The following is a 461,405-nucleotide window of genomic DNA, read 5'->3' on the forward strand; positions in this document are numbered from 1 at the left end:
TGGGAACAAAATATTGAATTATGCTTAACTTTTGGACACTAGTGTATATACCGGTATAGACATATTCGAAGTCAGAAATAACTCTGCCAAAAAGTTGGCAAGAAAATTCGGAACCCTACCCGTAGTGGTTGGGGATAGTATGCAGAATCCTGCAACGCCATTTGGTATAGTAAGCTTTCTGAATATCAAAGAAGACTGCCATGATACGTTCCATCTTGAGAAAGGCACTCTTCAGCCGAACAATGTAGTCTGCGACTGATCTGCACTTACGAAAACCGAATCCTAAACTATAGGTTTTCGGATTAGAGTACCTACCCACATTAGGCAATAATTACATTCGCTTCATAATGTACTGGGGAAGGACGGGTTCTATTCTGGTTTCTGTCCAGATTCTATGGAGTCAACGGATTATCTATGAAACGTGAGCGCGGCGTGGAAGTTAGGCCACGGAAGTTATGCTCCCAGCCGGCTGACAAGATTTCGCGGCATTTGAGTGACTGTATAACGAAATAAAATACTTTGTCATGCGAGGGGATGCTGAAATAGTATACCTGCATTTTCTAGATTTTTTTTTTCTATCAGAATATTCATGTAAGTGGAACAACGCCTTTTCCGCCGGGCTTTAGATTATCACTTCTTTTTACTCCCAAGTACTGAATCGCCATCTTCTGTGGAGTAAGGTTAGCACGCCTGACAGTGAAACGAATGGGCCCGGGTTTAAATCCTGGTTGGGCTTTTCCGAGTTTTTCCCTTAAAGTATTTGAGAATTACACAGCAAAGCCCGGTTCAGACGGTGCGTGTTTCTGTGATGGATTCCAAGGTGGCTGCGGTGATGGCTAGCCTGCGTGGACACTTGCTGGAAGTAATGCGCTCTGGTGGCTCCTCTGATGGCTAGCTTGGTGGATTTCGAGTGTAAGTCAATGCTAATTTTCGTGATGGTTTGCAGGCTGGAACCAAAGATGATGATTTAGTATCACCACTGAAACCATGTCGCCATGTTCGTTGTTTTCCAACTGAACCTGTTTTTTTTCTATATTTCTTAGTTTCTAAGAAACAGTAATTAAATATCGGACTTTAGCTGTTTTTAACTTATGGCTTATATACCTTATTACGACATTTACTATTGTTAATGCAGGACTTTATGTTTTCCACTCACGGTTTAGTTTCTTTTTGAACATGAGTGTTGGCAACAGATGAAACAGCAGATGATTTTCCCAAACGAGTTATAGGCGCGACGCTGTTATTCCCGGCGTGACCATAGACTTACTAAATAACTACTAGACCGCTCACTGGCGCTAGTGTTATGCTCCCAAATTGAACAGCCGACGAGCGGCCATTTGTTTGGTTGAGCTGAATAGCTATGGTTCGTTCGTGTGCTGTTTTTAATTGCAGCAATATACACGGATGTAAAGATAAAGAAGGAAGGAATGTTACATTTCACTGATTAGTAATCTTTCATTTCTACGACGATTTTTGCTCCGTATTACGTTACAGAAGACAAACTATTGTACTTAAACGACTGTATTATGCTTAGGTCTCCTTTGAATAAAGATTCCCTTAACAGCATGTGGATAGGTGTAATCCGCAGAGAGAATTTCTACCTTACAACGAATCATTCAATTTGTTCAACTCATTTCGAACTACTTTCAAACTACGTTATTACCATATAGATTGTTATTGTCCTTCATCCACTCCATATCCTTCATTTTCTTCAAACAGATAAATATTCGCCGAATTTAAAGATACAGAAACTGTATAAATTATAAAACGTTAATATTTTAATATGACTGATTATTATTATTATTATTATTATTATTATTATTATTATTATTATTATGCTTATTATGCTTTTTGATTTCAATTAGCAGTTTAACCTACAGATTAAATTAAAAAGTAAAAATCCTTTCATTAACCGTGGATATGAATATTCACATTCAGAGTCCCTATGAAAATGATGAAAGCCTGACAGCCAGAGTTGCCGGGTATCCCAATTTAGGCGGGATTCTCCCAATTTCGTGGTTAAATCCCGATAAAGCGAGTCGAGATTGGTAAAAATTCCGATTTGAGAGATAACAGCTTAGAATGTAATTTAAACAAATTAGTCTGAATTTCCTATTAACCGATATTTTTATTTATGTATTGACTCAAATGGTAACTCTGTGAACATAGAGGTAACCCGAGGAAATTTAGTAAGTCTGTGAGGTAACCCAGCTGATTGCCGTAAAGCAACTTACTCTACTCGCAAGATAATAGTTCCCCTAGTTCTACAGCATTGTTGATTAATCCGTTTCGGTACCTAGTTGCTGCTCTCTCAATTAATAAACATTGTGTAGTTCAGGTGCGTTGAATGACAAAAAAGATAGCGTTTTGATATCGTATTTTTACACTAATAACAGACACATACAATTGCTGCGTTTTATAGTTTAATGAACTATGTTTAAACATGGATTCATTGTCAGATGTACTGTTGCAGTACCGGACCCGAAAAACAAAAGTTGCAAAGTTACTGTAATTTAGTAGCGAATGGTTAAAACATATTCGTGGTCAATAAAAGAAAAAACGATTAGCCTATAGTATTCACTGTACTGTGTGTCCTTCGTATTTTAGTGTTTCTCAAGGAGGCGAATATTACATTAAAAGCACGCAAACATTACTTTGCAGAAAACAATTACAAATCTTATGATAAAGTGATGATAAGTCTAATGTCTTAAGTCAGCTTCTGATATCCCGATTTCCCTCGCAGAAAACCTAGCAACTCTGCTCACAGCAGAAACATGTTATTAAAGGTATATCGGAAAGGAATTATTGTTCCTGTAAATAAAAAACATTTAGCTTTCGGGTACGCAATACAACGCGTATTCAAATAGCGGTTTCGAAATCCCGCGCGTTTTCTACCAACAAATGGCGGCTTTCCGCTGCTTCAATCTGGGAACATATTTCTCACTTTTCCGCTATGGCGTGGTAGGGGCTCGGGCGTGACTCCTCTTCTTTGCTTACGTCTTAGGAAGTGAAGGCTCTATAAAGTCTAAATAGGTAGTATCGTTCGCCATTTTTGTTCTTTCGTTGCGCAGCTACCATACGAGGAATCTGTTTGCCACACCGTTAAACATTATCATGCCGTAGCTCCTATGATAATAAATCAAACGCGCTGTAATTCAGCAAATAATTGAGCGGCAAATAACGTCTCGTGTGCTTTCTGCGAACGCCAACGAAAGAGCCAAAATGGCGGGCGATTATATTAAGTATTTATCGAGCCTTAGGAACTTCATAACGTCATCAGCGAATCGCAAGATGCACACGTTTAAATGTAGCCGACCTGCAACGTAATTGGCTGCCGGAAATTAGAGCGATGGGACTATAGAATGAGAATATAGAGTTGCCATGTTGTGCTGTACAGCGCTCTTTGCAGACGAATTTTTACAACGGTAGGCCACGGATGAATATAATATTTTCACTGTATTGTGTATACGGTGGTAGAGCTACGGAAGGGGGGGGGGAACATGCATGTTGTGTCTGCTGCATATAACTGCAATATAAAAAGGAAACAAGACAACTGGCATATCATATTTCAAGTAAATTTCATGAAGTTAAGTGCATAAATTTTTTTAGTTAGGAGCATTTTTTTTTCATGCGTAAATGTGTAACAAAGCCCGGCATACATCCTGTGAGTAATACTTTTCTTGCAAATTCTCTTAAAAAATTAATATGTCGGTAATAAATATGACATGAGACAAATTGTGTCCCTCCGAGCATAGGTTTTTGTTTTCACGACACTTCTTGTGTCCTTCCTTACTGCTTATAGAAGACGATGATGTGCTGTAGCTTAAAGTAGGCGTATTTCGAAGACAAACGATAAACCAAATAAATGGTTCACTACTAATGGACTTAAATTAAATACGGATAAAATCAGTATGCTACAAATCGTTTCAAACCCAGTGAAAAACTACTCGGTGCAACAAAAGTTTCTGGCACAGTGAAAATTTTACTTTATTTCTTAATTTTTTGTGGTAAATATCACAAAATAACGCCACTTTATAGCCTAGTGAAAAGTCTTTTCATTACTGTTTTTCAGTAGTTGGTATTACATCCTTTTGCTTTAAAGACACTGCAACACACGCCTACCAAATCTATCTGTGAATCTGAAAATGTATTCCTGAGTAATGGAATCCCACTCTTCCAACACTCGGGCAATCAACTCATTGCTATTTCTTGGTCTGGGTTTTCGAAAAACACTGTCTTGTAATCTGCTCCACAGGTGCTCTATAGGGTTTAAATCTGGAGAATTTCCAGCCAGACTGTCCAGACTTTGATGCCAGAATTTTTATTGTGTCCAGTGTACCTTTAGCTGTGTGGGCTCTGGCTCCATCTTGCATGAGGAACGCAATATGTTGTTTTGGAAATTTAATGGTATCCCTTAGAACTTTACAGAATATGCTGGGAGAATGTGTGAGCAGTAATATTCGCCATTAACAGTTTTCTTCTCATTGACTATAACAAGTTGTGTCTTTCCATAACGTGAGACTCCTCCGGCCACCATAATCTTAACGTCAAACTTGGGAACCTGCGTAGGCTTTATAGAGGATGGATCCGCTGTTCGAATTCTGGCATTTTGACGATTCGGAATAGAGTGAAGTTCCACATGTGACTCATCCGTGAACAGAATATGAGCCCTTAGAATTCTGGCAGCAGGTGCATCCTCTGTGTATCCTTTCAGCAATCTTTCACAAAATTTAATTCGATCGGATATGTTCTTTTCACTCAGCATTGGTTTGATTCTTGGTACATAAGACCTCCGACCCCAGTCCTGACTACGACAATGCCTACTGATTGTCATGTGTGAAATGTTTTTGTTTATAGAGCGTAAACACTCCGAAAAATTCGGCCTTTTAGCCACAGCCCGAGTTCCTACACCAACCTTGTCCTTCACCCACTCCCTTATTTTCCTTTTTGTTTGAGGTGACACTTTGCTTGGTCGACCTGATCGTTTAGCATCAGAAACAGCACCATCCGTTTGATTCTTCCATTTTAAAACTGTTGTTGGTGACATTTTCAATAACCTGCCAATATCACGTACAGTATTGATTTTCCAGTCTTGACCAAGGCTTGAACCTGAGATCGAGCATGCTCACGTTTTGTTGATGCCATGGTGACCTGAGTGATTAAAAATAAGTGTCTGTATCGTTTATTAAAATTACGCATTAAAAATTACATTTAATTGATTTATTGTCCGGAAAGTATAGAACAATAAAGATGTAACAATAATTCCTGGTACGTACCAGAAACTTTCGTTACATTTTTGTTTTATGAATAATTAATATAAAACAATACTCACCAGAATTAAAATCACAAATTACAGGGAAAATTTATGACCTCGTAATTTACACTACCTAATTTTACTACAAATTAACTTACACTGTTAAGATATTGAACACCTGTCTTCAACAATGTGTCAAATTATTAACAATTAATTGGATCATACCACAATCAAGTAGTACCAACTCCTGCATCATAACATTTGGTCATCATTCCTGAGAAAATGGGAACTAAACAAGAGAATAATTTTAACAAACTGTACCAGAAACTTTCGTTAAACTCTGTAATAGCAATAAAATATTTAAATTGTATTTCGACACTCGCATCCAAAATTCCGCAGAACTGTCGGGGAGGTCGTATTGTTGTTACATTTCTTTTTTTTTTTTAAGATGGGGCATGACAGGAGCGTTGCGGTCGGAAAACAACTAAGGTCACATAGCGTGGTAGGTCTGTTGCTATGGTAACAACGGTTGAGTTGCCAAACTTACCATTCCCACGTGGCGAGTACTTAAAAGCTCTCTTGGCGACAATTATTGTGCACACAATGTTAGCATTGGTACGTTTCGTCTTTGATTCTCTGTCGATTTTTGTATTGTTTTCTTACCTTCGCGTCAATTGTCAATGAATGTTTTAACGTTAGCCACCTTAACGACAATTGCTAGCTTCCGTCAGCTGGCAGCGTGGTAGTCCATGTTGGCAACATGGCACTGTAGTTCCAAGCTCGGCCGCTTAACTGTCATTTCCCATCTTTAAAAAAAACCAAGTATAGGTTAGTCTTTTAAGCTTTCCTTCTAGGAATAGCTAAAGTGTTTTAAATCTAGCGTACATAAGTTCATTTTAGATTAGGTTACTAGGACGTATTTGACTAAACATTAGGTTTTTCCACTTCAGTTTAACTTTTTTTTTATGTTTAATATTGGTCGACCAGCAAACTTGCTATACAGACCACTGTTAAATGATGGAATATCACATGCAGAATATCATGTTGAGGTTGGCTCTAAAGGCTCCTCTAATTAATTTAAATTAATTAATTAAACATTTTTGTCAATTGTGTGAACAAAAATATGATGATTTCTGTGTCAAATTTATGAAGAGTCGTCAGTATCACTAAGAAGGATGTCTTGAGGGAGTTTCCTTTTAAGTCGAGATGGCTTTCAGTTTAACTGATTTAAGCAAACGAAATTTTGACAGCTTCACGATTCCAAAGCTTACTTATCGCCACCCCCACTCTGTTTTGGGCGCTTAAGCCAATAGCAGAAGGCCATTCAATTTTCTTCAAACATGGCGGCGCAATGGCCGCTCTATATTCTTTTTCTAACTCGTTCGATTTTCCAATTTGAACAGTGAAAAGAGCCAGCACCGTGAGAACAACAACCATCACCGTAGCCAACACGGCATCCAGCTTGCTAGCCAGAAACGTAACACGTAAGAAAACACTCACCATCTGAACCGGGCTTAAGTTTCAGTGTTACATCCATCTCTCATTTCGCCTACATTTATCTTCAATAGTTTCAGGTCGACCAGGAGATACGGCAGACAAGGTGCTGTGATTTGCCTATAGATGTTATCTGACTGGGGAGCTGCACAGATCCCAAGGAGGCATAGGGGCTTTCACAGCTGACTATGGGAAACCAGAAAGTGTAGCTCCCTCGGAACAGATGCCCATAATGAATTGCGGTATCTATGGTGGTTCGATCTTCAGATCAACATAGGATGTAGCACAGTGTAGTACGTGAAATGCCAACAGATGCCATTGATCTGAGGAGGCTGCATAATAACAGAGACGGAAGGGAGTTAAGACCTGGATACCGTAGCTAAATCGATAAAATGGCACAAAGAAGTGAATCACATACTCGGGAATGCGGTCTTAATAACTTCACCCATAACGAGGTTGCATAATAAGCCTCAGGCTGAGATGTTAATCTTCGGCCCATCCTGCGAGGAAAAGAAACTACTGGATCAACTGATTTAAGGTCTTGCACAGTAATTTTATACGATTTTAAGTGAAATAACTTTGCTGCCTCTCGTCGGAAGTGTAGGAAAATCCTGTTTGCCGAGAAAGACGCAAGAGATTTTTACGCGAATTTTCCAACCAGTGTCCAATAACATCCAGTGTTCCTTCTGTGACCACTGTAGTCGTCTTAAAAACTTCCCATTTTACGAAATTTATTAACCAAGTTATGAATGGTAGCGAGGCCTGGAAATTTCTCTTGAAATAATTCACTAACAAGTGTATTCAGTAAAACCATCATTAAACGTTTCCAATAAGTTATGGGTTGTCTCAGAACATAGCATCCTCCACAAAGTCCTGTCTCGACATAATTCATCGTGGATACTTTTTTCAACTATAACTTTCTCCTTTAAGTCTATTTTCACTTGGTGCAGACGTCTGGCCCTAAGTCTTGAAAAGAAGTAGCCTTCATACGATGATCTGAATCATAAATGAACACTCGAAGAATAGAATCAGGCCTACTACTTTCCATTTCACTTTTAGTTTCCTAGCAGACTGTATGAAATCACCAATAAACAAGTGTATCTACTATCCACTCTCGTAAGACACTGCTGTATCACCACTCCGTACATCTTGTTGGGCAGGACTCCCCTCCGCCCTTAAAGTCGGCCAAGTCCAAGCTAACCTTCTGCTGTAGTTCTGCTGTGTTCACGTTTCACAGTACCCAGTATTACACAATACTGAGGAAGGATTTGCTAGCCAGTGGTAAATTTGTAAGTACCAGTACAGTAGAACCCCTATTATCCGTGGTAGTGAAGGGGATGGACTGAACGGTTAATCGAAAAAATCGGATAATGTGTAATGGAAGGTTTTGTAACTTCCTCCATGGTCTTGTGTTTAACTCGCTATGTAGTTGTTCAGAAGTCCACTAATTTAAGTCTGGTTGTCAACGACGGGTTTTTAAGGGCCAAGGAAATCCCATGTAATGAATGTCTCAAGAAAAATTGGAATAATAGAGGTCTCATGTTGTAGATCTAGTCTACATACTTTTTTACGCTTTATCACTGTTTTTGATTAAATCACGCAGTTGTAATTCCAATATCGTATTCTGATGCGAGATGAGTTACAGTTTTCCTTTCCCAAACCATTCAATTATAATTTACACTTTTTCGATACGTGGCACAATACGCTTTCTCTTAACACTCGTGGAAGACTTTTTATATAAAAGTTATATAGAACGGTAATTCGAACAGTAGACAATTCTGTGTAACAATAAATGCTTGTAATAAACTAATAACACTCATCTTGATTACACAACTTTTAACAGTACATCACTTCGGAATATAAAATAACGGAAACGGAATCAGAAGGTGCGAAAACCACCCAGTTCTGATGATGGCCCCAGCCCGAAACTAGCCAATAAGGTAACCTAGTTAATTAACACGAGTCTTTATATTCCGAAGTAATAACACTCTCTAGAAAAAGTATGTAGGGCCTACTAATATAATGTTCAAAACATTTTTCATATAAATAATATTATTTCTGAAGAAAAGAAGAGTGAGAAATAGACAGTCGGATAATCCGTCAATCGGTTAATAGGGTGACAGATAATCGGGGTTCTACTGTACTTGGTTATGGATTTTATCTGGTCCAGATCTATTGAGATATTTGTCCAGTACTGACTGTATACTTAATTCCAGATAAAAAAAATAGTAAACAAAAATTTGATGGAAAATCTATTACGTCACTGAGATAGTAACGTGATTTGTCATCTAATTGCAGTGTGCAAGCTCTTCATGTGCATTCGGTACAGTCTGTTAATATGGAAATGAATTTCCGTTACTATGAAGACAGGCATTGAATTCTATAAATTATTGCATTTTTATGATACCTTGTTGATGATTAGTCCGATTTTTACACACAACCACGATGTGTCGGTAAATATTTGACAATTGTATGAAAATCTTAAAACTTGCCTTATCTGGATTATTTCACAGCATCATGACCTTTCAATTTGTTAATACTGTATTTAATTTGTGTTGTTGTTGGGATATTGAAGCCATTGTACTTCCTTCAAAATTTAAAGCCAGGCTATGGAGATTTATTGGCCTTAAAAGTGCATTCCTCTTAACTGTTTTCGAATCTGAGAACTTCATACCCAAATGGCAAGAGATGGACAATTGAAGAGGACAGTATAAGAGTATTTGAACATAATGACATTTCAACACTGAAACTGTCTACGGTACTCTTGAGGTCATTTTGCCATTAGGGGCATGATATAGAGACCTTCTCAAAATCCGATCGTATAAATGACACACACAACGCAATTAACACTTCCACAATCACTGGACTGGAAGCTATAATAAATGTCAGATACAAACTGTTGCCCACATCACAGACATAACTCTCAGTGACATAGCACTCTACACCACATAAACCAAGGACTATTTACCTTGAGGGGACTTTCAGATGATTAACGCTTGGCTATGTCAACAGTAACGCACGAGTGCAGTAGTGGGTAGAAAGGGCCTGCATTGTGGCTGTAGTATCTGAATCTGCGCATACATTGTTTCTGTTCCAGTTTCCGCATCTGGACTTGTATATAAGAAGAGTGTGAATACACACTCGCTTCATTGCAAGGCTTCTGACAGTGACACAGAATTTTGAAGTTATGATCGAAACTGTGGGGTAGCATCACGCAAGATAGGGAAGGTTCCTGACACCCAAGGATGTTGAACTTCATTACAGTAACTCTACAAGTGAGAACTGTTTTCTTTTTGTAGCAGCAGACAACTTAGAATCGTCCTATAGATGGACATGGCGATAGAACCAGCAGGAATGAAGATGAATGTAGTGATATGGTGGGTAATGTGCTTGCAGTGGTTGTGGGAGAAGGAAATTTAATAACAAAAACGAAATTAAGGGCTATAAAGACGATAAGAGGATAACTAGAAGAAAAGAAAACGCAAGAAAGTCACTATTACAACCTTCTGCCAGCAAGCACAGATGAATTTACTTCAATCAAACGTGAAGTGGAAAGATTTTAGATGAGAAATACTGTGCAGGTAGTAAAAGTATAAGGAAAGAAAGGAAAAAGAATTAGGATACAGATGGTTAGTGTGAACTATGGTGATCACAACCCAGAGTTCTGTAGACAAAGAGGCAATGAGCAACACCGACCAAGTATAGGCACTATCTAGGTAAAGATATTAATGCATTCTTAAATATGTAACAGCAAAAACAGAGAGTAGTTGCCATTTGAACAAAACATACACTAAGTTTGTTTTACCAACTTTTAGTGACTGTGTTTCCCTAGTTCTTCTCACTAAGAATTAAGAATTAAATTAATAATACACTACAGAAGGAAATAACTATTACCTCTCCCTTCAATCTTACGTTCTTTATAGCAAAATATATGACTAGAAACAGTATATAAAGGTACATTGTAAAAATAAACATTATCTCCACAACAACACCATTACTTCAGTTGTGATGTTATCCCCCACAAAATGATTATGAAGATGTTTTTTTCTAGAGTTTTACGCATCTCTAATACAAGAGATACAGAGTGTTTGTATTTGACATGAAATTAGTTTAACTTTATTAAAGCAGTACGACACAAATTAGTTATCCGAAGATCGCACTTGCTTGGGTTCAGGTCAGAAACACTATCAACATATTCATCACGTTCACTTTTCTCAACTAGCCTATTTCTCCCCTCAGCTGCAGAAGCTACTGAATGAATTGTTATTTAATTCTGAATTATTTTCTCAGAACCAAACCAAAATATCGAATTTTACACTTACGCAAATTCAACATTATACAAATGTGTTATGAACAAACAAGAATGCTTCACAAAAAATAATTATGGTCAAACATCACTCACAGCACTCAGAATCAGTATTTACAATATATTTTTAAAATAACAGTTTCGTATTTCTGCATATTGTTACAAATGTTTACATTCATGTTACACATTTTATATCATTTTCTGCAGGGAACATAATAAAATGTACAAACTTTGCTGGTCTGCCACAAGGTAGAGTACAGTCTTGTAATACATGATATAATTATTACAAATCTTTCACATGATTGTTACTATTTTGTACAACTACACCCTCTGCAGTTAGTTGTGAATGCACTTCTAGGTAAAGTTATTCTGCATGCACTGATATTTTACTGCTTACAGTTTGTTGTTGACAATCTGATATTTTATTAGTAAGGAGCTCGTGAATGCTGTGGTATTTAAGTACTTGAGCAGCTCGTTGTGGATGAACTGATATTCTATGCTTGGAAAGGTTTTTGTAGACGCACCGATATTCTATTTCTTAGATAGTATATTGTTCTTAACTGCTTCAGCAGTTTGACGTATTCTGCTTCTTGGAAAGCTTGTTGTAGATACAATATTTATTGCTGGGACAGTCTGTTGTGAATGTACTGACTGATATTCTGTTGTTTGGTAAGCTTGCTATGAATGTACTAATATTCAACTGCTTGGAAAACTTACTGCTTGGGCAATTTGTTGTGGATGCGCTTTATGTGTTTAAGCAGCTGCCCCTTGACGGTGAATGCTCGACTGCACATGGTACAGATATGAGGCTTCTCGCCTGTGTGTGTGCGATTGTGGTTCTGCAGATCGGCTCGCCTAGAGAACGCCTTCTTGCATACTGTGCACACATGATGCTTGACTCCAGAGTGGATAAGTGTGTGTTTCTTGAGGGCACGGTTGTCTTTGAAGCAGAGCTGGCACGTGTCACACTTGTAGGGCTTTTCCCCTGTATGCACCCTAATGTGCACTGTAAGGTCGTGCTTGCTGACAAAAGCTTTGTGGCACACGCTGCACTCGTGGGGGCGCTCCCCTGTGTGCTGGCGCACATGACGCGCGAGGTGTGCACGTTGTTTGAAGGCGCGCAAACACTCGCGGCACTGGTATGGTTTTTCGCCCGTGTGCGTACGCGTGTGGTCCTGAAGCTGCTGGGAGGAGCAGAACTGCTTGGCACAGGTATTACAGCGATAGCCTGCACCCACATGGAGTTTCCCGTGGCGCGCTAAGTCGTACTTGTGCTTGAACTTTTTACCGCATGCTGGACATTCGTGTACCTCGCCCATGTGCAGAACACGATGCTGGTTGAAATATGACTTGGTCTTGAAGGCTTTACCGCATTCCCCACACTGGAAAGGCCTAAGTCCCGAGTGCACCACACTGTGGATCTCCAGAGTGCTGCGTCTGCTGAAACACTTCCCGCACACCTGACATGCAAACTTGTTGGCAGGCTCAACATGACTACCTCTTCTTCCGAATGACAAATCCAGTGCTTCACTGTAGGTGCTGCAAGTACATCACAACATCAGCCTACCCTCACTCTAAGCTGAATGTTTGGCTTGACATTAAAACTCCAAATATGTTACATTTATAACACATTCACTCTAACCCATCTACTACAACATTATGTTCCGAAAAGGCCTTCCAAGAATTGTATGTCAGCTTATGTGCAAGTCTAAATAATACTTTAAATATTCTACACAAAAATACAATATCTCAATATAATTGACAAAATGAAGTGTTATACTGCACAACAATCACTGAGTAGGAACATCTGGTGTGATTTTGTTGCAAGTGTGACATAAATGCTTACGAGTTCTCACAGAGACTCACTGAGTGAGTGTGGTCAAAAGATTAGCTGTGGAGTCACAGTGCAAAAGTCACATATACAAAGGGTCACAATTTTCAGTAGAACGTATTTTTTATTCTCGTTACATGAGGTGCTCCAGTCTCTTGGCAACTGGTGCTATCAGTAGGGATGGTCTCAGGAAGTAAATTGGGGCAAAGGAAAGAAATAAAACCATCACAGTTTTAGCTTGAGAGGGAAAAATCACAGTTTTAGCTTGAGAGGGAAAAATATGATGGACTTGTGACATTTTGGGTAATAGCTATGAATATGTGCCATTTTGAGTTGCCTTAACATCTAACAGACAGTTAATTAGATTTCTCAAGTAATATTCAATCCACTCCAATTCGCTAAACCTTTCAGACATCTCTTCGAGTCAGTAACTGCTCACTTCTCTAAGTTTCCTTTTGACGTGCCCATACACTCATTTTGCAGGAAGAAAGAAGTGACTCCTATACAATCAGCAGATCTTCATCAATAATAGTTCCATTTTCCATATTCTAATATTTCATAATGAAACACTGCGTTACTGATTTAAAATCATGGGTTAAAGAAAATAAAAAAGAAAGATGCTTCAATGTTACTGCAGAAGAGTTTTGAGGAAAACTGGCTCAAAGATATTGAAGTGGTATATTGACATTCTGAAGGAAAGCAGTGATGCCGAAGATACAGAGGAGTTCCGTTTCAGCTCCCACGGAGATTGCGTCTGTTGTGAGGAGGATGTTGCTATCAGAGTGTACCTGCATCACGTACAGACACAGAAACAAAATTGGGCAACCTAATTTTACAAAGTTCAAGATACAATGCACTGCGAATGTGCAGTAAACAAGAACGCCCAAATGTATGCTACTTGCGAAGCTTGTTGCCTACATAGAGGAGGACTGCTACCAAGACTCAGCTCATTTTTTAATTCTGTACCTATACATAGTGATCATACAAAAATGTTTTTTATTCAGGTTATACAGAATAAAAATAATAGTAACAGATATTGTTTGTATTTTGGCATTCTGTTGCATATTGATAATTTTTATTATGAGTGCATGGTACCACATTCCAAAATTAGTACAAAATCGAAACAATAGTCCATCACTTGCTTTTGGTGTAAGTGTACAAATAAAATTGCAATGTCAAGCATACTATTTCTCTAACTCCCCCTTCTTCTTTCTTTTACACAATGCACGGACGATACCAAAACATCCATTTCTTCCACCATTGCGATTTGTTCTAGGAAAGTACCTTGCATTAGCAGGGTTGGAGCAGCCATGTTGTCGAACAAAGCGCTCTCATTGGATGAGCGGTATATGTGACAGTTTGGTCCACAAGGGACTGCAGAGATGTGACAATCTGTCTTGCATCGCACTTTTGAACCTTTGTTTAACAAGCAAAAAATTAGGTTTTGTACCACACTGATTATTTTCTATTCTTTGTTTGTGCCATCCATAACATTAACGTTTCCGACAGATATATGACATTTTGCTCTGTGACTCCTCAGTTTAGCTGCTAGCAGAAACAGGATTAAAAAAATTGAAAACCATCGCAACTATATCTATATCTATCTACAGAGTGTAACGAAAAAAGTGGGCAGAACTTCAGGTATGGATTCCTCATATGTATAGAAGAAAAAATGGTTATATCAACAAGCATCAGGAAATGCTTTGTTTTAGGGCTTGCAAGTATGATCATAGTGCACTCCAGTACGTTTGTTTGCTGATATTATGATGCATTCTGTTTACATTTCCTTAGATGAACTACTCAAAATATCTACTTCCTGCCTGAATACAGGCTAGAGCTCATCATCTCATCAAAATCAGAACATGTTGGCCTCCAGCTCAACAGATCTCAACCTACTGCACTTCTTCCTGTAGGGCAACTTACAGTCATTGATGTATTCGACTTCTGTGGATAATAAAGGAATTTTCCATCAGCGGATTCTGCAAGGCTGTCAATAATAAGAACAATGCCAGGAATTTGGGAGCATGTTCGGGTCATGATGAGACGATAAGCTCTGGCCTGTATTCAGGCAGGAAGTGGACATTTTCAGTAAATGCTCTTAAATTCAGGTTAAACTCTTTTCATTTCCTTAAATAATTCACTAGTTACGTGAAAGATCACTTGTCACACTGTAGCACTGTGGATTTGCAAGAATATTATTCATGAGAGCTGGTGATCTGCCTGCCAAGAGGCATCAGGAGGGCCGGCCCCTTAGGTTCGACTCACTTTGTATTTTAACCATAATATTGAACATAAATTATCTAAAGAAGCAGTAACAATTTCTTTCATAAACGTCTACAGTTTTTGTAAGCAATATAATAGAGAAAAACACATGGTTCCATTTAGATTATACAAACTTGTAAAAGAATTTATCGAGTCTGAAATAACAAGATACAGTATCTATGAAGATTTTACGAAAACATCTAAAGAGATGGAATAAACACAGAAGAGAATGTGTTGTGAAGTAAACATATTGGACAGGGTGCTGTGCTCAATATAAGTTGTTTAGAAAAAACGCTTAACAAATTATTAGAAATGCAGATGGTATTATTCACACTAGCTCATATTAGGATAGTCTGACTTTCAGAACGAAACGTAAATCAAAGAACATAACTTTAACTTCAAGAAAATAACATCTACATTTTTGAAGATTCTGAGTATGATAGTCAAAATTCTTCATCATATTTAATTGTTTTGGTTTAATTCCTGATTGCAACGTGAAAGTCTTAAATTACAAAATGGAAATAAAATCTGATATTTGATTATACAGCATCACCAAATGCCGAGAAAGGCACAAAACCAGCACTGAAACAGGTACCATATGGTTGCATAAGATATATTACTTTCTTTAATAATATTAGCAATTGTATAAGTTTTAAGTTTTTTTAAATTTTATATTTTATTAAATATAATGAAATAAAACTAAAGACATCTGAACTTCTGTAAACCTGGGTTTTCACAAATGAAGACAAAGAATGTTTTAGAATGATACTGTTGACCTGATAGATGAATTACAAACCCAAAAGTCACAGCAAATTCAGTTCTTTCTTGGAGTAGGTTAAAACAATAATTACATGATTTTTAGTATCAATAATATAATAAAGTACATACTTTTTTATAGAGGCTACACATGTGTTGATATCAAGTTTGCAGGATTACAGAGAAGGTTAATCAAATGCTATCATCGTTTTCTCTTTATATAGAAATGTCACGAATACTAAGATTTTGTTATCATGCGAGAATACTGTTGGTTTTTAAGTGGAGGAACAATATCCATTCCAAGACAGTAATTGTAAAAGAAATTGTGTATTTATAGAGTGGATCAGCATTTTTGCCTACTTGCACCCTTTGTTTCATACTTAAAATTATTTTAAGTTAAAGAAGCAACATATCTTAAAATCGTTGTTGAAATAAATTCTAATGATAGTTAAAGTCTTATTAATCAGTTATTGTGAATGGCCTGTACATGAGTCCGGTGCTGGGGGTTAATAGTTGGTGAAGAGATATGGAGTACAGTTACGGCAAAAAGGTTTCCTTGCCTTTAGGAGATGTAGGAAGAAGGTAATTTCTTTTCGGAGATGGAGATGTCATCACAGGGGAAGACTGCAATATGCTCTGTCTTTGTGCAGTACCTTGCACTCCTCAGTGTATGCTGCATGAACGAGTTAAGAGCATTGTAGGGGTGGTGAGTCAGGAAGGGTTGACAAGGTCATGAAGCACTGTAGGGGTGGTGACTGAGAAAGGAGTAAAGACAAGTCTCCGTCGATTTTATACATTCAATAATAGTCTGAATCTCATTAGAAATATCTTGAGATTTTCCTGATTTAGGAGTAAAGTGATCGATGTAACATGCATCTGGAAATGATACCGAAATATGATCTTCTTCTAAGTGTTCTTCACACATTTTCAGCAGCCCCAAGTGTTTGTCACACTTCTCATCAAAACCAAGACACACTATGTTCAAATAGTGTTGAAAACAAATTTAAATAGTATAAAATATAGACAAGACAAACTGAAAAAGAAGTCACAAAGCAACATTTTTTACTATACAAATCCTGAAGCCCACAAGACATTGCACAAATGCAAAAAAATATTTTATGCTCGACCATGCCAAAATTTAATAATTATACACCTGGTAGTAGCCCTTTAATGCACCTCATTAAAGTACACCTATTCATTATAATTCAGTTGTTCAGCTAATGAAAAATCACCTTTGTACCATTATAAACCCGCCAGTATCGATTATTCTCGGATATGCAATCGAAAGACAATTAGCGAAAAGTCACGGAGGCTGGAAATCCAATACTGTCGCAGAAGGTTATGTTCTGTTACTATAATAATTAGCGTTAATTGTAAATAATATTCAAATAAATTCAATTTGTCATCTCGTTTTTCAATTCTAAATCAATTTCCAGGTTACATCAAGACTAATGTTCTCTAGGTTATATCAAGGTCAATGATATTCGTGCCTCGGAAAAAATCAATACTTCCGCGTCTGCACACATCTCACAATTCAGGTCAGTTCCGTTCGTCACTACATAACCATAACATGAAAACTTATGAATAATTTCAAGTTAGAAATATGGTCGAGCATAAAAAGTCGTATGAAACTTGCCTATAATGGTAATTAAGATGCTCGTATGAAAATTACAAACATACTCGCGTCTTAATTACTGCCATTATAGGCTCGTTTCATAATGTACTATTCTATTATCATAGAAGTACAGAGCATCTTTTTAAGTCTCTTTAGTCACCCCACCAAAATTCAAGCCACTCTAGAAATGAATTATACTGTACATCAACTTTATGAATGCATAGAACTAATCCTACACAAAAACAACTCAATAAACTCAAGAACATCCGAAAGAAAAAAAATAAATTCAATGGATACATAGCCCTCTGTGTTATACCAGGAAACGAGAGAATTGATAGCATTGCGAAACAGGCAACGCATTTGCAAATAAGACATTTGCAAATGGTATCTTTATCCAGTGTCTTTGATTCAACTGACTGTCATTTTACAGACATAAAGATTAACAAGTGAGTCTCTTCTGACAAATGCAAAATTTTACAAAATAAACTAAATGACATGAAAATGCACAAAAATTTCCCAAGACACATTCAAACACTTTTAACAGGAACCTGAGCAGGTCACATTTTCATACAGTAATATCTAAAACCATTTCACTTTTCTGAGAATCCTATTTGTCTATGGTTAATAATCATGAAGATCTGGAACACATTCTTTTATGGTGCACATTTGTAAATCTTAAAGGAAGCAAATAAAGTCATTGGTATCAACCACACAAGACTCAGCTCTGCAACACAAACTACCAGCACCTCAACTCTGCCTACTAGCAGAAGGCATCTACAATGAACACCTACCAAAGTACCCTAATTTGCTAAAAGAAATCCTAGCTTAAGGCTACAGTGGACTTTATGTTATCAGCATCCTGCTGGATACATGAAGTTGATTGACTGATTAATGTTTACAAATAATTATGGTAAAACTTTCACTTGCTTAAAGATTATTTTTTATTTTAATGTTTATATTCCAGCTCAAATACTATTTTGGATCTCAAAAGAAATTACATAATGGTCCAATAAATTGAAGAACTTTCTTCCAAAAAGAGTTAAGTCCACCAAAAAAAAAAAAAAAAGAGGTTTTACTGTATTCCTAGTATTCTTTGCGATCGTCAGAGATCTGCTGTATGTTTTCCCTCGAAAATCACTTCCATAAACTAAATATCGAGACAGAAATAAGCCGAATTCATGCAAAATAAGTTCAGTCCATAGCCCGATTTCCATCGAAACACTTTAAGTCCTTCCCGCATTTTTGCAGAAAATAGCTGAGTATGAAGATGGCCACTGCCAGCCAAGACATAGAGAACAACAGAAGTTTTAATAGCGAAAAATTGGAGGTTGTAAGTGAAATAGACACTGGCGATAAGGATTATCGGCCAGAAGATATGCAGGAGACAGCAAGTGCATTTGAGGTGAGTCAAAGACTCACATTTACATGGTTCCGTGTACTGCTAGAAGTTTCGCCGTTATTGTCAGATGTTCGCCGTTGACCCTAGGGCAGTAGGTAGCATCTTGTTGCATGTGTGTGAGAATTTTGTATAAATGAATCGCTCCATACAGAAAGGGCTTTAGTCCATTAGACCTAGTTTTGAGAACACTAAAGAAAACATTCTGTAAATGCCTACTCTATTCCTTTCTGCATAGAACTCTGAGCCTGATGCTTCAGTTTCTATCTTTCCAAACATTGGACTGAATACCTTTCTGCACAGGCCGATGGAGCCACCCATAAAGATATGATTTCCATCTATATCTCGTTTTTTAAAATTTGTGACTGAAGCCCTTTCTGTATGGACCGATTCAAATATAAGATATAAATTTACAAACACAAACATGTCTTGTACTGTTTCTGGGATTTTGATCAATAAAAGCATCACACAGGATTTGTATTAATTTATTTCTTTAGAAATGATCCTATTTAAAACGTGGATTTAAACTGAGGATTTATTATTTTACCTGTGCAGAAAACATATATTTGTGTACAACAATAAGAAACCATCGGGAAACATCCAGCATAAATTGAAACAGCATCCCCAATTTTTTATCCTTCCTATCAAATGACTGAAAATGGACTTAACTTGTTTTGGAAGAAAGCTCTTCAATTATACTGAATTAGTTGTTATTTTGCAGGGACGTCTGAAAGGAATAAAATGGCAATTAAACAAAACAGATCAATTTTAGGTGTCAACTATGCTTCAAGTTCATCCACTGAAACATTAGGTTCAATCATAATTTTATTTCCAGAAGTATATATCACCTTACTCTCTAAACATCTGTTGGAAGAAATTTTAACTTAAGGCTTATTTTTGCTGTGAACTAAGTTTGTTTGGAAATGTATGCAGGCAGGAAAGCAAGCAACATGCCAAAATCCACTCTGCGGGATGAAGAACACATATGAAAGACAATCAAAAGTTTTTAACACACACTACAAACAATTTTTTATTGGCTTGAAACTTTTACAATTTTTCACAGTATTCATTCAGATATACATTTCTGCATTTGTTGAAACCACTTTGAATGCTTCTCCTTCAGGAAGGTCGTTTATAGCTTCTATAAAAGCCCCAACGGCTTCTTCATGGGCTGGAAACTTGATTCCACGAAGCTTTTCTTTTCTTTTGGGGACAAGGAAAGTCACACAGGGACAGAACTGGAGGATAAGGGATATGCAAAAGCACTCTGACTCTTTGATTGACCAGGAAATTCACAGGCACTTTGTCACAGTGCAGCTGCAGATGACCTGTATAATTTTCTTTCCATTCTGCAATGGCATGTGGAAGACTGACTCTCATACCAATCTGCAATCATAGTTTTTTGTGTATCTAATGTTACAGTCGTCAACAGAACTGTTTTCGTGAAGAAAGATGCCATCATCTTCTTTCCTGCAGTTTTGTTCCATTGTACTTTTGTTGGTAAACTGTAGTCACTAAAGCACTACATTAAATACCATTTTGTTTGCAGGTCACAGCGATATATCCACAATTTGTAATGCATAAAACGACGCCATTCATGTGAGCTGCCTTCTGCTCATCTGTTAAGGAATGTGGCACCCAAAAAACTCAATGCGTGCTGACTTGAACATGGTTCTCTGAATCTCAGTATATGTGGTGTAAGGATCCTCCATGATCAGCTTCAATTGTTTCAGGAATTATGGCTGTGTGGATGCAGCTTGCGCATGGTTCATTTTCAAGTGATGCCCGACCTCTTTGAAACTCGTAAACCCAACTTCTGATGGTGGGTTGGGACGGTGCAGTGTCACCAAAAGAATCGTGGCACTTCTCGACAGGTAACTCCCTTAATTATAGTACATGATGACCCGAAAATAATGCTATGAGAGCTCTATCTCGCCTGTTAGCAAGTGCGCCTATGACTACATTTTCGCCACACTCTATGAAATTGGTTCTCTCTTAATTGTCTGAGAGAGAGTTTATAGCCTCAAAACATACGACTTGCAATTGAAAGTAATCGCAAAGTTGTGAGAATTAACATTACTGCTAAAACTTTCAGAGTGATCTTTGTACTTCTATAACTTAATTTTACTGCATTATTGTATTTCGTATTTCGTTAAGTGATAAAAATTCAACTTGTAAAATAAAGTAGTAAACATCTGAACAAAAAAGTACAGGCAATCGAATAAATTTACAAGTAAAATCGTAAGTGTGAACAGCACAGAAAATGTCAAAATCATTCTTTTCTAGTGTGACAAACTTCGCCAAAAAATAAAAAATGACTTCAAAACTCAGAACAGTGTTAACCGGTCATGGTAGATTAAAAATACTGCGTGTTCATTTCGAAATGTGACATGGCTCGCTGTATGCCGTCATGTGGCTAGTCGTTGAGCCTAGAGAATTCAATCTTCCTACACTTCCGCAGAGGCATATTACCTATGTGTCAGAGAAGTTGCCTAGCAAGTCGGTGTTCATTCTGAAGAGTACTTACTGATACGTATGGTAACGCCGGTAGTGGCAGGAATGTGAACTGTTTGGAAACACTTACTGAGGTGAGTTTTTTTCTTACTGTCGGGATATGGGGAGAGGGTTAAGACGATTACTTACGTATTTGTTGAATTAACTTCGACGGTCAACATGGACACAGAGCATTTGATTTGTGTTGGGGAATGTTGCCGTACGCAACTGATGATAACAAATACCCTGCGTACGACTTGCCCGCGCAAAACACAGTTCGAAAGAGGTTATGGTAGCACACAGATCGTACAGACCGCCATCTGTTGCTACAACGTTCAAGTTATACCGTACACGTTCTCAAATTCAGATTGAACACCTTGATTAATAGGCAACTTCTCTGACATAAAAGCTGAAACTCGCTTCAAATCGCTGACTCACAACAGTGACGTCATGACACACTTTGAAATGAACACCCAGTATATTATTATTTTTATTATTACTATTATAGATCTAAGATTACAGACAGTCCAATATGTTCCCGTAATGGGGAAGAACAGATGGTGTATCATTTGATAAACAAGTGTAAATGTATAGACAGTACATGCTGGTCTACTTAACAAAATGTCTAGTAAACTTTATTTTTTTTTTTTATAATCTTACTTTTAATTTGTAAAATACTATGCTTATCTAAGACTGATAGTAGCCTAATTATTATTTCTTTATATTTTGACTGGACGTGAAGGTCATTTGGGCGACCTTGTGCCCAACACATACCAATATACAACAGAGTAACAAAAGACTGTTTCAGCATACATATCAGGCAAAGTAAATACTGACTATTCTCACTTTTTTTTAAATTTAGGTTCACAGAACACATTTTTTCTGGGAAAACGACAGTTACATAAAAACATTATTTGACGTTTTTCTTCAGTTATTTAAGTTCTACGACCAGTATGTTTTGGCAATTTATATTGTTTACACCCTGTATATTATAATTGTGTTAAATTTAGTGGGAAGGAGGATAATTAAGGTAAAGAGTGACAAAATATGGACAACTGAGGCAGATACGCAAACAGGAACTGATGAAATATTTCAGTAAGGCAATCTTAGCATTTGTAAAACAGTTTAAAATTAGGAAATGTTCAGAGACTAATTGCTTACAACAGGGCTGGGCACATTACGTGATTCTGAGAAATGAGCGCTGTGTGCTTTAAAGAGCTGGTCTTGCGAGCGTTGTGACGTATGCATACTGTACGTCATTCAGTGTCGGTGCAGTGGTGATTCTGCAGTATGATGGCGAACTATGAAGACGGAGCTTCCGCTCATACACTAGAGCGTCCCGCTATTCCCAATGCTTATAATGTATCTTGGCAGGAGGAGTTCTTTTTGGTAGAGAGCAGTGGATTAGCAAAGTGTTTAATTATTAAGAAGTTCAATATCCAACGACATTATTCTTTACAACATGCTACTGAATATGACAAATATGTTGGTAATGAACGCCATAAATTAATACAACTTAAAGAAAATGTTTCTCAGGTATATTATATTAGAGTATCTATTCGATATTTACATTGCATTATAAGTTATTATACATTTAGTAATGTATAACTTTAAATGATACAAGTATTATGATATATCATAATATCTGTATAATTTAAAACTATATATTACTAAATGTACTACAATAACTTATAATGCAATATAAATATCGAATAGATACTCTAATATAATGTATTTGAGAAACATTTTCTTTAAGTTGTATTAATTTATGGTCATATCATGTCATATCATATCATATCATATCATATCATATCATATCATATCATATCATATCATGTCATGTCATGTGTCATATATCATATCATATATTATATTATATATTATGTATTAACAGGATGACAATAATGCACTTAGTGAATCGGCTATGAGAATTAGCTACAAAATTTGCCACAAAATTGCAAAGGAATTGAAAACATTCAACAAAGGCGAATTCATCAAGCGATGTTTAATTATATTGGCAGATGAACTCTGTCCACAGCAAGTAGGGGAAGTGGAAGTCATACGCCTGTCTCATAGAACCGTGGTGACGAGATTGCAGTATGTGCGTATGGGTTATGTAAATAAGCCTAATGATTTGTGTGTGCATAGAGCGAAGTTTATTTCATTAAATTAATAAGAGTGTTATAAAGTCTGTACTGTACAATGGATTGATGTAATATCCTTATAAACTATTATATACTGACAGACTGAATGACTAGAACAACCGTGGCTCTTGTTATATTAATGCAGGGAAGGTAGCTGTAATGCGAGTCCGCCACTGCGTGAGCGTTCTGCTCCGGCTTGGAATTGAAGTGCCTTGTGGAGCGAGAGCAGCTCTGGCGGACTAAATGGAGCCGCTCTCATGCCCGGCCCTGGCTTACAATACTGAGAGGGGACACACTAATTCAGTCATTACTGGAATTCAGATTTTATATAATATCAAACTGAGAAATATGTATATAAATATGTGGCCAAATTTGGTTAAATATGTAGGCCTAATGATGCAATGGTATATGACATCAAACATTTATTCCTGATGACACGTGTGCATGTGGAGTGCATGCCAAAAAGGATGTTATTTTTCTGAAATAGTTATGCAAAAGTCCTATATTTGTAACATTATACAAATGACTCAAATAAATTTAATTCACTTTAAACAAAGGCATGATGGAAACAATCCAGAAAAATCTGGAAGTGGCATTAATATGGAAGATGCTGAATTAACCTCAAATGGACAAAAAAAATCAACATTTATTCCAAATGTCAGTACAGAGTTTCAATCATGTTGCGTAGGAGCTGTTTACTGGCAAATCGTAAAACAGCAAACGCTAAACTCCGCCCACGACCCCTTTCCACTTTTCCCCTACAAGCTCACCACACACTCTAGCGGGAAAGAGTGGAAATAGGGGTTTAGGGTGGGGTGACATCTAGTGGAGGAAAGTGGAACAAAAAGAGTGAATGCGGCATCTATGAAGCGAAAGAGGAACTTCGTCCTGTTTCCCTCTGTCTCTTGTCTCTTTTTTTTTTTTCTTATGACTTTGCGGAGGGCAGTATATGATCCGTCGATCTTCCTAACGAAACGCACGCTTTTTGGTCACGCTTTAGACCTCTCAGCTACCGAGGCGAGTGGTAGAAGGGAAAATAAATCTATTTTATGTTCAAGGGAACTGCCATAACATATTGCAGAAATGCAATGTGTGTCGTTGGATATGTCTTGTTGTCTAATGCACATTAATTTGGTTGTATTGTGTTGTAAAATATGAAATACGTGCGAGGTGGTAGGCAGTGATCCACCGAAGCGGGGCAGATAGTAGAGAGAGAGAGAGCAGGCGAGCGAGGTGCCAAGCGGCGAGGGTGGGAATAACTTCCCCTACTGGCGTTTGCTGTTTTACGATTTATCCCTGTTTATACTCAACTGGAAGGACTAATCAGAGCAACTCAGCTGCAGGTGTGTCAATTTGAAAACGAGTGCCACAGGAAATGCAGACACTCATACAGTAAAGCCACAAAGAACACATCAAATCAACTAAACCAATAGGATATCATTGAGAGTATGTTGCAATAGCCGAAGAAACACATAAGCAGGACATGGAGCTTAACATTGCTGTGATTACAATCCTATAACTGCAACTTTACAAACTAATCGCAGCTGAGGATATTAACACGTTGAATGCCACTTGACGTGTATACACGTCACACAGATCTAGCACCATATGCCAATGACGCGTATGCACGCCATAGTTGTTTTCTTGCTTTCCCGCACATTATTCCTTCAGTATTTTGGTTATCCTGTATTGTTATGTAGTATTACTTACCGGAAGGGTGCTGCTACTTATTATCATTCTTGGTTATTACCTTCCACTCATTTAAGTAGAGGAATCATGGATGACAAATTAGACGATAATTTTGAGACGCCTCCAGGTCCTTCAAATGCAAAAAATCGTAAAAGTGCGCCAGATAAACTTGCAAGGATGACGAAATTGCGCGTCTAGTAAATACTTCAATGCCTGATTCGGACAGTGACAGTGATTTCAACCCAAATGAAAGCCAAAGTGAAAGTGAAAATGAAACTGAAAGTGAGAGTGATAGTGAAAGTGAAACTGATTTTGAAACATCTAATAATTCAAGTACTACTCCAGTTGCCACTCCAGTTCAAAATGTGGATATTTCGACGTCTTATTTATTTCGACTGAATTTGAAGACAGTATTGCTGAAACAGTAAATAAAGAGGGCAAAAAGTACAAAAGCCGCATGCAATTGAAAAGTATAATAACCACATGTCAGGCGTCAATCGGCAACAGCAAATGCTTTCGTATTACCCATGTGAAGAAAAACAGTTCGGTGGTAGGCCTATAAAAAATTGACATCCATCTCTTCCAAATAATGTTACTGAACGCATATAATTTGCATCCTCGGTACACCACAAGGAGTAGGATTTCGTTATATGATTTCAGACTTTCAGTAACACGATATTTGCTCTCATATGCAACGCTCAGCAGTCCAACAATCAAACTGGTATCACTAGCTGTGAAACACCTGCCTGCAAAACAACGCGCTAATGGGGGGGGGGGGGAAGGAAATGCTGCAAAGTGTGTTACGAGAATGGCAGAAGAAAAGAATCAACATTCTACTGTCCTGATTGCCTTGGTCAACCTGGATTGTATGTCGATCCCTGCTTCGGAATCTACCACAAATGAAGTAAGATAGGCCTAATTTATTTTTCTCTAACAATATTACAATATACGGTCGCGTAAAAACAAAAATAAGTGTGACACGTAAACGCGTCAAATGGCACTGATATTGGAATTATTAACGCGGTGCCGGTGACACGTAAATGCGTCATCAAGATTTCAAACATTGTCTGTACTCGAAAATTGTATATGAAGCTAAAAATTATTCATAGACACTATTACATGATAAATAAACACAAAAAACTAATCGGCTCCTGGGGATAGATTTTGCAACAATACAGTCGGCAGCAAACGTGTTAAAGAACAAATTACAAAACCACGTTAGTGCATCAACAACTAACAGCCCACTTTGCATGTCAATCTGTTCCCTGTTTTAAGAATCTCATGTCAGGTATTGTGTTTTTTTTTTTCTATAGTTTCAAGGTATAAAATCAATGCAAATGCACAATTTCCGAGTTGTTGAGCTATGCCCATCTAATATTCGAGAGGAGGATGACCAGTTCTCATACCTCATTCCAAATTAAAAAATGAGCGTCCAACTACAGATTTGTGTCCTGTACCTGTGCACGGGGATGAGCGGCAGCCCTGCTTGAATGTTGCCTACCTTCACTTCACTAATAGTTCCCTTCTCTGTCCCTTTCATATCTGCAGCTGATTCTGTTTTCTTGATTTGCTGTGATGTTTCTTCAGAAATTTCATCTTCTTGCTGTAACAAATTGCAACACATTAAACATAGTTAAAACTACTATGACATAAGAGAGTTATGTTCAATGTGGAAAAGGATATAATCATCATAAGCTGCGGATTTTGCATATTTGCATGTTCTTTCCTTAAACTTGATGATATGCAGACAAAACATAAACATCTTTCTCGTTGTTTGGAATTAGTATGCAGAATTTTAATCTGCATATTTGAGCATATCTGTAACGTTATGGCATGTTTATACTTTTAGGGCATATATTTGCATATTTTTAATACAGAAATAAATATTTTATTCTGTAAAAGTATAAACTGCGAGAAAACAATACTCTCTTTCCCATCTCACTCGACAATGTCTACTTCATTAGCACAGACTACATTGTTAAGCAGCACGTCGTGCACTCGTTTTTTTTTCGCCTCTTTAAAACTATTGTGTTCTGACATTATTCCCTTTCAACAATAGAATGAATTGGTTTATATTTTTTTAACAGCAAAATTCAAACTAACTGCCAACGTTCCATGCATTTATTCAGTTCGTGTGTTTCATGGTGGTTTGTTGTAATATTTGTTATGCCTAAAGACAAAAGTTCAAGTAGTACTCTTCTGAAAAGCTGGATTGATGGAGAGAAGACTTTATATCAGACGGAAAACGTATATTTTGTCAAGTTTGTTCGAAGAAAGTGAGCTTTTGCACTTTTTAAAAATATTTATCCACAAACACTTTTAATTATTTTATTTACAAAGACACATTATATTACATAAAGTTGTATATTTTAAAGTTTGGAGTGAATTAAATCTACATACTTAGACTTCAACAAACAAATTTGATAACACAATCTCAAGCGAAAAAATGGAACTCTCTGCATCATAATCCACAGTTAATTCCCGATTTACCACGAAAATCGTCTGTAGCTGCATTTAAATTGGCAACAGGCCATGATTGTTTGGCCAAACACCTGCATAGAATTGGAATATATCAGTCCCCTAACTGCCCATTGTGCAACTCAAACCAAGAAATGGATTCGGAACACCTCAAAATCTGTGCTTCAGTGGCTGGCCATGATAATATCTTCGAAAAATATTGGAGTGCAAGAGGTCAAATGACTTTATTGTCAAACCCCTGGCATTAGAAACCAACCAACCAACCAACCAACCATATTTTAAAGTTTAATAATAATAATGTTTTAATTAATAGGTGAACTGTACTCAAAAGTTCCAAGTGGATCAGGATTTGCAGACTGCATCTCACATAAAATATGCAACGAAAAATAATTATCAGCCTTTGCTTAATTTGAATCCAAAACAAAATGAAATGATACATTTAGTGGTAACCTCTGTGAAGCCCTAGTAGCAGATAATATACCTTGGAGGAAATTGGACAATCCATTACTTCGCGGATTTTTGCAGAAATACACTAAAAGGCAAGTTCCTGGCGAGTCCACGCTGAGAAAGAATTACTTGGATCTACTGTATGAAAAAGTAAGTTCAGTTATTTAATAATGTTTATTGAAGTTAATTGCTTTTTCTGTTTTTAAATAGAAATAAAATGGCTGAAAAATTATGTGGATATTGTTAATGTCTACAGTAGGCCCCAGAAACTGTTTAAATACATGAAATAACAAAATTAAATCGAAACGATCAATATAATGAATTCCTAGTCCAAAACAGACTGTAAGAATTCCATTATTTACTGTAACAGGATTTCATCAAAATGATTTTATTGTACTCCTTCACAGCCAACAATGCTATGATGCATTAAGCAGTGAGCTAATGCTGAATCACTTCTGCATGGAAAACATACTGAATGACATTCGTCTCTGAGAATCCCGGAAAATCACTGGAATGCAACAGGCAATTAAAATTCGAAATGACCATTACATAAGCCTACAGGATCTTTGATGTTATTAGAAAAAAATGTGCGACTAATATTCCATGAAACGAATATTCCATGCTCACAAAATAACTACTTCTCATGAATTAAATGAATATGGTAAGTGCATCACTTCTTCAGTCTTATAGAAAAAATGAGTAACGAAACAATATGCAGTCCCTGTCCATGAAAGACAAACCATACTTGCACTTATTTGTTAATGGGTTACAGAAAACCTCTCTACGGTCCATGATAAGTTCCAACACTCTCCAAAGATAATGGTTTAATGTGTTCGCTCATCTTTTAAAGCCATTAGGTTTAATTGAAAAGAAGAAATACAAAAGGTGATGGTAACATTTCTCTGTATAGTAAAATGCTTCAAACAGGTATTTCTCTTCAAATTAGAGGAGACAATGTAACGGCACAAGTTACACTGCCTAAAGATCTTATACGAATTGTTTCTACATAAAATATTTCTAGGGATGGTAATCTGCCAGGGATGTCCCAGTCTCCGTATGAACTAGGGTATATACAATGAAGCTCAAAAATGTAAAAAATCTGAAAAGGAACAGTGAAAAAAGTTCAGGTAGTTCCAAAGGAAATTTCGTGCACAGTTATATTCGTATTTCAATCTCCATTTATGCGAATTCATAGAGAAATGGGGGACGCCATTTTTGGATACGCTAATTCAGTATTATAAACTTCACTTCCCAACGTTCATTAACTGAAAAATAATTAAGTTCAGTTGACAATTTCATTTCATGCAATTGTTATAATTTTAAAATATGAAGTGATAACTGCCACTGTCAAGTGAGATGTACTTCCTGATAATCAGTTGCCTCAAAAGTATGCCTTCTGGTGTCACGAGTTTCAAATCTGTCTTCGGACAGATGACTAAACAAAAATTGTCACTATCTGTGTAACAGAGCATTAATTTGGAAATAAATGTTAATACCTTCAAGCTATTAGACATATAATTTAATACTGTATTATGAGAGAGTTGGACTTAATTGGAGTTTTTGACAATTCTTCATTTCATTTCATTTCATTTCATGCAATCGTTATAATTTTAAAATATGAAATGATAACTGTCAATGTCAAGTGAGATGTACTACCTGATAATAATTATTTGCCTCATGAGTGATGCCTTCTGATGTCATTTATGAGGTTCAAACCTGTCTTCGGACAGATGACTAAACAACAACTGCCATTATCTGTATAACAGAACATTATTTTCGAAATAAATTTTTAATGTCTTCAAGCTATTATGAATATACTGTAATATAGCATTATGAGAGAGTTGGACTTAATTACAATTTTGAATAAATTTCAGTCTTATATTTCACTAGTCATGAAAATATATTATTTTAACACTGTCAACGAATTCACAGGAATGTTATTTTTTATTATGTACTACTTCTCCTCAAGTCCATATTTTCAGTCCTACTTTGGCTCTTAAACTGGATTCACATTTAACTTGGTAGGAAATGCTGTAGATAACTATAGTATAATATACCAATTAGAAAGTGGAAAGTAATTAATTCAAACAAAGAACTCTGTGCTTTGGTTACTACATATACGTGAGAAATAAAATTTCAAGCACTGCTGCTTGCTTGAAATGTCACTACTTTGCAAATTCAGTATTAAAAACCTTCAATCTTTTTAAATTTTCGATTTTCATTACCGGTACCATGAAGAAAACAATTTAAATACTGAATTTATCTGAAGAATACAGAATGAATCAAACTGGAGAAACAATCATCAGCAAGAAAGATAAGACAATAAAAAAATAATGCAAACTCCAACCAAGTCTTTACCTCTTCCTTCACAGTAATGATGATTTCAGGTTCCAGAAGGTTGAATGATTTTGTGCTGTCTGCCATAGATGTAATACAATGGCTTCTGCAATCAAAACACAGGTACAGTATTTGAATTTACCATTATTCATTTTGTGCTTATGAATTTCTCTTTTATGATAGTACGAAATATCTACAGTCAATACTGTGGAAATTTACGTCAAAGCCTAAATTGTAATTTTATTCATCTGAATCTCCAATAAAATGGCTGTAATTCCATTAGTCCCAAGCAGGTCACTATCTTTTAACAATAAGAGGCCGTATGTTACTTGTATCATCAACCATACCCTGCCGGAAAGCAAAACTGATTCACTGTACTTCACTACAAGTTCTTGCACAATAAATTTTATTACTTTCTCGTCCATTATTTTAATGAATTCCTCATACATGGCAAAGGAAATATAGGAAACGAAACCTTTTCCTTTATTGCCGCTCTTGGCAATGTGCTCTGCAAGAAACAGGTCAAACCCACTAATTAACTCCAGAAACATCATTACATTTATATCATGCACAGAACTAAAATTGTCGTCTTTTCTCTAAGAAAAAGCCCTCAACTGGCCATAGCTTTTACGACTGCAATTACTCGTTTCAACAATACTCTTCAGTAATTAATTTCTTCTTAGAAGAAGACAACCCAGGTAACCTGTCACATCCATTCTATGCTCGGATATTGGCTTCCTTAATTATGGTGTAAGAAAACAAATTATAATCCAAAAAATATTAGACAAAAAATAAAATAAATAAAAATAAAAATTTTTCTGCTTTCAGACTCAAATCTCAGCTTTCAGTTTCTTCAAGCTCACAAAATTCTCCAACACCAAACTGCTCTACCGTCTGCACTAGTGTTATAAGTCTCAAATCACATTTCTTAGCAATTCCATTACACAGCATTCTAAGCATTTTCGACTGGTAATTTGGTAGAAAAGGTTGGTCTTGACGATAATTGGGTAGGAGGTGCCTACCTGTTACATTTGTTATTTTTCCGCTAACCTGACCTCAAGAGAAATACTACTTCTCTTCTTTGTGTATTTAATTGGTTTTAATGCTGTTTTTTATTTTTATTACATGCCAGTGGAGCAACAGTGTGCAAGTTGCGCCCCCAACAAACACAAAATTAAGTGGTGTAAGCCCTACTTGTCTCGTCTACACAATTCTAATCATTTAAATATAAGAATTTTGTAGGAGAAAAGAAACAAATTTCCATAATATACATTTTATAACTTGGCCCTATCTACTGATGTATATATAATCATCATCAATAGCTATCAGGGTTTAGGCCATTTGGCCTGTTCTAGGTGAAAAGCTGGTCTCTCCATCGCTTCTTCAGGCATCCACGATCTCGGTATCCAAGGAGTCTGTAATTTAATAATCTCCTGGGTAGTCTATCATTTGGCATCCGTAGAACATGCTCATGCCAGTTGCTCCGATACTTGTAGATTGTCTCTGTAATGGCTGCGATATTTAGTTCTTGTCGGATGTCTTCATTATATTTATGGTCATAGAGAGTGTAGCCTGCTAGCGGTCTTAGTAATCTCATCTCAGCTGCTTCTATTCTTTTCAGTTGACTAGTTGTTAGAGTCCAAGTTTCTGATCCACATAGCAAAGTTGGAATGTATATATACAAACAATAATTACTATTAACAGAAATAATTTAAAGTGAATCTACCAAATCGCTTCAGAGCTCAGATGTAAGGTATCTGACTACAAATAAAAAAGTTGCTGGATCGAATCCTGGTGGCTGCACATAGTTTAAAATCAAATATAATTATGTAGGCCTACTTGAATTAAATGTAAAATTAAAAGCTAGTAAGCAAAATTTCAAGCAAGATAAATAGTAGATAAAAGATAGAAAAGAGAGAGAGGAAAATGAGGAAGGACGTGGAGATAAGACATAATAAAAAATTACAGTTTTATTATCCTGTATGACAGTAAATAGGCCTACCTTTGATTGAGGTTCTGGCTGATATGTGGGTTACATCTATTATCAGGCAGTACATCTCACTTGACTATATGTGCCAATTGTTTGTGTGCATCTGAAGTCTGACTAGTGTAATATGTAGCTAGTCGGCGATGTATGCAATGGAGGGGGGAAAGGAACTGGCCACCCTACCCCATTATTTCCTGGCCTAGTTACCTCATAAGTGGTGCCTTCTTGCTATCACTTGTGAGATTCAGACCTGTCTTCGGACAGTTGACTAAACAACAAGACAGTAAAGTTAGTTGAAAAATGATATATGTAAAAGATAGATCTCTCCTAATCAATTACCGTATTGTTACTGACCAACGTTTTCTACCGAATTACCTTTCGACTCAGTATTTGACAATGAATTGTCATGGCATTTCCTTTGTTCGAATTACAAAGTACCCTAATATACGTTTCTATGTTAAACGTCATATGCTTCATAACATAGGAATGTTACTAATTACCAACATAACATGCGAGAGGTCCAGGACGAATTACTAGGGAAATGGTCAGTTTCGCTAGTATTGCGTCTTGAACTTCCAGAGTGTTATGTTGGTAACAAGTAAGGGGAAAGCTACAAACAATTTTTATGTTTGAAATATTTGTGACTGCAAACAAAAAATTTTGTCTTCTTGGGTGTAGCTTTTATGGAGAATCACCAAACGTTTAAATACAAGAGCTACGAAATGCTTACGTTTAAATACAACAGCTACGAAATGCTTATCATTAAAAACAAATAGGCCTACAATTTTATTACATTCTGCCCACTAAAATATTAATTTTTCCTTGGTAACGATGCTGATTCAAACTCAAATATATGACTAAATTATGGGTTTCCTTACCATCTTATTATGACATGGATTTTCTGGACAGTAGAATGCATCTTGACATAGGCTCGATTACTCATCGTGGGTATTCAGTACACCATATCCACTGTACGACAGCCAAACGGAATTCAATTTGTTCCTATCAAACGAAACTCCTTCACATTAAAAACAACTGTAACACTTAAAATAGACACTTTAAGACATCTTATGTAAAGCACATAAAGAAATATATTCCTCTACTACATTTAATATCCAACGTACCTTTCAGAAATGTAATATGACAGTTTGCATGCGACATTGCAAACCGTGTTGCATATCTTTTGATGCTAGTTTTCTTTTCCCATATATACCTCATTTTAATTGATATAGAAAACAGTGTTATATATCACCTTATTTTGAAGCGACATAACGCTATATTCAATTCCATTATATACGAATACTAGAATGTAAATAAATATGTAATTGTAGACATTAAAACAACCATTCGAAAACTATCAAGTCCATATTTACCACAGATCAGGGTCCGTAAATTTCCAAAATGGAATTTCCCTCATTTGACATTAATATTTCTCTTTCTGATGCGAAATATCCCTAAGATAACTTACATAAAGTACAATTTCTAAATTAAGTTATACATTTTCGAACAAACTGAAGGTAATAATTGATTCCACCTCAAGATTTACCAAAGCATTAAATTTTGTAACCCCAACGGTTATATTTATTCAATTCCTGACCACATATTATAGTGATCAGGGATTTCAATGTAGGCCCTACAGATCTTTCAGTTTCTGGTGCCAGTTAGTTGCTCGGAAGTGGGACTAAGCTTCGGATTGAGTGACACATGCAGTATAAATGTAAGCCCAGATCGCATATAACCGATTGATCACTCTTATGGGCTTTGACGGTAACAACTTTTATTAATTTCACTATGCTGCCATCTAGCGACAGTAGAAGTAGCCACGTTGTAATTCCTATTTTAATTGCATGGAGGAATTGTACTGCCATCTAGCGGTCATTACAAATCGACTGTGGCGAACCTGGTGGGTGTTCTCTTCTACATGTTACCGTTTTTAACATGGGGATGGTGTAATCTGTTATACTGTATGTGTGATCAGGGATGTAAGGAAAGATGTCCTGGTACAGTCAAATGTCCTGGTACAGTCAAAGTGTAGGCCTACTAAAAATCATTTTTACTCTATCAGTAGTGTAGTACGCAGGACCGAATTTAGATATTGTTTCCAATCTCTGGAAACGATTTTTGAATGACGTCATATGCGTCAGGAGTTACACGACAGCTGAACTGTGGTGAGAGGTGACAGACCAGTAATAAACAATAAATAATTACTGGAATCAAAATACATGCATCTTACGAGTATTTCTTACTTCGATAGGAAGTATAAAGTAAATTGAAAAATAAATACATCTTGATTACACCAGTTTTAACACTACATCACATGGAATATGTATTATACATCTTTCTCGTCTTAAATTTTACCGTACAGACCGATTATTTAATCCTGACAACTCAGCAACGCGAAAGAGGGGAAGTAACAGGAGTAGTGGGGAGAGTTCCAGAGTAGAGATAAGGGCGAGCGGTCGGTAAAGGAATGCAGTACAGCTTAACTGTACTGGAAACACAACGCTATACCACATGCATGGCATCTGATCGCTCTGACTGCAGGCAACAGACTAACCTGAACATCCCTTGGAGTAACTTAATGGACTCGCCTGACCAAGGCGCACATTGCCAGCAACTGTCAGGACTAAATAATCGTACTGTACCTGGTTAACATGTTTCAGCCTGTTATGGGTCATCTTCAGAACTGGTTGGAGCTGGTCTTGGCGCCTTTTGTTTATGTTTCCTGTGGGGGTGTGTTTGTGTAGTGTAATGTGGAGTCAAAGAGTGTGTGTGTGTTCTGAAATTGAGTTGTGTGTTGAGAATTTCATTTGGATGAAAAAAAAATGAAAGAAAGAAGGGAAAGAAAATGAGAGAAAAATAGTAGATACATCAAGCCCTACTACATGGCCAAGGGTCTCGATGTCTTCACAGCCAGGCCAATGGCAAAGTGTTGTTCGCTGACTCCTTCCAGGAACAGAATAAACTGCTGTTATATTGCAGGATATTTTAAGTACATTTGTCCACTCAGAACATGGGCGATTTTTCCTGTTACTTACCCACTTATTTGTTTTGGGACAGTCACTGTAAACTTCGACCCCTTTCCCCTTGTGAGATAATTCACAAAATGACTCGTAGGAATTTAAGATAATCATTTGGACATTTATAATATAAGCACACTATACTTTCTATACCTTATGCTATCTTCAGTGTCTGTTTTCTCCTATTTCACATTTTCCGACATTTATTATTCTTCCAACAGACAAAATGTAGACGTCCAATTGAGCTAAAGAATTCATTGAGGTACCAAATTACAGTTTAAACATGTGGCTATGTTGTAAATTAAAATGATTATCTTCAATCGATTATAATAATTTTATTCCAAAAATACACAAATATATTTTTTTCTAAAGTACTTATATAATGTGACATATCTTTTGAATAGTTCAAGATAAATAAATAATTTTAGTATGTAACATTCTTCTTATGTAGGGGATTATTTTGGCAAAAGAAGTTTTACCCTAGGTCAATTTCTAATGGCGTTACGTCAGTCCAAAATTTTATTAATTAAAAACAAATTTTTTTGGGCTCCCAAATTAGATTTCCAAGTTTGAATTATATAAATTGCTTAGATTACTCCCAAAAATCATGTCACCAAAGTTTGAAAGACATTAGGGAAGAATTGTGAATTTCATCCTAAGAGTCGATGTATAACTTAACTGCATTTTCTTATGAAGCCAACGACCAGATTTGGACATGGTCTCTTCAACACACTTAATATTTAAATGAGACAGTGCTTCTTTCTTCTCTTCCTGAAAATTCCTACATAAGTGCAAATGTTTATCTTGTACTCTCAATAATTATTTAGCTACATTAAAATGCTGGATGTAAGCTTCCTATTCAGCTCTAACCAGTCCTAACCCCTGATGATTCCTTGATGTATATATCCTGTCATTTGGGCAGTCATGAGTTAAGCCATTGTTCTTAACATCTTATCAACAACATTTAGGAAGGAGAAGCGGATCTTGTTTAAAGGTGTACTTTGAAGAGAATAGACTATTTAATAAAGATGTTTAATTTTTGGTCTGCTTTAAGTAAGTTGGACAATGTTAGAAAATTTAAATCTTTCTCTGAATTCTTTATGTCATATCAAGTTGGATTTCACCACAAAAGCTTATACCCAGATACTTGATATCACCTGCCTTAAAGTGTGGTAAAAAAAGTTCGAATCTAAATAAGTGGCACTAAAATGAATAACACACTTTATTAATTTGAATGTATCTAGTATCAGTGAAAGTAGTCTATAGCGAAATGAAACCAAGAATTCTTCATGCGACTACCTAACTTTCGTGTTACAGTTTGGGAAAATCTCGAAAAAACCCAATCAATAATCAGCCTAAACAGGATCAGAACCCACACCCAAATGTATCTTTGGATACCCTGGGGAAACACTGGTGGCATGCGTCATCCTTCCTTTCATATTATATTATGTGCTATGAAATTTGCTGTGCATAGATTCAATATCTGTTTTAGAATAGTCCTTGACTTTAATACATAATAGAAGAACTTTCCCACGTAAATATACTCACATAATTGTTACACCATTATGTTGGCCCTAGATATATGTGCTAGGTGTGCCACAAAACTATGACTGAAAAAAATAAATATATTTTTTTAATTGAATCAAGTAGAATAATGGATTTTCACATACACAAAGTTTTGTGCTTCAGGAAATTCTGCTACTATACTGCTTCGTAAAATGTGTGTGGTACAATTTCTGAATGCACTCTGTGCTTCTCAAGCAATTGTACCCTGTGTTTTGGAAAATTTGAGATGATACATAAATATGGATACTGATATTTCCTTTTAGCCAATCTAAAGTGTAAGCCAAAAGTCCCGCACCATAGGCTGGAATACGATTAGGATAAGAACAGTTTTATTGTATGACTTGAGGCTTTTCCGGCATTTGATATAGAATAACTCTTCTCGGGTTTTCAGCCAGGTGGAGATTAGCTTGGAAGCTAATCTCCGACTCACCTGGCTGAGAACCCGAGAAGAGTTATTCTATAACAGTTTTATTGTTTGCAGGTAAAACACATTGACTACAGAAGAGTGCATAGAGATCATTCTTATCTGTAGATGTGAAGGTTGCTCCCAAAGAGAAGTTGAAGATGAATTTAGTCGAAGGCACCCTGATTAACATCCAGTAATGCACACCACAGTTGGCAGATTGCTTCGAAGATTTAAACCTCATGGAGTGTTGTAGATGCACCCCAGTCAGGACGACCAAGCACATCTGTAGGGGTGGAGGAAACAGTCCTGGCAAAGGTGTATGTGAGCCCAAAAAATCAACATGCCAAACAAGCTTGGAAATGGACATTCCTCGGACAACAGTTTGGTGCATTATGAAGAAGAACTAGTTTCACAGTATAAGATTCACTTACTGGACCACATGACTGAGGATGATCCAGACCGTCAACTTGAAATGCGTGAATGGTTTCTGGGAAAGGTGAAGGAGGATGCGGAATTTTTGTTTGAAGTCATGTTCTCAGATGAAGCAAATTTTTATGTCAATGGGGAGGTAAAGGTAAAGCGACAACATATGCACTATTGGTCTGACCACATCCTCATTGGTTTACTGATGCCAAGGAATAAGATGCAGACTGCATAATGGTTTGGTGTGTTCTGTGGAGAGACAAAGTTTTCTGCCCCTACCTTTTTTTTAAGAAAGTATGACCAGCGAAAGATATCTGGCTATGTTGGATGACTCATTAATTCCCAACTTGGATATAATTGGTTCATGTCTGTTGTGGTTTATACAGGCCGGGGCACCCCCAATTATGGAATCAGGTACGTCACTGTCTGGATGACAACTTACCTCTATGGACTGACCATAGGGGTTAGTGGAATGGGCTCCCCGATCACCGGATTTTAATCCAAATGGATTTTGCCATGTGAAGCTACCTAAAATCAAGGGTATACAGTGTGAAGATCAGGGACAAAAATCATATCTGTGAGTAAATTGCTGCAGAGTGCCATGCTGTGATGCCGGACTTGGTGCAAAAGGTGGACTCATGTCTAATTGTGTCTTGACAACTAGTGGATAGGCTATCATAGTGAACAGTTGGAAATCAAGCTTGCAGATATAACTCCCTGTAAAGTTGATTTGAATAATTAAACATTCCAAAGATCCCGGGTTCGATGCCTGGCCCCGGAATAATTTTTCCCTCGAAATTATTCGTATTGAACAGTTATTGTAATCCAGGTAATATTGCGAGACTTTTGGCCCACTCTGTATTTTGGGAGCCACAAAGTCATATGCTTCGAGAGTATAATAAAATCCACCTTGTGCAGGTTCTTGGGTACACTGTCACAGGTAATGAACAGACTGATGCTCTGGCCAAAAACTTGGAGTTTCAACTGTTACTATTGAAATAAGGACCTTACCCATGTGCAGGTGATGTGGAAACCAAGAAGAAACATAATATACTTCTCCAATGTTATGTACTGGATGGACATAGGTGCAAATTAACTTGGCAACTGCTCTTTGGCTGAGGAGGATTTAAAAGTCAACATATACAATTTCAGAATTTGCTTCAGTGTTGCTTCTTTAACCCCTATAAATGGAATGCATATAGACCAAAACTAAGAGTCCTGAGTAATTTTAAATCATATTTAGTTCACCCTGAAGGAGAAGAAAGTGAAGAAAAAATATGATGACAGGAAAATATACAGTAATCCTTTAATTCGAAATTTTCTCGGGCTTCCAGCCAGGTCATAAGTTGGTGATCCACCGACGTTTCGAGGATGTTCATCTTCCTCATCTTCAGGGTTAAATGATATCTGAGGGTACCCAGCTCCTTAATTTATAGTGCCAGAGGGAGTCAGCCGAGGAGCTGTGCGCCGATTGGCTGTTATTAGTGCGGACCGCTGCGAGAACGCGGCCGACGTGTCGTCTTGCTTTGTGCTTTCCGGCTGAATACCTTGGGTCTCACGGTGGGCTCGGCAGACGAGTTCTCATGTGTCCTCCACTGATGATGGCCTGTCGTCTGGGCGGTGAGAAATTTAATAGCCGGTGCCCATGCCACGCTTAGTTGGAGACCCAAGTCCCCGTTCAGGTTACCGCGTTCCACCGCTATGACCAGGTTTCTTTTACTCTTCTATCCCAATAGCCCGCACACTTTACCAGGACCTCAGTGTTATTGAAATTAGCCCTAAGGCTTTTTTCAATGCAATGTTCAGCCAATCCGGATTTTTCGGGCTGCATTAATCCACAAACCTCCGCCGAAAATCAGGAACAAGGTCAGATCAGTAAAAGACGATCTAGGCCTCAGAGTACCAGGGATCTACCGCATCCCGTGTGAATGTGATGCGGCTTACATTGGACAGACTGGACGCACAATAGCGACGTGTCTTTCGGAACATCAAAGAAGCATCAGATTAATGCAGCCCGAAAAATCCGGATTGGCTGAACATTGCATTGAAAAAAGCCATAGGGCTAATTTCAATAACACCGAGGTCCTGGTAAAGTGTGCGGGCTATTGGGATAGAAGAGTAAAAGAAACCCTGGCCATAGTGGCGGAACGCGGTAACCTGAACCGGGACTCGGGTCTCCAACTAAGCGTGGCATGGGCACCGGCTATTAAATTTCTCACCGCCTGGACGACGGGCCATCATCAGTGGAGGACACATGAGAACTCGTCCGCTGAGCCCGTGAGACCCAAGGTTATTCAGCCGGAAAGCACAAAGCAAGACGACACATCGGCCGCATTCTCGCAGTGGTCCGCACTAATAACAGCCAATCGGCGCACAGCTCCTCGGCTGACTCCCTCTGGCACTATAAATTAAGGAGCTGGGTACCCTCAGATATCATTTAACCCTGAAGATGAGGAAGATGAACATCCTCGAAACATCGGTGGATCACCAACTTATGACCTGGCTAGGAGCCCGAGAAAATTTCGAATTATCACGTCGCCAGGAAAGCTTCAGTAGTTATTTCAGTAATCCTTTGTTATAGTGAGAAAAATGCTCTTCTGTACAGAGCTGTAATTTTTTAAGTGGGTTATTTTACGATGTTGTATCAACATCTCAGGTTATTTAGCATCTGAATGAAATGAAGGTGATAATGCCGGTGAAATGAGTCCGGGATCCAGCACTGATAGTTATTCAGCATTTGCTCATATTGGGTTGAGGGAAAACACCTCAACCAGGTAACTTTCCCCAAACTGGGATTCGAACTCGGACCACCTAGTTTCGTGGTCAGATGCATTAACTATTACTCCACAGTGTGGACAGCTGTGTAAAAGAGAGAGTGCAAATTCTCACGTCAAAACTCAAATTAGCATTTAGCATTTCATATAGCCATATACATCAAAAGCTTGGATCAATTCGATCTGTTTCATTCACAGATTAGCAGAAGTTTACAAACAGGAATCTTGACTCTGTGGTTGAGATAGTGCAAGGTTCCACACGAGACAGCACAAAACAATGGGCTCACGTTCATGTGAAAGAAAGGTAAATTTTCAGTTACTTTGTTGGAGATAAAAGAAGGTATTCTGAAATTGTAACATGTGTTACCATTCTTCCAGGATGGCGGAAACTAAAAGATTATTTACAAGGAATAAAAACCTGTGTTAACTGAAAACAACACACTGTAATTCACAGAATTATTTTATTTTACTTGCAATTTCAAGTCAAGTAATGAACAAGTCATGTTGCTTTCATGAAAATCTAAAGTGAATAACTTAAAATTACAGGCCCAAATCAGACAAGCCCATGTCATGATTCAATTTCACCTATTCCTCTCATTAACAGAATCATAATAAAATCATGCAATATTAAGATGGAAACAATGTAAGTAAATTAAAGAAAATGGCATAATGAATAAAAGTAGTTAAAATACACCGAACTTCTCAGTGTAAAAACATCCAATGCTGATAGCAGTTAAAATTATGGATTACACACTTCATAATACATGTGTTTGAGTAACTGTGTTATAAAGATTACTGGTACACTTGGTTGTAATCATTTATGAGTGAAAATTCAGTTTTATTAAGTATTTCTAACGCAATATTTTAAATATCATATAAACCTCAACAGTGTTAGAATTTTGTTCTCATTCTGATGTGAACACGGTTTCTGCTCAATGAGATGCATCTTCTCATTCTCATTTAAATGTTACATTAAGACTGGGAAACTTAGTAAAAGTTCCAGAAATCTTTTCGAAAATTAAGCACAGGAACCGAATGAAAGTTTTATTAACGATCAACAATTTCCTGTTGTGTAACCAAAGGTGACTTGCATATGCAATTCAACATAATGTCCTCCTCTTACCAGGGAGTTTTGCTAATTGGTGAAACAAATTTGATAACAAAGCATCAAAGATATAGTGCAATTCTGAAAAACACTGATATATTATAGATATATGAGTAATGATATCTTCTTTAAAACTGAAAGTTACAAAATACATTTAAAAATAATTTTAGTTACTAATTTTAAATGTGATTCAGAGTTTAAGGTATTAAAAACAGAAGTCTAAAATACAGTTTTATAATGGAGGTTGATACAACATTTTTAACTTGAATAGCTTTCTGTCTAAGTATATCACATTCATGGCTTAAAATTCCGAAATTAAATGTTTCACATAAAGCTCAAGGAGTACCATGACCTTCGCATATTTAGTTACTTTACTGTTGCAGGTCACTGATATCAAACTTAAAGTGTTTATTGTTGAAATCTGTCTTCAAATTAAATATTCAAGTTGAAAAAATCATATTGCATTGTGTGGATGTTGGCTACCAAATATAAAGGCAAGAGAAAAATGAGTATCAATCATTAAAAGTTCTTTCCACATTCCGACAAATTTCAGCAACAATGCTAACAATACTATTCCCATTGTATAAAGAAATTCAGTACTAAAATTCACTATACGAAATCATGAAATACAATCCTATTGAGTTGAAAACATACGGTACTGAACTATTCCCATACAGAATGTCTGCAACATACATACATTACAATTTCAATAGAAATAACTTATAAATATAGTACAATCGTATCACTGTAAAGGACAGACATGAAAATATCACTAAGTCTATTATCTCATTATCCATTTCGTTAACGTTGCCACAAATTGTGCTCATTTAACAACACATTTAATTAGTCAGTACAGCAGTCTTATACACAACATCTAGATATTTTCTAACAAAATCGCTTTGCATGTATGCACGTTTTTCCATAATCCAGTCTGAGTACACATACAAACAATTTAGTCCAATTAACGTGTTAAAATGTGAAACATTGAAGAACATTCCTTCACACATTTTTTATCTCATATAAGTATTCTATATTCAAAGAATGAAAAATATTTTCAGATCTTGTCTGATTGTGACTTTGTTAAATGAATTGGTTCGCCTGCGCAAATAATATTATTCCCATTCCAGCAGTGATAAAACCGAACATTTCATTTTGGATAAATAAATATTCATTAAATAATTTTTATTTCACTGTGTACGTTAACAGAAAACCACAATTTCAAGTCACACAGAGTTTGTGTGCACTCGATGTGGGTCTCTGGCGTTTTGTCAGCCCACGCGAGCTGTGTGGATATAAATGGAAAAGTTGAGACGGTGTCGGGTGGAGTTCCCGGGTAGCTCAGTTGGCAGAGTGCCGGTACGTACAACCAGAGGTCCCGGGATCGATACCCGGCCCCGGAACAATTTTTCCCTTGAAATTATTCAAATCTGCTTTACAGGAAGCTTTACCCGAAGGATTAGATTTGCATAATATATGACTTTATATTTCCAGGTTAATTCGACATTATTCAATGAAAATACTGACAACTGCAATGAGTACATGCACTATGTCAGATTTTGAATTCTATGCTTGGGAATAGTTCTTACTTTTAGATTCTCCATGTTACAGATCTGAAAGGACAGGCAGTGAAGATCACATTTACAAACATTTGCCTGAAGGGACATGATGAGGCCTATTAACCAGTCAGGGATTGGATTCTGGAAGCCAGCACATTAACAGTTCAGAATTTTTAACAATTTTAACATAACTGCAAAACTCACTAAAATTTTTTCACTCCCATTTTAAAGGTAGGAGCCAGGAGCATTTCCATAGTACCAGATTTCTTAGATTCTATGACATTGTTAAATCCAAAGGTAACCACGCTGAAAGCTTACATATAAATGAACAATTATATAGTGAATCACCATCAAATTTCTCCTAACAGATACTTGATAAGTATAAAGTTGTCTTATGCATTTTTATTGAATTGTTTGACCACAAAATATACAGGGAAAGATATGTATATTTACAAAAACAATTTATAAACTTGAATTAAAATAAGAGTGAAAATGTAATGCATAATTATTTATAAGGCAATACTATGGTGATGTATAACATCTATCCATAACCAAACTTCGGTACAGATGCCCACACCAATCATTTAACATATCCTCAGCATGTAAAACTTTTAACCCTAGTCATATACAATATAACACAGGACTCTGTCACAATGGGATGTGTAATATTATCAAGCATACAGATGAAAGCTCTAAATGCAGAGACCTGAGTTAAGTTAAATGTGATTTATGATAACCACAGTATAAGTGTTACAATTTTCAACAAGTTCTGGAGAAACAAGTACCTAGCTCTCACAAGCTGGGAAAGATGTGGGGAATTGTCTATCCAGAAACATGTACATTTCTATACATACAACAGAAGAGGTTTTATACTTGCAGTAATTCTGCAATTATTTTTTTGTCCACTTTGAATTCCCAATTTACGGTATAAATTTGTTTATGGTGTTTTCATTATCACCTGGCAAATTACTTTGTCCTTGAGTGTTAAAGCTATTTAGTTCATTTTTCATCCCACAGTCCTAAAATTCCTACATATACGAAGTATTCCGACCTCATCACACTTCAATTAGTTTTCAATCTACTACCTGTATTAGATTTTATCAAGAGTGTTGTTCTTATTGCTTTTCTTCACCCTCAATTTCCGAAATCCCTTGATTTATCCTCACTTCATGAAACTCCTCAGATTGCAATTAACATCATCCTTCTTTTTCCTTGTAGTTAATACATTTGTAATGTGCATGCTAATTCTCATAACAATAGTAGGAACATTTTTGCTATTAGTGGACAAAAGTGTCCGTCAATGTGGTTCTTCTAGCTTGGGTAACTGTATTGAATTGTTGAAATCTGAAGTGCTATGAGATAACATTATTATTTTATCATGGGAGACTTTGTTGGTGTTACACCATGTAAGATGGATGTACATTACATGAGGATGAGGGTGATAATGGTGATGTTTAATGAAAAAAATGGTAGATGGCTGAAAGAGAAAGTCTGACAGAGAAACCTGAATGTTTTTACGTAAGGCCACCTGAAGTAGCTATGTATGGAGAATGACCAAGCATACGTGTTTGTAAAAACATTTTTGTCAAGCTGGAATACAGTGGCACGTCTTCTGTGTGGAGACTGTTCTCGGCTGGGGGGAACACGTTACAGACACAGCGGGAAAAGCATGGAGAGCGTTACACTTTGTGATGAGGGTACTAAGAAAAGGCTCTGATAAATCCAAAGAGATTGCATATAAATCACTAGTACGTCCAGTAATGGAATATGGTGCTGGATGTTGGGATCCTTACAGATTAGAACATATTAAGCCACTGGAAAAGATTAAAAAATGGGCTCTCAAGTGTTGTCGGAAAAATTCACCATTAAAATGGGACACACTCACGGACAGGAGAAAGCGAATTCAATTATGCGCACTGTTCAAAACATACAGAGGTGAGGCCTGCCTGGAGAGAAATAAAAAATAGGTTGCAACCGCCAAATTACTCTTCAAGGAACGACCACTCATATAAATTGAGGGAAAGAAGACAGAGGACAGACACTGGAAAGTTTTCTTTTCTCAATCGTACTATCAGGGATTGGAATGCTTTACCTGCAGACTTACTAAAGGCTTTACCAACAACCAAAAATGTATTTAAAAATAGGCTTAAGGACTTTACTAATAGACGGTAATTATACACAGTATTTAAAGGGTGTAAATGATATTTTGTTATTGAAGTGTTGTATCAGTGAAGAATTATGTTGTGTCAGTGAAGTGTGTTGTGTAAGTGAAACGTGTTCCTGTTGGTGAAGCTTTATAGTTTATAGTGGCAGTGCAAAGTATTTGAACAGTGAAATGTTTTTGAAGTGTTAGTGAAATCAGGATAGAATCAGTGAAATGTGTCGTAATTCCAATGCAGTGAGTGAGTTGACAGCAAAATGAGTGTAATGTTGAAAGATACTGTACTTATGCAGATATGAACATATCATACTCGTGGGTTTTAGTTCGAACTTAGGTTTAAGATACAAATTAGATTTATTTTAAAAGTTATTTTCAGTGATCGTGCTTCACTTAATTTAGGATATTCCCTGTTATTATTATTAATTGTATTTTTAATTAATAAGTTTATTATTGTCATCATTGAGTGTAATTAGTTACCACTGCCACCGGGTATATACCGGTACCCATTGCAGTGTGAATAAATACATACATACATACAAAATAAAGAATCTATGGTTGCAACTGAGGATATATTTCAACACTTGAACATAAATTGGAATGACAATGTTGCCAGTCACAGTAGACTATGTTGTTATAATGTTAATCAACAAGTAAGTGTGCCAGTGGCCTACGAACATTTGATTGCACTATGCACTGAATATTTTATAGAGATTTTTCATTCCTACGAAATGGTTATACATACATGGACAAATTATTAACAAAATTGACGATTTTTATGATAATTTTGTTTACAAAATTTGACTTTTCAATTTACACTACAGTTGACAATTTTTCATATTTCTATCATTATAGTAGACAGAAAAATGCAAAAATGTCAACTGTAGCTTAAATTGAAGAGCCAATTTTTGTAAGAATATATAATAAAAATCTTTAATTTTGCTAAAAATTTGTAAATATGCAAAAATGTCAACTGCAGTCTAAATTGAAGAGTCAAATTTTGTCAAAATATAAAATAAAAATCTTTAGTTTTGCTAATTATTTGGAAATATCCAAAATGTAAACTGTAGTCCAAATTGAAGAGTCGAATTTGGTAAAAATATATAGTAAAAATCTTCAGTTTTGCTAATAATTTGTAAATATGCAAAAATATCAAATGTAGTCCAAATTGAAGAGTCAAATTTTCTAAAAATATACAATACAAATCTTCAATTTTGCTAATAATTTGGAAATACGCAAAAATGTCAACTGCAGTCTGAATTGAAGAATCATATTTTGTAAAAATATATAATAAAAATCTTCAATTTTGCTAATAATCTGTCCACGTCTGTAGTTCATGCATTAAATATTAGGGCATATAAAGTCGGAAAATTGTTTGTGGGGTACTTTTGAATATTGTGGATGGCTAGGTCATTACCTAATTTTCCTAATGGATGGAGCAAGTTTTCTTATTTGTAGCTATTACAAAAAATCAGAACTGATGCTATTGGAAACCTAAAACCCTCCACGAAATAAATTAATAACCTTTCAACAGTGAGGAAGTTACAAGTTATACTTCATTTGAAGCAAAGCATCAGTAAAGTAGCAGTAGTAATTTCTCAACTGCTGCAATGCATAATGCAAATTTTCAGGAATGACTCCAAGAATGATTCGACAATGATGGCTTCCACAAGAAGTGCATATTATTGAAGAAGTGTTTGTTATACTCTAAGACAAATGCTTTGAGATGTATTGTAATTAAGTAATAAATTCTTACAGAAGAAACATTCAATTTGTATTTTATTGTAAGTCCTCGTTGATAAATTTTGTATAGGGTGATTATTTCTGATCACTCCAAAATAAGTCCCCAAAGAAGACCTCTCTGCCACAGTATTCTTCTCAGACATAAAGCTGTAAATACTGACAGGAATAGTGAAAGAATGCAATTTGTACGCAGTTGTGCCATTTATGTCGCAGTAATGAGATACCTATAGTATTCAACAACGAATTATTGGCAAAAAATGCATTAACACGTTGACTGTCAGAGACAACACCGGTGTCTTCACAAGCATTCAGGACTGGTGTACATAAAACACGATGGCAGTAAATGTGTTGATCAGTCTTCATGGAGATAGAGGAATTACCACAAGAACAAACATTTGTACCACAGTCTACTATATACAGTCACGAAGCTTGAGTTTTGAGGGTGCTAGAAACAAAAGACTGTGATGGTACTATTTTGCATTGCCTGTAATGGGGCGATATTAGCGATCCTAGTGGTGAGTAACTATCTAATGTTTGCATATTTACTATGTATTGAGCTTCGCGACTGTATATACTAGACTGTGTTTGTACATAAATTAGCAGTTCATTCACAATGATTTAATAAATCCTACTTCAACTCTCTTAAATGATAGAACACAATTTCATCCTATTGGTTATGTTAACAACTAAATTAACGACAATTAAATAAAATTCACATGACACAAAAAATTCCTACACATAGAAAATTTTGGAATAAGGTATTCTATCAGCAATAGACAATAAAGAAAGAGGATAAAAGGAGAACAGAAACTACCGAAATGAAATTTTTGAATGCAGTAGCTGGTGCTGTCCATTTAGACAAAAACAGAAATTCAGATATCTGCAAACAATTGCAGTAAATATACAGGGTAAACTGTAAGTAATGTCATTAATTTCAGGAGGTTATTCTTTGAGATATTACAAACAAAAGAGTTTAATACAATTTTGCTTGTTTTTACTTTCTTTTCAAGATAAAAATTGTTTATATGAAACATTTCATAGCGTGTTTTGGGAAAGCCATTGATTTAATTCCCAATATGCTCAGTAAATTTTATTTTATTGGGTTATTTTATGATGCTGTATCAACATCTAGGTTATTTAGCATCTGAATGAAATGGTGATAATGCCGGTGAAATGAGCCCGGAGTCCAGCACCAAAAGTTACCCAGCATTTGATTGTAATGGGTTGAGGGAAAACCCCGGAAAAAACCTCAACCAGGTAACTTGCCCCGACCGGGATTCGAACCCGGGCCACCTGGTTTTGCGGCCAGACACGCTGACCGTTACTCCACAGGTGTGGACTACTCAGTAAATCTAAGAGAGCAGGGTATTATAATGAATGATTGAAAGAATTTTAGTTTTGTCCTTTAAATGTGCAGAAATTTGATACAAACAAATGTTAACATTTCAAAAATTAATTTTCAGAACTAAAAGTTACATTTGTTCAGATCAAATTTCTGCATATTTCAAGGACAAAACTAAAATTCGTTCAATATTTATTATTATAATACACTGCTCTCTTAAATTGACTGAGCACATTGGAAATAATTTAGTAGCTTTGCGAAAATAAGCTATGAAATATTTCATACAAAATAATTTTTATCTCATAAAGGAAGCAAAAACGAGCAAAATTGTATTAAACTTTTTTGTTTGAAATAATTCGAAGAATAACTCCCTGAAATTAATTACATTACTTACGGTTACATGATATTTCAAAAGTGATGATAAAAAATTTAGGGATCATTAGTAAAAACTAAGAAAAGCAAAAACGTTCCAGTAAACATGGGTCCACAAATTAACCATTTACGAGATAATGCCATTTTGTTCAGGTTGGAGCCTTCTGAATATTAAGTACTAATTCCAACAAAAGTAGTGACAATTTTAATTAATTTATCAATCACGAGACAGTAAAATTAATAATTTTGATTTCAACACAACAGAAATGTGATTGAACATATACAAAAGAAACATTTTTGTTTGAACAGCAGTAAAGTTTTTGGATAAACAAGGTACAGTACAGTATGAAGAATTTTACAGCAGGTGTTCAAAATGCGACCATGCATTCGAATGCATCTGTCTAGTCTTCTCTGCGAAGACCCAAGAATGAACTCGGGCAATCCTGGCCCATTGATTTGCTGGAAGGCATCTACAATTCGATGCTGCAATTCTTCAAGTGTGGTGATGTCTGTTGTGTAAACTTATGATTTTGCATAACCTCATACACAAAAATTCAAAAGATTTAAATCCGGTGAACTAGGTACAGGTCCTCCTCTACCTATCCACCGTTCATGATATCGTCTGTTTAGATATTGTCTCACACTTAGAAGGAAATGGGATGGGGAGAGTGCAGCATACATACGAAGTTTAAATGTTGTCACTTTACCGTATCCAAGCGCTCACACTGGTGGCCGCAAAAAAAAAAAAAAAAAAGGCATTACCTCGTAAACTGTTGATTTGTGTTTACTGGAACTTTTTTGCTTCTCTTCATTTTTACTTTTCATTACATTTTTTAAAATCACTTTTGAAACACTCTGTATGTATAATTTATAAGGAACTATTACACAGCAAAAACATAACTTTACCATCATATTTCAAGAATAAACAATGATAGTAATAGGCTACCGAAAACAGTACTAAATTACAAACCACAAGGATACCGAGATATTGGATGAACTAGAACAAGGTGACAAGATGAATTTCCCTGAAGACTGAACAAGCCAAAAGCCTAACCTGTAAAGCAGATGATGAAGATGATCATCCTATCAGTGCTCACAGGATTACTGGGCGACATTTTTTTTTTTTTTTTTTTTTTTTTTGAGAGTTGATTATGTAGAGGTTTGTTTGCCTTAATAGTGACTTAATTTTTTCCTCAATCTATGAAGAAAATGAATTATATATATTTTATGCAGGATTAAATCTCTGGCAATTGCACAGGCATAGTTTGTGGCCAAAGGATACCCCAATTTAAATTCGTGTAATTTTCATCTGTGGAAGAAACTATATGACAATGATCCTATTTCTAAGTGAACTTAAAAATTACTGTACTAGAAAATGATTTCATAACATTTCACACTCATTCCATGGAGTTTCGAGGAACATACAACCAATATGTGAAGTATGGCACAGTGTGATATGATCATTTCAATCATCACTATCAATAATAGGTAATTACGCTTAATCGCAAAAGCAGGTTACATTTTGCCATCAGAGTGTAGCTGTGTGAGGTAGCACTAGGTTTGCCTACTTTTTTTGAAGAAAATAAGGCAGACAATGGAATCGATAAAATTTCACGTAGAAAACAGACAAATTATTCGATTCAGTTACTAGAAAACAACTACATTCTACACTTCGGCAGCCAGGCTTAAATTAAGAGTATTTTGAGACAGACTGATGTTGTCTCGTGTAATAGTTGAAGTTGACTGCAGTTTTCAGCTGTGATTTGATTAAATGTTTCGTGCTCTTGTTTCGAACATCTGTCCAATTATTATTGTTCATGAGATGAAACACCCTCTTTGTATGAGCATTACTATGTGGTATGCTTAGAACAAAACTAGCCAGTTTTTTTTTTTTTTCAAATTTATAACATTAACACTGTTTGATTTTAAATGGTTGAGCACTAAAACGATTCTTGGCAAGCATTATGTTCTATAAAGACTGCATATTTTAATGCCTCTCTTGAACAAAACTCATTATATAAACCAGGGCTGGGCACATTACGTGATTATGAGAAATGAGCGCTGTGTGCTTTAAAGAGAGTCCCGCTACTCCCAATGCTTTTAATGTATCATGGGAGGAGGAGTTCTTTTTGGTAGAGAGCAGTGGATTAGCAAAGTGTTTAATTTGGCATAAAACATTCCAACTGATTAAGAGGTTCAATATTTCAATATCAAACGACATTATTCTTTACAACATGCTACTGAATATGACAAATATGTTGGTAATGAACGCCATAAATTAATACAACTTAAAGAAAATGTTTCTCAGGTATATTATATTAGAGTATCTATTTGATATTTGCATTGCATTATAAGTTATTATACACTTAGTAATATATAATTTTAAATTATACAAGTATTATGATATATAATATTATATATCATGAGCTGTAATATACTATACTATGATATATCATATTTGTATAATTTAAAATTATATATTACTAAATGTACTATAATAACTTATAATGCAATATAAATATCGAATAGATACTCTAATATAATGTACCTGAGAAACATTTTCTTTAAGTTGTATTAATTTATGGTCATATCATATCATATCATATATCGCATCGCATTATATTATATATATTATATTATATCATATCATATTATATTATATATCAACAGGATGACAATAATGCACTTAGTGAATCGGCCATGAGAATTAGCTACAAAATTTGCCACAAAATTGCAAAGGAATTGAAAACATTCAACGAAGGTGAATTCATCAAGCGATGTTTAATTATATTGGCAGATGAACTCTGTCCACAGCAAGAGGGGAAGTGGAAGCCATATGCCTGTCTCGTAAAACCGTGGTGAGGAGATTGCAGTATGTGCATATGGGTTATGTAAATAAGCGTAATGATTTGTGTGCGTGCATAGAGCGAAGTTTATTTCATTAAATTAATAAGAGTGTTATAAATTCTGTACTGTACAATGGATTGATGTAATATCCTTATAAACTATTATGTACTGACAGACTGAATGACTAGAACAACCGTGGCTCTTGTTATATTAATGCAGGGAAGGTAGCTGTAATGAGAGTCCGCCACTGCATGAGCGTTCTGCTCTGCCTTGGAATTGAAGTGGCTTTCGGAGCGAGAGCAGCTCTGGCCGACTAGACTGAGCCGCTCTCATGCCCGGCCCTGATATAAACAGTCATCATTCATGGTAAAATCAAATGTTTAGAATAACAATTTTTACATTATGCAAAAATAAGGGAGAAAATGCTCGAATAGAAGAATAATACGGGAGTTGGGAGTCTGTTAAAAATTAGGGACAAATACGGGATATCCCGTGAAATACAGGAGAGTTGGTAGCACTAGCAGCCAGAGGAAATACTGCAGTAATGAAGGGCCTAGTAAATTTGTTCCACAACATTGAAGGAATATTCTTTCTTTTAATATAGAGTATTTTTAATAAATTCCTCCTGATTCAATATCAGTTGAACCTTTCATCATGCAATTATTTTAATGAATTCTCGTTCTTGTGTATTTCTTTACGTATGCAATTTTTCACTGCAACTTTTGACATTTCCTCCTAGAACTGTTTATTTGGTTTTTGATGTTCTTTTTACTTACTTTAATTTCATCTTCTACAACTCCTGTATTGAGAAATGTGAAATATATATTTTTGTTAGTATTTGCTTATAGGCCCAACTCACTAGATCAAGAACATATTTTGATTTTGTCTCTTCTATTTAACATTCCTAAAACCTTCTTCTACTTTCGCTACCAGCTGCAGACCATTCTTAATATAATTACATATCTTGCCATTACCCTGTATTTATATTTATGAAACCTTAAATTTTATCAAATATAATTTGCATAGCTTTCCTACAAATTCAGACACACACCAGTACAATACAAGAAATAAAGATAATATTTTTATTGAAAGTTTTAACACAACTCTATATAAAAACAGTGTCATTCATGCTGGTCTTCTTATGTACAATAGCCTACCAAATTATCTTAAAGAAATATCTGCACATCAGAAATTTAAGAAAGCTCTTTATAAAATTTTAATCAAAAACTGCTTTTACAGTATGAACGAATTTATTGAAAATTGTCATAACTGAATAGAAAAAGAATGCCTTACTTCAAAAAATTTTACTTCCTCTTTTCCAGATCCTGATTTCGAGAAGGATGTCTTCTCATGAAAGACGCGATGGTTGAAATTGACTCCTGACTTCAAGACATACTACAAACGGGACTTATAGCCGGAATTGACCGACCTGTAGTTTTCTTCAATCAAGTTCCAAGTTTTGTATATTTGAATTTGTGTTGCATTTTATGTATATCATGTAATTAATTATTAGTTGTAAATATGACATGTCCCATATCATGTATATGATCAGTGGATGTAATAAATGATTATGATTATTAAGTAGCCTAGACAGCACAATATGTTTACTTGTGCACACACACACGAAGCTCCCCTCCCCCCCCCAAAGATCTGATATTTCATTCAGTACAAATCCAGGCTCTTATATGAAATACTGCACTTGGTGCATTTATGTTTATAAACTGACATAGTGGGGGATGTAACATGCAAGATCAAATTCATTTTGGCTAAAATGTGGCTGATATATTCAATGATGCTTGAGGAATGTTACACAATGGTAGCTTCTTTCATGATCATTACAGTAAAATTAACATAAAACATTTGCTCATCATTTAACATTAAAAAAAATTGAGACGACGACATTTCCAAAATTGGAACACCTTTTGTTGAATAACCCTCATGCTGGAGATCTGGTTTCAAATTCTAGCAAATGCAGTTGGAATGAATGGACAAATGCGGATTTGGGACAGGTTTTCACAGGATAGGCCTACACCATTTTCCCTGTTAGCATTGTAATTTTTCTCCAACTACAATAACTATGAAGATGATGATATTAATAAAATAGTACCGTAATAAAGGTGTATAATACATCCATCTTCCTTAGTGCACAACAGAAGAAGTAGAAGCTGACTAAGTTAATTATAAATTTCACCCAATTGCTCCTGAACGGGACACTCAAGGACAGTTGATGAGACTCAGTACCTGCTGTTGGATAAAGAGAACTGCACAATAAAATGATGCTATTCAAATATATAGTTGAAGTGTCAATCACGAACATATAATTCTCATATTTTAATTTCACTGGTAATACATAGGTTGGATAAAAAGTAATGGCAACACTGCTGTCATGTGACGATGGTGCGTTCGAGAGTTGCCAGCTGTGTGGACATGAACAAGGACTGTTAGATGAGTTAGTGCAGCCAGCGGCGTCAGTACTCTGTCAATCTACTGCAGTGTGTAGAATGTTGACTTTCACAGGGATAGTGCGAGCACCCTAAGACCACGTTTACAAAACTAGAGCAATGTTCCTGGATCAAAATTGAAGTGACACGAGGTCGTAGTGCACAAGAATGTTTTCAGGGACTGCATGAAACATATGCCGATGCAGCGTTGCCATATCGCACAGTGGCACGATGGGTTAAAGTGTTCCGGGAAGGCAGGGATGCCGTTCAGGACAACCTCCGTACAGGACGACCCCGCGTGGAGTACAACTCAGTTCAACTCCTTGCTTCCCTGTTGGATGCTGATCGCCGATGGACTGCACGTGAGTTAGCAGCGGAAGTCTGAGTATGTCACAAAACTGTGCTCCACATTCTGCAAGACATTCTGGGTTACCAAGGTTTAACAATGGCACCGCTATGCAGTCGCACAGGCCTTGTTGGACCGGTACCGAAGGAAAGATGACGACTTTCTTGGACGAATTGTCGCTATGGACGAAACCTGGGCTCGTTCATATGAACCAACCAAACTTGAAACTTCAATCAAATGAATGGAAGCATCCAGGTTCTTCTCGTCCGAAGAAAGTGCTGTGAAGGTGATGTTCATTGTGGGGTATGACATTGATGGGGTAATACTGCACCATGCTGTACCTCCAAGGCAGACGGAAAATGCGGACTACTGGAACATCCACCGTACTCACCCGATATGATCCATACGATTAGGATCTTTTCACCAAAGTGAAAGAACCACTGCGAGGGACCCGGTACAATACCAGAGATGAACTTATCCGTGCTTTAGGGCGGTCAATACGGAACATCAACAAAGATGAATGCGCTGATGGTGTACGACGCCTTCCAAACATTTGGCAAAAGGTAATAAATAAGGGGGGCGACTATATGGAAGGTACGCAAATGTTGTACCTCTGTGAATAAAGCCATGTCAGAAATATCGAACTGTTGCCATTACTTTCTATCCAACCTTAGTATACAGCTATTGTGCATTTTTAGTGTAACACTTACTGTCAATGTTTTGAAAAATTTGAATTGCTTTTGAAAAACTTATCTTGAACGGATTGTGGTACATGAAACTCTCAGTCGAAAATTATCTGAAATTTGTAATAAATTCACAAATGACTCCTATACTGAAAGAAAGTTAAGTATAGCAGTACAAACATATCAAGATTAATACTTTAATCAGCAGACACCATTCTACCATAAATGTAGCAATATCCAGTTCATAATAATTTGCAAAATTACTTTAAAGAATTATCAGAAAGTTAAGTAGATACTAAGATTTTGATCATTCTTTTTAGTTTATCAAATTTAAAGAATGTTCTATGTAATCATAAAGATTTCATAGCATTTTCATTTTTTCATTTCATTGATAGATCTCATACTAGCACTGAACCTTTAAGATCTGGACTAAGTCAGGAGTTATAATTTCTTTTTTTGCGAGATAACATTATTCATCAAAGAGAAGAATTCTAGTACAAAAATTAATCTATACATCTCGTGTCGCCACTCCAAGGTGCAATAGGAAATAATCCCAGTTTTCCAATTCATTAGAAGAAACTCTTGAGTGTGCACAAATATTTTCTCCTCTCTCCAAATTTTATTTTTCTGAACTTACTTTGAAGACTTAAAAACGATTGTCTCTGCATCTTGGGTTACAATTCTGCTTTGTTCAGTTCTTGTAACAGTGGATTTTATAATTTTCATGTAGTTCATAGATAGCTACCTTCTTGTGATTTCTGTGGAGGGGTGCTTTGGATTTGATCACCACCACTTAATTTTCCTGTTATCTCTCTTCATACAGTTCACTTTCAATGTCAGGTCCACAGTCTTAAAATGTGTGCGTTCACATTTACAATTTGAACTTTATTCTCATTTAACAGTATCTTGATTTGTTCGAGCATCAGTCAGTCATTAAGGGGAGTTGGTCATCAACAGAGTAAAAAGTTGCAACTTTACCTACTAAAGAGTATTTTCTGAACAATTTTATATATTATAATGTTTATATATTTTATTCCGTGTGTTTAGGAAAATATTTGGTGCTAAGAGGGGTGAAGTTACAGTAGAATGGAAAAAGTTACTCAACGCAGAACTGCATGCATTGTATTTTTCACCTAACACAATTAAGAACATTAAATCCAAACGTTTAAGATGGGCAGGGCATGTAGCATATATGGGTGAATCTAGAAATGCTTATAGACTGTTGACAGACCTGAGGGGAAAAGACATTTGGGGAGACTAAGGCATAGATGGGAGGATAATATTAAAATGGATTTGAGAGAGGTGGGATATGATGGTAGAGACTGGATTAATCTCGCTCAAGATAAGGACCGATGGCGGGCTTATGTGAAGGCAGCAATGAACCTCCAGGTTCCTTAAAAGTCATTTGTGAGTATATATTTTATTCCGAGAATATTTGTATTCAATAAATGTGCGTATTCAAAACATGGCGCCATAATGACCAATAATATACATTTAACTGTAGCACTTTTTTTCGAAACCTAAGTTTTCCAAATTATTGGCACACTTTGTATAAAAATTATTTTAGTAGACTTATGAAATTTTCAGGTTATCTTACTAGATGTATAATAATGTTACCCTATCAAAGTTACTGAAATATATTACAATTATTCTTACGTATATTTCATTATGAGAGAAAAAAAGTAATGTATAAATTATTAAAAAATTCAAGTAAGCCCCAAGAACACAATATTTAAAGAAATTCTGTTCTTTCTGGCAAGAATGCCTTCTGCTAATATGTGATTAAAATTTCTTTGAAATATGAAATGTAGGAAAAGAGAACATTGCAGCAATGCATGTCATGTAATTGTGTCTTCCCCCCCCCCTCAAAAAAAAAGTAAAGCAATACATTAGAATTTCGAGTACAAATATAGGAGGATATAGTAAAATATTTTCACAACTTCCGCAACTAACTCGGGCTTACTGTTCTGAACACTGAATAAACTTCACTACTCTTTCTGGACTCATTTCACACCACATTCTACTGAACACACAGAGTGGAACTTTTATAATTTCACTTTGTCTGGCCACAGTGTCACCTTACTACTATCCAACTCCTTGGACTTCATGATATGCTCTAACCCAACAGTGCCTATTTCTTCTGCGATATGCTTCCAGTGGTCACACATACCCACGTGCTAACAGTTACAGTAAACCCACTGCTACTGCAATTACGTAGAAACCCATTTAGCACACAGTAAGCAAGTAACAAACAACATAGCTCATTCTACTTGTGTTCAATAATTTTAATCTTTTTATTAAGTCATTTAAGAGAGGAATGATGGATTATTCGAGAGGAGTTTGCATTGGACTTTAAATTTCTCGCCTTCTGTTCTCAGCCATTGGAATGTTCCCAATGATACTCCTATTCTCTTCCTTCAGGAAAGATGGAGATGGTCCATCCTTCATATTTCGCAAGCAATGGAGAAAGTCCAATTCAAAACCCTCTTGAAATTTAATTAGTCTGATATAACAAGCACGAAAACTGGTCTCTTAAATGCATTTATTAAAAATAACTTAATTACCTAGGTGTATAATATTGGATACATGTGAATTTTAAGTCTGTCTGCGATGTACAAAAATAATAATCTAGAATTTTAGATGAAGGAGTGGAGTATGTATGGCTATGGCTTACTCAACTGCAAAAAATGTGTCTTAATATTCTTCCTGCATAACAAGATAGGTACAATATTGCTATTCACCTTCATACCTATTTATAACACTAAATGTAAATTTCATACAAATTCAGAATATGTTATTATTTTTACCTTCTATGAATGGGAGTGGTCAAACTGATCTCAAGATATGCCAAATTAAATTATGCTTTTTCTATTTATATACCTATTTGAAAATAATTACAACCATATGCCCACATATTTAAAATTTAAGAAATAATATAGATAATAGCTTTTCAGAGGAAGTTCATACAAAGTTTCAGTTTCTAGAAATAATAAAACAAACTTAATAAATACAATTCCATTATTTTCATGGTAATTATAGCTTTTTGTATTTATGTATTTGGTAATAATTACAAATATATGCCCACATGGTTTAAAATTTATGAAATAATATAGATAACATCTTTTTGGAGTAAAAAATCATATACAGTTTCAGTTTCTCGAATCAAAACAAACTTAATAATTACAATTTCATTATTTTTATGGTAATGATAGCTTTTTGTATTTATGTATTTGGTAATAATTACAAATATATGCCCACATGTTTAAAATTTATGAAATAATATAGATAACATCTTTTTGGAGTAAAAAATCATATACAGTTTCAGTTTCTCGAAATCAAAACAAACTTAATAATTACAATTTCATTATTTTTATGGTAATGATAGCTTTTTGTATTTATGTATTTGGTAATAATTACAAATATATGCCCACATGTTTAAAATTTATGAAATAATATAGATAACATCTTTTTGGAGTAAAAAATCATATACAGTTTCAGTTTCTCGAAATCAAAACAAACTTAATAATTACAATTTCATTATTTTTATGGTAATAATAGCTTTTTGTATTTATGTATTTGGTAATAATTACAACCATATGCTCACATGTTAAAAATTTAAGAAATAATATAGATAACATCCTTTGGGGGAAGAATTCATAAGTACAGTTCCTAGAAATAATAAAACACATTCAATAATTAGGCAAACAACATTATTATTTGTGGCAATGCTTTTTATTAAAAATGTGAGGCTTTTTTAAACTGACTTAAAACAACAAAAAGAAAACTGAGGAAAACATATTTTACATAAAATATATTGTTTCAGCAAAATTAATTTGGCAATTTACATTGATAAATATACTATGTGAAATACTAATCTATATTTATAAGTATGTCTAAAAAAAAAAAAAAAAAAAAAAAAAAAAAAAAAAAAAAAAAAAAAAAAAATCTAGCAACTTTTTCCAAAAACAAAACCTCGAGGTCTCAGTAATTTATATTTCCCACAGCAGAATCAACATATGTAATTAATTCACATCTGATCACTCATTCTTCATTTTTAACTCTTGCTTATTCAATTAATAAAACAATACTGTTTTTCTTTTCAATGTGGGCACTTCTCCTAGATGAGAAACAGAGATGCGCCTTTCCATACTACAAACAGAAGGTGTTGCTCTGAGGGGATTGCATAACAAGTTAACTAAGAAGAACCAACTATTACAACAACTGTAACTTGCTGAAGACAAGACGAGTCAGTAAATGGGTTGTGTTCGGCCAGTATCGGCCATACTTAGTCTAGGTCTGTACAAAAAAAGTTTAAACTTCAGATAATGCCTGATGTGTAATACTTAATCTGAGGAAAATACCAAACACAAAATACATTCTGTGGTAACAAGTAACATTAATAAGAATTTAGATAAATGCAATTTAGTAAAGCTATTGCAATCTTCAGCAAAAAAATAAAACCTACTTTATATACCCAAGAGCCTAATTCTGAAAATATATTTTGTTCGAAGTAATATATGGATGTTAATTCAATAAGGTTTCACTTATTTAGGAAAAGATCCAACTGAAATAGCCTTCAAATTCATCAGCTTCACTTTCATATTCACACATTATTTAGGATAATTCGAAAAACCCATTGTCTTCTTGTGGGAACGTACTACAAAATGCTATTCTACAACAAAGAAATGTACACGGCCAAAAATATGATGGTATAACTATGTAGAGAAAAAGATTTATTGCATACTCCTCCCATGTGTTGGAAATGTACATGTCGATTGGAAGTTTTGACATGAAATGAATCATGACCAAATGAAGCCGGCAACACTTACTCGTACATGAGTCAAGTCAATTCTAATGAAATGACCTAACTGTGGCTAACAATATGGCAATTTCAACATCATAAACACTCCATCTCTGAAGCTCGCTGCAGTCTTCTCAGTTGCTCTCTACAATCGCCATAATTTCCAGGCATCATTCAGTGGCCTTTAAAACTTCAGTCTTCATTAATAAAAATCCTGGGAATACCTTCGGCAGATCAACGTCTATCTCTGTAGCGTCGATCCCGGTCTCTATCACGATCACGTCTTTCAGTGGTTCTTCTCAAGAACTCTTCGACTGAACGATCATACTGTAAGAGATTAAATACATTACTGAAACGTTTCTGTTCCACATATTTTGATAAATATACAGTCATTAACCTCCTATAAAAAGGTGGTAAGTAAATTGTTTTCAACAACTTTCATCATTCATGTGTTTGGTTGTGGTTGACCTAAAGTATTTTTATATTTTATGCTCGACCATGCCAAAATGTAGTATTATACACCTGGCTGTAGCCCTTTAATGCACCTCATTAAAGTATACCTATTCATTATAGTTCAGTTGTTCAGTCAATGAGAAATCACCAATGTAGCATTATAAAACCGCAAGTATCGATTATTCTCGGATATGCAATCGAAGACAACTAGCGAAATGTCACGGAGGCTGGAAATCCAATACTGTAGCAGAAGGTTATGTTCTGTTATTATAATAATTAGCGTTAATTGTAAATAATATTCAAATAAATTCAATCTGTCATCTCGTTTTTCAATTCTAAATCAATTTCCAGGTTATATCAAGATTAATGTTCATGTTATTCTCTAGATTATATCAAGGTCAATGACATTCGTTCCTCGGAAAAAATCAATACTTTCGCGTCTGCGCACATCTCACAATTTAGAAGGTCAGTTCTGCTCCTCACTTAGATAACCATAACATGAATACTTATGAATAATTTCAAGTTAGAAATATGGTCGAGCATAAAAAGTCGTATGAAACTTGCCTATAATGGTAATTAAGACACTCGTATGAAAATTATGAAACTCGCTTGCGCTCGTTTCATAAACAAACACACTCGCGTCTTAATTACTATCATTATAGGCTCGTTGCATAATGTACTATTATAAAACTAAGGAGAGAAAATTGTCGCCATAAGAGAAAGCAATTTCAAGTTACGTCCCGAGTTTTCAGTGTGTGCATAAAACATTACCGGCCCTTTGCTGGGCAAGTTTAATGGTGGGACCGCCTCCTATAATATCCAGTAGAAATGTTCCATCATTTTAGACCAGTTCAGAATTTATAGTAAAATACTTAATTGGTTCAAAACCATGTAATACGTGGCAAAAACTGTATTATTGGTTACATTGGTGACCTCAATACGTTTCAAATTTAATATTTTCAATACATTTACTGATAATTAAGGAGCGGATTGCTATGTAATTAAATATTCTTTTTGCATGTGATAAAACTCAATTAACAAAGTTAAAAATTCCGAACATGAAGTTTCAAATTTAAAACCCGAATTTTATTTCACATAAAAACACATATTTTCACAAAACAATTATGTAAATACATATTTTCAGGAAATCTATTATAAACACAATTTAAATCTCGGAGTTTTTTTACTTAAATAATTTTTTACAAGAAATTTTAAATATTTTAAAAATAAACCAATTATATCACTCAGAAGTACGTTATCTTTTTAAAGAATTCTTGGTTACTTCGTGTTTCTAAGTGCTGTGTGGTGTATCCGTGATCCATTTTCGTAATAGTATCACCACAAGTTCTGAGAACTATTAGGCAGCATATCAGCGTTATTATTAGAGAATAAATTAACATGGACGAGGAGGAGAGATCTTGTAACACATCACTAGGAATCTTTATTGTTGCTGATGATGATTTCATTCCACGCTTTGTTTGTGAAACACAACAGATAAGAGGTTGGGTATGAACATTATTTAATTTAAACAAATCTCTCGCCTCTCGCTCATGTCTATCAAATAAGGCAATATATATTATCTTTTTGTGATTTCCTGTTATCGGGCTTCGTCAATCGATATCCTTCAAGATATACTGAAAGATGGTTGTTTAAAAAGATTTGGCTTTCCTATTAGCAAATCTAAGCTTTTTGTGTGGCACCATAAAAAACTCGAAACATTCAAAAACCTGTTGTCTGAAACAGGGAGGTGCTTGCCGTGGAAATTAAACTAGACTCGCTACCAGGTTCAGAAGTACAAGTACTAAGGGACAAATTCCAGAATGTGTTTGGGAAAAACAGTGGGTATAAAAAAATGTGTAAAGTTGCTTATGTATTGGAGGGTGTGCATGTAGGTTAAATTGACGGTGTATGTGTTTGTGACATTCCTCTCTTTAAATATGCACGTCTGACATCCTGTGACGTGGAAAGATTGTTTTCACAGTATAAGTCATTGTTCAGAGATAATCGGCATGCATTTGTGATGGAGAATTTGGAGATGACCTTTGTTGTTCACTGCAATTCTCGGCCAACTACTAGCACTCAAGTGTGGTTGGTGAGTACCTAGTTACATTTTTTTTTTCCAAACTAAGTAAGGTATTTTTGTCATATTTTTTTATTTTTAGCAAATATTTTCGTACTTTTTAGCAGATAAAAAATAAATATATTTACTTTTTTAGCACATAAAAATCCGCTCCCTACTGATAATAAAATGATTTATATGTATGCACTGGACCACTGTTAGCTGTAAGGTTAGAATGTCAGTTGACTAGAGCTCGAGGCACCAGCTGACACCTGAAAGACTTTGCGTCCTTGTTCGGGAACCTCATACCTCAGCTAGTTATGTAAAAGTAAATTGAGTAACTGCATTTTGGGTTTTCTCAAAAACTGATTAAATTATAGCCCAGCGAGTTTTGTTTTTCTTGCATACATTGGGATCTGGTGAAGTTATTATAATTCTAAAATTGATGTTTTTCCTTTTGGGAGATCTGCCATGGCTCTTAAAATTTTGTGGGTTAAAATGAATCCACATCGAAAAACTACATGCTGTAGTAGTTAGTTAGGGTTGTGATTATCTGACAGAGTGATAAAGATTAAAAGTTGATTGTACTCAGATATAAGAGATGAATAATGTTAATTGATTGAATTTTGATCTTAGGATTATTGTTAAAACAAATTCTCAGTGCAAGTTTCATGTTGCTCGAAGATAATGTTGGATATTTAGCTTGTTTAATCTCAAATATTGTGCGACTGATTTCAATTAAAATGTTTTTGAAGTTTAAAGAGAATTGTTAGTTTAATGTTGAGTTATTGAGGTAAAAATAAAATTTTGATTATTTATTAGAGGTTTTAATGTACCAGTAATACAGCTTAAGCCGCTTCAGTGTTCACGATTTGTAAAATTCGCTGCAAAGCTTCTGACAGTTCTGTTACATTACAGAAAAAGGATAGAGAATTTTGCTAGAAAGACAGCACACCACCTAAGTACAGTTATTTTTTGAAACCTGATTTAAGCATACAGTGTCTTTTTTAATTACATCCAACTCTTCAAACTATTCTGAACACAGTAGATGATGTCTCAGATCTTCCACATTTTAAAATGACGACTCTATACATGTTACGGAGATATGAGTTTCTAGTAATTCAAAGGAAGGGAAAAATTTACTATTGGTAAAGCAGGATAATTTTACACCTTACAAAAAACAAGTTCAAAAGGAAAGAAAGAGATATAGAGATATAGTCTATATAGGTGATTTGTGGTAGCAGTATGCCATTAATACATCGCTGTTCTGGAAGAACAATATGCAACTGCAAAATTGGGGTGAATATTAAACATTATCTGACTAGTAATTTTTAAAAGTAGCCGAAAATAATAATATTCTGCTTTATGTCGATTCTCATGATATTTTTTTCAAACATTTATTATTTATTTATGTGTGAATAAGATTCTGTTTTTTGTTTCTTCTGAAAAATATTCTGTTGCACTTACATCATTGTTCCTCCATAACAGTGATATGAGGAAACTGTATTTTGTTAAGAAAGAGATATACGAAGGAGATCCAGAAAGTACGACTGTATGATTGCAGTAACTTGAAAAACAAATTTGTTTTCAAACAATTTATTTTCCTTTCATAATTCTGTAGCCCTGGTGTCATTTCTTGCTGTTTTTCAGGAGTGAGCATTTGAAGTTTGAGCAACAGTACAAAACCATAGTAATCATGCTTCGTAACAATGGGTTAAAAAGAAAAATAATAGATATATGCAGGTCATCTTTTGCGACAATAAATATAGTATCAGAATGCACACCATATCGCAAAATCTCATTTTCGCCAAAAACTGACATATCACCTTTCATCTTGGAACCACAGTTTGTTCCTCTACATAATCATTTTCTTTGCTTAAGTATTTATCATACCTGTTCACAAGCACCAGAATCAACTCGTTTTCGATTGTCACCAGTCCATTATGCCAGCTGTTCACTACATTCTTCACTTCATCATAACTTACAAAATGTTTCTGTCCAGGAACTCTTTGAGCTAAGTGAAGAGGTGAAAATCATTTGGATCAAGGTCTGGACTAAGTATAGATGATCGACAATTTCCCAACCATATTTGTCCAGTAAGTCTTGGGTTGCACAGGAGTGAGAGAGTGGCCAGTGTCATGAAGGACAATGCTGCGAGAAAGCATTCCATGCTGCAAATTTTGAATGCTCACCATAGTTTCCTCAGTGTCTCAAAATAGTGATGTCTTTAATTGTAATACCTTGGATAAATATATATTAGGATGCGAAACTGCAGTCAGCACCATCTGGATTTGGGGGTCTGAAATAAGGTGATCAGCGCCCAATGTCATGGGTGGTGAACATTAGAACTACGTGTAGGATACATTACCCAGAGTTCTCGATTTATCCGTTCCAGATATTGCTGTACGGGAGAGTTGAGGAGACGAGATGGCGGACTGAAACTTGCTAATAAGTGAACATAAAGTGATATGTGTGTGTATAAGCAGTGTATGTTAAACAGTGATGTTTATGGACGTTGTAAAAATAGTGTTGTTGAATGTATTGTAAAGTAATAGTAATATAATAAATTGAACTATCTAAGTAGTTCTTGCAGACTTTTCCATTGTGCTGTACAATAAATACCCAAAGAATACAATCCTAATTATCTAACCTTTTGCTTTATTTTTTTTCTCTGTCTGGTTATATTTTAATCTGGTAGTGTAAAACACATCGTCTCTTTTATCTTCCTGTTGGCTCCGGTAAGAATTTTCAGTAGAATATGCTGTGAGGAATAAAACTGTAAATGTTTTATTTTAAATTGGGTTAGTTTTGAATATCGATGAGGGTGGGAGGGAATACTTTCTGCACAGTTTAACATTTTCGTCACCAGGTGCGCTGCTAAATGCATGGAGTAATTACTCTTTTCGCTACTTGGTGCGCTGCTAGATGTAATAACGCCCCTCCCACAAACAGATGGCAGCAAGATCAATTTCTACAACAGCGCCTCTAGTATGTGTTACGAGAAACTCAGTAAGTTTCGCATCGTATTATATATTTATCCATGGTAATACCTTTCGGCATGAAGTTCACCAAGAGAAGATCTTTGATTTCACAAATCAGTCACCAAGGCTTTCGGGATGACAGTATGTTTGAATTTGTATGGCGAGGTACCACTTGAGTGATTTGTGCTGACTCTCTGGGGTGATATGGGATAAAATTCTGATCGAGAAAATCATCTTCATCTCTGTGTCACTGCATCGAAAATATCAGTGCTGAGTCCATTCTCTTGATTTTGTGTTGGCCACTCAGTTGCTGGAATCCATCATGCACAAATTTTGTTGATCTTGGGATCTTCTAATATTATTTCACCTATCAAAAAAAGGGAAATGTTTGGAAAAGTAATTTGCAACTTGCTGAGGGTTACGAGTCTGTATTCCAAAATCTTTTCGTTCACTCGGTGCTTCAAGTCATCTCTGACAAGTGATGGTCATTAGGGTCGAGTTTCATCATGCACATTTGTCCATCCATTATTGAACATGTCACACCACTTTTTCATATTTCTTTCGTTCGCTACTGTATCACCATACACTTCCTACAATTGACGGTAAATTTCGACAGGTCTGAATTTCTGTGTATTCAAACAACTACCTCACTTATTCTGTATCACACAGATCATTTTAAACACTCATAAAATGCACAAAAACAACTTTCTACAACCTGCACTCACAGAATACTGAGAAAACCAGTCAACCTTGAACAGTGGAAGAGGACTAACCTGCATGGTGGGATTGCGCTAACAGTCATTACTTCCTGGATGACTCTCATACCAAAGTTGTATCTCTATCCCAGTCCCTATCTATGACATCAAGGAACAACAGTGATTCCACAAGAACCATCTGCTCCTAGAATATTTTTAAGCTACAATTTAAATCCTAGAGCTTAATTTACTCACAAATGCAACTAAAGTATGATATTACAGAACAATATTACTAATTTGGACATAGATAAAAATTGAACACACACCCAAACCTTCAGGTTTGGTAACGAAGTCTTAAAAATACTGGCACTATTTTTAAGCAGGATTCTAGTGTGTTTTAAAACAAGTAGGAACAAATTAAAACCCTGTAATACACCTGACGTGATTGCTATGATTACGAGCTGAAAATTATTTCTGTAAGACACATAATCTCTTCTAGACTTGAAAACATTATAGTAGGTGATGTGGTAACACACCTCCAGCTACCTCTTTCTTTACAGAGATCCATACTCTTATTTCAGACAAAGTTGACTGAATCAAAGAACAGTTCTGAAAAGTATGGAGAGATGAAAATTTCAGTGTTTAACCGAGGCTGAATACAGGATGCAGTCCACAGGCTATCATTTTGTCACCAGAACCAACAGGGGTCCAATTTACACATGCATACTGATGATTTCGTGAAGATAATGCTAATCATTACTGACTGATTAATACAATTGAAGAGTTCGCGGGAAAAACGATGAATGTCACAGTTTTGTTAAGGTTGATGTCATTATCTAATTCAATGGATCACTACGAAATTTAATGTTGTTCTTATGAAAAATGGTAAAAAGGAGAATTATCACCACGAATACAGTAATCCTTTCCTTTATTTTCTATAGAAACAGCACTACATCTTGCAGTTATAGACTCAATTAGATCATTATCTAATACTTAACACAAATGTGACATTCATCGTTTTTCCCGCGAACTCTTCAATTATAAACATATTAAATGTGCAGTACTTACAGAGCGCTTGTCAGAACGGGTTGATCTAATTGTGGACGGATATTCCGGTAATGGAGGTCCCTCATAGTACCGGGGTGGTGGTGGTAGAGAGTCCACAAATGGTGGCTGAAATTAACATGCACATAAGTAAGAAAGTATGGAATATATTAGTATAGTATATTATATGAGGGGCATGCCAAGAGATTTTATCTATTCCTAAAAGCACAGCAATTAAAAAAAAAAATCTTTGACATTTTTCAATACCTGGTTGAGGTTTTTTTCCAGGGTTTTCCCTCAACCCATTAAGCGCAAATGCTGGGTAACTTTCGGTTCTGGACCTTGAACTCATTTCGCCAGCATTATCACCTTCATATCATTCAGATGCTAGCTAGATAACCACAGCTGTTGGTAAAGCGTCGTAAAATAATAATAATAAAAAAAAAATTAGCTGGCAAATGAGAGGGTACACCAGGTTATGAACTGCCTCACTGCCAGGACAATTTTAACAAACTAATTTTGGTTCACATAAAAAGAGATACAGGACTTAGAAATAATTTCTGAATGAATAATTTCGAAAAATTTGACCTAAGAAGTACTGGACTGGAAAACATAGCAAAACTCAAGAGTAACATGTGTATGATATGAGCAAACTCCAGGAAAGCAATTTCTTGAAGGAAGCAGATGATGACCATGTTGTAACTTAAAGAGTGATTCCAGAATTAAAAATACCAACAATAAGGAAAAGTGAAAGCAAAAAGGTGTAGAATTCTTGACTTTGCCCTTAGAACAATATACATCACTAAGAGTCCAATTTTAGTACATAACAAATACTGAACGAAAAGCTAGGGAGAAAATCATAGCAGTCTACCATTAGTGAATAATATATGCGTACTACATGAGGAGTAAACTTTCAAAACCTGACATGTCACTTTTCAGAAACTGCTACAATGATGAAATTTGATAACCTTCAGCAAATAACAATCATAATAATAATGTGACGGCCACGTGAGGTTCGATCTCACGACCGACGGAGGAAGGGCTAAGTTGGCCGTGTTGGGCAGGTTGCGCGCGCATCTGCTTCCTGGGGCATATGCTATGGTGGGGAGAAAGGGGAAAGAGCGACTGCGGCAGAGAGGAGAGATATCCTCATGATTCGAGAGTGGAATCTTTCACAAACTCTCCAGAAACTATAGTTTGGTTATAAAAGAGAAGACGCAAGTGAACGTCATTCAGTCAGTCAGTCAGTCAGTCAGTCAGTCAGTCAGTCAGTCAGTCAGTCAGAGAGTAAGTCAGTGGACAGCAAGCCAGTCTTGTGTAGCAGTGAAGCCAGCTTCGAGACCAGAGCACGACTTGAGTTGTGTCCATAACTGTGGAGCCTGAAGCCCGGAGTTCGAGTGCAGTGGACCACAGTTGGGGGACCTGAGTTCGAAGTTCAGCAAATCGTCTCTGAAGGTCTGGGGTTCGAGATTCTGTGAACGCGAGTGACTGAGCTAGAAGAACTAGCCAAGACAAACGAGCTGTGAACTGAGAACTGACAGTTCTGTCTTGTAAATAGTGCTTTGTGAATATTAGTTAAGATTAACAGTTCATTGTTGTTCGCAATAATCCAAGTAAATTGTCACTGTCGTCTGTGGAGTGCAATAACGAATACTGTGTTGCTGTGTGGAGAGCAAATCCCATTGTTGACGGGAGTAGAATTGAATTGTAGAAAGTGAAGAGTTATTGTTGAGATAATAAAATTACATTGTTGTTCAGTATAAAAATTTACAACAATAACAACAACAATAACAATAATAATAATAATAATAATAATAATAATAATAATAATAATAATAATAATAATAATCTTTAATATTTCAAAACAGAAAATAATTTTATTCATTGCAGAGATGTAAGTTTCTGGCATCGGAAGTGTATTTTCTGAAAATGGATGTGTTAGGTTTTGAAAGTTTGTTCCTCACATTGTCTCCAATGTTCTGTATAAGGAAATGGGCGATACTGGTATAGTATGCCTTGCAACCTGTTAGCTGTTTGTTAGACTCATAGTGCAGGTCTGTACAATTTCAAGCTGAATACAGTAAAGACTCTACTTACGGGAGGTGGGTAAGGCATGGCTGTAAGGGGTGGTGCTCCTCGGGAATGCAATTCTCTCATAAAATCTGTGTAGTTCTGAACTCCATTGAACGTCCTGCTGTCGCGTGGAACTGGGAAACGGACTGGGGATCTTTCCCGTCTTCCTTCTTTAAATAAGTTAGACATGTACATCGTTGGACCTATTTAAAACAAAACATACACTTCACATATTCAAATTCGAATTAAAAGCCATCAATTATTTAATGGCGAGTCAATCTTCAGTAATTCAAGGCATTTTTGTGAAACACTGAATAACCAACAATATTATTTAGTTCATGGAGGCCGAGACGTAGATGGGAAGATAATATTAAAATGGATTTGAGGGAGGTGGGATATGACGATAGACAATGGATTAATCTTGCTCAGGATAGGGACCAATGGCGGGCTTATGTGAGGGCGGCAATGAACCTCCGGGTTCCTTAAAAGCCAGTAAGTTAGTAAGTAAGTATTATTTAGTTCATAATTATACGAGCATCACTTCAAAAGAAATGCACAACATTTTTCTTTAAGTTAAATTTTTATTCTACCCTTTGAAATTTATGGAGTTTATATAGGGTCCAGCAAAAAGATCCGACTTTTCAGGTTGGCAGTAACTGTGGCTACAGTCAGACAGTGGTGGGAGCATAGGAAGTGAACGCCATTACTGATGCCATTTCAGTTGCATTGGATCAGTGGAATGCACTGCATCGGGCGTTTGCCGTCGAGATGTTTTTCAAAACAAATGATTCAGTAGTTCTTACGACATTTCAATGTGAGTCGACATGAACAAGTTCCCAGTCGTAACACAATTTCAGAAAGATTTCTTCAGCATCAAAACATAAATCAACAGGAAGGCCAAGAATACGCCATACCACAAGATATGATAGGCAGGAGTCAGTCTAGGTAGTGTAGTCAGTATAGCACTGGCCTTCTGTGCTCGAGGTTGCGGGTTCGAGCCCAGCCTAGGTTGATATCATTTAAGTGTGTTTAAATTCCATAGGCTCATGTCAGTAGATTTACTGGCATGTAAAAGAACTCCTGCGAGACAAAATTCTGCACAATGATGACGCTGATATAACCTCTGCAATTGCAAGCCTCGTTAAATAAACCACAATTTTAAATGATAGGCAGGGCAATGCTAAACTTCAGTCGGGCTCCAGAAGTGCATAAGAAAAAACGAAAGTCATTTTGAGAGTTTAATTTTCAAAACCTAATTTTGTTCTTTTGCATCAGTAAATGTCAATCATCCCACTTTTCAATAAAAGCTTAAAAAAAAAATCTCTCTCTCTCGCGCACACGCGCACGCACACACACGCACGCACACGCGCACACACGCACACACACACACACACAAAAACAATGCCGTTGTTTTTTAATTGCTTAATATGAAGTTTTATATCCATCATGTTTGGTTTCTCAATATTTTGATCGTTGTTTTGTGCTTGGTAGTTGAGCACTCAGCCAAAGTGCTTTCTCCAAACTCTTAAAATTTCCATTTCTGCAGTCAGTACATTTCCTTTCTCATCTTTTGTATCTGTATGTTGTTGCCAATAACCTTGTATGATACTTCTGATGGTTCCAAACTTTTTTTTTATTTCCATTTTGTTGCTATTCTTGAATATCCATAATTTTATTGATCACACGTAATGAATATTTAAATTTCGAACAAAATCTAGAAATCTTTTTCTTGCAGCAATGATATGTTCCCTTCTATGAATCATATGAGGAAATACTAAAAAAGTACATTTTTAGGGGTGTACAGAAATGTTGAATTGCAGTAGTACAGTATTTTATTTGATGACACATGCAACTACAGAGATTATTCAGCGTCAGAGACAAGATTCCTTGATGTGGTCCAAATCTGTAATATAGAGCCTATAAATTTACTCCTTTAAAGACAATTTTATAACTCTATGAATTAACAGTAATACAAACCGTGATTGTGAAGTCACAACAATGGCATTAATATACATGTTACATACCTCTACTTCTTTTTGGTCGAGGATCATACTCATCATCCAGGTATCTGCGTCGCCTTCCCCTGCTGAGGTGATCAAAGGCAAAATTAGCAAACATCAGAGACCAAAATTACAATAGAACCATGTCCATCAAAGCTCTGGTTAACTGTCAGGTTTGTTAATGAACATAATTAATATTATAAAACAAATTAAACTCGGCCAACAACTCAAAGGAAGCATGCTATAACAAATTAAAATGTGTCTGATTATTTTAAGTTAATAGTTGTTAAAATTATAGTTTAAATGAACATAATGTAATAATGAAAATATTTATTAAATACAGCAAAATTAATCATTTCTAATTCATGTAGATGTTATGGAAAACAAATGGACTATGTCATGCCAGAACCCCAAGCAACTGGTGAAACAAAAGAAAAAAAAAACATTTTTAATATGAAGATGGTTATAATATTCTTCTGCCAAAATTTTTCACAAATGTATAACTTGTTTTGTCTCTCTCTAAACAATACTACTGTTAATTAACACCAATTCATACAAAAGTATATAGGTAGCCCCGTATTTGTGTTATGTCCATGGTCCCAAAATATTTGGCGCCCCCTTATGAAGTAACTTATGCAAATCTTAGATATTTAGCAGCCGAACTGGAAAAAAATAAATAAATAAAAAAAATAATAATAACAACAATTTATTTAACTTACTGCTATCTAAAGCAGGCATCTGTGAAGTACTAAAACATCAAACATTTGTTTTCAGCTCGATTTTTTCCCTTCCTTTTTCAAATGTTGTCACCCTGGGCCAGGCCCATGTGGCCCATATTTAAGTACGGGCCTGTATATAGGTACAGACATTTTAAAACTTTCACTAAACTTGAAAATTTGTTTTCTTTCCAAAAATGAATTTTGAAAATTACATTATGTATAATTCGTGACAAAATACAACAGCCTTCTCCCCTGGAAGGAAGGTCATACTCACCCATGCATTACTTTTGTAAGCACCTCGTCCTTATAGCACTGATACACTGTACGTCAAAGTAAATCGTGAGTGAAATCACCAATGAGGGTGTAAATTAAATTATGTTTTATTTAACGATGCTCGCAACTGCCGAGGTTATATCAGCATCGCTGGTGTGCCGGAATTTTGTCCTGGAGGAGTTCTTTTAGATGCCAGTAAATCTATTGACATGACTCTGTCGCATTTAAGCACACTTAAATGCCATCGACCTAGGCTGGTATCGAACCCGCAATCTCTGACAGAGAAGGCCAGCACTATACTGACTGCATCCCCCAGAGCGACATGGGTGTAATGGAGTGATATGAGGGAAGGCTGTCATGTTCTGTCATCGACTATACATGTATTCAGATTACTTATAGGCCATAACTGCTTCAACAAACATTTACACAGAACTGGTACATGCCTCTTCTGTAATCTTAATAAAGATATGGTTCAAGATCATCTTTTCTACTGTTCAAATTTTATTCAATTTTCCAGTCTTACTGCTAAATAATGGAGTAAATAGAGTGAATGATATCATCAACTATTCAATATTAGACATCAATCAACATGTTCATAAATTTTAAAATGAATGTCATGTGTACTTTAGGTGGCTGCTTACATCATTATCCAGGGGAAAAGCAATAGCACTAAAAATTTTGATGCAGAAATTTCGGTATATTCTTCCCTATTAGCAGATTTAGTTTTATACTATAGAAGTATGGAATATTATAAGTAAATGTCAAAACAACAAAAAATTATATTTAAAACCTATAAATCGGGCAATTTTCAATTTAATTATTGTATAAGTACAAATTTATTAATCAATTATATAGTTATAAAAATTTAGTCAAAAGAGTAACAAACATGTTTCACCAAGGCAGAGCAAAATTAAATCTACATTTTTCTCTGAAAGCTCTAATCATTTTAATGTATAATTCTGTGGCTAATAACAAATTGACTGAGATTAATAACAGAAAGGGAATGGCAGAAGGCTAGTCTGCTTGTAGAGATTAGTATAACTTGAGAAGCATTCGGTTAAAAAGAAGGCACTACCACTATTTGAAATAATCAGTATCAAACATTCGTTGTTGACAATGTCATATACATAATTAAAACTGTAATAAATATACTGACTGGCAAAAAAAAAAGTGAATCACTTAATTTTTTTAAGACCTAAAATAATTTTGTAGGTTATGCTTAATTTTTTCTACATTCTGACAAAGGTATATTGTAAAATAAAGTAATCCCATATCCTGTGCACTTCAATTGCGTCATCGAAATGTTTTTTCTTTGTAGTTCATTTTGAAGTTCTAAAGTGTTGTAATTTACGCAAAATTTCAAGTAATGCATATCACAAAGTTATTGAGGCGATTATGCCACTGAATCACTACACCTAGTAATGATGATGTCCATTCGTCATGTCATGCTGACCACCAAGTCCTGCAACATTTCCTGAGGGATAAAGTTCCACTTCTCTCCTACAGTGCTGCCTGTATTTCGTTTAGGGTGTCAAAGTTGCGACATCGAACACTTTGGCAGAGCATATCCTACAGGTGTTCAATATGATTTAAGTCTGGGCTGTGTGCTATCTAGTCCAGGATTGGTATCCCGATGTTGTGAAGATAGTCTGTCATGCAGCGAGCAGCATGGGTCTGAGCGTTGTCATGCATAAGGATGAAATTTTCGCCAGTGAAGGAAGTGAAGGGGATTATATGTTCTACTAACACTTCCACTATTTATCTGTGTGCATTCAGAGTGTCCCCATTGAAGAGAACAAGCAGTTTGGGCCCCAAAACTGATACTGCCTCATACCATGACAGTCACCTTCAAACAGCATTCTTTCAAAGAGGTTGAAAGGTGAATATCACTCCCCATGCTTTCTTCATACTCTAGCATCAGGTGATTGGGAGCAAAATTGAGATTCTCCATGAACAGCATTGATCACTGGTCCATAGTCCAATTCTGGTGTTAACACGCAAACTGTAATCATGCTGCCTGGTGCTGGGGTGAGCTATGGAGAAATTGCAGGTCTTCTTGAGGTCAAATTGACATCCCAGAGCCTTCACCTGACATTCCTCACACTCACAGTGACCTTCCTGACTGTTTCCAGATGATTTCTGGTCCAGATTGTGGTCATTTGGAGATATCATAAGACATGGAGAATCAGAAACCTGTCATCCCTGGTGGTTACAGATGATTCCAGTCATCTGTAGTAGGTACCCAGTTCAAAGAATCGCCTCAAGACACAATCAATGCTTCCAAAAAGACGCACCAATGGCATCAACCACAAAAAGAATGATTCATCCACCCTTAAGAAACGCAAACATTAGAGGCATCTCAACTTATCAAATTCAAAACAGAAACTGAACATAAATGTTGATTTATGATGGAAAATGTGCCAAACATTGATAATTCATCAACAGAGGCCACTGTCTTCAGTATTATTTGTATTTATCCTGGTAATAATGAACAGTTTGACTCTTAGACATTTTGTTTTTGCAGCATTAACTTCCCATGATTGTACGAGAAGTTTCAAAGAGAATGGCAGTTACGTAGACTTTCGCCTCCCCCCTACTACCTTTAATGCACAACACAATGTCAATACGGCAGTTGCTGTCGTCTGCGATACAACAAACTTTTCTGTTGATTTTCGAGTTCGTCATTTTTTCCGGTTATAATATGCTTATTTAAGTTGTGTTAACTCTCACTAGTGGTTTTATATTTTATTTTATCAGTCTTAGTATTTATTTTATTATTGTAAATATTTTTGTTTTATCACTATTATTATTATTATTATTAATGAATTATTTTGTATTATAATCTTTGTAACATTTCTGTCACGATTATTCTATTATTATTATTATTGTTATTGTTACTCTTATTTCTATCATCAGCATTATTATTTGATCTCTGTAAAATTTATGTAGACTACTGGACTGTACCCGAGCACGAGCATATGCTCATTTCGGGTACCTATTCATATGTATTCATTTCAAATGTAAATTTTAAATAAATTTGAATTTGAACTGTACAAATGTAAAACTTGAAAGGTTTTATTGCTGGTCTGTGTTGTAAAATCACAAAGCAGGCAGCCTGGCATTTAGGAGTGGAAAGTGGCTCAAGGGGTTGCATTTTATGATCACTTAACGTCATATTCATATCCAAAAATGTTGAATACGTCTTTCCTTAGTCATAAAAGCTGGTCAATTCAATAATACTCTCTCTCTAAATTGATGGTTTACTGACAATGATTCGGCTTTTACGAAGTGATTCACTTTTTTTGCAGGTCAGTGTGTTCTATCTTGTTTGCCTATTACTAAAAATTATCGTCATACCAAAATAGATTTCCTAGTTTTCCTATAAGAGTTGGGTGTAGGAATACACAGCTCAAATCTATCCACATGGTTAGGCACGCACAATCAGTCCTTGGATGGAAAAAGAGAAATAGTGTGTCTGTTTACATTGATGAGTTTCACGAGGGCTGAATTTGGGATGGATCCTTACATTCTGTTTAGGTCCATTATATGCCCTATATACGATGATTGTGTATGTCTGATGGATGGCCTGGGTGGCATTCATGAACCCGAAACTGACAGATGGGCCACCCTTCCTGGACCTTGCAAGTAAGGTCCCATTGGCTACTGAAGAGCTCGAACCCAGAGACTCAACCCTTAGAACCTAGATCAGCATTGGAAACCTGTACTATCCCAGAATAATTTTACTATTACTGATAGAAGAAAAGAAGGGAAAGTGGAGAGTGTTGGCAGAATGAAAGACAGAAACATGAGTACCCTGAGAAAACCATTTGCGAAGTCTGTTTTGTCCATCACAAGTTCCACCCAGACCTAACCAGGGATTGAATGAAAGCCACAGATGCGCCATGCGTGTACATTATCATGGTACTTCCTTAGAGGTCAGTTAAACCAAAGCTAAATTCAATTTACTGAAAATCTTTAAAATATGTACGAAAGAATATCTTAAAACATAAAAATGTACTGCAACATGGAAACATTTCAAAACAAAGCAAAACTCTACTTCTGCATGCTATTAAAGTGCACTGAAATATTATGAATAAAATACAGTGCTCAACACAACATACATGATAATTCTAAAACAAGTCAGTAGCAACGATTTTATCTCTTAATTCAAATATCAAGTATATGTTGGAGAAGGAAATATGCATAAATATTCAGGTATCAAAATTCTAACTGAACTCTGTATATGCATGTGTGTGTGTTGGAGAGAAGGAGAGAGACACAGATGGAACAATGGAAAAGAGAAAAAGAGAGAGAGACTAGCAAGACATCCAGTCCATGAAATCTCTAATCGATGGCTAATTTGTCGTGTGTGTTGTATCACAGCATCTATTGTCCATGTTCTTTATTTTATTTTTGATAATGAATGAAAAATGGTGAAATAACAGCAGGGGAAACGGGAATCCAAGAAATCCTGCTCTAAACGCAATCTTTATTCATTACAAATTCCCTTACAGATGGTATTTTATCTGGATTTCTAGCATGAAAAACTGACAAAGCAGTCACTTGTAACAGAGTCATACTGAACAGAACTGATTCAACTGAGAAAATAGGTTGTTCGAGTGAAAAACAACATTAAAGATTAAAAGAAATTAATTAAATATAACACATCAAAGCTTAAAATCATAAATGCCATGCAAAAATTGATTGAGACTAAAAGATTTAATTCTAATTATCCTAAAATGCCATCACACATTATATAGACATGTTCAAACTGTTGCTTATGATTAGAGACGAGAATTTCATGCACTATAAAATCCCAAAATATGCATGCATTCATGCACTATCAAACTATGAAACATGCAAGATCAAGCAAAAAATACATTAAAACATGCACTTTCATGTTTGTTCCAAATTTCTTATTTCACTTCACTTCACTTTTTTTTGCACGCTAACGACTAACAACATTTCTAAATTGGTTTCTGTGCTTGTCAGGCAATATGTTTGTGTAGGCAGAGAATGACCTCTCTACATCGCAAGAAGTTATGGGTGCAAACTTAAATGAACATATTTGTGACAGTGTCAGGTCAAATTCTTCATTCAAGTTTTCACCACAAATAACATAATTCACTGAACAAAAGAATCCGTAGTCTGGTTTCGCGTTTATGACACTGTCCAGTTTATTTGAAAGAAGTTTTGTAACGTTTTACAAAGAACAACCGTCATAGAAAATATTCGGAAACAGAATAGCAGTGCTTACCTCTTTACTGCAATAATCTCAAAATACGACATCTTCATATGATCTAATAAAATTTTTTCCTTTAATTCACTATGCAAAGAGTATACTTTTGGAACCTTTATATTAGAACCATATTAACACATGCAAACAGAATTAACAAGCAAATTAACCACTTACGAAGTTCACACACTGCTAAGACAGTTTAGTGAATGATTCCAATTTTAGAAGAATCTAAATTGGTACTGGAAAAGGAAGAGAGTGAGAGAGAGTATTTGCAACCTCCCTGAAAGAGGGTGCTTTTGACCCAAATTATTTGTCGGCAGTTTCCCTGAACCTTCTATATTTCCTCTCTACTATTCTCAAAATATCCAATGCAATAAATCCATTTATGACATGCAGTCTGTAGAGGGTCGTTGGTAAAGTGTTGTAAAAGTGAACTTCCATCATTGTGAAAATCTTAACATTTTATTTCATTTTTCTGTTATTTATTTATTTTTTCTTTTTCTTTTCCTTCGTCAATCATGATTCCTGAAGCTAAAATAAGGGACATATAAATCGAGAAACTGTGGTGTCTACTCAAAACATTAAAACATGCATTTAAACTGAATATTGTGTATATTATATGCATGATTAAGCTAAAAATTGCTTGAATATGCATTATGCATATGGATGGTCTATGGCGAGTCCTCGGCATCAACCCCTTTGATTTGATTACCTGGTTGGGTTTTCCCGAAGTTTTCCCCAACCAAAAGGCAAATGCCAGGTAATATTTTGGCGAATCCTCGGACCTCACCTCATCTCACTACATCTCGCCAAAATATTGTAAAAAATTGCACAAAATTGTAGAAAATTACTAAATTGTAAAACTATAAAAATTTGTAAAAATTGTAATTGTAATATTGTAAAATTTTGACGTGTTCCACATCTTAAAGCTTCATTGCTCATATAAGATCTATGGAATAAAATGAATGAATGAATGAATGAAAAAAGGCGAAAACATGCAAATATGCACAGAAAAAGTACACATATTTGGAACCAGAAAGTAATGAAATGGATAAGTACTACGTTTGAGCTATGTCCCATGTTCCTATAAAAACATGCATTTGCATGAAATTCTCGTCTCTACTTACGATTTTTATCTTTCTTCTTTTGTTATGGAGAAGGGGTCCAAAGGCAGGAACTGTAGTTTCTAGTGGGCTTACTGTGCTTTACCTCCCTTTTCGTAGAAAAAATGCTGACATTCAAATGGTCATGCTCATATGACTCAGCTATGTTGTGCCATCTGTCAATTCAGCTAGCACCTCTTTACAGTTATAATGGAGACCCACTGCAGTGTCCTTCAAACTCCCAAAGGCGTACAACTCCCCACACTGATGCTAACATCTTTTGGGTAATGCCACTGTGATGATGATGATGATGATAGTGAACATTGAAATGGAGGGTGATGGTGAAAAAGAAACTCAGGAACCAAGCATGGCTTTGTCCACCATAAATGCAGGGATTCGAGGCCATACTCTGCCAAGATTATATTACAATTGAATAGTATGCCTTGTTGCTGAGCAGTACTACTTGCGTTTTATTCCATTTAGTTATCGAGAAAAATTGTTACATTTAACAAACTATGCCCCAGAACACAAAATGTATTCTGTGGCTGTGTATTAGAGTTCAGTTAATTTCAATGACTACATTACTTGAAATATTACCAGTAGAATTCTTCTTACCTGGCAACTGTAAAGGCTCGTCTCCACTATTAAAAATTTAACAAGATGTTAAATGTTAAATTGTTTACCGTTAACATCCCAACATGTTGATTGAACATGTTAATGCTAATTTCATTTAACACTTTGTCCACACTGTTAAACATGTTAAACTTGTCTTTCTTTGCATAGTCCACCACAAACAGTCTATGAGATTTTAATATAGTCTTTTATTTTCAAACCTTGGACAATGGACTCAGATGATGATCTGACTTTTGTAATTGCCTCTATTGCTTGTTACAAGGCTTTGAAAAGGAAGAAAATGAGAATGTGGATGTGGCAATATCTTAGTAAAAGACACTATGCAGGATACATTCTAAACGAGCTTAAAGTTGAATACAGTATCGATTTTAATATAGTGCTGCAAAAATACTTCCTGTTACATCAAAGAAAGACACAATTTAAGAGAAGCAATTTCATCTCAATTAAAAAAAATTACAGCGCGATTGATTATCATAGGACCTACGACATGATAGATGTTAAAGGAGTGGGTAATAACGTATAATTATTCTTTCCGAAGTTTTACGAATGTTAACATACATCACCAAATACGACCATTACTGACGTCAACATAGCATTAACGTTTAGCGTACGATGAGAGTGCGAAAACTCTCTATTGTATTCTGGAGAACAATTAAATAATAATTCCAGTTCTCTAAAACAGTCGGCCTTCTTAGTTTTGCCCGTGTATTCTTTTGCAGACACATCCCACAAACAAGGCCTTTCCATCAGTGCATTAATTTTATTCTAATGTATTTTCGTTCGTCCACTCCATTACTTCAAACAACTTACAGCCAACACCAACGACCAATGATAGTATAAAAATGATCAAGATACGCGCCACAAAATCGGAACTTATAGTTGTTGCTATGGAAACTGTACGAAATTTTCCGAACTGTACCGACGCTGCACGAGCAAATGAATTGACTTCACATGTTTTCCATTTCTGCTGGAAAACAAGCCAACATGTTAAAAGTGTTAAATTCAACCTACTTAGTTAACATGTAAAGTCAATTGAGACTTGAAATGTCCATATACATGTTAAATTCAACATGTTATATTTAACATGTTGTTGTTAAATGTTTAATAGCGGAGACGCGCCTTAATACAAAGCCAGTGCCGGGCAACAGATTTTACTGGTTAACTCTACAGAAGTGCCGTAATCCTGCAATTGCTGTTAGATCGCTAACTGGCTATTTTGAAAGCTTTTAAGGACTGAGACCATAAATTATAGCTGTTCTACCATATGCCAAGCGGGCAAGAAAAGTACATATTACTTATATAACAGCTATTTATGTACTCAAAAGCAGCATGTAACATTGGAAATTTTTGGCTATGTCAGACTCAGTATGTACTGTATACTGCACATCTACAGTATATGGTATATAACAGAAATCTGTGAAGTGAACACAGATTTTTACACACTTTAAAAATCGCAGCTTCCAGTCTCACTTCCTGATGAAAAGTTAGTGATCTAGATGGCTGTTCACACATCGGTACAAATGCCATGTAGCAGTGGTAACTTCAGGTAACTCATTGAAAATTTTAGGTCGTTGCTTTCATTTTTAGCTTATTTACAGACTGTCATATTTTAATTTTTCTTTCTTTTACTCAGAGGTGCCATTGTTTTGGATTTACTGGTTATTTGGGTGCTGGATACGAGGAATTCCAATGTATAAGGAATACAGATGTTTGTTTACTATATTAAATGCAGCAGCATTTGCACTGTCAGGTAATGTCATCAAAACTGTCCCATATCCAAGGCCATGCACTTGGCACAAGCGATATTCAGTGCTAAACAGCCATCAGAGTGACTACTTGTTTCTAGTGAAGTTTAAATAGACAGAAACAACATAAAAAGGAGAAGACTAAGTTCTCAATGGACTGGCCATATTGTTAGGTCAAATGAAATTGTATTTGTTTATGCTGCTGATAAAAATATTTTTGGAAGAATTGATACATTAAGAAAACATTTATTGCCTTAGAAACAGCAACTAACATAATGAGTTTGAGAATTAATAAAACAAAAACTAAATATGTGACGTCCACTGCTGTGGAGTAATTTATGGTTAGCATATCCAATCATGAAATGAGTGGACCCAGGTTCAAATCCTGGTTGGGGTTTTACCTGAAGTTTTTTCCCCTCAGTGAATTCAAATGGAATTGGTGGGTAACTTAGAACATTGGACCTCAGATACATTTCAACTTCATTTATCATCTTTCAATAATTTCAGGCTGATTGAAGATGCAGCGGTTATAGTACCGTGATTTACACACAGGTTGAATCTGAGGAAGCTGCAAAAGCCCCAGGGGGACAGACGGGCTTTCATAGTGGACTATTGTTAAGACCTGGGTGATGTGCAGCTGAATCTACATATGGCACCACATACTGTAGTCAATCATAATGTCTACAGTAATGCGATTTTCGAAACTGATCAGGGTCACTGACTTAGAGGAAACTGCCTACTGAAGAATGCACCGGAAAGAATGTTGAATGAGAGAAGAGTTCGGGGCAGAAGAAGATATCAGATGATAGACGACATTAAGATATACGGATCATATCAGGAGACAAAAAGGAAGGCAGAAAATAGGAAAGATTGAAGAAAGCTGGGTTTGCAGTGAAAGACTGCCCTTGAGCAGAACACTGAATGACTGATGAATATAGGATGCAGCAGTGATGTATTATTTATTTATTGGGTTATTTTACGACGCTGTTTCAACATCTAGGTTATTTAGCATCTGAATGATATGAAGGTGATAATGCCGGTGAAATGAGTCCAGGGTCCAGCACCGAAAGTTACCCAGCATTTGCTTGTATTGGGTTGAGGGAAAACCCCGGAAAAACCCTCAACCAGGTAACTTGCCCCAACCGGGAATCGAACCCGGGCCACCTGGTTTTGCAGCCAGACGCGCTGACCGTTACTCCACAGGTGTGGACAGCAGTGATGTAATACCGTGAATTGCCTACAGATGGCACTGATCTGAGGAAGCTATATAAGTCCCAGGGAGGCGGAGATATCTGGTTCCATCAGATTGAATTGGTAGAAGGCACCAAACATCGAATCATAATATTTACAGTAATGCGGTCCTGAGAACTTCAACGATCATCCAAAAATAAGGGGGGGTCAGCACAGTAAGCTACAGTGCAAGCCTTCAGATTCTCCTTAGTAAAAAAAAAGGTTGTATGTCGCACAAAACATAAAATATATCAAATTCAAAAAACACACATACGCATAAATAAATATAAATTTGAAAAATGTCTCTAGTTTCATATATAATGGCTCCCTAATGATATTAGCAAAGAAATTATATCGAGGCTTCCTACTATGGAAACAAAATACAAGCTTTATAAAACCCTTGTAACACAAGTATTTAAAAATGGCAGTGAAGCATGGAAATTGTCAAGACTGAAACATCTGAAACAAAGATATATTTTGGAAAATATACAGTCCAATATGTGACAAAGGAGAATGGCATGCAAGATATAACCACGAGTCATATCAGTAAACAAGTCTCCTCATGTTATAGAATCAATCAAAGACTCAAGATTGCGATGGACAGATCTTGTGCAAAGAATGACTGAGTATGAAATCCCCAAGAAAGTCATGGACGGTAAACCTGGAGGAAAAAGGAATGTGGGACTCTCAAGGTTGTGATGGAGTTTGGAGGACATGAGAAATCTTGCAATTAAAGAATGGTGGATGGTTGTCAAAAATGGGGAAGGCTGGAGACGTTTCTGGGGAAAACTGCTGCTGCTGGTGTAATTCGATGATTACACTTATACACAGTACCAGTACTTAACAATCACCAAAGTCAAGGAGTGAATTCAGTAAGGTTTGGAAATGTGTAGAAAGCCAGGACTCCCTTAACCACAGATTACCAAATTTGGTTAGTATTACATTTCTAGTGAATAATATTTGACCTCTGTTTTACAGAAGAATTAGAATTAATGCTATAAGTAATGACTGAAGCCGGATGGTCTATGGCGAGTCCTCGGCATCAACCCCTTTGATTTGATTACCTGGTTGGGTTTTTCCGAGGTTTTCCCCAACCAAAAGGCAAATGCCAGGTAATATTTTGGCGAATCCTCGGACCTCACCTCATCTCACTACATCTCGCCAAAATATTGTAAAAAAATTGCACAAAATTGTAGAAAATTACTAAATTGTAAAACTGTAAAAATTTGTAAAAATCGTAATTGTAATATTGTAAAATTTTGACTTGTTCCACATCTTAAAGCTTCATTGCTCATGTAAGATCTATGGACTAAAATAAATGAATGAAAGGAATGACAAAGAAGGAAGTCCTTTTCCTTCACCACAGATGGAATTTGCTACTTCCATTGAACAAAGCTGAATTAAGACTTTTGGCCAGAAACAGGGAGTCAGCAAGTTCCCAAACAGAAGAGAGAAGTGAAAACTTTCCAGCGGCGAAGCTCTTAGAAGGCTTTTGTCATTATAATCTAGTAATGGTATAAGTACGTAATAACAATATATCGTAACATTTGGTTTCACTTCGATCCTTCCACACATTATATTCACTTTTTGACAGTTATTCCACTGCGAGAGGCTTGTGGCAAAAGCCTCATAGTGATGCTCACAGATAGCAGCTCTCGCATGTTTCGTGTCACAAAAAATTTTGATAGAAAAGCCAAGAAACATCTGCTCTATAAAAAGATATAAGGTAAGCAGATTTTTTCAGCCTACCCAATATTTACACCTTAGCTTCGCCATTGAAACTTTCATGTTTCAATTACACAGAATATAGGTTTAGATGGGACACAGGGTGAGCAAAGTTTTGCTATAACATCATATAACATCGCTGATGGCATCTGACACATTCGAAGGGAAAGTGTTATTACAACGAAAATATAAGGCAGTGTGATGACTGGTTGGAACTTCATAAGCGACACCAATAAGGCACCGCTTATGAGGCAACTAAACCAGAAGATAATGGGGTAAGGTGGCCAGTTCCTTTCCCCTCCATTGCACACATTGCTGACTAGTAACATAGTTAACTTATCAGACTTGAGACATATGCAACAATTTTACTGTTTTTCCTCTGACACACATCATCAAGTGAGATGTAGTGCCTGATAACAGATGAATTGATCATTGTTAAAAGGTGCTAAGTCATTTTTCCAGTATTGAGATTATCATAGACAATGGTTTTTCTCGCTTAATAATTGCAAAGTTATATTTCTGTTGTGTTTATGCATCCTTCACCATAGTAACAGTAAGCCAGAAAGTATAATAGGTTTGTTTAAATCCGCTATTAAACCCAGAAAAAAATCAAGAACTCCATCAAAATGTCCATTTCGTCAAGAATTGACTTATTGTCTTTTAACACTGACCAGCCAGAATCTCAACCAGAGGCTATGGCAGTAAGTGTGGAGTGAATAAAAATATGTGACTTACATTTCATGTGTCTATGTACCCAACAGAAAATAATTATGTAACATAGTGGTATGGTATAGTGAAATTTCTTCACCATTTACAACACCCTGAAGCAAGAAAAGGAAAGCAGTTGTGAAAATTACAAGTTTGTGTTAATATCCAACAAGATGCGGATATTGTAAGACTCTTAAAAAAAACTCCACTCGTTTAAAATGCACGAGCACATGAAGATTATAAAAAAAACTACTTGCAGTATGAACACCAGCAGTGAATGGAAGTAAGATTCAATTTACATTATGGCTATTTTAATGTTATTGGTCAATGGACATTATGGACAATTTGTGTGATTGCATGAAAACAGATTTTGTAAGCATTAAGTGATGTATCTGCCCTTTTTACATAACTTGTTACGTATGCTACATTTTAATCGATTTTCTCACTGCTACTGAAAATAATTGGCTGAAATAATTACTAAAATTAAAACAGTTCTTCAGAGAGCTAACATGCTATCTAACATGAAAAGTGACTATTCACATTAACTTACAGTGTTTTATTTAGAAAAATCAAATTCCTTAGGGGCTCAAGTAGTCATATCATTAGGGATAACCTAAATCATCATTGTTCCCATTTCTTAATGTAATATGTAACATCAATGCTGGATACATTCGCAAATGTAATTAATGTTACAAGTCGTCACAAAATTTCTTATAGTGAACTGCATTCATGTAAACGAAACAACTCTCTACACTACGCAATATTATGGCCATTTTCAGGTATTTCTAAATATGCATTAAAACAAGTCATGTTCGTGTTCTGTCCTACTAACCGTTTCTAATTTTAGAACCCTTTATCAAAAATACTATACTAGTAAATACAAGATGGACAGAGGTATTATGTTCAAAACTGAAAAAGTAAAATAAATGCAAAGTTCGAACAATGATCCCTGGCATTGGAGCAAATTTTTCTCCTATAATATTCATTAATAACCATTGCTTCCTATTACCGAGCAATTCCCTGTTTCATTTCAAATTCTGCTGTGAGAATATTGAGAAAAACAAATGTTTAGCAGATGCAATAGCATGATCCCAAGAATCAGTTCTGTGGATTATCATTGGTTATTAAGCACTGATTACAAAAATTCGAGTGCCCTATTAAATATTAGTACTGAATGCTTCATGAAAAAATGTACACCTATAGAACTAATGAACAGTCACAAATACATTTTATTTTATTTTTGTTTTGGTTATAATTCCAGTGGTTAAATTTTAGGAACTTTCTTAATAACCAATTTAAACTTAAAAATATAGTATGAAGTATTTCTGGAGATATAGTTATGAAGCATGCACATTACGTGTTGCTTCACATTCTCATTACACAATTTAGTATTGTGATGGTGAAAAAATGGATTTCAATGCACATTATTTTAAGAATCCATGCCCCCAAAAAATAATAATTCGGCCAATCAACTCTGTGTTTGTATAACAAAGAAAAAAAAACACGCACGCACATCCCCCCCCCCCTTGAAGTTATTTAAGGGTAGATTTCTTGCCTTTTCTTCTGTCTATGACTTTCATAAAAACAACTACATTAAAAAAAAAAACTCATCATATTTCATGTTCAAATAAAGTCTCAGATATTGAATACTAAAAAAAAATCGATTCACTGTACATAGGTAGGAGACAGTCTGACATATGGAATGCCATGAACCACCTTTTGGTATTAGGAATGATGAAAACATATTTCCATCAAAATATCGATTCACATTTTCTCTTACATTACATTCTTCATAATATGTATATATGTCAGAGTTAAATCTATGTATGTACACTAAAGAAAAAATTTTAAAATACAAAAATGTCTTATCAAAATAATTCTTAATCTCACACATGGGGCATTCTCACGGAACCCATCACATTTCTTTCCCCTGCATAGATTTCTGTAATGGCTTGTAACTTGAAAAATGTCCCCTGTGCAAGTATTATAAGGCTATTACACCCAGTTATCCATCCCAAACAGAGGTCGATGAATCATGAATCCGATTATAAAAAAACACATTGCATTGAAAAGTACATTAAAGAATGTAAACACCTCCCATACAACAGTTTCATATAAGTACACAGTGTCACTACAGAAGTGGTCTAGGTTTGTCCAAGAGTTTTAGGCTTTGCCATGGAATGGGTGATTTTTTTGCTTTGAATTTGCCGTTTTAAAGAAGTTCAATGTGGCACTATGAGAACATTCAGGAAAGAAGAACAGTGAATTGCCAATGCTTCTCAGATGAACCTTGGAAAATAAAAATTGATTTTGTTTTATTATTCATAGCACACGAAGATTTAGACAGGGCCACTAACACACCTGAAAAATCAATCTCCCGACAATTTCTGTTGATGCCATTTTTGGGTTCCAAAAGTGACGAGTTTCATGAAAATGAGCCATATACACGAGCACAAAAACAAAAGTCGATTTTCAAGAAAAAAATTTTCTGCTTATGAAGACCTATCATTAAAATATAAGTTTGAAACCTTGTGACACATTTCTTCGAAAATAATCTCCGTTGAATAAATTGATCAATAACCAACCACCCATGTAATTTACATTAGACAGTAACAGTTTCAATTTACATTGGTTTCTCAGAGATCACACTGTTGCAAAATTACACAAGAATTTTTCTTCTACTGATAAAGAGTTATAAAATCATTATGGATTTGAAGTCTTTGCATTTCTAGTACTTTTGCACCAACAGTTCAACATTTACAAGGCTTGATAAAGATTCATCATTACAGGCGATATCCACATACCTTCACAATACTACTACTTCTGATTACTTCAAGAAAATGAGCATGATACCTACTGAATATTAAATGCGTTAAGTTGTGTAGGGTGGAAATAAAGTTATAAACAATTAAGTTTACTTTATGAAGAAAACAAACCAATATTTCTGCAATGAAAATTTGAATAAAATTTTGTCCATAATGTGGGACAAATATGAGGACGTTCAGATTTAAACTTTTATAGTAGTTCTTAATAACTGGGAACAGAATTATATGCTACACATATAAGTCATTTGTTATCTCGTGAACTCTACCTGCATGTTTTTTTTTTGGGTTATTTTACGATGCTGTATCAACATCTAGGTTATTTAGCGTCTGAATGATATGAAGGTGATAATGCCGGTGAAATGAGTCCGGGGTCCAGCACCGAAAGTTACCCAGCATTTGCTCATATTGGGTTAAGGGAAAACCCCGGAAAAAACCTCAACCAGGTAACTTGCCCCGACCAGGATTCAAACCCGGGCCACCTGGTTTCACGGCCAGATGCGCTGACCGTTACTCCACAGGTGTGGACACCTGCATGTTGAGAGGAAGAAGGAAGTGGACTGAGAAGCTACCCTCCCACTTGTAGCTAGCAAGTTCTCTTACTCCCACCATAAGGTTCTTACTATAAGCTACGGTACACACTTGCATTTGGTTTTACAAGATAACGAATATCTTACACAGCTCATAATGCTTTCAACAGCATTGCACTCTTATCAACAAATGATAGGCAGATGTTAATAGTGATTAGAAAATCAAATGAATGCAATCAGTGCACAGATATGATGTGAAAATGAGTTATAATAGTCTTGAATAATAAATTTTTTACATTCACAGAATACTTTGTTTTTAGGTTCTGCAGAAATATCTATATCAAGTTAGGCCCGTAACACACATGCAGAGTTTTCGCCAGTGAGAAATGTGTTGTGAGAAAATGAAAAAATTGATAACATGGATTCAAATGGACGTCCACACACTGGAAGAGATTCTTGCTCGAGGCAAAAACCTCGCGCAAGTTTCTCGCTGGAATCAGTAACTCAGCGAATTTTCTTGACACATTTATCAAAGATGTTTGACATTTATACTCTTTATGACGATTGAATGTAGAAAAAGATATCACAGGTGGCAATGAATTGTATTGTTTTTATTTGGAAATGAGGAAAGATGGCTGATAATTGCAGTCAGAAACTTATCGAACTTGTACGATGTCACCCGTAGGCCTATTTTTATGATACACGGGATGAAAACTATAAAAACACGAAACTTAAAGACGAAATCTGGAGATAAATATCAGATTATCTGAAAATAAATAGGGCTATATTTTATTTTGATGCGATTTAATAGTATTGATTAAACATTTGAAATAATGTATCTGTATGTCTTAACAGTTTACGTAATTTTAATCAGAATATAGCAAAGAATTCTCTATCATATCATGAATGGCAAAAAAAAAAAAAAACTGTGGTCCATTGAACCTGAAATAACGCCTAAACGTATCATCATTCAAATTGAAACCAGTGTCCAAAACTCGCCCTTATTTTCGTAAGATACAATGTGATTTTCAGATATTTCTGGCTTTAATGTTAGGCCTACTTCTTCTTTTCATGAACAAAATATGTTCATGTAACTCCATTTCCTCATCATCTGAATACTCAGATTCAACATAGCATTCGTACGTAATTTGTAAGTACGACAATATACTTACAGGTTATATATTTAAGTACGACAATATACGTAAATACATAACCTATATTTCCCTCAACGAGTGATTACTATAATCAGAAAATTGCTTTCTGCATGAAGGCAGTGCATAGATGATCATAGCGAGGTGTGATCTGTGATAGTGAGAACTCGTCAAGTGTGTGGAGGAAGGCTCTTCACCTCTTTCTCACAACACATTTCTCACTAGCGAAAACTCTTCAAGTGTGTTACGGGCCTTACTGAAGTCTCTTTTCTGACAATAGACTGATCAGTACCAAAATTTTGTGCAACTGCATCTATCATACATAACAAAACTCCAGTGTTTCAACTGAGGAAATATTAGATGAAAGTGGTACTCAATTAGTAAGTTTTTGTACCACTAGCCGAACAATCAGGTATGTTGAAAATTTTAGTATGCAACTAAAAGAAATGTTTTAAAATGTCATATGAACTCCATTTTTTTTTAGAAATATATTACAAACAAGTGAACTGCATTGTCGAACGAATTGAAGTAAAGCCTTGGCCTGATGAGTCTAGAGTGCTAGCTGTTAGTAAAGCGAGAGGGGGAGATAGAGATCTGAGCACATTGTCACATGATCCTCTGCAACTATACCACCAAGCACTCTACTCTGAGAAATATTTTCTTTCCAACAGCGAGTATTTTGATTTTCACCACTGCCCCAGCATTCTGCTTCCTCTAGAAGTAAATGAGCTGAAACACTAAATCACTTTCCTATCACAGACACTGACCAATTGTATTGAGTGAAAGATAAGGTATACAGTTGAACCCTGCTTTTGCATTCTCGCAATTAATGTTTTCTCGTCATTTGCCGTACTCTTTTCTTGGTCCCTTCAATTTTCCTATTATTATAATATATTTTTTACTCTGTATCTGCGATGTCGTAATTTAAAACTTCCCGCAATTTACATTGTTTCCACCAAAAGGAGAAAAATGGCGCCCATGCAAAAATCTGAACATAAAATTGCAACTACCAACGTAAATTTCGCTATAAATATCGTCAATATATGCACATTCAGGTATAAAAAATTTTGTGACCACGTGTTTATCTCATGAAGGATCATGTGATCACTGCTGAGGAACAAACTGTGAAGGGGATTCTTGACACCCATCTCCAAGATAACAGTGCTGATACTAGTGATGGTGATGGTGTTAATGAAGGTGATGATCATGACAGTGTTTGTGTTCCAACAATAGCAGATGTAGTTGTAGCATTCAAGACTGTGAGAAAGTATCTTTCTGCTACAGGAGACAATTCAATTTTTTATAAACTGAAGAAGAAAAGAAATAGAAAACTTGAGATAAAAAAGATGTAAATAATATTAAACTTCTTCTATAAGAACAATTAACATCGTGTTTCATTTTGAAATGTGTGTGTAGGCCACATATTTTGAGATTTTAAAGCGATTAAAGTAATATATATGATAATTTATATATTCTAAATTAAATATTTAATAATAGTAATACTTGATATAGTCGTGCATTTAAAAATTTCCAAGCATTGATCACAATTCATTCTATGTACTGAACATTATAGCCTTAATTTTCTTGGCATGTATAAATTATTTCCCAAAATTTACACCATTTCTTTAGGGTCCCTTGAAATATGTACAATTGAGGCTTGACTGTATAAAACCATGGTGGTGGTGGTGGTTGTGGTTGTAATGGTGGTGGTGAAGTGGTAGAATACTGGCAGAAGGTACAGAGTACTCCTCGAAAATCTGCCACAAACAATGTCTCTGATCAGCACGAATTCCACTTGCACTAATTGGAATTTAAAAAAATGTTCTCTAGTAAGGAAAATCAATGCCAGCAAAAGGAATGAAATGTTACAGAAATATTTTTGTAACTTTAGATGAAAGATTTGTTGTGAGAATAGAACTATTTTTTTCTTCACTCACACACATTTTCAACTATTGTAAAGTGAGTACAAATATTAACCATCACAAACACAAGGAGAAATAATAACATAAATTTAAAAACGTAAACTTTCTAAACTGAAGGAAGTTAGATCTTGTGTGGAACACTACAAAAAAAAAAAAAAAAAAAAATTAACTATTGTACTGTAGAATACAGTTCAAAACAGATCAGGAAGCCAGAACTTTGATGAACATTCGTTCAAATGACAATTGCATTACAATTTTCTACATAGGAAAATAAATTAATATATAGTATGTTATGAATTATGAAGAAAAGAGAAGTGCTTAGAAATATTCTCTATGCTTATAAGATTCCTTAATTTTACTAAAATTAGCAATTATAAGGCTTAACATAAAAAGTGAATCCAACTCTTCCCAATTTGGTACATTTAGCATTCCTGTGCAAAGAATCATGTCTATTTACAACAGACAAATCTAAGCTACAAATAATTTTAATATCAATATATATGAGGCTCGACATTTTATTCAGGACATGGTCATAATATGAACTGAAGAAAAACAGGAAGTACTGTCTTTCCTATGCATAAATATAAAATTAACAGGACGTACAAGACACAATGTCATATAAATGAAAAGTTAATGTTTTCAAATTACATATGAACATACCAGAGATTACTATTAATGTCAGAGAAAAACGAAAACCATCACAATGCATCAATGATCAACCTTGTTTTGACTACTGAAAGAATAACACATCCTGTATTAAGTCACAATTTTGGGAACTGACTCAACATGTCAAAGACATTGCATGAACACGACATTTTATGTTACTTTAAGAAATCCATAGTCAGGAATCTGAACTTAAAATAATCAGTTTTCTGTATTAGTAAACAATGAACTGCTGCTGAACAGGTTTACAAAAAATATTAGTTTCTCGGAAATACAGTCGGTTAATTTTATGTTAAGGTTAAATATACAAATATATTAGAAGGAAATTTATGGCTGTTAAAGCATTTATATGTTCAAACATATGCACTGAAATTAAGTAACATGAAAATAAACCAACGGGATGCAATTACTCACACACTTGAAATAAATCGAGGCTAGTATAAAAAGAAAGCAACACTGGTATTTCAAGTGAAAAAAAAAAATGTATATAGAAAAACAGCACATTTACCATCTTAGTCATCACCACTAAAAATAAATTTACATACTTGCAGAAATGACTACCTTTTAGTAGCACATCCAATGCAAAAATGTTGTATTATTATGAGTCCAACAGACCAAGCAGTCATATTCTTGTCAATGTTAATAACTGAACAAAACCATTTAAGTTACTAAAATCTATACTAATAATAAATCTGTAGCCAAATTTTTTCTGGTAATTTTCGATTTTCCAAAAATAATTTGTGTTAACATGTATAATTAACCATCCTGAAACCGAAAATCGCTTTTTTGAAATTTCTGTTTGTATGTCTCTCTGTATATTTGTTGCCTTTTCATGCGATAATGGCTGAACGGATTTTGATGAAAACTGGAATATAAATTAAATTCGTTGTAACTTAGATTTTAGGCTATATGGCATTCAAAATGCGTTATTTAAAGGGGGGGGGGTTATAAGGGGGCTTGAATCAAATAAATCGAAATATCTCTCTTATTATTGACTTTTGTGAAAAATGTTATATAACAAAAGTTTCTTTAAAAATGATTTCCGATAAGTTTTATTCTTTGAAAAATTTTGATAGGACTGATATTTAATGAGATAAATGAGTTTTAAAATTGAAATAACTGCCATCTAAGGCGGTGTAATGAAATAAGCAAATGACTTCGTCTATAAGGGGCCTTGGACAACAACAATCGAAAGCTATGAAATATAGCCTACCGAGAATGTTTCTGTGCTTGTATGAAGTAATATCGGAAGCTAAATTAACCGATTTATATAATTAATTATTTCACCATTGGAAAGTGTAGTTTCTCCAGATGGACATAATGCTATAATGTTATTACAGTAACCTCTGAGTGAATCGAGAACAGGTAAGATTAAAATAGCTTCTTATGCACAGAAAACTTGATAGGCTATTCTGAATATTCGTTTCCTGTCTTTCTTAAAATAATGTTTATGTACACATTAAATCTAAATGATGTCAATCTTCATTAAACTATGGTTGCATGTAATAACAATTAAGAAACATGTTAAAGAAATTGTCATTGCACCACATGAGTGGTCTCTGGACCAAAATGATAGCATTTTAATTATTTAAATACAATTTAAATTAAGTAACATATTAAACGGTTTATCCTTCTATCAATCACAAATGTTCCCTCGATCAAATGTCCTATTTTAATTATGTAATTACTTTATATTTATTTCTAACAGGTGCAGCGGAGCGCACAGGTATGGCTAGTTTTAAATATATTTACGAAACGTCTTTCAGCTGATGAGTTAAAATTTGTATATTCACCACTTAAACCTAAAATGTGTGTGTCACTGACATAATGAAAACAGAACACTTCACAAACTTTAACATGTAAGAGTTAGATAGGCAGTCAAGTCTTTACTTAACAATGCTGTTAAATAACAATGTGTATACAGTCGTGAAATATGGTGACTACGAAGAAATGAAGAGAAATACCAGAATAAAAAACTGTTTTAACAGTTACTTTGTCACAACATGTCACAGATATATAAGGGATTGAACCTCAATTTCTTGAAGAGAAGGCTACCTACCAGATGATGGAGCTGCAGCAGGCCCAAGAAGCAAATGTCACAATTATTTCAGTCATACACCACTTCCAAATCATTGGAAAATATCATAGTCAAAAGGGTTACGTAAGTTCATTCAAAGCTTTGAGTTGGTCAGGGCTCGAATATGTCTTATAGTCAAAGTTGTAATTTAGTTTCTCTGCAATTTATAAAAGCCAATCCAATGTCAGATTATCGAAGTGAATTAACACAATTTATTCAAATCCCGGCGCCGGAGAGAATTTTTCTCCGTTCCATTACTCTTTCATCGTACAATTTATTCACTTAAAATTACTCGAATTTCTTATGTGCTCATTGTTTAGCTGGTTGAGAATCTGCCATACCTGTCTTATTGCCTATTTAAAATAACTACAAACAAACCATTTAGTGTTACTCCTCGTTAAAGCCGGGATTAGTTCCTTCCAGCTCCATATTTAGGTAGAGCTATGCCCTTACGCCCGAAAAAATGTTGCGCCCCCCCCCGCCAACTAACTTATTCAAATCCTAGACATTTAGCAAACTGTTAAAAAAAGAAGTGCCATGATACAAACATTTAACATATGCTACTATCTAAAGCAGGCATCTGCAAAGTAGGACATTATATTGCAAGCGAAACACAATGAAGTAAGAGCAACTAACTATTACCATTGCTACTCTTTTGCATACGTGAAAATTTATTTTCAGCTCGAATTTTTTCTTTTCTGAAAATTTCGTCACCCATAAGAATTTGCTGCGACTAGAAGCATTTGAAATGTGGATATGGAGAAGAATGTAGCATGTGAAATGGACAGGCAGAATAAGAAACGAAGCTGTGTTGGAAAGAGTGGATGAAGAAAAAATGATGCTGAAACTGAACATGAAGAGGAAAAAGAATTGGTTGGGTCAATGGTTGAGAAGAAACTGCCTTCTGAAAGATGCAATGGAAGGAATGGTGAACAGAAGAGTTAGGGGCACAAAACGATATTAAGATATATGGATCATATGCACAAACTAAGAGGAAGGCAGAAAATAGTAAAGACTGGTGAATGCTGAGTTTGCAGTGAAAAACCTGCCCTTGGGCAGAACACTTTGAATGAAATGAATGAATCTCACTTTGTAACAAAGTTTCAGTCTTTTGAGCTATTCAGTAGTAATCAGACAATGCAATTTCGGGAAATTACTTCGAAGTCTGAACAACAATGACAATTTTGAATTACGGATGTTTTGTATGTTACAATAAATATAAATAAGTAAATTTGTAATGTGTGCATTTTCCCAAAAATGTAGATTTATTTCATGTGTGTGTCTAGGAATGAGAAAATGTTTGTGTAAATGTATGTGGATTTTACAAGGAAAGTAAACAGGAAAAATCACAGATTAAACATGTACAGTGCCAGTATCTTTAAATTATGAAAAACCAAAATGAAAAATTAAAAATCTAAAATTGTGTCTATACATTTGACATGCATACTGTGATTATTATATTATTAAACGAGTTTAATATTGTGCTTAATAAAATGATTTCCTTACTTCAATGTATAAAAAATAACTATGGGTCAGTAGGGCCCACCTTGCCTAATAAGTTACAAAAACTGGTTGCCCCAGAGAACAGTTAATCTTATGTGATCCACCATTGAATACGCGTAAATCATTGTTTGATAGAAAAAATGTCCAATTTTCGAGTTTTACAAGTATGATAATGGTAAATGTACTGTTATTCCATATAAATCACAAATTCTGAAAGGAAGGTCACAGACTGTTAACCCAACATTTAAAAATGTTGTATGTCTACAAAAGAAGGTAAAACAGAATACAGCTACAAATATCATTTCTTATGTGCAAAATCTTGTGCTGGGATTGTGTATGCCATGAATTTGCATAATTTGAGGATATGACTCCACCTTGAATCACAAAAATTGAAACCACGGAAACTGGAGGAGCACAGAAATGTAAAATATGCAAATTTAGGATGAGTTATGCGATGTGTGCAGTACTGTACTATATATTGAAGTGTTTGTACCACAAAAGGTAATATAAAAATGAAAGACAAACACGAACGAATATACACAGAATATGATACTTCACTTGAGTTTCATTCTGTACAAGGAAATGACAGATAATGAAGGAGCTCTCAACACAAAATGTGTCAAATTAGAAAGCTGGCTTTTAAAAATATTGACTTTTCTCTATAATGTGAAATGAACTATTCTGACTACAAAGTGTTAAGGAGCAAAATATTTAATGTGCTATGTCTCAATGAAATATTGAAGGCTACTGATTATTTCTAATCAATTTCAACCTTATTTACATCCTTTACCAATACTTACCCAATTCTTTCAACATTCCTTACCTCATAATCCATCAGTGTGGATTGTCATTGGTTGTAAGTATAGCACAAAGTACAATATACACTAAAACAAAAACACCCACTTCACCTTCATTTTCGTAAGAAAGTAAAAGAGTAAATATAAATATTTTTTTTTCTTGTACCACAATAAAATTATCTCTTGTTTGGGTGATGTTATGCTATAGTGCTCATGCCCGAAAATAATTTACTAAGCACTAACACAATTCACTGTATGATGTAACATTCAAAATTATAAAATTGTTATAACAGACTTTAAATGAACATAAGTGGGGGGGAAAAAAAATGAATTTAATGTGACTTTAACTGCAAAGATATGTTACCCTAAAAAGAAAGTAACGCTGAATAACCTACCAGTTGAAAAGTGGCCACGTTAACAAAACCAGTTCCAGTAAAACACAAAGCGAACTCACTCTTCCAACATCCAACGCACTACATGGTTCACTGCACTGCGCAGGCAGGCAGAAGGCACAACACTTCAAGAACTTCACCTCGAGTGAGCGCCAAGGAAAATGCTAGACTATGTCCTCCTCTTTTTACATATATCTTTAGCAATGAAAAAATGAAACCCTTCAAGTCCACTATGCAGTAATGGATCCTGTGAAGAAGAGTTTTATTTAGTGGGGAAAATAACAACCCCAGGCAAACGACCGAAACCACTCACTTGAAATTTCACTGCCCACGCATGCCTACACAAACAATGCAATCAAATTACGCTAAGATCCCAAAATGATGCACCTCGCATTTTACAAAGTTCCTTTAAGAAAGGGGGAGAGGTCTCTTTCGGCCAGGACAGTTCCGAGAAGGAGGAGGAAGGACATCTATTGGACACTCGCCATCTTCATGTTTTCTTGGATGTCGAACCTACATACATTATTGTGCGAATTACTGGCAGGATTCGCTCGTATATGACTTTCAGCGCAAAGGTTTTGATTGGTATCAAACACAACTGTATCACTCCCGTTTAGCGAAGCCTTGGCCACTCGCTGCACGTAACGTGACTGTCCAACATGTGACCAATTCAATCAAACGATTCATCAGTCCCAAACAACTACTACAGAGTCCTGTGTACCTCCCAGAAATGTGGTTGTTGTTGTTGTTGTGGCCCGCACGCCCCGGTGTACCAAACGATCTAGGCAGCGATCTAATGTGAGGCGGTGGTGGAAGAGCCTCCCTTCGTCGCACTGAACGGGACATGCGAGGTCTCACAAGTCTTGCAGCTTCCTTTGACTTCCGCAGGATCGGAGTCATATCAATGCCTTCATCCATGGGGAACAGCCTACAAAGCTCTTCTGCAACTCGTGGCTCTATTTCCTGCAAAGTATATGAAGCCACCATTATCACACTGTCTGTATCAATACACGTAAACCTATAAAACGTCACTCTGTTTCAGACACTTACCTGGCCATCTCTGCCAATTTTAACTGGTTTTCCTTCATTCCAAGGATTGTAGAGATGTTGGGTTTTGTTGAATGGAAGTTCTTTCCTGAAATCATTAACTAATTTCTTCAAGGATATGTTACATTGAAAACTTGTACTGACTCCCATCTGATTTAATTATCAGCTTTCCTTCCTGCCATTACAGCAGTTTACCAGAATTCCAAAAAAGCTACTAACATAGGGCCGGTTTCACCAACAGATATTAAAACTTAACAAATCCTTATACCAATTTAACAATAAACTTGAACACAAAAGTTGTTTCAAGAACAGTTGTTAACTTTAACAATTTGTTGAACTGTTAAGTTGAATGGAAAATGGAGAAAGTTACACAATGCAGACCTGCATCCACTGTATTCTTCACCTAACATAATTAGGAGCATTAAATCCATATGTTTGAGATGGGCAGGACATGTAGCACATATGGTTGAATCCAGAAATGCATATAGTGTGTTAGCAGGAAGACTTGAGGGGAAAAAGGTCTTTGGAGAGGTCGAGACGTAGATGAGAGGATAATATTAAAATAGATTTGAGGGAGGTGAAATATGATGGTAGGGACTGGATTAATCTTGCTCAGGATAGGGACCAATGGCTGGCTAATGTGAGAGCGGCAATGAACCTCCGGGTTCCTTAAAAGCCATTTGTAAGCAATTTTGTTAAGTTAAATAAGAATTTCCTGTATTAAAACTTAAGCAAATATGTTAAAACCTGAATTATGGCTGGTGTAAATGCGGAATTGCTGTCTGACTTTTTAAATGTATTGTACATTTTCGAGAGAGAGGTGTGTATGATTAATGATTTCAAAATACCACCTAAGGAGAATTTTTATTGACTATAAGACTTGAAAACAATTGTCATAGGGTTGCCATATGTCCGGATTTTGTGGACAGTCTACGATTTTATACTGTAAGAAGAAAGTCCGGATGAAAAAGACTTAAGTCCGCCATTTTTAATGCAATTGGGCAGAAACCTGGAAAATTTCAGTAACTTGTGGGATGGTGTAGAAATGACACTAAAGTGGATGCAAGATAATGTGTCTTGCGAACCAGGTGATCAAACTGAAATCTTTCCTATTGCAGAACAAAGAGGAAAGTTCTGAAGATATGCCTCCACACAAAATCTGAGTAAACTTTTTATCATAGCTGTTTTTGTGGAGTGTTACTGCAATTGCTGAAAATTGTAGAATTTTATTTCTCTGTACCTGGACATAAAGCCAACATTGAAAGAGTATTTTCTTTGATGAATGCTCAGTGGACAGAAGAAAGGAACAGATTATCACGTGAATCAGTAAACGAAATTCTGCAGATACAGTATAATGTGGAAAATGTAAATTGCAGTGAATTTCTCAATGTTATTCAGAAACAAAGTTACTTTCTTTTATTCACAGTACTGAAAATTATGAGTGGTACAGCGGTGATGATACACAGACTTGAACAGCCTGCTGCTAAATAAATGTTAATAATGTAATGCCCATGCCAAATTAGGTGATAGACATGATAAAATGTATTACTGAAGTGTCCAGCCCTATCCATACTAAGTAACTGAGTGATACTGATGTAATGTGTATAGTAATGTGTTCGTATTAAATACAGTATTAGTTTCTTAGAAATCATATGTTTTCTTTTACAGATCGAATTGACGTGTCGATCATGTCCTGGTTTTGTGTTTTCACTACGGTAACCCTAAACTGTCAGAAAGACAGCAGAAGAAATTCGCGAGAGGATAGAATACACAACGAAAATATACCGCTCTCTTCCACGCTACAGGTATTAATTACGTTAGATTTAATGAGACAAAAATATGTAACATTTCCATCAATTCAAAAGTTACCACTAAATATTACATTGCTTACTTCTCGTGGTAACCTACTCATACTAACTGAATGCATTAGTAATCCACACTCACCTGTCATTCTTGACTTTGATTTTCATACCAGCTGTTTTCTTGCATTCCAAACTATCTTTACATTAGGTTACCAATTCCACTAACAAAGACTATTTTATATTAGTAAAATTGGATAATTTATTTCTTTTCACACCATCAGTTTCGTGGTTCATTTTCGTAAGAGTTAACAAAGTATGGTGGAACCGAAATGCATGAAAGAAAGTTAACACTAAATTTTAGCATGTCTTAACAAACATGTTCGTACATTTTTAACATTTAGTGATGAAACCAGCCCATAGAATTGTGCAGATTTAATTCATTCACATTTATTGTTGCATTTATAGCAGAATTTAATTTGGAACATTAGTGAAAGTACTAAACAAGGCATGAAAACCTTAATCAACATGCTATCAGCAAATTAATCATCTGAGAATGTATATATACAGTAAAACCCCATTTTAACATTTCCGTTTTTAAGGAAATTCGGTTTAAGGAAAATCCCACTTTTAAAGAATACTTTTCACATGAAATTTTGAAATAATGAAGCCCAAAATATCGACTCAATTTTCAATAATCAATTACACCAGCATATTTGATAGCACATCTCAATCGATAGTAGTGTGGTGCCAGGTGGCAGCATTATTCTTTATGATCCTGCGTTGCATTGCTTTCACAGAATGGTTGCTTTGTTCTTGCGAGTGTGAATCCTGTTTCCAAGTTGTTTTGTTAGTTTATGCATCATCATAATGACAACTAAATAGAGGAAATTAGCAAACTAAACAAAAAAAATTAACAATCATACAGAGTGTGAAAATAAGGGATGTCGAGGGTAATCCTCAATTAACATTTATTGCATATGGCAAAAAAAGATTGGTTTGCAAAGAAGAAATTGTCAATGCTGATTTTCATTGTGGTTTGGATTCAACCGAGAGGAAAAACACCCTGCCACACCATTTTAAGAGTTTGAAATTATAATAAAATTTATTGTAAATAATAAATATAGGCCTAATTCAATGATTATAATGTTAGTACTAACAAACATGTTAGTACTAGTTATTTTAGCCTTTCCTTCCAATTTTATGTAAACCAACTCTATTTAAAGGAAAAAAATTAATCCTTCAGAAATTCATTAAAAAGGGGTTCTACTGTATTATGTATATATTTGTCAGAATTCTTAGAGACAATACATTACACAAATACAATACTAACAATATAACAAAGCTCTATCTCACATTACATATCAAGCTCTCTGTGATCTTCCAACATTCCTTCAAATGCAAGGTAAAGTAATTCTTACTTTAAAAATTCTCTTGAACTACAAATTATACCTAGAAGCATCATATAATGGTGATGTAATGATCAATAAGCAACAGTGAAACCTGAATGACAGGGAAATTAAAAATTTGAGAAAACGACCCTTGCCTACTTTCTTCGCCATAAATCTCACAGAATTACCATGTAGTCAAACTTGTGAGAAATCATTAGCTATTCGTGCTACATTTTGACCTTTTCTAAAGTACGAATTCACCCAGGGATGAAATGCAAGAAAACATTATACTCACCTACACACCCAATCCACTTTGAACACTCCTCCAAATGCTTTAGCGGAAAGACCTGGTGGCAACACCCAAGAAATTGGTGGAACATCTCTGCGAGATTCACAGTCTAAACGGGCTATTCCTGGAACACACAGTAATGACTGGGCCTTAGAACTATAGAAATTAATTTATTGTGCTATGAAGAGCTGCTACTTAATAGCATCAATTCGCTTAAAACAATGCAAATGTAAGATTGAGAACATATGTCCATATAATGCCACAGAAGAAACCCAACAATTTACAGATTTGTATTAGTACTTAAAGAATATTCACGAATACATTCTAGCCAAACTACATTCTTCAGATCTTCAGACAAAATAAACACGGGAAGAAAATCTCAAGTAACAAATAAAAATTTACCCCTTACCTGCGAACTTTCCACTTTCCTTAACAGAAAAAATTAGCAGAACATTCCTCGACTCTCTGAATGCCTGATTTAGCTTAGCCTCATTTTGTGGAGGTGTAGACCACACTCCTTTTGCTTTGGATAGGGTAACATTCTCTGCATTATTGCTTTTAATTACAAAGAAGCGTGCGTCACGGAACAAATAATTCAGTTTTGTTATGTAATCTGGAAGAAGAAAACAAGTGTTAGTGACAGTAACCTTCAATAAAACAACATTCACAATAAAAAGTAATATTACAAGAAAGCTGTACTAATGACATAAATTTATCCAACTTCCAAGTTCAATAATTAGAGGACATTATGTCATCTCTGAGATTTTATTCAATGCCAAGTGCATGAATAAATGAATCAGGGGTGGAGGATGGAACAAACCATAATTTGGGCCCACTGTGCTACCTCCAAATTTCAACAGACAAGAAAAGGCTGACAAATTTTGCCTGGAGTTGTCTGTCAGAAACAGGATTTTTTACTTGCTATAAATGTACAACATGGACCTCGCAGTTTTACTTCTCTCTCGGAGAAAACATGCTAAGAATTTTATCATCCTTTAAATTCCATCGTCCTTGGCCAGATTTGAATCCACAAACCTCAGACACAACAGCCGGCATGTAGTATTTGTTACACTCACCATAGAGCAACCATGACATCATCATCATCATCATTATTATACTCCGTATGTAGATGAAATTATTGGGGATCACCAATGTGGTTTTAGGTGTAATAGTCTATTGATCAGATTTTTTGGAAAAGAAAATGGGAATATAAGAGCACAGTACATCAGTTATTCATAGATTTCAAAAAGGCATATGGCTCTGTTAAGGAGAAGTTTTATATAATATGCTTATTGAATTTGGTATTCTCAAGAAACTAGCTTGATTAATTAAAGTGTATCTGAGTGAAAAGTACAGCAGAGTCCGTACAGGCCAGTTTCTGTCTGATGTTTTTTCAATTCACTGCGGGCTAAAGCAAGGAGATGCACTATCACCTTTACTTTTTAACTTTGCTCTTAGGAAAGTCCGGGGAAAAAATGAGGGTTTGCAATTGAATGGGTTACACATACTCCATACAGTTTAAGAACAAAGATATTAATTTAGCATTGAAATATTAATTTCATATTTTCATTTACTGCACATTTTGAAAAAAAAAAAAATCCTCTTCATATTATGTCTGTCTCTACTTACTATTAATCATGCATAATTAGGAAAACAATAAAATTTATTACCGTACGATTTCACTTTCCTTCCTGACTTTGATCGCTTGGAACTGTGACCTATGAGAAAGAACAAAAGAACAATCAGAATCATAGTTCCACACTTACATGATATCCTGCAAGCTACTACAGTGACCTGTTCCAGAAGAAAATTGCGTGTTTTTAACCATGTGTTGAGAATACATTTCTCCAACATAATAATCTTCACAGAAGCCATGGAAAGTTGCCTCCACTGTTCGGTAAATATCAAATGAGCTGTAAGATGTTATCTTTCTATTATTGATCACAGAGCCTACGAAAATTTTATGAAAACTCATCAAAGAACCTATACAAGGCAATAGCATATACTCCAAAAATTATACAGTAATATCCACAAAGTCAATAAATAATAACTTGGCAAACAGCCGTCGTGTCATGGTAAAGTCACTGAGGATGGAGAAGCATCTCCGAAACATGTCTGACTTTTAATAATTTTTTGATAATTATATTATATTTATTAGTGTTCATATAACTGTAATATATATTTTTTACGTTTCTTATTATTATCATCATATTAGTGTGTTTGATTAATATTAAAATATGTTAAGAAAGGAAGTGCATTTTATTTTTCTTCTATTTGTGTTTATTGGATTTGTGTTACCTCATCAGTCATAATTTTATTTGTATTTATTTCTACGAATTATGTTACCTAATTACTTTAATTTATCAATAATATTATTCTTCACCAAAGAGAACATGGTTGCACTGAAGGCTAGTAATGTTATAAAATAAATCAACATTATGTTCTTCAGTTTAAGATTCCACGTTTTAATAATAATAATAATAATAATAATAATAATAATAATGATTTATTTTATTATTTTATCCACTTTCCATAATAGTAAATAATTCTGTGTGTTATTTTAAGTGTTTTAGGCAGCGCTTCATGGAGCCTGTTTCTTTCTATCTTCTTTTTTTAGCTGCAGCGTTTAACGTTTACATCACATGTTAATTTATTAGTTGTTAGTATTATAAATTATTTTATCAATTTTATTTTGTCTGTCATATATAACAACACTGAAAGTTAAATAGGCCTTTCATACAAAATAACTCCGCAAATAGTTGTAATCACGCAAATGAATTTTGCAACCGCCATTTCACAATGAAGAGAAGCGCTTTTTTCTCGTCAATTGGCAAAGCGAAAGTGCTTTACTACGATTTTAAAACACGCTTGGTTTCAGTTTCAAAGTACGTTCTAAAATCGACTCAATCTCTCTAAATTTTAAATCTGCTGCCACAAATTTGTACTCGGTACTGTACTTGGTTCAACCGAGTAATGACGTCACAGTAACTGCTCTGAACCGAACCGCTCCGTCCCCAGCCCTAGTCCTGATGAGGCTCATTTTTAATTAAACGATCCTGTCAACAAAAACTGATGTAGTTACCAATCTCCATTAAAACTCGCAAAAATCCAATTGCAAACTTTATACAATAAAAGAAGTTGTTTAATGTGCTATAACATCTCTTCCCCCCATTGCCTTCTTAGAAGAAAAAAGAAAGAATGGTAATAATGAATATCAGCCAAATAGATTGAACCTCTAGTGATCACATGCAGAAGTACAACGTAAGTGGTCACGTGGATCACGATCCACATTTAATTTTGTTTTAACTTTTTATGGTTAATCACTGATGATTGCACATTAACAGAGTTTAATTACATTAATTTTTTTCAATATTCACAGAACAATTGTTTGTCTAATTACATTCTCTAGTAAATGCTGTAAAAACAAATTTAGAGACTGAGAAAGTTCGCGCAAAGCACAATCGTGACCCAACAATGGATCAAGCTAATTACGTGCCAAGAAAACAAGTGCTTAGTACTTGCCAATTACAAAAATAAACTGCGAGGTTACAGAAATATATCAACAAAAGGACCGAGATCACAGATAGGTTAAGTGTTGCCATCCTGGCTCACAAATCAAAAATAAAGTACTGGATCATTATTGTGATCCACACGACCACTGGAGGTTTAATATGGTTAAAACTTAACTTGTAAAGTGACATAATTTGCTCAGGCAATTGTTCCAGCAATAGAGTGCGACAGCTCCTATTGTTAGGAAATCTCTGAACACACTGTGAGAGCTGTTTTCAAAAGCTGGGTGACTTCACCCAGCCAACAAGACTTCACACTTATAGAGATGTGAGTCTAGATGAGCAGAAGGTTTTAATTTTATCCCTGCGAAATATTCAGCAGCTTAAGGTAAGAATATACAGTTAAATTACTGTAATGTTGGAACATTAAATCCAGATTTTGAGATGGGCAGGGCTTGTACCACATTTTGATAAATTCAGAAATGCATATAGTGTGTTAGTTGGGAGAGCTGAGGGGAAAAAGACCTTTGAGGAGGCCGAGATGTAGATGGGAGGATAATATTAAAATGGATTTGAGGGAGTTGGGATATGATGCTAGAGACTGGATTAATCTTGCTCAGGATACGGACTGATGGCGGGCTTATGTGAGGACGGCAATGAACTGCTGAGTTCAGTAAAAGCCATTTGTAAGTAATGTTATAGACACTGAGTCATGCAAAAGAGATACGAGATGAGGTAAGCCAGTAAAAAAAAGTGGAAGGCGTCATTTCCAGGACACAAAGGACAGAATATCAACTTCTGAACTTCCTGCATGTGATTTGGTACTATTTATAAGTGTGTAACAGCCCTTCAATGAGCACCTATTTTCTGCCTGCCACATCTTGTGATTTTCCTTTACACTCTAAGACCACTTTTACATTATAAAATGCCTTCAATGGTCTAATTCTTTAGGTTAGCAAAGAATAACGGACAAAAGAGTCTGTGATTCTATCAAGTTTTCAGCAATATGATCTTGATGATGGACCCTGTAAGCAGCTCTGCAAAACTGAAAAATCCAATCTCAACACATGCTTGAAAAACAAATTCTTCTATATAACTCATACAAGAACATTCTGTATTTGATGTTGATATAAATAAACCACAGAGTACAAACATTTTACTGCTTAAGGAATTTTTCTCGTTGTTTTCTTTTTTAATTGGCTACTTCATTATGATTAATTATGTGGTTATCTAAGTTGAATGGAGTGTGTGATAAAAATATTCGACAAGATGAATCTGAAGACTTGTCAAACGATTACCTGATATTCACCTTATGGTTGCAGAAAACTAGGAAAGAAAACCCAATCACTTAATCAAATCAGGCCAAAAAGAATTCAAATCAAAGTCTGAGTGAAAACTGCTCATTACCCCTAGATCACAGTGAATTAAACTTACTATGCACTGGACTTCTTCTCTCTCGAGAAACCTCCCGTCTACGCTTCGCTGTTCCTCTATCTTTCTGTGAAGAACTGGTTTCTGCAAACAAGAGTAAGACTGGTAATGTTTTCAAATATGCAGTATTGTGTTGTGTTTAAATATAATCTGAACAATTTTGTGTGTTTTGTGTGTGTGCGCACACACATGCACATAAACTAAATTCTTGCTAAAATCGAATCACATTCGTAAGTATAGAAGATAGCTTCTTAACTTTCGTAAGAATGCTGACACTATTTTCATTGTTATAATCACAATATCTAATTTTATTTTCTTTACAATGGCCAAAGATATGATGAATTAATATAAATATTAAACACTAATATTCTCACAACTCTAGTTTCACTATAATATCGACATTTATGCAATACGTAGTTTTGCATAAAGAGACACATAACATAATAAACAAAAACCATTAAAAATTATACGTTCGAAAAGCACTAAATATCAATTTCTTGCTTATTCGTTTAGTTGACAAAATGTCAGCAGTGCACGTTTTTTATTATAAAATATATTTTTCTACTTACAATAATCTTAAAAAAAAAAACTTGAAACATGATTCCTGGGAACAGCAGTTTTCCTTACGTCTCTTTCACATAGAAATCCTCAGTTACTGTTACAATGGAATAATTTTACCCATTAATTCAAGTTTTGAAATTTCATGTTGATACGCTACCAATAAGGGCACAGCAGGTCATGCATTAGACACCCATGAGGTAGTTTAAAATGATCTAAGAGAGAATTGTTTTGAGGTTAGGTAATGTTTCACTAGGTTATACGTATAAAACATCCAGTGGTCCAACATGTTTTAACATGTGCCTTGACTACATCACAATAACACAATGCAAAGTCTTTGGTATCAGGTACAAACTGCAAAGTATGAATCTTAATTTTACTATGGTGAAAGGAACTGGAGTAAAGAATAGTTCTTTCAACTGAGTATGGGACAAGACATAACAAATACACAATTTCTGTAGTGCTAACTATTGTGCCTCGGAATAGGTACAGTAAGCCTCGGAATAGGACTGATTCTCTGGCACGACCACAGCAACACGTATGGGCGAATCCAGAAATGCATATAGTGTGTTAGTTGGGAGACCGGAGGGAAAAAGACCTTTAGGGAGGCCGAGACGTAGATGGGAGGATAATATTAAAATGGATTTGAGGGAGGTGGGGTATGATGATAGAGACTGGCTTAATCTTGCACAGGATAGGGACCGATGGCGGGCTTATGTGAGGGCGGCAATGAACCTTCGGGTTCCTTAAAAGCCATTTGTAAGTAAGTAACTAACTATTGTGCTGCAAAAAATTTCTAATCCTGCAACTACTATAAAAAAAAATATTGTTGAGAAAGTAGCCAAAGATAACATTTTACTCAAACAATTCGGAAAAGGTCAAGGAAAATATCACAAGAAATGACGAGAAAAATGTCTATATTGCACTTACCCTCTTGGACACCAATATTGGACGAAGTTTCACCTTTTCTTACTGACCCTGATGTTCCAGATAGTGATTTGGAAAGTTGCAACACTGTTCAGGAATATATGGAGAAGTCATAATTGAAAATAAGAATTCAGAAAAAAAGATGAAATTTAAGATGTGAACACAATATCACGCTCAAGTGATTTTTTTATAAGAACAGAAACATATTTGCATTACTTTACATTGTAACAACATTTAATTTCGGAAAACGTAATAGTTTTGTATCCTACATAATTATTCTTACGTCATATTTTGTTTTAAATACATTTATATATGAATATCAAGAGCAAGAGTGACTAAATTTTCCACAAGATTGATAGTACAATGGATGAATATAATTTATATGAACTGTGCGTCATATTTATTGTTATTCTTGTTAGACAACAAATACAGTAAAAGCATTTCTTATGCAAGTTTAAATTCTGTCAATGAAAGTTTACTGAGTCATTAAATCTATCCATAATAACTATAAACAAGTTTTAAATTGCATAAAGAATTACAGAATATTAGCATAAATGTTGCAATATAAGTAGAAAGACATTATGACGAGATAAAAGACATGCAAACTTAATTGGAAGAAAAGACTGAAGAACTAACAAAAGTAATATTAAAAGGTAGGTCTTTGAAATATTTCAACTATCATTTGAACTACATGACTTGCGAGTCAATTAGAGTAATGTAACTTAATTGCATTTAATATTTTACTTAAAAATTATGGGAAAAAAGTATCAAATTTTAGTACAAATAAATGGCAGAAGATGAGAAACTTACCACGTTCATGTTCTGATTCGGAACTAGATGAACTCATACTGCTCATACTGGAACTGTCAGAGGATGAGGAGCTCACTTCACTGCGAGTGTCATATTCGTGCACTTCTTCAGCTTCTTTGAGCTCATCGCCCATAATGTTTTCTTCTGTCAGTCGGAGGTGAATATTCTCACCTCCGTCCACGTCCTCACTCCCAGAAGCTTCTTTGTTTGCAGGTAATCCAGCAGTCGCAGACGAAAGTGTAACTGGTGTGGTTGTGTTATCTGTAGAAAAGGGCAAGATTAGATCTACAGTTGGGTTAGATTACCTCTGAGCACTCCAGACCCTATTGCAACTATCTATCACTTCAATACCAATACTGTAGTTCCTCACTTCTTAGTGTGTGTGCAGATTATATTACTGACCAATTATACAAAGTGTCTTTCTTAGCCCACGTACACTAGAAACTAAGACTGGTTGCTGGTGTCAGTGTTGTGATTTCTCTGTGATGTTATGAAGATTAGAACAAAGAAATTTTATACAACACACATGTGAAGGACACACCGAGTGAAAGATACATAAAAAAAAATAGAGAGATTATCTAAATTCCATAATACTATGCACCACTTTCTATACTGTTTTCGCTGTAAGAAAAATCCTAATGTAAACATAAGCACGTTGCTGTCATATCCGTGATTGGCTCCCAGTTGAAACACTCACATGACTCAGGAAAACATAGTTCGTATTTGGAAACCACAATCTTGTATTATATGAAAATAAAAAATTCAATTCTAGCTGTTAATTACGATGAAATGTATAAGTTCACTCATATGTAAAACGCTATGTAAAAGAAAGCTACTTTTATATTTTGTTATATACTATGCACGTGGATGAATAGCAACAGTAATACAGACGTAGTCTATTCTTGTAACAAGCTGGCGTCACTTGAGCTCGTAAGTTGTTCACGTAAGCACGTGGTATTGAAGTATGTCCTCTGTATTCTCAACTGTCCATTGTGAAGACATGAGAATTAAAAATAATTTAATTGCAGTAATTATAAGGCAAATGTTTCCTAAGCAAACGAATGCATAGTAGTGAGGTTAGGCCTACTTGACAAGTAACGGGAAATGTTTAACTTGAAACAGAATGTACAACAGTAGGCGGAAACACGTACTGAGAATCTATGGCGCCAAACAGCGGCCAATGAAGCCTCACTTCAGTCACGTGGTATTGTTTACATTAGGATTTTTCTTACAGTGAAAAGATTATAGAAGCAAAATCATATCAAAGTTGCAATGTAGTTCCAAACTATTCTAGACATCCTGCATTAACATATGACTTGTGCAATAGTGACATATTGCTATGGAATATCTATACTGTTTGCAATTCTAGGTTATCATAAGGAGTAAGTCAGTGGAACCATCTGCGGCAAGAAGTATAATTACGTACAAGAGGTTATAAATGTGTTTATGTTACATAACTATTTGTAAAAGAACATCCACAGCTTACTTATAAAGGTACTCATCCAAGAATGGCACCTGGCTGTGGCAGAGCTGACACAAGATGGCCCACCAGTCAGATCGGATTGACAAATGACACCCAGGCTCTCTGTCGAACTTGGACAATCATTGCATAGGTATATAGGGAGCACAATGGGTCAAAGTAAGCCTAAGTGCAAGGATCCATTCTGGGCCCAGCACTCGAAAAGCAAAGCCAAGCCAAAGTCCGTTAAATGGGATGTTGCAATCAAAGTAGGAAGTTGGTATTTAGTTTAGGAGTTCATAATCATTTGCAAGAACCCTTGCAAGGACGCAAAATCATTCACTTTATAGATTATCTGTGCCTCGTCTCTCATAGATTATTATTAATAATTTGTGCCTTATTGATTCTTTGATCTTTATATGAAACATAAACATATTTTGCGGTCTCTTTCTTACATTTACTTGTAGTATATTAGTGTTAAGTGAACATTTTTTGAGACACCAGACAAACAGATCCTCCTATACTCGTACCTTTTAGCAAACTTGCAGGACATGAACAAGAGACACTTATTTTTTAATCTCTCTGCATCGAATAGGCTGTGTTTAGAACTTGAACATAAGAATGGTGAGCATATAATATGTAAATACCTGTTTCTCCCAATTCCTGGCTGGTGTAATTCTGACAGGAGTCGTCCAAAATTGTGTCAGGGTCGTCGTTTCCAGGCGTAACTTCCAGGTTACTTTGTCCAACTAGAAGGCCAGATTGTTGGTCTTCTCCTACAACAAACAAGTATTAACGAAATTATTATCAAACTGATAAATTCTAACTAATTTGCAGGTATACTTTACAGTTTCCTGTATGTTATTAATGAGTATTTCGTTTATAAGACGTCATTCCATTTTCGACCAATGAAGTGTAATGAAACTTTGAATTCCAACAATCACAGTCAGACTTTGCGATAATTTTTGCAGCTAGATTTATCGCTATCAATTTATCGCATGGTCGTTCTTTTGTTTAGTCATCGCCAACTGTTTCCCCGTGAATTGATGATCATGAATACATTAAGTTGCAACTACACGGTTAAACTTTTCTTTCAGCTTTAAAGCAATGAATGCATTGATATTTAATATTAATTAATATATTTACGCAGTGAAGACGACGTTCAAAACGGCACACCACATAGACACAAAATCTTCATGCATCTTAATTGAATGTACCTTTTAAACTTGACTCTTTCAATATTCTTCCCAGATTGCATGCATACGCGATTGGAATATTGAAGTGTGTAGATGCAGCTTTAGTTCCGTTACACACTACAGCGAGAATGTGTTTGTCGAGCTATAAAAAATGCTTTCGTGTAGCACTGATTGTAATGGTCGAAATAAGACACAGCTGACATTGGTCCTGCTCCCACAGGTAACATAACCTATAAGCAGCCTATAAAATTTGTATTTTGTGAATGAAATGAAACAATTAATAGAAAGTCAGATGTTCAAATTTATGTAACATCATCGCATATCAAACCCAATGACCTTGCATAGTAATAATAAGGTCTTTGATCAAACTGCCTTCTGTATGGTGTAATAAAATTCGTGTTTTAATTAGGCCTATCTATTCAGAGATGGCTTCACTGTGTAGCAACATGTCTCGCTGTGAATACATAAGCATTGGCATATAGCTGTCCCCACTGTTACTGTTAAATTAAATTATGGTTTCAGCAGATAATGAAAATGTATTTATGTTATAATAATAAGAGAAAAGTGCAGTACATGTAATTAACATTGTTAAACCTGTATTTCGCAATTGGCATTACTGAATAATAACATCGAATTTCTTTATTGCAGTAATCAATATTCATCTACGAGTATTTCAATTTCACAATGTCTGAATAGGTTAAGTATCCGTTAATAGACAATTATTAACATTTTGTGATCGAATTTTAGGGATATATTATTTACATTTTTATTTTATTCACGAAATAGTCCTAATAAATGCCACGCGAAGTCTGAGATTTCCCAGATAAATCTCAGACCTCTCGTGACATCACTACAGACAGTATTCACATTTAATGGAGTGTTTGAGTGAATGCATTTAATTTTGTATTGTTTGATATATCATTCAATGAATTACTTCTTCAATATACCTTTTGAGAGATACCAAACATTGCAAACGCATGGAAGAGTGGTAATGGTGGTAACACTGAGACACGGAGTATGGGTTCGTTCAGTTATAAGCAGACTATGAAAGATCCAAAGAGATACGTGTGACGAGACTGAACAAACCCAATAGCACACCATGAATATAAAGCAGTAACGTCTTTCAAGTTAAAATTGTGAAATTTTGTGTAAACAATTTTTCTCCTCGACTAGTAGATCATCGAGAAATTTGACAGAAGATTGTATTTTCACACGGCTGCTAATGTAGATTGGGCAAGCTCTGCTGAAGAGAAAGAAAAATTGATCAAAAAGGTAACGAACGTCATTTTTATGGTTGCATGTTGTCAGGTTGTGTGGTTAAATTTTCTGTCAGTAAGACTGTACATAAATGATTGAAATTTCTTTTCTTCTTCTGTCACTAAGATTGTACACAAATGATTGAAATTTCTTTTCTTCCACCATGTTAATGATGTCAAAATAAGTGCGTATACAAATTTTGGCCACTCAAATATAAAGCAGTAACGTCTTTCAAGTTAAAATTGTGAAATTTTGTGTAAACAATTTTTCTCCTCGACTAGTAGATCATCGAGAAATTTGACAGAAGATTGTATTTTCACACGGCTGCTAATGTAGATTGGGCAAGCTCTGCTGAAGAGAAAGAAAAATTGATCAAAAAGGTAACGAACGTCATTTTTATGGTTGCATGTTGTCAGGTTGTGTGGTTAAATTTTCTGTCAGTAAGACTGTACATAAATGATTGAAATTTCTTTTCTTCTTCTGTCACTAAGATTGTACACAAATGATTGAAATTTCTTTTCTTCCACCATGTTAATGATGTCAAAATAAGTGCGTATACAAATTTTGGCCACTCAAATATAAAGCAGTAACGTCTTTCAAGTTAAAATTGTGAAATTTTGTGTAAACAATTTTTCTCCTCGACTAGTAGATCATCGAGAAATTTGACAGAAGATTGTATTTTCACACGGCTGCTAATGTAGATTGGGCAAGCTCTGCTGAAGAGAAAGAAAAATTGATCAAAAAGGTAACGAACGTCATTTTTATGGTTGCATGTTGTCAGGTTGTGTGGTTAAATTTTCTGTCAGTAAGACTGTACATAAATGATTGAAATTTCTTTTCTTCTTCTGTCACTAAGATTGTACACAAATGATTGAAATTTCTTTTCTTCCACCATGTTAATGATGTCAAAATAAGTGCGTATACAAATTTTGGCCACTCGAGCGCAAGTACGAGGACCATCCAGAGAGTAAGGTTCCCTGAGGCTGTTTACAGAAAGAAAAAACTATTTCATGGAAAGATTTATTGGAACAGATACAGCAATTGTTGAGCTAATTTTCAACATATTCCCCACCGGAATTGAGATATCATACCATGGGATCAACAGAGAGGTTTCAATCCTAGGTGGAAGACTTCTATGACAGAGAGAAACAAAAACAAAAGTTGATCCCACAATATGACAAATGTCTCAATTCTGGTGGCGAATATGTTGAAAAATAGCACAAGAACTGCTGTATCTGTTCCAACAAATCTTTCCACGAAATTGTGTCTTCTTTCTGTAAGTGGCCCCAGGAAAACTTAAATTTATGGCCCTCGTAATTGCACTTGAGTGGCCAAAATTTGCATAAGCACTTGTTTTGACATTATTAACATGGTGAAAGAAAAAATATTAACTTCATCTGCCCCCATGAGAATGTTTGCTCGTTAGTTAAAATACCGATTGAAAACACACCTTGATTCCGCAGACACTTTTTAAATCAATTGCCCTTGAGTCTGTAAACCATAGGTTGGCACCATTGCAATATAAAATTAATATTATTTATCTTTCAAACCTGTAGCTTTCAATTCCCGTTTTGTGCCAAGATCACCTGACTGGAAATCAGGTCCACTCTTTCTCTCTGCACCAGTTGTAGGATGTTTCTGTAATGAGTAACATATTATTAACATCTTAGGATCAGTGAAGTATAGCACACGAAAGGCAATTGTGTCATATACATAATAATCCGTACTATGCAGTATGAAAGGAACAAGAAAATATTAAAAATAAAATAATAATAATAATAATTTTTATACAGCAAACTAACTGTCGTACATATTCAGGTTATTTATACAGTTTTTGAAGAAACGCCCATGAGAGAGGGGGAGAGAGAGGGGGGAGATGGAGAGAGGGGGAGATGGATAGAGATGGGGGAGAGGGGAGAGCGAGGGAGGGGAGTGAGAGACGGGGGAGGAGAGAGAGGGAGGGAGAGAGAGAGAGAGAGAGCTGTAAGTACAGTAAAACCTCTATTATCCGTGGTAATGAAGGGGATAGACTGAGCGGTTGATCGAAAAAATTGGATAATCCGTACCATAAAATATTTTGTAATTTCCTCCATGGTCTTGTATTTAACTCGCTAGGTAGTGGATCAGAAGTTCACTAATTTAAGTCTGGTTGTCAACGACGGGTTTTTAAGGAGCAAGGAAGCCCTTTGTAATGACTATCTCAGGGAAGATAGGAATAATGGAGGTCTCATGTTGTAGATTTACATACTTTTTTACATTTTATTCTTGTTTTTTTTTTTTTTTTTTTTTTACTAAATCGCGCAGTTGTAACTCCAATCTCGTATTCTGATGCGAGATGAGCCACAGTTTCTCTTTCTCAAACCATTCAATCATTTCCATTTTTTATACTTAGCACAACACGTTTTCTGTTAACACCCGTGGAAGACATTTTATATACAAGTTGTATTATAGAATGGCAATTCGAACAGTAGACAATGCTGTGTAATGATAAAGGCTTGTAACAACACTCTCTAGCAAAAACATATGTAGAACCTACTAATATGATGTACAAAACAGTACTTCATATAAGTTATTTATTTCTGAAGAAAAAAAAAAAGATCGAGAAATAGACAGTCGGATAATCCGCCAATCAGTTAATAGGGTGACGGATAATCGGGGTTCTACTGTAATGTCAATTTCAGGAATTTACTTTGAGATATTTCAAACAAAATAATTTGTTCAGATCAATTTTCTGTACATTTGAAGGACAAAACTAACACTCTTTCAATCATTTACTATCATAAGACAATGTTCTTTTAAATTGACTGAACATATTAGGAATTAAATCAATGGCTTTCCTAAAACACGCTATGTAATGTTTCTTATAAAACAATTTTTATTTCGAAAAGGAAGAAAAAACAAGCAAAATATAGTAAACATTTTTGTTTGAAATATCTCAAGAAAATAACCTCCTGAAATTAATAACATTACTTACGGTTCACACTGTATGTATGTGTGTGTGGATGACATGCGGAGACCAAGAGGAAGGCAGAAAATAGGAAAGATTGGAGAAAGCTGGGTTTGCAGTGAAAGACCTGCCCTTGGGCAGAACACTATGAATGAATTAATGAATGAAAAAAAATATATATATAATTATACTGAATATTTTATTAATATTATAAATTATCACAATGTGTGCATTTTCAAAATTGCATATACATATATATAAAGAAGTCTACTTTGTTTTGGACTACTGCAGCTATTGTTACATTCTGTGGTTCAATCACTGCAATTTTATGTGAACATTCTTAATTGAATATATTTATATTTTAAAAGAATGCAAATTATTTATACCTCATAGTCATGTTCATTTTTTCTTAATTTATGGTAAAATATTATTCGCGTGTTTATTGTTATGGTTATTAATGTCTTCAACTAAGACATAATTACTGTCGGACCATCGGATCTGTGCCCCTTCAGCACTGTCCTCGTTCTTGGAAAAGTTAACGCCTCTACTTACTCCATTCCACCCGCTTCCCTCCCACCATGTTAAACAGCAGGCCATGAACCTTGCCGAATAGGGATGTTGCCAAACTTCCATCAAACAGTGTCATAAATAACTGGTCCTCCATGCTACAATATTATTTCTTTCAATCAAAACACATCTTGTATTTCTACATTTTTAAACCTAAATCCCATGTCTCAAATCACTTTCCGTAGTTTTTCTCTCCAACCTTGGAAATTATTACTTATCTCGCAAGCTTCAGTAATTTCTTCAATGTTGAAACTTCTTTCTGAATGGTATAATATTCTTGTATCTTTCTTCTTAAAATACATCGGTTCATATCATCTACAATAATTAAAAGTTCCCTTCTCTGGTGATTCTAGCTTTTCATCTCCTGCACAGACTCCTTCTCTCCTGATTTTCTTTTTTAGGAGTTCTGACTTGTCTATATAAATTACATAAATTGTTGTATTACTAGTATTAGTTAAGTAAGTAATTTCAATACGTAGTCAATTGAAATAAAATAAGCCTCACCTGTGATATCAGTTGCTCTTTCCTTTGCCTCATTTATAGGAAACAGATATTGACCTGTTTGTTTCTCTTCATCGTAAAATGCTATTACGTAATGGCTTAATAATATTTATTTTGCCGCTCCGTGCTATAGTATTCATGTTGAGTTGGCAACACTGGACTGCAAGTGCAAATATTGTAAACTGTCCCGCAAGAAGGCCAAAATTGTGAGTAGTGGGGGGCAGAAAGGGAGAAAGCTAGAAAAGAGAAAGATAGGAATGCAGGGAGAGAAATGAATTACCGAGGCTGAGAAGGAATTAGGGTTCAGTTCGCATATCTTACGGGGACACAGATCTGATGGTCTCACCATATAACTATCATTATATTCATGACAGGTAGACTACTAATAATTCTCATCTCGCCGCCGCCACCACCACTGCAAGTACAGTCTTAGAAAAAAGTTTTGTTGCACAGATACTTCGTAAGCCCCAGAAAGGAAGCAGTGCGCATGATCAGATATACAACGAAACAAAACTAATTTTATTACCTCAACTAGTCATTCTCTTGTGAGCCAGATCGCTAGGCTGCTGATCATGTGCACTGAATCCTTTCTGGAACTTTTAGAGTACCTGTGTGATAAAACTTTTTTCTAAGACTGCACATATTATACATTCTGATAAATATTTATTATAAATGAGCAATGTAACATATTGTTCCTGTATTGCTGCCATTTTTAAATTTGCTTTGGTACTGTCCTTATCCTGCTTGAGTGGAAGGAAAGGCCTTATGGCCTTAACTCTGCCAGTAGAAATAAATCTATTAAATAAATAATAGCTGAGCCTGAGCTAAGTTCATCTATGGATTACGAAAAGTTATATGATTTATGTGCACAAGAGATTTACCTCGTCAACAGATTTATTGCTAGGTTGGTCACAATTCTTCTCTGATGCGCCACCACGAACTTTCTTTATTTCTTTCAACTTTGACTTAGTTCGAGCTCCTGCAATTCTCCGCAGTGAACTCTTCACTTTCTTCGATTTTCTCTAAAAAAAAATCAGAAAGACAAAGCATATTTTATATGTAAACATTTTCTAAACAACAAAAAAATGTATAATGCTGAATCCATTATAGGAGCTGGCTGCTTAAAATTAACATATATATTAAATTATGCGCCATTGTGAGAGTATCGTAGCTGTCTAAATCCGAGCTTCATACGACATCTAGTTCTCGAGATAAGTTGACTTTACTAGCCATGGGTGGAGATAGTGACGTCACAGGTGGCTTGCCTGCCGTGTGCCAGTGCTAGTCTTGGCACTCACCTCGCGCGCAAGTAGTATTGTTTTCAATCATGTCGAAAAGGTGCTGTGTGTTCAGTTGCAGTAAAAACTCCACAAGTGGTAAAGAGTGTACCCTTCCATAAATTTCCTAATACAGAGAAATCTCTAGTTCGATTCAAACAGCGGGAAAAGAAAATTAACCGTGTATAATTTTTACCACAATTACAGGCTCAAATCTCCGATTCTAACAGACAAGTAGTTCTTGGAAGATGTGAAGGCACTTAAAATTACTTTGGCACCAGGAATAGCATTGCACTCATATACAAACCTAAAAGAAGTGATTTTATACATGTAATTCGATGGTCACAAATACCATTTTATTTATTTTGAATTTCAATATCAATATGTAGAGAGAGGAAAAGAATAAAGAGTTAAAGTTACCTAAGCCTCTAAACAAATGGGTAGAAGTGCGTATTTACGTCGACAAAACCCATGAATGGCAGATGGAAATTCTCAAGTATTGTTGCAGGAGACTTAATCAGACTTGAGGCTAATAATTCTCTAAGAGCTAAAAATATATTCAAAATTCAATTCTGATCTCTAACTACTATCATTATAGATAATATTTTGAAGAATGTGTCAATATGAATGTGATGCATACCCCTTTTTGTGTTGATTTCTTTGAACTTTTTCCAGATTTTTCTTTTCTTTTAGCAGACCCTGCAAGCTTGGTATCTGCTGCAGAAGACTCCTTCTTGGTGCCTAAAAGAACGAAAAAACAAAAGAGTGATGTACACAGGCAAATCTTGTAAATGTTTGCTTGTGTGACAGGTCCTCTGAAATAGTAACAATTTATTACATGAATTTATTGGTGTTGAACGGGAACTTTTAACTTAAAATCAGGTAAGTATAATTAGTTTCACTGCATTCTTGCTTTATTGAGATTTTATGTGAATTTTAAACTGATATATGAAGAGTCCACTGCAAGAATGATGGATGTCACTTTCTTGTCGAAATTGAACCAAGACTGTCAATGCATAGCTTAAGACATGTAGAATGTACATTAGGGTGGCCCTTATTTTTAAACTTTCTAAAAGTTTTGCTCCCACACCTTTATTTTGTTCCAATCAACAAAACAACGATCTGTACAAATTTTCAGTTCAATCGGACAACTTCTAGCCGACCCTCATCGACCATGAAGTTTTGAAATTTTAGTCCAGAAAACAATTTTTCCAATATTAATAGATAAACTTATATTATTATTATTATTATTATTATTATTATTATTATTTTGTGCTTTATTCACTTATTTTGTAACTAAACATGATCTTGTCTTTGATGAATGATTTTTCAATTATAGTTTCAAAATTGCCTGTGCTGATCTGCTGACTGTTAGTGTAAAGTGACTTTCAAGACTTTTTTTTTTTCCCTAGAGTAGTAAAATGGCATCAACCTCTTTATGTAGTTCGTCACACAAGTTAAGAAAAGACTTTAATTTCTCTCTTGTTGGCTACATCTCCAATCAAATCGTTGGAGCCAAACTACTTTCGAACCGACAAGTTTTAAGACTTTTCTTGTACAATGTAAGAGTTGTAAATCTTACAACAAAGGAAGGTGTAGCATTGGTGATTCAAGAAGTTTCCATTTGTTGGCGAAAAACACGAATCCCTACTAGAAGAACTGACCACTGCATTGATAAGTTATTCAAACCCTATGATGAATGGAAGGGTTTACAAAAAAAAAGTTAAGTAGAACTACAGGCAAGGAAAGGAAAAGAGATATTTTTGTGGAAATTATGGACGATCTCTTTGACGAAGCTGATTCAGCTGATTTGGGACAGATAAAAATGAAGAGGATAAGAATTTCTTAATGCTTCAGCGCCAAAAAGACGACCAGGCTATATGGTTGCTGTAGATCAAAAACTAAAACACAAGGAAGCGCAATGCAAAGGAAAGTGCCAGGAAAGAAAGGACTTACGAAGAAATGTAACAACATTTTACTACTCATCAGCTTGCTACATCACAAACTGATGATTCAACATTAAGCAGCCACAGTAGTGATGGTGGTGACGACAGTGAAAGAGCAACAACTGCAGCAGCAGGAGTAGTTCCAGCAACTCGAGGTACATTGCAGGTTTTTACTCCTCGTCTCTCTGAAGATTCTGATAGGTGCAAAATCAGTGATAGAAATGGGATTTACTTATGAGGAAGCTTTCGGGAGTGATGCTGAAAATCTGATAATAAATCGCACTTCTTTTCGACACCTTAGAAACAATTTGGAGAAGCAAGGCACACATAAATTATTTTTCTTGCTCGAGTGTATGTTCGAGCCTAATTTTTGGTCATCAAAAGCATTTAAAGCACCTTATCATTTCCTATTCGTGAGTAAACTGATAAATTAGCTGTTGATCCAGAAATCAGTAAGGCTGCTGCAAATAAATTTTCCAACCATCTCTGGTATTTAGTTCCCAAAACTGTGGCTCTATCCTTAGCGGTTAAAGCAAATATGACTCAAGTTATACTGGAAGCAGACGAAGGTGAAGAAGAGAAAGAAGAAGAAAATAAACTGAAGAGATACATTATGCACCAAAATGATTTTTCTTCCTTTACAAATATTGAGTTTTCGTCCTTTGTAACTCGTGGTACTAAAATTTTCTTCACGAGATTTTCTATCAGCACCGATTTCCTTGACAAAAACCCTTCAACTTGAAAGGATGATCCTGTTTACAAAAGTGGAATTGAAAAACTTGAGAAGATAGTTGTTGTGGATGACGTTGCAGAAAGAGAAGACAAACTATTCAGTTTCACAAAAGATGAAACTGAGAAACAATTTCTTTTACAGATCTTTACCACACATCGTAAAAACACCCAACTGCTACTAAATCCTCTCTTAGAATAAAGTAATGTTCAATGTTCATTCCTTCAGATAATGTTTTGATTATATAGAAATCAGAATAATAAAAATGTGTTTCTCTGGTAGAAATTGTGTGCGTTGCTAAAAAGAACCTAATATTTCTTAAAAATTTTCATCTTATTTCAGGAATTTTTCGAATTAACTTTTGGGAAATTTCATTCAGAATATTTTTAAACAATTGCTGGGGTTTCCAGGATGTCCACATAAATTTTTCTAAGAAGAAAAAAGGAAATGGTCGAGATAGGGAAGAACATACCGCTTTTGTATGGAATTAATCATTGCGTATACTATGTTCCAACATCAAAGCATTTGAGGGTCGCCAAGCAGTTGTCCGATTGAGCTGAAAATTTGCACAGATTATTTTTTTGTTGATTGAAATAAAATAAGAGGGTGGGAGCAGGACAATTTCAACTTTCGGAAAATTACCTATAGCTAAGGGCCACCCTAATGTACATACAGAGTTATATGGCATTAACACTGATAGTCATTGTCCAGTAATGATCGGAAAATCACAGTTAAGCTTTGAGCGCTAAGCATTTCAAACTTTCAATTGCTTCTCCTGCAAAATATATTCCAAATGACATCCATCATTCTTGAGGTGGATTCTTCATATATATTTTTAGTTGGTTATTTATTAACTACACTGTATTAACTACTAGACTGTCACTTAATTGTTGAAAGATGGCATTTGGCAGGATGAGGCAGAGAATTCGCAATGTTATTACCAGACATTCTCATTTGCCTTCCAGTAGGAAAAAACCTCAGAATAAACCCAACCATGTAATCAGCTCAAGAGGGGACTGAAACCACACTCAACATGCTTACTGCCTGAGCTATGCCAGTCTGATACAAACTTTTTATATATAGAATAAATCATGGATAGTAGTGTAGGCTAAATGTTCTTTATTTAACAACCAGGGTTTTCTTCTCTCTAGTCCACACCTGTGGAGTAATGGTTAGCGCATATAGCCTGGAAACCAGGTGGCTCAGGTTCGATTCCTGGTCGGGGCAAGTTACCTGGTTGAGGTTTTTTCCAGGGGTTTCCCTCAACCCAATATGAGCAAATGCTGGGTAACTTTCGGTGTTGGATCCCGGACTCATTTCACCAGCATTAACACCTTCATTTCATTCAGACACTAAATAACCTAAGCTGTTGACAAAGCGTCGTAAAATAACCTACTAAAAAAAAACAAAATTTCTTCTCTCTATTCCAAATGCACTGCAGCATAAACAATTTTTGTATTTGTTGGGGGAAGTTGTGATAGTGAAATCTCTCATATTTGACGAGATGAGCCATGGTAATACTTGACATTTGCCTTAGAGTTTAGGAAAACCTCGAAAAATTCTCAACCATGTAATCGGTCCAAGTGGGATTTGAACCTATACCCGAATGCAGTCTTAAATCTCAAGTACAACTCACTACTCTGAGCCTAAATGACCATTTACTTATACCCAAGCCATTGTAAGTATGCACTTGATGGTTGTTATGTGTTGACAAACCATTCCAAGGAAAAAATGCTGTGTTATGTGATGTTTGTACCACTTGCGTTAATTTGTGTCAAAAAAAGGGGGCTTTAACTTATGATGGAAGTGGTATCCTCATAGAAGTTCCTCAGAGGAAGGCAGAAAACAGGAAAGATTGGAGAACGCTGGGTTTGCAGTGAAAGACCTACCCTGGGGTAGAACACTTATGTAAGTTGGAACATCTTACAAAATCTTTAATTGTATCTTTTCCATACAGTGTGTTTATATCTGTAGGCCAAGTATCTGGATCTTAAATTCTCACGGCTAGGTTGAAATGAGCCACAGACCAATGGTAGATGCAGCCTTCCAATCATATTGGGGATTGTGAATGAATGATGCAGCTGCCAAAACATAGAACTGGTGCTCATTTCAAAAGAGCAACAATAAATCTCAATTTCATGTTTCCCAAGGTAAAATGTTCTGGAGATAAAATAGACCCTCAATCGGATCTCTGGGTGGGGACTACTGCCCGCGCCACACTTCCTGAGCTGTTTCTTTGCAGGGCGAGACGCAGAGAGGGAGAGTAGGAGGAGCTGGGTATCGCATGTGCCTACTACCCTACGTTCAACATATCGGCCTTTTCGGATTCCTTTCCTCAGCTATGGAGCAAGATCAGCCATGGACAAGCAAATGTATAGGCTATCCCCTCACAAAACAAATTATGTCCTCATCAATTCCTGTAACTAAACACTAATATCAGTGGTAGGTTACAGTCTTTACTCGAGATTATAGACCTAATCGCGATTATGGTTGTCATGTGTACACGTCCGTAAACTCTTTCCTCTATGGCAGTGTTTCTCAAACTTTTTCCACCGCGAAAATCCTTTTAATCTAAAGTGTAACTGCGGAATACTTGTAATATTTTATTAGTGTTTAATAATTAACAGACAAGTGAAAGGTAGTATCTCAATTCTGTTCAGTGGGACGAATGTATTTGCTTTTTAAGCCTGCAATCTGGTTTTATGGCGGAAAGTTGTAGTCTCATTTCTACTGTACTTCTGCATTTTGTCTCTTCGATATTTTGTTTTAGTAGACACATACACAGAGAATCCAGTGATGAAAGTGATAAGTATTATGGGTATTTTCCGTTTTAGATGTTCATTAAACATATTATTATTATGCATATTATTGGAATATTATTATTACGCATACTCTTGGATTATTATTATTATTATTATTATTATTATTATTATTATTATTATTATTATTATTATTATTATTATCGGTGGTTTTATGTTATTATTGATTCATATTTTCGTAACATTTATATATTTTTATAGTATCCACTAAGTATAAAATAGCCACCGGAGCAGCTCAGTCGGTTAAGGTGCTTGCCTATCGATCCAGAGATGCGCTCGAGCGTGGGTTCGATTCCCACTTGGGCTGATTACCTGGTTGGATTTTTTACCCTGAGGGTTTCCCCAACTGTAAGGCGAATGTCAGGTAATCTTTGGCGAATCCCCGACTTCATCTCGCCAAATAACATTTCGCTATCATCAATCCCATCGATGCAAAATAACCTATTAGTTGATACAATGTCGTTAAATAACCAAGTAAAAAAAGTATAAAATAACATTTAAAAACATATAGGGTTCACGGAACCCCAGAACATACTTTGAGAAATGCTGCTCTATGGTAATTCAGCAATTGTCCAGACTGAACGAAGAGTGGCCTAGTGTGTACATACATTTTAGGAAATCACCATCAGATATAACAGCGATAGTGGTAACCATGATTAGAGTATCCAGTATTATAACCAGTAAAGATCCCCGCGATGGCATAGGATAATGTTTTCAGAACATGTAATATGCTGCCGTGCCACCACGCTGCAGCTCCCATGACGGTCCGAGCAGACCTAAGAGGCATGGTTATAAGCACTAGGGAACTCTCGGTTCAGGACGTGAGGCACAGGCAGTATATTGGGCTCTCAAGAAGTAATTAAATATTAACTGTTCATTTAATATCAGTAAACAAGTAGTTGCTCAGTGGAATGCAGGAGGTTTGTCATCATACAAGAAAGCTAAACTTAAAAAAATAATGCAAGAAGACTCAATAGATGTGTTAGCTATTTTAGAAACAAATGTAACAGAAGAAACTGAGAAATACTGATGGTTGTATGATGAAAGCATGCTATATAGAAGAGCAAAAATGTATTAACAAGTCCCAAACCACGGAGCCTGCTCACAGTTTTTTTTTTTAACTACACCACTGAGGGAGAAACTTTCTTTTACACACAATGAGTTAAACTACAGTATGTATAAAAATAAAAGAACTAGGAATGTATTGTTAATTATAAGAAGTTGTGTACAAAACTTTATTAAGGTCCTGTAACTCATTATTTCTGCTTTAGAAAATAACAAATTGAACTCTGTCATTTGTTTACATTTCTTTTCTTTTTCTATTACATTATTTGAATTATTTCATTTTCTAACCTATCCTTCAAAATACTGACTAGTCCATTTGTATTCTCCAGTCACACAGTCTTTCAATGAAATTTTACTCAATTATTTTTTCCTTCCATTTTAAAAATGAACGAATCTGAGATTTGACACATGTTTAAGTTCCTCCGCTATTTTCTTCTTCAAATAAATCACTTAAACTTTCACAATTATCATTCGGACTCGATCCTCCAAAGATAATATATTTCTCATTTTATTGATCATGTTTTTACTCGTAAAAACTTTACACAATTCCAGAAGAAAGGAGCAAATGCCATACATCTAACCTGTAGTTAGACCCTCAAGGCCATGTGCAGTGGCCACACCCCTTAACAACAACAACTTTCTCTAAAAATTCCCCACATTTCTCAGAGGATCATAGGATTGGACATTCAGCATGAATAGCTAGGAATGTTGTCAAATTTCATTTTAACCTCTCAACATTTATTTAGTATATAGTAAAACCCCGATAAGACGCTGTTCAAGGGACAGGGTGTAAACCGCGTATTAACCGGGATCACGTATTAGGCAGGTATACTAATTTTGACTTATATTCAGTATCTATTAGCATTTTTCTTTATTGAAATACATGATTCATGAAAGGTAATACAGTATTACTCCATTATGTAATTACTGTACTGTAAGTCAAAGACATTTACAATATGTACTGGTACTTGATTCTTTCGAAAAAAAAGAAAAAGTCATTTATAGATGTTTGCCGTGTGCATGTACTCCAAGTTCTCATGTTTACCACACTTCAGTTTCTGCGATTACATCCTCCCGTCGTCGCAGCTGTAGTGAATGAGTCGCAATTCTTTATTATCATTCTTAATATCGATGATGGGATTCCTAATGAATCAGAGAGTGGTTTCTGAGTAAGAGTACTGTTCTCATCGTACTTTCGTAAGATTTCCAATTTTTTCGACACAGAAAGTGCTTTTTGTTTAACACTCATTGTAATCACATTCACAGACACTTCAATACACTAAAGGACAACAAACTGCCCAGCAAAAATTTCCAGAATTTTATTACGGCCGAGTGAGGAATGCTGTTTGAGAGAGAGGGTTAGCAAGAGGGTGAGGTATTGTAACTGTATGTAGGCTTTAAGTGAGCAGGTAAGGAGTCGAATAAAAGAGCGTAACAAGAGGGTGAGGTATACTAAGTTATGAAGTATGAAGGTATAAATGTGCAGGTAAATGGACGAATACCAATACTTTTCAGGTTAATGGCACCAGTGAGTTCAATGACCAAGATGTTTCATTGCTGTTACAGTACATTGCTGAAAATTACATCGAAAATATCCCACAAAACAGCATATTATGCGGGACTTGAGAGCAACAAATGGGGTATTTTATGAAGGCGTTATATATGAAACGTGCAGGGACCAGACAAAAAAATGCGTATTACACGGGATAATGTAATAAGCGGGCACGTCTTATCGAGGTTTTACTGTAGTATACTATTGCACTGTAAAATTATAATATTATACTTTAATTTTGAAATCTGGACTCTTGAAAGGGGTAAAATCAAGAATATTGTTTTTCAATGGCTGGTCAGTAGTGGTCGGGGAGATGGGTGGTCTTAAATGGAGGTGAAGAATGCATTTGTTTCATGGGTTTTTACATCGGTTCTAAGAAAAATCGGTTTCTAAGAGTGGTGGTCTTTTGAAGAGGCTTCACTGCATGTGGACATACTGAAAATTTGCATGTTGCAGTACGTTATACATTATAATTTTAGTTTCTCCTTACAGCTGTGATGCCCCAAAGAATGACAACTGATGCAGTGGTTCTCAACTCTTTCAGTGTCACAGACCCTTTGAAGTTCGTATTTTATTATGGCAGACGCCCAACATGTTTTGTAAAATTTAGATTATTATTCATGTCCCACTCATTAAATACACTGATTGACAAAAAAATGGATCACTTCATAAAAATAGAACCATCATCAATAAATCACCAATTTTGAGACTATTATTAAAATGAGTAGCTTTTATGATTAAGGAAAGATGTATTCAACACTTCTGGAGAAGAATATTATGTTTTTCATACTTAGTTATTTAACAATGCTGCATCAAATACTGGGTTATTTAGCATCGATGGAATTGATGATAGCGAGACAAGGCCGAGGAATCACCATAGAGTCCATAGATTACATGACATTTTCCTTATGGCTGAGGAAAACTTCAGAAAAATCCCAGCCAAGTAATCAGTCCAAGAGGAAATTGAACCTGTGCCCAAGTGCAACTCTAGATGGAAAAAGTGAAAATTTAATTTTTGGCACATACACTTTTCCCCCCGTCTACACTTTGATTATCCACCTACAAGATGTAGTCACAAACTGGTTCGTGTGCATTGGAGAATGCCACAAATAACCACTTCCACCACCAAACCTTTCATCACCAACCACAACCACCATCAAAGCATTGATTGATCACCGTTTCTGCAATAGACTTAGCAATTTCTTTCAGACGATGGGATGAAGCAGATTTTTTATTTATGGTCAAGGTAAGTAATATTTGAAAAGAATAGAGGAATGGGCAGTGCATTCATTTCCCACTCAAATTCCGATTAGTTCATGTGAAATATATTGTGGCAGATTCCAAATATTCCATCATGTTTTTAAATTTTACTGCTAATCCAGACCATACTATTTATCCTCATGAAGTACACTCCTTGACACAAGCAACTAATGAAAAACACAGAAACTGACACCCGTACCTTACCAGAAAAAAATAGAAACAGAACTTACCAATTATATCCTCTGATCCAATTTCCTTAGCTAAATCCTCAAAAACGTCAGCTGAGTTATCTAGGATTTCCGCCAAGATATTAACTTCTTGTTCCGCTGAAACAAACAGAAACCAATATCACTTATCACTTATCGGTATTTTATAAATACACAAAGAATTTAATCCATGAGCTTTAATAATTATAATAATCTCACCAACTATCCTGAAAGCACAATATACAGCTTTTTTTTTGCTTTGCCAGAAAAAATCTTCTGCTTCCCACAAAAAAAAAAAAAAAAAAAAAAAAAAATACTATTCTGTTCAATTTAAGTTACTAACATTCAAATGTTATATTCTTAATGTATGAAAGTGTGTAACCCTCATATGTGATGCTTTCCTAAACTGTAGCAATTTAAAAATTGTAATGAATGTGTTCTCGTTTCATGAAAACCGTAACATACAATTTCCTTTGTCATAACAGACAAAATAATTTTATAAAACAGTGATACTCTTGAACGTGGTACAAGTAAAAAAAAAATGTGCAAGGTCTATTATGATTCTCCTACAATGCAATTCATACTAATAAAGAATGATCTCATATCCTTTAAGTAGACTAACTTTTTAGCACTGTTTAGTTTGTATATATAACTAACGAGCAGGAAAAATGTCTGAGCATGTGATGTACAAGACACATTCCCACCTTTGCAAGAAGAATGCTAAGTTTAGTATTAATGTACTCCAATCCCTTGCATTACTTTCAACCACTAAGCTCGAAGCTGTAATGTATGCAGTTTTGTAGTATGACTGGCAATTAAACATTTCAAGATTTATTGCCACCTATTTATGGATTACAGATATTTTGTGAGCTTGTCTGTCAAATAAGCAGAGCTACAGATGGGAGTGAACAATTTGAGGAAGAAATTGAAGAAATATCTGTGGCAGAGGTAAAATTAGCTTTATCTAAGATGGAAAATGGTAAAGCTCCAGGACGTGGTGGTATAAATGTGGAACTCTTAAAGAATGCTCCAGATGTGCTAATTGAAGTTCTGGTCGAATTATTTAATAAATGTTTGAGAGGCGAAAACCCCCCTGAAGAATGGAAAAAATCAATCATAACATCGGTATACAAGAAAGGGAACCGACGAGAATGTAGCAATTACAGAGGTGTTAGTGTAATCTGCACCATGGCAAGATTATATGCAAAAGTCATTAAGAAAAGAATAGAACGAGAATATACAGACCTAGAAGAACAAAATGGTTTTAGACCTGGGGGATCATGCATTGATGGGATATTCACGTTGAAACAATTGATGGATAAGAAGGTAGAGAGGTCCATTTTACATTTATAGATCTGCAGAAAGCGTATGATACTGTACCTTTAGGTAAACTTTGGAAGCAATGAACATAAAGAAAACCTATATAAGGGCGGTTAAAAATTATATTGTGGATGTAGTAGTGTTGTAAAGGTAGGAAGCCACTTATCAGAAGACTTCGCAGTTACAAAACGCCTATGCCAAGGATGCTCACTTGCTCCAACTCTTTTCAGATTTATCTCCAAGCAATTTTGGAACAGCGGAGGAAGAAATGTGGTCAGATGGGTGTACCAGTCGGGGAAGATACATTTCGCTGATGATCAAGTGCTGATAGCGGCAGATGAAGAAGATTCCAGCTATATATGTTTCGTAAATTGAGTGAGGCTTATAAGGAAGGGGGCCTATCAATTAATTTCAAGAAAACAAAATACATGGTTGTGGGTAGTCGCAGCAAGGTAAATTTAGATACCGGGGATACACAAATATTTGGGTGTTACTCTCAACAGTCAGGCCAAAAGTGATGAAGATATTAATAATAAGATTGGTCAAGGAAAGCGGGCCATAAGACAATTAAACACACTCCTGTGGAATGACAAGGTAACAAGGAAAACTAAGACAAGTATATATAAAACTATAATAGAAAATATATGTACCTATGGATCTGAAACTTGGGAAATGAGAGACAGGATGAAGAAGAAATTGTTGGCTTTAGAAATGGATTACTGGCGCCATAGTTGTCAAATTTCGTGGATGGACCACATTAGGAATCAGGATGTCCGTAATATAATGCAGGTATCGGAAGATATCTTACAATCAGTGGAAACTAAACGCCTGATATGGTATGGGCATCTCCAGAGAATGTCAGCCGACCGCTGGCCTAATAAGGTCTTCACCTGGACTCCCCCGGAAAAAAAGAGAAGAGGAAGGCCAATGAAAAATGGAGCAAGGAGGTTCAGGAGGACATGGTCTGTAGGGGTCTACAGATGGGTGATTGGCAAAACCGGAGTGCCTGGAAGTTGAGAAGCAGGAGACGGCGACAGCTGTAAAATTACTCGCAATACATTAATACATTAAAATTTGTATGGTGCTTCACCAGTCACTAGTCACAATGGTCGAACTACAGAAACTAAATTAAAAAATCATATTTTTTTACTCATCGCAGATGAGTAGGCGAGTTCCCTTCTCCCCCTTCCCAGCACTGCAAAATAAATATATTCTCTTGAAATACCATTCAGTTGTTCACTTAAGGATACACTGTGGAGAAATTTGAATTTTCTTAATCATTTAAGCTAGATCTTTGAAAATTTGTACAGATATTATGCTGTCTATAACATTTGTGGGTAGGACCTACAAATTTTAAGCTCATTTGGTCTAAAATTATTGAAATCTTTGTAAATTGGAATTGTATTTTCAAAAATCATTACTCCTACAATTTTAAAATTGTTCGCCTGAAATTTGCTCCATATAACTTTCAAACGCCTTCAAACAAATCTTCATATTCATTTTTTTTCAGATTATTCCTAATAAAAAAAAAAAAAAAAAAAACACACAAACACTGAAGTATAAAAACAGGTAAAATTTATACCCAGCAAATATATAGAGTCAGCTCTGGATATAGTGAACTCGGCTATAGTGAATATTCGGCTATAGTGAATATTCGGCTATAGTGAACCTAAATCGTTGGTCCCAACCCACATACATTAAAAAGTACATTAAGATTTCCATTTATAGTGAACCCTCACTTCGCTTATAGTGAACCTAAAACTATAACATCCCCAAGAAAATGTAATTTAAAATGGCCACAATGGTAATTTGGGAAACCCTTTCTCCTATAAATTTAAAAAAATATGTTCAGAACAAAATCTCAAACCTTATACTCCTTAAGTTAACAAAATGCTCCAATCTGACGCTGATATTGCTAATGCCTTTTTCTCTCTCATACTCACAGGCACAAAAATAAGGAACTTATGCAAGAACGATGTCAAAAAAGTTGAAGAAACAAACATCACAACTTAAATGTGATTCCAACACCAAACCAATTGACGTTTTAGAAGCCCCCTTTATAGAAGAACTCAACATGACAATAATAAGTCTAAAAAGCAAAAAATCTACAGGAGAAGATAAAGTACATGCAGAATTCTTCAAACACTTGGGAAGGGAGGCAAAACAAACTATGCTCGCTCTGTTTAATATTGTCTGGACAACAGGGTTGATACCTAAACAATGGAAGAATGCAATAATTGTACCAATTTTAAGAAAGGAGAAAGATCCAAAACATTTAGAAAACTACAGGCCAAGCTCATTAACGAGTGTCATGGCAAAAATAATGGAATGGATGATCAACAGGAGACGTAACTGGTACATTGACTCTCAAAACATCTTAGCAATCGAACAAGCAGGATTCAGGAGAGACAGATCAACTGCCCAGCAAGTTGTTAGATTAAGTCAGCATATAAAAGACGCCCTAGATAAAGGAAATATATTCACTGCAATCTTTGTAGATTTCAAAGCTGCATATGATTCGGTATGGAAAGAAAATCTCTTTCATAAAATGGCCAAAATTGGCATCCAATTAAACATGCTCCAGTGGATAAAGTCATTTATCACAAGTTCGATTTGGTCATTCTCTCTCCAAACATAAACTGCTTCAAACTGGTGTCCCCCAAGGGCTCATTCTGAGTTGTAACTTTTTCAATATATATATACAAGAATTAAATTCCATACCAGAAATTAGATGTTTGCTGCATGCTGATGATTTGGTAATTTATACAGAAAAGAAAAAAAAAATGAGCAGAATCCAAGACCACATATATACTTAACAGAGCACTCAACCTATTAGAAGACTGGGGCACAAAAATAACATGAGCATCAACACATCAAAGACTAAGTTCCAAAGTTTCTTCTTAAGTCACCTAGGAATCCATCCTAATCTACAGTACAAAAACGAGTCACTACAACAAAAAGAGGAATTTAACTATCTAGGAGTTACTTTAGATAGCAAACTAAAATGGTCTCATCAAGTAGAACGAATTATATATGTAGTATCTAAAAGCATAAATTGTATGAAGTGCATTGCAGGAACTAAGTGGGGTTGTGACCATCTTACACTAAGCACAGTATACAAGATGTACATCCTCCCCCAAATATTGTATTGTTGTGAACCACTAATATCAGCCTCAGGAAATCTACTTAAACTTAATCAAGCACAAAACCAAGCACTGCGTATGGGAGGAGTCAAAACAACTTCAATTGACTCCATGCTCCTCCTAACAGGATTACAACCAATTCCTTTAATAACTGAAGAAAGAGCATTAATATTACATGAAAAACTGCTTATACTGTTTTCGCTGTAAGAAAAATCCTATTGTAAACATAAGCACGTTGCTGTCATACCCGTGATTGGCCCCCAGTCGAAACATTCACATGACGCAGGAAAATATAGTTCGTATTTGCAAACCATAATCTTGTATTATTTGAAAATAACAAAATTGAATTCTAGTTGTTAAATACGATGAAACATATAACTTCATTCATATGTAAAACGCTATGTAAAAGAAAAACTACTTTTATATTTTGTTATGTACTATGAACGCGGATGAATACCAACAGTAATACGGAGGTAGTCTGTTCTTGTAACAAGCTGGCGTCACTTGAACTCATAGTTGTTCACGTAAGCACATGGTACTGAAGTATGACTTCTGCATCCTCGGTGTGTGTGGTTATTAATCATAAAAGTGGAAACCCTCTCAAAGGCGGAGAAAAACAAATGGTCTTAAATGTATATAATAAGTTAAGTGAGTTTTAATTACAGTAATTATAAAGTAAATGTTTCCTAAGCAAACAAATGCATAGTAGTGAGGTTAGGCCTACTTGATGAGTAACGGGAAATGTTTAACATGAAACAGAATGTACAACAGTGGGCGGGAACACGTACTGAGAATCTATGGCGCCAAACAGTGGCCAATGAAGCCTCACTTCAGTCAGGTGCTATTGCTTACATTAGGATTTTTCTTACAGCGAAAAGATTATTGGTTACCAGATGACAAATTTTGGAAAACAAACAATCACACTAACAGAAGACTGAAAACACAACATGGCTTTGTACAGAAATTTGCAGAGCTGAGGACAAAGTACCAAATCAGCAATACACCAGAACCATTACTGAAACAGCAGAATCCACTTCTCAAAAAAGACGTAGCATACTCACTAGACCTGGAAGAAGCTACCTATCATCAAGAAGGAAACAACAATAGACGACTTGAGAACCCTAGCTCTAGAAACACTGCATAATAAGTATCCAAAAGAAGACTGGTTGTATATAAATACTGAGAGCTCTAAGATGACATCACGCAAATGCTGAAGCAGGTATAGTAACATCTTTGCTCCAGTAGGAACATATAGATCAGCTTACGACGGAGAAGTTGCAGCCATTAGCATTGCTCTAAATCAGTTAATGTGTCACTAGGAAAAGTTTAGAAAGATAGTCATCCTATGTGATTCGAGAGCAGCGATAGGGTCTATAAACTCCATTGATACTCAAACCTTACAAGTCCAGAACTGCCAAAATATGCTATGCCTATTAACAGAAAAAAATAAACAAGTAAAACTAGAGTGGATTCCTGGCCATTGCAATATATATGGAAATGTCCAGGCCGACATATTGGCTAAAAAAAGCGCCCAAACAACGAAACAACAAATACCATATTTTACAGCTAAATTAAACATCACGAATGTTATCCAAGAAGCTTACGCGCAAGATATTAAGAGCAGAACACAAGAGAAACACTGACAAAGGGACATCTTAGAAATACCAAATAGACCAAAAAATGAAGCAGTAGCAAAGTTCCGCTTATGCACTGGGCATGATTGCCTAGCTCAACACAGCCATCATTTTGGCTTACTACCAGACCCAAAATGTATCTTGTGTGATCTACAAGAAGATATGAACAGGGACCACCTATTTCGCCGTCCAACCTTAACCAAAGTGGAAGAGTGCGACCGATACTGGGAGGGGAGGAACTTAACGAGACAATGAAGGACTTTTCTCCTCCTTTTGCGTTCTATGTCTTTATTTTATTTTATTTATATTAAAGTTGTGTTTAGGTCAAAGATGTTATCTCAGTACCTGTCATTGGAAAATAAATAATAAATACTCCTTAAGTGCATTGAAAGACAAAGAATTTGTTCAGCTTCCAGGACAGGTTGAAACATGTTAAAGAGAATAGTGTGTGCAGTGAGGGATAAAGGAAGGATTAGTTCTGACTCCTTTAAAAAAGGCTATTCGAAGAATAGGAAGAGAAAGTGTTTTCTTTTGTAAAAGGGAGTAGAGTGACGATCAGAGGGTAAATACAAGAAGGATTACAGTATAATGGTCCTCAACCCTTCCTCCCGCATCTTTGTAAAAGTGAACCCGTGGAAATTCCATGGCCGAGTACAAAGTAGCATACCTCCAGTAAGAGAGGTGCGAAATCGGTCAGTGCCTACTACCTACATGGCCAGATTAGATTAAAGTTACGAACTGTGAACATCAGGATGTCGAATCGTAAAGTATTGGAAGTTGGAAGATACAGCGAGCATTAGTATTGATATTGGATCTGGTCTGCCCCAAATGGGCATTAATACTGTATGTATAGCAACGTCAGTAGTATAAAAATAGACACTTTGATTTTAGTGAACCTCGGATATAGTGAACGAAATATGCTGGTCTGCAAAAGTTCACTATAACTGAAGTTGACTGTGTATATCCCAAAATTCTTTAGATTTAAAAAAACCTGGCAAGAACACTTTTAAGAAGACCCACAAAAAAAATAATGCGCAATGCATAGTACAAAATTTGGATGATTAGTATTTTTAGTAAAGCAATATGTAAGAAAAATGGATTTCAGCATTTAGAGAGGAGCTGGCATTTGAAGGACCACCCGGAGCATGCAACTTTCTGAAAATGGCGACCCAAAACAGTGACTGATGGGGCCCAGATCTGCATAAAAATTTGTGAAGACATTCTCTGAATAATGTACAATTTTTTATTGTTCAAAACAAAAAATCGATTTCTTTTTCACCAAAACTGACAGAATTTCATCTCAGTGTATCCTTAATTTGCCAAAACGAAAATTCTGCTTAGTCCAGATATCAAGAGTGCTGTCAGTTTATTATTACTCAGTATTCAGTAGCTCCTTCTTACATTGACAGGTTTGGAATCAACTACTCTTCTACAATAATTGAACATCCCTTTGCCAGAAGAAAGGTCAAAGGCACATGTTTTCACAATTCGAGTTAGATCATTAATTCGGGGTTATTCAGTTGTCTTTTTCTAACTGAATCCAAACTACAACTAGTTCATTTTTAGTGCCACTCAATTTGGCACTATTCAATTAAGTTCCAGCCTGTCCCATGCATTATTATTATTTGAAGGAGAAACTGAAAGAGGTAGAAACAAATAGTAAGAATAAAAATATTAGAAATTTATATAAGAGCATAAATGAATTTAAGAATGGGCAACTAGGCCTACTAAATGTACAGCTGTCAAAAGAAAAATTGGCTGCTTTCCAGAAACTAAGTTCCCTTCGGGTATCTCCACTACAATTTGGAGATAGGCGATGTTGTATGTTGTTGGACCACGTTGCTTGATATCTACAATTATAATCAAAGCATTTTCCATATTAATGTTGTAACATAATGATAGCGTTTCGGGCTAGTATTCGTGAGATCATGCATTTGAACACAACCTCATGCTTTTTGTGTTTTATTTTTTGAGAGAGAGAAATTATAATTGCTCTTATCTCTCTTACGACTGTTTTAGTAATTACCATCAAGTTCATGAATTTATTATGCCATGACTTTAAATATCATTATTTATTACGACATTATGGCTGCAAATGGAAAGAAAGAAAGAAAGATTATTTTCTCAACAAAAACTGTCTTTCGTGGCTTAAACAAAACAAACTTACTGGCGTCTGTCTTAGAAAATTCAAACAATTATGCGTTCAAAGAGCAAAACAAAAAACCAAACTTTTAATTGTTTGAATTTTCTACGACAGACGCCAGTAAGTTTGTTTTGTTTAAGCCACGAAAAACAGTTTTGTTGAGAAAATAATCTTTCTTTCTTTCCATTTGCAGCCATAATGTCGTAATAAATAATGATATTTAAAGTCATGGCATAATAAATTCATGAACTTGATGGTAATTACTAAAACAGTCGTAAGAGAGATAAGAGCAATTATAATTTCTCTCTCTTAAAAAATAAAACACAAAAAGCATGAGGTTGTGTTCAAATGCATGATCTCACGAATACCAGCCCGAAACACTATCATTACGTTACAACATTAATACGGAAAATGCTTTAATTATAACTGTAGGTATCAGGCAACATGGTCCAACAACATACAACATCACCTATCTCCAAATTGTAGTGGAGATACCTGAAGGGAACTTAGTTTCTGGAAAGCAGCCACTTTTTCTTTTGACAGCTGTGCATTTAGTAGTTGCCCATTCTTAAATTCATTTATGCTCTTATATAAATTTCTAATATTTTTATTCTTACTATTTGTTTCTACCTCTTTCAGTTTCTCCTTCAAATAAGTTAATCTCTCTTTTTATTCCCAAGTGTATGACTTGCTTCCTGTCTTTCATTTAAATAATGATCTCTATTCGCCTCAACTAGATCTTGTAAGAATTTCAATTTTGCCTGTTTCCTTCTTTCTACTACCATGGAAAAATCTTCATCAGACCATGGTTGCTTTTTCTCAGTTTCATAATAACCTATGCTCGGCTCAGCTACAATTTTGATATTATCTCTGATATTTTCCCACATGCTATTAACATCTAAATCTTCCTCAACTTTGTTGGAACTTTCTAAAGCAGCAAATCTATTTGACCTTATCATTTTGCTTATATAGTTTCCTCGTCTTTTAATTTCGGAATATTGAATCTCCTAATATTAACTTGTTGCTCTACTCACTTGGCTACTGATAGTCTTTCTCTTAATTCTCCAATTATCAAATGGTCGGAATTACAGTCCGCTCACCTGAAGGTTCGAATGTCAACTGTACTAGTATGTCTTCGTTTATCTATCAAAATCTATTTAGTTGTGTGTCAATTCATCTGGAGAAATCCAAGTACATTTCTGTATATATTCTTATGGAAGAATGTTGTACGGAACAAGTGCACAATACTGGAGCAGCGAAAATTTCGAATACTGCTACTCATGACGTCATCTTATTTACTCTGAAATAAAAACGAAATTACATGCCTCTTCTCTTCTCCACCTCTTCTATCTGTCATATCTTATCTATTTTATATCCTATCTCACTCACAATGTCATTAATTTCACACATTACTTATATTTAACCTAAATTAAACTGACTGCAATGCATATTATATTTTAAATTACTTATCTTTCCTAAGTTAGGTTCTCGAACTCCAACTCGACACACTAGTAGCTTAACCACTATGCTACAAAGTCAAGTTATGAGAACAACCACTACATCTCCAACATAAATACACCTCCTTTAATATAAACCCCACACTAGATGGCATCAACAACGATGTTAATTCTGAGTATTGAAAACAGGGTTTAAGCAGATGTTCCCCTAACACGACAGAGTTAACCAGCATTTAGTGAAATCAACAGTAAACACTGAGCAGTGAACAGTCAGTGTAGTGTACCAACTTCAATTTTACGAACTATATCCATATAGGTTAATGTTAATAGCGTTTTATTACTTCACAACATTACATTGCCAATTCAAAAGTACAAAAGAAGACGCGAATTAGATATAAGGTGAGCACTTAAAAATACACATTACCTATACAGCCTACATTTGTGTGTCAATGCTTCCTTTACCTGCAAACACGATATTCATTGCATTTACAATACGACTGGGGACTTATAGCGGAGGCAAGCCCCCGCTGCCCCCCCCCAAAATACCTTCCCCATAACCATTCTATATTATTCCTGAACCGACAAAAACCAACATAATGCATAATGAACATAAATAAAAGTATAAAAGTATCAAACATAGATAAAAGCATTAAAGTTAACCGTAATGCCTACGAGATGTAAGAGTAGTTCAGAAGTAGCATATGTGAACAGCTGGCGTCTTCTACGCAATTATCATACGCCCGCTCCGATATTGTGCACTTAAACTCGACGCTGGATAATTTCAGAACACGGATACCTTCCTTTCCCTCTTACTCCATAATTCCAACTTTGTGCACACAAAATTAATTATTGGCACTGAAAAATGTCTTTTCGTAAGCGTGATGATACGCATTCAACAAACACGGACAAATCTACTCTTTTTAGTATTTTAAGAGCATACCAAAAACCTAAACCTAACATAACCTATCACAGATTCTCGCGTCGGAGAACTTAGAAAAATTCAAGTTGGAAGTTTCAGTGTCACGTGTTATAGAAAAGCCATTTCTTCTTATGGTAGCCCTACGAAAGAAAAGTCTACACATCACACCTAAAATCATAGTACAGCTTACAGAAAATTTGTTTTCGTAATAAAGATATCAAATTTTTCAATACGAAATTTCAAACAATTAAATAACAGATTTATATGAATGATATAGCTTCAAACAAGAGTTTATTTCACATTTTTTTCTCCTTTAAAATATTTCCCAATGAAAAAAATTGACCTCTTTTCAAATAACATTAGTTTGTAGGTTACCTAATCATTTCGACAGCTAAAAGCACAAAGCCTTATGTCCAAAGAACTTGAAAGAAAGAAAACAAGTTACTGGTATTAGCTGATTCACCTTGATGCCTTCCTTCTGGACAAAGGTAGTATAAAGGAATTGCCATAAAAATGATTTATGACAATTTAAAATCCCATGGTTGACTCTCAAAAACTTATTATGCCATTTTCCACAATTTTTTATGGATATGCAAACTTTGTAGCCTTACCCATCGATTTATTATTGATCTAGAATAAGTATAAGTAGTAGACAGGAAAATATATTCAAGGTTATGATGCATGTGAAGAATAATGGAAATGGGAAAATGAGCTTTATTCTTCAGGCAGATGGGAAAATATGAGTTTCTTCACCACACAATGGTCTCTCCACAGCCAAAAAACAGATCTCCGAAATCTTGTTTATGAATAATGGAGAGAAATAGGAAATATATGTCCCCGCTTCAATCATCGAATCCATGACCTCCAGGTCCATAGCCAAACGGAATTCCGACGAGCTAGCCTATACATATTTTTAAAGAAACCTCATACCCATTAAGTATAGTGATAAATTCCCAAGTTATGGCACAGTTTTATTAATATTACCCAGGATTAATGAACTTTTATAAGACAGTTGTGAAAAAATGAAAACAAAGCGGCCATCTTACCTCTGTTTTCTTGATTATCTTCACTCATTTTATGACCATGGGTATCTCATTAAATAATCCATATACGGACTATCGTACTGACAGAACCTATTTACGGTATATCACAGAGTTTAAAGATCTTGAATCCCAGTTAAGGCAATCACAGACTACTTCACGCAATTACAAAAACACAATTACACTACTACAGACCTTCAAACCTCTACTGATGTTAGCGTTTACTTCGCATACGCCAAAGATCACAAATACAACGATGCACAGCTCGATGCTTAAACGATCAGTGTTGTCACAGTGTGTTCCGATAATTTCCCTCGAAATAGGTTCAAATTTCCCTTTCGCGAGTAATATTTTCCTGGATCTTTCCTATCTACTTTACTATCATCCTATATAAATCATATATACCAATATATATTCCAATACATAAGAAGGGCGATAAATCAAAAACAAATAATTACAGACCAATATCCCTACTATCATCTTCTCAAAAATCCTAGAGAAAGTAATATATAATAGAATGATGTCTTTTCTCGAAAATCATAGTGTCTTTTGTAACTCACAGTTTGGTTTTCGAAAAATGAAATCCATTAATAATGCCTTATTCTCCTTCATTAATAGTATATTACAAGCAAAAGACAATAGAGAGCAAATACTAGGGCAATTCCTTGATCTTTCAAAAGCATTCGACACTGTAAATCATGATATCCTAATAAGAAAACTCAATAATTATGGAATAAGAGGTTTAGCAAATGATTGGTTCATATCGTAATTAAGTAATCGAAAACAGATTGTCCAAATAGATTCAGTCAACTCAACTCCAGCTTCTATCAAAACTGGTGTTCCTCAAGGCTCAGTACTGGGTCCAATATTATTATTTTTTATTTTAGTTGGTTATTTAACGACGCTGTATCAACTACTAGGTTATTTAGCGTCGATGAGATTGGTGACAGCGAGATGAGGCCGAGGATTCGCCATAGATTACCTTGCATTCACATTACGGTTGGGGAAAACCTCGGAAAAAACCCAACCAGGTAATCAGCCCAAGCGGGGATCGAACCCGCGCCCGAACGCAACTTCAGACCGGCAGGCAAGCGCCTTAACCGACTGAGCCACACCGGTGGCTTCCAATATTATTTCTGCTATATATTAATGATTTACCAATAAATATATCCCACTCGGAAACAGTGCTCTTTGCGGATGATACAAATATGATTTTCAAAAGTAGAAATGAGAATATCCTACATAATAACATAAATGAAGCTAATAATCAAATAAAAGAGTGGCTAATACATAACAGACTTAATCAAAACAGTTTTTATTAATTTTAATCGAAATAAAACGCATAAAAACTTGCAAATATATATTGACAATCAGAATATAAAAGAAGTTGAGTGCACAAAATTCTTGGGAGTATGGATTGACTCGAATTTATCCTGGACTCAACACGTAAGCTTCCTCTCTGGAAAATTGTGCAAATTATGTTATGCTTTTAGAATTCTTACGAAAAGCATATCTCTTCCAACTTTGAAAGTAGTCTACTATGCCCATATACATTCCATTCTTTCATATGGTGTAATGCTTTGGGGCATGTCCTCTGAAGCTACATAAAAATATTTAAACTTCAAAAGAAAATAATAAAACAAGTTCCTATATGCACTCCAAGCAAAGAAATTTTTCAAGAATTACATATTTTACCACTCCCCTGCATCTACATCCTAGAAACTGTTTGCTTTATGCATAAGAATCTTTACTATTTTAAAAGGAACTCTGAAACTCACAACCATAACACAAGGACTGCCAACAATTTGCATATAAATTGTCATACCATTACCAAAAGTCTCAACAGTACTTTTCATACAGGTATCTCATTATATAACAAGATACCTGGGGATTTAAATTATGAAGGCTTCAAAACCAGGGTAAAAACTATTCTGCTCCAGTCCATGCCGTTCAAAATCACTGATTTCTTGCATTAAGCTATAAAGCAAAATATCTACCTTCATTACTGTTGCACATAATTTTTTCTCCAAACAATATTAATAATAATGTAGGAGTATCTTGTTCTTACATAATCTCTGTTAATTAATTTATTTAATGTCTTGTAAACGAAAAATGTATTATGTATCTTGTTATTTATTGTGTCTTTGGTAGTTTTACTATTCCTTGGAAAACTTAAGAGTGTTAAAATTAAATTCATACTAGAAATTAATTAAAATCATACTAGAAATCTTATTTGTGTGTGTATGTGTGTGCCTGTGTGTGTATTTTTTGCGTTTGTATTTTGTGTTTGTATCTAATGACGAACCTATAATCTGTAATAGATTGTACAGGGAATGAATAAATACAATACAATACCCAGATTGCTCCGCCGTATAGGCTTTGACGGTAACAACTTTTGCCAGGTTTACTATGTTGCCATCTATAGCTGTTGCATAGGGAGGCACGTCATAACTCCCGAAAGTTACAAACTCTTTGATTGTTCCTAGTACTCACAGCGCTCCAAGCGGCTAGCAACTATCGCGAGAAATGCAAAAAATCATACCAAACTTCGTGACTGTATATAGTAGACTGTGGGCACAGTCTAGTATATACAGTCGCGAAGTTCAATACGTAGTAAATATGCAAACATTAGGTAGTTGCTCACCACTAGGATCGCTAATATCGCCTCATTTCAGGCAATGCAAAAGAGAACCGTCACAGTCTATTGTTTCTAGCACCCTCAAAACTCAAGCTTCGTGACTGTATATAGTAGACTGTGACTGTGGGTGTACTGAGTCTCCGCAGGAGTAAATATGGCCGCCGCGTCGGCATTTGTCGGATCAAAAGAATGCGGTACTCTCCAATATACAATACTCTGCGTAGAGCCAACTGTGAGCGCGTGCATGTCTGGATTCGGTAACTAGCTAACCACCCACCTCTCTTGCTGTGTCGGTAACAACAATCACTACTATACCATAATAATCTTTATTAGCCAAAAAACATACATGTTACAGGCTTCGTTATAGGAAAACAAAACAAGGAGCACACAAAATTATACAGAATGAATCGTTAATTATGTACTATAAAGTATTGCAGAATATTCTATGCACCGAAACAAACATTTTGTCATATACATATTTCAAGCGGCCCCACAACCAAAAGTCGCAGGGAGTGAGCTCGGGTGATAGCACCGGCCATGCAATAGGTCCGCTGCATCAATCCATGTGCCTGGGAACCGTTTATCTAAATGAAGTCTCACAGCACTGTCGTAATGTCAGATGCCCCATCTTGAGGTAGCTACATGTTAAATTGTGTTGCCAGTAGTACGACGTCCAATTGTTGGGTTATTTCAGTCTGCAGACAGCGCAAATACGCAGCACCTGTTAATCGTGCAGGAAGTTCACATGATCCCAGTAGGATATCCCCAATTACACCCATCCAGGTATTGATGGAGAATTGATGTTGCGAATGTAATTCCTCAATAGCATTTGGAGTCTGGTATGGCAACGATGGTTGTGGCAATTGAAGGTACCATTTCTGGTGAATGTTGCTTCATCCAGTACCAGTATTTTGCTTAAGAGATGTCGATCAGCTTCATTTTCTTGAAGTAATCATTCGCAGAATATCCTTCGATGTTCAAACTCAATCTTTCCTTGCAATTCTTGCATAGGTTGTAGATGGTATGGGTAGAGTAATGCTTCATGTACAATTTTCCACACTGACTTCTGAGACATGTGATGGCATGCAGCTAATCGCCATGTACTTGTGCCTGGAGCTTGCCGAATAAAGTTATATAAAAGAACACAAAATTCCATGTGGATCTGGATATCGGCACTGTCGTGCAGAACATTTGAGGTGACTTTTTTTTAAATATCGTACGCAATGGAGGGGGAAAGGAACTGGCCCCCTACTCCATTATCTCCCTGTTTAGTTGTCTCCTAAGTGGTGCCTTATTGATATCAGTTGTGAGGTTCAGACCTATCTTCAGGAAGCTCACTAAACAACATTACAAATACAAACGTTTGAGGTTTAATTTAAGTACTGGTACCATCCTTTACTTTTTTTAACAATCTAAGATATGGCTCAGCCATGGCAGAGTATTTCCCTCACAATGAGAAATCGTTCGCGTTTATTTCCATTTTTCAAGTGAAAGTGACTAACAAAATTAGTAGCCTAGTACTGGTAAAAGTAGTAGTACCAAGAGCTCTAACAGTAGCTGCAGTAATAGTAGCATTAGCAGTAGCAGCAGCAACCAGTGTTTTTTTCACTTGACAAAACGTGGAAATATTGACAGAAGAAAAATATTACAATTAGACCTAATAGAAAATAGAATAATTACGGAGCCTTAAGAATTACACTTACTTAAATTTAGTCACAACAATTTCCAAATTCATATCAGATTGTCATTACTGCCATCTTCTTGCTTTTGGTGTCAGTTGCCAGTTGTCAGTGGCATAGTTCAGAGCTTTAAATGGTCTTAGAGGAGGGCGAACCAATTTGATGAACATTAAGTTTGATGCAGTTTTAAAATGTAATGAGGCTCTTGTTGTAATCTTCTTCTTCTTCTTCTACTACTTCTTCTTCTTCTTCTTCTTCTTCTTCTTCTTCTTCTTCTTCTTCTTCAGTCCCTTCTGCTGCTAAGCGTCGGGTTCGCCTCTCTCCGTCCATTTCATCCATTTTTCCCAGTCTCTGCTCATTCTCTTTATCTGTACCATTGTTTTTCTTTTCTGTTGGCCTATTCTTTCTATTGTATCCTCCCATTTAATCCTTGGTCTTCCTCTTCTCTTCCTTCCTTCCACTCTCATTTCCATCACCTGTTTAATCTTCCTTTCCTCTCCCATACGATATACATGCCCAAACCATTTCAACTGCCTTTCATTAATCACCTCTGTTAATGCTTTTCTCATTTTAACTTCTTCTCTTATCCTGTCATTCCTTATCCTATCTCTTCTGGTCTTTCCTACAGTTCTTCTAAGATATTTCATTTCCATTGCTGTTAATTTACTTCGATGTTTATCTAAGAGTGGTAAGCTTTCGGTACTATATTGTATTATAGGTTTAATTATTGAATTATATATCTGTATTTTTGTCTTAGTGGTTATTTCTTTTTTCCCAACTATTGTATTACTTATTTGATAGTGTGCTGATGTTGCTTTCTTTACCCTGTTCAGTACTTCTTGATCTACTTTTCCTTCACTAGTTATTATTGTTCCCAAATATTTAAAACTTTCCACTCTCTCCAGGTTTTGTCCTTCACATTCAATGTTAAATTCTGTTTCCTGTCTATCTTCCTTAGATGTCCACATTACTTTACTCTTGTTGACATTAATCCGCATCCCTTTTCTCATTAATTCTTCATTCCATTCCATCAGCATGTGTTGTAGCCTTTCAGGTGTTTCAATAGTATTGATAACGATTGTAACTATTCTATTGAGAAAGATGTCAACAACATAATTGAAATGAGCAGCCATACCAATGTGGGATTTCTCAGTCTTTTCAGCAGGTACGACAAGCCGTATCTTCACAGGAGGGTGCGGAGTTTGATTATGTGGCTTGAGCGGGCTCTGATGAGACCTGGGGCATCACACATTGGTTTGATAGATGTAAGCCCTATAAGAAGGTATGAATATACGTCACATGGCCTGCAGCTGAATGGTAGAGGCAAGGAGCACCTTTCGGTTCTTATTGCTAATAGCATCAGAGGCAGCCATGTTAAAAAGCAGAGTTGTAATATTCCTGAGTTAGTTAATGCTAGGGCTTCTCCTTTTTTAGGTTAAACCTCCCACCAGTAAGGTGTTTGAAACAAGTTCAACTAAATTGTAAATGCTCTGATGTTTCTAGTAATGAACACAGTAACTTCACTATTTTTCATCAAAATATTAGGGGATTAAAACAAAAAACTGATGAATTGATCACTTTTTTAGCAACTCAAAATCATAAACCCCAGATATTATGTATAACTGAACATCATATGAAGCAACAGGAAATACTACAACTGTCTTTACATGGATATGTATTAGGTTCTTATTTCTGTAGACATGTCTTCCAAAAAGGGGGTGCCTGTATTTTTATCAGAGGGGATCTATTATTTAGTAAAATTGATATATCTGATTTTTTGTCTTGAACAAGATATTGAAATCTGTGGATTACAAATTGGTTATGAGATATCAAATTTAATTATCTTATGTGTTTATAGGGCGCCAATGGGAGATTATAAGAAATTTACAACTAACTTAGATTCATTATTGAAAAGACTTTATAAACCACATACCGAATTTGTAATCTGTGGTGACATAAACATAGATTATCTATCAGAAAGCTCACGTAAAAGAAAATTAAACTCACTTCTTGAAACTTATAATCTTAGTCACACAGTAAGTTTTCCAACCAGAACACAAGCTGGAAGTAGTACTGCCATTGATAATATATTTATAGATAAAAGTAAATTGAATTCCTATTCAACAGTACCATTAGTCAATGGCCTGTCTGATCACGATGCACAAATTCTAAGTGTTTTCAATATGAGTGAAAAATTCCAAAGTGTTAATCTAAAAATAAAAAAAAAAAAGGATTATAAATGCTGAATCTCTTCATCATTTAAATACATGTCTACAAAATGAATCTTGAGAAAATGTATATAGTACCGATACCATTGATATTAATACTAAATTTAATGCATTTTTCACTACATTTACGAATTATTTCAATGAATGTTTTCCAGTCAAGGTGGTGAAAAAATGTAAAAGTAAAAACATGTGGATAACTCAGGGAATTAAAATATCATGTGCTAGAAAAAGGAATCTATATTTAATGAGTAGGAATAGTGATGATCCTCATGTTCTTAATTACTACAAGAATTACTGTAAAACTTTGACAAAAGTTATAAAAGATGCAAAGAAAATGTATCTGAATGAAAAAATACAAAATTCAGATAATAAGATTAAAACTATTTGGGATATTATTAAAAATGAAACTAATCCATATTCAAAGAGTGAAAATATTACTTGCATTAAAATCAATGATAGTAAAATAGATAACCCAAAATCAATTGCAAATCATTTTAATGACTTCTATGTAAATATTATTCAGAACTTAAACATTCAAGATTGTGCAGAAGATGCTGCACTTGGTTACCTAACTGATGCATTTAACACTGAGTTTTTAGGTCTCAAATTTATTCCCACTACCGCAGCAGAAATCATGCATGTGATAAAACAACTAAAAACAAAATATTCCTCTGGATATGATGAAATTCCAAGTAAAGTTCTGAAAGCTTGTTCTGAAATATTGTCCTCTCCGTTAAGCTATCTAGGCAATTTGTCAATGCAATGTGGTATTTTTCCAGAAAGACTCAAATATTCAATAGTAAAACCAATATACAAAAAGGGAGATAAATGTACTATTGCTAATTATAGACCCATATCATTATTAACAACATTTTCAAAAGTGTTTGAGAAAGTTATGTATAATAGATTATATCATTACCTGGAGTCCAACAATATATTAGTTTTAGAACAGTTTGGATTTAGAAAACAAAAATCGACAGAGAATGCTTCTTTTAGTTTGGTGGATGAAATACTAAATTCATTAAATTCGAAACTACATGTAGGTGGGATTTTTTGTGACTTGGCTAAAGCATTTGATTGTGTAGACCATAGTATATTAGTAAAAAAATTGAAGTTTTATGGTATTAAAGATGAGATGTTGGGTTGGTTTACATCGTACTTATCAAATAGAAAACAAAAAGTAGAAGTAAATGTACCAAATAGTCATAAAGTTACTTAGTCAGAATTTAGAAATATTAAACATGGTGTTCCGCAGGGGTCAATTTTAGGTCCATTGTTGTTTCTAATTTATATTAATGATTTAGCCTTGACCATAAACAATTTCTCTCGTGTAATTTTATTTGCAGATGATACAAGTGTAATTATTTCAAGCAAACAATACGATCAGTTTATAAACACTTCTAATACAGTGCTGAATCTAATGAATGAATGGTTCCATGCAAATAAGCTAGCACTTAATGTTGATAAAACCAATGCAGTCAAATTTAGTACACACATTAGTGCTCAGGTTTCCTACAGTATTCGATTAAATGGAACTCATCTCAAAGAATCTATAAGCACAAAGTTTCTTGGTTTAGAATTGGATACTCATTTGAAGTGGAAAACGCATATAGAATGTATTACTCGTAAATTGAGCTCTGCCTGTTATGCATTAAGATCCTTATCTACTATTGGTGATATAAACTTACTTAAAATGTCATACTTTGCATATTTTCACTGTGTAATGAAATATGGATTAATATTCTGGGGTAACTCGTCTGAAACTAAACAGGTTTTTGTATTACAAAAGAAAGCTATAAGAATAATGCCCGGTGTGCATAAAAGGACCTCATGTAAAAATATTTTCCGAAACTTAGAAATCTTGACTTTACCTTGTGAATATATTCTTTCCCTAATGATGCTGTATATTAAGAACCAAGATAAATTCAGTACTAATCAAGACATTCATCATTTTAATACAAGACATAAATCAGATCTTCATCTACCCTCTGTTAGTCTAAGCTGTTTTAAAAAAGGAGTTCGCTATTCATGTATAACAGTCTTCAATGCACTGCCTAATTATCTTAAAGATTTGAAGAACCACGAGAAAAGGTTCAGAAAAGAATTAACCAAATTTCTACATACTCATACCTTCTACACATTTGATGAATTGTTTATGCTTGTGAATTGAATTATTCTACTTAAATGACATGTACAAATTTATATAGCTCAACTAAAATATGGTTTTATATTGACTTAATCTGTTTACTATGTATTGTATTTTTTTGTTTAGCATAACTGATGAATTGTATGTACTGTAAATTGAATAGTATACTGTATAGGTCAACTGATGAATTGTTTAAGCTTATAAATTGAATTAATCTACTTCATATGAATTGTATAGCTTAACGAAAATAAGTTTGTAAATTGAACTAATTTGATTGTATATGTTTGTATAGTTTGGCTGATGAATTGTATATGTTCTTAAAATGATTACTAGTCTGTGTAGCTCTACTGATGAATTGTATATAGACCTACTGTAAATTGAATGGTAATATGTATAGCTCAACTGATGAATTGTTTATGATTATAAATTGAATTAATCTACTTGATATTAATTGCACAAATTTGTATAGCTTAATGAATGTATGCTAACTTTGTATTGTATATATTTGTATAGTTTTGGCCGATGAATTGTATATGCTTTAAATTGAATAGTAATCTATATAGCTCTACTGATAAATTGTTTGTGTTTCTAATTTGAAGTAGTTTGCATGATATGTATTATCAATTTCTGTATATCACAACTGGTTGAATTGTTTATGCCTTAAATTTAATTAACTTGTTTTGTATTATACATATAGCTCAACTTATGAATGATCGTTTGCATTTGTAAATTTAATAATCTGATTGGCTATGTATTGTATACTTTTAGTAGAGCCATCGATGTAGCTCAGTCGGCAGACTCGCTGGGCTGCTGATCCGGAGCTGCGTTCGGGCTTGGGTTGGATCCCCCTTTGGTCTTTGGTTTCTTCCGAGGTTTTCCCCAGCCGTGGGACTGAAGCCGGATGGTCTATGGCGAGTCCTTGGCATCAACCCCTTTGATTTGATTACCCCCCTTTGATTTGATTACCTGGTTGGGTTTTTCCGAGGTTTCCCCCACCAAAAGGCAAATGCCGGGTAATATTTTGGCGAATCCTCGGACCTCATCTCATCTCACTACATCTCGCCAAAATGTAAAAAAAAAAAAAAAATGTAAAAAATTGCACAAAATTGTAAAAATTGTAGAAAATTACTAAATTGTAAAACTATAAAAATTTGTAAAAATTGTAATTGTAATATTGTAAAATGTTGACTTGTTCCACATCTTAAAGCTTCATTGCTCATGTAAGATCTATGGAATAAAATGAATGAATGAATGAATGAATGAATGAATGAATATATTTTCTCATTTCTTATTTCATTTTGGCCATTTCCCGCAAATTTCCCTCATAATATTTCTTTTATGTTCCTAAGACTTGGTTCTTCTCAGTTATTATTTTATTTTCCGTTTTTATTGATCTTATATCTTTGCCATATTTTCCTCTTAGTGTACTTACTGTTTTCCAAAATTTCTTATTATTTTTTTCCCCCCACCATCTGTTCAACTTCATTTCCAAATTTTTCCCAAGATTTGGTTTTGGCTTCTTTAACTGCTGATTTTACCTCATTCCGTTTATTCACATAATGCAATCTGTCTTCTTCCTTTCTATTTCTTAGGTATTGTTTCCAAGCCTTCTTTTTTTCCTTTAACTTTCTCTTTCACTTCCTCATTCCACCATGGTGTTTTCTTTCTGTTGTAGTCAGTACCAGTATTAAAGGCATTTGTGATAATCCACATTCACATTCACTTGTTGAAATTGGGATGCTTTTGATAGCATTCACCAAGGGGAGAAGAGATAATGGAAATATCTTATATGGAAGATAACCTTAAAAAACCTCGCAGGATTTGTCTCTCAGGAAGTACAAATCACTTGCGCTTAAGTTTGTTACTTTTATTTTTCTATAGGTTAAACCTGTCTGATGCAGTTGTAGAATCCAACACTCTCTTCTACTCGGGTATTTTAATATTGTCTGCAGCTAAAAGTCGGCTATCCATGCGTTATTTTAGGCAGTCATAAAATTTATTGACTCAATATGATTCCGTGGTCTATATCTTGCAGCTTTTTCAAGCGAGACATCTGTGAACTTACACTGTGCTTCTGCATTAAAAACATCAAGATAATAATGTTCACTATTTTCTTCCCTTTCTTCAAACAGTTTTACTTGATTGCTTATTTTTATGTGGTCAGAGTAAACTGTGATATCACGGGCTGGTAGTCCAGTGCTAAGCTCTACACATCACACATGATCCTAAGGTCAAAATGAACATTCGTGGGGGTCAGAAGCAAAGGACTACAAGTGACACTTCTAAGAATATGAGTTAAGTGCATCCAGGGCAAGTTAAAACATTAAAAATTTTAGTGGCAAAGGGATACAATTTTCAACCACACCACACACTAAAATTGAAATAAAAAAGTTCACGGAATTTACGAAATCTTAAGCACTTTCAACCACATTTCCTCACAAATAACTTATACCCCTTTGCTTCTGACCACCTCATTTGTGATTGTTTTTGGTAGATCTAATCATTGGTACATGTTTCTTTCAGTTTTGTCCAGTCTTTCATCATATTTGGCAGTCGTGAAGTGGGCAACTAATGCATCATATGGCAGAAACACTTCTGAAGCTGGAAACAACCCAGCGCCAACCCAATTCTAAGAATTTCACCATCAAGCTGCAGTGCAGTGTTCTTGCTCTTAAATTTTTCGGTGATTGATTATGTGGTATATGCAGTTTTTCGAGAAAATATTTGAAATTATTTACTGGTACTACATGTGATGGGAAATCTTTAATATAAATAATTGATTAAATGGCGATCTTACTCGTGTTAATTTGTAAGCATGTGCGGCTTATAGCTGTTTCGGTGCTTCTTCACACCATCCTTAGTGTTAAAAGTAGTGTACGAAAGATTCAACAGGGAAATCTTTATTTAACACATCATTCTACAGATAGTTTCAGAATATGTATGGTAAGACTTTCCTGTGTTAAATTTCAACGTACCTCGTTTACATGTTTCGACCTATTTATGGGTCATCTTCAGAACTGGTCGTTGTTGGTCTTGGTGCCTCTTGTTGTTTCCTGTGAGGGTGCGTTCGTAGTGTGGAGTCAAAGAGTGTATGTGTTTTGAAATTGAGTTGTGTGTTGAGAATATCGTTGGGGTGTGTTTTCGTGTGTCTGTATGTTCTAGTGTGTTTTGTTTCTGGCTTTTTGGTTGGATGTGTAGTATTTCCATGTCTGTGTTGATGTCTCTGTGGGTGTGGTTAGCATTTGTGATGTGTTCTGCATATGTGGAGGTGTTTTGTAATTTTGTTATGGCTGTGATGTGCTCTTTGTGCTTTGTGTAATCAAGATGTAGGGGAGCGAGGGGATACATTGGACAGTTTATCTTATTAAATTTTTGTGCACTAAGCTTATTAATTAAAAAGATTCTTTCCACCTGGTTTTGATTTGTTGGACATCTGGCTGTCATTAAAAATTTAAATCATTTTCATATCAGTAAAACTGAAATCATCATTTGAATATATTTGAAGAAATACACTTTGTCCAGAGTATCCCCAGATATGGGGATACATTGGACAGAAATCAAAATATTTTGTGTACAGAAAAAAATGATCATACATGGTCTCTAAATTTCAAATACAATAATACTAACAAACTACAACTAAATTCACATATGTACAATCAACACAATACATTATTGGATACAAAATGGCATGAAATCAAAGTCAAAATAGGTCATATTTTCAAAACGCTTTTTGTTGTCTTTGATAGGTTCAGGTAACTTCAGCACAGTCTCCTCGTATGACACAAATGAAACTGGCTCATCAGTTTCAATGAACCGATTAGAAGCAATTTGACGTTTGAAAAATTTCACATCATATCCATCCACGGCACGATTAACAATTTGGGCTACATAATTTCTTGAAGTGTTTTTGCCACTAACTCTGACAATTACAAAATCGCCAGAATGTAGGGAGTAAATGGGTTCAACTTCATTTTCATGTGAGTCTTGATCTGAGTCAGAGGTATTCTCACCAACTTCCTCTAAAGATGATGAAGACCTCTGACGAACTCTCCTCTTCTCTGCCTGTTTTCCCTTTGAGTTTTTACACTTCCGTTCTGCGATCTCATTTTTTTCTGGAGAATCTGTTGCTATCATACAACGACCCCTTTTTCGCCCACGACAGGACAATTTGCGAGGTGGTGCTTTTGGAAAGGGCCTTACTTCTTCAGGACTGACATATGCATTTTCGGTTGTCGAAGATGTTGGAGTTTCTAATGTTCTAGAGCTGACAACTGAAGTAATTATAGCATCTTCTACTTTAGATCCTGCTTGTTCTTCTGCAATTGATCCTGGAGAACTTTGATGGTTCAAAAGCACTGGAGGTGGGCGATCTGATACTACAGATGACAAGAAATGTTCATCGGAGAATATATTTCGGTCAAATGGAGAAATTCCACAAGATTTAAATCCCGATTTAATGTTTTCTGGGATTGCTGCTCTGTCCCATGCAGTTGCACTCATCCGTGGTAATTCAAAGATTGTCACACTTTCATTTGGATGACTAAGGTGCCAGGCGTTAATTGCTTCATTGAAGAATTTCTTGAAAGGACCAAACACGCAGCGGTCCAGGGGCTGAAGCTTATTGGATGTGTGTGGTGGAAGGGTCAAGATGGTAATGCCATTTCCCTTGCAATAATCTAGGCCTTCTACACTCAAGTGGGACTCATGATTATCCATGATCAGCAACACCGGATTTCCATTTGAACAACGTACATTTTCTTTAAAAAATATCAAAACGTTCAAGAAATTTTCTGCTGTCATCCAACCTGACTTGTGGACAAGACCCAAAGCCCCTGTAGGTGCACCAGCCATCATGCGTGCTTTGTCAAAGCGAACGCGGGGGAATATCCACACAGGAGGTAGGGCATTCCCATTTGCGCAAATGATACCAACTTGTGTCATAAGTTCACCCCGCTCCCTGGAAGTCACTTGTCCTACCTGTTTTTCACCTTTTTTTGCGATTACTTTTACCACAGGTGGTACAGTGTTCAAGCCAGTCTCATCTAAACTGAAAATCTGATGCGGCATGAATTTATGTCTCTGCAGCACAATGTCCAACTTATCAAAGAACTGGCCCACTGTTACTCTATTGAATGCCTGCATTCTGGCTAGACTTGTAGCTTCTGGTGTTCTGATTGAGAGTGCTGGGTGTCTTTTCAAAAATGCTGAGAACCAATCCAAACCAGCCTCCTTATTTGCTTCCCAAGATGCAGGTATTGTCATCAGTTCATTCTTTTTAGCATATTCGAAAGCCAATCGTCTTGTTTGTTTTGGTGTCAGCCCATAAAACATAGCTGAACATGACAACAAATAATCAGCAAGAGCTTCTTCCATGTGACCTGGAATTACTTGACGATTCTTAAAATTGGACTTGAAATTAATTGAATCAAACCCAACCTCCCTTGATTTCTTCACATACATTGCCAAGCGGGATTTTTTGACACCATGCTGTTCTGCAGAAGCTCGCAGAGATATATTATTATGTAATACATCATCAACTGCTGCTTTAATATCCGCCTCAGAAAACTCACGATCTGTTTTTCTTGTGTAGACTCGAGGCATCTGCAGACAAATAAAGTAAATAGTTCATTGATCTAATGTAGACATATTTAAAAAATATAAAAAAGAATATTAATTTAAGGGGATACATTGGACATCACTGTCCAATATATCCCCATGTTCTGGTTTGGTACTTTTTTTCCTTTTCTTTCACAAAGGATTTCAACCTCGCTAAAGCATTATACATGAAATGAATTCTCATAATATCCACAAATGTAAAACGTTATAACTTGCACTATGATTTGAAAAAAAACTATTTAATAGAGAATAGCACTTACCTAAAGATTTACATCAAAACTACGAAAAACTGGAAAATGCTGCTGTTCGAAAATCTTCTTTGTACTTCTGGTCAAAAACACTGTACTTTCATAAGATATGAACAAATGAATATCTCTGGTCATTGATGCCAACATGGAAGATCATATAGAGGGAAATTTGCATATGTCCATTGTATCCCCATGTCCACTGCATCCCCTCTCTCCCCTATAGTTTCAGCCTGTGATTGGCACAGTGCCAAAACAACATATGAGAAAATTGTTGCTTGATTAATGTCACTTTAATGTTACTTTCCCTTTCTTTCGATTAAGCATTACTGCAGCCCTATCAATAAGATGCTTTATAGCTCCTGCCATTTTACACATTTAAACATCCCATTCATGTTACCATGGCATGAATTTCACAAAATAAATAAAGCCTACACTACGATGCTAAGGTGTTTTAATCGTGTTTCATCCTATTTCAAGAAGTAAATGTGAATTTAAATTTGTGACTGTTTACATATCTTTAAATAAATTGTCTTAGAAATCTTGTTACTAGATGCTCTTGAGACACAAGTCAATTTTCACTCTTCAGTTAAATTACCCCAATCATTCCCGCCCTCTTTTTTTGTACAAGTTTCATCCACCAAAATTATGATAGTTTTAAAATAAACTCTGATTATCACAACTACAGCACAAGAACATGCAATAATTTACATTTTAATCATCATAGGTTATCCAAAAGTCTCAATAGCTTATCACATACAGGGATAAGACTTTACAACAAACTCCTTGTTGAAACTAAAGCCCTTACCTATGCTAGATTTAAAAAGTCAGTGAAACATATTTTACTTTTCCACATGCCTTTTACTGTCAATGAGTATCTTAGTTTAGCACTCCAAATTTAACTTACAGTAGTTAGTATCTCCTTTTGTGTTCACTGCTCTTCTTTTCTATCTGATTCATGTCTGGGGTGAGACTGCCCAAGAGATAAGGAAACCAAGAAGTTTGTACAAATAATGGTCTGAAGAAAACTGTGGAGAATTGACTTCATTACAGAATGTGTTGATTGTATATTATTTGTATATTATTGTAGACATCTTGTATGTCGGAATAACATGTATGTAACCGCATATTTATTATGTATTCACTCTGACGATGCCATGAAATCATTGTATTTCCTAAGGCTAATAAATATCTATCTATTCTTTTATTTGAGTCAGTCCAGTCGACTTGCCATTTGTTAAGTCCCTTTTCCAAAATTTCTGTAATTATGACGCTCTCAGGTTTCCTGGTGTATATATTTTTAGGGGATTATCTACTGCGGCTTCCTTAGCCAATTGGTAAGGTAATTAATTTCCGAAAATCTCGCTATGAGCTTTAACCCATGCAAAATGTGTCGTCCAATGTTACTTTTTAAGTCTCCTGAACTTTTTCTTATTTCTTATATTTGAAGTGTTTTTTGGTAGTGCTATGGTTACTTAACTATCAGTCCATACTTATTTACTTACTTACTGGCTTTTAAATAACCCGGAGGTTTATTGCCGCCCTCACATAAGTCCGCCATTGATCCCTATCCTGAACAAGATTAATCCATTCTGTATCATCATATCCTACCTCCCTCAAATCCATTTTAATATTATCTTCCCATCTACGTCTCGGCCTCCCTAAAGATCTTTTTCCCTCCGGCCTCCCAACTAACACTCTATATGCATTTCTGGGTTCGCCCATACGTGCTACATGCCCTGCCCATCTCAAACGTCTGGATTTAATGTTCCTAATTATGGCAGGTGAAGAATACAATGCGTGCAGTTCTGTGTTGTGTAACTTTCTCCATTCTCCTGCAACTTCATCCCTCTTACCCCCAAATATTTTCCTAAGCACCTTATTCTCAAACACCCTTAACCTATGTTCCTCTCTCAAAGTGAGAGTCCAAGTTTCATAACCATAAAGAACAACCAGTAATATAACTGTTTTATAAATTCTAACTTTCACATTTTTTGACAGCAGACTGGATGATAAAAGCTTCTCAACCAAATAATAACAGGCATTTCCCATATTTATTCTGTGTTTAATTTCCTCCCGAGTATCATTTATATTTGTTACTGTTGCTCCAAGATATTTGAACTTCTCCACCTCTTCAAAAGATAAATTTCCAATTTTTATATTTCCATTTCGTACAATATTCTGGTCACGAGACATAATCATATACTTAGTCTTTTCGGGATTTACTTCCAACCCTATCGCTTTACTTGCTTCAACTAGAATTTCCGCGTTTTCCCTAATCGTTTGTGGATTTTCTCCTAGCATATTCATGTCATCCGCATATACAAGAAGCTGATGTAACCCATTCAACTCCAAACCCTGTCTATTATCCTGAACTTTCCTAATGGCATATTCTAGAGCGAAGATAAAAAGTAAAGGTGATAGTGCTTCTCCTTGCTTTAGCCCACAGTGAATTGGAAATGCATCTGACAGAAACTGACCTATACGAACTGTGTTGTACGTTTCACTGAGACACATTTTAATTAATCGAACTAGTTTCTTGGGAATACCAAATTCAATAAGAATATCATATAAAACTTATCAGTCCATACTGCTACTGATTTTTCTTTAGCCATGATTTGGAATTTTGTATTGAAATATTTAGGATGTAAAATAAGGAGAAATAATGAAATTGTATGTTGAATCTTAATTTTCTCTTTAATTGTTTCCATTTGTTTACATGCATTACATCAGAGACATCACAAGTGTTTATTGGCCCCTTTGTTGGAATATGGTTTTGTACAACAAATTTCTCAAATCTGTTTATATACCGTATACATAAAGACAAATAATTGCTCAAATATTTATACTGAGTTAAACCTGGAAGTTTCAAACTTTGATCCAGAGTTTGGTGCATAGAATGTCCCCACTTGTGAAATCTCTGCAGTATATGCTGTAATTTGTACAAATAACATTAAAATAACAAAATATTCTCTTTTGACAATTTCATCAATACATTTCATTGGCAATAGTGACAAACTGTAATGAAACGATTTTAAGTGAAAATAACACAACACATAAAGGCATAATTGAAAATGTTCAAGAAATATTATAAGGATTCAATATGTCATTACAAGCACCGTATTTATTCTTTATCATTTATATTTCGTAATATGAAAAATTTTACCCAGTCCGGATAATAACAGGGCCGTATTTAGTGGGTGGGAAGCTGAGCACTTGCCCAGGGTAGCAAGTTTTAGGGAGGGGAAAATTTCTGGAAAATGGTACAAAACTGAGTGGAATGAAACGTGTTTCTGATATAGTGTGTGAATTATTGTTTTTCAGTGACAGAGCAAGGAGGAAGAAGTCCCTTGTGATCTGAATTAGTGTTCTGTGTCTTGAAAAAACTCATTTGTAAGCTGATGTAAATACATACTCGGTTCAAAAAGTTTCTGGAATATATTTCTTTCTCCGAAATGAATAAAGTTATGTGATATATTTCTCTTTTTGGTATTGGCATCATTCACGACGTCACTTCCGTAGAAGTTTCATGATCGTAGTCATTGTGTGGCAACTGGCTGTTGTTGTTTGTGTGATACCGGTATTCGTTTGTCACATTTCAGAATGTGGGATACAGAGCAACGCGTAAATATTAAATGGTGTTTTTTTTTTGCACAAATCTCCTTCAGAGACATTAAGAATGTTTGAAGAAGCTGTACCAATGTAAATGAGGTAGCAATGAAAAGAACACAGGTCTATGCCTGGCATAACATTTTTTCTGAATGTCGACTGGATGCCAGTCGTCTTTGATAATTACTCATACGGCCTTCATTCTGAAATGTGACAAACGAATATCACACAAACAACAGCTAGTTGCCACACAACAACAAAAACAACAATGACTATAATTTTGAAACTTGTACGGAAGTGACATCATGATTAATGCCAACACCAGAAACAGAAATGTATTACATAACATTATTCACTTTGGAGAAAAAAAATATATTTCAGAAACTTTTTGAACAGAGTAGTATAAAGGACTTGGAATGACAGTGAAGTAAGTAAAAGTAAAGTTTTCAAAACCACTTGTGTTTCAACAAGGGACATCTACGCCATAAAAAACAGGGCTGTAATCGGTGCAGAAACAAGAAGAATTATTCAGCAGCAACAATAAAATATGTGTAAAGAAACAAAGAACAATTAAAATAATTCCTGTGATATTTTTATTTGGAGGAAGGGTGACAATTTATTTGTCCAAGGACGTAACAACCCCTAAATACGGTGCTGGATAATAGTAGTCTGTATATCGATGAGAATTCATTTTCTTAGATATGCTTCCAATGTAATTTACACCATATTACAGCATTAAAATTTTCAAGTTGGTGTGCACAAAGATTCAAGCAGTGTAAAGGATGATAGAGAGCCGTAAAAAATACGAGTGTAAAGTAAATCAAAGAGTTCATTCATCACTTTCATTATATACTTATTTTATTTAGGAATATCCTATATAGAGATATCTTATGGATCGTAATTAAATTCACAAAAAAAATTTTCTCTCAAAACTCCATGATACGTACAGTTCAATTTAATACTGTACCGGTATATTATAGGAAGACGCTCATTATCATTAGAGGTACAATGGTTCATATGCTTAATAAATAGGTCCTCCAAATAAACTATATTTTAAAAAGTGTCTGATATAATAGCATAACATCTTTTTAGTTTTTAATATTTGATAAGACAATGTCACAAAGGTATGATGTCGATTTTATTCAGGGATAATGTTAATGACTGGATTTTCGAAATACGTTACCAGTACTGTTACACATAATAATTATCTGCATTTTGAACTAAGTCATTTCTTGAAGTGAATGTGGCATATAATATAACTAAACAGGTTCAAAATAACGCTACCCCACTTAAAATTATCACTACTGGTATCTATGTAACTTATATTACCAGTATATTATGATTTTACTAAATTGATCCACAAAGCCAAAATGTAAGTACCTACGATATTACTTAATGGGATTGTAAGGTCAAAAGAATAAACACTAATCTCAAGACCGCATGTGCTCTCTCATGTTACAACATGAAAATGCACTGCACTGGCAACATTATGATGGCGTGACTTCCACACTCCTTCATAACCTTAATTAGAGAACTGTTGACATTTTGTGCACTTGCTACACTTACAGCTGTACACTTATAATTACGTGCTCGTTCTTTCTATGTTGTCGGACAATTCTCATGTTATATAAATAACAGATTACCGGTACTTTTTTGTTTTGCATTTTATATGAAGAACGATTCTGCAATATTCATAAAATATTGATATATTATTTGTGTAACTTTATTAGTTCTGTTAACATTACTTCCGTAATTTTAGATTGGATTCATTGTGAAATGTAAAACATATTATTTCATATTTTCTACAAAATATTGTAACATTCATTTCTGCAGAATTTTTCTTGTTGTGTTACTTTATTTTTATAAAAGCACCATGATATTTTTCTCATTTGTATTACAGATTTAATTCAATCATTGTGTTGCTGCAATTTAGATTATAGCATTAAAGAAAAAATAAATACTGTAATTAACCTTTGAAACAAAAAAAAAATGTAATGCGAAAATGTAATGATTGTATTAGAAAAAAATCTTGTAATGTTTAAAATAAAAAATAATATCACGAGACAAAATGCTAAAGCAAAAATTAATAAGTTGAGCTTAATAACATATTTTCAGTATCACGGTCTTTTTCACCTCATGCGCCTCTTCATGTTGTAACACATTATGTGCCTTCTCCCTGGTTAAGAATATTTTCATGCATGTAGAGACAACAGAAGCTCACAATAAACTCAGAATAACAGTAATAGAATTCAAATAATACTAACATTATTTCTCCCGAATAGTCTGATTTTTTAGTAGTATGAAATTCACACGGATAATACAAAAGAGGGTAATGGACATTGAAACACTAGCTGAACGAGAAATAAAATCAAAGATGCATCAATTCGTGGTCTATTCTCTCGCTTTGGGTGAAGACACAAATATTGATATAGTATAATTGGTAATTTTCATCCGTGGAGTTATGAAGGATCTCTCCATAGAAGAATATTTGTTAGATGTCATTCCACTTAAAGAAAATACAACAGGAGAATAATTATTTAAAACATAAAGAAAATGTAGTAACAGACAGGGCTCGAAATATGACTGAGAGAAAGTCTACTAGATGGACTAGCGTTTTATTTAAGAGAGCTGGAAATAAGTGAGAACATAAAATGTTTCCATTGTATAACACATCAGACTGGCTTAGATTTATTTAAAACGCTCTCCATAGAAAAATATCTATAGTCCTATCTTAGGTTGCCTGCCTCTACTTGGCTCTACATTCAGTATTTCCGAACAATTAATTGGTTTCTGAACAAAAACTTGCAAAACATAAACAAAAATCGTAACTAACAGACGAAAATTTATGATTTGTATTAGAGTGGCAAATTGTGACTTATTTTCGTAGGTTGTTGTGACGGAGTAAAAATTAAGATGACATAAAATATAATTTGCCCATCTATAAATCATTAATGTGTAATCTGCGCCAGATGCTCGTGTTGAAAGGCTGCCACTGGGATCCGAACGGATTGATACTATGTCATATGTATTGTGGCTTGCGTCTAGTGATGTCATTGTGAGTACAAATTTAGATTATGTGAAAGAGCTGCAAAGAGAGATGAAGGGACTCAAAAACGAGATGCGGCCTCTAGAATATAATGTTCTTAGCACTGCAAATACTTAAGACTGAATAATAGCTACTGTTGATTCTAGAATTAATAATGCAATTTGGATTCTAATTAATAATCTTAATATTATATAATTTAAAGATGGACCTGTTTTGCCTAATAAAGTTAATAATAGATATCCAGAAACGAAATTCAAATGGTGGAGACATTAGAAATATTGCTCTTCTAAATCAGATCATCTGGATAATAAAGTGCGTCAACAGGTTAAGGAAAGTAATGTTAAGAAATATTATAGCAAAATGTTGACATAGAGAGTTAAAGCGAGTAATTCTGCTAAGTCAAACATTTCTGCGACTCAGCCTAATAGTAATAGTGATGAGATCAAAGCTCCAATAGTGTGCAATGATGAAGATGGTTTCCTAACTGTGACTAGAAAAAGAAGCAAAATTCGTAAACATGCTGTTGGAGTTTTGACTTCCAGTGTAGGCCTACTTGAAATGGAGTCAGTGAGAGTGAAAACTAAATCCATGTTTGTATTAAGATTTAGTACAAATGCCAATAGTAAAAATATAGATACACTGAGGAGTCGGCTTAATCTAAGGCCACTGGTAGTAACAAAATTGAAAACAAAATATCAAACTTATTCCTTTTTTCATATTTCCGTGGATGAAAAGAATTTTCACTTATAAATAACATAGGAGCCTGGGGAGCTGGGAGTCTCATTGCACCCTTCAATGGTAAACTGAAACCAAAGGAACATTATGCTGCTACAACTATTAGTGAACTGGTGAAATCAAAGGAGGAGCCTCTTAGTTTTTATTTTACTTACTTACTGGCTTTTAAGGAACTTGGAGGTTCATTGCCGCCCTCACATAAGCCCGCCATTGGTCCCTATCCTGAGCAAGATTAATCCAGTCTCTACCATCATATCCCACCTCCCTCAAATCCATTTTAATATTATCTTCCCACCTACGTCTCGGCCTCCCCAAAGGTCTTTTTCCCCTCCGGCCTCCCAACTAACACTCTATAGGCCTATGCATTTCTGGATTCGCCCATACGTGCTACATGTCCTGCCCATCTCAAACGTTTGGATTTTATGTTCCTAATTATGTCAGGTGAAGAATACAATGCGTGCAGCTCTGCATTGTGCAACTTTCTCCATTCTCCTGTAACTTCATCCCTCTTAGCCCCAAATATTTTCCTAAGAACCTTATTCTCAAACACCATTAATCTCTGTTTCTCTCTCAAAGTGAGAGTCCAAGTTTCACAATGATACACAACAACCGGTAATATAACTGTTTTATAAATTCTAACTTTCAGATTTTTTGACAGAAGACTAGATGACAAAAGCTTCTCAACCGAATAATATCACGCATTTCCCATATTTATTCTGCGTTTAATTTCCTCCCGAGTGTCATTTATATTTGTTACTGTTGCTCCAAGATATTTGAATTTTTCCACCTCTTCGAAAGATAAATCTCCAATTTTTATAGTTCCATTTCGTACAATATTCTGGTCACGAGACATAATCATATACTTAGTCTTTTCGGGATTTACTTCCAACCCTATCACTTTACTTGCTTCAACTAGAATTTCCGCGTTTTCCCTAATCGTTTGCGGATTTTCTCCTAGCATATTCACGTCATCCGCATATACAAGAAGCTGATGTAACCCATTCAACTCCAAACCTTGTCTATTATCCTGAACTTTCCTAATGGCATATTCTAGAGCGAAGATAAAAAGTAAAGGTGATAGTGCATCTCCCTGCTTTAGCCCGCAGTGAATTGGAAAAGCATCAGATATAAACTGGCCTATACGGATTCTGCTGTAAGTTTCACTAAGACACATTTTAATTAATCGAACTAGTTTCTTTGGAATAAGTTTTTATTTTACTATTAAAATAAAATGTTAAATTGAAGTAATGATTTTGAAATATCTCACCGAAGTACCAAATATCAAAATTTATGAATTTTTGAGAATGTACGGAAACTTGGCTACAAGAGCCAGTTGTGTATAATAATTTATTCCCAATTATTATACAGGGAAACTTCTCTTAATTGACATTTCTCAATAGTGGACACGTTTCATTTATGGACACTGAAATTCTCCTGCAGAATTACATGCACTCTTCTCAATAAAGGACATTCTCTATAACGGACATGGACAGCTATATAAACATATTTTTTATTCACTATTTCTCAATAGTGGACAAGAAACGCACTGAAAACGTCGACAGGCATATGGTATACCTACCCATCCTTTCTTAAGAGTTAGAATATATCGTCATGTGACTTGTAACATCTCGCACAATTATCCTACTTCGATGACAGAACCATCGACTGTTGAAGAGCTTCCCCCACCAATATTCTTACTTTCTCTTGTTGCACCATGCCAGGGTCCGCCACACTTTGTGATCACTAACGTGGTGAAGACCTGTTGTCCTGAATGCAAGTACTAAGGTGATGTCCAAGGACTTAAACTTACTTCAGATGTTATTGAAAATACAATTCAGGAAGCGATGAGGGGGAAAAAATTAGATTTATTTAAAATTTAAAGCACAGTGCTAATAAATTTTTTTTTTTTTTTAGTTTTCATAATATGAATTACTGTACTGCATTCAATACTTTTTAAAATAGTTATTAAATTACTATACAAAAATTCTTTATACAGGATTATCACAATTACTAAAGCATATATCAAAATATGACGGTTTCATTTTATGTTACTTTCTCAATAACGGACAGTTTTTAATACTTCTTAGAGACGTCTGCTGTTGAGAAGTTTCTTATTTCGTGGTAAAGAAATTTTGAGGATACCAATAAAATTCGTGGTGATGGTGTTTTAATAGCTGTCAATAATCAGATGCCTCTGATGTCTAATATCGGAGACATGACTTAGAAATTATTAATGAATATGCTTGGATTCAGATCCCTATGGCAGATGTGTACAGTATGTTAATTGGCAATCATTACTTTCCACCTGATACAGATCCTAAATTTTTAAAATCTTTTCTTAATTTTCTATAATCCAATCTGGACACACAATTATAGATTACATTACTGTGTTATGCAGCCTGGAAATGGGCTTCTCTTTAACTTAAGCAGTTTTACATAATGAGACCTACAATTAGTCTAATTATTGTTATGTAACTGTTACATAATCATGTACTACTTATATAAGCATAATCACAGTTCTAGAAAAAAATTTAAATTCTTCAATTCTCGCGTAATTCAGAAGCGCTTTTTCTGATTTTTGCCGACCCCAGCCTTCTTATGTCCGGTGAAATGTTGTTTCCTGCAGCAAAATAATTTCTAATGGAAGACCTGAATTGGCTAACATTCCAAGTCCATTGAAGTAAACTTTTCAGGACCGCAAAGGCTTGCATTATGAGTATTGAAATAAATATTTTTATGATCCAAAAACACAGACTTAAGAGTCAGACTTAGGATATTCTTTTTTACAGAATGACAGCCTATGTAAAACACAACTTGTTAGGTAAAAAATCGAATTCGATCAATTTTGGACTTGGGATTTTCTCAATTCAGGTATTCAATTGTAACTGTGTTGGTATATTTTCTGGGTTCGATGAGTAAGGATCACAAGGGCTGGAGCAGGCCAATATCTTTAAATCTTTTATGGAACTCTTCCCAGAGATTTTTTAAAACATTGCAGTATTTTATACTGTTGAGCAGAAGTTCAATGACTGAAGGCGTTGAAATTATACAAATTGTGCTGTGAGATCTGTAACATCCACAATGAAATCTTAGCCTCCGGCGTGGCTCAGTCGGTTAAGGCACTTGCCTGCCGATCTGAAGTTGTGCTCGGGTGTGGGTTCGATCCCCACTTGAGCTGATTACCTGGTTGGGTTTTTTCCGAGGTTTTCCCCAAGCGTAAGGTGAATGCTAGGTAATCTATGGCGAATCCTCGGGCTCATCTTGCCAAATACCATATCGCTATCACCAATATCATCGACACTAAATAACCTCGTAGTTGATACAGCGTCGTTAAATAACCAACTAAGAAGAGACAATGAAATCTTCATCTGACAGCTTTTAACAATATCTGTCGACACAAATTAATTGATTCTATCTTTGCCATCTCAAATTCAAAATGTTCAGATGCTCTAATATATCCTTGAGAAAGTTATGTTCCTCAATCCATGTAGTCAACTAGTTCTGGACTGTCTCTATTTTCCTATTGTGAATTCTGATAAATATTCATGCAATTCAAAATACCTGGACAGAACAATATCGTAATGTTAAGAAACATCGTCAAACTGAGAATTTATGTACGAAAAATCTGAACAATTTATAGACACAACTCGTAACTACATGTAACGAGTCTACGCCATTAGCAGCACACACTTTTGTCTGTACTTTATTCTGTAAACATAAATACAATGCTGTGAGGAAGAAGCTCTACAATACATCTTCACATACATTTACTACTATTTAATGTCAATAAAAACAAACTAATTTGAATATTATATCACTCTGTAGATGAACTAATAATTTCAGGCGTTCGACACTGCTTGTCTTTGTAACTAAATAATTTCCACAAATCAACAAAGAACATAACCTCATATTTTATTTACATGAAAATTTAAGAGTCTAGTCAGCCTGAAACTTACTGAAGGACTTCTTCGTCAATGTGTAATGTACAACCCTTGTGTTCACCAGTGACTTGTACCTGCGTGCCTCACGTGCTCTGATCAGCGCATACGGGCTAAGAGCACATTTGCGCTCTCATTGACATCACTGCAGTAGTAGAACAGTATAGCCTATTGTTCCGAAATCCCCAAAGTACTTATAGAGTCTTTTCCTACCTTCTAGTGCTCAGACCGCCTACAAACGCTTTCCCTAATGGAAACAATTCAGGGACAATCTGGACTGGTGAGAGAGAAATACATTCCTTCATCGCTGCGTAGTTCATTGCGCCAACTAATGTGGAAACAGAAGACAAGTGATTCGGTGTCGTAAAACCAATTCTGGACTAGATGAAGTTGTGTATTTGGTTTATTTTGATGTGACATGAACAAATGTTACTTTGTTTTATATATGTAAATTATTTTGTATAAATTGCAAATTTTGGCAAGTCCTGTAATGTCTTTGATGTTCCGATGGATGATGATATACTGAATTGAAATTAATATATTTTAAGTTCTGTTCTCCAATTAGTTCCTCTACTCGCTTAAACTAACAACATACAACTGCTGAAGTTGGTTCCGAGCTTTCACTATTGTTGCATGCTTATTTCTAAAGATATCATAAATGAGAAATAGATTATCATTATTTCAAAATTTTCACTGCTTAAAGAATCTCTGAGTTTCTCTGAACATTTTCCAGCCTCTTAAATAGTGATGTTTGGTAAACATGTGGCAGGAGTAATTTAAATACGGATTTTAAACTAAATTCAGTGATGAAATGGCAATACTTAACTCCAGTTAGCGATTTTATATAATTACGAAAGGGAAATAGGGCAACATAATAGTAAAGCTGTTGGCAATGATTTTGATTGACTGCCTCACATGTCATGTAGCTACTACAGGGAAACAAAATTTATAATCAGACCCAATGTTGGAAAAGGGAGTAGGTAGAAGTGGAAATCACATTTTACTGCATGGAACAAGATATCTGACCGTACTTTTGAATTATAAATGTGCATTAGTTAAGAAAATAAAGCATTTAAAATTAAAATTACATAATTTCAGTGTTGGGTGTATGTATGTATATATATATATATATATATATATATATATATATATATATATATATATATATTAAATACATTAAGTGTAAGTGTTTGTGTTTGACTGGACGTATAAAAGATGGATCAATATCACATCTTCAATTATTAATGACACAAATTACCAAGATTTGGTAAGATTCCCCATATCGGTAATAACTAATATTCAAAATTTTGTGGTATATTCAGTTAGTAATTTAACAAATACACAGATATCATACAAAATATTGAATATTTAATTGCAAACAATTAATTTAGCCATCACTGTCTCTGAAGTGCTACTGATTTTAATTTATATTATTTTTAGGTTTTATTTTTCAGAGAAATTGATCTTTCATAACCAATTATGACAAAATAATATTTTATTAGTACATACTTCATAATATTCTCAAGCAATAGCAAGAAATTGCATAGAAAAAATAAATCACAATTTATACATTAAATAATTTTCTTCCATAGTTTTTAAATCTGAAAGAACTCAAGGGAACAGTTGAAACATAACACTGATATGACAATGTGTCAATGAGTCAAACTGACACTACAGTCATAATATACATTATGTTGTGAAATTCCTTGCTCTTGTCTCGGCCATTCTTTGGTACAAATGGATCCTCACATCCATCAGAAGACTCCATTAGTCATATTCTGCTCCAATTGTGATGCTCATCTCTTCCGAAACAATCAGCGTTTGGTGATACCAGCGGTTTGTATCCAGCACAACTGTCAACAAATTAATACTTCAATTAGTTCACAAATGATCGGAAAAAAAATGTCTGTCCATACATGGACGCACGTAAACACAGGAAATCAATATACAATTCAGATGTATGCAATTCATTAAGAAGAGATGCAGATTTGGCGTTTTATATTGCTGGTGATCAAAAAATTGTAATCTACATCTCTTCTTAAAGGTATTCACCATTACTTCCTTCCTCAGTTGGATCAATGTGTAAGTCACACTCTGAGGTTATGTTAGGAGGGCATTTGTTCCTTTCTTGCTTGTTGGCACACACTGCAGTAAATTTTAACATGGAATTCATAATATAGAAATTAAAATTAAAACAATAAAACCCCGACATAGTACGGACCATAGTGGTTGTGTCACAGACCGTGAATGTGAACCAAATTCGACTTTCAAAATAACTTCTAAAGGGGTTAGAGAGAGAATAACGAAATTAAAAAATCGGAAGTCTCGAGGACCAGATAGTATTGCTACAGAGATTCTTAAATTAGGTTCTGAGGCCATAATTCCATACTTAATGCGTATATTTCATGTTTCCATAAACAATGCAGCTATTCCATGTGACTGGAAATCGGCTATAGTGGTACCCATACATAAAGGTGGAAATAAATTAGATGTCGGAAACTGCAGACCGATTAGCCTTACATCTGTCGCATGTAAAGTCATGGAGCATTTGATATCGGATTATATTCGTCATGTTCTAAATGCGAAAGACTGGTTTTACAACCACCAGCATGGTTTTAGGGAAGGCTTCTCATGTGATAGTCAAATTACGTCGCTGGTTCAGGATCTAGCTGAAGAGGTAGATAGAGGCGGAAGAATTGATGCAGTTGTGATTGATTTTTCAAAAGCATTTGATTTGGTGCCACATGACATATTAATAGATAAGTTAAGTAGGCTAGGAATAGATAAAAGAGTGGTGCTATGGATCCAAGAATTCTTAAAAGCAGGGGAGTATTTTGCGGGCTACCGGGGCTACCGGCGGTAGCCCAAGGAAATTACAAAAGAAAAAGTTTATAATATAACATAATGTAATAATTTTGTATTATTAGTTTTACCATAGTAATTAAAATTAAAGTAATTGTTAGATATATTTTGTGTAATAATAGGGTCAGCGGTAGCCCAAACCCTTTAACCAGTATACACCACTGCTTAAAAGGTAGAACCCAGAGAGTTAGAGTAGGTCATGACATATCGGAAATTGGAAATATAAGTTCAGGGGTGCCACAGGGCAGCGTTCTGGGTCCATTACTCTTTATAATATACGTAAATGACTTGTGCCAAAATATTACATCAAATGTGAGGCTATTTGCAGACGACTGCATTATCTATAGAAAGACTAGAAATAATTCAGATGTGGATGCTATTCAAACAGACTTGAATAAAATTTATAACTGGGCATTAATGCATGGGATGAAAATAAATGGTTCTAAAAGTAAATCTATAACATTTTGTAAAACCCGAGAGGAAACTAGTCTTAATTACGAATTCAGTGGTGTTGTAATTCCGCAAGAACAATGTTGTAAATACCTAGGAGTGTATTTAAACTCCAAACTTTCTTGGGGAGAGCATGTTGATAATGTTATGGGTAAAGAATGGAGGGCACTTCACTTTATTATGAGAATCTTGAAAAAGGGAAATAGCATATCTAACGTTAGTGCGACTGTTAATGGAATACGGAACTACATGTTGGGATCCCTATAGAATATATCAGATAAATTCCTTAGAAAGAATCCATTATAGGGCAGCTAAATTTGTTAAAGGTAAAAGAGAAGATGGAAATGATACGATAAAAGAACTTAAATGGGAAACTTTGGAAAACAGACATAGGAAAACTAGAATAACATCATTGTATAGAGCACATCTAGGTCAGAAAGCATGGGTAGACATAACGGCTCGGTTAGAAAAGCCAACGTACTATGGTAGGAACGATCATGATTTTAAAATCAAATGTAGGAAACAGAAAACGGATGTAGGTAAATTCTCATTTTTAAATAGAACTATAAATGATTGGAATGACCTACCTGCAGCGGTCTTTGAGGGCTGTCCTTCCTTAAGGAGATTCAAGAATAACTTAACAAGTTGTGTATAAAGTGCAAATTAAAATTAAGGTGACATTTAACATTTAATTTTTTAAGGTGACATGTATTTATTTAGCCTGACGAGTTACTTCCTTGGTTTGAATTGTAAATTATTTAAAAATAGCGTGTAAGAGGGCCTTAGACTAGAAATGTTTAGTTTAAGTGTAGTACTGTTTATAAGTATGCATAAGGGTGTAATTATTTGACTTATTGGAACTGTTGTATCAGTGAAGCGAGGTGAATCAGTGAAGTTATGGTTTTAAAGTGCAGTGAATAGTTCCGATCAGTGATAATTTATAGCGTCAACAAAATGTGTTCTATAGTGTCAGTGAAATGTGTCCTAAAGTGTCAGTGAAATGCGTCATAGTGCCACCACAGTGAGTGAGATGAGAATAAATGAAAGATTATTGAAACTTATGCAGGGCCTATACATAAATTATGTAGGTTGTATTGTAAAATTAGGTATTTTATTTATGTTTTATTATTATTGTGTTAAATTGTATTGTGTATTCATATTATATTGTGTATAAAATTGTATTGTGTATTGTGTAATTGTATCGTGTATTGTAAATTTTATTGTATATACCACTGCCACTGGGTGCTTGCCCACTTGCAGTGTAAATAAATACATAATATAAAATATACCGAGTGTTCTAATACAAAAAAGTATGCCCTCAAAAATTCAATGTCATCAGTTAAGTTTTTTTTTCATTCTTCCCCCCCCCCCATTCTATGGTGCAGTGTCATAACAAATTAATTTATTTGGAGGGGGGGGGAGGGAGTAAGGATTTAGTCGTATGCAATTTCATAATAAGTCTTACTATAATAATTGTGATGAGGGATTACAGGAGAGTTGAATTATGAAATAAAGTTAATTACATATTAAAAAGTTGATTTGAAATAAATATTTTTGAAACATTATATAATACGTTTATTTTTATAAAAAGTCAATGATGCATTGTTGCCAACTGTGCATATTTTCAACCTAATTTTCTAATTAACCATGCACTTAATTTCAAAATGCATAGTAAGTTTTTAAATTATTTTAATATATTCTATCGCTCCTTCAATCTGCACAGTTATATCATTTCCACCCGTATAACATTTTTTAAAGTAATTAAAAAGTAATAATAATAATAATAATAATAATAATAATAATAATAATAATAATAATAATAAAAATGGTTAAATTTTGAATGGGCCCTTCCTCTTAGGCGTGCTTTGACCCATTATGTGATAATTACCCCATTCCGACAGGTCTCTGGTGGTATTCGTGAATACAATGCTAACAGGTAGGCCATCCTGTCCCATTCCTGACAGAATCAGGTCCCATTCATTGGCTAGTGATTATTGACTTTTCACGAACATTCGATGTAGTCCCACATGATATATTGTTGGTTAAACTACAATTAATGGGGATTGACTTCAGAGTATTCCAGTCGATCAAGGAAATTTAACTTGTCGCACTCAGAGTGTACAGGTGGTGGAGGAATTATCGAACCCAATTGAAATTACTTCCGGAGTCCCACAGGGGAGTGCCTTGGGGCCTTTTCTATTCCTGGCTTTTGTATGATCTGCCAGTTAACATCTTGTCCAGGGTTCGCTTATTCGTAGATGATTGTATCATATACAGGGAAATAAAAAGTTATTTGAAGATACTACTCTTCTTCAGAATGACCTCAATAGAATAAATGATTGGGCAATAGCCAACAAAATGAAAATAAATTCTCTAGAGTGCAAAGCCATTAGCTTTACAAGAAAAAGAAATAAAATAATTGCATCGTATACGTTAGGGGGTGAAACCATTCCAGAAGTTAACAAATGTAAATACCTAGGAATAACATTTAGTAGTAATCTCGGCTGGGGGGAACACGTTACTGACACAGTGGGAAAAGCATGGAGAGTGTTACACTTTGTGATGAGGGTACTAAGAAAAGGTTCTGATAAATCCAAAGACATTGCATATAAGTCACTAGTTCGTCCAGTAATGGAATATGGTGCTGCATGTTGGGATCCTTACAGGTTAGAACATATTAAGACACTGGAAAAGATTCAAAAAACGGGCTCTCAAGTGTTGTCGTAATAATTCACCATTAAAATGGGACACACTCACAGACAGGAGAGCGCGAATTCGATTATGCACAATGTTCAAAACATACAGAGGTGAGCCTGCCTGGAAAGAAATAAAAAATAGGTTGCAGCCGCCAAATTACTCTTCAAGGAACGACCACTCATATAAATTGAGGGAAAGAAGACAGAGGACAGACACTGGAAAGTTTTCTTTTCTCAATCGTACTATCAGGGACTGGAATGCTTTACCTACAGACTTACTAAAGGCTTTACCAATAACAAAAAATGTATTTAAAAATAGGCTTAAGGACTTTACTAATAGACGGTAGTTTATTATACACACTATTTAAAGGGTGTAATTCATATTTTGTTATTGAATTGTTGTATCAGTGAAGGAGTGTGTTGTGTCAGTGAAGTGTGAAGTCAGTGAAGTGTGTTGTGTAAGGGAAGTGTGTTTCTGTCAGTGAAGCTTTATAGTTTATAGTGGCAGTGCAAATTATTTGAACAGTGAAATGTTTCTGAAGTGTTAGTAAAATCAGGATATAATCAGTGAAATGTGTCGTAGTTCCAGTGCAGTGAGTAAGTTGTTAGCAAAATGAGTGTAGTGCTGAAAGGTACTTGTGCAGGTATGAACATATCATACTCGTGGGTTTCAGTTCGAACTTAGGATTAAGATACATATTAGATTTACTTTAAACGTTATTTTAAGTGATCATGCTTCATTTAATTTAGGATGCTCCCTGTTATTATTATTATTATTATTATTATTATTATTATTATTATTATTATTATTATTATTATACATCTTGATTACACAACTTTTAACACTGTATCATTTCGGAATATGTAAGATAAGACATTCTTGTGTTAAATTCTAATGTACCATTTACATGTTTCGACCTATTTATGGGTCGTCCTCAGAACTGGTCGTTGTTGGTCTTGGCGCCTCGTGTTTTGTTTCCTGTGAGGATGTGTTTGTGTGGTATAATGTAAAGTCAAAGAGTGTGCGTGTTCTGAAATTGAGTTGTGTGCTGAGAATTTCGTTGGGGTGTGTTTTCGTGCGTCTGTATATTTCATATTGATGTAGTGTGTGTTTTGTTTCTGGCTTTTTGGTTGGATGTGCTAACCACACCCACAGAGACATCAACACAGACATGGAAATACTACACATCCAACCAAAAAGCCAGAAACTAAACACACTAGAACAATATGAAATATACAGACACACGAAAATACACCCCAACAAAATTCTCAACACACAACTCAATTTCAGAGCACATACACTCTTTGACTCTATATTATACCATACGAACACACCCTCACAGAAAACAAAAAAAGAGGTGCCAAGATCGACAACGACCACTTCTGAGGATGACCCATAAATAGGTCGAAACATGTAAGCAAGGTACGTTAGAATTTAACACAAGAATGTCTTATCATACATATTCCGAAATATTATTATTAGTATTATTATTAATTTATTATTAATTATTGTGTTTTTTATTAATTGTGTTTATTATTAATTATCATTATTGAGTGTAATTAGTTACCACTCCACCGAGTATATACCCATTTGTAGTGTCAATAAATACATACATACATACATACATACATACATACATACATACATACATACATACATACATACATACATACATACATACATACATACATACATACATACATACATACATACATTTTCAATGTGAAAATGGGAGGAGTAACATTTAAAAGGTAAGCGAAAACGCTTCTGGGAAGGGAGTTTGGGACTGAGAAACTGAATATGTGAGCTCCAAGCCTGTTGGCCACTTGTCCCACTCCGACTTTCACAGTTCCACCAAAGAAACTTTAGAAAATTTTGAAGGGGAAAGCTAAAAATAAAAGTCCCATTCACAGACGAATAGTGCATTAACCCCAGGGCCCCGAGGCCCAATTCCTTCCTATATCAGCATTGGAAATCCGTACTATTCCCAAGACTTCACCCCAATCTATTTTTACTATTGTAGATGATAGAGGAAATGAGGGGAAGGTGTAGAAGTGCAGAGTGCTGGTGGGATGGCAGAGAGAAGCAGGAGTACCCCGAGAAAAAACCTCTGAAACGCTTTCTTCGTCTACCACATATACCACCACGATCTCAACGGGGTCTGCGTGGAAGAGCAGCTCGCTAGCGTTAAGCACAAACGCGACATCGTCAACTCGTCCTCTGCTGCGCGGAGGGGTAAAGAGGAGCGGTTCAGAACACTGGCGCTGCGCTGCTCGCTGGCAGATGCTGCTGCTCATAGAGCTCTGAATGGACATTTCCATGAACCCAAAGCGCTGTTATTTTCGTGGACATGGTGTTGGCGACGACGGAATTACTGACCAGTGAGACGACGCCAAGTATTACCATGCTATGTATTAACATTGAAATATTTATATAGGCTACACATTTATAAAAATTTCAGAAACAAATCTTTGGAAATTTTCTTCCATTTATCGTATTTACACAGACGGAAACTACGATGAAAAAAATTGAATAAAGTGCACATTTATTTAATAATAATACTTCGACGTGTATATTATTATTATTATTATTATTATTATTATTATTATTATTATTATTATTATTATTATTATTATCATCATCATCATTCACGTATGGGCGAATCCAGAAATGCTTATAGAGTGTTACTTGGGAGGCTGGAGGGAATAAGACCTTTGGGGAGGCCGAGACATAGATGGGAGGATAATATTAAAGTGGATTTGAGGAAGGTGGGTTATGATGGTAGGGGCTGAATTAATCTTGCTTAGGATAGGGACCTATGACGGGCTTATGTGAGGGCGGCAATGAACCTCCGGGTTCATTAAAAGCCACAAGTAAGTAAGTAAGTAAGTAAGTAAGTAAGTAAGTAAGTAAGTAAGTAAGTAAGTAAGTAAGTAAGTAAGTATTATCATCATCACCGGGCCCTACACTTATGACTGGAACCTTTGTTTCACAGTCTTTGAAATGGATACTCAGATCGAAGTTTAAACAATAAGGGCCATATTCATAGACATTCTTAGCGCGGGCTTCCGGTGGATGATCAGCGAACTAACGTTTTTCGTATTCATAAACCAGTCTTAGCGATAAGATATGATATGAATCCTGTACAAGTAATCACTCGATAGCCGGGGCTAGTTTAGCACGCTCGTAGCGCGGGCTAGCGAAATGTCTATGCATTTAGACTCGCTGCCTAGCAGTAGCCTATAACATCTTATCATTAGCTCGATATGAAATGATAAATTATTGCAGAATTCCGAAGGCCAGATACACACTCGTTTGTTTAGTCAACTGTCCGAAGACAGGTCTGAACCTCACAAGTGATACCAACAAGGCACCACTTATGAAGCAACTAGGCCAGGAGATAGTGGGGTTGGGTGGCCAGTTCCTTTCCCTGTCCATTTCATACATTGCCGATAGCTACATATTACACTAATCAGACTTCAGATGCATACAAACAATTTGTTCTTCCTCTGACACATATCGTCAAGTGAGATTTCTGCCTGATAATAGATGTACACATCAGCCAGAACCTCAATCAGAGGCAAGATACACACTATACCGGTAGATATGTAATGTGAAATGTGCGCCGAGAAATGCGCGAGCGAGACGAGAGAGCATTGTTCACACACTGCGCCGAGAAGTGTATAGGCTAATGTGAACTATGCATTTTCAACTTTTTTTTTCACGATCTCCAGTAACTATGACTATGTGGTCATGGTACAGAAGGCGATGGAGTTTCTTTCATGCCGCCAATTATATAAAATACTTGACACAATTATCAACATAACATGCGAGAGGTCCTGGACGAATTACTAGGGAAATTGCCAGTTTCCATAATATTGCATCTTGGACCTATCGAGTGTTAGGCCTATATTTGTAACAAGTGGGGGGGGGTTACAACAGTGCATTAGAATATACAAGTATAAAAAGATTCTTATCCTGAAAGTATTTGTGGCTGCAAACTAAAAATCACGTTTTTGTCACTATATACATCTCGTAGAAGCCAGTGAAGCAAATGAAATTTGTGCCTTCTTTTGTGTAATTTTTCTGGAGAAATACAGTTATTCCCTCACTATATGCAGCAAGTCGTATTTACTTTATCACGAAACGGAATGATACTGTTCACTTTCTTCATTAATAGAAACAGCGTTCGCTCCGATTCAATAATTCAACTCCTGCATCATGGGTACAATGAAATGTTAAATATTAGGCCTATCAGATAATAAAGTCATAATTTCATTCGTAGCCACTCCCATGTTGGTTTGCATTGCAAATCAGAAGCCTAACCTATGTCTGACATTTAAATCGATTGATATCTGCTTCCAGATTTTGGGCAAATCGCAATATAGCGAACGTAGAAGCTCCGCCCATGACCCCTTCCACTTTTCCCCTACTAGCTCACCAGACACTCTACGTGATAGGCGAGTGTTGTGTCGAATGCACATTTCATGTGGGTGGGGATAACTTCCCCTACTGGCGTTCGCTATATTGCGATTTATCCAACCGGGGCACTCTGACATTAGGAGCCATTTTGCTATGTTTTTCGAATAATGAATTTAAAACAGCTGAAAAATGTTTTCCCGAGCTCTGTGTGTAGAAGTAATGGTAATAGCACAGGGCTACTGTCGCACCAGCTGTCAAATGTTGGCATATTTTATACGTATGAGTTGCGTGACTGTATGTATTAGACTGTGGTAATAGTCTTAAAAATTCGCTGGGCTAGCAGTCAGAGCGAGAAATGTGTTCATCTAGCGCGAGAGGAGCGAGAAACTCGTTGTAATGTGTGACGTTCCATTTTAAACAATGCTTTCGATTTCGAGAATTTCTCGGCGCACATTTCACACTACACATCTCTCGGTATAGCGTGCAGAAGGCCTAACGTCGCGCTATTCTCCAGAATCGAAACTATAGGCCTACTCAATGCAGAATCAAACTCATGTTGCAATAGTGTTATAAATTAGCGACAACTTAGGACATATACGAATGGTATAATATAATACGATAAAGCATGCCAATAGTGCTGTTATTATTTTGAACAATTTAATTTAAACTTAATTGAAAATGTATTGAAATATCATATGTAATAATTAGATATGATATTTCAGTACATAATGACATAATACTATACATAATTAAAACGAACCGGAACGGACAAAAACCATTTCTCACTTGACGGAACACCTCACAGTGGTCCAAATCGCTAGAAACCTGGACAAAATAATTTTTCCAACTTCATACACATATTTATACATGATTAGTCCTATTTAACGACGCTGTATCAACTCTTTTATTTAGCGTCGATGGGATTGGTGATAGCGAGATGAGGCCGAGGATTCACCACATATTACCTGATATTCGCCTTACGGATGGCGAAAACCTTGGAAAAAAACAGAACCAGGTAATCAGCCCGAGTAGGAATCGAACCCACGCCCGAGCGTAACTCCGGATCGACAGTCACCTTAATGATAATCCTCGGCAGTCATTCTGATGTGACGAAGTGTTTTTCGAAGAATGCGTCAATGATTCTGGTCAATAGTTACAGACAAAAGTAAAACAACTTTTTCTTGAATAATTTTGCATTTCTGTAAGTGATTTCTGAAAATTGTGTCTGATCTTAACAATACAAAATAAAATGATAAATAATATATTTTTAAATGTGGTATGGTCTTATGTATAAGGAACAATATTACAACTATCAGTAATTTTTGTTTCTAAGTAATGATAATAAATACAATTTTTAATGCTTGTGTTTTGCGAAGAAAAAAAAAACAGAATTATTGTGGAGTTCGGGAAGATTGAACACCGAATTTGGTCGAAAAATCGGAAATTTTGTTTTTTGTGTCATTTTATATTTCAATATATCTAGAATGTGATTATTAAATTAGTTTTGTGTTTACTGTTTGTTTTTGTCTTGATTTTCACACATTTTCTATTTTCATGGATACATTGCCACGCCCCCTTTTTTCGTAGAACTTCAGTCATTCCCTTATAACTCTGAAAGGAATAGAGCGACATTTGTGAACGAACACTTATTTTTCTCGGGACATTTCATTGAATTGTTTGTCACAATGCTATATTTCCCGCTTCCTGAATTTACTGTTTTTTTTTTGTTTGTTTCAATTGTGCTGTGAAATTGTGATTTTTATGTGATTCGCACATTTTCAACAATTAAATTAGGACGAAAAATATGACATTTTATTTTTTATGTCCGTTTATAGTTCGGTATGTCTAGAATATGATTATGAAATTAGTTTTGTGTTTACTGTTGTTCTTGTCTTGATTTTGACACATTTTCTATCTCCATGCATAAAATGTCACGCCCCCTTTTCTCGTAGAACTTTAGTAATTCCCTTATAACTCAGAGAAAACAGGCAAAAAAAAAAAAACAAGAGGACACACAAGGAGGAAGAGAGAAGATGATGAAGACGAAAGATATGAGGCTGGAGCATTTAGGGCGATTTCATACTAAGTGAAAACAAAGAAAACTTCAGATTCGTTTTTCCTGAATGTACATTTTTGTGTACTCAGGTGCGCTTTTCTAAAAAAGTTGCTTAATATAAAAATTTCGAATTTCACAGAGGCTCTTATTACAACAAAAGCTACGCACTAAACAAAATTTTATTTAATTTAAACAGTTTCGTGAATATATTACATTGTAATTATAGATATTTAAGTAAAAAATAAATAAATAAATAAAAATTTAAACAAATATTAGTAAGAAGCAACTATTAAATGAGGTCTATTTTATAAAACTAGGTCTGTAATATCTACTAGAAAAATGATTCATCCAGTTCTTATAATTCTTGAGAAAACTGCACCTGAACAGAAGAAATTTAGTATTGTCAACATAGGCCGTTCAATCTCCCCTTAAAAAAATGCGTACAAGTGAACACCGCGAAATTTTCATATGTATATTGGTAGACATTTGTAAGTTCGTCACTGAAGGTTTCATCTGCAACACTCGACAATACTGCGAATTATGACCTCTAAAGTCCCATTCACAATGAAAACTAAACATAACGTAAGAGTTGCCTCATTTGCCTAGGAACAGCTACAATGCAGTACAATGCATCTTTCTGATTGTGATACCTCTCTTGCATTTATAATATTTTCATATTAAAAAACTGGACAGTTTTATTCATGGACATTAAAGCAGTGAAATTTTTCAAGAGTGGACATATTTGTTCGTAGGCATTTTCCCTTGGATATTTTGTACTAGATATTTTTTGTATGTGGGCGTTTTTGCCTTTGGACGTTTTGAAGTAGACTTTGTAACCTAGAACACACAGACATATATATACCAATACACACAGGTTTTACTGTAATATATTAGACCTTTTTCACATTAGATATTTATATAATAAAATTAATGGATAGAGAATAAATATTGGACATTTTTTCGAGTGGTCATTAATACAGTGTAGACATTTGTATATGAAGAGTCCACTGCAAGAATGATGGATGTCATTTGGAATACATTTTGCAGGAGAAGCAATTGAAAGTTTGAAATGCTTAGCGCTCAAAGCTTAACTGTGATTTTCCGATCATTACTGGACAATGACTATCAGTGTTAATGCCATATAACTCTGTATGTACATTCTGTATGTCTTAAGCTATGCTTTGACAGTCTTGGTTCATTTTCGACAAAAAAGTGACAGCCATCATTCCATATATGGATATTTTTGTTTGACATTTTAACCTCCAACCAAAATAATAAGACAGAAGTTGAGGAAGTCCAACATTTTGCATGACCGAATAACGTGCTTTGAACCTCTGAACTGTCAAATCGGATTCAACCTGAAATTGATGATGATAATGATGATGATGACGATGATGATGATTGTGGTGGTAATGGTGATGGTAATGATGATGATGTTTTTATAGTTGGTTATTTAACGACGCTGTTTCAACTACGAGGTTATTTAGCGTCGATGAGATTGGTGATAGCGAGATGGTATTTGGCGAGATGGGGCCGAGGATTCGCCATAGATTACCTGGCATTCATCTTACGGTTGGGGAAAACCTCGGAAAAACCCAACCAGGTAATCAGCCCAAGCGGGGATCGAACCCGCGCCCGAGCGCAACTTCAGACCGGCAGGCAAAAGCCTTAACCGACTGAGCCACGCCGGTGGCATGATGATGGTGGTGGTGGTGGTGGTGGTGGTGGTGGTGATGATGATGATGATGATGATGATGAATTTTAAGTTTTATTATTTCAGTGGCGATAGTACTGTCGTAATGAAAAAAATGAATACCGATAATTTAACTTAAATTCTGTACACGTTTTAGTACCCCTAATATGAAGAAAGTAATTTTAAACATGCCATAGCTGCGGGTTCTTCGAAAACTGTTGGTCGATCTTTGTTCACATAGTATCTACAGTTAGACTAAGTTAATGCGGGAATTACTGTATAGTACTGACTGTAATGTGAGTCACTGTTAAAAATGACAAATGAAACGGCGTAGCCTACTTAGTATCAGCGGAAAAACAATTAACTAAAATAAATTAATAATCACCTAGAAAATCATGCAGGCCTATATTTTTCATTGCGAATTATTTTGAATTCCAAGGTGACCAAATAGGAAGACACCAGATGACCCCATGTTAACAAAAATTTCCGCTCAGTCGTAAAACCCTTTGTTACTCAAGCGTGGTGAACTACTTACGACGTCTGAATGTAGGAGTAATGTTTTTTTTATGGATTTTGTAAGAGTGACTAAGGGACGGAATGCTACTATTCAGACCAGAGTTCGTGTATATTCATAGGTGAGCCGGTGATGCACTGTTGCTAAACAACGCAGAGTTTCAGCCTAATGTTCTAATTAACCATGCACTTAATTACAAAAGCATAACAGTTTATCTATTTTAATGTATTTTATTGTCCCCTTCAATCTGCACAATTATATGACTTACACCTAGCATAAAGTTTATAAATGAAGTAAAATGCCTTTCGGATTATACAGAACGTCGTTTCTTGTGTTATACAGAAGCTAAAGCTCATCTTAATTTGACCCATATTAAACTATTTGTTTTGAGTATGTCTCTTAAATATAGACAAATAAATCGAAGTATAAACTGTGATAGTATTTGAAAAATAATAGACTAATGGAACTTACTTGGGAGTCTATGTTTTTTTAAATGTATAAGTAAAATATAATCACAGTCTAGTATATACAGTCGCGAAGCTCAATACGTAGTAAATATGCAAACATTAGATAGTTGCGCACCACTAGGATCGCTAATATCGCCTCATTACAGGCAATGCAAAATAGTACCGTCACAGTCTATTGTTTCTAGCACCCTCAAAACTCTTGCTTCATGACTGTATATAGTAGACTGTGATGTAATATCATTTGAAATTATGAAACACAAATTATTGTTTATGACATTTTAAATTTCTATATACAGTAGTGTGCGCCCCAAAGAAATATTTACTTTTATTCAATGAATATGAACGAACATGAAGCCGGGTCTGCACTAAATCAAGAAAACCCGTGACGTCACTTCAACATTGCAGCGCCACAGTCATTCCGTACACAGCAGTGGGCCATTTTTAATACTGCACTCCTCTTTTGTTTGGAGACCTCTTTCTATATCACTTTATTAAATTTAATTTAACGTCTTGCAATTGAAACACATAATAAGTTAAATGGTACGAACCCATTTTGTTCACTCAAGCATTGCCCTTGGGAGCCACTTACGCTAGCGCACTCAACGATATTTAGGTCGTACTATACATAACCCATTCAAATCCATCGACCTCCATACATGGTGGGGAAATGGGCTGAGTTTATTTTCGTAGTGAAAACAGCATCGCCCCACCGTTAGTGAGCGAACAGCTGTCGGCACCCTCCCCTCCCCTCCCCTCCAAGCGAGCGCTCTAGCGCGCGAGGCTGTTAAGGCAAGGCCTTGGAAATCACTCTCTCAAGATTTTCATATTATTTTAGTGCGAAGGGATAGGATGGGCACTTCTCAACTCAACACGTTATTCAAACGTATACAAAAATAAATATAACACTAACTTATATTTTTGGTCTCTGTCCCTTAAGAAGCAGCGAGAATTGCTCTCATGTAAATAGTAATTACAAGCGAAATCTGTAGGGAAATTTATATATAAGGCCCGTAACACACTTGCAGAGTTTTCGCCAGCGAGAAATGTGTTGCGAGAAAATTAAAAAAATTGATAACATGGATTCAAATGGACGTCCACACACTGGAAGAGATTCTCGCTCGAGGCAAAAACCTGGCGCGAGTTTCTCTCCGGAATCGGTAGCTCAGCGAATTTTCTTGACACATTTATCAAAGATGTTTGGCATTTATACTCTTTATGACGATTGAATGTAGAAAGAGATATCACAGGTGCCGATGAATTGTATTCTTTTTGTTTGAAAATGAGGAAAGGCGGCTCATAATTGCAGTCAGAAACTTATCGAACTTTTACGTTGTCACCCGTAAGCGTATTTATATGATACACGGGATGAAAGCTATAAAAACACGAAACTTAAAGAAGAAATCTGGAGACAAATATCAGATTACTTGAAAATAAATAGGGCTATATTTTATTTTGATGAGATTTTAAAGTATTAATTAAACATTTGAAATAGGTAATGTATCTATAATATGTCTTAACAGTTTACGTAATTTTAATCAGAATATAGCAAAGAATTCTCTATCATATCATGAATGGCAAAAAAAAAAAACTGTGGTCCATTGAACCTGAAATAACCCCTAAACGTATCATCATTAAAATAGAAACCAGTGTCCAAAACTCGCCCTTATTTTCGTAAGGAACAATGTGATTTTCAGATATTTCTGGCTTTAATTTTAAGCTTAATTCTTCTTTTCATGAACAAAATATGTTCATGTAACTCCATTTCCTCATCATCTGAATACTCAGATTCAACAAAGCGTTCGTACGTAATTTGTAAAGTACGACAATATACTTACAGGTTATATATTTAAGTACGACAATGTACGTAAATACATAACCTATAATATTTCCCCCAACTAGTCATTACTATAATCAGATAAATCGATAAATGCTTCCTGCATGAAGGCAGTGCATAGATGATCATAGCGAGATGTGATCCATAGACAAATAAATAGGTGTGATCTGTGATAGCGAGAACTCGCCAAGTGTGTGGAAGAAGGCTCTTCGCCTCTTTCTCGCAACACATTTCTCGCTAGCGAAAACTCTTCAAGTGTGTTACGGGCCTAAGATTTCTTTGGAGAATATTAACGTAAGATAAAACAGAAGATTATATTGGTAATGGAGAAGAGAGCCATCTTGTGACAGAGTTTTTGGATCTGTCATAACTTCCAAATTTTTTTCAAGTACTGTACCTTTATTGCAAAATTGCATTATGAGAAAAATTGTTTAGTTGCAAGATTATATCATGTGCTAATTGTTTAGTGCTTAGAAGGGAAGCAGCATATCCATAATAAATACATGAAGATTAAAAAAGTTCACAACACGAACACTGGACAGCATGTCCATACAATTACATGGCTCTTTTCTTATTTTCTTCCATGATTATTGAAACTTGTTATTTGAAAACTGCGAGGATGTTTGGAAGCAGTCCGACAAACAAAAACGGAGCGATAATTGCCAGAGTGCGTTCGTTTGCTGTTTTATACGCGGTAACCTAGCGCTCAGATGATTCTTCTCAAGCGAGCGTACCGTCAGCTGACGGTACTGAGTTGATCGAGGGAAAATGTCGGTGCACCGCATCTGTAACTTGATCATTGTCAAGAATTAACCATGTTTCCGTGATTGCTGATAAACGGGCTGGATGATCGAGAATGGTGCACACGGCCATTGATTTGGTAAAAGTAAACCGACCACAAAGAAGACAAAAAATTAGCAGCTTTCAGAGATGCTTTGAAAATGGTTATTCAGGGACTTTCTTCAACATACGATCCCGATAAGATCACCACCATAGACTGGAACTGAAGAAAGTAGGCAAAGCTAAGAAGAAAATGAATAAAAAAGAAAGACAGAAAGACAACGATGAAACATAGAAAGTAAGACACTACGAAACAAGGAACAAAAACAAAGAGAGGAAAAAGAAACGCAACGAAGGAAAAAAAAATAAAAAGGCACTGAGAGAAAAAAACCGAAACGAATGAAACGGAAGAAAGAAACAAATATAACACGGCGAAGAAAGAGGTGAAACAAAATAAATAAATGAACAAAGTAAAAAAGTAGAGAAATAAGGAAGGTAAGATATGCAATGGAAATAAACGCAAAGAAGAATAGAACGAAAAAAGGAGAGAAATGCAACCCACGTAATGGTTGAGAGCAGGGAAAGGAAGATAACAGAAACAAATGGAGCAAAAGGAAGATAAAGGAACGAAAGAAATAAAACTACAGAAAAATGGACGGAAGAAAAAAGAGGAGGAATAAAACACTTCGACAAGCAGAATACAACCCAGAAAGAACACGGAAATTAGTGGAGAATGAAGGAAATAAATTAAAGTACTCGATGACGCTGGAGTTGATTCACGAGAAACAAATTTACAACCAATAATTCGGGTTGATAATGTTCCATGAAGTGAGAATTGCATATCTCTGGAATTCGCTGTGCTGGCAACGCGTCACTGCGACTCAACGTATTCTATAAATACTTCTGACGTAATTTCTTTGAGGTGATGCAACTTCTCATCCCTGTATTAATTTACTGCAGACTCAAATCTCGCAGCAAGAGTTTCTTCGAACCAGACTTGCAAGATTGAAATTTAAAAAATAATCGCAGCAAGTCGGACCTTTCAAGCTCACGCAAAGTTACGGTGTCATGAGAAAAATAAATACAACTGTTGGTTGGATTTGTTCCTTCTCTTGTTTTTCTCCTTCTTCCTTCCGTCCGTTTTTCTGTCTCTTCTTTCTTTTCTTATTTCTTCCATTCGTTGCAATTCTTTATCTCTTTCGTTGCACCTTTTCTTTCGCTATATTTCTTTCAATCATCATTTTCTTTCTGTCACGTTGCAGTTACATATTTAGTTACTTACTTAAGGCTTGTAAGGAACCCGGAGGTTCATTGCCGCTCTCACATAAGCTCGCCATCGGTCCCTATCCTGTGCAAGATTGACCAAGTCTCTATCGTCATATCCCATCTCCCTCAAATCAATTTTAATATTATCCTCCTATCTACGTCTCGGTCTCCCCAAAGGTTTTTTCCCTCAGGCCTCCCAACTAAGGCCCGTAACACACTTGCAGAGTTCTCGCCAGCGAGAAATGTGTTGCGAGAAAATAAAAAAATTGATAACATGGATTCAAATGGACGTCCACACACTGGAAGAGATTCTCGCTCGAGACAAAAACCTCGCGCGAGTTTCTCGCTGGAATCGCTAGCTCAGCGAATTTTCTTGACACATTTATCAAAGATGTTTGACATTTATACTCTTTATGACGATTGAATGTAGAAAAAGATAACACAGGTGGCGATGAATTGTATTGTTTTTATTTGAAAATGAGGAAAGATGGCTGATAATTGCAGTCAGAAACTTATCGAACTTGTAAGATGTCAGCCGTAGGCCTATTTATATGATACCTACACGGGATGAAAACTATAAAAACACGAAACTTAAAGAAGAAATCTGGAGACAAATATCAGATTATCTGAAAATAAATAGGGCTATATTTTACTTTGATGAGATTTAATAGTATTAATTAAACATTTGAAATAATGTATCTATATGTCTTAACAGTTTACGTAATTTTAATCAGAATATAGCAAAGAATTCTCTATCATATCATGAATGGCAAAAACAAAAAAAACTGTGGTCTATTGAACCTGAAATAACGCCTAAACGTATCATCATTCAAATCGAAACCAGTGTCCAAAACTCGCCCTTATTTTCGTAAGAAAAAATGTGATTTTCAGATATTTCTGTCTTTAATTTTAGGCCTACTTTTTCTTTTCATTAACAAAATTCGTTCATGTAACTCCATTTCCTCATCATCTGAATACTCAGATTCAACATAGCCTTCGTACGTAATTTGTGAAGTACGACAATGTACTTACAGGTTATAAGTACGACAATATACGTAAATACATAATCTATAATATTTCCCCCAACGAGTGATTACTATAATCAGAAAAATGCTTTCTGCATGAAGGCAGTGCATAGATGATCATAGCGAGGTGTGATCTGTGGTAGCAAGAACTCGCCAAATGCGTGGAGGAAGGCTCTTCGCCTCTTTCTCGCAACACATTTCTCGCTAATGAAAACTCTTCAAGTGTGTTACGGGCCTAACACACTATATGTCAGTGGTCGTCAGCACTCGCTGAAATGGGTAAAGGGTTTTCGGAGCAACATCAAATGCACCGTCGTGCAGCAGGAAAAGACGGATAGAGCATATCCGCCAGCAGCTACAGTGCACCATAATGCAGTCTCTTATCCGCGGGTAAGAAACGCTAGCCCGAGCGTGCTCTGTGCTGACGACCGCTGCTGTATGGAAAATGCCTGTTATTATTCGGTTGAGAATATTATAGATATATTAATATGTCCTACAGAATTTATCTGTAATATTGACACTTAATATTTAAGGAGAAAAATTCGCTCCGGCGCCGGGGATCGAACCCGGATCTTTGGTTCTACGTACCAAGCGCTCTGACCACTGAGCTATGCCGAATGCAATCCACAGCACCGGATCGAACCTTGGCGTTGGCGCCCTCAGCCACAGGTCCCCGACCCGGAACAATTTTTCCCTTGAAATTATTCAAGTCAGCTTTACAGGGAGCTATACTTGAAAGTCATCAATATTAATAAAACCATAGAATTGCGCATAGGTACCAATCAACCTACTCTTCTAACTCTAAGCAGCGGCGTAATTGAAAATGTGAAGGAATTCTCATATTTAGGCAGTATAGTCTCCCAGAATGGTGGTACAGATAGCGATGTGAGAGTAAGAATAAAGAAGGCAAGATATGCCTTTGGGCTGCTAAAGCCTATATGGAAGAGTGCTGCCTATACAATAAATACTAAACTGAGAATTTTTAACACAAATGTCAAATCCGTGCTTTTATATGGCTGTGAAACCTGGAAAATAACTAAAACTATTATCAATCAACTACAAGTTTTTATTAATATATGTTTGAGAAACATATTAAAAATATTCTGGCCGGTCCAGATATCCAACGAAAACCTATGGTTAAAAACTAAACAAAAACCAGTTGAATTTGAAATTCGGCATAGGAAGTGGGGATGGCTGGGACATACACTTCGCCGACCTCCAGATGACCCCCAGGAAGGCATTGGATTGGAATCCGCAGGGCAGCAGAGGAATCGGCAGACCCAAGATAACATGGAAACGAACTGTTCTCACAGAAGCAAACACGATGGGGAAGACATGGAGTGAGATCAAGGAGTTGGCCAGGAATAGAGTCAGATGGAGAAGCTTTCTGAGAGCCCTATGTTCCACCTAGGAATGATGGGAATATTGATTGATTGATTGATTGATACTTGAAAGTCAGATTTCCATAATGAAGCATTATTCACAAAAAATAAGCATAAATCATAATAGTTAAAGTCCTTCCTTTTCAAAACTCTGTATTTTAATAAAGAAAAATTCATATGGTATAAATATTGAATAGTGAAAATTAAAGTTTATTTTTGCTAATGGCGGTTACTTCACTGTTCGTCATTCATGTATATGAAGTCAGTTATGTGGACTAATTTACAGACAGAGTCGTTTCCCAGGTGCGCCATAGGAACCTGAGCTGTGCCACATCGTGTCGAGACGAGAGTTTTGTTGCGATGCCACAGGGGGACCGGAGCTCCCGGAGTAAACCCCTGTTACCTGAACCACGGGCTTACTCAACAAACGTTATAAGTCGGAGATACTCCGGGGTTCAAATCGGGGTCCACGGGATTATAACACAGTCTACTATATACAGTCACGAAGCTTAATACTTACTAAATATGCAAACATAGACAGTTGAAATATCCATCCATAGATAGTTGCTCACCACCAGGATCGCTAATATCGCCTCATCCCAGACTCTCCCTAGCAGACAATAAAATGTATTGTACTTTCGATATCGTGTTCTTTTGAAAAAATTAACACCTTCCTTCCACTATTGAAATATGAAATACACAAGGTTTATATATTATTTTCATAAAATATATATTATATTCTATAAATTCACCTTCCTGGATCTTTCGGAAGAAGGATAACTCTAAACTATTTTTCTTACAATTTATACTACTACAAACGTCTCCTTGTCCCATATTATTATTATTATTATTATTATTATTATTATTATTATTATTATTATTATTATTCAAATTATTGTATTTTAGCCATTTACAGTTATTAAAACCGATAACGAACATTTCACAGTTTACATAGCTTTTCACAAAAATGCGAAATACAGCACAGTCAATGCTTTTTCCATCTAGACCAGGCCGTAATGTTTGTTCGGGTTTTCTATTTCAATGTATGGAGCTCAGTGAAATATTATAACTTTATTGCTTACCATTGCTAAGCTTTATTTAGTGTAATTTGTCCATAAGTTCCGTTTATATTCTTGTTGCATAATATGTTGCAGAAATAATTACAAAACTGTGTTATTTCAATGTGAAGAGAATTTTACATGTTAACATAATCTGTTCGCGTCAACATTTTAAGTTTAGAATGGAAGCTATTTTGAGGTTCAATAAAAACGAATTTATATTGCGATTTTAATTTAGCACATCTACCTTCCTTAATTGTAGACAGAAAATTTACCATACCACTCCTATGAAATTAGTGTACGTACGATTGTGTTACTTCGTCTCTTAGGTAGTAGATAAATACAATAATTCAGTACTCAATTGTAGTATTAAAATACAGACAAATAGAATGTAACGGGTGTCATACATGACATTATGTTTAATTATAATGTATAATTGCGAATATAGGAATATAAGTTAAATATAGTAAACATAACCTATAATATCCATATGACATAACATACATATGTCGTGACAGGGTATTGGAGACCACTAAAATTAGACAGAAAGGGGCAACTGGTACAGTAAACATAACCTATAATTTCAACATATCTAAATATTCGTGCAGTGCAACTGAAAATTATTGAATCGTGCATAAATGAATGTACAAGAATTTCGCAAATTTAATCGAAATAGGTATTACACATATGAACAACGTAATTTTCACACCAAATATAATATTACACCTTAACTCGCAAGGAATGATGTCTGAAGTGTCCCTAATCATTGTTTTAAATTTTATTAATGCAATTACACTACATTTTAGAGAAATATATGTTACTCTTTATGCATTCCAATTAATTTATATGGTTGAAACGCCGCCCTTCGTGATCGGGTTAAGCGAGTCACATGGCCTGCCTTACGGCCTGTATTAGATCACGATGGCAGTGACAGTCTATTGTTCCTAGTACTCACAGCGCTCCAAGCGGCTAGCAACTATCACCAGAAATGCAACTCGTTGGCAAAAAATCATCCCAAGCTTCGTGACTGTATATAGTAGACTGTGATTATAAGTCCAGTGCTGTAGTCAATAGACCACCTTGGCGGCTGGAATTTAAAATATTTTCTATAAAAAAACTTTTAACAGTGACTTAAGTAAAATAATGTTGTAAACAATGGAATCTAACTTCCAGCTGGCTTTGGAAAAGTGTATATGATTTCTTTCTTTGGTAGTCAGTAAAGTACGTATGTTTGTTTAAAAATGCCGAAATCAACTGCATATCTAAGTTGAAGAGTGCGAGAATTTCCAACAGAAATGGTATAACCGTGTTCGCTTCAATAGGTGAACCTCTTCTCGTTTTCATAAACGAATAATTGAAATAGTGGATACAAACTAAGCTTCAACAGCACCTAGTGAAAGTACACCAAGAACACATCTACGCAATTGTGGAGATGGTGACCTGAATTTAACTAAGTTGATATATTTGTTTGGTTGTAGACGAAAGTATTGAGAATAGAAACCGTGAGGCAGGAAAGTTCTTGTTGGTTCACTGGGGAATCTACTGAAAATTCTTGTCCGGTCAAAAAAAGAGAGTCCAATGCAGCATTACAGTTATCATATCATCGTAGACATAGTACTTGATGCAATGAACAATATCAATGTTCAAAGAATCAGCTTGTAATTATTTCTAATATCCGATAATGCTCCATGAAAGCCGCTGTTGTTTGTTACTACTACATTGCTGGGCTCTCGTTCTTTCCCTTTGTGTAGCAGAGATTAGAGATTGTCTAAAATGTGTTTGATAGTTTTATTACGTTCAGCAGACAAGTCGGCTTTAACGACACCAGTAAGACAGCAAAGGCTGTTGAACTAATTGTGGGATATGTGCTGGGTTATTTTCGGCGTTGGACCTTGTACTCACTTCGTTGGCATTATCACTTTCATTTCACTCAGACGCTAGGTAACTATCGCAGTTGTCACAGCGTCGTAAAACAGACCAATTAAAAATAGATCTTCACTTCAGTTGAGTCCCATTTACAGTGACTATTACACTTTTACTACGTCACACTACTTTTCACCAGTAAAACGGTACGAAAGGACGTCTTTCAACCAATCATGGCTGCTTATCGCACAATTTTATCGCGTCCCTAGCATTTGTTTAATTTTATCGCGTCCCTAGAATTTGTTTATTTTTATCATTACCCCAGCATTTGTTTCTTTATTTTCCAGCATTTCACACTGCACTGGTCTGGACGTCAAAAAAAAAAAAAAAAAAAAAAAAACAGAAAATTACAAACCACTCCAGTCGATGCACAGCACTTTCACATATGACTCATATTGGCATTCAAGAACAAGAATTAATAAAGATCACTGGTCATAGCTATGCATCTTCCCTGAAATCCTATTTACAAATAAATGAAGAGAACCATTCGGAAATCCTGAATAAGTTGAGGAATAAACCATGTACATCAACGAGTTCACTTCTTTTACGCACACATCCAATATAACATCAACTGAACCACCAACCACTAAAACATTCAAATTTGAAAATTGTACTTTCAATAATTGTTTCTTTTAAAATTATTCATGTTTATTTTTATGTCATCATCGTTAATTAAAACTTTTCTTGTTTATTTCATCATCCCTAATTAAAACTTTTCTATATTATTTAGGTTATGTTATAGCTTCTGCTATATGATATTATGGATAGTCACGTATCAGAGATTGTTTAATACTAAGATTTATTGAAAATCATCTGTAAAGTGACATTGGTTACTGGGATCCGGATAATTGAAGTGGAATGCAACTGTTTTAATAAAAATGAAATTTAATCAACAAAGCCTTCTTGACCAGTAACCGTCCACAGAGTTCAATGAAGATTCCATAGTTTGCACAACTGATAAGAAAACAGGTAATCATAACGCACTACTGCCATCTACTAGCGTAACATTTATAATGTTGAGATGGTACAAATTTGTATTTTCGTTAGTAAATTAATATTTTATTGTATTGAAGTACTTTGTTACTTCTAATCTTCATATACTTTTTTCTAATCGTGTAATAGTCAATTAAATCCCAGTCGAGTTTTGATTTCCTCTAGATAAATCTGCTCGTGTTCCACTCACAGATTTATCGATAAAATCAAAACCTCTAGTGAGATTACTGTTGATAACACGTTGGGAGACTTAGCTGGAGACAGGAAAATACCGCAACATCAATTACTAAACGCATTGAAGAGGTAGATATAACTTCCTACAAAATCGAGAAGAAAATTCTACTGTGATAAATCTTAAAAAATTGATTGAAAGTGAAGAGAAATGTCTTAAGTCCCAGATTAACACTATAGCTGAATTCACTGAATGCCATCTGTTTCAGTAGCAGCAGTAGCAGTAGTTTTATTTTGCCTGACAGAGTTAAGGCCTTAAGTGATTCTCTTCCACTCAACCAGGTTTCAATAATATACATGAAATACAAAATTATGTGATAGATTACAAAACAACACAAAAGAAGATACCTTATAGGTTACATAAAATATAGTAGAAAATTACAAATAGTGAATTTCAGTTACATAATATAAGGAGAATATAAAATAAAGTAGAAAATTATATATAATCAAAATTAGTTACATAACATAAGAGGAATATATATATATATATATATATATATATATATATATATATATATATATATATATATGTATATAATTTATAAGACATAAACTGCTCGAGATAAACTCGACGATTAATTCACTTGCGATATAATATAAAGTTAATATACTAATAGGAGAATACATGTGGGTTACAAGATATACAAATTTGAATAGCAAAAACGTACTATATAGCATACATACAAACGATTAAGTAAAATATCAAGATAAAAAAGGGAAAAAAGGGAAGAGAGAGGAGAAAAAATATCTTGGTCATGAGATATGGCTTATTCTCATCAGTCCTTGGAATTCTAGAAACTACTGATGTAGAGTATAATGTTAAAAAGAAATGGTAAATTATGCAGGGACCTCATTTTATTTTTGCTAACATTTGTAATATTAACTTGGTTATACCTTTGGATCAACGATTAAGAACCGGAAACACCGTTTGCTACCCCCTTCCACGACTGGAGTTCGATGATACTGGCGTAATATACAAACAAATCACTTTATTAGGTATAGGAGGGAAGAAAAGTACATAGTTCATCCATTTACGTAAAGTAGGAAATATCGCGATTTTGAGTTTGATCATTTTCATTAGGTTTTTGTTTAATCAAAATACAGTACAGTATTAACAATGAGTGTTTTTACTCACGAACTGAACTTTCCATGAGGACGTATTCATTATGCAGTGTATATTGTACTGTCTGCAGCACATTAGCGTACACTATAGAGAATGAAGTTAAATTGAAAAATAATCATAATATGGATATTTAAACACATTTTTGAAAATGGTGGCCGTTCATTTCGATACAGGCTTGAGTTCTAATGCGCATATTATCGCACTATAGACTATTCTACGTAATTCCAATTACCAGGTTCGTCCTTCGTAACAGTAACTCATGTTGAAATAATTCTGTACCTACTCTATAAAAGAGACCTTACGTACTGTAAATTTAATCTTCACTTCTGCCCGATCCGAAAACACAAAAGTCCTCAGACATGCAATCTACTGTCTGTTCAAGTGGTTCGTCGCAGCGTCGTAGAAAGGGAGGAAATCAAGTGACAGTTAATGACTTAACGAGGCCCTTTTATTTAAGCTATTTTAAACAATTGTATGGGTATAATATTACGTAAACGTCGAATTCCTAACAGAAATTAATGTTCTCAGAAAAGAGCTAAGACAGCCCAGCCACTAGCATTTACAGAGAGGCGAATAGAGGCAGGTGGGGGAAACCGGGATGCGACGTAGGCAAATGGAAAATGATGCAATATTGAAATCTCTTTCGTCACTGGAAAACACGAACATATTTTTGGAACGTACTGTTTACTATGACCGTAAGGCTACTATGACTGTATATGCGGTCTTTGATTTTTGTGGAGGACGGTTGAACTTCTTTAGTAGAAGGGGTGGGAGTGAAGTACATTAAAAAACTCAGGTACAATAAAAATTGAAGTAAAAATAAAATTATGTCCCTGTATAAGTGGGCATCATGTTGCTGCTTTATTTTTAAATAGGTTCAGTACCTGAATCCCACACAAGTAAATCAAAATATTATATTTGCTTCAAGTGTATCAGCAGAACTGAAACGTCTCTCTGGATTCGATGTAAAATTTCACGAATTGTGTATGTATCGTCCAATTGAATAAGATGCCACTAAAATATTACCTGAGTCTCTATTTACTTTACTATTTGCTTTGGATAAAAAGAGTTTTTCCAACGTTAGGAGGATTTCAAATCTACGCAGGTGTTCGTTTACACGATGTTCACTTGCTGCTTGCAGACAATAAGGCAGGCATGCCAGAAATGAAGCCCTGATTGTGCGCGGATCGCCGGTCTGTGCGGACTGCATCATTCAGGCGTCGCTCTTACCAGGTCTTAGCTGGCGGGGTGTACAATAATCTATTCTGCGCTTCTAGTGTTGGATTAATTAGGCATTTGGGCATTATAAACACACTTAGCAGAAGGAAAAATAAACAGTTGTTATCAGTGTCTACATTTGATACTCGTAATAACAAGAAACATTAGGTTTACTCAGTTATACTTCATAAAGTAGTGGTTTGTGAAGCATAATTTATTAACATGATTTTTATATAGTATTTGAAGAAAAAAAATGCAATCATTTCGAAACAACAGAAAACGAATACAGTAGGGGAGTAGTGGGTAGAGTGAGACATAAAATATTAAGACATATGTATGCAAGTGAAATTTAAAGTATTTTAAAAATCAAGTGCAATAGAAATATACATTAAAACATGGAGTACAATAATACATAAACAGAAATGTTAATAGATAAAGGACATAATATACAATGCGTGTTTGTCAAAAAAATGCAAATGTCTCACTGTTACCATTCAGGAGGGCACAGTGAGACACCAGAGTGTCTATTAACGGACATTGAAATGATTTACATTTATTTCAAAAGAAAACAAAGCTTGCTGTCTCTTTATCTTGCCATGTTCTGTAGACTTATTTAGAATCATTTTGATGTCTGACTTCGAAACCATTGAAACATCTGGAACATTTAGAAAAGTAAATTTTCCATGACTTTTCAAAATTTTGCGAAAAAATAAAATGAATTTTTGGTGACAACAAAGCTTATAATTATAAGAATTTAATTTCATTCTTTATTATTTTTTTAATATTTTCTTAAATTTTGTGAATAATTTTTTATTTAAGAAACCATTAAAATGTAATGTATCCATTATTTTAAGTTATAGTTCCTAAATTGGTTACTAGTATGTTGAATTTTAATGTTAGTTACCGGTAAATGTAATATAGTTAGTTTGTTTTTGCAAATCATTGGTACATGGGGACAGTGAGACGTCTCAGTGTACCCTTCAATGGCATGTCTCTCTGCTCCCTTTACGCATAGTTCGTTTAAAAATGGCGCCATCACTTCAAAATCAAAACAAGAAAGACGAAACTTTGCCAAACATAACGTCAAATACCATAGTATTGGGTAACAAAATATTCATATTTCTATTTCATTTGTATATCCAATATAACCTTGATTAAACACAAGCCAAAATTTTACTTCTAGAGTGAAAAATTACGAATTATTTTTCATCACTCACCTTTATAACTAGAATCAAATCGAGTATGAAAATACTGTTACTTTACTCATGCAACATACAACTCCACTGTTACCAACATTTCAACATCAAAATTTACCATCTAATAAAAAATGTCTCACTGTTCTCCCTGTCTCACTATACCCACTTCTCCCCTATTTCATTTTACTTAGTAGGTAGGCCTACTAATTATTATTTTAAAGTAATAGACCCTATTCTTTCATTGTTCGTCAAGCATTGTTATTTATTGTTACCATTGGTACACAAATGTTGAAGAAAATATTTTACTCCCAATTAATTACATGCAGTAGGACAATGTGAACTTTTTATACTGAAATCATTTTCTTGCTGTATGTCAGTAAAAATTAACATTAATATTAATAAATAATATAAATTAAGCTTAGAATTTAAATTCACATAGGCTATAATTTATTTAGAAAACTTTGAGAGCAAGTAGTCTATCGACAAATTGGGAGCGTTACTGAAAGAAATTAAAAGTGTAGTTCACAAGCTGTGAAGCGACGACCTTCTCTTTATGTCAGGTTTAAAGATTTATTAATGTAAGTATATTAACATAATATGTGACGTGAGATGGAAAATTTTCCATTATATATTTTTCTAGAAAATTTTTCCGCCTTGCAAATAGTTGTTTTCTTCGCTCCTAACAACCTCAAGATCCTCACACATATTCCTCACTATATTCTCATCACCAGCTTATGAAATGAAAGTCGTAAGTCGTCTAACCTTTGACGGCTGTGTTAGTACAGACTCCAATATAGCGCCATTGTCACATTTGTTTTGCCGTGAGAGCACTGATTAAGAAATAAGCGCTGGCGAATATCATATTTTGAGAACTTTACTAATCTGATCTAAACTGTCACAAGACTATTATCTCGACATGGGCTGATGAAAGCCTTTCATTTTAAAATAATTATTGTTGGCTGAGGAAAACATAACAATTATGTTATATGATTCCTGATTCCTCTTTTTCGTTATATCTGTGGACTCCTCACTTCATTTTTCATAACGCATTCACAGTCACAGATCATCAGCACCCGTACTGATCTGTGTTACTGAAACAAAAGTTGATCTGCTACTGCAGGTACCGCATAGCCCTGACGCCCTACCCTCCAACCTGATTCACTCCCTCCAGGTAGGGGAATAGGAACTGCACATCGCAACTGTAAAAATTTCAGGGAGCAAAGTAAAATAAATCCTGATAAATTATGTCTTCTATTTAACACAGGGAAAGACAGGAATTCGGTCGGGGCAAGTTATCTGGTTGTGGTTTTTTCCGCGGTTTTCCCTCATCCCAATATGAACAAATGTTGGGTAATTATCGGTGCTGGACCCCGCACTCATTTCACCGGCATTATCACCTTCATCTCATTCAGACGCCAAATAACCTGACATGTTGATACAACGTACAGCGTCGCAAAATAACCCACAAAAAAGACAGGAATTCCGTATCCCCTTAATATCTTTCTTTCTTTGTCGGTTTAACCTTTCCTTTTTCCGTCTTACGTGCCACTGCGGATAATGGAGGGAGAATCACTGAATCACACACTAGACATCTCACAAGTGCAGGCTCCCTGGTCATGTGGTTAGCATGGTTTAGGGCTACATCAGAGACATACAGGACAATCATTAGACGACAATATCCAGTTCCATGAACGGAAGATAAATTTACCCACTCTCTTGATATCGAGAAATATGATTAAGGTTGTCTGTTAATGAAACTCTCTAACAATTTATTTCATGCAGCTCTTTCCATTGCAGGATCGTATATTTTTCCTCTGCAACACACTCCGAAATTTGTGGGCAGTTAATGCAACGTCTTTTGTTTCAGTTTTTTCTCCTGTTATGTCAGTTTTGAAAAAAAAAAAAAAAAAACTTACTTATTTGAAATAGTAGGCTTTATTATTGTTATTATTATTTTGGATACCAATTGTTTGGTAAGGCATATAGTAACGTCACGGTTAAGGTACTGCCTGCAAAGGCGGAAGGTCGCCGGTTCGATTCCCGAATGGGTCACGGATATTCTCCATTGGTATAATTCTTCAGGCCTCACTATGATCTTGGAGATTATTCAGCCTTTAAACATAAATTAGTATACCGGAATATTTTCTTTGGTTAAAGGCGCAAGTATGCAGGACTGATGTCCCTACTACTATTATTACCTATTATTTAGAAAAGGTGTGAGCCTTAAGCTCCCACTGTCCTATGGGCGTCCATTGCTTGTAATCGAGCTACTTTTACCAAATCCTTGTGCTAAGTATAAAATAAAAACTAATCTTGACGACATATATATTTTACGGAATGTATTGCAAAGTATTAAATAAATTTCAGTGCTTTTATTATTTTCTCTAGTAATTTTCTATGAATAATAATAATAATAATAATAATAATAATAATAATAATAGTAATGATTTGCTGATTTATTTTTTCAATAATGTGCCTAATGAGTTGTCTCGTTGACAAATGAGTGTCACAATTCCAAACCATGAAGTCCCAATGAATATCTCTAACAATACTAGCATTCGCCGTGTCTCTAGAGCTCATCGAGAGCGTCGCGACGCGTGGGTGACCGACTGACTGGCCGTAGGGAAGACGCTCTCCCTCCCGCCGTCTATATTTGGAAGTAGGAAGCGTCTCGAGACTTTCTCCAGATTCTAGTTCACGCTCATACTATTGGTTACGCTTCTTAGCCAATCAGAGCAACGCGAGCAACAGCTCTTCTTATATATATATCGGACACGATGTGGGAACTTCAGGTTGGATAACTTACTCATGGACCAACCCCAGTTGTAGCGGGAAACAGAGCTCTTGTCCAAGAAAAGTGATTAATAAAAATTAATATTATGCTGTTCTATTGAGAAAACAAGAGATGCTTAGCCTTCCAAATTTAGTTGAATGAGTTTATTCTCACATCTCATAGTTTATGTAGTGAATGGCATAACCTATACTACGGACGAAAATCTTAACAGCCAGATAAGCTATCGATTTCAAATACAGATATGAGATCTATCGTAGCGCAGTGTATAATATGAATTATTAATATTACACGCTATCGAAAGGCTGATTCGAAGAATGGGAATGGGAAATATATCAAATCTATTATTTTACAACGCCTATTTTTTATATACGTCTATGCATTCCGTGTGTGAACGTTCACGTAACTTCAAACGCAGGATTCGTAAAATTAATTACTGTTGCATACTATTCCCAAAATAACGCATAATATGTATCAGGATCGAATATTTAAAATATTCTATTGATGATCAGCTTGAATGATGAGGATGTACGAGAGTATTTAAACCACAATTTCGGGTTCGAATCCCAACTACTGTACAACCACCACCTTTAATTGCGATGTCCTATATACCTATTATTTCGGGTAGAGGTTCGGCAGAATATCCCGTAATATAGTCTACATATGTGCGTCTAATTTTAAGTTCAAAAAGCTCAGAGATTTGTAGAGCGCTTGTTTAAAACATTTTAAAATTTATTGTTTTTCTATGTAGGCCTAACACTAGTATACACGGTGGAACTGATATGCTTGTGCAGAATGAAAAGGACAATAGAATGCATTAAAATAACTTGAATAAAAACCTGTTATGAGTTTTGTAATTAAGTGCATGATTCGTTAGAAAGTTAGGTTGAAATTCTGTGTAGTTTGGCAACAGCGCATCATAGGCTCACCTACGTGTACACACGCGAATTCGGTCTAAATAGTAGCAGTCCGTCCCTTAATCACTGCAGCAGGGTTCCTAGACTTCCTAATGACAGAAAATAGCTGTGCGTGTTACTCTCTTTTATGTAATTTGCAAGAAAATCATCCATTTTATTGAAAAACTGCAAAGGGGTTGATAATTCCTTTTCATTTTCTCTAATGATCTTTCTTAACCTCCCACTGCGGGGGGGGGGAGGGAGAATGACTGAATCACACTAGTACGGGCCCTCCTGGTCATGTGATTAGCATGGCAAAGACAACGGGCAAACATCCAGTCCCGTCGAAGGAAGATAAATTTCATCCATTGCCCATGCCGGTAATCGAACCTCGGACCACTTGTTTGGGAAGCGCACGCGCTCTCCACACAGCCACAGTCAGTAATCATCGAGTGAAACAGTGCTAACTTTTAGGGGACAATTATTTTCTCTAAGAAAATATTCATTTGGGACTAATATCGTATTAGAAATGTTTGTTGTACTCTGTCTAATGAATAAGCTGTTGAAATCTGCACAGTTATATTAAATCCACCCTGTAATGTCGGGCAAGTATTTACATATTACCTGAGAAGTTGTAGTCGGAATTATTCTCAGGTCTTTTTTTATGTACTACAAAAGAAATTATTAGTATAATTAAGTTCAAATATGCAAAACATGCACGTTACGTTCTACTGCATCGTCGTTCGTTAGATCTGCCGAAAAATCAATTTTGGATAGTTTGTTATCGTTAAATCTGTCGCAATGTTAAAGACAACTGTACTGTAATGCTTAATACAAGGTACTCAATCAAGTTCTTAGTAGCAGTAACAATTTATAGTATCTGTCTGAGGAGTTGTTTTCACAACCATCACCGTAAGGATAAATGTTCATCTTCCCTCTTGCTTAAAAAGTCCCTTGTGCAGACACTTGTATTTCCCTATTTTGACTATGCTGACATTTTACTGACTGACCTTTCCAGCGACAACAAAACGAAACTTCAAGTGCTCATAATGTGTGTGTGCATTTTGTAAGCAATGTTCGTAAATATGATCATATTACCCCATCCCTGGAAACAATAGTTTGGCTTAAACTAGAAAAAAAAATAAATTTACATTCACTTCTCCTTCTCTTCGAAATCTTGAACTCTTCTATTCCTTCGTACCAGTCGTCTCGCTTCACTTACCTTTCTTCCCACCATAATCTGAACACACGCTCTCGCCATGAAACAATACTAACAATACCATCCCATCGCATCTCCTCATACTCATCCTCTTTCACAATAGCCCTGCCAAGACTCTGGAATTCGCTACCTGCTAGCATCAGGGACTGTCGAAATAAAATTGAATTCAAATGCAAACTTACTAGGCACTTGGTCAGTAATTGAGACTCGTTCAGACATGGTTTCTTGTAAATAGTTCTCTTAATCTATCACAAAATATCTCAATATATGGTAATTTCACCACTATAGAATTTTGTTATTCCAGGTTTAATTTGTAGTTCAGTAAATACAAAAATATTCTTTGTTCTTAACTTCTATGGTAAATTGTCTAGCTTTCATTAATCAGGTAATCTTGTCGTACTTTAATTTTTATTGTAATTGTAATTGTAAATTTAGTATTAATTGTAATTTTATTCTTCAGATTGTAGTTGTAATTCCCTGGTAGAGGGGCAGAGAAGGCCTGATGGCTCTATCTCTACCAGGTTAAATAAATAAATACTACTAATACTACTAAATACTAATTTATCTTCTTCCGCTTCCGTTTCAACTCATCATCGTCCTAACGTCCCGTCATCCTATTGCAATGCGTGTTTGGTACCGTCCAATGCCGGGTACTTTGCGTCATCCCTCTAGGAGTGACGTAGATTTTCTTGCTGTCGTGACGTTGTCCTCGTTGCACCACGAGAGGCGATCTATATGGCGATTAATGGAGCAATGGTGGAATGATGCTGAAGGGTATGGAATACCAGCAAACACGTCCTTGTGTACTACAAATTCCGTTTGGATTAATAGCGTGTCCAGCCGACGCTTAACGCATTCAAGTCGATGTCAGTGCCAAAAGGGACATGGAGGGGAGCGAGAGCGCGCTTAGTACGAGAAATTGGATCTGGGAAAAAGTGTATGTGAGCTAAATGTCTGTTGGCCACTGGTCTCGCTCTGATTTTCGCTGTTCCACTGGAGGAACATCAGGCAATTATGAAGCTACCACGACAGGTCAGGGGACTGGATAGTCTGAACAGCAAAAGTTCTGATGGGGGCAGATAAAAAAGGTAATTTTTTTCTTCCACCATGTTAATAATGTCAGAAGAAGTGCTTATACAAATTTTGGCCACATCAACATCTAGGTTATTTAGCGTCTGAATGATATGAAGGTGAAATGAGTCCGGGGTCCAGCACCGAAAGTTACCCAGCATTTGCTCGTATTGGGTTGAGGGAAAACTTCGGAAAAAACCTCAACCAGGTACTTGCCCTGACCGGGATTCGAACCCGGGCCACATGGTTTCGCAGCCAGACGCGCTGACCGTTACTCCACAGGTGTGGACGGCCGTTTATAGAAAAAAGCACAATTGTATAGAAATATTTATTGAAACAGATACAGCAATTGTTGCGCTATTTGTCAACATATCCCCCACTGGAATTGAAACATTTGTCATACCATGGGATCAATTATTGTGTCGTAGAAGTCAGCCGCCTCAGATCGGAACCAGCGTTTGACTGCGTCTGCACCTCTCTCTGTCGATCCCATGATAAGAGAAATGTCTAAGTTCCGGTGGGGAATATGTTGAAAAATAGCTCAACAATTGCTGTGTCCGTTCCAATAAATTTGTCCAATGAAATTGTGTTTTCTTTTTTCTGTTAGCGACCCCTGGCGAACTTATTTTTTACGGCCCTCGTAATTGCGATCGAGTGGCCAAAATTTGTATAAGAACTTCTTTTGACATTATTAACATGGTGGAAGAAACAGATTTAACTTTTTTATCTGCCCCCATCAGAACGTTTGCTTGTGAGCTTATGACTCTTGCATGTAAGTGAAATTTTGCTATTATTGTTCAACTTTTGAATCTATTAATTTACAGTTTTTACAGCATAGGCCTACATACAATATTTGCAGGAGTTTTTTTGTTTTTAGATTATTTTTCTACCTAATATACTTCATTTTACAAACATTTTTAAACCTGAGAAACGTTAATTAAATTTTAAGCGAAAAACATGGGTATTTTAGAAACAAGTTTCTCGGAAACTACTGGAGCTAGGAGGCTGAAATTTTGTATACTCCTATTTCATATGGTCACTTTCACATAGTTATGAACATTATTATGGATTTTACAGCCAGAAGAGTATGAAAAAATATGAACATTTTAAAATGATTTTTTTTCAGGATGGAAAATAATTTTTTTCTATTGAACAAATTTTGACAATATGATAAAAATGGCGGGAAATATAGTCACCTGGATGCTTAATTTTTTTAGAAACCTGTAGTGAAAGGGTCTCTGGGAGAAATGTTCCTAAATACCTATGTTTTCTACTTAAATTTAATTGACTTTTTCAGGTTTAATTTTTTTTATAAAATCAAGTATATGAGATAGAAAGATGATCTAAAAACCAAAATGTACATGCAAATATTTTGTGTATGCTGTAAAAATTGTAAATTAATAGTTTTAAAAGTTGAAGGGTAATGGCAAAATTTCTCAATCATACAGAACAGCCATTCGCTCAGACTAATCAAGAGTGGAGCATGGCGACGCGGTTCTCCGAGCCCTTGCATTGTACGCTAGAGTCACAGTCTACTATATACAGTCATGAAGCTTGAGTTTTGAGGGTGCTAGAAACAATAGACTGTGAAGGTACTATTTTGCATTGCCTGTAATGAGGCGATATTAGCGATCCTAGTGGTGAGCAACTATCTAATATTTGCATATTTACTACGTATTGAGCTTCGTGACTGTATATACTAGACTGTGCTAGAGTACCAATGGCAATATGCGAAAGACAAGGCTCAGATTAACTCGGAAAAAAAATGGGAGGGAGATGGAGCTTCGTACCCCTTTTCTTTTAAGACTCATCTCAACATTATTTGTTATAGCGCCTTAGGAATGCAGAATGCATCTCACCTATTCTTAAAACAGGATTATTACGCTTTCATTACTTCACTTAAGCTGAAAATGTAGTTTATACCTTTATCCGATCCTGTAATTATGCATAGGGTCCTTTGAAGTAGGTCTACATCCAGCAGTGTATCTAAAGAAATGTCATTTCCGCGACATCAGTTTTATTGTTCTCTCAATTTTACTCATAGAAAAGTTGTCCAATCAATATATCTATATAAACACAGGCACTATCATAATTTTATGAAATTTCTATATTGCCACCCTCCTCTTTTGGTCCTAATTCTTTTATTGTGCCACACGTACATCAAATATTCATTATATGAGGTCTCGCCATCCTCATTGAATATTAAAACGACTACAACAATGTGTATTATCATCATTAAATCGAGAAAAATTCGTTCCGGCACCGGGAATCAAACCCGGGACCTCTCAGCTCTGCGCGCTGAAGGCTCTTTCCAACTGAGCTATGCCGGGACACGATCCACGGTGCCGGTCGAACTCCTCTCATTTTACTGTTTTACGGCCTACTAACTGCATTTAAACCTATGTAAGTCATGTATGCAGGAGAGCATATTTAAATGACTTTTACGGCCATATTCAACAACAGTTTGTGATAACTGTAAACATTTAATACATCAAATATTCATTATATGAGGTCTCGCCATCCTCATTGAATATTAACACGACTACAACAATGTGTATTATCACCATTAAATCGAGAAAAATTCGTTCCGACACCGGGAATCGAACCCGGGACCTCTCAACTCTGCGCGCTGAAGGCTCTTTCCAACTGAGCTATGCCGGGACACGATCCACGGCGCCGGTCGAACTCCTCTCATTGTACTGTTTTACGGCCTACTACTTCTGTGCCACACATATTTTTAAATATGCATAGCTTTCTGACTTAGGCTAAATCTCTGTGAAAATGAAAGATACATCATTAAGAAAAGTTGCAATACTATACACATTTGTTTTGAATTTTTTAAATTTATCACTGAAACCTTATTTCTAAAGATGCAGAGGTGTAGCTTGAACTTTCTTATTGCTATTCAAGTACACAGAAATCACAATAATTTGTATTCTTTGAAGTACGAAGAGTTCGTTATATCAGACGAGGTAATAGGCCTACTAAGTATAAAGAGGTCCCAAACAAATGGGAAACGCGGATGCAAGTTAAAAGTAAAAGTCAACAGAAGAAACTCCACAGATTAGATTGCTTTACGTTATTTTGTCAACAATCGCAAATAGGAATAGTACTTCTTTTCATTTAATTGTGGTCCCTATATGTCAACAGTGGAACAATAATGAAATAAAAAATACTCGAGGTATTAAAATTCCAGATAAAGCAATCATTGCACCGACTTTGTCCCATCCAGCAACTTGCCGTTGTTCTAATCGTAGTCTTTTTGTAAATTAAATTAACGACTCCCTCAAAAGTTAATATATATATTTTTTTCATTAAACTTCATTACATCACAAACGTGGCCAACTTCCGTCCCAAGACATTCTTCTCAAGGTTAAACTATTGCCTGAAACTTTTCAATATTTTCACTGTAATGAACTCAATGTTTATGTTGATTAAATTACTAATTTTTCTTTGTGCACCCTGGAGTTTTCTAAAGTTGTAACGAATGACATATAATAGTACATTATGCAACGAGCCTATAATGATAGTAATTAAGACGCGAGTATGTTTGTTTATGAAACGAGCGCAAGCGAGTTTCATAATTTTCATACGAGCGTCTTAATTACCATTATAGGCAAGTTTCATACGACTTTTTATGCTCGACCATATTTCTAACTTGAAATTATTCAGAAGTATTCATCTTATTCGTATCTGACTGACCTTGTGCATAGCTCGTAAATTGTGAGATGTGCGCAGACCCGAAAGTATTGATTTTTTCCGAGGAACAATAATGTCATTGACCTTGATGTAATCTAGAGAATAACATGAACTAATTTTGATATAACCTGGAAATTGATTTAGAATTGAAAAACGAGATGACAAATTTAATTTATTTGAATATTATTTACAATTAACGCTAATTATTATAGTAACAGAACATAACATTCTGCGACAGTACTAGATTTCCAGCCTCCGTCACGTTTCCCTCTTTGTCTTTCGATTGCATATCCGAGAATAATCGAAAACCTGAACTTTAATGAAGAGGTGTAGTTTAATGACATGCATTAAAGGACTGCTACCAGGTGTATAATTACTACATTTCGGCATGGTCGAGCATAAATAAATGTAAAAATGTTCAATTATAAGTAATCGTAGATACAGCAGCTATACCTTTTCGTCATTAGGCCCTATATAAACGTTTGATTTACAATTCTCTCACAATACCCGCCATTTCTTCTACCGCGATCGTACTTCTCGACTAATCTGTAACAAATCGAAAATATTAAGTTTTCATCGCATGGACGAAGAGTTCTGGACAAACCGGACTATCAAATTATCTCCGCCATGTATAGAATGAGCTTTTATAGACATCTGTATGTCCTTAATTGCATAATTTTTCTTCTGTAATTTTCTGTAACAGATCCCGGAGCACACGAGAAAGAAACATTAATTAAAATTCATGGATTGAAATTATAATCGTTAATTGAACGAAAAAACACGTGCCTGCCACGGAAGTATAAATGGGCACGGACATAATTTTGTGGTGATTATTTTATCTCTATTTCGGTAACTACTTTATCATGGTTTCTGTGAATTTTTCGTGGAAATGTAAGATTTGGGTTAACATTTCGTGAAAATATCAGTTAGGATACGCCATATGAAATTAATATTATTTACAACATGTACAAATCCAGTTATTTTAACTGTTACATAATTTCTGTTACTTTCAATTTTATGAACATTAAATTACATAACAGTTATATTTCTTATTTTATAATAAAAATAACTGTTTTATAAACAAACTATACAATATTGGAAATCTGTATTTGAAATATTCGTTAACAACACTTTTCACTGAAAAAAAATTATAAATTCAAATATTTTCAGACCTTATTTTATTGATCTGAGTACAAATAATATATTTAATATTTTATGATTTTATCGTAAATAAATAAATAAATAAATAAATAAATAAATAAATAAATAAATAAATAAATAAACAAATAAATAAATAAATAAATAAATAAATAAATAAATAAATAAATAAATAAATAAATAAATAAATAAATAATTTTGTTTTATATACAAAATTCACGAAGATTGAAAACAAAGTTTTTGAAATATATTTAAACGAACATGTTTGACTGAAATAAACTAATTTCAAAATTCAAAATGTTTTTCAGTTCACATTTTACTAATCTAAATCAGAGTATTTTTTTTAACTGCATTCACGGGAGATAAGCACAGTTCTTTCTGTGTGTTCTTTACATATTGGGCTAGAGCAACTATTACAGCGATATTGTGTGAATCTGTTCTTTCTTTTGATACATCCGACATGACTTCACCTATGTAAGGAATAAATTATTGTATTGTTTTATGACAAAGTAAAATAAGACAAACTAAAATAAAATGCACAGAATAAAACTATAATAAAATTGAGTATAAGCCCTATTTACTTTCAACATAAAATACTCAAAAGGAAGAAGCACTAATGTTCGGTGTTGAAGACGTGAAAGATGCAATAAATAATCAATAAACTACACTGCATTAAATTTCACGAAAGACTAACATTTAACTCTGTGCTCCACTTAAATAACGCTGCCAACAGACTTGTAATTAAATCTTGGGTGTGATAATCGCAATAATGAAAACAGAGGTAACTTATAGAAGAAGGCTCCACTTCTGCAACAAGAATGAAGTAATACTTACTTACTTACTGGCTTTTAAGGAACCCGGAGGTTCATTGCCGCCCTCACATAAGCCCGCCATTGGTCCCTATCCTGAGCAAGATTAATCCAGTCTCTACCATCATATCCCACCTCCCTCAAATCCATTTTAATATTATCTTCCCATCTACGTCTCGGCCTCCACAAAGGTCTTTTTCCCTCCGGCCTCCCAACTTACACTCTATATGCATTTCTGTGATTCGCCCATACGTGCTACATGTCCTGCCCATCTCAAACGTCTGGATTTTATGTTCCTATTTATGCCAGGTGAAGTATACAATGCGTGCAGCTCTGCGTTGTGTAACTTTCTCCATTATCCTGTAACTTCATCCCTCTTAGCCCCAAATATTTTTCTAAGAACCGTATTCTCAAACACCCTTAATCTCTGTTCTTCTCTCAAAGTGAGAGTCCAAGTTTCACAACCATACAGAACAAGAATGAAGTAATGACAGAAAAATATAAATTGTTAGATTCTAACAGCGCGAGAGATCGTGGGTTAATGAACGGAAATGTGAGGCGGGTATTTCTCAAGCGATAGGGTTTTGGAATATCCTAACAATCTAGTGAAACCGTTTCCAATTCTGGAAGGGAAGGAGAATGTACAGTACCTTCCTTCTATGGGGACAGGGCGCATCGCTCTATACGAGTGAAGCAGTCTCGCGAGTTCGCCCCTGATGTTACGAAACTGAATCCGAGACGCGATGTACTGAGCACGCCCTGTCCACCCCGTCTGTACCGTGTTCAATGTGAGCAATGGTGGAATGGGATTTATGGAGCGGGGCACTACGACCCAGTACTGTGACCTTTCAAGATCTTTTGCGTTAATCCTAAAGCACATCGGCTGACTTCACTAAGGTTCGCTGCGTACCCAGGTTTCGAGCAGACGTCGACGTGGTTGGCGAGTTGGTATAGCGCTGGCCTTCTATGCCCAAGGTTGCGGGTTCGATCCCGGGCCAGGTCGATGACATTTAAATATGCTTAAATGCGACAGGCTCATGTCAGTAGATTTACTGGCATGTAAAAGAACTCCTGCGGGACAAAATCCCGGCACATCCGGCGACGCTGATATAACGTCTGCAGTTGCGAGCGTCGTTAAATAAAACGTAACATTTTTTTCGAGCAGACAACCCTCTTCGTTCCTTGGCCAATCCCCTCCGTGCGTCACCAGCCGGCGTTCGGGCGACGCTATGAAATGTTGACGGAATAATGTCTAATATGGGGAAACGGGAGATCCCCGAGGAAAATCCCAAACCTCGTCCACCAGATGTGTCACTGGATTTTTTAATAAAAAAATCTGAGGCTTGACAGGGACTCAAACCTGGACCGCCTGCATGACAGGCTGAAGGTCTGAAAATAATTTTCTATAGAAATAAAACACATCAAATGCTAGTATTCTTTTGGTTTTTGCACACTCATTTGTATAATTTAAGTTGTGTGTTCATCTGGGGAACAAAATTCATCTGCACAGAAAATGACATCGCCCTTTACCCGAACACCAGAGACATAGTTTTAATTCGATGTATTGTATTACGCATCTATATTAATCCAATCTAATAATAAAATGAATGCAATTAAAGGAGCATACGGCCCAGTAATTAAAGCAGATGGAAATATTATTATTATTATTATTATTATTATTATTATTATTATTATTATTATTATTATTACTATTATTATTATTATTATTATTATTATTATTAGTAGTAGTAGTAGTAGTAGTAGTAGTAGTAGTAGTAGTAGTAGTAGTAGTAGTAGTAGTAGTAGTAGTAGTAGTAGTTATTTTGTTCTTATATAAAACAAAATTAATTACATTAACGAAACATCAACGTAGTAAGTACACCAGTCTTCGCAGACAAGTGAGAGTGAAAACGTACATTTGTCATTTTTTGGGGTTGTTTGTTAGCTTCGGGAAAGAAAGGTATCAGAATTTGTTCATGGATAACTCCTCCGAGAAAACTAGAGCTAGATAGTAAGCAAAGCATCCCATTACAGGTCCAGGTTTTCGAGATATTAAGACTTCCATCTTAGGAGACAATCAGCACTGAGTAGCAGTAGAAATGTCTGCGCCAAGGCTATACACCTGGTACTCATTTCTGTTAGATGCGAAGTGAATCCTAGAGCTGTAATGCGCGGAAGTATTCCTCGAGAGCAGAACGACACGCGGCGCCCCAAATACAGCTAGTTTGAGGTGCTCAGCGCACAAAATTATATTTACACTTTACATATTTGTAACAGTGCGCGAAATGCAACACACAAAAGAAAATTATGCTGAACTCTCATAGAAAAACTGGGAATGGTGAGTAAGCCGAGTTACGATTCAAAGAGAACAAAGGAGCTCTTTGAAGCAATAAACTCAGTATGCACATTTTGTGGGTGAGGCAATTTGTGCACTAAGCGCCTCATTTCAAAAGCCTATAAACACCAAGTACCGGTTTAAATACTTTCCGCACTTGAGTGTGTAAGCAATAAAATGTTGGAATGAAGTCTTAGCTTGCATCGTAAAAGATTCAGTTCTAATGAGTGAGTACTATTCACGTTTTGGCATCGTGCCAGCTCACACGGCTCTTTGCCAGAAAATAAAATTTCTCCGTTGCTAACAGCCTATACCGGCGCGGCGTCGCTATGACAAGAAGAAATGTATTTTCGTTTCTCCGCAGGCGAACAACAAAGGGTTATGCTGTGTATATTTACACCAGATTTGCACGAGAACTAAGCATGTAAGACTTAGGCCGGTACCTTTCCTTTCTTACTCCGTATTCACACTTCCAACAAAGGAACATTTTGTGTGTGAATGAAGAGTTTGAAAGTAAAGTAATAACGCCAAATTTCGTACTGACACATTTTATGAATGGGCATGGAAAATTCGGGCAATACTTACATAGATTCCATATTAAAGACGATGCAACTTGCACTTATGGGGAGGAATCTCAAGATGTCAAACATGTATTATGTGATTGTCCAGTCTTTTACCGTGAAAGATACGAGCTTGAATTGTTACTGAACACTTTGAATTATACATTTACCAAACCGTTAACCAATATACTTACCAACTCTAAATCATATAATTATGTCATGTCCTTCTTGAATAGAATATTCGTGAAACTGTAAAATGTTAAATTATTCCGGGGAAAAAAAAAAACGTATTAGTTCTAATCAACTATAATGAAACTGTAAGTCTTCAATTTCGCATACTATAATATTGTACTATTGATTTCTAATTTTGAGCAATTTCATGTAATACCTCCTTATTGCCAATTGTTGTTACTAAATAATGTATTTAATTCGTAAATTTTAAGTCATTTCTTAGTATAGCTATTTATTGCTTCTAAAATAATATGTTTAATAGCTATATATATATCTTCCTATAACCATTACAGGTTGCATTGACAAAGAGTACCATGATACGATAAATATAGAGAAATGCCTTCAGGCTTCATGAAACATATTTTTGTTGTTACAGTGAAAAATAACAAATTGAAATAGATTGAAACACAAAATAATATATGAAGTAACGTCAAAAAGCTGTGAATTAAAGACATGGTCCATGTATATAATGCCTGAAATTAGCTATTGATCCTTTTCGTATTTGTTTTTAAAATAATGTGTTTAATCTGTAACTACAGTCAGTGTATTGTTATTAGTATCTCTTTAATGTGTAATTTTAAGTCAATTTTTCTACTATTACTTTACTGTTTATATTTGTTTCTAATCTTTTGTATTGCCCCTACTATCATATATTGCCCTTCAAGAATTTCGTTAGTTATAAGTCATTACTTGTGCTATTATTTCAATTATTGTACTTGTTCCTGAATCACGTATGTAACTTGTAATCCGTAAATCATTGCTTGTAATATCCTTTTATTACTCTTAACTGTTCCATTGTTCATGGATTAAGTATTAATTTGAAAGTGAAATTCAAACTTTGTTATATTAATGTATTATTGATTATCTTTTTAGATCATGTATTTACTCTGAAACGGTTAGATATCCTTGTATATCTTTGAATTGATTATTCCTCAAACATCTCTTTAATCTTTAATAGGATCCATTCTTTCATTAAGGTGCATTCTTGTACATAATTCATGTGAATTGTAACCTTGACCACAATTTTGTTTATTGGTTATAAAATATGTATTTTGATGCCAACTATAACCCTAATATACCTCAGGATGAAATAAGGTTTATTAAATTGGATAATAAAAAATAAAGAGTTTGAGGAATTGGAATGGCGGGCTGACCGACTGAACCACGATCACATCCTAGATGGCGCAGCTAGGACTATCATAGAAACTCAGAGTCGGCAACGTCTGTATTATTATATCGCGATAGGTCTACAAGTGTCGAGAGAGCTTTATTATAGAATCGAGGAAAGTTAAAAAAAAACGACAAGAAATTGAGTTTCTCCTATTTCCAAGATTCTGTTAGTGAACTAGCACATGCCATTTACTGCATACTATTTTTTGGACGCTCGTTATTTAAATTAATTAAAATATTAAAATCAATTAAAATATTGAAGATCAATTTCTTTCTCAAGTAAAAATTTCTGCTATCAGAATTATCTGCAAGTTGTCGCTAGGGTACTACGTAGCTCTTCTAGTTTCCGTGTAATAGTTAGTTCTGTTTAATTTATTCAAGAAACAACTTTTTCACCTTCCTGTGCTAATATTGAAACTTTTACCTTAATTAATGACTAGTTTCGGCTTCTTTCCACCATCTTTAAATTTCAATACTAACACACTAAAGTTAAAGTCTTGTCTATTTAACTAATTAGAAAAATCATTAGTGATATAACTGTTAAAGGTGTGTAATCAAGATGTACAGAATATTCAAGACGATAAAAGCTAATTCAATGCTTATTGACGCAGGTAAATTCCGTTGATTGAAAGCAATATATATTTCATCGTAGAAATTTATAATGGTAGAAGTATTAGTTGACGTACCAGAAAATGCCGATATTGGAGAAGCACGGAGAATCAGTTGCGCTGATTTAATACCGGAAAAGTCTAAGATGAGGATCCATTGGTGATCATTTTACTTAACGCACTTAGTACTGTAAGTATCATTACTTACTTCCAAATGACTTTTAAGGAACCCGCAGGTACATTGCCGCCCTCACATAAGCCCGCCATCGGTCCCTATCATAAGCAAGATTAATCCACAATTCCAAGTCACACAGAGTTTGTGTGCACTCGATGTGGGTCTCTGGCGTTTCGTCAGCCCACGCGAGTTGTGTGGATACAAAGGGAAAAGTTGAGACGGTGTCGGGTGGAGTTCCCGGGTAGCTCAATGGCAGAGCGCTGGTACGTTCAACCAGAGGTCCCGGGATCGATACCCGGCCCCGGAACAATTTTTCCCTTCAAAGTTATTCAAATCTGCTTTACAGGAAGCTTTACCTGAAAGACTAGATTTGCATAATATATACGTCACTGTGTACGGTAACAGAAAACCACAATTCCAAGTCACACAGAGTTTGTGTGCACTCGATGTGGGTCTCTGGCGTTTCGTCAGCCCACGCGAGTTGTGTGGATACAAAGGGAAAAGTTGAGACGGTGTCGGGTGGAGTTCCCGGGTAGCTCAGTTGGCAGAGCGCTGGTACGTTCAACCAGAGGTCCCGGGATCGATACCCGGCCCCGGAACAATTTTTCCCTTGAAATTATTCAAGATTAATCCAGTCCTTACCATCATAAATCCCACATCTCTCAAATTTTTTTCAATATTACCCTCCCATCTACGTCTCGGCCTCCCCAAAAGTCTTTTTCCCTCCGGTCTCCCAACTAACACTCTATATGCATTTATGGATTCGCCATACGTGCTACATGCCCTGCCCTTCTCAAACGTCTCGATTTAATGTTTCTAATTATGTCAGGTGAAGAATACAATGCGTGCAATTCTGCGTTGTGTAACTTTCTTCATTCTCCTGTAACTTCATCCCTCTTAGCCCCAAATAATTTCCTAAGCACCTTATTCTCAAACACCCTTAATCTCTGTTCCTCTCTCAAAGTGAGAGTTCAAGTTTCATAACCATACAGAACAACCGGTAATATAACTGCTTTTTTAAATTCTAACTTTGAGATTTTTTGACAGCAGACTGGATGACAAAAGCTTCTCAACCGAATAATAACAGGAATTTCCTACATTTATTATGCGTTTAATTTCCTCCCGAATGTTATTTATATTTGTTACTGTTGCGCCAAGATATTTGAATTTTTCCACCTCTTCGAAGGATAAATCTCCAATTTTTATATTTCCATTTCGTACAATATTCTGGTCACGAGAAAATAATCATATACTTGGTTTTTCGGAATTTACTTCTAAACCTATCTCTTTACTTCTTCCAAGTAAAATTCCTGTGTGTTCCCTAATCGTTTGTGGATTTTCTCCTAACATATTCACGTCATCTGCGTAACGAAACAGCTGATGTAACCCGTTCAATTCCAAATCCTCCCTCTTTTCGTGGACTTTCCTAATAGCATATTCTAGAGCGAAGTTAAAAAGTAAAGGTGATACAGCATCTTGCTTTAGCCCGCAGTGAATTGGAAATGTATCCGACAGAAACTGGCCTATACGGACACTGCTGTACCTTTCACTGAGCCACATTTTAATTAATCGAACTATTTTCTTCGGAATACCAACTTCTATAGGAATATTAAAAAAACTGCCCTCTTACCAGAGCCTTTTAAAAATCTATGAATAACTGATTTACTGTACACTTATGCTCCCATTTTTTTCTCCAATATCTGTCGAATACGAAAAATCTGATCAATAGTCGATCAAAACCACACTGATGATCCACAATAATTTCATCTACTTAAGGAGTTAATATTCTCAAAAGAATATTGGACAAAATTTTGTACATCAACAAAAGTGATATGCCTCGAAAGTTACTACAGTTAGTCTTGTGCCCCTTCTTAAAAATATCATTACAGCACTGTTTTCTCTTTTATTTGTATAGCAACCAGACAATGTGTGGTAATGTCAACTTACATGGTATACAAACAATATCGGTAAGTACGAGATTTTTTTTAATTAGTACTTTACGACACTTTATCAACCGCTCTGATTATCTATCATCTGAATGAAATGGTGATAATGCCAGCGAAATGAGTCCGGGGTCCAACGGCGAAATTTACCCAGCATTTGCTCTTAATGGGTTAAGGGAAAAACCCGGAAGATACAACCAGGTAACTTAATCCCAACCAGGATTTGAATCCGGGCCTGCTCCTTCACGGTCAGGCAGGCTAACCGTTACTCCACAGCGGTAGACTAAATACGAGAAGAGTACAATCGTCCAATATATATTACGACTAATTTGAAAAAAAAAGTGCTTTTTCACATTTTTCCAACCACTATCTCTTTTTGCTGGTTGAGTGGAAGAGAAGGCCTTTCTGCCTTAAATCTGCCAGCTAAAATAAATTATTATTATTATTATTATTATTATTATTATTATTATTATTATTATTATTATTATTATAATTATTTCACACTTGGGAAGATTCAATGATAAATGTGTGGGACAATGTTGCGGTACCGTACTTTAAGGGGTTTCACACAACGGTTGCACAGAAAAGTATACTCTGTCGATTGAGAGAATAAAAGTATTTTCAAATATTTTCACGACTCTTACTGTATAAGCCACCTTAAGCACTGATTTCTGATGTAACTGACAAACATTCGCCATGTATCACCTCGGACACAAAAAATGACAGGCTGCCATATGGTCAGTCTCCTTCGGCAGACTTCGGTTGATTTCGTGGTAGATTAGGTTTCTTATGCATCGGCAGAGTTCGAATCATTTTTTGTCAATGTTTCAAATAATACTGTTGCTTTGAACCCGTGGTCTGAGAGTCGGATGGCTGCGTATTGCAAGGCTAGGACTTCGCTGCTTTTTCTTTTTTATTTATTTCTGTTCATAGATCAAATGCTATAAATAATTCGTAACAAAGGTACTTACTTACTTATTTACATACAAATGGCTCTTAAGAAACTCGCAGGTTCTTTGCTGCCCTCACATAAGCTCGCCATCGGTCCCTATCCAATCTCTACCATCATAAATCCCATCTCTCTCAAATCTATTTAAATATTACCCTCCCATCTACGTCTCGGCCTCCACAAACGTCTTTTCCCCCTCAGGTCTTCCAACTAACACTCTATATGAATTTATAGATTCGCCCATACGTGCTACATGCCCTGCCCATCTCAAAGGTCTGGATTATGTCAGGTGAAGAATACAATGCGTGCAGTTCTGCGTTCAAGAGGTAAATTAGAAGCATTATAAAAATCCTCAAACTTAATGTAAAGACGGCAGTGAACCGGTCGCTATCCGAAGCTGGACTTGGTCAAATTCACTCTACAGCACAGCGGTCATGTTTTGTGTCTAACAAGCAGATATGAAAGTTATTTTTTTTCTTCTACCCTGTTAATAATATCGAAATAAGTGCTTATACAAATTTTGGCCACTCGAGCGCAATTACGAGGGCTGACCACAAAGTAACATTCCCCGAGGCCGTTTGCAGAAAGAAAAGAATTTAATTGGAAAAAATTATTGGAACAGATACAGCAACTGTCTGCACCTCTCTGTCGATCCCATTGCATTACCAGAATGCAGAATTCCTACATGGAAATCTCATATTTACTTCGGTACATCATAGTAATATGATAAGCGTAAGTAATCACTTTGTGATTCAAGACGGCGCCATGTTCCGTCGGACCCCGGCCATCTAGCCACTCGTAATGAGTGCACCTCTGTAGATAATGTTGGACATTGTGCCACTGTCACATATTCTGTGATACAGTACATGAGGGTAGGCCACCAAAAGGGAACAGAGAGGTAGAACTTAAACTGAGAGGGATTCAATCCGGCATCGGAATTTGAATCCGGCGTGGTAAAGTGTCAGTACGTACAGCTGAAAACCCGGGTTCGAATCCCAGCACCGAAGAGAATTTTTCTCCTTTCTACCCAGTCTTCAAGCATAATAAATTATACCTGTCTAATGGATCTGTTACCAAGAATTATCTTTCAGCTACTTCTCCAACATGAATGCAAGGAAAGGGTAAACTCTTTACCAGTGCTGGAGGAAGGCTCTTGCTAACAGATCTCACAATTGAGTTGCCATATTTTCATGGCGTCGATACGTAGCTCCGAAACGCTTAAGGGCCGTAACACACTTGAAGAGTTTTCGCTAGCGAGAAATGTGTTGCGAGAAAGAGGCGAAGAGCCTTCCCCCACACACTTGGCGAGTTCTCGCTATCACAGATCACACCTCGCTATGATCATCTATGCACTACCTTCATGCAGAAAGAATTTTTCTGATTATAGTAATCACTCGGTGGGGGAAATATTATAGGTTATGTATTTACGTATATTGTCGTACTTAAATATATAATCTGTAAGTATATTGTCGTACTTTACAAATTACGTACTAACGCTATGTTGAATCTGAGTATTCAGATGATGAGGAAATAGAGTTACATGAACATATTTTGTTCATGAAAAGAAGAAATAGGCCTAAAATTAAAGCCAGAAATATCTGAAAATCACATTGTATCTTACGAAAATAAGGGCGAGTTTTGGACACTGGTTTCGATTTGAATGATGATACGTTTAGGCGTTATTTCAGGTTCAATGACCACAGTTTTTTTTTTTTTGCCATTCATGATATGATAGAGAATTCTTTGCTATATTCTGATTAAAATTACGTAAACTGTTAAGACATATAGATACATTATTTCAAATGTTTAATCAATACTATTAAATCTCATCAAATAATCTGATATTTGTCTCCAGATTTCTTCTTTAAGTTTCGTGTTTTTATAGTTTTCATCCCGTGTATCATATAAATAGGCCTACGGGTGATATCGTACAAGTTCGATTAGTTTCTGACTGCAATTATCAGCCATCTTTCCTCATTTTCAAATAAAAACAATACAATTCATCGCCACCTGTGGTACCTTTTTCTACATTCAATCGTCATAAAGGGTATAAATGTCAAACATCTTTGATAAATGTGTCAAGAAAATTCGCTGAGCTACCGATTCCAGGAGAAACTCGCGCGAGGTTTTTGCATTGAGCGAGAATCTCTTCCAGTGTGTGCACGTCCATTTGAATCCTTGTTATCAATTTTTAAATTTTCTCGCAATACATTTCTCGCTGGCGAAAACTCTGCAAGTGTGTTACGGGCCTGTCTCCCAGATTCTGGTAGGGGTAAAATGTCTCACACGAAGTTGAAAACCGTGAAAATAAGTATCGTGAACTGGGATTGATGGACTATGCGACTGCAAGGAAAAACAGGCGCTTTCCGTCCTCATTTATGATCTAGTTGGCTGTAACGTAACACGTGCAATTTGGGTTTACTCTAAATACATTTGCCGCATGGCGAAGGAATAGCTCCCTATGCCGCGCGTTTAAATATAGCTCGCAGAGCAAAGCCCTCAGCTGTGGCGAAATGCGAGAGCTTTGTACTCCGAGAGGAATGCGGCAATCAGTGGGCCGCGGGCCGCAGCCTGCTGAAAATCAACATACATATAGTACGGTTTCTTTCTCCACACTTGTAGAGAAAAAACTGATTTAGGCCTATATATTCTCTAAAAATGGATAGGCTCCATCAGCAATGCAAAGATAAACATGAAATTAACGTCGATCTGATAGCTACAAACAAAACAAGATGTTCTCAATAGAAAAATGATAGAATTGAGATATGATTGTGACAGAAGACGTACACAATAAGCGGTATGAACACTTTTTAACGAAACTCATCCAAATCGGCCAACTATTTCTCAGCCAGCTGTGAGTAGAATAGAAGCGAAATTCAGAGATCATTGACATGCAGAGACATACCAAAGATTATTTTTTGAACAATAGTGTGTTTTCTCTTCGTTACAGCAAACTGCCGCCACGATTGAAAGTGGCTTTTACTGAATTGAGTGTTGCCAACCTAGATAAGCATGTTCAAATATTAAGTTACAAATAACTGCTCTATAGTTGTAATGAAAACCACTGCCTTCTACGTATGCTACAATCCCACAATGTATGTAAAATTTATTCGCCAATGACATAGTATCTAATATAAAAAAGAAAGTATTTGGTACTCATCACTATAAGATTTATAATAAAAGTATATCATCTATGTTTATGTTTCCTGTAAACGAATGTGAAATCATTAATATTGTAAACAGTTTAAAAAATAATGTGGCTCCTGGTATTGATGATATTGCAACAAATACCCTGAAACTTATTATCGAAGCTATTTCTAAACCACTTGCCTTTATATTTAATTTGTGCATATCTCAAGGTGTATTTCCCTCAGCCCTAAAACATGCTGTGATGATACCAATTCACAAGTCTGGTGACAAAAATAATCTTAATAATTACAGACCCATTTCACTATTACCCAGTCTCTCTAAGGTATTTGAAAAATGTATAAAAACACGGTTAATAACATTTTTAGAAAAAAAAAATAAACTACTAAATGATAATCAATTTGGTTTCAGAAAAAATTTGTGCACTGATGATGCTATTATGGCAGTTACCTCAAAAATAATTCAACAATTAGATGTAGGAAATAAATGTCTAGGAATTTTTCTAGACTTACAAAAAGCTTTCGATACGGTCAATCACAGTATACTTTTGAATAAAATGGATAGATTAGGAATTAATGGAATTGCTTTAAAATTATTTAAATCTTACTTAAGTAACAGAACTCAAGCAACTAAAATAAATGATCACCTTAGTAAATCACGTAACATTGATATAGGTGTACCTCAGGGGACGATTTTAGGTCCTGTTTTGTTTTTAATATATATCAACGATTTACTTAAAATTGACATTGAGAAATATTCTGGTACTCTGTATTCTTATGCTGATGATACTGTGGTTATATTTAGCGGTTCGAGTTGGAATGAAACTTATCAAAATTCTAACAGTGGTATTAATATTATTAAAGAATGGCTGGATGCTCACTTACTTTCTTTGAACGTTTCTAAAACAAAATTAATACCATTTTCATTAACATCACATGGCCTTGAGCAACTAGAAATAAATAATAATATAAGTATAACTATACATGATTGTAACCTACCTACTTGCTCATGTAACGCTTTGAGTATATCCTCACAAGTTAAATATTTAGGCATTATTATTGACCAACATTTAAAATGGGACAAGCATATCTCCTTTCTGTGTAACAGATTGCGTAAAACAATCCACAAATTTTCCATTCTACGCTCTTATTTACCTGTTTATGTTCTGCGTACTGTGTACTTATCTCTGTTTCAATCAATAATTCAGTATGGTATTTTAGGTTGGGGAGGAATGGCAAAATCGACTCTCCGTCCTTTAAATCTGCTCCAAAAAAGAATTATCAAAATTTGTCTATATAAACCTTTTGATTACCCAACAAAATTAATTTTTCAGAAATTTGGCGTATCAAATCTAGAACAAATTTATAAACAAAAATTGCTGATTTACTTCCATAAAAACCACAATAAATTTAAATTTGATCCTCATGAATAACAGACGAGACAAAACTACAGTTTCTTTCTAAATACTCCCAAATGCCACACAACTGCTGGATTAAAACACAGCAGAAATTTTGGACCGAAAATATATAATACATTAATTAGAGCTTACCCTGAGCAAAGTACACTTAACACACATAGATTTAAGAAACAAATCAGATTAATTATTTAATTGTTTAAGCTAATTGAGTTAAAAATTGTTACTCTAATATTCATGTACTTCTGTATTTTCTATTTGTATATAGACCCTGTTATTACATGCTGTATATATTTTACCATTTATTAATGTGATTGTGCTCAATGAACTCTCGTAATTTTGTGATATATTTTGTATAACTGATCTGAACTGCGCCCGAGCACGAGCTTCTGCTCTTTCGGGCTGCAATGCCTAATGTAGCTCAAGTGTATAGAATTAATAAATATTATTATATTATTATATTATATTATATATTATTATATTATTATAGTGTTAATTAATATACCTACATTATAAGAATCAAATCAATGCATTTGAAATGTACTGAACTTTATTTAAACAGTTCAAACTTCACTTAACAAAAATAGATAGATAGATAGATAGATAGATAGATAGATAGATAGATAGATAGATAGATAGATAGATAGATAGATAGATAGATAGATAGATAGATAGATAGATAGATAGATAGATAGATAGATAGATAGATAGATAGATAGATAGATAGATAGATAGATAGATAGATAGATAGATAGATAGATAGATAGATAGATAGATAGATAGATAGATAGATAGATAGATAGATAGATAGATAGATAGATAGATAGATAGATAGATAGATAGATAGATAGATAGATAGATAGATAGATAGATAGATAGATAGATAGATAGATAGATAGATAGATAGATAGATAGATAGATAGATAGATAGATAGATAGATAGATAGATAGGTAGATAGGCAGGCAGGCAGGCAGGCAGGCAGGCAGGCAGGCAGGCAGGCAGCAGGCAGGCAGGCAGACAGGCAGACAGGCAGACAGGCAGACAGACAGACAGACAGACAGACAGACAGACAGACAGACAGACAGACAGACAGACAGACAGACAGATAGATAGATAGATAGATAGATAGATAGATAGATAGATAGATAGATAGATAGATAGATAGATAGATAGATAGATAGATAGATAGATAGATAGATAGATAGATAGATATCAACTGAAAGGAAAGAATCTTAGCGAGCCGTACTACAACCCAATTTTTACCATAAATGGCAATATACAATTCTAAACAAAATTTACTTCATGCCTCCATAAATGGTAAACTTCAAATTTATCCGAAGTGTCAGAAATTAAATCCCGTTCTTTAACACAACTGACATCCAAAAAATTGGCCGAATTCAAACACAATCAGAAATCCACACACCGAATTGAAACAAACTACCCCGTGTTCAATTTGGAATGGAAACATCCGGCACTACATTACAGGTTTGTGTATCGAGCTAAGCCAAAAACAGACGATTTTACTCATTTAATAATTTGTGATTACTTTCGAATTTCTGAGCTTCACACTTAGTGTTTTCATTTTCTTAATTAAGTTCTTTGCCAAAACACTTATTATGTCACGTATTGAATTTACCTCTTAGGAATTCTGAAAATGTTTCATTGACGAATTTGTTGAAATTGTGGGCTATTGTACAAAAACATTTTACGCAATAATCAACATCATAACGAAGCTGCTTTACAACTAAACCTTCTATGTCGAAGTAAGTTACAAGAATCAACATGTAATGATCTGTTGTAACATTTAGAAATATTAAAATATGTGAATTAAGCGAAATTTGGTTGTTATAATAAAATGGATGAAGTTTACTTCTTGCTCTTAATACACGGCTGCATTCATATGTTGACCAAAGCACAACATCCAATGTTAACAATAGACAAATGGCCTACATAGTTTAGGCCTATCAACTTTGAGGATTGAAGTCGCCGCTTGATGATATGCGTAAGTGACGGAAGCTCTCACTCGGAATTGAACACGGAGTACAGAAACTCTTAATAGAGGCTGACTACATCTTAAAGCAACGTAGATCGAATTGTATACTGTCAGGAAAATTGCAAACAGAAAATTTAGAATGTAGATTCAGTCATTATCGGCAAATTATCACGTATCTGTAAGACAGATTTCGAACCCGAGGAAATTAAATAACCTCATCGAAATATATTCTTCCTTGTTTGGCGAATGTCTTTACTTTCTGCAGTGAAAGTGCAACCCAAGATACGTATAGTGAGGATCACGTAAGAGCTGTTCCTAAAAGTTTAATTTGGCCGTCTCTTCAGTATTGCCAACTAATACCAGATATCACCAAAGAGGGTAAAATCACAATGATACGTACTGAAAATAATAATAATAATAATAATAATAATAATAATAATAATAATAATAATAATAATAATAATAATAATAATACTTACTTACTGGCTTTTAAGGAACCTGGAGGTTCATTGCCGCCCTCACATAAGCCCGCCATTGGTCCCTATCCTGAGCAAGATTAATCCAGTCTCTACCATCATATCCCACCTCCCTCAAATACATTTTAATATTATCTTCCCACTTACGTATCGGCCTCCCCAAAGGTCTTTTCCCTCCGGCCTCCCAACTTACACTCTATATGCATTTCTGGATTCGCCCATACGTGCTACATGTCCTGCCCATCTCAAACGTCTGGATATTATGTTCCTAATTATGTCAGGTGAAGAATACAATGCGTGCAGCTCTGCATTGCGCAACTTTCACCATTCTCCTGTAACTTCATCCCTCTTAGCCCCAAATATTTTCCTAAGAACCTTATTCTAAAAACACCCTTAATCTCTGTTCCTCTCTCAAAGTGAGAGTCCAAGTTTCACAACCATACAGAACAACCGGTAATATAACTGTTTTATAAATTCTAACTTTCAGAATTTTTGACAGAAGACTAGATGACAAAAGCTTCTCAACCGAATAATAACACGCATTTCCCATATTTATTCTGCGTTTAATTTCCTCCCGAGTGTCATTTATATTTGTCACTGTTGCTCCAAGATATTTGAATTTTTCCACCTCTTCGAAAGATAAATCTCCAATCATATACTTAGTCTTTTCGGGATTTACTTCCATCCCTATCGCTTTACTTGCTTCAACTAGAATTTCCGCGTTTTCCCTAATCGTTTGTGGATTTTCTCCTAGCATATTCACGTCATCCGCATAGACAAGAAGCTGATGTAACCCATTCAACTCCAAACCCTGTCTATTATCCCGAACTTTCCTAATGGCATATTCTAGAGCGAAGTTAAAAAGTAAAGGTGATAGTGCATCTCCCTGCTTTAGCCCGCAGTGAATTGGAAAAGCATCAGATAGAAATTGGCCTATACGGACTCTGCTGTAAGTTTCACTAAGACACATTTTAATTAATCGAACTAGTTTCTTGGGAATACCAAATTCAATAAGAATATTATATAAAACTTCTCTCTTAACCGAGTCACACGCCTTTTTTAAATTTATGAATAACTGATGTACTGTACCCTTAAACTCCCATTTTTTCTCCAATATCTGTCGAATACAAAAAATCTGATCAATAGTCGATCTATTACGCCTAAAACCACGCTGATGATCCCCAATAATTTCATCTACATATGGAGTTAATATTCTCAAGAAGGATATTCGACAAAATTTTGTACGACGTCAACAAAAGTGGTATTCCTCGAAAGTTACTACAGTAATAATAATAATAATAATAATAATAATAATAGTAATAATAATAATAATAATAATAATAATAATAATAATAATAATAATAATAATAATAATAATATAGTTTTAACAATAACAATGTCTTGCTTATTTACCACATCTCATCTTTATGTTGCGAGGTGTTTCCTAAATGGTTCAATAATTTATTTATGAAATAGTAATTTTCCTCTTGGACTTCTCGCATATTATGTTGGTAATTGGGATTAGGACGATCTAATATTACAATTTATTTTGTCAGGCAACATGAAACTTATTGCTTTGACTAAAGAGTTTACGATTCATGAGACCTAACCTAAAAATGTATTTACTTGCTTGCATTTTCATTAGTTTGCTTTACTGTAAACCGAAATCATTGCTGCCAACATAACAGTACGAAAATAACTGCCAGTTATAGTATTTGTCAGTACCCGAAATTCTAAACAAAGTTGGTAAAAGAAAATTCAACCTGAGAGCTAGAAAATCACCGTAATCCACTAGCATATGAGCCGTTCAGAGCAAAAGTGGTGTAAGTCAAAATTGGGTAATGAGGTTTAAAGTAAAAATTCTGTAAAATACAACGCAAAGTAAGAATTAATATATCCTTCTTGCTATCCACTGACTACTAATAGTTTAAATAAACTGAATATTAATTGCTAGTTTGCGCTGTATTTTACAGAATGTTTACTTTAACCCTCATTTTGACTTACACCACTTCTGCTCTGAACGGCTCATATGTAGTAATAGGGGAAAAATGGTTAGGTTTCACACTAACGGTATTAAGTAAACTGATCCAGACTATACATTAAACTACAGTCGGCTTGGGTAGCGTAGTCGGTATAGCGCTGGCCTTCTATGCCTGAGGTTGCGGGTTCGACCCCGGCGCAGGTCGATGCCATTTAAGTATGTTTAAATGCAACAGGCTCATGCCAATAGATTTACTGGCAAGTAAAAGAACTGCGGGACGAAATTCCGGCACACCGGCGACGCTGATATAACCTCGGCAGTTGCGATGTCGTTAAATAAACCATATTTAAAATTAGATTGAACACAGAGGCAGGGGATTTATATGAAAATATATGGTAGTCAGAAGAAGTTAATGTAAGCGAGAATGAAAAAGAAACGGTGTTAATTCATATCCCAAGCTGTCACGAATAAAATAAAAGACAGTACTGAGGAAATCTTGCACTGACTTCGTAATGGGAGAACGAACAATGGACGTCGAATGTTAACAAGAAAGTTTTCAATACATATCAGATTTTTATTGAGGAGGGCTTAAATGGAAGACTTAACAGTTGATATTGTTGAAATTGTTTCAAAATATTTAAGACACTTATAGGTACCGGTAATGAATATGAAAATATGTGGTTTTAGGAAGTAACAGAGAGAATTCTTGTTTAAGGTCGAAGATGTGATGTGTTGTGAGTGTGATTTGTGTTGCACGAATTTATTTGCTAATAAATTTAATCAATATCTATAATAAACTTTTATTACAGTTATATTTTTAAACAACTACAGTACGGTCGAAGTGACAGATTTAATCCACAGAAAATGGGCCAAAACTGAAATTAGTGACAGTATTTGAATAATAGACGCATTTTTCGTATTTATATAGCATATACAAGCTGGTGAAGCAAGTCTGTATGAGTGCTCATACTTGCTATACGCAGGCCTTGCATGTAACGAAGGCAACAATTTAATACCACGATCCTTGCTTCTGATTAGTTTCATTTTGATTACTTTGATAAGCTTCATTTCGAAATGCTACTAAATCAAAGCTGTTCAAGCTTATTGGTGCGTTATTTTAGCGGTTTTTTTTTCTTTTCACATGAGAATTGCTCCTACAATGAATGCAATAGAACTGTAAATGACTGGCTCATATTGTCTTCAATTTATAGCTTCTTAGGGTGCTATTGATAGACATTTCGCAGCACGCGCTACGAGCGTGCTAAGTTAGCCCCGGCTATCCACTTGTTACTAGTACAGAATTCAAATCATATCCTATCGCTAACACTGGTTATATGAATACGAAAAACGCTGATCATCCACCGGAAGCCCGCGCTAAAAATGTCTATGAATACGGCCCTTAATGATTGAAGGACAAAATGGCGATCAAATTTAATTCTTACAGCAATTGTTTTCGAATAAATAAACACTATTCTTTTAACATGAAGATATTTATAAAGCTTCAGTCGTTAGAAAACTGTAGGTCTACTGATTTTTCAAAATTTTTACTTGAAGCAAAAATTCAGTAACAAATGGACACAGTGCTTTCTTCCCTTGTAATGTTCGTAAATTATGTTGTATTAAATAATTCGTTTTCTCTCGTTTCCAGAAACGTTAAATTACCTTCCGGAAAGTGAGAGTCTTGTATGAAGTTTAGAACTTTCCATCAACGAATATGAAAGAGCTTGACTTTGTTTTACCTCATATTAGAAGATATAATGAGAATAATTAACCGTGACGGTTTTTACTTGTTCAACTGTTTCAAATTATTAATTTTAAAAGCGCCTCTACCCACGCTAGCAGCATTGGCATCGGATTGTTTCCGTTTCCTAACAAAAAAAAAATGAAATCCGCTAACCCCTGAGTTAGGAGGGAAGAAATACAGACGGTGTTTGACGAAATGTATTTTTACACACCTCCCGCTCGGAGGACAGTGGCTGCCACCCCTACCGAGACTTTTAAAGAAATATAGCGGGGCCATCTTCTCCTATGCGTTTCTGGAGGCTTCCCTTAATCGGAGACTCAAGCTGCTGTATATTTGTCCCAATATAGTTCCTGATTCCGTTGAGTCTATTTTAAACTAAGGCTGCCGTAGCGGGTATGGACGCGTGGGAGGGCGTAAAATCGCTCATAAATGTCAAAGAAGAAGTAGCCGAATTATGTTACAGAGGGGTAGGTAACCTCGCATCGCACATCTCAATCCTCATTTACTCTGGGTAGGAGCAATAAAAAAGTTTGTCCATATATTCAAGGTTGAATTCGAATGATATAATCACTGCACATTGACAGAATTTTTCACTTTACTGTGACGCTGCAAGGATTCCAGGCATGCCTTCTGTCCGTCTATGTGCTAAAATATTGGACTACTGCGAAAGTATGTGTTACTTTTGTAGCTCAGTTTCCTTGCAATGTAAGTTACGTACGTATAATTGCTACATTTTCTAAATTTTTATAAAGTATAATCATTTTCGCAATGTAACATTTCTGAGAACATCCCCAGTAATAATATTGTAAAACGATTTATATTGACTATTACACTTTTACTACGTCACACTACTTTTCACCAATAAAACGGTACGAAAGGACGTCTTTCAACCAATCATGGCTGCTTATCGCACAATTTTATCGCGTCCCTAGCAATTGTTTAATTTTATCGCGTCCCTAGCAATTGTTTAATTTTATCGCGTCCCTAGCATTTCTTTATTTTTATCACTACCCCAGCATTTGTTTCTTTGTTTGCCAACATTTCAAACTGCACTGGTCTGGACGTCAAAAAACAGAAAATTACAAATCACTCCAGTCGATGCACAGAACTTTCAAATATGACTCGCATTGGCATTCAAGAACAAGAATTAATAAAGATCACTGGTCATATTTGAAGAGCACCATTCGGAAATCCTGAATAAGTTGAGGGATACACCATGTACATCAACGAGTTCACTTCTTTCACGCACACGTCCAATATAACATCAACTGAACCATCAACCACTAAAACATTGAAATTTGAAAATTGTACTTTCAATAACTTGTTTCTTTTAAAATTATTCATGTTTATTTTTTATTTCATCATCGTTAATTAAAACGTTTCTTGTTTATTTCATCATCCCTAATTAAAACTTTTCTAACACTTGTTTATATTATTTAGGTTATGTTTGTTATAGCTTCTGCTATATTATTATGGAAAGTCACGTATCAGATTGTTTAATACTAAGATTTATTGAAAATCATCTGTCAAGTGACGTTGATTACTGGGATCCGGATGATTGAAGTGGAATGCAAATGTTTTAATAAAAATGAAACTGAATCAACAAAGAATTCTTGACTAATAACCGTCCACATAGTTCAATGAAGATTCCATAGTTGGCACAACTGATAACAAGAAAATATAATCATAAAACACTGCTGCCATCTAGCGTAATGTTGAGATGGTACAATTATACATTTGAAGACAGTTGTATTTTCGTAAGCCAATTAATATTTTATTGTATTGGAGTACTTCGTTACTTCTAATCTTTATATACTTTCTTCTAATCGTGTAATAGTCAATTAAATTCCACTCGAGTTTTGATTTTCTCTAGATAAATGAACTTCACTCTCTTGCGTTACTGCTGCGACAAGGCGCAAATAATGTGTTGCTGCTGATGGCGAGAAAGATTTCTGCATCAGATGACTGTTATCTCCTAAATTGTGAATATGAATACATTTCACGCTATGATTCAGAAGAGGCAATTATATTCAAAAAATGACATTCCGAACACTAGACCCACTTGAAAGGTAAACTTATTGTAAGGAAATAAATTTTGTTCGTTGCTTTCTATTGCCGAAAACATAACTTGGTTCTTTTTAACTAAGCTTTCTTAATACACAGCTAATTCCTAATTGTCTGCTTCGTCGGGTTGACCTTATGGCCAGCGACATCGTGAAATATTGAAGAGGGCTTCACTCTCTCGTATTATTGTTGCGTAAAGACCCGAATAATGTGAGTTTTCATTATAGATCTGATCAGTCGTCATCGAGTGGCGTCCTTTTTCCAGAGTTCAGAAAGAATTAATGCACATATAAATATCCTCAAAGAATCGTAAACGTGACTGTCCTTATCCATAGAGTATAATCGAAGGTCAGTCAGCCTTCTATGGCAGATCAGCTCTGATGTGCGGACATATTCAATTATATTAAAAATATTAATTTTCAGAAGTGTGTACCATTCGGCGCGACGTACCACACGTCAAACTTACACCACGCTTTTAGTTACGCTCTATATATAGTTATCTGTGCTCCGGTGTTGGCCGTCCAAGAATAACGAGGCAGTATGGCCGTTCATTATCTGCACATGAAATATTAAAATCCAAAATAAAAGAACAAATCATACTATAAATAAGTAGGCCCCAAATTGAAGTTAGAAAGAAGTTCACTTCCTGTATTTGTACTAATGTCCTGCTGTGTTCGAAAATGACAGAGGCAACCAAGACATAACAAACTTCGTCTTATTTCACATGAAAAACTAATCGCAAGATCTATGCTAAAATCCTTCAGCAGTTAAAACATGAAGGGGTGGGAGAGAATATTTTTACAACAAGGTGGAAGAAACACGACAGCCCTCTTGCAGAGAGAACATCGGCGAATATCGAACTTCTCGACGAACTTGAACCGAACATAGCGCCTGAAATGCATGACACTAATTTGTACCATCATCCAGTATATCAATAAGTATTGCTAGCATATTAAAATGCACAATTATTACAAAATATTAATTGATCCAATCACGACATTGCAGTATATTTCGTGAAATAATGTGCCAATAAATAAAATAAATAGAAAAAAAAATATTAATAGAAACCATATTTAAATTTTCACTGTTCTTAATAATCATAGGCCTATTTAATGCTTCTTTTTAGGTATTTTACCAGACATTATCATCAAGACATATCATTTATCGTCCACACCTGTGGAGTAACGGTTAGCGCATCTGGCCGCGAAACCAGGTGGCCCGGGTTCAATTCCCGGTTGGGGCAAGTTACCTGGTTGAGGTTTTTCCCGGGGTTTTCCCTCAACCCAATAGGAGCAAATGGTGGGTAACTATCGGTGCTGGACCCCGGACTCATTTCACCGGCATTATCACCTTCATCTCATTCAGACGTTAAATAACCTAAGATGTTGATAAAGCGTCGTAAAATAACCTACTAAAATAAAAAAATTTCATTCATCTGTAACATTAATATTAGCTTTATCATCGTGAACAGGATTTGTTTTACTTAGTAGAATATGTAATAACAGTCACATTTTTCCTCCTTGGACAACCAGTTGGGTGCTAACATTAATTTTAGAATGCAAGAAGGAATGCTACGGTTATTTAGCGACTCTGTATCAACTGTTATCTTGCATAAGATCATAAATCAACCTGTCGTATATTTCAAGCGATGGTAATTTGAGGAAAATTGAAAACACATAAAAGTCGACACGAGTTCACTGTGCGCTTAGCATGAGTATCATTAGCCAACAGGATCCGGAACCAAGTCCCTGAATTTTACGGTGGACAAAGACAGTGTTTGGGGTAGGTTTCTTCATTACTAATCATTAAGTAAAGTTTCAGCCCTTTTCTGATAATGAGTGATAATGGAAGGTAAGCCGCTCTGTTGGATAAAGGTATTTATTTCAACTATCAATGTTGAAGTGTCGAGTCCATCGTATTTCAGAACAAATTTAAAGGAGAAGAGCTAATTACTCGTATTAACGTCTAAAATGAACAACGTTCTAATTCCTTCTGGGTGTTCATTTCAAAGTGTGTCATGACGTCACTGTTGATGAGTCAGCGATTTGAAGCGAGTTTCAGCTTTCATGTCAGAGAATTTGCCTATTAATCAAGGCGTTCAATCTGAACTTGAGAACGTGTATGGTAAATAAAATAAAAATAAAATTTAAATTTAAAATAGAATATTATTGATCTACAATTAATTTAGGTGCTGTTACCGCTCGGTACCCTTTTTTCAAGGGCAGCTATCCTTTTTGGATTCTTCTCTCTTGAACGTCGTAGCAACAGATGGCGGTCTGTACGGTCTGTGTGCTACCATAACCTCTTTCGAACTGTGTTTTGCGCGGCCAAGTCGTACGCAGGGTATTTGTTATCATCGGTTGCGTACCACAACATTCCACAACACAAATCAAATGCTCCGTGTCCATGTTCACCGTCGAAATTAATGTCAATAAATACGTAAGTAATCGTCTTAACCTTCTCCCCATATCTCGACAGTTAGAAAAAAACTCACCTCAGTACATGTTCCGAAACAGTTCACATTCCTGCCACTACCGGCGTTGCCGTACGTATCGGTAAGTACTCTTCAGAATGAACGCCGTACTTGCTAGGCAACTTCTCTGGAACAAAGGTAATACACATCTGCGGAAGTGTAGGAAGATTGAATTCTCTAGGCTCATCGACTAGCCACATGACGACATACAGCGAGCCATGACACACTTTGAACTGAACACTCAGTATATTAGCCGCTTTTGTGACGCTGTGATCTTCCATCAGGATTCTATTCATAATCAGGACGTAATGAAATTTGTGGTGGTCAAAGTAAATTTTGCACAGGTTTTTCCCTCTATCATTCCACCAACAATCTCCACCTCTTCCCTCACTACACCCATCATCTGCAATAATAAAAACATGCTTGGATGAATTCTCGATTGCATAACGAATTTCCAATGCTGATATAGAAAAGGCTTGAGGCTATGGGCCCCTGGGACTTGTCAGGATACTTGGCTGCGAATGAAGGAATGACAAGTGACTACAGTATGTGTTACTTAACCTTTCCACAAAGCTAGCTTCCATTGTTACAGGAAGTTCCCTTGGTTATAAGGATGAGTAGGTATGTTCTTCCAACATTACATTACGGAGCTCCTGTACATTTTGGCCGTCAGGTGACACATAGTCTAAATCTCACATTTCCCGAACAATGAATCGACCGCTATGGTCACGTGAATTGGCTACCTAGGTCCACAGGCCTCACTACTGTCGATTTTTTTTCTGGGGAGGGGCGGATGAAAAGGAATGTATATAAAAACAAAGTAAACAGAAGGGACGAATTGGTAGCTTGCATTATGAATAGTGCTGCCCTCATAAAAGAACGACAATACCGTTGCCAATAGAGAGGAAAAGTGCATTGAAGCAGATGGTGAAACTTTTGAACTGTTGAAATGTAAAGATACCATGTAAATAGGCACTGAATGTAAACATTAAGTCCATTGTCTTTTCTTCTTGCGAGTTGTAGGCCTAACGCTGTTATGCGTAACGTTCAAACAGCTGCATCTCACCACCAACTGAAAATTGGAGACATGTTTATTTTTGCTCAAAATAGTCTATAATACAAGCCGCTAAAATATATAGGATGGATGGTAACCTCTACACCAAAATGAAAATGATAATAGATCGTTGGCAGAGATTTGAAAAATCTAGATAAGTTTTTTCTCTAACATTCACTGTTTCAGAGGAAATCGTTATATTTATGTGAAGTATTTTGCAACATCACGGCTGCAGCAATAACTCTAAGCAAGCGCGGTCTGCACTGCTTACCTTCCCCTCCCCCTCTATTGTAGTGAGTCTGTAATACATGACGTGAGATGAGTTGCAAGATTTATTTCAACGATTTTCGCTATTATTTAGTTTAATTACATGGCTAAAGGTTTAATTTGAAAAAAAAAATAAAGATTGAAGGCATTAACTGTTCAGGTTATTTTTACCTATCTGCTTGTATAACAATCAGCTATTTATCTCGCGCCATTACCGCAATAGAGCCCTGCAAACATTGAGCAAAGACTTTTTTTCTGCTTAACGGTGCTTCATTGACGGCAAAGTGTAATAAAAGTTTGTTATACAGGGACATCATTTTATTTTTACTTCAATTTTTATTGTACCTGAGTTTTTGAATGTACTTCACTCCCACCCCTTCTACTAATGAAGTTCAACCGTCCTCCACACAGATCCAAGACCGCATATACAGTCACAGTAGCCTTACGGTCATAGTAAACAGTACGTTCCAAAAATATGTTCGCGTTTTCCAAAGACGAAAGAGCTTTCAATATTGAATCATTTTCGCACAGGTACTGTCATCCATTTACCTACGTCGTATCCCAGTTTCCCCCACTAGCTTTTATTCGCCAGCTAGTGGCTGGGCTGACTTAGCTCTTTTCTGAGAACATTAATTTCTGTTAGGAATTGGACGTCTACGTAATATTATACAACTGTTTAAAATAACTTAAATAAAAGGGCCTCGTTAAATAATTAACTGTCACTTGATTTCCTCCATTTCTACGACCCTACGACATAACCACTTGGACGGACAGTAGATAGTATGTCTGAGTAATTTTATATTTTCGGATCGGGCAGAAGTGAAGACTGAATTTGCAGTACGTAAAGTACTCTTTTATAGAATATGTACAGAATTATTTCAACATGAGTTACTAGTATAAAGAACGAAACTGGTAATTGGGATTAGGTACAATAGTCTATAGTGTGATAATATGCACATTAGAACTGAAGCCTGTATCGAAATGAACGGCCACCATTTTCAAAAATGTGTTTAAATATCCATATTATGATTATTTTTCAATTTAACTTCATTCTCTACATTGTACGCTAATGTGCTGTAGACAGTATAATATACACTACATAATGAATACGTCCACATGAACAGCTCAGTTCGTGAGTAAAAACACTCGTTGTTAATACAGTACTGTATTTTGATTAAACAAAAACCTAATGAAAATTATCATACTCAAAAGCGCAATATTTGCTAGTTTACGTAAATGGATGAACTACTTTTCTTCCCTCCTATACCTATTAATGTGATTTGTTTGTATATTACGCCAGTATCATCGAACTCCAGTCGTGGAATGGGGTAGCAAACGGCGTTGATCCGGAGGTATAGGCAAGTTAATATTAAAAATGTTAGTAAAAATAAAATGATGTCCCTGTATTTAACATATAGAATCACCTCTTAAATTTTGGTGCAGAGGCTACCATCCACCCTGTATTGTATTCCTCTTCAGTCGCCTAAAGGGAACAAAGTGGGCCAAAGCGTGCTTAAGTGTAAGGGCCCATCCCGGTCCAGTTCTCGTGCAGCCAAGCCAAGCTCAAACTCCTATATTTACGCCACTGCCTGTCACTTGCCCCAACACAATGACGACTGAGAATGAAATCTGCATTGCTGTGTGGGCCGCAAGTTGGAATATTCTGGCGATTAGTAAGCAGACTAGACTCCGCAGTCCACAGCCGTGACTCATGCACTTGACTAACTGATAGCCTATACGTCCTCTTTAATGCTCAGATATGAAACCGTTATTTTTTTAGAAGAGATAACTGCATCATGTATATACATTATAGTAACTACAAGTCGCGTAATGCCGTTCCTATTTTCAGCTTCTGATTTGAGGACGTAGATAATGCTGTTGTGACGCCCGCAAGTGCAGTAAGATTTAAAAAATTATTCCCCACTAACTAATTCCACACATGAGCCTACCTAAAACACTGTGTTATGCGTAGATCGATAGTGCACTTTCATTGTACCGTGATATTAAGGGGAGGCAGAGGTGAAATTTTCGAACAAAACTGAAGAAAAAATGAAAATTTGGTTTTTTCCATTTTTATTATCTTTATTTTCATATTCTGATGTTAGTTTTTGATGTTGTGCCCTTTAAAAGTATGAAATTAAAACCAAGATAACTGTATTACTATATTATTCCCATAATAAACTAATACTTATCATTATTTATATACCTTCTCTGAACATAAAAATAAAAAGAAATATTGAAAATTTCTTACAATATGGTGCATGGAGCATTTTATATCAAACGATATAAAGTTTTATACAATTATTAATATTTACAGAACTATTGTACTTAGAAAGTTGAAACTTGGTATGTCCATTACTAATAACATACTTAGCATCCATGATCAATTTAAAACAAATCGGATAAATTTTGTGGATTTTGAAATATTCACCTATGCCTCCCCTTAAAAGCTTATTTTGAAAGTGACGTAATTTCAAAATTAATTAATTTTCATATTTTGCTTTCGTAAAGAGTATTATAGCTGAACTGCACCCGAGCACGAGCTTTTGCTCCTTCGGGTGCGCTAATTCTATGAGTCATCTCTGTAATCAAAATGAAATAAATTATTATTATTATTATTATTATTATTATTATTATTATTATTATTATTATTATTATTATCATCCAGCTCTTATCATCCAGTCTGCTGTCCAAAAATCTGAAAGTTAGAATTTATAAAACAGTTATATTACCGGTTCTTCTGTATGGTTGTGAAACTTGGACTCTCACTCTGAGAGAGGAACATAGGTTAAGGGTGTTTGAGAATAAGGTGCTTAGGAAAATATTTGGGGCTAAACGGGATGAAGTTACAGGAGAATGGAGAAAGTTACACAACACAGAACTGCACGCATTGTATTCTTCACCTAACATAATTAGGAACTTAAAATCCAGACGTTTGAGATGGGCAGGGCATGTAGCACTTATGGGCGAATCCAGAAATGCATATAGAGTGTTAGTTGGGAGACCGAGGGAAAAAGACCTTTAGGGAGGCCGAGACGTAGATGGGAGGATAATATTAAAATGGATTCGAGGGAGGTGGGGTGTGATGACAGAGACTGGATTAATCTTGCACAGGATAGGGACCGATGGCGGGCTTATGTGAGGGCGGCAATGAACCTTCGGGTTCCTTAAAAGCCATTTGTAAGTATTATTATTATTATTATTATTATTATTATTATTATTATTATTATTATTATTATTATTATTATTGTTGTATGCTAGACGTTAAGAACTCGATTACTGATTCTTATGTAAGGTCCTTAAAGGTGACATTAACTGTGAATCTTGCTTAAGCAGTGTCAGATTTCGTATTCCGATGGACATGAGGCTTCTCAAACTTTTCTATTTTAGAAATTCTAAATTTCTCTCTCTCTCTCTCTCTCTCTCTCTCTCTGATCTCCAGGTACATTAAAGAATGCTAACTTGCATACAATATGTGATTTCGATCCATTTAATGCATAGATGTATTAGATCATAGCAATATCATTTGCTTTTATATTATTTGTAAACATTCTCTACACAATATTTTCTGTAATATTTAATTTCTTACTATAAATTTAATAGTATTGTTTGTTCTAAATTAACCATTGCAAAACATGTTCTGAAATTTGTTTTTATTGTCACTGTTATATAGTTAATTTGTAACATTTTTATTCATTATATTATTGTACCAGCCGTACCCTTGCGCTCCGCTGCACTTGTTAGAAATAAATATAAAGTAATTACATAATTAAAATAGGACATCTGCCCCAGGGAACATTCGTGTTTGATAGAAGGATAAATAGTTTAATATGTTACTTAATTTAAATTGTATTTAAGTAATTAAAATGCGATCATTTTGGTCCAGAGACCACTCATTTGGTGCAATGATAATTCCTTTAACATATTTCTTATTTGTTATTACATGCAAATAATTAAAATATGATCATTTAGTTCAGAGCACATCCGTTTTTGATGCAACGATAATCCGTTTAACATTTTCCTAAATTAGTCTTGAATGCGTCTTTTAATAAATCACTCCAAATTAATAGAGTGGATTGTGTACGAAGATAATTTTTCTGTGCGTAAATATCTATTTTCATCTTACCTCATTCCTTATATGTAGTATTACATCCATCTAGAGAAACTACAAATTTCAAGTAGTGAAGGAATTATCCAAATTAGCTTCTGAGATTACTTCATACAAACAAACCAATTTAATATTCGCTGTATATTAATATTAATAAACGTCAAGGCAGCCTTAAATAGACGGAGTCATTTGTTTTAATTTCATTATAGCTATCGATGTAGTTCCTGCAATAACTCCTTTGTGACATCGATTTTCAGATTTTTGCTCTATTAAATAACTTAAACAGTTATACAGCAAATAATACAATCTCCTATATGTAATTATATTTCTTTCTTTCGAAAATGTAAGAATTCACGATATCCTATGTAGCACTGTCATAGAATGAATAAATCTGTTTTTTCTTCCTACTGAAAAATTTTATATTTTGCACATAGGAATTACGGCGGCGTTGAAAATGTAGTGTATTGCTATTTTAAAACTCTTGTATATCCTTAAATATCAGTCCTATCAAAATTTTGCCTGGAATAAAACTTATCGGAAATAATGTTTAAAGAAACTTTTGTTATGTAACAGTTATCACAAAAATCAATAATAAGCGAGATATTTCGATTTATTTAAGTCACGCCCCCTTATAACCCTCCTTTCAAATAAAGTATTTTGAATGCCAAATAGCCTAAAATCTAAGTTACAACGAACTTAATTTATATTCCAATTTTCATCGAAGTCCGTTCAGCCATTATAGCGTGAAAAGGTAACAAACATCCAGACAGACAGACAGACATACAAACAAACATTTAAATAAAGCGATTTTCGGTTTCAGGATGATTAATTATACATGTTAACACCAATTATTTTTTGAAAATCGAAAATTACCAGAAAAATTTCGCTTACAGATTTATTATTAGTAAATAGATTAACTGTAACACTGTGCTGCACTTTTATTTGCCAATGGCTGTTGTCCAGCATATAAATATCTATAAAAGAAAAAATATAAAATTGAGTACTTTAAAGTTTCCCTCATCTTACAGCAAACGTTTTAGTCTCAACGCGTCTTCTAAAGTAGCATGTGATCATAATTATGACCATTGCCTGGCTACTGCGTTGTTACATACCGAATGGAGATGTTTTCATGTATTATTTTGTGAAAGAACAAGCACAGTTGAACAAGATGCGTTCAATAAAAATGCGATTAAAGTGCCAAAAACTAACAAAGTTTCTGATCAGTTTGCCATTACTGTAAACATAACATTCATTGTGGCGGGATATAGTTACTTGTCTGTAAATCGCGAATTTGGTAGGATCGAAAAGTTGCTGCGAAATACCGAGTGTCCCTTTGTATACTGAATATAGCAATATCTTCGGAAATGTTCGTACTGTACATCTGTCTTGGCAAGGACTGGCATGTCTACACACGGAAATCCTCAGCTAGGATACATACATACTTACTTGCTTTTAAGGAACCCGGAGGTTCATTGCCGCCCTCACATAAGCCCGCCATTGCCATTGGTCCCTATCCTGAGCAAGATTAATCCAGTCTCTACCATCATACCCCACCTCCCTCAAATCGATTTTAATATTATTTTCCCATCTGCGTCTCGGCTTCCCCAAAGGTCTTTTTCCCTCCGGCCTCCCAACTAACACTCTATCTGCATTTCTGGATTCGCCCATACGTGCTACATGCCCTGCCCATCTCAAACGTCTGGATTTAATGTTCATAATTATGTCAAGTGAAGAATACAATACGTGCAGTTCTGCGTTGTGTAACTTTCTCCATTCTCCTGTAACTTCATCCCTCTTAGCCCCAAATATTTTTCTAAGCACCTTATTCTCAAACATCCTTAACCTATGTTCCTCTTTCAAAGTGAGAGTCCAAGTTTCACAACCATAAACAACAACCGGTAATATGACTGTTCTATAAATTCTAACTTTCAGATTTTTTGACAGCAGACTGGATGATAAAAACTTCTCAACCGAATAATAACATGCATTTCCAATATTTATTCTGTGTTTAATTTCATCCCGAGTGTCATTTATATTTGTTACTGTTGCTCCCAGGTATTTGAATTTTTCCACCTCTTCAAAGGATAAATCTTCAATTTTTATATTTCCATTTCGTACAATATTCTGGTCACGAGACATAATCATATACTTTTTCTTTTCGGAAGTTACTTCCAAACCTATCTCTTTACTTGCTTCAAGTAAAATTCCCATATTTTCCCTAATCGTTTGTGGATTTTCTCCTAACATATTCACGTCATCCGCATAGACAAGCAGCTGCTGATGTAACCAGTTCAATTCCAAACCCTCTCTGTTATCCTGGACTTTCCTAATGGCATACTCTAGAGCAAAGTTAAAAAGTAAAGGTGATAGTGCATCTTCTTGCTTTAGTCCACAGTGAATTGGAAAAGCATTTGACAGAAACTGACCTATACGGACTCTCCTGTACGTTTCACTGAGACACATTTTAATTAATCGAACTAGTTTCTGGAGTACCAAATTCAATAAGAATATCATATTAAACTTCTCTCTTAACCGAGTCATATCCTTTTTGAAATCTATGAATAACTGACTGTACCCTTATACTCTCATTTTTTCTCCTTTATTTGTCGAATAAAAAATATCTGATCAATAGTTGATCTATTACGCTTGAAACCACACTGATGATCCCCAATAATTTCATCTACATATGGAGTTAATCTACTCAAAAGAATATTGGACTAAATTTTGTACTATGTCAACAAAAGCGATATTCCTCGGAAGTTACTACAGTTAGTCTTGTCCCCCTTCTTAAAGATAGGTACGATTATGGACTCCTTCCATTGTTCTGGTACAATTTCTTTCTCCGAAATAGCAAGTACAAGCTTATAAATTTCGTTAGATAATGCGCTTCCACCCTCTTGTATTAATTTTGCTGGAACTTGATAGATACCTGGAGCTGAAATTAAAATATATGAACACAACATATAATCGTACTACAATGAATATCTGGGAAAAAGCCTCTCCTAATAATTATTTCTAACAAAATCACTTTTAGAATAACCGTAACACACAGAAATAAAAATTAAAAAAATTGGAAGTAAAGGTCGTGATACTCGTGAATAATATGAATAATGATAGGAACAACAGAAAATAGAATAATTTGGAAGCATACAAGCTCAAAATGTAAAAAAATAATTTACAAATTGAATTTCACATTCTGGAATTTTCATGACATAGACTACTAAAAGGGATAACAAGATTACCCCACTTAAATAACGCGAATTACTTAGTAAAGTAGATTAATTATTTATGTTATTTTTATTTTAAAATGTTACTAGACATATAACGGACAAATACATGGAATTTAAAAAATAAATATGGAGAAAAATGAGAATAATATTGAAAAATCATCAGTGGGGTATTCCTATTATCCCCCTTGGTAGCAGGAGGGTTAAGATAGTTTCAACTATTTACCTGCAGATGAGCCGAAAATCTCATCTTTACAAAATTGCTGGTTGGTCAGTTACATTAACTCCGTCCAAATTACTTTTACAAAATGCAACAGTTTCAATATAATTTGTGAACGAACCGGCTTTATACTTTATATTTCTTATTACTTATATTCTTCTCTTTTTAGTAGAATATTAATGCTTTCTAAACTATTTCCACGCTGTCCTTGAAATTCTTGTATTCAAAGGTTAATATCTCCAATTTTTTTACTTAATAATTTTTTCCAAAGTGCTAGAGAATGAGAAATGTTGCATACAGGAAAATTTGGTATAACAATCTATGCAAAAAGCTCCAGTTTTTTAGGGGTGGGGGATGATTTATATCAAAGACATCAGCCTTTTGTCTCTCCTGTAAAATTTAACTGGAAATAACTTAAGAAAGCTCCTTATCTATACTAATAATAAATCTGTAGCCGAAATTTTTCTGGTAATTTTCGATTTTCCAAAAATAATTGGTCCTAACATATATAATTAACCACTCTGAAACCGAAAATCGCTTTTTTGAAATTTTTGTTTGTATGTCTGTATGTCTGTATGTTTGTTACCTTTTCACGCGATAATGGCTCAACGGATTTCGATGAAAATTGGAATATAAATTAAGTTCGTTGTAACTTAGAATATAGGCTATATGGCATTCAAAATACATTATTTAAAAGGGGGGTTATAAGGGAGCCTGAACTAAATAAATCGAAATATCTCGCTTATTATTGATTTTTGTGAAAAATGCTACATAACAAAAGTTTCTTTAAAAATAATTTGCGATAAGTTTTATTCCTTGAAAAATTTTGATAGGACTGATATTTAATGAGATAAATGAGTTTTAAAATTAAAATAACTGCCATCTAAGGCCGTTTAATGAATTAAAAAACAAATGACTTCGTCTATAAGGGGCCTTGGACAGCAACAATCGAAAGCTATTAAACATAGCCTACAGAGAATGTTTCTGTGCTTGCATGAAGTAATATCAGAAGCTAAATTAACCGATTTGTATAATTAATTATTATTTCACCATTGGAAAGTGTAGTTTCTCTGGATGGACATAATGCTATAATGTTATTACAGTAACGTCTTAGTAAATCGAGGACAGATAAGATTAAAATAGCTTCTTATGCACAGAAAATTTGATAGGCTATTTTGTACATTCGTTTTCTGTATTTCTTAAAATAATATTTATGTACACTCATTTTAATCTCAGAGAATTAACGAACAACGAGAGTGTATTGATTTAGTATGCAGTAATAGTACTTTAGCTTAGCAATCCATTATTTTATAATTCAAATTTTAACTATGCTCAATTGAATCGTGTTAAAATACATAAAAAATATATATGCAATAAATGCAATGCAAAAAAATTGGGTAATGAGCGAAGCAGATTATCTTGCGCTGTTGTAAAAGTTGTTCCCTGGATCAAACGTCCTATTTTAATTATGTAATTACTTTATATTTATTTCTAACAGGTGCAGCGGAGCGCACGGGTACGGCTAGTTGATAAATAAATGTGAAGTGTGTCTGTGTATGCGTGTACGCAGGTCTTTGCCGCTGACGTTGGGATTATGTCGATGAAACAAGAGAGTCCCGTAGAAAACTAACGCCGTGTATAAGAAATTGAAATAGATTGAAACACAAAATAATATACGAAGTAACGTCAAAAGATGTGAATTAAAGACATGGTCCATGTATATAATGCCTGAAAATAGCTATTGATCCTTTGCGTGTTTGTTTTTAAAACAATGTGTTTAATCTCTAACTACAGCCAGTGTACTGTTATTAGTATCTATTTGTTGTTACCTATTGCTTTAAAAAGAATGTGTAATTTTAAGTCACTTTTTCTACTATTCCTTTACTGTTTACATTTGTTTTAAAATATTTTGTATTGCTCCTACTATCATATTTTGCCCTTCAAGAATTTTGTTAATTATAAGTCATTACTTGTGCTATTATTTCAATTATTGTACCTGTTCCTGAATCACGTATGTAACTTGTAACCGTAAATCATTGTTTGTAATATCCTTTTATTACTCTTAACTGTTCCATTGTTCATGAATTAAGTATAAATTTGAAAGTGAAAGTCAAACTTTGTTACATTAATGTACTAATGATTATCTTTTTAGGTCGTGTATTTATTCTGAAAGGGTTAGACATTCTTGTATATCTTTGAATTTATTATTCCTCTTTAACAGGATCCATTCTTTCATTAAGGTGCATTCTTGTACATAATTCATGTGAATTGTAACCTTGACCACAATTTTGTATTATAATTTTATTATTGTTTATTGCTTATAAAATATGTATTTTGATGCCAACTATAACCCTAATATACCTCAGGGTGAAATAGGGTTTATTAAATTTGATAATAAAAAAGTAATTAAACACGTGTCTACTGCATAAAAGGTATTTTGTTCTGGTGGTTAAATTAATTTCAGTCTCGTTACGTTTACTGGAACTAACCACCCTCCCGGCCTATTGCATTTATGGTATATGTTGCAGGGGTCGGCAGTAGAATTTTATTACGTTAGAGGGGAAAGGAATTTCATGCACTGAATACAGATGATTTTTCTTAAAGAAGGGTCGCTTTAGACTTTCATCTAAATGGCAGCATCTGGTAGTCTATGCACATTGATTTTCTTTGCTTGCATCCCACATGTAACGAAATTCAAATAGGTCTACACTAAAAACAACAGAAACAGCGGGAACTACAGATAACACATGGAAACAATACATGCATGTATCTACATACAGCTGAATAACAAGGGAAATATTTCCCAATTTTCTTTAAAGTACAACAACCATGTATACAAGATACACAACACAAAAATTCCTAACATTGCCAAGAGATAAATATTTGTAACGTAAATGAAACGTTAGACGACCAGCAAACAGATTGTAAAATTATCTATAATTTATATATAAAAAATACATGTAATAATTATAATACAAATGAATTGAAGTTCGGATATATTGGTGAAATCTAATAGGAAACAATTTATTCTATCCTGTAAACCAGTCATGTCAATTGATGCCCGTAGGAGCAAGCGCGCGCTTTAGAGCTCAGGAGAGCCTGAGCGCTTTACAGAGGAAAGGAAAGAGACAGGCGAAAGAGGTAGTATATCCCGCTTGGTCGAGCAATATTCAGGGATGCCCAGCACTGATTCAATTGGATAAAGGGAAGGGAAATTATTAAAACTATATCCATGTTAATTTTTAGATTTGTCTGAGAAGTGTAAGTGCATTATAAGAATGTAAGTTTTAATTTTAATTCTCATTTTTCACAAGTTTAATTTTTTTATTCAAAAGAAATATTTTCTCAACTTTTCGTTTAGAAAAGTGAAATTTTCAGGTATAGGCCTATTTATTTAGTAGCCTTACGGAATGTTTCCGTAAATCTAATATACCGTATACACGTATTACTGAAGATAGTGTATTGAAAATTTTGAAAATATTCGCATGGAAATTGTTTTTAAGGAAATAAATTAACAAAGCAACTACTGTTACATCATAAGCAAAAGATATGTGCCCATGTGTTGTAAAAATGTCAGCTCTAAAGCTTCAGCAGATTTCGAGAAAATAATTTAATATTCTGATGATAGGAAGTTGCTCACAAATATCACCTTAAAAGCATAATGCGATAAGAGTTTTGTTGTGTAATATTAGTTACACTTAAAAACAGATACAGTACCTAGGTAACTTTGCTTTGTACTGTAATATTGTTTTGATTACTTTTGTAAGGCTAAAGATACCATCAATATAAATTCCAACTTATCATGTCATACTCAATCTCTTTCTTTGGGATATCACTTTCTTTATGAATGATGTGCTTCATCCACTTAATACAGTATAATATTATACTACTATGGAATTTAAGCGAATATTCCTTCTTAACTCTCTATTATGTGATTAAGATTTAAAACACAAGTGCAATATTAAGAACTCAGTGTTAGTACTTTTGTTTTACAGACAATATAGATAATATTAAAAAGAAAGAAGCCATATAAAAATAACGACATAAAATTTCACGTTCCGTTTGAAGTTTGTGCACCACTGTTTTCTTAATCCAACAGGTTGCTTGTTCATATACACAACCCTTCCTCTTTCCATACTTAGCGCTTGCTGCCAGCGCACGACGTCAAAGTCAGAGAAATGCGCTTGCTTTGACATCACTGCTGTAAACCATCATCTACAGTCTTCAGTGATGCAGATTTTTTCTAACGTTTTAGACTTGACGCTTTAGACTTGTCAAGAAATGACAAACCAACATTTCCTTGTCTATCGCTGTGGAGCAACAGTTAGCATGTCTGACAGTGAAATGAATGGGAGCGGGTTCAAATTCTGTTTGGATAAAGTTACCTGGGAGGGTTTTGTTCCCCCTCAATCAACTGGAGCAGATTTCCTGGATATCTTTCGGTATTGGACTTCGTACTCATTTCGTATTTATTAAATTCAGCTCCATCTATCATTCTTCAATTGTTTCAGGTCGACCGAGGATGCAGCAGGTGTAGTATCGTGGTTTGCATGCAGATGACATCTGAGAAGACTGGAGAACTCTTACTAGGACGGATGGGCGTTCGTTGGATATTAATGTTGTGAATCTCGATATCTACTCTAACGCGCTTTTCAGGTCAATATAGGATTCAGCAGGATGTAGAAACGTGATTGGCATACAATTGTCATCGATATGAGGATGTTGCACCTGGGTGTCATGTAGCCGAATTGATAGATAGCACGAAACAGAGCATCACGGTACTTACTGAAATGCGGTCCTGCAGACTTCAATAATCTCTGTCTAAGGAAAAAGTAAGCCTCATGCTAGCGGTGCAAGTCTTCGGGCCTTCACCGTAATAGAGAAGAGAGAAAATCTATCACTTTCTTTGTTATTATAATTTCAGTAAAGAAATGTTTAAATAAAAAAAAAACACCTGCAAAGTATAACATAGCCTAACATCTGCATTTCAATAGCTCTTTTGCCAGGCCGTTCTCGACACCATTACCTGTGAACCTGTACACCAGTACAAACACTGTTTTCGACCTTCTTTATTACACTGTATTACTCTTGGTGGATGGTGTATCATATAGTTCATAGTCTAAATTGTGATTTACAAGCTATCATTAATTTAATTATACTTATTTGCAATTATTTCTTTGCAGTTCTGAAAACAATAGTTATGGGCTTTCACATTTGCAATCGGCATTAGAAGCAGTCGGGATGTCAGCCCTACGTGCTTATACCTTTAGTCCTAATAAAAATTCCTTTTTACTTATTTTTGTTGCGGTATGAGTGCGGCCAGAAGTACTAGATCAATGGAGGAAAAAAAACATGACCCTATTGGCAATCTAGCCTACGACCTTTCCGGTTTGCAGCGCAAGGTCTTCACCGCGACTAAAAGGAGAAGCTATGAGTTATTAGGTTAAATAATACCGTAGTTCCTTCTCTGTGTATCATAATCTATATGCCCAGTCACAACAAGACACACTATTGTCAGTCCCTCTCCACAGAAATTCGGCGTATTCTTCTTCTTTTACAATAGACACTATCCGTTCTTGGAATTCATTACCTATATATGTTATGGGCTGCTCGACCTTAAACGCTTTCAAGTCCAAAGTGAAACATCTTATTTTAGAACGCACAGTATCCCAGGTAGGGCTATATATTAGAATTAACAATTTAGTTTATAAAGTAATCATATAATTTAATTTGTCATCTAGTTTACGTAGGAAGTATTTAAGTTCGATAATCCTCTGGCTTATGCATATTTTTCTGTTCCGATTTTATCTTAGGTATACCTATAAAATCTATTATTGGAGAAAAATTCGTTCTGACGCCGGGAATCGAACCCAGGACCTCTCAGCTTTGCGCGATGAGTGCTCTTTCCATCTGATCTATGCCTAGACCTGACATACGGTACCGACGGAACTCTCTTTCTTTGTTCATCAGCGCGCAAAGCTGAGAGGTCCTGAGTTTGCTTCCCGGTCCCAAAACGAATTTTTCTCCAATAATAGATATCTACATGTATGACTAAACATAGTCATTGATTATTAAATGAAGACGGCGAGGTCCTCATATATGAATATAAAGTGTATATGTGTATACCTACAACTTTCTTTTGTATTTACATTATATTATCATTATTTCCTTTTTATCTTCTGGTTGAGTGGAAGAGAAGGCCTCACGGCCTTAACTCTACGAGAAATAATAAAGCATAATAATAATAATAATAATAATAATAATAATAAACCATTATTATTATTATTACCATTATTATTAATATTATTATATGCAGGTTATATTTGTTCATTGTTCATATTAATCGAAAAGAGAATTTTTCAACCCCTTGTGAAGAGATAGAACTCTAAATGGTTTGACGTGTGGGCCCTGAAATTTGTCATAATTCGTTGAAAAAGTTGAAAAGTTCGGTTCCGCGACAGATAAGAGTTTTGTTAGACGAAAATTAATGAAGAAAATGTAAAAGCTGGAATGGTTTAAAAGAAATCAAGATGTTAGAATTTAGAATTTATATAAGAAGTTGCGAGGCAACTGCAAATGAAGTGTACAGGGAACAGCGTGTAATGTTCATTTTTAGTGATTTTGTGGTGTAGAGCGCAACTGGGACTATACATAGAACTGTCCAATCACGAAGACTTTAAATGTTGGAATGTCTGTATAAAGTAGCGTTAAACTTTTGTGCACTGGCTAAACACCATGGATGTCAAAGATATTAAAACTTGATTTCCTCAATAATGCTCTTTTGTGACGTTCCCTGTTTTCCCTCTCACTCTTCAAATAAGCTACCCAAGAGAATGTAGAATTCTGAGACAACAATGCAAGTGGATCCTTATAGCTAGAGGGCGGAAAAATGTGCGTTACTATGCGATACAGGTTAGTTTGGTCTGAAGTATGGATTACGTCACAGGTACAAGCGCAATAACATAAATGCACTGCAAGAGGGCGGCAGTACAAGTAGGAACTAACAAAATGATCTTAAGTGTCAACTTCTAGTCGCATAGGAAAGAAAGCCAGGTGTTTACAATATTGTTTATTGCCTTTGTGCAAGTGGTAGTGTTGTGTAAAAGTGGTTTAAAATACCTAAGTCGAAGGATTTGTAATTAAACTGTCCAATAAATAAATACGGAAGAGAGATTTTGATTCCGCAAGGGGAAAATATTTTCTGTGTATTGCGCAAATGTGAAATTAAAATACGTAGGAAATATTACACAGAGCGGCATTATAACAGCAAGAAACATACTAAAAACGTACAAAGGTTTTCGACATCAAATAATGAGAAACATACGCGGTCTGAATTTAATGTGGATTTATGTAATATGATGATTTCTGCAAATATTCCGTTCAAGAAACTTGATAATCCACATTTTATAGGTGAATGAAAATTTTCACAAATTCTGCAAAAAGAATACCGGTTATACAGTTCTGTGTAACATTTTGAGTGGAGGGAAAAAGGACGATACTACGGTGTTTTTTTCCATTTGCACCTCTAACATCTTGTGACACAGAAAGTAGCTTTTCGATGTTGAAAAACTGTTTGAGTGAAAGATGTCGAACTTTCTCTTTCGATAATTTACGAATGTATATTGTGGTTCAGTATAATGCATCCTTTAATCATCAGGCGGTGGCAGGTAACATTTGAGTTAAGTTTTTAAATCATAATGACTATATTAAAACTTAATTCCAGTATTTATAGTTCGATTGAATGGAGTGGTGGGGTTCTCATTACCAAACTGTACTCTCTTGCCGCTGTTTACGTGAGTGAATGACAACAGTATAGTCCGTTGATACTGAACTTAAGGCATAACACACATCTTTCCGCCCTTTACTTACAACAAACCATTTTGAAATTAAGCAGATCGACAGAGTGATTTGTATCAACTTCAAAAACAGCAGCAGAAACGGAAAGTGACGCGGGATAGGTAAAGAAACAATTTGTTAATGAGTGGTGCATTCAGTAACTGCAGGATCCTGCCGGCCTAGGCAGAGCGATGGCGGAGTTGTGTTTGTGGTGAGCAAGGCCAAAGCTGTGAGGGATTTCTCAGGATTTTCCCGTTTTTGTCTCGCTATGCCACAAACACTCTCCACAATTCCTCTTTCATTATAATCTCCATTTTGAAAAATATTGCATCTCTTGTGTTTGCGTGACGCCGAATAGACCTACACCATGGTGGAGATTTCTCGCTGTTTTGTCCGAAGATTGGTAGGTGACAGAGGTAGTGGATTCTTCACGACTCACATTTGTACGAGCGTCGCAAGGTCCCGTCACTGGCGGGGAAATGAGGATTCATACAGATTTGTGAGTGATACGGATTTCACAGCTGGGGGAGTGTGTAGCGTGGCTTAGCCTGGCAGCACAGTGTTTCATCACGGATTCACGCAAGGCCTCTTCGGGCTGAAGAGTTAAGGGATGCTTCATGTCCCCCCGATAAGCATCTCTATATCTCCAAGATAATTTTTATACGTGACGGACTTATAGGGCAACCATGCTTTGCCGGGCTTATGGTCACATTGCACACGATCTCTCAACAGCATTTAAGCAACCTTCATGTGAGGTGCATTAAAATGGCTGAGTAATTTTATTTTTATAGTTAGAAAATTGAAATCTTAAAGCATTGAAATAAAAATATTGTTATTAGAAGACGAAAGAAGTGACTGGGTAAACAAAATTTTTTATATAGAGAGGAATATGACGCGTTTCATACTCTGTTCCAAAGACTGATGGAGCAACTACTTCAAGATTGTCAATATCTCAGAGTATACCGCCGAAAAGAATGAATTTGTTTCCACCGTCGATCTAACTCGAAGCATTTGTAGGAGGGTATGTCAGTGTAGAATGTCGGGCAAATACGGATGCAGTGTGATCACAACATAACCCGCCCAAATGCTATCATTGCTTAATGTTCTCGCGTGACTATGTGGTTAGTTATTTAGGAAATACACAATACTTTCCAAAATTTTCTTCTAAATGCTGGAAGAAGCTGTTAATGAATGAAGAAAAAATGACTGTCATGATTTGATTACTTAATAATAGCAATTTAAATCAATCAATCACATTTTTATAAATGAAAACGGGTTTACGTTTTCATGAAATCTGTGCAACATATTGAACAAAGATTTAGCGATTTGAAAATTGTCCTGAAAGTTCAGGAACCTCATCATATAGGTACAGAAATTGAAGTTCAAAGTATTGTATAACGAACAATCTAATGATTGATATTTGAATAAATTTTGCTCTTTCTGTGTAAAGGGGAATTAATGTTCATTTTACTGTAGGCCCAAAAGCATACAGCACCAACTCAACTGACTGACGGTCCGACTAGGGAGGACCGTAAATTTTACTTATTTAGTAGATCTTCAGCGGCTTTCCAAATATTTATCACTTCCAGTCGTAACTCAGCGAAGGATAACGGTTGGATCCTCCATAGAACAGTCTCCATTATGGACAACCATTTGATTACGAGTAGGCTCATTTAATTTGGTCTTTCCGTTCTTACCCAGCGTTCTTATATTCTCCGTGAATTTTATCAATTAAACATCTTGGAGTGAAGAAAGCAGGCTTTCAAATCTTATTAAGATAAAAATGTGTTCAGACGCTGACCGAGGAAATATAGTATGAATTTCAAAGTAACTAGACATCCAAATTCAAGGTCACCTATCGAATGTTATCGTGCTAGACTCCACAAGTAAGACTCGTTGTCTTTCAGAACTTGAGATAAAATACGATGTATCACCTAATTCTGCTTTTCCATTTTAGTCGGTTATTTAACGACACTGTATCAAGTATTAGGTTATTTGGCGACGATGGAATTGACGATAGCGAGATAATATTTGAAACGATTAGGCCGAGGATTCCCCATGAGATTACCTGACATTCTTGTCACAGTTAGGGAAACCCCCAGAAAAAACAACCGGGTAATCAGCCCACGCGGAAATCGAACCCACGGCCGATTGCAGCTCCGAATCAGCTGACAAACGCACCTACCGTCTCAGCCTCGCCGGTTTTACTTTCAGTTAACTTATCAACTTATCGGCAACAAATAGTTGAAAAAATCACTTTTCAATCAAATTGCAGAAATGAAAACGAAGAATAATGAAACGTCACACAGTATACTGCATCGTTGAATATTGCATATAACTATTCGCCAATTAGTAAAGATTTCATAGAATTGAAAACATATTTTGAAGCAAGGTATGCAATAATATGTATGTAGCGATTTGGTATTGAGTAGATCGAACTGAATAGTCTTCATCCAACGTGCCGAGTTTATGTCTGACATCCGAAGATGATTTTAGAGGGTGAGTAATGAGTATCCTCAATGACATATTGGGGCTTTCTTTATTCTGTCTTTGCAAGAAACAAACGTTTTCTTACGCATAATATAGGCTACTTCTATTAGTGTCGAGTACCGAATTTCCTCTCCCCACAGATTCTGTAGTTATAATTGCGATGCTTCGCCATAGACGTTTTCACCGGGACTTCCTGCTCACGTGGATACAGTGACATTGTCATACCAGTCATAAAAATAACACATGGAACACACTATGTCACAATGGAAAGCCGGTAAAGACCTATTTCTCTGTATAGAAACCATTTTCAAGAGGAGACTGTACCTCCATATCTTGCAATGTTAAATTTCTCAATTTTGGGTGCACTTTTCTCAGATGTTATAAAAGATACAAATGTAGAAAAAATAGGGCATATGTAACATACCTTTATGTATACAACCGGTTAAATAAATTTGAAGTTTCACGGAGCGGTTGCCAAAAAAAAAAACCTTGATAATATTTTTTGCATTAAGAATTACTACAAATTTTTTTTTTTTTTACTTTTGCTGAAGATAGAAATAATCTTATTTTTTTAACCTACTCTGTAAAATGCCATCACATTGATATTGCATATTAATTTCAGCCTTCTGGGTACAATACTTTCTGAGAAAAGTGCACCAATGTCACAAAAAGAAGAAAGTGCAGAAAAATGATGTCAAGGTTTCCATATCTTGCAATGTTAAACTCCTCAATTTTGGAAGCATTTTTGTCAGAAGTGATAAAAGGTACAAATATAGAAAAATAGGGCATATGCAACATCCTTCAGGTATATAATCGGCTAAATGAATTAAAAATTCCACTGAGCGGTTAGCAAAAAAAGTCATTGAAAAAATTTTTTACATTAAGAATTACTACAATATTTTTGCTGAAGATAGGGCTAAAAGCTGACAATTAGAAGAAATAAAATAATATTATCATTTTACACATATTAAAAATCAAAAATTCTTTTTTTTTTGTCAAAATTCGGTGTACAGACTCCCCTTAAATGAAGAGGTGGGAAAGTTTAATAATTTTTATATACGTACCTAAAATGGTCACGTAAAGAACAATAGATTGACACATTAACGTATCTGAACAATCATAATGATTGTTAATTATGAATAAGTAATAAATGACACTAAATAAACCTTCTTTGAAAGTGCATATGTAATAATATCTACGTGGTATGTTACACTAAATGGATCAATTTCGAGTTTAAATGTGTCTGATTACTTTCACTCTTAAGAGTATAACGAAACATATATTTCCTGAAATGTACTTTCTGCAACGGCAATATTTTGTATGCAAGAGAGAATAGTTACACCTAACAATATATTTTATATTTCACCATCATCATTATCACCATCGACGTCAAAGATTAGACCTTCTCTTGCGTCTCAAAATCGTTCACGGCACCTTTTCAAGGGCCGACGCAAATTTTCCTTTCCTGTAGGACTATACTGCAAGGCAATCTTGATTATTTTATATTTAATATTACAATTACTCAGTTCGGTTGTTAAGTAGCTAGATAGCTTGGAGATAAACATTTTGAAAACTAAACTAAGTGGAGAAAAAATTAATATATTGGTATGTCATTGAAGACATAAAAACAATTCAAATGAGGAGCCAGATTCTGAAGTTATTCCCTCCCTTTGGGATTACAGAGCAGAGAATTGTTTCGCTTTATAGTGAAAATGTGTCGACTATTTGAACCACATTTTCGACCAATTTAAAGGGATTCTTGAAAAAATATTGCTTCCATCATTTTTATCCTACCGCACGGTACATTTGACACCAGCACGTATAATCATAGTATCCAATATCCTGGTAATATTCTTACTAACTTGGAAACTAAAAATTTGTTCACAGTACACAGATTCACTTATTTCATTATTATTATTATTATTATTATTATTATTATTATTATTATTATTATTATTATTATTATTATTATTATTATTATCAGGTTGAATAATAATAACACAAAATTGCAAAAGCAATTAGGTTTAAATCTTTTTTGACTAAAAAAATTAGAATGGAAAGAATAAATGAAATAGAATTGAATGAAAAAAAAGAAAATAAATAAATAAATATATAAATAAATAAAGAAATAGGAAGGTGAACAAATACTGATTGTAACTACATACTAGAATGAGTTGAGTCTTGCACAAAACTAAAAGCAAGTGCAAGATTAAAAAAAAAATGTTTATTAAATATGTAAATTGTAGAAATTGTATTTAAATAATATTATATCTTTGCGTAAAAAAATTATTATAAAGTCTGTAATATAAGGGTTCAACTGATTACTTGTATGTACTTTGTCTGTGATCTATAATATAATAAATATCATATCATATTATTATCAGGTATGCAACATTGATAATATTCAATACTAAAATATGTGTGTGAATTTCTCACCGCAGGAGAATGCCTTTGTAATGATCATTCACTGAACATGTAGGATATTTGCTTAAATTTCTAGATATACGATGGCTGAATTCAGTTCCGAAAATTATTTTATCCAAACGTGTACGTTCGAGCTCAAATTTAACATTTTAAAGTTAATTTCCTCCCATAGTACTAACAGTCTGTATGTGCTCAATAAGCAGAAAAGTTACCCGAACTGGTAAAAAAATGACTTTGTTATGCGCATATTCGTAATGTTACCAAGGTATCGAGTTTATTTCTTATTTTTCTCTGTTTCTCCCTTCAATATTAGTTTTATATTAAATTTTCCATCACTAACTTCAGCAGAAATGAAAATAAAATGGATAGAAATGTATTAAAACTACCTTGAATGCCTTTGGGCATTATTTTTTAACACATACAAACTAATACAATATTTGTGCAGTCGTTAAATTACGTGGCAACTATACTCGTGACGTTATAATATTTTGTGTGCATAGCAGAATGAGAAGAAAACTTTTTCTTCAAAAGTTTTCAAGTCACAAATAAAATTACGCTGCAAATGGCGGTGAAACTATCCCGTCACGCCGTCAGGGTGGAAGTAATGTTTTATTAATATTGCATTTAGTCGATTAGGGTAGGCTACAAATAGACAGCAATGTAACGCAATATAAACTCATTATATGAGAAATAGAGACAAATCGAACGAGTATCACAACAGGTTTTGATTAAGAATTCGCCGCAATGTAGGAATTAATTAATAATCACTTTCGTTTTACTTTATTTTTACAACACTGGGACTTTGAATATTTAATCACATTTAAACGACAATAAAAATCCATATCTAAGTTCGAAAGTCAAATTACTCTTCAAATATTATATTAATGGCCATGCCTAACTTCGTCATGACAGCAATATTTCATTTTAATCCAACACATTTAATAAACCAATAAAAAATACGACCAGTCAGTTTTGGACAATTAAAATCTATTATATTAAGCCTCCACGTCAGCAATAAATAATATAATTTATTTACTTAAATTTATAATATTAATATTTATATTAAAATATTTTACAGAAGTAAGAAAAGTCGCATAGTATTCTCTATATAATCATAGAATTTCGATTATACAATTGAAATTTTGCTACATTCTGTGAACGTCACATAAAGCTGATGTTAGTACATTTTAAGATTGTGAATGCACTGCATTTAGATTTTCAATGTTAGTAAGGCTGCTTTTTAGTGGGGAGGTGGACGCGACACTGGAAGTCACAGTTTAATATTTTACTTGTTATTATGCCTTCTAGTCGTAGTAGTCGTGTAAATATTTTTGCGAACCTAATAACGCTATACGAAGAATTAGTGTTTGTAAATCTGTATCCGCCTCTGCCACAGAGCTCAAGCGCACACTTCTGTTACAAAATCCTTGAATGTGCCTAATTACCTTCAGTTCACTATTGCAAATGTAGAATATATAGACATGAAATTCCACACACATATATTTTAGGAATTTTAGTTGAAATCACCGCATTCAAAACATGAAATATAAATCCGTGTGCATTGATTGACAGACTGTATGATCTCTCGGTGGCTCCATATAATACGTCAAACGACGTGCTAATCCACCACAGCCGCCACAATCAATGCCGTACCTCCTACAAACACCTTTTTTGCTTATAGAATAAAAATGTGAGAAGAAAGAAAATAAATAACGACGATTAAAATGAAAGGAAGCGAAACGTATCTCCTCCATTTTCCGCACCCTTACAGCCATTCACTCTGTAAAATCCTATTCAAATTGGGCGAATTAAATGAAATGACGGAACACACTTCCGATTGTCGCGAGAATTTTTTGTGCGTAAGGCGCATATTGCAAATTTTATTTCCGGTGATTCTAGAAGTGTTAACACTAATGAGCACCGAGTGCAGATCTTTTATCGGGGATTCAACTTGTCCCAAATTGAACGAGAAAGAGTCGATCACGGTGCTGCGTGAATCGCGCCACGAGTAGCGAACACTGTGCTGCCCGCCGCCTGCCGCCACACTACCGCGCTGCCCGCCACAACAATCGCCGCTGGCAACAATGAGGAAGAGTGGCGTGGCGTGGCGCCCCCACCCCCGGCCCCCGGCCCCCGCCCGCCGCCGCCGCCGCGCGCGACTTGGCATACGACGTTCGTCTTTTTTCTTCCGTCAGCGGGAGGCACGCCAGCCGTCCCTATATGGTGAAGGGTACCTCCTGCGCACACGCCGGTGCGTGGACCGGGGATTCCCTTGTAAGGCCGCCGATATTTTTGGCTCCCCTTAGAGTGGCGGGCCACGGCCGAGAATATAGATAGCGGGCACTCGGGGAGGAACTTCAGTCGCTGCTAAGACACTGAGCAGAAGCACGCCGGCCGGAGCTAAGTGTTGTTCCAGGGTTGACAACTACAGAGAAGGCTAACCAACATGTGTGACGACGACGTAGCTGCGCTGGTAGTGGACAATGGCTCCGGCATGTGCAAGGCCGGTTTCGCCGGCGATGACGCTCCTCGCGCCGTGTTTCCATCCATCGTGGGCCGACCCCGCCACCAGGGCGTCATGGTGGGTATGGGTCAGAAAGACAGCTATGTAGGTGATGAGGCCCAGTCCAAGAGAGGTATCCTCACCCTCAAGTACCCGATCGAACATGGAATCATCACCAACTGGGACGACATGGAGAAGATCTGGCATCACACATTCTACAATGAACTCCGAGTGGCTCCAGAGGAACACCCCATCCTGCTCACCGAGGCGCCCCTCAACCCCAAGGCCAACAGGGAGAAGATGACTCAGATCATGTTTGAGACCTTCAACACCCCCGCCATGTACGTCGCCATCCAGGCAGTGCTGTCCCTGTACGCCTCCGGTCGTACCACCGGTATCGTGCTGGACTCCGGTGACGGTGTCTCCCACACCGTACCCATCTATGAAGGCTACGCTCTGCCCCATGCCATCCTGCGTCTGGACTTGGCCGGTCGCGACTTGACCGACTACCTGATGAAGATCCTCACCGAGCGTGGCTACAGCTTCACAACCACCGCCGAGCGGGAAATTGTCCGTGACATCAAGGAGAAGCTGTGCTATGTCGCCCTGGACTTCGAGCAGGAAATGGCAACTGCCGCCGCCTCCACCTCTCTGGAGAAGTCCTACGAATTGCCTGATGGCCAGGTCATCACCATCGGCAACGAGCGTTTCCGCTGCCCCGAGGCTCTGTTCCAGCCTTCCTTCCTGGGTATGGAATCCTGCGGCATCCACGAGACCGTGTACAACTCCATCATGAAGTGCGACGTGGACATCCGTAAGGACCTGTACGCCAACACTGTCCTTTCCGGTGGCACCACCATGTACCCCGGTATTGCTGACAGGATGCAGAAGGAAATCACTGCCCTCGCGCCCTCAACCATCAAGATCAAGATCATCGCTCCCCCTGAGAGGAAGTACTCCGTCTGGATCGGCGGATCCATCCTGGCTTCCCTGTCCACCTTCCAGCAGATGTGGATCTCCAAGCAGGAGTACGATGAGTCCGGCCCTGGAATCGTCCACCGCAAATGCTTCTAAGCTAACAACCGCCCACCCGCCCGCGACGGCGCCTGCACGACATCGACAACAAGGATAACATCATGAGGAGTGAACGTCACAATCAACATTCTACAGTGATAGAAAACAGTGTATGTAGCGGTCACTCATTCCCTTGCGCGTGATGATTGATGATTGTATTGTCTGTAACCCTGTTGTCCAATGTAAAATGTTTATTTTCGATTATGTCAATCAATTGACTGAAAATCTTTGAGAAGATGTTAATTTTGTACAAGATGTACGCCTGATGACGGGCATGAAATTCGACACAGGCGACAGTACGTCATGGAATAAATGCAACTTGCAAGGTGTAAATATGTAAGAGTTGGTTATTTATGTGTCTACCCTAACCAACTTCTGTCCAACTCAATCATATCTCGCATTGTTTTCTTGTAAAAGTACATCATTGTTGTTAAGTGCTCACATTGAGAACTTGGTAAATAAATTATTTACTAAAATTGACAGCACTTGTCAGAATGCCGAATATGTGGGTGAAAGGGGGGAGGGAGGGTAGAGAGGATGAGCTGTTGGGAAGCAAGCACGATGCCAAGACCTATCCCTATCCCTCTCCCCGATCCCGCAAACCCCACCACGCTTCATCCCGACCACAGAGCCAAGAATGGTAAGGCACAGGGAGGGATGCACATCGAGCTACGTAACACGAAATAGCAAATAGCATCCAGACACTCAGCTGTTGTGACGGCCTTCTATAAATACATCTCAAGGCTGCTTCGTCGCCACCTGCTGGGGGAGCACCGATGCATTCCACCACGAGCCGAGAATACTTTCTTCACCCAATTTAACTGCGCTGCATCAGTCCCTTGGACTCTGCGGAATCACTTACGACCTGATGCCTTGTGGGAGTTCATTGCACATTTGAAAAAGAAATCCCACCTCCGAATCCTTTCCTTGAACTTACATTAGGCCTCAGGAATCAACATGCAGAATTTAACATTGCCTCAGAAATGAAATTTTCCCTTCTTGTACAACCATTCGCCATTGTTAGTTTGTATAATATTACTTTGTGGATGGTCAGTGATTTTAAATACACTTTAATGGTAACAATTTAATGAATGGGTATCAGTAGGTTTCTTAAAGAATTTTGAAGGGATTTACCCTGTTTAATTAACACTGTTGGAGTTATTTAAAGTCACTGCAAAGAGAATTGATGCTGCAGAAACTTATTTACATCCTTTATTGAACTGTCCCATGTTACTGAAATACGAGTATTCTGAGACGATGCCAATCATGAAATAATGAAGTAGACTAATAGTCGACCCAAGCATCGGACAAAACTTCCCACTGTAGTTCAACTTACAATCATACCTAGCCCATCCTTGGAAGAAAAGTAGGCCTAATACAATTTAGCAGCATCCATTATATAACAGTCAGAATATTAGTATTAACTATTGCGCTAGAAAATAATCTACGCACTAATTCCTGCACCTGACAAAACTGTCAATGACGTGTTCAGACTAGTATATAACTGAAGAGGTGAGAATGATACAATCCTAAACCGCAAAGACAAACCTTTATAAGAGAGCATATTGAAAGTTTAGAGTCCAATGCTATAAGGTGCGGTATCAGAATTTCTTCAACATGTATTTCTGTTATTTGTTGACTAAATTTTACAATATTTTACTAGTAGCTTCCCTATATTTTTTTAAGAAATGAACTTGCACAAAACACCGTTTCTGATAAAAGTATGGCTTTGGATTGTATCATTCTCATCATAATTTTCTCGTTGCTTTATTGGCGTTTGGTTAAATATATTCCCTCTTTGTTTTTGACGATCCTGCGTAAAGTTAAAACTTTTGTGCCTTCGAAACTTTTTCTTGCGGGTAATTAAAATTCCACTGTTATTGATATAGATTTTGGAGTTGTCACTTACGTACAAAATAATTGAACATAACTTTAAAGTGACGATACAAATTAATTGTTAGACAACAACAATAATAAAAAAACAATGAAAATGTCTATAAAGAAACAAAAATAAAATGTAAAGACAAAATACGAAATCGTTTAATAATTATTAATTACAATTAGGAAAGGATAATATAAAAATAAATTATTAAATTATTATGTAAAAATCTATAATTTCTTTCTTAAACGTAATGCATGTTCAGTTTATAAATATCAGGGACTTTTTCTAATAAAATATTGTACGATTTTGTACCATAACAAAAACTATGACTTGACTCGGACGTCGTGTAACACCTTGTTTCTTCTGAAGGGAGGAGGCTATTCGTCTAGTGTTACAAGAGCGGGGATGTGTCTTATAAATAAGTTGATGTTTGTGAAAGAAAACGAAAAGCAATGAATATTTTAATACTAGGAAATGTTTTACTTAAATTTGATGCCTAAATAAATGCTGTTGATAATTCACAGCATGCATGAAAAAGATATTCTCGGTAAAAGCGGCCAAAACACAGATTCTTGAAATAATTATTAAAAGTTACTGAAATGATTGCAGCTTTATTGTTAATTAATTTCTCGTATTTAACACGTGATATAAACAAGGTGCTGCTAGCTCACGAGAAATGTGAGCCAAATTAATTCATTTCTGGTTTTAATTTCCATTCGAAAACATTTTTTAGTTACTGTCTGTTTAAGACCTCTACATTTTCAAGTGAAAGTTAGTCATGTAAGTACAAAAGAGGGACGCTGTTGCTGTTTAATCCGCCTGTCATTATGGTCGTTACGATATGCTATAATGAAAGAGACTATGGCGATGACGCACTTGTTTATGTAATGTTTACAGCTCCCACTAAAGTGATATCCTGAGCAAAGTAATATCAGTTTGAGTATGACTAGAAACAAGTTGACCAGCATGAATAAATAAATCGGCAAGAAAGTGAGACACAACAGATATAAATTTCTTTGTTTTACTTGGCTCCTATTATAATACCGCTATGGGTAGAAATATCAACACGAGTAGCACTGTCACCAGCATTGAAACCACTGCCGAGGGTAACATTACACACCAAAAATAACCTTCTTCTTCTTCTTCTTCTTCTTCTTCTTCTTCCTACCACGTATTAAGCCTTCTGGCATGTTCCGGTCTCACTCCATCGTTCCAGCGGACGGCCCATATAGGCATATAATAAAATAATGTATATATGTATATATATTGCAAACTACATATACATACATGTCATAAATTGCACACACACATATATATAATATTACATACATACATACATACATACATACATACATACATACATAATTATAAACGATACATAGTGAATTAAGGGTATAACAGCAATAAAAATAACGGGAACATTGAAGCAAATGGACTAATTATTTTTACAGTAGTTGAAATGCGCAATATTCCGTCAACAAAGCAAATGTGTATGTGTATGTATTTATTCACATTGCAAATGGGTATATACCCGGTGGCAGTGGTAACTAATTACACTCAATAATGACAATTAATAATAAGTAATAATAATAATAATAATTTATTTAATCTGACAGGATTAAGGCCATAAGGCCTTCTCTTCCATCCTACCAGATAGCACATATAAATACAAAAAAGAAATACAAACACTGATGAAAATGATACAAATTAAGTTAAAGCCCTATAGAGGGTCAACAGAATCAAAAGTACATTATAGTGCTCTCATCGAGCTGATACAACGAAAAGAAAGAAAACAGAGATAGCAATGATGATATTGATAACTGTCAATAATAATAATAATAATAATAATAATAATAATAATAATAATAATAATAATAATAATAATAATAATAATAAACACAACTAATAAAAAACAATAATTAATAATAATAATAATAATAATAATAATATTAATAATAATAAAAATTGGAGATTTATCCTTCGAAGAGGTGGAAAAACTCAAATATCTTGGAGCAACAGTAACAAATATAAATGACACTCGGGAGGAAATTAAACGCAGAATAAATATGGGAAATGAGTGTTATTATTCCGTTGAGAAGCTCTTATCATCCAGTCTGCTGTAAAAAAAAATCTGAAAGTTAGAATTTATAAAACAGTTACATTACCGGTTCTTCTGTATGGTTGTGAAACTTGGACTCTCACTCTGAGAGAGGAACATAGGTTAAGGGTGTTTGAGAATAAGGTGCTTAGGAAAATATTTGGGGTTAAGAGGGATGAAGTTACAGGAGAATGGAGAGTTACACAACGCAGAACTGCACGCATTGTATTCTTCACCTGACATAATTGGGAACATTAAATCCAGACGTTTGAGATGGGCAGGGCATGTAGCACATATGGGCGAATCCAGAAATGCATATAGAGTGTTAGTTGGGAGGCCGGAGGGAAAAAGACCTTTAGGGAGGCCGAGACGCAGATAGGAGGATAATATTAAAATGGATTTGAGGGAGGTGGAATATGATGATAGAGACTGGATTAATCTTGCTTAGGATAGATACCAATGGCGGGCTTATGTGAGGGCGGCAATGAACCTCCGGGTTCCTTAAAAGCCAGTAAGTAAGTAAGCAATAATAATAATAATAATAATAATAATAATAATAATAATAATAATAATAATAATAATAATAATAACAAGGAGCATCCTAAATTAAATGAAGCATGGTCACTTAAAATAACATTTAAAGTAAATTAAATTTGTATCTTAACCCTAAGTTCGAACTAAGACCCACGAGTGTGACAGGTTCGTACCTGCACCAGTACCTTTCGGCACTACACTTATTTCGCTGTCAACTCACTCACTGCACTGATTATACCTGATTTCACTAACACTTCTAACCATTTCACTGTTCAAATACTTTGCACAGCCACTTCACTGACACCAACACACTTCACTTACACAATAGACTTCACTGACACTACACATTTCACTGACACAATACACTTCCTCACTGATAGAACACTTCAAATAACAAGATATCAATTACACCCTTTAAGTAGTGTGTATAATATACTACTGTCTATTAGTAAAGTCCTTAAGCCTATTTTAAATACATTTTTGGTTATTGGTAAAGCCTTTAGTAAGTCTGCAGGTAAAGCATTCCAGTTCCTGATAGTACGATTGAGAAAAGAAAACTTTCCAGTTTCCGTCCTCTGTCTTCTTTCCCTCAATTTATATGAGTGGTCGTTTCTTGAGTAATTTGGCGGCTGCAACCTATTTTTTATTTCTCTCCAGGCAGGCTCACCTCTGTTTGTTTTGAACATTGCCCATAATCGAATTTGCATTTTCCGGTCCGTGAGTGTGTCCCATTTTAATGGTGAATTATTACGACAACACTTGAGAGCCCGTTTTTGAAATGAGTGAAGGAATCAAATAAATGTTAAAATTCAGGATTGTGCTCATTACATTCCACAAGAATCACTTCAAACTCCACCATTTCAGTCCTTAAATTTATGAATTTAAAACACCTGATTGCAGTTCTCCCAAAATCCACATTATTTTGTTAATGTCTTGTATCGAAATAAATCATTCTGTGAATACCATTCGGTATAGAAGAGAGAAAAAAATAGTTATCAGTTTAATAGAGTCGTTACGCATTTGTCTGAAAACATTTGGTCGATAGAGAGATAATTGATTTTAAGTACTGTCAGTGAAACTACTTACAGTTTTGTAGGTTCATTTAATAGATACAAATTATGTAACTATATTAAATTAATTACATTCCTCTTTATTATCAGTATTTCTAAATACACGAAATAACATTTATGTCCACCTTGTCAATGGAATGGAATATGCGAGTCATAAAAGTTCCAAGATAGGTTCACCCAATGGTTTGCAAGACTAAGTTCTCCGCTCGACTATTTCACGTTACTGCACGGTCTCTAAATTCAATGGAGTTAATGGCACTCAAATTAGTCCAACGGTTTACCTGATATTTCCCTTGTATATCAGAAAACCTCGGAAAAAATAACTCCAAACAGGAATTGAACCCATGCCACGGCACAGCTTTTGGACACGAGTCCTGTCCAGTATGTCCCAAACCAAGCCGATGTAGCTAGCCGCTAGGGTACGGGATGCAATAACATCGATGTTAGTTAGACTGGGGACAAAAGTAAGTTTAAAAAACAGGACTGACAAAAGATTTAAACAGACAATTTTGTTGCCAGTCGGTTTCAAAGATGAAAATAAGCGACAGAATCCTTTATAAAGTTTCTAAATGTAATGCTACAAATTCACTGTCTTGACGGAAGAACACATACACAAGTAAGTCACCCGGAAGATTTAGCAAGTGAAAGTAGCTGTAAAGGATGTCGGAGATAGGTTTCTCAATAGAAAAAAGCTTAAGGGCTGGAGGAAAGATAGGAGTGTTAAAGTATTGTTCAGTATAGTATTCTTGTACGAGATTCCTCTAGCTGTCAAACAAAGCACTCATACTGATAAAAATAAATAACTAAATATATAATTAAATAACTAAATAAATAAATAACTAAATAAATAACTAAATAAATTAATAAATAACTAAATAAATAAATACCCAACTAAATAAATAACTAACTAACTAAATAAATAAATGACTAACTAAATAAATGACTAACTAAATAAATGACTAACTAAATAATTAAATAAATGATTAAATAGATAAATAAATAAATAAATAAATAAATAAATAACTAAATAAATAATTAACTAAATAAATAACTAAATAAATAAATGACTAACTAACTAAATAAATAAATGACTAAATAAATAAATAAATAACTAAATAAATAACTAGCTAATTAAATACATAACTAAATAAATAAGTAAATAAATGACTAAGTAACTAAATAAATAAATGACTAAGTAACTAAATAAATAAATTACTAAATAAATAAATAAATGACTAAATAAATAAATAACTAAATAAATAAATAAGTAACTAACTAAATAAATAAATAAGTAACTAACTAAATCAATAACTAAAAAAATAAATAATAAATAAATACATAAGTAAATAAATAAATAAATACAAAAGTAAATAAATAAGTAAATAAAATAATAAATAAATAAGTAAATAAAATAAATAAACAAGTAAATAAAATAAATAAATAACTAAGTAAATAAATAAATAAATATTAGGAATTTTGAGATATGAACATACAAGTATATATAATATATAATCAATCAAATAGTAATATTATATATAAAAAATAACAAGAAAATAATGTTGGTATTGGTAAAGTGCAGTGTGTTTTGGTTTACAATTAAAAAATTTAAATTTCTCTCTTATGTATACAAGGGATGGAACTGTTAGTCAGTTGCAGTAAAATTTACGTACACTACAAGATGACCAGTAAAAATAAAATACAACATTTTACGTAAATCGATTGGTAAATATTGCAGTTATTAAATTCATCTAGTTAGATTTGCATTCCGAATAGAATAGTCTGCTGCGTGATCTCTGCATTGCAGAGCGCCGTGACGCAGCGGCAACTTCTCCTTCCTGTTAGTTGTGCGGGTCTGTATACATATATTTGAATGTCCTGGGAAGAGTATGGAGGTTACGAAGATCCTCCAGAATTATCTCCACATACTAATAATCAGGCAGTGGATTTTGGGTCCCGATACTGCATGTTAGATATACGTCAGTTGCAGGGAGGTCATGGAAGTCAATGCTACGCTCCCTCCGAAAGCAACTTTGTCTAATGTTGGGAGTTACGCAACCTTCGCCTATATCAGTGATGTCAACTGATGCCCATAGGAGCAAGCGCGCGCTTTAGAGCCCAGGAGAGCCTGAGCGCTTTACAGCGGAAAGGAAAGAGACAGACGAAAAAGGTAGTATATGACGCTTGGTCGAGCTATATACAGGGATGGCCAGCATTATTCAATGGATAAAGGGAAGAGAACTTATTAAAACTGTATCCATGTTAATTTTCAGATTTGTCTAAGAAGTGTAAGTGCATTATAAGAATGTAAGTTTTAATTTTAATGCTCATTCTTCACAAGTTTGCTTTTTTATTCAAAAGGAATATTTTCTTAACTTTTTTACAGAAAAGTGAAATTTTCAGATATGTTTGTTTAGTAGCCTTACAGGTACTAAAACAATGTTTTCGTAAATCTAATATATCATAAATACGTATTACTGAAGATAGTGTATTAAAATGTTTGAAAATATTCGCATGGAAAATGTTTGTAAGGAAATGAATTAACAAAGCAAATACTGTTACATCACAAACAAAAGATAATTATGTGCCTATGTGTTGGTAAAACGTCAGCTCTATAGCTTCAGCAGATTTCGAGATAATTTAATATTCTGATAACAGAAAGTTGCGCACCAATATCACCTAAAAGCATAATGCGATAAGAGTTTTATTATGTTATTAACGTTTAAAACACAACTGCAATATTAGGCTAAGAAATAGGTGTTAGTACTTTTGTTTTACAGACATTATAGAAAATAACGAACAAATAGAAGCCATATAAAAATAACGACATAAAATTTCACGTTCCGTTTGAAGTTTGTTTACCACCGTTTCCTTAATCCAACAGGCTGCTTATTCCTCCTAGCATACCTAGCGCTTAATGCCCGCGCACGACGTCAAGGTCAGAAAAATGCGCTTGCTTTGACATCACTGGCCTATATGTAAACATCCATCATCGTGACCTGTACTCTGAATTAGCTCGAGCACGTGTTCATTACCAGAATTTTGCTCATCTGCAAACCCAGGGAGCATTATTATTTTCGGAGTCATACAGCGCACAGGGTGCAATTTTCCCGATCTAGGTGGACGAAAATCAAATTTCGACTTGTTTAGTTAGGCATAGGTGAATATGAAGTCATGTTCTGTAACATTTGAAGAATGTGAGAAATAGCTTTTACTGTTTTATCAGCGGCAAGCTATATTTAGAACAATGAGTTCTTCCTAACACTTCTCGCTCCTGTTCAGCCGTAGACAGAGAAGCTTACTATATTATGCCGAAAAAGAGCCAATTGTTAGTGATTTATTGTGTTGTGATACGTGGAATCTGTTCAGATAGCTCAGTTCTTACTAATGTAACTTCAATTACAAGTTCGTAAAGTATTTTTCTTCTTACAGTAGGGTTTAAATATTACAATTGAAAAAAATTTAAGTTCTCCAAATTTAATGTGAATTTTACTACAGCTGATCACGTCCGGTTACAATAATTCTTTTACATTTAATACAGCATCACTTAGAGTGTTGAGTCCTCGTTTTAAAATTTGCGCGTTCTTGCGCATTTATCTGTAATTAATTGTTTTCTGTGGTGGGGCATACGGTATTTGTTCCACATTTGGCTTAACAGCAGAAAAGAATAATGGAATAAGGAAGTTTTTATCACTGTGTGAGTGTTTTAGGCCTGAAAAATTATTCACATGACATCGAATATCAGGTTAAAAATACACTGGAAAGTTTTTATCTAACCTTAACAAACGCAGTGAATCAGAACGCAAATCACTAGCTGGACAAGATTAATAACTTCTCTGTATTTTAACGGATTGTTATAAAACTTTGTACATGACTTACAGGTGACACATATCGTCGTTGTTACTACAATAACTCCTATGTGCAAAATATACAATTTTTCAGTAGGAGAAAAAACACATTTATTCATCCTATGGCAGCCGTACATAGGGGACTGTGAATTCTTACACTTTCGAAAGAAAGAAATATAATTACATATAGGAGATTTTATTATTTGTTGTATCACTATTTAAGTTATTTAATAGAGCAAAAATATGAAAATCGATAAATATGTCAAATAGTAGTTATTGCAGGAACAACGACAATATGTTTTGTGTACAAACTCTGATTACGTTTGTACAAGAAAAACTACCCCTTTATAGCGGGTGTATTTAGACAGAATTAATAACTTCTTCCTTATCTAAGAGATTTTTATGAAACATTACACGGAAGTTACAGGTGGTATATATTTTTGTGCAGAAACTTTATTTACGGTTCCATAAGATGAACTACCCCTTTATAAGAATGCATTTAAACAAAATTAGTAACTTCTTTCCTATCTAACAGAATTTTATAAAACTTTATACAGAAGTTAGAGGTGGAATATGTTTTGTCTACAAAGTGTGATTATGTTTTATAAGAGGAACTGCCCCTTTATATTGGTGCATTTAGACAAAATTAATAACGTCTCTCCTATATAATACATTTTTATGAAACTTTGTACAACAATTACGACTACAGGTAACATACAGATGTAATTAGAATTTGTACACAAAAAAATATATGCTACCTGTAACTCCTGTACAAAGTTTCATAAAATCTGTTATGTAGGAGAGTAGTTAATTTTGTGTCACTGCATCCCCTGTAAAGGGGTACTTCCTCTTATGGAACCGTAAGTACAGTTTGTACACAAAAAATATATTTTATACCTGTAACTTCCGTGCAACGTTTCATAAAAATCTATTAGATAGGAGAGAAGTTATTACTTTTTTCTAAAACCATCACCAATAAAGGGGTAGTTCCTCTTACACAAACGTAATCAGAGATTGTATACAAAAATATGTGCTATCTATAAGGTCTGTACAAAGTTTCATAACAATCCGTTAGAATGCTGAGAAGTTATTAATTTTGTCCAGCTAGATTTGCATTATTGCACATTGTGCAGGTCGCCATGCAAACGAAATATTTCATATCCTTGTGTTAAACGTGCTTTTAGTACAGTATTAAATTATGGTATATTTATTTACAAAATTCGACCATTATCATCATTATCATAATTATTTATCACTGCTTATAAATCTTATATAATATATCCAATCGCCTTCAGTCGAATCCTGCGAGCTATGACTTTCTGTTCTGGTCGAGTCTTTAAAAGGGGGGCCCATTAAATGGCGAAGTTATTTAATAGTTTTTGGCATGATTGACCAATGATTGGGTCTGATATAACAAGTTCTCTACAGTGCTTGTTCTTGAAGTTTGACGCACAAGTTTCTTTTTAAATATACTACAGTGATTATAACGGGCTACGTGAATCTCTTCACATAGCTTACTGAAACACTGACTCGTGCACACGTACGAAGGGATAAATCTTGAGAAATTATTTATCTGTGTACTTGGTACATATTTGAAAATCTTAGTCACTTGATAAAACATGGAAAATTTGTTTATAAGTGACTGATTAGTCCTTTTTGCTGTGTGTGACTGAAAATGAAGAGAATGGATCTACTAAAGAGTCAAGAAATATTTTAATCGATTTTAAGCATAATACTAGAGTCGTAGACAATTTTCTCATTTTAGTTTCACAACTTATTTTACGGACTAGTTTTCTGGATCGAGTCGCCAGCGAATAGGGATTATAAAGAATGGACACTTCGCGTCGGTACCTTTCATGTAGCCGGACTGATTTCAATGACCTTCAAGCCAGCTAGAGCGTGAGATTCTGCTTTCTCCCTAGAGTTGGCGCTGACATCACACCAGCTAGCATTCGACACAGCGGAAATATAACACATAATTAATACATCTAGGTACATTATGTACTCAAAATAAATTGGATCCATAAAATAATAAATCCGTCATTAACTGTAATGTCTAGACTCTAGAGTTCCTTTATAATGAGAGTTGAGACGTTGACCCCAACAACAATTAAAATATGTAATGATTTGATAGCAGTGAAAATGGAAAAACAAAAGTATTATTAGAAGTAAAACCATATACCTATATTATATTATATACAAATATTAAACGAATTTTATACATAATTTTATAATGTATTATATTATTTTATAATATAATTTATTATATCTGAAATATAAAAAAATATTATTACTACTAGTTTGTCATTGAGAAATAAGGAAAAGCTGTTAACTTGAATTTATTTGAAGCAAAGCGTTACTGGATTATGCAATAAGGTAGGCGATGTTTGGATCCTGTGTCTCAACTTTATACTCAATTATTATCTTAGCGTATGCTCGATTACACTAACCTCTAGCGCTTGAAAGTGGAACTAAACGCTGGTGCACAGAGAAAAAAAACACAGGAAAATTCGCTCAGTGTCCATTCTTTATAATCCCTATTCGCTGGAGTCGCTCTCAAAGTTTGTGCTTGTTCTTTCGAGTGTTTTTAGACTCAGCTGCTTTCAGGAATGAAATATATTTGTGTATGCATCTTCGCATTTATATCTTTCATATATTTATATCTTTTGCTTTGAATACATTTTTTGAAGTTTGATAACAAAATAATCGGAGAGTTTAACAGTCTCCTATATAGTAACAGAGTATTTTTAATTCCCTAACTTTGACAGAAAAAATCCGACAAAATATTTTCATTTGCTTTTTTACTGTAACCTTCTTCATTCGAACTTCGAACAGAGTTATGCGAAAACTTGAAAATGATGAAATAGAATAAATCCCTCGTTCAAATGAGTGGTAGCATCTGCGTATTCCTGTTGGCGTGCATAAATCACTGATTAGTAGGCCTGCATGAAGATAGCCTAATGAACAGAACAAATAAAGTCACGAAATCTTCGTCGAAAACTGGTGGTTCTTACCTTCATGTAATCATATTTACGTGCAGTTCACTAAGTAGGCCTATGTTTCACTTGATTTTGCTACTCACTGATTTCTCCGGGCTCGACGATTACTTCGAGGCGGCCGCACTGGTAGTAGCACTCAGGAGGAGGCTCCAGAGTCCACTTCTTGCGTCCCCTGAGCTGGGCTTGCCAAGACGGGTGTTCTACATTGTCCACCTGCAAGTCAAGCATTATTCAGTTGGCACAGGTTCGAATTGCAATGTTGCGGCAGAACAGTTCTGCTAAATGAGACCGACATATAAACTATCAAATTCAATTTTTCGGTTTCAACAAACATTCGGCGTTCTTTCAAAGTTGTTGAAGGTTGGGGTACGAAAGAAAACGTATATGAGCCCCATTTTTATAGTGTCCAGGTCACTTGAATTGTTGTTACTTCATGTGAAACAAAGTTATCCATTAGTTTTCAGCGTAATTCTCATAGACGACCAAACAATTTACATTACACTGCAAATAGACATTCCCATTGAAGTTTGAGGTATCGCGGTGCTCTTCTAGTAGTTCATAAGGAGGCAGTGGCGTTTTCAATCCGTAAACATAGGCATGTATCCTTAACATAATCTCTTAGGTTCGTTACCAAGAGTAATGAGAAATAGGTTATCCTTATATTAGATCCAAAAAATTGGCTGTTTGACATTGTGAAAATACTCAAATCTCGCAGCACAGTGAGCGCTTGAAAGTGGTCATTCATACAGACTATCCAAATTTGATGAGACAAAGTTATGCCGAAGGAGTACAAGAAGGAATACAGTATACTTATGAATACTAGAAGTAGTTCACCCTTGATGCTAGTATAATGCAGGCAATTATTGATGACTGAAATTAATTTATATTAAAATGAGCAGTCTCGTTTGTAGTTGAATAATGGTAGATGGCAGAACCAACTCATCGTTAACACCAGTCAACAAGGTTTTTTTAATACGAAATATACAAGCACACAATAACACACCCACAACATATACTTAATACACAATTACAGTTCAATATCCATACATCATAATACATGCCACACAAACAACCACTCCCACCCCTACAACAGACGAACGCAAACACCGGATCAAGATTAACTGGAACAGCAGTAGTTCGTAAGACACTGAAGATGACGCCACACCAGCGTCGAAACGGGGACCCGTCTTTCTAAGGTACATAATCGGTTTAAGTTATACTTTTAACGGTCCAACCTATATAGTTCCAACAATTTTTCTGTTATGGAAACTTATTGAAAAACGACGTTTTTTGTAGGAAAAAATAATTACTCCAGAATGTATGTACTTATGTCAATCAATTTTGGAATAAAGTTCGATATTGTTTCAAGTCATTCTTCCAAATTATAATAATCTATCACATCATGTCCATACTCACTGAAATTTTACCCATTTTCACTTTTTTTCAAGGAATATATCTAATCTTTCCACACTTGTAACAAAACTCCACAACTGTTTACTAAAAATGGAGGGAATAAGTTGATTGACAAGTTTTATCAACTCCCAATGATATGATGTAAATGGTAGTGACGGTCCCTCATCAATTTGCCGCGAATTTCAAACTCAAGAGAATTTTAGAAACTGACAACTTTTCCTAAATGAAAGGAAAAAAAAAAAATCTGGATTATAATGTGTGAACGAGCTGTCACAAATTTTAAAAATAAAAGTGATAATTGCACAAGAAACATTTCAGATATGTCTAACTCTATCCAAAAATTAATTGATCTAATTCCACTCATTCTGGAGTAATTAATTTTTTCCTGCAAAAATATAATTTTTCAATAAGTTTTCATAATAGAAAGTTATTACATAATCCACAGTTTGAAAGACAGAGAGGTTGGATTTAGCGTAAAGTGAAAACTTTTTTTTCACAGGTATTTGTTTCCTGTATAAAGATCGGGGAGTTTCACAGGAGAGTAAAGCCAGGAGTGAAACATGTCATAACTTTTGAAGAGGTGTCCTTAAACATTTGGCAGAAGTTGTAGATAAGTCAATGTAACAACGACAATTATTAATAATGTAATGTAGCTGAAATTTTTTAAAGCAGTAGCAGTAGTAGTAGATTTATTTCTACTGGCAGAGTTAAGGCCATAAAGCTTTCTCTTCCACTCAACCAGTATTAGAACAATAGCAATACAATAGCAGAAATACAGGAACAATATTCAATTAATAATAATAATAATAATAATAATAATAATAACAAAATGGAAACAAAGTAGGTATATATTATTTATTTTCAGCATTAAAGACTTGCGTTTTATGGTTTACTTTAATGCATGTATTCGGAAAAATTTATTTAATCGACAAGCAATATTCTTCGAAAAACTTTGAGATATGTGTCCCCGATTGTACACCACTAGCTTAAGTTAATGAAATAAAATTAATATATTGCAGACCCATACGTATAATTTGTGGTCATAGTGGATTTTAAACCAGAATAATTAAATAAATAGCTGTATGCGTGTATACGCATGTATAATTATATCACCCTATGTACAAATAAGTACTTGAATATGGCAGCCACTACATAACAATTATTAAAATATGAAAAGTGGAACCCAAGAATCGAACTCAGTCCGCGAAACTGGAGTCCAGTACTAAACCATGGATCACAGGGACGGGTTCTTTGCTCCATTCTGGAAATAGTGTATATTGTGGAGTACAAATTTGAACCAGATAGTTTTCGTCGTGTGAACCGACCGCCAAAACTTACAAGTCAAAGCTAAAGACTCGTACAGTAAATGCCGTTTTTGGTGTGATCCGCTGTACATGTATTTAGGGCTACATCAGCCGTGGCGAAAATGTCATAGTGCGTCGAGCCACTGTGTAACCTGCAACGTGCATAGCACCTATGGAGGGAGGCGGACACCCGAAGGGGAAGTGAAGGAACTGTCTGACTTATTAACGGTTTTTCATTTTCCTTACGTCAAGCACTTAAATACAATTTTATACAGTACAAGGTTACAAACTAATTTTTAGTACGTGTAACGAAGAAAGAAATGAACATTGAAACATAGGACGCATTATCACAACCTAAAATTAACTGTCTTCAGAATGTCTCTGCGACAGAGTTTCAAAATCAGGAATTATGTCACTTACTGCCAGTAGTAGTTGATCACGAAGATATTTGTCTGTCAGTCGTGATCTAAATTTGGTTTATACTATTTTCATTGTTGAAAATAATTTTTCACAAACGTGAGTTGTAGCGAACATGGCTTTAAAAGAGAAAGCGAAAGAACGAAGCTTCGGATATTTATTTTTTTGGCAAAGATTTGAAAAGTTCAACATTTGTCAAGTCCTTACATCTAGCTTTCATTTAACATCACATTGTAAATCTGTGAATTTAAATTGAAGATCTAACCGCATTATTCGTACATCTGCTGAAAAAGGATCGACGTACAAAGATAATAATAATAAAAATAATAATAATAATAATAATAATAATAATAATAATAATAATAATAATAATAATAATAATAATAACACTTAACCTTTTAATGTTTCATGAGTAACCTGTAGTATAATGCCGTTTTATGTTATACAACAGTTTTCCTCGTAATACTTGTGAACAAATCATACATTTAATATTCTCATCACATTGGCAGCAAAAAAAAAAAAAAAATACATCCTCCCATCCTACTTGAAAATTTCGTTTTTGTAGATGTACTGTACATATATTTGAGAGACATTGCGACGATACGCCACTCGCAGATCAGAGATAAATACAAATGGAATGAAGTTTGACTCCAGTGAGTGAGAGGATGGGGGTTGTGGGAGGTAGAAAGCAAGAAAAATGCACGGCTATCATTGCGAGCCACAATGTGTTCGTGAGTCACATTTTCGCCACGGCTGATTTACGTAAAAGTTGAAGTTCTGATGTTAAGAATATTGAGCTAACATTCGCTTCATCGCAATCCTACAGCACGCTAGTCAATGTTTACTTCAAGATTTCAATGCATGTTGGTGGAGTCACCATCTGCTGTTGCAACTGACATTTGGTATGCAAGAATGAACGGTGTTGTGGTTTCTACACAGTTACGTCAAGTTGCTCTGTGCATATAATGAAAGAGTGGAGATGCGAATGGCACGGGCTAATTAAAAATCTGTCGATCTGGTGTGTCGCAGGGATTGTGAGTTTGAGTGTGAGTGTGGAAGGAGTGAAGCGGGACGGCGCGGCGGTCGGTGCCAGACCGCAGAGGATGGTCGGAGGTGGCAGGGACTTCCTGCAGAGAGCGGGGATAATTAATCTAGTGTCCAGACGAGGAGTAGCGAAAATTTTCGAGCTCACTCTGCGTTGACAGCGCAATAGTTGGCGTTGCTTTGAGGTCTCGGACATTGAGAAGAATTTTTTCTTTGCCCCTGACGTGCGCTGTCACGCTCTTTTTCTTCCAGTTTTAGAAACATTTTTGTTGAAATACTTTATTTCACATCGCAGGTATTCACTGAAGATGAAGTAGTACAGCGTTGAACATTATTGCTAAACATAATCACAAGAAACTTATGAATGATCGTTTGCGTTTGTAAATTTAATAATCTGATTGGCTATGTATTGTATACTTTTAGTAGACCCATCGATGTAGCTCAGCCGGCAGACTAGCTGGGCTGCTGATCCGGAGCTGTGTTCGGGTTTGGGTTGGATCCCCCTTTGGTCTTTGGTTTCTTCCGAGGTTTTCCACAGCCGTGGGACTGAAGCCGGATGGTCTATGGCGAGTCCTCGGCATCAACCCCTTTGATTTGGTTACCCCTCCTTTGATTTGATTACCTGGTTGGGTTTTTCCGAGGTTTTCCCCAACCAAAAGGCAAATGCCGGGTAATATTTTTGCGAATCCTCGGACCTCACCTCATCTCACTACATCTCGCCAAAATATTGTAAAAAATTGCACAACATTGTAAAAATTGTAGAAAATTACTAAATTGTAAAACTGTAAAAATTTGTAAAAATTGTAATTGTAATATTGTAAAATTTTGACTTGTTCCACATCTTAAAGCTTCATTGTTCATGTAAGATCTATGGAATAATATAAATGAATGAATGAATGAACGAATAAATGAATGAAACACAATACAAGCACAAGAACACAACAAATACATCACACTGAGACATGAAAATAAAAACCCATACAAGATTGCATCTTCATTTATAAAATATGTACATATGTTTTACATACAATGGTAGTTTTTAATGTATACTCACATGCATGTGTGCACCGTATCCAGGGCTGCCCATGAAGATCCAGTCTACCTTCTTGTTCTCTGCCGTTGAGGGCAGGAAGTAAGGACGACCGTAGTGCTGGCGAAATATCCTGGCTGCGCGGTCGTCACAATTGCTCCTGCAACAAGACGCAGTATGGTGTAGTGTCCTGCAAGTACATCATCATATTTTGTACCTCCTTACGTCGAAGCGTAATATACTTTAATTTCCTTTAAATGTAAATTAGAAAAATATCTTATGATGAGTTGCTAGATCTAACGCGTTGCAAATATTTAATGGAATGTGTTAAACTGTATTTATTTTTTTGTTTCTTATTTTTATTGTGTAATCATGTAAATCGTGTTTATTTATCACTTAACACCAATATGTATCCCACTGTGTTGTTTTTTTATTATTAATCTATTTTTTGTGTACATTTTATTCAATTGTCGGTTTCTGGTTTAATTATGTGAATCCTACTTACTTGTAATCTAATACTAATATGTATACTAATGTGTTTATTTTTATTTTTACTGTGTACATTTTTTATTGAATTATCGGCTTCTGTTTTTATGTGATTGGTATTTGATTCTAACAATATTAATATGCATTCCACTATGTTTATTTTTATTGTACGAGGTAAATTTTTATGTAACTACCTCTTTTGATCTCATTATGTACCTAAATTGTATCAGTATGTAATTATTTAATTCCAATCCAGTTGTATGTTCAACTATGTAAGCAAGTTTTAATCCTGGTTGAGTGTAAGAGAAGGCCTTACGGCCTTAACTCTGCCAGATTAAATAAAGCCATTATTATTATTATTATTATTATTATTATTATTAGGCCTATTATTATTATTATTATTATTATTATTTTTATTTTGACATTGATATATTGAGATGTAATAAAGAATATTTTTCACCATGAAAATGAACCATTACCGAACTCACAATATGTATTCATTTTTGTAGGCCTTATTAATTTTACTTGAAGAAGATATTACAGGAATAAAATTTTCGAATATTCTACATGTCTGTACTTTAACTAGATAATCGAAAGCAACGAAATTAAATATACATTTTTCAAGACACATAAGTTGTTTCAAATTGTGTTACTTTATTATATTATCTTATTACAATATACTCCATTCTAAAATTTGTATCTAGTAAATTAGAAATACTAAATACTGTATTTCACCAATTACACATATTTATCACTTAATGTACCACAGATATGTATTTAAAGAGTACAAAGCGGTGATATCAACAGTCTTTCCAAATGCTGCTTGTTTAAAATAAAATTACAGGAGTCCATTATTATTAAATCGTATAAAAAATCGATAAGGTTGTTAGATTAGATTACAAAGCTCGAGTTCCCGTAATGTTTTTTCTCTACCTATTTCATCGGGGCGCAACTATGCCATGTCCCTTTTCTCTACCTGATGGGAACGGGGCGCAACTATGCCAGTACCGTATATATTTCCTAAGTTTTGTAACTAAATATTAAAAGCCAAATGTTTATCAACTTAAAAAATTTAATTTCACTGTTCACGTATGTACCACCCCTGATAAAAATATGAACACAGTATTACATAAGTAAGCTTATAAATATGAAACAGTGCTGTAGATCGCTTACATTTCTCATTTCTAACCGCGCTTCTTCATAATAGGATTAACACTTTTTGCATTTATACGTAAAACTCACATAAGGTAGTCATCTCTCAGTTCGTTGTTTAGTTTCTTGTAGTTTTGCTACCTTCTTCTGTGTTTATGTTTTTCCATTTTCTCTTTTCCTAAAGCTTCTCTCCAACATTTTACCTGTGACCTAAGATTTCTTAATTCTCACACCTTCTGGTATCCTATTATTCCTTCTGCTGTTGTTCTTCTTTCCTCTTCGTTCTTCAGTTTTTACATGTTAAATTTCTTCGTCACCTATCTTCCACATGTTACCAATATTTCTTTGATTTATTTTATACATCTGACCGTAATAGGGTTTGTCCTTAGACATAGAATACTAAAATAATAATGTCATACAATGTGTTTATTGAGTTAGAAAAATAAAAGATAAAACATTGACAGGACATATAAATACAGCAATTTCTTAATAATAACAGTGTATGTTTCCATATAAGCGATTTCTTAGTATCTCCACAGAATACTTGATTATACATGCCACTATCTATGTCTCTAGAGATTTCTCAAATTTATATTTTCATTTCCATTGAACAACAAATTTTGTTGTGACACCTCTAGCACCAAAGAGGTGACCTGTAACTTAAATTTGATTAATATAATATCTTAATAACTTATTCTGGAAATAAGGAATGGTTGACTCACAGCTATTTTGTTTTTCAATATTAAATTGCTCTGGTTGTGTGTTAGAAGATTCGAAGAGGAAGGTCGTATGAATTTTTTCGGCTTCATTTTTTCCCCGATAACGCATAATATAATATAAATACGGCAGTTGCTGTCGTCTGCGATACGATGAACTTCTTAGTGGACTTTGAGTTTTTTCTTTTGAATAAAATATGCTTATATGAATTGTGGTATTTCTCGCTAAATAATTTTTATCTCTATGTCTATTATCAATCAAATATAGAGTTTACAAAAATATAGGCGAATTACACGCATTTTAAATTGACTCACATGCATCTACAACAGTTGTGCCGCTAATTTCGAAACGCATGTTTCCCCTAGATTTCTACACATGCGCAGTGAGAAACGTTAAAACAAAGTCAATGAAAAGTTAACAGGATTTTGTTGATAAATAACACAACAGTGTGGAATAACTATGTGTATAACGTTATTTCTAATAACATGACGGCGCAGAACGATTTTAATTTTGGACAGAACATCAGCACTCCATGTTAGTCTAGGACAGGTTTGCAGAAGTTGGCGCCAATTGTGGCGTTACGTCACTCATCGGAATACGTCACTCATCCCTTCCTTCCACTCCCACGTCATTGACTTGGTAGGGGAGAGGATTTGTATTCGGTGTCTGTGTTATGCGATTGCGTACGGGACACAAATACGTCATTCAACGCCGGTGGACTATGGACGGGAACCAACGCTTTCCACCCCTCTCTGGCCAGTTCTGGACCTAGGTGATATTACAATAGCGTCTTCTGGTACGAACAAAATTAATTTAATATGCCTATACTGCACGAAACCGCTGTCCACAAACACACAGAGAGACGGCAAGCGTGTCGAAAACTACTTTTTTGGTAGTCTCATAGATACGAGTTTTGAAGATGTGCATGCGCGAAAGTCTCAAAATTGATTTTTTGTTTCATCAGAATAATATATACTCTAATATGTAAGTAAAACAACAATCAGTTTTGCTATGTAGGCTATTTGGAACACAGCTGAAACACGGTGAACTATTTTTTTTTCCATAGATAATATAAATGAAAAGCAAAGCGTAACGTAGGTAAATAAAAAAGTTTAGATGATTTGAAAACAGTTTTAGTAACATTAGGCCTAATTGTGAAAGTAGAAGACGATGAATGAAGTAGGAACAAATGTTGAAAATAAATTACAGTAGTTGTGGTGAATTAATGCATACTATTCACCAATTTGCTTTACATATTGTTGAAAGTCGTGAGGCGTAAGCATTCAGTTCTTCATATGACTGGGTAGGTGATGTTTTGAGAACACCCGTTGGAAGTGGGCAGCAAACCAATCAGGCGGAGCTCAGTGAGCCAGGTTCACCGCACTGAAACAGTCTATAATGACGGCACTGCGATCGGCACCTGAGTCCCACAGCTAGACGACAAAATCTATATAACGCAATTCCGAGCTGCTGATAATCCACTGCAAGAGAATCTAATAAGCAGTGAACCAAGACTACATCGCTAAATGTAAGATTGCTTCGAGTTCTTCGCTACTTCCACGTCCAGGGGCCTAGATACTAGTGACAAGTGACAATTCGCTAATATGTGTAATGACAGGTTATAGTAATTTCTGTTGCATAACATAATTTTACTAATTTTTCGTGACTACCACTTTTTTAGAAAAATTCACAAACTCTGTTTTAAAATATTGCGAAAAAAATCAGTGTTATAACACTAAAACCAGTTTTAAGCCTCATTTAATTGTGCATTGGTTTAATTATGAAAGAAGAAAGAAAATCGTGGTCTATGATGCACAAAAAAGTACTCAATTGTTGTAAAATTGGCGCAAAACTATTTTCTGGTTATGTTTCTTGATAAATTAAGAGCGGAAAGAATAATACATCATTTAGGCAGTTTTCTCCTAATTGACGAAGAAAGTAAAATCAAATCTGGCTATGATTTACCAGGTTATAAAAAGTTTGTCAAAACGAATAAATATAATAAATGCGATAGTTTAGTTGTCTACTGCAAAAATAATATTGATGTCACAATAGTACATGTAGATATCCCACAATGTAATTCTATTCATCTTAATTTTATATGTAATAATACTCCATTCTCCATTGTGGCGATATATAGATCCCCAAACAATTGTATAAATGAATTTTTAGACAACTTTGAACTATTTTTGTTTAATTCTAAAGACACAAGCAATCAAATCATTGTTGGAGACATTAACATACAAATTCTAGAAGACAAATTAGACAGTACTGGCAATAGGTACATGAATATCTTACACGAATATGGTTTTGTCAAATTTTTACACTCTATCACTCGGCCTGATTCTAAGTCTTGCCTTGATCACATATTTTTTAAAACAAAGAGTAACTGGAAATTTGTACCTGCTGTTTTGTGTAGTGCTATTACCGACCACTATGCAGTTATTGCATTATTCGAAATTGGAATTAAAAACTCTAATACATCTCAGTATCCTCTCCATATAAAAAGAAACATAAATTACAATAAGCTAATTTCGCTTATAGAAAAAGAAAATTGGGATTCCGTGCTTAACTGTGAAAATGCTGAATTGTGCTTTCAAGTATTCCAAAATTTAATATCTAATTATATAGACATAAGCACAGATGTATCTTACTTTAAAGTATCTTCTAAATTAAGAAAAATAAAACCCTGGATCATCACAGGTATCATTAAGTCAATCCGTATAAGAGACAAATTAGCCAGAAATATTAGAAAAGAACCTGATAATATAAATCTAATAAATTATTACAAAAAATACAGAAATACTTTAACTCTTATTATAAGAAACATGAAAACTCAGTATTATCAATCTCAATTTCAGAAGTATCGAAATAATCCTAGGAAATTTTGGCAAACTATTAATGAAGCCACAGACGTAAATGTGAACCAAAATAGTATCATATCAGAGATTTTAAATGAAGAGGGAGAAATATTTAAAAACAAAAAAGACATAGCTAATGAATTTAATAAATATTTCTCAAAAGTAGGACATAGCATTGCATCGAACATCAACAAATCGGCATTTAACACGAAAAATTATTGCAGTGGCCATAATAAGCACGCATCTTCCTCCATGTTTTTATCACCAGTAACCGAAGAAGAAATTTATAATATTGTTAAATCCTTAAAAAATAATGTCTCACCGGGAATCGACAAAATTACAAATAACACATTAAAGATTATCATTAAACATATATTAAAACCGCTTGTTTATGTATTCAATCTATGTCTCACCCAAGGAGTTTTCCCAGAATCTCTGAAAAATGCTGTAGTTGTACCGGTCCATAAGTCAGGGGAAAGAAAAAGTCTGAATAACTATAGACCTATATCCTTGCTCTCTAGCTTCTCAAAGATATTAGAAAAATGTTTAAAAAACAGATTAGTAAATTACTTAGAGAAAAATGAAATTCTCTCCAAACATCAGTATGGCTTCAGAAATAAATTATCTACGGATGACGCAATTATTGAAGTCACTGGTAAAATTATGCAGGAGTTGGATAACGGTTCTAAATGTTTAGGGATTTTCTTAGATTTAAGGAAAGCTTTTGACACGGTGAACCATCGTTTACTTCTGGACAAATTATTTGATATAGGAGTCAGGGGTATTGCGCATAAGTTATTTCAATCATACTTAAACAAAAGAACTCAGGTAACCAAAATTGATGATAATATCAGTGAAAATGTAAATATTGATATAGGTGTCCCTCAGGGAACAATTTTAGGTCCTATTCTATTTTTAATATATATTAATGATTTATTAAACATTGATTTGAAAGTACATAATGGCTCCTGTTATTCTTACGCTGATGATACGGTGGTGATTTTCAGTGGTTTAACTTGGGAGGACACTTATAAACATGCCAATGTAGGTATAAATTTTATCAAAAACTGGCTTGATGCAAATTTGCTATCTCTAAATATAACTAAAACTACTTTGGTGCCATTTTCTTTAACAGTCTCTGGATTGAACAAATTGAAATCACTTTCTCATTTAAAATTAATAATCCACAACTCATTTTGTAAACTCTCTACAACCTGTAAATGCCCTTGCCTGAAAGAATCTGTAGATGTGAAATACCTGGGAATTATTGTTGATCAGCACTTGAAATGGGATAGACAAATCACCTTTTTATGTAACAGAATACGTAAAACAATTTACAAATTTGTAAACCTTCGCCATTACTTGCCTACTCACGTATTACGTTTGGTTTATTTGGCTCTAGTCGAATCTGTTATCCAATATGGTATAATTGGATGGGGAGGCATTACAAAAACTGCTCTTTTTCCTCTAATTATGTTGCAAAAACGTATAATCAAAATTTGTTTGAAAAGGCGACTGGATTATCCAACAAATTTGATCCATTCTGAATTGAATGTTTTTAGAATTGACCAAATTTATGAATACTCTTTAATGAAATTCTATCATAAAAATAGAACGAAATTTGTAGCTCAGCCACATGCTCATAATACGAGACGAAATGAAATTCTTAAATTAGTTGAACCTAAATATTTCACATCTGCTGCTTTACTACACAGTACAAATTATGGTCCACGGCTATATAATTCGATAATAAAATTTCATCCAGAATTGACTACTTTAAGCAATGAAATTTTCAGATCCAGAATTAAAAAATTTATATGACAGACTTCCCTGTATATATATTATGTACCATGTATTGTAAAACAAGTTTATTTCTATCCTAAGTGTATTTTTCTATTTTATCTTGGTTACTATGTCAACATGACCTGCACTAATTATACTACTAATAATAATTTAATATTAATCCATCAATCTAAACATCGTCTCTTTTTTCACTCAGTTATTATTAGTATTATTATTTACTAATTTTATTACAATCTTTATGTGAGCTTTTTTCTTAAGTATTTTGTCTACAAAGTATGTGTATCTATGTAACGGAACTGTCCCCGAACACGAGCTTTGCTCTTTCGGGGTATTTTAATGTAACGTTTTTATGTATATGTTATTATTAAATAAATAAATAAATAAATACTTTAATAATAATAAAGTAAATCGACACGTATGCTTAATCAAATGCCCGGCTACTACCGAACAAGGATTTGAAATATGCGCGAGAGACAATTTGGAAGGAGCAGTTGTCGGTTGTGTAAGATTTGTTGTTGATGAAAACATGGCCAGTCGTGAGTAGTTTCATTAGTCTGTGAAATTAAATGAAATGAATGCTCGAACTATGGCGACCGAAATAGACTAATTTCTCGAAATTAAGGTTGCGATCCAAACAAGTGCGTCGGACAGGATTACGAAGGACGTTCAACCACGTCAGGAAATATTAGTGGTGTTCAGAAGATCTGGCTAAGTAAGTATAAAAAGCCTTATTTCATTGTACCAGTCACGAACTAAATTTGGTTTTGAAAGATTTAAACCGTTTACCAAAAATCCGAAACAATATTGCCACAGTAAAGGATGCGGTAAATCAGGGATGTCAAAACGCCTGCACCTTGTGCACTCGAGAACCAGTACAACATTTCCTTAAGAGCGATGATTGTACTTTATCTTGCTAAAAAATGAACCTTGTTGAATTTGCATTCCTTTTGGTATGGGCACGTAATACAAATGAGTCCACTGCAAGAATGATGGATGTCAATTTCTTGTCGAAAATGAACCAAGATGTCAATGCATAGCTTAAGACATATAAAATGTACATAGAGAGTTACATGGCATTAACACTGATAGTCATTGTCCAGTAATAATCGGAAAATCACAGTTAAGCTTTGAGCGCTAAGCATTTCAAACTTTCAATTGCATCTCCTGCAAAATGTATTCCAAATGACATCCATCATTCTTGCAGTGGACTCTTCAAATGTGTATAGGCGTTTTGACATCTCTGCGGTAAGTGATTTCCCAAGATTTACTCTCCCTTTTAGATCCGTTTGTGACGCGTAGATGAAGTCTGTAGCACGGTTTTAAAAATATAGAATTAAAATGAGTATACTACTAATATATAGTAGGCCCTACTTTAATATTGATATCATTTTAAATGCCGAACTTCACAAATAGAAAATATTTCAAATAATAACAATATACATATTATAAATACTGTATTTATATATTTAAACCGTTCAATTTATACATGAAATCAAATGTCTCAATTTAGGCATAAGCTTCTTCATAAGTGAAGCTATATTAGATATTATATGTGTAATAAAATGAGACTGTTTGAATAAAAACTTACGGACGCAAGGATCAGTGACATTCGAGTGCGCTTAAAATTTAGTCCCACGAGATCTCTGGAAGCGGAGAGTAAATAACCTAATATCACAGTCTAGTATATACAGTCGCGAAGCTCAATACGTAGTAAATATGCAAACATTAGATAGTTGCTCACTACTAGGATCGCTAATATCGCCTCATTACAGGCAATGCAAAATAGTACCGTCACAGTCTATTGTTTCTAGCACCCTCAAAACTCAAGCTTCGTTCATTAATATAATTTGTTACCCTTTATTCCATTTATTTAGTAATTTTAATACAATATTCTGTACGGGACGACAAACTACATTTTTCACTGGATCTTCATATATTTACGAAAATAGATTGTTGTAAATGAAAAACTATTTATTATATGAATAGCAATCAGACTTTCTTTTACGTCGTTAGTTGGTAATTTTGCCGTCTAATAACCTATGTAAATTTACTTTACTCTGTCTAAATTTACTCTCAAGAAGGTCACAATACTGTCATCAGACATTTTAACCTTCACATATTTTGTGTTTCTTTATAATGTTGAGAATGGCATTACCGATCAACTCTTATTCAGACGTCATGAATCAAATTAATGAAGTAATGTGTACCCAACAAGTAACTGAATTTGCTTTTTTCGAGTTAACTTAATTGAACATAAAAGGCAATCGGTTTAATCCATAAATTGAGACATTTGATTCCCTCTATTAATTTCACGGTTTAAATGGATAAATATTTATTTACGCAATTTCATTATTTATACTATTTCCTATTTATGAAGATCGGCATTTGAAGTGAAACCAATATTAAAGTATATTAGTCGTGTATTCATTTTACTTTTACATTAAAAAAACCGTACTACAGTGTTCTCCAACGCGTCACAAATGGATCTGAAAGGGACAGTAAAGGCCCATTCAAAATGAAAATTAAACATAACCGTAACATAAATACAGAAGTTTGCGTCCAGGGTACCAAATGGGATCATTCAAAATGATTCACATAAGCATTGACATAAACATTACCGTAAGACGTTAACATGAAAGTTTGCAAACTTCAAACTTTCATGCTTATGCTTACGTGATTTGCAAACAGAACACAATCGTGGAGCGCTGAAGTATACGACAGAATATGAGGAAATGGCGTCGTTGTTATGTTTCCATAGTTACCAAGTATGTTTGCTGTTATGTTTATGTTCCCATCGTGAATGATGGTATGACTTTTTGATTTTACCGTAACGTTTAATTTTCATTGTGAATGAGCCTTAAGAATTAAAAATGACAATATATACTATATTTTGTTTACGTGGTTTCTTACGAGTTAGAGTGAGTTTAAGACATTGTACCGGTAAACCTTTAGCAACAGGTGCTCTTCAGTTCCTGTTTCACTTGCGTTAATGCAACTGCGTTTGTCGTAGTTGAAATGGCAATCAATTTTAAGTGTTTTTTTCTTTTCAGATTTTCTTTCAGTGAACATAAGCCTATACACCGTAATTTTCTGGCACATTTTGATAAATGTTTGGGAGAATTTCTCTATGCTTCTTTCAGCCTCTATTTTGCAATTTCAACCGGCACCAAGTATCCAAGAAGAGATAGGCCTCTGGTTTCCAATTTTTAAATGACCTTGTCCTGCCCTCTATAGGTATTCGATGGAACCTAGGAGCCGGCTATCATCTATCAGTAGTCGTTCTTTTCTGAACTATGCACAAGCAGTTTCTTTTCTTCTTCTTGGGGGCTGACTCAAAAAAGCACATATACAAACATGAGTCACGAATACCTTGTTGACCGTGCTTCTTACTTCAAACAACTTTTTAAAGCTTCATGGTAAAAATGTGTGGAAAAGCGTGAAAAAAAATATTAAAATAGGCAATTATATGAAATATTAAATTACATTAAGTATTTTTCATCAATAATGGTTGAAATATGCACAAAATGCAAAATAAAATTGGTCTTATTCGTTCATTCTTTGTCAGAAACGCGAAGATATGAGCAATTCCTAAATATGACGTAGCCTATAATTTCCATGCAAATCCTCTGCCTACATTATGAAGCAACTTACCATCCGATGTACCAAGGACGGGTGCCGTCTTGCAGTCTCGCACGCTCTTCGCTCATGTTGAACACCTGGTGAAGCTGCGTGAATTCTGTTTCGTAAGGGAAGAATTGGCAGCCCAACTGCTCCAGGCTCTGCTCGTACACTCCCTTGAAGAACTGGAAGTTGAAGACATGCTGGGCCGTCCAGTTCTGCATGGCATCCGTCACCACCACCGGCCTGCCGCTGTATGCATACCTGCGCATATTAAGCATCATATCTCAATAAAACAGATTATTTAAACCACCAAGTAAGCATATTCATTACACTTTCATTTCTCTCTGTCATGTGTTCAAAAATATCATTAATTCCACTATGCTTAAATCGGCGTCCTTTTCCAGTTTGAATCTCGCTAGAAATTCTTCATCGTCATATTGATTTGACAGATAAGGTATGTGCCTTATTCCTCTTTGTTTCCGCGTTCCAAAAAGTATATTACATGTACAGTAAATCATCATCACTATCAGAAAATTCATGGCTAATACTGCTGCCATTTTGTAATTTATTCTCTAGATACGAATTTAACAGCGTCTGAAAGCATGGAATAACTTATTCGGAAGATATCCTCCGGATAATGCACTATTCTGAGTTTGTACTAACATTTCTCGCGTGACCAAGGATTTAATTTTAACAGGATTTCATTCAGTATTCGTACAAGTGGGCCTTATTTCACTAATCATCGTAATGCTGTGACTCTGCCAACGTTGCCAACCGAGTTTCTGAAAAAGTAGTTAAGCAGCAGTGAAAATTAGCTGAATTACTATTACAGTAGCGTGCAAATAATCCAAATAAAACAATTTTCATCGTTTTCTTTGACTGTTATTCAGCAAACTGCGCATTTCTGCTAACTGAATTCCGTAATATAGCAAACATTCATCCTTGAAGGTTTGAAATTTATATTTGTTACAAAGTTTTCACTATTCCCACTGATTTCCGTACCATTTCGCCCTTCAAAATAATTTTATTTATGATGAAGGTTTATTGATGTATTGTTGTGTTCGTTCTGACGTATTCACAAATTGATACAATTCCGCGAAAACGACATAAAATAGTAATACTAGCGAGCACAATGACACAAAGACAAATTTCTGCAGAATGTGGTGTCGGCTTCCATTCTGAATCCATACCGAAACTGGATCCATCATGCCCCAGAGAAAAGGAAGACTTCATCCAATGATGATCGCTTGCTTATTACGAAAAGTGAAATGAATCCTAAGCTATCTACTGTCCACTTAAGGGGGCAGGTACACATTTGTCGTGCAAAAATTTAGTGAAATTAATTTTTTTATATCTCAGCTACTATAAAAGCCAAATGAACAAAATTTGTCATGCTTAATATACATACATTATAGTTTATAAAACACTATTCAGGATATTAAAATAGCTATTAGTTAGATGCAAAATAATATCAAATTTGCTCATTTTTTGCAACTGTAAAGCATTTAAATAATAAAATCTACAATTAATTCAATATCTGCACGATCCTTTCACAGAAATATTATAAAGACTTACACAAACAACACAGTATAGAATCTTTCACCTATTCTTTCAAGAAATATTTCTTTCTTAATCGTTACTCTCAATATATTAAATTTTCTAAAAATTGTTATTAATAAAACTATTTATATTATTTTTACAGGTAAATATAAGCTATTCTAATATTCTGAATAGTGTTTTATAAATTATAATGTATGTATATTAAACATGAAAAGTTTTGTTCATTTAGCTCTTATACTAGCTGAGGTATAAAAAAATGAATTTCACTAATTTTTTGCAGGGCAATGATACAGTGCGTTCGCTTCCCCCTGCGGCCGGGCGATGAACAGTAAGCACGCGGAGCAGCAATAATATAGCCTACCAACGTGCTGCCACCCGTGCTTCAGAATCACTCAACTGCTGGCCATCATTTTGCAGTCAACTGACCTAATTGCGTTCTGTTTCAACAATCAGATTGCTTTACTGAAGCGCTTTAAAAAACGCCTCAAGGCCACGCGTGTAGAAGAACTTCAGCGTGTGAATGGAAATTTGATCAGAAGATGTCAAGAATGCATCAATGCAGATGGACACCACTTTCAGCATCTTTTGTAACAAGGTTAATACTAAAGTGATAAACAATAAATGAGTAGGATGAGCTTGAGGATTGATACACGTCGCTAACAAATGCTCCGCGCTTGCTGGCCGGCCGCAGGGGGAAGCGAACGCACTGTATATCTCCCCCCTTAACAGCTTCAACTTGGATAGGTATTCATGTTACAACAGTACGTCGTGGAATTTTGGGAGTTGGACGAAAGGTTCGTAAGTCATTACAGAACCAGCTGCTGACTCTTGATATGTGTGAAAAGGCCCACAAACGTTATATTTGAATTCTTGTAGTTTAAGATGTTCTGCATGGCTTCTTCGGATTAATTTGTATGCTACTGTATCAATAGAGAAAATTTCATTCTTGTCGCTCACGGCACTTTAAAAAGGCCCTAAGTTATATTTAAGAAATGAAAAATGTTTCAATAATTGTGTATTTGAAATATTGGTAAAAGTGACCAGATGTAGCGAATTTGTAACCCTGGACGCAGCCCCACCACCCGTATCCTGCCTCGGCGGCGTCGCGCTGTAGTCGTTGGAAGTGCGAATTACCACCATTAAAATATATAAAATAGTTTTTCTGTTGTAGTTTATGGTTTACTGGTTACGATGCGGGTCCAAGACATACCGAGGATGTTGATATTTTAAGTTCCATAAATCCTATAGAAAGTGAAGCAGTGGATTTCGTCTCGTGAATTTACAAATTTGGAAGTAATGTAATGCGTTCGCAGCAGCGCTTTATTGCGCCAACCTCCGCCCGTAGTTAATAGGTCCTACGTACTATTTATACCATTTCTAAATAGTTTGGATCTACAAAGGAGTAATTCTATCCGTCATACATCTTGTGCTTCAACATTAAATCCTTCTCTACCATACAGGAAGTTATAAATTTACAATCAATTCTGACCTACAGTATACAATGTGTCATACGTGATTCTCAAAGGTCTATTACTCTTTTCATACATACGTTTTCTCGAATTGGGTGGGTGATATTTTAGACACCTTTTCCACTTGATTTATTCCCTGGCACATGGAACAATCTTCAGGAGGGCGAAGTGCCTTCAGAAGTTGATCTGGCATAGGAATAGTGCACTGCAACAGAAAACAGAAAACTACCATTACAAACTAACTTAATTTCTCTATTTTAATTTGATTGCACATTAATGCAAGATAATGACGAAAGTGTTACGAAGAAAATGAAGTGGCCTTATTCAAATTACTCAAGTCTGAGAACTTTGCCGTAATTTACACTCTTTGAAAAGGAAATTTGTCGCTGTTCAGAGACTAAATTGCACCTCGAAATAGTTCGGAAATTATCGTATGCTCCGTGTTTACAGGTGTGCATTTTAAATAGAGAGATTCGAAGCCCGGTCTTTGTAACCAGAAGAAAGAGCTCTATCTCTAGGCCATAAAGTCTTCGTAGGAAATATGTCGTTTTGTGACATGCAGATACATCGACTTCTACATTGGACAGACTGGAAGATAATTTAAAACACGTTACAAGGAAAATATCACAGCTATAACCAAACCATACAACAATTCAACCTACGTAGAACACATCACAACCTCCAATCACAACTACAGCAACATACACTGACATGAAAATACTACACAGCCAAGTAAAAAGTCAGAAACTTGACACTCCAGAAAAATATGAAATTTACAAACATACAAAAACACATCCACAGCACATCCTGTACACTCAATTGAATTTCAAAATATAAAACCCTTTTCGACACAATCATGACCACACTCCAACGCAACAGGAAACCAAAAGATAGCGCTGAACCTCACTAGGCTTCGGACAATGACGGACGCCACGTCAGCCAGGTAATTTTGATAACATTTACACAGTAAAGAAGTTATAACGTTAATCAGTGTAAATTAAATAATCGAAATTTTATGGAATGTATCGAAAAGTAAACACAAATAGTGGGTTTTCAGTGGCGAGTGAAATATGCAATAGTCTGATGAAACATAAAGGAATGTCAGACAATAGGAATATCTTGTATTATTCTAATGCACCAATAACGTCACATGAAAATTAAATAAGTATCTCGCGATATAAAATCATTTTAATTGATATCTGCAGAAGTTGAAGTTCCGTATCTTATGAATGCACATTATTATTCACTGCAGCAGCCACCGGCGTGGTTCAGTCGGTTAAGGCGCTTGCCTGCCGGTCTGAAGTTACGTTCGGGCGCGGGTTCGATCCCCGCTTGGGCTGATTACCTGGTTGGGTTTTTTCCGAGGTTTTCCCCAACCGTAATGTGAATGCAAGGTAATCTATGGCGAATCCTCGGCCTCATCTCGCCAAATATCATCTCGCTATCACCAATCTCATCGACGCTAAATAACCTAGTAGTTGATACAGCGTCGTTAAATAACCAACTAAAATAAAAAAAAAATAAATTCACTGCAGCATGCGTTTGCATATAATATAGCTCCATATTGTTCACGTCTCATTTCTGCAGTTGGTCAGAACTTATTCGACAGTGCTTCACTATCTTGGGAGTTGACTGTGTTCTACGAACACGAAACGACGACCTGTTTGTTTATATCTTTATCCGTTGTATTACCTGTATTCGGCGTACTATATATCCAATGTGTCTTTAACTTCAGTCATGACTCTGCAAGATGTTATATTTTGTAAACATTTTTCATAATTTTTTAATGTTCCCTATTCGGCTGAACTAAATTATAGCAACCCTAACAGCCATTTCTAATGCATGAGTGAGCGTTACTGATGTGTGCCGAGGGAATAGTACAAGCCTTAAAGCTTCGAACGAAACATCAGTCGTATCCTTTTGGTAAAGGTCGTCATAAAGAAAGTCAATTCCCGGAGCAGCAAGGTTGTCTCTCTCGCTCTCTCCTTTTAAGAAAAGTAAGACCGAACGACATCCTCCACCGACCTGGCTGGACCGATCCTACAAATTAATTTTGTTGCCAATTAGTTGGAACGATTTCTTACCTTGTTTAACAATTAATGTACTACTTACAGAGATGTATCACATTATTTGCAACAAGAGAGTGTGGCGTGACATCACAGCCGTGGCGCCTGGGTTAGAAGATAACGAAAAAACAATAATGTGCAGTGGCTTGAACTGGGTTAACGGTTGGGGATAAACGACTGGAAGTGTTAACTACCAAGTGGAAAATAAATAATAATGTTGCTCGAAGTTCGCTGTTGTCGCAAGCAACACGTGTCATCGTGGCTTCTAATTACCGTATTTGTCCCTCACCGATCTCTAATAATTGGACTACATAATCGTATAAAGTGTTTAACAATAAAGTTTTATATGCGATATTCAAACAAAATTGCAGTCCTAGCTCATCTGCTGCCTACAGAGGGCGACAGAATCCCTTAAATGTCTTCTCTTTACCACATAAAGCTCTGTCATGATGAAAATGGTTGCAGCTAAAGTTTGTTTTCATGCTCGAAAGTGAGGTAGCAAAATATTCTCGACGTACAAAACCCTCTACTAGCAACCCATGCCATCCAGAGCTAAATCAGCTGCTAGCTATCTAACAAACACTACCAAAATTAACTTTGTATAGGTCATTCGTTATCTTGTGAAACCAAATGCTTGTGTGCGCCGTAGTTCACAGTAAAAATCTTATGGTGGGATTAAGCGAGCTAGCTACCTGCAAGTGGAAGTGTTTCGAGGGAGGGTAGCTTCCCAGTCCACTTCTTCATTCCCCTTTCGAGCAGATAGGTTTCACGAGAGACCGAATGGCCTATCCCTTTTTGTAGAGCACCAGTCTGCGAAATCCTACTCAAAAGTACGCCCCTGAAGTTAAGCAACTGAATCCAAGACGTCATGTAATGAGCGCACTCTACCTGCCCCACCCCATCTATGTTACGCAAAGGGAGAAAAGCTTTCGAGTGGTATTTTCTGTGTGTTTATACGGGGTGTTCGAAACTTTCACTTACCTTTCATGCATGGACATAGTATTAAGAAACATAGACTTAAGAATGACTGATTGGTTGATTTCACAAGGGCTAGATCCGGAATGGATCCTTGCATTTGGGCCGTTTAGGCCCACTGTACGCCTATCTGCGAAGATTGTCTAATTCCGATGGACAACGCGAGTGCCATTCGTGAATCCGACGCTAACAGGCAGACCATCCTAGCTGGATCCTGAAGGTAAGGTCCTATCGGCTACTGATGAGCCCGAATCCACAGAATATAGGTCAAAATCGGAAACCTGTACCAACCTTGGACATTGCCCCACACTATTTTACTATTACAAATGATCGATGAAATGATAGTGGAATGAAATAGGGAAACGAGATTACCCTAAGAAAAACCCTCTGCAACGTCTGTTTTGTCTATCTCATTTTATTCCACCCACGCCTGACCGGAAACTGGTGCCGCCTGGATAGATTTGAGGATGAATGGGAAGATATATATTTTTTGTTAATTAGGAGAATGTGTATATGTGTATCCAATGTCTACCCACTTCACTTACGTCATTCTGGTTCCGCATATTCCAGATAGACAGGAGGACTGTGATCCATTTTCCAGTTGCACACCACTTCGACGGCCCACGTTATGTCTTGTACTAGGGTGAGTGTAAGTGTAGTGTAGGGAATGAATGAGGATGATAAGGGAGAATGGGAACCCGGTGCCGGCACGTAGCCTACTCCTATCGAATAGCACTAAGGGGGCCGCCAGGCTTAACGTCCCCATCCGACGGACGAATCACTATCAACAGTGACATATACCTTCTCTTCATATGCATTGCAAAGAGATTTGCGATTTAACTCAGGCATATTGGTGCAGAATCTAGTAATTAGAAGTTATGCACCGCCACCTCACCTAGTCCGAGGTAGAAATTTTAGACGAAAACTTCTGACACCGCCGGGAATCAAACCCGGACCGGCTAGTCTGATGACAAACGCGCTACCACAGAGTTAATGTTGGATGTTTAATTTGTACTACGATTTTCAAGGATGCCGTATAAATCAACATGCAACGACATTACTTGCCTTCTCACAAAAGCTATCATACAATTTTATTGAAGGTAAGTTTGAAGATTCCAAATGAATTTATTTTGAAGAAATGTATGAAACTGTAGCTTACACGTAATTCTATCAAACTGAACGTGCCTAAATTGTGATCTATATACTGTGTACACTATAATTAAACTATTTTAAGGCAAATGCCTGGAACATCGCAGAATGAGTGAAGCCCTTTACAGTAAGAAATTTTGTAAAATCTTGCATAAAGTATGTTACTGAAATATTTTCTCCATAAAAGAATGGACAAAAATTATCTCCAAACTTAATTCAGAGGAGGTTGGACAAGCTTGCAAAATTAATTGAAGATGAAATAGGAAATAAGATCAACCAGTTTGAAATTTAGTGATTCATTGGACGAAAGCAAAGATAGAAATTTAAAAAAAGCTGAATTATGCATCTTCATCTGGATAGTTAATGACAATTTTTCTGTGTATGAATGAGTATATTATAAAGGTATTGCAGACAATTGCCGCAGCTCCACACTGGGCAGGCAGCAGTCACTTCCTGTGTTGAGCGGGCAGCATTTTATGCAATAATTACGCTGAGCTGTTTGGAGGCAACTGTTTTAGAGTATCCATTGCAGTGAACTTAATTTTATTAATTTCTTTCATCCGTGTTGAAGAGAATATTAAATGACACGCTTTATATTATTTCTGTTTTATAACCAAGTTATTTCTCTGATTGAGGTGGCTGATATGTACCTCGATTATCAGCTAATACATCTCATTTGACGATATGTGTCAGAGAAAGAACAATTGTTTGTATGCATCTGAAGTCTGATTAGTGTAACATGTAGCTAATTGGCGATGTATGCAATGGAGGGGGAAAGGAACTGGCCAGCCTATCTCATTATCTCCTGGCCTAGTTGCCTCATAATTGGTGCTTTTTTTGTATCACTTGTGAGATTCAGACCTGTCTTGGAACAGCTGACTAAACAACAACCAAAGTTATAAAATTCTGTAACACAATGAATAAATGAATGGACGATGAACGATCCAATATTTATTAACTACGAATGTGTTTCCACTCGGTGGCAGTTGCAGATGACGAAAAACATAAATAAAGCAGATTAATAAATAAACAAAACATAAATAAATGTAAAAAATATAAAGCTTAAAATCACTAAAGTCTGGTATGGAAGAAAAGTTTGAGGACATTATTGAAGAAAATAATGTGAACATTGTTGACGAGCAATATTTATTAATTTCGGTATTAAGGGAAGAGGATGGTATTTTTTTAAACTTTTTCCTATTTGGTGTAAAATATTATTATTTTGTATGTAGAGAGCTCATACCTGTAGCAACTCAACCAAATATAAATATTTTGAAAAAAAAATGGGGGCCCAAATTTGAAAAAGAATGTACCCAATGCAGGATTGTACTAAAACAGATATATCTAAACCGTTTTTAAAGATAGATTCAAACAGTTTTTGCAGTGTTATTTGCAAAAGCATGTTCTACAAACTATCTGTAACAGAATTTTGATATTAGTCCCTACGTTTGTAAAATAAACAATTAAAATTTAATAACAATTTTCTGATTTCCTTTCTTGCAAACAAACGGACGTATTTTTAAAATGAAATCAATTAACAAAATTCTGTTACAGAGAAAAGTTTCCTAATAGTTTAAAGAATTTTCTAAATTTCATGCATGTATCTTTAACAGTTCAGAAATTATATCCATTTTTGTCTGGCAATGTAGCAAAAAAAGTGAAGTTACTGGAAATCGATAAAAGGGTGCGTGTGATTTAAAAATCCATAGCCCAGGAAGTTTAAAAATGACGTCTCAACATCCGATAAGGGGACAAATACCCACCAAATGTTACGCAATACATTCCACACATATCAAAGGATATTTTAAAGAAAAAATTCTTTTTTGAAAATTTAATTTACCGGAAACAACAATAAGAGTGGACGAGTGATTTAAAAATCCATAACGCAGGAAGTTTAAAAATGGCGACTCAACATCCGATAAGGGCACAAATACCCACAAAATGTTAAGCTATGCATTCCACACATATCACAGAGTATTTTAAAGCATTTTTTTTAATTTACTCATTTTTTCACCAAAAAATACCATCCTCTCCCCTTAACGCATCATATCACCAGGGAACAAATAAAAAAGTGTCACACTTTAGGAGCAAAATGAACCAGCTCGTGAAGTCCATAAATATTAGCAGTACCTACATTTTGTCTAGTTGAAAATACATTACAAGAGATCAATGGATACAAAAGCCGATATCTTATAGGCCTATAGGAACTGAACAGAATGATTTATAGTACATTTCAAGAATTCAGACGACACACATAATATATAAAAAGCAAGCACCTCGAAAGTCGGATATTTCACAACATCCGAAGTGCGTGTAATATCATGTGGTCTAAGGGTTGCCAGATTTGGTGATAGGAAATAAGGAATGCCTTTTATTGATATTGAGTTTCTAAGAAAAAACACCTTTCGTTCAGTTAATAAGGGGAGAATGTATCACGTAATAACTAATGAAATGAATCATGATTTATGTACTGTAAATTATTTGTTACAGCATAACTATATATGTAATTACACCATGAACCTACGTCTTTTATACACCTCCATGCTTCACATGTATTTGTCACCTGAAGAGATCATTTTTTAAAGTTTTTGTGTAACAAAATCATCTTGTAAAATTGACTACAGTTTTCGTCATTGTTGTTGTAGACACAAAGTTTACCTTTGATGAGCTTTGCAGTACTTCTAGTCTTTCATTCCGCCATTTCACAGCCATTACTGAAAATATTCTCACAGTAAATGCATTTCATGGAAAAATGCTTATCGAAGCCTTCTTCACAATTTTGAAAACTGAAACTTGATCGCTTGGCATACGGTTCTAGACTTGCAACGTAAGCGGAACAAAATGAGATAAACCTTTCTGTTCCGAGAAAACCCTACATGTAGCCATCTTATATGATCTGTTTTAAAGCATATACAGCAATTCACTACAGATAAATATGCCGGCTAACCCTCGATTTTAAAAGCAGGCATTCCGGTCATCGAACATGTCCTCTAACTCAGTAACACTTCTTTCTGACACTCCGAGGTATACGCAAAAACCAGTGACCTCTGATAAGAGAAGACAGCTTTAAAATGTGTAGTCTCCTTCGTTGGATCCGTTCTTGTAAGTTAAAGAATACAATTTCAGCAATGTTTTGCTTTGAGTATCATGGTTTTTTTGTTGTTTTTTTTTTGTTTTTTGTTTTTTTGTTTTTTTTTTTTTTGCATTTTCGTGTCAAGTTCTCTCTCACTCTCTATCGCTACTGATATATTTGCTTAATCAATAATAATAATAATAATAATAATAATAATAATAATAATAATAATAATACTAACTTACTTACTCACAAATGGCTTTTAAGGAACCCGGAGGTTCATTGCCGTCCACATATAAGCCTGTAAGATTAATCCAGTCTCTATCATCATATCCCACCTCCCTCAAATCCATTTTAATGTTATCTCCCATCTACGTCTCGGCCTTCCCAAAGGTCTTTTTCCATCCGGTCTCCGAACCAACACTCTATATGCATTTCTGGATTCACCCATACGTGCTACATGCCCTGTCCATATCAAACGTCTGGATTTAATGTTCCCAATTATGTCAGGTGAAGAGTGCAATGCGTGCAGTTCTGTGTTGTGTAAATTTCTCCATTCTCCTGTCACTTCATCCCTCTTAGCTCCAAATATTTTCCTAAGAACCTTATTCTCAAACATCCTTAATCTCTGCTCCTCTCTCAAAGTGGGAGTCCAAGTTTCATAACCATGAAGAAGAACCGGTAATATAACTGTTTTATAAATCCTAATTTTCAGTATTTTTAAAGCAGACTGGATGACAAAAGCTTCTACCGAATAATAGCTGGCATTTCCCACATTTATTGTGCGTTTAATAATAATAATAATAATAATAATAATAATAATAATAATAATAATAATAATAATAATAATAATACACTGGATCCCGAAAGGGCATTGCTCGTGTTCGGAAGTCAGTTCAATAAACGCAAAAATTTACGATGACTATAAAAGTCAATGGCTTTTTCTTACAAGCCAATTAATAATTAATAACACCTCGAGAAGACATTTCGTCTTGTGAGGCGTTTGAAAGTTATTGGTTTGGTTTTCGTGCGGCAGATTTCAACTTGTATCATTTTGTCACTTTGTAAATCCATTATTAATTTTGAAAGTTTGGTAGATATACCAGAAGAACTTCAATAATGCATTGAGGTGATTATAGCCATTATTGTCGGAAGTTTTTCGAATGTCCAAAAGACGATACAGGCCGACACTTCCTTTTGTTTAATTGACTGGAGGATACACTCAAGGATGGCTGTATTTATGTGTTCCTGGAGAATTAGTAAAACCCGTCTGGTGTTCATTAAAATGACGAAACTGAGGAGGCGCTTATTAAGGGCTCTCACGATTATTCTCCGAACAACCGAACAAATTGTTATTGGGAGCCAGTTACATAATAAGTTGTTGTCGAGTTATTTCAGAAATATAAAGTCGATTTGAAACGAAGCCGTATATCCAAATGTTTGTAAAGATGGTGTAGTTCCGTTTCATGTCAATTTCAGAGATGGACTTTGATAATCGTGTCCATTGTTCAGTTGTACAGATACGAAATTAAAATTTGGAGCTAGTCTTGATTGAGTCCACCTTTATGTAGGCAACAATTTCGCACGACTGTCGACAAGTAGCATAAATTGGAAATGCCAAATAAAGGAAATATCCAAGAGAGTGTGCTATACCATGCATTCTTTTAACCCATTCAGAAACTTCCTCCCGCCAGAATCAAAACAGACTTTAGTGCAAACCCTCGTACTACCACTGTTTGACTATTGCGACGTAATACTTACAGACTTGACAACTGACCTTTCGAACAAGCTGCAGCGTGTGCACAATATGACTGTCAGATTCATCAGAAATGCTCACAATTTTGACCACATTACACCCTCGTTCAAATCTTTATCCTGGCTGCAACTTAGTAACCACAGAACACTTCATTCGCTCTCTCTTCTGTTTCGAGTTCTCCACACTTCTACTCCAAATTATCTTCGTTCCCGGTTTAACTACTTATCCTCCAATCACAATCTAAACACCAGGTCACAGGAGAGCCAAATCTTAGCAATTCCTGCCCATAGAACATCCCACTATTCATCCTCTTTTACTGTCTCAGTCCCCCGTGAATGGAATTCTCTACCTCAGAAGATTAGGGGCTGCCAGACAATAACCACTTTCAAGAAAAGGCCAAACGCTTTCTTACGGGCGCAGTCAAATTGAAGTTATAATTGTGATCGAGTTTAATAATTTAATTTAATTTAAGTATGACTATCATTACTATTACTATTATCGTTATTATTATTACTAATAATAATAATAATAATAATAATATTATTATTATTATTATTATTATTATTATTATTATTATTATTTTATTGGTGTTTTGAAGATGAAAAGAATTGTCATTGTATTATATTAATTATGTATTATATTGTCTTGTATTGTAGTATTGTATTGCTTTGAATTGTATTGTATTATGTTATATTCATAGCATTGTAGTAATTTTCTATCATACTGGTTGAGTGGAAGAGAAGGCCGAATGGCCTTAACTCTGCCAGTTAAAATAAACCATTATATATATATATATATATATATATATATATATATATATATAGGGGCTCTTATTTACTGCACATGCGCAGTGTGTCGTAAGCGAAACTTGCACAATAAGGGAGCTCCAAATTTTATTTCCTTATCTGTACATGAAAGTACAATTCTAGTGGACTATGGGGTAGGCTGTAGATGTATTATTATTATTATTATTATTATTATTATTATTATTATTATTATTATTATTATTATTATTTGTAAGGAACATTTCCTCTTAGCTCTTTTGTCTTCTGTGTAATTCAATATAACATTCCTTTTGTAATCACATAGGCCTACAATTTGTTCAAATACACTATGTACTGCAGAATACGTAGGCTATACATTTTACAATTTCTGAATCTGCAGAAGTACAGAAAAACTCAATCTAAAAGCATTCTTATACGATGTAATCATAACTGGTAACTTTCCGTTACTCCGACCGCACTTCCCCGGCGACCATTTAAAATGAGCTGCAGACAGGAAGTTTCCGACTAATGTAAGTAAAGCAATTAACTTATTTTTAAACATAGTTTGTATCATTTCAGGTTGGAGTACACGAGAACAGTATGACCTATCATCTGTGAGAAACGTAAGTCTATCATTTGCTTCCTCCAATATTCGACTGAAGATCACAGTTACATTGTTAGCATGACTTGTATAAATATACGATAAACAGTGGACTAACGATAGTATTTCTGATTACAGAATTGTTAATTGATGTATTATTATATTTGATAAATTTCGTGACAATTTCTTTCCTGTAATGTGGACCTGACAACTTTTTGTACGGTGCCTTGTAGCATTCACTGCACGAACACTTTTTTTTGCAGAACGTTCTTCATATTTAGTTCACACTTAATACTTTTATGTCCTCTTATTGTAAATTGCGCATACTTTTTTCCTTCCCATCTGCACTTACGGTAGATTGCAAATTAATCCGAAAATAAAAATGTTCAGCGTTACCGATACTTTAAATGTTAGTTTACCAAATGCACATTCCTGCTCTGTTGTGTTCTATAATACAGTAGTCTTTTAGTCATTCATTTTTTAAGGTCTGAGGCTTTTATTTATTTGTAATGTGTTAATTATTTCCTCTCATTTTCGTCCTCAAAAACACGTTAGTAATGTTGCAGTCTTATTACTAGGGAGCGGATTTTTATGTGCTAAAATTTTTAATATATTTATTTTTATGTGCTAAAAAGTACGAAAATATTTGCTAAAAATAAAAAATATATTTTTTTAAATATGACAAAAGTACCTTACTTAGCTTGAAAAAATGTTACTAGGTACTTATCAACCACACTTGAGTGCTAGTATTTGGCTAGTATTTTGCAGTGAACAACAAAGATCATCTCCAAATTCTCCATCACAAATGCATGTCTATTATGTCTGAACAACGACTTATACTGTGAAAACGATCTTTCCACATCACAAGATGTCAGACATGCATATTTAAAGAGAGGAATGTCACAAACATAAACACCGTCAATTTCACCTACAGGCACACCCTCCAATACTTGAGTAAATTTACAAATTCTTTATATCCACTGTTTTTCCCAAACACATTCTGGAATTTGTCCCTTAGTAATTGTGCTTCTGAACCTGGTAGCGAGTCTAGTTTAATTTCCACGGCACGCACCTCCCTGTTCCAGACAACAGGTTTTTGGATGTTTAGAGTTTTTTTATGGTGTCACACAAAAAGCTTAAATATGCTAATAGGAAAGCCAAATCGCTTTTTAAACAACATCTTTCAGTATATCTTGAAGGATATCGATTGACGAAGCCCGATAACAAGGAATCACAACAAGATATATTGCCTTACTTGATGGGCATGAGCGAGAGGCGAGAGATTTGTTTGAATTAAATAATGTTTATACCCGAGCTCTTATCTGTTGTGTTTCACAAACAAAGCGTGGAATGAAATCATCTTCAGCAACAATAAACATTCCTAATTATGTGTTGCAAGATCTCTCCTTCTTGTCCATGTTAATTTATTCTCTAACAGTAACACTGATATGCTGCCTAGCAGTTCTCAGAACTTGTGGCGATACTATTACAAAAATGGATCACGGATACACCACACAGCGCTTAGAAACACGAAGCAACCAAGAATTCTTAAAAAGATAACGTACTTCTGAGTGATATATTTGATTTAGTTTTAAAATATTTAAAAGTTCTTGTAAAAAATTATTTAAGTAAAAAATCTCCAAGATTTATGTATTTATAATAAGTTTCCTGAAAATATGTATTTACATAATTTTTTGTGAAAATATTTGTTTTTATGTGAAATAAAATTCGGGTTTTAAACTTGAAACTTCATGTTCGGAATGTTTAACTTTGTTAATTGTGTTTTATCACACGCAAAAATAATATTTAATTACATAAGAATCCGCTCCTCAAAGATGATATTGTAGCAATAGCACAGTGGAAAGAGGTCCAATTACTCTTGGCCTTGAACACTATAGTTGTGGTGTTATTTCAGCAGTGTGGCAGCACGGATAACGTCGAGAGGATACTGCTCATACGTGAAGACTTCTCAGAGGTAGAGGATTCGTTTCCACGGGATATGTTCGTCGTCCAAGGCGTGGACCTGTCCGACTACGCTGTCTACGATGACAGATACTTCTGCCCAATCTCGAAGCCTCCTGCCGACGTCTGCTGCTACGAGCCCAACGTGCAAATCATCAGACCTACCCCGCGCGTACAGACCGCTCCCATGCACCTCACCAGAACCCCTGAGGATCCTGAACTACGGCCTCGTGTTGCTCAAAATAATACAATTCGTTTCTACATAGGCATAGTTTAATTTTATGGTTTGAAAGCTGAGCCCGAATTTCCGTGCACTGTCAAACACATCATATGGCGTAACATGCACAACGAAGAGAAGAAACGTAAAAATATGCACTATCAAAATTGATGTCTACATTATATTACATTTTTATTTTCTTTTTTGAAACAACGTACTGCAACTCATTTCTCCAAATTTTCTTCACTTAAGCCAGGGATGTGGAAACGCCTATATTACATGATACTACAATCGATGCAAATCCAACAAAGTTCACTTTTGAGCGAGATAAAGTACAATCATCGCTCTTAAGGTACGGTCACACGTCGCTACTTTTGCAGCGCTGCAGTATAAAGAATTGCGCAACTCTTGTACTGCGACGTGTGAACAACGGTGCAACCCGACAAGTAGCGGCTCCCGAACCTGCTTCCCGCTACTTTTCCATGTTGCGCGCAGCTTAGAAGTAGCGACGTGTGAACAGGGTTCTCAGGGTTGCAGCCGCAGCATTTTTGATATCGGTTTTGTTGAAACTTTTGCTGCGGTTGCAACCAGTGCTACCACCTAAATGTGCCAATGATACTTTTATTGTTTGGATATATTTTAATGTTAGATGTGATGAAAATAAATTATTTGTAACAGTTATTAAATACACAACACAGTCTGAGCATAATTGCTGACGATTGTAATTCATTTTTTAAATTTTCCGTAGCGTAGTTCCAATCAGGAGGGTTGCCAACATTGATTACGTGAATATGCTGTTGGTTATCATTTAAGTATATAGGCGTTTTTAAAAGCTTTATAGTAAAAATAATGTCAATTTCTGAATACTAGTTAGGACAGAAAAGCAAATAATAGATAAGGAAGCTTTCGCATGAGTTTCTTAATACTGCGAACATAACCATAAAATGTATATTGAGAAGTCAACACGGAGATGGAAACCTGCAGCATGACTGCGGCTGCAAAAGTAGCGCCTTGTGTGTGAACAGACTCGCAACCTCCAGTTGCAACTTTTGCAGCACTCGGGTTGCGCAGCACGAAAAGTAGCGTGCAGCGCGCTACTTTTAGCTTACGTGTGAACACGACACGCAACTTTTGCAGCTGCAGTACAAAAGTTGCGCAGCAAAAGTAGCGACGTGTGACCGTACCTATAAGGAAATGTTGTGCGGGTTCTTGAGAGTCACTTCCACATCCCTGACTTAAGCTCATGCGTTTATCTGACAAAACATTCTTGAACACAGAAAATTATTCTTCTACGTCACAATAAGTGACAGGTGCGTACTTAGGCGGAGAAATTTGAGAGAGAGTAAGGTCGAATTTTAAGTCTTTTGCATTTTAACACGACTATGACCCCAACGGGAATCGAACTCGCGACCTTCTGGCTGTGCAGCGTTACGCCTGAACCGCGACGCTACCGCGCGCCTCAAAATATACAAGTACTTACTTTATTAAAACAATCGCAATAAACCACGTCCTTTATAAATTCGTTTCCCTCAATCCATTTAGACACGTGATGTATTCTCGCAGTTCTAACAGGAGCTATAATAATATTTCACAATTCGATTCAACACAAATGTATACTAAATTGCAGTTTGGAAGCAAGTTGCTTCCGCCTTCTTTCTTTCGATATTTTGGCCTCAGGCTTGTGACGAGCGAGAGTTGAGAGTTTAAGTAAGGCTCGTAACACACTTGCAGAGTTTTTGCCAGCGAGAAATGTGTTGCGAGAAAATTAAAAAAATTGATAAAATGGAGTCAAATGGACGTCCACACACTGGAAGAGATTCTCATTCGAGGCAAAAACCTCGCGCGAGTTTCTCGCTGGAATCGGTAGCTCAGCGAATTCTCTTGACACATTTATCAAAGATGTTTGACATTTATACTCTTTATGACGATTGAATGTAGAAAAAGATATCACAGGTCGCGATGAATTGTATTGTTTTTATTTGAAAATGGGAAAGATGGCTGATAATTGCAGTCAGAAACTTATCGAACTTGTACGATATCACCCGTAGGCCTATTTATATGATACATGGGATGAAAACTATAAAAACACGAAACTTAAAGAAGAAATCTGGAGACAAATATCAGATTATCTGAAAATAAATAGGGCTATATTTTATTTTGATGAGATTTAATAGTATTGATTAAACATTTTAAATAATGTAGCCTATCTACATATGCCTTAACAGTTTACGTAATTTTAATCAGAATATAGCAAAGAATTCCCTATCATATCATGAATGGCAAACAAAAACTGTGGTCCATTGAACCTGAAATAAAGCCTAAACGTATCATCATTCAAATCGAAACCAGTGTCCAAAACTCGCCCTTATTTTCGTAAGATACAATGTGATTTTCAGATATTTCTGGCTTTAATTTTAGGCCTACTTCTTCTTTTCATTACCGGTAACAAAATACGTTCATATAACTCCATTTCCTCATCATCTGAATACTCAGATTCAACATAGCGTTTGTACGTAATTTGTAAAGTACGACATTATACTTACAGGTTATATATTTAAGTACGACAGTATACGTAAATACATAACCTATAATATTTCCCCCCAACGAGTGATTACTATAATCAGAAAAATGCTTTCTTCATGAAGGCAGTGCATAGATGATCATAGCGAGATGTGATCTGTGATAGCGAGAACTCGCCAAGTGTGTGGAGGAAGGCTCTTCGCCTCTTTCCCGCAACACATTTCTCGCTAGCGAAAACTCTTCAAGTGTGTTACGGGCCTTAGAAAGGGAGTTTAGTGGAAAATCCAAATGTGCTACCTTAATTTCAAGACGCCATAATAGCTTTCTATTATTTTTTGCCAATAGACAAATAACGTGAAAATACTAGATTCCGCGAAGCAACATTAATACTCGTAAAAGGCACTATTACGCAAGTTAACATATTCAAAAAGGCCAGAAAAATGGACATAATATGCAATATAAAAGCCTAAATATGTGCTAATAAATAAAAATCTTCAAATATGCTTTATACATTACTTTGCTCTCGAAAATGTCAAAACATGCAAAAACGCATGGAAAAAGTATGGTTATGTGGGATTGATGTCGTAAAACGAATATTTGCAGAGTTAGAGAAGTATAACCAGCTTATTTGCATGGAAATTCGGGCTGTATTTATCACACAATATTAAATTGCTTTCCAATATAATTACACTTTCATTGCAAAATGATGATCAGATACGTCTATGTCTGAATATCGATAGAATTCTTAATCTGATTATCTGTAAGAAAGAATTGCCACTGTGTGAAGTATTTGAACATGACCCATGATGCAAAATGTAGAGATTCCAATGTAAGAACGACCTATAGGAAAGTATTTACTCAAAGCAGAAGAAGATCTGAACACCTGCTTTAAAATGTTGACATTCCTATGTAAGAACTGAAGACTAATTTATAGACATGAAAAATAATGAAACTAACGAAGTTGGAATGTGTATGTAAAATTAGAATAAATCGAGTGAAAATTTAAATAAGTAATAGAGGACGTGTTACAAATATTTTACGACTTGAGACGTGTTGTATTTTAGCCGAAGTCTTCCAAATTACCATGCACTGATACTCTCTTTAGCGGGAATGTGTTAGTTTGCAGTAGAAGCTGAACTGTTGAAACGTTTATCATTATTGCGTTTTCGAAAAAAGTGAAAATTTTGGCGGTAAGTTTTTTTTCTTGAATATATATTTTTATTCCTCAATGTTAGAAATATTAATGATATATATTCTTAAACAGAATTTATCTACGTTTATAGCAAAGCATGTTCAATTGATTTCCTTTTTTTAAATTACATGTTTTGAAGTTATGACTTCAAACATCAGTGTGTCACAAATATGAAATACTAGTACTTTTAGTATTCCATCTTTATATCCTGGTTTTCTGTTTCGTTACTGGTGTTCGCATCTGTAGGAGGAAGGAAAAACCTCACCTTCCAACAAACTTAGAAAACAGTGGAATGAAAAGGCAATGCAAGAAGCCATAAAATAAGTTCGAGAAAAGACGTGAGAGGCGATTCATTTCCATTCAGTGTTACGGTTGCGAAAACCTTTTCTAATGAAGATTCAGAATACTTGTTCTGTGCTTTTCTTAGTACAGGCCATTTTGACTTTGCAATTTTGTTATGTCTGTAACTTGTTAATAGTATTTCATACAGTATTTGTACCTCCATTTTTATGAAGGAAATGTGTCAGATTTCAGGAAATTATTTTTTCAAACATTTTATAACATCTTTTTTATTATTAATTTAATTATAACATGTTACGAACTTCTAAGTCCGGTGTACCATTCACAGGGACACTCAGCAATAAACAGGACGATACTTTACATTCAGTATTCAAAACATGTAGGTTCCAAAACGAGAAAACAAAATGATATTCCATATTTGTAACACTTTCTCTATGCTTCGAATATATTGTAAGAACGGTGTTTGATATTGATTAAATTAAGGTACGGAGTAGGCCTATGTGCAATTTCATCACAAATATTTTAAGACAAAACTGAGGTTTCTTTTTATAACTGTATTAGATTTCAACTCATTTTGTTATACAGTATAACTTCAATTATCAGAACATGAAATATCCGAATTTCCAATTATTCGGATCGATTTTCAGAAAATGTGAATTGTTCCTTTTGTTACATAAATGTAGAGCACTTTAAAAATAATTTTTGTGTTTAAGTATTGTAACTTTTGTTCTTTCAAAATCCAAAACAAAATTTAGACCGAAGGAATGATCAACATAATGAAGGAAAATTGATATATTAAAAATAAATATTCTACAAGAGTAATATTGGAAGAAATGTATACTTATTACTGTGCGTAACTTCTTACCATATATACTTACCCAACATCCTTACCCAACTAAAGCATAACCCACATATGCCCGTAACTTTTATTTTTGAAAAAAAAGTCTTAATTTTCACAAATGTTGCTTCTTTTAGTAAGAGAATGACAATGTAAAATCTCCGCTTATATAATCATTAGTGCCCATTTAACCGTGGGTCGAAAACGACCCTGTGGGCACATGAACAACCTTTTCATGCATATTACAGTAAAGTCATCATAATGATTATTTACTAAATCTGTTGGACATAATTAATAAAACAATGACTCCTTTGCTTAATATAACTAAAAAATTTATTATTACACTTATATTTTGTGTATACAAATACAAAGGGACATATGTACAAAACTACTATGCATATAAACTATCTCTGTTACTCAGAAATTCCAGGTGGGTGCTATGTAATATGGCGTATTTACTAAGGTTGTTGGACATAATTAAGTCAACCTGTTACATGTTTGATATAATAGAATTTTTTTTATTACTGTAAGGATTCAATTTTTACAAAAAAAATAATATATAAAACAATAAATTTACAAAACTACTACTACCAATGAAAAAACGTTTTGCACAAATATAGTTATAGTTACAAACTTCGTCAACCGAATCGTCACCAGTTTCATTGCCGTCATCTTCAGGAGGTTGTAGAACCACTCAGTATTTGAAATATTTTCTTGAGAAAATACTGTCTCAAGTTCTTTCAGTATTTCGAAAGTGGTAAGACTCATTTTGTGAGATTTGTCGTAATTATCTCTAAAATCAGGGAAAACAAACGTCTTACAAGGAGACATTCTGATGGATGCAGATAAAAAAGTTAATTAATTTCTTTCACCATGTTAATAATCTCAAAAGAAGTGCTTATACAAATTTTGTCCACTCAACCGCAATTACGAGGGCCGTAAAAAATAAGTTCGCCAGGGGAATTTAACAGAAAAAAAAAGATTTCATTGGAAAAATTTATTGGAACAGACAAAGCAATTGTAGAGCTATTTTTCAACATATTCTCACCGGAATTGAAATATTTGCCATATCATGAGATCGACAGAGACTTGCAAACGGCTATCAAACGCTGGTTCCGATCCCAATCGGCTGACTTCTACGACAGAAAGATACAAAAATTGACCCCATGGTGTGACAGATGTCTCAATTCCAGTTGGGGATATGTTGACAAATAGCGCAACAATTCCTGTATGTTTCAATAAATCTTTCCATGCAATTGTGGTTTTTTTCTGTAAAGGGCCCCAGGGAAAAATACTTTCTGGACGGCCTCGTAATTGTGGTCGAGTGGCCAAAATTTGTATAAGCACTTCTTTTGACATTATTAACATGGTGGAAGAAAAAAAAATTAACTTTTTTATTTGCCCTCATCAGAATGTTTGCTTGTTAGTTGTGTTAGCGGGATACTAGTTTTCCTAAAGAATTACTTCACGTATTTATAAATCGTAAATATTTCGTAAATTTTCATAGGGAATATGAAAGTAAAGAAAATCTGCTCACAATAATTATCAATAATAATATTATTAGAAAATTTAGCAAAATGGACGAAAGGTTCCCTATGTGCCCATAGGGTCGAAAACGACCCACGCCAAATTTCTTACACTATTACGCCTCTACTGAATACAATTCATGACTCCACCTCATGTAATCATATTGGTTACTGCTTGACCTATGTAATAAAACAATAACAGAACTAAAATACTTATCAATGAAGTGTCTACTTACATTTCTTTGTTGACGTGCATTATAACCAAACTGAAGTGTTACACATTTTGAGCTAAAATGCATTGCAGAGAGTTACAACGGAACATTTGGACAAACTAAACTGTTGCCAATCTATTATCGAACACATACTGATGGTTTTCAACCGAACATTTATACAAATATTAAAGGAACCAATAAAAATATGACGTGGGTCGTTAACGACCCTGTGGGCATATATGGGATAAAGGGGCAAGGAGAGGAGGAGCTAAGGAGAAAGGCACCGAATTATGTAAGGAAGGGAAAGATTGAACAAAAGCAAAGGGAGCTTCGGTTCTACAAAAACTCGGCAAACATGAACCGAACAAAAGACCTTTTACCGGTTTTCAAACGGACTTGGTTATTTTAGTTTACATGTTCCACTTCTACATATTTTTGGATGCCTATGTAGTAGGGCGAAGTTTGTAGTAGGCCTACCTTGATACCACCTCTCATGTTCCAACATTACACGATACAGTTCATGAGCTCTGACAAGACGTCAATGTATCAGGGGTAGAGCTGTAAAGCTGCAGTAGGCCACCGTACAATATGAAATGACTGTGTAGAATACGGTAATTTTTCTAGTAGGATTCGTACGGTACTATGCAACCTTGCATACACCACGGCTCTGCTGGTTGTATAAGCAACAGGTGATGCTATCTGTCAATGCTATTAAAATAACGATATAATAAGCAGAGTCTATAACATACGGCTTCGTGGTCTAGCTGTCAGCATTCGTGATTACAAATCATCAAAACCCAGGTTCGATTCTCGTCCTTACCTTAGCATGGAAATTTGTCCTTAACGAGACAATTTAATACTTTCACTCATAAAACTCTAGAACAGGTATGCTCAAAATTGTAAAAGCTCCGATTACACGGATGATGAAGCACTGCATAACACACACAGTGTACGAACTGGGCTCCGCAACTACACTGCAGCACCGGCCGTGGCATCGCTCTTACTGTCTTACAAATACGGATAATAAACTGCATTTGAAAAAAGAAAGAGTGTACACCGTAATATTCAGTTATTACATTATTTATTATATTTTATACAGTTATGATACTATATATCATAGATAATGTTATTTTCATATTCCATATTCAACATGTGTGTTTTTTTCTGCAAGTAATCGGAAGTCTATTTCCAACGAATTTACTGCAATGCACAAAAGATTCTCATCTGTTAATCGGGATCTATGTTTGGATTTTTGGATTTAGCAACCTTCATTCTCGAAAATTATTGTTTGCACACATATTTCGAGTGGCAGCGAATAAGCACATCTTGGGATATTTCGTTTTGTACATTTTTTAATACTTCTATGCTTGGCAAGCCATATTCTCTGCATTTAGCTCTGAATTCTACGTGACTTTGTAAATCAATTAACTCGTCCTGGAACTGCACTCTCACAGATTGTACTAAATTTACTATAAAAGGATTAACAAAAAGATTAATATCACTTTCCATACGTTTAAAATCATTAAATATATGTTCTGTGAATTCACATTTGAGCTGTTCCAGTACAGAGATGTAATTAACTATATTTTGTTCAGGCACCATAGATTTCTTTACAAGTTCATCATCCGTGAAGGGTTTTTAGTGCCTTAGCTAATTCCCAACATAACTTGCTCCTAAACAAAGACTCTGAATTGTTCGACTGTCTTCAGTGTTTGGCCTATCATGAAGTGCTTTCAATTCTTAAAAACTGCAGTTCACGCTGCACCCCTGAAAAATTATTTTATCGTAACATGTATTTCTGTTGGAATAAAATCACCACAATAACAATTGTAATAATAATAATAATAATAATAATAATAATAATAATAATAATAATAGTAATAATAATAATAATAATAATAATAATAATAATGTTGATATATGAATACATATTACAGAAAACAGCTTCCCTGTCACTTCGGCATGTTCTGGATGGCAGAGCGTATAATGTTTTATGTTGCTCAGTAGTATTCCTGACAATGCCTTACAACATAGTAAACATTTTACGTTTTCACAACAAAAATATTCTTCCTCCCACACTGTACGGAATGATAATTTGCTTACAGAAGATTTTGACTGTGTCATTGTCCCGCACTGTTCGTGCGTTTACTAAGTACTTGAACTGCCTTCCGCAGTCATCCGTCGAGCTTCGAACGAGGAACAGCACGATCTACATTCGAAGGTTGTGATTACAGAACGTAATCGGGAGTCAGAGAATGAGCATATCTGCTCTAGAAGCTAGTGAATGTGCACAAAAAAGATTTCTGTAGGTAGGAAACCCTCAGGATTCAAGTAAAAGTTCTCAGAATGCATCCTATATCAAATATGAGAACGGTACGATACAAAAACGATCAACATGAAATACCTAAGTAAATCTTGTGTATCAATTACCATAATGCAGGGGCAACTAACATTTAAGTTATTACTTTAAAAATGTAATTAAATCTACTGGATTATAAATTCAGAATTATAATAAAGTTAATTTGAACATTAAATCAAATTATATAGCTTATATTGAAAATGATCTGAAACATACTCTAACAATGATCATTCCACAGTCTTTCGTGGTTCGAATCCTACCTGGGAAGGAAATGTTTTTTGTTCCTTATTCAAATTTATTCCCAATACTTTTCGATTGCTGGTAAAATTCATGTTCTGGGAATAATAAGTTAATTAAGTAGTAAAATATCGTTGCAATCGAAAAGAATTGGGAATAAATTTGAATAAGGAACAAAAAAAAAAAGTTTCCTTCCCAGGCAGAATTCGAACCACGAAAGTCTTAGTTACCAGTCTGTCGTGCTCTGGAGTGAACAAGGCTCTGAAATCAGCTACAAGGATCGGTCCGGTTTTTTTTTTGCCACTACTGTACAAAAGGAATGAAGATGAGTACTTCAAGGTCAAGAAATAGGAAAGCAACGAATTAAATTGATTCATAAGACTTGAATAAGTACACGATTAGGCAGATGTTTCAATGCTATCACTCTTCACAAAGAAATGTCTACTTCACATATATTACTCCAATCCCGTAAAACAAAATTGGATTTACAGCTTGTAAAGAAACACTAAGAATAATAAAATCGATAGGATTTCATTTCGAGAAATACAAGCATAAACGACACTTCAAAGGGGGAGCCCTGATATTGTAGGCGAGTTTATTCTAAATGTGGTGGCACTTCAAATTTGTTAGACTACTTGAAGCGGTCGCACCCTCGCAAGCTTGAAGACAGGGCAGAAAATATTGTTGGACAGCAGCCCGAGCATTCCACGTGCCCACCAAACTGTATCAAATTGGATAAACTTTTAATTAAAATTATGTAAAAGGATATACAGCCGCTTAGCGTGGTCTGAGCAATTGGAGGTTATCGTAATGGCTAAAACTCCCTCAGTGAACTAGAATCGGAGGCAACAATGTGAGAAGAGCTTTTGAAATCAGAGAAATATTTGCATCTTGATTACACAACTTGTAAGACTGTATCACTTCGGAATATGTATGATAAGACTTTAAATTTTAACGTACATGTTTACATGTTTCGACCTATTTATGGGTCATCTTCAGAACTGGTCGTTGTTGGTCTTGGCGCCTCTTGTTTCCTGTGAGGGTGCGTTCGTAGTGTAGAGTCAAAGAGTGTATGTGTTTTGAAATTGAGTTGTGTTGAGAATATCGTTGGGGTGTGTTTTCGTGTGTCTGTATATTTCATATTGTTCTAGTGTGTTGAGTTTCTGGCTTTTGGTTGGATGTGAAGTATTTCCATGTCTGTGTTGATGTCTCTGTAGGTGTGGTTGGCATTTGTGATGTGTTCTGCATATGTGGAGGTGTTTTGTAATTTTGTTATGGCTGTGATGTGTTTTTTTGTAACGTGTTTGAAACGATCTGCCTGTCTGTCCTATACAACAAATACAACCACAACTCAAATGTAACACCTGCAACAACTTCTACATAGGACAGACAGGCAGATCATTTCAAACACGTTACAAAGAACACATCACAGCCATAACAAAATTACAAAACACCTCCACATGTGCAGAACACATCACAAGTGTCAACCACACCTACAGAGACATCAACACAGACATGGAAATACTGCACATCCAACCAAAAAGTTAGAAACTCAACACACTAGAACAATATGAAATATACAGACACACGAAAACACACCCCAACGATATTCTCAACACACAACTCAATTTCAAAACACATACACTCTTTGACTCTACACTACGAACGCACCCTCACAGGAAACAACAAGAGGCGCCAAGACCAACAACGACCAGTTCTGAAGATGACCCATAAATAGGTCGAAACATGTAAACAAGGTACGTTAAAATTTAACACAAGAAAGTCTTATCATACATATTCCGAAATATTTGCAGATTACTTCATATCTCCTGAAGAATGACAGAACATTCAATCCTGGCAATAACTGAAACAGGGTTAAAAAATAGACGGCTATGTGTTTGGTCATTATTGTTGAATTAATTTTGTCCAATATAATAAATTGTAATGAAAAAAAAGTATATAATATCTTATGTGTTATTTTTTATATTTAAGGTTGAAATAATAATATATAAATTAACATACTTTTTTGTATCCTGCGGTTAAATTTATTTTGCCCTAAAACTATAGCGCTTATTAAAAATTATAACAGTTTACATACATGAGACATTTACGACCTGGCTACCTCCCACGCATTTCTTGTCGTTATTAAATCGTGATAACTCTTATCAGTGTGGTCATAAAGAACAATGTCTTTTTAAAACCTCAATAAGGAGTTCTTCGTTAATTTCACTCATTGCACCGAAATAAATTAACTTCTTTACGCGACCAGCTGAACTGTACATGTGTCTTTTCCTTCAGCCTTCAGTCAGTTTTGCTAGTAGAGGCAAAGTGACTGAACGGAAGGTGGAGCGAATGCGCGAAAGCAGAATGAACTGACTCACTGTGCGGCTGTACATGTTACTGCTTTGGTAACAAACGTCAAGGTCAACTGAACTGAGCTGAACGGAGACAGTGCGCCCCCCGCTTAAAGTGAAAATCCTTCAGAGCGGAAACGGTGCGCGAACGACGAGCAGTGCGAGGAGCTCCCAGCGCAGCGCAGCGGCCTGTTTGCTCCAGAAGGACCTACTGTGGTAAGTTTAATCAACACCTTTCTTAATTTATTCTTCAGTGCTCATCTGAACACCATCCACGAATCTCCAGGCTTCACATGTACGTAGGCCTACTTCGGTTTCCATCCTACTCAACTTCCACGCGTATATTTCGTCGGACTTTTATGTGATTGGATTCTATCTACATTACGTTCCCTCCAGTGTTCAATGGTTTTCAATGCTTTGTGGTGGCGATATCGGTCATCAATCTCTCGCTGGTGATTCACTGGTTATTTCGTAATTGCTTTAATTTCAAGTACTGGTAATTTATGTTATTTTTAATTTCATACATTTGAAAATACTTGTTAATGATACGAATTATACCAAAAAACTGTTTCCAATAGGAACTGCTTTAGCGACAGTTCACTTTTGCGCGTCCCGCTGTAGTTCCTGTGTACTTGTACTTAAATTGCATGAAAATCCATGTTGATCAACATTTCAACGTTTGATGTACCCCGGCAATTGAGGACCTCGGTGCGAAAACCGGTCAAGTACAATTTTTATTTGGTGTGTGGATAAGCTTCAGGGCTTCTACAGCGTTGTATTGGTGTTATTGGCTGACGTTTCGACCGCTGTGTTGTGGCCAACACCATTAACACCAAGACAACGCGGTAGAAGCCCTGAAGCTTATCCACACACCATTTACACCAGCCGCGGAAGCCTACGCGAACACAATTTTTATTTATTTATTTATTTTTCAAAATCGACATTCAGTATGCTCTGCATAGATAAATATACGCTGCACACTTTTGTGCAAGAATCCGTGAAGTCCGACTTTCAGTAACGTCTCTATGGTTGAAAAGGATTCGACTGTTTCACTGCTTTGCGTCAAGAAAACATCTTCGCGCTAGATAGAAGGTAGATCAACATTCTTTCCCTACAATCCTATATTTCAGTATCAATTTTAACTACAGTTTTAGTCTCCCAAGATCAGATACTAGTAGCGCGTTTGCCTGGTAATCCGAAGTTGCACTCGGGCGCAGGTTCGATTCTGCTTGGGCTGATTAGCCTAACTGGTTGGGTTTTTCCGAGGTTTTCCGCAACAGCAAGACAAATGTCAGATAATCTGTGACGAATCCTCGGCCTCATCTCGCCAAATACTATCTCGCTATCACAAATTTCATCGACGCTAAATAACCTAGTACTTGATTCTACGTCGTTAAATAAGCAAGTTGAAAAACTGTTATAAACTTACTCTTATTGGCTGCATTAAACAATTTAAGCTTTAAAATATAGTACAAAAATAATTATAACCCAAACAACACAAACAAGCTGCATTCCGAACAATGGTACACAGACTACTCAACATACCAATGAACCAACAAGATTACAAATAAGAGCTAAACACAATCAAATACACAGCACAAGAAAACGGATACAACCCTAACATAATAGACAACATAATACGTAAGACAAAACATAATCACAAAAAACAGAAGAATACAACACAAACACAAGAACACAAAAAATACATCACACTAACAAAATTGCAACCTAATTCAAGAAATTAAACTACAACACCGCATACAGAACAAATAACACTCTACAAAAACATCTCAACACACAAACAACACAAACAAATACAACCACACAGGCGTATACAAACTCAAATGTAACACCTGCAACAACTTCTACATAGGACAGACAGGCAGATCGTTTCAAACGCGTTACAAAGAACACATCACAGCCATAACAAAATTACAAAACACCTCCACATACGCAGAACACATCACAAATGCTAACCACACCTACAGAGACATCAACACAGACATGGAAATACTACACATCCAACCAAAAAGCCAGAAACTAAACACACTAGAACAATATGAAATATACAGACACACAAAAATACACCCCAACGAAATTCTCAACACACAACTCAACTTCAAAACACACACACTCTTTGACTCTACACTATACCACAGGAACACACCCTCACAGGAAACAGAACAAGTGGCACCAAGACCAACAACGACCAGTTCTGAAGATGACCCATAAATAGATCGAAACATGTAAACGAGGTACATTGAAATTTAACACAGGAAAGTCTTACCATACATATTCCGAAGTGATTCAGTGTTAAAAGTTGTGTAATCAAGATGTATAAAAACATTTATTTGAAAACATATAATATACGTAATATATGTAGCCTACTGTGTATATATTATATTATACAGAATGGAAGTGAAATGACCTTGCAGTTTGAAAAGGACGATAGGGTACACTGAAATGAATAGAAAACCTATATTACGTTTTATGGTTAAATGCACGGTTAAATAGAAAATTAAGTTTGAATTTTCAGCAGTCCGGCAACATCGCTGCTAACACACTCTTTTCATGATACATATGTAAGAAGTCAACGAATTCGGTGTGTCTCGCTAGATGAGCTATTCTCTGGTGCTGTGTTATAACCAAATCGCATGTGCAGTGGCTTCAAAGTAGAGGTTTTCAAAATTAAATTTACACGAAAACCGCCCACAATATTGAAATACGCCAGAGGGATAAATTATTCTTTATTAGATTTCCTATCGATGTGGACAAAAATCACGGTCCTACTCGCAATAGTTACCGAATAAGAGATTGTTAAACATTTGGGAAAAAAACATAGTTTCCTTAAAAATCTATGAATTTTCCACTAATGTATTATAGTTTTTTGTTACTCGCTCTGAAAATCTGCAAGGCTATTTTATTTCCACTCTGTATAATTGCATATTTAGAAAGGCTTTACCTGAGACTGAAGTAAATTTCGTAAATTTGTTTTCAAACAAGAAATAAGTGAAGTTCAAACATAACAAAAACATCTGCTGTATTTTCGGGACAAAAACATTCAAGTCCACCATTAAAAAAAATATTCTATGGACGAAAGAGAACTATCAAGAATATTGGTAACCACATAAAAATCTACTAATTTTATAAATTATCGTGTAAAAAAATCAGTATGAAATTAATCCACATTTCATTTTTGTGGAAAGGTTTTTTTTCTCTACTATAAAATTTTCATTTCTTGACTTGACCGGTCTTTGAACCGAGATCTTCAATTCTACATAATAAAACGTAATTCCTTTTCCTAGGAATATTGCATTATATCAGCGGTCATCAGCATAGTGTACCCTCGGGCTAGCGTAACTTACCCGCGGATAATAGACTGCACTATGTACTGCTTAACCATTACCCATTTCAGAGAGTGCTAACGACCACTGCATTATACAACCCAAACAAATCTACTGTCGCCAAATGTCCTTGTCCATAGCATCATCGTCACCTAGTCTTTTTCTCTGCATACTCCGTCGAAACCCGTTCAATCAACATTTTCGTGGTCTACCCCTTCCTCTTTTCCCTTCCGCTGTCTAATTTAGAATCATCCTTGATATTATGTTCCATTAATAACATTAAACTTTTCAACCGAAGCTTGTATCGCAGTTTAGTTGCAATGTGAACGTGAGCCCATAGCCATTATTCTATTAAATTTAATAGTTGCCTCCAACCTTGCTTTTCCTTTCAAGTAGGTCTTCTTTCTTTATCACAAATATCGTAATCATTTTTATAATAAAGAACGATACTTAAACTAAAGATATTTTGAAGTTAAGCCTAACATTGGAGTTGTTTCTGTATTTTGTAAAAACTGATATCGGGATGTACGTTGACCATCGGCTTAACTTTTCCTTTTTGCGATTTTGTTACACATTATTACACTCATGAAATTTAAATTGAGAGATTTTTTAATTGTTTATTTAACGACGCTGTATCAACTACTGGGTTATTTAGAGTCGATGGAATTGCTGATAATGAGATGGTATTTGGCGAGATGAGGCAGAGGATTCGCCATAGATTACCTGACATTCAGCGTACGCTTCCTGTGTTAAAAACCTTTGAGTTTGCTTCGATACGCATTTAAATTGGAGTAACCAAGTAACTCATATTATCAAAAAAGTGCTTTCCATACTACATTTCTTAAACAGCATTCGAAAATTTCTCCCGTTATCACTCAAAGAAATACTAGCGGAAATATTGATAATGCAACACTTCGATTATTGTCATTTTCTACTGACTGACCTTAATATTTTTTTTTATTTTACTGGGTTATTTTATGACGCTGTATCAACATCTAGGTTATTTAGCGTCTGAATGATATGAAGGTGATAATGCCGGTGAAATGAGTCCTGGGTCCAGCACCGAAAGTTACCCAGCATTTGCTCGTATTGGGTTGAGGGAAAACCCCGGATAAAACCTCAACTAGGTAACTTCCCCGACCGGGATTCGAACCCGGGCCACCTGGTTTCGCAGCCAGACGCGCTGACCGTTACTCCACAGGTGTGGACACCTTAATATCAACCAGTCGCAAAGATTACAACGTGTTCATAATACTTGTGTTCGCTTTGTCTGCGATGTCCGTCGCGCTGACCATATTATCCTATCCTTTCAAGTTCTAAACTGGCTACGGCTTAATGAACGTAAAAATTTTCATTCCTTTGTTCTCCTTTTCCAAGTCCTTCACACTTCTACATCGACATACCTATGTCATCGTATCACACTCTTCACACGCTCGCAAAATAACCGCATACTAGACATACCAACACATAAGACATCATCGTATTCATCATCACACAATCTCGCTATCGCACTTGTGGACTACCCTTCCGAGTGATATCTGAGACTGTCGGAATTTAACAGAGTTTAAAAATAAACCCATTAAGCATTTTCTTACTGCGTAGAGTGCCATGCAGTAAACTCAGTATACAAACTCATTGTAAATGTTTCGAAATTGTTACTGTTTTGTTCCATTTCTCATTTACACAGTCAGCTACTTCTAGATATTTAATCATTTTCCTTAATCACTAATATATTAGATAGACAATACACTGTATCAGTACCTCTTGCACCCAATGTGATCTTATCTTCCTACTAGTATATATTTCATTATTTCTCTCTTTCTTTTAGCATTTGTGTTTTTGTATTTGTATCTGCAATATTACTAATATTTCTTATTTCCTTTTTCTCTCTGCATTTGTTTCTTGAATATGTCTATTTGTATTGTGGTGGTGTGGTAGAGAAGGCCTCCGGGGTTTTCCCTCAACCCATTAAGGGCAAATGTTGAGTAACTTCCAGAGCTGGTCCCTGGCCTAATTTCGCTGGCATTATCTCATTCATACGCAATATAACCATACTACTTACTGGCTTTTAAGGAACCCGGAGGTTCATTGCCGCCCTCACATAAGCCCGCCATTGGTCCCTATCCTGAGCAAGATTAATCTAATCTCTACCATCATATCCCACCTCCCTCAAATCCATTTTAATATTATCCTCCAATCTACGTCTCGGCCTGCCCAAAGGTCTTTTCCCCTCTGGCCTCCCAACTAACACTCTATATGCATTTCTGGATTCGCCCATACGTGCTACATGCCCTGCCCATCTCAAACGTCTAGATTTAATGTTCCTAATTACGTCAGGTGAAGGATGCAATGCGTGCAGCTCTGCGTTGTGTAACTTTCTCCATTCTCCTGTAACTTCATCCCTCTTAGCCCCAAATATTTTCCTAAAAACCTTATTCTCAAAAACCCTCAATCTCTGTTCCTCTCTCAAAGTGAGAGTCCAAGTTTCACAGCCATACAGAACAACCGGTAATATAACTGTTTTATAAATTCTAACTTTCAGATTTTTTGACAGCAGACTAGATGACAAAAGCTTCTCAACCGAATAATAACAGGCATTTCCCATATTTATTCTGCGTTTAATTTCCTCCCGAGTGTCATTTAAATTTGTTACTGTTGTTCCAAGATATTTGAATTTTTCCACCTCTTCGAAGGATAAATCTCCAACTTTTATAGTTCCATTTCGTACAATATTCTGATCACGAGACATTATCATATACTTAGCCCTTTCGAGATTTACTTCCAGCCTTATCACTTTACTTGCTTCAAGTAGAATTTCCGCGTTTTCCCTAATCGTTTTGTGGATTTTCTCCTAACATATTCACGTCATCCGCATAGACAAGAAGCTGATGTAACCCGTTCAATTCCAAACCCTCTGTGTTATCCTGAACTTTCCTAATGACATATTCTAGAGCGAAGTTAAAAAGTAAAGGTGATAGTGCATCTCCCTGCTTTAGCCCGCAGTGAATTGGAAAATCATCAGATAGAAACTGGCCTATACGGACTCTGCTGTAAGTTTCACTAAGACGCATTTTAATTAATCGAACTAGTTTCTTGGGAATACCAAATTCAATAAGAATATTATATAAGACTTCTCTCTTAACCGAGTCATATGCCTTTTTGAAATCTATGAATAACTGATGTACTGTACCCTTATACTCCCATTTTTTTCTCCAATATCTGTCGAATGCAAAAAATCTTATCAATAGTCGATCTATTACGCCTGAAACCACACTGAGCAATATAACCATAGCAGTTGAAAAAGCGTCATAAAATAACCAATTTAAAAAATCTGTAAATATTCAAGTAATTAACGTGAGAGCTGTAATTAATAAATCGCTTGCTAATGAGTTTTAATCAAATCTGGCATTTCTGTTTCAGGTGAACTGTTGGAAAACTCTTGGGATACGTCCATAATCTAATCAATACAGAAAATTGGGAGAAACTGCTGCAATGAACTCTAAATGCTGCTGTCTCCAGGCTAATGAACAGAAGAAAAATGATGTTGACGGAAAGAGGCTGTCATCAATGACCGGAGATGACACACGCGGTGCCCTCGTGAACAAACCCAGGAGCCAGGATGGGAGCTTCTACGAGGACGAAATTCCCAAGCTGCAAGTACCGTCCTACAGGGCACCTCCACCGCCTTCACAAGTGGACGAAGGGAACGCTTCTAGCTCACCAAGGCGAGAGATTCTTCTTCCAAAGAGGAAGAAACGGGAGATTTCGCTTCTAAAAGTTGCAGTTCTGAGGTCCACGTTAAAAAGGATGCAGCTAGTTGACAAAGAAGATTCTGGCGAATCCTCACAGCTCCGTGGTCTCCAAGTTACAGCGGCCGCCACATACACAAAGGAGCACACCAAAACTTCTAGACCGTAGAAGCAGCTCCATGAAGTAAGAGGTAAGATTATTTACTGTGAACAGGTTTTAGATCAGTAAAGAATTAACGTGAGAATGTAGGAGTTTCCTTCCTAGAGAAAGTTAATTTTCCTGAATGATTGTGAAATATTCACTTTTCCTCTGTCTAAAAATATACAATTATTCGAGGGATGAAATAATCACATCATTCGCAGACATAATGCATTTCAACTAAACTGTTTATACCTTACTTCTGTGTAACTCTTTTTATTACTTTCCAAGTCACTATTTAAGTGGCCTAAAAGCGCTAAGCAACTGTTGCCATTGGAATCTCTGTCAGGTCCCAACTCCAGCTCGTCTTATGGGAAGGTTAGTTTTTAAATACTGAAAGTTTGGCAAATATTGACATTTTGATTTTTTACAGTTTCTGAATATGACGGACCTATTTAATTTTGCTTTATTAAGGGGACCGGATACGTCCTATCTTACAATGTTAAGTTTTCAATGTTTTGATACATTCAGCTCCTCCTCCTAATCAATTGAAGATGCAGAGCTAAAAATTTTACAGGCTGTTGTTGAATGCTTTCTCTGCCCTTTCATACACGTTGGTTTTACTCTTATGATGCTTCCCCTCTCATTGTTTTCCTAGATGTCCAAAATTTTGACATATTTTTTATAATTAAGATTTTTCTGCCAGATGTATTTTTTTCCAATTCTTACAATTTTACATTTGTGTGCAAAGGACATCACTATGGCGATACGTTGTAAAAAAAATAAGTTCCTATCTGGAATAGTACTGAGTGTACTCAAAGTTTGAAAAATTTCGAAAGGAGAAAAATAGGTCAAGAAAAAAGGGGACATAAATGAAGTGTGACTTACATACCGTTACAAAACTATTTAGGACACTTGCCGGAAGAATTCAAGGCTGATATTTTGAAATATATTTAAAGTGTCATTGCACATAAATCAGCTATTATTATTATTATTATTATTATTATTATTATTATTATTATTATTATTATTATTTTCATTTAAGCCACTTCGTCGTATATGGTTCCATTAATATATTCCAACTTTATAATACCGGTATTTAATATATTAGTAGAAATATTATAGCATTCCTATTAAAGGAAATATTTTAATCGTCAAAAAAGAAACTTCAATGACGGTAGTTGTCTATTAATACAGTGTATGTTTATTATATATTTTGCAATTAATTATATCATTTCATTTTATTTATTTAATCTGACAGGATGAATATATCCTTGAGAAAGTTAAGTTCCTCGATCCATGTAGAGTCAAAACGTTCTGGGCTGTCTCTATTTTTCTACTATGAATTCTGATAAATATTCACGCAATTGAAAATTCATGGACAGAACTTTCCCTTGGCTTAACCAAAGGATATCATAATGGTAAGAAACATCGTCAAACTGAGATTTATGTACGAAAATCTGGACAATTTATAGGCACAACTCGTAACTGACATGTAACGAGTCTACGCATTAGCAGCACACACTTTTGTTTGTACTTTATTCTGTAAACATAAATACAATTCTGTGAGGAAGAAGCTCTACAATACATCTTCACATACATTTATAATAATAATAATAATAATAATAATAATAATAATAATAATAATAATAATAATAATAATAATAAAAATAATAATAATCCGTGGTGCCACAGCCCGTGAAAGGCCTAAACCTACCAGCCGGCTGCTGGCTTCACGCCCACATGCCAAAGCAGAGGTGGACGATCATCCAACCAGAATGGATGTATCGTGTGGTTAGCACGATGATCCCCCCAGCCGTTATAGCTGGCATTTGCAACCCGATTTCGGTACCTATCGTAGCTCCCAATTACATCACGATGCTGGGTGGGCACCGGTCCCATACACTGGCCGAAATTTCATGGGAAAATTTCTTCCCACATGAGGACTCGAACCAGCGCGCATTCCGTAACGCGAGTCCTAGACAGCATGCCTTAGACCAGGACGCCACGGCGCGGGACTCACATACATTTACTACTACAGGGACATCTTTTTATTTTTACTGACATTTTTAATATTAACCTGGCTATACCTTTGGATCAAGGATTGAGACCCGGAAACACAGTTTGCTACTCCCTTCCACGACTGGAGTTCGATGATACTGACGTAAAATACAAACAAACCACTTTACTAGGTATAGGAGGGAGCAAAAGTAGTTCATCCATTTACATAAACTAGGAAATATCACGCTTTGAGTTTGATAATTTTCATTAGGTTTTTGTTTAATCAAAATACAGTACAGTATTAACAATAAGTGTTTTTACTCACGAACTGAGCTGTCCATGTGGACGTATTCATTATGCTGTGTATATTATACTGTCTACAGCACATTAGTGTACACTATAGAGACCGAAGTTAAGTTGAAAAATAATCATAATATGGATATTTAAACACATTTTTGAAAATGGTGGCCGTTCATTTCGATACAGGCTTCAGTTCTAATGTGCATATTTCCGCACTATAGACTATTGTACGTAATTCCAATTACCAGGTTCGTACTTCGTATCAGTAACTCATGTTGAAATAATTCTGTATCTACTCTATAAAAGAATACCTTACGTACTGTAAATTCAATCTTCACTTCTGCCCGATCCGAAAAGATAAAATTACTCTGACGTGCTATCTACTGTCCGCCCAAGTGGTTATGTCGCAGGATCATAGAAAGGGAGGAAATCACGTGACAGTTAATTACTTAACGAGGCCCTTTTATTTAAGTTATTTTAAACAGTTGTATGGGTATAATATTACATAGACGTCCAATTCCTTACAGAAATTAATGTTCTCAGAAAAGAGCTAAGACAGCCCAGTCATTATCCTTTAAAGAGAGGCGAATAGAAGCTGGTGGGAGAAACCGGGATGAGACGTAGGCAATGGACGACAGTATCTGTGCGAAAATGATTAAATATTGAAAGCTCTTTCGTCACTGGAAAACGCGAACATATTTTTGGAACGTACTGTTTACTATGACCGTAAGGCTACTATGACTGTATATGCGGTCTTGGATCTGTGTAGATAACGGTAGAAGGGGTGGGATTGAAGTACATTAAAAAAATCAGGTACAATAAAAATTGAAGTAAAAATAAAATGATGTCCCTGTATTTAATGTCAATAAAAACAAACTAATTTGAATATTATACGAGTATCAATCTGTAAATGAACTAATTATTTCAGGCGTTCGCCACTGCTTGTCTTAAAGAGCATCACCTCATCTTTCACTTACATAAGAAGTCAAGAAGCTGAAACTTACTGAACGACTTCTTCGTCAATGTGTAATGTACAACCCTTGTGTTCACCAGTGACTTGTACCTCCGTGCCTTACGTGCTCTGATCAGCTCATACGGGCTGTGAGCACGTTTGTGCTCTCGTTGACATCACTGCAATAAACGAACAATGGGAACTCTTGACATTGAAGTTACAGTATATTTGCCAAACTCTTTTCTATAAATTACACTATTCCTTTATTGGAAACTGTTGAACCTTTCCGAGGGTGCATTTCGTCACACGTGGAAATTAACAGCAAGGTAGCAGTCATAAAAAGAACGTTAGAGTAGTATTGGATGCAAAATTAAACAAATAAATTAAGTTAACATTGTTAATTTATAGGGTAACAACTTTAAAATCAGAATTCCTAGTTATGTAGTTCCATACTATGGCAGTGGATATTTCATGTTATTTTCACCATTAACACCAACGCTTCGGTATTACTGCTTTTGGTCAGCAGGGTGAGAAGTTGGGAGGAATCTCAAACTTTAATTATATCTTGCTATAGTATTTCCATTGCTGTCAGCCATCTATCTATAATTTAGCCAATATTCTCCCAGGAACTGTTCTATTCTCAGAAATACACTATCTACCAAAAAGTAATTGGGCACCCAGGATTTTACGCGCTATATGCCATGTTTCGGTGGCTACTATGCAATGGTATGCAGACAATAATGTTCACCGGTTGGACTGGCCTGCACAGAGTCCTGATCTCAATCCCATTGAGCACCTTTGAGATGACTTGGACCGGCGATTGAAGTTTCGGGAAATTCGGCCAACTTCCATTGTCCAACTGAGTGGCATATTGCAAGAGGAATGGCGACGCATTCCAGTGGATATCCTACACAACCTAGTGGAGAACATTCCTGACGTGGTGGCTGCTGTTATAGCAACAAGAGGTGGTACCACGAGGTTCTAAAGGGGCAAAAACAGTGCCCAATTACTTTTTTGGTAGATAGTGTATAACCAGCTGAGTATATCAAAAGGTTGATTCAGGTTCCTCTTTCCCTTCTTCCTGTTCTTTTTCTTGTTTTTAAAATAATAGAGAAATTAAGAAAACATCCTGAAGCAAGGAATATTATGATTTAAGTAATTCTGATCCCGAGTAAACATAATGTTCTCCACACGTGACAGTTCGACTTATTGGTCAATTATAATCCTATATAGAAGCCACAAGTAATATGATATTTTATTTTTATTCCAGGACGGAAGCTAAAGAGAAACTATGTACCTGACGATAGAATTTTCATCTGTGCCAAAAGAAAGTATTGCTCAAATGGAAAAATGTATCCTCAACTGTGATATGAAGGAACTGAAGAAACGCGTGAAGACACCGCCAACAGAAACAAAAGTATCTGAGTTCTCAGAAGATGAATACCAACCGTATTTCGTCAGAATTTTCTGACATTCAATTTTATAATTTCGCCGTTAACTTTCTGTAAATTTCCATTTGTCTTTGGCACTCAAAATAACATAAAATTTAACTGATTCTCGAGTTACATTTTGCTTTTTATCTCAATATATAAATACTAAATTCATTATGTAATAGTTATTTAGATTCAAATGCCAAATTTACACTCCCATCATTTGAGTTGAGTGGAGCTCTTTAAATATTCAAATGCTACCCGCCGGTGATAATTTTACGACAGTTTGACGTGAAAAGAACTTACAATGTGCGAAATATTCCCTTAAGGATATTGTGAACTAAAAACAATGTCTAAAATGTATTTCTTCATTTCCAAATATTTTACCGAAAGACATGTGTTTTCATGTTACTCGTGCAAGGATGCAGTAGTTATGATATTCCATTAAAAAGCAGAAAGTTTATTTTTTCATTGTATCAAATTCCGTCCAATGAAAGATGGCGAGGTATTAGGCCTACCATTAAAATGTTCAAAGACATGACTAAAAGTAATTGAATAGTCACCCAGAACAAGGTTGTAACCCTCATTTCTCATAAATTGACTTTTTCGTAGATAATTGTTGTTAATGCTTGTATTCACATTAAAATCACCACACATGTCTGATTGTCAACCTTGCTCTAAAAAAAATTAAAAATATGTACAGTACATGTTTACCTACATTTTTTAAGAAATTCGTATTTACTGGTTACAACCTTGTTCTGGGGGGGGCTATTCAATTTAAATCGTAATTTAGTGAAGTATTTTGAAATAAGTGTTCTTGAATTTATGTTCATATGTGCACCTGTATTAACGCACATTTTACAATAAAGGGCATGTGCAATTTAAAATAATTAATTAACTTACTAACAAACCGAGTTTTGTTGTCCCTTTGATGAACCTTCCCATTCCAATATTGTAAAAAGTAATTATTATCAATCCACTAAGTACTTGCAGTAATTCTTAAAGCTTTCATCATTTGTACATTATGTTCTTCCCTAGAAAGAATTAATATAAGATGATGTGTATATTATATATACATATAGGGTGAAAGGTAACCGCTGCACAAAAATGAAACTGGTAATAGATAATGAGGAGAGGTTTGAAAAATCTAAATAGGTTTTTGTAACATTCACTGTTTTAGAGGAAATAGTTATGAATATTTTATTAATTTGTCCTACAGAATTTATCTGTAATATTGACAATATTTTAGGAGAAAAATTCGCCCCGGCGCCGGAGATCGAACCCGGGTCCTTGGTTCTATGTACCAAGCGCTCTGACCACTGAGCTACGCCGAATTAAATCCACACTCGGCTGAGTGCGCTCCTAGTATAATGGCAGTTGACATTGGATACACGTCAACATATATATGCCTAACTTGGAGTCAGGCCACAAAGGGCAACATCGAAGGAGGAAAGTTTGATCCGGTGCTGTGGATTGAATTCGGTGTAGCTCAGTGGTCAGAGCGCTTGGTACGTAGAACCAAGGCCCCGGGTTCGATCCCCTGCGCCGGGGCGAATTTTTCTCCTAAAATATTAAGTGAAATAGTTACGGATTTATGAAACATTTGGCAACACCACGGCTACTGCAATAATAATTCTAGCAGCGTGGTCACCCATCACTTACATACCTTCCCCTCCCCCCTGCTGTACACAGTTGGAGAAACGTGGCAAGAATTATTTTAACGATTTTCGCAATTATTCGATTTAAATTCATGGCTAAACGGTTTCATTTGCAAAAAAAAAATAATAATAATAAATAAAAAGACTCAAGACGCTAACGATTCAGATTATTTTTACTTATCTGCTTGTATAGCAATCAGCCATTTCTGTCGGGCCGTTACCACAATAGAGTGCTGCAAACATTGGGCAAAAACTATGTTTTTCCTGATTAAAGGTGCTTCATCGAAGATAAGGTGTAATGAAGGTTTTGTTATATTTAACATGTACAATCACCTCTTAAATGTTGTGCCTCGGTCCCCTTCCACCCAGTATGCAAAGCGTGTTCAACTAATCCCCTGCAGGTCGAGTGTAGTTCTTAAGGTTCATTTTCTTCGCGTGTCCGCTCTCAGTCAAGTCTAGTTCTGCAAAGACGAGGGTGAAAAAAAGAGAGAAAGTTATATCGCTCTCACTATACTTCGTTCCATAATGTCTGACAGGAGATTTAAACATTGCGGACAGAGGAGGTGAGAAGCATGTTTGCTATTCAAGCAATAGCGAGCCGCCGTGCGTTGGCCGCAGTGTGAAAGAAAAGCACTGTTCGACGTCACTATGTTGCGTGTCATCCTGAATCTACAGATTTAAAAGCTATTATTATTATTATTATTATTATTATTATTATTATTATTATTATTGTTATTATTATTATTACTATTACTATTATTTTACTATTATTACTATTATTGTTATTATTATTTTATTATTATTACTATTATTGTTATTATTATTATTTTATTATTATTACTATTATAGTTATTATTATTTTATTATTATTACTATTATTTTATTATTATTATTATTACTATTATTATTATTATTATTATTATTATTAGTTACACAACACAGAACTGCATGCATTGTATTCTTCGCCTGACATAATTAGGAACATTAAATCCAGACGTTTGAGGTGAGCAGGGCATGTAGCACGTATGGGCGAATCCAGAAATGCATATAGAGTGTTAGTTAGGAGGCCGGAGGGAAAAAGACCTTTAGGGAGGCCGAGACGTAGATGGGAAGATAATATTAAAATGGATTTGAGGAGGTGGGATATGATGATAGAGAATGGATTAATCTTGCTCAGGATAGGGACCAATGGCGGACTTATGTGAGGGCGGCAATGAACCTCCGGGTTCCTTAAAAGCCAGTAAGTAAGTAAGTATTATTATTATTATTACTATTATTATTATTATTATTATATTATTGTAATTTATTGTATTTTATAATTAGGCTACTTGCATGATATACTCTATTTTTTTCATGGAGTGCAGTTTCATAGAAAGGACTTTGCCGACAGATCTTCTACTGCCCCCTACTAATTGGTTGCCATAAATAAATGTCTTTCTTACTGTGGCGGAAATCTTGTCTTCTCCTGTCAGTAACCAATCACAACCCTTGTTCAGAAGAATTGACAGGCTCCCGTCAAATCCACGTGGAGGCAGAGTTGCTGCATCTTGTCCGAATTCCAAGAATCCCGTCAGTCTCATTTCGAGGGTCAGCAGGTTTGTGGAAACTGTGCAATGTTGTGACGAGGGGACAGGATGGAATTGTCAGACGTGTTTGTTTAGGAAGTCATAAATCTGTAAGTGGGTGTTCAAAGGAGCCACCGAACTGCACTCCTTGAAATAAAATAGAGTATACCTGTAATTTCATGAGTCCAGGTGTAGGTCGGGTAAAAGAAGTTAGGGCTACTATTCTGCAGAACAAGCATTATCTTCATGTTGATCTTCCTGCACAAAACATGGCTAATAGATAGAAGTTCAAAATTGTTAGGACACGTGGTGAAAATGGAGTGTGATAAAAGGTTAAAGAAACTGTTGGGGGGAATGGAGGCAGCCACGAAACAGGAATCAACTCTTGGTTTTCAGAGATCTGAGAAAAAACACGCCTTGGAAAGACATGATACGGTGTTTAGGAGTAGAAAGACAACCACGGCTGTTGAATCTCAGGAGGAGGAGGAGGAAGAAGAAGAAATACTCTTCGTGAAGGTCTTCGTCTTCAAATACTTCCATGTCTTTCCCATTGTGTTCTTCCTCAAGCCCGCCCATCACTCACCATTCATCCACATCCTGTCACTCCAGAGGAGCACAGGGCCGCTGTGAATGTGACATGATTTGATGCCATCGCCTTCACTCTCTCAGCCACTGCAAAGTCCCCCATTTATGATTGAAACTTTCGTCCCGTCTATTGATTCACAAAACATCTTTCAACGAAGTCGTGTCGTTTCCACGTATTGTACAGTTCCTAACTACTGTAATATTCACAAAGTCTGTCGCAGCCGTTCTCGGTGGCTCAACTAAAGATACAGTGTACGCCGGGCTGTAGAGTTAAGAAAGTATTTATTGTAATATTTTAGAAAATGGAGCATGCTCTCAAGGTTTACTACATTGTGTTGGAATAGGCCCACAGTAACCGACGCCATATTTGCATAGATTGAAAATCCTATACGTGACGTGGCCGGATTATGCAAATTTTGGAGAACTGCTTCCAGGCGATAAATAAAAGTGCCTTGCACGCCTGTCTGAAGATGCAGCCCACAGTAACCCAACTCCTAGAATGCTGGTTATCCACTGAACAGGGTGGTGTTCAAATCCCGGAGTGATAGCTTTGCCTAATATTCTAACTTTTCGGTATATTCAACATTTTTATTAATCTCCCGCAACTCGTATTAAATGTTGGACGTTACATATCTAGCTTTCGATATGTCAATTGTGACTAGCTTTGTTGAGGATCAAACCAGTCAAGATAGATTGAATGATCAATACTTTTTGAATTCAATCGAAATATTAAACTAAATGAATCATCAGATGACTGAAAGCAAGTAATGGTATCTTAACCACTTCCCTGATTAACCCGAGTTAACTCGGGTTGCTAACTTGTGTCAAAATTTATTAACCCGAGTTAACTCGTTTGAGTCCCATTTTCGCTGCTAAGAATTATATCCCGAATATATACGTTTCCATTCTTTCATTAACCTTTTCCTCACTAGATGGCTACAGAAGTTAGTGATATTGTTATATCTGGTAGTGTTATTTGTACTTCTTCCTTGCGAGTGGAATTCTATGCTCATATAGCATTCACACACAGTAGTGAGTAGATGCTAGTTAGTTTTGGCGGTTTCTGTTTGTGTTTAGTGTTTTTTGTGTTGTTTTGTGTAAAGATGGATCAAGTTAGTGATTCCGAAACTTTTCATCAGGAATATATTCCTGTAGAAGTTTAGGAAATGAAACATCGGTATCAGAAGACGAAGTTATAGACCAACAAATAAATTCAGATCAGTTGATGTCGCGTCTTTTCGACAGTGGTTTGAATAGAAGACATCTGGCACCATTTCTTCTACACCTCCGAGGTCCCCATTCCCTGAAATTTTAACATTGTTTCTGATAACGATAATTCTCAATTTTTTTTATTATTCTTTAATAATGACCTCATGAACATTATATTCGCGGAGACGATTCGGCATGCTAATAAATGTTCACAGAATGCTGAAAATAATTTGTGGCGGCCTACTACAGACTCTGAAATACGTGTACTTTTGGGCATAGTGATACTGCAGAACATTATTCACAAAACCTGAGGAAAAGATGTACTGGTACAAATATTCAATGACTGCTAGATCATTCTTCCCAAAACGCTCTCATATAGGAGAGCAGATACTACTGTCCGGAATGCAATGTGCCACTGTGCGTAATACCTGCTTTCGAGTCTGTCACACGACAAGCAACATTTAACGCCTTGATAACAGCGCTGTTATTGTACCTCATAAATTAATCCATAAAAAAACATAAGTTGGTAAATAGTTCAGGAGAAAATCAAAGTGGGACAACTACCAGAGCTGGAATCAAGGTGCACGAGATAACTCGGGATAATAATTCAGGTCTGAATGTATGTCTATTTCATAGTGATTTTTTAGGTATGTAAGAAAATTAGTGATGTAAAGTGATTCTGCAATATTAAATGACCTCTTTACGAAAATAAAAAATTATGACACTTTTTTTCACAAAACTGGTAAAATATATAGTAAGGGAAGAGATTAAACCAAATTATAGTAACTTAACAATTACTTCATTCAGGAAGAAAGGCTTCTTTAGAATGTCACAGATTACTTATGAAAGTGGTTTAGAATCAATGAAATTAATATCTATAGACTTGCCCTTGGGCAGAACACTATGAATGAATGAATGAATGAATGAATGAATGAATGAATGCATGAATTAATTCACTTTATTCAAAAGACTGTAAACTTATGTAGGCTCTACATACATAAGGTCTTAGAAATAGTTTCATCTTTTCAACTAGTACATTATTATGAATGTGGGCTTTTTATTTTTAAAATGTTACTTGATGATACAGTTTTTGAAAGAAAACTCATCCGCAGCTACTCTTTCAAATCTTCGAAGCAGTACATACAATTAGATACAGTGCAACTCCACAAATAGACGCTCACTCTTATACAGGGACATCACTTTATTTTTACTTCAATTTTTATTTCACCTGAGTTTTTGAATGTACTTCACTCCCACCCCTTCTACTAATGAAGTTCAACCGTCCTCCACACAGAATCAAGACAGCATATAGTAAACAGCACTGAGTTAGCGAGTATAGTACGTTCCAGAAATATGTTCGCGTTTTCCAGTGACGAAAGAGCTTTCAATATTGAATCATATTTTCGCACAGGTACTGTTCGTTTACCTACGTCGCATCCCGATTTCCCCCACCTGCTTCTGCTTCCCCCTCTGTAAAAGTTGGGCTGTTTTAGTTCTTTTCTGAAAACATTAATTTCTGTTAGGAATTGGACGTTTACGTAATATTATACAGCTGTTTAAAGTAACAAATAAAAGGGCGTCGTTAAGTAATTAACTGTCACGTGATTTCCCCTCTTTCTATGATCCTGCGGCATAACCACTTGGACCGTCAGTAGATAGCATGTCTGAGTAATTTTATCTGTGAGGGTCGGGCAGAAGTGAAGATTGAATTTACAGTACGTAAGGTACTCTTTTATAGAGTAGGTACAGAATTATTTCAATATGAGTTACGAGTACGAAGGACTAAACTGGCAATTGGAATTAGATGCAATAGTCTATAGTGCGATAATATGCACATTAGAACTGAAGCCTGTATCGAAATGAACGGCCACCATTTTCAAAAATGTGTTTAAATATTCATATTATGATTATTTTTTAATTTAACTTCTTTCTCTATATTGTACACTAATGTGCTGTAGACAGTATAATATACACTGCATAATGAATACGTTCGCATGGATAACTCAGTTCGTGAGTAAAAACACTTATTCTTAATACAATACTGTATTTTGATTAAACAAAAACCTAATGAAAATTATCGAACTCAAAATCGCGATATTTCCTAGTTTACATAAATGGATGGACTACTTTTCTTTCCTCCTATACCTAGTAGAGTGATTTGTTTGTGTTTTACGCCAGTATCATCCAACTTCAGTCATGGAAGGGGATAGCAACCTGTGTTTCCGGATCTCTAAAGATATAGCCAGGTTAATATTAAAAATGTTAGTAAAAATAAAATGATGTCGCTCTATATTTCACGACACAAGGTAAGTCAACGCATCCTGTCCCGTGCTGCACAGGGCTAACCAGTTGAACCAGTGCAGTAGTGCAGATACTCGTACACGTTGGCAGCAAGGCAGTGAACAAAAATGTGTACTTATGTTGAAGCAGAAGTTACAAATATTGGAACGGTTAAAAAAGGTGAATCAATCAGAGCCATCTCTCAAGAATTTGACATTTCGATCAGAACAGTGCATAGGATAAAACAAAATTCATGGCATTCTGTAGTGATTATAAGAAACTTTGTTATTATCAGTTGATTGTGGGATGAAAACAGCTTATTTTGTGTATTTCCTAAATTTAATCAATAGGGATGACTTATGTTCTCTCTTGAAGGGTATGCACCATTTTAAAATAATTTAATACACAAACACAACTATTACAAGAAATGCTCAGTAAGTTATTGTAGCTTTATCCTCTTCGGCTCTAATCAACAATAACAAAAATGCAGGTTACCAGGCGACGATAGAAAAGAAAATATGCGAAAACAAATGAATGTGGTGTATAAACAATTGAATGCTCTTTCATATTCAAGTATGAAAATATAGGGGTGCCATTTGAAATTCCTAAGTGGGAGTGGCTGGGGGTGGGAGGTGAAATCTAAAATGCAATTAAACCTTGTTTAAGACTTCCCCCTTGATGTCTAAATTTACGTATTTTTTTGGTTAAATTGAATTAAATTTAATTAACTGGTTATTTAGAGTGGGAAGTTTTGAAATGAAAGCCCCGTATGTAGATATATTTAGAGAGTTTTTCCTCTAGAAGTTTGTTTTATGTTTCAGATGTATCACGTATATATTATACTTAACCACGGATTTGTTTTGTTGTATATTTTGCATATAATACAATATGTTATTTAAAATTATATACGTTAATTATTTATGTTCCGTTCCGCACGCCATAAAAAACATTGTACAGCCCTTATGTTTACCAATGTCCGCAGTACTCCGTAGAAAGACAGCGTTCGTACCTCTCTCGCACACGGACCATTGCTGTGTCAATTTGTGGAGTTACACTGTATATAAATTTAACTTGTTTACTATGCCATGGCAATGGATTCCTAAAACAGAAATTTGCGAATTAAATACGTCAATTGACAACCATAAGGAAAATCGAACAATTGAAGATTATGTTTCCAAAAGTCGTTCAGTCCATTTGACCACTTTTAAGATCTATCCGATTATATTATTATTTTTTTTATTTTATTGGGTTATTTTACGACGCTTTTTCAACATCTAGGTTATTTAGCGTCTGAATGAAATGAAGGTGATAATGCCGGTGAAATGAGTCCGGGGTCCAGCACCGAAAGTTACCCAGCATTTGCTCGTATTGGGTTGAGGGAAAACTCCGGAAAAAACCTCAACCAGGTAACTTGCCCCGACCGGGATTCGATTATATTATTATGTTTATGCTCGACCATGCCGAAATGTAGTAATTATACACCTGGTAGCAGACCTTTAATGCATGTCATTAAAGTACACCTACTCATTAAAGTACAGGTGTTCAGCCAATGACAACTCAGCATACAGGTGTTCAGCCAATGACAAGTCAGCTTTGTACCGTTATAAAACCCCAAGTATCGATTATTCTCGGATATGCAATCGAAAGAGATTTAGCGAAAAGTCACGGAGCCTGGAAATCCAATACTGTCGCAGAAGGTTATGTTCTGTTACTATAATAATTAGCGTTAATTGTAAATAATATTCAAATAAATTCAATTTGTCATCTTGTTTTTCAATGTCGAATTCAATAATCAAGGTTATAATATTATCAAGTTTAACGGGACTACGTCAAGGTCAATGACATTATTGTTCCTCGGAAAAAATCAATACTTTCGCGTCTGCGCACATCTCACAACATACGGGACATTGCTCCAGGTCAGATACAATAAAATTAATAATATCAAGTTAGAAATATGGTCGAGCATAAAAAGTCGTGTGAAACTCTCCTATAATGGTAATTAAGAAGCTCGTATGAAAATTATGAAACTCGCTTGCGCTGGTTTCATAAATATCCATACTCACTTCTTAATTACCTTCATTATAGGCTCGTTGCATAATGTACTATTTTAATATTTATCATTATATTTAAAGCTTGTTTTCTTCCAAAACAATGTCAATCTTTGTCTAAAAGTTTGTGTTATTGTGCATGTCACTTGAAAACTAGCTCAGTCAGTAGACCGGTGGATAAACATAAAATGGACTGAATGCGTTTTGAGATCACACTCTCCAATTGAACTTTAAATAAGGACAGAAATAATAATACGACTATGTAAGCCAATGGTCCGTAAGAGACCTGGGACTTACATAAACAGGCATATGAAGTGCCACCATAAAACGATGGCTGCTAAAGACACGATGAGAATGAAATCTCTTAGTTAAGCAGATGTTAAAGTTCTACGGGCCTGATTGTGAATGTGAATAAAAGAAACGCAACCGGGTCCTTTGTACATGAAAACATACCTTATGCTAATTACAGACTCCTAACGAGATTATCATTATAAAGAATATTCGAGTTTTAAAATCAAGTGACTTATCACATTTATAATTTCATAAACACCTGTTAATGCATGATAAGTGTTAAAAAGTAATATTCGTATTAACGTTTCCGACGTACTAGGGCAGTAGTGTCAGAGTTGTAAGCTCCAAAACCGGTTGTTGAGCTAGATCGGAGCGTGAACTTGCTTATGTCTGTGGAAACACCGGAGCACGCAACGAGTCTAGTGGAGCGCTCCGCTCCGTTTAGTCTCTGTCTGACAACGCTGTACTAGGGCATCTTCAGATACATGTCATTGCAATATCTTATCCTAAGTTATTATGTAACTACAATATTTGTGTTACATCATTGTTTAAGTGCAATAGTTTCATCAAATATATTAATAATAAGTGAGTATTGATATATATAATGTACAATCTCATGAATCTTATGTATAGCACGTTTTATGACGGATTTCATTAGACCATAGGTATAAATTATCTCTGTCATATTGTTATCACTATTATTAAAATTTGTTTTTTTTTAATTGGGTTATTTTACGACGCTGTATCAACATCTAGGTTATTTAGCGTCTGAATGATATGAAGGTGATAATGCCGGTGAAATGAGTCCGGGGTCCAGCACCTAAAGTTACCCAGCATTTGCTCGTATTGGGTTGAGGGAAAACCCCGGAAAAAACCTCAACCAGGTAACTTGCCCCGACCAGGGATCGAACTCGGGCCACCTGGTTTCGCAGCCAGACGCGCTGACCGCTACTCCACAGGTGTGGACCTTAACATTTGTTAAAATGATATATATATATATATATATATATATATATATTATATATATATATATGAAATCGATCAGTAAAAAACCTCGTATTTTTTATACCCTAATTTTTTCCCTATTTATACAAGGTGCTGAGGAGAGTGCATTTGCAAAAATATACCATCGAAAGTCAAATGGTTTTCGTATTGTTGAGCGACAAATTTAGCGTATTTTAGAAAAGCAAGCCTCTTTCAGCGCTCAGAACTCTGGAACCATTTACTGCAGAACATTGAACGAGAGCTCATTTTGAAGCTGACATTTGGTAGGTTATGATAAGAAGTAATACTTATTTTTATTGTATACAGAGAGAGAGATAATCTGATTTTACTTACTTTTAGACTTTTTGCCCATTTGTAAAAATGTAAAAAAATATTGAGAAAAAACCTTGCATTATTAAGAGGGATTTAGCATTGTTTGCTTAGTGGCTTGGCAATAAGTTTCGAGGGTATTAAATAAATTATTTTCACACGCCTATAGGCCTACTTGAACGGCTCAGTACCGCACGCACTGGCCGAGAGCTGAAGATAAGCGAGCGTCGGGCGTCATTTTACTCCTGTGTTTATGAAAACTTGTGATAAAGCTAGCCGAGCTATGCGCTACTAGACGAAACATCATGTGTTTATGTCTCCTGGGCTTGCATCCCTCGGCTAGCTCCCGCCTCACAGTCAGCTGGTTAGCTCACGCGCGTACTATTTATTTTCTTTATTTGATTTTTCAATACTTTCTTATCAACGTTGCACCAGTAAAAAATGTGTGTTTATTTGTACTTTCAATGCGGAATCTAACCATATATTTTTAAAATATTTTTTTTCGTGCGCAAAGGCGTCTTAATTAAGAAAAATCTAAATTTCTCCATTTCCATAAAAAGTAAGAAAACTGTTTACATGTCATTATAAATTTTAACTTTTCAGCATCAAAATAAACCATGATTTTGATCATTGGGTGAAAGGGTTTCGGAGCCACAACAGTTTAAAGTTGCTGATTTTATGAAAATACGATAAATTAAAATATTTTTAATTTAAAGAATATGAAGTTCTGGTGCCTCAAACTTTGCACAAAGCATTGTATCACAGTTGTCTATGGACAGAAAAAGTTTCAATATATTTAAAAATTGCAAGGTCAATTTTCTCTATATTTCGGTGGATTTGAGATGGAATAGCCCATATGTGAAGAGTCCACTGCAAAAATGATAGATGTCAGTTTCTTGTAGAAAATGAACCAAGACTGTGAATACATAGCTTAAGACATGTAGAATGTACATAGAAAGTTATATGGCATTAACACTGATAGCCATTGTTTAGTAATGATCGGAAAATCACAGTTAAGCTTTGAGCACTAAGCATTTCAAACTTTCAATTATTTCTCCTGAAAAATGTATTCCAAATGACATCCATCATTCTTGCAGTGGACTCTTCATTATATATTATATATGAGAAAGACAGAGAGAGAGAGCGTATCTTTATAATTTCTGTAATATCTATTATAAATTCAAATAAAATCTACTAATAATTTCAAATCGACCAGCATGTCGTCGCATCTGATTCACATATTGCAAGAATGCAGAAAAGGAAAACATTTGCAACACACCAAATCCAGTCATTTATTAATGATTGAAATTAATATTTCTATTATTTAATTCTGAAGTCAATACTTTTTCGTTTTAGGTAGTAGAGAATTTCTCGCCAGATGATGCAGTATGTATCAAAGATGCACAAACAGTGTTTTAATGAAAAAATATACAGCAGGGTTTAATTTACCTTAAAACAAACTTCTGCAAACTACCCTCTACAATAACAAAATTAGAAGCCACACGTCTTCCACTGTCAATTGTTGAGGAATTCCATAGATCCCATAGATAACTATGCCCGTGGGAAAGTGGGTGTAGCGGCGATAAACAAACTGGATAGGGTCATAAACACGAACCCGGATTATGGATTCTTTTGTTCAGGGTAGAAGGTTATTTGTGATGGAAACTTTTTCTAGTTACTAAAAACAGACAATGCTGATTGACGTCGTTCACTTCTTCCGTTTACAAGTAGAGAGTTCAATTATCCAACACCAGAGCGCTATGGATCGAGCTGCAAAATTTAGTTTCGAGTAGACGCACTAGATGGCACAGTAATGGCTTCTTTGCTACAATGACTGTATTCAGTGGCCACTGTATTTTCTGCCACAACCAGTGCCATAGGCATTTTCCCATAAGCAATAATGGCTGCATTCTGAAAATAAATTGATAATTTCATTGTATTCATAATTTGATTACATACATTTTATTTTCGCAAACGTAATTTGTAGTCAACATACCTACTTCGAGTAAAGATGTCTTATTATGATCATAAGTGACAGATGTCTTAGAAAAAATTTCTGTCACACAGATAGGCTACTTTATAAGACTGTACATATTTAGAACCCGATTTCTTTGAAATAGGCCTACTGGGGAGGCAAGACTCTGCACAAGAGTCTGAGATCCCATTGCTGTGGAATAACGGTTAGTACCTATGTCTGAAACGAGCAGGCTCGGGTTAAAATTCTGATTGGGACAAGTTATCTGGTTGAGGCTTTTCGAGGTTTTCCATTCAATACATTAAGAGGAAATGCTGGGAAATTTTCTACGCCAGACAATGGACTCATTCCACTCAAACGCTAGACAACAATTGAAGCGTTGGGTCGAATAACGGTTTATGTTACAAGCTGCTAATTTTGCAGGAGAAACAAAAATGTTTCTTTTTAGTGGGTTATTTAACGACGCTGTATCAACTACGAGGTTATTTAGCGTCGATGAGATTGGTGATAGCGACATGGTATTTGGCGAATGAGGCAGAGGATTCGCCATAGATTACCTGGCATTCACCTTACGGTTGAGGAAAATCTCGGAAAAAACCCAACCAGGTAACCAGCCCAAGCGAGGATCGAACCCGCTCCCAAGCGCAACTTCAGACCGGCAGGCAAGCGCCTTAACCGACTGAGCCACTCGGTGGCTAACAAAAATGTTACATCGTAATTGCGCTCATAAATTTACTATCGGACGGGCAACATAGACCGTTATTCCATCAATATGTTTTGTACACCAAGCGAAGTATTCGATTATATGTTATTGAAACGTTAGAACAGCCTAAATTAGTGGTCTCCAAACAGCGCATCGAGGTTAGTAGACTGTACAGGGACATCATTTTATTTTTACTAACATTTCTAATATTAACCTGGCTATACCTTTGAATTAACGATTGAGAACCGGAAACACCGTTTGCTACCCCCTTCCACGACTGGAGTTCGATGATACTGGTGTAATATACAAACAAGTCACTTTACTAGGTATAGGAGGGAAGAAAAGTAGTTCATCCATTTACGTAAACTAGGAAATATCGCGATTTTGAGTTTGATAATTTTCACTAGGTTTTTGTTTAATCAAAATACAGTACAGTATTAACAATAAATGTTTTTATTCACGAACTGAGCTATCCATGCGGACGTACGCTACTCATTTTGCAGTGTATATTATACTGTCTACAGCACATTAGCGTACAATATAGAGAATGAAATTAAATTGAAAAATAATCATAATATGGATATTTAAATACAGTTTTGAAAATTGTGGCCGTTCATTTCGATACAGGCTTCAGTTCTAAAGTGCATATTATCGCACTATAGACTATTGTACGTAATTCCAATTACCAGTTTTGTTTTTTTTTATTATAATTTTTTTACTTCATTATTTAACGACGCTGTATCAGCTACGAGGTTATTTAGCGTCGATGGGATTGGTGATACCGAGATGATATTTGGCGAGATGAGGCCGAGGATTCGACATAAATTACCTAATGTTTGCCTTACGGTTCGGGGAAAACCTCGGAAAAAAAACCCAACCAGGTAATCAACCCAAGCAGGAATCGAACCCGCGCCCGAGCGCAACTCCGGATCGGCAAACAAGCGCCTTAACCGACCGAGCTACGCCGGTGGCACAAGTTTTGTCCTTCGTACTAGTAAATCATGTTGAAATAATTCTGTACCCACTCTATAAAAGAGTACCTTACGTACTGAATATTCAATCTTCACTTCTGCCGATCCGAAAAGTTAAAATTACTGAGACATGCTATCTACTGTCACGTGACAGTTAATTATTAACTAGGCCCTTTTATTTAAATTATTTGGAAAAGTTGTATAATACTACGTAGACGTCCAATTCCTAACAGAAATTAATGTTTTCAGAAAAGAGCTAAGACAGCCCAGCCACTAGCCTTTACAGAAGCGGGTGGGGGAAACTGGGATGCGATGTAGGCAAACGGACGACAGTACCTGTGCGAAAATATGATTCAATATTGAAAGCTCTTTCGACATTGGGAAATGCGAACATATTTCTCAAACGTACTATACTCACTAAAGTACTGTGTTTAGGACGGTTGGAAGTTTACTAGTAGAGAGGTGGGAGTGAAGTACATTCAAAAACTCAGATACAATAAAAATTGAAGTAAAAATAAAATGATGTCCCTGTATAAAATGCTGCCCGCTCAACACAAAAGAGAAGGGGGCACTCCTATCTAGTCAGAGCGCAGTGGGGGCTGCGACATTTATTTGCCAATTGCTTAAATTATAGCTTTTTCTTATTATTTGGTTTATTTTACAACGCTGTATCAACTGCTGTGGATGAAATGAAGGTGAAAATGCCAGCGAAATGAGTCCCGAGTCCAGCGCCGAAAAATACCAGCATTTGCTCTTAATAGGTTAAGGGAAAACTCCAGTAAAAACTCAACTTGGTAACTTGTCCCAACCAGGATTTGAACCCGGGGCCGCTCGTTTCACGGTCAGACATAATAACCGTTACTCCACAGCGGTGGACAATGTGTTAAGTGCCAAAAACAACTTTCTGAGACACTGACGAAAAACACACTGCGATATGCATGTTGAGATACCTACAACACTATCTTTTGGCGCACGAATGAGTCACTTACAGTTGAGCTATGACAAAGACAATTTAGTATGATATTCTCATATGGATGTACCTCCCTTAGATTGAATGAAATGAAATTTGAAAAATTGACACTCAACACATTTAGAATGTTACGTCTTCAATTATAACTAAAAAAAAAAAAAAAAAAACATTCAGACACAGGAAAGTTCTCATTAACTCCTCGGATGAAGATGCGTAATTGAGCTTTGACATTCCCATCTGTGCTTTCGACCAATGCGAGTGAATAAGCTTCAAAGTGACAAATTATATTTTTTATTTCAGTTTAAATTAATTCCAATCTTCCAGGCAAGAACACATCCGTACATAATCTCTTTCCATTTAAGATCGGAAAATATTATTTGCATTTTCTTGTTTTAAATTATTCAAAAATTAGCATGCATTTGCCTTAAATTAAAAATTGAATATTATTATAGTGTCAAAATGTGAAGTAAGCAGCGGAAACGCATTGTAATCTTGGCACGTCTGCTTTGTCAACAGTTCATATGCCTACATTTCTACAAATAAATTAATTTAGAACACGTCTAATTGTATGACAGTCTTTGTGATGCGACAAATAATATTGTCGGATGTTGCATTGTAAGACACTCTCAACACTCGTAAAACCAATTGAACGTCTAACATTCTCCCCATTTGCAAAATATAAATATTCATCCTTAAATCTACGTTTTTAAGGCTATTTTTATGCTTGAAAGATGTGAAACGTTCGAACATTTCGAATAACACAGTGATAAAACCAGTTCACCGCTGCCCTCCCTTTGCGTAACAACATTGAACAAGGTACAGATAGAGGCGGGGAATTAGAATATACTGTAAGTAGATGACGTCTTGAATTCAGTTCCGTAACTTCAGGGGCGTACTCGTGAGTAAGATTTTGAAGACTGCTGTTCTAGGACATTGTCTAACAGTACAGAACTGTTGGTTCTCGGCCAAAATTAATTAATATACTAGTGTACTTCTATGCGATTACTAAAGACTCTTTTCTTAGTCTCACAACATTGGAATGAGTATAAGTGTGCACAGGGTATACATCACGTTACATGTTCTTCAGTAGACACCCTGCTCACAAACAAAAGTATCGCACACTACAGGGTCACTCTACAACAGATTCCTTACTCCTAAACAAGTACAGTACACTTCAGTATAGCAATGTTTATAAAGTTAAATTTTACAGAAAAAATTATTGTAATATAGTTTTAAACATTTCATTCAGGGCAGTACCTGTGTTACAGTTGTACCCGAGTTTTAAGTTAAAATTTTACAACAAAGATTATCGTAATAGTCCACACCTGTGGAGTAACGGTTAGCACGTCTAGCCGCGAAACCAGGTGGCCCGGGTTCGATTCCCGGTCGGGGCAGGTTACCTGGTTGAGGTTTTTTCCGGGGTTTTCCCTCAACCCAATATGAGCAAATGCTGGGTAACTTTCGGTGTTGGACCCCGGACTCATTTCACCGGCATTATCATCTTCATCTCATTCAGACGCTAAATAACCTAAGCTGTTGATAAAGCGTCGTAAAATAACCTACTAAAAACTTATCGTAATATGAGCTGAAACATGTAAAGTGTAGTGGCTCTGATACAGTAACATTTTAAGTTAAAATTTTAAATCAAATATTGTTGTAGTGTAGGCTTCAACATTTAATGAAGAGTAGTGCTGTGAAACAGTAACTCTTGTTTAAATAATGTTGTTAAGTACCGTACCATATTATAGGGTACCGTACTTTCGGTAACTCTAATCTTCACTTGTGCTCAGTCCACACAGATAAATTCAGTTATGCTACACGCCATACCTGTGTGAAAATAAACTTCATCTTCTATAGAAAATGCAACATATTTCTGAAACACACTGTACTCGGTAGTGTTTACTTCACTGCTAGCAACAGCGGCGTAAATTTGTGTGGCTGACGTTAGCGAGGACATTAGTGAAAGGGATGGGAGTCAAGTACATTCAGAAACGCAGGTACAATAAAAATTGAAGTAAAAATAAAGTGATGTCCCTGTATCATCATTGACACTTGATATAATAATTATTTCCATATCCGTTTGGTACTTTGGAACAGTAATGTTTTTACTGTAGCGGACGACTCTGTATAAATTTTGACTTGAAATATTACTGTTTCATAGGTACCGCTCTTAATGCAGTGTTCAAGCCCATATTACGGTAATCTTTGTTGTATAATTTTAACTTGAAAGGTTACTGTTTCCGAGTATAGCCAGGTTAATGTTAAAAATGTTGGTAAAAATAAAGTGATGTCCCTGTACTATTATCACAGCTGTTACGAACTTTAGGCTCTCGCTGGCCGCCTGAACTCCACCAATGACGCAGACGACTGCCTTGTTTTGCGTTTGTTTCTAGGCCGGTGTAAACAAAAGACATGGGCGGGGGTTTTTCCGTTTCCCTGCGCAACCCTTTCGTACTCAGCGTTGTATTAGTATGATTTGCTGTACTCTATCCAAGGATAAGCTCTTAAAATCCGGACAGTTATATTAATTCCACTCTGTATAACATCAAAATAAATTCTAAAATACAGAGTGGAAGTGAAACTATAATATCATATTGGTGGAACGTTAATGGTTTTTTCTCAAATGTTTAACAACCTCTTATTCGGTAACTATTGCCAGTAGAATCGTGATTTTCGTCCATATCGATAGGAAAACTAATCAAGAGTAATTTATACTCTGGCGTAGTTCAATAGTTTGGACGGTTTTCGAGTAAAAAATTTAATTTTAAAAACCTCTAATTTCAAGCAACTACACGATGCGAGTTCGTTGCAACACAGCGCCAAAGAACAGCTCATCTAGCGAGAGACACCGAGTTTGTTGACCTCTTACATCTGTATCACGAGAAGAGTGTGTTAGCGACGATGTTGCTGGACTGCTGAAACTGAAAAATTAATTTTCTAATTAACCGTGCATTAAAACACAAAACGTAATATACGTTTTCTATTCATTTCAGTGTACCCTATCGTCCCTTTAAATCTCCGAGGTTATTTCACTTTCAACCTGTATAGCAGCAAAATTTGGGTATATATGTATGCAATTGAAAATAGACAAAAAAAAGCTGGAAGCTGAGAGAATAGGTTTTCATGGCCATAATTAGGATAAAAGCCTACTAGGCTGGACGGACAACGAAATGAAATTCTCAGTGGACGATTACATACAGTATTCGAACGTACCAGCAGCGGACCATTTTGTATGAGGAACGTAAACAACGGCGCCGCAATTTGTGTTGCGACTCAGAGAAGAGACGGACACAGACTGGAGTGTAGTCCGGTTCTATTACAATTGATACTGCTACAGTTTTCGACAACGATATAATGTTCGTTCGCTGATGTTTTAACCATTGGGAAGGGGTAGTAACTGTCCAGGGTTTCAGGTCATTACGTCTAAGGAACAGTAGGTCTAATAAAACATGAAGTCTAATAAAAAAATGTCCAATTGTCCAATAATAACTCAGGTCTAAACGAAAAATATTTAATTTCTAAATGTATAAATAAAATTTACGTCTAATGTGTAAATTTCTAAATAAAATGTATGTATAAATCTCAAATAATTTTAACAATACTTAGTAAAAAAGTTGATATTGTTAGGATAATTAACATGCGGTACCTTTTAAATTTCAGAATTTTTTAACAAAATGAATACATATATTATTAATTCGCATAAAGGTAAAAAAAATTGTTCATAATAATTTCGACTACCACTTAAGACTGAGAAGTAGAACCAGCAATAGGATCTACTGGAGATGTTCACTCAGAGACGCTTGCAATGCTACTTGTGTCACCAATGAGGACTTGGATAACATTCAAGTCTGCAAAGTGTCGGATGTGTTTAATCTTGTATTAAATGGACTCCAAATAACTATAAATAGTGTGGAAGGATGGCACTCGAAATTCCAAAAAAGTATTATATCTCATCATGCATCCATATGGAAGTTTTTAGAATACAGTGATCTGGCAGGACATGGAAGAGTTCAGCATCCCGTAAAGAAATCGTACCAAATTAATCAAAGACAAGTAGAGAGAATGGTGAAACGCTACCAGAAGTATAAAGATCGTGGAGAAATTGATTTTGTACTTGACAACTTTAAGGTACAGGCTGAAATTCCATGCTGTACCGGAAGATGAAAATGAAGATTATCTATATTTTAATTGCTCAACTATTTCAACATTAGGCCTACTGTATTTTACTCCTGAGTTATAACTATAACTTATATGTAATAAACAATAATATACAAGTAACAGATGTATTATTGTCATAATTGCAAGTTAGACTATGTAATATTAGACATGTTTGTAAATTGGTCTAGATTGTATTAGACTTGTTTCCAAAGACAAAATGTTATTAGACTTAAAATTCTTAGACCTAATGGTCTGTAAGTCTGTCCAGTCGAGGTTGCAGCGACTAAAGCGTATCTGCACACGATACTCTGTCAGAAGAAGCGATGTTGCAACATGTAATTTGAAGACGAAGGTAGTTACAATTCTTGGCTTAGGAGTTCAAACTAAGTTTTGTGTTTGGATTTGTTGAAATGTAAACCAATTGTTATTTTTTGTGGCGTATTTGGAAGTCAGTGTCTCGAAATATTCATAGTGATGATGAAAATGAATGTTGCGTGTTATCAATTGGACGCGGTAAACCCATACATCAGTAGTATCAGAGTTGTAAGCTCCAAAACTGGTTGTGGAGCTAGATCGGAGCATGAACTTGCTTATGTCTCTGGAAATACCGGAGCAAGCAACGAGTCTCTGTCTGACAACGCTGACATACATATACAGTCAACTAAAATCACTCAAAATTTTTATAGAGATTTCAAGGAGAGAGAACAATGTCACGACCCACTTGTGAAGACAGTAGCTATGACAAAAGTACCGCGTTCAACGTTGAAGAAAATAGTTACGTAAGACATGGCAAAATATTTCACGCCTAAAAATGTGTTCAAAACAAAAGAACAATTAATTTAGTTGTGATATAATTCGAAGAATAGTGCATGAACTTTATGCAAATCAAACCGCGGAATGACAAACAAAATTCTTAGCGTTCTCCGCATCAAAACAATGGGTACTGAATATGAGTTCCCGTACCACGGAACCCACGTTGAAAGCGGTACTCCTATTGCAGCTATGATTTTTACAAACGGGTTATGCCATTGTACCCCTCCCCCCTTAAAATGTTTATACACATTTTGAATGATTTTGGCTGTGTTTGTATAGGTTTACCGCGTCCAATATGTGACACACAAGGATAATTTTCATCAGCACTATTAATATTTCGAAACATATGACATGGTAACACTTGATTTACACTTTAATTAATCCCAGCACAAGACTTACAATTAGTTTCAACTCGCAAACCAAGCATAGGCTTACTAACGACCCTCTTCTTCAAGTGTCTTATTGCAACAGCGCTTCTTCTAACTGTCGTGCCGATACTCTTCATTCGCTCCAACCTGAACCCCTTCCCATTGGCTCAAACATCAGTGAACGTACAGTAACATAGGGATATCTTATGCGAATTTTTACCGCTAGATGGCAGGAGCGTTCTATGCGGCGCAACATATTGTAGGGCTATGTTATGTCATATGTAGACTTCGAGACTTCGGACCCAATAGAGCAGTTCAGTGGGAAATCCGCATTACTGCGTACTGAGTATAGTGGTAAAGCGTACATTGGGTGGGGGTATGTAATGAATGACAACAAATATGCAAAGAAAAATGCTCTGGATTTTAAAGTTCTGACGAATAATTTGGTTTTCATACAAACTGTGTCTGAAACTATTACATGGTTAGAAAAGTCAGAGCAAGAGATGCCGGAAGCCCTCAAATTAGTTGAGGAAATGACACAGAGAATTAATGAGACACCAAGTACACCGGTTACTGAACGTGTAAAACAGAAGTGGAAATCAATTTTATGCAGAAATAACGGATATGGAATATTGTGTAATATAAACAGCAAATTTGTGGACATAGAGTCACCCGAGAATAAAGGACTGTCTCTTAGAGACTGCAAAGATGTTAGGTTTTTTCGTTTTGCTCCTATCACGTCATGCGACGTAGAGCGCAGCTTTTCACAGTACAAACTGTGTTTTGCAGATAAGCGAAAAATATTTATGTTTCAGACACTGAAAATGTATCTTGTAGTACATTGCAATTCGGTAGACTACAGTAACTTCACTTCCTAAAGACAACCAATAGGATAAATGAAGAAATTAAAACTGCTACATGTTTATTTCCACCATTAACACTGTGTATAATTAAACACAAATGCTTATAAAAGACAGGAGAATAAATTCTTTTCACATTCTTTTGACATTGTCATTGTGTAATGTATATTTACTTTCAGAATGTACATATGTGTGTGTTTCCCCATACTACCGTACTCCATTCTAAATAGCATCGTTGTTACCTCAACACATATCTACCTTTCACTACCTGCAGCGAGTCAACAACCTATAGTACATGCACAGAAAACTTATTGTATCGGGTCCCAAGCCTCGAAGCCTGGTCATATGCTACAGTTCATTACGTTTTCCCGCTTGTTGGTTTTCTATGCGTGTCAAAATTATATTTACAATTATTTTGTATAACCTAGTAGCCTATAATTCAACATAATTCAATATTTTCTTACCTCATAATTTAATTTAATTTAATAAATAATAACGTGAACCTGTATAATATTGAGCGATTCCCCGAGATGGGTGGGGAAATCTGCAGTATGCAGAATATAGATACGAGTAAATTGGATGTTTATGAACTTAAACGAGAACTCTGAGAACAAGGTACACGAATAAAAAAAATAGGAACTACCGGGATGTCGAAGGTGAATATTGACCTCTTTAATCATTAGTATTTAAGAACCGTACGCTAAAAACAGGATATGCAGCCACCGATGTTTATATATAGGGAAGGGACTATCGAGATTGAATTCCTTGTAATTTTTTTCTGTAGTTGCATAAAGATCAAATGCAATTTTTAATAGGATGACATAATATGATCGCAGTGGTATCACGATTAGTCGTGGGTTTTGTAGGTTAAGGACATGCAGTTTTGAATACTATGTAGGATGATTTTGAAAATTTGAAGTTAAAACATGGTTTTAATAATTAGGGTACAGTACATTAAAAACATTATTCACGAAATGTATTTCACTACGGATCGTCGTGGATAATAAGCATCCCAGTTTATCGAGAGTTTACTGCAGGCATAAACTCCTACAACTACTGCATATAATCTAAGCTAACATAGCTTGCTGTCGAGGTTGCATATGTTTTTATTAATTTTTCTTTTTCCTCTTCCAAAATGAAACCGTAGTCAACAATTCCTTACTTGAAGTATTTACTTTTATTTAATAACTAGCACTTTCCAGGCACAATTTAATTACTTATATTTTTTAAGGTTTAAAGCATATATTTAGAATATTTCGGGACCTGATTGAAGACAAAAAGCTTTCCCTGGTGTTTACATATAGGAACATAACAAAAATTTGCAATTTTTAGTTGTTTTTAATTGTATTTAATATGCTAATACACTACGTATATCCTCAATGTTTATATTCCGAAAAACAAATGCACACACAAAGCGCATCCCTCAAAGTACACGTGCGCTATCTGTTGGTGCTAGTTCAGGATATCCCTATAAAAGCGGCTGTTCATACAGGGATGGGCACCGAGACACTCGTGCACTGTAAGTGACTGTAGACCGTCAGCGAGAGACAGATACAAAGTATTCACACATCAGCCCAACAGTACTGTCTTCGTTTACTTCTACCGTGAGTGTCTGGGGCTCACATAACTTGTTCCAGTTTTGTATTATCATTAATAAGCGAGCAAGTAGAAGGGTAATCGTATTAACATTTTCAGCAAATTGAAACTATTAAGAGTATCGACGCTTTCCAATCCAACCACAAATCTTACAAACACAATCTCAATTTTAAATTAGCTGTAATTAGGACTAAATGCCTTCGCCTCGTTGGGTTATTTAAATCAAGTTGTAAAGCAAAGGAAAAACTCGAAACCACCCAAATAGAACAAGACAAACCAAACAGCAAATTGGTCTAGAAAACTGAAACAAGGCACGAGGCTTTAGAGAAAAGAGAATACACTACAGTCTGTGAAAATTGCAACACCATGAAAGGAACATGAGAACTGAATCAAATTTATTTTACATGTTACTAATATTGATGTACTCAAATGATTAACGTTTCAGACCAATACACATGAATATAACCTACATAAGTGCATCAGTATTTTGTGAAACCTCCACGAGCTGCAATCTGAGCTGCTTTACGTCGTGGTACTGAATCAAAAAGGCTTTGGATCTCTCCCTGGGAAGTGGCCTGCCAGGCTGCTTGTACACGTGCCCATAGTTTATTGCAGTTGGCTGCTGGAGGTTGTTGACGAACTACTTGTCGACCAACCATACCCCATACATGTTCAATAGGAACATGTCTGGCGAACGGGCAGGCCACTGAAGAAGCTGAATGTGCTGTGCATTGAAGAGAGCTTGAACGTACCTGGAAACATGTGGTTGGGCTTGTCTTGCTGGAATATAGCGTGGGGAGATTCGGTAGAAAACTTTAGTCATTACGGCGGACGTCATCGAGGAACAGTGACAGGTTAGGTTTGGTTTGTTCGGGTTTTTGGTATGCTTACCAAAAAAAAACACTATATGCAAGGCAAGGCAAAAAGCTCAAGATACTGAACCTAACCTGTCACTTATCATCGATGATATCACTGATGTCTGTCATATTGGCCAAAGTTTTCCACCGAATTACCGTTCTTCAACAGTTTTAAGCAACTTTGGAATCCTACTCGAAACGTAGGCCTATACATTACTGTTTTACTTAGTATGCAATTTCAATGTCATGCACGACGAGTGTATCAATATTCCCTTTGTTCAACTCTCGTCGTATGGCTTAGGGGAGCCGCTCATGCAGCTTTCTTCAACTTTCGTGTTGAGGATGTTGCTGAATTTTCATTTCTATGACTCCATTCTTCATTCAGAATTATCACTACTGTTAGGCCCGTAACGCACTTGCAGAATTTTCGCCAGCGAGAAATATGTTGCGAGAAAATAAAAAAATTGATAACATGGATTCAAATGGACGTCCACACACTGGAAGAGATTCTCGCTCGAGGCAAAAACCTCGCGCGAGTTTCTCGCTGGAATCGGTAGCCCAGCGAATTTTCTTGACACATTTATCAAAGATGTTTGACATTTATACTCTTTATGACAATTGAATGTAGAAAGATATCTCTTTCTACATTCAATTGTATGTGCCGATGAATATCAGGTTATCTGAAAAAAGGGCTATATTCTATTTTGATGAGATTTAATAGTATTAATTAAACATTTGAAATAATGTATCTATGTCTTAACAGTTTACATAATTTTAATCAGAACATAGCAAAGAATCCTCTGTCATATCATGAATAGCAAAAAGCTCAGGTCCATTCAATAAGAAATAACGCCTAAACGTATCATCACTCAAATCGAAACCAGTGTCCAAAACTCGCCATTATTTTCGTAAGATACAATGTGATTTTCAGATATTTCTGGCTTTAGTTTTAGGCCTACTTTTTTCTTCATTAACAAAATATGTTCATGTAACTCCATTTCCTCATCTCTGAATACTCAGATTCAAGATAGCTTTCGTACGTAATTTGTAAAGTACGACAATATACTTACAGGTTATATATTTAAGTACGACAATATACGTAAATACATAACCTGTAAATTTCTCCCAACGAGTGATTACTATAATCAGAAAAATGCTTTCTGCATGAAGGCAGTGCATAGATGATCATAGCGAGATGTGATCTGTGATAGCGAGAACTCGCCAAGTGTGTGGAGGAAGGCTCTTCACCTCTTTCTCGCAACACATTTCTCGCTAGCGAAAACTCTGCAAATGTGTTACGGGCCTTACTGCTAATTTTACGAGCCTTGGTTGGAGACTTTGCAACTCATATGAAGATGGAAAATTAATGGAAAAAATATACAGGCGTAATATTCATGTTATCTACCGATTTCGTGTTTAGTAGAGGTGGACATTTATGACAGCGAATGAAGACAAGTGCCCTTCTCTATTTTACAGTTTGGCCTAAAAGTGATTTAAACATATATTTCGTGCTGCAAAGACTGCGAAGTGGTGTGTCCGAACTTAACACTCAGTTAATGACATTTTAGTAACCTTGCTAACAACATCGCAAAGCAACCCAATACCAGTTTTTGCCACGTCCGCATGGAACGCAACACATCGCTTGATTGTGTCAATCACACGGCCCTGAATCCGCATTCCGAGTCAACATCTCTAGGGACCCGCATTCCTAGTATGCATGATCGGTCGATAACAGCGGAACAGCGAGCGGGTAGCTGCGAGACCGACCGTATGTGCATGTGTAGCGCACTAAGCAATTACGGTTTAAAGGGTTTCTACACTTGTTCCATTTAATTTAAAGAACAAATCCAACTATTCTGAAAACAACAGTTTAATTGCCAAGTAACAACGGTCTCTTGCTTTCTGACTGCACCACGCCAGATTGCAAACCAAAACGTATATTTTACCTAACAAAAATACACGGCGACAACAAGATAACTAGAAGTTAACCACCACTCCAGAGGAAGATACTAGAAAGAAACTTACAAGTTAATACCACAGTCTAATACATACAGTCGCGCAACTCATACGTATAAAATATACCAACATTTGACAGCTGGCGCGACAGTAGCGCTCTAGCGGCAGGCAAGTTAAATGTGTGCAGACTACATACAAGAGCAGTAGCCTACTCCTCTTGACTACATATGATAACACATCAGAAAACGGGTTTTGCGTAATTTATTTTATATTTTTATGCTATACAGTAAGTGTACATGCTTCTTATTAATTTTACTTTAGAATCCTAGAAGAATTTCACACGCAGTTAATCTACAGGAACATCATTTTATTTTTACTAACATTTTTAATATTAACTTGCCTATACCTCTGGATCAACGCCCCTTCCACGACTGGAGTTCTATGATACTGGCGTAATATACAAACAAATCACTTTACTAGGTATAGGAGGGAAGAAAAGTAGATTATCCATTTACGTAAATTAGGAAATATTGCGCTTTTGAGTTTCATCATTTTCATTACGTTTTTGTTTAATCAAAATACAGTACTGTATTAAAAATGAGTGTGTTTACTCACGAACTGAGCTGTCCATGTGGACGTATTCATTATGCAGCGTATATTATACTGTCTACAGCGCATTAGCGTACATTATAGAGAATGAAGTTAAATTGAAAAATAATCGTAATCTTCTTCTTCTTCTTCTCCTTCTCCTTCTTAGTTTAACCTCTCCCTTTTTAGGTACATTTACACGACCCACGCCACCCGAGTAAAATAATCATAATATGGATATTTAAACACATTTTATGCTCGACCATGCCGAAATGTAGTAATTATACACCTGGTAGCAGTCCTTTAATGCATGTCATTAAAGTACACCTACTCATTAAAGTACAGGTGTTCAGCCAATGACAAGTCAGCTTTGTACCGTTATAAAACCTCAGCCAATGACAAGTCAGATTTGTACCGTTATAAAACCGCAAGTATCGATTATTCTCGGATATGCACTCGAAAGAGAATTAGCGAAAAGTCACGGAGGCTGGAAATCCAATACTGTCGCAGAAGGTTATGTTCTGTTACTATAATAATTAGTCCACACCTGTGGAGTAACGGTCAGCGCGTCTGGCTGCGAAACCAGGTGGCCCGGGTTCGAATCCCGGTCGGGGCAAGTTACCTGGTTGAGGTTTTTTCCGAGGTTTTCCCTCAACCCAATACGAGCAAATGCTGGGTAACTTTCGGTGCTGGACCCCGGACTCATTTCACCGGCATTATCACCTTGATATCATTCAGACGCTAAATAACCTAGATGTTGATACAGCGTCGTAAAATAACCCAATAAAATAAAAAAATAAATATAATAATTAGCGTTAATTGTAAGTAATATTCAAATAAATTCAATTTGTCATCTCGTTTTTCAATGTCTAATTTAATTTCAATGTTATATCAAAGTTAATATTTAGTTTACTCTGTAGGTTCTTATAGGCTATCAAGGTCAATGTGGACATCTGTTCCTCGGAAAAAATCAATACTTTCGCGTCTGCGCACATCTCACAATTTACGAGGTATTGCTCGCTTGCGCTCGTTTCATAAACATCCATACTTGCTTCTTAATTACTATCATTATAGGCTCGTTGTATAATGTACTATTTTTAAATGGTGGCCGTTCATTTCGAGACAGGCTTCAGTTCTTTTGAGCATATTATCGCACTATAGGCTATTGTACCTAATCCCAATTACCAGTTTCGTTCTTCGTACTAGTAACTCATGTCGAAATAATTCTGTATATACTCTATAAAAGAGTACCTTACGTACTGTAAATGCAATCTTCCGAAAAGATAAAATTACTCAGACATACTATCTACTGTCCGTCCAAGTGGTTATGTTGTAGGGTCGTAGAAAGGGAGGAAATCACGTGACAGTTAATTACTTAACGAGGTCCTTTTATTTAAGTTATTTGAAACAGTTGTATAATATTACATAGACGTCCAATTCCTAACAGAAATTAATGTTCTCAGAAAAGAGCTAGGAGAGCCCAGACACTATCTGGCGAATAAAAGCTGGTGGGAGAAACCGGGATACGACGTAGGCAAATGGACGCCAGTACCTGTGCGAAAATGATTCAATATTGAAAGCTCTTTCGTCACTGGAAAACGCGAACATATTTTTGGGTCGTACTGTTTACTATGACCGTAAGGCTACTATGACTGTATATGCGGTCTTGGATCTGTGTGGAGGACGGTTGAACTTCATTAGTAGAAGGGGTGGGAGTGAATTACATTCAAAAACTCAGGTACAATAACAACTGAAGTAAAAATAAAATGATGTCCCTGTACAAGTTTCAGAAGCTGGGAATAAATGTAATTCTTTCTGCTCCTTACAACTGAATCATGGCCCTGTTCACGTATCGTGGTTTGAAATGATATAATTGTTCGTACGTGGACGGTTAATTTAATTCATTCCTAAATATATTTATGCATCATTGGAAGTCTATATATCCTGTGAGAAGAGTCAAATTTAGTAGCTTCAAAATTATCAGATTTATCGGCCATTTTCTACTCCTGAAAAACAAACAAAATACAAGATAAGACGGAAAGTAAAGACAAATAACCCGTGTTACTTTAAATTATATATATATATATATATATATATATATATATATATATATATATATATATTCACCGATTGTACGTACATATCAGCCAGAACCTCAATCAGAGGATAATTTACATATTCAGAAAAAAATTAAATAAATTTATAAAATATTTTTTAACCTTTCTATCATATTACTTATAAGAGTGTTAGAAATAAACTGTAAAAGTTTCATTGCTCTTCTCCGAACAGTTTTAGAGAAAAGGTACAGTAAATATCACTAATTTAACACATGTTAAGATATGAGATCGTCCACACATGTGGAGTAACGGTCAGCGCGTCTGGCCGCGAAACCAGGTGGCCCGGGTTCGAATCCCGGTCGGGGCAAGTTATCTGGTTGAGGTTTTTTCCGGGGTTTTCCCCTCAACCCAATACGAGCAAATGCTGGGTAACTTTCGATGTTGGACCCCGGACTCATTTCACCGGAATTATCACCTTCATATCATTCAGACGCTAAATAACCTAGATGTTGATACAGCGTCGTAAAATAACCCAATAAAAAAAAAGATATGAGATTCCCGGTCCCCTTAATGGAAAATTAGTCTGCTAGATCTACTTCTAGCTTTAAGACAGCCGTGTAGTGGTGCTAGTGGTAGCGCATTGTATAGCGCCAAATGTTATATCCTTATTCGTATTATTCTCATATTTTCCAAAAAGTCTTCACAATAATCTGGAAGACTTGAAGATGCACCGAGAACTTGGACGTAGACGATTTATAGATCGGTTGCATCGCGCGTGGATCACACCGCACGTTCACTATAAGCCGGTTCCTTGGCTCGAGAGAAAGTGTCTCCTGTAATTCGGCCAGTAGATCAATGCCGGGCAGGTGCAATACAGTGGCAGTCGTCGGATGTACACAAGTGCATGCACTAACCGCGCATACTTAACACAGGTATAGGGTGTCAGTATACAGCGTGTCCAATTCCTAATTTGACTCTCCGGACGACATTACTGACAATAAAATTCATGGTAAGCTGTCGAGTTTGAACTTGTTTAATGTTTCGTTACACATCCGGGAAATTTCTTCAGCACGGTCTTCGGATCAACCATGATAGTGATTTTTGGTGTAAGCCTTGGTCATTGGAACACGGGAAGAAGATTCCCACTGGCGTTCTACGAACAAACCAGATAACACAATTTCGGTAAATTATCACCAAAGTGAATCCCACAGATTTCAATGTGTTCAGTACAGCAATCAGATCTACATATTTTTACTAAATAACAGAACATTTATAACAAACATTTAAGCACCCCCGCCTTGAAAGATATAATTTAATATAATTACAGCCATAAACATAAAACAAATGCTATGGGCATAGTCAATCAATACAAAAACTGAAGCACAGATTAAAAATAAAATTGAAATTAAAATTAGAAATGAAGGGTTCCTGCTTGTTCAAAATATTCACTCACATTATAAAAGGAATTATCAAAAAGTAATTACCGTAAAACGTTTTTTAATCTAGATAAAGTAATACTATGAGCTTCATAACATAGTTTGTTGAATAATTTTAGAGACATTGAATCGAACCAACACTTTGATTTATTCAATGTAACTGCCGGTGAAAGTAGAAGATAACTGGACCTGGTATTATAATTATGTATATATATATATACATATATATATATATATATATATATATATATATATATATATATATACATATATATATATATATATATATATATATATATATATATATATACATATACAGGGACATCATTTTATTTTTACTTCAATTTTTATTGTACTTGAGTTTTTGAATGTACTTCCGCATATACAGTTATAGTAGCCTTACGGTCATAGTAAGCAGTACGTTCCAAAAATATGTTCGCGTTTTCCAATGACGAAAGAGCTTCCAATATTGAATCATTTTCGCACAGGTACTGTCGTCCATTTGCCTACGTCGTATCCCGGTTTCCCCCACCAGCTTCTATTCGCCAGCTAGTGGCTGGGCTGTCTTAGCTATTTTCTGAGAACATTAATTTCTGTTAGGAATTGGACGTCTACGTAATATTATAAAACTGTTTAAAATAACTAAGACAAGAGGGCCTCGTTGGGCAGAAGTGAAGATCGATTTACAGTACGTAAGGTACTCTTTTATAGAATAGGTACAGAATTATTTCAATATGAGTTACTAGTATGAAGAACGAAACTGGTAATTGGGATTAGGTCTATAGTGCGATAATATGCACATTAGAACTGAAGCCTGTATCGAAATGAACGGCCACCATTTTAAAAAAGTGTTTAAATATCTATATTACGATTATTTTTTCAATTTAACTTCATTCTCTATATTGTACGCTAATGTGCTGTAGACAGTACAATATACACTGCATAATGAATACGTCCACATGGACAGCTCAGTTCGTGAGTAAAAACACTCATTGTACTGTACTGTATTTTGATTAAACGAAAACCTAATGAAAATGATCACACTCAAAAGCGCAATATTTCCTAGTTTACGTAAATGGATGAACTACTTTTCTTCCCTCCTATACCTAGTAAAGTGATTTGTTTGTATATTACGCCAGTATCATCGAACTCCAGTCGTGGAAGGGGGTAGCAAACGGCGTTGATCCAGAGGTATAGGCAAGTAAGTTAATATTAAAAATGTTAGTAAAAATAAAATGATGTCCCTGTGTATAAAGCTGTTTCTCGGAAACCATTGAGAATAAGACATGTTTAGATCATATTTTGCCTTTAGAATCGCCCAGACTATGAATTGTCAATAAAATATGATCCTTTCCTCCTCAGTCATTCTATACATGACACATAATCTTCAGAAACCGCAAATTTATTTTTATGTGGTTAGAATAACGCAATGTTACCCTTTTGAGAGACAATGACAATTATGCAGCTTGGACTACATTGTCTTGAGGATGCAGCTTTACACAAATGAGGACGATAGAGTTCAGTTCTGTCCGTGAGCACCGAAATGCAGTGAACCTTACTGGCAGTTGGGCTGTGTAACATTTCAAATATGCAGTTGAAAACCAGTGCAGGAGTCACGGAAGTGTGCTCCAGGAAGAAGAATTGTTTCGCTTGTCTTACTGACATAACGGAGAATTGAAATCTGCACTCTCGTCTCCAAGAACTGTCATATCATAGTTCATATCTGCAAGAAGGTTAGTTTGAACTGCTGACACACGTCCGGGAAGGAAAATGTTAAAGAGAAAAAGGAGAGTTGAAATATTTGAATGAAACGATTTCTTACGAATATCCACTGTTCGCAAATCCATTCTTAACAGACTCACGAAGGGTGAAACTATAACAAATTGTAGATCAACATACCAACACATACATGTGTCTATAAGATAAATAGAATTTATTTGTCTGGAATATTTTGTATTTAAAAGTCTCTATATCTCAAAATACGCAAATCTCAGATGATTAGCTCTAAATGTAGGGCTATAATGAAGGATTAAAAGCTTTCACGTGAATTGAGGCACCGGCACCATATTTGACCACGGACGATAAAATTCCTATACAGGGTGTAAACAATATAAACTGGCAAAATTATGCAGACTGTACATCTCGATCTACTAAACATGATGTGAGTTGAAATTGTGTTATTTCTTCTATTTTTGTTTTTAATTTCTAAAATATCATGTTTTTAGAACTGATAGTAGTCTCAAATTTACTGTTCGAGTAAATGTAAACGTCATTGCCAAAGGCCTTCCGTCCAACACACGCTGACACCACCAAACTAGAGAGACAACAGAGTACCCTGATTTGTAAACAATGATAGCACCACAGTTGCAATGTACTTGTCGGACAGAAGTAAATAATGACGGTCTACTACCATTTCCAAAAACATTAGACTCACAAATAACATTTCTTATATGAAAACCACAACAGTTACAGAACAATTTTATTAGACTATTTTGTTCAGTAATTTATGCTCTATCACCAGTATTTTATGGCAGTTTATATCGTTATACACACTATATTGCGTCCCCCTGGAGGGAAGCAAGGTTTACGCCACTCAAGGAAACTCTGTTCTTGAGAAAGTCTCATACGCAAAATTTGTCGGCCGTCTCTCGCCCAAGTTGAATTTAAAATCAGAATACCTCAACAGCAAATACTTCCGCCACCATTACCTGAAAGTCCATTCCTCTGTGTGGACTAGCATACAGCAGTTTGCGACTTACAACAGCCGACAGTCCAGTCGCTGTCTGCAGACAAAGTAGATTCAGAGACAATCCCTTGCTATTTATTATTATTATTATTATTATTATTATTATTATTATTATTATTATTATTCTATCCAGTTTCCATTGGTCACACCCGAACTCAAGCATCTTGCTTTTTCGGGTGTAACCCAGTTACATTGTATTTGTACAATGATTTTTAATATGTTTTTGACTATGAGACTGGTAATCAATTTCGAATTTTTAAGAATATTCATATACGAGTATTACAATAGTATTGTAAAATCTTTGTTATTGCATGTAATTTTTGCTTGCAATAAAAATCTTTGTTGTTAAAAAAATTAATTGTGGAGGTTGGGAAAAAAATCGGTCATTTCCAAAACAGTATATTTTTTCAGGAAGTAGAAAAAACTGTATCGAGCCTACATTTTATCCTGAAGTGAACGATGATATTATGTGTCGTGCATGTTACGTCCATTGATCTAATGGTGTCAATAATTATTTTAGTTATTTTCTGTGCATTTTATAGGCAAAAATCATTCGGAAATTACCGGTTTTGTTTGGAAATGTGATGGAAATGTTCACTGTTGTTCGAAAATGCTATTGGACATTTAAAACTGTAAACATACACGTCACTTACATCAACTGTTTCATGGAGTAACGAATATAACATTACATGGTAATTATGTTGTAATCATCGGCCATGCAATCTTCCAGCAATAGGGTCCAGAGCACATAGGCTTACATTACCAAATATACATATATACTTTAATTATATGTTGAAAAAGTCTTATAACTAGCATATTGTGAGTCCCTTTACACTCTAACGGGAAAATATGTGCCTAGGACCTATATTGTGCGAAGACGGCGACCTCACCAGTGTTTACTATATACATAATTAAGCGAATTGTAACACTTTTACAATAATTTCAATTAACAATACATTTAGTTCAACTATGTGACTGCACATTGCTTGAAAATAAACATATGAATTGAACAAAAATGCAATTCTGAAGCAGGACTAAGACATGCCGCAAATTTCGGCCCGAGATTGTACAATAACTTCATTAAAAAACATTCAAAATTAGCATCTTCCAATAATGAATTGTTTAAAACTGATTTTAATACTGATTATTATTCTAACAATTATATATATATATATATATATATATATATATATATATATATATATATATATTCATTTTTGATATTCTTCATTTTTATATACAGGGTGTTTAAAAAATACGGGGCATAATTTCAGGTATGTATTTCCCACATGTAGACAATCAAAATAGTTCATTACAATATGTGTCCGGAAATGCTTCATTTCCGAGTTATGGCCTTCACAACATTGAAATTCACCGGAACGTTTTTCATTCCGCAGGTCGTTGTCATTACAGAAGATGTTCAAAATGTCCACCTCCTGCTTGAATACAGACCTCACATCGATGTCTCATTGACCTGCGAACACGATCCCAAACTCCAGGAGTATTGCGTATGTCCTCAGAACATGCCACAATTCGATTCCGAAGGGATTCCAAATCAGGCACCGGAGACGAATAAACCAATGATTTTAAATGGCCCCACAAGTAGAAATCGAGAGGCTTCAGATCAGGTGAGCGTGGAGGCCAAGCAATTGGGCCACCTCTACCTATCCATCGATCAGGAAACCTTCGATCCAAGTACCGGCGAGCCGTACGACTGAAGTGTGCAGGAGCGCCATCATGCAAGAAGTGACTGTGTTGACGATTGATCAGTGGAGTGTCTTCTAAAACATGAGGTATGGTGTTTTCCAGGAAGTTTGTGTACGCCTCCCCCGTAAGTCTGTTTACAAGTACATGGGGTCCAACTAATCGATCACCAATGATACCGGCCCACATGTTGAGGGAGAATCGCACCTGGTGATGAGATGGAACAGTTGCACGTGGGTTTTCATACGCATATACATGCTGATTGTGGAAATTTGTTATGCCATCTCGTGTGAACTGTGCTTCATCTGTAAATAATACTAAGGCAGGAAAGTTCAGATTTACACCACACTGCTGCAAGAACCACTGACAGAACCTAACTCGTGCAGGGTAATCTGCTTGTGACAGGGCCTGTACACGTTGCAAATGATAAGGATACAATTGATACTCTTTCAACAGTCTCCAGACAGTCGTATGAGGAACATTGACTTGCAACACTACCCTTCGTGTGCTGATAGAAGGAGTCATGTTCACAGCCTCCAGAATCTCCTCCTGTACTTCTGGAGTTGTAGATCTTGGCCGTCCCATTCCCAAACCAGGAGAGTTAAATTTTCCATACTCGCACAAACGGTAATGGAGACGTACAAATGTCTTCCGATCTGGACATTGTCGCTGTGGGTACCTCTCCTGGTAAAAACGACGAGCCAGCGCAGCATTGCCGCCCGTCCGCCTTACCGTGCATGAAGTGTATCTCTGCCAGCTCTTGATTTGAATACATGTCGCACAGTCTAACGCCTACACAACACTGAATGTAATCTTCGCCTCGGAATGAACTGTCAGAGTGCCCTCTTAATGTCTCCTTTGACGGCAACGACCTGCGGAAAGAAAAAAGGTTCCGGTGAATTTCAATGTTGTGAAGGCCATAACTCGGAAATAAAGCATTTCCGGACACATGTTGTAATGAACTATTTTGATTGTCTACATGTGGGAAATACATACCAGAAATTATGCCCCGTATTTTTAAACACCCTGTATTTTTTTAATGATTGATTAACTGACGAACTTACTAGTGTTAAATTGTATAAGCGCGTGTGGCTTACAGCTGTTTCGGTGTATCCTTCGCACCATCATCAGAGCCTATTTTTTTATTTCTCTCTTACACGAAATTTTTGAAAAAAAATTTTCTGTTATGAACCTTTCAAAATTCAATAAATCAAATAGAACTAAAATATTATTTATGTATGTAATACATTACTCCATTATATTATTGCATAATACTTCGTATTTCTTTAGAATTGTATTATTTAATACTTTTTCATTTCATTTTATTATTCTTGGGTACATGATTGTGATACTGCGATAGTGTAATCGTCCTTAAGCTGCTTAACATTGATTTAATTGTTGGCTTTTAAGGCAGGAATATAATAAATGTGTATATATACATGCATTTATTGTATTGTATATGTATATATATATATATATATATATATATATATATATATATATATATATATATATTCGGTCTCGGCAGCGTAGTTGTTATAGCCCTGGCCTATGCTCGAGGTTGTGGGTTAGATCCCGGCCCAGGTCGATGGCATTTAAGTGTATTTAAATGCGACAGGCTCATGTCAGTAGATTTACTGGCATGTAAAAGAACTCCTGTGGGACAAAATTTCGGCACACCGGCGACGCTGATATAACCTCTGCAGTTGCGAGTGTCGTCAAATAAACCATAATTGAAATAGATATAATCACCCTGTATATATATACTTACTGGCTTTTAAGGAACCCGGAGGTTCATTGCCGCCCTCACACCTCACATAAGCCCGCCATCGATCCCCATCCTGAGCAAGATTAATCCATTTTCTATCATCATATCCCACCTCCCTCAAATCCATTTTTATATTATCTTCCCATCTACGTCTCTGCCTCCCTAGAGGTCTTTTTCCCTCCGGCCTCCCTAGAGGTCTTTTTCCCTCTGGCCTCCCAATTAACACTCTATATGCATTTCTGGATTCGCCCATACGTGCTACATGCCCTGCCCATCTCAAACGTCTGGATTTAATGTTCCTAATTATGTCAGGTGAAGAATACAATGCGTGCAGTTCTGTGTTGTGTAACTTTCTACATATATATATATATATATATATATATATTCGTAAGTGATATAGTGTTAAAATTTGTGTAATCGAGATATATATGACTTTTAACAGTTAAAATATCAAATAACAAGAACTTGTGCATAATAGTATTGGAATTTCTCACCTTACAATTTAGCAGCTGTAACGGCCTGTGGCCCAATGCGAAAGCTACGTTTAAAATTAAAATATTTCTCTGTGTAGAATATTATTTATTTATTTATTTATTTATTTATTTATTTATTTATTTATTTATTTATTTATTTATTTATTTATTTATTTATTTATTCATTCATTCATTTATTTGTTTATTTATTTATTCAGGTAGAGTTAAGGGCAGGAGGCCTTCTCTGCAACGCTACCAGAAGATAAATATACATTGAAACAATAGCAATAGCAAAACAGATTTCATTTTGTTGAGTTAATTATTTACTCTATATAACAGAAACAAAATGTCAGAAATGCATCAGTTGTTATAGTGTATTATAAATATTTTCCATCATGGTGACTCTTCACATTTCCTCTCAATTCACTTTCTACTCAAATGTTCGCATTTCAATTTAAGCTTTTTCTCAGATGTCGGCAGTGCCGGGATCAGTGTTGATGGCACGGAGCGATGCCAGCCGGAGATGTTACATCAAGGCGACCTGACTTTCACTGCGCTTTTTAACTCTTACAGAGATAAGCTACGTGAAGGAGGCTTTGTTTGCTAGGCTACATGCGACAGTCTCAAACTGAATGGCCCTCCTACATCACGTATTCTCTTACGCCACTGCTAGCATCAAGTATTGTGAAGTTCGTTGAGGTCAACTACGATACACTTACTTCGACAACAGATATGAAATTCGGTTTCAAATAATATTCTGAAAGAAAAAGAAGGAAAGTGAAAGGAATGACGAAAAAAAAAAGGAATTACCTTTCTTCATTAATGTCCCCTTTTTAGCGACGAAAAGAAGTGGCGACATGGACAAAGAATACAACGAGAGTGACAGGGAAAAGTAAAGTACCGGTACTCGCAAATCACAGTCGACTCAATCACAATAAACAACGCAAAAAGTACCAGCGAATTAGTGCTAATGTATGTTCCTTTGATGTCCATGTAAGCCAGGCCTCGTAGTTGATACAGCGTCGTTAAATAATCAACTAAAAAAAAGATAAGCCAGGGGTGAGTAGGTAGGGAAGAAGGATACAGGAGAAAATAAAGGAAAAATTAAAAATTAAAATAGACAAGAAAACTGTGAATTAGAGAAGAGAGAGGTAAAGCAAGATAAATGACAAGAAAGTCAATGTAAGAGAAAATTAAGAGGTAATGTAAGAAATGCGAACGTTAATAGAAGGAAAGCACAATATAATGAAAGGGAAGGGAAAGCGAAAAGTAATGCAAGAAAATCGAAAGATAATGCAGGGGAGGGGAAAAGTGATTGAAGAAAAGAGAAACATAATGCAAGGAAATCGAAATATAATTCAGATAAAACGGAAGGCAATTCAAGAAAAGCGAAAGGTAATGTAAGGAAAGCGAAAGGTAAAAATAGAAAGGTAACTCAAGAGAATCGAAAAGTAATGCAAAGGAAGGGGAAGTCAATACAACGAAAATAAGAGATAAATTATGAAACACGAAAAGTTATGCAAGGATAAGCACAAGTCAATGCAAAGGAAGTGAATGGTTACGTAAGGAATGCGAAAGTTTTGCAAGGATAAGCGCAAGCTAATGCAAGGGAAAAGTGCAAGATAATGTAAGGAAAGCCAAAGATAATGCAAGGAAAGCGAAAGGTAGTAAAAGGAAAGGGAAAGTTAATGCAAGGAAAGTGAGAGGTAACATATGAAGTGTCAAATGTTATGCAAGGAAAATGAGAGATAATATATGAAATGCGAAAGATTATGGAAGGAAAACGCAAGGTAAATGCCAGGAAAGTGAATGGTTATGTATGAAATGCGAAAGTCGATGCAAGAAAAGAGCAAGGTAATGCATGCAAAGCGGAAGATAATTCAGGGAAAGCGAAATAATGCAATGAAAGACGAGTCATGCAAGGAAAGGGCAAGATAATGCAAGGTAAGCGAAAGGTAATGCACGATCTCCTATAAGTAAAACAAGGAATGATAATATAACCTCTCTGCTAGTCTCTAATAAAATGGAGCATCACATTGTAAACAGTTCAGAGGCAATCATGAAGCCTGTGGCACTATTTGCCAGTACTATTGAAGAGGTCGAGACAACTTTTAGTACTTCGTCTAGACCAGCGGTGCCGAAAATGTAATCGTGCGCTGAGCCACTGTGTAACCTGCAACGTGCATAGCACTTATGGAGGGAGGCGGACACCCGAAGGGGAAGTGAAGCAACTGTCTGACTTATTAACGGATTTTCATTTTCCTTACGTCAAGCACTTAAATATAATTTTATACAGTACAAGGCTACAAACTAATGTTTAGTACGTGTAACGAAGAAAGAAATTAACAATAAATGAACAATATCACAACCTAAAATTAACTGTCTTCAGAATGTCTCTGCGACAAAGTTTCAAAATCAAGAATTATGTCACTTACTGCCAGTCGTAGTTGATCACGAAGGTATTTGTCTGTCAGTCGTGATCTAAATTTGGTTTTTACTATTTTCATTGTTGAAAATAATTTTTCACAAACGTAAGTTGTAGCGAACATGGCTTCAACAGAGCAAGCGAAAGGACGAAGCTTCGGATATTTATTTTTTGGCAAAGATTTGAAAGTTCAACATTTGTCAAGTCCTTACATCTAGTTTTCATTTGACATCACATAGTAAATCAGTGAGTTCAAATTGAAGAGCTAACCGCATTATTCGTACATCTGCTGAAAAAGGGTCGACGTACAGAGATGATGATGATGATGATGATGATGATGATAACAACAATAACACTTAACCTTTTAATGTTTCATCAGTAACATGTAGTATAATGCCGTTTTATGTTTTTTTAGTAGGTTATTTTACGACGCTTTATCAACATCTTAGGTTATTTAGCGTCTGAATGAGATGAAGGTGATAATGCCGGTGAAGTGAGTCCGGGGTCCAGCACCGAAAGTTACCCAGCATTTGCTCGTATAGGGTTGAGGGAAAACCCCGGAAAAAACCTCAACCAGGTAACTTGCCCCGACCGGGAATCAAACCCAGGCCACCTGGTTTCACGGCCAGACTCGCTAACCGTTACTCCACAGGTGTGGACCCGTTTTATGTTATACAACCGTTTACCTCGTAATACTTGTGAACAAAACATACATTTAGTATTATCATCATATTGACAGCAAAAAAATGCGTCCTCCCATCCTACTTGGAACTTTCGTACATGGTTTCGAGAGAGACATATGCCACTCGCAGGTCAGAGACAAATACAAATGGAACGGAGTTTGACTCCAGTGAGTGAGAAGGTGGGAGTTGGCGGAGGTTAGAAGCTATCACTGCGAGCCACAATGTCTCGCGAGTCACGTTCTCGCCACGGCTGGTCTAGAGAAATGATGGGTCGGGAAGAGCAGTGTCGAATTACGCAAATACAGGTTTCAACGCGACCGTTCTTCATTTCACCACTCCTTCACATCATTAGTTAGGGCTAGGATTTTGATGTAAACCTAATTGCACTTTTTCAGTAAGCCAGAAACATAGTTGTTTTATTATTCACATGTTTTACGATAAATGGAGTGCTTTAAGACATACATCTCTTAGGGTATTTTTTTCATTTCTTCCTCTTAAAAACATTTTTGTTCCAGCCGGATGTTTTTTTAATATTTTCCTTTAATTTTGGCCACAAATCCCCATTAAGCCCATTATAAGCTTTTCATTTCCTCTGATATTTTCTAAAAACTTTTCAGTCATTAATACTTATTATTTTGTGCATATTTTAAGTTTTTTTTTCTACGCATTCAGTAATGACACTCATCAGAATCCTAGCCCTACTAATAGTAACGTGACCGAAACGATCTTGTGTTACCTTGTCGGAAAAATCGTCAAGAAAATTCTCAGTCATTTATTGAGTGACCACACCTACTTGTTATAATGTTTCATGTTCAGCTTGCCCTTGCCTCAGCGGTGGACCTGTGCCGTGTTGACCACACGACCAAAGAGACCCGTAATGTGTGCCTGTGAAGTATTTATAAAATACACAGGGTGTAACTTAAAGATATGTCAAAATTTTCGAGAATCATAGCTCAATTTTTGACTCTGTATGTGAAAATGTTAACTGGCGCATTAGACATAATGATTAATTAATTCAGTATTATGGCGACATCTATATAGTTAGAATAATTGGGGTTGGATCCCCCTTTGGTCTTTTGTTTCTTCCGAGGTTTTCCACAGCCGTAGGACTGAAGCCGGATGGTCTATGGCGAGTCCTCGGCATCAACCCCTCTGATTTGATTACACCCCTTTGATTTGATTACCTGGTTGGGTTTTTCCGAGGTTTTCCCCAACAAAAAGGCAAATGCCGGGTAATATTTTGGCGAATCCTCGGACCTCACCTCATCTCACTACATCTCGCCAAAATATTGTAAAAAATTACATAAAATTGTAAAAATTGTAGAAAATTACTAAATTGTAAAACTGTAAAAATTTGTAAAAATTGTAATTGTAATATTGTAAAAATTTGACTTGTCCCACATCTTAAAGCTTCATTGCTCATGTAAGATCCATGGAATAGAATGAATGAATGAATGAATGAATGAATGAATGAATGAATGAATGAATGAATGAATGAATGAATGAATGAATGAATGAATGAAAACTTCAAGGATTAGGTAGCCGGAACACCTTTACAGAGAAAAGAAGATGGATCCATGCCTTAAAGTTACTTTAACACAAATAGATAGCAAAAGAAGAATTGGACGGCGTAAAATTAGATGGTTGGGCAGCTTTGAACAGAATGTACAAGCATTGGGAAGACAGAAGGCAGGAAGGAATGAAGATGCGTTGAAGGGGTGGTCACCAATAATAATGATGACGACGAACACAGGGCCGCAATTCGTATTTCCTTGCTAAGACTTGGTTTTTCTGAACCGACGCATGCGACGTGCGAGGTGCGAGGCGGTCTTGGGTCGGTTCAGAAAAAACCAAGGCTTAACAGGTCTTTTTGCTGCAACCTCGACGGACAAATTTACAAAGCATTCTTGAAGAAAAACTTGACTGTTCTGTTAGAAAATGGCCTATTACCGACGATGAACTTCACCCATGATGGGGCTCCTGTTCATTTGAGTAGGCTACTTGTGTTTGTCTGTTTCTCGATCGAAAGTTCCGTCAGTACTGGACCATTTCTTTGGCCGCAGTGCATTTAAAATTGCTTGTGCAAGATGGAGGCAATCTTCGTGACTGTTGTGGAATACTGTGAACAATCCGGAATTCCCCGATTCGTACATCAGCGAATCCGGGAGTCAGTGCGACGTCATGGATAAATATATAATAGGATGCGAAACTGCGGTCAGCACAATCTGGCTTTGGGGGTCTGAAATAAGGTGATCAGCGCCCAACGTCGTAGGTGGTGAACATTAGAACTACGTGTTGGGTATATTACCCAGAGTTTTCTATTTATCCGTTCGAGATATTGCTGTACGGGAGAGTCTAGGAGACGAGATGACGGACTGAAACTTGCTAATAAGTGAACATAAAGTGATACGTGTGTGTATAAGCAGTGTATGTTAAACAGTTATGTTTATGGACGTTGTAAAAATAGTGTTGAATGTATTGTAAAGTAATAGTAATATTTAATAAATTGAACTAAGTAGTTCTTGCAGACTTTTCCATTGTGCTGTACAATAAATACCCAAAGAATACAATCCCAATTATCTAACCTTTTGCTTTACTTTTTTTCTCTGTCTGGTTATATCTTAATCGGGTAGTGTAAAACACATCGTCTCTTTTATCTTCCTGTTGGCTCCGGTAAGAATTTTCAGTAGAATATGCTGTGAGGAATAAAACTGTAAATGTTTTATTTTAAATTGGGTTAGTTTTGAATATCGATGAGGGTGGGAAGGAATACTTTCCGCACAGTTTAACATTTTCGTCACCAGGTGCGCTGCTAAATGCATGGAGTAATTAATCTTTTCGCTACTTGGTGCGCTGCTAGATGTAATAACGCCCCCCCACAAACAGATGGCAGCAAGATCAATTTCTACAACAGCGCCTCTAGTATGTGTTACGGGAAACTCAGTAAGTTTCGCATCCTATTATATATTTATCCATGACGACGTCGCGGAGGGTTGATGAGCGTATCTGTGCTAACGGAGCTCATTTATTGTAAGACACTTGCAGATATTCCTTTGGTATGCTATCTTACATTTTGTAATGTATAGTAGTAGGCCTACATTTGTTTCTGAGCGTTTCCCACAGTTCTAATGTTCTGTGTTCTGATAGGGGTGTAGTGTACAGACCGATTATTTAGTCCTGACAGCTCAGCGACGCGAACGAGGGGAAGTAATCGGAGGAGTGGGGAGAGTTCCGGAGTAGAGATAGGGGCGAGCAGTCGGTAAAGGCAAGCGAGTGAATAAACCAAACCCCCCTTGGCGTAACTAAATGGACTCGCCTGTCCCACGCGCACATCTCCGGCGACTGTCAGGACTAAATAATCGTACTGTACTATGCATACAATAGCTATGATGGTATTCCACACAAAACAATACCGGTACTACTTTATATATCGCAGAGTGTAGGGTTGTACCTTAACGAGAAAATAAAGCCTTTTCGGACCTAACATGAATCTCACGGGCTCCTCAGAATGGATGGTTGACTCGAGTAAGTGAGTGAGTGAGTGAGTGAGTCAGTGAGTGAGTGAGTGAGTGAGTGAGCGAAGGAATGAATGAACGAATTAATTGCTCTATTGTTTCATTCCTTAACAAGTCAGTAATGAAATATTGCAAAAATAACTTTGCCGAATTTCTTAAATTAAGAGGACACGCTACTAAAAAAAAAACAACTTTCCTCCTAATCATTTTTTCAGCCAAATTTTGAGATCATGTTTACTATGTAAAGGACTAACAAAATCCAAATTTTGAACTCCCGAATATTTCTGGCTTTTGCTTTTTTCTATTGTTTTAGAAATATTTTCAAACTTCAAGATTTTAGTAGAAAATCTCAATTTTAAGCTTCCTTTTTTTTTAGGTTACATTCACAAAACATAGAGAAACATTTCTATGCATTCATTTTATGAAATACCTCATTTATTTGCTTTCAATTTTTTTAACTTTTGAAAATGTTATTTTTTCTATAATTCACGAAAAAAAAGTTAATAAAATAAATTAGCAGCATGCACAGAAACATGCAGCTACCTCATAAATTCTTACAGTAAAAATTTAATCCAGATTGATTCAAATTTCGCATAAAAAAGTTGGTGTTAAATCAAGAAAAATAAATTTACGGAAAAATAAATTTGAAAGTGAAATGAACACATACCTAATAAAATTCTCCTCCGCTACATTAATCTAGTAACTTCAGGGAGCCAAATTTAGAACAAGAAGTTATTAGATTTGTAACCAGAAATTTGTAAAAAGGAATTCTTTAATAAAAAAAATAGTTTGGAATCTCTTCTTCCTTAATTAAAAGAAGTTTTAAACATATTTTTAATCGTAACTGAATTAATTGGGGTATGAAAAATATACATTCTCACGAGGTGAAATAGTCAATAAAAGTATTGTGGACAGTTTTCATGAGTTTCAGTGAACTCTCCCCTTAACCGCCTTGGTTTGAAGAAAATGAGTTGAAGAGGGGCAAACATAATTTTTTCCAACAGTCTTCATGATTATGAACAAAGTAATGATTGAATTATTCATGAGCTTATGTCGAAACCTCCACACAATCTATGCGCGTTCTTATATATCTCCACAGCAGATTCACAAATACAGGGACATCATTTTATTTTTACTTCAAATTTTATTGTACCTGAGTTTTTTAATGTACTTCACTCCCACCCCTTCTACTAATGAAGTTCAACCGTCCTCCACAAAGATCCAAGACCGCATATACAGTCATAGTAGCCTTACGGTCATAGTAAACAGTACGTTCCAAAAATATGTTCGCGTTTTCCAGTGACGAAAGAGCTTTCAATAAGTATTGAATCATTTTCGCACAGGTACTGTCGTCCATTTGCCTACGTCGTATCCCGTTTCCCCCCCCCCACCAGTTTTATTCGCCAGCTAGTGGCTGAGCTGTCTTAGCTCTTTTCTGGGAACATTAATTTCTGTCAGGAATTGGACGTCTACTAATATTATACAACTCTTTAAAATAACTTAAATAAAAGGGCCTTGTTAAGTAATTAACCGTCACGTGATTTCCTCCCTTTCTACTGCCCTACGACATAACCACTTGGACGGACAGTATATAGTATGTCTGAGTAATTTTATCTTTTCGGATCGGTCAGAAGTGAAGATTGAATTTACAGTACGTAAGGTACTCTTTTATAGACTAGGTACAGAATAATTTCAACATGAGTTACTAGTACGAAGGACGAAACCGGCAATTGGGATTAGGTACAATAATCTATAATGCGATAATATGCATATTAGAACTGAAGCCTGTATCGAAATGAACGGCTACCATTTTAAAAATCCATATTATGATTATTTTTCAAGTTAACTTCATTCTCTATATGTACGCTAATGTGCTGTAGACAGTATAATATACACCGCATAATGAATACGTCCACATGGACAGCTCAGTTCGTGAGTAAAAACACTCATTGTTAATACTGTACTGTATTTTGATTAAACAAAAAAATAATGAAAATAATCAAACTGAAAAGCGCAATATTTCCTAGTTTACGTAAATGGATGAACTACTTTTCTTCCCTCGTATATCTAGTAAAGTGATTTGTTTTTATATTACGCCAGTATCATCGAACTCCAGTCGTGGAAGGGGGTAGCAAGCGGCGTTGATGCAGAGGTATAGGCAAGTTAATATTAAAAATGTTAGTAAAAATAAAATGATGTCCCTGTATAAACATAGTTGCTTAAACTAACTGCAGTACCTAGTGCGAAAATGTATTTGCAATATCTGAAAGATAATACTCAATACTGTCTGTGTCAACTTAGTTTCGCCGGGATTCGAACTCTGCCTCCGGCGTGGAAAGACGGTTGTCTATAACTGTACGTCAGAAGAGAAGTAATCAACAGAAATCCTTGGAATAAACGGAAATATCTGAAATCAATTCAGGGAATTGTGGGAGAGAAAGGTACGAACTTCTCCTGTGCAATCAAAGCCGAGCGACACGAAGGTTGCAGGCAGAAGGCAAACTGCACGCGCGGAGCTGCACTTTTCGCTGCAAGTTTAGGCTACCGAGAAAGGTCAAGGAAGCGAAAGTCGTCGCAACATGTTTACTCCACCCACGCGTCACCGCTTTTTCACAAATTGATATTTGCTACAGTCTTCGATCACGTAACACTTAAGTCGGATAATCGACAGAAAAGGGCGCACTTTGACATAATTCAAAGTTTGTGAAGAATAATTCGGGATACGAATCGTGTCACAAACATTTAAGGTTTTCGAAGTTTCTAACTGTTACATCATGTTCCATCGGCCATACGCTATGTGCCTAATAACACTAGGAGACCTTTCATGTTCTTGTCAATACAGCTATAATGCAAGCTGCAAGTAGCAGCAGACGCGTTAGCATTAGTAGCGGTCGTGCTAGTGGTTAAATTAGAAGTCGTGTTAATTTTTGCAGTAATAAACGAGCGTTTGCAGTATTACTCGTGCTACTGGCTGCAGCAGTATCCCTGCTAGTGGTTGCAGTAATATCCCTGCTAGTCATTATAGTATTATTCGTGCTACTGGCTGCAGCAGTAGTCGTGCTAGTGGTTGCAGCAGTATTCATGTTAATGATTGCAGTAATATCAGTGCTAGTGGTTGCAGTAATATTCCTGCTAGTCATTATAGTATTATTCGTGCTACTGGCTGCAGCAGTATCCGTGCTAGTGGTTGCAGCAGTATTCATGTTAATGATTGCAGTAATATCCGTGCTAGTGGTTGCAGTAATATCCCTGCTAGTCATTATAGTATTATTCGTGCTACTGGCTGCAGCAGTATCCGTGCTAGTGGTTGCAGCAGTATTCATGTTAATGATTGCAGTAATATCCGTGCTAGTGGTTGCAGTAATATTCCTGCTAGTCATTATAGTATTATTCGTGCTACTGGCTGCAGCAGTATCCGTGCTATTGGTTGCAGTAATATCCCTGCTAGTCATTATAGTATTATTCGTACTACTGGCTGCAGCAGTATCCGTGCTATTGGTTGCAGTAATATCCCTGCTAGTCATTATAGTATTATTCGTGCTACTGGCTGCAGCAGTATCCTTGCTAGTGGTTGCAGCAGTATTCGTGTTAATGATTGCAGTAATATCCGTGCTAGTGGTTGCAGTAATATCCCTGCTAGTCATTGTAGCATTATTCGTGCTACTGGCTGCAGCAGTATTCGTGCTAGTGGTTGCAGCAATATTCATGTTAATGATTGCAGTAATATCCGTGCTAGTGGTTGCAGTAATATTCCTGCTAGTCGTCATAGTATTATTCGTGCTACTGGCTGCAGCAGTATTCATGTTAATGATTGCAGTAATATCCGTGCTAGTGGTTGCAGTAATATTCCTGCTAGTCATTATAGTATTATTCGTGCTACTGGCTGCAGCAGTATCCGTGCTATTGGTTGCAGTAATATCCCTGCTAGTCATTATAGTATTATTCGTGCTACTGGCTGCAGCAGTATCCGTGCTATTGGTTGCAGTAATATCCCTGCTAGTCATTACAGTATTATTCGTGCTACTGGCTGCAGCAGTATCCTTGCTAGTGGTTGCAGCAGTATTCATGTTAATGATTGCAGTAATATCCGTGCTAGTGGTTGCAGTAATATCCCTGCTAGTCATTGTAGTATTATTCGTGCTACTGGCTGCAGCAGTATTCATGTTAATGATTGCAGTAATATCCGTGCTAGTGGTTGCAGTAATATTCCTGCTAATCATTATAGTATTATTCGTGCTATTGGCTGCAGCAGTATTCGTGCTAGTGGTTGCAGCAATATTCATGTTAATGATTGCAGTAATATCCGTGCTATTGGTTGCAGTAATATTCCTGCTAGTCATTATAGTATTATTCGTGCTACTGGCTGCAGCAGTATTCGTGCTAGTGGTTGCAGCAATATTCATGTTAATGATTGCAGTAATATCCGTGGTAGTGGTTGCAGTAATATTCCTGCTAGACATTATAGCATTATTCGTGCTACTGGCTGCAGCAGTATTCCTGCTAGTGATTGCAGCAATAGTCATGCTAGAGGTTGCAGCAATACTTGTGCTAGTGGTGGTAATGATATTCGTGTTAATGTTCGCAGTAATAGTCATGCTAGCGGTGGCGGTAGTGGCAGTGGTACTGGCTGCAGTCAGTCGTGATATTGGTTTCAGTTACAGCAGTGGCGGCTCGTGAAGTTGTGGACTGGGGGAGCTGCAGTAAATTTTGGTACATACAAATTTCACTTCTTGATATCATTACTAATAAGTATAGGACAAAAATAAATGCATTACACATCGAAAAACCAAAACTTCCTGACTTAGTTGGGAGATGTCTGTGGCATCATTTGCCATAATCGCTAAAAAAAAAACTAATACCATCGATTTCAGTCTGAATTTCAGATCGGCAGACACTCAACAAGCAATCTACCAGTTCATTCTGAATTGTTTTAGAATTACCTTAAACAGTGGCATGTTCCAAATGAGGTTTGAGAGGCTCGTTTGGATTACTCACGAACTGTAGCAACACCAGGGTTCTTCGAATCGTTTTTTCATCATGTTTCCTAAGGGGAAGTTCATATTGGCCACAAAATTTGATACAAGCAATATTTTTTAAAACAATTTCACGATTTTTCCTCACTTTTTGATTATGTTTGAGAATGTTTGTTTTGTTCGCTTCACATAATTGCGCAGCAATATTAGTTTTGCCTAACATAGCCAATGCAACAACATTTTTCAGGTGAGACTGCGAAGATTCGTGCTTTTTAATTTTTAGTGGCAAATGTCCTAAATCTGTCACACCACACCTAGTCTATGCAGTATCACCACCGAAGAGGAGGCAAGGAAAACAAAATACTGAATTTTTTTGTTCATATCCACGTAACCACAAATGCTTAGCGTAAATTTCATTGTTATACTTCCTTACACAAATGCACTATTTCGGCTGGATGAAGCTTGAGTAAGATTTAAGTCGGGTAACGGACGACCATTTAATTTCATTTCATTACATCAATTTACTCCGCAAAGGAAATTTGAGAAAAATAAATTTAATATTCTGTAATTCACACACACTCATGCTTGCACATTTGCACTGGTTAAGTTACGATACTAAGACGTCACACCAAAGCAACACACAGATATACTGATGGTCAACAATTTTATAAAACTGGAAAAGAAGTCTCTTTCATATTTTACGTGCTATATCAAATGGATTCTACTCGTGCAATCATTTTTAGTTAAGGCAAATATTAGGTTCTGCTGGAGGCTGGATATATACGTAATAATAAGGCAAAAGAAAATATTAATTTCGTTATATTAACTCGATAAGATTCTACAACAATAAGTATGTGAAGAGAAAATAAAAATTTTGTCATTAAGTTTCAAGGGAATAGAGAATCAATTTGACGTAACATTACAATAGCGGTGTGGGAGGGGAGGAAGAATCTTCCCTTGTCGCCTGGCTCTGCAAGCCACTGCAGCGAAATATGGGTTTTAAACAGCGGCAGTTTCCCTCTGCTTCCCTTCACCTCTCTACCCCCTGACCATCAAGACAAACTCTCTATGACCTGTCCCAACCTGCAGATCCCAGGACGACTTTGAATGCAGTGTCAATTCCAGTACAGTCGACGTGCAAAAAGATTATGCATAAGATAATAGTACATATTCCCGGCCAGATAAAATATAAAGCAATTTACCAATAAAAGCTGTAACAATTCTTCTACAAATTAAAATAAATATTATTTTTATTTTCCTGTCAAAGCAGGGAGTGCTGCAGCTCCGCAGCTCTTATGGACGAGCCGCCCCTGAGTTACAGTCCTGCTACTGGGAAACAAGTGATAACTCTTATCTACAAAAATGGTCATTTAGTTTAATTACATTATTATTTAAATTAAGTACATTACTATGTCTCGTGACCAGAACATATTACGAAATGGAAACACAAAAATTGGAAATTTATCCTTCCAAGAGGTGGAAAAATTAAAATAACTTGAAGCAACAGTAACAAACATAAATGACACTCGAGAGGAAATTAAACGCAGAATAAATACAGAAAATGCCTGCTATTATTCGGTTGAGAAGATTTTGTCATCTAGTCTGCTTTGAAAAAAACTGAAAATTACAATTCATAAAACAGTTATATTACCAGCTGTTCTGCATTGTTGTGAAACTTGGATCCTCACTTTGAGAGCGAAACAGAGGTTAAGGGTGTTTGAGAATAAGGTACTTAGGAAAATATTTGGGACTAAGAGGGATGAAGATACAGGAGAATAGAGAAAGTTACACAACGCAAAACTGCACGCATTGTATTAATCACCTAACATAATTAGGAACATTAAATCCAGACGTTTGAGATGGGCAGAGCATGTAGCATGTACATATAGAGTGTTAGTTGGAATACCTGAAGGACAATGACCTTTGGTCAGGCCGAGTAGTATATGGAAGAATAATATTAAAGTGAATTTGAGGGATTTGGGATACGGTGGTAGGGAGTGGATTAATCTTGCTCAGGACAGGGACCGATGGCAGGCTTACGTGGCGGCAATAAAACTCTGGGTTCTATAAAAGCCATTTGTAAGTAAATGAGTATAGCTAACCTATAATATTAACCATATCTCGAAAATTGTGATTTGTAAAGATATGCCATTTCCTAGTGAAATATTGCTGTGAAAATATTTTAATAAATAAGTACCAAAACCTTTGATAATTTAATATTTTATTATTAGAATTACAATACTTCCAGCTAGTAGAACACCCACTTCACTAGGATCTTCACTAGACTTCGGACAACGAAGGCTACTATTTCGAAACTAGTCAGGCAGGTAAATTGCAAAAGTTATAACAGTAAAGATATAATGAAGTTAGTCAGTGATTACAAGTTTTAAAAGAGTGTAGCGAGCAAATAAATGAATAATAAAAAAAGCCTTAGGGGGAATGAAATGTAAAGAAAAGAGAAGATAAATGAGAAAAGAGAAGTTTAGACAAACTTTAGTTCTGAGGATGATCCATAATAGGTCGAAACATGTAAACCAGGTACGATAGAATTTAACACAAGAAAGTCATGTAATACATATTCCGAAGTGATACAGTGTTAAAAGTTGTGTAATCAAGATTTATATGTTTAGATAAAGTTGGAAAAGAAAAAAGCGAGGAAAAAGAAGAGAAATAAAAGAGAACGAGCAAGAGAGAGAGACAGGAAAAGGATTAAATATAAGGAGATTAGATAAATGGGAGGATATGACAATCAAAGAAGTAAGGAAATTAATGGTAGAATAAAATTTACCGAGATAAAAGTTTCTGTGCAATACTACACTAATTAAGGAAAGGGAATAAGTGAGGAATGGAGGCGTAGAAATACCGAGATATTAAGAACACGCTGCAGATCTGACGTGAGAGGAATGGATTTTTCTCTTACTCCAACGGGTCATTAATTCCAATGACGAGCAGTTTCAGTGCCCCTTGAGGCATCACACTGGGATCGAACCCATGTACATCAACTCAGCCGACTCAGGACTCTCAGACAGTGCACATCTGGAGCAGGTTGACCCCATATTGCATTACTTCACTTTCTAAGCACACACACAGTTGGGTGAAGCGATATTGGCAGATGGATTTTATTAACCTAACGGTAGGAGCAAGTTACATACTGAGGCAAGGTCGATTAATTTCTCGTTAACATGATTGCAGAATCCGTGGGCAAGTCCTGAGAATAAATACACAGGACTAAGTAGCTGCAGACAATCGCCATGGTGTTATTAATGTACACACGGCTAACTCCAGTTTCCAGTATGGCCGTATTCTGCTAGTAATTTTTCTTTTAAATGTGATTTTAATACTGGCTTATTTGTTTTGCATTTAGTAAATGTATGATTTTGCTCCTTTGATTTTGTTACTTTTTCCTCTTTCCTACCGAGTCAACTTTTGACGGAAAATAAAACACGTGTATTCACAGCATGTCTCCAATTTAAAGGAGCAATTTGTACCACTATGTAAGCAGTAACACGAGAACATATTGTAAATCTTGATTACACAGCTATTAACACTATAACACTTAGGAATACAATATATTACTTTCACGTGTTAATTTGACCTAAGTTTATAAATATCTAGTTGACTAGTTGAGCTGGGGAGCCAGAAAGGAAAAACACTAGAACAATACGAAATATACAAATATGGTACACAAAAACACACCCACAACAAATCAACACACAACTGAATTTCAGAACACACACACTGACTCCACACTACACAACACAAACGCACCCCCACTGGGGGGGTGAAGACTCCGGAAGACGCAAGGGCCTTCCAGTTCTGAAGATAGCTCCCAAGCAGAAACTAATCAACTAGGTATTTATAAACTTACTTCAAATTAACACATGAAAGTAATATATATATATATATATATATATTGCATTCCTAATAAAATATTGATTAATTTGTTTCTTTCCTATTCAGTGAATAAAATTATAATCATAATGAAGCAAGTAAAAATTATCCCAATACAAAACACAGATTAGAGGAATGTTGGCCTCCTGGTGCATATGTGTGATAGAATGGACGAACCACAGAACCTTAGCGCAGCCGAAAGAATGAGATAAATGGGAGAATCCATCGAACCCACGATCCCCTGCATTACAGCTCAACACTTTAACCGCGTCCCAACATCAAAGAATAAACTTAATTGCAGTTATATCATCATCATCATCATCATCACCACCACCACCACCACCACCACCATCTAGCCCCGGCCTCACGAAGGGTTGAACGGTTCTATATATCCAAAGAGATCAATAGAAGAATTTCATCAGCATGGAAGGCATCCTGGAGCCTGAAATTCATATGGACGGACAAGACAATCAACCGCAATCTCAAGTTCGAGGCACTAGAGACATGTATAATCCCAGTTTTGCTACACGGCTGCCAAACTTGGACATTATCCGAGAGACAACCCTCAAATATACAAACATGTCACAGGAAGATGCAAAGAAAAATACTGGGCACCACGCTACGGGACAGAATGACAAACGAAACACTACAAAGACTGACGAACACTACTGACGCAGCAGAACGAGCCACGGCAACGAAGTGGATCTGGGGGGGGGGGGCATGTGGCGAGACTACACCAGACAAGATGAACCCATGCAGTCACGATGTGGGACACCTACGTCGGAAAGAGAAGACAGGGACGACCATGTCTCAGATGGTCTGACATGTCTACCAAAAAGGAGAGAAAACAATGGTTGATGACAGCAAAGAAAAGAGTTTTGTGGAAAGAACTAGGGAAGGTCATTGTAAATAGATAACGTAATCAGTGTTAAGATATTGTAAATAGTAAAGTTAGTATTAGTGAAAGTGTGAGATAAGTTTTGTAAATAGTAAAGTCAGTGTTGAGAAAGTGTCAGTTAAATAGTGTAAATAGCAATCAGTGTTTGTCAAAGTGCTGGTGTTAGTATAATGTGGGTAGTGCAAAAGAATGAACAAAGAACAGAGTGCTGAGACTAGTTAAAGTCTAACAGGGTTATTAACCATGTCACAAAAGTAGTATACACGACAAGCTCGCCTGGATTGGCTCACCAAGCGAGTACACTTGAGCCATCCCTGTCAAGGGGGTTCTAACCCCATCACAGGAGGCCTGTGCCCAACATGGGACATCATGGCTAATATTCATTCATTCATATTCTTATATCCACGATAAGTAGAATAATACTATATGTAGGCCGTAACAGCAACGAACGGTTCGCGGTTAGCAGTATGTGACGTCAATTTGCGAACACTACACATACTTCCCAGTTTAAAAAAATCAGGTTTCCGTTTTTGTTCTCAATTTTACATCCCTCTGTCAGGGATAATGGAAAAGTTTGTAAAATTAAATTACTTACAATTTACAAATTACTTTTAAGGAACCCAGAGGTTCATTGTCGCTCTCACATTAGCCCGCCATCGGTCCCTATCCTGTGCAAGATTAATCAGTCTCTACCATGATATCCCACCTCCCTCAAATCCATTTTAATACTAACCTCCCATCTACGTCTTGGCCTCCCCAAAGGTATTTTTCCCTCCGGTCTCCCAACTAACACTCTATATGCATTTCTGGATTCTCCCATATGTGCTACATGCTCTGCCCATCTCAAACGTCTGGATTTAATATTCTTATTATGTCAGGTGAAGAACACACTCCAAAATATAACATCCAAGTGGTAGACAGATGGTTACATCTTGTAGGAGACCCTCACAACAAAGCGAAAGTTGCATTTTTCCGATAAGATCACTTACGCTGCAGCGGCAGGCGTGCAGTTTGTATTTGGATGGTGCAAAGTAGTGAAGTCAGTACAGTATTTTTTCTAATACAGAGTGTGGATATATTACAAGAAGGTATGTACTTACATATAAGCTAATTTTCGTTACAAAAGTTATCTTAGAATAAGTGTCTGGATAAACATATGCAAAGTGTTTGAATTTCACCTTATTATATGACTTCGAGTTGACTTTTAAAAGGTGTAGCCCTCTATAACCTCGATTAAAGAAAGCTGTTGAACAAAGAAAGAAGACTATTCAGGATGTATTCAGACAGGAAATGGGTCTACTTGTTGACATGCCAAAACAAAGCAGTGGCAATATAAACGATGGAAACACCGCAAGAAGATTTTTCAGGGAAGTTTCCACTTCCGTAGATATTACGGGAGTAGATGGAAATCTAATAAGGCGTCTAGATGTAATATTAGAAACCCTTTCTTGCGGGTTTTCAATTGATAAACAAGCATTTGGCAGGTATGCAAGCGAGTCAAGGGAATGGTATTTACGCATGTACAAATCATATTACATGCCCGCGACACGCCACAAACTCTTGGTTCATGGAGAGGAGGTCATAGGACACTGTATTATACCTATTGGTCAACTATCCGAGGAAGCCCAGGAGACGAGGAACAAAGATAACAGACGTTTCAGAGAAGTCTTCACAAGAAAAACATCAAGAAAAGACACAAATATCGATCTTTTCCACATACTACTTATTTCTTCGGACCCTTGCATCACCAGCTTAGGGAAATTAAGGAAGAGAAAATCGCGGTCGATTTCAAGAGAAGTGCTTCAGTTACTGTCCGAGCCTCCATTACCCGGTGGTGCCAAACGAGGATACAGATTCTGATGGGGATGCATCTGACTTCTGAACGAGTGTGGTATGTAGAAATATTACTTCGTCTTCTCTTTCATTTTTAAGTGCATGCCACGTTATGAACACTAATTTTTCTATGAAATCGAAAACATTATTACAATTACTAATCTCATTTTTCGTACAATTATTTGCTATTTTCGTCTATATTACTGAAAATGTACTCACCGTCAATAATTGAAGCTACATACCAAATTTCATGCAAATTGAGCGATTAGTTTTCGACAAATGATTTTTGGCTAGACTTTAAATTACACACTGTGCGTCTATTGGAATGCTTATCCGTTGTCACTATAGAACGTGTCCTTAAGGCTCACAGTGGCACTTGAAGCCCGAGATCACCCGTCTCAATTCCTTCAAGTCGTTCCGACTGAAAACTTAGAATATTTTTATGAAGAGGCAAAAGTTGGACACAAAAATGAGAACGCATTGAAGCCGGTGAAAAACTTAACATTCTTCAAGTACCTACAATTCCCCTCATATTATCCATTCCTCCTTATGAAGAGAAACGATTAGTACAACATGCCTGAAAGCCACACACTAACTACAGCCATCGGCAAATTTGTACTCACGATGACATCACTGGACACAAGCTGCAATACATATGACGTAATACCAATCGATGAATATAGAGCAATCCGTTCGGATCCCAGTGGCGGACTGTCAATACAAGCATCAGACGTAGATTACATATTAATGATGGACAAATTATATTTTTTTAACATCTTAAATTTTTGTGCCAAAACAAGCTAGGAAAATACGTCACAATTTGCCACTCGTAATACGACTCGTAGATTTTCGTCTGTTATTCACGATCTTTATTAGATTTCACAAGTGTTCGTTCAGAAAGCAATTGTTCGGAGATAAACAGAATGTAGAGTCAAGTAGAGACAGGTGATTTAAGATAGGACTAATAGATATTTGTCTATGGAGATCATTTTAAATAAATCTGGTGTGTTATACAATGGAAACATGTTATGTCCTCACTTACTTCCAGGTCTCTTAAACAACACGTTAGTCCACTAGTACACTTTTTAAAGTCATATTTCAAGCCCCGTCTGTTGCTACAGACACAAGTTGCTTTATACTAGGATTATTTTCTAATATACATTTTCTTCATGCTTGGAATAAATCTTCTCCTATTGTATTTTCTTTAAATGAAATGACATCGAGGAAATATTCCTATATGGTGAGATCCTTCGTAACACAGTGGTTCAAAATTACGAATTATGCTGTATCAATATCAATGTTTTCACTTAATGCAAGAGAATAGACCACAAATTGATGCAAATTTGATTTTATTTACCTTTCAGCTAGTGCGAGGATGTCAAGCCGCTTGTATTACGTGGACATACTACAGGGACATCATTTTATTTTTACTTCAATTTTTTACTGTACCTGAGTTTTTTAATGTACTTCACTCCCACTCTCTCTACTAGTAAACTTCCAACTGTTCTCCTCACAGAACCAAGCGTATACAGTCAAAGTCGCCTTAAGGTCGTAGTAAACACAAACAGTATTGAGTAGGTGAGTATAGTACGTTCCAGAAATATGTTCGGGTTTTCCAGTGACGAAAGAGCTTTCAATATTGAACCATATTTTCGCACAGGTACTGTCGTCCGTTTGCCTAAGTCCCATCCCGATTTCCCTCACCCACAACTTTTTTAAATAATTAAAAAAAAGTAATTAACTGTCACGTGATTTCCCCCCTTTCTACGATCCTGCGACATAACCACTTGGACGGACAGTAGATAGCATGTCTGAGTAATGTTATCTGTGCGGGTCGGACAGAGGTGAAGATTGAATTTACAGTACGTAAGGTACTCGTTTATATAATAGGTATAGAATTATTTCAACATGAGTTACTAGTACGAAGGACGAAACTGGTAATTCGAATTAGATGCAGTAGTTTATAGTGCGATAATATGCACAAAAAAACTGAAGCCTGTATCTAAAGGAACGGCCACCATTTTCAAAAATGTGTTTAAATATCCATATTATGATTATTTTTCAATTTAACTTTATTCTCTATATTGTACGCTAAGGTGCTGTAGACAGTATAATATACACCACATGGATAACTCAGTTCGTGAGTAAAAACACTTACTGTTAATACTGTAGGCCTACTGTATTTTGATTAAACAAAAACCTAATGAAAATTATCACACTCAAAATTACGATATCTCCTAGTTTACGTAAATAGATGAACTACTTTTCTTCCCTCCTATACCTAGTAAAGTGATTTGTTTGTATTTTACGCCAGTATCATCGAACTTCAATCGTGGAAGGGGGTAGCAAACGGTGTTTCCGGCTCTGAACGATTAATCCAGAGGTATAGCCAGGCTAATATTAAAAATGTTAGTAAAAATAAAATGATGTCCCTGTACAAGCAATATAAGTCGAACAAGGTTCATTTTTCAGCATGATAAAGTACAATCATCACTCTTAAGCAGATATTGTGCGGGTTCTTGAGAGCACGCAGTGCAGGCGCTTTGACATTCCTCAGCCAGTGTTTGAACGTCCATTAGCCTCCTTCGTATTGTTCGTGTGCATTTCATACTATTAAAAACATCAGATTACTCGGGACACAAACTTTATTCAAACATGTTTTTATGAACTGTCCTTCATTATTGCAGTTGAATGATTTTGCAATTTCTAAAGCAATAGCATAACTGGCATGGAGTTTTCTTTCACTTATATCTTGTTTCATCATATTTTAGTATCGGAACTATTATTTGAATTTCGTTTTTCAAATGCTGTAATTTCGTCTCGTCCAGCCCTACGAAAAGGAAATTATTTTTATCCTTATTTTCTACCATATACATTTCCGTTTAAAATTAGATTAGAAATGTTCAAGTTTACCTATGATTTCATGATAATCATATAGAATTTTATAACACACGAAGCATCTACACTGCTACCATGTACATAAAAAATACTGTACCTCCCATTGTTCCTTAAACACACTTTTCCGAACAGATATTGCAGGTTTTGAGAAAGAAGCATCTAAGCAGGTAAGCCGCTAGTGATAGATGCCTGTGTACTGGAGTTGAAGGGGAGTTGGATGGAAGGGAGGGGGTGAAGCAAAGACAGTTTACTGCTCTGTCCCTGTGACGTTACTACTGGTAGTGATCACGATTACATTTTTGCCGATACCTGCACTCTGCCAACTCAGAAAAAAATGAACCTGACAGTGGTGTTCAGTCTCTCGGACATACTCCGCTGCCTTGGTGCACATATTATCATATTCGCAATTCTCCTTCGGGCTCTGGCCGCGTTCAATACGATAATTGGTATATTAGTGGTCGGTTTATGGTTGAGTAAGGTATCACCCAGTTTACAGTTTACATACAAAGTATATCTCTTCTTAAATGTCACCTACTGAACCCCTTCACTTAACCTCGATACCCCCACTCTTATTATTTTTTTTTCTTTCTCGCTAGCGGAGGTCATGATTCCTGACATATTTCTACCGTACACAGATTACAGATTCTAAATGTTTCAATCAATAATTCCCTCATTATGCCGGATGTATGTACAGCGGTTGAGGCATTATTTTGCAAGGACAATTGGTTCGGTAACCAAATAGAGCTTTAATATTGCACATTGTGTAATTTCTCCTATAAAAACCCGACGTCATGCTACATGTCACCGCGTGTCAGATCGAAGAAGCAACCTAAACTTAAGGTGGAAATGTAGCCTACTGTTAGATTAGACTGTAGATTTTTTTGAGTACGTTATTTTACGAAGCTTTATCAACATCTTAGGTTATTAGCGTCTGAATGAGATGAAGGTGGTAATGCCGGTGAAATGAGTCCGGGGTCCAGCACCGAAAGTTACCCAGCATTTGCTCATATTGGGTTGAGGGAAAACTCCGGAAAAAACCTCAACAAGGGAACTTGCCCCGACCGAGAATCGAAGCCGGGCCACAGGTGTGGACTAGACTGTAGAATCTCTTTAAAATTCACTCCTGCTTGCAGAAAACTTAGTGTGCCACTCCATGAAGTTTGTAACTGAATGTCATCTGTTTCTACGTGATTAGTTCTTCAAAACAAAAATGTTGTGTTTTACACCTTTTACTTCGGGGCCGCAGGTTTCAACATCAGACTTCAAAATTGACCCAACAACCTATTCTTTGGATTAGCAGGACATAACGAACTCCTATGGGCCGCATGGCGGAAGCCCGTACCGTAGCTTAGGGGTTTTCAATCGGAAGCGCATACTGGGACCCATAGGTAATTATGAAACGTTGTCTATATTTCAATAGGCCTCATGATGTGTAACCGATAGACCTACGGCACTTTTGCGAACGTTCAACTGATACTAATTAAGGCATATACTTGTTTTTTTGAAAGATGGGACATGATAGGAGCGTTGCGATCGGAAAAAAACAACTGAATGTCACATAGCGCGATAGGCCTGTTGCTATGGTAACAACGGTTGAGTTGCCAAACTTACCGTTCCCATGTGGCGAATACTTAATAGCTCTCTTGGCGACATTTATTATGCACACAATGTTAGCATTGGTACATTTCGTGTTTGATTCTCTGTCGATTTTTGTATTATTTTCTTACCTTCGCGTCAATTGTCAATGAATGTTTTAAGGTCAGCCATCTTAACGTCAATTGCTAGCTTCCATCAGCTGGCAGCGTGGTAGTCGATATTGGCAACATAGCACTGTAGTTCCAAGCTCGGCCGCTTAACTGTCATGTCCCATCTTAAAAAAAAAACAAGTATAGTACGTTTGCGAAACTATGAAACTTGACGCTCAGGAAACCTTCAAGGATGTCCATAGAATCAATTATACCTATTTCTTATGAAGTAATTTCTAAAGTTGGTGACTTATGGTTTTTATAACTCCTAGCTATAAATATAAAATCGATATATGAGTTTCAACTGTTTTCAAGTGAGTCATATAATAATTATGTTCGCCGGTAACGGATCGAACCGGTGCACTGTCGTTACTGTAGCCTACATTCAGCCAATTAACATGGTCTTCAGAATAAACCGGATAATTGAAAAAAAAAAGACAATGTTTCTTGAGGAATTGAAAACTACAAACTTAGAACATGAATGGCTTAAAACTGGTTGTATTTGATGCTATGAGTAAGTATGGTAGTATTACCTTTTATTTTGACGATAGACGATACTTGAAAAAAAGTATATAATTCGTCTTATACGCATACACCTCATACCTATAATAAGCATGTGTCTTACTATGCGGTGATAGTATAAACTATCAAGAGTATTCTATTATATCGAGAATCGATCTTACTTCGTGTCTATCCGCGAAGACTCGTTAGTTTCCCGCTTCCTTGCATGATAAATTTCTTGGCGAAAAGTGTACTGTTGTCCTTGTAATTCCGTTACCTTAACGATAAACTGGACAATTACGACAGAATGGAAAGAGTAGATGAGAGAAGAGGAGAACAATTGTTGCTTGTGAATCAAATCAAAGAATATCCAGCGTTATTGAACAAGTCTCAAATTCCTGTCGCAAGAAGCACTAAAAAAATATCATACATACAATGAAAGTGGAGATCGAAGTTTTCAGCGGAAAATAATGGATGAGAATCAAATGTCTAAGAAAATAAATAACATGAAAAGTCAAAATCAGACATCAATCAGACGGGAAACTGAAAAATCAAACTACTAACTTGGGAAAAGGAATTACTTGAACCAAAGAGTAGAACATCATTTGAATCGCTGCTGCCAAGCTAACTTAGCTAACCTCACTTCTTCATTAGATGACGGGAAATGTATCCAGTCATTAGCCTCCTTCGTAATTTTTCCAATGACAAGTTTAACTGTTCTTGAAACAGTGATATGATATAACCCAGAATCTTCCTCAAATCCTTTCTGGAAATCTGGATCAGCCACATAGGCTACCTGAGAAATATCCTAATTTTCTGCTCTAAGGTTAAGGCTCCGCCACGTCTTTCTTCATTATTTCCATTTAAATGATTGCTTAACCATCTCATATTGTCCTTGTGAAACCCTGTCTCTGTCAGCTTCTTAAAATCGCGTTCTTATTATTCTCTCATAGCCTCGTATGATTTTCTAGCAAGAATTTGCATAAATCCTTCCATTGTAAACTCTATACTTTTTTTTTGCTACGCTAAAGAAAAATTTTACTTACAGTCTTACTAATAAACCGTGTATAGTTTTTATACGAGACTTATGCAGAGTTGAGACAGAAAACGTTATTAATAAACCGTGAATAAGCTATGGACGTATAAACAGGCTGTAACTACACAATGGGAATTGCTTTGCAGTAGTTATATACACGAAACCCCTTGTTTAAGCGTTGTATATAGGGAAAAAATGGCCGCCCCTCTAACAGCTGTTCGTATCGACTGTCATTTTATGATGATGGTTACCTTGTAACCACAGAAGAACAAACCCAAGATCATAGAATTATTAGAATAATATTGCTGTAGCTTGTACTCTTTGACGAAAATGTAGTGTGGTAATCGATCAGAGCCAATTGTACTATCGATACTTAACACGCCACACTAGAGCGCTCTACCGGATTCAATAGAGAACCTCAGATATTCTATTACCTTTCGTAATGAAGTAATGACGAAACTATGACGTAGCTATGTAACAGTTGTACTGTTATACACGACGTATGTAGTGATTATTAGTAAGGAATTTACACAGGACTTATAAACGAGCTACTCATTGTATAAGTATAAGACAGTTAAACGTCTGTATATAGAGTTTTTATTAGTAAGACCGTTAGTGTATACTTTATATTATGCATAAAAGTAGTATGTATTTTACAAATTATAGCATAAACTGAACACGATATTTAAGATCAGATTTCTACCACGCAGAAAAAAAATTCTTTGGATTGTTATACAATTATAAAATTCGTAGTATATACTACAAAGACCTTAGCAATAACATTTACCACAACTTCATGCTTACCAGCAATGTGTGCTGAGGATTAATGTCCCCAAAAATTTCTCTTTTTTTAACACTGCATTACCTACCAGTGTAGGTACAAAACATATTGATGGAATAACGGTCTATTTTGCCCGTCATAGTAAATTTATGAGCGGAAATACGATGTAACATTTTTGGTCCTCCTGCATAGTTAGCAGATTGTAACATTGACCGTTATTCGGCCTAACATTTCAATTATTTTATGTGTTCCATGTTGAGATATGCATGTTCTTATTTAACTACGTAGTTATAGTCAAAGTAATTAATAATCATATACAGTACCACCACCACCACCACCACTATCAATATTTCCCAGCTACGTCTCATCAAATTACTATGTGGAAGAGAAGGCTTCACGGCCTTAACTCTGCCAGAAAAAATAAAGCATTATTATTATTATTATTATTATTATTATTATTATTATTATTATTATTTCATAGTCACGTTGATTACATTTACAATCACGCAATCAGAATATTAGGAATGATAGGTCAATAACTTATTCTTTTTCCACGCCCGATTCTCTTTTAATGCTTTACTATACATTGGTGCGATCGAAACTCGAATATGCCTCTGTAGTTTGGAACTCGATTACAACTACGGACTCGGCAAAATTAGAAAATATGCAAAGAAAATTTATATCTTTATGTTCATTCAGATTTCTGCCCATTAATTCCGTGTACAGTTATGAGAGAAAATGTGAATATTTTAATTGTCAAAATCCATATGCTAGACGCCATGAGCTAGATTATCTGTTCTTTTGTAAAGTCCTCAAAGGTGATATATCCTGTGACTCTTTCTTAAACAATATTACCTTACTATTCCAACAAAAGATATGAGAGTCCACAAACTTTTCTATATTAGAAATTCGAAATTTCTTTCACCAGTCTCCAGATACATTAAAAATGTCAACTTGCATGGCTGCGAATTCGATCCCTTTAATGTATAGACTTAGTTTCCTCTTGGCAACGATTTATCATTTATGTATTCTTTTAGGCATTACACTCAATTATCATTGTCTCATAGTATTCTTAGTTATGTATTTTAAAGTCATCCATTATTTATCCATTCGTCGTCATTATTGTAATTAATTGTAATTGTATTTATGTGTAATAATTATTTTTATGCTCGACCATGCCGAAATGTAGTAATTATACACCTGGTAGCAGACCTTTAATGTATGTCATTAAAGTACACCTACTCATTAAAGGTCAGGTCTTTCAGCCAACGACGACTCAGGTTACAACTGTTCAGCCAATGACAGGTCAGCTTTCTACCGTTATAAAACCGCAAGTATCGATTATTCTCGGATATGCAATCGAAAGAGAATTAGCGAAAAGTCACGGAGGCTGGAAATCCAATACTGTCGCAGAAGGTTACGTTCTGTTACTATAATAATTAGCGTTAATTGTAAATAATATTCAAATAAATTCAATTTGTCATCTCGTTTTTCAATGTCTAATTTAATTTTAATGTTATCTCTGTAGGTTCTTATGGCCTAGCAAGGTCAATGTGAACATCTGTTCCTCGGAAAAAATCAATACTTTCGCGTCTGCGCACATCTCACAACATACGGGGCATTGGCCAAGGTCAGATACAAAGAAAATTAATAATATCAAGTTAGAAATATGGTCGAGGATAAAAAGTCGTATGAAACTCGCCTATAATGGTAATTAAGAAGCTCGTATGAAAATTATGAAACTCGCTTGCGCTCGTTTCATAAATATCCATACTCGCTTCTTAATTACCTTCATTATAGGCTCATTGCATAATGTACTATTGTATTATGTTTTTGTTATATTCTTTGTGCTGAACTGTAATTGGCCACTGGCTGTTGTACAGCACATTAAATATAAATATAAAATTAATAAATTATTATTATTATTATTATTATTATTATTATATTCAATCAAATGTTTACACACTATTATACCTATTCCGTGCTGCCGGAAATCACGGGTACTCAAATTGTCCATAATATAAAATTATTTAGCGTCCTCGTAAGTTACCTAGAAGAACAGACCTCGAATTGTTCCATCATTATGTTGCCTGTTCGTGCCCAGCCGCTCTGCCTATTACAGCAGCGTTACGTAACGCCACTTTCACACCTCGCACCTCAGTGGGACAAGTGTCATCCCGCAACCATCCTACACCAGACAGCGACCACCTGCCCTGCGGCAGGAACACGCAAAAAGCCAGTCTGGTCTAAGCGTTGTGTCACGAAGGACTCCAAAAAGAGAGAGGACGATGGCGCTAACATAGCTCCACAGCAATGTAAATAGGTGCAAGGGAGAATAAGAAATAGGAGGAGAGGAGAGGAGAGGAGAGGAGAGGAGAGGAGAGGAGATCGTTAAATGTATTTCAAATTCTCGAAGTTGCAGTTTCGAAATTCAACGTTAACTCCTTCCTTTACTTAATATAACAATGAGCTTCAAGCAACTTCATATTTTATTTGCTTCAAAGACTTAGGGCCTACTGTAGCTTGCAAAATTTTGACTGACAGCATATGACCATGACAAAAACATTAGTATCATTAACACAGTGGCGTACCAGAATTTTGTCAAGTGGGGTCATTATTAAAATTGTTTACAATTTACATTATCGTCATTTAAAATCATTGATTATTATTATTATTATTATTATTATTATTATTATTATTATTATCAGCTGAATTTTCACAGGGGTGTGAAACTAATTCCGGCAAGAAAGTTCGCGACAACATCGTCACGCTGCGGCTGCGAAGAAACGTTTGCCAATGTGAAATTTTCACTAACTTCGCGAGAATCACTATGCGACTTTTTGCTAGAAAATTGTAAAATTGAGCTTTGCAGTAGCTTAGACGTGTCAAAGTACCCGGAACGATAATGTGAAGTTTCTACTAAAAATATGAACTATCAAGTGCGCAAAATGTTAAACAAATATTTCGCAATAATGTCAAAACTCAAACTAACGAACAGGTGAACATCGCTTTTAAAATTAGTTTAAAATTGACAATGCACAATGTTCAACAACATCTGCACTGTAGAACTGTCAAAACAACTTTTTCAATATGTTTCACAAGTTACATTTCATATTGTGTCGGCTTCATTTTATTACAAGGTCGGACGCCGGTACTAGGTCTCTCTACAATAAAGATGGCATTGTTATAATTCGAATGTGCAGCATTATTATTAATTAATTATATTTGAAGGAGAGATAGGGTGGACTATCTATCTATCTATCTATCTATCTATCTATCTATCTATCTATCTATCTATCTATCTATCTATCTATCTATCTATCTATCTATCTATCTATCTATCTATCTATCTATCTATCTACCTACCTATTTATGTATTTATTTATTTATTCTGGTGTAGTTGAGGCCATCAGGCCTTCTCTTCCACAACACCAGGAATACAAATAGAATAATAGAAATAAACAGAAAAAAATACACTATATACAAAGTAAAGCTACACAAGAAATAAAGAGAGAGAGAAAAAAACACTATAAACAAAGTAAAGCCACACAAAAATGTACACAGTTTGCAGTCACACAAACTTTAAATGAGTGATTAAGTATCATAATTAATTCTATCATAACTAACATAAACAAGAAACTTGCAATTTTAATCTAGATTAAAAAGAAAAAGAAAAAAACACAAATCAATACTTCTAGCAATACCTAAAAAACATTAACTAAGACAAAATTTTCCAATTTAATTTTGAATTGTGATAAAGTCCGGCAGTCCCTGACGTCATTAGGTAACGAATTCCAGAGGCGAGGTATTTCTACAGTACCTATAGGAAGATGAGTATAAAGACGTTCTATGATGAGGGATAGAAAGAAGTGCTTGATGTCGGTTTCGAAGAGTTGTAAGAAATTGAAAGCGCGATAACAGATAATTCGGAGTAGAAGTATGCATGATTCTAAACAGAAGAGACAGTGAATGTATTGTTATTCGTTCCTTCAGACGCGCCCATCTTATGTCGATGTAGATTTTGTTACTCTGGCAGTGAAAAAATAGAGAAGGAAGAACGATTATTGATAGAAAAAATACTCAAATCTAAATATGTTTTTTTTTTTTTCAAAAAATACAAGGGGGGTTCAAAGCTGGTAACCCCCCTTGCGTACGCCCTTGCATTAACATAACACGTATGCCCACTACACATTTTAAATGCTTCGCAACAATCCAAGCACGTGCAGACTCTCAACAAACACTGTACAGCTTGCAGCGTAAACCAAAAAACACGCTGATCGCTACTGCGAAGACGACGAAGTCAAACCTGCACTTTTACTTTTACACACGCAGAACTGACGGCTAACTGCGCGTTGCCAACATGAGCTACTACTACTGGATGGCGTTTGGACAAGGATTCATGAATAAAATTTACTGCCACTGAATCCCTCTGTTACTCCTCTAAGTTTTATAATTGAACTTTGGATCAACCTGTAGACAAGAGCTATACCATTTTTATACAATTATAGTATATGGCGCATGTATAGAAAATTTTATTCTATAAATTAATTAAAGATAGCAAAATTTGTTTCTATTCAAACAATCTGGAATTTTATTTCTCACAAAGTTTACAAGAAACAGCACGGAACCCAGAGCTTTATTCCTTCCCAGAGAAGACCACATTGCCCTATAATGGATTTCAAGCACTCGACCAGCAATGAAGAGAAATGTATCTGCTACAAAGGGTTTACATAAAATAGTCTATCAGTCTAGTTTATTAATTATCTACCGTGTTAATGTGTGGTGAGAAAGTACAGTACCCATAATTTAAATGTAACATATTTTTTTTTATAAACTCAATGTAGTTTGTACTGTATGGGGATCCGTCGAGGATCAAGTATACAGAACACCAGTGACAGACGTCCATGATTTGAAGCTCAGAATTCGCCTTGCGATTCAAAATGTCGCTATTGATATGCTGAGGAAGACCTGGAGAGAGGTGGAAAACGGGCTCGACATCTGTCATGTTATAAATGGCAGTCATGTTGAAGTGAATCAAAGTTGCAACTCTTTAGGTATTAGAAAATGTTAAGAGTTTCAAGTAATAAGTTTTTATTAGAACTATGGACTTAATTTATTGGTGTTTTAAAAGGACACGGTGTAGTAAGTTACGCTAGAAAAATCTGGTAGTCTGTTATGACCAGGCTTCGAGACTTTGGACCCGATACAATAAGTTTACTGTGCATGCACTATAGGTTGTTGACTCGTTGCAGGTAGATAGAGATGTGTTGAGGTAACAACGTTGCTATTTAGAGCAGAGTACGGTAGTATGGGGAAACACACATATGTACATTCTGAAAGTAAATATACATAACACAATGATAATGTCAAAAGAATGTGAAAAGCATTTATTCTCCTGTCTTTTATAAGCATTTGTGTTTAATTATACACAGTGTTAATGGTGGAAATAAGCATGTAGCAATTTTATTTATTTTTTTTTTTTTTCATTTTTCCTATTGGTCGTCTTTAGGAAGTGCAGTTACAGTACCGAATTGCAATGTACCTACTACACGATACATTCCCAGTGACTCAAACGTAAATAATTTTCGGTTATCTGCCAAATTTTGTACTGTAGAAAGCTGCGCTCTACGTCGCATGACGTGATAGAAGCAAAACGAAAAAACCTAACATCATTGCAGTCTCTAAGAGACAGTCCTTTATTCTCGGGTGACTCTATGTCCACTAATTTGCTGTTTACAATACACTATGTTCAATATCCGTTATTTTTACATAAAATTGATTTCCACTTCTGTTTTACACGTTCAGTAATCGGTGTGCTTGATGTCTCATTAATTCTCTGCATCATTTTCTAAATTAATTTGAAGGCTTCCGGCATCTCTTGCTCTGACTTTTCTAACCGTGTAATACTTTCAGACACAGTTTGTATGAAAACCAAATTATTCGTCAGAACCTTCAAATCCAGAGCGTTTTCCTCTGCGTATTTGTTGTCATTCATTCTACAGTACCCCCACCCACTGTACGCTTTACCACTATACTACAGTCTACTATATACAGTCACGAAGCTTGAGTTTTGAGGGTGCTAGAAACAATAGACTGTGACGGTACTATTTTGCATTGCCTGTAATGAGGCGATATTAGCGATCCTAGTGGTGAGCAACTATCTAATGTTTGCATATTTACTACGTATTGAGCTTCGCGACTGTATATACTAGACTGTGACTATACTCAGTACGCCGTTATGCGGATTTCCCACTGAACTGGTCTATTGGGTCCGAAGTCTCGAAGCCTGGTGATGACGTTGCTCGCGTGCACGAATTAGGTGGCTAGTGATTGGCAGATCATCTGGTGGTAAATTGGTTAGATTTGTCTACTGCTACGAGCTACGATACAAAACAAAACAGAAAGTAAACTAAACAGCCAAATGATATGAATTCGATACTACATTAAAAAATAAAATTGAAATTTCCTTCGAATATTGTCTTCGTCGTTCGCTTGGTTTAAGATACCGTTTTTTAATAGAACGCAGAATATGCCACGATATACTATTATAGTTGGTTAGGTGTTCTTATCTACTTATCAATTAATCTATTTATTTATTTAGCTTCTGGGGCAGCCCCTGTCCCTTATTGCGTACGGCTACATGGATGCCTATGTGTACGCATGCACGCACTTGGCGGAATGAACCTGACCAGCTGACAGCTGGCGGATTGCTGCCGTCGCGTCAGACTCGTTGCGAACTGACCTGCACCACGCATCATCGCCGTGTGGCTTTGACTCGCTCGATCTCGGAAGATGGATGAGGAGAACGGAGATGTCGCATCCTGATTCCCAAACTTTCCCTAGTGCAGTTTCAGGTAGGGGAGACCCGGGCAAAACGAATAACCCGGGCAAAGAGAATAATGCCTATTTCTCAGAAACGCCAACAGTTAGCGCTTTCTGCTGTGTTGGGGAAGAATCCCTACCAGATTTTGCTGCTGGAACTGACTTGTCGTCATTCTAGCTGGTGAGAGAAGAAGTCAGCTTGTGTTTGAAGAAAATTGACTGTTTTCTTAAAACATCTCAAGGTAAGAGAAACATATGTACAACAGACAATACTGCAGAAACTTTTTGTTATGTGACAGTAATATATAGGCGACACGATTATTTTTAAAGTGCCGTACTCACGAAGAAGATTATTGACGTTTATGTTTGTATAACCTTAAATGAAAAGCGAAATGATGTCTGCGGGCAAAGTGGATAACTTATCCGCTTTGCCTTGCCACCTTTATTTAACTACATAAGTGTTAGCTGTATTTCCGTATGTATTTGTCTATTGTAATAAAGCGTGTTAGATCATTTTACATAATGGAGGCATATTGTCACACTAATTAAATTATAAATCAGTAACACTGATCTTAATTTTTACTTAAAAAGGTCGTAATGTGTTTTCAGATGGTTTAATTTTTCAAGAGGAAGACGGAACAAGCCAAATGGTCTGAAGAAGTCATGAAGAAAGTACTTGAAGAAATAAAATCTTCCAATCAGTGGTTCTGCTCTCTGGCCATACAGCCATAATGTGTTTGTTGATGAAGATTTTGCTCCAGATCAACTTACAGATCGCCCACTTGAGATAGAAATTAGCGAAACGACAGCTGACTCAGATTTATCAAATTCTGCGGTGCCAGCTTCTTCAGCGGCTGAAGAAACAGTTAATGCTCACTCATAATCAACCACCTCTGTGATGTCGTTATCTTCAGAGATTGAAGGAATATTCAATACATCATTTACACTCAGATTTTCAGTTCCGGTTACACCAAAACCCTCAACATCGTCAGCAAGAGAATCCAAGTCAGTTCTTTTGATTTAGACCAGTATCAAAAGTGGATGCTCGAAAGATACGAGGTAAACGAAGAAAATGTGAGCGCTCTGAATCTCTTACATCTATACCAATTAAAAACGTTAAAAGAGAAGTAACTTATAGGTAGGAGCAAAAGCAGAAGAAATCCAAGTCTTCAGTGCCAATGAAACGTCGACTTGTTCAAATTTGTATTTTGTACTAATTTAACGTGCTGTAAAGGACAGTAATAACATTTCTTATCGTCTCATATAACTCATTAACATAGTGTTTATGTGTTCATTTAATTTTATTATCAGTGAATAAAAATTAAATAGAAATGTGAAAATGTTATAGGGATATTCACTTTGCCCGGGTTAATTATTCGCTTTGCCCGTATACACGGGCAAATCGAATAATTAACTATATTTTCTTTCTCAAATCATATCACTGTCCGTAGGTACGAGAAACAAATTTCTGTTTTTTAGATATGCTTCACAACCAATGTCTTGAAGATTTTATTTCGGGAGCATCAAAATATAGCCTGTGGCATTGTTTCTTCTTAGCTTATCCGCTTTGCCCGGGTTTCCCCTACTTGTGGTTACAAATTTCCTAGCTAGAACAAAGTAATAAGGGATTTATGAAATGCAATGCATTGCGTGAATTGTCTATTTTTGTATGTAACTTTTAGGTTAGAGAATGATGGATTTAAGAGAGGCCTATAGATAAAATATAACATTTTTGGACAAAAAATTGATTTTTTTTCTTTTTTACAGTTTCAAGTCCTGAAGACGATTGGAAAACCTCCAAATGACGTCATAATTAAAGTTTCGTAAAGGTCAGTTCTCCTGAAGTGTCGACTTCAAAGTCACTGCTCTCCGTTATATTTTGTGTATTTTACTACATTCAAATAACTAAGACTTCTACAATTTTGTAGCAAAAATTCTGAATTTCTTGCTGTGTATTCACTACACCATAAATAACAATTTTATTCACTATTTTTTTCAAACTCTTAAACTTTTAAAACAAAAAACAAAATGTGCATAAACAAGAGATTTTTTAATGTAGTGGTTATTTCACAAATTACCTTTCTCTCTGTAATCTGGGATTTAAAAAAAAAAGAATGCACAGTTCTATTCCTAACATAGCAGTAGTGCTGTACGAAACTATTGAGACTGACTGAATTAAATTTGTATGAGGAGTAGAATTTTGAGAGTTTGGCAACTCTTTTTAATTTAATAATTGAAAAATTAAGTGCGTGATGAAACTCAAATTTCGGTAACTGTATTAAGTTGCTAAAATGCATATGAGTACCAAAAGTATCTGTATTCACTGGGATCTTCAGTTCCCTCGGAAAAATTAATCAATGAAAGGCGAAACCTTGTACCCCAACAAAGTGAAAGTGGTTATTTTAATGAGAAACTGAGACTATTCTTGGAGCAATGGTCACATGTTAAAAATCATTATAGTGATGGCTAATGTTGGGACTTTAAGGACAGATCATAATATTGTGTGTTGTTGTTATGTAAATGAGATCCAATTCAGTATATATTATTAAATTAAAAGTTCAGTACGCGTTTAGACATAAATTTAGAAATATATTCAGTTTATAACCAATTAAAAAAAAAGTTTGTAATGACTATCGATAATATCGAAGTTTTGATTATAACTATCGATAGTAGGAACAACATCTGTAGAATCTGAGACACGGCACCTGCAGTTTTCCACCTTCCCGTAACAAGTCATCACAGTCTACTATATACAGTCACGAAGCTTGAGTTTTGAGGGTGCTAGAAACAATAGACTGTGACGGTTCTATTTTGCATTGCCTGTAATGAGGCGATATTAGCGATCCTAGTAGTGAGCAACTATCTAATGTTTGCATATGTACTACGTATTGAGCTTCGCGACTGTATATACTAGAGTGTGAAGTCACGCTAAGCATTCCATTCATCTTTGGCAGCAGGTTTGAACTCGAGAATCTCTCATCCAACGGTTAGTATGATATAAAGATTCGAAATCAATTACACCTGTCTTCTAAAATAGTAACAGAAATAATTAATCGCAAAATAGAATTTATTTCGTACACCCGATCCCCAAATGCACCGAGCAGCCTGTACTCTGGAGCAGACTACTATTGGGTAAGCTATTGGACGTCTGCCGTTAGATTTTACCACACATCGCACAAGAATTTGAACAAGATTAATACAGAACTGTTTTGTGGGTGAAGCATGTTCTGTATTAATCTAACAAGACCAGAGCTCTTGATCAATCATCTGTTTCAGTCGCGCAAAGTTACACCCCAACAAGCCTGGTAGAATTCACTGTCATTTTTCACAGAGGAACGCAGACTTAACTGGAAACCAGCCTGGCGAGTTCAGTATTACTGGTTTGCATTAAATAACCTTAGTCACTACTGCTTCTGTCCCGGGAGCGATATAATTTGTAACAAGGTTATCATTCGCTTTCGTAACGACTGCACACCAGCTTTCTTGACTTTTGTCCACCTAATTGTGGAACGAACACGGGTAACGTCGCACATAAGAACTGCAGTAAGATATCTGTTTTAAGAAGAAGTGTTAATTAGTGACTTCTAATTATTATTCCTAGTGTTACTCATAGGGAGAATTTTTTAATATCCCTAGTAATTATTCACACAGCGTGAAACTCGAGGTCGTAGTTTCCAATATTCTATCCGGTGTTGTCTCAGGTGACTATCCAATATTGCTTAAACTAGACTTCATTGAATTTCGAAATGTGATCATTTACTATCGAAACGAATCAAGGATCCAGAATAGTTATTTACGTTACAAGAATTGAAAGCGAGGTTTTACGGACCAAGCGTACCTGGGGCTGGAATTTAAAACTAATTCTTGAAACACTTTCAATTATTGTAACGTACAATACTTTATTTCGTATTATGTCGAATTTCATTGTTCTTAATAAATGAATGATAACATGTACAGTACGTATTGAACAACCGGTACAAAAAGACACTCCTGAAATATGCTCAGAATGAACTGGCCCGTATGTATTGTTGAAGTTGTTGAACGAACTACTCTCATTATGGGACTATGTATGCAGGAACAGTTGATAGACGGAAAATCATGGAGGGAGATTTGGATGGATATTCTGAAGTTCAAAAAGAAGTATCAGATAAATGTAACGAAGCGACGGGAGAACGATTCGAGAGGATAGAAATTTCGTAGAAGTTTTAAAAGAGAACAGATTAAGGTATGTACGACTTTCACAATCAAAATATTCCATCGATTTGTGTAATGGATGACATGAACTGCACAATAAATAAAAATATGATGTAGATACAGGCTTAAATTTTATTTACTAATTTCTGTATTATCCTAGATTGTTGTAGGCCAATTCTAAAAATTCAATATCAACACTTATATTTTTGTTTCAATTCACTATGTCGCATTTGTTATTAATGATGTTTAAGTCGGTGGTCTGATACCCATTGCGCGGCCGGTAACTGATCAATTGATAGAAAAAGACACGCCTAAAATCTGTTGATAATCGTACCAACATTTGAAGTGTGATAAAATAATGTGGAAAAAAATAAGGAGGATTTACCTGTATAATTTATGTTGAGTACCTTCACGTGTTTAGTTTTGAAGTTGCTAATTAAGTTCGCCATTGTTTATTCATAGTGCCGTCCCTTTTGTAAATATTACAGTACTTTGTACTATAATGTTCTATTTGTCGGCCATTTTGTAACACCATAAAGTATTGAAATGAGACATAGTATGAAAGAATGAGATTAACGTCAGAGCAGATAAAAGCTATAAATGAGGTTGTGACATAAGTAACCTTAGTGCAGCAATACTGTAGTACAGGTATCGGCAACAATGTAATCGTGATCACTAGCAATAGTGACGTCCCAGGGGTAGCGCAGTAAACTGTTTTTGCTTCAACCCCTCCCTTCCATCCAACTCACCTGCAATCCAATACAATAATATCTATCAGTGGCGGGTTGCCTGCTTAGATTTAGAGTGCTTCTTTATCAAAACCTACAACGTCTGTTCAGGAACGTCTTTTCTTATTTAACTACGCTGTATCAACTACTATTGATGACAGCGAGATTCGCCACAGATTACCTGACATTCGCCACGGTTGGGAAAAATCTCGAAAAAAAAAACAACTAGGTAATCGGCCCAAGCGGAAATCGAACCCCGGCCCGCTGGGTTCGGGAGCGAAGACGTTACCACGAGACCACAGCGGTGGACTTAAGTGTAACTTAAGAGAGCTGAAAATAAGTGAGGATATAAAATGTTTCCATTATATTACACATCAAACTGGCTCAGATTTATTTAAAATGCTAACCATAGAAAAATATTTACAGTCCTATTTTAGGTCGCCTGCCACTACCCAACATAGCTGTTATGTTTGGGTCTACATTCAGTATATTGCCGAACAATTGCTTTCTGAGCGAAAGCTTGTAAAATCTAAACAAAGGTTGTGACTAACAGACGAAATTTATGAGTTGTATTAAGAGTGGTAAATTGTGACGTATTTTGCTACATTGTTGTGGCACAGTAAAAATTAAGGTGAAATAAAATATAATTTGTATATAAATCATTAACGTGTAGTCAAAGTCATATGTTTATGTTAAAGAATCCGCCACTGGGAGATCTCCTTCACTCCTCGATTGATATTACGTCATATTTACATATGCGGCTTGCGTCCAGTGATATCATCTTGAGTACAAATTTCCCGTTGGCTGTGTAGTAGCTTAGTAACAGCAGTATGAAGGGAGACCTACCAGTAAAAAGATCTTAACTCTACAAAATTTTAATCCGAGTTCTGACGCGAGAAGCAACACTGTCTGATAGTGTAATCGTGACCCAAAATGTTCTTGCAACAGCGACAGTAACACCGAGTGCAACCTTGGCAGTGAGCAGCGAAGGAAGTTGTAGTGGCAGTGGTTACTAATAGCATCAGTAAGAGTGAGCAGAAGCAGAAGTAAAGTAAGAATTAACAGTAATAACAGTAACACTGCCGGTGAATGAGTAGCAAACAATTCAAAGTGACGATTAGTACTGACATTATAGTAGGATTGACAGTGAGCAGATAGTAATAACAGCCAATCGCATTAACAACAGCAACAGCTAATCGTGTTAACAAAAGGAACAGAAAATCCGATAAACAACAGCAACAATCGTATTAACAACAGAAACAGACAATCCGATAAACAACAGCAACAACCAATTGCATTAACAACAGCAACAGCTAATCATGTTAACAACAGGAACAGACAATCCGATAAACAGTAGCAACAGTCAATTGCATTAACAACAGAAACAGCGAATCGTATTAACAACAGGAACAGGCAATCCGATAAACAACAACAACCAATTGCATTAAGAGCAGCAACAGCTAATCGTATTAACAACAGGAACAGACAATCCGATAAACAACAGGAACAACCAATTGAATTAATAACAGCAACAACTAATCGTATTAACAACAGGGACAGAAATCCGATAAACAACAGCAACAACCAATTGCATTAACAGCAGCAACAGCTAATCGTATCAACAACAGGAACAGACAATCCGATAAACAGCAACAACCAATTGCATTAACAACAGCAAGAGCTAATCGTATCAACAACAGGAACAGACAATCCGATAAACAGCAACAACCAATTGCATTAACAACAGCAACAGCTAATCATATCAACAACAGGAACAGACAATCCGATAAACAGCAACAACCAATTGCATTAACAACAGCAACAGCTAATCGTATTAACAACAGGAACAGACAATCCGATAAACAGCAACAACCAATTGCATTAACAACAGCAAGAGCTAATCGTATCAACAAAAGGAACAGACAATCCGATAAACAGCAACAACCAATTGCACTAACAACAGCAACAGCTAATCATATTAACAACAGAAACAGACAATCCGATAAACAGCAACAACCAATTGCATTAACAACAGCAACAGCTAATCATATTAACAACAGAAACAGACAATCCGATAAACAGCAACAACCAATTGCATTAACAACAGCAACAGCTAATCATATTAATAACAGAAACAGACAATCCGATAAACAGCAACAAGCAATTGCATTAACAACAGCAACAGCTAATCATATTAACAACAGAAACAGACAATCCGATAAACAGCAACAACCAATTGCATTAACAACAGCAACAGCTAATCATATTAATAACAGAAACAGACAATCCGATAAACAGCAACAACCAATTGCATTAACAACAGCAACAGCTAATCATATTAATAACAGAAACAGACAATCCGATAAACAGCAACAACCAATTGCATTAACAACAGCAACAGCTAATCATATTAACAACAGAAACAGACAATCGTATAAACAATAGCAACAGACAATTGCATTAACAGCAAAAGTCAATCGCATTAATATCAGCAAGTAAGTGGCATAACTAACAGCAACAGCAGGGCTTTATTTACGCATGGGCCAAATTTTTAAGACGGCAGAAATTACTATCGGCGTAGCTCAGACGGTAGACGCGTTTGCATATTGACGCGAAGCAACAGCAGTATACAGTAAAACATTAACAAAATCATTTACTTAGAAATGTCAAGGCTTGCCTATACGAAGAGAATAATGCACAAGTTGATTAAAGTAAATGACTACTGTGTACATTGCAGATTGAACTGAAAGAATTGTGTGGTTCTTATATATGATGCTGAAATAATTTTAGAAACTAATAGTGCTAAGTATTTTCCTATTTTAAGTTGGTGATTAGTCATTATACATTATAATACAGGCTATATATAGTGTTTTATTTGGTTTATTTTACGATGCTTTATCAATTGCAATGGTTATGTAGCATCTGAATGATGTGAAAGTGGTAATGATGGCGAAATGAGTCCAGGGTCAAGTTACCCAGCATTTACTCGTAATGGGTTGTGGAAAACTTCCAAAAAACCTAAATAAGATAACTTGTCCCACTCCAACCTGGATTTGAACCTGGGCCTGCTTGTCTTACGTTCAAACATGCTAACCGTTAAGTTGATCATATGTATGCTTTATATTTATCCATTACACAATTATAAATCTCTTTTATTGCAAAGACTGATATTACCAAGCCCCGGATTCTCATGTTCGAACCTGTTCTGTTCCTATCTCGTTACTCTGTCTAGAAATTACAGTACCACTTTTCTTTTTCGTTGTATGTACCAACGAATACCATACTCAAATTTTATATGACCTAAAAAGATCTAACTCGTAGGTTAGGACTTAAAATTACTTATTTCGCTTACCAGAATTTTACTTAATTATTTACAAATGGCTTTTAAGGAACCCGCTAGTTTAATTAAATAATCCAACCATAACAAATTACCCAAAACTTATCTAGTAATCTTTTACTGGTGGGGAAGTGTACATGGTGGTGGTTGTTACGGGATAACTTCGTCTTTTGGACCACAAAGAATGTACTATGAAAATAATGCCAGCACATGAATTATTTTGTGTTTTTATCTTGGAAATTTATTTGTTGTTTTGGAGTCTGAAAAATTAGCATGTAATTTATGGCATGAAAATTCCTGACATAAAATTTAACTTCAAACTACTTTGTCGTCATAGAGATGAACTGGGTGGCGACTACGGTTCAAAATAGAGGCTATGGCTTCGGAAAAGCTATCACACTGTGTTCTCTTTCATGCAATCTGTCTCCTTGGGGTAAAATTGCTCCCTACTGTCACTTCTCAAAGAAACAGAATCGTTAAACAACTGCGTCTGCCTCTTTGTCACTGTCACTGTGTTAACGAATCCACTTTCAACAGGTTTGCAAGAAGTAATGAGATCGATATGCGGGAAGGGAGAACGTGCCAACGCAAGTCCCTTCAGAGACACTTAACACCACGTTAGTGTGCTCAATTCATTTAAGTATGATCTCAATTTCCAGATCTGTGAGAAGGGACTCGAGCAATTGGTCGTAGAAACATATGTAAAAGTAAGAATAAAGCTTAAAGGTACGTTTTCCTCGGTGCGACTATTGCGATGATCGTTCAACGATAATCGTTGAGCACTATTTCTTTGTATTTTCTAGAGTCGCGGCAGTCGCTCGGAGGAAAACAGCTCCATAGAAAATACAAAGAAATAGTGCTCAACGATCATCGTTGAACGATCATCGCAATAGTCGCACAGAGGAAAACGTACCTTAAGTACTTTCTCAAGGTTTATACTTTTGAGTACGAGCACTTCCTGTGATTATATACTCGTAACCACTAGAACATACTCATATTCGTAGGAATAAAGACATTCTACCTAACGTGAATATATACTCATCTCTACAGCCTTCTTGAGCGTTTAAAAGTTAGTATGTACTCGTGTTACCTATCCTCTTTGACCACATTGCACCGTGATGCTCAGTTTTTTTTATAGACTTTCACATGCTATCCACATGCTGTAGTGGTTTGTGTTTTGCTTTTTATAAATAAATAAATGAATAAATAAATAAATAGATAAATAAATAAACAAATAAATTAATTACCATAATGAAATAAATAAGTTAAACAAATAAATAAGTAAATGAATAAATAAATAAACATGAAAGCGAGAGTGAATCAGATAAGTGACGTTAATAAACAGAAACAAGAAAATAGTACTGGGAAATCGTCATTACGGGATGTTGGATAGAGATTACAATCCATTTCTAGAATTCCAGTTATTCTAATTCTATTTTTATTACATATATATATTTATTTATTTATATTTATATATATAATTTAAAATTACAAGTAATTGCATTTTGCAATTCAAATTTTACAAAATAAACTACAATTGTTAATTATATTTAACAATACAATCTAACCTTATAATTTGATAGCCATTCATATTTTTATAGGTTATGGTTTTTATGAATAACAAATACGTGTTTAACCTTTTTCACATTCACTTTTGTGAAGCGTTAAAGGCTTCTGAAGTTCACGTCTTTTTCTATATTTTTCCATGAGGTACTACATCGTTCATAAATTATGCCATTTAGTTTTAATTTAACTTTAAACTGAATACAAATCAATAAATATTCAGAATTGAGCCTGCTACAAACCATACTCAGAATAACATGAGAACGAATTTATAAATATGAGAATATACTAGCTTTTATTCTTATCAAGCATCATATATTCTGTACAAGATGGACACTCGAGTATATTCTACTATGCTTCCATGTTATGAGTATGTAATAAAAAATGAGTAGGTACTCAAATGTTTTTCTTACTAACAAGAGTATATACTAAAAAAAAGTCCAGTATATACTATATACTCATGTTTATTCTTACCACGGAATCTGTCAGGACAGATGCTATTATTTTCTATAGAACTTACTCTTTTCCTTTTCAATTTCAGATACACGATTATTTCAAATTCTTCATAACACACCAAATATCTGATGACATTTTAAGTAGCCCTGTAATGTGCATACATACAAGTGCTTTTAGAGAACCCGGAGGTTCAGTGCCGCCCTCAAAAAAGCCCGCCATCTATTCCTATTCTGAACAAGATTAATCCAGTCCCTACCATCATATATACCACAGCCCCAAATATTTTCCTAAGCACCTTATTCTCAAACACTCTTAACCTCTGTTCTCTCAAAGTCAGTCAGAGTCCAAATTTCACAACCATACAGAACAATCGGTAATATAACAGTTTTATAAATGCTAACGTTCCGGTTTTTTTTTTTTAGAGCAGAGTGGATGACAAAAACTTTTCAACCGAATAAAAACAGACATTTCTCATATTTATTCTACGTTTAATTTTCTTTCGAGTGTCATTTATATTTGTTACTGTTGCACTAATCTATTAGAATTTTTCTACCTCTTCAAAAGAAAAATTTCCTATTTTTATATTTCTATTTCATACTATGTTCTGGCCACGAGACATAACATATACTTTGTTTTTTCGGGGTTTACTTCCAATCCTAAGTCATTACTTACTTCAAGTAAAATTCCCTAATAGTTTGTGGATTTTCTCCTAACATATTCACGTCATCTTCATAAACGAGCAGCTGATGTAATCGGTTCAATTCTAAACCCTCTCTGTTATCCTGCATTTGCCTGAAGGCATAATCTTGAGCTACTAGCCGGCCCAGGTTCGATTCCCGGCGGGGTCAGAAATTTTCATGTAAAATTTCTACTTCGAGACTAGGAGAGATGGCGGTGCACAACTTCTAATCACTAGATTGTGCACCAATATGCCTGGGTTAAATTCCAAATCTCTCCGCAGTGGATATGAAGAGAAGGCATATGTCACTGTTGATAGTGATTCGTCCGTCGGATGGGGACGTTAAGCCTGGCGGCCCCATTGGTGCTATTCGACAGAATAGGCTACGTGCCAGCACCGGGTTTCCCCTTCTCCCTTCCTCATCTCCAGACACTACACTTACACGAACACTTACACATACACTCACCCTAGTACACGACATAACTCTCCACAGATACACATCATGTACAGTGTGACCCGCCGAAGTGGTGTACAACTAGAAAATGGGTCACAGTTCTGCCATCTATCCGCAATATTCGGAACCCGAATCACACAAGTGAAGTGGGTGGGCATTGGATACACATACACAAACACACACTCATTCTTGAGCTTAGTTAGGAAGTAAATGTGATGGTGCATCTCCTTGCTTTAGCACGCAGTGAATTGGAAAAGCTTCAAACAGAAACTGGTCTATACGGACTCTGCTCTATGTTTCACTGAAACACATTTGAATTAATCGAACTAGTTTCTTGGAAATATCAAATTCAAAAAGAATATTATATAAAGCTTCTCTCTTAAACGAGTCATATGCCTTTTTCAAGTCTATGAATAACTGATGTACTATGCTTTTATAGTCCCATTTTTCTCTAATATCTATCGAATACAATAAATAGTCGGTATATTACGTCTAAAACACATTCATAATCCCCAATAATTTCATCTATATATGGCGTTAATCTTCTCAAAAGAATACTGGACAAAATTTTGTAAGACTTCAACAAAAGTGATATTCCTCGAAAGTTACTACAGTTAGTCTTTTCCCTCTTCTTAAAGATAAGTACAATTATGGATTCCTTTCATTGTTAGTGTACAATTTCGTTTTTACAAATATCAAGTACAAGCTTAAAAAAATCGCTTCCACCTTCTCGTATTAATTCTGCCGATAGTCCTGTAATGTAATTCTAATAATTGATTTGCTCTTTCCGCATGTAATAATAATAATAATAATAATAATAATAATAATAATAATAATAATAATAATAATAATAATAAACACCCTTAATCTTAACAGGTTGAAAGTTTGGATCCGATTCTTTAAACTCTTAAGCATATGGATATTTCCGTGATCATCATCCTACCCTGTATGCAATTAAAAAGCAGACTTTGCAATCAGAAGCGCACACCATTTTACATCCCGGTTCACTGGCTGCGATATACTGTATATAATGTATTACAGGTGCGGTTAAAATGCTGTGTGCATGTTATTGTTTTTTAGTTAAGTAGCTGCAGGTAATGACTGAAAACAGACTTTCTTAAGGAACTCCGTACATGTCATTTTTTGTCTGTACTGTGTCGAACACTGTATTATGAAAATTTATCTTTTCTCCACAGACACACATTTCTTTGGCTACTACATTTATTTGATTTTAGGTACGTTTCACTTTGGACTTTCTGCAGTACGTCTGTAAGTGAATTGATGGGTCTGATTAATAAAACTATGTTTCAAATGACTTTCGGTGGAAACTTTCGGCGCCGTCAGTAGTTCTAAGTCCAGCACAATAGAAGGAGTGTCTGCCCATAATAGTGACGGAAATGCAGTGTCGTTTTCCGGATAGTCATTTAGAATGTAATAAGCAAAGAAATTTATTACCGAATTATCTGGGGCGTCCGACATTAGTGCAATAAATTCGTCTTCAATTTCATCATATTTCAAGAAAGAAGTCCAAAAAAGTGCTTCATCCAGGTTCTACAGGGTTCAGTTTCTTCATATAAACCAGATAGCCCCAAATCAGAAATTTTGCTATAGGTACCAGTACTGGCAACATTTTAAAGTTGTGTTTGGAAAGTTTCTTGCAGCGGCTGTACGTGCAGCCTTCTCGGAGAAGAGTGCAACTCGTCGCGAACTTGTTGAATACTTCAGAGATATTCTTCCACATTTTTTGTAACACTCTACGGACTTTGAGAACAAAAAACTGAATGAAACCAGGTTATAGAGCAGAGGTCGCCAAAAAGCGTATCGTCATTCGTGCTCTTGATGCTTCCCGCCGAACACAGCGTGCTGTAAGGCTAGAGAAGGGGAAGAGACTCGTACCTCAACAGATGGAAGCGATCAGTGGGGGATCGCGGCAACAGTCTGCTTATGTTTACAAATAATAACATCAAAATAATAAGGAATATTATACGTTTGTATATTATTTTGACATATATGAAGCTGGAGCCCCGTCTGTTGCTATAGACTCAAACCATTGCAAATTCAACCTCTTCTGTTCTATGGTGCCTTTCAGTGCCTGGAAAAGATTTTCTCCATTTGTATTTTGTAATTACATCTAGAAGACATTCAGACACAGTAAACTGTTCATTAACTCCTCGGATGAAAATGGATAGGTGAGCTTTGTCATTTCTATCTGTGCTTTAGTCCAATGCAAGTGAGTAAGCTACAAACTGGTTAATTGTGGTTTCGACTTCAGATTCAATTACGCTTACAATCTTGAAATTCCTTCTCTTAACTGTAATTGGAAACAATTTAATTTTCTTAAACTTTGACTTTGTTCTGGACACAGTATTTTAGCAACGTCCTGTATGCACGATTTTACAAATGATGCTTCTGTAAAGGACTTCATTGATTTTCCAATATTCCAGGATATAACACAGCTAGCAAGAAGCTTTTATTGTTTAAGACTGAGAACACGTGATTTGTGTTTGTATTTTCTTGTTTTATATTTATAAAAATATTTTAGGCCTACGCATTTCACTTAAATTTAACGAAAAACTATATGTTTGTCATGTGGAACTGAGTGCAATATGCTGATTATTATGTATAACCAACAATTATACAGATAGCCCCAAAATAAATTATTTTCACATGTCCAACATGCCTGCAATTGTATGATATCCTTTGTGAAGAATCGAGTATTGTCGTCGCATGTTGAATTTTAACACACTGTTAAGAATTTTCGAACAAATTAAGCATTTCACATTCTCCCCACTAACACGAAATAATTTATCTTCCCTTTCATCCTTGAATGTGGTACGTCCATGATTAGAAGACATTGTGAAAAGTTGGAACACTCCGACCAACACAATGATAATGGCAGTCCGCCACTGCTCTTTGTTTTCGCATAAACATTGAGTACAGTACAGGTGGGGATGGGTGATGCGGAGCGTGCTCATTACATACTGGCTTTGGTTCCGTTCAGGGGCTTACTCGCGAGTACGCTTTTGGAGACGTCTGTTATAGAGGGTTATAAAAAGCATTAAATATTTTAGAGGCGGTAGTACTTCTCAAAACAAGAAAACAAAATCTAATGAACATGGATCCTAAAATTAACATCTTCCGAGATATGCGTTATTGTTCATCGACATTATATCATAAGCGCAATGTGATTTCCATTAAAGAACCAGAATTCGTTATTCTGAGAGATGGTCGTATTATTCTAAGCAAGAAAACAGTTTAATAAACATGGGTCGTATAATTCATTTTTTTTTTTTTACGAAACAAGGGCTTTGAAATTGGTATTCTAGGAACAGCACATGTTTGCTTGTTCCCTGTTAGAGTAACCTACAGAGTATGATGTCGGAAATGCAGCAAAGAAAAGGGTAACAAGGCGTGAAACTCCTAAAGGTGCATCTACACGGTTCAACTTTTCTTTCAACTTTAAGCATTCAAGCAATGCATGCAAGAGTGAACGAAAGGCATTCGATTGCGCATGCCTTTTTCCACTAAAAATGAGAACTCATGCAGCAATTGAAAGCTACCCATCGTTGGTGGGTATCTTGTGCGTATTTCTTTCAACAGTAGCATGTACCGAGCAGTTGATTGTTTTAGGTAGCCGTGAATAAAATGAAAATTCTTTTCTTTGATGATGGTGGACCTTTCAAGCTGAAAATGGCGGCAAGCGCGATTAGCTTTATTGAAGATTATCGCAAATACGAGTGCCTATGGAGTGTTCAACCACAATTTCGCGAATCAAGTTGGCCTAAGTACTGGATTAATAGTTAATATTTAATTAATATAAGTTACTCTATATACGTTCAACACGACACACCGTATAGACACAAAATCTGGATGCATCTTAATTGAATGTTCGTTTTCAACTTGATTCTTTCAATATTCTCCCAGGTTACATACGTAAACGCAGGTAAAATTGAACCGTGTACTTTAGACGTAGAGCAGACGTATGCGTTAGAATGGATAATGAAAATACGTTTTCATTATCTGGTTTTGAATAGCCTGTAGTCTATTTTCTGTTCACAATGACTATTAAACAAATGTACAAGAATGATATTCATATTCAGCAACAAGACACAATTTATTCGGAAATGATAGGCTACATATTAAATATTATAACTTCTTTAAAAGCTACTGAATTTTTATTTCAAATCGCAATGGGGGTCCATTTGAAGGATCGCCAGACGATTTCTTCGTGGTTCTATAAAACGGTTAGGTTCTTAACACAAAAACTCTTTGCTAGAAGAAATTAATTGAGGCGGTATACGGAAAAGAACCATACGGAACTATGTGTCCGTTTTCCATAATTCATTATTTCTTTAAATCCACCATTTTGCAGAGATTATAGTCTACTAATTTCATGGAGAAATGTATAATATTGAGGTTGGTATGACCTGTTTCATAATCTGGAAGGGCCTAATCCCACAAGAAAACAGAAGTCTACATATTTCAATAGTGATATACCCTGAACTTAATGCATCCAAAGTGAATGATGACAGATCTCATTACAGATTCGTAACAGAACAAGATAAGACTTGGATAGAAAATATGTTGAATGAAGGTTGAATTCCCTTACACCAGTGGTATGAAAGTGACCAATCATACAAAGCATCAGAAGTCTTTCCTAACAGAAGAAGACAAAAATTGGGTAGTAAACGTGTTTCATGAAGGTTAAATTCACTTTTACCAGTATTACTGAGCTTAATAAATTGTGAATGTTTTTGAAAGCTTCATTTTAAATTATAATCAGTATGTTCTTTGGAAAAAGGGCACATACACCATATAAGTTTATTTAATTTTAATATAATGTTCTGATATTAAGACTGTAAACCAGCCGTGGCGAAAATGCCATCGTGCGCCGAGCCACTGTGTAAGCTGCAACGTGCATAGCACCTATGGAGGGAGGCGGACACCCGAAGGGGAAGTGAAGGAACTGTCTGACTTATTAATGGTTTTTCATTTTCCTTACGTCAAGCACTTAAATAAAATTATATACAGTACAAGGCTGCAAACTAATGTTTAGTACGTGTAACGAAGAAAGAAATGAACAAGAAAACATAGGACACATTATCACAACTTAAAATTAACTGTCTTCAGAATAATGTCTCTGCGACAGAGTTTCAAAATCGGGAATTATGTCACTTACTGCCAGTCGTAGCTGATCACGAAGGTATTTGTCTGTCAGTCGTGATCTAAATTTGATTTTTACTATTTTCATTCTTGAAAATAATTTTTCACAATCGTAAGTTGTAGCGAACATGGCTTCAACAGAGCAGGCGAAAGAACGAAGCTTCAAATATTTATTTTTTGCCAAAGATTTGAAAAGTTCAACATTTGTCAAGTCCTTACATCTAGTCTTCATTTAACATCACATTGTAAATCTGTGAGTTTAAATTGAAGATCTAACCGCATTATTCGTACATCTGCTGAAAAAGGATCGACGTACAGAGATGACAATAATGATAATAATAATAATAATAATAATAATAATAATAATAATAATAGTAATAATAATAATAACAATTAACCTTTTAATATTTCATCAGTAACATGTAGTAAATTATAATGCCGTTTTATGTCATACAACCGTTTTCCTAGTAATACTTGTGAACAAATCATACATTTAATATTCTCATCATATTGTCAGCAAAAAAAATGCATCCTCCCATCCTACTTGAAATTTTCGTTTTTATAGAGGTACATGGTTTCGAGAGAGACATTGCGACGATACGCCACTCGCAGGTCAGAGACAAATACAAATGGAACGGTGTTTGACTCGAGTGAGTGAGAGGGTGGGGGTTGTAGGTAGGAAGCAAGGGAAATGCACTGCGAGCCACATTGTGCTCGTGAGTCGCATTTTCGCCACGGCTGACATAAGCATATGCAATATTTTGGATGAGGGTAAATAAAACAGTATTTGTTTTCTTTTTGTGAAAGAGACGGTGATATAAAAATTAAAACAATAAATATATCGCATCGAAAACTTTAAAAACATTTTTCTCAAAATGCCATGTTGGACTATGTGCCCTTTTTCCGTATACCGCCTCAATTACACATGCAGCACACGAATGTTGGAGACGTACAAACTTCGTCCTCGCCACGGGTTATAATGGTTCATCCGCGATTTTTGGGAAGGCCACTTGTAACGCGGGGGAGGACTGCAACGTAACGAACTTCGAGTTCTATACGTAACATAATGTACAAATGAAAACTTACCAGTTACATACCTTTATATAAAATCCACTTGTTAAACGGCTCAAACTACTGCAAGCCCAGGACTAATTTGTTGTAAGTTTGTAAATGAGAATTCCAATAGAGTTATGTATGCAGTTATTCTGAATTTTCATATGGTTACTTAACGACGCTGTATTCAACTACTGGGTCATTTAGCGTAGATAGAATTAGTGATAGTGAGATGGCATTTGGCGAGATGAAGCAGAGGATTAAGTGCTGACGAAATTTGATATCACTTTCATCTTGTTAATATCTCATTTTTTTCCTTTAGCTCTTCTCTTTCTCTCTTGCAGGTCCAGAGAGTATTACTTTACCAAAATCTTCATCAACGTGCATGTATTTAATTATAACCCTAATATATTTTATGGTAAAGTAGGATTAAACAAATTTTTGATATTCAATAAAATAATAATCTTCACTATATCTATTTGTAAAATGACTTCAGATATTAAAATATGATGCATAAGAAAGTGTAGTAGAACATAATATGACACATACTTCTTAACAAAAACGTACTTTATCCCATTTGTCACTAAAGAAGGTAAACGGTCTGATCGGATTATACGATTTCTTACTCATAACGAGTCGCCCGCCACTTACTGCAGACGCGAGCCAACTTGCCAATACCCGCGTAGGCAATACAGAGTTACAGTGAATGTAAAAAGTATTCGCACGACGATTTTTTTACTACAAATTGAGACCTAAATGAAGTACTATTAACTCTTGGTATGAAATAAACTGTTTACGTATAATAATAATGCATCACATAGCAAATACACATAATACATATTCATAATTTTGCGTGTAGGATCTGTCATAGTTCAATAAATTGAATGCCTACCAAATTACAGCGTAAAAAGTATTCGCACACTCAACTCTGTTGACGAATAAAAGCACCCATGCGGAACGCAGTAGGCACATGGTACTAAGAAAAACGCTCCTTGCATGTTCCAAGTCAGTTTGATTCTAGAATCACAAGTAGTATATAGCTATCACGTCAAATGGGACTAAGAGGGAAAGAAACTTCTAAGAAAGAAAGGGCTATATCATTCGTCTGCATAATCAATGTAAAACACTGAGTTAAACATCAACGACTGTGAATAGAGGTAAGTCAACCATCAAGGGAATCATAGACAGATATGGAGAAAGAAATTCGAACGAAAATTTAAGGAGAAGTGGCTGGCAGAGAAAAATAAACGAATACAGTGGCAGAACAGTCATACGAAAAATGAAAAAGAATCTAGTGCGGCAGAGCTTCAAAGTGATCTCGGTATAAGTGTATGTGACAGTACAATCCGAAATTGCCTAAGGAGCAGCGAATACCATGTAAGTTCATGCATATGTATATACACTTTCTGCTGGTTGAGTGGAAGAGAAGGCCTTACGGCCTTAACTCTGCCAGCTAAAATAAATTATTATTATTATTATTATTATTATTATTATTATTATTATTATTATTATTATTACCATGGTAGAATCGCCCATAGGAAATACTACATAAGTAAAGTTAATAAGAGTAAAAGATTAGACTTCGCTAAGATAAATCTTAACCGGTCCCAAGAATTTTGGAACAGAATGCTTTTCACTGATGAAAGTAAGTTCAATATATTTCAGTCTAATGGGAGAAGTTTTGTGTGGAGAAAAAAATCCTGAACTATAAAAGAAAAATCTTCGTCCCACAGTGAAACAAGGTGGAGTTTGAGTACTATTATGGGGTGCATGAGTTCGGCAGGATGGGATTGTTGGCTGTTATAGAGGGCAGTATGGATCACCAACGTTACATTGATATTCTGAAGGGTCATGTAGTGCCTAGTGCCCAACAATTGGGCATCAGGAACAATTTCATATTTATGCAAGACAACTACCCCAAACGTACGGCCCACAATACTCGACTGTGGATTCTCTATATTATTTAAAAATAGCGTGTAAGTGGGCCTTAGGCTAGAAATGTTTAGTTTAAATGTAGTTCTGTTTATAAGTATGCATAAGGGTGTAATTATTTGACTTATTTGAACTGTTGTATCAGTGAAGCGAGGTGAGTCAGTGAAGTTATGGTTTTACAGTGCAGTGAATAGTTCCGATCAGTGATAATTTATAGCGTCAATGAAATGTGTTCTATAGTGTCAGTGAAATGTGTTACAGAGTGTCAGTGAAATGTGTGCTAAAGTGTCAGTGAAATGCGTCATAGTGCCACTACAGGGAATGAGATGAGAGTAAAGTGAAAGACTATTGAAACTTATATAGGTCCTATACATAGTTACGTAGGTTTTATTGTAAAATTAGGTATTTTATTTATGTTTTATTATTATTGTGTTAAATTGTATTGTGTATTCTTATTGTATTGTGTATAAAATTGTATATGTGTTGTAAAATTGTATTGTGTATTGTAAATTTTATTGTGTATTGCTTATCATTTTATTGTGTATTGTTTATATTGTATATACCACTGCCACCGGGTGCTTGCCCACATGCAGTGTACATACATACATACATACATACATACATACATACATACATAGCATCCCTTCGAACCTTAAGACACCTCCCCAGTCACCAGACATCAACCCAATCGAGCCCTTTGGGATTATTTAGAAATAAGACTTAGAACCAGGCACATTACCACAAAGAGTCTCTAAATACTGCGATCATAGAAGAGTGGAACATCATTCCAGCAAGTATTACTTCAAATTTAGTTAATTCTATCCCCAGAAGGTTAGAGGCTATTGTAAAATGCAAGGGCTACTTTACAAAGTATTGAAATTGAAAAGGAAGTCTCCAAAGTGTGACCAGTGAGCGAATACTTTTTGTTCGAATTTTTGTTTGGTATCATTGTGTTTTAATCAAACGTAATTGTTTATTGTGAGAATTGTGCAATTAATTTTGTGTTTATATGTACACAAATAACAGAGAATGTATATACTTGTACATAACTTGTGTTCATGTTTAAAAAGTTGAGAGTATAGGATTTGAAGCACATTTTATTATTGCTATGTATTTTTACTACCCACCGTGCGAATACTTTTTACACTCACTGTAGTCCTACATGCACTGAGGTTGTGTTGACAGTTTGAGAGCACGAGTTGCGCACCCATGGGTTATATGCTCCTATTACGTCCTGTGATATCAAATGCTCCATTCAACATACAAACTCCGTCTGAGTCAACATCGCAAAAATTTTTCCTTCGGAGCACTGAGAATGTAACCGTAATTGACTGCAGTGCTGATTATAGTGAAAAACAGTGCATTGCTACAGTCTCGCTACTGGAAAAGGTTATAAGTTAAACAATCTTGGAAAGAATCCAGTGCCAATGGTGTGAAGTGTACATTATAATGTAAAGAACTTAAGATGTATAGAGTATTCCACCTTAAGAAAAAAGCTTTGGTTTTACGGGTCTCGGTTAGTACACTGTTGCAGCGAGATGCCTCCGTTAGTGGAACGAGTGAGGTGTAGTATATCTATCTCACTCTCTTCCTAATACGTACAGCGTTCCAGCAAGTTTATCGCACAACATGGGTACGTTGAGTCCGTTGAAATGATAAAAAAAATCTATTAATGCCATAATGATGCCTGCAAAAACAAACATACATTATATTTTATACACATTATAACTAGACTTCGGATATTTAGGCCATTAACCAACTTTTAGACACCTCAACTAGGCTCCATAATGATCGAAAGTAGGCATTAAAATACAGTTTTAGGGACTTAAAATGTTACTGCATTTACAAATAATAATAATAATAGTAATAATAATAATAACAATAATAATAATTCAATTTTAGTGTTCTGCCCATGGACAAGTATTTCACTGCAAACCCAGTTTTCTCCAGTCTTTCCTATTTTCTGCCTTCCTTTTTGTCTCCGCATATGATCCATATATCTTAATGTCGTCTATCATCTGATATCTTCTTCTGCCTCAAACTCTTCTCCCGTTCATCATTCTTCCAGTGCATCCTTCAGAAGGCAGTTTCTTCTCAACCAGTGACCCAGCCAATTCATTTTCTTCTTTCTGATCAGTTCAGCATCATTCTTTCTTCATCCACTTTTTCCAACACAGCTTCGTTTCTTACTCTGTTCATTTCACACGCTCCATCCTTCTCCATATCCACATTACAAATGCTTCTACTCGCTTCTTTTCACTTCGCCATAGTGTCCATGTTCCTGCACTATACAATGCTACACTCCACACAAAGAACTTCACTTGTCTCTCCCTTAGTTCTTTCTTCAGAGGTCTTTTTTCTATTAAAAGCTTCCTTTGCCATTGCTATTCTCCTTTTGACTTTTTGACAGCAGCTCATGTTACTGCTTATAGTACACCCCAAGTATTTGAATAATAATAATAATAATAATAATATTATTATTATTATTATTATTATTATTATTATTATTATTATTATTATTATTATGATATCGACGGTGTTTAGGTAAAAGGGCTTAAACTTCATTTTTAAATGTAACTTTTTTGCTGTAATTAGTGTAAATCGTTAAAATTTAATTAGAAAAAGTGAAAATATGTTTTTTGACAACTATGTTTACATTCCTTCATATAAAGTAACTAATAATAATGTATCAAAATTTAATTATATCTGTTTCTGAAAAATGACAAACTTAAAAAAATAACTAAATGATGATGGCGATAAAAATTGATAATAGCAATAATACTAATAACGTCTGCGCTCGCTGAGTGGTGATACCTTCAGCCTGCCACGCAAGCGGTTCCAGTTCGAGTCCCAGTCTGGCCTGGAATATTTCATCAAAAATTCAGTGACACTTGTGGCGGATAAGGTAGCAGTTGGGTTTTATGTCGGGGCTCTCCCGTTTCCCCATATTAGGCACCTACATCATTTCGTGAACATTTCTCCATTTCGGCATCATTCCATAGCGTTACGGCTGACGACGCACGGAGGGGTCTAACCTAGGGACGAGTGAGGTTGCCTGCTCAAAATCTGGATACGCAGCGAACCTTACTGTAGTCAGCCGGTGTGGGTTTGGGAATACGCCTAACTTGAGGGTTAGCGCAATAAATCGTGGAAGGTCTCAGTGCTGGGACATAGTCCCTCCTCTCAAAATTTCTTTCCATTCCCTTTGCAAAAGTAGACGTGTTACAGCGAGTAACTATTTATTTCGAGTCCCAGTCATTTTTAACCGTTACAATTAAGTAACGGTGACAAAGTAACAGCTACGTTATTTTTCGGCTTCCCTACCAGTTAGTTTTGCGCTGTTGTATAGTAAACAACGCTGCATGGCATGTAGCACGTATTAAGACTGGTTCACAATAAACCGGGAACGAGAACCAGAATGAAAACGAGAAGCAGAGGACGTCAATATGAAAATTTTTGATTCACAATAAACCGAGAACGTAGACGACTATGCATATCGATATGCATGTCAATAACGATATGTAAAGTCGATATTACGCATTCTGATGTTATTTGTGTATAATTGACCAATGGCGTTCCCTCATGAGTACAAGGCAGCGAAAATAAACACAGGTTAACCAACTTCGAAATTTCAACTGAAACATTTCAATAGGTACGGCACTATAAATATGCCCATGGATCTTTATTATCACAACCTATTTTAAGTCTACCCTAACGTAAAATAATTAGAGAAGAAATATTTGTAATAGAACAAATATGAACAAAATAGTAGTTATTGAATTGAAGTATGAATATGTAGTGTGTAATATAACCAATACAGTAATAAAATATTATTCGCTTCCGATCTGTGTTCAAAGATGCAGCTATTGAAAGTTACGTATTCTCAGTCATTTTCTCATCTTTATACGAGGCGCGCCGCTTATCGTAAACGTGAGGATTTTCCTCAACACTCAATATTAGAATCTCATCATGCCTCATGATGCATAGCACAGAACAAAATAATGCGTAGGTTATGTCACGGTCTTCTTGCTACAAAATATACGACAAAATAGCTTTTACATGGCAATAGAATGGATCTAGTGGGCTGTGATCGGAAACGTGAACGCCAAAGTTGAAACTTGGCCAACTCTCCGTTCCCGATCCCGGGCTCCGGCAAGCTTTTCGTTAATTGTGAATGCTCACATTTAAATGTACACATTTTAACAATTTTACCGTTTTCGTTCCGATTCTCGTTTCCGGTTTATTGTGAACCAGCCTTTACTCGTTGCACGAATGATTGTCGGCGGCCAGTAGGCGAACTAAAGCATAAACACTGGATCGTATCGTATAACGCAGCGGCAATGCCTGTCTCGAAATTGGCAATCATTCGTGCAACGAGTTAAATGGGTGAATCCAAATATGCATAGAGAGTGTTACTTGGAAGACCTGAGGGGAAAAGACCTTTGGGGAAGCCAAGGCGTAGATAGGAGGATAATATTAAAATGGATTTGAGGGAGGTTGGATATAATGCTAGGGACTGGATTAATCTTGCTCAGGATAGGGATCGATGACGGGCTTACATGAGGGCGGTAATGAACCTCCGGGTTCCTTAAAAGTCATTTGTAAGTAAGTAAGTGTAATATAAAGGGAGAAATCTGTTCCATAAAGTTTCATAGGAGTTCCTGCTTTCGTTAAACGGATAATTGCTTTCAATTTAAAATGTAAGTTCCACATTATGATATTTGTGTAAAACAAACATAACTGCAAGTACAGTTCGCCCCGTTCCATCACGAAGTCAGCATCCTCAACATATAATAATAATAATAATAATAATGATTTATTTTAGCTGGCAGAGTTAAGGCCGTAAGGCCTTCTCTTCCACTCAACCAGCAAAAAGTGTATATACATATGCATGAACTTACAAAGAATCCAACAATTTGATTTAGATGAGAGTTACATGTATACAAAAGTTATTTACAAATTAAACAACAAAATACTATGAACTATTAATTAAACACTGAAATAAACTGTGTAGCAGAATTAAACTAAAATACATAGAATGTTAATATATTTCAAATAATATTAGATAATAGAAAGAGATTATTACGAGACAATTAAAATACAGCACAATCAGGATGATGTCTAAAGAAAAAGTAACAATGTAGTCAGTGATAGTTTAAATCAGTATGATTGGAGTGAAATGCTAATAAGGTTATCTTTTAAGCTGTTCTTAAAGGTGTTTATTGTCTTGCAGCCCCTAATACTTTGTGACAAGGAATTCCATTGACGCGAGGTGGATATTGTAAAAGATGATGAATAACAAGATGTTCTATGAAGAGGTATACTTAGCGTGCCACAGATAAGTGATCTGGTATTTACATCGTGGTTAGAGTATAGATAAGAGAAACGAGACGAAAGGTAATTTGGTGTTGAAGTGTGCAGAATTCGAAAGAGTAAAGACAAAGAGTGTAAAGTTCTACGTTCTTTAAGTCGGAGCCACGAGAGACTTGCGAAGGACGGTGATATGTGATCATACCGTCGGATGTTGCACACGTATCTGACGCACATATTCTGAGCTCGCTGTAACTTGACTGACAATTCAGAACTTAGGTCACTTAACAAAACGTCACAATAATCGAAGTGCGGCGTTACTAGGGTTTGCACTAGGGTAAGTTTTAGTTGCTGGGGCAAGAAGTTTCTCAAGCGACTCAAACAGTGAATGGAGGAACAGATTTTTTTTTATCGTTTCTTTAACTTGAAAATTCCAACTTAGATTATTATCAAAAAAGAAGCCAAGATTTTTTACGACAGATGAATAAGGGATTAGCGTGTTGTTAAGAGTAACAACTGAAAGATTACTGTTATTAAGGGAGTTAACTAAACGCTTATGTCCAATAATTATGGCTTGAGTCTTACTTGGATTAAGTGCGAGTCCGAAATTGGCCGCCCAAGTGGAGACAGTGGCTAGGTCACAATTTAACTTGTCAATCGATTCATTGATCGTATTGGGTCTGGAATGTATGTAAAGTTGTAGGTCGTCGGCATAGAGGTGATATCGGCAATACTGTAAGTTCTTTGATACGTCATTAATGTAGATAGAGAAAAGTAGTGGACCTAATACGGAGCCCTGCGGCACTCCCGCCTTTGTGCATCTCCATTGGGAGAATTGATTATCAAGTGAAACACACTGTTGGCGGTCACGTAGGTAGGAGTCCATCCAGCTCAAGGTATTGTCTGACAGGTGCAAAGCCTTCATCTTTGCAAGAAGCAAGTCGATATCAACAGAACCAAAGGCGTTGCTGAAATCGAGAAGAGTTAGTGCCGTTACTTCACCCCTATCCATAGCTTCACGGATGTCCTCAGTCACTTTAAGTAGGGCTGTAGAAGTGCTGTGTCCATGTCTAAAACCCGATTGATAGTCATCAAGGAGTTTGTGTTCGTCGAGATAGTTCATAAGTTGTCCATGTACAATATGTTCTAATGCTTTTGAAAGAGTGGGAAGAATTGATATCGGTCTGTATTGGTTTACTGTAGAAGGTGTGTTAGATTTAGGTAAAGGTTTCACTAATGCCATTTTCCAGAGTGAGGGGTAGGACCCAGTCATAATAGATGCATTGAATATATGTGTGATGGTCGGCAGGATCACATCTATTATTTTATACAGGAGAGTGATATTTATATTGTCTATACCTTGGGCTTTAGATTTCATACGTCGCATACATAGTATAGTTTCATCATGTACTGTACCTTCAAAATTTCACATCATGTGTTCAACAACGCAGAATGTCTTGTAATATATTACAATATTACAAATAACATACTATAAGTATTTACAATGTAACCTCATATTACTTTCGAAATTTGATGTCTTTGCATGTGCTTATCTGCAGGGTTTTGCTTCTAGTGCGCAGTCATACACAATTTGTGCTGTGTATACACAATTTAAGTGCAGTAATAGAACAAATGTTGTGCAGTAATAAGAAATACAGGAACATCACTTTATTTTTACTTGCATTTTTATTGTACCTGCGTTTCTGAATGTACTTGACTCCCGCCCCTTTGACTAATGTTCTTGCTCCCGTCAGCCACACAAACTTACGGCCGCTGTTGCATTCGAAGTCTGCTAGCAATGAAGTAAACAGTATAGAGTATAGTGTGTTTCTGAAATTGGTTGCGTTTTCTATAGAATAAACAGCCTATATTATTGAAGCTTATTTCCAAGGCAGGTATTTATGGAGATTAATGTTATCATTTGTGTTTTTTAATACTGGTGTCGGCGGAGATTGTTAGAGATTGATTTGTACTTTTGTTGGATATTAATGGAAATTTTGGAAAATACAGTTATTTTGAAATTGGAGTATTAACTCAGTATGAATGTTACTTTCCAAATAATTAACATTAAAGGTTCGCTGGATTCTGGTAAAGGTACAGTATGGCCAATAGACAATATTTGTTGGATTGAGACTGTATTTAACACACATTCGTTAAAAACGAAAAAAAAAAAAAACTTGCAGCCCTCAAATGAACACTTTAAAATTATTATTAGTGAAATTTTGAATTCACTAATGTAATCAGAACATCTGGAATACCTTGTGATGTAGCCTACTTGAATGTATAACAAATTCAAATGGAAAAAAAAAAGTCCGAAAAAAGAACTCTGAATATGAAATTCGCTATAAAACGACAAAATAGTAATGATTCGCGAATGTGTTTATATTTCGCTATTAGAACTCTATTTCGCGATTTGTCGTGATTATTTTATCTGCATATTATTAATCAGAATCACTTAATACGTAAAGATTAGTAAAAATCTATTGTATATCGATTATGTCGTGATTTTCGCGATCTCCATAAATACCCGGCCCTGTTTATTTCGCACAGGTACGGTGTGTAGCATGACTGAATAAATTTATCTGTGTGGACTGAGCAGAAGTGAAGATTAGGGTTACCGAAAATACGCTAATATGCCGAATAAAGTAGCTATTATATAATGAACACAACCGCCTGAAGAGTTGAGTTTGTGAAAAAAAATTGTTACTACTCTTTGATAAAATACCGTAAAAGTAATAAACAAACTGAAAATCGTAATATTGTATTTCCCTGTAACATAAATGAATACACTACTTTTCTCTCCTCCTATAGCTAGTAAAATGATTTGTTTAGATATTGCACTAGTAACACCAAACTCCTGTAATGGAAGGGGGTAACAGTGTTTCCGGTATAACAAGGTTAATGTTAAAAATGTTGGTAAAAATAAAGTGATGTCCCTGTACAACAGAATACGAGAAAGCAACAGTCTAACATTTATGAAAATTCACAATGTGCGGGTTATTTGTTATCATTACAAAGTAAAAATATTGTAAACAATCGCAGCAGAGTTATGTAGGAGTAATATGAAAAATTATCCTGTAAGAATCATCATTATCTTAGAACTTGTAATTCTGTGCTGTTGTAGCGTTATCCTCCTGCGACCTGTCTTCTTAACATTCTCGGCACGGCTGAACATGCCTAAGCCAGTGAAAGACTTGATCAGATAACCAGACTTATAACTCAATTCTCTATAGATACTAACTCATCAAGTTGGCAACCCTGATCATTGTTAACGCGCTCACTAGTCACTCGATTTTAAATAACAGTTGTACGAAGTTCAAATCTACAATTTTACTGTTCCCGTTATTATTATTTCAGGAGTCTCGCATTCCGAGTTCCATCTAATACTTGGAATAACAATTATTATTATTATTATTATTATTATTATTATTATTATTATTATTATTATTATTATTTCGGTGCCGATTTGTAGAGTAATAGAACTCTGGCTATACGCAAGCATATTATTGCGTTATGTTATTTGTGAACATATGCGACATTTCCAAGTTCATTTAAAATGTTATAATATGTATATATTCAAAGAATCAAGAAATGCAAAAAATATTCATATAATTCAGCAAGATTCAAATCAAGAACAGCAAAACAAAACTTACATGAGATCCCTCTGAGCCGCGTGTTGAAGACATTGCTCACAAATCAGAATGTGAGCATATTCCTCTTGGACTAATAGCTGATTTTTTTTCAATGTAATTTTGGTTCCGATAAGTTATTGTAATAAACAGAATCTTAATAACAGTTCCGTCTTACTCTTCCTTGATGAAGGTGATTTCACATAACAGGCATACATCTTAGTTCTTCGTGCCTTTATTTTGGCGAACATTTTCGACTTACAGTATAAGAGGCATCATTAGGTCTATTAATTGCAATGTTATATTGAACACTTAGGTATCAGGAAAACATTAATGTCGATTATTTAAACAAATCCAATTACATGAAATCAAATTTTATATTGAAGCAACAAACTCAATTACCAGAGTATATGAGATTAAATTATTACGTGAAATCACCTACATCAGGGTTAAGTTCAAGACGGAACTATCATTAAGATTGTTGACACTGATTGTGACTTAGAATATTTTGTTATTCTTACGATGGACCAATGGCCTTGCCAACCCTCATAAGGAGTTACTTTCATCGGTCACAAGTAAGAAAAGGTACAATCGTGATTTTGGTCCAAAGCCAAGTAAATCCAAACATCACGACTCACCATCGGGTCGTAGAGGTCCTGCTGATGCCATTTGAGCCAAGCGCGAGAGAACCCGTCGTGGGTGTGCAGCCCCAAGTAGTACACCAGCGCCAGGGTGACGCTGAGGACGCCGGCGAGCAGGGGCACCACGGCGTGCCTCGTGGAGCGCGACCTCCTCGACAGCAGCTTCTTGACGGCCGCGAGTCTCACGAGGCCCGCAGCCGGGACGCCCAACTTGTCGGCACGCCCCAAAATCTCCTGGAGTCTCTGCTCGGCCCGCTCCATCGTCACGCAGCCGCCTCCAACGCCACACTGCATGCGACCCGAGCCGTGTGCGGCGCGGCGAACCCCCACCCCCGCCCCCGCCCCCGCCGAGGCCGGCTACAGCTGAGTCTGCTCCGCTCGCATAGGCAACCGATCGAGCGCACGGCTCCTGCGCGGAAACTGCATCTTCCGGACTCAAATCTCTGCCATCTTGCGAAGAGGCCTCGAACTCGAGTACAACGTCCCCCTGTTCGCCTGTGATTTTGCAAAACAATTGGCGTAACGTAACGGTAAAAGCCTATTTCTAAACGGGAGCCTATCACTGTCACCGTGATGACAGGTAATCGAACCATTATTTTCTCAACGACGATTTACACAAGGGTTGCCAAGTTTTCAAACTGAAAATAAGGGGGTTTTTGGAGACTGATTATCAAGTGTTTGAAACTAAAATTATGTATGTATTTATTCACACTGCAGTGGGTATATACCCGGTGGCAGTGGTAACTAATTACACTCAATAATGACAAACTTATTAATTAAAAATACAATTAATAAAAATACTAATAATTAATACTAACAATAATTAATAATAATAATAACAACAACAACAACAACAACAGGGAATATACTAAATTAAATGAAACGATCACTTAAAATAACATTTGAAATAAATCTAATTTGTATCTTAAAACTAAGATCGAACTAAAACCCACGAGTATGATATGTTCATATCTGCACAAGTACCTTTCAAATTACACTCATTTCGCTGTCAACTCACTCACTGCACTGGAACTACGACACATTTCACTGATACTATCCTGATTTCACTAACACTTTAAAAACATTTCACTGTTCAAATACTATGCACTGCTACTATAAACTATAAAGCTTCACTGACAGGAACACGTTTCACTTACACAGCACACCTCACTGACACGACATACTTCTTCACTGATACAACACACTTCACTGACACAACATAATTCTTCACTGAGACAACACTTCAATAACAACATATCATTTACACCCTTTAAATCTGTTAACGTCAACTCTGGTTCTATCAGCAATCTGGAATACTTACAGACCATACTGTGATACAACTTAAACACACTTGCATTTGCTTCATCTGAAAACAAGTTACTCAAAGAAAAATCCTATTAATGTGACCTTCCTTGTCCCTTTCAATCATCGGATGGGTGATCAGGTCTTCTCCGAAGTCCACTCCTAGCCATTGTTCATTATGGAAGATTTGGAAAATTATTGCCATCACTTTTTTTTAGGAATGCAAATGTTATACAGGGTGTTTCAAAAATAGAGGGCATAATTTCAGGTATGTATTCTCCATATGTAGACAATACAAAAAGTTAATTACAACATGTGTCCGGAAATGCTTGGTTTCCGAGTTATGACCTTCAAAATAGTGATATTCACCGGAACGTTTTTCTTCCCGCAGGCAGTTGCCCTTACAGCAGATGTTCAAAATGTCCACCTCCTGCTTGAATACAGGTCTCACATCGATGTCTCATGGACCTGCGAACACGATCCCAAATTCCAGGAGTATTGCGTATTTCCTCACAACCTGCCACAATTCGATTCCGAAGGGATTTCATGTCAGGGACCGGAGACGAATACACCAAAATGGCCCTACAAGTAGAAATCGATAGGGTTCAAATCAGGTGAGCATGGAGGCCAAGCAATTGGGCCACTGCTACCTATCCATCGATCAGGATACCTCTCCTGGTCCGCCTTACCGTACATGAAGTTCACTTCTGTTATCTTCTGATTTGAGTACATGTCGCATAGTACAACGCCAAACACAACACTCAATGTACCCTTTTCCTCGGAATTAACTGTCAGAGTGTCCTCTGTTAATATCTTCTATAAAGGCAGAAAAGCGGGTAGAAAAGCGTTCCGGTGAATATCACTGTTTTGAAGTCCATAACTCGGAAACCAAGCATTTCCGGACACATGTTGTAATAAACTTTTTGTATTGTCTACATATGGGGAATACGTACCTGAAATTATGCCCTCTATTTTCGAAACACCCTGTATAAAAGTTCTACACATAATTGCAATCAGAATTATTTTGATTAACATTCAAAGTATATTTACAATTCGATTTGCATTAATTCAGCAATTTAATATCATATTTCGTACATTTAAAGAAATCTGTACAAGAAAGAATGAAATTCATAACGATGTGTAATCTAGCTTTAATGAGCTCAGCAGAACTTCTGTTTGTTACCTTCAGTATGTCCAAGTGCAGTATTACTCGTAAGCAAGAACACTGTCTCAGTGAGAACATAGGATACTGGAATGCTCGTCATTATTCTTACCAATGTTACACTGGCGTTCAAAGATATTATTATTATTATTATTATTATTATTATTATTATTATTATCATCATCATCATCATCATTTTCTTCGCAGCTCCCATTATTTGCTCTTCCAAATCCCAGATGGCCGCGTCTCACCGTTTGACAGTCACTGATTTAAACTATCATGTTCGAGAAAACGGATATTCCGTGTGTGAAATGGACGATTTTTCTTTTTTACTAAAGGGAATAATATGAAATGTCTAATTTTATCAAAGACATTACTTGGTGTTCTAGACGTAATAAACAAAGACATTACGTTATGTCATGGTTCTTTTAGTGAAATAAAAAATATGCGCTAGAGACAAAAATATTATTATTATTATTATTATTATTATTATTATTATTATTATTATCATCATCATTATTATTGTGATTAATATGATTATAATATATTATTGTTATTTTTATTATTGTTATTAAAATTACTGTTAATACTACAGTTATTGCTATTATTATTACTATTAGTAGTAGTAGTAGTACTATTATCAGTGACGGAGCCAGAATTTGGTTCTCGGGAAGTTTGAATTTTTTCCAAACTGATTATATGTTTCTGTAGGTTATTTTACGACGCTATATCAACATCTCAGGTTATTTAGCGTCTGAATGAAATGAAGGTTATATTGGCGGTGAAATTAGTCCGGGGTCCAGCACCGATAGTTACCCAGAATTTGCTCATATTGGGTTAAGGGAAAACCCCGGAAAAAAACCTCTTTCCCCAACCGAGATTCGAACCCAGGCCACCTGGTTTTGCTGCCAGACGCGCTAACCTTTACTCCACAGGTGTCGACAACTGATTATAATACATATGGTATGTATGTATGTATGTATGTATGTATGTATGTATGTATGTATGTATGTATGTATGTATGTATGTATGGGCTATTCCATCTCAAATCGACCGAAATATAGAGAAAATTGACCTTGCAATTTTTAAATACAATACAACTTTTTCTGTCCGTAGACAACTATGATGCAATGCTTTGTGCAAAGTTTGAGGCATCAGAACTTCATAGTGTTTAAATTAAAAATATTTTAATTTATCGTATTTTCATAAAATTAGCAACTTTAAACTGTTGTGGCTCCGAAACCCTTTCACCCAAAGATCAAAATCATGGTTTATTTTGACGCTGAAAAGTTAAAGTTTATATTAACATGTAAACAGTTTTTCTTACTTTTTATGGAAATGGAGAAATTTAGATTTTTCTTAATTAAGACACCTTTGCCCACGAAAAAATATTTTTAAAATATATGGTTAGATTCCGCATTGAAAGTACAAATAAACACGTATTTTTTACTGGTGCAACGTTAATAAGGAAGTATTGAAAAATCAAACAAAGAAAATAAATAGTACGCGCGTGAGCTAACCAGCTGACTGTGAGGCGGGAGCTAGTCGAGGCAAGCAAGGCCAGGAGACATAAACACGTGATGTTTCGTCTAGTAGCGCATAGCTGGGCCAGCTTTATCACAGGTTTTCATAAACACAGGAGTAAAATGATGCCCAATGCTCACTTATCTTCATCTCTCGGGCAGTGTGTGCTGTGTTGCGCCTTTCAAGTCTAGGCGTGTGAAAATAATTTATTTAATACCCTCGAAACTTATTGACGTGACACTAAGCAAACAATGCCGAATCCCTCTTAATAATGCAAGTTTTTTTCTCAATTTTTTTTTACATTTTTACAAATAGGCAAAAAGCCTAAAAGTAAGTAATATCATATTATCTCTCTCCCTGTATATAATACAAATAAGGATTACTTCTTATCATAACCTACCAAATGTCAGCTTCAAAATGAGCTCTCGTTCAATGTTCTGCAGTAAATGGTTCCAGAGTTCTGAGCGCTGAAAGAGGCTTGTTTTTCTAAAATACGCTAAATTTGTCGCTCAACAATACGAAAACCGATTGACTTTCGATAGTATATTTTTGCAAATGGACTCTCCTCAGCACCTTGAATAAATAGGGAAAAAATTAGATTATAAAAAAATGCGAGGTTTTTTACTGCTCGATTTCATATGGAATAGCCCGTATGTATGTATGTATGTATGTATGTATGTATGTAAGTATGTATATATGTATGCATGTATGTATTACTCGACCGAGGCGAGTGGAGTCGCGGGCGTAATGTGAACTATCGCGATGCAGTATTACGAACGCAGGAGCAGTAGCACCACGGCTCCGGGCTGCAGGACTCCACTGGCCTCGGACGAGTAATATGTACAGTATGATTATTTAGTCCTGACAGTCGCCAGCGATATGCGCCTGGGTCAGGCGAGTCCATTTAGTTACACCAAAGGGGGTTTGGGTTATTCACTCGCTTGCCTTCGGTGCGATCGGATGTCATGCGTTCGGTAGAGCGGTATGGTTCCAGTACAATTAAGCTGTACTGCATTCCTTTACCGACCGCTCGCCCTTATCTGTACTCCTCCTATTACTTCCTCTCTTTCGCGTCGCTGAGCTGTCAGGACTACATAATCGGTCCGTATGCACGTACGCTCATTCTCAGAAATGGCCGGAAAACGTAAACAAGATCACTTGCGCTGCAAGCTTACTGTTTGAGGCAGAACACGCGCGAGGTTATGCTGGCAATAAACAGGACAGACCCAGTGGCGGACCGTAGGAAAGGATCTATGTAGGCTTCTTTTTGGCGTTGTTGAAAGTGTTCATCACCGCTTTGGACCCATCCCTCCTAAAAGAATTTGGAACTGCGATGAGACTGGAATGTCTACAGTCCAAACACCCTGTAGTAAAAGTATTGGTCAACATCAGTCTACGGTCCTAGTGTCACCAGAGGATGTCCAACCCTTCCCAAAGGGTGGACCAAGAAAAGCTGCAAAAGCATGAAGGAAGCCTGGAAAGTCTAGAATTGCTACCGACACTCCTGAAAAGCTAGAAAATGAGTTACTAAAAGAGAGAAAGACCACTGCTAAACGAAATCTAAATCCTTCGACAAAGTCGGCCAAACAACAAAATTCAAATGCTGAGAAAACTGTCCTTTTATACTTGTCACTGGCTTTGAAATTGCCTCAAATACAGCCATCGAAACAGTATTTCTCGATAGTAAAATTAAAAGGTTCGCACCTCATTTGGGACAAGCGTGACACAAAAAGTTCAATAATTCGGTCTTTCACAATAGTTTGCTACGGGTGAAAGTGAAATTGGAAAAGAGTCGTATTACGTTCATTGACTACCATTCCTTCGTTCAGCTCAGACGAAGTGAGTGATTATTTCGCTGAGGAATTAGTATTATTTTTATCATAGCACAAATAACATAAAGGACTAGCCACCGGCGTTGCTCAGGCGGTAGCGCGTTTTCCTGCGAATGTGGAGTTGCACTCGGGCGTGGTTCCCCAATCGTAAGGGCAATGTGAGATAATGTAGGCGTACGCGAATCCTCGGCCTCATCTCACCAAATACCATCTCGAATTTACGACGCTAAATAACGCAGTACTTGATACAGCGTTTTAAATAACCAAGTAAAAAAATCATAAAGACTAAAATTACTGTTACCCATGAACTGTAAAGCCAAAATCTCTTTGTGTACATTATAGATAATTTAATGTTAAATTAGTAATTTTAATAGCCATTCTTGTTGAACAGTATTCATAAACTCTGGTGCTACTCCGTTCATCTTTCCAGACTTACTGGAGAGGTAGGGGAGTAGTGGGTAAAGTGAGACACAAAATATTAAGGCATATGTATGCAAGTGAAATTTCAAGTATTTTAAAAATCAAGTGCAATAGAAATATACAATAAAACATGGAGTACAATAATACATAAACAGAAATGATAATAGATAAAGGACATAATATACAATGCGTGTTTGTCAAAAAAATGCAAATGTCTCACTGTTGCCATTCAGGAGGGTACAGTGAGACACCACAGTGTCTATTAACGTACTTTGAAATGACTTACATTTATTTCAAAAGAAAAGAAAGTATGCTGTCTCTTTATCTTGCCATGTTCTGCAGACTTATTTAGAATCATTTTGATGACTGACTTCGAAACCATTGAAACATCTGGAACATTTGAAAAAGTGAATTTTCCATGACTTTTCAAACTTTTGCGAAAAAATAAAATTAATTTTTGGTGACAATAAAGCTTATAATTATAAGAATTTAATTTAATTCTTTATCATTTTTTAATATTTTCTTAAATTTTGTGTAAAAATTGTTATTTAAGAAACCATTAAAATGTAATGTATCCATTATTTTAAGCTATAGTTCCTAAATTGGTTACTAGTATGTTCATTTTAATGTTAGTTACCGGTAAATGTAATATAATTACAGTTTATTTTTGCAAATCATTGGTAAATGGGAACAGTGAGACGTCTCAGTGTATCCTTAATGGCATGTTTCACTGTTCCCTTTACGCATAGTTCGTTTAAAAATGACGCCATCACTTCAAAATCAAAACAAGAAAGACGAAACTTTGCCAGACATAATGTCAAATATCATAGTATTAGGTAACAAAACATTCATATTTCTATTTCATTTGTATATCCAATATAACCTTCATTAAACACAAGCCAAAATTTTACTTCTAGAGTGAAAAATTACGAATTTTTTTTTTGTCACTCACCTTTGTAACTATAATCAAATCGAGTATGAAAATACTGTTACTGTACTCATGCAACATACAACTCCACTGTTACAAACATTTCAACATCAAAATTTACCATCTAATAAAATATATGTCTTACTGTTCTCCCTGTCTCACTGTACCCATTTCTCCCCTAACCAGTAGAGCCATGGCTGTGATTTGTCTTCTATTGTACAGTAGAACCTCGATTATCCGTTTTAATGGACGGGACATGGTGAACGGTTAATCGAAGAAACGGATGATCCATAATATAAAGTTTAATGAACTCAAATCTATCTGGAGCAATTTAGGATGCTTTAATATTTCGTATCTTTTTTCTACACCTTTCCACAACTAATTTCCTTTATACATCTATTTTAAGTTGGCTTATTACCAATAAATGTTTGAGCAAGGGAGTGCAAAGTTAAATTTTTATAATAATGCAAAGGAAATGAACTTCATATAGGAACGAGTGAAAGTTATGCTTACGATTCAGAAAGTAAGGGAGCCATTACTGTATACCACATAAAAACGCACTCTTTTTGGTAACGGATGATCCGCAGAACGATTAATCGAAGTTCTATTCTATGTCGTGGCATTTGATGTGATCAGTGTCCATATTGTGGGGCGCATATTGTCTTTGATTACTTAATTAAATGCCGCGTGATTACTGATTGTACACAGGCGAGAGCGATCCTTACGTCCAGCCTTCGCTGTGTACACATGTGACTCTGTACTGCTGACATTGTTAACGATGTAAATTAGCTCCCTCCCTCTGTCTGTTTCACTGTTTATTCATACAGTTACATCACTTTGTATGTACATTGAATAGACAAATAGAGGAAATTGCCTCAATAAATCTGATTTTAAATGCAAATACAACAAGTAACTCAAACACTGTGTTTAGTGGTAGGCACGGTTGGCAGAGTTCCTTTATTACGCATCGAAATAAATATCGCATAAAATAATTACAATTATTTATAGTGTTGGGTCCCAAGATTTGTCACATTACGCACTTTAACAAGTACTTCATAACTAGACGCGAGTGAGAAGAGTGATTTCACTTTACAGACCAGTAGTTTTAACAAATGACTGTCGAACCACAATAATCTACTAAATAAAATTTCTGGAGTTGAAATCGGAATAGATTTATAGTTTGTGTCGTGAGTAAAATGTCATTCTTTTATTGTTTATTTTCTTTTCTTCTCCATAATTAAGTAATAATTTGAAATGTCCGTAACAAGTATCGCGTATACCGCTGTGAAGTAACAATGTGCAATGAAATAAACTATTCTGAGAAGATGAGAAATAGCCTAATTGTTCAGTTATGTGTTAAGGTCTTTAATTGAAATTACGTCATTCATCTACATTTTGTGGGTTTCTATGTTCAAGTCGTTAGAATGGTGTGAACATTCTGTTTCGAGTTCTCCACACTTCTACTCCAAATTATCTTCGTTCCCGGTTTAACTACTTATCCTCCAATCACAATTTAAACACCAGGTCACAGGAGAGCCAAATCCTAGCAATTCCTGCCCCTAGAACATCCCACTATTCATCCTCTTTTACTGTCTCAGTCCCCCGTGAATGGAATTCTCTACCTCAGAAGATTAGGGGCTGCCAGACAATAACCACTTTCAAGAAAAGGCTAAACGATTTCTTACGGGCGCAGTCAAATTGAAGTTATAATTGTGATCGAGTTTAATAATTTAATTTAATTTAGGTATGACTATCATTACTACTATTATTATTATTATTATTATTATTATTATTATTATTATTATTATTATTATTATTATTACATAATTATTTTATTGGTGTTGTGAAGATGAAATAATTGCCATTGTATTATATTAATTATGTATTATATTGTCTTGTATTGTAGTATTGTATTGCTTTGAATTGTATTGCATTGTATTGTATTGTATTGTATTATGTTATATTCATAGCATTGTAGTAATTTTCTATCATACTGGTTGAGTGGAAGAGAAAGCCGAATGGCCTTAACTCTGCCAGTTAAAATAAACCATTATTATTATTATTATTATTTCTCTCTCTCTCTCTTCGTATGCCACACGATAATTATTATTGTGAACGGAAAGGAGGTGGATAAACACCTTTTGACGGAATTGAATCTCTTCCTCTTTGTTTGGAATTACAAATACTGGAAGGCTTATTTCTTTTTTGTTAATAAATATCTAGATTTAATTTATCAAGTTATTGGAATGTTTTACAACGTATCACGACATACTGTATACGACCACGCAGTCAATTTATTACGTTCGTATTTCTGTGTTCATCCCGAAGAGGCACAAAGGAATTACTAGCTTCTAAATAAATTTTGTATCTGCCGAACCGCACTGAATATCTGACAATTAAAGCGGACGTCGACGTCAGGCAGTTAAATTATCTGCACGCGCAATAACACAGACATAAATCGTAGACAGATATGCTTTCGTTCCGTCCAGTGACACAGTATAATCCCCAATGGCAGGTTAGTAATTTGTGGAGAGGGTTTAGAGAATACGAACAAGGGAATGTGGATGCTGATAGACAGGAATTCCGGGAAAAACGGAGGGGACTTACGAAATTCAAATTGTCGATATTTGAAGCCAGCTGAAAGGGTGAAATCAGATCTGCCATAGGACTTCGGAGCGTATAGGCAGGAGAGTCCGGCTTGCAGTATCATCGTTCTGCGTTTAAGGAGAGACATTAATAAAGTGCTACGCTTTAATTACACCAGGGCTGGGCACATTACGTGATTCTGAGAAATGACGCTGTGTTTTTAAAGAGCGGGTCTTGCGAGCGCTGTGACTGTACGTCATTTAGTGTCGGTGCAGTGGTGACTCTGCAGTATGATGGCGAACTTTGAAGACGGAGCTTCCGCTCATACATAAAAGCGGCCCGCTACTCCCAATGCTTTTAATGTATCATGGGAGGAGGAGTTCTTTTTCTTAGAGAGCAGTGGATTAGCAAGGTGTTTAATTTGTCATAAAACACTCCAACTGATTAAGAAGTTCAATATCCAACGGCATTATTCTTTACAACATGCCACTGAACATGACAAATATGTTGGTAATGAACGCCATAAATTAATGCAACTTAAAGAAAATATTTCTCAGGTACATTATATTAGAGTATCTATTTGATATTTATATTGCATTATAAGTTATTATACATTTCGTAATATATAATTTTAAATTATACAAGGATTGTGATATATCATAGTATAGAATTTTTTGGTGGGTTATTTTACGACGCTTTATCAACATCTAGGTTATTTAGCGTCTGAATGAGATGAAGGTGATAATGCCGGTGAAATGAGTCCGGCGTCCAACACCGAAAGTTACCCAGCATTTGCTCATATTGGGTTGAGGGAAAACCCCGGAAAAAACCTCAACCTCAATTACAAATTGCCCCGACCGGGAATCGAACCCGGGCCACCTGGTTTCGCGGCTAGACGTGCTAACCGTTACTCCACAGGTGTGGACAGCATAGTATATTAAGTTCATGATATATCATACATCATATTATATTATATTATATTATATTATATTATATTATATTATATTATATCATATTATATCATATCATATTACATTATATTATATATTATGTATTAACAGGATGACAATAATGCACTTAGTGAATCGGCTATGAGAATTAGCTACAAAAATTTTGCCACGAAATTGCGGAGGAATTGAAAACATTCATGAAGGTGAATTCATCAAGCGATGTCTAATTAGGCCTATATTAGCAGATGTACTCTGTCCACAGCAAGTGGGGAAGTGGAATCCATACGCCTGTCTCGTAGAACCGTGGTGAGGATATTGCAGTATGTGCGTATGAGTTATGTAAATAAGCCTAATGATTTGTGTGTGTGCATAGCGAAGTTTATTCCATTAAATTAATAAGAGTATTATAAATTCTGTACTGTACAATGGATTGATGTAATATCCTTATAAACTATTATGTACTGACAGACTGAATGACTAGAACAACCGTGGCTCTTGTTATATTAATGCAGGGAAGGTAGCTGTAATGCGAGCCCGCCACTGCACGAGCGTTCTGCTCTGGCTTGCCTTGCGGAGCGAGAGCAGCTCTGGCCTGCTATATGGAGCCGCTCTCATGCCCGGCCCTGAATTACACGAACGTAACGTGGCTCTGATCCCCATGTTTGTGCTGAAATTCCTGACAACAAAACATTCTCATGGATTCAGATAAAATAGTTAATTTTTTTCTTCCACCTTGTTACTAATGTTAAAACAAGTGCTTGTACAAACTTTGGCCACTCGAGCACAATTACGAGGACCGTAAAATATAAGTTTCCCTAGTGTCGTTTACAGAAAGAAAACACAATTTCATTGGAAAAAATTATTGGAACAGATACAACAACTGCTGAGCTATTTTTCAACAATATATTCCCCACAGGAATTGAGACTTTTTCATATCATGGGACCGACAGGGAGGTGCAGATGACTGTCACACACTGGTTTCGATCCCAGGCGGCAGACTTCTACGACAAAGGGATACAAAAGTTTATCCTATGGGATGACAAATTTCTCAATTCAGGTGAGGAATAAGTTGAAAAATAGCAGTATCCATGTTAATTTTTAGATTTGTCTGAGAACTATAATGCATTATAAGAATGTAAGTTTTCATTTTAATGCTCATTTTTCACATGTTGGCTTTTTATTCAAAAGGAATATTTTCTCAACTTTATTACAGAAAAGTGAAATTTTCAAATATGTTTATTTAGTAGCCTTACAGGTACTGAAACAATGTTTTCGTAAATCTAATATATCGCAAATACATATTACTGAAGATAGTGTATTGAAAATTTTGAAAATATTCCCATGGAAAATGTTTGTAAGGAAATGAATTAACAAAGCAACTACTGTTACATCATAATAGAAGATATGTGCCCATGTGTTGGTAAAACGTTAGCTCTATAGCTTCAGCAGAATTCAACGAAACAATTTAATATTCTGATGATAGGAAGCTGCGCACCAATAGAAGAAATGTTTCAAGCCGCAGAGCGAACATTTTAAGACGCATAGACGGAAAAACACTAAAAGATAGGAGTCTAGACATCAGACACTAATATAAATTACGAACACTGATGAATGGATAAAGACAAGGAGATTGTAATGGAATGACCATATTTTTAACAGGACAGTAATCTGTCAGAAGATCATTCATTCATTCATTCATTCATTCATTCATTCATTCCTTCATTTATTTTATTCCATAGATCTTACATGAGCAATGAAGCTTTAAGATGTGGAACAAGTCAAAATTTTACAATATTACAATTACAATTTTTACAAATTTTTACAGTTTTACAATTTAGTAATTTTCTACAATTTTTACAATTTTGTGAATTTTTGGCGAGATGTAGTGAGATGAGGTGAGGTCCGAGGATTCGCCAAAATATTACCCGGCATTTGCATTTTGGTTGGGGAAAACCTCGGAAAAACCCAACCAGGTAATCAAATCAAAGGGGGAGTAATCAAATCAAAGGGGTTGATGCCAAGGACTGGCCATAGACCATCCGGCTTCAGTCCCATGACTGTGGAAAACCTCGGAAGAAACCAAAGACCAAAGGGGGATCCAACCCAAGCCCGAACGCAGCTCCGGATCAGCAGCCCAGCGAGTCTGCCGACTGAGCTACATCGATGGCTCTACTAAAAGTAAACAATACATAGCCAATCAAATTATTACATTTACAAACGCAAACGATCATTCATAAGTCGAGCTATATGTATAATACAAAACAAGTTAATTAAATTTAAGGCATAAACAATTCAACCAGTTGTGATATACAGAAATTGATAATACATATCATACAAACTACTTCAAATTACAAGCACAAACAATTTATCAATAGAGTTATACAGATTACTATTCAATTTAAAGCATATACAATTCATCGGCCAAAACTATACAAATATATACAATACAAAGTAAGCAGAAAAATTTAATTTACAAGCATACTTCCATTAAGCTATACAAATTTGTGCAATTAATATCAAGTAGATTAATTCAATTTATAATCATAAACAATTCATCAGTTGAGCTATACAGACTACTATACAATTTACAGCATATACAATTCATCAATTGAGCTATACAGACTACCATAAATTTACAGTAGGCCTATATACAATTCATCAGTAGAGCTACTTAGAGTAGTAATCATTTTAAAAGCATATACAATTAATCAGCCAAACTATACAAACATATACAATGAAATTAGTTCAATTTACAAGCTTATTTTCGTTAAGCTATACAAAATTGTACAATTCATATGAAGTAGATTAATTCAATTTATAAGCCTAAACAATTCATCAGTTGACCTATACAGTATACTATTCAATTTACAGCACATACAATTCATCAGTTATGCTAAACAAAAATATACAATGCATAGTAAACAGATTAAGTCAATATAAAAACATATTTTAGTTGAGCTATATAAAAATTGTACATGTCATTTAAGTAGAATAATTCAATTCACAAGCATAAACAATTCATCAGTTGTGTAGAAGGTATGAGTATGTATAAATTTGGTTAATTCTTTTCTAAACATTTTGTCGTGGTTCTTCAAATCTTTAAGATATTTAGGCAGTGCATTGAAGGCTGTTATACATGAATAGCGGACTCCTTTTTTAAAACAGCTTAGACTAACAGAGGGTAGATGAAGATCTGATTTATGTCTTGTATTAGAATGATGAATGTCTTGATTAGTACTGAATTTATCTTGGTTCTTAATAAACAGCATCATTAGGGAAAGAATACTGCAGACAATTGCCTATATTAAAGAAGTTATCGACAAAATAAGGAATAAAATTGTCCTTTTAACTGGTGGATACAGATTTCCGTTCCAGCAGGGTTCACAGCTCGTTAGGTAATTTCTCCTCGCGGAGGAGCGTCAGACTGCAGAGCTGTGTAGCGGGACTATTTTTCGTGCCGCGCACTCGTTCACGCCCTTATCTTATGCCACCAGCAACGCAGTCGACAAGCTTGGACGAGCCACAAAGCGCACTGCGAGCCGATCGCAGTCAATTTGTTACAAGAAAGGAAATATATTTATTTTATGTTTAAGGAACCAGAACTAATACAGTTATCTTTCAAAGAGCCGCTCCCCATGCAGTCTTTCCTCATACAGTTACTCCATTACTGCGAATTCAACAGTTTCTTCATACTAAAAGAACCACATTCGTACTATGGTTAAAATTTTGCACAAACGGCTGCAGTTCAACGCGTACCAGTGGCGGCTCCTGCATATTTCTTAAGAGGAGGAAAGAAGTTAACAGCAAAAAATGACACCTTCTTGAATGAAACATGCTAAAAATTAGCCTACATACATACGTGTAATATCAAGTAGTGTTGGGGTTGGCCTTCCCTTTTGTATAACAATAATCCGTTCTTGTAAGCTGAGTTTCTTAAATTGTCCAAAATATAATATGTTTTCACTTCCGTTCATTGTTGAATAATTGCACAAATTAACAATTAAAAGGAAATTCACAACCTCGCAGCATTTTTCGCGCACACTACAGCATCACACGTGTTGGAAGAGACTAGTTACTAACGCGTAACCGGCACCGTTTTACGGAAATCGGAATGGGAAATAATCTCTTAGGAAAGCGAGAACACTGGAACCATCCACGTGGTCTGTGTTGCCACATGTACATTTTACAAGTTTAGTTCACATGCTTTTGAAGAATGTCAGTTCTTGTAAAGTCATACCACCATTATTGTTCAAAGCTGCCGGTGGTCGATTAATTTTTTTATGCTAAAAATAATGTAGTTTGGAGTACTTTCAATTTCAAATATATTTGTACAAAAATTGACAACTTGGCTGTTGCCCTGTCTAGTAGACAATGAATGGAAGTGAATTTCAGGGACCAAAAAGATCTGTGATAATAACGTAGAACTACTTCCTCTTTGTTTTATATTATAAACCCGACTTTAACTTTCACATATCCTCGAAAGTTTCAAACCATGAATACTAGCCTATATAAAGTGCAATGAATAATATATTTTGATTTATAATTTAAAAAAAGTTTGTATGAGGTATTTCATAGCTTTGCGTTAAAACTGCTTTTATTGTGTCTCCTTCTAGATGTGCTATAGTCTGGTTGAATGCAACATCGCATGATTGCTGCATGGCAGTCGGTTTCTATTTCCCGCCCATGCGCTGATTCAGAGGAGGATCTCCTCCCTATTGGTTCATTTACTTGCTTTAAAACTCTGCTTCTTTCTCTGGCTGCTAGTGCGCTGTTGTCTATGAGCTTTAACTCCAGTAAAGGAGGAAAGGATTGCCTTTCCTCCACACAAACAATCTCGCATCTTTCTCACATGAGCGCGCGTCGTTTAAAACTCGATCAACCGAGGTTTTCTGATAACTGTCAACTTAAAAATTATCGAATCTTCCTCGAATTTCAAGGCACATATTTTATTTTGTACTTCCTTTCAAAATAAGAAAAATGTGAGGAGGACGTTCCTCCCTTCCCTCCCCGAGGAACCGCCACTGACGCGTACAGAGTGCAAATCATGTCAGATGACCGACCTCGAAGCTTGCACATTCTGGGATAAACTGAACAACGTAATGACCATTAATTCACACTCACTCACTTACAGGCTTTTAAGGAACCCGGAGGGTCATTGCCGCCCTCACATAAGCCCGCCATTGGTCCCTATCCTGAGCAAGATTAATCCAGTCTCTACCATCATATCCCACTTCCCTCAAATCCATTTTAATATTATCTTCCCACCTACGTCTCGGCCTCCCCAAAGGTCTTTTTCCCTCCGGCCTCCCAGCTAACACTCTATATGCATTTTTGGATTCGCCCATACGTGCTACATGTCCTGCCCATCTCAAACGTCTGGATTTTATGTTCCTAATTATGTCAGGTGAAGAATACAATGCGTGCAGCTCTCCGTTGTGTAACTTTCTCCATTCTCCTGTAACTTCATCCCTCTTAGCCCCAAATATTTTCCTAAGAACCTTATTCTCAAACACCCTTAATCTCTGTTCCTCTCTCAGAGTGAGAGTCCAAGTTTCACAACCATACAGAACAACCGGGAATATAACTGTTTTATAAATTCTAACTTTCAGATTTTTTGACAGAAGACTAGATGACAAAAGTTTCTCAACCGAATAATAACACGCATTTCTCATATTTATTCTGTGTTTAATTTCCTCTCGAGTGTCATTTATATTTGTTACTGTTGCTCCAAGATATTTGAATTTTTCCACCTCTTCGAAAGATAAATCTCCAATTTTTATAGTTCCATTTCGTACAATATTCTGGTCACGAGACATAATCATATACTTAGTCTTTTCGGGATTTACTTCCAACCCTATCGCTTTACTTGCTTCAACTAGAATTTCCGCGTTTTCCCTAATCGTTTGTGGATTTTCTCCAAACATATTCACGTCATCCGCATAGACAAGAAGCTGATATAACCCATTCAACTCCAAACCCTGTCTATTATCCTGAACTTTCCTAATGGCATATTCTAGAGCGAAGTTAGAAGTAAAGGTGATAGTGCATCTCCCTGCTTTAGCTCGCAGTGAATTGGAAAAGCATCAGATAGAAACTGGCCTATACAGACTCTGCTGTAAGTTTCACAATGACCATTAATTAGTGCAGTTAAATTTATAAGAGCAGCTAAGTAACTGAGAGTTAACTGACGTGTACCAGAAACCGGCCATAAGACAAAAAACGTCTCACAGGACGAATATAAGACGAAATGAAAGGGGATTGCCGTGGTAGCTTAGTAATCGGACACGGGGTGCTGGATATGCACAACTTAAGGTGATCAACTAGGAGAAAATGTTACGTTGCTAATAATAATCATAATAGGAGGCGATGAGAGTTGATTTGAGCCTATGTGATTCACATCTTCTTGTTGGCGTTGGAGCGCGTGATGTATGACGGGGCCGGGTTCATGTTGTGCTATCACGTCATAATGGAAATTAATTGGCTGTTACAAAGGCTTATTTGATGAGGGGCGTGTAGTGGCCTGCACCTAATCACTTCGTCAAGGGAAGACACCCGCATGAATCATGAACGGAACGACAGAGAAGGCAACTTGTGGTCAACTGCAGGCTGCCATGTCAGTCCTACTGTTCAATCACAGCAGCATTCAACTGTTTCAAAACTTACAATATATATATATATATATATATATATATATATATATATACAGGGACATCATTTTATTTTTACTGACATTTTTAATATTAACCTGGTTATACCTTTCTATTAACGATTGAAACAGGAAACACCGTTTGCTACCCCCTCCACGACTGGAGTTCGATGATACTGGCGTAAAATACAGGGTGCGTCAGAAAGAACGGATGGATTTCACATGACAAGAAAATTGTAAAGATTCATCAAATCAAAAATTTATTGTTATCAACATATTCACCAATACATGCAGTTTATTTATGGAAAACAACATTATCCATATGATGTCCTTGGATTTCAATACAGGCATCGAGGCGTTTTCTGATGTTCGCCATCACTTTCACAGTCATAGCTGGTGCAATTGCCACGATTTCTTCACGAATCGCCGTCTTCAGTTCGTCCAGTGTATGTGATCGATGTTTACAAACTTATGCCTTCAAATGGTCCCAAAGAAAGAAGTCGCAGGGAGCGAGATCTTACCGTAGCCTCGGACAATCTCAGTGCAATAGAATTTCGTCCAGGTGATTTCTTCTTTAATGTTGAACCTGTGATACGAAATGAAGCCACCCACCGCAAAATTGTATTCCGAGTTGGAATCCTAGCGTGACATCCGATGTCGAAATGAGTCCTGAGTGGCGATCACAGACTCTTCATTTTTCAAAAATGTCTCTACGATGAAAGCACGTTGTACACCAGACCAACACCATATTCTCAACTGAAACTGCATTCTATGGCTGACCCAACAGTCGTGGTCCCCCTCACTATATCTCTCTCCTCGTTGCGTATCGATAGTTTGAAATCCATCCGTTCTTTCTGACGCACCCTTTACAAATCACTTTACTAGGTATAGGAAGGAAGAAAAGTAGTTCATCCATTTATGTAAACTAGGAAATATCGCGATTTTGAGTTTGATAATTTTCATTAGGTTTTTGTTTAATCAAAATACAGTACTGTATTAACACTTAGTGTTTTTACTCACGAATTGAGCTATCCATTCGGACGTATTAATTATGCAGTGTATATTGTACTGTTACAGCACATTAGCGTACAATATAGAGAATGAAGTTAAATTGAAAAATAATCACAATATGGATATTTAAACACATTTTTGAAAATGGTGGCCGTTCATTTCGATACAGGCTTCAGTTCTTTTGTGCATATTATCACACTATAGAATATTATACCTAATTCCAATTACCAGTTTCGTCCTTCGTAGTAGTAACTCATGTTGAAATAATTATGTACCTACTCTATAAAAGAGAACCTTACGTACTGTAAATTCAATCTTCACTTCAGCCCGATCCGAAAAGATAAAATTACTCAGAAATGCTATCTACTGTCCGTTCAAGTGATTTTGTCGCAGGATCGTAGAAAGAGGGGGGGAGGAATCACGTGACAGTTAATTACTTAACGAGGTCCTTTTATTTAAGTTATTTTAAACACTTGTATAATATTACGTAGACGTCCAATTTCTAACAGAAATTAATGTTTTCAGAAAAGAGCTAAGATAGCCCAGCTACTAGACTTTACAGAGGGGCAAACAGAAGCAGGTGGGGGAAACCGGGATGCGACGTAGGCAAACGGACGACAGTACCTGTGCGAAAATATGATTCCATGTTGAAAGCTCTTTCGTCACTGGAAAACGCGAACATATTTCTGGAACGTACTATACTCACTAACTCAGTACTGCTTACGCGCCCTCGGTTCTGTGTCGTGAACGGTTGAAAGTTTACTTGTAGAAGGGGTGGGAGTGAAGTACATTCAAAAACTCTGGTACAATAAAAATTGAAGTAAAAATAAAATGATGTACATACATACATACATACATACATACATACATACATACATACATACATACATACATACATACATACACACAATTTATATAGCATATACAACAATCTGAAATGTAACATAATAATTAACAAGTTTAGGCATGATAGAGGTCTAATATTAAACCAATAAAAATCGTAGTTTCACAAGTAAGTAATGTTCTTAGAACAAGTGATGCAATTTAATGTTATTACTTTGACAAACCGATTTTAGTAAATAATAAGTTGAAATTAGAATGGATATCAATATAAGAGAAGCTATTTAATGTAGATTCCTACAATAGTAATATGCGTTACAAGAGCGGTATGTTGAAGTTTTCAAGTTCGAGGAAAAGTTTGAAAAAGCGAAACGTAGTTGAGCTTTTTTAATTTCTGAGAATTGAAAGAAAACATACTGCTCGTGTATCGTACATTATTTTGTGCGAAGATCGTTTATTACATACCTGAAAGAGGAATTTCTAATTAGTTGCAATGAAATCTCCATTTTGGTTTCTGTTCAATGACGGCAAATTTGCAAAACAAAAATATCTATCTTCAACATTGTTGCTTTAAAATGCTTTCTGTGTTTACTATACTCCAGCAGGCCGTGATATACGTGTCTTTTTTTTCCCCAGTCTATGATGACTCTGGAATCTTGTTGATTTTTTCACGGCTTCCTTAACCCTTTCTTACCTATAGATACCATATGGCAATAATTAACTTTATAGCATTTATATACTTGTGTGTTACATATGAAGGTAAATTTTGCTGGATAACTTCTATTTCAATACATTTTCATCAATATAGTTTTGTTTCAAATGTTGCCACTCCCGTAACTTGGTCACTGAATTGGTCCTAATACAGCTATTTGTTTCAACATGGATTGCTTGTAAATTTAATTTGGGTTAGAAAGGGTTAATGTTACTTGCATCACGAATGCAGTAACTTAGTGGAGTTGTAGAGTTTACTTAATTTTTGCAAATATTTAAAAACAATAATTAACAGTGCAATTTAGGTGAAATTGCAGTGGTAAGTTTCCAATTTATAATTATTACTATATTGAACGTCTCTAAAAATAATATGTTAAAAGCCTAAAGCAGTAAAATCAATATGTCACTTAAGCGGTAAGAAGAGGGAAATTGTTATGTGTGTTAGGTTGGGAATACTGAATGTGGAATTTTAGACTTTCCGCGGATTGGTTTTGTGCGGAAACCAAGCAAATACGCACGATCTCGCACAAAATTCATTACAAACGTCTAATTAAATCGCGAAATACAAAAATTACTTTAGATATCTGCATTGGAATGTAAAGGTACGGTCACACGTCGCTACTTTTGCAGCGCTACTTTTATACTGCAGCTGCAAAAGTTGCGTGTCGTATTCACACGTAAGCCAAAAGTAGTGCGCGGCACGCTACTTTTCGTGCTGCGCAACCCGAGTGCTGCAAAAGTTGCAACTGGAGGTTGCGAGTCTGTTCACACACAAGGCGCTACTTTTGCAGCTGCAGTCATGCTGCAGGTTTCCATCTCCGTGTTGACTTCTCAATATACATTTTGTGGTTATGTTCGCATTATTAAGAAACTCATGCGAAAGCTCACTTATCTATTATTTGCTTTTCTGTCCTAACTAGTATTCAGAAATTGACATTATTTTTACTATAAAGCTTTTAAAAACGCCTATATACTTAAATGATAACCAACAGTATATTCACGTATACGCTACGGAAAATTTAAAAAATGAATTATATCGTCACCAATTATGCTCAGACTGTGTTGTGTATTTAATAACTGTTACAAATAATTTATTTTCATCACATTTAACATTAAAATATATCCAAACAATAAAAGTATCATTAACACATTTGGTTGGTAACACTGGTTGCAACCGCAGCAAAAGTTTCAACAAAACCGATATCAAAAATGCTGCGGCTGCAACCCTGAGAACCCTGTTCACACGTCGCTACTTTTAAGTTGCGCGCAGCATGGAAAAGTAGCGGGCAGCAGGTTCGGCAGCCGCTACTTTTCGGGTTGCACCGTTGTTCACACGTCGCAGTACAAGAGTTGCGCTTTTTTTTTTGTACTGCAGCGCTGCAAAAGTAGCGACGTGTGATCGTACCTTTAGGAATGCTTTCTCTGTTCTTTTTCTGTTTAGGCGCACAGTGAAGGATTTTGTTTATGTATATTCCTTTCGTATGGTACATAACCGAATATTGGGCTGAGAGCAACAGTGTTTTAACCCTGCATAATAATAATAATAATAATAATAATAATAATAATAATAATAATAATAATAATAAATTCGTAATCTTAATTCAGTTTGTTAAGACAGGCAGATAGAAGGAATGTAGGATACTGGACACAACAAAAAAAGATCGACGAAATAGACGCGTATTGTTGGCGCCGAAAATTATGATGCAAGGCTTAGAGACTATTTCCTAAAGATGTGAAAATATTGACCTAACACAAACAATATTTTAAAAATAATAAATTATAGGCTACCAAATGAGCAATGAGTAACTACCATACAAATGGTAGTTTACTATATTGACGTCACTTAAAAACATCCAACATGGAAGATAGCGTAAAGAACACTACGCATTCATGAAAGTCAGTATTATACGATTCTGATAAAATAATATGTTCTTCGAATAGACTTTGTGAGCTACGTAAAATGAACTTAATTCTTATTTAAACAAGGATAATTCGCGAAAATGACCTTGGACACATAACTAAGTTTCCAATGAAAATAAAAATAATTGGAATTCACTAGAAGCGTAACGGGGTTCACACGATGACGCGAAAAACTCGGAAACCAATTTTTTATAAAGTTAATTCCGAACTGATATTTTCATACTAGAAGTACAGTTTTCAAAAATACAAGTACAAAACAATTAGAATTAGCGTTATGCACAAATTTTAGAACTTAAACAGGAACTTAGACATACCTAGCAACTGATAGGCCTAAAGGCGGCTTTACAGTGATGCAACCATAGGCAATCACGGAGCAAGCGGCACGGTCGCATGCAGCAGGTTGCTCACTCTGACTAGAGAGGCAGCACGGTCGCATACGGCTTGCGGCGACAATCCGCCGGTTGCTCTAGTTCGCAAGCTGATCCACCGCTGTTGGGTTCAGTAGTCCAGTCGCATGCGGCACGATGAGTTGGGATACAAGTGCAACAAAACTTCTAATTGAAGAATATCATGAAAATCATATTTTGTGGGACTTTCAAGATCCCAATTACAAAGATAATAGAGAAGTTGAAGTTATGAAAAGAAATGGCTTTAAAATTCGATTTTTCGGTAAAGGAAGCCATAGACAAAGTAAAAATCTTGAGTTTGAGAACGACCTTCCACAGATACGGGAAGAAAAAGAGCGGGTCAGTTCAGGATGATCAGTGGGTGCATTTCGGTGCATTGTTTTCCTCTTGAGGTCGACGCGCCAAGAAAGTAACTTTCAACTTATAAGAATATTGATCCTGATGTGTTTGTATCTGATATACCGGGTGTTCATTCCAAAGGTCCACACCTGTGGAGTAACGGTTAGCGCGTCTGGCCGTGAAACCAGCTGGCCCGGGTTCGACTCCCGGTCGGGGCAAGTTACTTGGTTGAGGTTTTTTCCGGGGTTTTCCCTCAACCCAATATGAGCAAATGCCGGGTAACTTTCGGTGCTGGACCCCGGATTCATTTCACCGGCATTATCACCTTCACCTCATTCAGACGCTAAATAACCTAAGTTGTTGATAAAGCGTCGTAAAATAACCTACTTAAAAAAAACTTCATTTCAAAGTGTGTCATAACGTCACTGTTGTGAGTCAGCGATTTGAAGCAAGTTTCAGCTTTTATGTCAGAGAAGTTGCCTATTATTTAAGGCGTTCAATCTGAAATTGAGAACGTGTACGGTATAACTTGAACGTCGTAGAACAGATGGCGGTCTGTACGGTCTGTGTGCTCCCATAACCTCTTTCGAACTGTATTTTGCGCGGGCAAATCGTACGCAGGGTATTTGTTATCATCGGCAATAGCAACATTCCACAACACAAATCAAATGTTCCGTATTAATGTTGACCGTCGAAGTTAATGTCAACAAACGCGTAAGTAATTGTCTTAACCCTCTCCCCATAAAGAAAAAAACTCACCACAGTACGTGTTTCCAAACAGTTCACATTCCTGCTACTACTAGCAATACCGTACGTATCGGTAAGTACTCTTCAGAATAAACGCCGTACTTGCCCGGCAACTTCTCTGGCACTTAGGTAATACGCCTTTGCGGAAGTGTAGGAAGATTGAATTCTCTAGGCTCATCGGCTAGTCACATGACGGAATACAGCGAGCCATGACACACTTTGAACGCAGTATATAAAACCACTACATCAGTGACCAAATGCATGTTTACGTAAAATTAAGATAATAGGATACCTGTTATGAAAGAAATGCAAAATAATGAAGAACCGGTTTAGTCATTGGTATTTCTTTATTTTACACAATAAAAGCAATGAACATTTTTCCAAAATAATTTCAGCTTTGACACAAATCTTCACCTTGTTCACAATGATCGTACACTTGTTCACAAATTCTATCGTGACCTCGCCGAGGGTCGAACCCAGGCCGCTAGGATGGAAGACTAGTGCGCTGAAGCGGCAATATTTCTACTGAAAGGAAAGAACATCCTACCTGAAATTTTGCAGATGCTGAGATACCTAAAACTTAAGATAACCAGTAAATATTACCTTCAAATTTCAACAGCAAGACGTTCAAAACTTACAGAAATAAGTTGTGTAAAATATCGCTGACGTTGAGGAGCCTTTCTTCCAGGGCTTCGATTACACTCCAAGTAGCTCCTCTTCTGTCCGTCACGGCCCTCGTACCACTTCAAGTTAAACCAGCTGCAGATTCCTTATTGTGAGGGATGTAGTCGTAAATAAATTAATACTAGGGCGCTTCACGAAAAGTGCATTATGAATATAATAATAATAATAATAATAATAATAATAATAATAATAATAGACTAATAATAATAATAATAATAATAATAATAATAATTTTGTGAAACTTGGAATCTCACTTTGAGAGAAGAACGAGCTTAAGGTTATTCAAGAATAAGATGCTTACGAAAATATTTGAGGCTAAAAGGGATGAAGTTACAAGAAAATGGAGAAAGTTACATAACGCAGAACTGCACGCATTGTATTCTTCACCTAACATGATTAAGGACGTTAAAGCCAGACGTTTGAATTGAGCAAGGCATGTAGCATGTATGGGTAAATCCAGAAATGCGTATAGAATGTTAGATGAAAGACTTGAGTGAAAAAGATCTTTGGGAAGGCCGAGACGTAGCTGGGAGGGAAATATTAAAATGGATTTGAGGAAGGTGGTATATGATGGTAGGGACTGAATTAATCATACTCAGTATAGGGACCGATGGCGAGCTTATGTGAGGGCGCCAATGAACTTCCGGGTTCTCTAAAAACCATTTGTAAGGAAGTAACAATAATAATGGGGAGGCTCCCTTCACCTTGTGGACTTTTGGAAATTTTCAAGTTCAGCCTACCTTAAGTTACATTAGGCCTACCAGGTTTTGTCGCATACCACGAATATTTAATCATTCTGGAAATGTACATTTTGTCAATAGTTCTGACAGACTTCCACTGCTGAAGAAAATCTGTCCAAAGATTGTACGGTACTTTACCAATTGTTAAAGGAGGGATATAGTCATATGGAATAGGTCTTCATCGGTAGAGGCCCAATTTTGAATGTCAAGAAAAATTCCCACTTTTATACTAGCTCCTAAAGGATTGTTTTCAAAAAGATTTACAGTATTTGACAATTTGTCTTTTTTTTTTCGTCACTTATTTCACTTGTGGCGTAAATATTTTGCTCACGAAAGTACCGTAATGCGAACTGAAAAAAAAAATATATATATATATATTAATGTAATTGAATTCAACGACCCTGTACAGTTAAAAAATATCAGTTTCAAATTTTACGTCTTGGGACACAATTATTGTAGCTAAACGAAAGAAAGCAGTACATTTCTATCGAGCAAGGCACAGGAAGGACATCAACCACCAGCACAAAACACTCGTAACAGGAAATACAATTTCAATGTTTATTTGGTAAAAGAGCAACGGTTATCATACACAAACAATGTTTATAAATTTCATATAAAAGTTAGGCGTTGTGTTTAAATTCTTCTTCTACAGCGTGTTGAGGGGGCTGCTTGCTTATCGTGTGAATTCCGTTACAGTCAAGCGTTACTGCCACGTATGCCGGGTCAGCTGGGGATGAAGGGCTACTCAACCCATTCCCTGCGGCTTCTGTACGTAATTGCAACTTTCAATTATGGACTCTTGCAATTCAAATTTCCAGATATTTTCAGGTTATTTTCACTTTTTAGGTATCCAAGCACGTGCATATTTCTGATAAGATTTCTATACATAAACAGGGTGCGTGCGTCCCTCACGAGGCATGTTTTGATCCATTGTGCGTCTTAGGGTACGTACACGTTGGAGCGACGATAAACGATAAAAGAAGCAGCGATGCTATATCAGAGAGAATTGAAGCATGTATTGTCATTGAGGTGTGCATATTGGAGTAACGATAAAAGCGAAGATACACGATAAAAGCGACGAAAAAGAAAAGTACCATTTTCTTCGCCCTTGTCGTTTATATGATCTCTGATTAAGATAATATTAATCTGTATAATTACCGGTGGTTGTCAATATATCCGAATATTAATCGATGTATTATTATTTCGGCATATTAAATTAATTATTGTAGATATTGGCAAATGGCTCAGTTGTGTATTTATTGGTCATATGTAATGTGATCACAAGAACCAATCACAACACAACGAATTTATACTATTTTTGGGATGAGAAACGGGTTCAATTTTGTACGTATTTAAGTTATATTAAACTTGAACCTAGCAGCTGATATTTCCTATATATCTTCTTTCATTAAGTGGATGTATAGAATATCTTCTACTGATAAATCAAAATGTTCGTTTTCCGCGTCCTCGTCGCTCCGATATGAACACTTGATTCTTTGATAATACCAAAGCAAGATAAAATGTGTTAAAATACTATGTAATTAGTGTAATATTATGCTACAAATTGATAAGTCTTGTGTTCTATGTTGACAATTAATCATTATCAAAAACATATGCTTGCGACTTCTGCTGTGATGTAGTATATGTACGCTTGGATTTGGACATGAATATTCTATCTGATATTAATACGTGCTAAAATAGTTGTCATTGGTGGTTTGTTGTACGTAATCATAGTTGACAGGAACTGTATATATAGATGCGTTGTGTGTATGTGCCTCTATTTGTTTGTAGATGTGTGTTGCTCGGTGGTTTGAAGCGTACATTTTATCTTGCGTAAATTTTAAATCTATAATATCTCTTCATTTTCATTCATAATCAAATTTTAATTGATGTCTTTAACACCGCCGATATTTTGCATAATTCAATTGCTCACTATTTAATCTTGTATGTATACCTGTAACATGAGTTATATGTATATACAGCTACTTTCGATTCTTTCAAACTTGTATTGTATTGAAATCAATTATAACAACCTCATACATAGCTTCATACATAAAACTCATGAAGATTCATAAACATGTATATTATACTTTCGTTTGTCAATTCACTCAAGTTTCAGATTACGTATTTTATTATATCTGATGATGCCAAATAAGGCGAAAACGTTAATATGTATTTAATACTTTTATAGCAAATAAACATTTGCAAAGAGATATGTCTTATGATTGAACTTTTATATATATATATATATATATATATATATATATATATATATATATATCACATATATATATATATATACACATATATATATATATATATATATACACATATATATATATATACATACAGACGTGGACAAATTATTAACAAAATTGACAATTTTTATGATATTTTGTTTATAAAATCTGACTTTTCAATTTAGACTACAGTTGATAATTTTGGATATTTCCATCATTACAGTAGACAGAAATATGCAAAAATGTCAACTGTAGTTTAAATTGAGAAGTCAAGTTTTGTAAAAATATATAATAAAAATCTTCAATTTTGCTAATAATTTGTAAATTAGCAAAAATGTCAACTGCATTGAAGAGTCAAATTTTGTAAAAATATAAAACAAAAATCTTCAGTTTTGCTAATAATTTGGAAATATCCAAAATGTCAACTGTAGTCCAAATTGAAGAATCGAATTTTGTAAAAATATACAATAAAAATCTTCAGTTTTGCTAAAAATTTGTAAATATGCAAAAATATCAAATGTAGTCCAAATTGAGGAGTTAAATTTTGAAAAATATGCAAACGCAAATCTTCAATTTTGCTAATAATTTGGAAATACACAAAAATGTCAACTGTAGTCTAAATTGAAGAATCATATTTTGTAAAAATATATAATAAAAATGTTCAAATTTGCTAATAATTTGTCCACGTCTGTATATATATATATATATATACTTTGTACTATATTACTAGACCTATCTGAACATAAAAATGAACTGCAAATTACGACAATATTAACTGTGCTCATGTAAGATCTATGGAATAAAATAAATGAATGAATGAATGAATGAATGATCGTCCAAATAGACTGCTGGGATAAAAAAAAGTTAGTGTGAAAATCGCACAGGAAAAGTTAACCACAAGATTCAACAGGTATTAAAAAGTTTAATATTGGAGTAAACAACCTCAATAATCCATGTTTATTTCGAATAAAGGCACAGCAATACAATCCAAATGTTTCATTTGGACAAAATAATCACATTCCAACGTGTTAATGAGAACAACAGGAAGAGCGCACATGCGTGTACGCACGTATGCTCATATATACACACATTCACTCATACATACACACAGGTCTCATTACAAATTCATTTATGAATTCTCATGCTGAACATTGACATGTGTCCAAATTTCAGTTTCCACCAATTTAAAATATCAATGTAGGCCTACCTATGTTTTTAATTCATTTGGCTAAGTTCATTTCGGGTCCCTACATGATGCATTAAATCATATCCCTTTTTTCTTTCTACCATTCTTGTTCGCCTTTTTTAATTTCTAGTCACAGTTAATTCCTTCAACAATTTTTTAATTAAAACTTCCAAGATTTTCTCTTTGAGAGTGTAATTGCAAACTTAGACTTCTTGTTTTCAACTGAATTAATAAGAATGTCGAAAACACTTGAATTTAAATTGTTTACATATAGGACCGGAAACAAAATATCATTAAGGAGCGGATTCCTATGTAATTAAATATTTTTTTTGAGTGTGATAAAACACAATTAACAAAGTTAAAAATTCCGAATGTCAAGTTTCAAGTTTAAAACCCGAATTTTATTTCACATAAAAACACATATTTTCGCAAAAAATTTATGTAAATACATATTTTCAGGAAATCTATTATAAACACATAAATCTTGGAGTTTTTTACTTAAATAATTTTTTACAAGAATTTTTAAATATTTTAAAACTAAATCAATTACATCACTCAGAAATACGTTATCTTTTTAAGAATTCTTGGTTGCTTCGTGTTTCTATGGGCTGTGTGATGTATCCGTGATCCATTTTTGTAGTAGTATCGCCTCAAGTTCTGAGAACTGCTAGGTAGCATATCAGTGTTATTATTAGAGAATGAATTAACATGAACAAGAAGGAGAGATTTTGCAACACATAATTAGGAATGTTTATTGTTGCTGAAGATGATTTCATTTCGCGCTTTGTTTGTGAAACAATAGATAAGAGCTCGGATATGAACATTATTTAATTTAAATAAATCTCTCGCTTCTCGCTAGTACCTATGAAGTGAGGAAATACATCTTGTTGTGATTTCCCGTTATCGGACCATAAGCATAAGCTGCGTAGTGTAGACATGGTGGCGTTGCTATAGGAAGCTTTTCTCCGACATTGTCAGTCAGTAGCTAGAAACATTTTTTACGTTAAGACGTATGTATATTAGCCTCTTAAGATACCTAAAATCAAATCGAGCTTAAGATCGCGTCTACAGCAATATGTAGATGAATTTAAAAACATTTTTACTACCGATAGAAAAGTGTTACATATTTTGCCAGCCATGTGGTAAATCAGTAAGTGCAGATCAGAGTTCTCAGGTAACCCAACATTTGTCTGGAAACAAGCACATTGCCGCTGCTTCACGTGTGCATTCACGGCAAAACAGTGGATATAAAAAAATGTGTAAAATTGCTCAAGTATTGGAGGGTGTGCCTGTAGATGAAATTGATGGTGTTTGTGTTTGTGACATTCCTCTTTAAATATTCACGTCTGAAGTCCTGTGATGTGGAAAGGTCGTTTTCACAGTATAAGTCGTTGTTCAGAGATAATGAGCATGCATTTGTGATGGAAAATTTGGAAATGACCTTTGTTGTTCACTGCAATTCTCGGACAACTACTAGCAACTGATACTCAAGTGTGATTGGTGAGTACCTAGTAACATTTTTTTTTTTAAGCTAAGTAAGGTATTTTTGTCATATTTAAAAAATATATATATATATATTTTTTTTAGAAAATATTTTCGTATTTTTAGCACATAAAAAATAAATATATTTAAATTTTTTAGCACATAAAAATCCGCTCCCTAATCATTAATGTCCACGAGTTAGAACACCGAGGCTTGAGGTCAGGGGCCCAAAGGATGGAGCTGATACGTTTGGTGTGTCTACATCTGTGACAAGCTGCATAAACTTAAATTTTGCACCACGCTGAATATCTTCCCAGCTTCCCTTAAATACACAACTCAGAAAAATATTTTCCACTAACAACGTCTTTCCTGCATGCATTGATTTTTCTATGAATATATAGCTGAAAGAAAGTACTGTAATGTCTCCAATATCTTACGAAATTACAATTCGGAAACAGACAGGTAAGGAATTCCTATTCATGTCTTAGCTTAAATGTTAGAGTAGAATGGTTTATAAGCTATACACAACACACAGTATGTTGTACCATTACAAATCTGGGAAAATCATTTAATTTGATTTTATTTATTTCCAATTTGTACAGAAATTCAGAAAATATGGACTATTCAGTAATAGTATGCAGCAATCTCCTTTCATAACGTTCTCCTGTAAGTGGAAGACAATGAAACATTACAAAAATTCTACCCAGATTTTATGGTATTGGTATTTAACTGAATGGATCTCTTTGATGACAGTCTATAGTGATTTCACTTACCACTCTTCAGACGTTAGGCCTATATTTGCGGGTGACATTGTCACAACCACCAGAATCAATAATTTGCTTAATCGAATATACAGGAACCACAAAATAAAATTATAGTATTGTAATAAAATAAATATTAATCAAAAGTAGTTATGTGCACTTCAATAGAAACGTCTTTGGTAACACTGCCTCCACATAATGTTATTCTAGACAGATATTCAAATATGTGTTGTGATAAAAAGACAGAATGAATAACATGAACACGTTTAAATGTCATCAGCATTCACTAGTAGTCGACAATTGTGATTATTCACTTTTTCCACTATAGTCATCGTCGTCATCATCAACATCAATATGTAAACAAAACTCTGACGTCCATCCCATCGTAATTTGAAATTAAAAAGGAAAGGAAAAATTTTACTGATTAACTTTAACAACTTCTTTACTGTGTTAACTTTTTAGGAAATTACCTAACTGACTAGCTTCGAAGTGTTATCTGTCATTATCCAAAGCCTAGTCTTAATGAATGTACAGTGTGATTCGTAAGTAACTGTACAAACTTTCTGGGTGGAATGTAGAGGTAAAAATAAGACTAAAATGTTTTATACAACTTTTCCCGAAAATCTTTACTTCCAGAGCTATAATGTCCTATCTTGCTAGGTATCAAAAACATGGACCAGTAAAGTTTTCAATGTGTCACATTCGCCTACATGGAGACTGTGGTAGATGTTATTCGTATACCCCACTACAGTTGATTCCGACCTCATACAACTTTGTTTACTTTACTGTACATAGTTTTATTTATGTTGTATGGTGCTGTTGTATTTCCTACTGTACACATTCATTCTGTCGTTAGTTTAGTAGGCATCAGTTGTGTACGGTACGATAGGTCATGCAGGACCAGTTGCTTGGCCAGCCAGATCACCAGACCTGAACACCCTGGACTTCTATCTTTGAGACCGTCTGAAAATGCTCATTTATGCCACTCAAATTCCGAATGTAACATAACTACAGAAACGAACTCAAATTGGCTGTGAAAATGTTCGAATGAGTTCAACCAGTTCTGTAACTTTCCAAGATCAGTACATACCCAACAAACATCTACCACAGTCGCTATGTAGGCGAACATGACACATCCAATGGCTTTACTGAACCAAGTTTTTGATTTATTTTGTTTTATTTTATTGGGTTATTTTACAACACTGTATCAACATCTAGGTTATTTAGCGTCTGAATGATATGAAGGTGATAATGCCGGTAAAATGAGTCTGGGGTCCAACACCGAAAGTTACCCAGCATTTGCTCGTATTGGGTTGAGGGAAAACCCCGGAAAAAACCTCAACCAGATAACTTGCCCCGACCGGGATTCGAACCCGGGCCACCTGGTTTCGCGGCCAGACGCGCTGACCGTTACTCCACATGTGTGGACCCAAGTTTTTGATGGCCAGCAAGATAGAACATTATGCATCACAACTCTGAAAGTAAGGATTTGCGGGAAAAATTGTAGGAGAATATTTCAATCTCATTTTTACCTCTATATTACACCTACAAAGTTTGTACAGGTACTTATGAATCACTGTGTAAAAGTGTTAAAAGTGTATACAGAACAATGAAGAAAAAATTTGTTAATAGAGGAAAGATTGGGAATTGAAAACCTGACAATGTCATATTGTAGTCTTGACAGAGCCATCACAAAACATGGAAACCACTGTCTTTGTGTTCTTTTTACAAGTGCCAGAATCAGCCTGATAAACCTTTCATTCACTTGGAAAAGTATGTTTTCAACACACGGACATGTCTGAAAGGAATATGATAACGAAAAGAAGCAGATCGATTTTAGGTGTCAGGCTGACCTTTCCCTTACCCCCCCTCCCCAAGTGCACATTATGAAATTATGATAAATATGAGCCTTTATCATTAGGAACACTCATCTTAGAAAATAATATATACCACACAAGACACATACAGTACGCGAATTTATCAAACAGATGAGGCATTAAAATGAAATCTTATTGTAGTAACATAGTCTATAAGATTTCATGTCTGACTGCTATTAAGTACTGTACTAGAAGGGAATCTGAAATTTGGTCAAAAGCATAAATAATATTTTGAATATACAATTTTTCAGTGGCGGTTTCTGGCTTGGTTGGAGGTTCGCGCAACCATCATCAATACCACAACAATTATTATATTCTTTTAATTTAATCTAGATTCAATTGTTACTTCTCCCAACAGCATTTCAATTTTCTTTTTCTCAGCAACACAACATTCGTTTCCACTCAATCCAGCGAAGTGTGATAATTACCCTCCCACCCAGCTGATGATTGGAACTCTCACTTCTTTCCTGTCCATCCGCACCGGAACTGTTAAGATGTTTATTGAGAATGGTGGTAGCAACCTTTGCTGCTGAGCGTTGTTTCGCAACTCTGAAGAGGATAAAAACGTTTGTGACAATTACTATGGGGCAAGAGAGACTTTTGACATTAGCAATGTTTTCAGTGGAGAAAGACTATCATAAACATTTCAAATTTAAACCAGAAAGTCATCAATAAGTTCCCTCATAGCAACAAATGTAGAATGGACTTCCTTCTCAAGTAGGACTAGTGTTTTCAAAGAAAACATTTAATACATGTGCACTGTATTTGGTATCTTAATAGTTTATATGACTTTAATAATATAAATCATACTGTGAACCGCCACTGCTATTTTCAAGTATCACACGAAATGAATCAACAGAACCAGCTGCTGACCCTATAGTCCTGCATTGAAAAATCACTTTCCAATACTGACAAAATTATTACATTATGACTGTATGCTGTAAGGAAAACTGAAAAATATATTATAATTACAATGGCAGGAGTCACACTTTATGACCTGCTTCCCACACACAAACACGCCTACAGAACTACCTACAACAAGGCATCAGAAAATTTACTGAATATTGTCAATCACATTGTGCAGTTTCTATTCTACCAACACTCCTGAGACTATTTGATGTTCTCTTGTAACTAATCCTAACAAGTCACTTTCAAATCATAGTGTTAAATTAAAAAAGTTTTATGTACTGGCACAAAAACTAAAAGTTTATCACCCACAATTGAGAGTATTAATCAGTGGCGGCTCCTGCGTATTTCTTAAGAGGAGGAAAGAAGGTAACAGGACGAAATGACACCTTGAATGAAACATGCTACAAATTAGCCAACATGTATACATGGAAGACCAGGTAGTGTTGGGGTTGGTCTTCCCTTCTGTATAGCAATAATCTGTTCTTGTAAACTGAGTTTCCTCAACTTTCCAAAATATATAGTGTTGTCACTTCCATTCACTGTTGAATAATTGCACAAATTAACAATTACAAGGAAACTCACCTCGCAGCATTTTTCGAGCACACTACAGCATCACACGTGTTGGAAGAGACTATAGCTACTAACACGTAATCGGAACCGTGGAAATGGGAATGGAAAATAATTTGAGGAAAGCGAGAACACTGCACCCACCCACGTGCTCTGTGTTGCCACATGTACATTTTACAAGTTCAGTATCACATGCTTTTGAAGAATGTCAGTTCTTGTAAAGTCATACTACCATTATTGTTCAAAGTTGCCGGTGGCCAATTAATTTTTTATGTTAAAAATGTAGTTTGGAGTACTACTTTCAATTTCAAATATATTTGAACAAAACTGACAACTTGGCTGTTGCCCTGTCTAGTACACAATGAATGGAAGTGAATTTCAGGGGCCAAAAAGATCTGCGATACTAACTTAGAACTACTTCCTCTTTGTTTTATATAAACCCGACTTTAACTTTCAAATATCCTTGAAAGTTTCAAACCATGGATAGTAGCTTATATAAAGTGCAATGAATAATATTTTTGATTTATAATTATTTTAAAAAAAGTTTATATAGTGTCTTTCATAGTGTTGCGTTAAAACTGTTTTTATTGCGTCTCCTCCTAGATGTGTTATAGTCTGGTTGAATGCAACATCGTTAGATAGCAGCGATAACGAGCTTGCTGCATGACCAGGCAGTTTCTATTTCCCGTCCATGCGCTGATTCAGAGGAGGATCTCCTCCCTACCTGTTCATTTATCTGCTTTAAAACTCTGCTTCTTTCTCTGGCCGCTAGTGCGCTGTTGTCTATGTCTGTTAACTGCAGTAAAGGTGGAATGGATTGACTTTCCTCCACACAGACAATCTCGCATCTTTCTCACAGTTTTCTAGCAGCATATGAGCGCGCATCGTTTAAAACTCGATCAACCAAGGTTTTCTTATAGCTGTGAACTTAAAAATTATCGAGTCTTCCTCGAATTTCAAGTTACATATTTTATTTGATATTTACTTTCAAAAGAAGAAAAATGTGAGGAGGACGTTCCTCCCTTCCCTCCCCCGAGGAACCACCACTGGTATTAATCTGTATACAGCAGAAAAGTCAGTTATATATTATGCGTGCATTCTAAGACTCGAAAATTACTGTAAGATTTCTCCACTAAATTTATAATATAGGTACAAATTAGAGTTAAGAGATCATTTCAATGTATGAATGTAGTCTACAAAACTTAAATTCGCTAAAGCATTAAAATCAATATTCAAAGACAATGACAAGGGATCTCCAAAGAATCTCATCTACAAACTCAACAAACGGTTATATTCAATACCTTGGGAACACAATTAGTTGGTAAAATTGTGACTATACTTTCAGCAGTTTAAACATTTCCACCAGAATAGCTTACCTTAGACTGATTTCCATAGAAAATACAGTTTTACGAGGTAATTCACGATCTTCAATATGCAATATTTTAAATAACACTAACAGAAACTAAATTCCCAAAAGACAACTCAATGACACTATGTTCCCTGATTTCGAAAAATATGCACAATAATTTCAATGTTGAAGCAATAATAGATGGCAATAAAAATTATTTACATTTACCAAGTTTACAAAAGATGTGAGTGGTTAAAATAAGTAAGAACATGTTCAATTTCGTCATTTTAACCATTATCAAAATTATATGCCAAAACTGTCTTGAAATATTTTAATCATTACAACTACAGATCTCTCTGTTATAATACACCTGTTAACGTGCACTATACCAATTCACAACATCATCGTAATTGTTCATTTCCTCTCTGATCATATGACATGTTATGAAAGATATATTAATTGCAGATTGGTCTGATAACATGTTCGGAGCACAGCTCATGAGAATTCAGAATTCGATTATTATTTTAATCCCTCATCATTTATCCTGACAATTACCTAAAAAAAAAAATATATATATATACATATATATATATATATATATATATATATATATATACACATATATATATATACATGCTTGTACTCAAAAATATGAACCTCTTTATTTTGCCTGTTAAAAGAATCTGCCATTAAATTTTACGAAATTAAAATTGTGAAAGTCCTTGACTGAATATTAAAAAGAATGAATATTCATAATTCAACTTCATGTTCACTTAATAAATACCTGTACATATTGTGGATGACATAAGAGTCTTATCTTCATAACAAATCAGAAATTACAATAATGCAACCAGTTTATCATTAAAGATGCAAGATTACAAACTCCTGATCCACAAATTGACAAATTTATAATGTTCTTAGCTGGTAATTATCTAGTTTACGTTACTCAATATGGTCAACATGAGTTATGTGATGCATATGTGACGCCATCAATAGAGAATACTTTAGGGTAACGTGGAAAAGTTCGAGTATTTTGGTAATAAAATATTACTTGTTAATATTTAGAACCATATTTTGAAATCTACAAACTTTTCATTGTTCATAATTTGAATAATTAACACCATAAATACCTGGTTTGGTTTTTCAGAGGTTTCCCCAACCATAAAACAAATGTCAGGTAATCTATGGCGAATCCTCGGTCTCATCTCGCCAAATATCATCTCACTATCACCAATACCATCAACGCTAAATAACCTCGTAGTTGATACAGCATCGTTAAATAAGCAAATAGAAAAAAAAAGAAGCCTTAAGCCCGGTTGTAGTACCAGTACACTTGGCATTTAAATAGTAGAGAACCCCGTGTTAAGTCTGATTAGTGAAATATATTACCAGTCACCGATGTATGTCATGGAGGAGAAAGGAACTGGCCACCATACCCCATCATCTCCTGTCTTAGTTGCCTCATGAGTGATGTCTTATTGGTGTCACCTGTGAGGTTCAAACTTGTCTTAGGAGAGTTGACTAAACAACAAAGCAATCCTGCAGTAGTATTAGAAAGTGTGTTCCACATGCATTTTCAAATTTTCTATTTTTATCAAGAAAACTAACTGTAATTAATATAGATGTAAATTCTTAACTATTCGACAATTCATTTCATCTAATATGGCAAAAATAGATGTCTTATGTCAAATGCTGCCAACTCACGAACGTTTTTCGTAATGGGGAGGTTTTAAAAGCGCAAGCACAGAAGTGTGCTGGATATTTAAATACCTCCAGGCTTGAAGTATTACTGGAAAATACCAAATGTGAAACAATTAAGTTGGAAAACATACATAATTCTGATGGAAATTAATTCATGATCTCGTGGAAACTAAATACCAGTAGCAATTTCTCTCTTTGATAAAAATAACTTCCAATTCGAATCAAGAAATGTTAGTTCTTTCACTACCAGTAGTCACATATTCCAGCATAGATGCTAGAACAACATTTTTAGACTGAAGGTCTGTTACCTTATTACCTGTGTTCTGTCTCAGAGCTTAAGAATGTCCTGTAGGGGCGGTGTTAAATTTGAAATAGTCCAGGAACAGTGTCAGCAGAATACATGACCTTAAGCAGACTTGCAATGCAATCTCAGCTTGTGAAGTAAATAGATGCTTAGCCAGCATTAGAGAGTTTTGTCACGCGTGCAGTAAATCACTGCCTACGATAAAAGTATTCTTATGCCACGAATCACTGCTGGACTAATCGCATTGGTCCAGTGGAACAAACGATGGATTTTAATTGGTTAAATTATATCACGCATTGTTCGAACTCATTTCTTATGTGTAGTTTCATTAAAGTGACTTATCACTATTGCACTGAATCGAATTAATTGTAACAGATGTTTGATTAAGATGACATCTTTAAGCAGGTATAATCAAAAGGGATTTAAAGCCCATCTCATCTGTTGGATAGCGTGGGTGGTACCACAGCTGGGAAATCAATAAGAGAGCATAAAAAGTGATGGTGAGAAGCTTGGCAGCAGACAGTGATAGTTAGAGTCTAAGGAAGAAACAAGTCGAAGGCAGGATTGTAATGGCGTCAGCTCCGACGAGAGAGGTACCATGTAAGTAACTCGTTGTGTATATATTTTGTATATATTTAACAAATCAAATATAGTTTCATTCACAACTAATTCAGTCTAGAACCTAAGTTCAGTAACCATGTAGTTTTCCTATCATATCATGACAGCCCCAGCTCTTTCAGTAAAATCGTTTCTTTTCCATTATAAATATAATGGTGCTGTCAGAAATCCTGATAAGTGTGAGTGGGAGTCGAACGCAGTAGTCATCCGTTCAGCAAGTCATCCGACCTAAGTTGACGGACGCACAACATTTGTAATAGGATTGGCGAACAAAGTGTATTCACCAACTCTTCCTGTTGCTTAAAAGCGAAACTAAGCTAAATATCACCATTTATCATACACTTCATGATTTACATTCTAATACAATATTCTTTGCAGAGTTTTCCAAGTTGTTCTAGGAGCCCAAGTGATGGACAAGACAACATAAAAGAGGTCCTAAACCTGGATCAAATCCTACTTAATGTAAAATGAATTCAAAATGGTAAGTGTAAGTTATGAGATACCAGTAAGTAAATAAATAAATAAATAAATAAATAGAAAAGCTATTAACACAGGACGAAAAGAAAATAAGAAAAGAAAAGTGAAGTGACACAGGTAGTATGAAACACGAGAAGAGGCATACTGCTTTTACAAACCTGCGTATAATTAACCCTCGGCAAGCTGGCAGGGTCCATTAGCTTACAGCATGTGCATTTCAGGTCAGCTTGTGGAGGGTTAACGATGTCATTAATGAAAACACAAGTATCCCACTAAATCCCTTATTTCCCAAGCTTTCCCTTTGAGCAACGTAAAGTAGGTAATTACCCCTGACTTTTATGAGGTTAGGATCCTGACATGTAACTTAAGAACTTACTTCTATTACATTATAAACATGACATTTCTTTTAATACATTACATACGTCTATGATACCGGTACTAGTAATAATACCAGTATATAATTATTGCTGATTATGTAACAAATTGCATATATATATTTTGAACATTCAATTTTCTGAATGGTCGCTTTCAGCTGGGACAGCGCTAACTCAGCTATTAATTTTTATGAGTGGCAGCAGCTGTGAGGAGATGAACAATCCCATTCCAAAATGTCCACTGTGTTTACAACGATCACACACTTGTTCCTTCACTGACTTAGCAGTGGAAGTGCAGCGAAAAAAAATTTGCTACCAAAAATGGCGACTGCTGCTTCAGCAAAGCACTGCATTCAATGGTTTTGCTGTCTTAGCACTGTCTCGGCTGAACGAAACCAATGTGACATGTCCAGAACAAATGAATTCTAATTGTCTTGTGGACTATACGAGTATATGCAGACTCTGAACTATTTGTGGATATTTGCTTCTATGCAGTAACAGACTTTTAACAAAAACTGTTTTATTTTACCACTGTCTCCATTTCATTTTCATACTTGCATTGGACATAGATTATGAAATAATGAATTCTTCAATCATTTATATCCAAGATCTTTATGTATGTAGGTAATGATCATTCTCTCCATTCTATTACAAAAAAAAAAAGCAATATAATTATCTCTGTTGCCATTCGCACACATTTCTCTTTTTAAGTAAAGGTGGCCTTCCCATGCTAAAAGAATAGTGCACAATCACAAAAAAATAAGTGGAACATACAGTACATAATAGGCATAACACATAATAAACACAAATTTCTCAACTCTATTATAAATACTTAAATTATATTAATATTATTCAATTCGTTGCATGTCAACGACTAAAATCACTTCTCAGTCTATAACAGTGGTTCCCTCGGAAATAATATTTCATTCAACAGTTAATATGAAAACATTTCCGATTTGAGGTTGAGTAATAAGCCGCATTTAACCTAAGTTTTCATTAATTTCTTCCAGTATTAAGTAAAAGTTTTAAGTACTTAGATATAATATACTGCAACTAAATACAAAAGTTTCCATTATATGGGTACACTATCAGATCTTATATTCACAATTGCAGTCTCCAAAAAGACTTAAGATCCACAGTTACCGGTACTGCATAGTGAAATAGGAAACTAATACACTTCACAATAATTTTTAGTCAAATTAAATTTTAAATACTTGACTAATTTCATTTAATTTATGTACGTTATTATTCCTCTCGTTTTCTCTCTCTCTCAGAGTGTTCAGCTCAAGTAACTGATCAGCAGACATACTGGCGAGACATGATGGTGAAGCCATCATCATAAAGAACTGTCAAAATGATGACAGTGCAAGTGAAAGAAATTAGTCCAATGCCATCATTTTTTACTGTATAATATTCAACGTGAATACACTGAGAATTGAGCTTACATCTCCAGCATGAAAAGATCATGTTCTACTAGTTTGGCTAAAAGCAGAAAATGTGAAAGAGCAGAACATCTACAAAGTACAGGCCTCGCAAAGGTTTCTGAAGAATGGCCTTGGTCGTCATACCCAAGCACCGAGCCTAGCCAGTCTCGCTTATGTAGTAAATCCCCGCCACACACATAACCATACCAGAACAAACTCCGTTCGTCTGCTGAGACCACACCAGCATACAGTCCCAGTATATTCTTGTGTGACGTAGATGCGAGTGTTACTAGTTCATAGTTGTGATAATTAATTAGTTTCATTATGCCTCCTATAGTTTCCAAATTGAAAGGGAAGACATTGCATAGTCAAAGCAGAGAGATTGTTGCTAACATTTACGATTACATAAAGGAGGAGGCAAAAGAAAAGGACCGATTTTCAGCAGAGTATTTTAAAGAAGAGTTGCTGCAGCCACTGGAGTGTCGCACAATTCTGTGTACAGAATTTTACGAGACAGAAAAAAACGTGAAGAGGAAGAGATGTCTTTCGACACTCCTGGAAAAAAAACATAACGTCCCAAAAAGAATCACTGACATCGATGATTTCGATAAATGTGTAATCTGTCGCACAATATACAACTTCTATACAGAAGAAAAGTGTGCACCAACAATAAGAAGACTACTGCAGAAATTAAGACAGACTATCAATTTTCAAGGTAAACCCACAAGTCTTAGAACAATAATCAAGAACTTAGGCTTTCGGAGGAAAAAAAACAATAACAATCGAAGTGTTCTAGTTGAAAGACACATTACGGTACGGTCACACATCGCTACTTTTGCAGCGCTGCAGTACAAAAAACTGCGCAACTCTCGTACTGTGACGTGTGAACAACGGTGTCACCCGAAAAGTAGCGGCTGCCGAACCTGCTGCCCGCTACTTTTCCATGCTGCGCGCAGCTTAAAAGTAGCGACGTGTGAACAGGGTTCTCAGGGTTGCAGCCGCAGCATTTTTGATATCGGTTTTGTTGAAACTTTAATAAAACTGTTGGAAGGATTGATGACTGTCATGGCGACTGTACAAGTTGTTGTCTGTGCTACGCTAGCAAAATTTTGCGAAATTTTCCTACTGCCATCTCGTTCAAAGAAAAGATAGCATAAACAATTTATTTCTTGAACTGGTAGTAATAACGGGTCTGTTGACATGTTCGCTCATAAGCCATTAACACATTGTTTTTACGTTGTGCTCATTACAAACAATACAGCAGAACTAAAGTAGAACACACCGCCATGACACAACAGTGCACGATGTCATTCGTCTGCTAATTCCCAACCCTATACAAGAACCAATCAGATTCACTGATTGCGGCTGATGGAGACTGCCACCACCTCTGCAAGTTGATGGCACCGGTGCGACACCGGTGGAGCATCAATGACGTCATCGGTGGAATTCCGAACACCGTGATGCCATCGGATTGCTCACAGGTGAGATTCGGAATACGCTCTTTGCTGCAGTTGCGACCAGTGTTGCCACCCAAATGTGCCAATGATATTTTTATTGTTTGGATATATTTTAATGTTAGATGTGATGAAAAATTATTTGTAAGAGTTATTAAATGCACAATACAGTCTCAGCATATTTGCTGACGATATGATTCATTTTTTTTTTAATTTTCCGTAGCGTAGTTTCAAACAGGAGGGTTGCCAACATTGATTACGTGAATATGCTGTTGGTTATCATTGAAGTATATAGGCATTTTTAAAAACTTTATAGTAAAAATAATGTCAATTTCTGAATACTAGTTAGGACAGAAAAGCAAATAATAGATAAGTAAGTTTTTGCATGAGTTTCTTAATAATGCGAACATAACCACAAAATGTATATTGAGAAGTCAACACGGAGATGGGAACCTGCAGCATGACTGTGGCTGCAAAAGTAGCGCCTTGTGTGTGAACAGACTCGCAACCTCCAATTGCAACTTTTGCTGCACTCG

At 35.7% G+C, this 461,405-nt stretch overlaps 4 protein-coding genes across 8 annotated transcripts; 1 reads left to right on the top strand and 3 right to left on the bottom strand.

Annotated features, from left to right (window-relative positions):
* Nucleotides 1–11,176: 11,176 nt before the first annotated feature.
* On the bottom strand, nucleotides 11,177–33,880 carry LOC138708182 (zinc finger protein OZF-like). Of its 3 annotated transcripts, XM_069838457.1 has the most exons (6): nucleotides 33,614–33,880; nucleotides 33,368–33,491; nucleotides 30,524–30,608; nucleotides 29,822–29,920; nucleotides 26,698–26,843; nucleotides 11,177–12,593 (listed from the first exon to the last, which is right to left on the bottom strand). In XM_069838457.1, exons 4-6 carry the CDS (start codon nucleotides 29,864–29,866, stop codon nucleotides 11,768–11,770), a joined length of 1,017 nt encoding a protein of 338 aa, XP_069694558.1. In that variant the 5' UTR covers nucleotides 29,867–29,920; nucleotides 30,524–30,608; nucleotides 33,368–33,491; nucleotides 33,614–33,880; the 3' UTR covers nucleotides 11,177–11,767. The 3 variants fall into 3 exon arrangements, with proteins under 3 accessions (XP_069694558.1, XP_069694557.1, XP_069694559.1); XM_069838456.1 differs by lacking the exon at nucleotides 29,822–29,920; XM_069838458.1 differs by lacking the exons at nucleotides 29,822–29,920; nucleotides 30,524–30,608.
* A 25,522-nt stretch (nucleotides 33,881–59,402) lies between these two features.
* Nucleotides 59,403–139,029, bottom strand: LOC138708183 (YTH domain-containing protein 1-like). 3 transcript variants are annotated; one of them, XM_069838461.1, is made up of 18 exons: nucleotides 138,815–139,029; nucleotides 127,177–127,272; nucleotides 118,215–118,315; nucleotides 117,179–117,319; nucleotides 113,833–113,920; nucleotides 110,477–110,605; nucleotides 108,371–108,631; nucleotides 107,564–107,647; nucleotides 106,079–106,159; nucleotides 102,806–102,853; nucleotides 101,545–101,748; nucleotides 101,142–101,259; nucleotides 97,660–97,744; nucleotides 97,331–97,572; nucleotides 71,402–71,460; nucleotides 69,402–69,580; nucleotides 67,329–67,433; nucleotides 59,403–60,399 (listed from the first exon to the last, which is right to left on the bottom strand). In XM_069838461.1, the coding sequence occupies exons 1-18, from the start codon at nucleotides 138,840–138,842 to the stop codon at nucleotides 60,307–60,309; spliced, it is 2,142 nt and encodes a 713-aa protein (XP_069694562.1). In that variant the 5' UTR covers nucleotides 138,843–139,029; the 3' UTR covers nucleotides 59,403–60,306. The 3 variants fall into 3 exon arrangements, 2 of the variants coding, with proteins under 2 accessions (XP_069694562.1, XP_069694561.1); XM_069838460.1 differs by having other exon boundaries at nucleotides 71,402–71,463; XR_011334621.1 differs by lacking the exons at nucleotides 59,403–60,399; nucleotides 67,329–67,433 and having other exon boundaries at nucleotides 69,504–69,580; nucleotides 71,402–71,463; nucleotides 96,613–97,572.
* A 17,009-nt stretch (nucleotides 139,030–156,038) lies between these two features.
* Nucleotides 156,039–419,729, bottom strand: LOC138708185 (bifunctional arginine demethylase and lysyl-hydroxylase JMJD6-like). Its single transcript, XM_069838463.1, has 6 exons — nucleotides 419,396–419,729; nucleotides 285,374–285,498; nucleotides 282,295–282,525; nucleotides 271,649–271,784; nucleotides 266,500–266,629; nucleotides 156,039–166,541 (listed from the first exon to the last, which is right to left on the bottom strand). The coding sequence occupies exons 1-6, from the start codon at nucleotides 419,690–419,692 to the stop codon at nucleotides 166,456–166,458; spliced, it is 1,005 nt and encodes a 334-aa protein (XP_069694564.1). The 5' UTR covers nucleotides 419,693–419,729; the 3' UTR covers nucleotides 156,039–166,455.
* Nucleotides 252,572–254,468, top strand: LOC138708184 (actin, muscle). Its single transcript, XM_069838462.1, has one exon. It carries the CDS (start codon nucleotides 252,858–252,860, stop codon nucleotides 253,986–253,988), a length of 1,131 nt encoding a protein of 376 aa, XP_069694563.1. The 5' UTR covers nucleotides 252,572–252,857; the 3' UTR covers nucleotides 253,989–254,468.
* Nucleotides 419,730–461,405: the final 41,676 nt, after the last annotated feature.

This window comes from Periplaneta americana, chromosome 10 (assembly GCF_040183065.1).
Source record: "Periplaneta americana isolate PAMFEO1 chromosome 10, P.americana_PAMFEO1_priV1, whole genome shotgun sequence".
Classification (NCBI taxonomy): domain Eukaryota; kingdom Metazoa; phylum Arthropoda; class Insecta; order Blattodea; family Blattidae; genus Periplaneta; species Periplaneta americana.

What these genes read in the sequence shown, in the direction of transcription:
- LOC138708183 (XM_069838460.1), bottom strand. Translation starts at nt 138,842, where the DNA reads ATGAGTGAAGATAATCAAGAAAACAGAG. An exon ending in TGGATCAGAGGATATAATTG is followed by an intron (nt 118,316 to 127,176) that starts GTAAGTTCTGTT and finishes TCGTTCTTTTAG; the next exon opens with GCACCAAGAAGGAGTCTTCT. An exon ending in CCAGGAATTGGGAGAAACAG is followed by an intron (nt 108,632 to 110,476) that starts GTATTTACATAT and finishes CCTTTTCTACAG; the next exon opens with ATAACACAACCACACCAGTT.
- LOC138708184 (XM_069838462.1), top strand. Translation starts at nt 252,858, where the DNA reads ATGTGTGACGACGACGTAGCTGCGCTGGTAGTGGACAATGGCTCCGGC.
- LOC138708182 (XM_069838456.1), bottom strand. Translation starts at nt 30,589, where the DNA reads ATGGCAGACAGCACAAAATCATTCAACCTTCTGGAACCTGAAATCATC. An exon ending in TCATTACTGTGAAGGAAGAG is followed by an intron (nt 26,844 to 30,523) that starts GTAAAGACTTGG and finishes AATTTGTTACAG; the next exon opens with CAAGAAGATGAAATTTCTGA. An exon ending in CCGCTCATCCCCGTGCACAG is followed by an intron (nt 12,594 to 26,697) that starts GTACAGGACACA and finishes ATGTACTTGCAG; the next exon opens with CACCTACAGTGAAGCACTGG.
- LOC138708185 (XM_069838463.1), bottom strand. Translation starts at nt 419,692, where the DNA reads ATGCAGTGTGGCGTTGGAGGCGGCTGCGTGACGATGGAGCGGGCCGAG. An exon ending in AGGACCTCTACGACCCGATG is followed by an intron (nt 285,499 to 419,395) that starts GTGAGTCGTGAT and finishes TTTCTGTTGCAG; the next exon opens with TGCACTATTCCTATGCCAGA. An exon ending in CGTCCTTGGTACATCGGATG is followed by an intron (nt 271,785 to 282,294) that starts GTAAGTTGCTTC and finishes GTCTTGTTGCAG; the next exon opens with GAGCAATTGTGACGACCGCG.